The 576,716-nt window shown below is 34.1% G+C and overlaps 1 protein-coding gene and 1 long non-coding RNA gene across 8 annotated transcripts; one reads left to right on the plus strand and one right to left on the minus strand.

Moving 5' to 3' along the window:
- The first annotated feature begins 23,734 nt into the window (after positions 1-23,734).
- Positions 23,735-483,390, plus strand: GALNT13 (polypeptide N-acetylgalactosaminyltransferase 13). 6 transcript variants are annotated; one of them, XM_074336499.1, is made up of 15 exons: positions 23,745-24,153; positions 53,213-53,283; positions 82,611-82,856; positions 206,520-206,688; positions 280,721-280,887; positions 281,543-281,750; positions 284,413-284,583; positions 296,751-296,868; positions 326,291-326,471; positions 429,733-429,872; positions 438,990-439,088; positions 466,864-466,998; positions 472,041-472,070; positions 473,860-474,057; positions 477,664-477,799. In XM_074336499.1, the coding sequence occupies exons 3-14, from the start codon at positions 82,715-82,717 to the stop codon at positions 474,043-474,045; spliced, it is 1,746 nt and encodes a 581-aa protein (XP_074192600.1). In that variant the 5' UTR covers positions 23,745-24,153; positions 53,213-53,283; positions 82,611-82,714; the 3' UTR covers positions 474,046-474,057; positions 477,664-477,799. The 6 variants fall into 6 exon arrangements, with proteins under 6 accessions (XP_074192609.1, XP_074192600.1, XP_074192598.1 ...); XM_074336497.1 differs by having other exon boundaries at positions 23,745-24,026; XM_074336501.1 differs by lacking the exon at positions 472,041-472,070 and having other exon boundaries at positions 23,745-24,026.
- An 18,940-nt stretch (positions 483,391-502,330) lies between these two features.
- Positions 502,331-519,175, minus strand: LOC109433968 (uncharacterized). Of its 2 annotated transcripts, XR_002135760.2 has the most exons (3): positions 518,862-519,175; positions 511,334-511,411; positions 502,331-502,579 (listed from the first exon to the last, which is right to left on the minus strand). It is a non-coding gene; the product is annotated as an uncharacterized LOC109433968 (long non-coding RNA). The 2 variants fall into 2 exon arrangements; XR_012497616.1 differs by lacking the exon at positions 511,334-511,411.
- Between the last annotated feature and the right edge of the window lie 57,541 nt (positions 519,176-576,716).

The following is a 576,716-nucleotide window of genomic DNA, read 5'->3' on the forward strand; positions in this document are numbered from 1 at the left end:
GGAATATCTATACTGAAACATGGAGAGTGAAAAGAATGGAAAATAGGTAATAAGAGTTAATGAGACAAGATAAAAAGATGAAACATTGGTGTTTTATGGGTCCCAGAAGGAGAGGAAAGAGAACAGGAAGAAGCAGTATTTGAAGACATGGTGAATATTTTCTAAAACTGGCAGTAGATATTGTGATGGTTAATTTTATGTGTCAACTTCACTGGGACACAGAGTGCCAAGATATTTGGTCAAATATTCTGGGTATGTCTGTGAAGATGTTTCTGGATGATATTAACATTTGAATTAGCAGACTGAGTACAGCAGATTGCCCTCCCAAATGTGGCTGGACCTTATCCAATCAATTGAAGGCTGGCATAGAACAAAAATGCTTAGTAAGAGGGTTCTCCTCCTGCCTGACTGACTGTGTTGGGACCCTGATCTTTGTCGAGCTTCATGCTCAGACTGAAACATTGTCTCCTCTTGGTTCTTGAGTCTGTCAGCTTTCAGACTAGAACTTACTCCATCAGCTCTCCAGGTTCTTAGGCCTTCAAACTGACAGTGGGACAAGGCATTGTCTCTCCTGGGTCTTTAGTTTGACAACAACAGATCTCGGGATTTATCAGCCTCCATAATTGCAGCATGGAACACACACACACTACACACACATATACACACAGACACACACACACACACCCTATTTGTTCTGGAGAATCCTGACTAATACAGATATTAAACCACAAATTCAATAATTGATTTGAAAACTCAAGCAGGACAAATATGAAATACCATGTCTCTGTATATCACTATGAAACTATTATAAACCAAACCAAACATAAATCTTAAAACCAGCCAGGTAGAAAATATTATTTTAACGGAAGAAGGAATAAGAGAACTAATTTCTCAACAGAAATAAAAGAAAAAAATAAGACAGTGAAATAACATCTTTAAAGTGTTGAGAGAAATTACCAACCTAGAATTCTATGTATAGTAAAATATTTTTCAAGAATAAAGACAAACTAAGGTAAAGACTTTTCCAAACCAACAACAATTTAGAAACTTCTTTATCAGCAGATAACCCCTAAAAAGAAATATTAAGGAAAGTTCTTAGGAAGAAACAAAATGATTACTTATGAAAATATAAGGATACAGAAATAAATAAACATGAAAGAAAAATTTAAATATCTGAGGAAACCCAGATAAACGTTTTGTATAACGCCAATACTTATTGCTCCAGAGGTTTAAATATATGTAGAATTTAAGTAGAGGACTACATTATATACAAGGTGGGAGGGAAGGAAAGGGAAATAAAATTATTAAAAATGCTGGCATTGTCAGAGAAGAGATAAAAATAGAACGCATGTTGCAAATCCATAAGTATTCACTAAGAAAAAAAACGAATGCATGATTAACAACAAAATGAGGGTTAATAAAGTAATGAAAATAACTGATTAATCAAAAAAGAAAGGAAAATAAGTGGGAGAGATAGAAAACATTTGTAAGATGTTAGATTTAAACTTAAGCAGAAATTACATTAAAAGCAAATGGTCTAAATATTTCAATTTGAAGATAATGGTAGGTAATTCCCATAAATTAATTAGTAACTCTTATCCAAACAAAAATAAACACTTATTAAAAAGTTTAACTCATACTCATGAGTAAACCTGGCATATGTTATCATCATTTCAAAACACAAACCTAAGAACAGACACATGTATAAATCATGCGTAATGAAACAAGTATGTATGTGTACTGGCGAAACTATTTTTTCCCATAGGATAGAAGAGGAAAAAATTGGACATCCATTAAACCAGATTTTCATGTCTACAAATTTATAGAGTTACAAAATAGCTCAAAGATAATGATAGGCTAGAATTAGATAACCTGGAGGGATATCCACATTAAAATTATTATTTCTAAAATAAAGATATCTAGAATGAATATAAAAACAAAATTTAATTCATGCTGTTTATAAAATAAACATTTTAAGTATAAAGGTACCTGAAAGTGTAAAGTAAAATAATGAAAAACATATTCCATGTAAGAGCTAATGAAAAATTTTGTAGAGTCACGTTATTATCAAAGACTTCAGGATGAACAGTATTACTCAAGATAACACATTTTACAATAATAAAGGGATCTGTCTCTCAATATAGATTATTTATATTGCAATTTAAATATTAATGCCTCTAATACTAATATCCTGGCAAATAATATAGAAAGAATTGACAGATTTAAGTAAATAAGTCTATGAATAAAACAAAGGATTTTGAACACAAGTCTCTTAGCAACTCATGTAAGCAGACAAAAAAATTAATGTGAATATAGAACAGTTGAATAATATGATTAACAAACATATGGGGTTTGACAATTATGTTAGTGAACTTTTTGCAATGATGTTGCTAACCTTTTTTTGATATCAGAGGTATTATTCATTATGCATTTGTACCAACTGGGCAAACAGTTAACTAAGTTTACTGTTTGGAAGTGCTGAAAAGGCTGCATGAAACAGTTAGACAAAAACGACCAGAACTTTTTCCCAACAATTCATGGTTCTTGCATCACAACAATGCTCCAGCTCACACGGCACTGTCTGTGAGGGAGTTTTGAGCCGGTAAACAAATAACTGTATTGGAACAGTTATTTGTTCCATTACACCTTATCTGGCCTATATACCCCATTCACCTGATCCAGCCCCCAATGACTTCTTTTTTTACCCAAAGATAAAGGAAATTTTGAAAGGAAGACATTTTGAGGATATTCAGGACATCAAGGGTAATATGATGACAGCTCTGATGGCCATTCCAGAAAAAGAGTTCCAAAGTTGCTTTGAAGGGTGGATTAGGTCCTGGGTGCATAGCTTCCCAAGGCGAGTACTTCAAAGGTGACTGTAGTGATACTCAGCAATGTGGTATGTAGCACTTTTTCTAGGATGAGTTCACGAACTTAATTGTCTGACCTCGTAAATGTTGTACTCTAGTTGGTAAAGTTGTTTCTTAGAGGGATATAAATTAACAACTAAAAAAAATAAATGCAAAAAAATACAAGTTACCAGTATCAGGAATGTTAAAAAAGATAATAAAAACATAACAGAAAATAATATAAACCCTGTGATAAATATGAAAATTTAGAAAAATGCCCAGATCCTTAGGTTAAAAATAAACTTACAAAAATGGAAACAAGATGAAATAGAAAATCTGAAGTTCTTAAAACTACTGAAAAAAATCAATCTTTATTTGAACTCCTTCCCAAAGAAATTACAGGCCCAGATGGTTTTATTAGTGAATTCCACAATATGTGTAAGGAAGATATTGCACTAATATTATGAAAACTCTTTCAGAGAACAGAAATGTTTATTATCCAAGTACAGCAAAATCTTTACTCCAAAGCCTGACAAGGACATTACAAGAAAGGAAAATTACAGGTCATTCTCTATCATTAATTTAGATTCAAAAATACTTAAATGCAGTATTAGCAATCAAAACCAATAAAATATGGAAGAATACTATATTAAGACCAAGTTAGATATATTTCAGGAATGTAAGATTGTTACAACATTCAATAGTCAATGTGATTCAGTACACTAACAGAATAGCAGAGAAAAACTATATTATCTCAGTCAATGTAGAAAACGCATTTAAGAAGTTAAAACACATTCATGATGAAACTAGGAATAAAAGAAACTACTTTAAACTCAAAACGAGAATCATAAAATCCTCCAACGAAAGTTATACTTAATAGTGAAATATCTGAAGTTTCACTTAGAAAACAGAAAAAAAAAAAAAAAAATACAACGTCTGCTGTTAAACCTCTTCTACTCAATAATGAATTCAATCCAGTATTGGATTTTTGCTTAGCAGTGAAATGAGGCAGCAAAGGGAATCAAAATAAAAGAACTAGAATTCTGCTTCTAGCAATATATGTGAAAGTACAGTGTTCAGACAATGATTATTGAGCAGTGGAAGACAATGATCTCTGAGAAACAGGAAACATAGAAGGTGAGGCCTCCACCACACAAATGGTAATGGAAGTCCTTTAGGCCGAAGGAAAATGACGCCCGATAAAAATCTGCATCTACACAAATGAATAAAGAGCAACAAATTAGTAAATATAGAGATAAATATAAAAAGTTATTTTTCTTAGTTTAAAATTCTCTTTTTAATATAATGAACTATTTAAAACCAAGATAATAACAATGTATCGTGGCATTTACAACATATGATGCTGTCTCCAAGAAACTTTAACTATGTACTATGCTAATACTAATCAAAGAAGGTTGCTATGGCTATATTAATATTAGATAAAGTAGGTTACCTAGTCAGCAAAATTTTGTCAACATATATAAAGCAAAAATGCACAAAGCAGAAAGGAAAAATAGACAAGTTGACAAAATACTTAGAGATTTCAACAATGCTTTTTTAATAACTGATAAAAAAAAGTATATGGAAAATCAGTAAATATATAAAAGACTTGAATAACATTATCAACTGATGTGACTTAATTAAAATTCATCAAAAAAACCATGCAAGAAAGAACAGCATAATAAGCCATGTAAAATGGTATACCTACTGAGGAAAACAGTATGGCAGTTTCTTAAAACTTTAAAAAGATGATAACCATATAGTCTAACCATTTAACTCTTAGGTATTTAATTTAAAAAAAAAAAGAAAAGAAAGAAAACATATAGCCACACAAAGCCTTGTACACAAACGTTCATAGCACCTTTATTTGTAAGAGCCAAAACCTGGAAACAACCCAGGTATCCATCAACTGACAAATGGATAAATTTTTTATATATATATATATACACACACACACACACACACACACACACACACACACACACACACATATATGGAATACTCAGCAATGAAAAAGAATTAACTATTTATACAGGCAATAACACAATGAATCACAAAATAATCATGCTGAGTGAAATAATTTAGACAAAATAATATACAGCGTGTGATTCATTTATATAAAATTCTAGAAAACGCAAACTAATTTGTAGTGACACAAAGCAGAATAATGGTTGCCTAGGAATGGGAAGGGGGTCAGTGTGAAGTTCATGGGGGAGTGATTACAAAAACACATGAAGAAGTTTTGTGAATTAATGGATATGTTCATTATATATTATGGTGATAGTTTTAAGGCTGTGTACATATGTCGAATTCATCAAATTATACACTTTAAATCTGTGAAGTTCATTGTATGTTAACTATGCCTCAGTGAATCTATACTTGTAAGTATTGGGAAGAAAGAAATACAATTGTCATTATTCCAAATAAAATAAGAAACAGAAAATCCAAAAGTAACCAAGAAAAACTGTTAGAAATAATATGTTGCTAGATACATTGTTGTTGGATATAAAATCAATATGTAGAAAGCAATCATGTTTCTATATATCAGAACTATCTTTAGAAAATAAATATGAAAATTACAACTCATCAGTTAAAGTCAAATTCCTAGAATCTAATGAAAAACTGTACAATATCATTACAAAGACAACTTCAAATATAATTAAAGAAAGCAAAGGAAACATAATAAATGGGAGAATAAAACATATACAAAAATAGGAAGACTCCATATTTTAAAGATTCAATTATCCACAATGTAATATATTGTTTTAATATAACTCCAACAAAACCAACCAATTTGGGGATGGGAGAGGTGGAACTGACAATATAGAAAAAAAGGAACAAGAATAATCAGGTCAATCTTGAAGAAGAAGGGAAAAAATTGGACAATTTACATTACAAAAATCAACACATTATCATACTACATTAATTTTGACAGTGAGAATGCTGTAAATTATTTTTAGCAATGGTATAAACTCTAGAAATAGTCCTACATGGAGATAAACATTAGCTTTGTGACCAAGTTGGAACCTGAGCACAGTGAGAAATAGATTGTTTTCCTAATAATTGATGTTGAATTGATTAAAAATCCGTGTGGAAAGAGTTAATCTTACATCGTACGTAAAAATCACTTCCAACATATTATAGATGTAAATTTCAAAAGCGAATCAGTAATGCTTCTAGAAATTAACATGAGAGAATATCTTCATGACCTAGGATTTGGGAAAGGATTCTTAAACAGGGCATCTAATGCCCTAAACATAAAAAAGGAATGAGAGCTCTTAGGACTCAATAATAGAAAGATAAATAATCTGATTAAGAAAATGGACAAATAAATGAAAAATACGAGCAAAGGACCTGAATAGACACATCTTCAAAGAAGATTGCAAATGCCAATAAACACATGAAAAAGTGCTCGTTATCATTAGCCATCAGGAAAATACAAATCAAAGCCACAACAAGATACCACTTCACACTCATTAGGATGGCCATAAGCAAAAGGACATAATAACTACTAGTATTGTCCAGGATGTGGAGAAATTGTAACCTTCACACATTGCTGGAGTGACTGACTGCAAAATAGCACAGCTGCTTTGAAAAACAGTTTGAAAACTTCTTAAAGTGTTAAACATGGAGTCCCAGGAAAAATGAAAGCATGTTCACACAAAAACTTGTATATGAATGTTCATGGAAGCATTATTCATAATAGCCAAATAAGTGAAAACAAAGTCAAACATTGAATGAATGAGTAAATAAAATGAAACATATCTATATAATTGAATATTATTCAGCTTTCAAAAAGAATAAAGTACTGATTCAAGATACCACATGGATGAACCTTGAAAACATTATGCTAGCTGAAAGAAACCTGTCACAAAATAACACATATTGTATGGTTCCATTTATATGAAATGTGTAGAATAGGCAAATACAGAGAGACAAAAAGGAATTTTGTGGTTGTCCAAGGCTGCTGAGGCCTGGCAGGAAATGAAGAGTCACAGCAAATCAATATGGGGTTTATTTGAAGGTTGATGAAAGTGTTCTAGAATTTGTCCTGGTGATGATTATGCAACTCTGAATATTCTAAAACTACACTTCATATGGGTGACTTGTAAAGCATGTGAGTTATATCTCAAAGCTGTGATAGATAGGGAGTAAGGTAGAAAGATAATAGAGATATAAGATTTAGATATATTAGATTATTTTAAAACAAAGAACTGTCCATTATAGAATTCCAATAAGAGCCTTAAAATGCAAGTCCCAGAGTGGGAAAATATATTTTTAATATCTATAATCAACAAAGGTCTGATATTCAGAATCTATAAAGAACTGCAATTCAATAATACAACCTAAAGAAAAATGGACTTAAGACGAAATTAATCACTTCCCAAAATAGAATATCTGAATGGTTCACTAAGCATATGAAAATGGGCTCAATCTCACCAGTCATCAGGGAAATAAATTAGAATCTAAATGAGATATACCAGAATGCATCAAATTTAAAAAGACTGAAAACTCCTTGCCTAGATGAAGATGTGGAGTCACCAGAACTCCCATACCCTCTAAACAGTAGTTTACATTCATGCAATTTTTTTTTTTTTTGGCAGTTTCTAGCAAACCTGATATATCCTCTGATCCAGCAGTTCTGATAAAAACGTGTGATGAGTACTACCACACAGAAATGAGTACATGTGTTCGTCAAAGTACAGCATGAGAATTTTCATAGCAATATTATTATAATAGTCAATGACTAGAAAAAAACCAAATGATTACCAACGCTAAAGAAGATAAATTATAGCATCATATAGAATACTACAGTATACTGAAAATTAATGTCCTACCATTACTTGCAACACATGGATATATTTCACAAACACAAAATTGAAAGAAAGAAACCATATGCAAAAGAGTCCTTCGTATTAAGTTCAAGAACAGGTGTTAGATGTCAGGATACTGGTTCCCCTTGGTAAAGAGGAAAGTAGCGATTGGGGGAATACATGACAGGGCTTCTTGGGTTTTAGTGGTACGTTGTAATTGGCTTGCATCAAGTTGAAAGAATTGATTGTTGAATTTTTTAATTTTGCAAGCTGGTTGACATTAAGTTGATAGCTTAAAATTGGCCAGGCTGGGAGTATTCATGCCATGGAAGTTGTGTTCTTTCAAAGTGTTTTTGTTTTGAGGGGGTCAGCTGGTTCTTATATGTTTCATACTGGTACAAGATGTGTTCACTGTGTTAAATTCATGGAGCTATAATCATATGATTTGTGAAATTTTCTCTAATTATGTTATTAGAGATATTATCGCAAAAGATAATCCGTATTTTAAAGGAGAAAAGGAAGTCACTGTCGTTCCGAACATATAGCCGTATAGTATTGATTAACCCAAAACCAGGGAGAGTGGAGAAGGAGAGCTAAATAGGCAGCTGTGAGAGAAACAGGAGGGCCAAAGCACTAATAAAAATATTGATTTCTTCTGCATTTTCACCACTTAGACCAAGGGGCTGTTGTTTTTCTAGAAGTCAGACAGGTGATAGAAAAGCATGACGATAGAGTTTGCATATTTATTCACAGAGTAATATTCTGTACCTCCACACAGAAAATATTTTTTTTCTATTTTCCTTGAAAATCACATACCTCTCCTTTACATATTTGCAACCTGAAGATTAGGATATTAAGCTGTGGTATCAGACTGTCAGGGTTTGAATATAGGCTTTTTATTTTTAGCTATGTGATCTTGGACAAATTATATCACTCTAACTTCTAGTTTCCTCGTTAGCAACATGGGGAAAATAATCACACTCCATCGTTTATTTATTCAAAGTAATTTATGGAGGAATGGCCAGGTGCCAGGTATGATTTTTTTAAAGCAGGAAATATGGCAAGAAGTAAAATATACAAAGATCCATGATCTAATGTTGCTTCTGTTGTGAGAGAGGACACAGAATACATAAGGTGTATACATAAAATCTATAAGCAGTGATAATCATGGAGGAAAGTCAAGTAGGGAAGGGAGATAGAGGTGTCAGTGGTGTAGCATTAAATTAGGTGGTTAGTTTTCACTGTGAACATGACATTTAAGTTAAAATTTGAATGACGTGAGAGAGCAAGATGCAATTGTCTGGGGGAAAGGCATTACAGGCAAAGGGATGGGAAATGCCAAGGCCCTGAGGGACAATGATGCCTGAACTATTTGAGAAATAGCAAGGAGGCCAGTATGACTAGAGCAGAATGAAAAAGGGTCAGAAAGATAGGCCACCCTTACGGGCTCTGATTTTTACTCTGAATGAGATGTGGAGGCGTGCAGAGTTTTGAGCAGAATAGTAATGATCTAACTTGGGTTTAATGAGATCAGTTCAGCTGCCTCATTGAGAATAGATTCAAGGAAGGCAGGGATGAAAAAAGGAGGCTGTTATAATAACCCATGTGAGAAATCATAGCTGCTTGGTCCAGTGAAGTAGCTTCATTTTTCACTTAGCAAAGTAGGTTTAATTTTTCTAGATCTTCTAGTTTTTAAGACAAGCCAGATATCAAGATTTTTTTGAGAAAAAAATCTGATTTTTCTAATATTGGATTAATTTCTTTTTGTGTTTTTTTAACGTGTGAAGACTCATATATCCAAAATCCATATCCACAGAGCATTTACTAGAATCACTGTGTGACTGGAATACTACTCCTAATATGATGACTGCTCTCTGTAGCTAAGTCTGTTCTTTGTAAACAGATGAGTCCCCAACCAGGTTCTGGCTTGATTTCTCTTCTTCCTTATTCCATACCTTTTTCCCATTGGCTTTCATTTCCCTGTACTAAATCTTGAAATACGACCAATTGTTTGACAAATAGATCCCTTAGTAGAAGAGACAAATAGAACTGACTAGTGTTCTTTTAGTACAAATGAGCTATTTTTGACAATATTTTTCTCTGATATTTATCTCAAAATATGAGAGGTTAATAACTGACAAAAGAAATAGATTAATAAAATATTGTCCAGCTTTTACTTAACATTAGGAGAAAATAAAGCAACAACACTGATTGTCTCTGAACCTCAGATAGCGACTAAAAATACAAATTGGGAAACACTTTCTAAATGTTATTAAAATATCCATTTAAATTTCTATTCAAAGAATGCATATGTATTTATTTTAATATATAGAAATCATCATTTCTATGCTTTCCAATGGAAGAATTTGCAATTCTTGCACTAACTGCTGTAATAATCAGTATTAACAGTCAGAAAAATTGACTTAGAATTCTGTTCCAATAGTTCTATAGAATGATACATCACAGGGGAAGTTCATAATTCATATAGATATAACTGGTGATTCTTTCCATTGGTACTAATAACAAAAACTCACTAGTTAAAAGGCAGATTAAAAAAAAAAAGTAGGAAAAAGAAGTCCTAGATAATCCACTTCTCAGTAATGGGTAAGTGAATTACATGCAAATACGTGAATTTATTCAGAGATTTTATACTTCTGAAATTCTGGAAATTGGGCTAACAAAAGGCAAAATATTGTGTATAATGAAAGTTATCTTTCATAATGCTTTCTACAGAAAAAGTTCTGAATTTGAAATGTTGGAGTTATTGTCAAAGTACTTTGAGTCCTGACGAACAGATCATGCTTCTATTCCAATTCCTTTTTAAGAACTTCCTACATTTTTCACATCTTTGGCAATTTAGGACATGTCTGTACTTGCCAAAGTTAGCTAAGCAAACTTCAGGTCAAATTAGGAATGTGGGATAGAGTTACTTACTTATTTATTTGGTACGAAATTGGTTGAATTCTATCCTCTTCTATATGCAAAGCTTATGGAGGGGTCAGCAGGGATAGTTAGCAAGATGATCTCCACAGACAGGAGCATTCATTGCATAATTAGGAGGCCATTAAAAAGTCTGATCATAAAGAGACTATTTGACAAAATGCCAGTTTTCTTCTAGTATCTGTGGTTATTGAGGAGAGAAGAGTATGGTACTCTATGATGACCCATGCTATTTATTGGGCCATTGTTAGATGGCAGGGACTCAGTTTTATCTATTGTGATAATTAAATGATTAACACAGACAAAGCCCATGGAGCTTACGTTTTAAAGTGGGAATGTGTGTGCAGATGTATTTTCATGTACTGTTGTATGTATGATGCTTGCACATATGCACAGTACAAATGATAGGGGTAGTATTTAGGTCGATGTGCCTATTCATAGCACAAATGTTTATTCTGATTCTAAGTTCAGGCCATTGTTGAGTTTAGAGATTTGAGGAGGGGAAAGCAGGGAGAGAATTTCTAATATGTACCCAAGTAGTACTGATTACCTTGATGCTACTTCTAAATTGTCCCCATAGCAGGGAGCATGAACTCTTTCTGGATTCCCCTTAAGCCCCAATTATATTTCAAAACTGACAGCAATAGGATTTAAAATACAGGGAACTTAGAAATAGTATCACCTAGTGAGTACCTAGTGGGAGCCAGGTATATATGCTTAGTTCTTAAAACATCTATTATGGAACATAGTGTATACTTTATCAATAAAGTGACTACTTCTCAGAGGTACATGTCTAAGGTTACATAGCTGCTAAGTGACAGAACTGGACATTTAGTCCATGTGTATTTTGCTTCAAAGTCTAGAAAATGTGGATCCCTGAGTCTGAGAAGAAAGATGATATGTAGATGAAAAAAACAAAACAAAACAAAAAAAACAGACACAATTTCAATTTTCTATCAGTTGATGAGAAAATATGCCATTTTTTTATTTATCAATTTGCATTGTTTGTGATGAAAATGGAAGCAGAAGCATCACTACTGAAAAGCTAATTCTAGTATAGTTAACTTTTGCTGTATTTTCCTTTCTCTAATGGGTGCCTAGAGGCATTGATTCTAGGGTTTGTATCAATTTTTAAAATCTAACTATAGGCAGCCTACATAGTTTGCAGATTTGTGGGGAGGAAAGCATTCTCAGTCTTCACTTTTTAAATCCTTTGAAAATTTTCGTCATTGATTTTTGATTAATCCTCAAAATCGATGTGACACCTATATGTCACATGGCATATGTTGTCCCATTTTATGTTTAATGAGAGGTAGTTGTGAAAGCTGATTTTTCACAGTCAAGTATCCTATAGCAATTACACACTTAGAAAGATAACTCTGAGCATTCAGTTCATGAATATGAATTATACTATACTTCACAGATTCACACACACACATAAATGTATACACACCTATACATACATACAGGGCCTCTCATTCAGAGAAGCTTCATGAAGATGTTTGTCAAATTGATATAACTAAATGTTAGGAAAGGATTTTGAGAACTGTTTTTATTTTCATTGGGCAAGGATACAGTTAATTTTAATTCACTTGTATTTACAAATTTGACTATTTTTCTGCATTTAATATTTTTTTTAGTTTTAAATTACAGTGGATATATAATATTATATTAGTTCCAGGTGTACAACATAATGATTAGACATTTATATAACTTCTGAAATGATCACCCTGGGAAATCTAGTACTCATCTGACACCATACATAGGTATTATGATATTATTGACTATATTTTTTATGCTAGAATTTACATCCCCATGACTATTTTGCAACTACCAATTTGTACTTCATCTTTCCCCCATCTAGCAACCACCAAAACGTTTTCTCTATGTATGTGTTTGTTTCTGTTTTATATGTTTGTTTATTTTGGTTTTAGATTCCACATATAAGTGAAATCACATGGTATTTGTCTTTCTCTGTTTGACTTATTTCACTTAGCATAATAAACATCTAGGTCTATCCATGTTATTGCAGACAGCAAGATTTCATTCTTTTTTTTTTTTAATGGCTGAGTAAAATTACATTGTATATATGCACCACTTCTTTATCCATTCATCTATTGATGGGCACTTAGGTTGCTTCCATTATCTTGACTATTGTAAATAATGCTTCAATGAACATGTGGATGCCTGTGTTTCAAGTTAGTGATTTGGGTTTCTTCAGATATATACCAGAAGTGGAATTTCTTTGCCTCTTGTTTTTAAAGTCTATCTGTCTAGTATAAGTATTGCTATCCCATTTTTGTTGTTGGTGTTGCTTTCATTTTCATTAAATATCTTTTTCTATTCCTTTACTTTGAGTCTGTGTGTGTCTTTTGATCTGAAGGGAGTCTCTTATAGGCAGCATATGTATGGGTCTTGTTTTCTTATCCATTCACCATCCTGTGTCTTTTGATTGAAATATTTAATCCTTTTACAATTAAAGTAATTGGTGATAGATATGTAGGTGTTGCCATTGTGTTATTCACATTTTTTATCTCCTTTTTTCCCTTCTTCTGAAACAAGTTCCTTTAAAATTTCTTGTAATACTGGTTTGGTGATTATGAACTCCTGTAGATTTTTCATGTCTGGAAAGCTCTTTATCTGTCCTTTTATTCTAAATGATAGCTTCCATGGGTAGTATAATCATGGTTGTAGGTCCTTGCTTTTCATCACTTTGAGTATTTTGTGCCAATCCCTTCTGGCCTGCAAAATTTCTGTTGAGAAATCAGCTGTCTTAAAGGAGTTCCCTTGTAGGTAACTAACTACTTTTCTCTTGCTGTTTTTAAGAATCTCTCTTTGTCTTTCACCTTTGGCATTTTCATTATGATGTGTCTTGGTGTGGGCCTAATTGGGTTCATCTTGTTTGGGACTCTCTGTGCTTCCTGGACTTGGATATCTATTTCCTTTGCCAGGTTAGAAAAGTTTTCTATCATTATTTCTTCAAATAGGTTTGCAGTTCCTTGCTTTCTCCTTTCTCTTTTCTCCTTCTGGTACCCCTGTCATGTGAATGTTGGTATGCTTGATGTAGTCCCAAAAGCCCCTTAAATTACCCTCATTTTAAAGTGTTCTTTTTTCTTTTTGCTGTTCTGATTGGGTGTTTTCTGCTACCTTATCTTCTAAGTCACTGATTCGATTCTCTGCCTCAGCTAATCTATTGTTGATTCCCTCTAATTCTTTTTTAAAAGATTTTTATTAAAAATATAGCTAACATACAATATTATATTAGTTTCAGAGATACACCATAGTTCCTCTAATATATTCTTTATTTCAGACAGGTTCTTTTTTATGTTTTCTATCTCCATTTTTATGTTTCCTATCTCTTTGTTATAGTTCTCCATAACGTCATTGAGCATCCTTTCAACCAGTGTTTTAGACTCTGCATCTGGTAGATTGCTTGTCCTTATTTCATTTAGTTCTTTTTCTGTTTTATTCCCCCACCCCTTTGGGACGTGTTTCTTTTTCTCCTCATTTTAACAAGCCTCTTTTGCTTGTTTACATGTATTAGGTAGAGCTGCTATGTCTCCTGGTCTTGGTACAGTGGCCTTATGTAGTAGGTGTGCGGTGGGGCCTAGTGGCTCAGTCTTCCTAGTCACCTGAACTGGGTGCTCCAGATTTGCCACCTGTGTGAGTTGTGTGTGCCCTCCTGTTATAGTTGAGCCTTGCCAGCTGATGGCACATTGATGGCAGAAATTAACCCTCAGGCTTACTGGTTGTAAGGACTGGCCTTGACTACAGTGGAGGAGCTGTTCTGTAGGGGCTGACTCTATGGAGCAGGATTCATTTTAGTGGAGCTCTGATGCCTGCGGAGTCTGTGTCATTTGTGAAGGTGGTTAGGTGTTCTCTGTTGTCTGAAGCTGGCCCATGGGTGTGTTGGTTCTGGAGCCCCTTGAGAGGTGCTCTGCTGCAGGCTATGTTCAGCCATTGCCTGTGTCCTGCCTGGAGCCACTTGGTCTGAGCTACAAAGTAATATGCAGCTGGTTGCCACTTGTGTTGGGCATGGAGGTGCCTATGAGAGGCTAAGTTATGAACTGAGTCTGGCTGCCACTAGTGCCCGGCTTGGGTCTGCTTAGCAAGAGGTACAGGGCACTCCAATGCCAGATTCTGCTTGTTTGGAGTTTGTGAACCTTGGGGAGATTTTTAGGAACATCGGCAAAATGAGCCAAGACAAGCCATTTTTTATGGAAAAGCCACTGGAAGTGGTTTGAATGGGCCCAATATTTGGTTGGGGCAGGGTCTCAGGGAATCACCAGGGTGCCGCTAATAGTGTTAGTCAGGTTGATGCAGGCTCAGGTATGGTGCGCACCTGTGTCTGCATGCTGGGTGGTCAGAGGGCTCAACAAAGGAATAACACCTTCTGCCAGCACTTCTGTCTGGGAGAAAGCTTCCCCTCCAGCACTGGCCCAGCAGCCAGACAATTTTGTTCCTCTCCATATGTCCCCTGTACCTTTCAAGCTGCTGCCCTGACACTGACACTCAGAGTGAGTGACACTATGTGTAGGTTCTTTAAGAGGAGCACCTGGGACTCCAGCCACCCTTCATCTTACTTAGCCACAATTTATGCTAGTTTTTACATCCAGAAGTTGTGTCGACTTCTCTTTCCAGCACTGGAATCCAGGGCTGGGGAGTCTGATGTGAGTCTGGGACCCCTCATTTCTCAGGGGGAACCTCTTCAGTCAAGATATTCCTCCTGGTATTTTTTGACCACACGTGGTTGTGTGACTACCCTGTTTTGCGTCTCTGCCCCTCCAACCAGTTTCAATGTGGCTTCTTCTGTATGTCCTTAGTTATAGGACTTCTGTTTGGCTAGACTTCAGGTGGTTCTCAATAATGGTTGTTCTGCAGTTTAGTTGTAATTTTGATATAGTCATGGGAAGAGGCTAGTCCAATGTTTACCTACTCTGCAGTCTTGACAAGAAGCTGAATAATTGTTAATATCTTATAATATAAATTATGACTCATCAACTCCCATGTTTATTAAATTCTTCTTGGAGAGTCTGCCATTATGCTTTTTACGGCTAAAAAACTTGATTTATTTTATAGGATACCAATGACTGTTACAAGGTAATAGTACATCAAAACATCATTACCTACTCTACTTCTTCTTTAATATGTCCTATTATGTTAAGAATCATAGGGCCTATTGTTTAAATGTTTTATAAATTTTCTTGTTTTTAACAATTTGCTTTTACTTCTGCATGTGTTGTTACTACACCTTACATTTATAAAATGCTTTATACTTTTCAAAGAAACTACATATATATATATATATATATATATATATATATATATATATATATATATATAATATGTACGTATTATATATGATATATATTCCATTTGTATATATCATAGTACGATGATTATATGTTTCTGACAATGGATTGTTACATATGCCAGGCTAATGAATGAAAAATCCTAATAACATATTCTTTCTAAATACTTAATCTATAATACAATATGAATTGATCTTTCAAAATAATGTGAAATATATCCCTTTATTTATTTATTTGTTTCATAAATCCTCACAGTTCATTGTAGTCACTTTGTCCCACTAAATGATAGTAATTTTTCTGTCATTTAATGTTTAGACAATTGCCTATTCACATAAATTTGGCAACACAGGTGGATTTAAAGTGAAACAGAATCTCTCCTTTTTATCCAGACTCTAACCAGGTATTTAGATACGGTCTAGGACCAAAATTTGTGACACTCCACTGAACAATTTTTTGTTTTCTTTCAAACGTTTAATAATTTATAAATTTTTCTGTTTAAAATTTTCTTGTCCAGTACACATAAATTTTGTTTTGTATGTTATGTCACAACATAAAACGTTTTCCTTGAATGAGATAGCTAGAGAAAAATTAAGCTGAGGGGAAAAATCTAATATGATTCTGGGAATCTTTTCAAATATTAACATTTAAAAATAGTGCCTTTGATATATTTCTTTGTTCCTTATATCTGACTAAGTCTATAAGACTATAACTTTTACATTTGTGCATTGATGGAGTATAGCAATATGTAGCTATTTGTTGACCCAAATATTTTGTGGTTGTTACATTTAGTATGCTGAAGTTATGAGTAAAGCTACAAAGAACTAATTAGGACATACTGGAAGATCCTTCATTACAAGAGGGTGATATTTTAAATATAGCTTTAAAATATGAAAAATAATAAAGTTTACCTGTAGTTTTTTTTGATAAGCATTTATATTCAAATTTTTAATAGAAATTATTAGATTCTTAGATGTGAGAATAGTTTTGCCAATATAATGGATTATTCATGAGCTTTAATAAAAAAATAAAATATCAACAGAATGATTTAAATATATGTAACTTAATAGAAACATTTAATGAGTAAATTACTACCTACTATGTGCTAGACATTGAACTCGGGCCTGGGAATCAGTGATACAGTCCCTGATTTCCAGGGAATTACCTCTAAGAAGGAGTATGTCCATATTTTGTGTGTGTGTGTGTGTGTGTGTGTGTGTATGTGTATATATATGTATACACATATATATATGTGTGTATGTATATATATATATATATATATACACACACACATATATATATGTGTATACATATATATACACATATGTATACACACACACACACGTATGTATGAAACTCTTGAGATTGTGGATATGTGTATGCTTCATCCTTTGAACTCTGATGGCTCTTGACATTTTACTTCATATTTACCTTTTGATATAATGGAGACACAGAGAGGATAAATGGTAGCAATATCAGGTTCCCTTAAGTGAATTCCAATGCTTTTACACATTTTCCTGCTTTCCTTCTATTTCCTTGTCTCTATTTATTCATGCTGAATAGTTGAAAAGTCTTTTACAAATGTCTTTCTGTTTATCCCTACTTATCCCTGTCAGTGTATACTAAATAATAGCATAACAGTCTGGCATGACCACATGGTTGGGACAGACTCATTTATCGCTCTCCATGGTGCTGAAAGATCATTGTGGGCTGAAAATTGTTTTCTCTTAATTTTTTGATACTGATGATCACGGACTGATCAAGAAATCAGAACAAGGAGAGGAAAAGTCATGTTGGAAAAGGGAATCTGAAAAAGAGAAAGATTTCCAGGAAAGGCTTAGCTATTGATTAATAGATGGTTAGACTAATGTATTCATTCAACAAAAGTTTACTGTACAACAAACACTATGTTTGGAGTAAAATTACAACTCCTTCCACCCCCACTGTCATCGTATAAACCCATGCGTTTACTCTGGTGTATCCTACTGCATATTAGAGAAAACAGACATCAATCACTCAAATATGGAAAAATGCAAATTTACAACCATGTTAGGTACTAAGAAGGATACAGGGCTTTATGGGTCATGAGATAAACTAGAGCAAATAGAAGTGTATTGATATAGAGCTTGGTTAAAAATTATATTTTCTTCACATTATTAAATTATTACAAAAATAATATATTAAATAAGATAAGATCTACTGAATTGTATGAGCTCCAAATAAAATCTTTAAAAAATATTTCAATGAAATCTTCCCTCCGTGAACTCAACCTTTAATAACAGATTTTGTACTGAAATAGCTATAATATTTGCTGATCATGACATTTTAAATGATGATACAATAGTCAGTTATCATCAGGGGAAATAAAATTTGTTTGCATAAATAGGTGACAAAGATTTTAAACATTTATTCGTATGATTAAATATATCAGTTGAAATGGTAATTACAATACACCTGCTCTACTTTTCTTCCATTAATAGTTGTAATTTTGAATTTTTGTGACTACAAATGGATTTCAAGTCTGTTCAAAGTTTTTATCAGAAAATTCAAAATAATTATAATGCTTGCTTTTGAAGAATGGCCAAACACTGTTAGAACAACAAATCTTGCTGACATGGCTACCACAAAATAGCAAATCAGCAGCATAGAGAACAAAATTATCTCATATTTATGTTGCTAGAGCTTTGGGTGATCTATTAGAGAACTATGTTCACTAGAAATTCCTGCCCAAACTCCCTGCTCCCCCATATGCAATGGGCTACACTTTGAACTACATGCAATGTTCTTTGTATCTGAAAACACAAATCTTCAAACCATTTCATGAGCCCTTGTCAGTGGCCTGCAGCTGACTGCCAAAGTAGATGTCCAGAAGTAGAGACCCCCTTATCTATGCAACCTTCAGGAAGAATGGGTCTTACTCTCAGACTCCACTTGCTGAGACCATTCTCTAAAGCGCCCTAAGTAAGTTTCTTATGAATAGAGACTACCTGTCTATGGACTCTGGCAACTTGAGATTGCTCTACTTGGCCACTCCTGATGGATGAGGTGATCAGTATATCATGTGATATCTGTAAAAATTTTGTAGCACACTAATTGGAAAGCTCAGGTCTTAGTCTATTTCAAGGTTCTTCTGAGAATTTATTACAACCTGATATAAATACATATTTGCTTATTTTTTTAGGACATACCATGCTATAATGCAGCATTCCTGAATGCAGAAACTTTGTCTTTTTGCCCAGTGCATGGTGTGAACATTCAATACATATTCACTGGATGAAGGACTAGACACTAAGTTCCATGAGGCTGTCTTTATTTTCCTTTTTATTCTGCCCCAGTACTTAGTTCCTTATAGGTATTAATGAGGTAAGTGGAGTCCAAATTATTAATATAAAGATTCTTGTAAGGTTCATTAGGGATTTTAGTCTATTTTCTAAAAGCAACAAGGATATACTGAGATATTATAATTACAAATAAACATCATTAGATTTTTATTCTAGAAAATGAAGTTATTGTTTTCTATTTCTTTTAATAATGGTATCTCCATTCTCCTATTCATCCAATATTAAACAATCAAAATTATATAACACTTTTTAATCTCCTTTATTGCTAATGATTTGCCAATTTAATTTAATTTCAGCAATATCTATCTATCATCTATCTAGATATATCACCATTTTTTTCCCCATTTTAATTTGGGGCTTTGGTTAACCAGGTTAACTGTACTTGTTCAACCCATATCCCTTTCTTTAATATATTCTCCATTTAATCCCCTCTATGCCTTATAGCTGATTAATTGCACAATGTTGGTTATCCCGCTTGTCTAAACAAATACTTGAATAACTCCTCACTAATTAAAGATAAATTCCTTGCTTTCTATTTGGAAAAAGCACAGTATATTTTTTTTATTAATTTCAACACTCAGCTACAAAAATTATTGCATTTAATCTTCTTGTCAGATAAGCAAAGATTATTTCTCCTCTCATTTAAAACAATAAATTCAAATGAAAAAAAGTTGTAAAATTGCTGAAAGAAATTCCGATATACCCTCCACCCAAATTTACCAACTGTTAAAAGTTTCCAAATTTCCTTCATCATTCTTTCTATAGTTATTTCTGAACCATTGTGAATAAATTGAAGCCACTATGGCCTTTTTACCCCAAAATATTTTGTTAGAGTAACCACAGTAAAATTATCAAAATTAAGATATTTAATATTGATACAGAGTTAATTATAATTTAATATAAATAAAAGGCCTATAGATCAGATATTATAGACTTTATTCATATTTTACCAATTGTCCCAATAATGTCTTTTATAGATATTTTTCAGTCCAATATTCAATTTTGGATTACATATTGCATTTACAAGTCATGTCTCTTTAATGTCCTCTGGTCTGGAATAGTTTCTCAACCTTTTTTGACTTTCATCAAAGTGATATTTTTGAAGAGTACAAAGAAGATATTTTGTGATGTTTCCCTCAATTTAAATTTGTCTTTTCTTCCTCATGATTGTAGTCAGTTATGCATATTGTTTGGTCTGGAATACTAAGTAAGTTATATTGTATACTTTTTAGTGTGTTACATCACACTAAATGTAACACATCATGAGGCTCATGATGTCATCTGGTCCCATTATTGGTAATTTTAAGTTTGATCTCTTGGTTAAGATAATGTTTACCAGATTTATTCACTACAAGGAAATTTTTTTTTATTTTCTGGCAATTAAGATGAACCTATGGTAGATTACAAAAATGGTCTCAAGTGATTCCCATTTGTGTGTGCATTCTTCTTTGCAATATGATTTTTCAGTTTCTCCCATCAAAATGTGGAGTATGTTACTCCACCTTTGAATATGGCCTTGGTCACATAACTTTCTTGAGCTAATGGGACACTGGCAAATGTGTCAATAGAACCTTGAAAAGCACTCTAAATTGGAGCTTGCACTCCATTGTTGCTTCTTGGATTCCTGTAACTACCACTATTCAAAAAGACAAGACTAGCCTATTGAAGGATGACAGACCAGGTTGAACAGAGATGAACCATCCCAGCTGAGCCCCGCCCCCAATAAACTTGCCAACTATCAGACAAGTGAGTGAGGCAATCTTAGACCATTCAGCCCAAACTGAACCATCCAGAGCTGGCTATCACCCAGATAATCCACAGAAACCTGAAAAATTATAAAGGTTTACTGTTTTAAGCCACTGAGTTTTGGAATAGTGTATTGTAAAGCAAAAGCTAATAATTCCCAGGGAGATACTTTGGGATGATGTCAATGTGTTATTACAAATATGACTTTTACTAACTAGGTTTATGATTCTTGCCTTCACTAAATATTACTACAAAGATTGCAAAATGGTATTGCTGCATTTTTCATGGATGAATATAAGGATGGGGGATTCTATATCTTCAAAAGATATATGTCTACTATGAGATGTGATCAAACAATACAGTGAATGTTTAAATAAAAAATATTACAGTAAAAGACACATTGCCATAAATCCCCCTCAAAATACTCCCTCTCACTTTGAACTCGCTTAGCCCATCATTCTTGCCACTTTCTGAAGCAGTTCTGGAAGGCTCCTTAAGTGAGTATCTTTAGTTGCGCTGTTGTGGCTGCCTTGATGCCCTGAATTGATTCAAAATGTTTTCCTTTCATGATTATTTTGACTTTGGGGAAGAGCCATAAGTCACATGGTGTCAGATCCGATGAATAAGGGTGGATGAGGACACACCATAATGTTTTTATTTGACAGAAATCGTTGTAACAGAAATGATGTGTGATAGACCGTTTTGTCATGATGGAGGATGAAGTAAAGACATAAAAAAGAACTTCTAGAACTGCTTCAGAAAGTGGCAAAAATGGTTTGGGGGTTGCCAGAGGGTAAGGGGGGTGGGGGGTGGGAGATGAGGGTAAGGGGGATCGAATATATGGTGATGGAAGGAGAACTGACTCTGGGTGATGAACACACAATGGGATTTATAGATGTAATACAGAATTGTACACCTGAAATCTATGTAATTTTACTAACAATTGTCACCCCAATAAATTTAATAAAATTAAATTAAAAAAAAAAAGAAAGTGGCAAAAATGATGAGATAAGCATGTACGAAGTGAGGGGGATTAATGGCAATGTGTCTTTTACTGTAATAAATTTTTTATTTAAACGTTCACTGTATTTTGTGATCACACCTTGTAAGTGGCTGTGCCAGCATTCGAACCCAAATCTTTTACCCATTGTCTATAGCTTTTCTCAATTTGCCACACAGAGGTAAGTAACCTGATCGCAGAGCTGGAACTCACAAGAGGAAACAATAGAGAGAACTTGCAGCATGTTCTTGCTGTTATGAGTGGCACCCTGTGTCCTCACACGTACATAGGAACACATGTGTAGATGCTCCATAATTGATAATGGGAAGGGGAGAAAGGATAGACAATGTAGGAGGAGATATTAACTATAGTTATCATATCAATTAGGATGATAATTGATGCATGAAAAGATATAAGGATAACACATCTGTAGAAATTGCCTTTCATAAGTATCATCAAGAATCTCATTGACATACTAGATTATAATTAATAATATATGTTTGTACAACATGGCTCTTAATATTTTTGAAGTAGCTATTATGTCCTCCTCCAGTTTTGCCAAATAAAATAAGAAGAGTGAACTAAAACGGTAAGTGACACCATGAGAGGAGAAAAATACTCTTATTTCACTCCCTCTTACAAGTAGGAAAACTGAGAATGAAGAAAGTCAAGGGCCAAAATTAATCAGGAGCCAGCAGTGAATAAATGGCAAATCAGGGACTTAAATCCAGTAATCCCAGTTTCCTAGAGGAGTCCCTCCAATATGGCAGTGGGGTATAGGTCCCAAGTTTTCAGATTCTAATAATATCTGAGTATTAAGTCTGTGCTTTGTGCCAAGCACTGTTCCAAAATCTTTACATATATTTTAACTCATTTAGTACCATGATGTTTCTGCTATACTACACAATACTTAGAAATGACTGTCCATTAACTTTACCTTGTATTTCAAGCATTTGGGTACTTCAGGGTGTGTGTGTGTGTGTGTGTGTGTGTGTGTGTGTGTGTGTGTGTGTGTGTGTGTGTTAAAGGCCATACCCTCCTGACTGAAAAAGGAATTGAAAGATTCACTTTTTACTTTACCTCTTCCTAAAAAAAAATTAAGAGCACAAGGAAACGTTTTGCGTTCCCAGTTCTCTTATAGTGCGTTCACTGGTTGCAGTCGTCGCCAACCAGAACACTGAGATCCCGATAGGGTGTATGAACTGCAGCGGACAAGAGGCCAAACTCTTGTATGTCCTTTCGGCTTCAGAGAGCCGAAACCTCAAGTTCCCTGCAGCATCTCTCCACTGGAGAGCTCACAGCGTGGGTGCAGTAGCCCGAGCTTTCCCCGAGGGCAGTCCCGTACCCCCAAGCATCCCTGCAAGAGGCTCGCTGGTGCACTGGGCTAACACGGTGTATGCAAACTGGCTTTCGCACCGTGGAACCACTGGGCGGCCAGGGGTCGCGGGGCGCTCTCGGGGGAGAAGAGCCAACCCCACAGTTGCTCTTCGGGGCCGTGCCTGCCAAGTATCGCGGGACTTGTGCACATCGCTCGCTCGAGCCGCGGCTCCAGGAGCAGCTAGAGCGCGCTTGGTGCGCACCGCCCCAGCCTGGGGAGGAGCAGGAGCGGGGAGGGAGGGAGGAGGGCTGGGGGTGCTGGTTACGTAAATGATACCAGCCCTGTGAGAGGCCTCCAGGCTGGGGCTACGAGAGAGGGAGGGACCGCGCGAGGAGGAGGGGCTGGGAGGGAGCGGGCTGGGGTGGGAGGGGGGCGGGGGCTGGGGACGAAGTGACCAGGCGGCGGCAGCGGCTCTGCTGAGGTGACAATGTGCTAGGAGCCCTCGTTCAGTCTCCGGCGCCTCCTCGGCCTCGGCGCCTGTTCCCTCCGCGCTCACGGAGTCTCCCGCTCGCTGCTGCGCTATGAGGGCGCCTCTCTGGGGCTGGCCCAGGCCAGAGCCGGCTCGCTCTGCTCCCGCGGAAGTGTGAAGAGAGAGGCGCGGGAGGGAGCCGGGCTGCGCGTGGCGCTCGCGGACCGGTGCGGGTTCCAGGTGAGAGCGGGCTCCGCGCGCAAGGCACTCGGCGCGGCCGGCCAGCGCCTGCCGGGCTGGGGCAGAGGCTGAATTCCGTGCGTGGACCGCTGTTCCCTCTTCGCGGGATCCTTGGCCAGGATAGCAGGTCTCCGTCCCTCTCTTGCTCCCCTTCTCTTCCTCGTAATTTTCTGGGGCGAGTCCTCTCTGGGCGGCCAGTGTGCAGGGGTGGGCGCCGCAAAGTCCTGCAGCGAGTGGCAGGGTGCAGAGCCCAGCACCCCGGGATGGTCCCGGGGCAGGGGCGCCGGCCGACACAGCGAGGCGGCCTCCCGGGCGCTTGGATCGCCCTCGTCCGCCGCTGCAGGTGCGGAGGGAGGATCGCGAGGCGCGGAACTTTGTGCCGCCGCCTGCCCTCTAACCTGCTTTCTCCGCTACCTCGCTGGGCTGGGGGGCACTGGCCACCCTTCGCGCCTTGGTGACGCCTGGAGGTGGGGCAGCTCGGCCTTTTCATCCCGGCAACTTTCTCCCACCAGCTGCAGGCGATCGAGGGCTGCGGTGCACGGGCGCTTCTGCACGGCCCGGCACCGGGGATGTTCTGGTCTTGCGTGTCTTCCTCGACGGTTGCCTTTCTCTTTCTGCCTCCATTTGCCTCTCTCTTTGAGTGCCCCTTTGCCCCATACTCTCACTCTCACTGTATGTCTCTCTATGACTCAGTTTCTTTCTCTCTGTGCCTCCCCCCAACCCCCCACGCCCTTCAGGTCTGTTTCTCTTACATTCTCTTTCTCCCAGTCTTTCTTGGGATATCTCTATGTCCCGGTTATTCTATCTCTTACTCTTGTCTCTCTGTCTTGTCTCTCCGTATTTTCTTCCTTTCTGCCTCTCGTTACCTATCTCTTTCTCCCTCCTTCATCCCTCCTGCCTCGTCCTCCCGAACACACCAACTCCCAAATCCAGAAGCGACCTGGCGGGGGGAGCACGCCCAGGCCCATCTTCTGGGCACCCCCAGGTACAGAAACCTCCCTGCTGGGAGCCAGAGGGGTTGTGGGGATGGAGGCAACTTGCCCTTGTCTGGGCTGTGGTGTCGAGGGGCTCAATGTGGGGCGCAAGGGCTAGCCTCCCTTCCCAGGGTCCGAGGGCGCTGCTGCCAACCCGAGCGCAAGGAGGCTGCTGGTTTGGACAGCGAAAGCTGCGGGCGCCCCTTCCCCTTACCCCGTTCTTTGGGTACAATCAGTTGAATTTCTAGGTGTTGAGTCTACATCTTCAGCCTTTACAGGCAGCCACAGGAGAAGATACTGTGGGCAGACAAACACAGAAGCTTAGGGATCCAGGCAAAACTAATCTCGAAAGGAGCTTTCGTGAGGCAAAGGTGTTACTAGCAGAGAGGCGCATTGGGGACTGCCAGCTTTAAACTGCCATAGCACTCAATCCTTGAGTGGTTTCCTTGGGGGAGATCGCGGTCACTCCTCCCAGAAACGTAGCGTAGGGATTTTATTGCCAAGGCTAAGGACACTTGGCTGTCCCAGCCCCTTCAAATTTCGTGTTTCTTTGGGGGCCCCAGATCTTTGGCTTTATATGAAGGATGCCTTTGCTCAAAATTGCTACCCCTCTCGTGTGTGTGTGTGTGTGTGTGTGTGTGTGTGTGTGTGTGTGTGTGTTTGCATTCATGCCCTCTAGTGTTAAACCTGCTGGTTTGAGAATATTGCAAAGTAAGGGCAACCTTTTGGTGACTTACTTTGGACCTCTCACCTTCCCAGATCATTCTTCTTGCGTTAGCCCATCCGTTCCTTTCCTTATCTTGACTTTTGCATTGCATTACTAACCTTTCTTTTTCTCTGATCTCTACAAACTCCTCCTCTCCTGCAGAATTAGAACCTTAATATTGAAACACTGTTTTGAGTGAGTTCAGAGATGGATAAATTTGGAGAATTTTCATAGGCGAAGGCTGGCTTTGAATTTAAGAAACATGCATTTCTCTGCACTATTTGCCACAAACCAGGATTTCACATCTCTTCCTTATGTCGCTGCCCACCTTCAGTTCCATTGAGAATTTTCCCTAGCTTCTTCTGCTTGTTTAAAAAAATGCTTTTAACTTACCATTTCTGTGATGTTCATTCCAGGGCTTATGAGGCACTGTGTCTCAGATAAGGTTTGAGAAGGAAGAAAAGAAAGCGTTTCCAAAGGAAGTACAGTGTTGCTGGTGTACATTTAATTCTGGATTCCAGAGTCCAGAATGGGACATGAGTGTGCCTCAGATATGTAGACCGTAGCTCAATGTGGAAAAAAAAAATGCTTAATAAAAACTTTTAATTGATTAATATGCAGCTAATTATAAACTTTGAAATCACCCAGCTATGCATGTAGGCCTATATATACAAGAAGTTGAATTCTGCCTTCCTTTTTTTTCTGTTTCATTTAGTCTTTTATAGATGGAAATAGAGGACTAGTAGAACAGATTTGAAATGAGTCCTATGTGTCTTTTTAGCTCATTCACTGCTTGAATTTACCCCTCTCTACAAGTCTTTGACTTGGCTGATGTTCTTTAACAGTCACTGTAGATTTGAATAAATGAGTTTAGAGGCTCTGATGGGTGATATCTCTCAACCTTCCTGACTGAGAGTAAACTGGGACATGACATCATTTGTGGGTGAATATTTTTGTGTGATTTTTAAGAAGTGAAAAGTTCTCTCTTTTAATAAAAGAACAGATGTATCAGCTTAAAATATTTGGGGGCTATAAATTGATCTGCAAACTGAGTCACCTTAAATAATTTATAGGTTTCCTTATTGCTTCAAATATATTTGAAAGGTGTGATAGTACATTTGTATGAAAATTTGCCAAAGTACTTGGGAATGTAATAACTCCTGGTAAAAGGAAGTAGGAGGAATCCTACTTCCTGGGATGCAATACTGCTTTTCTGATGATTTGGTAGTCACCTCTTAAAAGGGTTGGAGATTAACCATGAGTATCTTTGAGGATTACGTTTAAGGCAATTTTGCTTTAACAAATATTACTTACAAATCACCTGATACTCTACCCATATTTTTATATTTAAAAATGGTAAAGACAAAGTGAAGGTGAAATTCTGAGATTGATTGAGATGTTCTGATACCTTACCGATAAGAATATTGAGACACATTTAACTTTTTAACTTAATTTACATTAATTTCAGGTTAAACAGTTAAGTCAGAAGTTAAATGCTTCCATTTTGCCAACCTGATTTTTAAAAGTGGCAGTTGTAACAGGAACATTTCCATGTAATAGAGATTGTGCAGCTTTTTAAAACTTTGGCATTTTAGGAAGAGGATGAAAGAACAAGCAAATTAGTGTTTTTATTCTTTCTGGTTGGGCAAATGAAGAGAATATTGGTGTTCCTGAATAACAAGAAATGTAAATGTCTGAGAATAAAGTATTAATACAGTCTGACCATGTGAAATAATACTACATGTCTCTGATAAGCGTTCATTGTGTTTTAAGAAAATGAACAATTCTTACAGTTTTGTTCTTTAACTAATTTACCTTATTAGGCATCATATTCTCAAGTGGTACCTCTTGCAATAAACAACAAATTTTGACTAGTTTAATATTATACATCACCTTCTTGGCTTTGTGTCACTATTAGTAGTAGGAACAGAAAGCCATCTTAAATTAAAAAGATCTAACAGGATCCTACTTTGAAGTTTGAGTGCCTATTGCCTAGGTATTAAAAATTGAACTGGGCTTTTGTTCTAAATCCTTCCTTTTACTCTTGTTATCAGAATAAACACATGTGAAACATCAAACCAAGAATTAAGTATATATGCTCATATTGACTCTGACAATCTATTAGATGACATTTCTAATATCATGTCCTCCCCCTTACACATACACTAAGTATATATTTAAACACATAAATCACATTTAAAAATCTGACACTGCTTTAATAAACCATTTATCATTTTAATAGATTAGACCTCATTTACAATTTCTACCTTAAAGTATTATACATTGTTTAAAGACTTCTGCTATTCAACTACAGGCATACATGTTTTTGAGAGTCCAGCTTTCCATTGTGAAATTTAATACTTAGAGAATTTAAAGAAATTTGACAAAATGAATACATACATTAATTCAATTGTAGTTGGTCATCCATTTGGAGCATTATAAACAATCATCTTTGGGAACAACATGTAAATCAAACAAATTTTATTTACAGTGTTACCTGGGTTTTCAAACTTAATCCGTTCCAGAAGACCGTTCGAGTTCTGAAACGTTCGAAAACCGAGGCACAGTTTCCCCATAGAAAGTAATACAAAATGGATTAATCTGTTCCAGACCTTTAAAATCAACCCCTAAAACTGCAAATTTAGCATTAATTTTACTATCTAACGATACCATAGAGCCATAAAATTTATGGTGTTTGTAAACTGAAATGTTGGTCAACGGAGACATTTGAAAACCAAGGTACCACTGTATTTGATACTTATTTGTCCTTGATTCAGATTTAGACCTATGTGTATGTTTTCAATGGAGTATATTTATAATATCATATTTAACTGGTCTTAGTTTCATTACCAAGAAATAAAGATGGTAAAGACATCTGTGTGATTAACGTATGACCGAATGTCCCTTGTAAATGCATTGGCTAAAATTCATTTTTAGCTATGAACTTTCCAATTTTATTTTCTTAGTGTTTCTTAGAAGTTATTAGGCTGAAATTCGTAGTTTTTAAAAGTTACTACCACAGATTACTAAGAGATTGCTAGGGCCTAACATTTAAAATGTAAGTTGAAGTAGGGAGAAATGCCTTTCCTGTAACGGCCCAACCTCACTCAAATGTCCACGTGATTATTGTAGTCCTTATGAACTCTCAGTTTCTCTCCTGTTGTTTACCGTAATATATTCATTCAACATGTGCAATAAACTTAAAGCAAGATGCAAAATATCAGTTTTTAAAAATTGTTCCATATTAATGGTTAACCATCCCGACATAACTTGAGAGGGGTGTAGGGAAAGTAGTGACTGTTCTGTCACAGATATGAACATGTTTGTGGTCATATTTTTGTTATGTGAGAAAATTAAACATACTGTCCTTATTAAATATTCAGACTTCTTTTGTATTTTCTTAGAAGTGCTTATTGCTAAGATAGGTGGGAGCTGTCCGAGAGACATCATATCAGGGTTTCAACATGATGTGGAATTCATTGGGACTCTGTTTGATACATTAAATGATTTTGAATGTTACTTACGTCTTGTTTAAGCTCTTGTAGAACATTATAAAAAAGAGTGTGATGAAACTGTTGGTTGGCACTTTAGTGAACATAATACATGTGCTGAGTAGCCACTGTAAACAGAAAGAAGAACTTGAAGCACAGGCTACATGTTCAAAATCATCCAAATTATACTTCAGAGATACGTAGTAGTAAATGTCAACTTAGCCACTGGCCTAATATTAACTGCCTTGATATTATAAACACAACACTTCTTTTTTGTTAAAAAATGGATTTTGACATATGGGGAGAATTGTCTTATAAACCAGAAGCATAAGAACTGACTTAATTTCCTTTTGAGATTTTTACTATATAATTAATTTCAGAGGGAGAGGATTTATATGACTATCAAGGCCCCTATGCAATACGACCATTTGTCTAATGAAAGAAAAATGGGACAAAATACTTGAAAACAAATATATGTGATGGTATAGACATTTCAGTTTATTTATGAGAGTTAAAAATGGTTAATATAGTTATAAATTGATAAAATGACTAAATTTATTGGATATTTACTTTGTACTTGTACTGTGGGTAAATAAACATCTAATAGGTCTTATCATATTTTATCATTTTATCCTCATAACCTTATGTGTAGTAAGTAGTGTTACTATCCCCACTGTATAAATGAGGACTCACTTGCTCAAAATTAAGCTGCTAATATGTAGGAGGGCAAAGGATCACATCAGCTCTTTATGTCTCTGAAGCCAATACTCTAATAGTTCTCAGCCTGACATTTTTACTGACTAATAAATTTCTTTGAAAAATGGGTGTCAACTTCCACGTGAACATTTTCTTTTGCACCGTGAGAATGATTTACAAAGTCTACTTATATCACCATCATTTTATAAAAGTGTGGACATTTTAACACCAACTAAGATGGCAGAACTGAATAACAAAATACAGTGCTTACCATAAAATAAATTTAGCTTTTTATGTATTTTTCTACACTGCAGTTATTTTTCTCGTTTAACAAAGACTGATGAAAGTTTCATCACAGTTCGGTAATTTATTTCACCACGTTTTGTAAACTGTGCTTGGGAACCCTTCTTGGTCTGAACCACTATAATACACTGCCTACCCCATGGACCCCATGCATCTACATATCAGAGGCCAGCATGGTCATTATATTCAAGACTGAAGAAGACATAGCCCATAAAGCTCTTCCATTCTCTTTCCGGTTGCAAGTCAGGACAATACATTTGGACCTAGGAAAGATGCTAACAATTGCTCCAGCCTCAGTTTACTGTTTTAGCATTTGTTGACATTTTAGGGAATTGGAAGTGACTTGTTCCTTTGTGGTAGTTATCCACAAATCACTGTAACTAAAATGATGCCCATCGGTGTCCTAGGACAAGGAATGAGTACTGGGTGAAAAACAAGGCACATGTCTCAACTTATTCCTCCGTCCTTCCCCCTAACCAGCGATCTCAACCTTTAGAGATCAGTTACGCCTATCTTATTTCTTTTTTGTGTCTTGGTGAGGACAAAGAAATTTTGCTTTAGGTAAAAGAAAATTCAAAGCTAAAGTTGTAACTGCTTTTGTAAACTGACTGATGCTATTAATCCCAAGTTGTTTTGGATAGTGACTCTTGTGGCCATTGAAGAGGAAAAGAAGGCTGGTGGGTTGTGTGAGGTGTAGCTAAATTGACCTAAGACCTTGTGGCATGTCATTGCTGACAAACCAGTTTGTCAATTGAAATTACCTACAGAGGTTTTTTTTTATGTTTGTTTGTTTATTTTAATAATAGGTCGTGAGGTCCTACTGATTCTCATTTGCCTGGGATGGATCCACAGAATCTCTTTATAAACGTTCCCAAGCATCTGATACACTTTCACTACATCAATTTTCAGATATACTCATTCATTTTTATTTATTTAACAAATGTAGAGGTTACTATGTTCAGGACACCATTTAAAGTGCATTATTACAGATAATTGATTCATTTAACCCTAAGGACTCCCAAAAGTAGGTTTTATTAGTACCTCCACTTTACAGATGAGGACATTGAGACACAGAAAGGTTAAGTAAGTTGTCCAGAGTAATCTGATAAGTGGCAGGGCAAGGACTATGCTAATTAGATAGAATGATTAATAAAATGACCTGCTTTAGGTCACAAAGCTCCAGGTAGCAGAATTGAAGTGGGAACCCTGATTTCTATATCTTGTTTCCTTTTTGAGGAAGTTTTGCCTTTAAAAGTGAATGAAGAAAACCTGAGCAACAAACTCAGACCTCTAGAGATGAAAACAAAAATGTTTACCTTTTAGAAGTCACGGCACTGGATTAAGAAAGAATGTTAATTATGAAGGGAACAACAAACATGGAAAAATCAGAGGGATTTTCTTCAAGTAGATTGACTGTTGTTTCTACTTACATGCAGACCCCCCCCCCAAAGAAAACAAACAAACAAAAAACATAACAAAAAATTAACATGTAATAATGTAGACAGGGAGAAAAAAATTAAATCTATAACTAAATAAGATTTCTATATATAAACTTTAATTCATAACTAAGATCTACATATGTACCTAACCTAATAAGAAATACCTTATTTTTCTGTAACACTGTTGATAAATTCTTTATATTAGGAAATATTCATATTTATGAAAGGATTGGGGAAATCCTATTGAAATTTCTATAATTTCTATTTTTTTCTCAAGTATGTTTTTTTGCAACCTTTTATATGATGGAATATCTATACTAGTTTGTAATCACTGGTAATCTGTAAAGATGCATTGATCTTCGATAAGGTACATTTTATCCTTACTTCTGGCCTTTGGTATATTTTCATCATCTTTCTGTTACTTAAGATTTTTGTTTAATGTAATAAGACAGTGTTTTAATACGACTTTTTCTGTAGCCTTTTTAAAAAAATAAATATTATTTCAGAGTGACTGGTATTTGATTAGATTATGTAAATTATTTGAACTAGATGCCCTCGGTAATGAGTCACTCCACCTGTCTGGTTTTTAAAAAAAAAAATGAAAATGTGCACTTAAAAACAGTTCTGTTTTCAGATTCTGTCATCAAGGGAGGGCTTATGGGACTACTGACTAGCCTAGTTTCAAAACAGTACAGTCTATTCTCATAGCAAATGCCACCTTTTTCTGAATCCTCAAGTCTGATATTTCTTTGATTTTCTTGATAGTTCAGTCTCAAATATATCATTTGTCTTAAAAAATATTAGAAGCTAGCCTGTCTCTGATCATGATTCAGATTTTACCCATATCCTATAGATTGTCAGTGCACCTCTGTATTTTCTTCATAAGTAAACACTTTGTTGATCATTTCCTATTTCCTGATACACTTTTTCTTCTCCCTTATCTTTCCTTCCTCCTCCTTCCTTTCTTCCTTTTTCATGGTGCTGTCTACTTTAAATCATCTATCTTCTATGGCTTAATAAATCCTCATGTAGCAAAGCTGGACTATCTATTAGTTGTTTTGATTCTGTAAAAAAATAAATAAAAAGGGTTTCTGTTTGTTTCATCATTTAGTCTCTGAATAGGTAAGAGACAGATGTTCTAGCTCTTGCATCTGGGTCATTTAACAGGAGGCTGGGGTTGCTAAATTCGCATCTCATTACCTTTGTCTACTTTTAGAATTGTGTGCTTGGACCCTGTGGTCAGTTGGCAGTTGGCTGGCCCATGGCTCCAAGCGAATGCTGTGTTATTTGAGGAGATGCCAATTTCAGTTGCCAGGAAGTGCTTACATTCCTTGGTCAGATTTTCCTTATTAAACATCCAATATGTGTTTCATTATTAACTCAGGATTATTGACTTCATGTCAAAAATTAATTGTAGTACTCTGGCTAGATTGTGAACCATTTTTATAATTTATTTTCTGTGTCTCCCACTCCCTGACTTTGGGATAGTATTTTTCCTATTTGGTAAACCTACAGCAGACATTTTGTCACAGATTTTTAAAGAGTTTTATTGTTGTGCACTAAGTTGAGATGAATTGTAGGTAATTGGATGGTGCAGCTGAATTAACACATTGAATTGCCATTTATGAGACACTTCATTTGCTGTAGCAGACAACAATAGGCCCATTTTGTTTCTACAATGCACAAGTTCTTATTATTTATATAAAATTCTAATTCAAGTGAGATAACATGTATGCATCATTTCCGTTCCTTTTGTAAGGAAAAATAACCTCCACAAATATATTTGCAACTATCTCATTAAATAATTTTGAGCTTCAATAATGTTTTTGAGAATGTTAATGAGGTGTCTCATTCCCCACAAAAAGGACAGAGTATAAGGAATTTCAGAAGCATGAAATCAGTAGTACTACTTTTACCCTGTGTATCTTAAGATATGTGCAGATGTGCAGTTTTGCATTTATTTCAATAGAAAGCCTTGTTTGAATCTTTCTGAACAGCATTATTGCTATCATGACATCGTGGAGATATGCGACTCGGTGCTAATTGTTTGTTCTTGGGTTTTCTTCATTTTAGATGTTTTAAGCTTAGCTTCTCTCTATGTTGGTAGAATTGCTTTTAAACAGACGCGTATCCAATTTAAGAGGAAGTATTGAGACATATCTTTATCTAAACTCTCTCCTGAAACCTTATTAATTTAAACATTAAGTTAAAGGTTTAAAAATATATCAAGTTGTTACAAAGAGTATGGACTGAAGCCAGGCTGAGGAAACTGCTTAAGATATGGGAACGTGTCCTGAAGTTGAGGAGGAAGACATTTTGCCATTGACAAGCCCCAAAGGCTTGAAGCTCAATAATTCCAAGAAACATAGAAGTGAGACACTGGGGCTGAAAGAAATGATTGCATCAACATGTATACAGGGAATAGCAAGGCTTCTAGTCACTAGTTCTATGCAAACATCCCAATATCAAGTTGTTCTCATTATCCTTCGTGCCATCCCCCGTAACACACACTAATGAAATTGTGGACTGCTAAGGAACAATAGGGCAACTAGGGATGCATCTTAGAACCATGGAATAAAGTCCCTTTTATTGTAGCACTTAGGATCTTTAAGCCTAATGATCAGCTTTTGCTTACCCTGAACCAATGTCTTCTAATCAACAAGATCCACTCAAGTCCAGAGGGCTCCGCATTTTCTAGTCCTTCATTCTTAAATATAGAACAGTATCCAAGGGTCACCAGACAGTTAGGAAATAATTTAAGGAAAACAAATTAACAAAAGTCTACAACATGAAAAACAGAGACTGAGATCAAAGAAAACCAATAATAATGAAATGACCTTGCAGTGAACAGATCATTAAAAAATCATAAGAGACAAAAAAACATTAGATTCAAGAGAATGTTGCCTGCATAACACAAGAATGTAATATGGAAAAGACACAATACATAAACTGGAATCTTTAATTTGAAAATTAAAGGTTTTCAAATCAGTAGTTTAAGGGAAACTTTGCAATTTCAAGTAGAGAAAATCTCTCAACAGTGCAAACAAACAAAAAGATGAGTCACTGTGAATCTCCCTGAAGTGTGACTTCCTGCTAATCAGAGCTCTTTAAGAAAACAACAACAAAAATATAGTTAGGACTAATATTAAAGAATTAATAGACTACTTCTCAAATTTCTGAAGGAAGATGATTTGCAACTCAAAATTCCATAGATGCACAAAATGTCAGTTAAGTGCAAGGGTCGAATGAAGACATTTTTCAGACCTATAAGGACTATAGATATTTTCCTCAAATGTAACCTTTCTTACAAATTTACTTGAGTTCGAACCCCAACAAAGTATAATTAAGAGAATGAAAAAGACATGGCATGATATCGACAAAGTAGTCCTAGAAGACAATTCACATTGCTTCAATCTGGTGTAGGATTAGTGTGAAAAAATGGAGGATTTTGCCTGGCGGGAGGCTCTTGGACCAAAATGAGACATTATGCATTTAAGTTTACGAAATATTTCAAAAGACAAACATATTGCAAAAAATGTAAAAATTCCAAGAAACACAAAAGCATATACAAGAAGGAAAGTGATTAGAGGACTTTAGTTGGCCCTGAAATGAACAATATTTTTATATTAGTTAAATATAAATAGTATTTACTGATTTTCAACTTTTATAATAGTATCAGTCTTTAGATAAAATGTGGAAGATCATCATGACTATGGAATAGAATACAAATATTTTCAACTATGACAATGTCACAGTAAACATTACAGATAGTAAAGGTTGAGAGTTAGGTTTGCGGATTAGAAAAATCAGGAAAAGATAGGAATGAGAAGATTAGCATTTTACAAAATGGGGTCATGAGATAGTGTCTATAGTTTACACAAGAAATAGCAGTTATCATATGTTCCTTAAAGGTACAAAGATAACTAAGAGGAGTAACAATGACTATATTAAGAGGAAGAGTACAGAAGTGGGGAGTGTGGTGAGTGAAGGAACTTAGATAATGTCTAAAATGCTTGGGATCCGTTTGTTTGGTCAAAGTATGCTGTAATTCAATTTTTAAAAAAATAGTTGATTTTAGTGGGTTGCACTCTCCAGATTTCCACAGATTCCAACTACTCTCTGTTGAATCACCCTTGTCCATAAAGACATTTGAATTAAAACTTCTATTGCAGAGCTAATCAACAATTAAAGGTGGTGCCCTCTGTGAAGAACTGGCTGGTGTTGGGGGAGGGGACTGTACCATATAAAGAAACAAATACTTGGAACTTTTGCCCATAAACATAGTAGCAGTCATCCCACACAGTATTTTAAAGATCATGGGGCTAAGAGGAAAGATTTGGATTCTAGTCCTGGCAAAGCCATTAATTAATTCTGTAGTATGTCATTTAAGTTCTCTGGATCTTAGTTTTCTCGTCTTTAAAATGAAGCTACTGGTATAAAAACGACCTGGTATCACTCTATATTCCAGTGTTTATATTACAGAGATATGCCTCTTATTTTCTTTGAGGATGAAATGACCTGTAACTTTTTTAAGTATAATAGGTCTCAAGACTGATTCAGGTTTTTTTATTTTTATTTTTAAATTATAACTGACATGCAATATTGTGTTAGTTTCAGGTATACAACATAGTGATTACACATTTATATACATTATGAAGTGATCACCATAAGTCTGGTAACCATCTGACACCATAAATAGTTATTGCAATATTATTGATTATATTCCCTATGCTGTACACTAAATCCCCATGAATATTTCATAAGTGGAAGTTTGTAATTCTTAAAATTCCCTTTTCGGCCCTTCTCCCCACTGCCATCCCATCTGGCAGCCATCAGTTTGTTTTCTGTGTCTATGAGTTTGTTTCTGTTTTGTTTGTTCATTTTTTTTTTTCAGTTTTTATTTTTAGATTCTACATGTAAGTGAAATCCTATGGTATTTTACTTGTATAATCTCTTTATTAGACTTTGTTAATTGCCTTTTTATCAATGGTCTTTGTTCTTTAAGTTTATCTCTTTACCTTTTGTCTAACTCAATTAACCACTTAAATCAGAATCAGGAATCTTTAGTCTTATTAATCTGTACTAATCACTTCCCAAATAGGGTTGTTTTGATAGAATTTTTTTCATTATTTAAGGCCTTGTTCTCTCTCTCTCTCTCTCTGTCTCTCTCTCTCTCTCTTTCTCTGTCTCTACTTTCCTTCCTTCCATCTTTCCTTCCTCCCTCCCTCCCTCCCTTCCTTCATTCCTTCCGTACTTCCTTCTTTTGTTTCTTTCTTTGCAAAGCATTACCAGATGATTCTTTAAAAGATCCAATCTTCATTCCATCTCTGTTTTCCTTAACATATTAAACAATAAATGTAAATGCTAAACAATAATTTTAAACAACATTTTTTTAATGGTTTCCAGATAGAGATGGCAAATTTTATAGGCTTCTGTGTTATTAAATTACACAAGTTACTGTGATTACCTTATGTGTCCGTAGATACACAGAAGAATTGAAAGATGAAGGAAGGCCATTTCAATATTAGACAGATGTGTGGATATAGCTGTCTTAGATTGGCAGCTGCTCTTGAAGTTACTGCTTCTTACTGTTCAGGCTAACACTTTAATTTTATAGCTAATCAGAACTAGTTGCTTTAAAGATGCTAGTTACTCCAAATGAATACAGATGGGGTCCCACAAGAAATTTCTCACCTGCTTGTTGTTGGAAGAATTTTGTGTGTGTGTGTGTGTGTGTGTATGCTTTAGCATCTTCTAACAATTCAGCAAACCAAAAGAAAATTGTAGGAGAGAGGGAGAGAAGAGGAGAGAGGGAGAGATAGAGAGAGAAGTGGGGTAGTTTCCCAGTTTTCCACCATAGCTTGGGCTGTATATAACACACAGCTGTTGTGGAAGATTGGGAATGAAAATTACTTTAATTGATATGTTAAAATATAGTATTTTTATGATATTGAATGATAGGGAATTCTGAAATGAGAAAAAATAGCAATAAGATGTTTTTAAAGCTGTAACTATCTCCTTTCTACTGAAAGGTTGCAATTACCATCTCTTGGGTCACCTATTTTACCATTTTTTGAGTGATCTGTTTTTGGAAAGTGACTCTGGTTCAGTGAGAGCTGTTTTGTCCTGTTAGCTTACCTGGTTTAATGAATAGGGGTCCATTATATTTCCTTTTAAGGTGAAGTTCTTGGCAATTAATTAGAACCTTTATTGTATGAACTAACTCTTGATTCTAAGATAAGAAAAATGCCAGGACTCAAGATTGAAGGAGGCAATGAAACATGGTTCTGTTAAAGACACAAATTTAAGACTGGTGCCTACATAAATGCACTTCAGAAATTCTGACTCATCCAGTTACTAGCAGAATCACAAAGCACAGTTACATAGCCTCTATGGAATTTAGTTACCTCATCTTTATAATGGGAGTAGTAATAATAATAATACGTAACACTAATACAACCCAAGTCTGTAATTGGGCATGAGAGTCTCTTAAGTGCTTTACGTAATAATTACCTCATTAAATTCTCACAATACTAAAAGCTAGATGCTTATTTTTATCCACCTAATAATTGTAACTACTCAATGGGTTATCATGAGGGTAGAGGTGACAGTGCATGAAGTGTACTGATTATTGTGCTTGGCACTTAGGAAGGACTTTACATATGTTAACTATTCTTAACGCATCTGCTCTTCCAGGGTCCTCTACTGGCATTTAGTTTGATGTGTGCCTCGTAAATCTGGCCTGCTTAACCAATTTCTGAAATAACATTCTCAGACGAGTTAATGTAAGGCATAACTGCAAAATCAGATCCCAGGAGACAATAAATAAATACTAGGAGTCAAAGGTAGGATTGAAGCCAAGGAAAATAGGAACACAGTAAAACCGTATTAGTGAAATATTTAGAAATCTTATTTAAGAGAGAAGAAAAGGTAAATGTATGAAGGCAAAGGTATATCATGATAAGTACGTTATCATACTATTGTGCAAATTGTATACAGTGCTTAACACTGAAATGCCACTTTGCAGGAAGTGATCTAGCTTGGAAAAAGCTAGAAAAACCTTTAACATTATTTGGAAAATTCCAATGTCACTGCTGATTTTTGTTAAGTGTTCTTGGTTGAGTTGAGTAGTCATCTTCCATTTTCCCCTCAGTTTTTTGATCAGCATGGATCATGTTATTTTTTTCTTGGCCAATCCTTAGGAAATTGAAAAATGAGTGCTTTTTCTTGTATGTGAATATGAAATATATAAAACATTTAAAAACATATTGCCAATCTCAGCCTTAGTCCCTGAATGAAAAATATGAAACATTGTTTTTTGTTCAGAGACACAGACTTTATTTTCAGTATGTGATGTCTCATTCTTCTTAATAACTTTTATAAATGTTTAATTGGAGATTTCTATTTTTTTATTTAGAAAAATAATTTGAAATAAATCATAATTGATTTCTCATTTAGAAATATTTGAATTCCAATTTTATTTTCTTATTATATGAGGAAAGTATATTGTTTTGACCATTGATTGTTTATCAGTTTCTTCACAATAATTTGTACAAATGATAATTATACATAAATTAGTAAACTGCTCATGGGATTCTAATGGTGCGTCATGCTGTTTTTGATGTATTTCTGAATCATTTCCAGACTGCTGAACTGTACCAAGACTAATTGTTTAATATAACCTACAACGCCTTCAACTCCAAAAACGTGTTCAGTAGAATAATCATTTTTTTAAAAAAATGATGGACTAATTTAATGTCATGTTTTGTGAGCGTTTATTACATAAGAAGTGGTTGTACAGGTTATTAAATAATGTATGTTTTATCTGTGTTTAAAAATTCTTTTTGTATTACAAGTAATGAAGTTCTTTAAATAACCCTTTACTATGTCTTTTCTATTGTGATTTAAACAATTTTCTAGTGGTGCCTAAAATAATGTTGGGTCCTCAGCTTTCATTTGCTAAGTATTCATGTTGACTCTCATCCTGAAATTGTGTGCCACTTGAATATATTTTAAAAGTGATTAAAAAGAAAACTGTGTTATAAGAAATTCTTTACAAGGTTGAATTTCTACATGAGAAATATTTAAATTCAAGCAATAACTCTCGCTGTGTCTGTGAACCATGTATGAGGTTAACCATTTCCAACCAAGGTTACACGAAGTCACAGCCAGACGATTGATTTTCTTGTGTTGTTGCATCTATCTGCCAAAATATTGCACCACCTGTAATTACTTTATAGTGTGATAGTCCACTGATAATTAAACATGTAAGCTTACGTTGTGAACAGTTTTCATTTTATTTAACAAAAGCTTTGGAAGTTTGTAACTCACAAAAATTATGCACCATCATTACAAATATAAAACCAAGATATAGAAAAATTTAGCAATATGATTGATTTAGCAATATATTTTAAATTAACACTAAATCAGGTGTATAGTGTTTTCTGTCATAGGGCAGGGCTGAGGTCTATTATAAGCGCGCGCGTGCGCACGCCCACACTCGTGTGTGTGTGTGTGTGTGTGTGTGTGTGTGTGTGTGTGTTTCCCAGAGGGCTTCTACTACTGAAAGTTGATTTTTCATTTGTATGGGTTTCATGGGTACTTTTCAATGTAGACCTCCATGATCTTGTGCCTGGGCACCCTCAAGCTAAAGATGTTACCAATGTCATATGATAATTCAGATTTATTCCTTTCAGTTGTTTTATTAACTATAGAGTTTGTTTTGAATTTTTGTTGGACCAAAATACGTTTTGGTCCAACTTTTTTTTTTAAGTTTTCTATCTAAAACCTTATTTTTAGTATAGCATTTTGTCAGGTTTAACTCAGTAGTGTTGAGTTTTTAGCCAACCTTTAAACCTTTCATACACCCTTATTACTCCTCCGTATAGTAACACACCCTCAAACTCCCATGTTTAGTCATTTTTTTAACTAATGGTATTTTATGTTCATCTATTTTGTAAAATCATTTATGTATTTAGTACTTGCAATGGGAATTTTTATGTGATTTTAATCAAGTTGTATTATATGCATCTGTATTTCATTATAATTCTCTAAATACTGATGTACTTTTAATTGGCCAAAGGGCTACATCTCATAATAACTTGCTATATAAAATTGTGGGTCAATAAAATGTTGCCACATTTTAATACAGAAGTGCACTTCGTTGGTACATGAAATGATTCCTGCTTAAGCAGCCAGCATACTTAATTAATAAATCTGGCCAGTGGTTTGGGGATCTACTTAGTTTAAGGCACTATGTAAATACAAGATCAGGCACCTCCAAAATTTCATTAAGAGGCACTAACAAATGGGTTTTCAGCAGTGGGTTCATGTTCACCTCCTGCAGTTACTGAGCGCTTTTGCAATTGTAAAACCCTGGAGATCCACTAGGCAAAATCCTCTTTCCTGTGTGTCTTGCAGTTCTGCTTGCTATCTGTCAAGTCTCTGCCTTACTGAATTCTCATACTATTAAAAATTGACTTTCTTATTCCTGCTTCTGAGGATTATTTTGTCATTCAGAGATGAAAAACATCTGCAAAATAGAGCTACATATTTCCATAAGGCCAAGCTGTGCTATCAACAAAGGGCTTCATATACCATAAACGAATATAAACAACATCTTTCTGTATGAACAATATTACAGATTTATGAATCATGAGCACATTACTACATATTGTTATCTTGTAGAATTTTTACTCTTCTGCTCCTTGTTTTTCAACAAATGTGTTCATACTATGTTATTCATGACTGTGTGTCTTGGGAAAATGTGTTCCTCATTTGTTCATTCACCACTGGGCGGGGGCTTCAAGGACAGTGAGGGGCTTTAGTATCTAGAATTCTGATCTGATGATATGCTTGGCTATTTGCCATGCAAATCGTTCAGAGGACTTAAGAATTCTGATGTCACACACCATGTATCAGTCTCAGGGATAAAATTCACAGTGCAGCTCAATTTCAAACTTTTTCACACATCACTTTCTCAATCCATGTTCTCAACTTCTGTTTATTAGAAATGTCATGAACTTTTCCCTTTTTGCTGACACCCGTATACAGAGCTCCCTCTGCAAGGCCAAAAATGTGCTTATTGGAGTGGCATAACATCAACACCACCACCACCAAAACGGAAGGAAGGCAAAGAAAGGAGCTTATATCCCCAGATGGATGTGGTGTCGTGGTTGGGCTGTTCTTCCTCCCTTCAAGTACCTGCGGTCCCGTGGCATGTTGTGTCTTGGACTGCTTCACTGACCTTGCGCTTCCAGGGCTGTTAAAGCTGAGTAGGGCAGAGATTTCCTTTTTCTTCCAGCAAGTCTCAGGAGTCAGATCTAGTCACTGGCATTTATTCTCGGAGCCTTAGTCATGTTTCCCCTTGAAATGGAACTAAGCAGGGAGTTGTCCCATTTATTGGTGCCCACGAAGCATTTGGTGTAAGGTATGTATAGTTTTGTCCCTATAGTTTAATGAATGCTTTCATCTACCTAAATTGTAGATGTATATCTACATGTATCTGTCTTTTGTAGATTATGAAATCCAAGAAGGTAATCTAACACAGCTCTTTTTGTGCTGTACCTAGCAAAATGCCCTACACAATTAAGCCCTTACTGTATGCGTTTCATTAGATTGCACATGTCCAGATAGGTCCCCTGCACCTTCCAAAGCAGTAGATGCTCCTTTGGAAAATGATGCCGGCCAAAAAGGATCTAACGTTCCCAGTAGGATAGTTGAATATGTCTTCCCCCTGTGCTATATTAATGTCTTCCTTGTGACTTTCTTCCTCTCAAATTCCATTGTCAGCTATTCGAAGATTGTGCACTTTATATACCTCTCGTCAAACTCACTGGATAGTTGAAATGGCAGTGTCTTCTTGGTTTTCATCGGAATGGCTCAAGAGTCCTGCCGCCTCTGTCATTTATAAGAATTTGTCTGGAACTCCTTTCCTTTGCAGGGACATGAGTCACAGAGATAAAGATTGAAAAGGAACTTGAGGAAAGATCCTGTCACCCCACCTGTCCTCAGTCATTGTGCCTAGTCCAAACCCAACACTGACATGTTTCTCTAAAAACAACCCAAAACAGTGTAGTCCATTACATACTCCACATTGCCAATAGGGGGACCTCTGTAAATGTAGTTCAGAGCATGTGACTCTTGGGTGTAAAAACCTTTGGAAGCTCTCCAGTTTAAATTTCAGATTCTTTAGCATATCTTTCAAGACCCTTTCTAGAAAGATATCCCACATGACCTCTGCAGCCTCATAGCTCATCTTTTGCTCCCATCTCATATGTTTTCATATATGTCTGTGATTCTGTTTCTTTGCTCACACTGCTTTTCAGCCTTGGATTACCATCAAGAGTCAGCTCAAATGGTAGCTCTTTTTAAAGGATTTCCCCAAATCTCCAAGACAGAATTACACTGTTTTTTTTTCTTGTTTTTTTCCTGTTTCTCTGGCACTTCGTTCCTATGGCTGTTGCTAACTTACCCTATGTTATCACCACGGTTAATTGTGTTCTCACCTGTCTCCCGTTCCAAATCGTAAGCTTTTTCACAATGGAGGCATCACCTTTTTCATTGTTCCCCTGAGGCCTATTAAAGCCCACAATATAGCTAGTCATGCAATAATTGTCTTGAAAAAGTATTAAACATCAGTTCAGTAGGATAAAGGGCTATGAATTTGATGATGTTCTTTTGAATGGATCTTTGTGATACTCCTGGTATCTTTTTCTGGAATACGGTAGGGCTATAAGAATATTAGTGTAATCTATTCCAAAGATAATCACCACAGATTCATCAAAATTGTGTGTTCAACAGAGTCCATAAAAATCATTTAATTTTAGCTATTAACCAGTCTGTTTCAACATTTCTGGAGAATGGACATTCAACTTCCTGAATTGTTCCTTTGGCCCTTTCTTTGGGCAGCCCATTCTATTTTGGCATTCCTCACAGTAAGAAAGCTTTATCTCATGCTGAGCTTAAATTTGATTCCTTGTAACTTTTCTCATTGGTCTTATTGATCTTAGTTCTGCTTTTGGGGAACACAGAAAAAAAAATTTAAATTGCGTTTTACCTTGACAGTTTTTCACATAGGAACAGTATTCAGGTTTCTGCTATGTGTTCTATATTATGGGGTGAATGACCCCCAAATGCACTGTGTGTGTGTGTGTGTGTGTGTGTGTGTGTGTGTGAGTGTGCGTGTGTGTTTATGTATGTGTGCGTGTGTGTGTGAGTGTGCGTGTGTGTTTATGTATGTGTGCATGGCATATGCATATGTTATATGTGTATATGTATATACATATATATGTGTGTGTGTATATATATATATATATGTAACATCTGTGTTAGTACACATATCAGCACTAGCCAGAAAACCATTGGAAGTAATTTTAGTTGGAAATGAGATAACTTGCAGCGATCGAGGTAAATATAGAGACAAAAATAGAGATTGCAATACAAACAATTCACATTCTGCTCTGTGTGTGTGTGTGTGTGTGTGTGTGTGTGTGTGTGTGTGTGTGTGTGATTTCAGATGTATAAATAAATAGAAGATGTCAGGTTGTTGTATCATACTTCTAGATTTTAGACTCTAGAATTCTTACATTTTTCTGGTTATCTTCTTGCTATGCAAGATATTGTTCTGAAACTTAGTGACTTAAAACAGCAATTATTATAATCTCTCATAGCTCTGTGGGTTCACAGGGATCAGCTTGGATATCCTCACTTGGTAACTACATGCAGTTGTCATCAGCTGGTGACCGGGGCTGGAGTGATCTAAAGGCTGGATGAACTGGATGTCCAGTATGGTTTCTTCACTCACATGTCTGATGCCTCAGTGCTCCTCCACCTGGCCTCTTTCTTCAGCAGAGTAGCCTGCACTTTTTACATGGCAGCTGAGGACTCCAAGAAGATGCTAGGCCAGTTAACAGCTATTCCTGGAACTGGTACAGTATTGCTTGCACATATTCTCTTGGTCGGATGAATCCCAGGGCCTGCTCAGATTCCAGAAAATAAAGAAATGGATTTATCTCTTGACGGGTGAATGTCAAGGTCACAATGCAGAAGAGCTTGTGGAATGGGAGATGGTGTGGCCATCTTTGGAATGTACAACCTACCACACCATATATTGGATGGTATAGTGGAATAAAGGATGTGTTTTCAATCAATTTTATGTTATTCTCTGAAGCAGTAAATACAAATGTAATAAGTTTAAACAATGGCATACCATATGAACAAAGCACAGATTTTGATGATGAAACATAATATAAAACTAACTCACATTCTCTATCTAAAGTTCATCACATATTCATAGCACATGTCTAATTGGACCTTGTGATTTGAAAGTCCCCAGGTCTAAATGTAGGTTTTGTTTTTAAATACCTATTATTTAAAAAATCTTCAGTTTCTGGAAATTCATTTTTAACGTATAATACAATCTCTTCTACTGTTAAAGCTATTTCATTACTTGGAATATAATTTTAAAAATAATCATTTATACAATTAAATATAATAAGAATACTAAATATTTCCTTTTATGAAATACAAATTTCTCTTTTGGGTCATTTTCAATGTATCCTAATTTTGTAAATATTAATTATTTGTATCTCTCTCCTCTCACACAGTTTAACTTGATTTGACATATGAACCCTACTATTTGGTAATATATATGCTGGTCAAGTAATCATTAAATCCATCACAGAGAAACATTTTCTTTATTCAGATTCTTAGATAATATGCATCACATAGAAATTGTGTTCATTGTATACCCAGAGTGACCTAAAGAAATTACTGCCTTATTTTTCCCTCACAAAATATGAAGTGTTGATGTTGGTAGCCAAGTCTGATAAGATGGCCCTATAATGTCGTCAGGGATCTTGGATCCTTATAGCCATTCTAAGATTCATGCACTCAAAATAGCTTCTAGAGTTTCAATCATTATATCCACATTTTGGGCAGGAAAGGACAAAGAACATAGCAACTAAGGAGGAGAGAATAGATATTGGTGAAGCAACTGGCAGGGTTAGCCACATCATATCAAAAAATCACATTTTACTAACATTTTGACTATTTCTTATTGTCAAATTATCCCCCAATTTAGTGCATATTATTCTATAGTTATTTTAATACTACAATTCTACCTGATTTACAGCTGTATATTTGGTTCTTACCTATGCACTTTGTGGCTTCTGTTACCTCCTTATTTTTTTTTAAACTAGTGTTCTTTCTTTTTCGGTTATAACATGATATATATTTTTAGAATATTTGCAAAATTAAGAAAAGTATCAAATGAAAAGTTAATATTGCCTATATTATTACATCATTCACAGATAATAATTAACATTTTGTTGTATGGTGCATCAATCTTTCTGACTTTTATACATATATGTGTATACATTTATAATTATTTGCATAATTGCTACTTTATTCATCATATTATTTTAGAAAGTATATTGTTTTAAAAATATAGTCTGAAGATTTCCGCATAGAGATAAATACTGTTTGAGACATGAATTTTCTGACTGCCTGGCATTATAGCGGTTACACAAATAACAACTTATTTAGTTGGTCCATAGTTATTAGAGACTCTGTTTTCTTTTAAGGATTCACAATTATACATATTGTAAATGACACTGATGAACTTCTCTGAAAATGAATTTTTGCCTGTATCTCTAATTAGTTCTTAGAATAACTTCATGGAAATGGAAGAGGTCAAAATATAGGGATATGTACAGGAAAAGGTAAAATTTCTTCAGAGACTAGAAACGATATAGTGAAGGATGTAAAATATACCATGTTTTAGTGTATGTTTGCTGAGAGTGGGGTGGAGCCAGTTAAGCAAAACTTCATCGCAGAAGCTGAAGGAACCAATGATTTTTTATATATCTTCAGGTAGAGAGGAACAGGTGATAAAGGAGAAAGCATTCACCATTCGGCTGGTAGATGTTTGGAAGAGTTACTTTGCCATCTTTAAACATTCAGTGAAAGAAAATGGGGACAAAGAATTGACTGATAAATTACTTGAGTTAGGAAATAGGTCTCAACTTCTCCCCAACTGGATGAATGGAGGAGAGGGATGGATAGAAGAGTTTTCAGTTAGGCAACGCTAAAATGTAGACACTGTCTACCAAGTACATACACTGTCAGAAGTCATCGGGAACCATGTCCAGGATCTTGGTCAAAGCATTGCCTAAGCATTTAATCATGGAGTAGACCAAGTATGGAATTATATATTGATACAAGTTGGCCTATGGACTTCAGAAGGACTATGTTTAAAGTATATAATATTCAGGAGATTCTGATTCGTCATATCTTTTAGATTGAAATTATCATAAGATTATTATCAAGTCATATTTACAATAGAAATTGTGCAAGGGACTTAGCCTAGAGTTCTTGAAGTCCAAATGGAAATGGGGGGGCATGCCAGTGATGATTTTAGAAGTTATATGTTAATCATTTTACTTTGATATCTAGGAAAATAGAAGAATAAATCAAAAAGGTGATTGATTCTCATACACCTCAAAGAGCAGAACAAATAGGGGGGACAACCAACATGACTTTGAGAGAAGTAAATCACTCTGAGTTAATCTAATTTTATTCTCTGACACAATGACAGGACTTTAATATGAGGGAAAGCAAAGGATTTCATATATCTTCAGTAAGGTTTAGTTTTTGTCTCACACAATATTCTTATCGACCAGTAAAGAAAGTATAGTCTTGGGTAAAAGGACACATGGCTTGTTTTTTGTCATTGAACCAGTAACCTGCCATAGCAGAACAAATATTGGGTCTTATTGGGTGATTATACTGAATGATACTTACATTAATCTCCAGAATTTAAGAATACAAAATATAAAATCTACAAATTAGAAAAGTTGCTAACTCTGTGGGAATTTGCAAGAATTCAAAGTGAATAAAAGAAGAAAGAAAAGTGGCTGAAATAAGCTGAAGATCAATGAGAACAATTAATTAAAATGGCACTTAAAAAAAAGTAGTATCTGGTGTAATAAAATGTAAATGGTATATGTAGTGCAAAAATGGGTAACATCCAGGCATTCTGCCACCTTGTTGCTATGAATTAGAACTGAGACCTGGTATAGCTGCTTGGATCATGCAAGGGGATCTGTAGTGTTTCTTGCCTTCACTTGCATCACTTGTCATATAATAATCAATCCTCTTGTATGTTTTCAGTTATAAGACTGTAACATATCTTCATCTATTTGTGGGTATTTTCATTCTTTAGGTCCTGCAAAGTAATCGGCTGCTGTTTTGTAAGAAAATAAGGAATTGTGTTAATTCCTCCAAAAATAAATAATTACTAAAGCTGCTCTGTTTCTATGCCTGTCCATATAAACAATTTTTTTTTCAATGTCAAAATTTGGGGTAACGTTTTTGAAGACATTTCAAAAGGGAATTAAACTCAATATGTATAACACGAAGAATGCATAAAACTCAGTTCAAGACATGGCAATATAAAGAGCCAGGGCCAAATCTGGGCACAGACAGGCACAAAACTGTCATGACCACCACCAGCTACAGTGATTGTAAAACATAACCTGATTGTTGGATTTTTGAAATATGAAATTGTGTGTATATGCTTAATAAAATATAGTTTAAAAAGTCTTAATAATCTCATGCTATTTAATCCAGCAATTCTGCTTCTGGATATTTTATTCTAAGGAAACAATCATGCTATGGCATGAAGATATGCACAAAAAGAATTTGCAGTGTTTTTAGTTTTTTTGGTAATAGATATTTGATAACTTATATATGAAAAAGTTATAGATGATAACATATATGAAATGATAGCATTTATGGGACATTAATCAGTGAAATGATCTTGCATTGTAATGATAAACATGATATTGTCACAAAAAGAAATTCAGAATTAAGTAAAAAAAAGGGATACAATTATAAATAGAAGTTTACATGGCATAACTTTAAATAATAGTTTGAAAACAAACATGGAATAGTTACACAGTAGTTATACAACAGATACATTGTTTTAGGAATTAAAGGTGATTTTTATATTTTTATGATGTTTTTCTGAATTTTTAAAAATAGAACATGGTAATTTTAATTTTAAAAAAACAATTCTATAAGGAAAATCCACTTATATTGACAGCCTTTAAAGACTAATAATCTTTTTTCTTTTTTTTTAATTGCTGACTATTTTGTGAACATTATTTTATTATTTAACTCTACATTGCTAAATTTGCTGAATATAATATTGTCTGTGTGGTTTATTTAAAAACTCAAAACTAGATTCCACATTTATTTTCATTCTGTATTTTATATATTTAATTGATATATATGCATATATCAGTTAAAATAAATATATGTCTTTAATTTAAATATATGCATACTTGATATATAAATGTATGCATTATATATAAATATATAATATATAAAATACAGGATTTATATATATATTTATATTTATACACACACACACACACACCATTCTGGATTTCATGTTATCCTAGTTGTGAAAAAACATCAGTTAATAATTCTTATTTTAAATTTTTTTCTTGACTTAAATACATTTCATTGGTCTATTTTCCTGTGATCACAAAATATCTCAATGAAAGTAAAACATTTATTTATTTCTGCCTACATTTATTTATTTCTATCTTTATTCTCTAATTTTAAATTTTAACATAGTTTCAAACATACAGAAAATTTGCACTTATTTTATTTAACCCTCAATACACTCTGTCCAGATTCATTAGTTTACATTTTTCCCCTTTTGCTTTACTATTTCTGTTCACTCTCTTCCTCTTTTACTCTCTGTCTCCGTATGCTTATGTCTATATATATAATTACATAACTATATGCATATTAATGCAGATGTATATAGGTACATATATACAATTTTCCCCTGCATCATTTAGAATAAGTCACAGACATCATGTTTCTTTACTTGAAATGCTTTTGTGTGTATTTCCTAAGAATAAGGATGTCCTCTATAACTACAGTACAGTGAAATTATGGATATTAAGAAATCCATTATTAACAAAATAGTTTTATGTAACTCACAGTGCAGCTAGGATCACACATGCATTTGGTTGTCATGTCTTTTAAACTTCCCGTAATCTGAACATTTTCTCAGTCTTAAACGACTTTGAATTGGAAGAGGTCAGGCTAGATATTTTCAGACTTTCCTCAATATGCGTTCGGGCCAGAAAATATTCAGACTCTTCTCCATTTGAGTTTTCCTGATATTTCTTAATGATTGATTCAGTTTATGCATTTCTGGCAGATATCCCACAGAAGTTATGTCCTTCTCAAGTGCATTATACTTGGAGGCACATCTCTTGTATTTGGCCTGTTATTATCATTGATCATTTAGTTAAGGTGGTCTCTGCTAAGTTTCTGCACTTTCTGAAATTTTCTATTTTCCCTGTTTAATTAGTAAGTGATTTGTGGAAAGATGCTTTAAGGCTATGGAAATATCTTGTTTGTCATCACACTTTCAGTTACATTGCTGATCAACAGGTGTTTTCTTGATTAAGTCAATTAATTATAACATTTGCCTAATGGTAATTTTCTAACTCCATCAATACATATACATATGTTTTAATTGGCATTCTATGCAATGAAGGGTTTTCCCTTCTTCCTTACATTCTTCACTTCTTTATTTATATCTTATTTTTTCTAAAGAATTTGGTTCTTTATTATAATTATTTATTTTGATATTCCAATTGTCCCAGATTTGACTGGTGAGAGCTTCTTGGAGCCGCCTGCTTCACATATCTCCATGATTTTTAAATGCCTTACTCCTCCCCCAGAAAAAATGTTGTCATCTTAAATTCCAGTTTTAAGTCTCTTTCCTGTGTACATGTGCTAATATGCCTGGATAGTTTTTTCAATATTTTCATACTTGTAGTGAACTTTCTGAGAGTAAGTTTTGTGTCGTAGGAACTTTCTTTTCCTCTTTCTCACAGTTTTTCTGGAAGCCTTAGGCCTCTGTATTACATATACCGGGAACTTAAAAAAATAGCTCTATTAGAAATTTGTGTTTAATTTTCTGTTCATAGGTAACTTAACATTTTTATTATTCTCCAATTTCCAGTTATGTGGATGATCTAGGATTAGTATGGGGTTTGTTTATTTGTTTGTTTTTGTTGACTGTATATATTTTGCTGAATGTGTGAAGTGTTTAGGATTTAGGTGGCTGCTATTACCACAACTGCCCAGAATTCCAGGTCCACATTTTTTAAGCGTTCTTCAAAACATGATGCTATCTCAAGTTATTTGCAATATTCCCTGATATAACCACAATGAGTAGATCGCATAGTTTTACCTTTAGTGGTCAGTGTTCTTTTAATCCAGTTTATTTAGTTAAATTGAAGGTTTTTACTCTATTATTATTTTATCAAATGTCGTACCTATCAATCCAGGAAGTCTCTGAAAGATGTGTCCATAGTAAATGTAAAATCATTATTTGAGATAATTTCCTTGATTTGTACCACTTGTATTTGTAAATTTCTTAGCTTTAAAAATAGTCAAATGTATATTTAAGCAAATGGAAATTCAAGCCCATGAAATTTTAAAACTTGTATATAGATTAAAATAAGGTAACTATCAATAATACCTGATTACAAGAATCCAGTGAAATATAGTTGTAAGCAGTGGCTTCAACTAATGGAATAAGCTTTTGAGCATAAATGAGGAAAATCCTTCCTCCAGTTTCACAGCAAAGAGGTCTGATTGTAGTTCGTAGGTAAAATCAGGAACAAAACACTCCAGTGTTTGAAAATGGCAGAGTAGGAGACAGCTTGGAAAAGTAGGAAATAGATGAGTGCACAAAGTGTGTTCCATACCAGAGCCACCACTTCTGTATTCTCTGGGGGCTGTGAGCCCAGCCTTCCAAAAGCTTTGCTCTTTCAAAACAGCTAGAAATGAGGATTTGTATGAGAAATCTTCCCGTTTTGAATATTTTTAAAAAATATATTTTTAAATCCATGGTGTGGAATAAACAGTCAGTAAGCCAGATATGGTAATTATGCTCCAGTTTGCATCCTCTGATCTGGTTGCAATGAAGGGACTAACTGGCGTTGTAATGAGAAGTTATCTGGGTCAGAAAAGCTGGTCTGGGCCCCAAATCCCCTCTTATTAGTTGTGTCAATTTGGGCGAGACCTGATTAGTGTTAACTTTAGTTCTCTTGCTTACCAGGATGAATATGCTAAAGTATGAAGGAACATAGAGATCTGCTAATTGTTGCAAGTTTATAATTCTATAGAAATTATATATGGCTATGACTTTGCATCTTTGGTTAAACTTTAAGTTTTAAACTTAGAAAAATGAAATTAATAAAAATACAGTTTCTTAATTTACTTTTGATATTTCACTATAACTTTGCCAACTGTATCTAGTTCCCTCTTGTTTGAGAGGTTCTGTGTTGACCATTAGTATAATTCATTCCTGTACCAGGTAGAGGCCAAGGCCACCCTATTGTTTTCACACACTAGAGGAGGGTAAATTAGACATTCAACTCAATGCTTGTTCTGCTTGCTGAACTGTTGATTTGGTTACAGTTGGTTTTGGTGAACACGAAAGCATACCTCCTGTATTGGTAAACTGGGATTTGTTTCTACTTAGTACTATAAAGAACCACATTTCTCTGGGCAGAAATTCTGTTGGTTGCTGAGAACATATGTTACTCTAAAGATGCTTGCTACTTAGGAAAATTTTATTTGTATTGTTCATAGTGTGTTTGATCTGTCTGAAACAATGCATTGTACTTTAAAATATTATTTTACTTATCATTAAGTTGTGTTTTATTTTGTTTCTTTTGAATAGTTCTTTCTATTCAAAACAGTATACAACTATTCAAAACAGTTCTTTCTATGCAAAACAGTATACCCAGCCAATAGCATAAAATCCATTTAAGTTGAGGTATTTTGAACTTTGAAATTAATGTGCTCTTCCCAAACCTCTCCTCAAAAACAAATTAATTAATAAAATCTCATTAAATAACCTTCTCTTTATGATCACACTGACTTCCTGAAAGAAGAAAATTAATATCTGTGTATTTTTGTGAAGCATGCAAGTGGCTTACCTGCATTTTTCTTAGTGTGTGGTCTTCAGTTGGTATTGATATGCAATTATGAAATGAATTGCTGCAATTCTCTGGATAAATCAAGCCAAATTCTCTACAGAGTTAGAGATCTTCGTGTATCAAAAGTATATTTCAGAAACTTGAAATATTTTAATAACCACCTCAAATCTCCAACTAAATTTACTTAGAAACATCTCAGATTTTTTTTATTAGTAAGTGTTATGTTGTGCTGCCGTGTTCTGGGGCACTGTGTTTCTTGTATACAGTTCTGAAACCAATATGCTGATTCTTCTTACCTCTTACTTGAGAGTGTCCTCCTTGACTGATGTTCAGAATATTTGCATATAGTTGGGAATATTTCTGTCCATCAGCCCATTATACTTCGCAAGATATATAATCTATATTTTGCAAAACCTTATTTCAGTATGTTAAAGTATGTAGTGTCTTAAGTGTGTGTTGGACTGGATTAGTTTTTCTGTGACCTTGGCAAATTGCTTACTCTTTTGGATTTTTTTTTTTTCCTTTCACAGATGCATTTTGTAGGAGTATTTTGAGGATGAATGTTTGCAAATCATTTTGAAATTGCCAAGCACCACATACAGTAAGTAATATATATATTTATTTTTTTCACTCGACTGCAGTCATGTTGAATGAATTTGGCAGACAGTCATAAAAAACACATTTCCATTTACAGTTCTTGATATTTGTGAATGTTGAGGAAAAACATATATAAAAGATGAAAATCTGATGAGCTGTTTGCTAGTCTGAATTAAATTGTATAATTTCAAGATTTCTAATGAGTGATTTACTATATTTCTGTGTGCATAACTCGCACGTAATATTTCTCACTTATTATTTAAGTAAGATGCTTTTCATCTTAATCGTAAGTTGAGAAAAGTGAAGAAAAAATTAATGTTATTTTAGGCAGCATTGATATAGGAGTTTTAAAAAGGAGCATTGAATTAAGTATTAGGATTTTCTGAATATTAAGATTTCCTATATATCAGACAATTTATGTGTGGTACCTTTCATTCTTCCCCAAATATTTTAAGTTCATTTTTCAATTTCCATTTTATGAATAAGAAAACTGAGACCCAAGAAGTTTTAATACCTTGCTCAATATCTATGTAAAGTGATGAATATAGGTTTTTAACATACTTGTAAGATCTTTCAAAAAAATTGCCTCTACCAAAACTTAGGAAAAGTTAAACAAGTTTTATTTAAGAGACTAAATATTTTTGAGTTTGGACATGTTCTGATTAGTTTTTGGATTTTTGTTTTACTTAGATATTATCTTGAAAATTTACAGTTTATTTTTCTGTATTGTCTGTCATGTCATTGCCTTCATTTCAAATGATGCTTTTAAATTCCTTCATTGAAGTGCTTTGAACTAGTAGGAAATGAGTGAAAATGTAGCTGCCTGAAAGAAAGTTTGTAAATCATCTAAATTATTCTTTGATAAAAAGTGTTTAGAATTAGAGTTCTGAAGTTCTCCAAGAGTCTTTTTTCATTCATGAAGAAAAAAATTAAATGCTATCGTATTATTATTTTAGAGTTGGAAAGGACCGTAGAATCATAGATTATTAGACTTGACATGCTCAAATTCCTTGTTTGATGAAATGGAATAATCTGGAGGACAATCTGAAATAAAATTTCCAAAAAATGTAGAATGAATGATGAAAACATTGTTGTTTGTACATTGTCTCCCTATATAACTACTTCAGGGGGAATATATATATATATATATATATATATATATATATATATATATATATATATACTGCCATATATATATGGCAGCATAATATAATGTTTTAAGAATTCAGACTCTAGATTCAGACTACCTTGTTTTAAATCCTGGATTTGTCATTCACTAGCTGTGCGACTGTGAATAAAGTGCTTAATGTTTTTTTAAATGAAGATTAGGAACTATTTGTGGCAAGAGATAATACATGTGAAGTATAACACAATTCTAGGTATAGAGAAATGCTCAGTAAATGTTAGTGGTTAATAAGCATTATAACTTCCTTATGCCATGCAAAGCACACAAAAAAGGTATTCAGTGAATACTGTTGATTTACATGCTGAAAAAGAAGCTAAACTTCAGCCTTCTTTATATATTAGAGCATGATGCTTTAGTAGACACCTTTAATTCTTTGAACTTTTAGTGAGGAAACAAATATCAGGTACATATAGAGCATATAAAATTAGCATGGATATATACAAGTATATCCTATGGTGTGTTGACTGTATACCTAGGCTGAAAATGTGTTTGTATTCTTTTTGGAGAAAAGAGGGGGCCGTTATAAATTGTTTATGGAGTCTGCTTATTTTGAAGGAGACAGGGCAAATTTGTAAACAGAAAGTAAAGAAAATAGTTGAAATGATTGTTAAATGATTTGGCAGAATAACCTCATCCAATGTTTAATGGAATACTTTATGGAAATTGAGGGATGTGGAGAACAATATTTATTAGGAATTTACTCTATCCCATGCATTTTACATTCAACATCTCAGTTAATCTAAGCAATAATATGAGGTTAGATGTGTTCTTATCTCCATTTTTCATGTGAGGAAAATGTAGCACAGATACTTTAAATCTATTATTCATGGGAATGAAGCTTGAGATTGATCAAATTCTAAAGCTTCTTTTCTTATCCTCTTAACCTGGGTGTTGAGTACTGAAATTCTGTAGCTGATCTAACCTTCTTTTATTTGCAAAATAGCGTTGTTCCCAAACCTCAGATCATACATATGAATTCTTTAGTAAATAAGTGGTTGATGATTGAATTTCAACTGAAACAAATGAGTTGCCTTATATTGAGTGCGTTGATAGGACCACTTAGCAATCCAAAACTAATTGCCTTGATAAATGCCTTTTGGTAAGACAAATTTTAAAATACAATAAAAGCTGCTTCCCTAAGGGCAGAGACCATATCTTAGGCTTCTGTTAGTTTTACTTCTCAGAATTTGAAGTGCCTGACCACTTAATCTTGCAGTACTTCAGCCACTTTATGTAACACAGAGATGTTTGGAATGTAGGGTTCACCTTGACTCATTCTCCTCTCTATTTATGATCATCTTCAGGTGTATCCGAGTTCAGGGGCATCCATTACAACAATTTGACCACACTGTGATCTTTGATGATCTTCATCTTCTTCCATTTTAGCCTCCAACTGGTCCCAGTCCCTTTCCACAGCACTTCTTGAAACAAACTATCAGCAACATTTTACCTAAGAGATATTTTCAAACTTAGTATAAAACATTATTCCTCTGAAAATGAATGGGTCAAGTCTTTTGCACTCTCACACTACTCTTTGTTTTGAGAGTGCAGGACTTAAGACTACTTCTACTTTCCATTTCCAGATTTGGTCTCTGAGAGACAAAACTAATAGTTATATTTAGTAATTCTATTTAATTTGAGTCAATAAATATTTGTCACATGCTCCTATAATAATGTGACACTTTGTTAGTAAGTACTAGAGCAAGTGGGAGGGAAATGACTCTCAAAATTCTGTCTTCAATTTGAGGAAATAAGCTATGCCCAGGCATAAATAAAGCAGACGATATGTCATTAGGTTATAGTATCATGAGAGTATTCTGAGGTAATCAAATTAATAAAGCCATTTCAGATAATTTTAGAAGGTTACATATGTGAAAAAATAAAGCATTGGAGATTTAAGAAGGGAGATATAATAATTCTGAACTTCATTGGTTCAAGATTTCATCCTGCTGGTTGCATTTGCACTAGATCTTGATACAGGTGGAAATATTAACAGAGAAGTCAAGGAAATGGCCCCCCCAAATTTAGAGGTAAGGGAGATACTTCACATTTAATGAATGGTAAATTCATTAGTTTGGCAACAAAGTAAATTTCTTGTGTTGGACTAAGACCAGATAACACTGGAAAATAAGGCTGCAGCTAAGTTGTGGGAAATACTGATGATCAGAGTAAGAAATCTGAATTTAAATTTAATAAAGAGACTATTTTGCGAGGGCCAATCCCATGAACAAAAAGTTTCTCATTTGAATATTAGTCTGGTGTTGTCTTCCAGCTGGAAGACTTGTAGACAAGAAGAACAATTTTAGGAAAATAAATAGCACTATAACAATGAAGGGATGAAGGCAAGCAAACCCTGAGGTTGGGTAAGTGGAGATGGAGAGGAAAGAAAAGATGCAGGTGAGATTTTGAAGAATATCGGTTCAGGGAATAATAATAATAATAATAATAATAATAATAATAAACACATGAGTGGAATTTACTATGTACTAGGATGTTTTAAATGATTTACATTTATTATTTAATTTAACCTTCAAAAAATCCTGAGAGGCAGACAGTAATATTATCTCCATTTTGCACAAGAGAGAACTGAGGCAGCTTTTAGCTAAGTAGATTGTCCCAGGTCAAATAACTACCGTGTTTCCCCAAAAATTGACCTAGCCGGACCGTCAGCTCTACGGCATCTTTTGGAGCAAAAATTAATATAAGACTTGGTATTATATTATATTATATTATATTATATTATATTATATTATATTATATTATATTATACTATATTATAAGACCCAGTCTTAGAGTAAAATAAGACTGAGTCTTATATAAATTTTTGCTACAATAGACACATTAGATCTGATTGTCTGGCTAGGTCTTATTTTCGGGGAAACACGGTAGCAAATAGCAGCTGATACTTAAGTTCATTTGGTCAAGCCCCAGAATTTCTGCAGTAAACCACTGTACACCATTTCTGTAAAAAGTAACTGAGATTTCCAGGTCGACTGAACTAGAAAATGATATTACCAATAGTCAGAGAAACAGATTTCTTTTTGCAGAGATTCCCCCTTCTTTAAATTAAGCCTTTGCTTCTTCTTTATGTCTTTTTTTTGGATTGGGAGACAAATATGACCTGTAAGGAGAAATATTCCTTATGGTTAGCGATGAATCTCTTGTATACCTTCACTTCAAAGCTGGGCAACAGGGATAAAATAATTTATGATATTGCTTGAGTGTAAATTCAAATAGTAAATATGTCATCTCAATATGATTTGTCTTCTTTCCTTAGCAGAGCTTAAAATGAAACAAAGGTAGAGTGCTAAATTAAAGATTTAATATCTTGAGTCCATGAAAAACCAATTATTTTAGACTTAGTTTACCTATCATACTAAACTATAGCATTGACAACAGAAAAAATTGGCACCCAGCATAGAGAGTATCTCTCTTTTTCTATATTGGAGAAGTGGCATGATGTGCTGCGGAGATCATGGGCTCCAGAACCATAGTGATCCATGGGTTCAGATTCCAAACCGAGGCCTCTTTAGCTGTGTGACTTTGTGTCAGTTATATAAATTCTCTGTGGCTCAGCCTCTTCACCTTTGAAATGTGATAGTAATAGTCCTATGTCTTCTGAATATTGTGAAGGTTACATGAGGTAAAGCCCTTACAGTGGCTCCTAACACACAGTAAATTCTCAGTACATGTAAATTATAGTTATTGAACTGTATCTCATATAATACTTAATTTATAAAATTTAGTCACAGAATTATTGTCATTTTAAGCTTCTTTATTATGAATTTTTATGCATTAAGGGCACAAAACAATGGTTTTTACAAGCAAAGACCATGTAACCATCATACAAATCAAGAAAGAACATTTTCTGCATCCCAGAAAACCTACTTTTTCTGCCTTGCAAATATTACCCCTCTTTCATCAGTTTCTGACAGATTAACACTTTCATGACTTTTACAATAATCACTTCCTCGTTTTCTATTATAGTTTTAACATGTCATCATGCATCCCTAAACACAAAATTTTAGTTTAGCATTATTTTTGAGTTTATATGCATCATAATCATATAACATACATTCCTTTGTGTTTGATTTCCTTTCCCAAACATGTATTTCTAACTTTCATTAATGTTTTTATATGGTTCAGTAAATTTCATTGCTATGTATTATAGTATTCCATTATATAAAATACTACAAAGTTTTATCAATTGTATTGTAGATAGACATTTGGGCCATTTCTAGGTTTGGGCAATTATGACTAATGCTGATATGAATGTTCTTTTAAATGTTTCTTCATGCACATGTGCATGTATTTCTGTTGGATATATTTTTAACAATGAAATTGCTTGTTTATATTGTATGTAATACTTCCATTTTAGTAGATACTGCCAACCAGTTTTCCAAAGTAATTATACAAGTTACACTCCAATCAGTAGTGTATGAGAGTTTCTATTGTTTCATCTCTACCAATATTTGGAATAGTCAGTCAGTCCTTTTAATTTTAACCATTCTCGTGACAGTATAGTTTACATTTCCCTGTTGACTAAACTGGTTATGTTACATGGGATAATTGCCATATGGGTATTATTTTTTGTAAATTGTCTGTTGTTTGTAAATTTTCTATTATATTGATTTTCTAATTAATATGCAGAAATTAGCTATATTTAGACTTAGAGCCCCCTTTCAATTATATGTTGCAAAATATCTTTTACCCTCTGTGACTTGCTTTTTTAATGTCCTTTTTCAGTAAGTTTATTGGGATGACATTGGTTAATACTATGATATAGGTTTCAAGTGTATAATTGTACAATACATCATTTATACATTGTATTGTGTGTTGACCACCCAAAGTAAAATCTCCTTTTATCACCATATATTCGACCCCTTTACCCTCTTCCACCTCCCTGTCGCCCCTTACCTTCTGGTAATCACTATACTGTTGTCTGTGTCTATGGACTTTTGCTTGTTTGTTATTTCAGTTTTATATACCACATAAGAATAAAGTCATATGGTTCTCAGCTTTTTCTGTCTGACTTACATTTCTTAGCATGATATTCTTAAGATTCATCCATGTTGTCACAAATGGCATTATTTATTTCATATTTCCTTATGGCTGAGTAATATTCCGTTATATATATAATGTATTATATATATGTGTATATATATATATATATATATATATATATATATATATAACATATATGTATATAATATATACATTCCATTGTATATACATATATTTCATTATATATATGCATATACACATTATATACATTATGTATATATACACATACATATATATGTATGTGTATATATACATATGTACATTTGTATATATGTATATATGTATATACCGGGGGTGCAAATCTATATACATACACATGACTTGTATTCATTTTTTGTTACAGGTATATATTGAGTTTTACAATTTTAATACAGTTTTTTCCTTTCTTAAAATTGTGTACATTTTTTGGGTACTCTCTGTGTATACACCTATACATATATATGTATGTGTGTGTGAGTGTGTGTGTGTGTGTGTGTCTGTGTGTGTGTGTGTGTATGTGTGTATGTATCTCACATCTTCTTTAGCCAATCTTCTATTGAAGGACACATTGGTTGTTTCCATGTCTTGGCCACTGTGAATAATGCTGTAATTTACATAGGGGTACATATATTTTTACAGCAAAATGTCTTCAGATTTTTGGAGTAGATACCCAGAACAGTATTGCTGGGTCATGTAGTAATTCTATTCTCAATTTTTTGAAGAACCTCCATACTGTTTTCCATAGTGGTTGTACCAGTTTTCACTCCCTCCAGCTGTGTATGAGGGTTCCTTTTTCTCCACAACTTCTCCAATACTTGTTTTACTTATCTTGTTGATAATAGCCATTCTAATAGATATGAGGTGGTATCTCATAGTGGTTTTAATATACATTTCCCTAATAGCTAATGAAGTTGAGCATCTTTTCATATATCTGTTGGCCATTTGTCTGTCTTGGTAGAAGTTTCTGTTCAGGTCCTCTGCCCATTTTTTGCTGGGTTGTTTGTTTTTTCTTGTTGTTGAGTTGTATGAGTTCTTTATATATTTCGGATATTAGCCCATTATCAGAGGTGTTGTTTGCAAATATATTCTCCCATTCAGTTGGTTCCCTCTTTGTTTTGTTGATGGTTTGTTTTGCTATATAAAAGCATTATAGTTCAATTTTTAATGGAGTTTTTGATGAGGAAATGTTTCCAATTTTAATTTTAATTATGTTTTGCCTCTTTACATTAGATCATTCCACTTACAATTGATTTTTCTGAATGGTTTGAGGTAAAAGTCAAGTTCTATTTTCATTCCAAATGGGTATCCAGTTGTTACAGAATAACACTGAAAATTTTGTCCTTTGCCCATTTCTCTTTAATTCTATCTTGTCATAAATCAAGTGTCCATATACAGAGGGTACCAAAAGCATGTATACATATTTTAAGAAAGGAAAAAAAAAAACTGTATTAAAATTGTAATACTCAATATACGCCGATAACAAAGATGAATACAAGTCATGTGTATACATTTTTTTGGCACCTCTGGTATGTCTGCTCTTGAGGGGCCAACTATTCTTTTTTTTCTTTCTGTACTTTTTTTTTTTTTTAGTTTCAGGTGTACAAAACAATTAATAGCTAGACATTTACACCCCTCACAAAGTGATAACCCCCCCCCAATCTACTACCCCTGTGACATCAAATATAGCTGTTATAATTCTTTTGACTATATTCCCTATGTTGTACTCCACATCTGTGACTATATATGTGTATGTATACACTATATATATAATTATAGTTGACATTCAGTATTATTCAACTTCAGCATCAGGTGTACAGCACAGTGGTCAGACATCTACACAGTCTATGAAGTGTTCTCCCTAATAAGTCCAGTTAGTATTCTTTTTAATTGGTCTATTAGTCTCACTACTTGTAACACTCTTTTAACTATGGTCACTTTTTAATTATTCTTGATATCTGTTAAAATAAGTTCTCCCACAATGCTTTTATTTAAGGCATTTTGACTTTGCTTTATTTCATATGAATTTTAGAATTTCTTGGTCAAGTTTGCCAAAACATTGCTGGGATTGCGTTCAATTTATTGTCAAGTGAATTTTTAAAGAAGTGCATAATTATAATATTGACTCTTTTAATTTATGAACATAGTATATACTTCATATATTTAGGTCTTTTTAATTTTTTTCAATCATATTTTATGGTTTTCTGCATAGAGATTTTGTACATTGTGAGTAATTTGACACTAGAAATTTAATGCAGTTAGATATGATTATATATTATATATATATTTATAAACTTTATTATCTTTTTATTTCTTATATATATAGAAATTAATTTTTTATTGACCTTGCATACAGCAAATTATAAACTCACTTATTAATTCTAATATTTTCTTAGTATATTCTTTTGGATTCTCTACATAAATAACTATGTTGTCTATGATCAAAGATAATATTATTTAATACCTTCAGACTTTATAATTTTATTTCTTTTTCATATCTTTTTGAATTGGCTAGAATGTCCAAAGCAGTACTGAATGAAAGTAGGAAGAATGGAATTATTTTTCCTAGATCAAAGGGAACACTTTTGCCATTTTAGTATCGAGAATGATGTTCACTGTAATCTTTTTGCAATATATATTAGATTTAGAAATTTATTTTTATTCTGAGTTTGCAAGGATTATTAATCATAGCTTCGTTTTGAATGTTATTAAATGCTTCTTCTGTATTGACGTTACCAAATAATTTTACTTCCTTACTTTGTTAATCTGATAATTTAAATTGATTGATTTCTTTTTTCCACCGACTTCAAATTCCAGTAGCAGAGATACTGCTTCCTCAGGCTTAGTGTGGGCCATAGAGAGCTGGAGATATTCTGTGTTTATTCTCTAGGCCTCTGCTCACACGTTTGTATGTCCCCGGTGGCAAGAGTGTTGCTGCTTGATATTTGGTGCAGTGCACCTGGTGGTGGCAGGAGGGCTCTAGCTGCCTTTGCTCCAGTGGTCATCTTAGACCTGTCCTGTGCTCCTGGGCCTTAGGTGTGTGGCTCTTTCCACATTCCTGCCCATTCCCATGGCCCCCAGCCCAAATGCCTCCTTCACACTGTGGGGTTCTCTGGTGAGACTGTCCTGTTCTTCCCCCAATGGGAACAGATCTATGCTTTGTGTCTCTGTGAGATTCTGGACCCAAGAGAGTTACCTGCTCCTCCAATAGAGGCAGATAACTTTTGCTTGTACCTGTTTCCCAGAAGTTGTGGATCTTTTCCAGGGCCCTGGGCTTATAAGGATTTTCTGTCCTAAAAGGCTAACTTTTGCTTTGTATTAGAGAAGGTCTGGGGAATCAGATAGTATTTTGTGCCTTTGGACATCAAAGTGCTCTCTTTAGTGTCCTATCTTGACCTCAGTCTTTCTTCTGAGCAGCCAGTAGATGCCAGAAAAAAAGCTTTTGACCTTCTATGTGGAAACAAAACTGCAAAAATTGTTACATATATTTTAACCCAACTTTTCAAAATTTCCAAAGCAAGATGAGTTTTTGTTTCCCCCTCAAATTGCCTAGTATGCATCTAGCAGAGACAGAAGTCTTGAATTAATTTGACTTTTGGTAAGCTTTTCACACATAAATGAGTTGCTGTCACAGTTTGGGAGGAATTCGAAGCTCAATGGAGTATGTGTAACAAAAATTTCATTGGGTTAAATGAGGTAAACTTCAAATTTTCTCCTATATAAGGGAATTCTAGCCATTGGCATTATGGCTGGAACTGTAGTACCTGGGTCATTAGGTAATGTAATCACCTTATGTAGTTTTGTTCCCCCATCTTAGCCATTTGACTTCATTCTCAAAGATTTTTCCAGTGGTTTATGTGACTACTAGAGCCCAGCCATCGTATTTAGTTCTACACAGCAAGAATTTAAAAAAAAAAAAAAAATGCAGTGACAAAGGGTCATGCTACCAGCTGATTTAGTCCCCCTCAAAGAGATTCCCTGGCAACTCCACCGAATATCTTCTACTTAACCATCATTAATTTTTGTTGCAAAACAAGCTGTTACATGTAGTGTTTTACCTGCATACACAACCGCTCTGAATGTGTTCCTAGTAAGGAAGGGGACAATATGTAGCTCTTGGGTAGGCACTTAGCAGTCTTAGTCACAACTAGAGGGTGGTGACTACATTTAGATAATCTGATTTCTGAGGCAGGGTGGTGTGAGTTAAAATACACAGGTTCCATCGTCTAACAGAGCAGGCTTCTGATTTCAGCTCTGCAGATTACTAGTGTTGTGACCTTGAGCAAGGTCATACCCTAACTGCTTCTACTTTCTCAGCTGTGAAAGGGCATGGTAATAACAATCTTAAAACATTTTGGTGATGATTGAATATGATAATATATGCAAAGTGTCTATTACATAGGAAAGGGTCAATAAATGTTATTTTTTTTTTATTTTACCCACCTTGTGTTAACATAAATTCAGTTATTTAAGGGAGGACAGAGTCTATTCATGCTTAATACTGATTGATAGGGAAAAAAGGCAATGTACCGTGTTTCTCTTGGGTAAAGCTTTATCTTTTAGATGGGATTGAGTCTCAATTTCTGCCCTTTAAGTATATTATTTTTATACTTTAAACTACACTGAAATATCGCTCAAAATTCAGGCTTATAATAGTAGCACTTTATATAATGTCAAAGCAAGAAGCAGATAAAACGAGTTCCCATTTGAATTCTGCCATTTAGTAGTTAGGAAACTTGTGAAAGTCATTATAACCCTCTGGACCTCGGTTTCGTCAGCTGACAAATCAATTAGCTGGACAAGCTAACCTCTACGACCTATTTGACAGCTTTAAAGTACCACAATTCTGTGCATTTTTATTTGCCATAGACAGATTTTCTTGTGCATATCATCTCCTGTGATGCAAGAAATATCCTGAAGACCAGCAAATAAAGTGACAAAGACTTATTTATTCAAATTTTTATAGAAACTGGCTTTATTGAGAAGTTTTGCCAGTTATGAAATGAAAAAAAAAAAAGATATTAATTGAACAACGTGGTGTTTGTTGTATGTTAGAAAACTGGCTTTAAATTCTGGTTTTGAAGATTGCTGCTTTGACAAAGTGTGTCCCTTTGGGCAAATGCCTTAAATTCTCTGAGCCTGAGATTACTCATTTATAAAATGGGCAGCATATACTAAGGCCGTGATAGGATCAAATGAAATAAGAACGATATAAAAATACTTTAAAAACTGTACAAGTTCAATGCTAAGCTCTTTAGCGGGTTCAGAGGGTAAAGTACAGAAAATGTCCTCATTCTCTGGTGTGGAGATTGTGTGACAGAGTTTTGCAAATAAAATGCAATGAAATAAAGCTATTAATCACCTTTATTTTAAATTTTTTGTTTGATTTTGCCAATCTGTTTAGCTGCCACAGGAAATTGTGGCAAATGGGAGGTTAGTGCACTCCGCTGAGGCCAGACCAGCAATGCATGTCTGTGACTATATATGAAGTGTCTCCTCGAGGTAAACTTCCAGATGTGATGTCTCTCTGTGTCTGAGGCATTCTGCGTCTGTGATCCAGTGAGGCTGAAACAAATAGCAAATCATTTGCCGTGCGTGGCTATTAGTGATGTCTGCTCTCTTCAATTGGCTCATTTGAATCGACGGTTAAGGCGCCTTCTCTATAAATAAGAAGTTATTAGTAAAAGAATAGTTGATATATGGCAAAATAGTCTCTAATGTTAAACTAATTAAATGCAACAGCAATGCCCAGTCTTTAAGAAGATGCTATATATTGTGATAAAATCCTAATTTGTCCACAAATTAACATTTGTCAAGGTTATGTAGTCTCTGTTTCTATGTGTATTTACATTACCTCACCTTGTCATCACATTTTAAAACTCTTGAAGTATGTTATATGTATATTAGAGTGTGTAAAATGTACTACTATCAAGTATACAGATTGATGGGTTTTTACAGCTATATACTGATGTTACTATTACCCAAATCAAGATATTGAACACTTCCAAAACCTAAGACGTTCCCCTCGCACCTCTTCTCCATCAATAATCTTTTGGTTTTTAATATATATATATTTTAATTTTGGATTTATAATAATGAGCTTCTAAATGGTTTGAAGTATTTTGAAAGGCAATTCCAATCTTTTAAAAATTTCTGGAAATATTCATAATTATGACAAGAAGTAAAACCTATAAATAATACTGAATAATGCAATGCCCTATAATAATAATACTGCAAGTAATAAACTTCGTTACACACTGACTGAAATGAAACAGAACTGCACTGTGGAAACCTCATGAAATTCTGTCCAAATCTCCCACCTGTGAACCAAAAACTAAAGCCACCACATAAGCTGGTGAGTTCTGTAGGTCATGTTGCCAGGCAACCTCAGTTAGTATCAGAGACACCCAATTGAGCAGCAGAGTCAAACTAGAAGGTATCTTGGAAACAGAAAGGTCTAACTGTAAGAGGGGAGGGGGGGAGAGCGAGAAAGAGCGAGAGAGAGCGAGAGCGAGAGCGAGAGAGTGAGAGAGAGAGAGAGAGAGAGAGAGAGAGAGAGAGACTTGAGCATTTATCTATGCTAGTCATGACCACAAACAAGTTTTTTTCTAGTAACATGCAGCTGGCTTAGAGCAAAATTCTTTGGGTTTCTACTCCCTTCTCTGTATTTTCCTTCTTTGCTGTGTCTACAGGTATGAGTGCAAAAGTTTGGCAAGCTGTATCATCATTAATTTTTAGGAGAGGAGGATGTTATAAGTCATTTGTAGAACATTCAAACCATTTGAGTTCACTGAGTTTTTATTTTTATTAAGTTTATTGGGGTGACATCAGTTAGTAAAATTATACGGGTTTCAAGAGTAGTGTTCTATAACACCATATATATATATATATATATATATATATATATATATATATATATATAAACACCAATTATATATATATATATATATATATGCATACATATAATTGTGATTTCAATTATATAATATTAGGTTGGTGCAAAAGTAATTGCGTTTTTTGCAGTTATTTTTAACCTTTTAAACTCTAATTTCTTTAGCACCAACCTAATATTATGATTGATTTAGACATGCTAAAAATAATCTGAGTACAGAATAAAATACATATTTCCTGGAGTTAACTTCTTTCATGGAAGGCAAAAAGGAAAGGAATTGTGCCTGCGTCCTGGGTGGGCATCAGAGGAGATGCTATATTCTTAGCAAACAGGGTGAGACTCTGGGATGAGAGCCTCAACGGAGCCCTCCATATTCTGAGATGCAACATTTATGTATTTTTCTAGAGAGGTATCTTCTATTTTCCATAATTTTGTATAAAATCTTTTCTACTGTCCTATCTCTAAATTTTGTTTTCCTTTTCTTCTTCCTTCCTAACAGATGATGCACAGAGAAATTAGCATCTGTGAGACAGGAATAGAGGAGGTCTCTGCTAATTTACCAGTATCTATAAATCCTTTCATTCTTCTCTTCCAATGCTTCTTCCTCTGTAAGCCAATGCCTCGTGCATGCTCTGAATCTTATACCTGTACATATTCTAATAGCCCTAACTCAAATGAATATTTTGTTTCTCTTGTATTGTCATCCTTCTCCCTCTCTTGATTTCTTCCCATTGGCATTAAACATGTCTCAAAACAAAAGCTCATCTGCACACAAATCCTCTCTTTATTCTAAGTCCATTTTCAGCTACACAGCTATTCCCAGCTGAATGTTTCTTAGAATTGTCTATATTCTCTGGTCTCAAATCTGCGTCCTCCATTCACACCTCAACACACTGAGGCTTACTTTTTCTGCTTGTCTGTAAATGTCCTTTCCAAGGTTACTGAAGTTAGTCCTGGGACTATTCTAAAATAAAATTGTAGATCTCTTAGTATGATTTTGTACCATGGATCAAACCTTCTCTTTAAAAAAATTTTTTTTCTATTGGTGTCGGTAACACTGTACTCTCCTGTTTCTCTCTTCACCCCCATACCCCTCACCAAATTTCATTTGTGAGCTTATCTTTCTTTCATCTTGATTCTTTGTGGCATCCTCTTTTTTTCTCATACTTATACTCTCACTGAAGAAACTTTACCAATTCCTACTGCTTTAATTAACATTGGTTTGCTGACTCCCTCATCTTAACCTGTCCTGAAATTCAATTCCCACACTTACTTGCCTTCCGGACGTCTTCACCTATATGTCCCACAGGAGCTTCAAAACTGTCCAAGTCTGCCAGCAAATTTATGAATACTCCCATTTTTTTCTATTATACACATAATTAAAAACATAGAAATGGGTGAAATCAATAAAGAACAAAAGAAAAATAATAAAATCAGTATTCTTAACTATGGTGCTGGCCCCAGAAATCTTAATCTTGAGCAGGTCTTTGATTTTATCTAGAGCGCCTCCATTATAAGCTTCCTGACGTTAGGTATCCCAAGCACAGGTCTGGGAACATTTGCGTACTTAAAAATTATTTGCCAAATAAATGAAATAAATAGTTTATATTTGAATAATCTTAAGTTCTTTTTCCTTTCTGAGTTGTATTAATGAATTATTTTGCTCATCATAATATTGATCTCAATAATAGCAATGGCTAATATGTACTGAATAGTTAATAGTATGTGCTACTTCCTCTGATTCTTATTATATGTGCCTAATTCTTACCACGACCTTTTAAGTAGGTATAACTCTTCCTGCCATTTTATAAACATGGGAACAACTGAAGGTAGCTGGGCAGATTAACCTCTCCACTCTCCAAATGAAAAGATGGAGGAGGTGAGACTTGAATCAAAGTCTGTCTAATACACTTAACCAATATATTCTGAATGTTTAGGAAAAAAAATAATACTTTCTATATTTCTGGCTCTTTGATGTAATCATTCATTGTTCTGATATTTAGCGTCTTCAGTGTCTTAGTACTGGTAAATGAGTATCAGCACAAACTTTCTTAGGTATTTCAGTTATTATTTTGGTCAGGATAGGATGATGGAAGAAATCAGAATGTGGATTCAGGCTTTGGGTAAGAGAAAAAGAGCTTCATAAAATGTTAAGTGGAAGTTATGGAGAAATATTGGGATGGCCAAGCAATATATTTTCTCTATAGAAGGAGAATAAAATACAGGAAAGTTCGGGAAAGAATCGGAAAAACAATTGGAAAAACAACTAACAAATATATACTGCAGAGCCAATTGCAAATTGAAATGAAAATTTCTGGTTAGGTGATTTTTATAATTGAAAAAACAGGAGAATATGGAGAGGAAATTAGATGGATAAAAAGAGGAATATAAGCAATATAATGAAGAGAATCATGATTTAAATATGATCAAAGAAATATAATTTAATAAAATTATAAGAGTGAGAATAACCAGGAATTAAAAATGCCATAAAGAAAAAAATCCTATGCATCAGTCAATAGGTTTTGTTGATTCAGATTGCTGTCTTTGTATATATCTTTGCCAGAAATGTGAAGCAAATATAAAAAATAAAATGTTGATTGCTGTTCTGCTGGGGTGGAACTGAATAAATGTAGGAAACATGAAAATTTGTATACTTATTATGTGTTTTTTGGGGGGGGGCTGGAGAGGAATCATACCAGCATTTTCTTTCTCAGTTTGAATGCTGTTTCATTCCACATAAATCAATAGATAAGAGATTTTAGAATGGTGCACACCTACTGATTCGTTCTGATGTCAATCAGTAGTTAGAATGTATTTACTATGCTTATCAAAATCAAAAGAAAATATTGTAACCATTCAGCCACCTAAATAGTGGGGCTTTTCCTTGAGCTAAACAGATGTTATTGATCTTGAAGCTTTATTCATTTTCTGTTTTAGCTATAAACCTATAAAATCTTTGGGGAAAAAATGTATGAGCTGTTTGCTTTTAGAATTTGAATCTTGACTCAAGAATAAGCTGTAATAAGAAAACTGTTTATTAATAACTCATGGTTTCTCACTGCTACATTGTAAGCTATAAAGATTTCATTTCTAGAAAGGAAATCTAACAATTGAGGTAAATTTGAGTAGGATGATGATAACTTCTCCCCTGCCCACCACCATCCCTAAGCCCTCTGTCATAGTCCCCATATTTCTGTGAATACTACTGAAAGAAATTTGTTTTTATAAGTTGACTTAATTGGTAGTGATTGACACAAAGTGATAAGTGAACATACATCTTTTGGTGACTCAGAGACAGAGACATAATATTATTTAATTATTGAGAGAAAATGATAATTAAGGTCACATTAAGGTCACTTAAAGTAGTATAGCTAGATCGGACATTTAAAAACAGACAACGGGATAGATTATATTAGTTGTATACTACATCTGTTTTTTTTGTTTTGTTTTGTTTTTTGTTTTTGTCTCTGAATAAAAGCAAACACAAGGGTGCTTGCTTTTAACAGGGAGGTTTTTTTTGTTGTTGTTTTGTTTTTTGTTTTCCCTCATGGTGACTTGGTTTTGAAACTACAAAATTTTGTCATTATCTTAATAATGATTTTTTTCAAATTACAGTATATTATTGATAGGTGATCATCTTTTTTCTATAACAACAATTACCGTAGTCAGGTACTTCAGTTAGCATGCTGTTTTAATCTAAAGTACCTATATTTTGGGTATAAAGAGAAGAATATTTTGGGGTCCGAGTTGGTATGTCTTTAAATATTAAACTGTCCTTACATAAATGGAATATAAAATTCACTTGTGTTATTTCTTTTCTAAAAACTTAATTTGATTTGATGAAATATATGCATCAGCTGCAACAGTGAGAATGATTGGAAGTTTGTAGTCTTCCTCAATTTTATGATCACTTTTAAATACTGGTCCTGCTTGTTTTAAGAGAGTATTTATTTGGAAGGAAGACCACAAATGTACCCAGCAAAAGACAGTTTCTGAATCTTGGGTGAGACTCCAGGTTTGGAAAGTTAACCGCTTTTTGAAAAGAACGTGGAGTTTTAATAGAATTTGACACATGGGGTAAACTTATTTTTCCAAAGCCATACATATTCTGTCATACTTGAGACTAGTTAAAAAAAAAAAAAAAATTGGAAACAGAATACTTAAGTCAGGCTTTATTTTAATAGGAGGTTCTGCCCTCCTTTTCTTTCTTATTTACTCTGTTTTGTGAATAACTTTTGACAGATCTTTGTGTCTGTTAACTCTCTGTTTGCTATATTGCATCACAACTGAGTGTGAGCCCATGTATTCACATATGCATGTATGCAAATATCACATAACTCAGAATTTTATTCTTTATCACTATTATTGGTGGTTTTCTTATTTACTTTAAAATAAAACATATATTCCAATTATTCAGATAACATATACGACTTGTGGATAATTTGAAAATTAACCAAGATAGTGAAAGGAATGGCAAAAAAAAAAAAAAAAATCCACACATTCTTACATATTCTTTTCATTACTTTTATATGAGTAAGATAAAGAAAGTAATTGTAAAAATAGTACATAAACTAGTGAATATCTTGATTTGTTTAATTTTATATTATCATATACGCTTTTCTAATTTTTATCACAAAATTTCATGTTTCCAATAGCTGCATAATATATTGTCAGTTATATATTTTGAACTACTTTTTAATAAATGATATTGTGATAAAACCACTGTGCACAACGCCTTTTTTAAAACATGGTTTTTTTTAAAGAGAGTTTTCCAGTAGAAAAATTACTAGTTCAAAGTATATGATTATATTTAAGAATGTAGGTACAAAATCATATATATTTTTAATAAACCACATTTCTCTCCAAGTAAGTTTTTACTGAGTTTCCCCGAAAATAAGACCTAGCCAGACAATCAGCTCTAATGCTTCTTTCGGAGCAAAAATTAACGAGACCCAGTCTTATTTTACAATAATATAAGACTGGGTATAATATAATATAATATAGTATAGTATAATATAATAAATATAAAATAATATAATACTGGGTATAATATAATTTAATATAATATAATACTGGGTCTTATATTAATTTTTGCTCCAAAAGACGTATTAGAGCTGATTGTCCGGCTAGGTCTTATTTTCGGGGAAACAGGGTGCTAATTTACATTTCCATCTTCAAAGTGAAAAAAGACGAATTTCATGTCAACTTTGCTAAAGTGTAATTTTGTCAAAAGCAGTTTTTAATTTTAACTTATGGGTCTTTAACTAACAGACTCCCTAATTAAAGTAATTAGTAGTTTTCCCAGATGATATGGGAAAATGCTACCTTGGTTTTGGGTTGCCTTTTCATGTGCTTGTACAAATAATCCCGTAATCTCTGCTCAACTTTTACATTTTGTGAAGAGGTATTGTGTCCTCCCCTTTCTCACATATTTTTGGCAAATTTTCTTTCTGTATAATATTTCTGTTTTCTATTATTGTATTATATACTCCATTATATTAGATTGCTTTATACTGAATAACAAGTTACTCTTTTTAGCAATTTCACATGACAAGGTTGCTATGAATATGATTTTTAATCTTTGGGGATATAATAATTTTACTTAATTGTTAATTAATTGGGGACCAATTATTCAATATTCTGATTTTTTATTCTTTTTTTGCTTCTTCCCTCTAATTGCCTGTCTTTTAAGGCACTTAATTTATGATTAATCACTTCACCCTGAAGGTTGCAGGGGGAAAAAAAAAAAAAAACTGAACCTGCAAATCAAACTAATCAGAATACAGTAGCTTTAATTAAGTAGTTTTTAATTTTTTAAACAGTTTTTTGTAGTAGAGGAACTTAAATATTTCAACTGTTAATGTTTTTTAAACTAGTTTTAATAAAGGTATGTTTCTCTCATGTATCAAATATGGTAAAAAAAAATCACTAAATTATAATATTTAAGCATGCAAATAAAATTTGATTTACATTTGTGTGATTTTATAACAACGTTGCAGAAAGGCACCGTAACTCATTTTACTTCTAGAGTTTCCCGTGTCCAAGTCCCTTCTGCGTCCTCTCCTTTATGCTGCTGGGGTCCTTATGTGCCGTAGACTCCTGGGCTTTTGTTTGACTCTCCTTCACTTTCTTTTTGGTTCCCACTAATTGCCAGCTGGAGCAGAGTACTGATATAATATTACAAGATAATTTGATATTGTTCTTCATTATTTTGTACAAATAAGTGCCCCTGTTTTAGAAAGAAAACCTAGACACTAAATAGCCACATTACCCTGTACATTTCAAAGAAGAAAAACTTGTAATTCATTCCTTACTTCTCTTGTCATAAAGAATTCAAAAGCCTTAAGGCTAGCTAGGAAGCTGATGTTAAGATTTTCTAATGGTTTGGTGTCTCTGTGGAAACATTTATTTTCATTTTAACCATGTGATTTATGGCAGAAGATGGCCAGCTTTCTGGTAGATGTCTGTTGGGAACTGTCCAAATGCTCTGCTGTTGTCTTAAATCTCTAGGTTTTATATCCAGTTGAACATTTTGGATTTCTATTTTACCCTCTTGGTAACTATTAATGAATAAGCTTAAACCACTGGTATGGCATGTTATTATTTGAATACTGAACAGTCTTTAAATAACTAAAGCAAATGAATGATGAATAGTTTTTAGGTTGTATATAAAAAAATCCATTATCTTTTTGAGGGTTATATGTTGCTTTTTACAAGCTTTCTTTCTGAAGACTTAATTTTATTATGTTTTAATAATAATTTTTTGCTTGTAAAGTCTCATTAACATATATTTTAGGCTTTGATATTAATAGCATCTTCATAGAATGGGTCTCTTTATATCTAAGCATCACTACAAGACCAATGTGTCACAAACTCCTTGAAAAATTGCATCTGCCTCATAAATATTCCTTATGAAGCTTCACCTTTCTTTCAATCTCTCTATGCCCAATAATTCTCTGTGTGGCTGCATTCTCTCAACATTAATAATTACATACAATAACTATGTGTTAATAAGAGTTTCTCATTTGAAATCACTCCTAATGTTTCACTTACCTCCTTTCTTATCCTTACCCCAGTGCTTTTGAATGTCTCCCCTACTGGATCCTAAGGCAGAAGGCAGGGATTCTGTGTTTATGTGTTTTATCTTTAGTGACTAGCATGGTGTTGGCATCTATACAGACACCCAGTTGCTTCTGTAGGATAAATGAAAGAAATACTTCACTTTTTATAATTAAGATAATAGTTTTAGTCTGAAAGTAATACATGCTTCTATTAAAAATTCAAACCTACAGAGGGCTATAAATCACTTCTACTCCTCATAGGTTATCAAGTTTAGGCAACAGACAAAACAGCAGTCAGATTGCCAGCTGGAGAAGCTGTACCATTCACCCAAGTCATCTGATTACTCGGCTACGCGCTGATGCTGAATCTAGGTAACCGAGAGAACATGAATTGACTCTGCCCCATCCCTTCACCTCGTGGGATACAATATGGTTCCTCACCAGATGTAAGAATTGTTACTCTCCCTCATAGCCATGAAATTTGGTGTTTCCCAGCTCAGTAAATATAACGTAACCTCTTTTTATTTTTTCTATTATCTTTCTCTGACCCATACCTTTCATATAGAAGGATTAGATGTGAATGGGACAAGGGCAAGGGCATTTTCACTAAATTTAAAGATAGCTCCTATGTTGGCCTATATGGGCCATTGTCAGGGGATTTGGTTAGCAGCATACATAGCCAAGAGTTTATTAACCTCATGGTCTAGGACCATGCCAGTTCAACAAGAGAATCCAAGCACCTGAGTTAGAATCCAAGTATGTTTGTACACTCTAGGCCACCTCTTGGCTATCTGTCACCTGGAGGAATACCAACCATCTGTCTTGGGCTCAATGTTAGGGGATGGAAAAATGTGCTATGTCCAGGAATGGACAGGGAGGGATCCCATATTTTAAAAATAGTTTTATGTAATCCCCCACCCATTTATTTCTGATCATTACTCAGTAGATGGCCAAGAGAAGATGAATGTTTTAATGTTTTTAGGGGGAGGGCTAAATTTGGCGAGTCAGTTGTCTTGCTCAAGTGGTAGACCACGAAGTGATTAGAAGGTTGGTCAGATATCTTTTACAGTCAGTTTTTAAGGAGGTCATTCCAACATTCAATTGAAAAACAAAACAAAAACAACAACAACAACAAAAACATACTTCGAATGGTATGGAGTATGGAAAATCTGTCTAAAACCTTGACTGTCATTCCATTGTCGAGTGACCTTTGTGACAAAAGGCATGCCATCATCAAACTGTAGATCATCTGGAAAACAGAAGATGTGATCCACTTTAATTTCATGGGCCTTAGTGGTATGGCCAGATGTGGTTGATTGGACAAGAACAACGGCACTGTAACCTGAGACCATGTAGGATGATGACTTGGGTGCCTGTAACAAAGAGAACCATACTCAAATAGAGCTGTAGGTAGGAGCCCTACTCCTCCACCTCCTCCTTAACTTCTGAACCACATATGAGGTAAGACAACTAAGTTTACGAACTCATCATAGAAAAAGTGCTACATGCCTCATTGCTGAATATCACTACAGTCACCTTCGAAGTACTCCCCTTGGGAAGCTATGCACTGATACCAGCACCTAGTCCACCCTTCAAAGCAATTTTGGAACTCTTTTTCTGGAATGGCCAACAGACCTGTCATCTTATTACCCTTGATGTCCTGAATGTCATCAAAATGTCTTCCTTTCAATATTTCCTTTCTCTTTGGGGAAAGAAAGAAGTCAGTTGGGGCCAGATCAAGTGATAAGGGGAGTTATTCCAATACAGTTATTTGTTTACTGGCTAAAAACTCCCTCACAGACAGTGCTGTGTGAGCTGGTGCATTGTCGTGATGTAAGAGCCATGAATTGTTGGTGAAAAGTTCAGGTTGTCTTTTTTATGCAGCCTTTTCAGCACTTCCAAATAATAAACTTGGTTAACTGTTTTTCCAGTTGGTACAAATTCATAATGAATAATCCCTCTGATATCAAAAAAGGTTAGCAACATTGTTGCAACAAGTTTGTGAACTTAATTGTCAGGCCTCGTATCTGTACAATTAATTATTATTTGGCAAGAAAAGGAAATTAAGTACTGGCATGTGCTGGAACATGGACAAATATTGAAAACGTTATTGTAAGTGAAGAAGACAGTCCCAAAGGGCCATGTATTACATGATTTCACTTATGTGAAGTGTTTAGGTTAGTGGTTACCTAGGGCTAGGGGCAATAGAAGGATTGGGAGGTTATAGCAAAGGGGAGCTGTTTTCCTTTGAGGTAATGAAAGTGGTCTAAAATTAATTGCGGGGATGGATACATAACTCTGTGACTATACTACAAGCCATTCGTTGCATATATACTTTTAATGGGTGAATTGTATGGTATGTAATGTATATGTCAATAATGCTGTATGTTTTTTTTTGAAGAAATTAAGGCAGTACGTCAAGGTAGTTGGTGATGGGGGCTTGGATTACAGTGGTATCAGTGGAATTGGTGACCAGTGGCTCAAATCTGAAGGTAGAGCCAGCAGACTTTGCTGTAAGATCAAATAAAGGATGTGAAAGAAAAGAGCTGATAGAAACAAGTGCAAGGCTTTATGGCTAAGCTATGTCAAATGCTACTTTGGAGGTATGTAAGATAATGCTTGAACATAGACTATTCGATTTTCCCATGACCATATCAAATAAGGTTTCCATATAATGGCAGGGGCTAAAGTCCGTTGGACTTAAGAGTGAATTGGAGGATAGGAGTATGGGGTGTCTAGACAGTGGTTGTACATAAATCTTCACAGAACTTTTGCTTTAAAGGTGAGGAGAGACCTAGTGGGATAGCTGAAGAGGGATGTGGGATCACATTAGTTTATTTTAAGATGATTATTCATATAACATCTTTGTGTTTAGAGCAATGACTTATTAGAGAAGAAAAACTGATGCCAAGAGATAAGTGCATCCGTATAATCCATGAACATGTGAGAGCAGAGGGTATTGCACTCCTAAAAGGAGTTAGTGCATATGTTGTAGCACTTGGACTTGCAGATTTAGGGGTGTAAATATAAAAATCAAGTTGATAACATTCAACATGGCAATGTGCAAAATTCTCTTTGGATTGCGTATAATCGTTTCTGCTAAATTTAGAAGATGAAAAATTGGGTGCTAGCGCAAATTAAGCCTGAAATACTGTTGGAGGCAAAAATGAAGTTGTCCTACTTGAAGCACATCATGAGGAGTCAGAGTTCCTTGGAAAAGACAGTGATGCTGGGAAACATAGAATGTGACAGGAAAAGAAGAAGACCAAATATGAGATGATTGACAGCATAAAAGAAGTGGTAGGCATGAGTCTGCAGGAGCTGAGCAGGGCTGTTGACAGGACACTGTGGTCACTTCTCGTTCATAGGGTCACCTGTAGTGGGAGGGGACTCAATGGCACAGAACACACAAATGTAGAAGTGGTGAGCTGAGAGGAAAAAGCATGCAGATGGCAGTATGAGGACGGTAACCAAGATGCAAAGTTTTCTGAGGGATGGAGATTGATTTGACTAGGAAGGGTTGCAGAGTACTGTGAAGCACTGAAAGTGTGCTTATAGTGTGAGTTTATAGATTTAAAATGAGAACAGGAAGCATATTTGGGGGCTTTCTTTTCAGCCATGTTCATCTGTTTCCATGTAGGAGTGAAGCAGGGGAAAGTTGGATTTGGCCAGTATGTTAATTTGCTAAGGCTGCCCTAACAAAGTATCACAGAATGGGTGGCGTAAACAACAAAAATGTATTTTCTCACAGATTTTAGAAGTCCAAAATTAATGTGTCAGTAGAATTGGTTTTGTTCTGATGCCTCTCTCTGTGGCATATAGATGGTCACCTTCCCTGTATTTACATAGTCTTTCCTCTGTGTGTACCTGTGTGTGTGTCCTAAACACCTCTTCTTATAAGGACACCAGCCATATTGGATTAAGGCCCACCCATACAACCTCAGTTTACCTTAAGTATCTCTTTAAGGGCCCTATCTCCAAACACAGTCACATTCTAAAATACTGCGGATTAGACTTCACATACAGATTTTTTGTTTTATTTTGTTTTGTTTTGTTTTGAGGAGGACACAATTTAGCCCATAACAACCAGTGCTGGAGTTTTAAAACTTAAATATATTGGCGTGAGAGTGGGCATATGTAATAGATGTGAAACTCCGTTCTCATATAGCTTACTATTTAAGAAAGAGGGACAAATAACAAATAAAAACCCAATTAACTTTTTAGTATATTGGGGGGTGGGTAGTAGGTATAGAGAAGAAGATTAAAGTGAGGTAAGGAAATACAGAATGTGTTATTTTATATAGGTAGATAGGAAAGTGCTCCATGATTTGACATTTAAGCAGGAAAGAAGTGCTATTTGGAGGAAGTAAGAGTAGGGAGCCACGGCTATATCAGCGGACAGAGAAAACAGCCTATGTAATGCCCTGAGGCAAGGTAATGGTTGGTCTATTTAAGGAACAGCCAGGAGACTCAAGACACTGCCATGAAGAAAGACAGTAGATGAGATCAAAAAGGTATTAAGTGGAAACCCTCTTATATGATGCAATTGTGCCTATGATTCCTTTAATTAATCAAAAGTCAATTCAGTGGATCATATGAGAGGTACATAAACATTTTAATTTTACCTTAGAAAGTGAGGTATAATTTATACAAAATGAAATTTGCACAGATCTTAAATATACAGTTCAATGAGTTTTGACAATTGCAATATGCTGTTTATCTCATACCCCATTAGAAATTACATTAACTATACTTGGGATGATTATATATAAAATATATTTGTAGTGCTCCAAATATTAATATTAAATATACTCAATATTAAATATATTTGTGATTTAATATTAAGACTATTTGTAAATATTAAATACGTTTGTGATGCTCATCTTGTCTCCTGACCCCCTGAATACACTCATACTGAATGTACACTGCCTCTAGGATCGGCGGGGAGACTTCTTGTTCTTTCAGTGATGTTCATGATGATAACAATATTACTGTTACTACTAATAATAGCTACTGTATATATGTCAGGCACTGTTATAAGAGCTTTATGTGTATTAATTAATTAATTCAATGCTTACCATAGCCTTTTTTTTTTTTCTTCCAAGTCAAGTTGTTGTCCTTTCAGTCTTAGTTGTGGAGGGTACAGCTCAGCTCCAGTTCCAGTTGCCCTTGCTAGTTGCAGGGGGCGCAGCCCACCATTCCTTGTGGGAGTCAAACCGGCAACCTTGTGGTTGAGAGCCCGTGCTCCAACCAACTGAGCCATCCGGGAGCTTAGCGGCAGCTCAACTCAAGGTGCCATGTTCAATCTTAGTTGCAGGGGGTGGAGCCCACCATCCGTTGCGGGAGTTGAGGACTAGAACTGGCAACCTTGTGGTTGAGAGCCCACTGGCCCATGTGGGAATCGAACTGGCAGCCTTTGGAATTAGGAGCATGGAGCTCTAACCGCCTGAGCCACCGGGCCAGCCCCTTATCATAGCCTTTTAAGGTAGCTACTATTGTTCACATTTGGTGAATAGGAAAAAGGAGGCATGGATCAAATCATTAAGTAACTCGAATTAAGCCACACAATTAGTGAGTTTTGAAACCCAGATTAAAATCATGACATTAACTCTAAAATATATATTTCTAGGTTTTAAGCTAGCTTGCTTCAATTCTTGTGTTATGAATATTTAAATTTTTCTTAGTTTAAATACACATAAGGGCATTTTTCTTTTGTCATTTCTTTTCTTTTCTTTTTTTTTTTTTTTGCTTCTATCCCACCATTTTTCCACATAAGACATTTATTTAGCATTATCTGTGTCTGCTTCCTTGTCTCTTAGTGTATCTTTTAGTTGTGGTGTGGTTTTTACAGTGATTTTTTTTTTTTTTTTACAGGATTTTACATTGATTTACGTTGTGGGTATCTTCTTTTAGTTCACCTTCATTTTACATCTTCCTTCATACAAAGATCAGTCTTCCTGTCTATAAAGCCAGTAGCTAATTTAAGGTATTTTTTCAGTGCTCACCCACTAAATTTATCAGTCTATAAATCAAACTCTGAAAAATTGTCCAGTCACCAGTTCACAAAATCTCCTGCATAGCTATTTAAAACATTTAAAATGTGTTGGGTGCCTGAAATTTCTGGGATCACTTACCAGCAGTCTTACTTGTACGCTAGTTTCCAGGATCCTTTGGCAGCCTCAATACAGCCTCATAAAATAGATTGAATAAATTTGCACCTATTATGCAATTTTCTGCAAGAGAAAATATACGATGAGATAAAAATGAGTCTAATGGCAACTAACTCCTCGAGTAAGGGATAACTTCCTAATTAAAAACAAAAAATGTCTTATTTGCATAACGTAATTACCAAACTTCTAAGCTTTATCTAGATTTTTTTTTTATATTTGAAATTGATTTTGATAAAGATAGGAAAAATGGTGTATATTTTAAAACAAAATCTTGTAATATCTCATAGAATATTTGGCTGATCCACTGTTTTGTAGGCAGGAAGAAAAGGAAAGGCAGTCTGACTAGCAATATGGTACTTGATAGTTTTCTAACTCTTGAAGTTTTCCTATGTAGAGAAATATTTTTTAAAGAGGGAAATAACTGTACTCAAAAGATTTTGAGATAATCAGAGAAGGAAAAAGGAGGTTGTATTTTTGGATAGAAGAGCCTGTCTGTAGTTTATGCAGAGTTGGTCATGCTCCACATGGGTTTGGCAAGCCAGGAATGTTGCAGAACTTGGACTGGTTGGAGAAACAGAACAGTATTTGCAAATAAATAGGGGCTTATTGGAATAAAAACATAATACAGATGCTGATTTTCTTAAATAAACCTGGGCCACCAACTGTGCTTGTATTGATTAGTGTGACTGGGTATACTGTACCATCCTTTTGCTCAACCAGTTTTGTTCTTATGCGAAAAGTATTGGAAGACAACATATGAGATTACTATTTTATAAGTGCCAGTAGATAAGACCCTTGTCAATGATAACATTAAGTATATTTTCGAGTTAGAGACAGAATTAAAACTTCAAATGTATAAGAAAAGACTATTCCATAAATTAACAAAAATTTAAACAGCAACTTAATTATATCCCATAAAATACTAAAGTTCCACTTCTCTCAGTGCTAATGTCTTGATGTATAGATCTAGCAGGCTATGAAATTAGAGTAATTTGAATAATGCTTGGAGTGGCAATAAGATATTATTTTCCCTTTTAATTATAACTAAAGTTAAAATTAAATTCTCAGTAACCTTAACTCTTAGGCTATTAGGAAATGACTAATCTTAGACATTTTAATATTTAATATTACGTGATTTCAGATTTTCTATTATAATATTATTCTTCATATTTTCATTTTAAAATGTCCTCATTCTTTATCCTGCTTAAGCCTCACAATATTTTGTGAGTTGAATAGGGTAGAAAATACGTTGTAAGTAAAGGCAGTGAAGCACAGAGAAGCAAATCTTGTCTACCTAAAGTCATCTTTTCATTTTATGACATAGGTAGGGATGGTGTTGTTTGTGTCTTTATTATAATAAAATATTTCATGTAATATATAGATCCTATATTGTAAAATGTTTTATTATAAGGTATTCCTTTTAAATCTGGGAATGGCCATTTGGTAACCATCAGTCTTATATATACTTTTCCATGGAACTTTTTTCTACAATAAACTGAAGAGACTTATACCATTTTAGGACCAAAAAAAGACAGAACATTTGATAGCTTTCATATCTCGTATTCAGTAAGCATACACAAAATAAGAGGAAATGTACATAGAGGAATCGTTCTCTTATTATCAGATTTAGAGGCTGAGTTCTGATGGTTAGCTGTATTTTTACAGAACATGAAGTCAAAATGAAATAGATAATAAGCATAGCATTTTTTCCAAGAAAAATAACAAACAAACCCCAAATTTCTTAAATTTGCACAGTTTGTTTCTTTTCTAAAAAAAAATATATGCAGAATAAATGTAAATTATGTGTAGATATAGAAAGTAGACTCTTATAATAATTTTTAAGGTGTCATTTTATGTAAATTTTGAATTTGTTACCAGTCTGGATAGGCTGTAATAAGGCAAGAGCATTTTTGTTGATTTATAATGTAAAGTCAGCTGCCATTAATTTAAAGAGCTTCTGCCTCAGCAAATTGTGCTTTGATGTTTTTATTTTGAGACAAATGTTTATGAAATATTTTAAGTACCTCTGTATTTAATAGCTATTCTCCCTGAATATCTGTCAAAACTGTTATTAATACTTATTCACATCAACAAATTTATACTTCAGTTGATATTATTTTAAATGTAGCAAATGATATGAAAATATTTTTGGTTTGATGTATTTACTGTACAGATAGAAATGAGTTAACCAGGTCCTTATTTTTCTGTGTAGTGTAAATAAAACCAGTATGTATATGGTGTTAGTCCTACACTTACTTTGAACATCTTTCAATAATTGTGTGCATGTCTTTGTTATGCCTTTTAGAATTCTTACTTTAGTTATTCTATATCACTTTACACTAGTATGTTATTTCTCCTCTGATAATTTTTTAATGTATGCTGTCCATTCTAAAATAAACATCTCTTTCTGTGTAGACCAGAAGGAGTTTTTAAAGCTTAACAATTGATGACTTATTTCATATAATTGCATTTTTTCAGAATCTGAGATTTTTTTTCTGTAGCTTAATATTAATAACTTTGTGTTCTCCGAGGTGGTTGATAAGCATTACCATCATATTTAGTCCTCACAGCAAATCTTTAGGTTTGGCCCTATTATTCTCGTTTTCTAGAATATATTGTATCCCAGGATGATTTCTATTTCAGCAGTATTGGCTCCTCGAAAGTGCTGAAGCAGGGTAAATTCAGGTGCTGTATAGAACGTTATGACAGGACAGTACAACTTGAAGAAATATTTGTCAAGGCTCCAGCAGAGTAGTGGCTGATTTGGGTTTAGTGGTTCAAATTTTAGCCATCTGGCTTGCTTACAATTTTCATTTGTTTGCACTTTTAATTCTGAATTTGAAGGCTGGGTGCTGATATATATGGGAACATTATGTAAGTTATATGTTAAAGCTTCTTTATACAAAACAAACTCTGTAGTAATGGAATCTTCTTTTCTTTTTCTTCTTTTCTTCTCCTTTTTTTTTTTTTTTTTAAATGCAGTGGGATGCATTCTACTCTTATCCTGGAGTTCACCCCTGTGGCTTGGATTTATTATAGTAGCATCTGTCTTCGATCTATGTGTTAACTAGAAATCAAGGAAAGACATGAGGAGATTTGTTTACTGCAAGGTGGTTCTAGCCACTTCGCTGATGTGGGTTCTGGTTGATGTGTTCTTACTACTGTACTTCAGTGAATGCAACAAGTGTGATGACAAGAAGGAGAGATCCCTGCTACCTGCTCTCAGGGGTAAGTGCTTATGAAGTAAATGTTACTTTTGAACAGATGAGAAGGGTGGTGACTCATGACAAAGCAAGAAACTCCAACACAAGGCTTTTTTTTTTTTAACTTTTTGAGTTAGAAGAGCATTTTGGCAGAACTATTAATGTACACTTAACCAAGGGAAAGCTACTATACTTTTCTTGACTTCAGTATCTTGTAGGAAGAAATTAGAAGAGTGAGCTAACTTCTAAGGTACCTTCCAATTCTAAAATTCCTATGTTTTGTGACTATATGGGAAGAAGAATTTAGAGAATATTCAAATTGGACAAGATTTTAAACTTAAGCCTCCAGAAGCAAAAAGCCCTTAGGGACGAAGCACATGACATACACAGGAAAGGGAGTGTATGTCCCTTTAGGAATGTATGTCTCCTAAAGGGAGACGGTGGACACTATAGCAAAATACAATTGCACATCATACCCCCGAAGACCCTCGCAAAAACAATAAAACAAACAAACAAACACTTTTTTAAACCAAACAGATGGTGGCTAAATTCAGCCTGTGGGCCATCAGATTGTTGCCATATGTTAAGGGCAAAAGATAATTTCAAGTATATTATAAGGTCACTTTAACTCAATATTTACCTCTTTAAATACCAGTTTCAATGACTAGATAAGAGTGAATTCTAAAGAGTCAAAGTGATATGTATTATATAAATGGGGGTTTATTAAGTGAAGTCATAGAGATTATTTTCCTGTAGTTATTCCAAATAATTTTCTTTATGCTTTTTGTTGACTTCTAGATCTGTAAGTAGACTTTTGAAATATTCCTAGTAAATGAGTACTTCTAAAATACTTAAAGGTGCTTAAATTTAGTTTTAGTCTCATTGAATTAAACATTTTTTTTCTTGAAATCTAGTTAACATTAATTCTCTGCTTAGCAAAATCTTTCTTCATAAATATAACAAAAGGTAAACTTTGAGTCCCAGTTGAACCATTTGTACCTTTGGAAAGAGTGGTTCTAAATTACTGACTTGAGATTTGCATTTATATAATGAATTTAATCTGCTTTTAGTGTTATATATATTTCTGAAGTTAGTTATTAATCAAAATGTGGTACTAAACAGAATTTCATTGTTACTATCTGCTTGTTTGGGGTTCAGGGAAACAGAAGAGTATTTCCAAAAATTAATTTTTATTAAAACACAATTTTGGACATCTTGAGTTTGCTTTAGATTGCAATCCTGCTCTTGCTCAATTTGAGAAATTCTGGTTATCTTCCTGTTTTCAAAATGAGTCTAACTTTCTCACTGTAGCTTTTAACTAGTACAAAGGTTGAGAAAAAATACTTTGGAAGTGAATGAGCCAAGATCCATTTAGGTAGTTTGTGTGCATTTTTTATACCTTTATACTAGAACTATTCAAAGAGAAGAACATTATGAATCCATCAGCTTTTGATAAATGAACATGGAGATTGATTTGCTGATCGTCAGTTAAAATCCCAGAATAAATCAGTCGTGTCTTCTTCTTTGTTAGAATCAGTTGAGCTGCTACTTGGCTGACAGTGGAAATGTGTTTTGATGGATCACATCAGTTCTCAATGATCACTTTGTCATTTGTTGAATGGAGTCATCTAGATTGGTCACACACACACACACACACACACACACACACACACACAAAATGTTATAATCTGATTCAGCAAAATTGCACCAGCCTTTTTTCTACAAGTAACAAAAAAGTACAATTTTGCTGATTTAAGTCCTTAATGCTCAGTCTTAAATCTAAAAATGTCAAGTTTAGTGATGCAAGGCAAAAACAGTAATTTGTCCTTGTACTTAACTTATAAATTAAACTATATTGTCTTTATTCTTAAGACTCGTTTAATATTGTACATTAATGTTTGTCTTGAATAAGTAAAATAGACTTTAGGGGTTTAATTTTATTTTCTATCTTTACTTATTATTTCAGAATATTATTTCATTTAAGAATTTGTGGCACACATTTAAATATCTTTTATTAACAGGCACATGATGCTGTGCAAAACTCAGCTGACTGAAAGTTTTTTTTTCTAAATATACTAAAAACAGCCCTTTTGACTTTAAAAAAAGACAGTTGATCTTTCTGGACCTTTGTGTCTCCATTATTAAAACCCACGGTTTGGACTGGGTGGTTTCTAAGATCACTTCTAGTTCTAAATTTTAAACAACTTTTAATACTTAATATTAGCATAACTCTGAATTAATTTTTAAGAAATGTTCATTAATTTGTTCATCAAATCTACAATTATTTAGGTGCCTATCGAATCAACATGTTGACCATAATAAAATAAAATAAAATAAAAATCAACATGTTGTATACCTTAAAGTTATACAATGTAGTGCATCAATTATATCTCAATTAAAAAAAAAACACAACGTGTTTGCCAGGTAATGGGCAAAGAAAAACAAATCCTAAGCATAAGCATAAAGATATCTGTGTCACAGCTGGCATAACAAGATTACTACAAAGTTAAAATTCCAGGCTTTGTTGAGCAACCTTGTTCTTGCCTCTGACCCCCTGAACTAGCTATGTGACTTTTGGCAAATTCCTGAACCAAATCTTAGTGTTCTCACTTAAAATGAGAGACTTAGAGGCAAGAAATCCTGCTTCACAAGGTTGTTTGAGAATTAAATGAGATGATGTGCACACACCCCTCAATGGAGTATTGGCCGACAGTAATCCTTTATCAATATCTGTTAAATGTGAGCATGTGCCTGAAAGGTTTGAATGAGGCTCTACCAGGCTCTGCTGTCCAGCATGAATGGGGTCCACAGCAAGGGGCAAGGAGGAGGAGTTATTCTGGATGAGACCTCAAAGGAGAAAGTAACTCTTAAAAAAATTATTTGTTAAGTGACTATTACATAGTAATACCTGGATGGAGATATAAGGAAACTGAGGTACCAACTGTCATGAACTCATAGTCAATAACAAAGTAAACATTTCTCTCTCTCTTTCTCTCTTTGTCTCTCTGTATAAGAATGTAATTTAGAAATGATTCCAAGCATAATGGATATAATGGGTCTTAGGATGAGGAGAGGGATGCTCTGAGTAGAGGAAAATGGATCTAGAGTATTAAATAATATTTCACAAAGGCTGTGGCATTTAAGCTGAAGTCTAAAACATTAAAGTAGGAAATGACTAGTCAACGAAGAAAATACTATAACTTTTATGAAATTATAAGATGACAGAATGCCCAGGATACTTCTGCAGGAGAAAAATATAGATAAAATTAGAGTAATTAAGACTGTAGTGTTGCCACAAAGGGATGCAAAGGGTAGACAGATTGCCCAGTGAAGCAGAACGCAGACCCCAGAAGTAGACTCACACGTGTTTGGAACATTCAGTATATGACAGAGGAAGCACTGCACAGCAGTGAGGGAAAGAAGGGTTGTTCAGTAAATGGAGCTGAAAATAAAATGGTAATCCATGTGGAAAACGAATGAAATGGGATGTCTGTCTCATGTCCCAAACCAAGATCAACTTTGGATGTATTAATGTCAAAAACAAAACTAAAACTTGTAGCAAGCACACAATGTGATATATAGATGACGTATTACAGAATTGTACACTTGAAACCTATGTAACTTTACTAACCATTGTTACCTCAATAAACTTTAATAAAAAAAGAAATTAGGTATCTATAAGACTTTGAATTAAAAAAAAATTCTAAAACACCAAGGGAAAACATTGAACATAAAATAAAATATTGATGCATTTTACTGTATTAAAATTGAGAAAGTTGGTTCATTCAAATACACCTTAAAGAAAGAAAAAACATAAATTTCAAACTGTGTATGTTTAATAAACATGCAACTGAGAGATTATTGTCAAATGTATATAAATAACTCCTATTATTAATAAGAAAAGCCCAAATAGTCCAATAGGAAAAAATGGACAACAGATATGAATAGATACTTCCTTGAAAAGAGAACACACATAGTAAACTAATTTATGAAACAATATTTAACATCAATTGTGGTCAGGGAAATGCAGATCGAGGCTACAATTATATATTTATTTATATCCATTCAGTTGGCCAAAATTAAAAAGGCTAAAAAACACCAATTGTTAAAGATGTTGCATCTCCACATTTTTATAACTTCAGACAGCAGTTAGTTTGGCATTATTTCTGAAATCGGAACATTTGTGTATGACCCAACACTCAAGACAATTTCTTCTACATATACAAATATTTCATAACACTCCGGCTCATAAAAATAAAAGTAGAAAATAACCCATAGGTCCATCAAAAGAAAACTTGATGAATGAATAGTGATATATCAATATAAAGGATTAGCATGTAGTGGTCAAAAAGAATGAAGTACAGCGACTTGCACCAATATGAATTAATATTGATGATATAATAGTAAGATAAGTATAAACCTTATGTCCCTCAAAGATGATATATAGCAGGATACAGTTTTAAAAGCTAAAAGTGACTAAAATTTACAAAGATACATTTTAGGAATATATAGAGATGCAATAAGACTTTATATAAAGCAAGCAAGACTAACTATGGATATGGGATTTAAGATGTTGATTGTCATGCATGGAGGAATATAGGGACATGGGATGGGGGTAAATATTTTTACTTAATATGGGGCAGTACTAGGGGCCTCGATTTGTTTTTATATGTGGGTTTGATGTGTTTATTACATAATACTGATAACTCAAAGAATGAAAAATCGCCACTGAATGAATTTAAAAATTGGGAAGCCACTAAATGGGTTTAAAAGACAGAGCAAACACGTTCACAGTTGTGTTGTAGAAAGATAACTATGGTTTCAATGAGAATGGATTCAATTCATGGAGGCTGGGTAGGAAGCTGTGGCAGCATTCCTTGAATTCTGTGTAGGAAGTGATTCCTGTTTAAGCAGAGTAGTGGCAGTGAGCTATGAAAGGAGTGGGTGAAATAAAGAGGTATTAGAGGTATGGGAGTAAGACAGCTGGATGCTGGACTGTCTCTGACGGGTGTAGGAGAGGGAAGTGTCAAGGACAAGTGTCCGGTTTCTTACTGGGCATTATCTGACTCAATCAAGTTCCTGAAAGAGGAGAGAATGTAGGAGATGATATGTGGGTGGACACTGAATGTGTTTTAGACCTGTTGAATTGGAGACACTTGTTAGACAACTGAGTGGAATTGTTCAGTTGGAAGTTGGCTACATTATTAAACTTTAAATAATCAAATTTAAAAGCAATCACTTTTATGAACACTTTTTATCTAGAGTGGATTACATTCTTCTCTATTAAATGGAGTTTATGGAATATAATGGAATCTTTGTTAGCCAGTCAGCATTATAATTTTATACATCAATTATGGAATGATGCTGTAAAAAAAAAAAAAAAAAAGATTATTTCAAAGACTTGATGGGAGCATATAGATATTCTCTAATATTAGATTCTAATACAGACCCATGATTCCTTTTCTTTTTCTATTTCCTTAAAGATTGTTTTTTGATAACATTAGTACTAGTTAAAGGAGCAGGTTGACTCTTTTATGCCACTCTGGGGCCACCTAGAACTAAAATACATTGGAGAATATTTCTAACTCCTAACTGTTATAGAATACTAAGTGTTGCTACTCCCAAGTTGGAAGAGTTAGAACAGCTATTTGAGAGACTAGGTGTTTAGCAGACGAGTACTGCTGCAGGGTACTTACACACAGTGGGGAAACGAGGTTGTGTGGCAGATTTGCATGAGCGCTGTGCAATATCTGCTCCTACTCCTGGCTCCCCACTGAGGACCTGTGCCTCGGGCAAGTGAATTAATCTCTCTGGGCATCAGTTGCCATCCAGAAAATGAACTGAATGAGTTATGGTTTTAAAAAATTATGCGGGTCTCCAAATGAAGAGTTATATGTTTCTAGGTTTTTTTGTGTTTGTTTTTTTTTTTCAGTGAAGCTATGGAAAGTGAACTCTTTTAGTGTTTAGCTCTTGGTCAGTCCACAGATAATGTGCAGTCTGATATGAGAAGTGGTGTAGTCTGATGATGGGAAGGGATCTGATTAGAAACCACAGAAGGGCCTTCTCGTCATCACAGAGGACAGACTGGATATAAAGTTATGATATTTAAGAAAGGAAGGATCCTACCTTTCTCTACCTGATCCTGAATCTTGAACATATTACACATACTTGGGAAATAATGAAATTCTCCCCCACCCAAGTCGAAAAAAGGAAAAATATCTAAGAAAAAAATTGCTGCTTGTATGTAAATGAAGATAAGTGCATTAGCCAATGATGATAGCAACAATAATTATAAGCTGTTAACTACTCTAATTGTTTACAAATGTTAACTCAGTCAATGTTCCTCCCCAAAAATCTGTGAAGCGGGTATTATTCTTCTTGTTCTTTTACATGTGAGGAATCTGAGTCAGAATAAATGAATTGGAAAACAATTCTGTGTTTCTATTTTAGTCATACACACAAATACTTCTAACACCGGACATGTGGGTTTTCCCCACGCCAAGCAATGCTCTGAGACATCAGTTGCGTGTCCTACAAGTCTGACACCATTTACGTGGCGTTTGCATCAGATCCTACGAGTTAAGGGCTCAGCCCCAGAAGACTGCGCTCACTCCAGACACCAATTGCAAGTACCAGGTTTTCACCTGTACTTCTGACCAACCACTTATAAATCATGGTTCCCATGACTTACTCTGTGGATTCCTTAATTTTTGCTAGAATATTCACAGAATTTGGGGACACATTTATATTTTCCAGTTTATTATAAAGGATATAGTAAGAATATGATTGAACAGTCAGTCAGAGGAAGTGATACATATGGTGAGGTCCATAAGGATCCCAAGTGCAGGAGCTTCTGTCCCCAGGAAGTTGGGGAGCACCACCCTCTTGTCATGTAAATGCATTAATTAACCCAGAAGCTTTCTGAACCCCATACTTTTGGGATTTTTATGGAGGCTTCATTACATAGACATGATCGATCATTAACTCAATCTCCAACCCCTTCCACTTCCTGGAGCTTGAGGTGGGGCTGAAAGTTCCAAGCTTCTAGTCATGACTTGGTCTCTCTGGTGATCAGCCACCATCCTGGAGCCATCAGAAGGCCACTAAGAGTTACCTCATCTGAACTGAAGACCCTCTTGTCACACATGAAATTCTAAGGGATTTAGTAGCTCTGTGTTTGGAACCAGGGTCAAAGACCAAATATTAGAACAAAAGATGCTCCTAGTGCTCTTACACTTAGGAAATTTCAAGGGTTAGAGCAGCTCTGTGCCAGGAATAGGAGACTAGACCAATTTATATATCTTCTGTTATCTCACAGTGAGGTTAAGGGGAAGTGCCAGAATTTTAACAACCAGTAGAATAGGATTTGGTTATTATACTCTAAGTTCAGTAAAGCATTTGGTCATCAATAAATGCAGTTTGCACTAGAGTTCAAGTAGCATGCTTTTATTCAGAACCAATATGGAGGACATATTCTGAAAACTTGAACTGAGTGTTTTGTCTTCACTCTCAGAGACACCCTGGGCCCTACAAGATCTCCCTGGTCAGTAGGATATACAAACTCCAGCCAGGAAAGTGTTTCCTAGGGACGCTTTGGGTTTCAAATCTATTATAAAACAGTATTTCTTATCTGGCATTTTAAGCTTCTACAAAGTTACTCTTACTCATTTATGTCCCTCAAGACTCTCCCACTGCTGCTCTGAATTGGGGGAAATCAAGAAAATGGGTGGAATTGCTGACTGGTAAGCTCATCTGTATACCTCCATGTTTCCCTTGGTCTGGGAAACTAAGTGGTCTCTTCTCATAAATCTGGGGACACAAGAAGCCTTGCTCTCTTGGATTTTTGACAATGGGCTAATGCATCAGCCCTTTCTTTTGTTTCTTTCTAAAATGTCTCCTTATAACATTAACACCTAGCAATGTACTCATTTATTAAACAGTAAATGTTTATTGTTTTGTTTGATTAATCTTTGGTACTTTAGGGGAAAGTTCCAGTGCACGGGTATGATAGGAAACTGAAAACTGGTAAATTACAGTGTTAAAACTAATACCAGATTTTCCTTGTGTCTTTTTTTTTAAGAAAAATATGGCTTTACCTTGGGAGTGGGGAGGTAGAAGAGTGTGATTGATTAAAATGCATTGTCACTATTGAAATTGCCCTGAATAAATTATGATGACTGCTGGAATTTTCAGATGGTAATATTTGTAGTCAGATGAAAAGTGGGACTTATAGATACAGTCAAGTTGGATTAAGGGGATATATTTCCCAGATAATTTTCAATGAAGTCTATAAATAGTGTTCAAATATTAACAGGTCTTATAAACTTTTGACCTTTGATATTTGCTTAGTCCTTTCATACTATTATTCATAATTCACTCTGATCCCTCTGCCAGTCCACACAGATATATCAGTGTTAGAAATAAAAATACATTGTAATAATGTATGATTATTGGGTTTACTGGGTTAGGTGCTTTATATATATAATTTCAATTAATTCTCTAATATCGAAGGTAGGTGCTATTATTATCTTCATTTACATATGAGAAACTGAGACCTACAAAGGTTAATTAAATTTTCCAAGGTTATAAAACTGGTACAGGGAAGAAAGGACTCATAGCCTAGTTTGTCCGTCTTTTGAGCCCAGACTTTGAACTGACTCAGGTATGCCTTGAATCCTTTTAGGCAGAGTAATCATAACATTTATATACTATTTATAAAATACTTACACAAATAGGGATATTTCTGGATAACAAAGAAGGCTATTTCTAGATAACTGACCTTGTGTAAAACATGTTTTATTTAATATAACTTAGGAGAAACATACTCGATAGTCTTACCATCCCTTATTTCAGACTTTAGTAATTTTGCATTTATTGAATTTCGACAGTGTACTAATTGATTTAGGTTTTTTCAGCAGGTTCCTTCGGGGCCAAGCCTCTAAAGTCTTAGAATAGTTAAAAATTGTTAGCAGTAAAAGCACCATGTTTTTCAAAGTTTAATAAGAACAATTATTACATTTTTTCAGCCATTTATTAAATAAAAGTACTGGGGTAGGTGCTATGAAATATGCAGAGTTTAACCAAATGGAACATGTCTTCAAGAATCATACAGTTCAGTGGAGATATGATGTATACATGCCCAGTATATACATAAATAACTACATTACAAAATAGAAAGTGGTGGCTGCTATAAGAGAGATATCAAATAAACTAGTATGCATATAAATTATGTGGACTTGTGAAAATTGGGAAGAAGTAGGTGTCAAAAGGAAAGAGAAAGCTATTGCTTTTCCCAAAATAAGGATATGATAATTCAATGAGTTGGTTGATTGGAGCAGGATCAGATATAAAGGGGACTTCTAGATTTTAGTTTGAAAGTTAGGATAAAGACAGTTTTTAAAGGATGTCTAGTGCTGAGGAAAGGAATTTTTAACTTTGTTCTCCAGGAAATGGGGGACCAGTGAGGGTTTCTGGAAAAGTAAAGATCTGTTGATACTCAGCTGCCATATAGAAGGAGAATGCAATGCTGCTTATTATCTATGCAAGACAATAGCACTAAGACATTTTTATCTTTATTTAAATGAAGACTAAGATGTTACAGTTTGATTCATTAATTAAAACCACTTGAATTAGATGGTAACTAAATGGAATATTAAACCATTTAAATTGATTCCCTTGGCAGATTAATTGGTAGGGACAAGAAAGTTTTCCCCTTTGTAAAACTGAGTTTCGATGTTGTTTTATAAAGTAAGTACTCAGAATTTTAATTAGTTTTAAATAAGCTGAGGCAATTCATGAGCAAATATTTGAGTGCTGGATTTGTGTCAGAACTGAGGTTAGAAAAATAAAGAAGACATGTTCCTGTTTTCATGTTTAGAAGGGGAGAAAGGAACACAGAACCTATGAATGAAATGTCGGAGAGACAATATATGAAATAAGTAGAAAAAATGCAGTAAGACTATATCTGTATTTTGAGGGCAAGATCTAATTTTCAATTCCATAAAGACTGGAGTTGATTGAGTAGAGAGTTGGGCATAAAACTACTTACCAAATAGTCTACTTATAAAATGGGGATGGACAAATTTGATTTCTAACTACTGGAATTCATTGTCAGTAAGGCACATTGTTGCAGCAGAGAAAACTGGCTAAGATAGAATTTTTATTAGTTTTGTCCACTTTTGTACTCAACAGCTAAAACCATGCATGCCTCATACTATGTGCTCAACTACTAATTGTTGAATGAATGAAAGATGGATGCATGATCAACTTGACAGTTTTTGAATGTTCTCATGATTATAGAGTATCCAGTTTGGGTTGATGATTAAGAAACTTAAAATAACTCAGTTATCATGACAAAAGCTTTTATTGGTTTTGGTGTTATTGTTTACACACATAGTCCAAACCTTTTTATCCTTTATTGGCCCACATAATTTTTTTAATTTTCATTTTTTATTAGTTTTAGGTGTATAAAACAACATAATGATTAGGCATTTACACCCCTCACAAAGTGATAACCCCCTTCCCAGTCTGCTGCCCCTTTGACATTGTATATAGCTGTTACTATATCATTGACTATATTCTCTATGCTGTACTTTATATCCTGTGACCATATGTACAGAGGCTGCCAAAAAAATGTGTACACATTTTAAGAAAGAAAAAGAAAACTGTATTAAAATTATGCTGATGGTAACCACTTTGAGTAGTACCTCTTGTAATTGCAAAAGTCAAACATGACTTGTATTCATCTTTTGTTATCAGTATATATTGGGTGTTATGATTTTAATACAGTTTTTCCCTTTCTTAAAATGTGCATGTATTTCTTTTTGGCACCCGCTGTATATATACTTAATTGTAGTTGACATTCAGTATTATTCTACATCAGCTGCAGGTGTACAGTCCAATGGTCAATCTATGAAGTGATTGCCCTCAGTATGTCCAGTACCTACTGGAACCCTACATAATCTTTACAGTATTATTGATTATATTCCCCATACTGTATTTCACATCCCTATGACTGTTTTGTGACTACCAATTTGTATGGCCCATGTAATTTGATTTACAGCCCAAATTGGCAAATTTATAGATAAGCGCTATCTTTTCTCCTTCAGAATCTGCCTCATGTTGCGTTTGTATACTGTCTATGTGATGCAGAGGCAGATAAGGTCACTATATATCGACATGTGGTAATGCTATCATTGAAGAGAGCTCTGGTTGGAGCAGCCATATCATACGGGATGTGTGGAATGAATCAATACATACAGAACATGCAGAAACATTTATTAAAGTTAGGTTGAGGGGTTTTGAAAGGATGTACGTATGTGGTATATTTAATTCACCTGTATAAAGAGGATAGGGAAAATGGAGAGGATGGAAAAATGAATATATGAAAGTAATGTTGGAAAGTTTTAAAAATGAAAACACAAAAAGGAAAATTACCAAGAATAAGGTGATGCAATTATAGAAGAGAGCCCATAGTCCATAGGTAATGCTGTGTATGTGACTATAGCTTTGGGGATGATTGAAGGTAGTAGCTGGTTAAAAAACTATTATTTTAAAATAAATTTTATTGAGGTATAATATAGTGCTCCAATTTAAGTGTAAAGTTTATGAGTTTTTACACATGAATCCCATGTCACAATGATGATCCCCACCCCCAGTGCCCCACGGAAATGTTCCCTCATACCTCTATGCAGTCAGTTCTTCCACTCTAGCCTCAGACAACCACCCACTGGTCTGGTTTTGTGACTATTGGTTATTTTTGCCTATTATAGGAAATCGGGTGAATGGAAATGTAAACTATGAACTCTTGTTTCCAGCTACTTTTAATCACCATATGGACCTTGAGATTGAGTGTATCATTGGTTCAACTGCTGAGAAGTATTCTACTACATGTGTATATTATAATTTGTTTATTATTTCAACCTGTTGATGGACCTTACTGTTCTATCGATAGCTATTGTGAATAAAACTGCTACTTTCATACATAAATCTTTGCGTGGATATGTTTTCACAAGTCTTGAGTAAATATCAAGGAGTGGTAGTGCTAAGTCAAATGCTGAGAGTATTTTCATTTTGTAAGATACCACCCATCTATTTTCCCAAGTTGTTAGACTATTTGCTATTCCCATCAGCGAAGTAGGAGAGATCTAGTTATTCCACATTCTGGCCAACATTTCATAGCCAGCATTTTTAATTATAGCCATTTTAGTGAGTTTGTAATGATACCTCATTGTGGTTTTAATTTGCATGTCTTGATAACTACTAATATTGAACATCTTTTCTTTTTGGGGGGCCAATCTTCTCTTCTTTTATGAAAGGTATGTCAACATTTTTGTTACTTGTTTATTTATTTAATTACCTATTTTTTAATCGTTCATTTGTGGCTTGTTTTTAACATTTTTTAAAATGGTATCTTTCAAAGAGCAGAGGTTTTTAATTTTGTTTAAGTCCAATGTAACATTTTCTTCTTTGATCTTTTGGTGTCCTATTTAAAAATTCTTTGTCTTCGCCAAAGCCACGGAGACATTTTTGTTTGTTTTTTTAGTGTTAGCTTTTAAGATTTTTGTGTGTGGTATAAGGAGAGTCAAGGTTCCTTCCCCCCCAAAAAAAAAAAAAAAAAAATCCAGCTGTTCCAGAAACATTTGTTCCTTGAAGATTTTAGGAATAAGATGATATTTACATGTAGTATTTTTCAGTATGCACCTATAAATTTTTCTGTTGCTTATGTGAATGATTTGGTTATAAAGATTTGAGTTTACTTTCTGGAATTCACTGCATATTATTTGTAATCGATATAAAATTTTTTACATAACTTAAAAAGTACCTAAATATTACTAACCAAAATCTTTTTTAGATTTTTTGACTTGAAGACAAATAAAAAATCTAACATAATTTATTACAATTGAAAACAAAAATAGGGTAAGGGGGGAAGGGGAGTGGTTGATGAGGGTAAGGGGATAAAATATATGGTAATGGAAAGAGAACTCACACTGGGTGGTGAACACACAGTGTGATGTATAGATGATGTATTACAGAATTGTACACCTGAAGTCTATGTAACTTTGCTAACAATTGTCACCTCAATAAACTTTAATTAAAAAAAATGCTACTTACTTTCTTGATAATAAAATTAATAAAGATTTATTGTAGAAAAAAATTAAATACAAATAAAAATAAAGAAGAAAAATAACTTAGAATTCTACCTAGAAATTGGCATCATGCTAAATAAAATTTAATATTTTAATTTTTTCAATCAATATAGCAAGAACATTTTGTCCTGAGTGAAATAGTCTTTCAAAACATGGTTTTAATGGCTGCATAATATTCCATCATATATATGTACCAACAATTTCTATAATTTTCATTCATTTTTATGTAGATTGCTTCTAATTTTTACCACTAACTAATGTTATGCACATTTTTAGGAAATTATCTTTGAAAGTATTGCTGATTACATATATTCTTTGGCTAGATTCTTAGTTATGGGATTTGTTTTTTGAATGGCATACATACATTTAAAAGGCTTTTGATAGATATTCCTAATGACTTCTTGGAAAGCCTGTTAATCTTTTAATCTTATCACTAAATGAGAATACTTTGTCTTACCCCAATATTGATAATTTAATTTAAAATACGTTTCTAATTAGAGTACTTTTTAATCACACATTCTCTTTATTTTTAAAATAATTTTTACACTTTATTGTACTTACATTTAAATTTTACCGTTAAATGCTGAGTATAAGCAAACAGTTAACCAAGTTTACAATTTGGAAGTGCTGAAAAGGCTGGATGAAGAAGTTAGACGACCTCAACTTTTCACCAACAATTCATGGTTCTTGCATCACGACAATGTACCAGCTCACACGGCACTGTCTGTGAGGGAGTTTTTAGCCAGTAAACAAATGCCTGTATTGGAACACCCTCCCTACCTACCCGATCTGTCCCCCAATTACTTCTTTCTTTCCCTGATGATAAGGGAAATATTGAAAGGAAGACATTTTGATGACATTCAGGACATCAAGGGTAATACGATGATAGCGCTGATGGCCATGCCAGAAGAGGTCCAAAATTGCTTTGAAGGGTGGACTAGGTGCTGGTATGGGTGCATAACTTCCCAAGGGGAGTACTTCAAATGTGACCATAGTGATATTCAGCAATGAAGTATGTAGCACTTTTTCTAGGATGAGTTCATGAAATTAATTGTCCTCCCTCGTATGTCCAGATTTTTGAAATCTAAAGAAAAATAGGACTTTGGCTTTAAAAATGTGATATATTAGACATTGTAGAACTTATTAAGCAAATACAGAACCTATGTAGTGGTAAAATTCTCTTTCTGTACTACGATATATTTAGTGGTACAAGTAAACTCCATAGAGACAAGAAAATAAATATAAAACTTCAGGCTGCATTTGGGGGGAAATATCCTGTTCAGGACTGAACTGAGATGTCCTTGTAATCACAAATTCATTGAGTTTTTCTATTTTTAAATTTTGTTTCACCTTCGATGATTTGATTCATACATATTTTAGTTTAATAATGAGGATGGATTTTTAAAATCAATACTCACTATGACACATGGTATTTTTCTTCTCATTGATGATTTGTAATGTTAAAGTTAACATGTAGAAAATCTTTATAGAAGTTATTTATTTGATTCCATTAATTTGTCTTTTAAGTTATATTCCAGAGCTAAACTATTTTGATTATTAAATTTTTTATTAGCTTATGAAAGAAATACTTGACAGGTTTCAGACTGCTTTAGTCTAGAGAAGGAGAATATACAGAATATAGAGAAGAAGAATACACTCTTGGCTCTGGAACTTTCAGTGTGTCCCCTGAAACACTCTTATCTTGATGAGGCTTACTGCATACCTACCTACTCTTTTGTATGTAAATCATATGATTGTATTAAATATAAATGAATGGAAAATATTGTGCTATCCCTAAATCAAACCATTTTTCAAAATAGAATCTGGCTGTGGAAATGAACCTGAATATTAGTCTAAAAATTAGGTTGATATTACTGTAACCAGTGTCTTTTATATTTTTGTTTCATACTTTTTGGAATTACATTCCCATGTGTTTTATTGTAGTCCTGTCATACTGATTCTATTGGGTTGGTATAGTGAAGATAAAATAGTATAGTGGCAATAATACTGGTGCTGTGGTTGCAAGATCTAGATTTTATCACAGCGTTGGCCTTGAGTAAAAGTCTGGTCAGGACAGAATCTCATTTTCTCCATATCTTGAGGATTAAATAGTATACTAAAAAAATGCTTTAGGAATCATAAAAGGCTCTAGAAAAAGACATTAGTACACAAAATCCTAATTTACCTGATGCTAACAGTTCTAAAAACAAAACCTTATTTCTTAGTAAAAACACTTTAAAATATTGTTATTATTAAAAATCACTTAAATATAATTTGTGATTCTATCTTTGGAAAATTAATTATTTTTTTATTTACAGTAATGCAATCTTTGTTTTTAAAAATGTTTTTTCAATATAGAAAAACATAAGCAAGAGTATTTAAAAACCTGTAAGCCAACCATATTTAGGTTATTATAATTAAATTTTGGTTTATTCTTCCTATTTCTAATAGAGATCCTGCATTATTTCCTTATTTATATTCCGCTTTAATTCTCTGAATGTATACTTTAGGCATTTTACTGCATCATCAAATATTTCTTAAAACAATTTTACTGGCTGTACTTTATTCTCTGAGGTTGGTGCAAAAGTAAGTGCACTTTTTGCAATTATTTTTAACTGTTTAAGCCACAATCACTTTTGCACCAACCAAATATCTAATACATCATAATTGTTTAGACATTTTCCTCTGGCTTTTTAAAGGGAAAATAAAAATATTAAAAGTCTATTTATTAATTCCTCACTCATAACTGTCTTCATTATTTACAGCCATGTAGTGTTTTCTCTCCTTTTGTAATCTATGAGTTGTAATTCATTTTATTATGAATGTACCTATTTGGGGGAATGCCTAATTCTATTTATTATTTATCCTATGAGATATGAATTGAATCTCAAAAGATAGATTCTTGGAGGTAAGAAATGGTTCTTGAGGAAATTGGCTCTCTCGTAGAATTAGGTCTGTGTGCGTTGTTACCAACATCTTCGCCATCATTAGATCTACTGCTTATTATCCACTATATGCCAATCCTTACACTCAAAGCACAATGTGCTATATCATTTAGTCCCCAGACGTCTCTATGGAGAAGTTAAGAGAGAATTGTCTTGATAGAATTTTCTGTAGTCATTGTTTGAATTATCTCTCCTAAATACACACTTTTATTTAATTCACCAAAAATGTTTTTGTGAAGATCACTTACAGCCTCCATCTTGCTAAATCCAGGGGCCAGCTCTCAACTTTTATCTTACTTGACTATGCATCACATTTGGAACAGTTTATCATTTGTATCTCTTTGTGATAATTTCTTTTACTTGTCTTAGTGGCTGACACACTCTCCTGACTTGTTACCTAATTGACTGCTTCTCAATCTCCTTTGCCTGTTCTCTGTTTTCATTTCACCTCTTAATGTTGAGGTAGCCCCAGAAATGTGATTAGATTTATCTGTTCTTTACTAGACTCATTCTTTTAGTGATCTCATCCAATATGAGCTCATTGCTTTATATGCAATCTTAAAATTTTACAACTTCCAAATTTATATATTCACTTCACAGTTTTTACCTAGTTTTGAAACACTTATGACCAAGGCTTACTTGATATATTCTTTTGGATTCTAGGAGACATCTCATAATTACTATGTCCAAAACTGAGCTTCTAATGTTTCACCAAAAGCTTCCCTATGTGACGTCTTCTCTCTCTCAGTTTTTAGCAGCTCCTGTACTTCACTTGTGTAAACCAACAATCTTAGTCATTCTTAACTTTTCTCTTTCTCTCACATTCCGTATTAGTAGATCCTATGTTTTATTCCTTCAAAATATGTTCAGAATTCAAACACTTCTCACCAAGTCACTGTTCTCTCTGCTTCTGACTTTGCTCACCTATACCGTATTCTCAACAGACCAACCAAAGTGATTTTTTTTACTCATTTCAAATCATGCCATTCCTCTGCTCAAACCATTTTATTGGTTCTCTGTCACTCAAAGTTAAAGTCCTTAAATGGCGTAACGAGTTCTATACCACATCTGCTGACGTCACTGCCAACTTCAAATCCTGTTAATCTCCTCTGGTTAATGCTACTCCATTCATGCTGACTTTCTTGCTATTCTTGGAATATGCCAGGCGTCCTTTGACCTTAGGACCTTTGCATTTGCTGGGCCTTTGCTTCTGTCTGTAACGTTCTTTCTCCAGTGTTCTTCCTATTTATTTTTCCCCTCCCGCTGTTAATCATTGCCTCAATTGTAAGTGACAGAGAGTGGCCTCCATGGCCATAGTATTTGAACATATGAATTATTCACTGTCACTGCAATCCCTATTCTCCTTGGCTTTGTTTTTCTCCATTGCACTTTTTGCCACTTGGCATATATATTTTACTTGTTTAAATTATTTTCTCTTGTTTTCTCCCTTTCTGCTTGACAACAGTAATGCCAGTCTATTTAGTTTTCTGGTATATCTCCTGAGCCTCCAAGGGCCTGCCATATCAGATGTGTGATTGAGGGAAGGGATACTGAGTGAGTACTTGCTTAATGCTGTAATGATGGAAGGATCTGTGGAGAAAGTATTCAACTTTCATTCCCAAAATAATTTACCCCTGGAGAGAATCATTGCAAGAAATCTATATTGAATGTAAACAGTGTATAAACATGATCAATATGTAAAGAAGGCATGAAGTTTTCAAATATAGGTTTTCCATCATCTGAAAGCATCGATGCTTTTTCTTTTTTCACATACTTTTATAATATTAATTAGAATGTGTGCATTGTTATATGTGGTCATATATTTCATACAAATTGTTAGACGATTCTATAACCACTATCGTGGGTGAATAGTGTCTGAAAAAAAATTCATGTACCTCTGGACCCTCAAAATGTGACCTTATTTAGAAATAGGATCTTGGCAAATATAACTCATTAAGGGAGTTCATACTGAATTAGGGTGGACCTTTAATGCGGTGACTGGGTGTCTTTATAAGAGAAGGAGGAGACAGCAAAACCCTTATCGAAAGAGGAAGACTATGTGAAGATAGAGGCAGAGATTGGACATATGCTGCCACGAGCCAAGGATTGATTTCCAGAAGTTGGAAGAGGCCAGGAAAGATTCTTCCCTATAGCCTTTGGAGAGAGCAGGCCTGTTGAACCTGATTTTAAACTTCCAGCCTCCAGAACCGTGAGAGAATATGTTTCTACAATTTTTTAGCCACCAAGTTTGCGGTAGTTTGTTATGGCAGCTTTAGCAAACAAGTACAAGCAGAATTATTTATTTATTTATTTATTTATTTATTTATTTATTTATTTAATGATCCAGTCATAAATATAGGACAACTGAAAACATGGCTGTCCCAAATCACAAAGTAATTCAGTCAGGCTACTGCAGTCTTTACCCCTTGTTCAAGATGCTGCCACAAATACTTCTCCATCTTTCTAACTTTAATATCAGGATAAACATAAAATAATTTTGAGTTCTATGAAGATATAAATACATATCTTAGAAAGTCACCTATACTAGAAAAAAGAACCTCAAGAAATATTGACAATATATAAAGTTTTACCAACTTAGATAAGCAGGTTTCTACAATGATTGTTCTATTTCATAAGTTGAAGTTCTCGTTTCTCATGACAAAAGGAGCTTCAAATGAACTGGAAGCTATGCTGTAATATATTTGTGTAACTGTAGTAAAATTTACTAATATGGGTTATTTAATATAATCTATAAAGTGGCCTCATTGATAGAATTCATCTTATATAACATCTTGGAATTGGTATCTATATGACAAAGCAAATGAAAAAATGATGTAAAGATAGCAATTGAGTTTTAGAGTTGGTAACAGTCTTAGAAATAATAGCCTATTTTCAGATTTCTCAAAATTCTCAATGACCTAGAATATGTTTTCCGAATAAACTCTAATGTAAATAAAATTTATCAAGCAATGAAGTATACAACTCTTTTGTGTAATGAGGAATAAGTGGTCCATAGCATGTGCGCGCGCGCACACACACACACACACACACACACACACACACATTTTTTCCTAACAAGGAAATGGCGATCTAAGGGTATTGTATCAATTATCAAAGTTAGACAAATAGTAGAGGCCAAACTAAGCCTACTGAGAGCGTTGAGGATTCTGACCTAGTGTCCTATTTAGAAATTATGGTGACTCTGAAAGGACCTATACAATTTGCAACCCTGCCTTTCCTGAAATGCATCACTCTTGTATCTATAATACCCAATGTCATTAAGCATTACTGATGTTTACCAAGAATTACCCAAAATCCCTTAGCATACTATTTTAGATATACTTCGGTGAATATATTTTATAACTCTACTAATAATTCACTGAAGATTTCTGCAATTCCAAGCTTAAGGGAGTCCTTTTCTCCTCTCACCTTGAATAGTACCTTATCTATTCTTCCATTATAACCTCTTTATTTTCAGGCTGCTTATGTACAGTTTATTGTTTTTTTGTTGCTATTCTTACTAAGGGCACTGTGTTTTCAGGACTTAAGATCCATCTGTGACTCAGGAGATCAACTACAAGAGTATCTTTTATAGATCAGGCACAGAACCGACATTTGGTGACTGAATAAACTTCAGTCTAGTTTGGAAATCCTGTTCTACTTTTACTTTATAATGTTTTTTTGAAGATCTTTAAACTGTGTATGCTATTCACATGCCCACAAAGTGGAATGAAGTGAGCATGACCGTACATAGACGGTCTTGTCTTATGACTTGATATAAAATGTCTGGTAGAGTCTGTTGATGACTGCTATGAACATTGCATGCCCTCAATAAATATTTGTTGAATGAACATTTGTAATTGGTCTGCATCTCAAAGCTGAAGAATAATTTGTTGTTACAAATGATATATACACTTTTACTTTGACTGGTTCCTGAAATTAACTTGACATTGTGCTTTTTATATTTGAACTATCTGGCTGCCTTGATGTTCTTCTTCTTCCAATCTGTTCTCCACACTGCTGGCAGATAAATCTTCCTGAAACACTACTTTGATGATTTTACTTGTCTGCTCAGTGTCCTTCAATAACTTCCAACTAATGGCAGCTCAAAGTCGTAACTCTTTACAATGGCACTTGAGGCTATGTACAGTCTGAACACAGCACACATCACATTTCTAGTCTTAGCTTAGGAAGTGCTTTACTAAATAGTTAGTGTATAGTCGTTAACACCTGGACTGTAGTGTGAAACAGATCTGCATTTTAACCTGAAGTCTGTCATTTCATAGAGGTGTCACTTTGTACAATTCATTTGCCACTAGGAGCTTCAGTTTCTTCACCTCGAGTATAGGAACAATGACCACATCCACTTTCATTCCTTTCTTCAGTAAATATCTATTAAGTGCCTGCTATACAGGGAGCATTTCTCAAGATGCTAGGCTGTATCAGTAAACACAATAGACAAAGCTATTGTGAAGCTTGCATGCCAATTGGGAGGATAGACAATAAATAAAATAAATGAATAAACAACTTAGAAATTGTTAGAAATTGTGAGTGCTACGAAAAAAAATATGGGTAAGGAGTATGGAGACTTGGGAAGAGGTGGCAGTGAAGAGGAAGGATGGAAATCAGTCTTGGAACAACTTTCTTCCAGACTTTCCTCCAACAACTATGCTTTCCAGAAATCATAGCTACCAGGAGAAGTCAGATTTTAGAGATACAACTGATTCAAGCTTTCTGTTACTTCTTGTACTGTTAGAGGGTCCTAGGGAATTGGAGTTATGTGCAAGCAAAAGAAGTTGGTTTGGATAGTTTAATCTTCCTAGATCTCTATCATTGAAAATAGTCTAGCTGAAGGAATGGAATTATTTTTTTTCCTTACGTGATGAGTGAGAAAGTTTCGTAATTCTTGATTAGTGTATTATATATGTATCACCATTAGAAAGAACATATTTTATACTATTCTCTGCTTTGTATATGGCTATCTTTGTTGCTTTTTTATTTTTGTGTATAAATACACAATTTAGGTGAGAAAAAATAAGAAGAATTTGAGCAAACTATTTATTCTGAATCTTAGTTTAAGGCAATATACATCTTGATGACGTTATTAGTATTCCCCTAATAATAACCTCCTCGTGGCTTCCTTCAACAATAGGCTAAAACCCAAATTCTTACTGTGCCTTCAAGTCTGTGGATCATTGGTTCTTAACGCTGTATGCAACTGACTCTGGGTTGTGAACACACAATGTGATATATAGCTGATGTATTACAGAATTGTACACCTGAAACCTATGTAACTTTACTAACCAATGTCACCCTAATAAACTGTAATTAAAAAAGAAAAGAACGAAAAAAAAGAAAGAGAAATTTAAAAACAAACAAACAAACAAACAAACAAAAAACCCAGATTCCCCTGGAGGCTTAAAAATGAATGCTTCTGTCTGAACAGCAGGTTCCCTTCCCTCTTCTGATATAAATGACCTCTGCTAAGCCCTAGGCATTGGTGCTTTGTAGAATTCCTCAGTTGTTTTAGTGTGCAACCTTGCCTGAGAAACATTGATTTATTGATCTAGCCCCCACCTTTCTCTTCAACCTCATCTTCTACCATTCTCTCCATAACTTACCTTTCATTCCTCCAAATTGCAAGTTATATTCATCTCAGGGCCTCTGCATTTTCTATTTTACTCAAAATACTTTTCCCTGGATTATCCATGTAACACTTCAACAAATATTTATTGATTACCTCTTCTCCCTACTGTGGATAAAACCGAAAAAAAAAAAAAATCCCTTTTAGCTGGGCTACCTCTTTCTCGTCATTAAATAATTCAGTTTAAATATCAGATCCTGACATACCTTCCCTGACCATTTCAGCTGAAATAGCCATTTCTAAACTGTTCTTTATCCCCTTACCCTATTTTAATTTCATAGCCCTTATTATATTTTTTGAATTTGTCTTATCTACTTATGTGTTATTGTGTTTCCCACCTATGGAACATATGTCCTATGAAGATGAAAATTTTGTTTCATTCAACATTTCATCCTCAGTGCCTAGAAGAGTATTGGCTATATTCTATAGTATCGGGATATAGTGTTAGAACATAGCAGGTACCCAGTAATTAATCAATTAATTAATCAATCTACTATATAATGTATCTAAACATGGGCTCTATAGTTCCTAACCTGAATCTTGTTTACCAAATGATCATGAACCATTTTCAAATTTTGTATTCTCTGTAAAGAAATCCTCCAAAATTAATAGGTTTCAAGCAGCATAAAACTTGGATGTCTCCTATAGCTAAACTAATTTCTCCCAAGTTAATCAGGTATTAATTTATCAGAATAATATTCGTATTACTTTAATTAAACTAGCAAAATAATTCTACTCTGAAGAACAGGCTGTGTTGGAATCATGTGAGTTAAGTGAATAAAACATTTGGAACCAATAAATGTTTGAGGTAATAGCTCATTTTGAAAAACAAGAGGAGTTCATTTCAGCTTTTATTATAAAAATTTTTTTTTCTGTCAATCTGCTGTGTTGGGCTATTTAAAATAAGTACATAGTAAATATGTTTAATTCCATGCTATTAAGTAATTAATTGCAGCAGATTGATGTTTGCATATTTTTAGAACTTTTTTGGTGAAAAATAAATAACATGGAAATACATGAATTGGCAATCTTCAATGCTTGAATTAAAGTGGCGTGAAATTAGACTTTAAAAAATTATTGATGCGAATGTATGTTTATTATAAATTAGAGCTTTAGTTAGAATAAAGTATTGAAATAATTTTATCTACAGCACTTTTTTTAGTGGCATGAATCCTGCCTTCTCCAAGGATAGAGAGCATGGCAGTCTTAACTAAATTGATAAATCATTTATCTTTAAGTTATTTTAAATATTGCACTTGTCAATTTAAAGGAATACTTTTCTGTGAGAAAGCCTTTAAAACTAATATTGTACTTGAAATAAAATCCCAGAGTACTAAGCCGTTATTCAAGGCCCTGCGTAATTTGATTTAAATATTCCTTTCCATCTATTGTTTCTCCAGGGAAAGAGTGCTACTGACTATTCTTCAAAATATGTATGATTCTTTCCTGCCTTGTAGATTTTCCATTTATATGTGGGGACTCACATTGCTACTCAAAGTGTGGTCTTTAAACCTGTAATCTCAATATCACCTGAGAGCATTTTATAAAAATGAAGAATTTTAGGTCTCACCCAAACCAACTGAATCAGAATATGTGTATTAACAAGATTCCCAGGTTATTTATATGCACATTCAAATTGTAGATGTAAGGTCCAGTTTTTTAACTTACAACTTTTCTTCATGATTACACTCAAACCCTCTCTATTGATGTCTTCCAGTATCCTCAAGAGAAATAAGATGTCTCAAACCTGGGAATTATCATTTTTTTAATAGTGCCATTAATTACTGTTATTTGTGTACAGCCTTTCTCCTTGGATATACTATTCATGCCTAAATCATCCCCTAGCTAAATGGATTTCATAGATTTTCTAAAAATGTTGTGTCAGTACCTGTAACCTAACCATGTTTCTTGGGACACTACACATGGAGTACTGAATTTAATGCAAACTAGATTACTCTAAGGTCAGAAGACAGAGTATTGTCTCCAAACTCCCTAAGCTGTTGCTTAATCGCTGGCATGTTGCTTTTCAGCATCAGAAATTTTCCATCTTCTCCCTGCATGATGAAGACGATAGTGAGAGGACCAAATGCTGAGGAAGCTCTCTACACTTACCCTGGCTGAGACCCTGTAGAGTTATGTTTGAATCATCTCTACTTGCAGTGAAGCAGCCCGGGTGTGAATTCTTTTTTTGCCACCTTGCTTTGTGTGGTCTTTGGCTGTCTAATTCTTAGTTTCCTCATCTGTTAAGTAGGGATAATTACAATACAGTAATATACTACGTACTTCATAGTGGTATTATTAGGATTAAATTATATCTGCAGAAAAATTTGCATAGCAATTAAAATATAATAAACACTCTGAAATGACTGTTATTGATATTATTTAAAGGTAGATGATTTCAGCATAGCTATGCAAGGAAATCTCATACAAAATTAAAAAAAAAAATAAAATAAGTTATTTAATTTATATTTACCTTAAAGAATAACCCAAAACCAATGATTTTGAACTTTAAATATTAATAGTTTCATGAATGTTGACAGTAATTTAGCTAGCCACACTTATTTAAATAATATGACAAGTTCCTGAGGGGCAGAGGATCAAAAATTAATGTGGCAAAGGCTTCCTTGCTTTTGAACAGATCGATATCTATAAGTGAACCAGAGGCACTTACAAGTAAATACCCAGGAATGAATTAAAAAAAAAAAAAAAAATCACTGTTGTTTGATGGAGTTAGGGATCTGAGAGTATGGTCTCTGCCCAAACTTAGCAACCTTAATACACATTCCTCTTCTGCCATCCTCTCTTTCTGTAATGCTTGTCAATTTCAATAGTATTCTTATGCCTAGATGCTTAGAAGGATGTTGAAGAGTCGAACTCTTTTATCAGTAATACGTTTGAAAATACAAATGCAAATCATAATAATTTTATGTAGAATTTTTGTACATCACATCATATGAACAAGTAAAACATTTTTCCAGACATATGATTCCAGACATTCTTCAATCTCATTAAAGATATAATGAAGCTGAAAAAAAAGAGAGAACAATTTCAGAATCCAAAATGAAGCTTGTGGGAATGTAAATTGGCACAGCCACTGTGGAAAACAGTATGGAGTTTCCTCAAAAAATTAAGAATAGAACTACCACGTGACCCAACAATTTCTCTCCTGGGTATCTATCCAAAAAATCTGAAAATATTTATTTGTAAAGATATATGTACTCTGAGGTTCATTGCATCATTATTTACAGTGGCTAAGATATGGAAATGATCAAAGTGTCCTTCGATAGATGATTGGATAAAGAAGATGTGGGATATATACACAATAGTATATTAGTCGGCCATAAGAAAAAATGAAATACTGCCATTTGTTACAGCATGGGTGGCTCTTAAGATTATTATGCTAAGCGAAATAAGTCCAATAGAAAAGATCGAGAACCATATGACTTTACTCATATGTGGGATATAAAACTGAGAGCAGCAAAGGAACAAGGCAAACAACAAAAAAAAACAAAACTCATAGGCACAGACAATAGTTTAGTGGTTACCAGAGGATAAGGGGGGGGGGGCGAGGGGATGGTAGATGAAGATAAAAGAGGCTCAAATATATAGTGATGGAAGGAGAATTGCCTCTGGGTGGTGAGCACACAATGTGTTATACAGATGATGTGTCATAGAATTGTGCACTTGAAACCTATATAATTTTACTAACCATTGTCACCCCAATAGATTTAATTTTTTTAAAAAATGAAGCTGATCGGCTTCTTAAAAAGAGACTGAAAGAATTTAAAGTTTTAAATCGGGTCAAGTCTATGAAAATCAAATGAAAGATAGGTCATACACTTCCCCATATCCCAGATTATCATTTACTAATTCAACTGATAGAGACTCCTGGAGCTCTGTTTTGTGCAAGACGTTGCGCTAGGTGCTGGGATGTGAAGGTGAGCCACAGCATCCAGCTAATAGGGAACATAAACTTTAAAGAAAGAATTGCACGTTGATTTACAATTGTGATAAATGCTTTTAATCCAGAATATGACAGCATGTAGATGGATGACTTGCTGTTATCTGGGTCAAGGCCCTGGGGCAAGGAGGAACTGACAGATTTGAAGGACTGAGGAGGACAGAAAACAAAGAAGCTAGTGGTATGGTCAAATCATTCTAGACTCCATTAAGAGTTTTGCATTTAGTTCTAAAAGCAGTGGAAACCACTGAAGGGTGGTAAGCAAGGAATCCCTAAGGTCCTAACTAACTGCTGTGTGAAAAAAAAAAAAAAAGATTAGAAAACCAGAAAAGCGGGTGGGACGGAAGTCAGGTAGGGAAAATATTGCAGTAGCTTGGAAGAAAATATAATCGTAGCTTCAATCAGTTTAGTGGCGGTAGAGATGACGAATAGGAAGAGTAAATGAATTTGAGAAACTAAGATTTAGGAAGAGTAATAGGCACCGCTGAAGAGATGGTTGGGGATTGTTTGGGGATGAGTAGGAGGCAGTTGGTCAAGATGATTCAGGTTTTCTGCTTGAGCTATTGTATGGGTGATAGTGATCTTTGCTAAGAAAATGACGTTCATCTTGGATAAGCTGCATTTGAGCTTCCCTTGAGAGATTCGTGTAAGAGTGATGAGTGAGAAGTTGGATATACGTTTCTGAAGCTTAGAGAACTAAGAGGCAGCTTTCAAATTTGAAAAGTACCATTTTAAGGTAAGTGAAAGGAAATGCTTCTGTATTCATGTGAACATAGGAAACTGGTCATCTTATTTTCTTCAATGGGAGGAGTAAAGAGATATAGGCTTCCAGTGGTTTGCAAGCTTTGTTTCTCAGACCTCTAAGGTATCATAAATGTGCCTCTGAGTGTCACGTGTGCTGAGGAGGTGTCTGGGAGAAGGAGGCTAGGCCCTGAACCTCCTTTTCTGGGAAAGGGGCTCTGCTTTTATCTACTATATACATTGCAATTTCAAATGATATTTTACTTTTAAAATGATTCATTTTATAATTAAGAAATGTCTACATCTGTGGAGGAAAACTGTCTGAAATATTATTAAAGAGTAGTGAGGGATCGCATTGCACATCCGTAACATATAAGGATGAGGTTATGAAAGGCAACAATTCATACTTATCTCTGTAATCATTTATTTGAAGACTAAATATTGGATTGGAATAACTGTTTGTTCGGTATCATGCAAAATTATTTTCATCCTTGTGGTATTTTTGAAGGATAAATTTCAGAAACCATAGGACAAAAGTTGCTTCAAATTGCAGTTTCGTATTGTGAGCTGAGATCAGCAATTCACTGAACCAGATTATCTCCTTTTAGCTAGGAGACTTTTTTCCAGTTGCATAAAACACAGACCAGTGGCCCATATTCAGCATTCCTTACTTTGTGATGGAATAACCTGAGATATATTTTGTCTCGCTAGTTACTTTTTCTATAGTCTAATTAATTTATATTTTATCATGCCTCTTTTGCAATGTCATTTGCAAAATCAATGATTAGTCTTGGCTTTTTCTTGCTATGAAGGACAAATAATTACCATCCAGAGAATGCCCTTCTACTACAGAAACTGAAAAGGTATAATTCCAGCTTTCTCATGCTCTTTTTAGCTGACACTCAACTCTAACAAATGTGTGCTGGGAGAAATTGACATTTTTTTCTCTCATGTTTCATTGCAATCCACATGAACAAACACAGTTTTAACATTGATTATTTTAGTCCAGTGAAATGTTAGGAATCAATGTGACAGGCTCAGGGAGTAGTTATACTGTAGAATTAAACTTTATGATTCATTTGCAGGGATGAAACCGTACTTGGCTCATCTTAGTAAGTAAATACTGCTAAGTTTATTGAAATATGTATTGATCTGTTTTCAGTGGAAGGATTAAATGAATTTCAAAATGTGGAGGTTATAAATGTATGCAAAGTATTTTCTACTGTGATACAAATCCTGGGTGTGTCACTTCACAAGTCTGTAAATACCTTGCTGATAACTGCAAATTCTGTCATAAATTGTAACCATCATCTATCACCAAGTTTGAATATTGAAGTGAGTATTCCTAAGGACATATAATGACAGGGAAGACTAGTTTCTTCACAGCATCTGTCAGCATAGATAGCTACCTCATTTTATAGGTGAGAAGCTTAACTATCCTTTGTAGGTAATATAGGGCCTAGTCTAAGATCCACTATTTCCTTTAACTAGTGGCATGAAGAAGCTATAACTTCTTACTTGACTTTCATGTTAAATGGTTTTAACCAAGCTTCATGTTTCATCTCATTTTTCAAACATGATCACATAAATGTAACTATATATAAAAAAATCCCTGATGACAGTAGTTTTTAATCTGCCTAGGGGTAAAAAAAAAAAAAAAAGGTACGTATTCAATAAAAAAACTTTTGCTATTTTCTGTACCAGGGTCCTGGGAATATTTGAGAGACTGGGTATATTTAAGATGCTGAGAATTTTTGTTAGCATTTGAAGAGGAAAAATAAGAAGAGTAAATTTACTTAATTTATTGAAAGAAGAACTATTTATATCTGGAAATAATTTAGGTGAAAATAAGATACATATTATAAAGTTACTTTGTCAGTAACATGAAAAGCAATCTTGGTATAAATTTGTTCTATTTATAAACTGACTATTCTTTTCTTGTAGGTAGAGAGCAAAATTTGTTATCAATAGTATGTAGTAAAATTTGCTATAGTTTCTCCATTTTCTACTAATTTTTTAAAAATAAATTTAAATGTTCCTTTAATCTTTACCAATTCTGAACTTCCAAAGAAATATCATACAGGTTATTATAGTAGCTTAGAAAAATATAATTATTTATGGCATTGAAATGTTATCGCCAATTTATGTAATTTTTATAAGAAATTGCTTTTCTGTATTTTCCTTTTAAAAAGTATATCACTAATTTCTATCTAAAAGTTAAGTGTTAATCAGGTTATCACTAATATTTATTGGTAAACTCTGTAAGTATTGGACACTATGACTTAAATTATGCTTTTAAAATAATACAATTTAATTCCCTTCCACTTCTTTCCTCCATTTAATTTTTGGGTTGGCTAAGGTTATTTGTTAAAGTCAGTCAGTGACCATACACTGAAGTGTTCAATGGATGGATGGTTTTTGTTCATAGTAATGCCATATTTAGGCTTTAAACATTCTCTTAAACTGATTTCCAAATATAACAATCTAAAATGAGATTCATTTGCATAATAAAATAAGAAAGAATTTGAATGTAATTTATTTCATTTCAACCCTTCATGTCCTTGGTATTCTGTTTTAATTTTTAACACCCATTTAACATGTGGCAGTGTGTATGGTCTGAATACAATGTGTTCTTTGTAGTGTGACTTATTGGCAATTTCAAGAAAGGTGTTGTCACTTACCTTGTTCTTTTCAGAGAAAATATTATGCTTTTTCCCAAAGGAAAAGAAAGATAATGTGAGACTAAAACAGGTAAATGCTTAATGGTATCACAGAACTGCAATAAATCTTACTGGTTAGCTTAAGGAAATATCTATTATATTTGATTATACCTGTCATCTTTAATTTTAAAGTTTTATTTTTTACAATAAAATGCTTCATACAGGAAATCCATTGAATGCTAATTTTTTATTTATAAGAGGTATAGCTTTAAAAGTTTAATGAAATACCTACTTCTTAACTGTATTGTAGTCAGGGGTGATTTCCAGTAGGATGCTTTCTTTGAGTTCCTGTGTCTTCCGATTTGTGTGGAATTTGAAATTAAAAAAAAAAATAGGCTAGGTTTATGGAAACCTTTCATTATTTTTGTAACTGACTACTTAGATCGTCAGCAATAGTTAACATACAGAACACAATCACCGTGTGCAGTTTAGTCCTAGATACTTGGAAGTAATTTGGAGGCTAGAATAGTGAAGGCTACGAAGACATATACTAATGGCACCCAGTGAAGTCAATATTCACATATAGCTGAAAAGTAAAATTTAGAGAAACAAGGTTTCTATTGCCTTTACTATTACTTAAGTCGTATTATTTGAATTATCTAAATTCCAATTTTTTGGTTTCCATGTGACATATCACAACCTTTTAAAAGCCAAATAGTGAATTATCTACTATTGTTTTTTCTTGAATCATCTTTACAGACAAATAATTTGTAAACAGTAATATTCACCAATTTTAAGTGTGCATTGTTGTGCATTTTGACAAATGTATGCAGTTGTCTAATCACCAATGTGATTCTCTCCACTCACCTCCACCCCTGGAAATAACATTATTTTTGTAACAGTAACAGTAAGTTTTTGTCCATCATCACTGATGATTCTGTTGACATTTTTTTCTCTTTATTTCATTTTGGATAGTTTTCATCGCTAGTAAGTTCACTGATCTTATCATCTGCAGTATCAAATCTACTGGTAATTCTGTCCTGTTCATTATTAATTCTTTTTACATATTTTCCAATTCTATAAAGACTTCTGTAATAAATGCATGCTTTTTAAATGACTTTTCGGATCAAATCCTGTTTCATTTTTGAACTTGGGGTCTGTCAGCTGTAATATGGAAAAATAATTATATATTCGTCATAAGATTAAATGTAATTATCCATGTGTAACCCTTAACACTAAATAGTAAACTCTCAATTACTATTAGCTTTTATTTTTATTATTACTTAGTATTCATGACTTATTAAATGCCAATTCTCAGATAACTAAATATGCTCATTATTTTTAGTTCTCAGCTAAGAGCATCACTTTCCTAAGAAAAGGTGTATTGCTTCCTCATTAATTCCTTTTCCCTCCAAAGTAAGTTCAAATGCTCATTTTTCTGAAGTTCTTTTGACAGCATCTTGCCCAGACTCCCTGCTTCACCCTGTGCATACCACCCACCTTGTTCATTGGCAGTTGAGTTGTGTAAAGAATCCCTTGCGAGTGTACTAGGTATTCCTCTTTTACATCAGTTTTTAGATTAGCTTTAATTTATTTCTGAATACCTTTCCTTTGGACCAGAAGCTCCTGGTGGAAGTGGGTTTTCATCTTATTTGTCATTGTTTCAGCACCAAACACAGTATCTGACATAAGAATTACTTAATATTGAAGGGTGATATACAAAAAATAAAAATAAACTCTAGAAAAAGAAATTAACTTTCACATATGTCATTTTCATTTCAGCAGGTTTCATGGATGATATCAGCATCACACGTTAGTGGCCTTGCTTCTTACCTGTCTTGGCAAGCTGTAGAATATGAAGAGCTTACCCCAATAACTGCTTGACATCACATGAAAACATATCCTGACTAAATGTCTGTAGAAGACTTCCAGGCCTGTTTGCCTGATGCATTTCCCTGTTTCATTATTTATTAGAATGCTTTTTAGGAAGCTGGATTTGGTGATGGCTTGCAATGCTGAATTTTTATTGGAAATCTTTGGCTGTATTTAATTTCCTTGGGGTAAGTTGTTATGTGATCTCAGCACAGTATCCAGGTCAGAACCCTTTTGTACTTTTGTGGTAGTTCTCACACTGGCCCTCGGCCAGATTATTTTGTGATGTATGAGTAATGTGAAATTGCTGGATAGCATTTCCAGTGATGAGGTACTGAGACACTAAGCAGGAACCCCTGGGAGCGAGCTTTCTCCTACTATTTGATTCTGACAATAAAAAGACAACTATATCTCTGTGATTTTGCCTCTTTCCAAATTATTACCTTATATTTACTTTTTATAGTAAATGGTTGGCTTCCAAATAGCAAATGCTACATTCATTAATGTGAAGGTTGGCTTGTTCGGGAAGCATATCAATTAGAAATTATAATATTTTCTTTTTGACTTTGGACTTCCAAATCGGAGGAAAACCATGCCATATTAAAAAATAAGTGTTGCTTATTAAAACAAAAGAGAAAGATTGTCACTGTTACAAATGAGATGTTCCAGTTTTACTTAGATGTAATGTATACTAATCAAAAAATACTAAGATTACATCAATATATTTGATTATATAACAAACATAATCCTTATAATACCTGGATTTGGTAATACACATTTGAAAATCACTAATATGAAGACATACTCTTAGCATCCCAATTTGAATTTATGGACATGCACAATAGTAAAATTGTATTGACATTAATTTTTAACCTCTCCACCCCTAAAACCTTTTATCTCAGGTTTATCCCAATCACTTGTGACTAGATTTTCATGTCAGAATAGAAGACTCCATGTTCTTTTTTACTGTTTTAAAAAGTAAAATACCCTGTAATTGTGGAAGCCTCTAAAAACAGCTTAGCATGCCCAAGGAATTAAGGCCATATTGGGTTTAACCAAGTGAAGGGAGGGGAGAATTATGAGATAACTATCTCTCATAACTAGGAAAGTTAGGAGAGAGGCAGCTAATGCAGAGTCTTCTAGGTTCTGGTAAAACTTTAACTTTTATCTGAAATGCAGTGGGAAGTCACTGAAAAATATTAACAATAGAAGCGGGGCATCGGAGAGAAATGACACAATTAGATTTACACTAATAAAGTTGTGGATATTGTTTGGCAATTAGTTGGAGGGAAATGAGAAAAGTATGAGGACCAATAACTTGTCTATTGCAGTAGTCCAAGGTAAGAGAGGAAAGTGATTTGAACTTAGGAGGAGGAAATGGAGATGGCAAGAAATGTATGGGGTTGATATACATTTATACATAGAATGAACATGTCTTAATATTAGATTGGATCTGAAAGATAAAGGAGTGGGAAAAATCAGGATGGGATTCAGATTTCAGACCTAAGCAGTGTGTAAATGTTGAGGTCATTTAAATAAAATTGGACAAGCCTGTGGTAAAAGGAATTGTTTGGGAATAAAAGGAAAGAGTGTTTTTATGAAACCAGAGTTTGGTGTTGGTTATTAGATTTGAGAGACTCATAATTCATCTGAGTGGAGTTATTCGGTAAATGGTTGAAAATTTAGTCTGGGTTTAGGGAAGAGGAAATTTGCTGCCTCTACCTTGGAAACAAAACAAATACTTAGCCAGAAAACTGTACCCGCCTAGGCACTAAAGGGGATAAATATTATTAGACATAACCTATGTGTTGAATGATCTCACATTTTACTTTGAGAGATTAAATGTGTACGAGGTGTGACAATTAAGTTCACGAACGTGTTTCAATGATGTTGCTAAGCTTTTTTGATATCAGAGGGAATATTCATTATGAATTTGTACCAACTGTGCAAACAGTTAACCAAGTTTACTATTTGGAAGTGCTGAAGGCTGCGTGAAAACATTAGAAACCTACCTGAACTTTTCTCCAACAATTCATAGCTTTTGCATCACGACAATGCACCACCTCCCACGGCACTGCCTGTGAGGGAGTTTTTAGCTAGTAAACAAATAACTATATTGGAACACCCTCCCTACTCACCTGATCTGATCCCCTTTCTTTACCTGGAGATAAAGGAAATATTGAAAGGAAGACGTTTTGATGACATTCAAGGATATCAAGGGTAATACGACAACAACTCTGATGGCCATTACAGAAAAAGAGTTCCAAAATTGCTTTGAAGGGTGGACTGAGCACTGGCATAGCTTCCCAAGGGGAGTACTTCGAAGGTGACCATAGTGATACTCAGCAATGAAGTATGTAGCACTTTTTCTAGAATGAGTTCAGGAACATTGTTGTCATGTTTAAATGGTCCCAGGATAGAGCCTATTGTGCTTATTGTAAGGAATTTGGGCATTTTAATTTATGCCAGAGCAAGACATAGGGATTATATTAGTGTAAGTTACCTTTGGAGGAATTATGCTACAAAAGTAGGTGCTGATAGATGACCTCAAAGATGTGGTCTCATAGTCAATCATAGGAATAGGATTTGACCCTTTCTTTTCTGTGCATAATACTAGATGGAATGGAACTCACCCCGAGTTTGGAGATAATTGACTTCTAGCCAGCAGTAGTATATTCTTTGCAGAGCACAATGTTCTGGACTCGTGTAGTATGTTTCTGATCAACTCTGTTGCATATTTTGCAACAGAACTAAATGGAAAGGAGTGGTCAAATACATAAAGCTGTAATATTAAGGGCTCCATGGCAATCCATAAAGTGAGTATTAAGGTCCTTAAGAACATGGTGGAAAGGAACACATGAACTAGGAATTAAAAATAAGGGCAATAAATCACTGGCAGTGATGTGTGAGTCGGCTGACATCATGTGGTTGTGGGAAGCAAGGGCATTGATGGCCCGCATGAGTAATATGTGCCCACTCCCACCCTTGAGGAAAATTTAAATAAATACATAATGATAGCATGGTGAGGACCTAAAGGCCTAATATGTAGTAAATGATACATTTTTTTAAATCTTTGAATTCCTTATTTATTAATGTTTTACTGAACTCAGGTGACTAGCTGAAATGAGAAGGATGATTTATGCATAAATCAGGAGATATATTGAGTCAAAAGAAAGGTTTTTCATTCAGTGTATTTACTACCAGAGATGATAGTAAAAAGGGATGATTCCCTCTTCCTATGAGAGCCATCTTGTTGGGACAATTTATGTCAAATTTGGTTACTCCTGGCCATGCCACATGCTTGCAATAATAAATAGGGTTCAATTATGGAGTAAAACTTAGATGCTATTGTTAAAATAACCAGTGCATCCAGAATTCATGAATCCTCTCCTAATGATGCTTTCCAGGAATTTTCTAAGGAATTAATGCATAATGATTCAAAATAAGACAAAGTAATATTTTATGAGGGTGGATTTGGTCATGCTGAAAACTGCAGTATCTGACTTTTTTAGCCTCAACATTCTAGAATCAAAGAACAGAGGTAGGGCTACATTATATATTTCAAGCTCTAAGTAAACCTAAGTTTCAAATCATACCCCTCTATTGCTTGAAAAGGCCACATCCTTTAGGGCCAAAAGGAAAAAATATAGAGAGTGGAGAGTGCTGAGTTGGACTGATTATTTATATGCCTTCCTCTAAGGCACTGATCATTAAATACATGTGGTCCAATTGTGAAGATAAAAGCCAACCTATTTAATTTTTCATCATGGGGGTAGTGTGCAAGGAAGCATGGAGATAAAGTGAATAGCACTCCCTTCTCCCTGAGGCTAACTGATGAGTAGAACTTGGATATCTGTAAAGATGTGGAAGGATATTCTTTAATTTTTTTAATTAAAGTTTATTGGGGTGACAATGGCTAGTAAAATTACATAGGTTTCAAGTGTACAATTCTGTAATACATCATCTATATATCACATTGTGTGTTCACTACCCAGAATCAGTTCTCTTTCCATCACCATATGTTTGATCCTGTTTACCCTCATCTACCACTCCCCTACCCCCTTACCCACTGGTAACCACTAAACTATTGTCTGTGTCTATGAGTTTTTGTTTCTTTGTTTATTTGTCTTGTTCCTTTGTTGCTTTCAGTTATGTTTCCTACATATCAGTGAAATCATATGGTTCTCCACTTTTTCTGTCTGACTTATTTTGTTCAGCATAATAATCTCAAGATCCATCCACGTTGTCGCAAATGGCACTATTTCATCTTATGGCAGAAGAGTATTCCATTGTGTATATATACTGGTCTTCTTTATCCAGTCATCTATCAAAGGACAGTTTGATTGTTTCCATGTCTTGGCCACCGTAAACAAAGCTGCCATGAACATTGGAACACATATATCTTTACAGATAAATCCTTTCAGATTTTTTGGGTATATACCTAGGAGAGGCATTGCTGGGTCATATGGCAATTCTATTCTTAATTTTTTGAGTAACCTCCACACTGCCTTCCGTAGCAGCTGCATCAATCTGCATTCCCACCAACAGTGTATGAGGGTTCCTTTTTCTCCACAGCCTCTCCAACACTTGTTGTTATTTGTCTTGTTGATGAAGGGTATTCTTGACCCTTCAAGGTGGATTATTTGAGGAAAGGTATGTGAGTGTGGCAAAGCCCATGGTAATTTCAGGGAGAGATTGAATATCACAGAGAACTGTTTGTTGATCATATTTCATATCTGTTCACACATCAAAATACTGCAGTAGTAAAAAGATGCACATTCCTTTTTCTGCCTTCATACTCGTATGTCTTAGGAATTTAGTTAGAAGTGTTAGGTAGGGAAATATATTGATTGAAGTGATGTTTTAAGATATGTTGATATTTTCTCAGAATGCGTGAAGTTTTGGACAAAGGTAAATCTAGAGGTAAATAAACTTGTCAGAAGACAATGGCATTAGTTTCAATATGAGAAAGATGATATTTACCCACAGACATAAAACAAAACTGAAAAAGGATCAACAATGTATCAAACTGTGCCCATTGAAATGTAGCAACACATCAAAATTTAATCTTTCTTGATCTAGAGGTGGTGTACTATGTATTGATAGCATAATAAGTAGCATTTATTGAAGGCCTCCAATGAATAGTTTTATATAGCAGAAGTATTATGTTATTTGATGTGTCTATAGATGGGTGCTTCCCCTTTCCTCCTGTTTTTCAGATATAAAAAAAATTAAGGCACACAGAGGTTAAATAACTTACTCCAGATCACACAGTTAGTAAATAATAGGGCTGGTATTTTAGGTGAGGTAGCTACCATTTAAGAAAAGATGAAGGACATAAAAAGATGTAGGAAAGTGGCAAGTTGTTACAGAAGAGCTAGAGAGAAGATATACTTATCAACAGTGTGCTCTCTGTATCATAATTTGTATTTAGAAGACTTTTCCACATTTAATTACATGGATTGCCAATGTTAGAATCCTAAATCTCTGTGGTATAAGGCACACTTGTAATAAATAACTACTATGTACCTTCAGTTTCTAGAATGAAACCTTTCCACATTTAATATAGAAATGAAAATGAGTCACTGGAGGATGATAAATTTTAGAGATCCTTATTATAAGGGAATTAGGCTCACTTAATCATACTTAAGAAATATGTTTCAGTCTGGTATGACTTTCTTTCCACATAATGGTGCTCTGTTACTTTGGAAAATAAAACAAAAGTGTAGGTTTGAGAATATGGAATGACAAATATCCCAGAGCTGTGCTAGAAACAAGTCTAAATGAATAATGAAATATGCACATTTCTAGTCATACAGCTTACAAAGCCACACTAAAAGCTTCCTTCTTCAACTTTGAGCTAGTTCAGACTAATATTTTAGAAACTTTGTGTACAAATGGTGCTAGCTATTGTCTCAACATTTGATGAGCAGACTGAAATACAAAATTGGCTATAAGCCTAAAGCTTAAGTACTTTGCAAGAAGGGGAAAATAACTGAAGCTAGCAAATCAACTTCCATTTGGTATGAGTGCTCAGGGTCCTGACTAAACCTGCTTGTGGAAACTTTCAAATCTCTGGGGACATATGTTCAACTGGCTTTTGGGAAACAGAGTGAAGAGAAGTAGGGCAGCTTTAAACAAAACCATCCTCTCAGTTTTACTCAGCAAAACCATCTCCAAGATACTTAACTGGAACAAATCATCACATAAATTTCAGAGAAATTGAAGGCTAACTGGGAGAAGGACAGAATAATTCTTTCATAATGTTGGCAATAGTGTACAACTCATTCCAAACACCCTTGGCTGGCCCTGGACTGGGGTGGACAAAGAACGTGAGAAGTAGCTGACTCCTGGCCCAACCTCAAAACTGGGAGGGGAAAAGCCTGAGGATAGGCATGGATAGGAAGGTAGCGTGAGAGACCAAGGGCCCAGAGGTCAATCCAAGTCAGATAGATTCTGAGATGTGAGCCTGCACTCGAAGACATGAACAAGATTCAGAGGGTAATGGTCAACTGTTGCCCTTTAGGTCAACCTAAGATCAACCTAAGGTCCAAGTGAGGGAGGAACGTGTGGGCAAATGTGTACAGAGCATGTTTCCCTCAGAGACTCCTTAAAGAATGAATAGCTCATTAAAGCACTGTTGGGCTACCTTACAAGAAAATGATGAGTTTGATGTAGTTCATGCTATTGAAGAGTTTATATACTAGTGGTGGGCATAGACCTATAAGCAAGTAATCACTTAGTGCAGTAAACAGAGACATTATTGTGCAGTGGTTAAAGGAATGGGCTTGACCTACATTTGATTCCCATATCTGTCACTCCTGGCCATGTTGACCTTGAGAGATTTAGTTTCTAAACTTCCATTTGCAGTTCCTTAAAAGGGGGTGATGATAATACTGATGTTATTGGGTTGTTGTTGTAGATCAGTGTTTTGAAGATTATCAAGCATTTCTAGTGTACTGGGGACAGGATTTGACTTCATGCCAAAAACAAATAAAAAATGTAGAAGGCTGATGGCTTCAGTAACGTGTTTGAAATAATGGGAGAATGAAATCACAGCAGTGAAATATTAATTTATTTCCATCTTTCGATAAATCTTTTAGAGCAATAATGACATCTGATTATTCTGTTCTGGAATTTGAGAAATGAATAAATTATCATTGCTATATTTTTATGCTATGCTTTCAGTCCATGAGTTCTAAATAGCTAAAGAGATGTCAACCATGTGTTTATTTAAATATTTGAATATCATAAAGTAAATGTCAAAATGAAGTGGTAATTAATAGTCCATCTAATATCTCATATGCATGTTTATAATTAGTGTGCTAAGATAATATATACTTGACTAATTTCTGAGGAAAAAGTTGAGGGACAAACTATGCTTTGATGAAAGTAAAGTGACAATGACAATCAAGAATATCTAACACTACGTAGAATGCAAATTTCAACCTACCTTGGTCTGTGGAAGCATCTGGAACAAAATATAATAGGACCAGGTAATTGGACATTACATTATTCATTTTATATATAATTCATTGAAAAATACATGTATGGGCGAAGTTGGATTCAACCTGAACACTGAATGATCTGATTGTTTATCCTGTCTCTGGGCTTCTGGGGTCACAGAGCTCTTTTCCTAGCAATAGCGGCAAGTGGTCCTGGAATAAGTGTATCCCTTCCTAGCAACTCTTCTAAAAAGCAAGGTGCATTTGATATATTGTCCTGGATTATTATTCTAGTTTGGGAAAACAACCATACTCATACCTTTTCCCCCCTATTTTAGAAAGGAAGGTGGAATAAAAAAAGCAGAAAACTCTCGACAGCACTAAGAGTGAGTCAGTGTGCTCTAAGGACTAGGCTAATTAATTATTTTCCTTCAGGTCCACAGAGGTAAACTAATTTCCATGATTTTTTTTTTTTTTTTTTTTTTTTGCATAGCTTGTCTTTACCTAATACTCCATTTTCTCCAATCATTAAATCTTAACCTTACAAATGTCTACTTTATAAGAAAATATACTGTGAAATCAGATATGATATAGTCTGGGGAAGCATTTACTTGATTAGGAAAGATTCATCCAAGCTTTTCTTTACAGTTGGACGTAATTTTGAGAAATTCAAAAGGTGTTATGTGTATGTATTTTACATTCTTACCGATGCATTTTACATTCTTACCAATATGAAAATTTATAAACACACACCAAAAAATTTAGATAATTCAAACACCAAAGCATTAGAAGTATTAGATAGTTTAAGTTGCTGTACTTAGCAACTATAAATGTTTGCTATAAATTAAATATCCAGTTCATGCTGAATAGGTGTATGAAAATTTAAAACTGGTTATCAATTCATTAAATAAAACAGATAAAATATTAGTATTATATAATATCTAGAATTGATTCTAATAACTATATTACTAAAGTAACAAATGTTTTTTTCCAATATTCACTACAGAAGCCGGAATTAATATGATTGCATTCTATTAACATATTAGAAGATATGCTACAAAAATGCCAACATTTTGTGGTAATAATTTCTATTCTCTTTCTTTAAAAAAAATGTGTGTAAGCCCACTGTGCATCTCTGATTATATTTTAATTGAATAAATAATATTTTTTTCTTATTTAATTCATGCATTTTCAATAAAATATTTTTAGTAGTATTATCAAATATCAAATATCTAAGAAAGTTGAAATGATTAGTGGAATGTGCCCATGTATTCCTAAGTAAGATAAGAATATGGTCATAGATACCCTTTAGTTAGTATAGGCACTTTTGAATTATATAGAAATTATCAACTTTTAAATAGATCAGTGATAAACATTTGCATATCTACATTGAATCTTTTCCATTTTTAAGTCCATTTATATATTTAATAATTTTTAAACTCACATATTGACAACTTGTATAAAATTACGTGTAAATCAGCTCTTGATTTGCTTATGTGGTAAAACATTTTTAAATAACTCTCAAGTCATTTTAATTAAAACATTTCATTTTATGTAAACACTGAACACATCACTAAACAGTGTTGTGTTAGATACACAAATAAATAGCAATTGCACATTCAGTTTGAAACCAATGAAGGATCATATGTAAATTAATAAAAATAAGACACTGCTGTTTGCTCTCAAGAAGTTTAAAGGCAACTTAGAAATATTTTCAGTCATTTCATAACTGACATTTTAATTTCATTTTAATTGTGTTGAATATAAAGCCTGGTTATCTACCTTTGCCTTTTTTTACCAAGCGATTATTCCCAAAAGTTACTAGTTTACTACAGAGTATCCAAATAAAGTATTCAATTGCCCTGATATACTAAACTATTTATTATGGGCCTGCCTTTATAAGGTGGGGTTAAATATAATACATTGAGAAAGAGATTAATTTCTGACAGAACATGGAACTTAAAATAAATGTGGATCAGCCTTTCTTGCTACATACTTTAGATTTATCTCTCAGTGTTTTCATTTGTAGCTAGTTTCTCAGTGGGTCCATACCGTGTTTCCCTGAAAATAAGACCTAGCCGGACAATCAGCTCTAATGCGTCTTTTGGAACAAAAATTAATATAAGGCCCAGTCTTATTTTACTATAAGACTGGGTCTTGAATAGAATAGAATAGAATAGAATAGAATAGAATAGAATAGAATAGAATAGAATAGAATAGAATAGAATAGAATACCAGGTATAATATAATGTAATATAATAGTATAATATGGGGTCTTATATTAATTTTTGCTCTAAAAGACGCATTAGAGCTGATTATGCGACTAGGTCTTATTTTCGGGAAAACAGAGTAAATCAGTACTTAACCTCTGATGGTATCAGTACCACAAAAATTGGTCTGCTATCTCTAAATTAGCTCTGATCACTGATGGGCCAAGGGGAGGGGTTGAAGTGGGGAACAGTTAGTTAAACATTTCCATTGGTGAGGAGAATACTTTTAGCTTAGTTATCTTTCAAATATGTGCCCTTGATTGAGAAGAGTATAAATCTTTTCAAAATGCTAATAAGCAAAATACCAGCTGGATGGTGGCTTAGTAATATTAGCATTTTACATATTATTTTATTGCTTGTAGTCCTAGGAAAATATTTAATCTTTAAAGAGTATTTTTAAAGTTAGAATGGAATGACAAATTTAGTAATTTTTAATGTAGATTTACGTAATTTGTGGCTTTAGAATTTCATCACTATGAGGAAAGCTGATTATATTCTGTGCATATTTCACTTTGGACTTTAGGTTTTTCTGCTTTTAATTTCTGTGACTACTACATATTTTTAAATTTTGTCTTTTTCAGTCATATTAAATAATTAAACTTTAAATTTATATCATGATTTTATTGAAAATGATTTAAAAATGTTGGTTGGGGAAATGGCTAAGTCATATTGATATTGATATACAAGCAATAATTATCTTACCTTTTAGAGGAATTGCAAGGAAGATACTCCTTTATTATAGTTTTAGCAGTTTGATTACTTATATTATTTTTTTATTTGTTGTGAATATTATTTTCAGGTCTATGCTTTTATTCTGTATGTTTCTTGGTATGATGGAAACTTATGTCTACTCTTATATTTTTTTTAAATCCCATTTTAAATTCCTTGCTACATAATCTGCAAGACTGAAGTGCTGCATAGTATCTTTGATTTATCATTCAGTTGTTTGCACTGTGACAGCATTTATGGCCCCAAACCCTCACATTGCAATGAAAAAGAACCGTAGAATCTACATTCAGGCTAGGACCCTTTGCCCCATGTCCAAGAGGCATATCCCAGCAAGGGTGTGTTTATGATTCCCCTTTCTTCTTGGTGGGACAGCTTATAGACCAATTCAAAGAGGGGCACAGATATAAGAGGCGCTTTTCCCATAAGTTCTTTAATCTATTTGTTTTGTTGTCATTAAAATAAAATAATTCCCAATGCTATCAAGATGAACTAGATAAATGCTTCCCAAAGTTTAGTGTGCATAAAAAAGCTGTGTTAAAACAGATTCTTAGTTGTAACCCCAGAGATTCTGATTCAGTAAGTCTAGGAGTAGGATGCTTTTGATTTTCAGTTTGGATATGCTCCCAGGTGTTGCTAATACTGCCTGTCTAAGGACCGACTGCATTATGAGTAGCGTGTAGGTGGATAATGTTAACCAATTAGAGAAAGCAGCGAAATGTTTGAAACTTTGAAGAGAATAAGTACATTTAATTAGGCACACAAAAGCATCTTCCAAGTGTTTGAACGTTAATAATTAAAAGAACTTTAAGGGTGTAAATTTGGCTATAATTATGCTGAAGATCTGTTTGATTCAATAAAAATTTCACATCAGAAAAATCTTGTGACATTCTTAATTCCCAAAGATCACTGGACCAGTTTAAGCCTCAAAATGAAAGCTGTTTCTATCAATGATTACTTATCCAAAAAAATGCAAATTATTGATTATTTTAAAGGGAATATATTTTAAAAGCTCATGTCTGATGCATACACTAAAATTTTTGCTTAGTGTCCTTGGTAGTGTGGAATATTATCAATAAAATTTACATTTAAGTAGAATGAGTAACATTAAAATTTGATTTTTAAAATCCATTTTCTAATGAATTCACCACCTATTTTACTGATCAAATAAACAAAAACAAAAACAGAAAAGAAGCTAATTTTAAGACTGTACCAGTTTTTAACTTATTGATGTGCTACATCTTATAAATTCACAATTTGTGAATAAAATCTTACTACTAGATATTTAATTTCAGGTTCCAATATTGGTGGAACATCTTGTTATAGATTAGCATGCTTAATAAGAATAATGGAAAAAAAAACATAGATGCTATTTTCAAAAGTAAAATAAAAATAAATTTAAAAATACACTACAGCTAACATAACATATGTTTGAAAGTTAAATACTAGTTACCAAGGTTGGAAGCACATAAGGGGCCAAGGATGCTGGAAAGAAGGGAAGCAGAAATGGCAGCCTGACACTCAGCACCAATTTGCTTTTCTGGTAATTGCCAATTTATAATTGATAGTTATAGGGTAAGACGCCAAGCAGAGCTTCTGGTAGTCTTCCCGGGCTATGGAATAGCCGAAGGGCATGCCAAGGAGGAGCTGTGGTAAATACCCAAGCTTTTAGCTGATAGCACTGAAGAGCTCACCTTGGATACTGGGGTTGTGATAGGCAGGGTTCTAAGGTGATTCCCCAATAACCCACATCCTTATATCATTTCCTTCTCTTGAGTGTTTGAGGAACTCTAAATATGATGAGGTATTGGATATTGAATATGAGTAGGTATCATACTGTGATTAGGTTCAACTGTATGACAAAGATTTTGAAGGGTTTTGCAGGTGATTTTGAGTTAAGTATCCTGGGTGAGTCTGACCTCATCAAGCAATTTCTTAAAAGATTGATTGGGAGCTTTCTTATAAGAGAGAGTCTCCCACTGGCCTTGAAGTGAGAAGCTCCATGTTATGAGAGGGTCCTGTGGCCTCTAGAATTTGTGAGCAGTCCTGGCTGGCAGCTGGGAAGGAAAACAGGGATTTTATTCCTATTTCTTGAAGGAACTGAATTTTGTTAACAATCATGTGAGTTGAGAAGAGGATCTCAAACTTCAGAAACTCCTTGATTTCAGCCTTGTGAAACCCTGAGCAGATGGAGTAGCTAAGCTACGCCCAGAACGCTGACTCCTGGAAACTGTGAGAATCCTCTATGGTAAGATAAAAAATTTGGATTAGGTGATTTGTGTGGTTTCTTTCATTTCTAAACGTCATATTCCAAGATGGTGTTAACATACTCAGAATTTAGTTTTTTAGAATTGACTTTGTATGACAAGTTTTGTTTTTGTGTCATTGAAAAGGATTTTATATACCTAGGAAAAACCTTGTAAGAATATTTACCAAATTTTTAACATTTGATGTTATAATGGCTACATTAAGTGTAGGATTATGAGGTTGGGGATGGGAAAAAGAGAAGGGAACTCTACTGTTTTCTTTATACACATCAATACATTTGATTTTTTTTTTTCTTCTTGTAGAGGAGCATTTACTCTGTACCCTTGTACTCTCTGATACCAACTTTGATCCAGCAGTACCAGTGCCAGGGCCAAAAAAATAATAATTTCCATGTACTGTCTCGAGGGAATCCATTAATAACTATAGCCTTATCCAGAAGTAATGCCAGTGGGGCATCCATTCTATATTTAAGAGAAGATAGAGCCCTCATGTTCATACTTCTTGCCCATATCTACTCTTTCCTTGGTGCTCCCCAACTACACCCATGTTCATCATATTTTTATCTCTGGATGTTCAACCTCAGTTTATAATTTACTTCATTACACTTTATTAGAGTCTGATTATAGTTGGTGGGGTCATCCAAAATCTTTCTCTCTTAAAAGACAGGGAGTCAAGTCTGCTCACTCCGTTCTCCTTTAGGGACACTTGGGTTATCCTTTATCTTGCAACATAATGCCACATTCTTTTCCCATCTGACCTCAGTTTCTTCCTTTTGGGGTCAATTTTCTAGTTATTTTTCTGAAACTTTTTATCTTTCTAACAGTTTACTGTGTCTATCTGATTCAAATATACCGATAAAAAATACATCATTTCCTTCTATTGACATGTATACAAAAATAGAAAAACAAAACACAACCTGTACATGATATCTGCAGAAAAATATGTATCTTATTTTCATAAATATATATTTAACAGAGGAAACAAGCCCTCACATATGTTGGCATGAAAAAAAAGAAAATAGTAGGTACTGCTTTTCCAATATCAGAGTTTGAAAGCTTCAATTCTTATGCTACTTTGATTTGCTATTGTTAACTTAAAATATACATCATTGCCACCAGAATAAATCTAATTTAGCAGCCTTAAGCAGTTTTATTTTCAAGTTGTGAGTGAAGAGTTTGAGGAAAAGGTAACAGCATTAGTTACTTCTTGATCCTAAATAAGACACAAGGCTCAGCATCATTAATGGATTTTTAGAATGTCCCTGTGTTGAAGTAGGGATTTCCAATCAATACGTGAGATTTGCCATTTATATCAATAAGAGGTATCAGTAGACTGTGGCTGGTGACATCAACTTGTCTGCTTCTCCACCATTGATTTAGGAGAAAAAAACAAAAACAAAACAGCTCTCAGTGAAGAGCTTTTCTTATTTTATTTTGGAATTAAAAAACAACAACTATATTTCCTTATTTCTGTTTGGAAATGTATGTTATTCACCGCATTGCTTTTTCTTACACTAGTTACCCTAAGTCTTGGAGGAAATGAACAAAAGCTTAAATTTTAAAAACGATGATTTCTACAGGGAGGATTTTACTTTCAGATATTTTGTATGTTCCTAATTGCAATCAGTGTTTTCCTCCAATATTCAGTGTGTTAGTGCCATGGTTTTGTACTTTCCTACCTGAAAAAGAAGCCCTATGTTCTTTCTTTAAAATTGTAAATCTTTTTAGTCCCCTTAATATTTTACATAACAAAAAGCAAGTAACTATTACTATTTGAATGCTGATAGGAAAAGGTGTAGGTTTTAGGTCCAGCCTCAGAGGTGCCAGCCAAAATGAAACTTACCGTATTTACTTGTGTGAGGCAGTTAAACCATCACAGATAGTAGCAAATTAGGTTATTCTTTGACCTTTTATAGTGTATAGAAAGTGTACCGACTTTATTTATTGCCTAAACACACAAAAATTAATTTTCGATAGTTGACTGACAAACATTCAGATTTCTCTACCAAACATTAGCAAAAACAGCACTTTTCTGAAATATACGGTTAACTTTTCTTCTCTAAGTAAATAACCATTTTTATTATTTTTGAAACTTATTCTATTTGCATCTTGCCACTGCAACCTGACTTTTACATCATGGATTTTATTTTGGTTCTTCATGAGGAACATGTAATTTGGCATTACATTATATGTGCCCTCTGGAGTGCTGAAATAAGGTTTAGTCATGACATATATTATCTTCAAATTCTTAACTACATTTTTAGTACAGGTAGAAATAAAGTTTCTTGTTGATACTTGGCACTGTATATTTCTTACTGTTATGCCCCCCAAAGTTGGGGTTTTTATACCTTTAATTGACTTATGTTTTTATAGCAGTATAAAGAAGTAATCATGTCAGATTTCATTCTCTTTACTTGCAACTGATAATCAGAGAAATTAATGGATTTTTAAAATCATCATCTATATATATATACCAAATGGGAAAATTAGACTCAGGTTCTGATGTCATGTCTGGTGGTCTTTACTATATATCTTTCAAATTTGAATGATTTTTAGAGAATCAGATAACTGTAGTCAAACAGAAGAGCAAACAATGAAGGATATGGACATATATTTATTTTTGTCAGTATTTTTGTTCTGTTGTTCCTATCTATTTTTATATTTTTATATGTAGATATTCAAGGGTAATAGCAACCTGAGAATTGTCCTTTTGAAAATCTCAAATGGTATATTCCCAGCTATAAATACTAATACATAAACCTAGTAAATATGTGAGTAAATATAAGAAAAAAATTTTTCAGTTTTCAGTTTTTGCTGTTACATTGTTATCTATTATTTGGGGTTTATTTTCTTCTGTAAACTACCACTCCACAACCACAAGGGGAGGAACCATGCTTATAAAATACAATTATGTTAGCCCCTCCCCAGCAACCTGGACATAGCTGATCGGCCACACTTTATCCAAGGGGGGGCTGATCAGATTCTCCCAGAAGTTTGCAATTGGGATTCATAGATGTTAGCCTCTGTGGTCACTCAAACTAAGGTAATATTAACTCAGAGTAGAGGGGTCGGTCTTGGCCTAAGTGTATAGAAAAGCAGAGAAAGCTGGAGCAGAGTGGAAGAAGCAGAGGGGGTGGGGATTGTAGGAAGCAGATGTGTGGAGAAGAGCAGGATCGAGAGATTAGGTATCTTCAAAGAAACAGATATCCAGGTTACAAACATCCTTTTGTTTCCTGATTCCAATTCCCAGAATCTTGACTGTACTGCTTGCTCTTGACTTCTTTGAATTCCATCTGTATTTTTTGTTCATTTACTTTGCTTAATTCTCACAACCCTAAGAAACTTAAATAAGTCAAATTAAATCAAACCTTTACCAAACTCATATTTTAAAAAACAAATGATTGTTTAGATTTTTAAACATCTTAATTCCATTTAGTATTTTGTTTTGCTATAGGAATAATAATTTTATTGTCATATTTGAAAATGCACATGTATAAAAATTAAATATGATTTACCTCTAATCCCACCACCTGGAAGCAGCTTCTGATAATGTTTTGATAAATACTCTTGTAATATCCTGTATATGCCAGAACCCACACACGCACATACACTCGCAAGCACACACACACATTAATTCTTATTAAATTGTAGTCAACAATATGTTCAGTTTTATGTTTTACTATTTTTATTTAACAAAATGATTTTGGGAAATTTTTATTTACTATAACACCATTTAATTAACCATTTTCCTGTTTATGATCATTCTGTTTTTTTAACTTACATAATATTGTAGTTTCATTGGAGCTTTGATATTTTTATCCCTTCTTTTATTCAACAGATATTTATTACATGTCCATTGTGTATTACACACTTTGGTACAACTAACCAATGAGATGCATTTGCTTACCTTGATGAGATTAGAACTTTAATGTGAAAGAGACTAGTAAGGCAGTATGTTCATCAAATTTGGGTCAGTCAGTTCTTCGAAGAAAAAGGGGTGAAGAAGTTCTTCTTAGGGGAAACTGGGTCTTAAACTGAGTCTTAACATATAAATAAATGACTAGAAAGGAGCGTACATACAGAACAGCAAGAAATGAATTAGAAAGGTAAACAGGACCCAGATCATGGTGGAGGGAGGCTTGTTTTGCCACTATATAAGCAATGGAAAAAACTGAAAGTTTTGGGGTGGACGAGGGACCTTAGTAGATTTGCATTTTCGATTGATGTCTGATAGCAGAAGATGGATTGCTCAGATATAAAACTTGAAGAGAGGAAGCTACTAGAAATGAGAAATCTAGTGAAATAGTCCGCATAGGAAATGAGATTCTGTATTACCACATTAGTAGTGGAGAGATATTGTTATGGCTTGATTAAAAAATAATTTATGGTATTTGATAATCGGTTGGCTGTCAGAGGGTGAAGGGTAAAGAGAATCTCTTACTGTTTTCAACCGTCTGGCTTGCTACTATTACGTGAGATATAGAATACAAGAGGAAGGGCTGGTTTCATGGAAAGATAAAGAGAATTAGTTTAGACACTTTTAGCTTGAGTTACCTGTTGGAAATCCAGGTAGAGATGACCAGTAGTCGGCTATTGTATGAATCAGCTTGAATTACCACAGACTGGTGGTTTAAAGCACAGAAATTTATTTTCTCACTGTTTCAGGGCTGGATGTCTGAGAGCTCCTCTCCAGTCTGGACAGTGGCCTCCTTCTCTCCGTGTTCTCACATGGCCGAGAGAGAATGCACAATCTCTCTTACTTCCTCTTATAGGTCACAGTCCTGTCAGATCAGGCCCCTTATGACCTCATTTAACTTTACCTCCTAAAGACCCTATCTCCAGACATAGTTGCCTCGGGGGTTAGAATTTCAGCCTATTAATTTTGGAGAAACACAGTTCAGTTCAAAGAAGCTAGACATAATTCTGGAACTTAAGTGGCATCTCAGAGTTGGAGATAAAGTTGGGTGCATCTCATCATGAGAACAATTAAGTATGCCCAGGTTGGGCATCCAGAATAAGGAAGGAAAAAGGTCAAGAACATTTATTTATGTTGCTGTTAGATGAAGAGGAGATAACAAAAGGGATTGAAAAGGAAAGGTCTGCTGTAGGACAAGCAGAAGTTAGGAATCTCTGACTGTAAAGAGGCAGAAAGTTTTATACAGAAGATTCAACAGTGTCAAATCATATATAGAAGTCATATAAAATGAGTCAGAAGCTATTTTACCTATCTAAATAAATCTTTAGCTCTTGGCAGAATATGGTATTGGTGAAATTTACCCGTTCCTCACTACTTTCTTGTTCCTAGTTTCTCTTCAGCTATGTCATTTTTGCTGTTTACCACAGTTCTTTGATGTACTGGTTGTAATGAGCAAAGTCAATGATACAGCATCCAACTTGCCGACTATGTAGAAATATTGCTTGATGTCTACTGTTCTATACTTATGAGATCACAATTTTTAATGTTTGATCTTTAAAAAACCCTGATCCTTGACTAGAAGTTGCATGGGGTTAGCAGCAACAGTTTGTTGAATAGACAGACTATATCTTATTGGAGAGGATCTGTCAGAAGTGAGTTCCCCTTCAGATGCCAGGCCATGATTATTCTCTATTTGGACTCATCTGAATGATGCATGAGATATGTAACCCAGAAGACATGAGCTTAGAACTGTTCAAGCATGACCTTTCCTGGGAGAAACACATTTTTTACATAGTTTTAAGTTTCGGAAGGAAATATGGAGACCTAGTGTTAAGAAAACTTAATAGTCTCAGTGTTAAGAATGTGAGAAAATGATTTAGAAAATAAATTCTGTATAATATCTAGAAATATCATGGGGGAATAGATACATAGGAACTGGGGATATATCTCTAGTTATCTCCTCAGAGCAGTTTAATGACAAAGGCATTTGCATAAGCTTAAATTTAATATTATGTTGAATTTAAAAGAAACAGATAAGAAGTTAAACATGGTATTTGTTATAAAAATTCATCTCATGTTATTACATATTATGTATCAAAATATTTGTGAATGGGATGTCTATTATATGTATATTTTTTTCGGTAAGCTTTCCCTAACAAAACCATTAAATTGTTTTTTACCAGCAAAAATGAACCTTGGTCTTCACACTGTAATGGCCGCATCTTTACAGCATTGTGGTCAAAGAAGGAGGACAGACTGTCGTGTAATCCTGAACCTCTTAGTGTGTTAGGGCATTTGGGACACTGACAGTGCTATGAACCGAAGAGAATGTTGACATTGTCCTAAACAATATTTTCTGGATTTTAAAAATTATTTAATTGAGAGCAAAATCAGAAGCCATAGAAGGTCATAGTATATTATTGCTTATTATTTTGCCTGTGCTCTTTTGCTAGGGAAATGAATTTGATTAGTCTGGCAAATGCATTCTTCACAAGGTCATGATGATTTTATTTATTTAATTTTTTTAATCTATGGCCCGTAATTTTATTATAGCCTGCAAATTGATTTTTATTTTATTTTATTTTATTTTTTTTATGATTTGTACCAGTACATTCCCAAGCACAAAATTATAGAAAAGTATCCTTATCATTTGGGGGCTTATTCCTTCATTGATTTCTTTCTGATACACTTTTAGAAAAGGAACATTGTCTAAATTTTACTTATAGTAAAATATAGTAAAATCAGTAAAATAAGACCGGGTCTTATATTAATTTTTGCTCCAAAAGATGCATTAGAGCTGATTGTCCGGCTAGGTCTTACTTTCGGGGAAACACGGTATATTAGTCACAAACAAGATCATGCCTCCATAAAATAATGTACAACATATGTATTAATAACTAAACAAGAGATTTCTACTTTCTGCTTGAGATATAGAAATGTAGAAGGAACATTCTCATCTTTAAAACAACAGCAAAAGGCTGTGCAATCTGAAAATTATTTTCAAATAACTTTTCCTGAACACAACAAAGACCTGAGATCATAGGGCAACCAACTAACCTGAAACTTAAGACAGAACGTGAGCACTTGTTTGCTTGGGGTGGATGCCACCAGTTGGCGGTAATATATGAAATCACTTATATGTGGAATCTAAAAAAGACAAACTCATAGAAGCAGAGAATAAAATGGTAGTTACCAGGGAATAGGCGGCGGGGAGACAAAAGAGATGTCATTTAAGTGTACAAACTTAAAACAGGTAGTAAATAAGTTATAGAGATGTAACGTATAGCAGAGTCAATATAGACAACGTTACTGTATTATAATCATCAAACTTGCCCAGGGACTACATCTTAATTACCCCAAACACTAAAAAGCAATGGTAATTATGTGATGTGATAGAGGTGCTAATTAAGGCTGCAATGGCAACCATATTAGACTATAAATTTATCAAATCAGTAAATTTACACCTGGACTTGATACAGTGTTATATGTCAGATATATTTCAGTAAAAGTATTTTTTAAAAAATTAAGTTGAACTCTTAAATTAATAAAGACAATGTAGGCTACAAAGAGAATATATAACATTATCAGAGGCTGCAGCTATAAGGGAAATATGCACGAACTTGCCAGCTTTTTTCCATGGACCTCAATGGATGGTCATTGGAAAAAACAAACAAACAAACAAATAAACAAACAAACAAACAAACAGTAAAACAACTGGCTAGAGCCCTCAGGAAGCATCTCTTCTATTATACTACCAGCTTAGTGTAGATGGAGCAGCCACTCGGAAAGGCAGGAAATACCACATGGATCCTTCTCTCCTTCTTTATAAAAAAAAAGCCTTAAAGTGCTAGAGGAAGGACAAACCATGACCCTTAGAGTTCCAGCTGAAAATCCACTGAAGCTAGGGGAAGACTGAAGAAAAATACCCTCTTTCCCTAGGGAAAAGCCAAGAATAGCTCCAAGTCTGAGAACTACAGTTGAAGGAAGAGACTGAAGTGCTGAGAAGGCCACAATCTCTAGACCCAGGGCTTCCAAGTCTATTTGAGACTGAGGGTTAATCAGAACAACAGAGAATATGCATCCTACTTTTGTCCCCCACCACCCAGACTTAAAAGCTTCAAATAACAAGAAAGTAGAATACTGCTGGGTGAGTAAAACAACATACAGAGAGTCTTGCTCTGAGGCACTGAGCATAGGGAAGACCTGAGGGTGGAGGGTGGAGGAGCTATTGAGAAAAACCCTCCATCCAACTAGGTCCTACCCTAAACACAAGATCCTAGAGGAACTGGAAGTCTGTGGTGCAGAGAGTAACCTTGGTAACAGCAACCCCAAACCTAGTTCAACTCCTAAGCAGATTGATTCAAACCTCAGCACCAGCAGGACAGTCACTCTCATTGAAAGACAAACACTGTTTACTCATTGTCAAATGGCCTACAGAAGATATTCAATTTTAGACAAAATTTAGGAGGCACACAAAATAGCACAGTAAAATGGACACTGCCCACATAAAAAATTCAACAGAACCAGACAAAGATATGACCCAGATGCAGATAATAAACCTAACACACAGAAAATTTAAAACAACAATTATTAATATTTTAAAGACTCTAATGTAAAAAGTGGATAATATACACATCACATAGGTTAATTTTAGCAGAGCTGGAAACCATAAAAAGAAATTAAGCAGACATTAGAAATGAAAACACAATAATGAAAATGAAGAATACCTTTGATGGGCACATCAGCATGCTTTATACAGCTGTGGAAAGAATTGTTGTTACTTGAATGGAGGTTCACAGAAATTACTCAGACTGAAAAACAAAGATGGAAAAAAAGTATAAAAATAGAAAAATTAGAAGCAACCAAGAGTTATGGTACAATCAAGTAGTGTATTTGTAATCCCAGAAGAAGTACTTTCACATATGAGTGTAGGGGTGTGTGTGTGTGTGTGTATCTTGAATACGTTTTAGGATTTTAGCATTATTATATTCCAAATATAGATTGAACCCTTAGTCAACAGTTGAGGGATGGAGGGAGGAGGGAAGAATAAATAATCCTCTTTGAGATAAAGCTCTTATTTCATGCTTAATATTGTAGATACCTAATTAAGTCTTTCCTGTTAACCTGGCTTTCTTTTACGTACTGATATTTTTATGATTTTTTTGTAGTGTTTTTAACTTGTCCCTAAGAAGAGCTTATTTCTGTTCAAAATATATTTAAGTGTATCTATTCTGAAGAATTATTTATTAAGACAAATTAAATTTTTGTCCCCTTATTGATGCCGTTTGCCAGGTTTAGTGTCAACTTAGGAAATACTACTATAGAAACAGTGACATCTATAGAGACCAACTTTAATCATAAAGTGAGAATATATTACTATAATTCCTTTGTTTAAATTTATCTGAACCAAAAATAGCAAAATTGATCCCTTGATATACCTGATATATTCTAACTGGCTAGAATGTGAACCACAATTTCTGCCCTGTAGATGCCATCTTCGTAAATGCTGTTGAAGTTATGCAAAATTTATAGAATGATGATAAAACAAAAGCTTCTGAGGGAATAATTGTTTCACCACAGGCGGTTTATGCATCTCAAAACCCCACTGCTAAAAAGTAAATCACCCTCAACTTATCATTGATGTATTTGATGGACACAGCAATGACAAGAACATATACAGTTTTAAAGTACATTCTTAGTAGCCCATGTTTCTGTAATGTGTGAGTGTGTGTGCGTGTGTGTGCATGCACATGTATGCTTGCACGTTTTTTCACACACTTTCCTCTTTAAGTGTCTTTTTAAAATTTTCCTTTACACCATCACGTGTTGCTATTTTCACCTCTACTATCTAACTAAAGTCTGCCTTTTAATCCAATAAGCGTGTAAACAGAATACTGCAAGAGTCTAGGAAAACTCAGAAGGATGGTCCACAAACTTGACTGCACATTGAAAACACTTGTGGAGTTTTAAAGAAATATTTGTGCCTTGGATCCAGCCCCAAGGATTCTGGTTTAAAATTTACTGTATGTAGACCTGTTACTAGGATTTAAAAAAATACCCAGATGATCCTGATATGCAGTACAGTTCGAAAACCACTGCTCTAGAAAATATAGTTTATATAAGTGCCTAGTAAATATTGTGTATTTTGAAACAAGAAGCAACTGTTTTGTTAATCTTTTATGATTTAAAAAAGTTTAAGGAGTTTAAGGTGATTTGGTATATACCATGTCAATCTTTAAAAAAGGGGTTGAATTAAGGTATAAGTTGTTCTTTGGTAGAGTATATGGAATGGAAAATGACCCACCTTAAAAGCAGAAAACATGGGTCTGAGTGGTGATTCTGCCATTCCCTAAATATACTGTGCTGGCTGGGATTGTCATGAAGCTTACTTTTTTGTGTATAAAGTACAGATAGCAATATAGTTTTTATGGCATTTTGAAAATGAAATCGTTGTGTTAAGGAAATTCTTAATCTGGTAAGTATTATACAGATTTCCTGGATATTCACTGTTATCCGTAGCCTGCTTCTGACCTTTCATGTGTGTAAAGTATGTTTTTTGAGATCAAATTACTGAATAACATATTTACAGTTAACTCGTTTACATATCTGTTCATTAAACAATCATTTATTTAAATGCCTACTATGCTTTTTTCAGGCACTTGCTATATGTTGTAGATACAGAGCAATACCTGATTCTTGTCTCCGTCCAATCACCAATGCAAAAGAAAGATACATATGCTTACTTGCATATGTCTTTTGGATGGTGCTGGGAAGTCAAAAGCCCAGGATAAGCATAACTAAAATATGAAAATGCCAAATGACGAGGGTGATCTTTAAGTCTTTTAAAGCTTAAGCCAAATTTGTTCAAATTTAAGGCATCTTTCTAATGCTTCCTGGGCATTGACATTTTGTGTATGTGCTGGATATAGTGTGATTAAGACATTTTCTTATGGAGACAATATAATGGATAAGGGCATAGGTTCTGGAATCATGTTGTCTTGGTTCACATCTTTGGTCTACATCAAGTCAACTCTATGATCTTGTGCAGATTTTATGAAAAAAAACTAAATTCAAGAGTATAAAAACTGAAAAAAAAAGTATAAAAACTAAGACTTTAATTGACAGCTACCTTGACAATTGTTTTTTTTAAATTTATTAAATATTTTGGTTAGTAAAATAATATAGGTTTCAAGTGTGCAATTCTATAACACATCATCTGTATATTACATTGTATGGTAACCACCCAGAATCACGTCTCCTTCCATCACCATATATTTGAACCCCCTTTACTCTCTTTTACCTGCCATCCCTCCCCCTTTACCCACCGGTAACCACTAAACTCCTGTCTGTGTCTGTGAGTTTTTGTTTCTTTGTTTGTTTGACTTGTGCCTTTGTTGCTTTCAGTTTTATATCCCACATATGAGTGAAGACATGCGGTTTCTTGACTTTTTCTGTCTGACTTATTTTGCTTAACATGATAATCTTAAGATCCATCCATGTTGTCTCAAATGGCAGTATTTCATCTTGTCTTATGGCCCAGTAATACTCCATTGTATATATGTACCACACCTTCTTTATCCAATCACCCATAGAAGGACACTGTGGTTGTTTCCATGTCTTGGCCAATGTGATTAATGTGCAGTGAACACAGGAGCACATATATCTTTACAGATAAGAGTTTTCAGATTTTTTTGGTTAGATACCCAAAAGCGGCATTGCTAGGTCAGATGGACCTCCATAATGTTTTCCATAGTGGTTATACCAATTTACATTCCCACCAACATGAGGGTTCCTTTTCCTGCACAGCCTCTCCAAAACTTGTTATTATTTGTCTTGTTGATGATAGCCATCCTAACAGGTGTGAGGTGGTATCTCATTGTGATTTGCATTTCCCTAATAGCTAGAAAAGTTGTGCATTTTTTCATATGTCTGTTGGCTGTTTGTAAGTCTTCTTGGGATAAGTGTCTGTTCAGGTTCTCTGCCCGTTTTTTAATTTGATTGGCTGACAAAATATTTTAATAAAGTAGGTCTTGGAGTATGAATTACAAAAGGGAAAATAATTTGATGTCTAATTAATATTCTAGAGAAACTGACTAATTTTTTTTCTAAAACATATTATCATTTATGTACATGTTGTAACTTTGAATGATCTTCAAGTATAATGTAAATTGATGCTGCTTAAAAATATCCCCTCAAAAGGTTTTTTTTTCTATTTTCAAAGTAAACATCTTTTTTGTTTCATTGAATTGCTTCCTAACATCTTACAGTTTTATTTTCAAATTATATTGAGCACAAGTAATACTTTTTGTTAAAACATATACAAAGATTTCTTCACAAAGTGCTTGAAAGTAATATATATATGTTTGTTTGTTTTGTTTAGATTCCACATAGAAGTGAGATCATATGGTATTTCTCTTTCTCTGTGTAACTTATTTCACTTAGCATAAAACCTTCATGGTCTATCCGTGTTGTCACAAACGGTAGGATTTTCTCATTTTTAATGAAATATTATTCCATTGTGTGTGTGTGCACATGCCCACACGCACACCTTCCCACAACTTCTTTATCCATTCATCTATGGATGGACACTTAGTTTGCTTCCATGTCTTGGCTGTTGTAAATAATGCTGCTGTGAGCTTGGGGAGGGGGGTGCAGACATCTTTTCTAGTTAGTGTTTTCTAGTTAGTGTTTTTCTAGTTAGTGTTTTCATTTCGTTTGTATTTATTCCCAGAAGTGGAATTGCTGGATCATATGATAGTTCTAGTTCTAATTATTTAGGATGATCCGTACTGTTTCCCATAGTGGCTGTACTAGTTTACAGTTCTATCAGCGGTGCACAAAGTTTCCTTTTTTACAGATCCACTCCAGTATTTGTTATCTTTCTTTTTGATGATGGCTATTCTAACAAGTATAAGTTATGTTTCATTGTGGCTTTAATTTACATTTCCCAAATGACTGTAGTGATGTTGATCAGGAACAAGACAATTGTGCCCACATAATACCAGAAATCCTAGACCATTCAGACAAGAAAAAAGAAATAAAAGGTACGAGAATTGAAAAGGAAGAAGTAAACATTGTCTCTATTTGTAGATGACTTTTTTTATATGTAGAAAATCCTAAAGACTCAACCAAAACACTGTTAGATCTAATCACTGAATTCAGTAAAGCTGCAGGATACAAAATTACTATTCAAAAATCAGTACCGTTTTTATACATGGACAACAAAATTCTGAAAAGGAAGCAAAGAAAGTGACCCTATTTATAATAGCATCAAAAATTGTGCAAAAATTGTACTAGTGATTTTTTTTTACACTTAAATGTTCTTGATTATTAGCCATGCTGCTTCTTATCTTACTTTAAATTAGCAATGTTTTCTAAGAAAATACTCCTTAGAAGGGAGGGACCAGTGCTTCAGTCATCCTTCAATTTGGTGTTTTCCTTCTGTTCTGCCTCTCTCTCTCTCTCTCTCTCTCTCTCTTTTTCTTTGTGTTTGCTGACTTGCTGAGTTGGCAGACAGCTCTGGAGGCAAGTTGTGTTGCTTCAGGAGTAGAGGGGAGAGAACAATACATCGTGCAGTTATGCTCTTGCTTCTTGGCAGGCACAGAGAAGCAAGCTTTAAATTCTAGTTAAAACAACTGCCTTAGATTCAAGGCAGCAGTTCTGATGTTCCTACAAGTTTAGAGAGAGAGAAAAAAATAAAAATAGAAGCAATAACACATAAACAAAAAAAAATTAACTGCAAGCAGAGGAGCAGAGGAACGCCAGATTGCACTTAGCCTTCTCTCACTGATAAAGACAAAGATTCAGTACACTTTTTCACTGTCATTGCATTTTTGTCATTAAATTCTTTTATGTGTTTCTTTATTATTCTGTCTAATAATTGTGGGGAAAGCATTGCAGGGCCATTGGTGAGATTATAATTGGCATTTTTAGACACATGGGTCTCGCACACCATCTCCATTTAGGTTTAATACCTGTGGTGTCATCTTGGGAAGACCTATCACTACTTATCCCCTTATAGACTTTTCCTAATACCTGACAAACTGCTCTTTTAGCCTTCCATGAAAAAGGTCTGGGCAGATTAAGCCCCATGTATCTTCTTAGGAATTGTCGTTGCCATATGTTTGGCAGAATTATGTCTCCCAGCACCTCAGAACATGGTATATTTTGAAGTAAGGTCTTCAGTGAGGTGATTAAGTTAACATGAGGTTGTTTAGGTGGGACCCTCATCCAACATGACTGGTGTCCTTACAAGAAGAGGCAGAGACACCAGAGGTATGCATGGAGAGAAAGGGCCATGTGAGGACACAGTGAGAAGGCAGCCATGTACAAGTCAAAAACACAAACTTGCCAGCATCCTGATGTTTAACGTCTAACCTCCAGGACTGTGAGAAATACATTTCTGTTACTTAAGCCTTAAGCCACCCAGTCTATACTATTTTGTTATTGCAGTCCTAGCAAACTAACATACCATACATTCCAGTTAGTAAGTTTGTAATTTCCCTGAGTGAATTTTTAGTGGCATGTAACTTATCTCTGCTGTACTGAAAATGTGAGACCTCCTGATGATTCGATGAGCCTTTCTCTTGCTCTAACTTGCTTTTTACATTTGTAATATTATACAAAGCTAAGTGCTTTCTGTTTCCATTTTCCTGTTAGTGTGATGTGTTTCACTAGTTACATTTTTCATTTTTCTAGACATTTTGAGTACATTTGCTAAAGCTGAAATAAAAACGCAATAAATGAATAAATAATGATTTAGTGACATTTGCTGTGTGCTTGAAGTTTTATTGATCTTCAAAAATGAAATTTTCCAGGAGAGAATAGTACATCAGGGATTGCTATAGATATTATTAAATATGATGCTTTTAAAAAACATGTATCAGAAAGCAGGTTCTATGATAAACGTGAAGATAATATAATGATGTAGTAAAGAGTATATAATCTGAAGTTAGACGACTATGGTTGAAAATCGGGCTCAGCCTCTTAAAAGCTGGGTAACATTGAGGAAGATAATTCAAGTCTCATTTTTCTTATCCATAGATTAGGGATAATATAGTGGTGCCCAACTCTTAGGACTGTGATTAACACTGAGTAAGCTAATTAACCAAACAGCACTTGGTTTATGGGAAACACTCCTTACATCTGAGCTATTACTTTCCTGAAACCTATTGCTTGCTAGTCTGAAGGTAATTTTGGATTAATATTATTCTAATTGGAACCTTATTGTGATATGAATTTAAGGCAGGTTTTCTCGCCCATGGCTGTATTGACATTTGGGGCTGGATAATCCTTTGTCCTGAGGACTATCCTGTGCTTGCAGGATGTTTTGTACTACCATGGGCTCTATCTGCAAGACTTAGTTAGCTAATGCCATTGCCCCTAGTTATGACAATGAAGAATGCCCTCAGACATTGTCAAATATCCTCTGGGGGACACGATTGTCTTCAGTTAAGGATCACTGGAGCATATTTTATTGAGAAATGAAAAGTTGTTTGGGCAAATATTGTATCTATTGCCTACTTCTTAAGTGAGCTAACCTGGTGCTTGATTTAATGTTAGTGTTAGGATTTTGCAAGACAGTTTTTCTTTAAAAACATAATTAAAATAGGTCAGCTGGAATGCAACACATGGTTTCTTTTATTGTGTTGTAAGGCCAAGATATTTGGTATGTCTTTTTTCTAAAATACTAACGTATAACAATGGAAAACTACAATTAACTTAAAAATCAATCACATACATTTTCATGAAGACCTCTATTTGAATGAAACGTGATGCTACATCTTATCAGAGCTGACTTAAATGGATGGTAATTGTCAGTTACCATCCATTACTTATTTGCTGCTTCGCAGTTGGGGTGCATGATTACCAATAATACTGGTCCGTGTAATAGGACCAGTATATTTCATACTATATAGTATACCATATATATGTGTATATATATATATATATATATATATATATATATATATATATATATGTTATTTTATACTATTGTGCCAGAAAGTGTATCTACATTTTAAGAAAGTAAAACTGTATTAAAATTGTAATACTCATTATACAACAATAAAAAAAGATGAATACAAGTCACATTTGACTTCTGCAATTACAAGAGATGCTCAGAGTGGTTCCCATCAGCGTCCAGACATTTCTTGTTACAGTGAACTACTGCTTGAACAACGTTGACCAAAGTGTCCACTTGTATACATTTTTTTGGCACCCCTGATTTTATATATATTATATAATATATGTAATATAATTTATATACATAATTTATATATATATAAAGAAATTCGTTCCAAAATTTATATATATGTAAATTATATATATGTAATTTATATTATATATAATATAAGATATATATGTGTGTATATATATAAATTTTATATATAAAATTGGGGTGCCAAAATTTATATATATATATATATATAATTTATATATATGTATAATTTATATATATATATATATATATATATAATTTATTTATATATATATAATCCAAGTTTATATATATTATATATATATTATATATATTATATATAATTCTGTAGTGTAAAAGTCAAGAGATGTGAGTACCAAATGGATCCAGGATTCAAGATTTACTAGATTTAATGGGAGATAACTATCTTTCTTTGTTAAAAATTATAATTACAGTAACTTTAAGAGCCTAATGGAGTTTTTCATATATCTAGTAGTTACTATGCCAGATTTTCATGCTAAGAGTAGGTTTTAAATAGGCCTTTGTTGGCAAAGTAACAAGCTGGTAAAAATGGGTTGCCTCTTTAATTGCTTATTCCATCTGTAAGACAAGTTTTCTTTAGTTGCCTCTTTGAAGATGGTATCCTACAGTTTTTGTCATTCTGAGAATTAAAATTTTGTTTTGTTTTGTTTTGTTTTCATTTTGTTGGATACCTTTCCTCTTTGACCAATACTAGCAATTCTTTCCAAAATGAGAATACAGCTTTTTCAAATACATCTTTCTTCTTCAATTATATTAAATGTTTATTATTGATTTGGGTAATTTTTGTCAATGTGTTATTTTAGTATACCATCTAAAATTTGATGAAACATTTTTTCAGTTCTACTTCATTTCTCTTTTTTTTCTTTTTGTCTTAGAGTCATGTTGAAATCAAGAATAGAAAGAAACAAATGATTTTAAATGTAATAGTAACTGACATCTATAATTTTCTCATACATGACTGAAACTATTCATAATAGTAGGATGATGCAGATCTAATGACTAGTGGTGGGAAAAAGTGAGTCTGGGGATAGAAAAGGTTTAGGTAGAGCAGTAGGTGGCAGAAGTGGTATTTGATCCTAGTTCCTCCTGCTCCAGAGCCAGTGCTCTTAGGCTCCATCACAGTGTCTGCTGATAAACTCTTCTCACCTTTGTTGCGATGAAAATGAACTTGGGTTCCTTATTGTGATGTATGATTATAATTCTTCTTGGTGCTGTCTTCAAAAGACTGGTAAAGACAACCCAAACGTTTGGGAGAATGGTGAAGTACCACTCCCATCCTTTTTTTTTTTTTTTCCCTTTTAAATTTTACAAAGCCTTGTGGATCTCTTCTTCTGATGCTGAAATTCACAGCAGCCAATTTAGGAGGGAAATAATGTTGAAATATAAATTCACATTTTAACAGTTAAGTATCAGATATGATAGAGCGCTAGATTACTGCTTTGTTTTTGAGGTTTAATACTATTAAGATTTTATATATAGATATATATTATATATATCATATATGTATCATATATATATAATACATATGTATACTATATATCATATAGATTTATAGTTTATGCAGTATATATAGTAGAGAGGAAAGTAAGCAGTTTTTCTTCCGGAGACCAAGCATAGTGAAATATTTTAATACTTATTATTTTTGTTATTGCCTTTCCTATGCTCATTATCGTCAAAATCAATTAATCTTCATTTCAGAAATACTATGTCCTTATATTATACATGCTAGGTAATGCCTGATTACATTATTGAAAAGTTTAAAAGAAATCACCTGTTGTTTGTTTCAGTTACCAAATCTGAGGATTTTATGTCTGTTTTACAGCACAGACACAATATTTGACCCCCGACCCTAAGGACATAGGACACTATAAACTCCGTAATAGAATGTCCTCTTGGAAACTCTGGGATCACTGTGTCAGACTGAGGGGTGCTCATAGAAGAGCCAGCAGTACTTCTAACTCTTAGTAACAGTATCTGTCCTATTATCTCATGAATCAGACATTATCTGAGTGGAAATCAGAAGATAATGCCAAGGAGACATCAAATGTGCAGAATGTTCTGTTCTCTAGAGTAAAACCTGTTAAATTTCACTCCTGTTTAAATCTCAATTACCGAAAGAAGCAGGAGGTGAAATATTATCTCAGTCTTTCTTGAAGTTGAAGCCTGTAACAATTAATTATTAATTAGGGTTTGAAGCAAGTTAAATAATCTATTTCTTTAGCTTTTTTCCTTTTAAGTAGAAAGGACACACTCATTGGTACAGGCATTATTAGATGGATGGATATCATTAAGGTGTATAGATACAAGATACTTTTCTTTCTAGATAAGCATATCATAAATTCCACGCCAGCATATAAACTACATTTGCCCATATGTAAACCACATGATTCTCCTATTTAGCAAAACATTTGTTTCAGTGTAAGTCCTATCCTAAGTCTAAACTTCCAAAACTCTATTTAGAAATGAGTTTCATTTATAAAACACTACATATTTCTCAATGTTCACACTTTTTAGCTAAACCACAGTGAGGATGCAAGAGAAAATCATTTAAATATCTATTTTGACTGTTCTTCTTCCAGCTCACCTCCCCAAACCCAGCTTAACTGCTTGAAAAATCTTCAAAATAGTCATTGCCTCCTGAATAAAGTGCTAATGCCGAAGCCTCTAGACTGTAACCTCCATGAGGGCAGACACTTATGTGCCTGACTTGTGGCAAATATTGTCAGTGCTTGCTGCTGTACCTGCCTCAGGCATTCAGCAAATATTTGTGAAAAGAATGATGTCATAGCAAGGTCTTGCATTACCTGACCTCAGTCTGTATTCCCAAGGTTTTCCCTTGTAACATATCTCAACATGTTCTATATCTAACCCAATGAGCTTATTTTTCTTGTTCTCTGAACAAAACCCTACATACTCCATACTTCTCCTCCTCCTTAAAATGGATTGACCTCATAGCTCATTTTGAGAACCATCACTTCAAGTGCACTCTCTTTTTAGGATTTCTCTAATCTTCTCATTTAGATAATTTGTGTCTTCTGAAAATTCCCTCAGAATTATATTTTCATTTCTTTTACTAAACTTATTTATCTTTTGAATCACAGTTATTAAGGATGTCATTTCTCTTGAGGTGAGTGAGTGTGAAAGATTAGGAGAGAGTTACAAGTTCTCTTTCTTCAACGGTGCCTAGCATAGGACCACACATAGGCTTGTGCTCAATAAATAATTGTTTAATGAATGGACTTCTATGTTCACACCGAACTGCAGAACTGATTATCTTTTAGTTGTCACTTTTCCCCTTAGCTATCTTAAAAGCTTCCTCTTGCTGATGTGATTGGTTAGGAGTTCAAAAGAATTTGGCTCTTGAATGTATCTGAAGAATAACTTTTTATTTGAGATACATAACAAGAAGGAATTGTTCCTCCCTTGAATTGGGAAGAAAATCTTGACTTATATGATAGGCTTCTGTACTGACTGGTGGAATAAACTGGTATCAGAATCAATGATTTAAAATAACTAGCATCATATGCAAAAACACCTTTTATAGTACACAGCAACAATGGGTGCTCAATAAATGCTTTTTTCCATTTTCTATTATTCTTTCCCTTTAATTTTCTCTTTGACTTTCCTATCTCTTCCTATCATCCCATTTAAAATAATTTTCTTAAATAAGGTTTAAGTCCTTTTAACACTTCTATGACATAGAGTTTATATTATATCAATTTAGCCTTTTTCTTTTAGTGCTTTTGATATCCCATATGCAAAAACTGGAAAAAAAATTTTTTTGATAGATATTCAGCAAAGAAGATATATATCAATTGAACATATGAAAATACACTCAATCTTTAGTCATTGGGGAATGTGAATTAACACCATATACTTATTCAAATGGTTAACAACAACAACAACAAAATTGATAATAACCATGAGTGACTTGGACTCTCTTGAATCCACAAATTGCTAGTGGAAATGCAAAATGGTATAGTCACTTAGGAAAACTGTTTTGCTGTTTCTTATGCAGTAAACTTACAATTACCATATGACCCAGAATTCCATTGCTAGGTATTTGCCCAAGGGAGTGAAAACTTATGTTTACCCAAACACCTGTATGCAAACGCTTATAGCTATTCTGTTCACAATCATTGCAAACAACCCAAGTATCCTTCTGCTGATGACTGGATAAATTGTGCTACATTCATACAATGCAACACTTCTCAGCAGTTGAAATGAACTAACTACTAATAAATGCAACAACATGGATAAATCTCAAATCCATTATGCAGTGTGAGGAAAAACTGTACTCGAATAGCTAGAAACAGTATAATTCTTTTTAAATGACTTCTGGAAAAAGCATAATTATAGAGCCAAAAAAGCGGATTAATGGTTGCCAGGGGAAGGGGATAGAGGTGACATTTTCTACAGTAGGGTACCAGGAAATCTTGTGGGGTGGCAAAACTGTTTTATGTCTTAATTGTGGTGGTAGTTACACAGCTATGTGTGTTTTTCAGAACCGACAGAATGGTACTTCAAAAATGGTGAATTTGGGTTGAGGGAACTATTTTATATCTTGATTTTAGTGGTGGTTAGATGGCTGTAACTCACAACTGTACATCAAAAATAGTGAATTTTACTAAATATATTATTATGTTTTAATTTTTTTAAAAAGAATGAATTGTTTTCATATTCATTGTGAGAAAGATATCACTTCCGGTTGCCTTGGGATCAAAATAACAATTTCTCATAATCTTTGTGGCTTCCTTAGTGAAGAAATGGAGTCAAGTCTTGCTTGGCTTTTTCTTTATACTTACAGATTCAGGAAAAGAAATATTGTTCTTTCATATCCTCACAATCGAGTCTTTGTGGTTTTCTTAGGAAAGAAATGGAGTCAAGCCATGCATGACTTTTTTCTTTATACTCACAGATTCAGGCAGAGAAATATTGTTGTTTCACATCCTCGCAAACAAATGCCTGTCAATAAATATGAAGAAGAAAGGAAGAGAAAGTTTTCTTTCTTTCTTTTTTTTTTACTTAAGAGAAAAGATCTCTTGTACTATCATGTTGTTTCATAAGCTGAATCACTTAGTGATATTGTTTTTATTTGAAGCCAAGAGAATTAAGCTATTGCAACAAACATTTCAAGAACATTTTACAACTAAGGGAAATTGAAGCGTGTCCGGAAGTATTAAATAATTTACTAGTGGTTGCATAGCTAGTTACTTGCCAGGTCAAGTCCTTTAACTCAGGAAGCTTAATGATTAAGAGCTCAGTCTTTTTTTTTTTTTTTAATTTATTTTTTTTGTGGTGTGACATTAATTAGTAAAATTATATAGGTTTCAAGTGTGCAATTCTATAATACATCATCTGTATATTGCATTATGTGTTCACCACCCAGCGTCTGTTCTCCTTCCATCACTATGTATTTGACACCCTTTTCCCTCTTCTACCACCATCCCCTTCCTCTGGTAACCACTAAACTGTTCTCTGTGCCTATGAGTTTTTCTTTGTCTTGTTTGTTTGTTGCTTTCAGTTTATATCCCACATGTGAGTGGAGTCATATGGTTCTTGACTTTTTCTATCTGACTTATTTTGCTTAGCATGATAATCTCAAGATCCATCCATGTTGTCACAAATGGCAGTGTTTCATCTTTTCTTATGACTGAATAGTATTCCATTGTGCGTATACCATATCATCTTCATCCAATCATCTATCAAAAGACACTGGTTGTTTCCATGTCTTGGCCACCGTGAATGATGCTGCAGTGAACATATGGGTACATACAGTGTTTCTCCGAAAGTAAGACCCAGCTGGACAATCAGCTCTAATGTGTCTTTTGGAGCAAAAATTAATATAAGACCAAGTCTGTAATATAATATAATATAATAAATATAATATAATATAATATAATATAATATAATATAATATAATCATATCATATCATATCATATCTTATATCATATCATATCATATATCATATGTAATATAATATAATACTGGGTTTTATATTAATTTTTGCTCCAAAAGATGCATTAGAGCTGATTGTCCAGCTAGGTCTTATTTTCGGGGAAACATGGTATATCTTTACGGATAAATATTTTCAGATTTTGGGGAATAGATACCCAGAAGAGGAATGGCTTGGTTATATGGTACTTCTACTCATAATTTTTTGAGGAACCTCCATACTGTTTTCCATAGTGGCAGTATCAATTTACATTTCTACCAGCAGTGCCCGAGGGTTCCTTTTTCTCCACAACCTCTCCAACACTTACTATTAGAATACTTGTTGAAAATAGCCAGGCTAACAGGTGTGAAGTGGTATCTCACAGTGGTTTTGATTTGAATTTTCCTATTAGCTAGTGAAATGAGCATCTTTTTATATATCTGCTGGCCATTTGTATGCCTTCTTGGGAGAAGTTTCTGTTCAAGCCCTCTCTCCATTTTTTTTTCAATTGGACTATTTGTTTTTTGTTGTTGTTCAGTTGTATGAGTTCTTTATATATTTTGGTTATTAACCCCTTGTCAGAGGTATTTTTTGCAATTATGTTCTCTTATTAGGTTGGTCGCCTCTTTGTTTTGTTGATGATTTCTTTTGCTGTGCAGAAGCTTTTTATTTTGATGTAGTGCCATTCATTTATTTTAGCTTTTACTTCCATTGCCTTTGAAATCAAATTCTTAAAATCCTTTCTGAATCCAAGGGCTCAGTCTTTTGAGTTTGCTGATTTCAGGTTCACATCTTTCTCACTTCCCCTAACCTATAGGAACTATATTCATGGGCAAAGAGCTTACTTTCCTTGTACCACATTTCTCAAACAGTTGTAATGATAGTTCTTATCCCATAGGATCATTATGAACTAATGCAGGTAAATACTTTTGTTTGGCATATAATAAGTACTCAATAAATTTAGTTTGTTTTTATTTAAAGAAGTTCTCTTTCTATAAGACTATCTTGCCTCCCTGGTTGAGACAGGTACCGTTTCTATATTGAGTTCTTTTTGCGTTAAGATATTTAGATCCTATGTCAAACAGTGGAGTAGCTATTTGTAAATATTAAAATATTTGTAAATGAATTTAGATAATTTGTGCCTTAGATTAAAAAAAAATAGAAAAGGGTGTACAGTTTGAATCTGGGCTGGTAAAGGATGAAAGGTCAGTGTTGAGATCCTTTTTCAAAGTAAATAGATTTTAATAGCTAAATGCCTTTTTGGTTTTGTTTTGGTGATTCCTTTTCTAAGAAAACTGAGAGTACATCTGTTCTACTGTGGTTTTGGTGATGACAAATACATTTAATGGAACAGATAGATTTTCCTGTTATTGTACGTACAAATAAACACCGAGTTCTTGATACTGCTCTTTCTTTTTTATCACTGTCCCTTAAATAATGCATGCTAGTAGTCAGCAGAACAACTTCTACATAGGAGGGGAAAAAAATAAAAAAAACTAACAAGTTAATAGCAAAGTTATGGTAGAAAATTTTTTTTAATGGAAGTTTTATGAAGTGAAGACTATATCCATAATAAAATACCTAATTAGAAAGTATGAGCATACCTGAAAATGGTCTTAAATGTTCTGTATGATTTCAGTGGGCTGCATGATATGCTCGGTGTCTAATTATATTGGCAAAATATGTGTGACATAGTTTTGTTAAAAATAATATAATTCTTAATGCTACCCCTTGCATATGTATTACAAATTACTCTCTTTAGGCAAAGATAGGTGTAGGTTTCATCAACGATCGAAGTTCTCTGGCTCATGAAATCCCATATAATTATTTCTCTACTCATATGATTTCCCTCATAAGTAGGAATTTTTGTAAAATATGTTTTATTTTGCTACTTTGCACAGCTATCACTTTTAAACAGCAGTTCTCCCTATGAGAAGGCAGAATAATAACTTTGATGTGTTTTTCCACAGTGGGGGGTCCTTCCTGTTGAGCCAATTTTTCCAGTATGCATGTAGCTTTCTTTTTTTATTGAACTCATAGAGTTCATTTGAATTACAATAGTATACATATTGAAGTAAGTACAGTGCCTTTTTTATGGGAGTATGATCAGCCTTTAATCATTTAGTATTTGTTACCTGACCACAGTGTTCACAGCGATTTAAACATATTCCCTCCTCTGCAACATGTGTAAATTTTGAGAGACAAAACATATTCGTAATTATTAGATTAAAACAGAGATACGCCTATAATTACAAGATTACATTCAGAGTCACATCTACGAATGGGAGTGACTAATTGAGGGAAGTATACTAGAGATTCAATTTCAGGGAAAAAAGCTCTGTGGAGAGGAGGAAGGACGCTCTTTGAAACAATACTCTGGGTAGAGTAAGGGATGCTTTTTTTTATACTTCACATTTATTGGGGTGACAATGATTAGTAAAATTACATAGGTTTCAAGTATACAATTCTGTAATACAGCATATGTATATTACCTTGTGTGTTCACCACCCAGAGTCAGTTCTCCTTCCATCACAATATATTTGATCCCTTTTACCCTCATCTACAATCCCTATTGCCCCTTACTCTCTGGTAATGACTAGACTATTTTCTGTGTCTACGAGGTTTTGTTTCTTCATGTGTTTGTCTTGCTTCTTTGTTGCTTTCAGTTTTATATCCCACATATCAGTGAAATCATATGGTTCTTGACTTTTCTGTCTGATTTATTATGCTTAGCATAATGATCTCAAGATCCATTTTTAAAAATAAAAGCTAACTACAGAATAAGCACAAAAGTAAGTAAACTATTGTCCATGTTCACAAACGTATTCTTGTTAAATTTCCAGTTTCAGACTCATTCTCATTAGGAATATTGCATTTTCAAGTAGGCACTTGTGAGCTAACCAGTAAAAGGCAATAAGGTATGATCTCATGGTCATTCTCCAACTTTAATACATAATGTAGCTGTCTTCTGGGTCAAGAATTGGCTATTCCCTCAGGAAAAGGAGATTAATTGAGATCTAAATTTTATTGTTAAATAAACCAATAAGACATTTAATCTTTGTAGTTATAATTTTGTGATAGGCTTTTCTTCATGCTAGAATTAGATCATCCCTAAAGATAAAAGTGTAGGTAAGAATGTGTTACGCTGATTTTGTCCTATTTCTTAGAGCTGTGCATCTTTTTACATTGCCAAGTTGAAAAGAAAGAAACACTGAGTTATATTTTTGGATAAAAGGTAATTGGAAAACATGTTGGCCAAAAGTCAATATAACTGTTGATTTTGACATTTCCCAAATACGCCTTCCAGTTTGTGAAAAGAAAATTCCGAAGTGGACAATACATTTTATTTGCCTATAATAATTTACATATTACTGGACAGCTAGGTTTTTCTTATTCATCATAGAAATAATGTAGAACCTTAAGTTTTTTAATCTGAGGCAAAATATTGATCAGCCTATCCTAGGATGTAGTTAATACAATAGCTGATCAATTTAACTGTCCTGATAGCTTCAGATTCATAGATCAAGTGCTTTTCATAGTACTTAAGAAACTCTTGAGTTTTTGATATTTAGACTTGAATTAGTATTCTGTCTTTCTTCTTACTATATTTAAAGTGATTGATAGTAAAGCCATCATTGAATAAATAGGGATTAGAAATCAAATCCATACTTGTTACTGATAATAACAGCTGCTCAAATTTTAGTTAATCTCTTAAAAGTTTTGCTTAAGGCACTGTGATCTAGGTTTCCTGTATTTGTTACAAACGCTAATAAATTTTTCATAGTGCCCTAAGTGTGACTAAGAGTTTCAAAACAATAGAAGTGTTAGCATATTTATGTGACATTTTAAAAATCATCAATTACCTACATGAAATAAAACTTACATTAGAAAAAATTAGAAATGGTATAAATTAATTCACTTTTGCCTTATGTTGAATTTACATGACTCAAGAATTTCTACAGATGGCCTTCTTTTATCTGACTACCTACAACTGATGAAAACATTAATAAAAATTCTGGAAAGAAACCTAATTCTTTTTCTTATATTTTGAAACAATTGTATATTGACAGGTTGCAAAAAAATGTACATGGAAATTCTGTACACTTTCTTATTCCCTTTTTTCTCCTTTCTCTTCATTAAATATTTATGCAGTACTGACTTTAAGTGCTGGGAAAACTAAGGTGAATACAATAGACATTGCCCTGGAAAATTTCATAATTGATTGTGAAATAGAGACACATTAACAGATAACCCCAATAGGATATATTAAGTGCTATGGTGGAGGAAAGAAAAGTAGGACCACATAATTCCCCTTTGTAGCTGAGATGAGAGTGGAGAACAGAGAAAAGTGGAAAGAATGACAAGATAAATATTTACATTTGTGTATGTTTGAAATATATGTACAGAGATATTTGCGTAGGATTTACTCAGACATTTTTTCTTTGTGTTTTAATTGTATCATATCATGATTTCAATATGATTTAGACTTCATGATTAGTACACAGAGTAAATGTTTATAAAAAACAACAACAAACTTTTAGAGTACCCAACAATTCTGGAGGAACTCAATACATATTTGTTAAATTTATTGTTTTTTAATTCATTCAAAAAAATGATTTATTGAACACATGTTTAGTGCCAGTCATTGCACTTGAGTCACAGAAGACCATAAATAATAAATATAATACATAAATGATATAGAAAGTTATAATACAATGACTCTTATGGAACAAACATAAATTAGGAAAGAGATGGGGTTAGGAAGTAGTGGGACGAGGGACGTCTTACAAATATTAAGTACGAGGTCTGGGTAGGCCTCACTGTAAAGGTGACATTTGAACAAATACATAATGTTTGTCTTGTGGACATTTGAGAGTTGAGCATTCCAGTTAGTGAGAACTGCCAATGTAAAGGTGCCATCATGCCTGTTGAGTTTTAGGAGCAGCAAGGAGGTCACTGTGGCTAAAGGAGAGGGAACATATTGGAAATTAGTAGGCAATGAGTTTTGAGAGGTAATGGGAATGAGATCACATAGATCCTTTTAACCAATTGTAGACTTTGGGTTTTACTTAGAGTGAAAAGAGGAATCATTGTAGAGTTCTGAGAAGTGTGACATAGCCTATGTGACTTTTAAAGGGATTATTCTGGCCACTGTGTTACTTAGTAGAGGACAGTCAGAAGCAATAATATCAGTTAGAAAGCTGTTATAGTAATCTTGGTGAGAGGAGAAGGTGGTTTAGACTTGGATGGAGCAGTGGAAGAGGTGATGAGTAGCCGGATTTTATATTTGGAAGTGAGAACCATTAGATTTTGCTGATGGATAGGATTTGAGGTATGAGACTAAGATAGGAATCAAGGATGACTCCAAGGTTTTGAGACTATGCAACTGGAATATGGAGTTACCATAAATTGAATGAAAGAAAGTGTCCCCTTTTACCGCACTTGCTGATATTACTATTCAGTGGTAGAATTCAGGTGGATTTAGTTATAGAATATGAACAGAATATTTTGAGAAAAAATGGAGGGAAGATAAAGAAAAATTAGGGAAAGTAGCTATGGTTTTATATTTGTTTCTTTTAGCTACTTTGAACATTTCTTAGCCTTCAGTGTTCTTTGGGGTCTTGAAGATGGCTGCAAGGAAAGAGATGAAAGTTAAATGATACTGATTTACTGTAATAAGGCACTAAAAAAAATAACACAGGCTTCATTTTGTTTTCAAGGCATTGCTTCTGCTATCCATGTATAAATATGTAATTCCTACTGAATTGTATGTGCACCATTATGTTAAGCTATTCTATAGAAATCTTTTTTATTTTTTAATATGATGCTTTCTTAACAAAATGAAATTGGTTTCATCCGAGAAATGGCCCATGTGGTATTTCAAACTGATTAATTTTTCATGCTATTTCACTGCCTCTATTAATAGTTGCATTTTTTAATAAACAGGTTTCAAAATATTTTTAGGTTTTAAATACATTACATTTTCCTTTTTTTTTGCATTAGCATAATGTACCAGACAAGATCCCTGCAAAAGGAGCACACTCAAAAAGAATGACTGGGGAAGTAAAGGGCATATTAACAAAGGTGTGGACAGGGTCAAAGGAAACCATCAAGGGATAGTGAAGCTTAGGGAGTAGGCTCACAAGACCAAAGTTGCTGTTACCCCCACTCAGCAAAGGAAAGGAGCAGTTGTATAGTACCTGTAGATAGAGTTGTAGCTTGAATTACAACTGTATCTGTATGACAGGGCCACTGAAAAGAAACGGTAAACTTTGGTAGAGGAACAAAGCCTGGAACAAAGCAAGCTTCACCTCATTTGTCTCACACATGCTGATCAGGATTACATTCTCATTGGCTACACACAAGAGAAAACCTTAGGAAAAGGGAGCCAATTAATGCAGTCCACAAAGGGCAGCCTTCGGGGAACACAGCAAACTGTAGAGATCCAGAGAGCAAATTTGGAGGCACAAACAGAGAAATCCAGCCAACATGAAATTACGGTTTTTAGAGAGGAATTGATTTGTATTGAGATCCAGAAAGATATCAAATGTTATAAGCCAATATGCGTTCATTATGCTCCCAAGGAAATACCTTTTGAAAATAGCTTCTTCTTAGTTTATATGTATTTTTGAATTTTTACTAGAAAATATTTTCAGACTTACAGAAAAGTTGCAAATATAAAAATATTACAAAGAACACCCATATATCCTTTAACCAGATTTATCCTTTATAAACATTTTTACTGTTTCCTTTACCATATGCTTTCTATCTCTTTGTCTCTAATAAATTTTATATGATATTGTATCCAAAGAGCGTGGCCAACCAGTAGGGGGGGTCCTTTACTACAACCCCCTTCAGAGACTGCAGTGTAGTAGAGGGCAGCAGGTCTGAGGGGGGATGGCAGCATTACCCCTCGTGGCCTGCCAGGTAAAACCTTGATATTTGCCTAAGGTCAGGCCTGAAAGATGACATGTAGGATTTGGGCCAGTGGTCAGACTCTTTAATACTTTGTCACAAATTTTAATTTCATACGTGTTATTTTGCTACTCGTGATTCTACCTTTGTTTGAGTCGTAATTCTAAAAGTAAACTTGGAATGCTCATCATTAGTCCCTTTGCAAAGTTTTTCCAGTTAGTTCTGTCTTGGTTGGATGAAGCTCCTCCTCTAGTAGATTCTTCAGGAAGAGTAAATGTGTACAATATTCCCTGAGTCCTTGCATATTTAAATCTGTTTTTCTGTAACCTTGGTACTTGAAAAAGGGTTTGACCTAATATATCTTTGCCTCACACTTTTATTCCATATCTTGAAAATGCCACTCTACTTGTGCCTTGCTTTGTATTTCTTTTTGAGAAGTCTGAATGACTTTCTTATTTTCTTACATTTCCATTTCTCCACCTAAAGATTCTGAGGACTTTCTCTTTAAACTTTAATAGCTTTGCTGGATGGCGCCAAAGATTATTGTTCTGGGTCAGTTGAAATGACATGCCATGTCATCTATGTCCTCTGCCATCCTCACTTTTTTTTATCAAGTCTCTTATGTCTTTTCTCTTTCATTTTCCATAACCTCTTTCTTGCAATATCATGTAACTTATAGAAACTCTGCTGACATTTTCTTTTTCTCTTTTTTAAGGTTGGTTTTCTCTGTCTTCTAATGATGTTGAAGTCATAGGTTATCTTTGGATTTATTTGCCATTACTGTTGATTTTATGATTTATTTGGAAGGGTGTATGAGAGATTCAGAGTCAGTTAGTCACCATTGTTCTCTAAATCCAGTGCTTTTCATTTATCTTTATTTTAAACAAGACCGACAACAGCAGTAAACTTCCAAAAATTTAGTTATTTTATTTAAATAATTACACTAAGTTTTATTCTTATAAATACTGATTTATGAAATGAGAGATATGGTTTCAAGAGCAAGGACACATTTTGTGGTAATATATATTCTATAAAAGAGCAATATAAAAAAGTTGTTCAATAGCATAAGACAATTAAGTGACAACATTCATCCCATCTTAGAAATTTAATATTCTAATGTCATTCAGATATATGTGACACAAAGCTAAATTGCTGCTTAGTAGGGATATAATTAAGCATAAATAACATTGGGAAAATGCTGTAAACAGTTGATATATTTACTGTTTTGACTAAATTGACAAGGCAATTTAGTCATTCTACCAGTTAAGTAGACATTTTAATATAATTAAATGACATCATTATAATTTGAATAACAACATTATAATTTACTTAAAAAGCAGTAATGTCTATCTTTAATGACTACTAAAAACTGTACACAAATTTAGGTAGGATTTGCCCACCTGGAAAAACAATAAGATTAATTTTCAGATAAATTTCCACTACTGGGTAGAATAAAGTAGATGGCACCATGCTACTGCTTCCACTTAAAGAATTTTTTGGGAAAAAAATCACAACAGGCATTACAAAAATCCTATTTTTAAAGGACATCAGAGAACTGTGAAAGCAAAAATCATTTAATTAAAGTTTTAAATACGGAATAATTTTTCCTAGGTACATGGACTGTCTTTCCTATGATGAGAACTTGTCAAGTCTGTACACAGGAGAAGTTTGGGTTGGACAAGAGTCTAGTGAAGACTAACCAGGGGGATCACTGCATAAATTAAATATATGTGTAACCACATGCTACACACCTGAAACTAATATAAAATAGTATTGAATGTCAATTGTAATTGAAAAGAATACATAAATTACTTTTCAAGCAAGAAGGAGTCTCGTGGAGGAATGAAATATCAGAGCAGTGTTTGATGTCTTTGTTGTGTGACAGATTAGAAATTAGAGGAGCATTAAATGGACAACTGTTCTTACCCTTCCCCCATGCAGTCTGTGCTGGGTTCTGGGATCATAAAAGCGATTAGGTTGTTAGTTAGGAAAGTCAGAAAGGAACTTCCATTCTTATTATGATGCTTGGGACACAAAGTCCCACTAGAGGAAAGAGGCTGAAATAACCACAAAATGGATCTCATGCTTTAGACAACTGAAAATAGAGAGTGAGCTAAGTATATGTAAAGTTCCAACTCAGCCCCAGCTCAGTTCCTTAACTTACAACCTAAGAGAATAAATGCAACCCATTTGGAGAATATTATAGGAACTTTATCTCTAAAGTTATTTGTAGTATCTATATAAACTACTAGAAAAAGAGAAATACTAGGCATATTAAAAAGCAAGAAAATATTACTAATAAAAGATAAGGCAGTTAATAGAAGCAGACAAGTAATGCAAACACTCAGAAATGACTATTGTAAATATCTTAAAGTAAATAAAAGGAAGAATGGAAAAATTAATGAAAATCTGAAGAATTTCAACACAAAATTTAAACATATGTAAAAATCAAATAAGCATTTTGAACCAAAAGTACAACATGTGAAGTTAAAAATACATTGGATGAGGATTAGCTGAAATCTAGGCAGAGCAGAAGACAGAACTAGTGAACTCACGTCAAGCCAATGGAAAACATACAAACTGAAGTACAAGATTAAATATATATAATATATGTATTATATGTATTTATGTATTTAATATATATTTAATATATATATTATTTATTTTATATATATATGAATAAGAAAATACATTGTAGGAGATATGTATTAGGCAGTCAAGAGAGAAAAAAATACAAGTGATTAAAATATCAGAAAGAGAAGACACAAATGGGACAAAAGCAATATTAGAAAAATAATGCCGGAGACATTTCCAAATTTGATGAAATATGTCAATCTACATATTTAAGAAATTTATCAATCCCTAAGCCGTGTAAATATAAACAAAACACCACCAATGCATGACAGAGCCAAATATTTGAAACCAAAGATTAAAAGGAAACCTTGAAAATAGAGTAAAATGAAGATGCATTGCCTTTATAAGGACAACAATGAGACTTACAACTGACATTTTTCTATTGAAACAAGAAAACGAAATGTCTTTGAAGGGCTAAAAGAAAAAAAGTCAACATAGAATTCTATACTCAACAAAAATATTATTAAAAAATGTGTAGAAAACAAATTGCTTATTAAACAAAACTGGATGTCCATAGCAATTTTCACTACAAGAAATACTAAAGACAGTTTTGACCTAAAGGAAAATAATTCCAAATGAAAGCATATACTTACAGAAAGAATAAAAGAATTTTCAGATGGTCAACTAGAGATGCAGGTCAATATAAAAAAAATCACTTGTACTTTTATAAACTAGTAGTAATTGCAAAATGAAAATGTAAAAATACCATCTACAATAGCATAAAAAACAAAATACCCAGGAATTAATTTAATTAGATATGTGAGACATCCATACTGAAAGCCTTAAAATATTGCTTAGACAGTTTGATAAAGAGTTAAATAAATGGAGAATATAATTGATATGTAGATTTATTACTATTCTAATCTATATCCAAACATTTTCATTTTGGTGGATCATAATTAGATAATTCTAACATTTATATGGAAATTCAAAGGACATATCATAGCTACAATAATCTTTAAGAAGAGCACATGCTGCCAGATTTCAGGGTCATTACAAATTCAGAGAAGCTAACAGAGTGTGGGATTAGTGCAAAGATCAACAAGTCAACCAGCAGGATAGTCTATAGAGTATAGAAATAGACCAACACATATATATTGGGGAACGGATGATCTTTTAATGAAAATGATGATTACTTCTTTCCATACATAAAAATTAACTTGAAAATGACATTTTGTCAGTAATACACAGTATCATTCATTTTCCTATCCCAAGTGACTTGCACAGTTCAAGGTAAAAACTGGATATTGAATAAATACTTGATGAATCAGTGACACTGAACATAAACCTCATTACAGAGAACATTTTATTAGAATGTATAATTAAGACCAGCAACATGACTGACCCAGAGTTTAAGCTCCTGAATCTTTCCCTGTTGAGGGCTGGAGGATTATAAATGAAGGTTGTTCCTTCAGGTGCTTAATATGTGACCCTAGATTTAAATTTAAGGGGATTCACAGCTCAATTGCCATCCAGTGATTTATAGTTCTATATTTATTGAGCCTATCATAAAGCAGGGTACTTTACTTACTGTTGAAGTAGAGAAAAAGGAAATGGAAAGGTGGTCTTTTATTTGTTTCTATATGACTAAGAAAGGGATACGTCATTATATAAATTATTTCTAAAATTTCTGAGACTTAACATAATTCTATTACATAGTTTCACTTATTAATAATGAGATGCAAAATAGTTGAGTCAAGAAGGTTTATCTAAATTAGCATCAAAACCAGACATAGGAACAAGTAATATGGATAAAGTAATTCAGGGCTGGTATCTTTTAATGAAGAATGTGAGGAAACTTACAAAAAGAAACAAATAAAAATTATTAAAGTCACCAAATTAAAAAAAACAATCATAATCTACTACCTTTTCTCTTTCGTATTGTGATAAAGATTCAAATTTGAGACAAAACTTGTAACATTTAAGTATTAATAAGGAGATCTTAAAATACTTATAAATGATTTAAAATGGATAATAATGATGTTTTTCTGTAAACTGTATTTCTATATATATTTGGTTGCCTTTTCTAAAACTTCTGGAGTCAGTCATAGTCAAGGAAATGCTAATTTTCCAAAAATGAATTTGCAAAATAGAATTGAATGCTTTAGAAATGTTTTCTGATTTATGACCTTTATTGCAAGTTGGTAGTTTTTCTTTATTAATTGAAGCATCATACTTTTTCTACCAATATTTCATTCACTACTAAAAACTGAGATAACTGAAATTTATTTTCATTCATTGGACCTATACTGGGAGTTGATGCCATTTGGATAAATAACTCATAATTAAAATTGTCCAGAATTTGTGGGTTTTTCATGTTATACCATGTGTAAAAAAAAACTAATTTAGTATCCTTAATCCTAATACAATGTCATATGTCCCTAAAAATTATGAATTCATAGATGAACACCTTCATTACTGACAGAAAAAAATACAGTTGCAGTTTCACCTTTCTGTTTCTGAGTGTATGATTCTTATAATTCCACATACCTTTGAACTTTAAATTCTGTATAAATACAATCTGTCCTCATTGTCCATGGATTCTGTATTTGTGGATTCACCTACTCATTTGGTACCCCAAAATCAATACTTGTGACACTTTTACCTCCTTCTTGCATGTACACAGAGCAGCAAAAAATTGGAGTTACCCATGCACACGTTCCTCACTGAGAGAGCACAGTGTTGCTCTGCCTTCTAGTTTCTGTTCTCATGCTGTAAACAAGTGTCCTTTTAGCAGTCTATGTAGTGCCTTGGTTTTTGCATTTTTGTGCTTTTTGTTGGTGCTTTTACAGTTGAAAATGGTTCCACAAGCATAGTGCTGAAGTGCTATGAAGTGTTCCTAAGTGTAAGAAGGCTGTGATGTGCCTTATGGAGAAAATACATGTTAGATAAGCTTTTTTCCAGCATGAGTTACAATGCTGCTGGTCACGGGTTCAATATTAATGAATCAATGATATGGAACATCCAGAAAAAGGATGAGGATATTTCTTAATTTGTACATAAGTCTACTCTGCAAAGTGCTGAACTATCATCTGTATGCAGGATGAAACTATGGACAAGATGGGAAAGGGTCTAAACTTGTGAATTTGTGAGAAGTGACCAATGAAAAGAATAGTGAGCAGCATTATTGTGAGGCTGATAGCCAAAGAACTTTATCATCATGTTACCTAATATCAAGAAGATGCTGAGCTCTTCTCAGCTAGTGCTGGCTGGCTTACACAATTCAGAGTGAGACAGTAAGAAAATGTTAAACTTGCAGGGGAGGCAGCTTCTGTAGATAGGAGAGACTGTAGGAGAAATTTAAAAATACATAGTGAATGTTGTACAGAAAAATGGATAATGTGAAACAGCAGATTTTCAAGGCTGATGTGACTGGATTATTTTATAAGGACTTTGGTAAACCAACCTATATAACGCAAATAGTATTTGAGATGACAGAAATGCTGTGACCAGAGGCTTGCAGAAAACTAACCCTGTGTGTCCCCAAAGAGCAATAGTTCATTATTCATTAATCCAATGTTTGCAGCAACTTTACAGAACATAACTACTGCAAATAACAAAAATCAACTGTGCATCACAGACATATGCGTACATTCATTGTGTTTGAACATAAAACTTTTTATGAGGTTGCTGTTCATGTCTATGATGGAAAACCTTGACATATAGCTTATAGTCCATTGTTTACTATCAAAGAGTCTGGAGCTAATTTTCTCTTTTCATTACCATGTATTCAAAACTTGGCTCAAAACTACAACCTAGCCCTACAGCACATGAGTGTTCGTGGTTTTCTAGAGCCCACACCTATACTTCTTTGTATAGTGTTCCCTCATTTACCATGTTTCACTGACGAGACTATGGAATACTTTGTGGAACCAGTAGAACATTGTTACCTGGTTGTAAGTAATAGGAGACTGAGGCTACCCATCTGTCTCCCCCTGGGAAACCTTACAGCAGGTGGGGGTGAGACAGAAACTTCAGCATTTAAATGAAGCTGAATAATGAGACTGAAATCTGCTACCAACTTTTTTTTTTTAGTATTATTCACTGATTATCAGGATAACAGAATTAAATGAAGACAAACTAAATTTCTTCTAAAAGAATAAAACAAAGTGTAACAATTGCCAGGCTACTTCAGAGAAATAAGGATACACAAACATTTGTGTGACACTAGGACTTGAATATGCTTGAGGTCAGGGATTCTCAAATTGTAGTCTGTGGCTCTCTGGAGATCCCTGAGACATGCTCACAGGGTCCATGAGGTCAAATAGTTTTACATAATAATACTGAAATATTCTTTGTCTTTTTCATTGAGTTGACTTTTGCGCTGACAGAGACGACAAATAGCGAGTACACTGCTGATGCCTTCATAAGAATAAAAGCAGTGAGTACATATTTATGACAGAATGCGAAACATAAAGCACTTTGATTTCATACTGTCTATGCTATAGCTGTTTAGATGAAACCTCTTGTACAATTGTTTGGTAAGTTGAACTAGCTACTTTTTTCATGGAACATTATTTTTAACTGAATGAATGACAGAAAAAAGTGATGGGAATTCAAGTTGGGTATTTGGTACACATTTTCCTTGAAATATGAAGTGAATCATTCACCTCAAGGAAAACAAGTAACAATATTCATTGCCAATGATGAAACTCTAGCTTTCAAGTGAAAATCATACTTTGGGAAACTCATATTCTTTACTATGAACTTGATAGCTTCCTAATACTTAAAGACTTTTCTGAGATTAGTGATAATACAAGTGAATGTAATTTTTTTTATATATTGCATATAAAATGTGTCAACATTTGGAAGATCTGAGTAACTCAATGGACTAGTATTTCCCATGTATTATGTTACATTGCACGGTGTTACAAAATTATGCACAGGTTAAAAACCCATTCAAAGTGCAATACAGACGAATAGATTTAACCTAGTCAAGTATGAAATATTTATTATTGAGACTTAGGTTTCCACATTACAAGTAACCTTTAAGAAACTATAACTTATTGAGTTTTAATGTAGTATCAAAGCAGAATATTTACTGTTGTATGAAAATGCTATAAAAATACTGTTCCTTTTCCAAGGGAATGTATGTGTGAAACAAAAGAATGTAACAAAAGCAACATTGCAAGAGATTGAATTCAAAAGGCAGATATACAGAGGATACAGCAGCCTTCCCATTGTGATCCAAAAATACAGTGAAGACTGCTGCTCAGAGCCATCCAAAAGAAAGGCATGGATCTTCAATATGGGAAGCGGCACTTTGAACCTTAGTAACAGTATGTGACAAGTTTCAACTTGTTAGGTTCAGTCAGTCAGGTGTGAGCTACGGTTTAAACAAGGTGTGTTTTAAAGTGTGCCATAAATCATCCTCCATAATGGCAAAACTCTGTGTCACACATCACTTCTGGTATACGGCAATTTATTTCAAATGAAAACGTTATGGTGTGTCCTCATCCACCTTATTCACCGTTCTGGCACTCTGCGACGTCTGGCTCTTCCTCAAAGTCAAAATGATTCAGGACATGGAGGCAGCCACGACAGCGCAACTAAAGACACTCATGAAAGAGGACTTCCAGAGCTGCTTCAGAAAGTGGCAAGAATGATGGGATAGATGTGTTGGAAGTGAGGGGGGAGTGTTTTGAGGGGGTTTAATGGCAATTTGTTATTTACTGCAATATTTTTTTTATTTTATTTAAACATTCACTGTGTTGTTTGATCACACCTCACTAGTGGTACTCATCACTTTTGTTCACATTGCTTTGAGCAAAAGAATTGAAATGGTTAAAACTGTATTAATGGGATGAGGATTTATAATCCTTCCATATGCAGGAGCACCACAATTGCAGGATCAGTCATGCTCTCAGTAAGGACGGGAAAGTATTACCTTTTCATAAGGAGTGGTAACAAATATTTGGAAACAGAAATATAATCTATCACATTAGATACTACTATTTTCCACATTTTATAGATGAGAAAACTGAGATACATTGGTTAAATAACTTACCCATGCTAAGAGATTTAATAAGTAGTGGAGCCGGGATGCGAGCCTAAGCACTCTGATTTCAGAGACTGCTCTGTTCCAATAAATAACATTAATAAATTAAATCCAGTAAAAATCACCTAGTACTTCATAGTATTTTTTATACATGACAACTCTATAATTCATTGCCCAAACCTGGACCCTTTGTCTTTGATAAATGCTAACCCAAATAGATTGCATGGATTAATTTTAATCTGGGACTGATCCATGGAAACCAAGTTGAGTGGTTAACCTGGAGGCAGGTTTTATAAAACACTGTACCACTGGGCAGTAATTAAGGACTTCTCAAGTTTGGGTAAGGGATGCTAATCATGTAAACACTTACAGAGGCTTCACTGCAAAATTTATGAAGTAATAGCCTCCGAGCCATAGTAAATTTCTAAGTTGTTTTTCCTTCTATGCTGTATCTGCGAGCATAAGTGAAACTTACCAATATTTGTAGTGTTTCCCAAGACGATCTCTTAAATCTGTTTTATTTTAGTTCATTTTAGCTACCATTTAAAGTAATAAATATTCCCAAAGCATGACAAATAACCATCCTCATGTTTTACTAGCTAAAGTAGAATGGATGATAAAACCTACACTGAGAGTCAATTGGTGTAACAATGAAACTGACCGAGATTTTCAGACCTGAGATTCTGTGCCGTTGTTTTGTGTGCTTAGTGAAGGAATTTATAAATGCAACTGAGTAGACAAAGGACAAAACCTCATTAATTTTAACTTCACTTATTCATATACTGGAAAACCTTTAGGGGAGTTTGGGTTATAACCTTTTATAAGTTTACCACTCGCTAACTGCCCTGGTACAACTTTTACTTACAAGTTTCCCATTGGTATATATCAAATGTTTGACACTGGGAAACTTAAAAGTGGAACATAAGTGCTACTGATCATAGTATCTGAAATAAGGAGATGATTCAAAAGAAATATAAAACAATAGTGAACAAACAAAAATGGATGGCATATTGTGAATAAAAACCCTTTTAAATTAAAATTAAAATAAGATACTATTTTTATCTACCAAATGGGTAAAGATTAAAAATGTAACATTCACTTTTGGTGAGGGAGTAGTTAAATGAGCATTCTTACATACTGCCGGTGAGAGTTTACCCTGGCACAACTTTTATAGAAAGTAATGTGAAATAATAGAGCAAGACTTTATAAGTATTTTTAACATTGGCATCAAGGAATTTATCCTTTGGAAATATTCATAAATTTTAATGAAAAGTTTATCTACCAGTATTATTTTTAATATTGAAAAACTGGTGATAATAACGAAAGGTTGGCAAATTATAGTCTGTCGTTATGGATTGATCTTACATAGTAATTAAAACCAAACATGCTTTCAATTAATATATCAGAGGAAATATTAATTGTTCAATGTTGAGTGAAAATAGGAGTCTATAAAATTGTTAAATAGTGGATGATCACTATTTTAAAAAGTAGAAGGAAATATAAATAGGTATCAAATCGTTAACAACAGTTGTTGAACTGCACTGTTGGAAATGTGTGACTTTGTTTCTTTTTCTAAACTGAGGGTATTTTAAAAATATTCTGCAAAAAATTATTATCAGTGATACAAATAGAAAACAATTACTAAATGAAATTAAACCATGTAAGATTTCACTTTGCCAACAGAATGCTGCTTTTTTGGAGGAGCATATTTTAACTTCTTGACTACCATGACTACCATCTGCTTTGCTTCAAATCTTTAGCATATTATTTGTTTATGTACTTCATTGATTCCAGGTATAATCTTGTGATTTGCAGATACAGTACAAGTTATATTTAATGAATTGAATTTATGTGGTAGTGAAAATTAAAATGATTTGGTCTTAGCAGACTCATACGTTGCCTTTGTGAGATGAAAATGTATCTCTTGGCCTATAACTCGAGATGGATGGATGGATGGATGGATGGATGGATGGATGGATGGATGGATGGATGGATAGATAGATAGATAGATAGATAGATAGATAGATAGATAGATAGATAGATAGATAGACAAAGTAAGTAAATAAGTAAGTAATAAGTAACAAGATCCAATTAGAGTGAATATGGGTTGAAGGAAGGTGCTTAGTTCATACTTCTTTATCCCTGAATAATGTCAAAATTGATAAAGGCATTTCTGATCACTGTTGCCAACATCTTTTTTGAGAAAATAATATTGCCTTACAGTCATTTAAATATACTTATGTTTTTCCTGAAATTAGGGGTCCTACTTTCCTTTTGTTTTCTTTTTTTCCAAACTACCAAATATATTGCATACGTCAGATAGATGATAGAGAGTAAGATACTAAAAACGTTTTTGCATTCACACAGAAAGGCAGTTGAGAGAGCAGACCCTAGACCCAAATTGCTTGTGTTTGAATCCCAGTATTGCTTTGTGACCTAAGGAAAGTTACTTAACTTCTCTGTGCCTCAGTTATCTCAAGTATAATAATATGGAGAAACCAATGCTTCTCATTTTTGGAGTTGTGAGGATTATGTGAGTTAATGATTACAAAATACTTAAATAGTGCCTGGCACTTGATAGGTTTAGTTATTATTTCAAGATAATTTTCTTGCTAAGTGACTATAATGATTACAATTCATAGCAATATCTTTGAGGAATACAGAAGCATTCAAACCTGGGAATAATTTGTTGGGAGCTCTACTGTTATATGGAAGGAGGTAGAAAATAATCAACATATGTAGAGCTAATCATCAAGAGATTTCTGAATATAAAGAAATGAGTGATAATCAGAATGTTTCTTGGTGAATTTATAATTAGGGAGATAAAAATTATGAATGTTATGGGATATTTTTAAAGAGATTTTAGAAAAAATAAATTCTTTTGGGATTCCCAAAACACTATGGTGATAAATATTCATGGATCAGAATAAAAGCAGGTCTTTCAATCTTGGCAGCAGAGATTACACAAGTGGTTTTTCTTAATTGAAATTTTATATTTTTTAAATTTAGATAATTGATAAAAAGAGCACTTTTTGAAATACATCGAATAACTAATTTACAAATGTAATATTTGTAGTTAATACTATTTTTCCTATTAATAATATACATCATCAAACACAAAATTAAAGTGAAATTAAATTAACTTGAGCCCACTTTAACAACATTGAAAATGTTGGGAACAAATATTGAGCAAAATGAACATTCCAATTTACATTTTTGTTTATGTTTACATGGTTTTTTTTGTAATCAGTATTTTGGACTTAAGCATATTTGGATGTAATATACAGATACTTTGGATTCCCTCTATTCCTTGTTTTCTTAAAGGACTTTAGTTAATAGAGGTGATGATCTGTGCAAGTATCACTTCAACAAACGGTGCTGGGAAGGAGGTATACAATGGAAACCTTTATCTAGGCAACTTGGCTGCTTTCCTTGCATCATTTACTGATTCTGCAAAAAATTCACTGAGCACGAACTAGAATGTATCTAATCCCATCCAGTCCTCCCCACTGATAACTGAATGAAGCTATGGCTGGAAAAGAACAACAAAAAAGGAGTAAGAAGGATTGCATATTACTTACGAGTAAGTAGTACCTTTATGAACAAAATGTTGAGGTATTTCATTTATCATTTAATGAAGAAAATTAAGGGAACAGAGTTAAGGAGCAATAAGAGAAAGTTAAAATATACTTGGGCTAGGATGGCAATCTGTAAATGTGGTTAAACTCTAGACTCAGCAATCAATGGAAGGTAGTTTTAGAATGCTTTCCCTTAAGGGTTTTTTAAAAACATAATTTTCCTCCAAGGAAGTGACAAGGGAAGCAGCGTTTACTTGATTTCTTACTTGGCATCCTCTTTAGATTCTCCTGACATATTAAACATTGGCCAAATTTCAGGACATACAGAGTCCAAACCATTCTTCCATGCTAGAGGCATCTGCATATTTATTTTCTCCCTAATCCTTTGGCAATTCAAATGATGTTATCAAAGCAGGATGACTTCAGCTGTTTTTCTCCTTGAGTTGGGACCCTGTGCTTGCTAAAGAATCACTCATCATATCAGTGTAGAAATTTTGCAGTTCCTTGGGTAAACTCAAGGACTAATATTCTGGATCCCTAGGCAGTGTGTTACATTTATTCTCTAGGAGAGAGGGAAGGAAATGTTGGATTTTGAAGAAAGTTTAATTTTTTATGTTCTCTTATGTAAGTCATGTTATGTGGTTACATTGAGGCATTTAGTATTATATTTTATGTTGCTTTGCATCCAAGATTCCCCTATCCTTACAGACTGAGTTTCATGCCCTTGCTGTCTGGATATAACGGGAAAGCCCTGTAATCCAGTTGATTTTAACATACATTGCACAGGGAAGTTATAAAGCCTGCAGACTCATCTTCTCTCTAAATCTCTCCTTCGTTTCTGGATACTGACCTTGACTTTTTTATTCTTGTTTTCCTTCTACTTCCTTCCACATTTGAAACCATCTCAATATTAGCATACAAACCTGTCTTCTTGAGACAGAAACAGACATTCTTTTTGGCCTACGACATGCTCTCTGTTCCATGGCTCCCTGTGTTCAGGACTCACCTTCTTATAATGACTTGCGTCACTCCAAATTAAGCAGGGACCTCTGTCCTCTTACCAGAAAATCCACATCACTGCCCTTCATTTCACTTTATGTGGCAGTACCAAGCAGTTACTTCTATTTCAGTCCTTGCTACAAGTCAGTGATAGAAGGAAAAATGAGCTATAATACATTAAGTACCATCGTTCCAAAGATACTCCTACCCAAAACTCAGATCATAGACCTCGAACATACCCTGTAATACTTTCTATTGGTATTCCACACCCAAATGATATCCTTTTACCCTATACTGCAATGATGTTTCCCATATTACTGAGTAATGTCCCATAGATATGAATGCTATCAGAGATCCAAATGTAGTTTTCTTTGAAGGTAAGCCATTGTCAAATGACCATTGATTTATCTTATTTATGCTTTGATAATACGTCTGGTGTTTACAGTATGAAGTAGCCTCAACTTTTAATGGACACTTGTGGTCGAACCACAATAAAGCACTGTGCTTGAGCCTTGGGTTTTCTTAGTCTCTAGGCTCTAATTGAAGCAATTTCCTGTCCATACAACCAAAAGATTCTTTAAACATTTTATAAATACAGCAGATTTGTTCTACGATAATGTAGATTATTAGTACCTAGCTTCTGGTTGAAATCTAGAAACCAGTTTACTATTCCCTATCCAAATAGATTCCTTGGATAATAAAGAATTTGATCATGGTTTTATGATGTATGTTTATATAATGAATTACCTTTGTTAAAACAAATAACATACATGAATTTTAATTTCATCATGTACAAAATGAAGCTGAGATAAAATAACTTACCTAAGGTCATAAAACAAACATAGAACTGACCTGACATTTGGCCTGATGCCATGTATCTTCAAAGTAAGAATGCTGCCTTATGTTGCAGAGTAGTTGAGATTTCTGTGTGCTGTTAAAAATCTCTGCATTTTCACTTCATAAACTTTGAAAATTAGATTGTTGATTCTATTAATTTTCTTATATCTCTGTCTCCTCGATTTTTAATTAACCTTGTTGAACATATTGCTGTCTAAAATTCTTTTGTGCTCTCACTTTCTGAATTAGCAGCGATGTTTGTGGGTTGAGTGTATCTTATATACAGCTCTATTATGATGAATATTGCGACTTGTAGCAAACAATTCTTTCCCTCGAAGGAACAAATGATAATTATCAAATGACTGGTTTAAGAAATAAGAAGTGTTGTTGTTCAACTCTGTGAGTTGGAGAAAGAACAGGCTTCCTTGAGGAATTGTCTCTGAAGGAAAACTTGAAAGTTGACAAAGATATCTTCCTTCTGTCCTATACTTTCTGATACATGGATACGTCTGTTAGGGACTCATCTTTTCATAATGACTTGCACCCCTGATACCTAAGCAGTGCCTTTGTGTTCTCTCATCTGATAACCACATCCTACCTGTCATTTCCCTTAATGTGTGGCAGTAGCAACACTTCTAGTTTCGTCCTGATAAAGTGAAGAAGTGAGAAGCAATGGTGTGGGAGTAGGGTTGACAATGATAGGCTTTAGTATCAAGGCGAGATTGCCAGTGCCTGGGAGTCCTGAGTAATGAATGTTAAATGTCATGAAGAATAATTCAACCTTGATTTTTCTGTGGATATTAGGAAGGGAGAAAGGCCATATTCTCAACCCAAAGTCTGAAGGGGCAGGTGTTTTGAGACTGTGGAGGGCAGATTGAAGGAGTTTGAGAGAGTTACACTGTATGCAACTCAGCTGCCTTTGGAATATCATATGCATACCTTTCAAGTTTTACTGTAGGAGAGATTTAACTTAAGCACTCTGTTGATTGCCGTTTTTTGAGTACCAAACAGTAATAGTCCAGAAGTACTATATTACTGTAAATGTCACCTTTTATTGTACTATGTTAAAGAACATTAGAAAATCATTCTTATTAAGTTCCTTACATGTACTTTCTTGGACATTCTCTCTACAATACACTAATTATGAACATTATGGGAAATTTGTTGCTAAACTGATTAACAAGATTATTGCTTTATATAATTTCTACTATATGAATGCTACCTGAGTTTTATAAAAATTAGGTTGATGTATCTTGCGTATGAAAGGACTGTTTAAATTGTGATCTATGAAATGATATTATAACGCTAAGGTAAGCCCACTAAATTTCAGGAAATTAATTTTAAGTTAGGTATAATATAATCCCTACATTATTTAAATATACTTAAAGAAATTATATTGCGTTTTAAAACTGCTAAGTATAATACTAATTAATGCTTTCACTTGCCTCTATCATAAATGGTGAAAAACCTGTACATTAAAACAAATCCATCTTTCATTGCAATTATAACACAGGTATTTGTTTCAGATGAAATAAGAGGGAAGCTCCTTATTAAAGTTCAGATCAGATTTCGGGCTATCAGTACTGCCTAAGAAAAAGTCCAAATATTATAAAGATTTCCTTTACCATTTTGAATGTTGTTATTATTTTTTTTATTCCTCAACATAGACGGATTATTAGTAACATTGTGTTTGAAAATGTTTAGAAATCTTTCATATTTTGATTTACGTACTGCAAGCATCAATTTTGAACATTCACATCGTTTCTTACGAGTCAAATCCCTACATTCTCTGTCACTGTTTGCTTTTTTTCTTGCTAAGGGATTTAATTGCTTTCAAGCAATTTCAAGGTCAATCTGGTTATTGGTCCTGTGCCTGTTCCTACAGAAGATTTTCTGTAATGAAAATGCCAGAGAACCCAATTCCACACAATTGATCTACATTTGTATTCCTTCTGAGCTGTGTTAGTCCTTTTCAACCCCCTCCTCTGCTAAGGAAACAGACATATTTGGCAGAACTAAACTCAAAAGATAAAAACACTCTAAATGGAAAGAAAGTACCAATTTAGATCATTTCTTTGAAGAAGAAAAATGTTATTTATTTATTTATTTATTTATTTATTTATTTATTTATTTATTTTTGCTTAGGTTTGAAATAGTGGCAACTGAAAATGTGAATTGGTACTAATTGCTGATTTAAACAAAGTGCAATTATAATTTTAATATGAACTATAAGAGTAGTGTGTGAATGAGTTCTTTGTTCATGTAAACGGTTGTTGCTTTCAGGTGCAGCTTAACCTTACAAAAGCTGGTTGTAGAAATAATTACATCCCTACACACAAACTGGGGGAAATCACACATGGAGGCTTCCTTCAAAATTCATTGACATTATAGGAGGTAGGAGGGTGTGAAAGAGTCTGTGTGCTCTTGTAAAGGGGGGTTTAAAGGCTTAAGAGTCCCTGAGTCTTGGGTCTGATGCCTGCTTCCATCACTTAATTGAAGTAGACTTCAGACAAGTTTCCCAAACTCTGAGGTTCCCTTTCCTCATTGTTCACACACCGGAGCTTCTATGAGGCTTACATGTGATGATGTAATTTAAGCTTGAGACATAAACGGGGTTCATCTCCCACCTTCTGAATTTAATTTAATGCATAATTCATTTATGAAAATTACATTTTCTTAAGTGCTTTGTAATTTGGCTTGTTTAATTTTTTACAGTGCTAATAGTAGCGTGCATGCATTGGAAAGTTATTATACTGTAGTTGTTGCCCATTAGACAACATTTCCACTGAATGAAACTGACCATCCCTTTTTATTTATTTATTTATTTTAGAGAGGTATACATACAGAGGGTGCCAAAAAAATGTATGCACATTTTAAGAAAGGAACACACTGTATTAAAATTACACTGATGGTAACCACTTTGAACACCTCTTGTAATTGCAGAAGTCATCTTTTGTTATCAGTATATATTATTACAATTTTAATAGTTTTTTCCATTCTTAAAATATGTCTATATTTTTGGTACCCTCTGTATATTCTTTGCATAGAGAAATCCCTTTATATATACTATTATGGCTTTGTCTTAACTATAGATATGAGTACTTCTGCATTTTTAAATATTATCAGTGTTCTACATGTTCATCTGCATAAACTTTTGATTGTATGCATCTTTATTCAGAACATTGATTTGTTTTTTTCACCCAAAAAATATAACTTTCTGAACAGAGGATTTGCTTTTGAGTTTGCTTTGGTGATCCTTTAAAGTATAGGTTAACTTTTAGAAAAAACAATGATTAAATTACAACTTGGGAATTAACTATTTGCTAAAGCAGGGTATACTTATTTATATTTTTAAATTTTATAAATCTAATATAGAGGTATGCAACAGATTGATGCCCTTAAGAAAGTAACTTTACTAGTTAACAAAGATGGGATACACTTATAGATATGCCATTGTACACAACTGAAACATTCTTCTGGATGAAAATCTAAATCTAGTTTGTCATAGGTAATTAGTTTACCACATTCATTCTTTCATTATCATTTGTTTTTCATGAAACAATTTAGGTTTTTATATCAAATGTTTGCAGGTGTGAATTCAGATTCCTAATAAGGGAAAGCAAAAGATAAATTGTTATCTTCTGAAAGGAAGTGGGGGTTATTGACATTGGGCAAATTTTTACGGAGAAACCTTGATTGCTTGTCAAAAACATGCCTTTTTCACAACGTTACGTATATCATTGGCCCATAAGCTAATTTTTCAGACTGTTGTACAGATCAGTGGAGACATAAAAACACATGATACACGATTTTCTGAAAGTCTGAATTATTGAGTCTCAAAATATATTGCATATTAATTGAAGGAACATGCATGGAATTCATAGCACTTAACTATGTTTCGATTATACAGACCTTTTTTTGTTGTTGTTTGTTTGTTTCAGGTACCTTGTTAACTTTAATATTCACAAGTATATCTTAGAGTTCCTTCAAATTTTTTTTATTTTAATGAGACTATGATTTGATATAATTATCCATTATAAGACTTGTCTAGGTCTTGCTATCAATTTGTCTACTACCACCACTTCCTGACTCTAAAGTTGAAAGACTTTATCCCTTTAAAATGTGATTTTATGTTAACTTGAACAGTATTCTTCTAATATATTTATTCATGTGCCTCCTAAAATAATTGAAAAAAAATTGTGTAAATTCAATAATTTTCAAATTCGATAAATTTGATCTACGATGCCATTATACATGTGGTTCATTTTCCTGTTACTACTCAATATTCTCAAGATAAGGATATGTGGGAGGTATTTTGATCACACCCCAGTGCTAGAATAAACTGACCTTCAGAGCAACAGTATAATTTTCTTGGAATAAAAATGTGAAACTATAACTATTCATGTTTTTCTCTTTTCTTTGTGCAAAGAAAGTCAGAAATAAATCTTTATCCCAATTTCTTAATTGTGTTGAACCTTATAGTACTTTTTACATGAATTATTCATGGCTTTATGCTTATTGTGTTTCAGTTTCATTAATGCTTTTGTATCAGATAATTTTTATGTGCAAATTGCCTTACGTCCTTTTTTGAATGAAGTAGATTTTAAATAAATAATTTTAAACAGATAACTGTTCACAGTCTGAAGTTTTACATATCTGAAAATGTATTAAACAGAAGTGGACATGGGTTGTGGCCTATATACAATAATTTTTTACAATAGCCTGGAATCTCTAATTGATTTTGCAAATGTAACCCTGGGCCTTCATCCCTTCTGTTATATTAAACTATAATATCATTTCTCTTGTTTTATCTTTAGTAGATATGAATGGGGAAGAAACTATTCTGTACTCTCATTTTATCTAGATTTAGACACTATTTCTTTTGCTCATCAGTCATATTTTAACCTTTCTTATTCTCATTCTCTCTCTCTCTCTCTCTCTCTCTCTATATATATATATATATATATATATATATATATATATATATATATATATATATACATTGTATATACAATATATATTGTATATATTTGTACATGTTTCCTAGAAAAGTGTTCTATACATAGTTAATCATTTCTCTATGCAGTTAAAACATAGAAGTAACAGTGCTTGTTTTAAAATAAAATATCAGAACAATTTGGGAAGCATTTTTGTGCAGAATCATCAGAGCTGTTTTTGTTCTTCAACACTAAGTGCCAACTGATTGCTGTATTGTTTTCAAAAAATGCTAGGGGCATACATTGCTCCAGAGTCTAGTCCAATTACATTTAGGCTTCTCTGCAGGGGTAGAGTTAGAAGCCCATTTTTGAGATTTGTTCTGAACCCTGGAGGGCTTTTCTTGACTCTTTCTTTACCTGGTTCTCTGTGGTAAACTGTAGCTGGCCTATTAGCTTATTACTTTCATGGAGCTATCCTGTCTCCTTTTAATGGTCTCTTCCAAAATCACCATTGTTATAGAGGATGGCTTTAGGCTTGATCTTCCCCACACTTTTTTCCAAAATTGGTTCCTTTGCGGAGAACTTTGAAGCTCTTTGTATGGTCCTTCCCCTGGGCAAAGCCTCTGTGCCTCCCTGCTCTGTAGCTGAGGGCATGACAGTGATCTGCTTCTCTCAAAAGTGAAACTACTGCTTTATAAGCCGGATACTGGGTGAGGGTGGTAGCTTCAGTCAGCTTGGTTTTCCACTGCTGGCATAGAACTTTGCCCTATGAGTGATTTGGGGAAAATGTGATCAGGCCTTATTTTACTTGGGCTGGCAGATGTTTTTTCGGCCTACCATACCTATGAGTGGAGGCTAAAGAAAGGAGTAAGCCCACGCCTCTCAACCACTGTCTGGAATAGAGCTTTTGCAACACAGACCTGAGGGTGTAGGAGGAGAAATGCTGGCTGTCTGCAAATTAAAACTTATTTTATTAATGAAAGCTCAAAATATAAGCCCAAATTTGATTTACTCATTCTATCCTTTTGAAAACCTAGGTTTCCTAGCCTACAAAATGTACCTTCAGCACTTTCCCCAGTCTATTTAAAAATAACCTCTGTGATTGAGCTTCTTCCACAGTCTCAGGAAGCTGTTCCATAATACATTTATTGTTCATAGTCAGGAAATCACTCCGGATATTCAACTCAAATATCCTTTACCTTTATAAAAATAACTTTTCTCAATTAGAATATTTTCTATTTATCCTCCTCACTTACATACCCCTAACATTTTCCATTTTGTACAAATATGTATGTTATAATTATCCAACACACGTATGTATAAATCAGTACCACTTTAAATTTTAAAAAATCTAAAATACAACATTAAAAAACATAATCCACAGTATTGAGTAAGGTTTTTTTGTTTTGTTTTGTTTTTTTGTTTTTTTGGTTTGTTTTTTTGTGTTTTGATATAGGAATAAAATAAGAAATGTTTTCATTACAATCTTTTTTTTTTTTTTGAGATTTTATTGGGGAAGGGGAGCAGGACTTTATTGGGGAACAGTGTGTACTTCCAGGACTTTTTTCCAAGTCAAGTTGTTGTCCTTTCAGTCTTAGTTGTGGAGGATGCAGCTCAGCTCCAGGTCCAGTTGCCGTTGCTAGTTGCAGGGGGCACAGCCCACCATCCCCTGCATGAGTCGAACCAGCAACCTTGTGGTTGAGGTCAGGACACGCTCCAACCAACTGAGCCATCAGGGAGCTCAGTGGCAGCTCAGCTCAAGGTGCTGTGTTCAATCTTAGTTGCAGGGGGCGGAGCCCACCATCTCTTGCGGGACTGGAGGAATTGAACTGGCAACCTTGTGGTTGAGAGCCCACTGGCCCATGTGGGAATCAAACCAGCAGTCTTGTGAGTCAGGAGCATGGAGCTCTAACCGCCTGAGCTACCAGGCTGGCCCTTCATTAGAATCTTTTGCATAATTTTTCAGGGTCTTAATTTGATGAGCTAGACTAATTATTAATTATAGAATTATCAATATTATTTGCAGGAATGCAAAGGGATAATTCAATAAGAGCCAAGTGGTGTCACCATAAAAATTGCTTATATATCTAATTGCTGAAATATCTTAGACTGCATAAATAAAGTATAATATTGCAATGGTATGCAGTAACTAACCTTTTCCTTGTTTTACCGGTAAAACTGTACTTGCAGTCTAGTGCTCTAGTCCAGGTATTTGATAAAATTTCTCAGAATATTTTTGTTGAGAAGATCTCCACTTTGGGATGCAGACAATGCAACGTATGCTGAATGGCATTATATTCATATAGTATTATTTATTTATTTTTTACCTTGTTGAACTGTGTTAGTTTTATTTTTAATATTTATATAATTTTGTAAAAGTATAAATAAATTAAATGCCAATTTGATTTATATTCCATTTTTAATCTACTTTGATCACTTTGATCACTTTGATTAGAATAAAGACAAAAGGGCATGTTTATTACATATGTAAAAGGTGGTCAACTTGCAGAGGATATTGATTATAATGGCTCAAAAACTCAAGACTGGAAATAATCTTCCCAAGCTGAAGAAAATTATCATATCAGTGTATAGTCTGTACTAAGCATTACAAAATATGCTAAATAAAAGAAATGTTATTACCTTTTATCATTTTTATTGCATACATCATACTTTTTGATTATATTTTATCACTAAAGTTATGCTTTCAACAGTTTTGAAAAGAATTGAAGGCCATTATCAAAATGTTCATGTCATTTTTAGTATCTTTTATAATAAGAGATTATTATATTAAATGAGTTAAAGTGATCTAATTCACTGTAAAAATGTTAATAAACATTTTTCCTTAGAATTATGGTCCTTTCTGTAAAAATGACATGTAATGAAAGTTCTTAGTTTTCTACTTTATTGAAGTAATTTTAAATATTCATTGAGATATTAATTAATTGCTTGATGACCAAGCAACCAGTGTAAGGCTCTATAGTCAATAACTAAATGGATTATTTATATTCCAGAACTGCTTGGACTTAATCAGGTATTTAATGGTACCCAAAGAGTTTATTATCGAAATTTAGATAGAAACCCTGTCTGGCTGCCCTGTTATCACAAGCTGAGTATAGAGAATCTTGCTGCCAGTGGAGGCATTTCATGCTTCTGCAAAAAAAAAAAAAAAAAGAAAAAAGACAAAGAAAAAGTGCTGTAATTTAGTTGTGTATAGTTGCTCAGATGGTTTCAAGTTGGTGCTTTGACAGTCTAAGTTCTAGCTGCTCAGGCTTGTGAGTCTTTCTGTGAAAAAGTCTGAACTCCCAGCCAAGTTAACTACAGACATTTCTGATAGATCTCATTTATATTGGTAGGAATTACTCTGCACTGCTCCCTTGAAAACTAATTTGGTTCTAAAATAAGAACTAATTAAAATTATTAAGAAGAGTATCTGAGGCAAATGTTTGACATTTTGTATGCATAAGAAGGCCCTGTTGTTTTTGTGAAGGTGTTTTGCTAGACTAAATGAGATATGCAAAATGTCTGTTCTAATATGGATCTTTTGGAGTTTAAAAGCAACTGCCCAATTTGAAATGCATGCTCCATGTAGGCTAGATCTCCTGGAAAGCTGAAAATATCTTCCCCAATTAACTTAATTAACTGAAAACTGTCACTATTGGAATTGCACTGGCATAACCAAATATTTAATATTTACAATTATTTGTGCTCGAATCAGAAGTTGCTTTAAGAGTACTGAGGAATGTACTTAGGTGCTAGTTAACCGTATCAAGACCAAGAGAAATTTATGGTTGCACAGAAACACCGTTTACTCCATAATCAACACTAATAATGGTAACTGATGTCAGGTAAGGTGAACGAGACCCTAATTTTCAATGAGAAAAATATATCGCGTGTGCTTGTTAATTAACAGGCATGAAATATGAGTACCAGGAAACACTGTGGAGTGTGGTCAGCTCAAGAAGGCAAGAAGGTACTTCTTTGCATTAAAGGACTCCACGTAGAGAAAAATGACTGACGTTTCTGTGCTGTGCCCAGGGAAATATCTGGAATGTGTCCCAGTGCTTGTTCAAAAAAATAAATATAGAATGCTCAACACATCCACTTTTAAAGCATTAAGTAGAAAAATTTTAAATATAAATTCAAGTACTTAAACTTAAGGGCTCAAAAGATTTCATGTTCCATTAAATGAAAATAATATAGTCCTACTTATGTCTCAATAGAATCTCAATTGTAGAAGAATAAAATATGAATAAAGAAAATGAGATGTGAAATAGGCAGTAAATGCTGAATATTTCCTTTCAACTGTATTTTTTTATAAACGATTGAGGGTAGAGGATTCTCTTTTATCTCTTTCTTTTGTGTGTTTTTTTTTTTAGTGATATCTCTAACCAAAATATCAGTGATTGCAGAGATTATTAAAAGAAATCCAAAAATGTGGTTAATGCCTATCTATAGTAGACTAATGCTCTTAAGCAATTTTTTAAAAAAATTTAATTTTAGCTTAGAACATTGCAGCAACATTTGTTTAGCATCTCTAATATACTATACACTATCATTAAGAAAATGAATAAATAGTACATGGTTACTCTGTGTTTGGTGAGGAAGATGTATTAGCTATGTAAATATTCTTGTAAATATTTGCCCAGGGTGCTATGAAACCACAAAGAAGGAAAAATAGTTCAAACTGAGAGTTTAGGGGGAACTTCTTGGAAAGAGTTGCCACAGTAAAAATGAAATAGTTAAATAGAAATAAATACATAAAACTGTTTATGAAACATCCTGTAATGTTTAAAGAATTTTGCCAGTGATTATTTCATTTGAATCTAATGGTAATTCCAAACATTTCACAGGTTATTTTCCTCATTTTTCAAATGAGAAAATTTATCATAATACCATGAATATCTTTGCCCAATATACTTGTACTTCAGCATACAATCTGTATATCACAGGGCATAAATCAAACCCACGTAATTTTGTTCTAAATATTCCCTCCACATACCCCAACCACATCAAGTTGCTTGTAAAAATGAATAAAAGTAGTATATAAATATAACCATATAAGGCACTAAATGGACTGCCCGTTGATTTATAAAATTAAGATATTTTCATGTGGTAGTTTTCTGGCTATTTCCTATGTAGAACCTGTCACTGTTTAGAGTTTGGCATTTAATTTTCCCAAGATGTTGCATAAAGAGTTATCCCAGAGTTCATAAATGTAAAGCACCTTTAAAATTGGGCACATGTTCTGTGTAGATAAGTGATTATTATTGTTTTTCTCAAACTTGCTTTTTCTGATTCTTTTAAGCAGCCCGTTAAAGCCAGCTGGACAAATTCCTGTAAAACTAGGCTACCCAGCAGTTTCCAGGATAGCAAGTGTAGTGCCTTCCCAGTGAGAAGAGCAAAAAGTGCCTTCAGGAAAAGAAATGTTTGGTCAATGTTCTGTTCCCCTCTGAGGTGTTTGCTGTGCTCAAAGCCTTGGTGTAATGCTGCACAGCTTGAACATATATTCTTATCATCCTTTATTGCCCTAGACTCTTATGATTAATAAGGCCTTTGTGTTAAGACACAATAAGATAGCAAATGTGTAAAAATTATTTTCCAGCAGTAATCTTTGCCTCAAAATTGCCACTTCACATAAACTCTACAGACATATTTGGTGGAAGAAAAAGTACCTGTTCACATAAAAATTTTTTCGTTTTAATTTTTGTATGTTATAATCTTGTACTCAATCAATTTTTCTTTCTATCTCTGTCTCTGTCTCTTTCCCCCCTTCATCACTCCTTTCCTCCCTCTCTTCCATTCCCACTCTCTCTTTTTTCACTATCTCTCCCCAAATAAATTTCAATATTTAACTTGGCTCTGAGTAGTTATGTACAATATTTAATTGGCAGACTGACTTCACTTTTTAAGAAAAATGTTATTCACTCAGTATGGTTTAAATGTTAACTATTCCTCTCCCACTTAGTTATCCTACTTGCCCTCATCTTCAATATTTTCAATTTGAGAACTTTCAGTCTTATATAACCTATAAAGCAGCAATTTATATCTTGGATTGAGGAGGAAAAAAATGAATAAAGTGATTTTATGTTCTATTGAGCCAAGGACATTCTTATGATTAAGAAGCCAAGTAAAATAGTGTTCTGAACATGTCAACTGTTCTTTGGAATTTCACCAACGTTACCCATGAATTAACAAGTGCAAGAAAAGCAAGAATAGGCTTTTTTTTTTTTTTGGCATTCTGTTATCATTTCTTTAATAATGAACCTGTTTTTGTGCAGAAAACAAATAAAAATAAAGTAATTTTATATTCAAAACAATTTAATGCGTAATACCATTTTTGTCATTATATAATGCCTTCTGTCAGCTAATTTCCCAGTGCCTATGCCTATTTCATCGAATCCAGGTCCAGTTTTAAAAGCTCATCATTTTTTTAATGGGAAAAAAAAATTTATATAGAAGATGAATGTGTTTATTAACTCTATCTGATGCATAATTGACTGATTGGGAAATGTTTTTGAAATGAAAATTCCTATTGCAAATGTCCAGGACTTAATAAATCTGACCTGTGCTGTTTATATATAGCCAGTTTAATGTTTCACTGAGACTTTTAGTGGCCATGTCTTTTATTGATTCCTGCATCTGTTAGTTTTTTGGGCAGATGTTATCTTTAAGTATCATTTAGACTCATAACTGTTTCAGAATTATTGGAGATATTAGATTTGCTAATAGATCATGTTATTTGATGTGTTAGCAGAAAAATACATTAGTTTATCACAATTTTTTTTAGTCTATCACAAATTAAAATAAAATAGTTTGATAACTATTTTAATATAATTGGTTTCTATTATAGCCCTATACATTTTATTTTATATATTTACAAGATTAATTGGAAAAGAGCTACAAGACCTTCAGTAGAACCAAAGGGATCTATGGAAAAAAGAAGGGACAAGAACCCCCATTTCAAAGGGTTTAATTTAATGCTATTTTCTTTCAAGTCATTGCCAGAAACAAGCTAATTTTTGCACTCCACCCTCAGTTCATCCTTGTCCTCAAATCTCTTTCATTATGCAATGGGTCTCTCTGTAAGAAGAAAAAAGAAAAACAATAGCTTTTTCTTATTGCCTGAATGGCATGCAGTTCTATTTATTCCTGGACTGTGCCCAAAAGTATTCTACTTATTAAACTTAGAAAAGAAGGACTAGCATGGACTACTTACAGGATAATTTAGAATTTGCATAACTTTACCTGAATAAATTTTAGGAAATTAAATAGTTCACTTATTTTAAAATATACTGGCTTTGATATTTATAGTATTGAATACAATCTTTTTGATGTTATATCTTATGAAAGATTTCAGGGTTAAGCATGGACCCTTTTAAGTTGAATATTTTCATTTTCAAAGTATGCTTCTCTGCTCCTACAAACCACAAAATATGTGGGTTTAAATAATTGGTTTTATTTTCTCCAGATACCATATCTATAAAACATGTTTGATAATGTTTTCTGATTAGCAAGCTTTTAGACAAGGTAATGAGCTGAGGTTTCTTTCAGCTCTGAGCAAAGGTATTCTATTCTGTATATCTGTTAGTGTATATATAGTTAGGATTACATGTACTGTTAAGCTATTGCTTTTATTAAAATACATGTTTTCTTTAGACAAGGAAATTGAAATAAAACTTTACATCTTCCAATGGAATTTATATAACATATTCAAAGAAAATACAATCACAAGTTCTGGGTAGTACTTTTCATCTCCTCCAGCCTCGTTCCTGGTATGAGGTACATATTCACTCCCCTTCTGGCTTCTGGCTCTGAAACATACCCAGCGAACGTAACTAGTAGAGTGGAAAAAAGCGACAAATACTCTTGTTATGAACCAGAGAAGTTCATAAGAGGTATGCCATCCTTCCAACTGGCAGTGGGCAATGGCATTGAAATGGCTTATAGTAATCTCAATTTCAGTTAATAACAAAAATATGCCTCAACACAAATGGTTCTCAAAGTCTCATCTCTTGTATATACAGAGACCCAGAGGCTTGTATGAACAGAGAGGTTTATCTTCTCTTACAATATATTCTCAATTGATTTTCTTGCTTCTCATTTTTATCATAAACAACTCTTCCATTTTCTACCACTGGGCAGTCATAAAATACTATCCTTACACCATGTAGTTCAAATGCTATTAATAACTTTTTATTGCTTCCAGGATAAATCCAAAATTAGTAGTATAATTATCAAGTCCTTGGTGGCAATGACTGTCAGGAATACTAATAAATAGCAACTCTCTTCCCTGCATGAGTCTAAAAAATTGAAAAATAGGAAAAAAGTATTAGCAATTGTGGGCTAAAAAAGCACTTTTATTCGTGATAAAAATTAAACTGTAAGACGTAGCTTAGTATGAGAACCACATGGCCCTGTTAGCTGAATCAGACAATCACGTAGACCTACCTAAAGTGACACAGCACTTTGGGAGGATATATCCTAGATCATCAAAATAAGTAGATAAATAATAAGTAAGTAAATAAATAAATACTTCTTAAAGCCTTAAAATGCACAGGAAATCACGTGCTGTTTTTCGCAAACTCAACAAGTCTTTGTTTTTACAGGGGGTTTGCCAGTTACAATTTTTTTCTTTCAAATTAATTCTAGCTTATTGTTTCAGTGAAGTTTTATTGAGTGCTTACTCTGTTCAAAGCATTATACTAGGTTTTATGGGGAAACAGAGACTCGGAAATTCTCTCTTCTCCAGTACTTTATAAACTAGTAGGCAACATGGACACATAAATAAAAACAAGCAATAACACAAAACCACTGGGATGGCACTAAATATGAGAAATACTATTATAGGTGAATGATGTGCTGTGCAGATAGGATGGAAGAAAAGTTAATTTTCTGTTCAGCAACAGATCCTATTTAAAAGAAAATACTATAGATAAATCAAAACGAAGAAAAGGCCTGTTTCTGCCTTTATCTTGATAAACCTAACATGGAAAAGAATATACACTGTTTACTTAAAGTATCAAATTATTGAAACATCTCTTCTGAAATATTCTGAAGTTTGAAACAATTATTTCCGATTGCTCCTTTATCAAATCATGCAGTACTCGTAATCTTCATGAAATATGCCTCGTATAATAACTATTGGGCTGTGGAATTTCCTTTGCAATTGGATCTTTGTTTAGGAAAAAAAAAGTATATAAAGAGCTTCACAAAACCTCATTTTAAAAATATTTATAAGAAACTTTGAAAGGATAACAAAAGTTTATTGTGACCAGTTTAGAGAATCTAGACAGTTTTGTCACATGGAACTCTCTGCAATAATGGAAATATTTTAATCTTCTCACTGTCCAATAGAGTAGCCACTAACCCTGTGTAATCTTGGATACTTGAAATGTGATTACTACAACTGAAGGACTACAGTTCTATTTTATTTGAATTAATTTAAATGATGTAGCCACATGTGGCTAGTGGTTACCATACTGTACAACGCAGCTCAAGAGTGTATTTCTGAGAATTACCTGGGGCATGTTCTTGATTAATTGATGAGGTAAAGAAGCCAAAAATGACAAAGCAAGGCCGAGAATGTTGGAGCCTCTGCTAGTCCCTGAAGCCTATTCAGCCCTCACTCTCTTTCAGTGTACAACACTCTCCTTCATTGTAATGTGGTAGGCCTGACATTTGATATTAAAGGAAAAATAAGTGAGACAATTGGAAACATGGGAAATTTGACGTATCTAGAAGGTGGCAAAATGAAGCCATCTCTGTTGGGAGTTACACCTAACGAAGTCCATAGTTACAGTTTTTCGTTATTGTTTTTTAAATTAAAGTTTATTGGGGTGACAATTGTTAGTAAAGTTACATAGATTTCAGGTGTATAATTCTGAAATATACCATCTATATATCATATTGTGCACTCACCACCCAGAGTCAGTTCTCCTTCCGTCACCATATATTTGATCCCTTTTACCCTCATCTACCACCCCTCCTCTCTTCCCCTCTGGTAACCACTAAACTATTGTCTGTGTCTATGAGTTTTTGTTTCTTCATGTATTTGCCTTTTTCTTTTGTTGTTTTCAGTTTTATATCCCACATATCAGTGAAATCATATGGTTCTTTACTTTCTCTGTCTGAGTTATTTCACTTAGACGATAATTTCAAGATCCATCCATGTTGTCACAAATGGCAGTGTTTAATCTTTTCTTATGACTGAGTAGTATTCCTTTGTGTATATACCACATTTTCTTTATTCAATCATCTATTGAAAGACACTTTGATTGTTTCTATGTCTTGGCCACCATAAATGAAGCTGAAATGAACATTGATGCACATATGTCTTTGTATGGATAAATGTTTTCAGATTTTTATGGTAGATACCCAGGAGAGGGATTGCTGGGTCATACGGTAATTCTATTCTTAATTTTTTAACAAACCTCCACACTGCCTTCCATTGTGGCTGCACCAGTCTGCATTCCCACCAACAGTGTATGAGGGTTCCTTTTTCTCCACAGCCTCTCCAACATTTGTTACTATTTGTCTTGTTGATGATCGCCATTCTGACTGGGGTGAGGTGATATCTCATTGTGGTTTTGATTTGCATTTCTCTGATGATTAGTAATGCTGAGCATTTTTTCATATGTCTATTTGCCATTTGTATGTCCTCTTTGGAAAAATGTCTCTTCAGAGCCTCTGCCCATTTTTCAGTTGGATTGTTTGTCTTTTTGTTGTTGAGTTGTATGAGTTCCTTGTATATTCTGGATATTAGCCCCTTATCGGAGGCACTGTTTGCAAAAATCTCCCATTTGGTTGGTTGCCTCTTTATTTTGTCAATGGTTTCTTTTGCTGTGCAGAAGCTTTTTAGTTTGATATAGTCCTGTTCATTTATTTTAGCTTTTACTCCTCTTGCCTTTGGAGTCAAATTCATAAAATGCACTTTGAACCCAAGGTCCATAAGGTTAGTACCTATGTTTTCTTCTATGCAGTTTGTTTCAGGTCTTATGTTTAGGTCTTTGATCGATTGTGAGTTAATTTCGGGACATGGTGACAGATAGCAGTCTAGTTTCATTCTTTTGCACGTGGCTATCCAATTCTCCCAGCACCATTTATTGAAGAGGTTATCTTTTCTGCATTGTATGTTTTAGCTTCTTTGTCAAAAATTTTCTGTCCATACTGTGTTTCCCCAAAAAGAAGACCTAGCCAGACATCAGCTCTAATGTGTGATATAAGACCCAGTATTATATTATTTTATATATTAATATAAAGACCGGGTCTTACATTAATTTTTGCTCCAAAAGACACATTAGGATGGTCTGGCTAGGCCTGATGTCTGGCTAGGTCTTATTCTCGGGGAAATGCGGTATTTATATGGGTTTATTTCTGGGTTCTCAATTCTGTTCTATTGGTCTATGTATCTAGTTTTCAATAATCAATACCGTACTGTTTTGATTATTGTTGCCCTATAGTACAAGCTGAAGTCAGGGAGTGTGATACCTCCAGCATTGTTCTTTTTTCATAAGATTGCTTTGGCTATTTGGGGTATTTTGTGGTTCTGTAAAAATCTGATGATTTTTGTTCTATTTCTTTAAAAAAAATGCCATTGGGATTTTGATGGGGACTGCATTTAATCTGTATATTGCTTTGGGTAATGTGGCCATTTTAACCATGTTGATTCTTCCAATCTATGAACCTGGAACATGTTTCCTAATTCCATAGTTTCTTTATCTAATATGTGCATGTCCGATAGAAAACACTCAGTAATTATTTGCTGAGCAGATCATCAAACAAAGTGATGCAGCCATACAATTGGAAAAGAATAAACAAGAGAGAAAGATTGCAAATGTAGAATTTATAGTATTTGGCAATTAACTGAATGAGAGGACTTCAGTTTAAAGGTCAGTTTAAAACTGACCACAAAAATAAATAAATAAACAAACAAACAAACAAATAAATAAATAAGTAAATTAATTAATTAATTAAGGACCATTAACAGAACTGTCCAGGGAAAGAGGTTGGTTTGAGGTTCAAGATGAAACATTGTGGTGTTGTAATCCTGGAATTTACCTGACACCCTAGTTGTGTTTTCCTACTTTGGTAGCATTTTTATCTGAATCATCAAAAAATGAAGATAAAAAAAGGATCCTGGTTCAATTAAATACTAACTAGATTGGGTATTTTTCTTCTTCCATTTTTTAGTTTTTGGGTTTTTTTTAACCTATGAAGTATATATTATAAAATAAAAACATTACTTTTATAAACCAAAGCATACATTAAACATTCAAATGAGAACTGTGATTCATTATTATGAGCAAAAAGGATTGATATCAGTTACATATATTTGTAGGACACTGTATTCTTAGTTTATTGATGATACTCAAAACATTCAGGAGCTCTTCCTACTAAAAAGGCCTTTAGAGAAGATTTAACAGCAATATACACGATCAGCCCTATTATTTACATTATATTACCTAATTAAATACTAACTATATAAATCTATATATAATGAGTATATTTAATTAAATATATATATGAATAAAATTTTATTAGGAACTTTTATGTAAAACCCCTCAACGCTGTCCTTCTTTTCCACATTTGACACCAAATCATTTAGCAATTTATAGAAAATGTAAGGATGGAAAACTTTGCTTCTTCTCTCTTAGGTCTTTGTCTGGTCTAACAATTAAACTGATATGAGACAGATTAACAAGAGAAAAACAAATTGAATTTTGTACTATTGGGAGCCCAGTTAAAAATATGAGACACAAAGAAGTGACTAAGGCAGGCAGCTATTATTACCTTTTAGGCAAAGATACATTTATGAAGAATTGACAAGCCAAAAATTTTGGGCTTAAGGTAGTAATTTAGTGAGGAAGTAACAAGTTTTGTTTATACGGCCTTTTCAGCCCTAAATTAGCTTATTTCTAGTGATAATGCTGTCTCTCTCTTCTACCTGGTAAAGGGAGGGTACATTTTACATGGGGGATGTGTTTCCTACTTTCAGGAGACAAAGGATGTATCTGTCCAGATATTTTGCCCATTTTTTAATTGGGTTATTTGTTTTCTTACTTTTGTGGTTTGATAATTATGTGTATATATGGACAAATATCTTGTGTCAGATATATATTTTGAAAATACCTTCTTCCTGTCAGTGACTTTTCATTCTCTCAACGTGGTTTTGTAAAACAGAAATTTCAAATTTTAATAAAGTGCAACTTACTGTTTTTTGGACACATAGATTATGCTTTTGGTTGTGTACCCACATTTTCATCATCAAACTAAAGATCATGCAGATTTTCTCCTATATTTTTCTAGAATTTTTATAGTTTTGCATTTTTTATTTATGTGAGTTGTGTTAGATAGGTGTATTTACTTAATTTTTGCATACAGATATCCAATTTATCTAGTACCATTTGTTACAGTGACTGTTGTTTCCCCATCAGATTGCCTGTGATCCTTTTCCAAAGACCTATTGATTACATTTAGGTCTATTTCTGAATCCTCTTTTCTTTCCATTGAGTTATGTGTTTATTTTTCTACCCAATATCACAATGTCTTAACTGCTATAGTTTTATAGTAATTGTTGACGACAGGGAGTGTCAGTCTTCCAATGTTTTCCCCTTCGGCTGTTCTATTTATAGACCTTTCCAATCAAACTTTTGAAATAGTTTGTATTGTGTACATAAAAACATGCTGAGATTTTGATTTATATTGTTTTGAATTTATAGATCAAGTCAGAAATAATTGACGTCTTACCAATATTGAATCTTCCAATCCCCCCCAAAAATTGAATACCTTGTATTCATTTATGTATTTGATTAATTTTATCAGTGTTATAGTTTTCCAAATATACATTCTTTATATCTTGATTTCTAGTTTACTTCCATTGTGTCCTGAACACATACTTTGTATGCTTTCTATTCTTTAAAAATATTTATGTCTCATAATGTCTGTTCTGGTGAATCTGCCATTTGAGCTTGACAAGAATGTGTATTCTATTGTTACTAGATGGAGTATTCTATAAATATCAATTAGATCAAGTTTATTCATAGGGCTGTTCAGGTCATCCATATCCTTACTGATTTTCTGCCTGCTGGAGTTCTCAATTTTTGAAAGAGGTGTGTTGAAGTCTCCAATTATATAGTGGATTTGTCAATATTTCCATGCAGGTATGTTAGATTTTTGACTCACATATTTTGATGTTCTTTTTTTGTTGTCGTTAGGTGCATACATGTTGAGGATTGTTATCTGCTTTTGACCACTATGTCATTACGTAACACCTCTTGTTATCCCTGATAATTTTCCTTGTTCAGAAGTCTACCTTGTATGAAATTAATATAGATAATCCAGCTTTATCTTGCCTTGTGTTAGCATAAGTATTTCTCCAACCCTTTCGGTTAACCTGAGTCTTTATAGTTAATGTGGGCTTCTAGTAGACAACAGAGATTTGTGCTTGATTTTTTGTTTTGTTTTGTTTCTTAACCACTCTGACAATCTCACTTTACTTGGTTTATTTAGAGCACTTACATTTAAAAAGATAATTGGTATAGTTGAGTTAATATCTGCTGTATTTGTAACTGTTTTCTATTCATTGCAATTGTTTTTACATATTTTTTCTACTTTTCTGCCTTTTCTCTATGATTAATATTTTATATGATTCTCTTTTACTATATAAATTATAATAAAAAATTGGTTGCCAATTTTTTTAAAATTATAATTTAAATTTTTTTAAACTAATGTAAGCATTTAAAGGTATACTTACATTAGTCTAAAACATAATGTGTGTTTTAAACTAATGTAAGTATACCTTCAAATGCTAACTACTTTACATCAAATGCTATATTCACCCAGTATGTAATTACTATTATTACCCTAGAGAAACAGTTATTGGTCAATTGATTTTAAGCAACCTTGACAGGTAATTCAACATAGATAGGCAGTCTTTCTAACAAGAGTTGCTAAAATAATTGCTGTCCTTATACAGACAGATAATAAAATATGAACCTTAATCAAAACACTTATTTTTTCTAAATTTATTTGAAGTGGATTGTAAAGCTATATGTAACAAGTATAACTGTGAAAATAATAGAATAAAATATAGGAAAATCTAGTGACAGGGTCAGTAAAACTTTCTCAGGTAGGACACAAATGAACAAATCAGAACAGAAAAAGACATTGACTAATTGGACTTAATAGAAATTTAAAATTCTGTTTTTCAAAAGATACTATTAAGAAAAAAACTACTACAAAGTGGCAGAAAACATTTGCAAAACACGTACTGCATAATGGACTTTACCCAGAATATGTAAAGAAATCATATGACTCCATAAATAAGATGACAAACTGCACAAATAAAACAAATGGGCAAAAAATTTGATCACACACTTCATCAAAGAAGATAATGTGATGGCAAATATGGACAAAAACAGATTTTTAACATCATAGAGCATTAGGGGAATGCAAATTAAATGAAAACACATTCACTAGAATGGCTAAAGCCAAAATCCTAAAAAAATGCCAAGTTCTGGCTAGAAGGAAGAACAACTAGAAATCTTATTAATTGTTGATGGAGATGGAACAAGTTACAAACACTATGGAAAATGGATAGATTTTTATAAATTTAACCGTATACTTACCATATGCTCCACCAATCCAGTTTCTTAATATTTAACCAAGAGAGTATGTCCACGTATTACAAATGCACAAATGTTCACAGATGCTTTATTTGTAACATCCAACTATTGGAAACAAACAAATGTACATAAACTGGTGAATGTATTATACAAATTGTGGTACATATTTACTGAGAAATACTACTTGATAATAAAAAAAGGAACAAATTGATGCATAGCTGAATCTCAAAAACATCATGCTAAGTGAAATGAGCTAGATACACAAAAAACAAAGGAAATAATAGTGTTCTATTTATGTGAAATTCTAGGAAAGTAAAAATAACAGGAACATGAAGCAGTTACAGTGGTTATTGGGACTGGAGGTGTAAAGAGCAGATTGTCTGCAAATGAACACAATAAAATTTATTTAAAATCTGGAAGTAGTCTAGATTTTGTTTTTTTGGTAATTATATACTATCATATTTTTCAAAACTAATCTTTAGAAGGATGACTTTTATTATATGCAAACTACTAATATATCATACTTAAACTTTAATGGGATAGAGGGAATAAATATCAAACAACCCAACTGTTGTCCAGATTATCATAAATTCTCACAGTAAAGGCATATTTAGTTCACTATCTATTGTCATATACAAGTTTGTCTTTCAATAAAAAAATTGCGAGTCATACAAAAGGCGTGATAAAACACAGTGTGAAGCAAGAAAGTCATCATCAAAACCAGGTATGGTTCAGATGTTGGAAGTATCAGATACGGAATTTAAAATAAGTATGATAATATGTTGTAGACTCTAATGGAAAAAGTAGACAACATGCAACACCAGATGGATAATTTCAGCAGAAATATAGAAACTATAATAAATTAAAAGGAAATATTGGAAATTAAAAATACAGTAACAGAAATGAAGTATGTATTCAAATGCTCATGGCAGACTTAACACAAGCATGGGGGAAAAAGAGCAAACTGGAAAACATGGCAATAGAAATTACCCAAACTGAAATGCATAAGAAAAAAGATTGGAAAAGGAAAACACACAACACCCAAGACTACGGAAAAAAGTAATGAAAGAGAAAAAAAAAACATTTTCTCAAACAAAAACTGAGAAAATCTACTGTTTGCAAACCTGTACTATAAGGAATTTTGAAATAAGTTATTTTAAAAAGCAAATTAACATGGCATGAACTTGAATCTACATAATAAAGGAAGTGTGTCAGAAAAGAAATAAATGAATATTAGTACACTGATAACTGTTTTGCAAGCAAAGAATCTATTTTTTATAAATAAGTACCATGAAAGATAGAGGGGGCATCTATAGAAACTTCTGAGAGGAAAAAAAAAAAAAGGAAATGGGTCTATGATTAACTGACATGCAGAGATGCATAAGTCAGCTTCTATTATGTCAGCCTAGAGATAAATTTTTTTCAAGTGGACATAAAGCGTATTTCTATAAAGACTTCCCTAGACGTGTTTAGGGGACTGAAGGCAAATTTTTCTCTGGTGATGCCCCTATAATGCCTCTAGGCTCACCTCCAAATATTTGGAGATCAAGATGACAAATATAGACACTCATGCTATTTGTCTAAATATTTACAATTTATAAGTCAATAGCAAACTTTTAAATAAAATATACATTTACTCTTAAATGAAACTACAATGAAATATTACTACATACCAATTTTGAAGCCCAAGTAGGACTGGATAACAGTATCTAGTAGTGTCAAGAATGTGTAACAATTGGAATTCTTACACATTTTTGATACTAATGTGGTTTGGAGAAAGGTTTACAAATTCTTATAAAGTTAAAAATATGATTACCATACAATCCAGCATTTCACTCAAGAGAAATTACTACTGATACATTCAATAATGTAGATGAATCTTAACAGTATGCTAAAGGAAAAAAGTCAGAGACAAAAGGATACATACTGTATCATTCTTTTTATTCAAATGCTACAAAAACAAATCTAGGCTCCTGTGACAGAAGTCATATGAGCAAGTCTAAGCATTTGTTGGGCTTCACTGGAAGGAGCAAATGGGGACTTTGGGAATAATGTATATCCTCTGTTTTGATTGCAGTGGTGGTTAAATGGGTGTATATATTTGTCAAATTTCATTGACCTGCACACATAAAATGAGTGTATTTATTGTATTTACATAATATCACAATAAAGTTAGTTTTCAAAATAAATGAGAGTCAAAAGTTAACCTTATAATTAGCAACATGTCTGTGTTTTCTGTCTCTCTCCCTTTTTTTCTCAATTGAGGCACACCTAGAATATACTTTATTATCTCAAGAGATATTTTATCATCAAGAGCAGGACCATCCCTTTATGTGGAAAATAGGGAAGCAATATATCTAATAACTATAGGGATATGATTTAAAAAAGGGGGGTGGGTGGAGGGAAGAGATACCCACCATTCACAGGTTTCTAGCTAGGAGGAATACAACATTGGATAATTCAGTTCACGAACTCATCCTAGAAAAAGTGCTACATACCTCATTGCTGAATATCACTGTGGTAACCTTTGAAGTACTCCCCTTGGGAAGCTATGCACCAATGCCAGCGCCTAGTCCATCCTTCAAAGCAATTTTGGAACTCTTTTTCTGGAATGGCCATCAGAGCTGTCGTCGTATTACCTTTGATGTCCTGAATGTCATCAAAATGTCTTCCTCTCAATATTTCCTTTATTTCAGGTAAAGTAAGACATCATTGGGGGCCAGATCAGGTGAGTAGGGAGGGTGTTCCAATACAGTTATTTGTTTCCTGGCTAAAAATTCCCTCACAGACAGTGCTGTGTAAGCTGGTGCATTGTCATGATGCAAGAACCATGAATCGTTGGCGAAAAGTTTAGGTCGTCTAACTTTTTCACACAGGCTTTTCAGCACTTCCAAATAGTAAACTTCATTAACTGTTTGTCCAGTTGGTACAAATTTTTAATGAATAATCCCTCTGATATCAAAAAAGGTCAGTAACATTGTTGCAAACAAGTTTGTGAACTTAATTGTCAGACCTCGTAGGCTCGTAGGCTTGGGATGATGGATTCAGAGTTAAAAGCAAATACATTGGTCATTTAGGAACTCTGATGTAAAGTTTACTCTTTTATATTTTTATAGGTCTGTGTTCAACAATAGGCAAATAAAGCCACTGACTAAAGAGACTTTGTTTCCTGTAGAAATAATTATATAATTATTAGAATTATATTTTAAGTGTGAAATATTTGAATATGTAGACTATCTATGCTTTTTTACAACCCAGAGAAGTCATGGAAGTAGATAGTTGTAAAATATATGCACTGTTCTTTTAATACAATATATCTCTCACTTGTAGAGAAAACTTAATTATTTTTAACAGATGTGAATTCTCTCAATTAACATGAAGAATGATGGGTTCAGTGTTAAAGAGGGACATTTAAATCAGTGACCATGAGATTAAATTCAATTGCTTAAGAAAGGGAGAGAAACTCTGCTCTGATTATTATTTGATGCCTTTAACTTGATTTTTAAATATACAGCATAATTTCAGCTAGATCAGAAATTCTGAATTGAGTTTTGGATTGCAATTGAACAGATAATTAAAGTAACCACATTAAAAAGAATGCTACATAAACCTTTCTGGAGAGATTTTGGATAGGTACAGTATATGTATTTGTAAATAACACAAACTCTGACGTTAAACCACTTGGGTTTGATTAGGGCTTTACTTGTTAACTAGGCAAGCTTGGAAGTTATTTAAACTTTCTGTATTTTTGTGTTTCTCTTTCTGTAAAATTGGGATAGTGACAAATGGGGCCCATCCCGTGGACTTATTATGCAGATTAAGTAATTTAATGTATGTAACAGTCTTAGAAATGCCCAGTTCCTGAGCAGAGCTTAAGTGTTACCTATTTTTTTATTGTTTTTATTAAACATGAGCACAGTTTCCACTGAAAAATTTCTAGTGGTACTTGTAAGAGAGGATATCATAGAGGAAAATGAAAACTGTCAGTGGGTGAAGCACAACTGTGAAACATAAGAAATGCTAGAGTAGGATTTTTTTTCAGTTTTCACTGACATATGTCAAAGTATCCCAAATAGAGCCTGGCAAATAGAAGTTAATAAATGCTTGTTGAACTGAACTCAATTGAATGTGAAGAGATGGTTCCATCATATCCAGCACTTATAAGAGCTAAATGTTCAATTATATGTGAAGAATTAAAACTAAACATATAATATACATAAAAACAGAACTTGAAATTGTTTCATGAAACAGTTCCCCAAACTTGAAAAAGGAAATCTGCTCCATTTAGATAATTTACAGGTAGGAAAAAAAGTTTACAGAATATCTCAGTAGGTTGCTGGGATCTGATGGGACAAAGAGGAGGTGACAAGAAGTCACATTACATGAGAAAATAATGGAAAGAAATGGAAAAAGTTTAAGACGAAAAAATATTATTAATCAATGAATTCCTGAGTTGTACTCCATGTGGAAATATATCACACTGAGCCTTGACATTTAAACTTGACAGAGTTTGCTTCTATCTTCCCCACTTCCTTTTTTCTCATTTGCATAGTTAAAAGATGGTCAATAAAAATGGAGGTTACCTAAAGAATTACAGTGAAAACTAAACTTTATAACTCTGCCTTGGACCTCCACTTACAGCTTGCTTTAAAGTCATAGGGACATCTTTTCATAAAAGCAGAAGCCATCACATAATGATCTCAGATTCTTTCTTATAAAGGAGGTAATGTACCTTCTTCAACATCTCAAACGGGGGATCCCTGACTACTTTTCAATGAGTCAATGCATTATGCTGGTGAATAAGCAAAGTGATAGCAAGTTGCTACTGTCATGTCATTCTGTTTAGTTGAGTATAATGCCCAATATATAAAGAACTTGACTGTGTTACTCTGCCTTCTCTATTCTCCCATTAATCTGTTTTTCCGGAGACACATATTTTAACTTTTTAAATGATCACAAATCAATGTTAAAATCATGGAGATAAGTTTGCAACACTGACTGGCAAAGTAAACTCAACTTTATTTTGTTACTCTAGTAGCTAAGGTAAAGAGAGATACTCTGACTCTAAACAATTTTCTATTAAAAACCCTTTTGTGCACTCAGACAAAAAAAACCTAAATTTCCAAACTTGAGATATTGTGAATCTATAATATTATGAAATATGCTGGTATCTTGGTTTTGATGAATGCAATGTGGCCTAAAACATACAGTGCCTATAACCTGTCGAGATTAACTCTTTTCATCCAATTGTTCTCCCATTGGTAGTGCATAAAATAGCATAGTACGTAGGAAAAAAAGAGGCCAGAGTGAAGGAACAGAGCTGGAAGGAGAACAATATCTAAGGGATAGTGAAATGTTTTTGTTGTGCTGGAAGGGACGGTGAAGTAAAATTTGATCAATAAGCAATCTTAAAGGCCACTTCTAGAAGAACACTTATCTTATGGTTGCACTTAAGTAAACCAAACATACCTGATTTTGAAATTACTGAAATATTTTTACTTCTGTGTACTGTAATAGGAGAGGCAATAATTCAAATCAGTTCAGTAATGCAGAAGAGTAAATATAAAATAACTGTGAAAATATAACAATATAATGATACATATTGAATTAGTTGCTCTCTCAGTAGCATGAATAAAAAGAGCTATTAACCATAAATTGCAATGGAATTACTATTGGATGACATTACACCCTAATATAAAAAGATTTTAAAACTGTTTTCTGAAGTGACTGCTACTACTTAATCCTATACAAAACTAGATCTATTACTAAATACTGGAAGGCAACTATGACAGAGTAAGCTGCTTTTTTCTTTATGCTAAAATAAATTCTTGGGAAAAATTCCTCAAAAGGTTTATAGCTACCTTGAAAATCAAGTCTGAATGCAGAATCTCCAAAAATAAATTTTAGCCACATAGGTTTTATTCTAAGTAGTACAGGATTTAAACCAACAATGCATATGTAATGAAAATTAAACACTTCCATATGTGGTTATATAAAGGTAAAGATGAAATCATTGAATATTATAGAAGACAAAAGTATCAATAAGGATATTTTTAAAAAAATACCACCAAAAATATGTGTGTATACATATGTATATATGTATGTGTGTGTATATATATATATATATATATATATATATATATATGTATAATATGTATGTATAAATATTATATGTAGTCAGGTAGAAAGTTAAAGATTTCAAGAGAAAACAATAAAGAAAAACAGAGGAGGTTACTGATTATTCTCAGGCGTATTAGAGCACTGCCCCTTATTTTTATAGTGGTTCACTAATATGTAACTTGTGAGCAAGCATTCATGGTATGCCTTTGATTTTATAATGTAACCAAAATTCCCTTCTTTTTTATTTTTTAATAAAGAGCAATATTTAGATAATGAAAGCCATAGTGTATTTGAAAATAGTTTGCCTTACAGGTACTTGAGTATTGTGTTGATTTTTATGACAGCATTTAAATTTTAGAATTGTCATATTTCTTTGATGAGAAAGTAAAGGATTATTAAATGAATATTGACTTAAGCCTTACATGTTTTGAATAATTGAATTACAATTATAGAATATGTGGATACTTTATAAAGGGCAAGGGTAGTGTATGATAAATTTCTGAAATATTTGCATTTTTTTAGTAATTATTCAATTTAATTTTTGTGACTGTTAAAGTCATCCTTTGTTATAGCATGTTATTTGTATCCTGGTTGTTTTATTATTATTAACTAACAGAAAATGCCCAGAGGCAATGGAAAACTCAAAACTCAATATAAATTAATGCTAAGCAATAAGATTTAAATAACTGTGAGTAATACACAGATCAGCAGTTGGTTTATACAGATGGCCATTAAAATGTTGGAATGTCTTGAACATAAACATAAGGGGTGGTGGTAGGAGACAGGTAGTGATTAGATATGTGATCGCTGAGGTTAGCATTTAGTTTGGGTAGAACATTGGACCTTTTTTTTCTCGCACCAGAGCTTTTGTCCATGAAAAATTATTATCAAAATGTTACATTTCATATTATGGTGCTTCTTGCAGCAAATATACATCAGTTTATTTTGATGGACTGAAATGATTATTGGAGCTTCTGAAAAAGATCTTGATTAAAAAATCAAATAACCTCTTAGGTAATAGGAATTCTGAGTTCATTATGTGACAGCTACATTGAAGAATTGATGTAATTTCATTTTTGTGAATTTACTGGTGAAATATGCAAGTTTCCTCTGAGGTTTACGTCTGGTCATTTTGAAATGTAAACCTTACAAACCTTCAGTTGTCTCATGTTTTCAGTATCACAGAGATTGGCAATATTTTAACATTATTTCAAGGAATACATTCTGATTAATATTTAAAATAAAACAAGCAAATTGTACTTTTGTGATTCCACTCTTTTTGCCCCACCATTCATAATTTCAGTTTCTAGTTTTTGTTTTTTTCCCCAACCCTACTCATTACCCCACATCAGAATACACACATATATGTAATATCTTCACATACCTTATTCCATGAAATGTGATGACAATGTGATTATCAGGAAAGGTAGCAAAGCAACCTCCCACTTGAACCTAATCCATATTTTTGCCCTAAGAAATCTTATCCAGTAAATTTCTCATTTTCTTAATATCATACTATTATGGAGAATCAGTAAGAAGGTCAACCCCATGCCCAGCACCAAAAGCTGAGTACCAAAATGAAATGGTACCTATATATCAACCAACCAAAAATGACAACAGATAAACTTTCTTGATAGCAGAATGTGTTAAGACAAGAAGAAATGCCTGTTATCACTTTATCTACAGTGATTTCCAAAATGTGCTGTATGCATCTTAGGTCTGCACAAAATACTTCTCTGGGGTGGAAAAATGAAATACTAGAATATTTCTTTATTTTTACCTTACTTTAAATTTTCTGTTTTTGGCTTGCTGTAATCCCTATATCAATCACCAACAAATAATTTATTTCAGATATATGCTCATAGATTCGTACTTGAAGAACATGACCAGAAAAGAAAGTGAAGACCTTTAAGAAAGTATATTAGAGATTTAAAGTAGAATTCAATCCACAGAAAATGATGGATTAGTGCTCGTTAAAGTGGTTTAACTGGAGACTTTGTCAGTAAGTGGGGAATTCTTTACAGCTTCTACATACCTTTCTAAACCCTTTTATCATCAGCAAACTGATGCCATACTTTGAGCAAGTAGTGGAGATAATATAATATAAGGGTATTTACAAAGGAGACAATGTGAGTTTAGAAAAAGCAACAAGAGATGGTTGTATGCTGGGGCTGGTAATCAGAGGTTAAGTCATTACTATTCCTTGCCGTTAAATTGAAGGGGAGCACACAATTATATGAACTTGCACACACACCAAAAAAAAAAAAAAAAGAAAAGGAAAAAAGCTTCTATGGAGAGGACTACTGGACAGAAACTCTGGCCTTTGCTTTGGAGACAGAGCTAGTCAGGGACTACTACACAAGAAAGAACCAAGGGAGTAAATATCTTGACCAGGAAGAGTTCCTCTCATTGGCCAAATCCAATGTGAAACCAGAGAATAAAGTTCAGATGTAGTTCATACAGGTCAGCCTCCTGAGGAATAATTTGAGAAAGATAAGAGTGGAGTATAGATCTGAGGAACAAATTGAAAATTCCCTGCATTACACTTCTCTTTCTACTCTTTTCCAGATGAAAAATATGTGTCCCTAATACAAAGGATACACAAATCCCATCAACTACCACATCCTGGTGAATTGATGAAGTGTAGTTAGTCATGTTCCCAAACAAAATCTAAAATGTTAGCAAACCTCAGTGTTTTTTATATATGGAATAATTCATAATTAACATAAAATATAGCTGCTATAGTCTCATGATTTACGTGCCTGCTTATGAGGTTTTAGATGATAATTATATATTCTCTTAGCTACTTCCATATAGAGTATATCTTAAACTCTGTCAGTAACTAGTCTGTGCGGTATTCTTGACTTGGTAGTATGATCCTGTGGTATTATAAGCCTTTGATTGGTCTGCCTTTATTGTGTTGTCTCGTTGTTCTATTACCCAGCATATTACAGAAGTGAGGCATTCCATAAAACAAACCTCTAGGTTCCAGAAATAGTTATCTTTGTCCCCACTGTGTGGCAGCACTCTAACTTCCTTCTGGTAAACAACATCAATCACCTCAACCCTTATTGCAGTCCCTTTTTCTGCCAAAAAGTTCAGTAGCTTGAGGAGTTCATAGTAGCCAAAGGGAAGACTCAATTTCCAATTTAACAGAGCCATGACTGTGTTCTCTAGTGGAAGCAGTTCTCACGTTGAAACTAGTACCCTTTCTACCCATTAAAGGTTAGGATATAGAAATGGAAATATTGCTTCAATTAGTTATTTATTGAAATGTTTCACTCTCACTTCCCTCCTTGATTCCTGGACCTGTACATTCTGTCTATAAGATATGTGATATCGTACATTGGATGCTGGTTTAAGGTGTGTAATATCCTGTGGGATGACATCCCAAATCCACAAGGTTTTGTCTCCCAAATGATGCTCTAGTGGTCTTTAGCAGATTATTCCATTCTATAAAGTCAGCTACTTATACATGCTGAGGACAAGAGACCATTGGATTTTTGGGAGCCCATGGTTGCATTTCCTTTGCCATAAATTGTTTTCCCTGTTTTGAAGTGAGATCATTTCAAAATCCAAGGAAAATAAGGATTTTGTAAATCTACAAATGGTGGTGCTGACAGAATTGTGTCCAGAGAAGACAGATTCCAGGTATCTCTTTCTCCCTGTAAGAAGACATTTTTCCCCCACAGTGAGGAAAGGAGTCCAGTAGAATCAACCTTATACCAGTTTTTCAAAAAATGAATATGAATAGCTTTGTGTTGTCTTCTGCTATTGGCAAATTGTGCGGCAATAACCAATTAACTGTGATGAGAAGTTCATGTTGTCAAAGGTACACATTCTTCATCTGAGCTATTCTAGTCTATTAGTACCTCTCCCTCCCATCGAGCCACTGAAAACAGTGACTAACAGCTCTAGGGAGGATAGTCTTGTCCATTTGATTATTGAGAGGCTCCTCTGCAGTGGAAACCTTCTCTGGAAGATTACCTGGGGCGTTAATATCCATCTATAGTGTCCATTTCAGGGGAACTACACATATACTCTTCCGTTAGACCTCCTTGTCATCAGTTTTCCATTCTTGTTATTTTAAGTGTCTAACCAGCTGCATGACCTGTTTGCTCTTGCTCATGAGTTAGTGTAAATCCCACCGTGTTTTCCCGAAAATAAGACCTGGCTGGATAATCAGCAATAATGCGTCTTTTGGAGCAAAACTTAATACAAGACTGGGTCTTTAACATAATATAATATGATATGATATGATATAATATAATAATATAATATAGTATAATATAATAATGTAATATAATATAATATAATACCAGGTCTTACATTAATGTTTGCTCCAAAAGATGCATTAGAGCTGATTGTCTGGCTTGGTCTTATTTTCGGGGAAACAGGGTACCTCCAGCCATTTCTCCCTTCACATCGTATTCAGTCAAAATTCCTCCCTGAGTTCTGCCTGATAGGTGGATTTCCTTTCACCCACTGACTTTCAGGACCGCCCCTGAGTAGGGTTGTAAAGAAGCTGCTTCTGGCTGGTGCAAGCATAGAAAGTAGGTTCTTATTTAATCTAGTTTTGTGCTGTTTCTTCCTTCAGCAACCAGTTGTAGACATTCTCCATGACATAGTTGTGAGTGAGAGAGCCAACTCTCAGCAACCCCACAGAAAGGGAACTAGAGACATAAATCTCAACCTCATTAATTTTCGGTCCCCTAATACCTATCAGTGCCTTCCCAAATCCCTAAGGGTAAGGGAGCCCAGTTAATGTGAACATAGAAGTTAGTAACCTAATGGGCCCACCAGGCTGGAGGTGGTGCAGAGTGAGGCCTGGGGAGCTAAACAAAGAATATTCAGCACAGCTACCATTAACAAAGACTCATGATCCAGCAGTAGATTTGATTTTATGACTTAAAATACTTTAGGGTATTTGAACTGATCCATTTTTCTGCTCACACTTAATCCAGTAATTTTAGTTCCAGACTTTTGTGAAGGAGTATTTTTTACTTCCAACATTGGACTCATAACAACCAACTGAGTAATAGTTGCCTCACATTTTCTGTGACTAATATAAGTTAACAAATTTTGAGTATTTTAGAAATGTTTTCAGCTTTATAATGAGCTGCTATCTTCAGAAATTATTTAAAGAATATGTATCTACTTTAAAATTAGGTGTACATTTAATAAATATAATGTTTTTTTTTGTTTTGTTTTTGTCAATGTGTGTATATTTTTGCAAACTTGATGAATCATATATGAGATGATATATCAAATGGTGAAAGTTTATTGTGCATCTTAGGAACAATTAATAATAAATGTTGGATTATGTAAGGGCTTCTTTAAAACGGCCATTTTCCCACATTTGATGTCCCCTTACAAAGAGCTTCCCAAAGTATCTTGAAACCACATTGGTTCTTTTGTTTCCAAAGAATTAATTAATTAATTAAATTTGGGGGGGGACAGTATAGGCAGAGGTGGGGGGTGGGGAGATTTCCTATTCAGAACTGAAACTAAGACTATTCATTACTAGAGCCCTCGCAAGTTGAGGACCATTTAAATATTTTTAATGAGGAAGCTCATTCTTAATGCAAAAGGAAATAATTTCATATTTCAACATGATTTTATTACCTTAGCGAACACTTAAAGATGGGCTGATTGTTTCCAGGAACCATTTATGACTATAACATGTGCCAAGCAATCTCTTACTGTATATACGGATAGCATTGGCTTTAATAGATGTGTAGAATGTTTTATAAGAATGACTGTGATAGGAAAGTGAAACTTTTTATACTAATAAAAATGTGCTTATTCCCAAAAGGGAACCAAGAACTTTGCTACTTGTCCTTATTGAGCTACTAAATGCTTTCCTTATTTGTAAATTGTAAGAGGATTCCTGTGACAAACTTCCCTGTGACGAACTTCCCTGCTAGGATAAACCATATGTTTCTATGGGTACTCTGTTACGTGCTTGCCTTCATATATACATACGTTAAGACGCTTTTCTTTTTCTAGGAACTCCACCCGACACTGATCTCCTTGTCATGCCCCCAACAACTATTAATACTAACTTCACTTTGTAACTGTTACTGTAAAAGCCAGGTTGTATCCATCTTCATTGAAACTAGATTTGTGATTAATATAAAGCTGAAATTATGTGTGGTACCATAGTATCCACACATTTTAATTCGGTGCCACTATCAGTGGAAATTTTTGATATACTTTTGATAAATTTTTGATATACATTATACCAACTTATATTTATTTGTAATGCATACTTATATTATTCTTAACCGAACTATTAAATACTAGTGAGGACTAATATTTACTATAAAAACAAATATGAAGTAGAGGTTCTGCTTCTTCTCAAATACCACAGTGGATAATTTTATGCGCCTTTGAGATGGGGGAAACTTCTACTTGAGTTACTCTGGTCATCAGTCTTTCAATAGAAGAACTAGATTATCTCAAGGTTTCCTTCTACTTTTTCCAATTTATACTGATTATACTGATTGAATGAATAGTGCCAGGCACTGGGCTGAGTCAAAATTGGAGCAGAATATGTAGATAACTCTTCACAGCTTAAAGGGGAGAGAACAAAGGACACTAATAAAAATAACACTGTCAGGTGTAACAGAGACTTCTGAAATGCCAATGGTTTAGAAAAAATAGAGTTGTCATCCTCTCATGTGAATTATGCAATGGGTGTACAGTAGTCTCCCCTTATTTTCTGGGGATACGGTGCAAGACCATATCCAGGGTATGCCTGAAACTATGATAGTGTTAAACCCTGTATATACAGATTTTATTTCTGCATACGTACATACCTATGATAAAGTTTAATTTATAAATTAGCAAAATAAGAGATTAATGATAACTAATAATAAAATAGAGGAATTAGAAGAATATACTGTATTAAAAGTTATGTGAATGTGGTCTCTCTAAATGTTTTATTGTACTGTACTCATTCTCTTTTGATGATATGAAATGATACAGTGCCTATGTGATGAGATGAAATGAGGTATTCACAGTGGTATACGATTTACGACTTATGAACTGTTTATTTCTGGAATTTTCCATTAATATTTTCAGATTTGACTATTGATAACTGAAACCACGGAAAATGAAACTGGTCAACCGGTGGCTCTCCTCCAAGTGGTGGTTCAGACTCTCATGCTACTGCCTTCTTATAACGGCTTTGCTGGTTTTGACCACATAACTTTCAAAGTTGCTATAGTAAGGGAAAGAGCATGGGGAATCACATATGGGGAGTTTTCATGGGCCAAGCCTAGAATCGCCACATATCATTTCTATCTTCACTTACGAGGCCACACTAACTGCAGGGAAGACTGGGGAATGTTATATAGCTGTGGACCTAGTAGGAAGAAAAAATGGGATAGTGCAGTAGTTAGACTCTCTTGTAACAACTGCAATCAAGAGAGCTGGTAAACATGAGAGTGTTGGGGCTGCTGCCAGCCTAACATGGCATACTGTTTTACAGCACACGTTTTGTTTTGTTTTAATTAGTGAAAAGAGTACATTCTAAAATAATGATAAAAACTATAGTATAGTAAATATATAAACCAGTAACATAGTTGTTTATTAGCAGTATCAAGTATTATTTACACAATTGTAGGAGGATGTGCTATACTTTTATACAACTGGCAGCACAGTGGGTTTGCTTACATGAGCATCACCACAAACACGTAAGTAATGCACTGCTCTCTGACCTTACCATGGCTATGACATCACTAGATGACAGGAATATTTCAGCATCATTAAAGCCTTATGGGACCACTGTCATATAAGCTTTCCGTTGTTGACTGAAACATCATTATGTGGCATGTGACAGTAACGTCATTTTTGAGTCACTTTAATTATTTATCATTTTTAATGATTTCACCGTACAATTATGAAGAAGATAACTTACAGCATAGTATATTAATCTATATTTGTAGTTCAAACCAGCTTTGAAATTGGGATATTTCCATCTATAGTCAAATCAATAATCAAGATATCATAATGTAGATTTAGTTGCTTTCTCCTTTGCAATTTCCTATAGGAGTAGAAAAGTAGCACACATACTTTAATGGCAGTCCTTTTTGTTTGTGTGAGCTATCTAGAGGCGAGAGAAAGGAATAGACAAATAGGTATAGGTATGAACACACACGTGAAATATACATGGTCATTAAATGGTATCATGTAGCCGATTATGGTTTTTGCTTCAGAATGAGCAGACTCCTGAGGGAACTATGCAAATTCATTTTAACACTTTCTGTGGAATAAAAACTTAAAAAGAAAAATCCTAGAAATGGAAGGTACCTTAATGCCTACCTAAGTCCAACATCTCATCAGTAGCCAAGTTCACCCAAAACCATCTCCAACAACTTCATTTGATTTCAGGGACAATAAGCTTACTTACTAGCTTTAATGGAGACATATTACTATTAGGATTTTATTTCTTAAATTGAGCAAAATATGCTTTCTCATAAAATCCCTGCCATTGTTTCTGTTTTTATTTCTTAAAGTGAATAAGACTCTTCATAAACTTTTAAGATGATAACTTTGAATTGTTTGATATGGATGAATATATCTTTTTTTATTTAAAAAAATTTACCAGTTCTTACCATTTCCAGGTTAATAAATTACCTGCCTTATACTCATCTCTGAAGGTCCTTAGAGATGCCTATTCTTTTTTATAGTTTGACTCATGCTATTTCAAAGTGAGGATAACTTTTCACAGAAAACAATCAACTGAAAAATCAATTCTGTATTAGTACTAGTAATACCAGTCTTGATGTTTTACAATTATGAAGGTCAAGGCAGAGGAGTTTCCTTATTGTGTTACATCTTTGCTTTGACTATATTATTATATTATTTCAGAATTTGTATTTTATGAAATGTTAAAATTTACAAATTATTTTCACATAAATTACATCATTTAAGTTTGTACAGTGTTTTAAGATAATCTGGTTCAAATATTTGCCCTTTACAGTATGTGGAAATTGAATTCAATAAGATTAATGTGTTAGGAGCCATCACATAGCAAAACATTGGAAGGGTCAAGACCAGAACTGCATTCCTTTCACTTTAACTTAATTTAATATCATTATGAAGAATAAGTTAAATGTACATTAAGAGTGACTGGAACCTTGTTTTATTATATGTTAACACACATACAGACATATGTGTGCATGCACCCCCCCACACACACACACATACACACACATTGAAACAGGTATTTTATAGTTGGAAGGGCCATCAGTGTACTGATTACTTGAGGAAACTGTAAGAACGTTAGCCAAAGTATTGAATCCTGAGTTCTCTTAATAAGGAGTTAAAACCAGGATATTGCTTTAAAGTTCTGGTTATAGAGCACATAGTCTCCAAATTCAACTTGACATTTGGAATTATATGTCACAACTATGAGAGTTCCTTTTACTTATTTGAAAATGCTTTGACAAAGGAATCAAATTGCGATGGGTGTAAAAGATTATCCATCTTGCTTGTTTTTATAAAGTTATAATGGCAGTAGGTATGTGAACTATCAAAACATTTAACTGGATGTGAAAATAAATTAACCTTGGTAGATTTTCAAAAGTACTCTTTTATTTTGCATAACTTGGTCTGCTCAATGCTCTACGCCATCCCTATCCAATAAATATATTAAAAGATATGTCAAAAAACTTTTACATTTTGATATTTTGTATCACATAATTATTACGTCTCACAGATTCATCAGGTAATATTATATGTCTAGACTTGAAAGGCAACATGCATAATTGAGTTAATTAATTAAAATAGGTTGTTTCTTGGGGGCTGGGAGTAGGGTAAAAAAGATGAAGGGATTAAGAAGTACAAATTGGTAGTTATAAAGTAGTCATGGGTATGTACAGTAAAGCATAGGGAATATAGTCAATAGTATGGTAATAACTGTGTATAGTGCCAGTGGGTACTAGACTAGTCAGTGGAATAACTTCTTAAATTACATAAATGTCTACCCACTATGCTGTATACATGAAATTAATGTAAAATAATATTGAATGTCAAAATAAATAAAGTATAAAAAATAATATTAAAAATAATAACAAATAAAAAATAATACAATAAGTTGTTTCTTTAGTGTATGGTTTGTAAATAAGCAATGAAGATTTGATTATTGCATTATTAAACCAGTATATATATAATATACTTGTGAATCAAATCCAATACATGAGTTTATTTATTCAGTTCATTAACTGTGTCTGTGTATGTATATGTGTACCTGTGTGTGTCTTACAGCTGTTATTTCAAGAAACCAAGAAGGGCCAGGAGAAATGGGCAAAGCTGTGCTGATTCCTAAAGATGACCAGGAGAAAATGAAAGAACTGTTTAAAATCAATCAGTTTAACCTTATGGCCAGTGATTTGATTGCCCTTAACAGAAGTCTGCCGGATGTAAGATTAGAAGGGTGAGTTCACATGCGTTATATAATCCTACATATTTCAGAATATCTCAGAACTTTAATTAACTCAGATTATTTCAGTTCTAGAATTGTGTGGTTCTTAATAACTATACCATAGCAAGAATTTACTGTGTATGCATATGACGAGAAATATAAACTAGTTTCTTCTCTGGCAGAACAAAATATGTTATTTGAAAAAACAAAAAACAACAAACACTGCAGAACAGACAAGCCTAACAAGTTTTTCTTCATGAGATGTTTTTGGTTTGTTTTGCTTTGCTTTATCTTGCCAAATATAGAGCAAACATGCTCTTTGTAGGTTATTTTCTTGCCTATACACAAAACTCTTACACATTGCTTTGAAAAGCTCTGTGCTTAGCTATAACAGTGTAAAAGTGGCCAATTGCCTGTATGATTCGTTGACTCTTTAAAAAATTATTTATTATGGGTTCCGGCAATTTATGCTGCTGTTTATAATTAGACTACCCAGTTATCAGCCATGGAGGAAATATTCATTTGGAAATAATTCTGCATGAAAAATTAAGTTGAAAAATTCAACTTGTATATGATTAAGCCAAGCTCTAGATAGTTGAACATATTTTAAATGGATGTCATAAACAATAGAATGTTTATTGGCAGTATTGTCATCCTAGTATGTAGTTCTTGTAAAGCAAACTGTTGGCATTCAGAAAGATATTGCCTAAGATTTTAGAAAATATCCAAGTTTACAGGTATTCTGCACAACACAGTTCTATGCAAATAGAAGTTGTTCTTTTAGACATGTAATGACATTTTCTATATTCAACAGAATCATAGTTAATGCAAATAAATTTTGCCACATTTAATTGGTTTTATTACATTAGTAGTATAGTTATGTTGACATCATGTTAGGAAATGTGATTTTTTTTCCTTCTTTCTGAATTACTTCAAATAAGCCCAAAATAGAGTAGCCAAAACCTTATTGAGATTGTGGGGTAGGTTTGTCAGAATGTTCATTTGGTGGCTAGATAACTGGTTTATGTACACTCTTGTATGCTTTTAAAATGTCTCTCTCAACAAAACCATAAGCAACTACATATTATGGATATTTTTGGTCCCCAGCAAATGGTTAAAACACCAAACATTACATTTGTGCCTTCCAAAGTCCTAAATAATTTTATAGGTAATTCTGTCCACATTTGCATATGTTTGTGTGCATATAGAAACATTGCATATTAAAAAGCACAATAAGTATATTCTTCTGAATAATTTGAGTATTTTTGATGCTAAGTTTATAATGTTATGATGTTGCATTTATTACTTTGTTTTATACACCATGCTGTGATAAAATGGGTAAATGTGGTACTTAGGTATTCAGGGAAACTATGTAAACACTAGTTCAAATTGTTTTTTGTTTGTTTGTTTGTTTTAAAGGGAACAAGACTTTATTGGGGAACAGTGTGTACTTCCAGGACTTTTTTTCCAAGTCAAGTTGTTGTCCTTTCAATCTTAGTTGTGGAGGGTGCCGTTCAGCTTCAAGTTGTTGTCCTTTCAGTCTTAGTTGTGGAGGGCGCAGCTCAGCTCCAGGTCCAGTTGCCAGTTGCAGGGAGCACAGTCCATCATCCCTTGCAGGAGTCGAGGAATTGAACTGGCAACCTTGTGGTTGAGAGCCCACTGGCCCATGTGGGAATCGAACCGGCAGCCTTCGGAGTTAGGAGCACGGAGCTCCAACCACCTGAGCCACCCGGCCGGCCCCAACACTAGTTCAAATTTAAAAGAAAAATATTTTCACATTTAAGAACATAAATAAATTAAATTTTTATGTCATGTCTGGGATTATTAAGGTAATAATTGTTTTAGTAGAGATCCATCACTTAAAAAAAAAAAAAGTGGAATCTTCATTGAATAGCCATTTAACATATTGGTGGCCAGTGCTATATCCTTTTTTAAAAGTTGCCTAACATATTAAGTACTTGAATAATTAAACCTTAAACTCTGGAACAATTTAACATTTTATAAGTGGAAGATTCAAATTGCTTAGTATTAAAAAGTACACAAAATGCCATGCGTACTGTGAATTATATTGCTTGAATTTTGAGATTTTGCAAATAGTCTATGAAATAATATTAGTGAAATAAATAATTTTATATTTTATTTTTATGTTACACCACAGTGTATGCTATCAGTAAAACAACAACAGAAAAACATAAATACCATCCAAATGTCCTAGGCAAATCATGGAGTACGTGAAGTTCACTGGAGACATTTGCAAGTCATCTTGAATGACTCAATTGTGTGACTGCCTGGGAACAAATGTTGAAAAACACCCCATGAATCAGATATTCAAACTGTTATTTAAAAGATGTCAAAATCTGTTAATACTCATTTGATGTAGAAACCATTTTTTTTTAATGTTGGTATTACAGTTCAATTTTTTTAGTAGTTATATCTTAAAGGGATACATGGACACATTAAGCTAGCTTTAATGATTACTGATATAAATTACATGCAATATAAAAAGAGTTCACAAATAATTAGTTTTTAAAAAGCTTAATTTATTAAGTGGAAAACTTGAGTTGATATTTATTTAGAAATTGTCTGCACTGCCCAAACAGTTAATTCATTTAAATATCTTAGCATATTTTATTAAAACATACTCTTAAACTGACTCAACTGAATTCAGAAAATTGTCCAAATAGTTTAATGTTGTGTTTGGCTTTAATATCAATCTACAAATATTTGAGGATGTTTTCAGAGTAATAAATCTAATTAAATACCTCATGTTTTCACAGAGAAGAGACTAGATAGTTTTTCTTGGAGGCAATTGTGATGAGACATCAGGACAAATTGAAGTTAAGTTCTGGAATATCCATCCCCAGGGACGTATAAATATATTAATTTACTTATTCACTTAGTATATTTAATTTATTAATATTCGTAATACATTTATATTTAATCTTTAATTACTTAAGAGACATGATATAATTCTACCATAAATAATCATGGCACTTGGATATATTAAGTGCAGTCAGGCTAAAGGCCTTACTATATTTCTTACTTTCTTGAAGGTCCTCTGTTTCTGGGATTCTTGTTGAAGTCTGTACATATGTATAAATAAAATTCCAGATAGATGTAACCAATCCTTTCCTTCCTTTGCCCATCCTCCATAAATTTAAATAATAAAAAAAGCAATATCTTAAAATTCTGAGTCAGACCTTTTAAAAAAAAACATTATTAACCTGCTATGTGATGCATCAGCATTAAGGATTGTTAGTATATTTCTCATCAATTATGGGCCTAAGACTTTATAAATTTATATATTTTGGATTTAATAATATGGCTTAAATATTTCTATTTTCAGAAAGCTAGTAAATAAATGTCATTTTGTTTAGTTTTCAACATAAGTTTTTTTTTTTTAGTTTCAGGTGTACAAAACAATGTGATAGTTAGACATTTCACTTCTCACAAGTGATAGCCCCCCTCTCCAATCTACTATCCCTCTGACATGGTATATAGCTGTTACAATTACATTTGGAGAGAGAGAGAGAGAGAGAGAGAGAGAGAGAGAGAGATTCCAAAAATAAATAAATAAATAAAAAATAAACTATTAAAGGATATTAAAAGCATGATATTTTAGCACCAGTATGCTAATATGTACCACGTACTAGTCTGTGTGCTGGGGATATAGCAGTATACAAAATTAAGTCCTTGCTTCATGAAATTTAGAGCAAATTATGGAATGAAGAATGGTAAGGGATAGAGGTAAAGTAGTGAATGAAAGCTTCTAACTCACACTTGAGTTAAATTTAGTGGGCCATAAGCATCTAAATATTATAATTTCTTTTTGTTAATACACAGAACTGTTAATTATTTACTGGGTTCCTGGAACAGATAATGCTAGAAATATAACTGACCTATGGATATATAAAACTATGACTATACAAAAGCAACAAAACAACAATAAGTAGATAAATGCGTATGTGTGTGTGTGTGTGTGTGTGTGTGTGTGTTATATTTTTTAAGACAGTGTTTGAATTTTATTTCCATGAAAGTCAACAAAAATCACATTTTCGTTTGCTAAGTTTCTTTAGCTAATGTTACCCCATGCTCTAGGCTTTCCTGGAAGTAGAGAAAATATCACTGTGATCATCAGTGAGGGGGGTATATGATTCTAGTCCATTAAATGCAAAACAAATAAGGGGAACAAAATGCCCACTGTGAAGATTTTTTCAAATAATTAGAGGGAAAAATCTCAAGATGCGGAACCAAAACCCATAGGTTTAATATCTATGGCTTACTTTCAGATCTTGGATAAGTCATTAATTTTCAAAGCCTCAGTTTCCTTTCACTGATTAAACCAATTAATCAGTCAACCAACCAACCAATCTTTGTCATTTACCTAGCACAGAGCTAGCTTTGAGAACAAACATCAATGGATATACCAGGCCCTGACTATAAGGAGTAAAAGGAATATATTTCCCTTAACAAGTAACTATAACGTTATATAAACACACCATTAATTGCAAAAATGACAAAGTTAGAATAGAATTGTGCTGAGTTTCTAGTGAAATTTTAATATATATTATTATTGGCATTCTGTGTAATTCTGGTATGTGTTAGTTTCCTTTTTTGATCTAGGCAAGCTAACTTTTTAAGCAATCAGCTTCTCCCTTTACTCTGTAATTCTTTTTGAATAAGAAATTAACAATGATTATTGGGTGGATATTTATTTTAAAAATGCTATGGGCAATTAAAGCAAAATGTTAACATTCTTTAGCATTTACTTATATTCAGACATTTAATAGCACTTCAAGTTCTGGTACTAAGTTATTTGAAGGTTATAATGCAGTTGGCATTTAAATATATTTCATCAGGGAAAAATGAGGAAATAGGAAATTTATTTCAGCTATTTATATCATAGACCAAATAACTGCTTCTTACATATGCACAGTTGCTAGCTGATAAAGAGAAAAAAAAAAAAAAAAACAAGAAAACAACCCAGCAGTCTTGCATTATTAGTGGAAAAAAGAGCAGTAGCATACAAATTCTGAATAAGTTGTCCTCAAAGTCAAAGAGTTTATTTACTACATAAAATAGAAATAAACCATAGTATATATTTTTCTGTGCTAAATCTCATAAATGTACCTGGCAATTATATGGATCGCCTTTCTCATAAATTAAAATGTGAGAAATGTAACATTGAGTGCACAAAGGAGAAATATAAAATGAGAATATTAATTGGATTTCTGATCTCTGTTCCACATCTTTTCTTTTTTAGTTTGAGAATTAATACAGTTTTCATATATTGGCAATATTTTTGCCTGTGAAGATAATAATTTTTATAATAATTTGATTTATGCAATATGCTCATGTGTGGAATTCATTTTACTACCCACATGAAAAGAGATGTGTTAGAATGTCTAGGTGTGATTATGTATGCAAGTATATATATATATATATATATATATATATATATATATATATGTATATATATATATATATATATATATATATATATATATATACATATATACACACGTATTTGAAGATTATGGAAATTATAGGTATTATTATCTACAGTAATAATACTGTTACACTGTAAATTTTCTTTTAAATGAGTAGGTTGAGTTAAACATTACTAGGTATGTTCTCAGGGACACATTTGTGTGCTACTGTAGAAAGAAAGCTGGTTGCATAACTCTATTTACACTTGAACTCCCCCTCAACAGTCTTCTTACTTAATTTCTGACACTGTTACTTTGAGTTTTTAAAATTGTGGTGAAATATACATGACATAAAATTTACCATCTTAACCATTTGAAAGTATATAGTTTAGTAGTGTTAAGTATGAAGGGGATCAGAATACGCCACCCCCAAATATACCACTTTGGCATAAAGATTGTTTTGAACTGAAGGTAACTGAGAAAAAGCAAACACAAGTAAAGCTCTCTTCTGTCCTCATCTGCCTGAAAGAAGGCATATATTTCCCTCATGAAGGTGTCCCCTTTCTTGAATTAGGAAGGGGATGACAACTTTTATCACTGGAGATGAAGATGGTGCTGAAATGACTCTACATGAACTAAACCTTGCTAAATAACCCTTATCTTCCGTTAGTTTTCCCCTGTATTTTTTTCTGCCCACATTTTATCACCCCTAGAAGACCAGGAACTTTTTTATTTTGTCTTGTCACTTATCCGCAATTTATCACCCTTTGTTAAAATGATATCTAAGTGCAGGAGTTTAACCATTTCTTTGGATCTTCACTTACTTTCTATGAAGGCTTTCATGTACATAAAAACCAAAATATTTACATCAAATAAATCTGTATGCCTTGTCTCCTGTTACTCTTTCTTTTGTCAACTTAATTCGCAGGTTCTAGAGACAAAACCTAAAACGGTAGAGAAAACATTTTTTCCGACTTCGTGCTCATCAGCCACCAGTACTTCAGGCTTTGGTCTCGTTGCGTTATTAGAATGAAGGCTATTTGTACTTGGTCTCTGCTCTTCCCTAATAATGGAGTGCTTTCCAACCTGAGAGTTTCGTCTTTCAGCACTAGCTCATGCTTCATTTTGGATTATTCCTCATAGAGTTTTCTAGGTAAAACAAAAGAAAGAAAAAAGGGAATAAAGGAGAATAAGAAAAGAAAGCATAGTAGTGGTTTACCACTGCCTTCTGCTGCTTAGTGAGTGGGTCCAAACCACGTGTACTGGTTCCCGTGGTGTCACAATCACCAAATGCTCACAAAATGTAAATGTCCCTGCAGTTACACACACAGAGGCATATTTAAATACACTTTTAATCTGGGTAGTGAAATTAATTCCACACATGTGCACGTTAGGTAAGTCAGAATATTGTAGAAACTATTGTTATCTTTACAGGCAAAGTTTTTGTCACCATATGAGAGTTGTAGTAATTCACAAATTGAAAAGAAAAGATGCAGAAGAGAGATCAGAAATCCAATTAATATTCTCATTTTCTATTTCTTCTTTGTGAAATCCATGCTACTTTTATCTGTACAGTGTTAGCATAATTGGGTAAAATGAAATCTTAAAAAAAATTGTGATTCTACTATTTCTAAAATTGGCCCTTGAAAGTAAACTTTGTGGTTAAAATGTGTAGTGTGTTTTTTTTTCCCTTTTTTTCTTACCATAAAAAAGAAATCTAATTTAAAAAGTAAAGATGGTTCTTAACATTTGCGGATTGATTCAACTTAAGAAAGCATTTAGCTCTGGTATTGCTAGAAAAATCATATGTGAAAGGAATATTTGACTTCTGTATAAAATTCTTCCTTAATATTTTTTTCCCATGGACAGATGTTTTCTGTGCACATATCAGTACCTTAAGGACAGGTTAAATTGTTCTAATGCCAATTTGCTATGTTATTTTGCTGAGGAAGAATTTGATTTCATAGTTAATACAGCTTAACCCAGGACAGTAAGACATAGTTGTTTTTTGTTTGTTTCTTTATTTGTTTTTAATTGGGGGAATATTGGGGAATAGTGTGCTTTTTCCAGGGCCCATCAGCTCTAAGTCAAGTCATTGTCCTTCAATCCACTTGTGGAGGGCACAGCTCAGCTCCAAGTCCAGTTACCGTTTTCAATCTTAGTTGCAGGGGCGCAGCCCACCATCCCATGCGGGAATTGAACTGGCAACCTTGTTGTTAAGAGCTTGCACTCTAACCAACTGAGCCATCCAACTGCCCAAGACATAGTTTTATTGATATGGGAGATGCTAGCATGTCTAAAAATTCTCATTGTGTATAATTATTAATATATTCATGACCTTGCAAAGTCTCCTGTGGAAGCCAATACACTTTCTGAATTATAATTGCTATATAAATGAGAAAATTTATCTGATTTTTGAATTTTAATATTTAATATATTAATATTAATGATGTTAAGATATTAATACATTAATGATATATCTTTCTGAATGATAGTTGCTATGTACATGAGAAAATTTGTTTCTGGTCTTTTAATTTTAATACTTAATATCTTAATATCACTATGTAATTTTGTCACATTAAACATATTGCAAATAATGTCAGAAATAAATGAATTTTATTAAGTACACTGCAAGTACAACCTTCAATATATAGACTATAAATAATGGTTATAATTTTAGGATAAGAAATATATTTTCCACTGTATATTTATTTATAGCATTTATTGTGTCTTGCTTTACTTTTCCCTTGAGGAAAGGCATTATTTCTGCTTATTTCATGTCTTCTTCTTTTTAAGTAATGATACTATATAGATAAGATTGAAACATTTTCACTAGTAGGTCATGCAAAGATATCTGGTTATAGTTAATGAAATAGTTTTTTGTTTGTTTGTTTTTTAAGATGGTGTTCTAAGAAATTCAAATGAAAAGATCTAGCATAAAGTAATTTTTTATCATACTATGTAAATTAAAGTTAAATTTTACAATGTAAGTTAATAAGTAAAATTCCGTTTCATAAACATTCATCCAGTGCCTCCTCTCTGACAAGCATTTTGTAATAAATTTGAAAGCAAATGTTTTTATTCTTAATGACCTTACATAACAGTGATTAGGAAAATATTTTTCTCCCATCAATTAATATACATAAATTAATAGATTCTGTAATAATAGTAAATGTAGCTAATTGTCAATATTTGTTAAATTTTTACTATGTAGCAGACATCAAATTAAGTAATTTACCTGTATTATCTTATGGAATTCCCAGTGAGAGACACATGACGTATACCCTATGTTTTGTTGTGTTTATTTTATGGACTCGGAAAAATACTCAAGAGGTTAAGGAACTTCTTTAAGATCATGCAGGTGCCATTTGAATCCAGGCAGTATAAACCCCAGTATGTGTTCTCAAACACTAGAAAACACCAATGAATGTAATAGTGGAAAACACGTGCTATAGAGTTATGTTACTAAGAGCTTCATAAAACCATGAACTATGGATTAGCCCTTGGATAGTTATGTGGGACATATGGATATAAGGGAGAACACAGAGATTCCAAGTGGGAGGAGGAGAAGAGAAGATACACAAAATAGAATGATTATATGGTGTGTTAAAGACACTGATCTAATATAGAATGAATTTATTTTGAGGACTACTGATACAGTCATGATCACTGCCCTCAAGGGGGCCCTGAATGTTGTCCATTAATCATATGACCTTTCCCTTGTATGCTCTCACTTCCACTTTGTAAATTATTATTTCATAATTTCAGCACTTCCCTCATAACTCCAATACCTCCTCTCTAATCCTCACTGTCAGCTGATGATCTTACTCTCTATTTGTATTGAGAAAAAGAGAAGCAAATAGTAAAAAATCTCCACTAGTCCCACCCTCACATCTACTCCCTTACTTACATTTGTAGCTTTATATTCTACCTTCTTTCCTATTAGTATGAATGCATTGCCCATGCTGCTAATTGGAACCAACCCATCTATTGCACACCAGATGCCATCCCCTCCTAATTACTCAAATGCATTTCTCCCTGCCTCTTCAATTATCAATTATTTTCTCTCTCTTGAGTTATTCCTAACAGCATGCAAACATGCTGTTTACTCTCCCTTAAAAGCAAATACAGAGGGTGCCAAAAAATGTGTACACACTTTAAGAAAGGAAAAAACTGTATTCAAATTGTAATAATATATACCGATAACAAAAGATGAATACACGTTGCATTTGACTTCTGCAATTACAAGAGGTGCTCAAAGTGGTTACCATCAGTGTCCAGACAGTTCTGATTGCGGCGAACTACTGCTTGAGCAACATTGACCAAAGTGTCCACTTGTATACATTTTTTTGGCACCCCCGGTATATAAACGAAATACCTCTATAGACAGCACTTCTCACAGATAACGAGTATATCCACTTCCTTTCTTGTTTAAAATCTTCTGAAAAGAATTGGCAATACTCACTGTCTTCAACCACTCTTCACCTCCCTTTCATCCTAGACCCACTTTAGTTGACTTTAATCCCCCAATGCCAGCAAAACTGTTCTTGCAAAGTCCCTGATGATCCCTGTGTTGTTCTGTTTATTCTTGAATTCTCAGTCCTCATATTTCTTGAACAATTAGCATAATTTGACACAGTTGATTTCTTTCTCCTTTCTGAAACACATTTTTCACTTGGCTTTCAAGACACTATTTTATCTTAATTTTTTCATACTTCTATGGCCATTCCTTCTCTTTGTTATTTGCCGATGACTTTCCTTCTTCCTAACCTCGAAACATAGGTATGTCCCATGGGTAAATCCTTGGAGCTGGTCTATTTTCTGTCAGCACTCCCTCCTTTGGTAATTTCATGTAGTCTCTTCATTTCAAATATAATTTCAGCCTCTCATCCAGACCTTATCCCTAACATTCAGAATTGAAAATTTCACAAGGTTATTGATATCTTCACTTGAATGTCTAATACTTACGTGAAACTTAACATTTCCAAAACTTAGCAACTGATAGTACCCACAATGCCTGCCTTTTTCGTCAAGTTCTTCGTCTTAAGAAATGGAAACTATTCCTCTAGTTGCTCATGCCAAACCTTAGAGTTGTTTGAGCAGCCTCGTTCTCTTGCAATCCACATCTGACACAGCAGCAAATTCAAAATATGAGCTCTTATCTCCACTGCTACCATCTTAGTCCAAGCTACAAATATTTTTCACCTGAATTATTGTAGTAACCTACTAGGTTTTTTGTTTGTTTGTTTGTTTGTTTGTTTTTGGTTAGTTTGTTTTTTCTTCTTCCTTTGGTACCCTACAGACTCTGATCAACATAATTATAGTCAGAGTGATCCTATTAAAATATGTCCGTTTTTGCTGCTACTTTGCTTAAATCTCTCCCATGCTTTGCATCTCCTTCAGTGAAAAAGCCGAAGTCCTTTCACTGCCCTACAAACTACATGACCTAGCTTTCCATTACTTCTCCCATATTCTGGGGTGGTGCTCACCCACTTTCTTACTCAATTCCAGGTGTGGATGGACTCTAGAACATGCCAAGAACACTACCACTTTGGGGATTTTACACTTTTGATTCCCTCTTCCTGGGATGTTTATTCCCTGAATATCTACATGGTTTGTTCCCTTCCTTTCAACATCTTTACTTAAAAGTCACATCCTCTCTGACGTCTTTTCTGACCACATTATATAAAATTACACCCACTCATGATATGTTGTATATCTTTTCTTAGTTTTATTTTTCTCCTTCATCCTACTGGCTGCTTGAAGTATGTTTTACTTATTTATCTTCTCTATTATCTGTGTCCTCCCCATAAGTTCACTGAATGCAGAGGTCTTTCTATGTTGTATTCTTTGTTGTATCCCCAGCTCTTAGAAGTGTTTCTGCTGTATGGTGTGTACTCAATAAATATTTGTTGAGTGAATTTATAAATTAATGCATGATGATATATATTCTGATAATACATAGAGGATGTGACAGGCAGAAAAGCTTGACTGTGATTTTGTAATCAAAAGAGAGCTGTTACCAGTTTTTAGAGGGATACTAACATGATGAAAGAAGTGTAGATTTGTATTAAGCTAAGTTAGCATTCTTATCATTCCCCCACCCACCCCCCACAGGATAGTCTAGCTTGGAGTAGAATAAGGAGAAAACGTAAATTGAAAATAGTCTAATGTTGAGAATTACTCAAGTGTGCTCTGTAAAAAAGAATAAAAATAAAAAAAAAGATTAGAGCGAAACTGAAGTAATTGGAATTTAGTAATATTTAAGAGAGGACTAACAAATGATTACCTTTGAAGTTGGGGGTCTGTTTTTCAGCTTCCATTGATTGAGAAACAACTAGGTGCAAATCACTTTGCTTATAAATTCTTAATCTTTAGTCCTCCTATCCCAGATTCAAGTTAGGCTTAAAAAACAAATGACATTAATCCCATTTTACAATTAAGGAAAATGAGGAGACATTTTTATTTGGGCTGAACTATTGGAGATAGCTTTTACCCATAATTTGTTCTAAGGTTGCTGCCAGATCTCCCTTTCCAAGCTTTCGATGACTTATCTACAATTTTCTGGCCATCTTAAGCTAGTAGATTCATGCTCAAATGGTAAATGGTGCATCCCTTTATTAGTTTTTTGGCTAATAATATGTGGCCATCATATTCTCCAGTGTGGCAGGCATCCATGTTTTTGTTTTTAGTGAGGGGCATTTTGGGGCCTTCGTCATGATATAATTGCCAACATGGATGAAAGATTTCCAGCTGACTTCTTTCAGTTTCCCCACTCAGTTCCAGCTTCTGGCAATACACCACTGAAACATTTGTTTCTGGGGCCCCATGCCTCAACAGACAGCTCTACAGAGCACAACCCCATTGAGAAGCCTTGAGCTAGATACCTTCTATCATGCCCACTTGTCCTAAGAAATGTGTGGCTCCATGACACACAAAAAGGTGAAAATGCACTTCTCCACCCAGTGACTTTTTCCCACCCACAACTTGCAGAATCCTTTAGGATGCGTCTTGCCTTGCATGTCTGTAAACATTGGGGAGATCAAGTCCCAGTTCTCCAAGTACTTTCTCATTGCATTCTGTAATGGCCCAAGCATCATTTCAGCTTACCGCTTCACAGCCAATAACATCTATTCAAAAAATATGATGCTCATCTCTCAAAGACAGTCAGTCTCTGAAAACAAGTAACTTCAGATATCTTGAGATCTCTGTCATTTGGCTTGATAAGTGATTGGTACTTTTCTCAATTGCATCAGATGTAGGAAATACTACCACATACCCAGTGCTTTGAATTCTCTTACTTCATTGAGCTCTTCTTCAAATTTCCATTCTCCTCTCATCGAGGCTGGAGGTAGGTGATAGAGATTCATAGTCACAGTATCAGTTCTGCTATTATCCCAGCAGTTTCTTTTAGAACTAGGGTTACTTAACACTAGCTGCCTTCAATTTGAAGACTTGCTAAAATTCCAAGACAAATTATTTTTCTTATTCCATTATACCTATCCACATTTATCTGTTATCAGACAGTAAATGTGCAAAAGTTGCAAAGCCAGAATTTGTACAAGGCTGTCTGCCTCCAGAAATCCACTCTTCCTGATGTTCCTTACTTGAGTTCCTTGAGAAGGCAGAGGACACTGAGATATGTTTAGAGCAATGAGAGGGCAATGGTAAGAAGATTGAGATCATAAAGGGCAGGCATAGATATATATGAAATGCTACAGTGTGTCTTATTTAATGAAAGTGTACTCAAAGTCCAATGAAAGTGTACCATACTATTAATGAATATTCAACTGGAATGGATATGTCTACAATATTTAAGGCATCTAGAAGTTATTGCCGAATGCATCTCCAGACCAGATGATTGAAGTAGACCCTGGAGTAAAATGAAAAATAAATGTGACTCCTGCAGTGATATTATTTTAGGGAATCCAGAATTGATATGCATTGTGGTAGGACTGGGGACAAGAGGGAACAACAGGAATGATTAAGTGGGTGGCTGAGACAGATGGTGTTGACTTCAAATGAAGAAACCCAGAGGGTAGTGGATAAATAATGATCAGAGTAGCACAGGGGGTGGAAGGAAAAATTGGTCAATCCTATCCCAAGAATCCAGACAATATAGGATGAAACAAGACCTTTAAATGTTTACTACCTTTGACAATGAAAACTATGCAGCAGCAAATCACACTTGGAAGAACATTTTTTCGATGTTTTTATTAGAAGTTCTTGTTACAGCCATGAGGATCAGGTTATAAGAAAAGATAAGGCTGAGCAGCATAATAGAATCAAGTAATGTTTTAAGCATCTTGTTGTGATTATCCATCCTAACATAAATACTCTGTAACACAAACAAACAAAACAAACAAACTGGATTTGAGGGAGAAAAGTTTTCATATACCTAGAATTTAAGTAATACAGACATTTGTATTGATGGAAGAACCACCAATGTATGTATGTGGGGAAATGTGGATTTAACCGTTCAGTTTTTGTGTCATGTACAATTCTGAAACAATATAACTTTTAAAAAGACATTTAGTGCCTTTCATAAACAGTTTCAGTCATCTGAGAGTCAGTTCAGCTGTGAGTGATTTTAAAAGAAGTAAATAGCTTCAACTGTGTGCTTAATAGACTGTGTCACAAAACTGCAGCCCAGAAAACAGGATGCTGAAAGACACGTACGCATCAGATGCACATGTTTCAGTAATAGCCTGGCTGTGGCAGACGCTTTCTGGGACAACTTGGCGGGGGCGACACAACTATAATATTTGTTTTTAATGATTTAGGGGATAGACAAAATGGTATTTCTTAACAGAGAAATTTATTTTTTATACATGCATTGAATATTTGTGTTTTACAAAGAACATGGTTAGTTAAAGAGACAGAGTTGATTAAGTAACACAAGGTTCCCGTCCTTACTATGCTTAAAAAATATCAACCAAAAAATATATGTTGTCAGGCTGTTAGGTTCACCTTCATGAAATTATAATGATGAAAGTGTTAGTTCTGTGCCACCTTTAAATACGTGAATAGATTTCACACTATCCTTATTGTGTTTATAGTGACCCTTGTATACAATTACTATGACCCTTATTGTGACTAATATTTCCTACTTAAATATGTTAATACACTCAATACACAAAACATAAAATGAGTTAGTGTCATCATTACCACTTACAGTGGTTAGCTGAATTTCCCAAAATCATTTCTTAAAAAATGACAAAAGTATGTCTTCACCCACATTCTTTGAAAACACGAGTGTTGCACTACTCATCTCACCGTTGTTGTCTATTTGACACCCAGACTGTGGTGGCTGTGTGATCACGGGGTGTTTGCCACTTGACATACAATAATAGTTGGGGGCTGTGCAATCTTTGGTGCAATTTTCCATTTTATACTTAATATCTAGGGTGATTGTGTTCCTTCAAATTCTTTTTTGTTTTTACTTGTTGTAACATTAAATAAAAAAAAAAAATTCAAGCAGTTAAATTTTGCAGAAAACTGAAGAGTAAAATACAGAGATTTTCCATCTATCCCCTGGCCGCAAACTTGCATAGTCAGCCCCATTACCAGCATCCCCCATCACCATTTATTACAACAAACTTACCTTAACATACCCTAATCAATCAAAGTCCATAGTTTAAATTAAGGTTTACTCTTGCTTTTGTAAATTCTGTGGGTTTGGACAAATGTATATTGACTTGTATCCATCATTATATTAATAATATCATACAGAGTAGTTTCACTGCCCTAAAAATCCTCTGTGCTCCACCTGTGCAAGCCTCCCTCTCCACCCACCCTCACCCACTTACCTTTTTACTGTCTCCATAGTTTTGCCTCCTCCATAATGTCATGCTATTGGAATCATATAGTATGTAGCCTTCTTAGATTGGCTCTTTTTCACTTACTGATATGCATTTAAGTTTCCTCCATGTCTTTTCATGGCTTAACAGCTCATTAATTTTAGCACTGAATAATATTCCATTGTCTGGATGTACCACAGCTTATTTATCCATTCACCTACTGAAGGACATCTTGATGGCTTCTAAGTTTTGAAATTATGAATAAAGCTGCTATAAACATCCCAAGTACAGGTTTTGTGTGGACATATCCTTTAGCTTACAATTGTGTCCATTCCATAACAATGTGTGAAGGTATCCTAGGAACAGGAATAGTTAATTTAAAGTGAGTTTTCTGAGGAGCAAGATCTTAACAATGGAAAGTTAGTAAAAAATGGTGGAATTTAAGTGGTGGCACATAGAGATGCCTATTTTAAACTGAGATTAAAGAAATTAGCGTTGTACAAGAATTCAGAAAGCCTTCAAAAAGGTTTTCTCCTCTAATCAGTGTCCTAGGTTGCATCATTTACATTCCATACGTCTTGGTTTTCATTTATAAAATAAATGCATTTACCTTGATATCATCCAAAATGTCTTTAAGCTCTAAAATTTCTTCTTAAAGTGAAGATTTTGTTAAATTGTAATCTCTGCCTAATGAAGATCATTAGACTACTTGGCATAGCAGATAGCATAAGGAATTTTATATAATACTGAATTACAGATGCTGGGTTATTTATACAACTTTCTAGTAGGCAACAACACAGACATAGTATAGACATTATATAAAATTATTTTGATATTTCAACACATAAGGCAGAAAACAAGTTTAAATTTGGTAGTGGAAAGAAGCTATGAATCCATAAATACTCAGTATTTTAAAGCAGATTTTGAGATAGAGTTACATTACCGTAAAATGGTCAAAAAGTTGATCTTTGGATGATGAATGACTTGAATATAACTGAAATATACAAAGAACATGTATAATATTCCATTTCTGTGTTACATTATGTTTGAGATTTGTAGTTGAAGTTTAAATACTTAATATTTCTATGATTTCAACAACTAAAAATATTTTTTAACAAAGGTAAGAATGGCTTGAGGTACCTATCATTCAAAGGAAAGAGATGTTAAGTTCATTAAAAACATACAGAAAACTAAACTGGGTATTCTGGAAAACAAAATATAGAGCTCAGAGTTCAGGAATAGGAACTTTATTGAATAAATAATGACCTATTATGTTTAGTTAAAATATTTATTTAGTTTATCTACTGTAAAGATTTATGTAATTTTAATATTGAAAAGTTATTCATAAGGAACATAAGAAGGCATACGATGTATCAGCCTCAAATAGTAGTAGTTTAAATTTAGAATTTGTATACACAACACACACACACACACACCCACAAACACACACACACACACACACACACACAGAATATATCCAAATTTAGAATTTGTAAAATCAAAAGCTTTGGGGAGAAAAGTCAACCATGTTATTTATCAAAACTGAGAAGTTTCATTGATTTATAGTAAATCCTAAGAAAATGGGTTTGGTCTGATTTTTTTCATTATATTTTAATGTCTGGCAATGTAGCTGACCATCTATACTCAATATTTATGTATATTGAACAAATTAATGCATATACTCTTTGAAAAACTAAAATCCAAGTGAAAATCAAACTAATGAAAATTGTGTCCACTGTCTCAAAACAGTTCCAAAAGAGAAAGGAAAAAAGGAAAATGAATGGAAATAGTAGGAAGTTTTTAATTATTTTTGTCTTTTAAATAAATGTTAGTGTGAAAGGAAGATTTATAAAAATATTACTCTTTAAGGACTTGAAGAAAATAATCTAACAGATGTGAATCTAAAGTTTGATATTTTTATTTGGGGGCATTTGCCTATTCTCTATCAAAACAAAAAGCATCAATAAATTTGGAAGGAATCCTCCTATTTGTCTGTTTTACTTTAAAGAAAGATACTGTTTAGAATTTATCTCTCTCTCTCTCTCCTTCTCTCTCTCTCTCTCTCTCTCTCTCTCTCTCTCTCTCTCTGTTTCTTTATCATTCAGTAGGTAATGTCACAATTTTCAGAGATTGATAATTAACTGGAACATATGTGCATGCTTACACTTAGTTTTATTATATCAGCAAAATAGAAACAAAATCGTCTTTAAAAAGGTGGAAATATTGAATTGGGTATTTAATCATTTTAAGATATGGTTGAGAAAGCTGTGAATGAATACTTATTTACATTTTATTATTTGAGGGTTCTTTTGGTTCTTTTTTAATCCTTAAGTTTTATGAGTATTTAGAATCAGCAGAATAACTTTCTGGGATAAGATGCAACGTAGAGTTCTAACATAGTGAGAGAATTCAAGGGATACTTGGGATCTTTCTGTTAGATGAAGAGGGAGTATAAAAGAAACATCACCAGGGGCACTGATTGTAGTTTTTGGCTAGAGAAAGTGAAATTACACCAAGACCTGGTTCCAAGCTGAGAGGAAAATTACACAAAGAGGAAGCCTATGAGAAGAACTCACTAGAAAGGATATCAGTGGGTCAAACTCCACAGGTAGCAGACGTTTTTCAATTGATTAGGAGCTCAACAGAGTATTGGGCAGAGGCACGTTTTGCTTGAGATTTGGGGCACAAGACAGCTATTATTTAAAGCTCTGTGTGAGAAGTTTGGATACCATGATGTAGGTCTGGTATGCAGCCCATTTCTGCTGAAGTCTTGCAAGCCTAAATAAAATAGCTTTCTATTTGTTCCGAAAGACCAGTCTAAGAACTCAAATTACTTGTTCACTAAGTATTTTTCGGGCCTACCAGGTGCCAGGAAGTGTGTCAGATATTGTGATTGCAAATATGAGTTAGATACGTTTCATGCCATTGTGGTATTTACATTCTAGTTGAGGAAAAGTGACAAGGACATAAGAAACACTGTGTATTAGAAAAGTCAGCATGGTCAACTTATCTGTTTGTCCAACAAATACAGAGAAACTTTAAAAAAAAATATGCTAGGGCTGATAGAGGCATTTTAGTACTAATTATGGTTTTGATCATTAAGCACATTTTAGGAATTAGTTTACATGTCTGAAAGGTTAGAAAGAAAAGGCAGTCTCTTACTTGAGCTTTTGGGAGTGATAACCACAAACTTCTCCACATTCAAAATAAAGCTAAGCCTTTTCCCTCTCCTCTTTCCTTCCATTCCTCTTCTTCAACATTTCTGGCTAGAAGTCATGAGGCGAGGCTGAACATGGGGGACAGGCCATGGTCAGCCAATCAGAGCCATGCAGGGTGAGGAAGACATCATGTGTGGCCCAAGGTGTCAGAGCCTATAGAGTATGAGGAGAGCAACCACATGAGCATCAGAGCCCAAGCAGGGGTGAGGAGAGTCCTCAGAGAAAGGCAGGTATGCAGGGAGTATCAGAAGAATCTGTGCAAGTCTAGGATGGCAGTCCCATGGGAAGTGGCCTCGCCTGGCATGTCAGAACCTGAACAGCATCAGAAGGCATTCTCATAGGAGGGCGTCCCAGAGGGGATATTAGCGCCTGAGTGAGATGAAGAGTGCTTTCACAGGGAGGCCAGCCAGTTTGTGGTTTCAAACCAAGTCAGGTGTGCAGGACATCAGTACATGGGAGAGGCATTTGACATGCAGGCTAGGTGTCAGTTGTCCATGTAGGAGCTGGCCCTGGAAAGGATGGTGGAACCTGGGCAGGGTGAGGGGAGCTGCTAGGTGGCAGGGGAGTCCAGAGCTACATGACAGAGCGTGGGGAGGAGGAGGAAGCTGACCACACAGGATTGGAGAAGCATCCTGCTACTGAGTTTCAGAGCTCATTTGGATGGGGGAGATGACTGGGGTGATGGGAGATTGGTTGCATGCATTGAGACAGATCAAATAAGGCAGGCTTTTTACTGTCACAAAAGAGAGATGAAAACATAGAAAGGGAAAAGCTAGAATAACCCTGTGTATTAGAATGAAGTTGGGGATATTAATGTTAGCGTCTGCATTTCAATATATAAATAGACAAAAATAATCTTTAAAGTGTAAATATATACATGTGCATGCATGTATATTTGAGTACATGTGTGTACACACATACACACACACACACACACACACACACACGGGTTTTACGGTGCCAACTTGACATCACTGGATGTGAAGTGGAGAGTTCCATGCCCTAATCAGCTCGTGAGAGCTGGTACTAGCCAGCTCCAGCACACCACTGAGCTGAGCTGTGATGCCATCTGAGTATGAAGGGGTTAACACTACCTCACGTCCGGGACCTTGTACTCCTTTGCACGTGCCTCCTACCATTTCCCTAAAACTTGAAACATGATATGTATTGTCAACGAAAGAATATCCAGCCTAAGAAAAAGTCTTCTATGAGTTTATTTGAACCAAACTGACAGCAATTGCCATGAAGCAAAATCTCATCAGACTGAGAAAATGCTCCACAAAAATGGCAGTGTTGCCATTTACTTTACACATTAGAATCAAAGGAGAAGACATAAGAAGCATTACATGAAATTCATTGGTGGTAGATGAGGGAGGCAGGAGAAAGTAAAGCAGCGATATTTCTGGGATTAGATTTGTTTGCTTTCAATCTATAAAATGGTTTCATGTCCTACATCTCAACTGAACTACAAACAGCACATGAGTTGGCAAGTCAGTTAACAATCCCATTTCACAGATGGGAAATAAAAAAACAATTGGAGAGATTAATTGACTTCCCCTAGACCGTGTAGTTAATAATTATAACAGACAGGCAAGATACAAACCTAGGTGTGTTTTTTGTCTCACAAGTGTCTGTCTAATTTGGACATTCTGAAACTCCTGGATATCTTATTAAGGCAGCGCCAGTGAAGTATGAACACATAAGTGCTAAATTGTTTCTCAGCTTCACAGCTTGCTTTATCAGCTATTTCGAGATTGTTTCATTGGAGAGTTTTGTACTTCTGGCCTGCTGTGTATCACTAATGATATAATCCATTTGTGGAAGTGGTGGTAAATTGTGGGTGATGATAACACTGTTATGAGATTAATATTAATTATTTGCCATCCTGATACTTTGTTGTTTAGTAGACATGACATTTGTGATCAATACAAGATGAAATATACACAAACATACATACACATGTTAAGATAATCAAGTAAGTTTTAATTTTACTTGTCCTTTATTTTGAACACCAAATATGAATCTGGATTCCTGAAAAACTGAGTTTTAGCTAACTTTGCCTAATTAAATAAAGAGGGGTTTTGAGGGTTAATTTCAAATGACTATTCCTAATAAAAATGTTCTTCGAACTTAAATTAGACAAACACAATTTAATTACATTAAGTTTACAATGTATGCTTTTCTTGGCTTGTTGTCTTTGGAAAGAAAATTTAAGGTGCATTGAAATTGTGCAGTCTCAGTATCTACACTTAAAGGTTGGACAGTCTAACAGTAGTTTCAGCTAGACAGTGCCTTGGAGTGTTTGCAAACTCTTCATGAAATGCCAGTATTCATGTTAAGAGGATGTGGAGTGGCTGAACTAGGCTACATAGTTCTAACATAGGGGCAAAATAAATGAGGCCAAGCAGAAAGTAGACACCAATCTGTAGAGTCAAAATGCACTGAGAAATGGGAGAAATATGGGACATAGGGGGTATTATTAAATAAGAAATTCAGGGAGATAAAGCTCAGGATTTTCTAAGTTTAAGTTTTATGAGCGTGTTGGAAAGCATTTAGTGGAGTAGACACACCTAAAGTTTAAAAAACAAACATTAACTGGTCTAAAATAATCCTTTGTAGTCAAAGGAAGTTTTTAATCAAGACTAGTAAGAATATTTGACTTTTACTAGATTTATTTGAAGGTATAACCAATTTATCTTTTCCTCTGGTAGGGACATTTGGTTGTCCTCAAAAGGACATTGACTTTTGGTATATTAACTTTCTCAATTTGACATTGAGAAATAAAGCTTTTTTTTTTTTTTTAATTCGAAGCAATTGTTAAAGTGGAACTTTTGTTTTTGTTTTTGCTCTCATTTTTAATTGTTGACTAGAAGAGATTATCACATTTTTCTTGCTAAATGTCTGTTATCATGGAAATGTTTTTTAGTCTTGGGAAAATAGGCTTATTCTTCTTGTCAACATAACTATATTGCATCTCATATACTTGATTAAAAAGTCTCTGGATATTAAAAAGAATTATCATAAGGTCTTTTGAATACTAGAGCTGATATTATTTCATTTTAATGTTGTTTTAATAACCATTATTTTTTTCCTGAGCAAATCATATGTAATAATCCCTGTTATTTTGTTAATTTAATTAGAGAAAATGCAAATTTGGTTCTTCCAGTCTTGGAAAGAACCAGTGATCCAAACTCCTGTGTATTCTTACCAAATAAATACATACTACTATTAAGAACTTAACTAATAATTTGAAGAATTCTACTTTTAGCTTTTTCTTCTCACTTTCTGAAGCAGTTTGATTTATGTAACAAACACATCACTGTGTGGCATAAGTAATCTGTGTTCATTTCTGCTCTTCTCATCAATGCTGAGGTCAACTCAATTTATACAGATTCACATTGATCATATAACATGACACTTTCAACATACTAAGTGTCATTCAGAAAGACCTACATCTTTCTATTGTCTGAATTTTGTAATTTTCTAATATAGAATTTTCTACATTTCTAATATAGACACTGAATATGAGAGTCACTAATCAAATGGCAGAATTGAGAACTATACTGGATGGAATAATTCAAGCCAGTGGGATCCTTAGTGCTAATTTGCAACAGGAAGGATGTTTTTAGCAAGTTTTCCAAGGTTTAAGCTTTGAGTGTCATGGGCTACAAGGGACATCTTGTTAAACCTATGGACCCCTTCTTGGAATGTATGAAATATGAAGAAAACAAAAACAATCCAATTATATTGAAATGTAGTCACCAAAATATTTGAAAATAAATCTCTGATAGAGTAATACATCCTGCAATATTACCTCTATCTTGAAGTGCTTCTAATAACCACCCTAATTTCAAACTAGTGATAAACATAGATGCTAATTCCGAATACCGGCAATTGCGATATGCTTATGAAAATGTCTATGATTAGCATTAGTGCCAAAATAACAGGTACTGCAATAGTTCCATGGCTTGCTGCCTACATTTATAGTTAATGTAACTGGTGTTTCTCATTTAGAAAATAATTAAATATGTATTTTTGCCATCTAAACTCATGAACCCCTGATTTCTGTCCTTAGCCCTCTTTTGGGGAAGCACGAACCAGGGTAAGAAACCCTGTGACAATGATTTCTCTGAGAGGTAGAAGTGATAAGCACAGCCTTGAACTATGCTGCTTAGATTATACACACATAAGTGCACACACACACACACTCACATACGTACACACACACGTAGGAAAAAAAGGAATGTTTCCCATTTTGCATTAGAACTTCTGTCCCTTTGTTATGGGAATATGTGCCTCTTGGAAACAAGCATAAGCCAGAATATTTGTGTTCAAGTTGTAGTAGAGGAACATATAACTTAATTAATAAATGCTCATTAAACACACACACACAAAAAGAAAAACAGTGTCAAGAATGAGAAAGCAGTTATTTTGGTTTAAGATACAAGTCTTATTATGAATAATGGTATGAACATGGTTACATAAAACAGAAAAGGGAAAAGAATCATGATGGGTATGTCACTTTTTTCTGTGGTATTTCTCTTATGGGTATTGTTCTATTTATATACTCCTAAAAAATGTGGATGTTGAAAAATAATGTCCATTATGTCTCATTTAACATATCAACTGAAGCAAAGGAAAAATTCTTCACAAGAATACTGTCAGTGACTTAATTTTATCAAAAAACTCTTCTTAGGCCAAATTTATAGTTTCATGATCTAGAGTGGTTCCTGGCTCACAATTTAATCCTCCATTGCTACATCCAGGCAATGGAGGATTAAATTGTGAGCCAGGAACCACTGCCTGGGAACCTGTTAGATATGCAAATTCATGCGTGTCTTTCTGATCGATTGAGTCATAATTTTGGAGAGTATGGTCATGGGATCAGTCTTTTACCAGACACAGACAATGGTAAACAACAGTAACAACAACCTGAATTAATTGCCAATATTTAAACACTGCACAACTGCACGTTAAAAGAATCTAGAATTCTAGTCTCATGAAAAAAGAAAAAAGGAATAGGCAATTTTCTATGCTACATCCAGGCAATGGAGGATTATTCAGCAATAAAAAGAAAGAGCTCTCAAGCCGTGAAAAGACATGGAGGAACCTTTAATGCCTATTGTTTAGTGAAAGCAGGCAGTCCCAAAAGGCTATACTCTGTTATGATTCCAACTATATCACAATTTGAAAAATGCAAAACCATGAAGAGAGTAAAAAAAATCAGTGGTTTCCAGAAGTTAGGGGCTAGGGAAGGAGGGGGACATTGGTGGAGCACAGGGGATTTATAAGGTCATGAAACTATTTTGCATAATACTGTAATGGTGGATACATTTGTTAAAACCCACAGAAAGTACAACACAAAGAGTGTACCCTAATGTAAATGATGGACTTTAGTGAATTATGTGTCTGCATTGCCTCTGCAGTCATAACAAATGTTCCACACTAATAAAAGGTGTTGATAATAGAAAACTGTGTGGTTAAGGGAGGGGGTGTAAAGGGAAAGAGAGTATAAGGGAACTCTATATTTTCTGCTCATGTTTGCTGTAAACCCATAACTGCTATAAAAATAAAGTCTATTAAATATATTGATACCCGACCAAAAAAGGATCTGGCAACACTGGGCTAGATTTTTAGTATAATAATGCGCCACAGCTAAGTAGTAGCCAGTCTTTTTTGAAGGAAGATGCATCAGTTTACCTCAATGTTAAACTTACCATTTGAGGAGTTTGATTGATATATTCTAAGTCCCCCACATATTAATCACTCAAATAATCCACAAGTATGTTTTAAGAGTAGAATTGTCATTAAATTCGTTCAGTAATTGAAAACCTTTGCTCTCGGTACTGCTCCATGCAGGGGCCGCAGCTACCATGTCTTCTGCTACTCCTATGCCTAGTTGTGGTCATTTCTCAGATGGGCCAGGTACAGTGCTAAGTGCCTTCCATATTCTAGATCATTTACTCCTTGGTTTGCCTCTTTTAGATAGGTGCTACGAGATGGAAGCAACTTGCTTGCAGTCATACAAGTACTAAATGGAAGAAGTAGCACTTGTCTACCGGCTTACCTACTGGTAAAGCATAAACTCGGAATCACCAGCCCATACCAAAATGTCTCTTACTACTTTTGCATTTGACATATTTGATAGGAATTTTTCAAACGGGAAATAGAATCTAGAGTGAAGAAACAGTGTCTGAAACATGGGAACTGATAATTTAGAAAATAACTCAATATTTTTCATGTCTTGCCTCTCACTCACCCAGCATATCCAGAAAGTTACAATGTCCTTAATTCTATCAGTTACATATTCTTCCATCTCTTCCTACTCTTCCAGTCTCAAGGTCCTCATAATTCGTTGCCTGAGGGTTTGCAATAGCTGCTTAATTTATCTCCCTGTCACCAGCTTTGCGGTCAGCTTCCTTCCACACTCAGCCAGCTCCAATTTCTTTCACAAGCTGGCTAGAATTATCTTCAAAATGCAAATATGATCATATGGCTCCCTTCCTAATGTCTTTTACTGACATTCTAGTCTAAATGCCTTGGCATCATGTAAAACTCCTTCAGACAGCTTTTCTAAGTTCATCTGCAGCCACTGCCCCAAAGGTGCCTTATGATCCAGAAATATAGAACCAACTTGGAGTTTTTACAGCATTCAGTTTTCTCTTATTGACATAACCCTTTACCGTGCTGTTCCCTTTGCCCTAATTCCCTTCCTTGCCGAGTCCACCTGATAACTTCCCACTCATCTTTGATGACCCAACAAAATCATCTCCTTCCTCTGAGACTTGTCTTAATACCTTCCATCCCGTAATTCTACCCCAGGCATACTAGTAAGAATATCCCTCAGCAGAGCACTCTGTTTATACCTTTTGGATAGCACTTATTACACACTTTATTATGATTATTTTTTACACATCTCTTTCCCACCTTTAGAGTGCCAATCGCAGATTATATTTTCTTCATCTCTTTGTTCCCTGGCATATATAATTGTAAATATTCAGTAAATGCTCAGTGAACAAATGGATAGATGGACAAGTGGGTGGATAAATTTGCACGTGAAATACGTAATGTTATTTTTCAGCCTGATTCTATTACAATTAAAATTACGAAAAGCAAAATTGGTGATAAATTGCACATACGATTTAACTTTTTTTTAGATTTTTCTCATAGTCATTTTAAAATTATAAGTGTGCATCAGATTCTCCAAAGTGAGAGAGGGAGGGAAGAAATTACGTAAAATACAGAAGATAATCTCTTAAAACTGATTTATTTTCAGTGTTGTAGGATTGAATGTTAAAGGACATTACAAATACTTATTGTAAAATAAAATGCCTTGGATTTCTTTTTTCATTCTGAAATAGGCCATGAAGACATACTAAATGCTTTTTTAAGGGCCATTTCTTTCATCTGACATTTATAACTTAAAGAGGATTCAGGTATAGTTCATATCCAGGCAAAGCAGTTTTTCAAGAAAGGACATTTATGTGTCCCTATTTTTTGGTTTTTGGACCGTCATTCATGATGAAAATCCTGAAGAATGTTTTCAACCAACTCTGACATAACTCTATTTGTTACTTGACTGCATATTCAAGTAGATATTTTGGGAGGCAGATGTTTTTGGACACACATTTTTCTATAGCTGCCTTAGAGTGCATTTTATAATATACTTGATTTGAAAACAAATTTCACAGCAAAATTTACAAAAATATGCCTCTTAGTTGGTAGTTCAATTGACATACTCAGCATGAATACCAATTTATAAAGGTGTCATCAAGTTGTTTAAACCAACCCAAACACAACACAGATGGCGTTGAAGGCATCAGTGCATCAGTAATAATTTGTGACATCTGTAGCCTTCTCATAATCATTTTGGGTTTTTGTGCTTTGTGTTCAGTGACTATTTTAAGCTCTTTCAAAATACATACAGACATAGCAAAATGGAAATTGTTTCCCTCAGCATTAAAAATAAAAAACTGAGTGTATGTATTTATTGTTCTTTAATCTTTTATTACTTCAGCATAACTAGAATGTGTCTGGAAGTTCATTTTTCTTTCCTTGGTTTATTTTACTTTATTTTGTTTTATTTTATTTTATTTTTGTAGTTCTTTTTCTCAGTCAGGTCAACAAATCACTTATTTAAAAAATCAGTGTAAATATTACTTTTGAATATCTCCATTTACAACTTCTTAATGAAAGGTACACATTTCTATACTTATATGCATTTGTTGAAACAAATAGATTTATTATCTTTTTTATTATAAATATATGAAATGCACTTGGAAAAATTTCCAAAAATTCATAATCAGATAATAAATAATATAAAAATCACCACCCAAAATAAGTGTGGTTAAAATTTTGCTGTTCATAACTGCAAACTTCTTTATCTAAACTAATATCCTTATACAGATATCTCTGTCTGTATATATATAACTAGATAATTTATTTATGTGTTACTTAGGCAGATTTTATGGATACCTTTAAAATCTGCTCTGTATTTAATATCATGGCTATCTTTTAATATCAATAACTGTAGATCATCATAATCATGTTAGTGATAAAACAAGTGTTCAATGGATCTACTCCTTTTGTATTTAATTCATCTTTTATTGTTGTATAATGTGTCATTTTTCTGTTTTATAGACCGTATTGACAGTAAAGCATTTAATAGGAGAATAGGTTTTAGAATTAAGATCAGAATCCAGAAGCAAATTAATAAAATAAGAATGTATTCCTTAAAATAAAAACACTTTATCCTTGGAGAGAAAACATTCTCAGCTTAACTACCAAAAAGGCACTTATTTGATACTCATATTTATAGCTTTTCTCCCATTATATTAACATTTCCCTCTCTGGTAAATACGTTAGTAAAACAACAATTTTAGATTTTATTACTTCACTGAAAAGAATAGGTGCTTTTCCCAAAGAAATAATTAAAACTTGAAAATGAAGCAACACTGTTTTACTTTTTAAAGCCAGTGAGTTTGATAAACTTTCACAACAGGAGATATAGCTTTTTTAACATTTAACTATAAAAAACTTTTTTTCAGTTTACTATGAATGATAACTGAATTTCATAAGTAAAACTAGAAATAATTATTATTTGATCCAGGATTGCTGTATGCTATATTTGCATGTCTCTCAGAGATTGTCAACAATGATTTTTCTTACTTTAAAAAATGAATTATAGATCAATACTTAATATTAACAGTATTTCACCATTTTAGTCATTTATTTAATGCCTTATATTAATGATATCTAAGCTAATATTATGAATGTCAAGCAAAATCCACTAATTAGTGTATTCTTTAAGAATATTTCAGACTTTCTCTTTTTTCTTGAGATATTATTTGGAATTATTTACCTCTAGCCTCTATGACAGTCTTTTAATCTGAGAATCCAATAAGATTAATAGTAATAATAATTGAAATACTGGCTGATATTTAGAGCATCCTTACTGAATATCACATATTATGCTAAATATTTTGTATGTGATGTCTATTTAAAATTCTTAGAATCTATTGAAGTTGGTACGATCATAGTTCTCTGCTTATAAAAGAACAGTGGCATATATTAGAGGTCAAATAAATCACTCAAGCTGACAGAGCTAGTAAATTGAGAAACCGTTTCAAGCTCAGACAGTCTGACTCCCTAAATTATGCCAATCATTTAACCAGTAAGCACATTTCATGACAATGTTTCGTTTCTTCCATGCGTCTCTAGTTGCATAAGTGGCAAAAGCACAGATTACTACTACTTTGGGGTGTGTGTGAATATAGTGAACGTATTTCTAAATGCTTAAATGTTGTCATCCTGTTACACATACCACAATCAGAACTAGTCTGAACCTCAGCGGGCTGCTTTTTGTTTGCTTTCATGATGTTGCTTCTATTCTGGGGTCTTTTCCATTATCAATGTGGAGAATAAACCAACACTTCTCAAACACTAATCTTAAAAACTAGTGAAGAATACAAAATTATGTTTATTTAGATAGGTAGATAGATAATAACAAATTGCGATTATTATATTAGACATTAAAGCAAAAAATTAAATATATATTTGATTCACTTAAAATAATAATCTCATTATACATATTTTTATGGAAAGTAACTTTATTTTACAAAGTTAGAAACTGACAAGAGCAGTATTAACCTCTGTAATGTCTGTCTTAGAAAACTGCTAAAGTCACACATCTGCTTGTGCATTCAACCTGTTGGGAATGTTTCTTTGGTTTAAGTATGTGAAGAATATTAGACGTCACAGAGATGTATAGTTGGAAAAGGGACATGCATTTTAATAGTCCTTTTAAATAATTGTGGAGTTTTTAAATATTTGATCCAATAATAAAACTCAGCAATGGCAGTTTCTTAAAGATCAGCTGCAGTGCAGAATCTGAAACCATATCAATGATCTTTCTGTACCAGACTAGTAGGTAAGAGAGACGTATGAGTTCAAAATTTGGTGGAGTCTTGAACAACCACCTGAGATTCCCCCTTAGAAATTAAAAACTGAGGATGGCAGAAAGTAGTATAACTAATTCGTAGTATATATTGAATACATAAAAGATGGAATTTTCTTTATATTACAATTAAAATAAAAAGAAAATATTTTCTGTTCCTATGGCATTTTCATTAGGGTTCTTTCGCTTATAAGTAACAGAAACCCAACTCATCCTAGTTCACCAAAAAAAAGGTAAATAATGTACAATTGTTCTTTTCTATTAGCGTTCCTTGATTATTTTACAGAATAATTAAGTCAAGGAAAGGGTAGTGATGCAACTAGGAATCAGGGATATCTCTCTGTTTCTCATTTCTTCTCTTCTTTCTGCATTAGCTTCATTTTCTCACACTGGCCTACAACTTCCCTCAAAGAGTGGAAATCAAAGCCTTCCAAATTTTCATCTTATAGTAACTTGAATCCCCTGGACAGATGTCCAAAAATCATGGAGAAGGGACTTACCTTTGATCTGATGAACCCTCTGAACTGCACAGAGTAATGACCAAGAACTAAGTACTGGCAGTTCCCACTTGGACTATATGGATGCAGTATGCACTGATAACAATCCCCCAACACCCACTGGTATTTTCCCTGGAGAAGGGAGTAGATACTAGGCCGACAAATAAAGGTGTGTACTATAGGGATTCATTGTTACAAGGTTTTTTAAATTAGGTCTATTAAAAGTTATTATAAATTACAGTTATAAAATGTATCCATGTTAATGAAAATAAAATCTATTACTAGGCTGACTTCCAACTGGAAAAACATAACATAAAAAAGATGCTATGATTATGAGCCCAGCTAAAGCCTTGAATGTAAGTTAATTAGTATTTATTAATGTTAAAGCTGAAAAAGATAAGCATATTCATCTCCTAACAGCAGAGAACACTTCGTAAACAGCAGACTATTTCTAAATTAGATTGGTGACTATATCATTTGTACTTGTATGTAGCAAATGGAGTAAGATATGACTTTTCTTATTTTTGTTTGCTTAAATATGCTGGAAACAAAAATCATCATATGGAAAAACAAGTATACTTTGCTTTATTCTTAAAATACAAAGCATTATCTCACACTCAAAATATGTCCTTTTATTTTCTGCACCTTGCCCTAGCTTTAAAATATTTAAGTCTCTGGTTTTTCCTCTTACTAACTGTAATGGTTTTGAAAATTAATTATTTACTTAGTGTGCCTCAGTTTTCTAATCTGAAAAACAGATTTAATAATCCTGTCTCATAGGATTAAAAGATTTGAATGAAGTGATATAAAAGAAACATTTGGAATTGGGATAATTAAAGTGTTTCTCTCATTTATATTATTGTACTTTCTGACCTTTCCAACAATAGCATATAAACAGAGAATGGAGACATTCTCAGTGATAAATAGTACATATAAAACTAAAAAGTGGGATAAAAAGTAGAAGTTAATTTAAAAAAAATAGATTGAGTTGAAATGCTAAAGATAAGAGTGATGTCAACTTCTGTCTCAATAGATGTGTAGTGACTAACCACGTTTTACTCTGCTACCCACTCCTAGTAAGGTGAGGTGCCAGGTGACTGTTTTATGGATAAGTGCAGCTGTTTCAGCAGCATTAGTAAAAATCACCTCACCTCATCGAAAAAAAGTAGAGAAGGATACACATTTATATACCTATCGTAATGCTGCTTGAGTTTTTCTATCATTAGCTTTAACATGTAAAATGGAAGTAGTTATCGCAACCATGAAAAGGTAGGCTAATAAAACATTTTTAAGCCAAAGTGTCTGATTATTAAAGACACCTTACTTGGTTCCCTTCTTGTATGTGTTTCTTTCCGGCATCTTGTTCTCAAAGAAATGCTGTCAAACACTCCTTAGAGGCAGGCTTGCTTGCAGCAGGTTCCATGATGTGAGAGGACTGTAACTCAATTTTCTGATTTATAGTACAGGGCTAGTCAAGCATGAAATTACCTCCTTCATGTAGAGCAATCCCCTTTGCCTGGCAAGTCAAGGCTCAAAAACTTGATGTCTACTGCGATTATAGCTGTTGACCCAACCAATTGTTGCTGGCATCAGAGTTAAGCTTTTCTGTATACCTTACTAAAGAATATATGTCTCTTCAGACAGTAGAAAATAGATATGTGCCTCTTAGAATCTCAGCACTATGGAATTAACATGCTGGATTAAAAAGAACCAGATATAATTATAGCAGAGATGGAAAATACTGTATTTTTTAAATTGACTATAAAATGCTTTTTTTTTAGATATAAACATGTTAACTATTAATAAAAATTCTACCAGGTTTAAAAATTATAGAGGAGGCAAAGTCTAGCTCAGCTTTGTCTCTGACCATCTGCTATGCAAGAAACAATCAATTTGTGTTTTCTTCATTAACTTAATCAATCAAATACCTTAGGTGCTTTGCTTTGCATTGCAGCCTCTGAAGTTTGAAAATACTAATATTCTACAGAGCTGTCTATTAAATCACAGATGTGAGCCACATTTGCAGTTTTATTTTTTCCCAGCTGTCACTTTTAAAAAGTAAAAAAAAACAGGTGAATCTAATTTCAATAGTACGTATTTTAATCTATCCAATATATCAAATGTTGGATCATTTCAATGCTTAATAAAATATAGGTTTGGTGAGATATTTTATATTATCTTTTTATACTAAATCTTCAAAATCTGGGATATATTTTACATTTACAGCACACCTCAACTTGGAGTAGCCATATTTCAAATACTCAGTAGCCACAGGCTCCTGTCATCGGGCTGTGGAGGTCTACCATCCTTAGCGTCCTGAGTCCATCAGGACTCAGGGTTTGTGGAACCCTGTAGTAAGTGACAAACACCGAAGACGTAAGACGATTGAAAGGAGTGCACAAGGACACGTGCTTTAGTGAGTCTTTGTCAATATGAGAAGGCTATAAGGGATCAGTTTCCTTGTATATACAATGGAAATAGAAAATATTCACACACACCACACTGTCTTCCCTGGATCACCAAATTTTCTTGTCTTAAACAAAGAATGCATTAAGATATTTAGATTTGTTTAGATTTTAAAAGCTAGGAAATGACTGCTTCGGAAGAAAAGATAGATGTGGGAAGGCTGAAGTTAGAAGCAAGAAAAGTGTCATTGTAGGGTGAGATGGAGCGGAGAGTGATGCACAGATATTGAAGGTCTTCAACTTGAGGAAGGGAAATGCAGAAAGGTAGCATTTTGTTGTGTGACAGCAATGTGATCACCGTGGGTTATCCATTCCAGTGCCTTTGGTAAATATTTAAATTACTTTTCAATTTGGTGAGATGTTGAATTGATGGTTTTTAGTGACATGATATCTAGATGGGCATGAAGCTGGCTAGGTTTATTTGGGTTACATTCATCTTCACAAGGGTTAAGTGACCAATAGTATAGTTTTATTTTTTATAACATTTAATCTGCTTGTCATAGGTTATATAGTTTACACAGTTGTTTATACTCGACAGCAATATTAAATAAAATCACTTGTTTTGCCTTTTTGTGTGTGTGAACAAATATAGCATGACACTTTATATTTACCTCTATAAAATTTGATTTCTCATTATCCTTATCAGCCAGAAATTACTTCCATTTTCATAAAGGTTTCTATTAAATAATTTCCACTTGTTTATGTTAAATTCATAAAATTTTACAAGTAGTATTTAAAGTATTTAAAGGCAAGACTTAGAAGACTAGAAGTTTTCTAAGCAAATTGTAAAGTTTTAAGGTTTTTTTGTGTGATTTATTTAAGGCTGAGGTATAGTTTGAATAAAACGTTAAACTATCTTTGTTGCCAAGAGCTGGTCTCAGTATTTTAGAAACACATAACTTAAAATTTGCATTAATAATTCTTACTAATAACTCACATTCACAATGATGAAAGTGGAAATCTGTCGAGTTCTTTAAAACAGCTAGCTCTAAGTTCCATTTCTTGAGTAAAAGTGCTATTGGCAAACATTAATTAAAATAGTTAAAGAGTACATATCATGCATGCATTAAAACATTTTGTTAAAATATATTATTATTATGATTGTGTGTGTATGCGTGTTTCTGAACAAAAAATTACATGCATTCATGTGTTTTGCTTCAGATCAGGATAAGAATACACGTATCTGACTATTTCTGAACAATGACAGCAAATAATTTTATTTGAAAATACTTGAAAAGAATTTACAATTGTTGTGCACAGAATCAGATGAGCATAAATATTATATATATCCATATAATTCACCCTATCTTCTCTCCTACAAATTTAGGTGGTACTGCTCTCTCTAGCTGATTTATTTTGCACCTTTACTGAATAGAACCCACAGACAGAGAATGGAAGTCGTTCGAGTTTGTGTCCTTCGATTGTGTATCCAGAATTAGGGCAGCTGTCTGTGCAGGAAAGTAGGTGGCCTTCCTCAGAGCTGACCAGTGTGCGTAGTTAATTAGTTCCTGAAGAACCATGACTATGACTAACTATCACTTGGATGTTAGAGGTTTTCCTCCTTCTACGGCTTTCCTCTGGGAGCCTGATTTCCTGCAGATGCCTGGTCTGTGATCAGTCACAGTCCCGATCTTGACAGGTTCTGACAGAAGCACACTGCTCTGTCCCAAGAAGCTCGTGCTGGAGTATTGCACAGAATTCCCCTTGGCCATAGAGATAATAACTAATGATAATCTTTCTCAGTTAATTTACTTCCACTAATTCCTTGAGCGCAATGTCAAAAGTGTGTTTTGCTTTCTAATATTTACAGTTAGTATATGGCCTCTAAAGCCAGACTTCTTGGGTTTCAATCCCAACTCCACCTCTTACTAGCTATGCTGTTTTAGGCAAGTTACTTACCCTCCCTGTGCCTCAATTTCCTCATCTGGGAAATGGAGTGATAACAGCAGCCTACCTTTCTGGATAACCATGAGGATTAGATGAGTTGAGAGTCAAATGTGTTAATTCATATAAACTACATTGAATAGTTCCTGGAACTTTGTAAGTAACCAATTGGTAATGCCACTGTGCATTCTTAAAAAAAAGAAGAAAAGAAAAGAGTTTTACAATTGTTTCTGATATACATCCAAGGTTGAGACTGCCTGCTATACGAAGACATCATCCTTATAATAGGGGTCAAGTTTTGAATAGTTACAAACTAATCATATACTAGCAGTGGCCATGATGTGTTTTGATGACTTTAGACCAATATTTAGTGTCAACATTTACATGGAGATGGCAAATGAGAGACTGAGACTAATTTTGTCTCTTCCATATACATACAGTAAAAAAAAAAAAAAAAAAAAAAGTGGAGTTGGAAAGAGGAGCCCAGGGATCAAAGTTTATCTATGAAAATAAAATATAGTCAAAAAGAGAAATTGGGAATTCTCTGAAGCATCTCAGCGCGAACAGTCATTTCCTGGAGGATTGGTGGTGAACTGACTGGATCTGTTGGAACCAGATGGTGCATCTGAATGTCTTTGTATCTCAGTTTTCCCCAAGATCTCCATGGCTCCTTCAGGAGCATAGCTGCATGTTACTTACATTTAACTTTTCAGGTTATCCCCAGTGATTTGTTAGTGGAGATTTAGTAAAGTCCCTTTCGGAGTCAAACATTGTTGTATGGGCTTCGCACAATTTTATCACAGCAAAGCAATGAACTAAGAACTATTAATATCACAATTTTACCTATAGGGGCCTGTGGTCAGAGAGGTTAAGCAATTTGCCCAAAGCCACAGAATTTATAAATCATGCAGCCAGGAATTTAAGCATTTTAACCTGAAAGAGTCAACTCCACAGCCACATTCTTAACCGCTGCTCTGTGTTACTACCTCCCTCAACCACAGTTCTTCAGACAGATGCTTTTGAGAATAAATAGATCCCTTTATATAGACCGTTGTTTCTGGGAAGCAGAAATAGTTGTACCTAGGAATTTCTTTCTCTCTCTTGACTTTTGTCTTAGCCACCGGATTTGGCCACTACCAGACTTTCTCTAGTTGAAATTGCTGTCCTTAGCATTTCAAGTTTTAATGCTATTGAGAACTGTTTTTCATTTTCTTCTAAAAACTTACCATGGGAGAAATGCAGCCATTTCTCTTTCAGGGTTCTTTTCCTTTAGACATTAAATAATTCATAGCAATAAATGTACTCAACCAGATGAAACAGAGAATTCCTAAGAAACCATAATTCTCCTAGGTTTTAAAGGCTGCTGCTCACTTTAAATTGTTCAGATAAAATACTTCCCCTTAAATTCAACTTTAATCATATCCTCCTGATCTCTGCCCCTACCACTTCTCAGAGTTTCAACACCTCGGTCTGACAGAGAATGTTTTCTTTAAATCTATCCTTTCATTGTTTAGTGTTCAAGGCCTTTCACACAGATGGGGGATAGAGCTCATTACTTCTTCTTAGTGGTGATTAAACATGAACCTCTTCAAATACTGAAAAAGTCACAGTTGTAGGGCTTAAATGAATTACTCTGCCTCAAGTTTTGGGCCACTGGATAGTTATAGTATGTGCAAACACACCTTGCAGAACTAAGCTCCTACAGGGAAGTGATTTTACCAATGGCAAATATCTTTCCTGCTATTCCACACCCCCTTCGTGGTAAGAGAAACCTAACTTCACTCTGAAGAATGGTACCACTCCTATTCACAGATCTACAAACTAGGCTATACTGATCCAAGCAGGTTAGAATCTGTGAAATTCATTCTCCTGCTCACATTAATTTCATTAGGCCTGGGCCTGTCAGTCAGTTTGAACCAAGGGGCTATGGAGGTCAAAAATTAATTTTTCTCCCACCTTCTAAGCTCTTCAGGTTGGACTAATAATCAAATTAGCATTAGACAGATTAACAGGAGAAAATATCTAAAGTTTATTACAGATGTACATGCAAAGGTGCCGTAAGAATATGAGACCAGAGGACACATTGGGCAGCTAAGGGTTACAAGCCTTTCTGGAGCTAAGGAGATAGAGAGGTTGTCCTTTGGAACTTCAGAGGGCAGGGAGGCAATTCACATGGAGATGGACGATTGAATGCTTGGTAAATAAATGTTAGCTGGGCTATCTGTAACAATAGGGCACAGAGATAACCTTGAACAAATGGGCCTTTCTAGGTTCCTCTCTGTCTATCTCACACTGGTTTGTATTAAACTATAGTTATCTGAGATGAAATCTCCCTTCCTGGAGCAGGTCCTCTATCTAAATTTCTTCTAGGCAGTTTGGGGGGGTAGAAACCAAAGTTTTCTCCTGAGTCTATTATTTCTTAAAAGTCAGCATCCCAAAGAGACGTATTTTGGGGTGGCAAACTCTGCTCGCCTTCAAGACATTGCAAAAATGTGCTTGTGTCTTCTAGTAAAAAGCTTCCTCTTTTCTCTGAGAAGTATGGGGAAATACAGTCTCTTTTCACTAGGATATAAGATTGTAAATTTTGGCAATGTTGTAGCTAGTTCTGACAGAAAGAGAAAAGCCAGTTTTAGAAAGAATATGATACTTAGGGGAAAAAAAATCTCTAATGACACTGAGAATTCAGATCGAACTGTTGCCGAAAAACCAGATTCTTGGTGTACACCACAAGAAAGAATTCAGAAACACATTAAATAAGCCAAGTAAGCAGCACATTTATTAGAAGGATAGTACACTTTCAAGATGGCGAGAGTGGGCGGGCCTGGAGAAGAGCAGCTGCCCCAAAGAATAATGGGCCTTGGGAATTTATTTCACTAAAAATGAAGGCACAAAATATTCAATACTCAGGGGTGGCACTATAGGCATTCCTATGTGAGTCCTCACTGACCACGTCTTCCCATCAGGAGAAGGAATTTGTGTCCTTATTTATTTTGGTCAGTACTGTCATAGCGACACAGGGGGTGGAGATTTTCCCCAACCACTGTGCTAATAATATTATAATCCATTATAATTTGCTAAAGTTCACCTTGGGAAGCAACATGGCATCCTGGATCTGCTCTTGGCCACCAAAATCTAGTTTTGGCTGGTCTAGTAGCTGTACTTTTTCTTAAAGAGGATCTCATCTCCTCTCTCCTTTGTCTTCCCTTAACTTCTCCTTCCCATTCTCCCCCTCCCTTCCCATGGCCCTGCTCTTTCTGCCCACAGTAACATTACTGTCTGTGAAGTCAGAGAACTCAGAGCTTTTCAAATCCTTTTCATGCTTAAGGCTGTATTGTCTGATATTTTGATTACCTACCCAGTAAAAAATCCTAATGATACTTTAAGAGAGAAAATAAAGAATTCATTGTTGAATTATAAACGTTTACTGTAGTTTTATTATTTATTTATTTTTTAATCTACTGGTGTCATTCACACCTTAGACCCAGGGAAGTGAATTCCTGAGCTAATAATCATGGAGTCAGAGGTAACACAAGGACAGAAATTAAATAAATAAATAAATAAATAATAAATAAATAAAATAAAAAAGTATAATAAACCTCAATTACTGTTTAAAGGCTTTGAGTCAATCAATATGATGCTCAATGTGTATTTAAAAACAATGGTGATACTAATAAGGAGCTACTACTAGTTATTGTTCATTAGGTTATTTTTCACTACATAAACTGTGGGATAATTGCAATGTTTGAATAGTCACATTATAATTATAGATGTGGACTTTCAGAATAAAAGTTATTGTTCTTTTGATGTTTTTTGTGTTTTAATTTCAAAGAATTAGGTTCTCTTAAAATCATTTCATGAACTTTCTGTAGACTGCCTTCTGGCAATGTTTTTGCTAAATGGTCACTCAGCCAATGTTTAAATCCCATGAGTTCTAATTTTGATTAATTCTGTCATCTCCTGCTTGCTGTATTATTCTATTGTTATCCCATTCACTTGGTGCCATATAGAAATTCTATTCATATATGAAAGCCTTTTAGGAATTTGAAGACATCATTTATAACTTCTTTTTCCCCAATCTCCAACATCTTCAGGATTAGTTCCCTCAACATCCTCAAGATATTTGATTGGTTTTTCAATATGCTATAAATATCACAAGATGGTTTCCCCTTAAGGATATGACTACCATGTTGGAATAGGAAATTAGGGTGAAAAGGTATTTAAAGAGATAATAATTTTCTCTACTTTTATGGAGTGACACTTGGCTTTCTAAGGGATACTTCAGAGCACGTAGCCTTTTCAGCTGAGATTATAGAACACAATATAAATGTTATGAACCTTGACAAAACAAAAAATAAAATGGCAGAAACAAATTAGAAATGGGAATGATGAAAATTGAATGATTGAGAGATTAATATGCTCACCTTAAAAACTGAAAAATCAAGATATCCCGTCTGTGGTTGATGTAAAAGGAAATAGAGATTTAGATATGGTATCTACAAATATGCAAATGCAACTAATAGAATAATTGACAGTAATATTATAACTAGGTTTATCGGCAAGAGGAGCCTGATACAAGTGAACTAATATTAACCTAGCATAGCAGGAGATCAGTGGTTAATGTTAAATAACCCAATAAAAATGAGCATATATGTTCAAATTTAAAAATATACATAATAGTTTATTGTTTGCAGCTATGGAGAAGTAACAACAGAAAGAATTCCAAGTAAGTGCATCTGATGAGCTGAACTCAGAGTGTGGAAGTTAATCTGGAGATTATGGCTTTTAATTATAATAAGCTCCTCTGTATTTTTTTAAGCATTTGCTTTTATTAAAAAAATAATCATCTTGTTAGGTTCAGAAAATGATTCTGTTCTGCCAGATGTCCCTCTTAAATTTGTGTTATAGCTAAACTTTAGTATTTTACTATTAGTGGAACAGTATACCTGTGATAGAATTACTGTAAAAAAAAAAAAAAAATGGAATGCAAGAGAAAAAGGGAAGTGTTTTTACTCTAAGAAGTGGAATAACATAAATTGCAAATTTTTTTGATTTAGTAAACTCAAAATAGAACTCAACCTTTAGTTTTGGGAAGATGTTAAAGTGTATTATACTTTATAATCAAATACAAGCACAGAGTAGGCACATTAACTTCAGGAAGCTTGCGATTTAGTCACTTTTTGTTCCTTACTTTATCCAATATCACAGTGATTTCATAAATTTGATATTTTACTTTTATGCAATTTATTTGTAAGACAAGGTAGTGAGGGGTGTTTACAGTTGTTTAACTGTGGAAGCTAAACAAGATATGTCCAAGTGGAGTAATGTTTGCTTATATATTTGTTAGAAATTTTTATTAGTGCAAAAATAATCAGTCTTATAATTTTGTCATAAAATTTAATTAGGGACGTAAAACTAGAGATTGTAATGTTATTAGAGTCCAGAGACTGCAATTTTTTTAAATCTAATTTTGGAATGTGTTTCTTTTGCATTCCAGAGACAGATATTTTCCCCCCAAGGGTAAGAAATCTTTTTTTCTGAACTCTGTTTCAAATGTTCTAAGACTTGTAATAATCAAGGCTTGGGAGGAAAGCATAATACATTATTCAGATATGCATTATGTCCTTGATCTTATAATTGCAGAACAAGAATCCCAGATATGCACAGTTGCCATATTCCGTATAGATTTCTCGGAAATCAGATCTTCTCGGAAATAAAATTATTTCTACTAGCAAGATACTATTTTTGGTGGGGAGCAGGGAGGATGGATTGACTCAATGAAACTGAAATATTAAGGCATTACATTTCTATAAATTGTTATCCCTGTAAGTTTTTATTTTAGGAATCAAAATATGTTGGACAATGAACATAGAATTAGTTATTGTCCTTGCATATTGAAGTCAATTTCTAGGTATTATTATTTAACTTATTCATGAAGCGTAATTTTTCTTATATCCTTGACTTCCAATTAAAGTTCTCGCTGTTTTAACTGCAGGGGTGGGGTGGCAAATAAGGAGAGAGTCCCAGAAAATATATGGATGTGTGGTCTTGTGAGTGTATGCTAGTAAGGGTAATGGGTTGCCACTACACTTGGGAAAATGGATTTTCCCACGAAGACGATACTATAAAATTTGGCTAACGTATGTGATGATGCTGTTTGTTCTTTTAGCTATATTGTGAGCTAAAGAGGCTTTAGAAATTAGCCTAGAAAACTAAACATCCTATATTTTTTTCTAAGAAAATGCAGCCAATTTTACAACTAAGTGAACTTTAAAAAAGGCATTTTGAAATATTATCATTTCTTCCATTTGAGATCACTTCATATGTGTGCGCACGCACGCGCGTGTGTGTATGTGTGTGCAGTCATATCAGGTGGTTGATGTGTAAATGATATGTTTTATGTTACTTCATAAGAGCTATTATCAAGTTCAGCTGGCTACCTGAAGGAATCATGGTCAAGCCTACACAGAGTCCTCACAGGTATTAATAATGTAATCTGAATGACTGTGCAGTGGTAAAATTATAATAGTTAATACAGACAATAGAAAGTCTTGCATGAACGTATATTGATGACACTTGTGGGAGAATAATTCTCTCTAGGTGCACTTTGAAACCCTGGCATGTCACAGAAGCTTTGTCTGATTTGTTGCTGTTGCGTTCTTGACAGAAATTCAATTTAGGACGAAAACCCTGAGACCGATGCATCTGTTACCTGCTTGGTGAAGCATAGCATTGAAAACTGTCTCACACCTATTAGCAATCATGATGAGAAGTCAGTGATGATGGCACACATGTATATCATCCTCCTCTAACTTTATTTAGAGTGACATAGGTTTGGGCTCAAATGGGCTTAGATAATTTTTCCGCTTAAACATAGAGAGACAATCAAAATCATAGACCGTAAAATGTTTCTCTTTAGACCAAATGTTTTTAAAGCATCTTTCGTTATCTGCTCCTTTTCCAGGCTTCCTTTATCTTCATTTGTGTTCTGATAATGGTAAGAGTCAATTCTTAATTTTTGTTCGTTTGTTCTTTTTGCCATAAGCATATGTATTTGAGAATTCTTTGCTTCTCACTTGCAGAATTGGCATCTAGTTGAGCTGATATGTCCAAAAAGATTGATTTGTCTGGGAAGTGTTTTCCATTCACCTAAATTCTTGTTCAGTTGGAGTGACTCGTATTGATGGATACCAGTGCCATCTGTGATTCATCCTAGACATCTCAAAGACTCTGAAAGATTCACCTAACTTTATTATTGCTGTTTACAATTTGTCTCTTGACAATCACATTCTCACAACTAAGCTAAGTAGATGAAAGTAAGCTTCTGGCATTTACACTGCATATACTGCTTACTGTTAGATTTAATCCAATCAAAAAATTTCTATGGAAAAAAACTACTGTATCTCTGGCTGCAGAAGAAGTTGCTCTATATCTAGCAGGGAGGACAGAGAGATAACTATTTGACAGAAGAATAATGCAGACAGATATAAAGTATTAATTGTGCATCTATAGTGGAGAACTTGTCTTTAGTGGAAAGGGCTGCATCAGGGTCATCAGGGAACCTCCAGTGAAATAATATTTAAGCTAGACTTTGAAGGGTATGGGTATTTTAACTGCTTATAGTAAGCACTGTATGTGCCCTGGTTAAATATCTGTTTTTTGGGGAACATTACTTCTCCGAATGTCCTCGAGGACACAGTTCTGCTTTTGGATGAGTATAAACATAAATGGAGGTAGCATTTGTTGTTTAATACAGGCCCTTCATGTGGACGTTTCACAGATGAGAATTAGTACCATCAGCATCCTCTTTCTTCAATATGGTCCAGGAAGCCAGAGTAATGTAAAACCATAGAGTACATAAATATTATTAGCCTGAGAAAACTAAGGAAATTTATTGACTACCTGATGGTTGATAACAAGGTTCTAGCTTTTGTCACTATGAAGTTTTATAAACTGAAATATTTACTAATCTCCCTATAATGTTATCCATCTTTCACTACCTTGTCATTCTATTAAATATATAAGCATATATATATATGCTTTGTTTCTGTTTGGAGTCTAGTCTCTTTTGGTATTCCAGATAGGCTAAGATCATATTTCTTAGCACTTCAAAATGTATGTCAGTAATCCCAATTGAGGACCATCAGTTGTTCCTACCTACCTGTTCATGAGGTGCACCTAGGGAAATTAATAAAAATGCAGAATCCTGAGTCTAACTTTGGAAGTTTTTCTGTAGTACGTCTGGGGAAGAGAAATAAAATAAGGATTTTTAATATGTAATTTAGGTGATTTTGATTCAGTCTACGAAATAAGGCCTGGAAGCTATTGATCTAGATTTTACATACCAGCTAGTGGAAATATACATTTCTTACATATTCTAGTCTGTGCTCTTATTCTCAGTCTGTAAATAGCGTCCAGGAAAAAGTGTCCCAGAGCTTCAAACTTATTGCAACCCAGTTGGGGGTGTGAGGATACAATATAATGAATTCATTATGAGTGCTTCTGACAAGTCATCCATTATTTGCCTTAAGCAGCCCTGGCAGAAGAGGATGGGGGAACAAATGTGTTTTATATTTTAATTTGTTCACTTTTAATTCTGTTTTCATGTTAAACATCTGAATGATTAATAACTTATTAATATTCTGTAATAGGAAGCTCTCAATTTATCAAGGTTGAAAGCCTTACTGTCAAGCTATCAGGATTCGCATTCCCAGTTGTAACTAAATGGTCTTTGATACTGTGATATATATATACACACACACACACACACACATATGTGTATGTAATTTTTATTTTGCTACTAAACCTCCTCCTAGTCTTATAATTCCTTTCAAGTCATTGATACTAGAAGCCTGGAAACTTACCCTGATTCCTAGGGGACCCTCTACATCTGATTCTCCAGCAGTCTTCCCTGCATGAGTGACAACACATTTCACCCAGAGCTTTGGAGAAAACTTTAGGAGTCTACCTGGATATTTTTCTTTCATTTATACCCCACCTCAACTTCAGCTGTCTGCAACACTTACTCATCCAGCTTCACAATGCATCCTTAATCAGTTCCCTTCTCTCCAACTCCTACACGGCCACCCTATGTCACTGCCTGTTCTTTCCATTGTGTGGATGTCCAATCCATTATCCACAGAGTAGCAAGAGGGGACTTCATAAAAACTAAGAATAATACTGTCACTACCTCAGTAGTGATAGATTCTGATCACATTAAATAAAATGCAAAATGCATTCCTTACCCACCAGGGTATAGTTAATATGACTTTTACCCACCTCTTTGATCACGTGTATACAAGTATCACATTCTTATAAGCCCCTTTTGATCCAGACACACAGGCCACAATTCTCTTCTTTGAACTTTCAAGCTCATTTTATCCTCTGAGGCACTTTACTGCTGACTGACTCCTCATTAATCAAGTCTAAATTCAAACATCAATCATCTCAGATAACCCTTCTCTAATCAGCCTAACTATAGTGCCACCATTCCAGTCTCTCTCCCAATATGTTACCCCATTTGTCTCATGGACCATTTGTAAAAAAAAAAATAAAAAAATTACATATTGATTTAATCAAAATTTGCTCCCCATAAAATATAAAATTTAGCTTGTCTTATTATTGCCATATTCCTCACCCCGGAAAAGTTGTGTAAGTACATCATAAATATTCATTGAATAAATAAATTAATACATATGAATGCATGATAACTTGAATTCTTAACTATTGTTTTTTTCCATTCTAAACTTCCTGAATTCTGAGAAGTCCTTAGTATGTTTTTTTTTTCAGCTCTCACTAATAAAATATTAATAGTCTTCTCTCAATACTTTTGATCTCACTCAACTCCGTCTTCCACAGAGTTAAATCTTCCACAAAGTTAAATTTATAAGCCAATAAGATGATGGACTTAGTTCCCCAAATCTGTAAGATAAAGTCAGAAGTCCTAAGCAAGGTCTAAAAGCATTTTATAGTTTAGTCTCCATTTTTATTTCTACCTTCATTTTCTGCTACTTTCCCCTTGTTAATCCTATTATCCAATCATTTAGAATTATAAGTAGTCTAAGACATACCATATTGCTTTGTGATGCATGTGTTTACCCATGTTAGTACGTTATTTCTGTGGAAGTTCATTTTGTGTCAGTTCTCCCCTCTTCATGGACAGTTACAGCTTGCACAAGTCTCTGTCTTAGCATTTTTATTCCATAGGGTAATTATTTCTGTCTATGCTATTCTAGCACTGAAGACAAACATAGCAATCTGCATAGGTTCTGTATGTGCAAATTGAATGAAGGATAGTAGATGTATGGATGGATGGATAGATGTATGGATGGAAGGAAGAAAAGGAAGGAAGGAAGGAAGGAAGGAAGGAAGGAAGGAAGGAAGGAAGGAAGGAAGGAAGGAAGGAAGATAATGTCCTACTAATCCATAATCATTATCTGGGCAGGATCCTTTCTAAATAATCTGAGTGTTCCCTTGACACAGGGCTTTCAACATGTTAAGGAATTAACACTATTTATTAAGTTGAGTGGATAATATAACTAAGTACTTATTAAATGAGTGGCTAAAGTAATAGTATTCTCAGGCTTTAGTCTAAAGGAGGATTATCTTCCTGTTAAAAAAATATGGTTTTCCTGTATTTCACACCTGTGTTTTTTAATATTCTAGACACTAGTAACCTGAGCTACTGAGCACTTGGGATGTGCTGTAAATATAAAATACATACGTAGACTTAGACTTAGTAGAAAAAAAGAGTGTAAATTATCAAGGTAATAATTTTAAATGAATTACATATTGAAATGTTAATGATTTGGATATATTGATTAATACACAATATATAATTAAAATTAATTCACCTGTGTCTTTTTACTTCTTTGATGTGGCAACTAGATAGTTTAGAATTACGTAGGTGGTTTATATTTATTTTATTACAATTGTAGTTGTCTAATTTTTGACATGTCTATTATTTGTGAAGAGCAGTCATTTCTAACTCATGCAATATATTTATGCCTATGATGCTACTGTTTCGAGGAACTGCTCTTTTTATTACTTTTTTTTTCAAGCATGAAATAATTAAATCAGGTAAGTGTCACATAGCTTTTCATTTGTGTCTCTAATTTATCAGTGACCCTCCCAAGGCATAATAATCAAGTAACACATTTTCCTTTTCACCTCCTATGCCTGAGAAAAATCTAGAGGTGATTTCTTTTCAAAAATTTGGAATATGCCCAACTTTAGTATCAGAAAAAGTTAATGTCTTTAATTTTCTTTATGTTTTACTCAGTTTTATTCTTCAGTGTTTTCTTTTGAATTTTTTTTCTTTGTTTGTTTATAAGCTCTCCCTTACACTCTTTAAGATAGGTGTTTATAATTTTTATGTTTATTGTTGATTTACTGTAAAGCAAATTTGGTTTTTGAAAACTTTTATATAGTTTTTTCTTTAGTTGATTGAAAGTTGTGGTTCTAAAGAAGTCTGCATATTCAGGCACAGATATTTACCTGCTAAACATCCTAGGCTTAGGGCCACATGTTTCTAGGGGTGTAAGAGCAAGGGGATTTTGAGTTAAGGAAAAGTCTAAGACAAAGAACAAAGGGCTACTTCACCATGCAGAATCAGTCATTGAGGTTTATTTATCGAATTATTCATCCTCTTCATCTCTAACGTCATGTCTTAGTCTAGGGCTCTATTATCTCTTACCTTGATGACTTCAAAAATGTCCTGTTATTCCTCCAGTATTGTCTCCATCAAATCCATTTTCCATATAACTATCAGAAAGATTATTAAATATTTATACCTAAAAAATATTACTTTCCTAAGTAAGAGCTCCTGTAAATCATTAACTATGGGCCCATTAAATGCAGAGATGAAGTCTAAACCGTTTGGTAGGACATACATGGCCCCTGTGTAACTGAAATTTTTGCTGCCTCTTCAACATTGTGTCTTGCTTGCTACTCTCTACCTCCTGCCATATTTTCTAGCAACAGCAGTCATGTTTTCCTCTTTCTCATCTCCATATCCTGTATCTCTGTTTGCTTTTACAGAATCCTTTTGTTGTCTTCCCTTTAATAATTTGATTTATTTATCATTTCTGTATCCAATTTTATTATGCATCTGTTTATTATAAATCACCCCACTAGACTGTTTGTTTTATAAGGCTGAGATCTTGCCTTATTTTCTGTGACTTATTTTTTCTCATCAGAAAAGGAAAAAGATGCATTACTTACTTGGTAAGAGGATTGAGTGAGTTGGTACATGCACCTGGCAAAGAGTCACTGCTCATTCAGTGTTAATTTATTGTGAACATTATTGTTATTATAATTAGCAAAAGTAGTTGTAGTTTGTTACCATATTGTGGACGCATTGTAGGCACTCAGTAAATATGTGTAGACCAAATAAAGAAAAGATGACCAGCTACATTGAGGGACCTAGGAATAAGAGACAGGAAGGCAACTGAGTTGAAATATGAAGGACAAAACTGTAAAAAAGAAAGCTTGAGGCCAGAAATCTCCAAGTGAACCTAGCAATTTTTTGTCCCTGACCTGAACCTTGATCACTCAATTTTACTGTTCCCCGAGGAGTGATTTTTCACATAGTTATTGTAAGTTCCCTCAGAGACCTTAGGAAGTACTAGGTGATATTGGATAGAGCTAAGGGATCATATGTAGTGCTGAAATAGGATTGTTCAATGTACTCTCTTCGGCAATACATGGTTTACTTGTACTAATAGTTTAGCTCTTTTCTACTTAAACAATAAATGGCTATGGTATTTTTTTTAACAACCAGAATGTTAGTGATTTTTACTAGGTTTTCAACTAGATGAAAGAGGAGATATATCATGTAGTTTCTAAAAAACAGAATTGATAACCAAAGATCATCCCAGAAAGTTCTGTAAAAGAATGGGAATAATTTCATATCAGTTAATAGTTGTTTTCTTTCTTTGTGTCTGGCTCTCATGATATTATTATACAGTAAATATAATATGTTGACTTATAGGATGGATATAGTTTCTGGGCTTTTGAGTGTTTATTATGAGAAAAATAGGACTTAGAGTCAGAAACCTAATCTGTATATTACATTTATATAAAAATAAATATAAAACAATTTAATATATTGTTATAAATGTAATATGTAACATAATGTGTGAAATCTAGTATTAGGTAATATTTATTAAGCATTTATTATGTATTTATATTTAATGTTCACAATAATATGAGGTTAATTTTCAGTGGATTCCTGGAGTCACGAAGTTGCAGAACCACAAGATTCAACCTACATCTGTTTGACCCTGAAGTCTGATACCTGGGATACTGCACTATCCTGTTTTAAGTCACTTTTGTGTGTATGTATGTGTAGCTTATTGAATATTTATGCCTAGAAGAATGCTGGTAATACTTCGTTAAATGCCCTCTAGTGTCATAGTTTCTCAGAGTCACTTATTATAGTTTGACTTCTTAATCTCTTTGAATCAGTATATATTTTAATCCTATATAAATACATTTTGTAGTGAAACACATGGATTGGTTACCTGCACTGAAGTAGCAAAGGAGTAGAAATTCTTATTACAACTAACATTGTCTGAAGCAGTAGCTCGCCGTAATCAGAAGTATCAGGATGCTGATGGTAACCACTTTGAACACTTCTTATAATTGCAGAAGTCAAATGTGACTTGTATTCATTTTTTGTTATCGGTATATATTTATTATTACAATTTTAATACTGTTTTCCTTTCTTAAAATGTGTACACCTGTTTTTGGGTCCCCCAGTGTGTATGTGTGTGCGTGTGTGTGTGTGTGTGTGTTGTTATTGAGGGCAGTAGAATGAGTAACATCTGGCCAGATGTTGATAGCCCAGAGAAGAGATTGGGGCTTGATATAGAAATGGAGAAATGGATAAATCATCAGTATATGTTTATGTATAGTATTTAAAATCATGGTCCTAGATGAGATTTCCTAAGGTGAAAGTATGAAAGGAGAAGAGAAGTGTATGCAAATGTAGTTTTGAGACATTTAGAGGCTGAAGGAAGGCAATCTAGAAAACTTAGGAGAAATTATTAGAGAGATTACAGGATAACCCAGAGACAGACATGACAGAAATAGAGATAGAGATGGAGATAGACATAGAAATAGAGACAGAGACAGAGACAGAAATAGAGATGGAGATAGAGAAAGAGATAGAAAGCCAGAAGAAAGGAGTGATAATCTGGTGAGGACTGCAAAATGTCCACTGAATTTGGGGAAAAATGCATCATTGGTGATACTCTCTAAAACAATTTTTCTAAAATGCTAGAAACCAGACTGAATTGGGTTTAAAAGAGAATGAAAAGTAAAGAAATGGACACAGCAAGTACAGGCTGTTGTTCAAGTATCTTTGCCTCTGAAAAGGTACAAAATATTTGATGAGGGAGTAGCATTAGCATTTTGGACAGGTGCAGTGAAGCAGATTTAAAAAGCTTTATGTTCTCGACCTGCCCCCACCCTTTCTTTTTCATTTATTTTTAGGTCAGTAGATACTACTAGAGCAAGTTTCAATGCCTGGAGAAAAATAATCCAATTAGTGTAGATAGAAGAGGGTTACAAATAAAGGTAATATAATCTTTTCAGTGTAATACAATGATTATTGAAAATTGTGCATGTTCCTTTCCATATGTTTTCACTTTGATACATACTTTTTAGTAATTACAATAGTAGCAACAGAATGGGATAAATCTCAAAATATTCTATAGTCTTATAATATACAGATAATGTAATATTCATTCTAGATGTTGAAATCAAAGGACAGAGCCAGTAATTAAAGTTTTATTTGGTTTAAAAAGGAAGAATGGTCCCATTTGCTATAAAGGTGAAGAAGTATGGATTTAGTTGCAAAGTCAATCAGTTTTCTTTATGTTGAGGTTGAGGTAGTCAAATGGCTTTGGGTTGGAAGGTAAATCTTATAGACGGACTAGCAGAAAACAGGTTATAGATATAAATTTATAAACATTACTCAGGAAGTCAGATTCAAATTAATAAGATGGACATCTAGCAGGTACCAGACCAGAAAACAGAGAAAAATATAGGGTGAGGGATGGAGAAATGAGGAGAAGAGAAATAGGAGAAGTGTGCTTAGTGGGATAAAAGGGGGGAATAGATACAAGACAGTAAGAATTTGGAAGTTGATTATCAACAGGATGTGGCTGAAGCTAAACCCAGAAGCCTTCTTTCTGAAAGCCAGGAGTAGAATATGTTTTTATAACAAGACAAATCATCTTGAATAACTAGATGAGACCAAAAATATTTAATAGGGTTTATTTTGTATTTACTGAAAAATACATGTTCCAATTTGTTCCTAATTATTTGAGAAGAGTTAGAGTAATAGTCATTCTCATGTATATCTCTTTTTCCCATCTGTTCTGTTCCTCAATCTATTTCCTCTTTTCACTGCACATTTTTTTTCTTTATTTTCTCATTCAGTTAAAAACTTTTAACTTCCACTTGTCCAGATTTCTCTTGAGGTCCACCTGCATACTGGAATATTTCACTGACATCATTGCATAATTTATCAATTCCACTTACGAATCCACAATAGGATATTTTTCTCATGATTGGCTCTATAATTCAGTTTATTCACTAAGACCAGACACTAGAAATTTTCTTTTTCTTCCCTCTCTCATACAACCAATAGACAATCCTTCATCAAATTCTGTCCAGTGTTTGCCCATGCCCTAAGCTTGCGTTGAATCCAGCCCTAATTTTCCATCTCCTTAGCTTAAACACTCATTGTTTATTACATAGTTTACTAAAACTCTCTACCTAGTGATTCGACATGTACACCCTGTTTGTTGTGCTATTGGTTTTGCCTCTCATCCTCACTCCCATTTTCATTAAATAGCATTATTTTAGTTTATAAGGAAACCATCTTTACCCTACTGTCAGCCTATGTGATTGGAGAGGAATTGCTGCCAACTTCCGCCTTGAAGGGTGGGCTTATGATGGGTGTGCCATTAAGAGCTGCCTGTTACCTGAGCCACAGTATTGGATTCAGGAATGGTACATGACTAAAGATGATCTATGAGAACACTCACTCTACTTTAATTTGGTCTTTTTGGGAAACACCCTATTTTTCAGCTGGATATCTATATCTCTATATCTCTATCTATGTATCTATATATATCTATATATCTATATCTATATCTATATCTATATCTATATCTATATCTATATCTATCTATATCCTATCTTTGGATAGATCTCTCTATCTGTATCTATCTGTCTGTCTGTCTGTCTGTCTGTCTGTCTGTCTATCTATCTAGATATGCCAAAAGTTACTGGTGGCTAGTTGTGCAACCATGTGTGGAGAGAGAAGTCAACATAGAAAAAGTCTAACTCAAATGGAGGAAAGGGTTCCAATTTTCAGCTCATCCCCTGACCTCCATGAATGGGAAAGGAACTGGAGATTGAATTCAGTCACCAATGGTCAAGTGTTTAACCAGTCATGCCGATGTAATGCAGACACCATAAAACCCCAAAAAGATGGGGTTTGGAGAGCTTCTGGGTTGGGGAACACATGGAGATGCATAGAGGGTGGCACATCAGGAGAGGGCATGGACGCTCCGTGCCCCTTCCCCCATACTTTGCCCTATACATCTCTTTCATCTGGCTGTTCCCAAGTTATATTATTTTATAATGAATCAGTCATCCAGCAAGTAAACTGTTTTCCTGAATTCTCTTGAGCTGCTCTAGCAAATTAATCAAACCTGAGAAGGGGGTTGTGGGAACCTCTGATTTATAGTGAATCAGTTAGGAGCACAGGTTAACAACCTGGACTTGCGCTTGGTGTCTGCAGAGGGGAGGAGGCAGTTTTGTGGGGCTGAGTCCTAAACCCTTGGGTTGAATGATAACTCCAAGTAGATAGTGTCGGAATCGAGTTAAATTGTAGGTCACAGCAGGGCTTCATGTGTAAAAAAACTGACCCACATTTGATGACGAGAAATGACAAAAGTGAAGTAGAATATTGAGGTAGAGGAGATGCACTGAAGGAGTGTCTTTCCTTTCCCATTTGATATTCAATACTAGATTCAGAGCATGTTATCATTATGACTGTGGCAGCTAAAGGTGCGACTGAAAGGTTTTGTTCTTACAGACTGAAAACTTTTTTTTACCTCGCTTAATGGAGCATTATTCCCAAAATACTTCCATAGCCATCATTTTCGACATCTAAAGATTGATTGACTTTTGCATATTTTCATTCAATAAAATTGAGAAAGTTAGTGAAATAGAGTAGCTACTGTCTACATGAGGCTATCAAGCACTTGAAATAATGGCTACTCCTAGTCTTGATGTGCTATATGTGTGAAATAAACACTGATTTCTAAAACTGCAAACAAAGGAATGTAAAATACATCACTAATTTTTATATTGATTATGTGTTTAAGATGATATTTGGAATTATCTAGGTAAAGTATATTAAAACTAAAAAAATAATGAAGATGTACTTGTTTTATAGATCCTGTTTTCTCCATATGAAGCAAATTTTTAAATTGTTTTTCTGATATTGATATGATAATTATGAATTTGCGATGTAAATTGCTTCTATTTATTAATTAAAATACTTTAAATATCAGCCTTCTATTTATTAAAATCAGACTAAATGAGGATAGTCCAAAATATTACAATAGGATTTCTCTTTTCCTTGTTTTCAACTCATTGCAATTTAGTATAAGTTGTTAGAAGTTTCAGGATAACCACTTTCCGTAGATTTTATCAATGTTATTACATTTACTTATTAAGGAGAAAATACAAAATACTTTGTTTTCTCTTCTTTAAAATTCCTTATAATGGCAGCTATATCAAATACCTTCATTTACTTTTATTTCTCTCTTTTTTTAATTATGTTGTTCTAGTTGCTTCCGTATTCCTAAAAGACTTGTATTTTATATTATTTGTGGGGGAGAAAAAACAAAACAGAACTATTATTTGCCTTGAACTATTATTTGCCTTACCTCGTGAACACCATCCCTGAAGAATGTGACAAATAAAAAAAAATAAACTTCAGTTTTCAGTGATGAAATTCTCACTATTTAGGATATAGCTCAATTTAACTTCTTATTTTGAAAGATAAGATTGAGCAAAGTACTATTTCTCGAGGGGATTACATCTGGCCATACACTTAGAAACCAGTCTACTGTGTTTGAAGAGAAAATATAATTGTGTAAATTAGTGGGAAGAAAGGTTATTGACATAATTCTTAAGTTTATGTTTTAATTTTACTATCATGTGTTCTATTCTAATTTACATACCTCTTGATTTCAATGACATTAAATGATATTATACACATGTTCTGGCAGTTGTTAGCCTCATGAATTTTATAGACCTTGCTGACTCTGATGATTCCCTTATGTATACAAAGCTTTATAAATATCTATCAAAAAATTTCTTGCTGAAGAATTAACATTTCAGCAGTATGAGAAGTATGCAATGTTAAGATTAAAATACTTTTTATTCTTATGATTATAAGAGAAATGCGTGCTCATGGCTAAGAAAAAATAAAAACAAAAACAGGAAATTAAAACTGCAAAGAAGTATTTCAAGTAGAAAGTAAAAAAAAATAAAAAATAAAAATTCCCTCCTCAGAAAAACACTTTAAAACATTTTCAAAAGCATCTGTGGGAACAGAATTTGCATGTACTTAATCACCTCTGGACTTGGTTGATAATATACAAACTTCCCAGAATGAGATTCTAGCAAAACACTAGTAGAAATCTAGGAGATACACATTGCAAGGAAAGACCAGGAAGATATACTAAAATCGGGAGTGTCTAACAAGACCACAGCCTAGCATCATGAGGGCATTTCACATCAGATATGGATCAGATATCAGTTTCCAGGAAATAAAAACGCTGCAAATTTGGCAAAGGAGCAGGTCAATAAAAGATCAAATACATGGATAGATCAGCAAACCCAAACAGAGAATGGTCTTACTTTTATCAGCGGAGTTTCAGTAGTCATCCTGGGACATTGGCCTTTAACAAGGGTGATATTTACTCAGTTTACTCAAAGGCTGTGAATAGATGATTCCATATATTTTCTAGTAATCAGCCATAAACAGTAACCACATTTATTTCCTCAGTCTTTAAACTGTCCTTCCCTACTGACTTTTTTCTCAGCCTATAAACATGCTCATATTACTTCTATGTAGGTAAACAAACCTACATAAAGAAATATGCCCTCCCTTGACCTGTAATCTTCCTCCAGATGTTGCACTATTCTCACTGTTTCTTAACAGTCAACCTTCTAGAGAAATTCATCATCACTAACTGTCTCTACTTGCTGACCTCCAATTTATTACTCTTCCAGTGTAATCTTATGCTCGTCCCCCAAGACTGTCTATTGAAGTTCCTCTCACGAGGGTCACAGAGGTTCTCCATGTTGGGAAATCCAGCAGACTTTTCAATCTTTTTCTTACTATGTTCTACTGACTATGTAGTCCATGAAACCACTTTATCTAAATTTTCTCAGCGTCCTTTCCAAGGCTCCTCCATGATTTCTTGTTTAACCTGTCACATCTTAAACATTAGTATCCATTCTTGACAAAAAAAATATATATATATATATATATATTTTTTTTTTTTTTTTCACCAATAATTACTAATTTTGTGAACAGATTTCTATTGATGATTTCCCATTATTTGTTCAACATTTGACTAACTCCAGAGCTTCAAATTCAACCATTTTATATTTTGCTTTCCGTATCTTCTTATATATATCAAGGCCAACATTTAATCAAAAATGATGCATAATCTCTCTCTTTGACTCTCCCATTCTAGTTCCTTTTAAGGTATCGCTTATCTCTATTAGTGATACTTGGAAACCTGGAGTCATCTCAAGCTCCTCCACATCTTTCCAGTCACCTCAAAATCAATCACCAAGACTCAAGTATCTCTTAAGTGTGTCTTTAATTTTCATCTGCTTAATAAATTATTAAACTTATTCTAATAATTATGGTAAGTCATAATGATGGTAATAATAATACCTAACATTTATTGGGTTCTCACTATGATGCAAGTACTGTGCCAAGTGCTTTACATGCGTCAATTCATTTTATCCTTCCCAACTCCAAATGGGGTAGCTATTGTGACTAATTCAATTTTAAAGATGAGGGAATGAAAGCAAAAGGTGATTAAGTCACTTTACCAAGGTCCCATCCCAAGTAGACTTAAAATTTGAGTCTAGGCATTCTGGTGCCAAAACCTGCCTCTTCATCTTTTTATCTGTCTTCATCTTTACTATCTTAACACTTCCTTCGCAAAGCTAAATCTAAATATTTCTATCAACATTCATTTTTTAGGCACTGCCTTTTGGGGAACCCCATTAATATTGTCTTGTACAGCACTATCCTGCCTTCAATTTGTTTCATCATTTTAGAAGTCTCTTATAGATAAGCCACTTCATCTTATGCTTATAATGAAGTCACACCTACCATGGTGCCCAATCCTCTTCCCAGTTGAGCTGTCTTCAGATGGCCTTGGTTTTGGGTGCTCTTTGGGAACTGAAGCTATCAAGTGCCAATACAGCTTTGTGGTCTCTGCCCCTGAATGTGCCATGGTCAGGTCCTTTTCCCTTTTGAAGTAGAAGAACCTGGGAAGTGGTGGTTTCTAACAGAGGTTTGCTGAAAGCATCAGTCTGTGTGCACATATGACCTCTAGATGCCTGATACACTGAGACAAATAGAACTTCAGCAAACAGCAAACTAATTTCTGATGAATGAGGAATAAGGAAACATCTCATATACATTATATTCAACTTCTAGGGCAGATCTATGTTTGTGGGGCTTGGAACTTTAATTCAGTGTCTAAGAAAAATAATCAAAATTGTGATTATAAAATTAGATACAGCATGCTGAATTGGCTGATGCTTCAGCTTCTTTGGCTTTATGGCACACCTGCCTCTATCCACTTCATTAAGTACCAGAGTCATGTTGACTCCAAAGTTCCTCCATGAGTGAATGTTCCCATATGTCCAAGTATAAATATTATCCATGAGCCATAAATGAAAAGTATGAATATATAGTCAATATAAAACTTGAGGATTTTTAGGGAATACAAAGTAGAATAAGAAACCAAAAATAGATATTAAGATTAATAAAAATCTTGGAGCTCAAAAAGCTTAGAAAGTAATTATTTGATGATTTCCTGAGAGAGCAATCACCCGTTTTCCAGTACTTATATTCTTTCAGCAGTTCTAAAAGCATTTTCTTCTAGACCTCAAGCTCTTAAATTATTTTTTATTTTTGTTCATTTCTACTCCAAATCTTAAAACTGCATGTGCATATATGTATGCATGTATCCATGCATACTTGCACACTACATTTCCGAAGAATCAAATGTTATTTTAACTTGAATACTTACATTATGACCTTGTGGTAGAAGTTCTTAAAGTGTTGATTTCATAAAAATTCTACACTTGAATTTCTTATTATGAATTCTATTTTGGTGTTAATGATAATAACAAAGGAAATTCTAGTATCAGTAGCCAAGAATGAATCATCCTCATCACTGTGTTCAAAGACAATATTTCTTTAATTAAGTTTTTTATGAGAATAACTCTTTGACATAGTACTTCACCTAATTAAATTGTTTCATTCTGCATGTAGATATTTCTTTTGACTGTTGGCTTAAGGTTGATTTTGGTCCCTAAAATTGGAATCCATGATGTACCATTTAAGATCTGAGAGAAGAGTGACCTTGAGTATGTAATAATTTGACAATCACAACTGTAGTAATTTCTCCTTGGAGAATGAAAGATACTTCTACTTTGGGTTTTTAGTAACAGATTACAGTGATAACTCATTTCTTCCAGCAGCATGTGGAAAAAAGATTTAGATTTCAGACACTAGCTCCATTCACTACTCATGAAATGGAAACGTTCTCTTTTAGAACACAAAGATTGACATTAAAATGAAAGTTGTTCCTGTCCTGACTAAAAACACCTCTTGTTTCTCTTATTACAGAAAGTCATTTGTTATACTTTTTATTAGTGTTTGAAATGGAGCACAGAGTGGTCTTTCCTCTTCCCCAAGAGGTCACACTACTGTAGTTCTCCAAGAGATGGGCTCACTCCAACAGATCTCCATAATAGTTTGCATTTCCTCCATGGTTGTCTCAATTCAAGTTTTGTTTGTTATATTGAGAAACATTTTAAATGTCATGTGTGACTGCCTTTTCCTAAGATTTCAGGAGCACTGCCATTGTTATCTTTACTCTTGACCATTTATCCTCTACATATCTCTATTCCATTCTTTCCTGCTTTCTCCATATAGTTTATAGATTGATTCCACTCTCCCTAGAGAAGAAAGCATTGGGTATTTTGTCTATGATTCTTGTGTTGGAAATCTTAATTAAATCAAATATTTAATCTTGATAAAATTTAAATTTCTGAATGCTATCATAAATTTTACAAGTTTTGTAACTGATTGGTTAATGAGAAAGGCTTTTGAAATATTTCACTGCTTTTCTGATCATGTTGTCTCAATAAAACTGTATATTGAACAGCCAATGACATGAAAGGTAAAGAAGTTTTAATAAGAAAATAGATAAGGATAGATTATATAAAACTGAAAAAAAAGTACTTCATATTATATTAATCTCTAAAATGATTTTTGATAAAACACTGAATGAACTTTGACCTCTCCTGTTCTTGTTGTTTTTGATGTTACTATATACTTCATGAGAGGTAAAATATGTAACGCATTTGTATTTTGTGGGGTGATTTGTCACAGTAGTTTATGGACATACTGAAGAGGCAAAGTCACTGTCCATGAAGTGTGGTAACCGAGATTCTGGTCACAGCACAGCTACCAGGTATTTGTGAGACTTTTGTGGAGTGATTTTTCTCTGTCTGTATGTTCCAGACCTGATATCACTCATTTCCCCCTCCTCTTTTGCCAACTTCCATCTCTTCTCCCTATATCACAGTGCTGAATATCTCTGTGGACGTAATTCACCAGAAAGGAAACTGGGTTAACTGTCCAGGGAGTAAATTCCAGTGCTGGTACCAGGAGTCTAAGCCATCTGGAAACTAATGAAACAGGAGTTGCAATGAGGAAATAGATGCTAAATCTACACAATGTAGTTATCCCTCAGGAAAAGGAGTTAGGAAAAAGTGTCGATGCACATATGTTGTCCCAAAGCAGGGACTGGTTCAGCAAGCGCAAGTGCATGGAGTAAGTTGGATTAGCAAGGGAGCATCGTTGAGGTGGTAGGAGCTGTGGGTATGAATAGAAGAGAGAGGCAAACAGTTCTTTTGTTCCACTTTGTTCTAAAAGGATTTAAGGATAAAGAGCATGTTGATCGAATAAATCATAAAGAAAAATAAATTAAGATATCTTCCAGGTGTAGTCCAGAGCTTACTTGTAGCAGAGAAATACTTGGTTTAAGTATGGATTTTGATTCTCATAAATCAAAAATTGTAGCTCTATGTTAGTTTATTTGAAGATAATATCTAGAATTTATTTAGTATATAAAACTATAAAAGTATCCACCTTTAGGTATTTAACCAAGTGGTCTTAAATCTTAAATATGATTATATGATTTAAAACAACTCATTATACTGATATTCAAATTATTTTTCAGTTGTTTTTTTTTTAGAATACAAATCTGAAATTTTTAATAATGAAATTAAGTAAACACATGGCATGTTTTAGACAGCTCAATACAGTAGATATCAGCAACATGCAAAGGCTGCTGGACAGATACCAAAGCTATTTGGCAGTAATTCACTATTTCTCTTCACTATGTAATTGTAGATAAGTAGCAGGTCTACTTTCTTGGAATTTATTACTTCATTTTAAATAAATCATTGGGAAATTATCTCATTACAGTTGAAAATATTTATCACCCAGAATTCTCATTCTTCAATAGTAATAGCTGCTGTTAACTAACATTACATTGAAATTAAGAATAGATACATTTAACATTTTGATATTGCTTATAGTCACTGGATCATGATATTTTATGTTACATTTACCAACAACAATTGAGAATCAGGGCAGTCATGTGGTGTTAATGATGGGAAGGAGGAGTTGATATATAGAGATTGCTTTGACTTCAGTTGTTCACTACATTTCAGAAAATACTTTGGAATAATGCTGTTCTTTATATTTTTAAGTAAAAAGAGAAGTTTATACTGTTTATGATATTGTGTGTGTGTGTGTGTGTGTGTGTGTGTGTGTAAATAGAGAGACAGAATGAAAAGTCGTGAAAAAGAGCTCATACTATATGATATCCTGCTGAAATAGTTATATGGTTAAAAAGAGCAGATAAATGGTGATTTGGATTACTTGCAAATAAATTTTCTGTAGTTGTGATCATGTTTTGTATCTTTAAAGGAGTTAAGGTTGTCTAGATACATGCACTTATCAAAGCTTAGCAAATGTACACTTAAATTTGTGTATTTCATTGTATTTAAATTTTACATTAAAAGTGAAAGAAACTGAGAAAAACTACTTGGAAAACAAACTCTAGCTGATAAACATGCTGCCAAATTGGGGGGTGGGGGGACTGAAACTTTAAAATGAATTAAAATGAGATGGATAGAGGGCCTCACACGGGAAATAAACATGTCGGAATAACTAGGAAAGCAAAGACAAAAAGCCACAAGAAAGAACTAGTCTTACCAGACATTAAAAAACAGCTCTATAATTATAACAGTGTGACAGTGGAGCATGGATAAAATGCCAAGTGGAACAAAACAGGAAGAGATAACTACAAGAATAAATGGAAGTTTAATATATGATAAAAGTGACATAGTGAGGATAGGACAACTGGTTAGTCATTTAGAAAATGATGTAATTGGATTCATACCTTACATCATACAAAAGAAGAAGTACCACATCAATCTCAGTAATTCAAATAAAATTTAAAAAAAGCTGAATTCCTCTATAACCTGGGTGAAAGGAAACTATATGTATTTGTAACTACAACGCATGTGCAATAAAAGAAATTATTGAAATATTTGAATACATGTAATAAAAAAAAAACTTTAACGTGGCAAAATATAACTAAAATTAAAAGAAAAATATCAAAGTGGAAGAAAATATTGATAGATATATTATAGTAGAGGGCAAGTATCACTATTATATAAAGATCTCTGAGAAATAAAAGGACATGACACAAAACAATCAAAGAAGCAAAAAGCCTTCAATACAAAAATGGACAAAATACTAGAACTGACATTTATTCCCACACACATACAAAGCTGACTTTTAAACATTAAAAGATGTTTGATTTCAGTCCTCCTTAGAAAAATACAAGTTAAAACTACTTTGGGATATTGTTAATCACTATCAGACTGGTGATAATTTAAGTTTGGTAACACATTCTGTTTGCAAGTCTATGGGAAAACAAACTGTGAAATATTGATGCTTAGAAAGCAAATTGGCACAACCTTATAGCAAGAGATTTGTCAATATCTAATACAATTGTATATGCATTTACATTTGAACCAGCAATTCTATAATTCTACTCCTAGGAATCTATCCTTAGAATATATCTCCAAATTAAAAAAAAAAAATACATGACACACACACACACTCACACACACACACACAATAATCATTAATGATGACACAACTATTAGTAGGTGAAATTTTGACTGAAAAAATAGAAAAATTCATAAAATCTCATGTTGTCTCCTCACAAGGTACTTATTGATTACAATGAAAAAAATAACACTACCTGGAGAAACCTGGGAGACACCACCCCATGCAAGTGATCAACATTAACATTACTGATGGCTCAAATCAGCATTATGTGCTCCCTGCTGTGATGCACCAGGAAAGACACATCACTTCAGTTGTATTTTTGCCAAAAAAGGTTACTTTAATCAGACAAATCTCCCCTCTCAGAAAATGTTTTGCCTGCTGTTGCCACTGATACAAAAGGCTGTCCTCAATGGAAAATAACGTGGAGAGAACAGAAATATTTTTTTCACTTAAAACTGGGGATAGAGAAATATACAAGAGTAATTCATGATGCATAGTCTTTTAATTATTACTTAACTTAGCAGCAATTAAGCCTTGCTATTACTCTTCGATATTTTTAAAATTTTATTTTAGCAGGTAATACAACTTGGTTTCTGTGCTTTAATTTCTTCATGTATTTCAGACAGGAGACTTTGATCTTAATTTTATTCTCATTCATGGATTTAAAATATTTTTTGTAAATATATACAGCATATTGTTCCCTGTAGCATTTCTTTAGTGCCAAAAATCTGTAATACTCAATTTCATAGCGTATAGTTGAGTATAATTTATATTGATATATATATATATATATATGTATACATATATATATACACACACATGTATTTTAGATAATTAGATATAGATGTATATGGGCATATAGATATTTAGTGCTTTATAGTAAACAAAGCTAGAAATAAATGAAAACATTGTGTCAAAGTGAAGAAAATAAGCTCTCATGAAGCCTCTATACTTTACTCCACACAGATAGACTCTCCCTATTGACCCCATTCAAATAAAGTGCAATGACCTGACTGAATTTTTGCCCACTTCGTTCATGCAGCTGTGCCTCTGGAAACAGAACTAATCATCTTCATAGTCAGAACAATTCAAGGATTTCTAGACTTAGGGAATCCCGGTAGAGTTGTCTAGTGTGTGCACTGCACAAAGACATCAAGCTGAAGGATTTAGTGGGTGCATTCTGCTTTTGATGCTGTGTACCTTTTGAGTGGCTGTGTCTCACTGGAAGAAAGAGTGCCTTTTATTTGGGGAGGGGGGCACTAAGGCCTAATTTGCTTTTAAGTCTATGGTGGTGGGGCTCCGCTGTCAAAAGGGGCACATTTTTCTAATCACACAAAGGTCAGTATAGGCTGATGGTTGCCCTGATTCTAATTCAACAAGCTCATTTTATATCTTGCGTGGTCCTGTATATCTTTTCAGTTACCACTTTGATCCTGAGATCTAGTTCCCATATTATACCTCAATCTATGAACTGTTTCCTGTATGTGTGTATCATTATCTTTGATTCAATAATAGCAGAAGTCCAGTTTCTTCATGAGTGATTTTTTTTCTTTCTCTGAACTTACAGGGACTATAGTGTTCTATTTCTGAATTCATCCCCGGGATTTGGTCCCTGTTATCTGACAGTAAGTCCCACAAATATCAATTTTTCTTTTAGTATATTTTCATTTTGCTTTTTGCTAAACATCCCGTGGCATTTTTTTTTGCCCCTTGCCAATACCAAGCTATTGTTGATATAGACTTTTACTCTGAAACATCATCTATCACAATTCTCTCTGGATACAGAGCTTCACTTGACCAATTGAACTTTCTTTCATTATCTATAACTCCATCTTTACCCAAGAATGTATAACCAACATAACCAACAACCAACATATTGTTTAGGACATATATAAATTATCTCATATTTGATGAGTACTGTTCTCCCCATTATCCATGAATTATATGTTCCAACACCCCCAGTGGAGACCTGAAACCACAGATAGTACTACATATACGATGTTTTTTCCTATACATACATACCTTTTCACTTAAAGGAAGCCTTTTATGGCTTCTCTTTGGCATATGCGAATTGTCAGCATCACTACTTTTTTGCTTCGGGGCCATTATTAAGTAAAATAAGAGTTATTTGACTACAAGCACTGAGATACTGCTGCAGTCGATTTGATAACCAAGGAGGCTACTCAGCGATTAACAGGCAAGGAGCTTGTACAGCATAGATAAGCTGGACAAAGCGATGATTCACGTCCAGTGTGGGACTGCGAGAGATTTCTTCATGCTGCTTATTTAAAACTTACAAAATGTTTATTTCTGAAATTGCCCATTGAATATTATCTGGCAACTATTGACTGTGGGTGAGTAACTGAAACAATAGTATGCAAAATCATGGATGGTGGGGGGCACTGTAAATAAATATTTTATATTAAAATAATTCTATAGCTAGAAAGTCTCATTAGAAGAATACTAAGAGGGAAAGGACTCTTTCAGATATTTTCTTAAAAACAGTAACTGCAGTAAAATAGGGAATTTTTGGCACACTTCAGAATGCTTCCATTCTCTGAAAGTGTTGAATTACCTAACAACCTGCTTATATGAGAAGGAAAGGGAAATAAATACCTAAAACATACTGACAATTTAGGAGAGTGAGCAGTTGCCTGTCCCTGTGGAAAATTTGGTTTCTTAGAGGAAGTGTGACTTGAGCCCAACCTTGAACAAAATCTGTGTTATTCAGGAAGGAAAGCATTTCAAATACAAGCAATTCATAAATAAAGAGAGATGAAGTCATGAGAGAGAGCTTTGTTTTCTGAAGGAACTTTGAGATGTTCAATATTGCTGAAGAGTAAAATGCCATAGTGAGAGGAGAAGGTAACGCGAGTGAACACCAGAGAGGCTGAGCCAGATGGGGAAGAGCCTTTGGACTTTAGATTTAGGCAATGAAGAGCCATCAAAAACATCTGAATAAAGGAATGGCTGTTTGGATCTGCACTTAGATCTGCAATGAGAAGGATATACTTTAGGGATCAAGAATGTCCCACAAATGCACCATTTTTTATTGATTCCATGCAATAACTTAAAGAAGAGATGATGGCCTATGAAGATACCGTGGAAAGGAAGGATAAGGAAAGTACAGAGAGAGAAATCACCAGGATTTGATGATTCATCTTGTAAAAATCACCATCATCACGTTCACATCAAACTTTCTGGCTTTGAACCTGGGTGGATTGTGTTTTCATGATCTCAGAGGTGGAAAACATGAGGCTCAGGGTGGTCAGTGGACTTGTACAAAGTCATAAATGAGGACGGAAGCAAAGCCTGCTCCAGTTTCCAGGCCTACTGATATAAAATTCAGTGTTATTTTCACTAACAAATGTAAGAATTGAAACTTATGAATGTCAGAAATGAGTAATTTTGTTGCAAAGTCACTTTCATTACAGTTATCACATTCAGTAAACACATTTATTTTAGACAATTCATTGTTAAGTACTTTCAGTAGCACAAAAGAGTTATATACAGAGGTCACCAAAAGAGAACAACCTCATAGATTCATGTTCCAGAACAACAAAGGCCACAGCACTTCAGTGGTATTTTTTTTCTTTTTTTTTTTACTTTCGGCTTCAGAGTTGAATTACAGTTCATTACCAAAATCGAGGAGAGTTCTTCACAATAGAATATAAAGCTTGCTTGTACAATACTTATTTTTATGTCTTGAAAAATAGCTGTTTATTAACTATTGACATCATGGAATTGACTCCAATGGGAGTATATGATTGCCGTTTATTTGGTAGAAATTACATCTATGATGTTTTATTTTTTAATATACACCAGATGTCATCTGAGTGTATCCAGTCAAAGTCATGATGAGGTCACTTTAAACCCCAAAAGGATTATCTGTGCAAGTCCGGATCTCGTCCCAAGATTTATTCCGTTCCCCATGGATTTAGGATTTTGTAATTGCTTTTGTGACTGCTTCCTCTGGTCCTCACAGAGCAATCCGGATACTAAACCTGGCTTCTTCTCAAATTAGAGACATTTGATGAACAATAGGAAGGGAGGTGGGGTTGCATTACAACGTTGTAGTCAAATATGAACTTCAGACATAACTCATCTTTAAACTATCTTCCAGCTGTCACATCACTGAGAGAAGTCCCCTGGCGACTTCAGCCTTTCCGTATTACTTACACATCACCTCTTTCTAATTGCCGTTACTCCTTTCTTTAGTTTTTCTCACTTCATAACCCCACCCCTTTGTAGCCAAAGTAAAGACTCACCTCACCTCATTCAAAGTAGGGAAGGCCTTTCTTTGTTTCCTGGGACTGTATACCTTCAGAATCCTACCTGCTTCCCCTAGTTCCTTATCCAAGGATTCTCCATCACAAAGTCAGTTTCTTTGTTAAGTGATAAAGGGCCTTATTATGTCAAGAAAAATGTAGAATAGCAGCTTTTGAGGTCAGATTTACAGGGTCTGAAATCCAGCTCCATCACTTAGAAGCAAGTTATTAATACTTAACTGATCTGAGCAGCAGCTTCTTTATTTATAAGATAGCAGTGCTGCTATAACTAATTTGTAAGGAATATCATAAGGATTATCAACTGCTTACTTCACAAAAGACTACCAGAATAGCCATCACCTGACAGTCCTAATAGTCTTGGAAGAGGAGTATTTATAGAGATTGGGGGTCTGGGTTTAAGTGGCTTAAGACTGGTCTTTCAATACAGGAATCTTATTAGGATTGGTCAAGTATGTGATGTAATAGTTTAAGATTAGGGGACGTAATGAGAGAGTCTTGAGGTCAATCGATAAGCAAGCAGTTTGTCTAGTTAAGATACATATTGTTCTGAGAAAATGGCTGTTTGACAACTTATTCTCCTTGGAAGAGCAATTTATTTATTATTTGAATAAATTTATTTTCTGGAGGTTCTTTAAGCATGCAAAGAGCTATTCATAAATGTTCAGCCTTATCCTAGTCCTGAGAGTTAACCTATGTAGTTGCAGGAGGTTTTAGTTCTCACGGTCAAATGGGGACAACCCATATAAAATATATAGCATAGTGCCTGCTACGTAATTAAGGGTTCAGTAATGTTTGCTACTTTGTACTAGCTTTCTTACTATGATATTTCTGAAACCAGGGCTTCACTGCTAGAGATGACCTAATCCTGGCTAACAAATGCAAGATTTGATAATCAGACCAACCTTTAGAGAGAAAGTAGTGGTGGGCCATCCCTGTTTTGATTAGTAGTGGGTGCACAAGTGGGTAAATAGCTCATGGATATTCAAGAGCAAGACGCAGAGATCTCAACAGGCAGGCAGAACATGACCCTCTGTGTTCTTCCCGCAGAAAATAATAAGCAGAAATTAACATAAGTAAGGAGGAAGATTTAATAGCAGGCAGACACAGCCAACCAGAGAAATTTAAGATTAGGGCAATGAATGATTTAGAAGGACCGAAAGGGAAAGAGGAAGGGCCTTCATCCCCCATAGCTACACTGGCCAAGCAAGTTAAGCACCTCTCAAGCCAGGATGGTCTAGATACCAGATCTGTTATTGAAACCCCATTGGAAATGAGGAATAAAATGGATGCTTGGCCACAAGTTCTAAGGATAAAAGTTATTAGAACATGGCAATGGTCAGAACACTATCAGAAGCAAGGCAGACACAAATAATATATAGACTTTGTAATATTTTACACAGTGGTTCATAATATAAGAATAGTATAGTAATAAGTTATATTCCTAGAAGTCCTTTATAATTTCATTTGTTTTCCTCCAAAGTCCTGTACTATAGATATGGCAGTATAACAGTGAAATGCTAGGGAGCTCTGACTCCATCTTTGTGCCTGTTTTGTTCCCATGGCCTTCAGCCTAACAGCTCTTGCTTTAGACATGTTAATCTTTAGGGCAGTTCTGCCAGCGGCTTTAGTTTTCACAAAAAAACAGCTCCTCCCATTTCCCCTTTCAATGATATAAAAAGAAACCTGAATTCTGGGCTTTCTTAAGATGAATTTGAGGCTTGGAATCCCCATCTTCTCTATTTAGCTCCTTCTCGATCAATAAACCTTTCCTGACCCCCAACTCTGACATTCTGAATTTTGGCCTTTCAACTCTGACATTCTGAATTTTGGCCTTTCGAAGCAGTGGGTGCATGGACTTTGGATGTGTAACAACAGCAGTACTACTCCCATTTAGATGGTGACAAAAGTGAACCTTAAAGAGTTTGCTCACAGATCCTGAATGGCGGAACTGGGAGGCAAACAGGTTTTCCAGACTCAGAGCTTGCTCCATTATGTCCAAATAGGGATGATAATATTTAGGTTTGCAGGGTATGTGTTATAATAGTATGACTTACAGACCCATTTTCTTATACTGTTTTCCTTCCTTATCCCAAGCTCATTTATTTGCCATGGCTCTAGAAGCTTGAATAACAAAACCAACTGAAGATATGAAAAAGAAAAAAAAAGTAGAAAAATTGGTGTGTTTTTTCCCCCCTACATTCCTGGAGTTCAGACAATAACAAAGCAGAGCTACGACTGAGAAGTTGATCTGATAATTCATAGGATAGCCTGACTGATTGTGAAGTTTTTATTCCTCAGCCCCTTATTAAATATGTTTTGTGACATGCAGAATGCTAGATTCTGGAGAGGCAGAAATAAATAAGATGAATCTTCCTTCTTTTTTTAAAGAATACCTTAGTCTATTGGACTAGATAGATTTATTGTGAAAGAGTATAATAAGTAAAAAGATTGAGGCATATATGAGGTATAAGTCCAGGGAAGGGGGAAGAATATTTCTCTATGGAATTAAGGAAGGTTAGAGAAAGAAATTACCTAGCTTTCTTGTTCGTATTTCTTCCCGCTTATCATTTGCCCTCTGGAGGTCTTTATGGCATATTTCAAACAGAAGCCAAGAAGCAAGGGCATCTTAGAAATGCATCCATAACCCAATTACTCTCCCAACCCACCCCTCCAAATACTTAGAAGAGAACAGAAGGAGCAAGGAGTGATTCTAAGAGCAAATAGGCCAAGGAAGAGAACAGAGTTTATCTGGTTTTGAAAATAAAGCTGCTTGGGGTAGGTGGATAAAAGTCTAATTAAAATAATAATAATAATAACTTAAGTAATTATGACTTACAGGAACTTACTTTTAGAAGGGTTAATAAAATTTAAATATAAATCAATAAATAGACACCTATGCAAAATTAAGTGCTTTATTGTGTTCTTTAATAGCATGTTTAATCTCCACATATTCGTGGTGTTTCCTGTGTGTGTGTGTGTGTGTGTGTGTGTGTGTGTGTGTGTGTGTGTTTGATATCCAATTTAAAAGTCTTGTGATCAGAGAATATGCTTGGTATGATTTCAATCTGCTTAAATTTGCTGAGGCTAGTTTTATTTCCCAACATATCATCTATCCTTGAGAATGTTCCGTGTACACTAGAAAATAATGTACAAGGTTGGACAACTAAGTTCACAAACCCATCCTAGAAAAAGTGCTACGTACCTCATTGCTGAATATCACTATGATCACCTTTGAAGTACTCCCCTTGGGAAGCTGTGCACTGATGCCAGCACCTGGTCCACACTTCAAAGCAATTTTGGAACTCTTTTTCTGGAATGACCATCAGAGCTCTCATTGTATTACCCTTGATGTCTTGAATGTCATCAAAATATCTTCCTTTCATTATTTCCTTTATCTTCAAGTAAAGAAGGAAGTCATTGGGGGCTAAGTCACGTAAGTAGGGGGGTATTCCAATACAGTTATTTGTTTACTGGATAAAAACTCTCTCACAGACAGTGCCATGTGAGTTGGTGCATTGTCGTGATGCAAGAGCCATGAATTGTTGGTGAAAAGTTCAGGTCGTCTTAAGTTTTTCACATAGCCTTTTCAGCACTTCTAAATAGGAAACTTGGTTAACTGTTTTTCCAGTTGGTACAAATTCATAATGAATAATCCTTCTGATATCAAAAAAGATTAGCAATATCATTGCAACAAGTTCGTGAACTTAATTGTCTGAACTTGTGTAGTTTGGCGTTTTAGGATGCAGTACTCTGACAATGTCAATTATGTCCATTTAGCCTAATATGTCATTTAAGGCTGATATTTCCTTATTTTCTGTTTGTGTGGTCTATCCATAGCTGTCAATGATGTATTTAGTTCCCTTACTATAATTGTGTTTTGATCAATTTCTCCCTTTCTGTTAGTAGTTGCTTTGTATATTTTGGTGCTCTCTGGGGGCATATATATTGGTAAGTGTTGTGTCTTCCTGTCTTCTTTGCATGGATGCATTGGAAAATGATGAAATTTCTCTGAATATGAATTTTAATGATTGGGAAACATAATAAGCCACACATAATTTTACAAGGTCCAGTGCAACTCCCATAGCTTTTTTAAAAAAAGCTTTAGAGCACTTGTATTGTCCTTATTTTTAATTACTGTTATTAATTTTCTTTGATTGAGGAAGCAAAAGGTAACCACTGACTCACTGAGCAATGATCCAACAAGTCATTCAAACTACAGTGTTGACAGCCTTTGTAGTCCTAAATGGATTGTGTCTAACTAAACTACCATCTAATTATGGATCTTTTGTGATTTCACATTTTCATCTTATAGTCAATTGTTCTTTCTTTGATGTGACATGTTGTATTCAGTAGCTTATCTGAAAACATCACTGTGGTTTTGAAAAGGATAAAATCAAATTGTAACAGTCTATGTTCCCATAATGCATGCATACCCAAGGAGAAAGATAGTAAATAGATAAATTATGTCACTGTATTTCCCAGTTCCAGACATTGGAAACACGATCCTACCCCCAAATTCTCTCCAAAGTAGAACAGGTAGATTTATTTCTCATATAGTTATATTAATCAACAGCTGACACATAAAAGACTGAATCAATATTAGTGTACATGCAGATGACAGAAGCGATTGTAAGTGAAGTAGAGATGACTTTCTGACTCCAGAGCTTACAATTACAGGAAATAGTGATTATTAATTTCATCTGAGACATATATGCATTAACCTTATGCATATTATTTTAAAATGTTGATGCAAGCGTAAAAAAGTTTTACATACATATGTCTAAAAACCAGTGTTTCTGGTGAATAACTTTAAGTAACAATTCTCAAGTTTGCCTGTACATACAAATATCCCAGGGGATTTATTTTTTAAAATCCCATTATCATGGCCACACCCCAGATACTGAAATCAGAATCTCTGTTGCTGAAACCCACACAATCAGTGTTTTTTTTAATTGTTGTTTGTTTTTTGTTTTGTTTTTTTTCCAGCTCAAGGAATGAGTCCAATGTGCAGGCAAAATTAAGAGCCACACATATATTATTACAGAGTTAAAAGGAAATAAACTTTCACTTTATTTCAAGTATTATAGATTCAGCATGTCATAATATAGTGTAAATATGAAATGCTGCTGTGATAAAGCTTATGATTTTACTGCAACACCAGATTTCAGGAACTTAATTGGATTAGTGGACATCAAATATTCCTTTCAAATTGATAAAAATAGCTATCACAGTCTGCCACTTTTACTCTCACAGTTAATTACATATACATTGTGCTCCCACAATAGTGTCAGTTTTGCCAATCTCATTTAGATGTTTACATAAAAGAAAAATAATGTCTTCATAAGACAGAATTCTAAAAGAGTATTCAGTCTGTATGTGCATAATTTTGTTGAAAGCTGACTTTCTATGCTCAGTTTTAATGAAATGGTCCTAGGGGAATGGCTATTTCTCTATTTGATTTAAAGATACATATTTGAGTGTAACATTAAGGCATATTTTTGAATAAATTAAATGTTTTTTTCTAATTTTTCAGACACCAGTAATATTATTTAAAATGTTTAATATAGCATATAATATGGGGCAGAAATCATCACTGTTACTAATATTATTAATTAATAAATTACTAATTATTATTATTATTATTATTACTTTATTGAACAGTATTGAACTAGCTCTGTGACTTGAGACTTGTGTTCTGTGAAATGAAGGTTTGAAATAGTCAACTTTAAAAGTCTTTCTAATTTCACCATTTGGAAATTCTGAGCTTTACTCTGCAATGTCTACTACACATTTCAGATTATCTACTTTAATCTTATTATGTAAAAGATATAAAAGAGCTGAAGTGGACAGAGGTGAAATTATTTTTGTAATATTACAAAGAAGAAATTGTTTGCCATGCATCAGGAAGAAAAAAGTATTAGACACATCCGATTTATTTTAAGTACTTACCCTAACCTTCATCATGTAGGTTTCTTTGTTTTGTTTTATTGTTTGTTTGTTTTTAATTATTTCTGGAAAAATCAGTGCGTTAAAAACTTTCCCAGTTTAGAAACTAAAGACATTAGAAAACAAACAATGCTTTCAGTACTTTTTGTTGACTATACAAAAAATTATTCACCTCTTCTAAGATACAAACTTTTTATATGTATGAAATCAAAATGAGTTTTAAAGCCAATGAGTCAGTGGTTATTTACAATCACAAGCTGGCAGTTGTTATGTAGCCAGTGTTTCTTAAATTTTTGTGGATGTGGTCATGGCTGTTCATGTAGTAACACTTCAACTGAGTTATGGTCACTGTTTATTCTACATGTGCAGAATCTGTCATCCAACATTTCTTCAAAGAGATTACAGTAAGATTCGGTATTAGAACAAAAAGTTATTGTCCAAAAAGAAAGGCAAGGAGGCAATGGTAAGAATCAAATCTCATATGATGAAACAAATATTTACTGTTGGAGCAATGACAGCTATTTTATATTTTCTGCTAGTCAACAGCTGACTGATTTTTATTGCATTGCTTCTTATCATGTCAGCTAAGGGTCAGCAGTGTGGACATCACCAGAGATCTTACTAGAAATGTAGAATCTTGGACCCATCCCAGACCTACTGAATCACAATCCACGTTTTATCAAGATCCTTACATAATACCTTTGTAACTTCAAACTTGAAAAACACAACTTTCCAGTACCAAGGAAGATAATCAAAAGACGATGAAGCTGTTTTATATTTTGTTTAATGTAGCATAAAAATAAAATGTAGTTAACTCTCACAGTTAATTACATATACATTGTGCTCCCACAAGAATGTCCATTATTGTGGGCCGATCATATCTCTCATATGTTAAGCAATACAACCTAAAGCAGGAGAAAGACCCTTAGAGTAGATGAAAGAAATTTCAAAGCAACTGGTGCAACAGGAAACTGGTGCAACTGATTCGTAAGCAAACATGACAATATTGATAGAAGTCTATGCCCAATGAATTTAAAAGCTTTTTCTATAAGCTTTAATTAATTATTAAATATATTCTGTTAATAAGAAATCATTAGTAAAGTTACATAGATTTCAGGTGTACAATTCTGTAATATATCATCTGTATATATCACATTGTGTATTCATCACCCAGAATCATTTCTCTTTCCATCACCATATATTTGATCCCCTTTATCCTCATCTCCCACCCCTCCCTCCTTACTCTCTGGTAACCACTAAACTATTGTTTGTGTCTTTGAGTTTTTGTTTGTTCATTTGTTTGTCTTGTTCTTTTGTTGTTTGCAGTTTTATATCCCTCATATTAGTGAAATCATATAGGTTCTCGACTTTTTCTGTCTGACTTATTTCACTCAGCATAATAATCTCAAGGTACATCCATGCTGTCGCAAATGGTGCTATTTCATCTTTGTACCTTTATTTACAGTTGTCAACCCAATAAACTTTAATTTAAAAAAAAAAAGAAATCATTGTGCCATAGTTTATTTTACAACTTTTTTTCTTTCCTCGTGGTACATAAAATCATGGTGTATCTTAAGCTTTGATGAAATACAAGCAATAATATTAGCTCAGTGTATCACAAACCCATCAGAAATAATGCATATCATAACTCTTGTTCATACATATATCATTGCACTTGAGATAACTACCGTGTTTCCCCAAAAATAAGACCTAGCCAGACCATCAGCTGTAATGCATCTTTTGGAGCAAAAATTAATATAAGACCCAGTCTATTATATTATATTATATTATATTATATTATATTATATTATATTATACCCATATTATATTGTATTATACCCAGTATATATTATATTATATTAATTATATTATTATTATGTTATATTATATTATATCAGGTATTATATGATATTATGTGATATTATATTATACCTGGTCTTATATTAAAATAAGACTAGGTCTTATATTAATTTTTGTTCCAAAAGATGCATTAGAGCTGATGGTCTGGCTAGGTCTTATTTTTTGGGAAATACGGTAGATAAAGTGACATAGAAAATTATTAATTTGTATAGCTTAAGAATTATTCTACTAATGATTTTCATGTTATGCAAGTCATCTTTGCTAAATAACTTTTTACATAACAAGAAGAATTAATAAAAATGTTAACCACATTTTATTTTTATGCTACATTAAATAATGACATAGTGGAAATTTTCCCTAAGTAAACAGAATAGCTACATTAATAGTAAATTAGTTCATTATAAGTTTGTCACATATAATGAATATAAAATTAACATTTGGAGTGGATTTTTTTAAACCTCAGAAATAGAGCATGGTAGAAATAGTTTAAGAAACTAGATCTAAATATCTGCTTTTATTTTGATATTTTAAATGATTTATCTAAATTAATATCTGATTCATTTTGTCTTTGTTGGCATTTAATGTAATATACAAAAGTGTTGATTTAGAATTAAGTACTTTTTTCCAAATGATACTAAGTAGCCTTTATAGACTGTTGTCCTGGGGTTAAAACCACTAGTTGTTGACCATTTGACTGCTTTCAGCATTTTTTTCCAGCTTTACTTTTTATTGATGATATGATGAGCTTGACCATAAATTTTGCTTAGCATGCTGAAAATGACGGGGTGTTTTGATGAGGCAGAAGAATTGGGGGTGGAGGAAAGTTGTGGAGAGAACTTTTCTGACTGACCAGTATGGCTAATGACTAGCTGCTAATTCAAATGATGAAGCACAGAGAAAATACTTGAATCTTGAATTTTTCCCAGCAAAATGGGAAGGACTGTGAATCAAACTATATTTTCTCCCTATAGTTGTATTTTCTTATATATGCAATATCATATATTGTGGGTACATAATAAATGTATTCAAATAAATATATGTGGGAAAAAATTAAGGTTCAGGTATATGTACATTTTTACCTGGCTATATTACAGAAGATTCACTGAGCAGGTGATATTTTAGATTGTTTTAAAAGATGATTAAAATCTCAATAAACACTCAGTCAGTATTTGTTTTATTATATGCCTTCATTTCCCACATTTTACTGGACTTTTTTTTTTTATTCATCTGTAAAGGAGACTAACTTTGACAATGCTTATTTTGTGTCACGTAGTAGGTTGTTCGTGAGTAGCAGGAAATATCTCGTTCATTTTATTTTATGAAATGATTTTAATTCTCTTCACATTTGACATGAAAAAATAACCTAGGGTGAGTGAACTTCTATTCCTATTCTGGATACTCAGTGGCATTATTATTATTATTATTATTATTATTATTATTAATAATATTTTGGGGCCGGCCCGGTGGCTCAGGCAGTTAGAGCTCCGTGCTCCTAACTCCGAAGGCTGCCGGTTCGATTCCCACATGAGCCAGAGGTTGCCAGTTCAATTCCTCGACTCCTGCAAGGGATGGTGGGCAGCACCCCCTGCAACTAAAAATAAATAAATAAATAATAATAATAATAATAATAATAATATTCTATAATCACGATGATTTAAAAAGCACCTGTCAGAAATATCTGAATATTGTCAAGTTGAGGAAGGTAAGGATCACCTGCATATTAAACTTTTGATGACCACTAGAACAATATGCATATTATATTATTTATCCCAATGTACTATTTTGGATTTATTATTTGAAAAGTAAAATCTGGGCTACTTTGGATTTATAAGTCAAGTTAAAAGTTATTGTCAAGACATCAAATTCTAATAGTAATGACAATTATGGTTTAGTCCTTACTAATCTGTGTGCTTCAGGGACCAGCAGCATCTGAGTCACCTGGAAGCTTTTTTGAAAAATACAGACTCTCAGGCTGCACCCCAGACCTACAGTGCCAGAATATGCATTTTAATAAATCCCTAGGTGATTCCTATGCCCATTAAAGTTTGAGAATTGCTGGTGGCCTACCATTTCCATTCCTAATCTCTGATTTCAATTATGTAGTACTAATCAAGAATCTGCAACATACATCCTGGTCCCTAAACCTTTCCTTCCAAGTACACACGGCTTATAGCATTCTCCAACAGAATGGAAACCTAGATTTTCAAAACAGAATGCATAACTAGATTTTAGAATAGACAAGTAATCTGTTTTACATGCTTCAAAACCCTGTGGGCATATGTCTTTTTATGTTCTTATGTTCTTATGATTTTTTGAGTTATATAATAATTATTTTTTTTCTAAACAAAGAATAAAATGAGATCCACTAAATGAATTGATCTGTTTCTGTTGTACCTGGTCTTTTACTGACAGTCTCAGAATGTTACTTTAGCTTTCTTAGACTTGTGGAAATCATGCTGCTTGGTTCCCTGCAGGAGTAAAAATGAAATATTAGTAATTATACATATTTAATTTTCAAAATGCCAACTATTACAGCATTTATAAAAAGGAAAATTATTTTAGATATTCATAAAATGTTTCCTTTAGTAAGGGCCTTTCATGTCTAAATTGTGTGATAAATTTTTGTTATTACAGTGATCAGAATTAAAAATGAATTATTTATTAACATATACTTCTTTCGTCTGTTCCAGATGCAAGACAAAGGTCTACCCTGATGATCTTCCAAACACAAGTGTAGTCATTGTGTTTCATAATGAAGCTTGGAGCACTCTCCTTAGAACTGTTTATAGTGTTATAAATCGTTCCCCACACTATTTACTTTCTGAGGTCATCTTGGTGGATGATGCAAGTGAAAGAGGTATAAATATTTTTCTTGTATATACATTTTTTTAATTAGAAAACTTTATTATGGTTAAAAAGGCATCTGGAAAATGATCTGTATTTTCCTTATAACTATACTAATTCTGAAACCGCCCATCATCGTCAGTGTATTTTCATTAATATACCTACTCAATGACAACTCTAGGAACAAGTAACTACTTCTTTCAGTATTTCTCATGATTCCATTTGGTTCTTACTAACCCAAGAAATCAGCCAAAATAACTTTCAGAAGTGTTCCATTTTTCCCCAACTCAACAGCTCACGTGATTAAGCATTTATATGACTTTATGGATACTTGTCTTTTCTTTCTTCTTTTAGTTCAGTCAAATGCAAAATAAATAACATAATTAAGGAGGCTGCATTTGCCATTGTGGCTCAGTTTCTAAATTAGAGTCTAATATATTAACTTCTTATTTTATCCTTATTGTCAGAGAAGTAACAGAGTTATAATAATAACTGTACATTAATATACTTATGAAATCTCCATATCTTTATTTCATCTACTGCAAAAATATATTGACAGGAGTTGGCCATCATTTGTGTGTATTGTATTTTCATCTGGGCAGTAGTATCTCTTCTATGTCTTAAAACAGTCTCAAAACTTTCTTATGCATTCTCATTGCACGTTACAGATTTTCTCAAGTTGACATTAGAGAACTATGTGAAAAATTTAGAAGTGCCAGTAAAAATTATCAGAATGGAAGAGCGCTCTGGGTTAATACGCGCCCGCCTTCGAGGAGCAGCTGCTTCAAAAGGGCAGGTCATAACTTTTCTCGATGCACACTGTGAATGTACTTTAGGATGGTTGGAGCCCTTGCTGGCGAGAATAAAGGAAGACAGGTAAGAAATCACGTGTTGTGTCTGCCTGGGTTATGACTGAACCTGTTAGGACACTTCGACTTTCTATCAAAACTCTCTCCGAGGTTGCTGTTTTTCAGAAGGTTTATTTACCAGCTTTGAAAATAGCCATCTCTACCCCTCTTATTTAATAAAGACCTTGGCTTATTAGGGATGAACAGGAACATGTGAGTTAGAAATAATCAACACATTCAAACCGTAAAAATGTGTTCAATATTCATTTTTTAGGTGAAGGAAATCAGTGTAATTTGAAGTAGTACCATTTTATAAAATCCGTTTTCAAAGCACCATATTGTATCCTCAAAACTACTGTGTGGGGTAGCTAATATAGATGTTCTTACCTGTACCTAATGATAGGAATGCACAGGTAAGTTAAGTAGCTTGTCCCAGCTATTGGAAGTGATAGCGACACTTCACCTTTTCCCATTCTGAGACCAGCCTTCCTTCTACTAGGTCACTGCCCTTATTCAAAGTCTAGTTCAAAACCACCTTGAGGATCTTAAAAATAAGCACACATAACACTGAAATGAAATCATGATTTAACCAAAAATCAAAAAAGCATAGCACAGCTATAAAGAATAAGTGTAATTGTTTAAGCAATATTGCTACTTTGTACATACAAACAGTGGAATCTGAAAGATTGACTACTACTTTATAGAAATGAAAACCCTCATTGATACCTGCAGTTGTCTCTGATGAGGATGCTGTGAAGTATGAGCTTTTCCTAAAGATATTCATAAACATTGGTGATAAATGAGTGTAATTCCCAAGCACTTAATGAAGACAAATATGTTGAATACTGTCTGATATAATAGCAAAGCATCGCATAACACCTTGCTTACAAAGTTATTTCATCTACAGTAGAAAGATCTTTCTGGAATTGAAGTTTTTAATTAAGCATCCAAGACAGGGGTCGCTTAGTGTGAGCTAGTGCAGCTACATAACATAAACGGCAGGATTTGGTACTTGCCAGGAAGATGGATGGAGGTTGTCAGTAAAATGAACCATAGCAGTTAAACAAAGGAGTAGGAACCTTTTAGTCAACTGAGTGTACTACATGGCTAATGACATTTTTTCACTCTGTGTATTGTACAGTCCCCACAGAATGGTAAGCCTGGCAAAGTGAAGTGAACTTGGACACCTTAAATGCATTTCCTGGCACCATTCCATACATTATGCTGCTTTTTAAAACATGTGTTTCATATTCAACTTAGTGAGTTTTTAGTATAATATTGTTTCAATATGGTCAAGCATAGATCATTTAGTTTTTAATCTAACAACATGTTAAATTGTATTTGCATATAATGATCTCTAACGTCTTATCCTACTTCTCAGTTCTGAAGTTGCCATAACTAGATAATAAAGTCCTATTCAAGGGTATTAGATCTAATTTTATCTTCCTACAAATTAAATCATTAAATTTAATGAAGAAAGAGAAAATTATAGATTTGGTAGGGACCAGCATTACCAAGAAACTTTTTCAAGGCTAGATGAATTCTATTGATTTCAGAGAACTCCAGGCTTTAACAAATTGTATGGAATATAAGACCCAATGGAAAATGAGTGTTGATGATACCGGTGTGACAAAACCAGAATAAATGAGAAACAACATTTATTTGTTTTCCACATCTATGGGTGATTAAAAATAATATTTGTATATTTACTTTCTATCACATATGAAAAATAAGCTCTGCTCTTCAGAATTAGCTACAACCAATGCAAACATGGTAGACCTGACTTTTCCTGTGGAGATGACAGAAGGTTGAGCCCATAATAAAACATAAGCTGGGAGCAGGAAAGATTGGAGGAGATACAACGTAGATTAAAAGACTACCCAATGATTTCCAATGGCGAACAATTTCTTACCCTAAAAAGCCACTATCAAGAACACCAAATCTCCTGGCTCTTCCTCTTCCTTTAAGAAAAGACAGGTCATGGGACAAACACCAGAAACTGAAGTTGCTTATCTTTTCCTATCTTAAAATATGTAGATTGTTACTATAAACTCTTTAGTCTAGGACAGTTTCTCAGAAATTGTCATCACCCTAATGTCTTTCACAGGAAACATTTGCTTAATACTGATGATCATAATTTTTATAATTGTTTCTTTTTGTTGACTTCCATTTGTTTGTTTGTTTTTCCTGGTAGTGATTTTTTTTCCCATGAAGATTTTCTTAAAACTATTTCTTTCAACTAACCTTACCCCTCTGAGACTCAAACTACCAGATCTAATGCAATCATCCATTTTCCACTCCATTCATGCTATTACTTTTCTATAAAAGAAATAACTAAAATGATACATAATATCAAAGCACATCTTCTAATCAGGCTGTGGGTGGAGATTTTATGAAAAATAGACCATGTTCATCCTGCCTAGTTAGTATTTAGAATGCATTTGGAAATCTGCTTGAAGATCAATTACTATATTTGATTAGATTATACATGGTAGTATAAAGTTGACTGTAAGAAAGATGTGGTAAAATGAAATCATTCCATAGGCAAAAAGGATAAAATGAGAATAAAAACATAGTATTACAGTCATAAAATAATTAAATTTCAACATATCAGCTATATTGAGTTTGAAGAAACTAATGTGACATTTAAATTATTATTTATATGTAATCTGGTTTTACTTTTTCTTCAGGAAAACAGTTGTGTGCCCCATCATTGATGTGATTAGTGATGATACCTTTGAATACATGGCTGGGTCAGACATGACTTATGGCGGTTTTAACTGGAAACTGAATTTCCGTTGGTATCCTGTTCCCCAAAGAGAAATGGATAGGAGGAAAGGAGACAGAACATTACCTGTCAGGTATGTAGATCATAACTTCCAAAGGATAGCCTGTGTATTTCTATAATAATTAAGAAGTATTATAAATGCGTGTTCTCGTTTTCAAATCTTTTCAAGTCCCTCATATACTTTTTATTCATGTATACATATGAATTATCACTTTTTACATGGTCATCTAAGAATCAATGGCCATATTAAATCTAGTTTAAATTAACATAGGCAAATTTAAGTATTGGCAGAAGTGCCAAATTTCTTTTGAAACTTTGTATATTTTTATATTCAAAATATGTTTATTTTAAGTTGTCCATGTGACAAATATGTACTAGACTTGACACTTCAGGTAGACGTATTTATTGCCTAAATGTTTATGCTTTATAGTAGAGGTGTTCTCAAAACTGAAATAACCAAAAATGTTTTGGTAAATATTCAAATTTACCAACCTTAAAGAACTACCTTTCTGGGAATACAAAAGAAAAATCCATTTGGAAAATTTTAATATATTAACAATTGTGAAGGATTTATTCCAAAATTATTTAAAGTAGCTGCTTAATTTGAAATATGTATTCATAAAATATGTTTTCCCTTAATACAAAATAAAAAATATATATATATATATATATATCATATGCATTATTAGTTGTCTAGGTAAGCATTACCCATTTTATTAACATAAAGTTATCTCCTTTTTAATTTGGCATATTATTGTGTACCTCTTATCTGCAACCAAATATAAATTTACTGACTAATACTTTGGGGAGGGAGTTCATTAGTTTAGCTCTTTAAAGATTAATTTGGCAAATCATCATTTAATTGGAATAATAGAGAAATACCCTAACATTCTGAAAGAATACATATAACTCATTATCTAAATAAGAATGTCTCCTAACCTAATGAGGGAATGACTTACCCATTGGCGAGATCTGTTATTTAATGAATTAATTAAAACTAAGTCTAAAAATTGACTAACTTTATTTTCTTGGAGTCAAAAGGTAGATAATTATTAGGTTGGTACAAAAGTAATTGCGGTTTGAAAGGTTAAAAAACAATTGCAAAAACCGCAATTATTTTTGCACCAACTTAATAAGAGGTAGCCAACATTTATAGGAAGAATTTACTGATCTCGTTCCTGAAAGTAAAGCTCTACATAGAAACCACACACTATCTCCCATCTTTCATTAACTAAAACATAAGATGAAACATCCAACTTGCTATATTTTAACCACAATTTATGTGGTTTTATTGTAAAATATGAAGTTGATAAATATAAAAATTATAAAATATAAATATATTTTATCTGTTTCCCACCGTAACTACATAGTATTTCACTTTCTAAAATGCTGAGGGAGCAAAAGAAAAAGAGAAAGCTGTCTTTGCTGAAGTTTCTAGATATTTATGGCAAAAGGTTAATTAATTCATGGGCTGTGTTGTAACAGCCTGCAGGTAATTATCATCAGCATAGTGACAATGTGAACTTTCTTTGTACTTGTAATCTATTATTTGAAGATGTGATCATCTTTCTCACATTTGTACAAACAGATAAATCATCCTAGGTGTTGAAGACAGTTTTTTTTTTTTTCCTACTTGATTAACAGAATTCTGAATAGCTAAAGTGATTAAAATGAGGTTGAAATATTAGTTTTCTTAGTGGAATGCTTCATTCAAAATGTCAGTTAAGACAGAACTTTCTAGTGACTATAATTGACTAGTTAGTCATAATTTAGAAATATGATCATATACCTGCATACATAGAGCACCAACTTGAACTTCTGACCTACTCTTAGTTATACCACATTTAAAGCAAAGTTTATATTTGTTTTACTTATTCTATTTTCACCTCTGGGCTTTGTATCTTCATTTTGATAATAAATGGAGTTTGTGAAATACTTGGAATTTGTGAAGTTATGAGTATGGAATAATAACACACATAATCCTGAGTGTTTAGCTTTCTTATTACTAAACTCTCCTTGACATTTTAGTAGTCAAATTATATGACTTTTCAGGAATATCTCAATTATACGTGCAACAATAGAGTAATAAAATTGTTACAGCAGAGATCATAAATCAGGAGGTTGCATGTCAAATATGTTCCCTAGGTGTGTTTTACTTGGTCTACAGTGTTTTGCAGTTAAAAAAAAAAAAAAAAAAAAACTACCAAAAATTTTTAAATGAGATGTTTTAAATAAAAATCTGGATTTGCAGCTATTCTTGAAAAGTCAGATCTTACTCTAGTGGTGCAGTATTCCTACTTGAGGAGTTGAGTAGAAGCTGCCCATCTAGAAGTAGCATGAAAGTTTAGTTGGATCCCTACAACTCCTTTTGTGTGTGTGTCCCTGCTTTGAGTTGCCTTTTGTCATCATTCTTGCACTTGGAAAAATATTTCTCTGTAGCTGTATCCCAATCAAGGTGAGATAAATACGCTTATTGCAACTAACCAACTTCACATATTGACTTTATTTACCTGGCTATAATTGCTTACATTTGTGACCTTTGACTTAGAGGCTACTGCCTGGGAAATGGCGGAGATTTAAAATATTAGACAAGTTAGCTGTCTATGAGTTTGCACATATATAATCTAATGGAATATTAACTAGTATCAGAGATTATCTGGTAGTACAGATAATCTGTCAAATCATTTCATTAGATTGGGGTGTATTATGCATTTTTTCTCATGCATCTAACTTTTGAGTGATTCTGTTGAAGCTATTGAAATGAGTCTGAGTTTATATGCAAATACACATTATATGTGCTAAATTCTGCGCATATGAAAATGAAAAAGGCAGTCTCTGCTCTGAAGTTGTTCACTGTCTGGGACTGGCCATATGTATGGTGGATGAGGGAAGTAGGCCAGCATACATGGCCAGGGTCTGAATGCACAGGAGTTAAGCTATGTCCGCTGCTAGAGTGGTGTGTGCTTCTGGAAAAGAATCCGGCTTTAATCTCATTGATCGTTTTAGTTTCTTAATTATGCCCTGTGAGTAACCCTCAATACATAGTTATAAAGATATTCGTTTCTACTTTAATTTCTCAATGATTGAAATGGATTTCTTTACTAACAACCTACAGATTATTTATCAAGTCTATTAACTTTCTTTACCCTTTGTGTTTTACCTTATGGACTCTTTTGCATTTAGTTATTATTAATATTCTTAGTATGACTTCCTGCAATTTAACTTGGAGTACCATGTTCAGTATCTTCCTAAAGCAAAACAATAGAGTTTTATAATTTCTTCTAAGTATTCCTATCATAATAAATGAAATATAGATGTAATTATGAATTCTTGTACCTAACACTTTTTACGTACTTTGATGTCCCTTTTTTAAACATTTGTCTGATCTCATACATATATTTTCTCTCAATTGGAATTAGGAATTTATAAAGATTAAATAAGTAACATTATTAGTAACACCTGATATTACAATCATTGTGCCTTTATTTTGAAAAAAAAAATCATGGAATGACCACATATATATTTCTTGCATCCTGTAGTGTGATATCATTGAAGAAGTATTGACACTGGCTTTGGAGGATCTGGGTTTTCCTTTAAGCTTTTCCAATTGGGAAGTTACCCAGTCTTCTCAACTATTAAATGGAAAATTATTCTCCCAGCCTTTCCTAACTCATGAAGTACTGTAAAATATTTCACGAGAAATGTATTTGAAATGAGTTATTTTAAATTTATTTATGATCATGTAACTAACATGTATGCATTGCAAAATAAACGTGACAAGTACCTAAAGCAGGATAAAACTGGACATCAGTGAGCCACATCTCTTTTAGTATTTTGTTATAGTTCTTTCCAGATATATTTCGTCATAATTTAAAAGTTGATATGTCGTATTTTCCTATGCCATTAAATTTTCTACACAAATAAAAATTTTAATTTTTATTAAATTAATATCTGCTGCTAATATCTGTTATTTACTTAGCTTATCTTCCATTTTTAATAGTCTAAAGTCAATTAAGAATTTGTTTATATTTATTTTTGCCAGTTATGTCTTCTGATCTACAGTTTTTGCATATAATGTGGTCTCTTTAGAATTATGCAGACAATATGAAATTTGTTTTAATATTGTTGATAGCTTCTGCCAATTTGTTTTCCCCCAAAAGTATCACTGACTTCAATTTATAGTTCTCCTAGTAAGTATACCAAATGAATACACTTATTTTATTCTGTAAAATCTTATAAAATATAAGGCAATATCACTTATTGTTTAATAGCAACTGATAATCTATTTCTTAATTTTTACCTGTCAGATATTCTGTTTTTCTTAGTCCAATGAAAATATACTTTTAAATTGGAAAACAGAAGCATAGACAAATCCTCTCAAAGCCTGTGAGACACTTTTTTTTTTTTTTTTTTTTTTTTTTGCAACAGGAGATACTAAAGCAACACTACAGGAAAGGTGAAGGTTCTGAGCAGAGCAAAGACTTTGAAAAAAATAGTTCAATTTTGGAATATTCAACTATTCAGCATTCTTACCTACTCCTGTTAAAATCTAATATATGTTGATTTTGAGAGAAAAAAGATTCCACCTCAGATGGAATCAGTGAACCTATGTTTTTTGGAGAAAAATAGCACATTTATATTATGTTGTATTACTTTCTAATGGCTTAGGGGATAATTTACAAGACTTTACTAGCAGTCTGTTGAGGTGAGAAGAAAACAAAGGTACTATAGAAAGGTTACAAGGTGGTGAATTAAGTATCACATTAATATACTAAAAAAATTTTATCACATCAACCAAAATATTTTAAAACATTTGATTCCAGCTAACCTTATTTTTTTTATGTTGACCCCTCTTATGCATAAAATGAAAGTAGAAGGAAAGACTAAAACTTGCACCAACTACTGTATATCCACTTGGAAGCTTAGGATTTTTTCAGGTAGTGAGGATTATGAAAAAGGATTAAGGAAAAAAACAAAACAAAAAACTACTCCTTTAAGGACAGGGTAAGGCATTTGATTCCAATACTTGTTGGTAAATGGGTTCTTTGGTGGAAAAACATGTCATTTGCCTATACTAAGCAAAACTTTATTTTTTTCTTATCTTTTAAAAATAACTTTGAAACTCTTCTCTCCCATAGATTCTACAGGATTTGAATAAGCTTTCTTGCTTAGAGTCTAAGATAGCATAAACTCTTACAGTAACAGTTTCTTTTCTATAGAAAGCTTCATCTTCTCACCCAAACATGTTCAAATGAGTCTCATCATGTGTAATATTCCACTAAACTTCCCATTTTTTTCTCTGTAAAAACCTTTAATCACATTCAGAAGCTGATCATTCATTGCACTAATAATTGTTATGTCTTTGCTTCCTTTCTCTCTCTTCTACTTTGTATAGTCAGGCATAGGGGACAGAATAAGGATGGAAGAAGAGAGACTCATAGCATCTAATTTTCCTTTGGTTTCTAAACCTGCAAAATGTTTAACTAAATGAAGCTATTATATTTTATGATTTAAGAAAATCAAAATTATACGAATATTTCAGCTATTCATGCCTGCATTTGCATAAATAATAAATATTTATTTATAAGTTCTCTTTATTATCGTTTATAATGTATGAGGACTGTTGATACAGAGCTAAACACTAAGTCTGAATATTGTGATATTTGACCAATGCAAATAGCAGCCTAACATCTCTCAAATCTTCTTTAGACTTTTTCTCCAGAGACCTTGGTTGTTTGCCAAGTAAGATTAAATAGAATCTTAATATAGCAAAAGAAAAAAGTTAGTGAAAATAAATGATGTTTCAATAACTTTGAAAGAAATTGTTTTGAAGGACAGTGCTAAAATTCACAGGAAAACATGGTGCATACATTTGGAACTTAAAGTTAGCTAATTTCTAATTAGCTATTCAAAACCTTTGCTGTATAAGTTAAATGGATAAATCAAGAAATTACTGATTGTTGTATGATTAGGAAGAAAGAAAGGAAGAAAGAAAAATAAAGAAAAAGAGAGGGAGAAAGGAAGGGCAGGAGGGAGGGAGGAAGGGAAGGAAGTAAAAAGGAAAGGAAAGGAAAGTTAAGGAAAGAAGGGAAGGGAAGGGAAGGGAAGGGAAGGGAAGGGAAGGGAAGGGAAGGGAAGGGAAGGGAAGGGAAGGGAAGGGAAGGGGAAGGGAAGGGAAGGGAAAAGAAGGGAAGGGAAGGGAAGGGAAAAAGGAAGAAAGAAAGGAAGGAGGAAAGAAAGCAAGAGAGGAAGAAAGGGAGGGAGAGAAGGAAGGAAGGAAGGAAGGAAGGAAGGAAGGAAGGAAGGAAGGAAGGAAGGAAGGAAGGGAGAGAGAGAGAATGGAAGGAAGGAGAGAGGGAGGGAGGGAGAGAGAGAGAGAGAGAGAGAGAGAGAGAGAGAAAGAAAGAAAGGAAATGCTTTTTTAACTGGGCCACTAACTATAACTATCTGTGGTTCCTTGAAGAAATCATTTAAACACATTGCAACTAAATTTGGCTGACCAAATCTGTAGGATTCTGTAGCTCTAAAATATTACAATTCTATTTAAAATTAATTGGATTCTGAAAACAATAAAAATAAAGCTGATTGCAATCTTGACAAACTTTTCTTCTTGTTTAGTAAAACTATTTAAAATGTATAGTACTTGCTTTGCATTGGTTCTATTCTAAGAGTATCATGTACATTGATGCATAGATCCTATTTTGTAGATTATGAAACTGAGGCACAGAACTTAAGTGACTTGCTGAAGGTTAGTCTGTGGGTTTGAGTTTTGAACTCCATCAATCTAGAAACTAATTCCTAAAACCTAAACTTAGCTACCCCCTAGAGTTTCCTTACTGTATACCTATTTTTCACGCACATAGTGTGAAATACAGGGTACATTATCTTCTTGGTGAATATACAGGCATTGCATTTTAGCATTACTGAATACTCAAAAGTATTCTATCATAGTTTCTTTGGATTTACCAACTTCTGGTAAAATGATTCAGTTTTTTTTTTGTCTTTTTTTTTTTTTTTTGTCAAATGTTTACATTTTGGAGTCCTTTAATATTCTACATTGTTACAAAGCTTTATATCTTTAATTCTAAAATTCTACCACTCTCAACCCCCAAACTCCCATTAGATAATAAGGCCTTTAAAAATCCTGGAATCAGTGAAGACATTTTTGTTATTCACCAATTTAGCAGATGTGAGCAAAGTTTTTCGGTTGTAATTACAGAAATAAAAGTGCATGTAATTTAAACTTTCAAATAGATTGTTTTGTGGCCCTGGAATACATTGCTTTTTTAAAATTTTATTTATTCAATAAATATCTATTAATTGTCTAATACTATTAAACCATTATATTGGCTTATGTACAGAAGTCATAAAATGTATATAGATATAAATATAATACTCAATAAAAAGTTACAAGTGCCTTGAGAGAACGAAACAGGGTGCTATAGAAGGTAGAAGGAAAATATTACATCCCGACTGGAAGGAGGGCAGGCTGTGTGGAATATATATCCTTTGGATTGGCCTAAGAATAGAGCAAATTTGAATATATGAGGGGAGTTTTAAAAGGAAAATCCAAGGGACAAATGGATGTGAACATATTACCAGGGTGAGAAAAGTGAAGAAGTTTGAAGCATTTACTAGTAACAGCTAAACACTTAAAGTACAGGGGAATAGTTAAAAGCAATGGGAGAGCTCATTGTGTCACTCCAGATCCTGGATGCCAGGATAAGAAGTTGGAATGTATTCCTTAAAATAGGTTTTTGAACATCTGGTTAACATTTTTAGAGGAGTTTTGATATAGAGAAATGAATTTGGCTATGGTTTATAGAATAAATTTTGGAAGCGGCAGGCTCAAAGAGCAAGAAAATTCCATTAACACATGGTTAGCAATAAGAGGACTCAAATTGGATAGTGACCCTGATAACAGAGAAAAGAGATAAAAGTCAAAAATACTTTGGGAAAAAAAAATAAAAAAAGGAGGTATTGGGGAAATGATTGAGTGAGACACAAAAAAGAAAGGTGCTTAAAGGTGTTTCCATCATTTTATATTAAGGCTCTGGAAGGAAATAGAGGACATTGAAAGAGAAGAAGATATGGAAAGGGTAGCGCATTCTCAGTTCTGTGTTAAACACACTGAGCACAGCCAATTTTTTGTTTTATTAAAAAAAAACAAAAAAAAAAACATGTAGTGAATAATCTAAAAAAGCACAACCAATGCAGAAAATAAACACAGATTAGGAGTCAGCTTCATAGAAATGACTGACAATTAAAAGCATGTGGTGAATGAGCTTACCTGTATACAGGTAGAGAAAATTGTTACTGAGAGACCCTTGGGAGGACAATGTTAGGGGATAAAAGAAGATGATTATTAAATGCATAGCTCTATAAAAAATGTTATGATTGTATATTGTGCTCATGTGACACATGTGAAACAAGGAACTTGACTACGATCTGAAAGGCAGCGAGGGACAGGAAGAGGACAGCGTCAATCAGAATCATAACATTAATAATCTAGTTGGTAGAAGGAAAAATCAGTTTAGCACAATGCAATGTGAGTCAGAGGTGAAAAGAATTTCAAGCAGGGAGGCTGATGCATTGTGTTAAAGGCTTTCAGAGGAAGACATTCAGGAAAGGCTATTGAAGTTCAGAATCAATGGGCTCCTTTCAGAAAGAAGTTATTGTAGAGGTGGGAACAGGACCCACATTCTAGTTAGGAAGTCAAGAGAAGTTGAGGGAGTGCTAGACAGTATCTTTTCTATAAGACTACCAGGGAAGGGAATAGAAAATCTATATCCCTAGTTTGAATGAGTAGTAGGATTACGTAAAGTTATATTTTGATTTAGGATAGAACTTAATTGAGCAGTTGTGTAAGCTCAAGGGAACAATTTAGAAATCAAAGTCATAAAACAGAAATGTAAATAGTTAAAGCACAAGTGGCTGAAAGAGTAGTCAGGAAAGAGCCATCTGAAAGCATAAGAGCAGATGCTAGCATACAGTGAGAGGAAAGTAGATATTCGTTCCTCTAAGACAAGAGGAAGGAAGAGGCCATGAGAAGATTCTCTCTCTCTCTCTCTCTCTCTCTCTCTCTCTCTCTCTCTCTCTCCCCCTCCCTCCATATATGTATAGATATCTAGATATCTGATATATATCTATATATCTAGATCCAGATCTGGTCTAGGTCTCAGTCTAGATATAGATGTATACAGAGAAAGAGAGAGTTTAGATTTCATAATTAAGGGAGTTTAGATTTTATGCATTGGCTTAATCTCTAATCTTGAGAAGAGTCCAAGACTTTTGGAAAATATTCAGTGAAAATGAGACAGGTGAGCAAGTAAACATAGATAAAATGATTGTTAGCAGTTTGTAGACTAAGCAGAGAGTCAATAACATGGACTTCCAGTGTGAACAATTGACCTCATCTTACTAATTTTTCAATGATTCTCTGAGTGTTAGGAGCAGAAATGGATGAAGTGAAGGTAAGTTTACCCAGGCACTTGTATTTACAAAAAGAAAATTGAGCTATAAGGCAAGGACATAGAACCTAGGGTGCTAGGCTAGTTTTTCCCTGACATGGCAGAATCCTGCAAAGCCTGGAAGTGAGAGAAGGAAAGCAAACAATTCCTGAAGGGGATTATTATGTGAGAATATGGAATAGCTAAAGAACCAAAATCACCAATGGAGGGTAGAAATGACTTCCACTGGCTTGAAATAGGAGAGGTTCTAAAATAGAAAGTTGTGTTCAGAAAGACAAATTTCAGAGTCCAGCATCTCAGATACGAAATAGTTCCAAGTGATTTTGAAATTCAAAATGAGACTGTGTTTATGGGGAGCTCAAATTAAGTTAAGGACACTCAAGACTTGTTTGAATGATTAACATCAACAATGACAACACATATATGTCACCTAACCTCATTAATTATTTATTATGTGCCAGGCACTGTGCTAAGTGCTTTTTTTCTACTAACTCACTTCATCTTCCCGTACCTACTGTGTGATAGGTGATGGTCACAGCCATTGAGCTGATTATGTTTTCCCCCAAACTTGATCGAATTAGTTGGCTGGTTTGACGTTGTATAAAGACAATCTCAGAAAGCAAATAATCTCAGCTAATTCAACTATAATCAAAGGTTTTTCAGTTTTCTAGGCACCCTGGACACTTAAGGTCCATGCAATATATATGGATAGTTCATTATGGATATTACAGAGCAGCTGACTTAGAACAGAACATATCGCAGAACACTGCCTTTGGCTAAAATATCATTTAAGGCATGGTCCCTATGCTACTTCAGGGAACTAAGTGACATTGTAATGACAAAAAATTCTCTCTAAGAGCATCTGTCTTCAGATATATAGAACTTTTTTTTTTTGGTGAGTTGTCATTTTTTTGTTTTTGTTACTTTCCAAGTATAAGTGAAACTTATTTGAGTCATTCTTATGGTTAAATATATAATTTATTATAGCCATTTATTATACAGTTCTCACATATTTATAGGAATTATGACCAACGGATGAAAATCAATATGTGTATTTAACTTTAATGCATTAATACTTTATTAGTAAACAGATAAGTGGATAGGCACTCTGAACTGATCATTAAAAATGCATCACTTAACATTCTTAAGCACTTGGTTTTGCATTACGATGCAATAATTGCAACAATTTTTGTTCCTCATTTCATTCAATAGACTATCCACCACTGTAATGCTTATATAGTTATTGACATAGAGTTCCAAAATCCCAATCAGGTGAGGGTCATGGCTACCGTAATTACTATTTGTTTAGCTTTGTTAGTGTTTCTCATTATAACTCAGAAGGTCAATGATACTCTTCATGATAGGAGCCCAGCAAGACTAGACGTAATAAAAGAGCTCTGAGACTAAGTGAGTTTGAGCTATTCCAACTGATGGACGGTTAATTACCTGAGTATAAAACAGTGAGAAATAGGAAACTTTGCACTAGGTATATTATTACAATATTATTCGGTGAGTTTTTTTGTTTGTTTGTTTCAGTGAACTACACTGTTCAATTAGAGGACATGAGCATATCCTGTGGCAGAAGAGGATATAATTTCAAGAAAAGCAAAACATTTGGTGTTTTAGCAATCTCAGACTACTTGGATGAGAATTCCAAATCTAAGTTACTAGATCAGTGTTTCTCATCTTGAGCGTCACATTAGAATCACCTGGGAACTTTATACAATACCAAGGGTTTAGCCCCATCTCAGGTCAGTTAAATCTGAATCTGTGTAGAGTTGTACCCAAGCATGGAAATGCATTTTTAAATGGTGTCTTAGGCGATGCTAATGTGCTACAAATGTTGAAAATCATTATACTCCAATTAATATTCAGAAATAATCATTGCCAGTATAGATCCAGTTGTAAAGAACTAGAATTTTTCTTTTTTTTTTTGTTTCACTTCTTACTGCTTGTATAGAAAGACTTGTGTAGTTCACACATCAACCATTGACTTTAATGATCTTTAAAATTAATTAATAATTAATTCATCCTTTTAAAACTTAATGTCTGACTTCTTCGTTCCTATAGAGAAATTTACTCCTAGGAAAAAGTTATAGAATCTGCCAAATTTCCTTTAAACTTCTGAGTAGTATATGGGAATGATTTTTATCCATAGGGTTATATGATTAGTTCTATCACTTTAATTATGTAAAAAGAATAAACAATTGGATGTCAAGTGTTTTTGGTTGTTGTTTAAAAATACTTTTGTAATTCTTGTTCGACATTTATTGCCTATAAGCATTTCATAGTATTTAATATTTTTCATATTTAAGTACAGTCTAGATATTTTCATAGAGAAACCATTTCCACAGGTTTCTAGAGCTCATAGTAAACTAATTTTAATTAGGTGACAAAAGATCACAATTGGTAGTTTCATGACCGATTAATCTCTTAAAGGGTAGTGCTAGAGTATTAACTTCTCTTCACACTGCCTTTCAGAAGGAGTGTAGATGCCCACATCTCAAGTGCCCAGTGTTCCTGCCATGTAACTATTTGATCACCGATAGGAAAAACATAGTAAAAATTAGTTTTACAGAAATGTGAAATAAAATGATATTCATTAAGTTTAAAATCTCTTACACCTTGGCTTTATGTTTCCAGTTTGAGATTTTTGAGTACTATTATTTTTTTTAATTTAAAATGTCTCAAAAATATTTGCTACAGTCTCATTAAACTCCACACATTGTTTTCAAAAGATATTCTTTTCTTTTTGTTTTTTTTCAACTAGGACCCCTACTATGGCTGGTGGCCTATTTTCTATTGACAGAAACTACTTTGAAGAGATAGGAACTTACGATGCAGGAATGGATATCTGGGGTGGAGAGAATCTTGAAATGTCTTTTAGGGTAATTGCATTTTACTTTATATTTTGACTCGGAGCATACTATGCTGTAGCATGCACATACAAACCCAGTAATTTACTGTCAAACCTTTTTTGTGACGTGATGCAAATTACTGATCAGTTGGTTATTTTATACTTATTTAGAAGCTTTGCTAGTGTCTTTTGCATGCAATATTTACTGTTAAATGGGAAATTATAGGTATTTTTAAAGTTCTCAAAATTAATTGTTTTATTCATAATACAAAGGCATTAGGGATTTCAGACGTGAAAAAACAAGGGCTTTATTTTTTTCAATGAAGCATTACCCTATAAAATCAGTTTGTATTTTTGAACTGAAGCTTGGAAGTGTTTGTTATCTTAATTTTCAAATGTTACCTGAGGTTATCCTTAAATAACTCTAAGAATAACCTATGGTGAAAGGAATTCTTGGTAATTGTGTAAGTAAGTTGACAATCTTTGCAACGTAGGCATTATTGTTTGATGAATCAGTTTAAATAATGCAAATGTACTTATAAAATGACCTTATAAGTAAATGACAATTAAGGATTAATCTTTCATATGTATGATGTTAGTAAACATATGAGTAATTTTATTATTTTGCTGTATTAGGAAATTTATAATACAGACACGTAAATGTAACTTCCTACTGACAAATAAATGCTAACATACTGTTTTTTTTCTTCACACCATATAGAGTTATTTTAAGTGAAATAATTCAATAAAACTGTTTTTTTCTTTCTAGAATTTAACATGAAATAGTCAAAACACTCTATTGCTTTGCCAAAGTTATTTATGCAATGAAATTATTGGAGTTTTAATATATTTATCTATGACGTTCAAGAGTTATGCCTTTTAATTTCTCATTTGCAAAGTGAAGTTTATTTTTCACTAACAAAATATAAATATATCTGATATTGTTATATAAGAAAATGTTAAAAATTTAGGATAAGAATTACTTTGAATTTATATAATGTGGAATTTAATGGCTCTTACATAATCTGAATTATTTTAGAAACACTAGAATGACCTTCTTATGCAATTTTTCGCTTATAAACCTTCCTTATAGCTAAATGTCTGACAACATCATTAGTTAATGGAATTTTAATCTTCCCATATTTGCTTATGTACTTATAGGCTGGTGGTACTTGCCCTCCAAGACTTTATACCATACTCAGGAATGTCTTCTTGCCATCATGCACATGATACATCTTTGCACCACCTTTGGGGACATTGGGGATTCAACCTTTGTACTTGGTGTAGTTCTGAAAGTGCAAAATCTAAGAGATGGCAGTTAAAATAAAGGAAGAAGAAAAAAGGAAGAATGAGGAAAGGAAGGAAGGGAGGAAGGGAGGGAGGGAAGAAGGAAGGGTATTCAAAAGCTTAAAAACAGTTTTCTCTTACCCATAGATGTAATGATGAGAGTATTTGCACATTCATTAACCAATATTCCTTGGATGCTACACTGGGATTACGTAAGGAATGCCTACATTTTTTTTTCCTTCTCTCCTAAGATTCTTATTCATCTCTTTTCTCTGCACCTGTTAACTTTGATTTTCTGCCAGTAGACTCCCTTTACATTCATTACATAGCTACCAGATAAGATGGATGTTCTTCATCCAATGGACTGAAAGATGTGTTAGGGAGTAATGTTGTGGAATAATATGATAAAATAGGACAATCTGATCAGAAAATGCAGCAGAGTTATAAATCTGTGAAAAAGGAAGGTTTGACGATACAAAATTTGAAAATTTGAGAGTATTGTATGCAGATACCAGGGAGACAGAGTGACTGCAATGAGTGGCCATAAGAATGATGAGATCCCTAGAAAATGATCCAGGAGCTTTACTGGATTTGGCTGTTTAAGATTACTAGGAAATAAAGTACTTATAAGTGACTATTTTTCAAATGTTTTAAAACATACTGTTTTTAGTTGCAATATGCTTTCAATAGAAAGCATTTTATTAAATAAAAAAATCAATAGAAACAAACTATATATTTTGCTTTCTGTTAGACTCTTGACTCATGTTTTTACTTTCCATGACATGAATATAAGTGTTTACTTAATAGTTAGTATCCTAGCCAAGCAAGATATTGAATAAGAGAAAACATTGAAACTGCATATTAGCAAAGGAATGAGACTTGTCCTTTAGATTAATTTCATTAAAAGATGTGTGACATAATGAAATGAGACTATGTTGAGGATTTATAATCAGAAGACCTGGGACTCCTGTCCAACTCGATCATTATACAGCAGGCACATATTGAACATGTAGTGTGTGCGTTACATTTTCCAGATGCTGAGACCACAAAAATGGATAAGGCATAGTGCTTTTATGCTCAAAGAACCACATTCCTATGAGAGAGAGACACATAGGTATTATTACCAACACAATGTGATATAAAAAAATAAATAAATAAATGTATGTATGAGGTTTTCTCATTTTTGTCATGTTACTGTAGGCAAATCACTTAACCTCAACTGTGTAAAGGTGATTGTAATCATAGTGAAGATATTTTTGTTTTGTAGCTCTGATTTATGTAGGTTAGAGGGTTAAGTAAAAAACAAGGAAATATTAAGGGCTTGGAAAGTGACTGGCCTTAAGGGAGTATAAGACAATCCAAAGGAATGCATTTTTGTAGATTTCTTTCTAACAGTGATCTTTGATGCCTAGGGTATTGTAAGTACTGGCAAACATTGAAAATTGAAAGAAAACTATGGACCTCCCAAGAGAGAGATACATCCAGTCTCTTACACACAATAGGTTTGAGTACAGTTTCCTAGGTTTGAAGAATCCCTTGAAGTCTCAGAATAAAACATCTTGGCAGAAAATAACAGCTGTTTCTAATATTTATAGAGCTAGTAAGTGGGGTAGTGGAGAACTGAACCCCAGCATTCTGAGACCAGCAACTACGCTGCTAACTATTACATCACTACTCATTAGGGTTCATCCCCCATAACATGTTAGTCCTAACAGCTGCTGGGGTTATCAGGAGAGAGGAGACGCTAACAGCGATCTCCCTCCACAATTCTGAGATTTGTCTCATCTAATGATCTTATCTTCTTCTTATTGGCTTTAGTCTCTTTTGATAGATAATATATATCTAGTAGCAGTGAGTCTATGTAGTGGTATATCTCAAAGCTCCTGAAAACTTAGTTCCAGATATTGCTCTCTACTCCATTACAGAACAATCATTAAAATAAATCCTAAGAACATAAATATTAACTTATTTAATCAATATTTATTGAGTTAAACATAAATATTAACTTACTTAACCAATATTTATTGAGTTTCTACTCAATAGGTACAGGGAATACAATAGTGAACAAAACAGACAAAACTCTTAGTCCTTGTGGAACTTATATTTTAGTGGAGGACATAGACAATAACCAAGAAAAGTGAAATATAATAATATATTAGTGATAACTGTTAAAGTGAAAAATAAAGAAGGGGAGAGGAATATGAAATGGTAGATCTTCTAAATTGGTAAGAGTTGAAATTTAGATAGAAAGAAGTCAAAAATGAATATCCATATAAAATAATTGATGATAAAATGAGCCTAGTATAATGTGAATTTGCCATCAAAAGTATTATCTATCTTTGATATCCCTGATATCAGCATAAGTACCACCCAACAAGCATCACTATCAAAAGTCTTTGCCTTTTATGAGCAATAGCACAGGAGCAACATTTCTAAGAACATACAATATTTTGTTCACTGTAAAATGAGATAATCTGCCATTGTTGATCCTGCTGAGGTCATGAAAAAAAAAGTCAGAAGGAAGCAAGGGACTCAGAAGAATGTCCCACTTCCATAAAAGGTAAACTAGCAGTTACAAGCATGGTCTAGGAGGCAGGAAGCCTGAGTTTAAGTCCCAGCTCTGGCACTTCTTATCTGTGTGAGTTTAGTTAAGGTAGCATGTCTTCTAAGCTCTAGTTTGTTCAAATCTACAATAAGAAAGATTGTACCACCTTCCTCATGTGTATATTTTTGGGGATGATTAAATGAGGTTGTGTGTATAGTGTGCATATACTCTGACCCCACATAAAGTGCACCATAAATGGCAGCTGTTACTATTGTATTGATTATATAAGCTGTGCAACTTTGAGCAAGTCATGATACTCCTGAGTTTCAGTTATTAATAACCTTGCTCTTAATAATCTGACCTTGACTAGATAATCAAATAAGAGAGTGTACGTAAATATCTCTTCAAAGCCAAGTATGCAATACTTGTATAAAGTACTACTACTCTAATTGTTGGTTGATATATGATTCTAACACTCCCCTGCCCAGAAAGAGAAGAAGGAAAAAAAAAGAAAAAAGTGCCTCTTTTGACTGCTGCAATATCCTTTGAGATAACTACTAACATCCTAAAAACTTACAGTGTGAAATGTTTACCTATACTCATATCAGTTTTATAAAATGATTGAGTTTTTAAAAAGTGTCATCTGAACTTGATGTAACAGATACTGTATCATACACTCACACAAATAATAATAAAAAATGGACAAAATACATGAAATAAGAGTTTCAAGACATTGCACAGCAGGTCTTCAATGCCAGTGATCTTTGGTTAGTGGGACTCAAATGATGAGAACCTACAATTGCCTCAGCTTACTGCCTTGAGACAGTGTCTAGGCTTCAGCAACAGAAGGGGGCATCTAGGCAGATCACAGTGGAATCCATGGATTGAGATGATGGAGCTGACTGTCTGGAGAGATCAAGGCAGCTGGAGTTTGGGGGACAGAGTGTTGGAGAAGAGAAAGTTGCACTGAAAGAACTCAGTTAATATTAGGTACTGATCAGCGCATAGGTGTGAGAAAGTGACCCAAGTCAAGGAAAGAACCATCAGAAAAATTAGCGAGGTCTCATCACCCAGTGCTCACTTAGGACCAGCAATAGTGCCGGTACTCTTCAGCTAGACTGATTCATGGGGCACAGGATAGAGTAAATATTGAGAAAATATATAATACACTTGTAAATAACCCATGGATCAAAGAACAGGTCCAAAATAAAATTAATGACATTTTGAACTGAATGAAAATGAAAATACAGTATATCAAAGTTTGCAGTGCCACTAAATCAATACTTAGGGGGGATCTATAGCACTGAACATCTATTTTAGAAAGAAGAAAATAAGAAAGATCTAAAATCCAGGACTTCAGCTTTCACCTTCAGAAATTAGAAAAAAGGAGGAGAGTAAACCCAAATATGTAAGAGAAAGGAAATAATGAAGATCAAAGCAGAAATTATGAAATATAAAAGAGAAAATGTTTAGATAAAAGCAATAAAACCGAAAACTTTAATTGAGATCAATAAAACTGATAAATTTCTAGCTAAACTTAATAGGAAAAATAAACAAAAGACATAAATTACCAATATTAGGAATGAGAGAGGTGACATCATTATGGACGCTACAGATATTTAAAGGATTGTGAAGTAATATTTTAACAACATTATGCCAATAAACTTGAGAACTTTGTAAAGTAGACAACTTCCTTATAAGACTCAAACTATCAAAGCTCACAAGAAGAAATAGATCAACCGTGTAGCCCTATATATAATGAAGAAATGAAATTTGTAGTTAAAAAAAACAACACTTTTCACAAAGGAAACTCCATTGTCAGATGATTTCACTGGTAGATTCTTCCAAATGTTTTGAGTAGAAATAAGCATAATTCTACACACATGTCCAGAAAATTGAAGAGGAGAGAATACCTCCCAACTCATTCTATGAGGTCAGCATTGCTCAAATAGCAAAACTTGACAGACATTGCAAGAATGGAAAACTACAAATAAATATCCCTCAGAAACATAGATGTAAGAATTCTAAATAAAACCTTATTAAATCAATCTTTTCAATATGTAAAATGAAAATATGTCATGACTAATGACTGAGTGAGGTTCACTCCAGGAATGGAAGGCTGATCTCACATTCAAAAATCAATCAATGTAATTCACCATGTTAACAAACCAAAAAGGAAAAAAAACAAAATCAAATGATCATCTGAATAAAGGCAAGAAAATTATTTGACAAAACAAAAATTATACTCATAACTGAAAAACAACATGAGCAAAAGCAAGAAAAAAGCCCAAAGCAATCTAAGTATAGCAGAGAATGTCCTCAATCGAATAAAGGGCTTGTAACTAAAAGCCTATATGATATTTAATGTTAAAGGACTGATGTTTTCTTCTTAAGATCAGGAAAATATAAGGATGTTGCCTTTTACTACTTCTACGTAACATTTTAGTGGTTTTACCAGTGCAACAAGGTAAAAACAATGAATAAAAGCTATCCATCTTGTAAAGAAGAAAGTAAGACTGTCACTCCAGATGACATGGTTGTCTAGAAAATTCAACGGAATCTATAAAAACAGGCCATTAAAACAAACAAGTGATCTTATCCAGTTTGCAGGATACAAGAATAACATACAAAAATCAGCTGTATTCCTATATATTAGCAGCAAACAAGAGATTAAAATAAAAACTCATTTAAAATAGAACCAAAAATATAAAATAGGGATAAATCTGACAAAAGATATACAAAGACCTCTACTCTGATAATACACTATATTGCTGAAAGATATTAAAGATCTAAATAAAGGGAGAGCTATACATATTTAATACTTAGAAGTCTTAGTATATTGTTAAGATGTCAATTCTCCCCATATCAATATAGATTCAATGCAATACTAATCCCAGTGGGCCTTTTTTTTTTATTTCTAGAAATTGTCAAGCTAATTCTAAAATCCATCTGCAAATTCAAAAGATATAGAAAAACCAAAAAAGCTTTGACAGAGTAAAAAGTTAGGAAACTAACAGTATATGTTCAAATATGTATTATAAAGTTATAATAACAAAGACTGTGTGGTATTGGCTTAAAGACAGAACAAAGTTGAAAATCAGGAAATATACCCACACAACTGATTTTAATGAAATATGCAAAGGCTATTCAGTAGAGCAAAGATAGTATTTGAATACATAGTGCTGGTACAACTGGGTATCCATTTGGACAAACATATCTTAAATACCTACCTCGCACAATATAAAAAGCTAATTCAAAATGTGAAATCTAAAATTATAATATTTTAAAAGAAAACGCTGGAGGAAACTTTTGTGAGCTTGGATTAGGCAATGCAGAAAAGCACAAATTGATAAAATGGACTTCCTCAAAATGGAAACGTTTTGTTCTTCAAAGCCACTGTTAAGAGATTGAAAACATAAGTCACAGACAGGAAGAAACTGCTAAACAATATATGTGATAATAGACTTGTATTCAGAAAAAAGAAAGTAAAAACTCTCCAAAATCAGTAATAAGAAAAAATTAACTGAATAAAAAATGACTCAAAGATTTGAATAGACACTTCACTAAAGATGACGTATTGACGAGAAATAAGCACTCGAGAAAATCTTTAATATTATTAGTTAGAAAAATGAAATTAAAACCATAAAGATATAACCCTACACATTTATCAGAATGACAAAAATTAAAAATGACCATGTTGGTGAGGATGTAAAAGAACTGCACATGCAATGAAGATGAGAGTATAAAATGGTACCATAACGCTGCAAAATAGTTTTACTGTTTCTTAAGCAATTGCTAGGTATGTACCCAAGGGAAAGGAAAGCATATGTCCATAAGATGTGTGCACTAATGTTAAAAGCAGCTTTATTGGCAATAACCACAAGCCAGAAACAAGCCAAATGTCCATCAAAGAGTGAATGGGTAAACTACGGTTTGTCCACACATGGAATACTACTACGGAAAAAAATAAAGGGATTATTGCTACACCCTACCATATTGTGAATTTTGAAATAATTACAGTGAATGAAACATGCTAACAAAAAGATTACATACTATATGAGTCAATTTATTATCTATAAAATTTTAGTTCAATGCAAACTAATCTATAAGTGACAAATAACAAATAAATTGTCTATGCACAGGAGATTGGGGTGAGAGACAAGGATTGGAAGGAGGGATTTCAAGAAGGTTTATGAAAACATTCAGGGATAATGTATATATTCATTACCTTGATTGTGGTGATAACCTCACAGGCATCACATATGCCAAAACTTAACTTATGGTACAATTTAAATATATGCAGTTTGATATATGTAAATTATACTCTAATTAAGCTGTTAAAACATTAAAGCACGAGCACGGGGAAACACACACACACACACACACACACTCACACTCACACACACACACTGCAGGCATCATCAAAGGGAAATAAATGAAGGAAAAATATAATTGATTGTATCTTCCACTGTAGACCTGCATACTTTAGTTCAGATTCTCAATATGTCTTAGACTATTTACTCTATTCTTTTATCATTTATTTTTCGTCTTATTGTACTGTTTTTTAATTAGTTTCAGGTGTACAAAACAATGCAATAGTTAGACATTTCATCCCTCACAAAGTCATAACCCTCCTCCCCCAATCTATTGCCCCTCTGGCATAGTATATATCTATTACCCTACTGATCTGATTGTAACAATCTACCTCTCAGGACAGATGTGTGGATTAAATGAGATAATACTTATTGAAGTTTTTAAAAACTACTATACTATGGAAACATTAATTTTATTATTATCATTGTCCTTAAAAAGAAGCTGTTTTGTCAATAATCAATATTTTAATTGGCAGGATGGAATTTAAATGCTCCAATTTTCTTTCACTTTAAAATCACAGTGATAACAACAGTATATTAATCTGAAGGATATAACTAAGTGAAAAGCCCTATGATGTGACATTTCCAAATTGCACAAGCAATGATGTGAAAAAGAAATGGGAGCTGACATCATAAATAATGGAAAAATAAAAGGCAAACGTTTTTATTGAACAGAATAGTATGGTAAATGAGACAAAGAAGCATGTAAACTTTTGGGGATTGTAGTGTCCAGTTTTTTTTAAAGTATTAAAAGAAAGTAAAGAACTTTCTAGAAATGTCCACACAATTCAAATTTTGACGAGTGGAAATGTCAGTCATAATCTGTTAGAAATAAATTTAGACAAAAGTTTAGTTATTTCTTTTAGAACTCTTTAAAAACTTAATTCACACAAATATGAGCATAATGGATTATTTGTTTCTGTTTAAAACTTTACTGTTTTTGTTTTATTTGTTCAAGATAAAAACTAGACTGTAATAGAAAATGTCACTTAAGTGAACTTAATCTAACAAAGTTCATATGACCCACAGTTTTGGGGGAGATGGTTTTGTAGAACAGTTTTCTTTAAATATGATAAAACACTCTTATAATGTTTATATATAGATTTCTTAGCCTGTATTTTTCCAACTTTATTGAGGTGTAATTGACAAGTAAAAATTTTATTTATTTGAGGTTTACAACATGATGATTTTATATATATGTATATAGTGATTATATATATATATATATATAGTGCAGTGATTACCACAGTCAACCTAATTAATATCCATCACCTCAGATTGTTGGAGTTTTGTTGTTGTTGTTGTTTTGTTTTGTTGTTTGGTTTTTTGGTGAGAATATTTACCTACTCTCAGCAAATTTCAAGTAGGCATATCTTTTTTTGTGCTTTGATTTGTTGCATTTTGTTTCATTGCGACTCACAGATACTGCATTTTTTACAAATTGAAGTTTTGTGTCAGCCTTGCACAGAGCAAGTTTATTGGCACCGTTTTCCCAACAGGCTCAGAAAATGGTTAGCATTTTTTAGCAATACAGTATTTTTTAATTAAGGTATGCACGTTGTTTTTTTAAGACATATGCTATTGCCAACTTAATAGACAGTAGTTTAATGCAAATATAACTATTATATACACTGGGAAACCAAAAAATTCGTGTGATTCACTTTATTGTCATAATCACTTGATTATGGTGGTCTGGAACTGAACCTGCAGTATCTTTAAAGTCTGCCGGTATATAATTAACAACATTATTAACTATAGTTACAATATTGCACATTAGAGCTTAGACCTTATTCATCTTATAACTGAAAGTCCGTTCCATTATTAGCCTTTAAAAAAAAAAAAAGCTAAGTGGTCATAACTAAGATCATGTTCATGTATAGCCTCCATAAAGAATATAAACCAGCATTAATGATACAGTTCAGCACACTTCTCTCTAGTTACCTATTTGGTGCAGGGTAATCCTTAAACACATCACAAATGACTTCAATTTTTAGTTTCTGTGCTTACAATCAGATTTTCTGTTGTCTGGACCATCACGCTACTTTAATTCATTGTTTAAACATGTCTCACTCAATCTCTTTATTCTTTGTTTAGTTGAAATCACAGAATAAAATATTTCTAGATAAGCGGTAGCTGAGATTGTTTCTAAAGACTATTACATCCATTGTATATATTTTTAAAGCATTGGGTAAGTAGGAGCCATATAATCATATTTAACTAAGATGTCTATAGAAGACTCTGTTTTTCCATATAAATGTGTTAGAATTTTATTTTTGAATGTTAACTAAAATAAATAGCTGATTTAATATTCTCCCTTAGAAAAGAAAACAACAGGAAAATTAGACATTAATCAAAATTTAGGAGAATGTTAGGAAACATTAGCAGAACTTGTTTTGCTTTTAAAATTATAATAGCCTGAGGCTTGGTAATTTGGATTACCTCTTCATTAAAACTTCCTGGTTCACCAAAGCAAAATACGAGAATAGACATATTGAACGGTCATTGATCTGATGCTTCACCTTGTAAACATACTACATAGAGACAGACTTATGTTTTCAGCAATATAAGGCATTGCAGGAGACACAGGAGAGGTACACTAGGATTTGTTATTAATCTCTGGTTCTCTTTTACAGTTACTTAATTATCTCTTAAAGTGATTTTTTTAAAACAATTTTCTTGGATTGTCAGTACCACTCACAATTTAGCGCCTTCTTGAACCAATAACATTTCATGGCTCTTTTTCATGCCTCACAAAGAGTCTTATCATATGAGTGTTTTTGTAGAGAATGTAAATATATGTTACATTTATCAGCCTGCAAATACAGTCATCTAATGTCTAACCTATTCTATCTACTCTTTATCTGTTTATTTTGTCAATTTATCTATCTATCTATCTATCTATCTATCTATCTATCTATCTATCTATCATCTATCTAAATTTCTGTATGTGAGTCTGTGTGAGTATGAATAATTAAATATGAAAACACAGCATGTAAGTCTCTAGTAGTAGTTATTGTAAAGTATATAATGTGACAATAAATATATGGATTTAAAAAGTTTACAGCATAAATGGTCTGTATTGCAAATGAGTGCTGAGTAGTACTCACCAGACATCCTGACAGAGTTGGGACTCAGATGATTAAGATAGTTAGGGAATAATGAAATACTTAGAGATGGATAGGAATTAAATGCATAAAAAGATAAAGAAATGGAATGAAAATTATATAAAAATAATAATGTGTGAAATATACATTGTCTTTTCCATGAGCATATAAAGCAGAAATTAATAATTTTAAAAGATTTATCCAGAAATATACACATTGGAAATATATTTTATTGGAAGATCACTGTTTTCTTTCTTGTTCTTGAATTAAACCATCAAATGGAAATAAAGATTCTTGGAAGAGGAACTTCATTTTTGAACTACGATAAAAAACAACAATTTTAATGTTGTTCTTTAAAAAAGAAAAAAAGTCATATTTCAAACATACTGAACAGAATTTCCCTGTATATAGCAATAAGACAGATATACCTGGCTTTTTAGTGAATTTCAGTACAATTAGAAACTAAGAATCTTTATTAGAAATAAATATCTGAAACGTCACCTTTAGGAAACAAACTCCAATTCTGTGACTGTTTACTGACCCTTCTCTGCTAATGTGCACAGATACCCCATATGCACAAGCATTTGCTAGAAAATTCTTTATGATCCTCTGATTCTAAATATAAAGGACCTCAATTTAACTATTTATGGCAACAAAAAGAGATATATGAACAATGTTAATGTGCTCAGAATTAATTGTACAGAAAACTTTGACAGCTTCTGTCATGGCCAAAATTTACTACAGCCTCCCATGTGGTATATTTAATCATACAAAGTGGCGCTGAGAATTAAGGCAATTATCCTGCTTATTTACATTTGAAATATGCCTAACACATTCTTTTTTTTTTTAATTTATTTCCTAAATTTATTGGGGTGACAATTGTTAGTAAAATTACATAGATTTCAGGTGTACAATTCTGTATTACATCATCTATAAATCCCATTGTGTGTTCATCACCCAGAGTCAGTTCTCCTTCCATCACCATATATTCGATCCCCCTTACCCTCATCTCCCACCCCCCACCCCCCTTACCCTCTGGCAACCACTAAACTATTGTCTGTGTCTATGAGTTTCTGTTTCTCATTTGTTTGTCTTGTTCTTTTGTTGTTTTTGGTTTATATACCACATATCAGTGAAATCACATGGTTCTCTGCTTTTTCTGTCTGACTTATTTCGCTCAGCATTACACTCTCAAGATCCATCCATGTTGTCACAAATGTTCCTATAACATCTTTTCTTACCGCCGAATAGTATTCCATTGTGTATATATACCACAACTTCTTTATCCATTCATCTATCGAAGGACATTTTGGTTTTTTCCATGTCTTGGCCACCATAAACAAAGCTGCAGTGAACATTGGAGCACACGTGTCTTTATCTCTAAATGTTTTCAGATTTTTTGGGTAGATTCCCAGGAGAGGGATTGCTGGGTCATACGGTAATTCTATTCATAATTTTTTGAGGAACCTCCACACTGCTTTCCATAGTGGCTGCACCAGTCTGCATTCCCACCAACAGTGTATGAGGGTTCCTTTTTCTCCACAGCCTCTCCAACACTTGTTACTATTTGTCTTGTTGATGATAGCCATTCTGACTGGGGTGAGGTGATATCTCATTGTGGTTTTTATTTGCATTTCTCTGATGATTAGCGATGTTGAGCACCTAACACATTCTGATGTAATGTTTAACTTTCTCTTTGTAGCTAAATATGTGCTGCCTTGTATTGACTTTAAACTATTTCTTTTATAAATTAAGGTTCCATTTATTTTCGTTATGGAAAGGGAAAGTTAAAGTAAATAACTTCCACAATTACTTCTAGTTTTGAAATTTGAAGAATCGTTTATACATACTGGGTTTGATTAAATGAGATATAGCTGCCAATGAATTCAAATACAATTTGCAAAAAATTTAGTTCACAGAATTTACTAATTAATTTAAAAATATTTGTTAGTAGCTCGTTATGAAGAGATTGACAACAGTCAAAATAGACAACAGTCCCTAGTCTCATGAGCTTATGCTGGAGCAAGATGATAAACATTAAATGAGTAAACAGGAGAATTAGTCTGTTAATTTCAGATAAAGTGCTTTGAAGAAAATAAAATGAAAAGTAGAACACTGCATCACCTTTGAGTGGTCTGGGAAGATCTCTAGGAAAGCATTTTATCTGAGATCAAACTGACAGGAAGAATCCAGCTGTTTGTTCAAGGCTTTGTAGCGGGAACCTTCAAGATTGAGTAGCATGTGATATAGTGTAAATGCAAAAGGCCTTAGGCAAATAGGAAATGATGAGCTGAATTGTCTCATTCCAAGTCTATAGGATTACAAATATCCTAAAGCTTTTAGAGAGGGAAGCTTTCTTATTCAAAGTTTATGATATTATTCATTCTCTCAGGAAAGTATTTAATTGATTGATTTATTCAGCAAATAGTGAATATGCACCTACTATATGCCAAGCACTGTGCTAGGAACTAGAGACGTAGAAATGAACAAAACAGGCTAGACCATGCTCTCTAGTTTATTTTTTGATGAGGTTTTACATTTGAATAGCACTTCAGAGAATTCTTTTACACATAATATCATCATGGACCTCAGCATGGATTAAATATATGAGCTTTCCCCTCTCTCCCATAATTGTTTTTTGTCGTTAATGCATTCTGTATTGTTTGCATTATACTTTAGATTACCTCTGTATAGGTATCAATCTCCCCTCATTTTACCCATCAATCAATATAAATATTTATATACTTAGACCTGCACTAGACACTCTGAATGGTATGTATATAAAATATGGCTCTTGATCTCAATCAATGTGGAGACTACAATGGGGTCTAGCTATCGTTTTAAGTGCAGATATAAAGTTCATTATGTTCAGAGGAGGAAAAAATCTCTGATCTAAGACAGTCAGGGAAGAATTTATAAATTAAAAATCGAAGTGTCTTGTAAACGGTAGCAGAAAAACGGGGCTAGAAATAGGTGAGCTCTCAGTTTACAATCCCTACTTCCTCCTTTGTGCTTTAAGACATATCTACATTGAGGCCAGAATATCTAATTCCCCCCACCCCACCACCACCACTATTTTATTTTTTCTCAAAAATGACATGAATGAAGTATAACTAAACCATTAAATATGTATTTTACAGAAGTCGGATTAAACTGAAAGAGTTAATGAAGTATCCATTAAAAACTCAAGAAATTTAATCTGTTATTTTTTATTATATATACCTATATTTGATCCCTTAAATATTTCTAGGACAAAATTCCCAAACTGCTGTTATTATATATGTGCATTCAGTTAGGAAACCTTGTGCACCCTGCTAGTCAAAATTAATGCATTCTAAGTTGAATTCATATACTTTTTATTAAAGAGCCTAATATAAATCTCTATGGTAACTACTGCAATAAAGGCTCAACTTCTTAATCTATGATTATACTGTCACACTTACTGATGTCTATCTTAAGTACATGACTACCAATAGTTTCACTGTTGTTCTAGTCAACCAGAAATGCAGTTAAAAAAGGAAACCTATTATGAGATTTATTTAAATAAGGCTGAATGATTTCAGCAATAACGGATTCTAGATATTGAGTGATCCTTTTGAGGCTGTGAGATAATGTTGAGGGAAGGCTTTGACCCATCTGTTCAGAATTGAATATTAACTACCAATAACACTGTGTTTGAAGTGTTATTGAAAAGGTAACTGTAGATGTTTAATAGATTTGTTAAATTATCCTTAAAAAAGGGTAAAATGGATCAAATATATGGTGATGGAAAAACTGACTTTGGGTGGTGAACACACAATGTAATGTATAGATAATGTATTAAAGAATTCTACACCTGAAACCTATGTAACTTTAACAATTGTCACCCCGATACACTTTAATTAAAAAAGTAAATCTAAGTTACTTTTCACTACATCTGCAAGTATTCAAATTTGATGAATTAACAATTCCTAAAAAAAAAATTTTAAATCAAATCTAGCCCCTGGTTTATACTGCAAATATGACAAAATTGCAAACAAAATTTTGGTGTAGAATTATTAGCACTTCTCTACTGCCACGCTGATGTGCCTGAAAACTAAGATATGTTTTTGCATACACCACTCAATTGTCAAAGATTTGATTACACTTGTCTACTCATTTCATTACTTTATAGTTCAGCAATATGCAATCTTAATCTTGTATTTTTTTTTTCTATTTTAATCGGTCAACCAAGTTTTGTATTTATATTTTAAAAATCTGTATTTTCATTGGTCAACCAACTATATATATTCTGTATTCTTAACTGGTCAAAACTGCATGGGTTTGAGCAATCATAGCTTCTGGGATTCCTGAACTAAGATAAGAATCTATAAATAAACTGTTCAAGGGCAAAGTGTTCTCGACTAATCCTGTAGTGATTTATTTGAATAGTAATTAGACCTGATAAAAGAGTCGTGCTCCTTCATCATTTATCAGGCCCTGCAGGAGAAGACCCCAGAAACTGTAAACTTTTTTTTGGTTTGTTTCATATTTAGGGAACAGAACGGAAACTCCTGACTCTTTAAGGTCATGGGAAGTTAAAGGTGTACCTGAGAAAGTTGGAAATGTGTTACAGAGTTGTTGAGGCAAAGTATAAGGAAGGTGACAGATTTGAGAGTTAGCTTTACGGAATTTATAATTAAATGAGCTTATAAGAATGGATGCATTTGCCAAGGGAAGAAAAAAGAAAAAAGGCAGAACAGAATAGCAAGGCATGTCCTTAGGTAGCACCTACATTGATGGGTGGAAAATAAAAGAGAAAGTGAATGCTAAGTCAAAGCTGTCAGGGAAGAACAAATATATATCACAAAAACTTAGAAAGTTACGGTGATCGTCAACAGTGTCAAATGCTGCAGAGAAGTAAGGAAATAAGAATAATGAAAGCTCATAAAAAGCTTCATGAACAGTTTCAGATGATAGAATCAAGGTATTAGAATATAAGGTGTTAAGAAAATTGGATTGTGAAACTATGTAGAGAAAAGAATACCTTCTTAAGAAGTTTCCCAGCAAGTAGGAAAGAAATGCTTAGTAACTTAAAAGGTAAATATGATTAAAGCAGTTATTTCATATTTGCTATTCTTTTATTTTGTCATGGGGGAATGAAATCAGATAAAAGCTGATAGGAAGGATTCAAACCCCTAGGTCATATTGGGGGAAAAAATGAGGAAGGGACAATTGATGACGTAAATACCTGTAGGTGTTGGACAGTATTATAGAGATAATAAAGTACATCTGTGTAACATGGATGTTTTAGTTTACAATGTAGTATTAAACTCATCATTCCATTAAGTTCTTACCAGAGCACCGGATGAGTTGCTATTACTGTCTTATTCTATAACTAAAAAGTGTTTAGTCTCAAAGAAACTAAGTCACATGGCTAGAGATTGGCAGGGCTGAACATCAAACTCACATCCTCTGCTCTCAGTCTACTACGCCTCTATGCTGAGTTCAGGGTCCCAAGGACAGGGTTTATCTTTGGACAAGAGAGTTGACTCTCTTTCCTAAATTGGAAAGAACAAACTAAGGCAATACAGATGATTCAAGGAGGAATTTAACAGAAAGTCAGGTCAGTTGTTCTTGAACTCAAAAGTGGAAAGCAAAAGATTACCTACAGAGAGGATGGAACTGATATTAGGGCTTGATACAAGGAGCAAGTTTGAGATTAAACATAGCTTCTTCATCAAGCATTTAAATGAGCATTGGCGTTCTGTATTAAACAACCTCTAAATGTCACAAGAATGACATCTTGCAATTCTAATGAAACAGATGATCTGGAGAAATCAGCTTTGCACTGCTCTCTCTTTGTTAGTGACTGATAAGTGAGCAAAGTTAAAATGCTAAATGTTGCTATTTCATGTTTCTTTACTCTTCTGCTAAAGTATAATGTAACCTACATTGATTACTACCAATTTATTCTTAAAAAATCAAAATCTGTCAAAACAGTGGATTACCTTCTCTTGCAGTGGGTTTTGTGCGTTTTTGTAATGAGTGCTTAAGGTGACATTAACATGGGTATTTTTATATGTTTCACATTTATCTCACTAGGCGTTTTACAGCAGAAAAGATGCCGGTAAGATGATTTTTGGAAGGGAATCACAGTTTTCCATGGATGGCATTAGAGTTTTATATGTGATCCCTAGGGAGAGTACTTATGTGAAACAAAATTTATAGCTTCCTATAAAAATATCTCAGGTCCTTGACAAGAAACAAAATGTCTCCAGCTGATTAAAAACTAGGAAAATAAAATTCTGTCCATGAAGGGATTATGGTTGGGCAGAGTACCTCTTAAAACAGTCCTTTTCTTGTAGATATGAGAGACTACTCTTCAACTGCCAAATGCAAACCAGTGAATAGACTTGAATACGCCCAGTTCTAACACACACAACTGGACTGACCTGTGAGCTACTTGAAGACAGAGTATCTTTTATTTTATCATTTTTTTCTATATATTCCAGAGCCCAACACAGTGCCTGATACAAAATCAATGGCTAGTATATATTTACTGCATAGATGGCTGCCAAAGCCTGAAGGAGAGTGCTGGAAAGGGGGGAGGTAATTTCCTCTCCTCAAATTTATCGTGGTGACTTACATTTGAAAAGCATTTGACCAATTTATAAGTTACATAGGACATTTAATTTAAAAGGAAATGCTACAGATGCAATCAGATGAGGTGGACAGTTTACAAATGAGCAAATTGATAACTGAAGTATGACTCTTTCTGAGGTATCAGTTTTCTTCCTTTACCACATCCAGGTTCTTTTTAAGTATGTCTGGCATCCATAAAGGAGCAGGAGATGTCACATGCTACAGCTGGGTACACAGGTGGTCTACTGATATTCAAAGAGGACTGTTCTGGCAGGAATTCCAGGGCTGCATCACACAGCTGTCACGAGCTGCTCTGTGGCCAGAAGCAGCAGATATTACTGATATCTGACAGGTGGTCAGATCATCAGATACGGGAGAACAGCAATGCAAAATGCAAAATATATGACCAAGATATCATTTAATAAATCAAAGACCCTTTCCAAACATTTCTCAAAAATTCAATCTACATACAGTTCTTTCACAGGTGTGATTTATTTGTAGGATTAACTATAAAATGAAGAAAGCACAATTTTTAAAATTCTACTTTTGTCTCAGCTAATATTCCCCTTAAATGCACTGAAGATGTTTCAAAAACCATTATTTGTCAAACATTAAGATTGTTGATTATTGAAAGCTAAGAAAGTATGACTGTCTCACATATTAGTTTTTGTGTTCTTTTTTTCATAATTATCTGCTTGAGACAATCTCTGCTAATAAAAAAGCAACACTTTTTTGTAAATATGAAAAGCTAGACATGAATTTTCTTAAGCAGAACCACCTTATATTAATGTAGGATTTTCAATATCCGGTAAACAGCTTCCTCATTTCTTGTCTGCTATATTCATACATGTTATTTAAGCAGAAGATAGAAGATTTGCCATCACACAAATAGGATTATGTGTTGATCTGTTATCTAAAGGGGAATTGGGAATTTCTACAATATCACTAGTCCTGATAAGATAAGGAATAATGACAGGTAACAATTGTCCTGGTGCTGGGAAACAAAGTGGACATAATGTGTGAAAATTCTGAAGGTTGGAAAGTTCCAAGGAAAAGATAGTTGTTAAGAGGCAAAAAGTGATAGTAGAATGTACATGTTGGCATGTGTGTTTTGGAGGTATCGTCACTATGCATTTTAACAGCTGGGAATGGGTGTTTGTGTTTGAGAGGAGTGGGAGACAAGGTTAAAAAGACTCTATTTGTCTATTTGTGACCACAACCATGTCACCATACCTTTGATACATACTGTCTCCCTTATATACTCTCTTAGTTCCTCTTCAAAATAGTTCTGCCCCTTTAAGCCACACTCAATATAAACACATCTTTCCACGCTTTCACTGTTTTCTTCTTCTCTCTTTTCATTGTCCCTCCTCACCCTGAAATCCCAAGAGTCACTTGCTAAGTCTTTGGCAAAGGAGAAAGGAGACTGGGTTGGGAGACTTCCCTTAAAGAAACTTATTTCAGGATTAACGTTTGACGTCCTTTAGAAAATGAGTAGGTATAAAAGGGTCCATTTTGAATTTTGGGCTTTCAGGACATTCATTTCTAAGTTAAGGTGGAAAATACTTTGTAAGGGAAAGTACTTGATAACTGCATATTTTAGAAGGAAATTAACGGGATATATGAAATGATATAGATTCAACTCAGAATTGTCTACATTTAATGCCAATGTGAAAATAAAATCTTCAAATTAGCATATGGCTATTTCTTTAAAAACTGTCTTGAAGAACAAAAGTGCTTTTGTGGTTTCCTTTATTTTTATAACATTTGTGGCCTTTTTAAAATAGGGAAACTCCCAAAACTAAGGGGAAAAACACATTGATTGCCTCAATAAGTTTTACAGTATCATATTTCATACTTTCTCTTGTTCAGAGGATGGTATTTGTACCATGTACTTCTAATACACCTAACATATAGTCAGCTTGCCTGAGTAGAAAAATATTGATTATATTTATGAAGAGTTGTATTATTACTATCTGAAAATATCATCTCCTGAAGAGGTCCTTTACTCTATATGAAGAGATTAATCTGAATGCTAGAGATATTGGAACAAAACAGCCATTATCAACCTCAATTCTTCTTTTTTTACATATGGATTTTCTGAGCACTGTCAAGATTAAGTGACTTGTTCCAAATTCTACAATCATTTTATGTTATTTAAAATCCAAAATCCTGCTTCCAAATTTCAAATCCGATGCTTTCTTCTCTTGTTCATAGAAATAGTAATTCTATTTTTTAAAGCATTATATTAGTTAATCTACCCAAACAAGACTGTCATTTAGAATTGAAGAATATATAAAAGAGCTTCCCAGACACACACACAAAAAAAAACTAAAGGAGTTCATCACTGCCAAACCAGTATTACAATAAATGTTAAAGGGACTTCTTGAAGAAGGAGGAGGAGGAAGAGGAGGAAATGGGGGAGGAGGAGGTGGAGGAGAAGGAGAAGTAGAAAGAAAAAAAGATAAAAATTATGGGGAAAAAAAGAAAAAAACGGTACAGGGAATATATTCAATAATATTGTTATAACTATGATGTACGGTACCAGGTGGGTACTAGAATTAGCAGGATGATCATTTTGTAAATTATATAAATGTCTAACCCTCTGCTGTGCACCTGAAACGAATATAAAACAATATTAAATGTCAACTGTAATTGAAAAATAAGAAATCTGAATAATAAAATGGCAATACTATATATCTATCAACAATGACTTTAAATGTTAATGGATTAAATCCTCCAACCAAAAGACAGAGGGTTGCTGAATGGATATGAAAATAAAACCTTTGCATATGCTGCCTACAAGACAAAAGACACACAACAGACTGAAAGGAAAGGGGTAGAAAAAAGATATTTCATTAAAATGGAAATGAAGGAGAAAAAAAAGAGCTGAGGTAGCAATACTTATACCAGACAAAATAAACTTTAAAACAAAGGCTATAACAAGAGACAAAAAAAGATTACCTGACAAAATCCGAAACACTATTTTGAATAGACATGTGCATCCATATGTTCATTGCAGCATTGTTTACAATAGTCAAGATATGGAAGCAACTTAAGTGTCCATCAATAGAAGAATGGATAAAGAAGTGGTACATATATACAATGGAATATTACTCAGCCATAGAAAAGAAGAAAGTCTTGCCATCTGCAACAATATGGATGGACCTAGAGGGTCTTGTGCTGAGTGGAGTAAGTCAAACATAGAAAGACAAATGCCATGTGATTTCACATGTATGTGGAATCTAAAAAAAACAAAATAAATGAACATTCAAAACTGAAACAAACACAGATACAGAGAACATTTTTATGGTTGCCAGAACAGATGGAGGTGGGGAGATGGGTGAAAAACAAGAGGAGATTAAGAAGCACAAATTGGTTGTTACAAAGTAGTCATGGGAATGTAAAGTATAGCATAAAGAAGATAGGCAATTAATACTGTAGTAACTATGTATGGTGTCAGATGGGTAGTCGATTTGTTGGGGTGATCACTTTGCGAGTTATACAAATGTGTAATCACTGTCTTGTATACCTGAAACTAATATAATATGTCAACCGTAGTTGAAAATGAAATATTCATTAAAGAGCATCCAATTATCAAGTTCTGAATAGTTCCTTAGACATATTGAATTTATTATGATTGCTGCAACTCAGGTGAGCACTTGAAGACCACAGCGGTTTGATGTATCAGTCTTCATCTTGAGATGTTATAAGGATATCAGAATATAACTCCAGCTCTAGAGACCTCTTCAAGAGCTCATAAACCTCCCCAATTATACTCTGAAGTAAAAACTAGGCCAAGAGTCAAACCAACAAATTGAAAAAACATTCCCCGATCAAAATGGCTGAGGAATAACTAGCATGTTTCATGTCAAGAATGAATAGAAAATGCTTACTAAAGCCTTCATACCTGCACTCCCCTTCTGTTTAATTAGTTTATTGGGGTGACAATGGTTAGTCAAGTTACATAAGTATCAAGTGTACAATTGTGTGATGAATCATCTGTATATCACATTGTGTGTTCACCACCCAGAGTCAGTTCTCTTTCCATCACCATATGTTTGATCCCTTTTACCCTCATCTACCAACTCCCCCCCAACCCCCGCCTCTGGTAACCACTAAACTGTTTTCCGTGTCTATGAGTTTTTGTTTTTTTGTCTTGTTCATTTGTTGCTTTCAGTTTTATACCTGCCCCTTTTGAATAATGACTTCCATGCCTCTTGTGTTTTTGTCAGCCTATGAAGGATCACAGTGTCTCTAGGATCTCTGTAGAGGTTCTTTTGTACTTTGCTTTTATTGTGAGAATTAAAGTAATTGTCATCAGTTTACTTGAATATGTATAAACAAAGTGGAGAGTCGAAGTGCCGACAGGGATTATTTGAACAAACAACAAACATAGAATGAAATATTTTGAAAATTAAGTCATCAGTATCTTGTTTCAGTTTTTCCTTTGCCAGAACTAAGAAAATAATAGCTTTTGTTCCTAATTCATTTTCATGGTAGACACATTTTTTGTGTGTATACTGTGTAATTTTCCAGATTTTTCTATATCAATATTAATGGATCAATCATTATGTATTGTGCACAAATATGAGCTAAATATTTTTTTAAAACTTTGCAAACACTGATTTAATGTTATATATAAGTTTAATTATTTTCACTGAATGTGAATTACACCAGTTTCATAAAGTGAAATATAAGATGGTGAAATTCAATTTCATAGAGTGAATTTAAATTTCATGTGATTTAATTTAATTTTATAAAGTGAAATGTGATGTTTTTCAAAGAGATAATGTGATTAGGGAAATAAGACTAATATATAAATAATATATAAACATAAATACAGAAACATTTCACAAGATGACAAACTATATAGAATTGAGAGCTAAATGGGGTGGAGTGATATAGAAGTAAGTAATAAATGCTATGAGTCAGTTAAAACTGAGATCAATGAAAGCTAGCATAGCTAAGAACTATTTACCGGGAGAAATATATGTGAGTTGGGCCTAATAGGGAGAACATTATAGATAAGGGAAAGCACATGCATTAATTCTTAATTTTAACTCTCTGAATTATGTCTTATGTCAAGTTATTATATTCCTCTTTATTTCTGTTGCCATCACTCTGGTAGAAGTCATGATTATCTCTTTCCTATATTATTGCAATTAACAAGTCTCCTAATTGCTCCATCCCAATACACGTTTCACATAAAGGCGAAGTATCTTTATGTGTGCCGGATTGCCTTCATCCTTACAACAACCTTCTGAGGTAGAATCTTCTAGTCTCAAATTGAGGCACAGAAAGATGAAATACCCAAGTTCACCCTGTTAGTAGGTGGCAGAGCTAGGGTATGATCTCTGCAACTAGAGCCTACACACTCATAATTATTGTGCTATGTGGCCTCCGTGGTATATTGTTGTTATTAAGGCCATATTAAACAATGACTTTGTGCCAGACATAGTGTGTGTGGGAGGGAGGAAGGGGTGGGGGTATAAAGATTAGTATAAAAACAAGCAGCTGCATGAATTTGGCACAACAGCTGTAAAATGAGAAACGATAGTAGCACTAGAACTGAGATTGCAAAGTTGAAGGGTATGAAATCTATGAACCTTAATTAAAATGTCACTGATGTAGGTGCCAAAAATCATGAAAAGAATAATGTATGTTAGATAATTCTCTTCTTGCTGGGGGAAACTATCAAGGAGATAATCAAATGAGCAATGGGCATTTTACATTTTAATTAATAACTTTCTCCATCATCAAAAGACTCTCATAAAAATGTCTGGGAACAAAGACAAATAACAACCTAGCTTCAGTCCTCTGTGGATAAAAGGACAGTTTGTATTTTATACATGGTCAAATTTACTGAAGAGAAATATAGTGTACAAATATTAATTTAGAAGCCTAGAAAATAATCAGATATGATCGATGATGCAAAGTAATTTGGACGTCGGGCATTCAGGTGGATGAGACATCATGTTTTATTCAGTGTATACTGTTTGTTCAGAGACTGTAAAATAATTTCAGAGAACACAATGTAGTATTCTAATCGGAGACTAACTGGCTATTCTTTTAAACTCCTCACTGTACCTAACCTCCTAGATGTTGATTTTGTAATTCCAAAAATAGTAAAACTCACTAAGAGTTAAATAAAATATTTTTAAGAATCAAGAATAAGCTGCTAATCTATAGATGTTTGTTTCCCAAGCAACAATAAAATTTAAGTAATATACAGATAACTGTTTAGTTCTTCCCATATGAAATGTCAGGTACAGTGCCTCACACATCTTAGGGTCTTAAGGAGTGGTTATTATTATCCCTATTTTTAAATTGGCAAGTTAAGACCTTGAAGACTTAAATAATTTTCACAACTATACATACGTAGTAAGTAGCAGTCACTAAAAAATCTGTTCATTTATTTCCAAGCCCAACTTCTTAATGACTATGCCATACTCTTCCTTCCTCCATTTATTCTTTCCTTCCTTTCTTCCATCCTTCCAAAATATTTATTGAAGGTACACTAAGGGAAATTATCACGGTAGTCCTTGGGGTCTCCACTCATTTTGAATTCATTTCACTTTAACATTTAACCATATTGTTTTCTGGGCACTGTATCTACTAAGTACAAAGTAACTAACTGATAAATAGTTGATGAATTAAATGTTTTTATATTAAGTGGTTATTGTGACCAGATATCACTCTAATTAATGCATAATCTTATGTATCCCTACCCTGTTCTTCTCATTTTCATCCAAATTTGGGAAATACAATATGACTTTAATCTACACATTCTATGAGCACAGGTGGCAATGGGAGAAGAACTCCCTTTATTCCAGGAGTCAGTAGACTATCGCTCACAAATAAAATACAGGTCAATATTCACTGTGTTGTGGAAAAGTTGCCTCCACCTCTATTATATCTCCTAAATACAAAGGGTGCCAAAAAATGTACACACATTTTTAAAAAAGAAAACTGTATTAAAATTGTAATACTCAATATATACTGATAACAAAAGGTGAAGTCACGGTTAACTTCTGCAATTATAATACAAGAGGTGCTCAAAGTGGTTACCATCAACATGCAGACACTTCTGATTACAGCGAACAACTGCTTGAGCAACGTTGACCTAAGTGTCCACTTGTATACATTTTTTTTGGCACCCCAGTATATTAAAGAACTGCCTCCAACTGTAAGGGTCAAAGTTAGGGACAGGTTTCCCTTCTGTCTTGTAAATCAACAATCATTATTGCATTATGCCTATACATGTAAACAAAAAAATTTACTGCAAGTTAGGAGGATAACCAAACCTCAGTACTTTCATATATCCTCATCTTTGCTAATCCCACAGCTTAATTTTTCTCTTCTAGATTCCATGCTCTGTGTAATTTGGGAAGCACTAAAGTCTTGTACAATTGTCTCCAAAGACTACTCCTTCCTTCCCAGGGTCAGTATATAACTAGACCTATCAATTCTATAGGAACAAGCTATTCAATAAACCCTAACCCACTTTTAGGATTCTCTCCACCAGAAATGGTGTTCATTTTACCTGGGTCATATTTTTCCCCACACTTGAGGCTTTCCCATGTACTCACACACCACATTCTGCTGTGTTCTGATGGCAGCACTACAGTACAGTACTCTGCTGATTTTATTCCTCAATACATATCCAACGAGGATTAAAATGCCAGTCTTTCCTTCAATCACCTAGTTCCCCTATATGACTTGGGTGAAGGAAGAAAGACACTCTTCATTCATGTATAATCCATAGAAGACGGGGGAAAATCACCACCACTAACAAAACATTCCACACAATAAAGAGATCTTAAATTCCCTCTCAAGTATAACATGTCATATGCTATTTCTTCTGAATCTGGGGCATCTTGCTGAGTGGCCTGGTCACAAAATATCTGAGTGCTTAGCTGAATCATATTTTTAAGAGAGATACAGTGTGGGTTTGGTAAGACATTCAAAATCTAAATTGTATTATTTAGCAACATTGTTTTAAACCATCGATCATTTCTAATGTTTATTTGTTGTGCCGTGACCTCCAAAGAACTGCCTCCATTCCCAAGGCATGCAGAACACCAGTTGCATGCCATTCTACTCTACCTAGTTTGATACTAAAAATATTTTGTTTTAAAAATGCAATTTATAATGCCTGGAAAATATGTCTGTTTAAGTCTTATCATTCGGCCAAGGATGCCTTTTTTATGTTAATCTCGGTACTTAATTTTGAGTTGTCAATTCTTCCATTCAACCAACATGCAGTGACACCTACTGTGCAAAAAGCACCAGACTTAGCTTTGGGGGAAAAACAGTGACTAGACATTTTCACTGCCCTTTCAGAGTCTACATCTAGTTGCAGGAAAATGTGCATAGCCAAACAAATAAATAAATAAATTGCAGATTGCGATAAGCAATGAAAGAAATTAACAGGGTGCTAATAGAGAAAATAACTGGGGCGGGGCCCTTAAAATATGGCAATTAAGGAAGATGTCTCTGATGAGGTGAGGTTTTAGCTGAGATGAGAAGTATTGGAAAGAGGCCATCAGGTGAAGGGCAGACAGAACTGTATTCCAGGTGTAGGGAAAGCATGTGTTGAGGTTTTGGTGTGTGAAAGCATATGTGATTTGTTATTCTAGCAAATGGCAGAGGGCCAATACCACCAGTGTTTATTGACAGAGGAAGAGAATCATATAGGGTCTTAGAGGCCCTGCTAAAGGATTTTGTTTATTTATAGTCACAGTGCAATGAGAAACCATCGAAGGATTTAAGCAGGGATGCAAAATGACTTGATTAAATTTTTTAAAGACCACTCTGATTTTTCAGTACAGAATAAATTATAGGAGAGCAACAGTGAAATCAGCAAGGCAATTAAGAGTTTGCTGCAATTGACAGACAAGCGATGGTGGTGGTTAGGACCATGATGGTGGAGACAGGGAGAGATGGATATACTGAAAATTACTTTATAGATAACACCACCAGGATTTGTTAATGGATTGAATGTAAGTGATGAATGAAAAGGAGAAATAAATGATGACTTCTAGGTTGTTTTTAGTGTGTGTGTGGGGCGGGGGGAGGGGGGCGGTTGCGCTTCAGTCTTGTTTTTATTTCCTCCTTTGGTTTCGTTTTGTTTTTTGGATTAACCACCTGAGTGAATGGTGGCAGTATTATTGATTGATGATTTTAAAAATGACTGAAAGAAAAATAAGGCCTGGCTGACAAATTGGGGATGAATCATCAATTTCACTTCAGGCACGTTTATGTGGATGTCTCTCAGATGTGCAAGAGGAGGTATTAAGTAGATGTTCGGATTCATAAATATGGATCCCAGAGGAGAGATCTGGGCTCAGATGTCGCTGTTGAGGTTGTAAGTATTCAGATCATATGTAAAGTAATAAGAACAAAGAAGACTACCTAGAGACTGAGTAAGGAGAAAGGCTAGCATTGAAATAGAAATTTAGAGTGAAAATGTATGAATAGTGAAGTAGTAGAAGGGAAAGCAAGAGGATCCAAAAAAGGGGTCTGCTAGATAGTCATCATAGGGAAACAGTGTGATCTTCACTTCACCATGGCAATTTCGGGGGAGCTGCAGAGATAAACTGCATTTCACAATGAGTATAAAAATGGATAAGATGAGGAAGGGAAAACAACATACATGCATACACATTTTATGTTGATTTATGTGAGGAGAAGCCTAAAAAGCTGATACGTTGAATAGGAATGTGGACCAAGGGATGAAGTTTTCACTGTGTTTTATAATGTTTTTGTTTATCTATTTTTAAATCTATTTTGAAGATAGAAGATTTTAGGAGATATGATGTAGAAATAGACATAATCTAGTAATAAGAGAAATTATTGTTTCAGGAGAAGATCAAGGAGAGGACCAAAGCACTGATTTCCTTAAGATAGACTTAAGGGATAAGATCTAGATTGACATTCAAGTGTTAATTTGTCTTTGCTAGAGAAGGGTCAACTTCCTCTGTTTCAATAGTAAGGAAGAATGTAAAGATTTGTGTAATTACAAGATTTATGGATTTCTTGCTAGAAAGATGCTAAAGTTACCATTTAAACACTTTGATTATTTAAGAATGAGCTATCCTGTCTTTTAAGGGGAATGGTGAATTCCATGCTTTGATATTGCTCCATCATTTCATTGTTGGGTTTGGAACATCTTCTCTGTTAGCATTACACTGTTTAGAAAATTAGAAAATGAGAAAGAATAGATTGCATATATAATGTCAAGCCTTTGTCGACAAATATAACTTGTTATTTAGCATGTGTAATCTGGTAAAAATGAATGTCTCTTATATTACACAAGCCCCACAGCAGCCCTCTAACAATAACATTTATATTCTAAAATAAATATTAATTGAGGAGCCAACTGAGAAAACGTTTTCTTTAAAGATAAGTATCTCTCCTTAAAATAAGAACAACGTTAGTTATAGTATAAAACCAAATCTTTCCAAGTATGTATAGTGATAATTATGACTTTTATTTATTGGGTTAAAAACTGTATGCATATGTAATATATTACTTTTATAATAAATATATGAATGTGTTTATATGTATATATGGCATATCTATATATCTATACTATATATAAGTACATATATATAATATCTATATAAAACACACATATACATATAGTACTAGTATAACCTATGGCTATCCAATGGAATTTAATAGAGATAATGATTTATGGATACTTAATATGTTGCCTCACTGCATAGTAAATCTTGGATACCATGAAATATATGGCATATGTCTTCCAAGGGATTGTATTAGGTTGTGCAAAAGTAATTGTGGTTTTTGCAATTGTTTTTAACCTTTTAAACTGCAATTACTTTTGCACCAACCTAAATAGTTTTAAAGTAGTGAGACTGAAGTAGACATTTGCTTACAATATAGTCAGGTTTTCATAAAAGCATATTTAAAGTGCAAAAGTCACACAGGAATAAATCTAAGTACTAAAAATAAATGATTTGGAGATGGGCTTTGAAGGATGTATAGATGCTAAACAGATACAAAGGAGTCCTAGCACATTTTAATAACAGTAATAACATATCCAAAGTCCTAAGATACAGGAAATATGGATGACTGGAAATAAATGGTCATTTAAAATTCCAGACGGATGCAGTATAACATATCTTTTTTAATCAAACTCAGTTATTGACCATGATATCTAACGTGTATAAACGCATTCATTCACAGCAGATTTTGGACACCAAATATCTATTGAACAGCAATTACATTAACTACTAGACACTGAAAATTAACTAGTCTTGTAAAGGCACATGCAAATAATTATATCTTGCTTCCATAATTCTAATGCTACAATATTTAAATATATACACTTCTTCCAAATTAGAATCTTTTGCCAAACCTAAGTATAGTAGTTCTAAATTTTGTGTCCATCTGATGTTTGCTTAAACCATATAAGATCTGAAGATTTGGCCTTAGCTAGCCTCAGTTACTTCTCAGTACATATTGCTGCATTATCTACAATGAATGTTATACAACAATTGCTCTTTTCCCCAGATTTGGCAATGTGGAGGCTCATTGGAGATTGTGACTTGCTCCCACGTTGGTCATGTTTTTCGGAAGGCAACTCCATACACTTTTCCTGGTGGCACTGGTCATGTCATCAACAAGAACAATAGGAGGCTGGCAGAAGTTTGGATGGATGAATTTAAAGATTTCTTCTATATCATATCCCCAGGTAAACAATTCTAATATGTTTCTTTCTCTGCAGGGGAAAATCAAATTTTCAACATGCTTTATATGTGTTTTATTATTGCTGCTATTCTACTAGTTTGAACATAATGTTGTTTATGACCATAATGTTGTAGAAAATTGTGTTTGAGAAAGTTGTCCTATGATGTTAATTTTCACCTATAGTGAGAAAGACTATACTGATCTCAAATGTCTAAATGTTCTTTTTTTTTTCTTTCTTTGTTCTTTCTCGGCACAAATATTATGCTAGAAAAATGGAGCAAGCAGTACACAAAAAGATCCAAATTAACATGTATCAGGTCAATTTAAAATAATTTTAAGAAAAGTAAGCCTTTATTTCTTTGTTTCACAAATAAAGCTGGCTGAATTGGTAAGAAATTTTGATAATGTTTAAACAGAGATGTGTTTTATACTGCCTTATTTTCTTAAATACCTGAGTAGGAAAAGATTAAATGATCTACAGAAAAAAATAGAAAATTATGAAGATATTAACATTTTTATTTTGAAAGAGTATTTAATGACATAGTAAATTACTCACCAAAAGATAAGTGAAAGGGCATCAAATGGGACAATAAAATATTATCCTTAGTTATAGAAAAAGATAGATCTAGAAATAGAAGTAAATGTAGGCTATGGCTGGGTGGTGGGATTTTGAGTAATTTCATGCTTTTCCTAATCTATCTCTATATTTTCTAAATTTTCTTAATAAAAACATTATTTATGCTTAAAAATTCATTTAAAAAGAATTATAAAATACATTTTAATAAAGTATTTAAAAATTTAAAGAATTTAAAAAGTCATTAGAAAAGAAAAAGAAAGAAAAAAAAAGCATTGTGAGAAATTCCCATTGCTGGGTGGTATGATTATAAGTAATTTAGTTCTTTACAATTTTATAGAATTTCTCCAGCAGTCATGTTACTTATTTTTTTAAAAAATCTGAGACATTACATTATTTTTAAGGGGAAAAATGAGAAATTATGAGAAGATACAAACAGGAGGAAGACACAGGGTTGCCTTCAAGATATGAGTCTACACAAAGAGACCAAAGCATAAATTAATATAATAGGAATTCAACTACATTAATAAAATAATTTTTATGTTCCATTTTTGATAGTTTATGTGTAGGTCTTATGGTCATCAGTGTCATTATTATGTAAACCTTAACAAACAACAAAAATCTTTCCTCACGTCCTCTTTTCTACATTATCATCTGTTACATGGCTTAGAAAAGCCTGTTTGGGTTCTAATTGGCATACTCTGCTTTCTGAAAGTTTATATGAGCCTGTGAAAACCCTTTTACAGCTGAAGAACAGAATGAGCAGTATGACCTTTCTTATTAAGATACAGCACTGCTGTATAAAAAAGGAAAATGAGAGCAGTGCATGTGAAAATGTGTGATTAGGAAAAGGACTTTTTTCACACATTTTCAAGGTCTTCTACGTGAAGAAGCTATTGCTAGGCACATTATTTCGTGCATAGATGTACTTTCCTTTACAGTGGAAACCCAGTCCGGATGTTCACAGAGTTGAGTCCAGCAAGAGCCTGTAAAATTCACAGCAAGGCAGTGACATTTATACAACCTTTTCATTTTCTTTTGATGATACTTTTTGAATTCAAATCATTACTTGTAGAAAAATATAAGCTCAAATATGAACAAAGGGAGTAATGGAAGAAAGAAATGTGTTATGTGTGATTATATACAACTTAACATTTAGGAATATAAGTAACTGAAATGATTAAAACCATATGTGTTATATTCACTCATGGTGAATATTGTTTGCAAAAAGTGATGTGTTAGTCTTTTGTGTAATTTCCCATTGGGTGAAAAAGGCAGATAAACAGTGGAACAATTTCTCAAATGGTAATGAAATGACAAGCTTTAGAGTAAAAAGGTGAAAAAGAACACCTGCTATCTGCAACTAATGATTCGATGTTGCTCAGCAGGAACTGTTTGTATATTTTGGAAAGTGTAGTTTTTACAGTACAATAAATACCATTTGGGAAGTTATTGTTCTTATAAAATGGGCTCATTTATATCCATAAACGTACTTTGGAAAGCAGAGAAAGGATATTTGGGGAACATCCTTCTCAGTGGAAAAGGAGGAAGGAAAGAAAGCCAGAAACTACAGTTGGATGCCTAAAAACAATTCTAGTTTTAGCCAGGTTTCAAATCATCCAAAAACAGATAAACTCAGTTGTACTGGGGCAGCCAGGAATCTGTCATATGAATGGTATCTATAGCCTTTTAGAGTGGATAACTATTTTAGTCATTACTCATGGTTTCTGTTACTCTTAAAATCAAACTCTTGGATTTCTTTGCTATTGCCTATAATTGTTGGGTTTTTATTTTATAACCTCGTTGAGTAACAGGGAAGTTTGTAAAGAGAGAAGGTGGTGTTGGAGGAGACAGGAGGTTTCATACCGAGAATTATATGCTCTGCTGTAATAGTCATAAACACACACACACACACACACATTTACAAAGAATTCTAAAAAGTTTATATTGAACTCTGTTTAATTCTCCTGACCACTGTGATATTCTGGCTAAGGAAATTTTGTTGCTTTCTAGTAGCTCCTGCATGCATCTGTTAATTTGTCCAGGATGCTTTGTGAAAAGATTCCCATTTTCTATACCCTGACTTCTATACTAAATCTTATTCTTCACTTATATAGTCATTAAAGATACAGTTTTTAAGTACTGAGCCTTTATGAATGGAATTGTTACAACATCGTTTCCTTCCAATACTCTATAAAATACCCACTTTATTGGTTGGCTTCAGAGATGCTTCAGTTTTATCTATCTTCAACTGGGTATTCTTCTTCTCTGGAAAGTGTATTTCGTGTAGTTTTGATACCACAATCCATTATTACTCTGCATCTTAATGTTTCATTTTTATTATTCTCTCTATATCCAAAGTAGTTCAGAGACTTGTATATCCAGTGCTTAGTAACTTTCCTATCACTGTGTAGTCCTTGAAAAAAAGAAGGGCTGAATAATTAGAAGAATGAATGAATGAATGAATGAATTAATGAATGAATGAATTAATTAACTAATTTTAAAAGGAAGCTACTATTTTGTTTCTTCCTTTCTACTGAATTCTCCACAGTCATCTGGTCTATATCAGGGAATTTCTTCACAAGAGTTGCAGGAAATCAGAAACATCTGTTCCACCTCTCTGACTCAACTCCTCGTTAAGGCTCACTAACAAAAGAGAGGTGAAGGGTATTCTTCTTACAGCTGGAATAGTATTCCTCTGTGTTTGCCAATAGAAAAGAAGTTTCCATTGGCTTCCCCCAATGCTTAGGGTTTTATGATTCCACCATAATCATAGGTACACGCAGTAATATAATCTTACCTTTCAGGACAAATATAAAGTCTAACAGACACAATTTAGGCAAGCAATAACATTCTTGAATAGAGCAGCATAATACAAGAGCCCATAAAGTTAAAATAAGATTATTTTTTCATATATCGATTTTTATTTTTCTCAAGACCCCCATTAATTTAAAGTTAACATGGGATGTATAAAAAACTGTACGTTTGAATTAATTTTACATATTTAAAAATAATTACTATATGCCCTAATGGTCTTGGCCTGTGCTCATTGGCCAGTGGCAATGTCGGTACCGTTGACAGTGTCTTTTTATGTCTCCTAAATGGGTATATGAATGAAGAGTGGAAATATTTTGAAATAGTGTTGAAGAGTACATTTTCAACATTTGGTTAGTTGCTTTTTGGTTGTCTTTTCAAGGATGCAAATACTATAATAGCATAGAATTTTGAAGCCCTCTAGGCTCTTAAAACTGGGGGCAGTTTTTACTTAGTAATTGGGGCTGTTTCAGCTTGAGCAAATCTGATTGTTCTAGCAAATCCTTTGAAATTATGTGATGTAAGCAGACATTACCCTTCACAGAAGAACCCATTGTAAGTAGCAACATTCTTTTCCTATTGGTCACAGGTAAAAAGCTTGAGAACTTTGAGTGTGGTCATACTAACCATATTTTTGAAGTGCTGGCTGTTCTATAAATATCGTTTTTCTTTGGAGAGGTAGCTTTCTAACTGTGTATCCATTGACATGGTGAGTAGAAGCTGTTCTTATAAAACCTCCAGTTGTTTTTCCTTTTCTTAATGGACAGCTTGTGCATTTCTTTTGAGCAGAAGCAAATTCATAATCAAATTTAAAGATTCCGAAAACATACCTTTAAATGTATTTATATGTAACTGGGAAAACAGCTTATTTTCTTTTGGCAATATTGTAGTCTTTTGATCTGCATTTCCGGTAAACAGAAAGCACATATTGAGAGAAGAATCCTTGAAGATATTTTGAAGATTAACTCTCTATTTGTTAACCTTTTAAAAATCATTTCATTAAAAGTAGTATTTATTAGCAGCATCTTTGGATCCTTATTAATGTTAAGGCCTATATTCATTTCTAGCTCTTGAAATGTGTGTCTGTAAAATACCAACGTTGTCCAGCATGCTGATTTTTTTTAAAGCTACAATATTTAACAACCAGCTTTCTGAGTGTAGGGCCTAATTTCTTTTATAAGTCATAGAAATGTAGTTCCAGCATGATTTCATAAGCACAGGTTTTGATGTTTCCAGCAAAATGTGCAGCATGCACTTTTTTTTTTTTTTTTTTTTAATAATTCAGGGTTATCAGTTTTTGGTTGGCTTAAGATGAATTCATCCGAAAAGAGTGCAGAGCTTCTGAAAGTAAAGTACCTTTGTACCTATGAATTTTGATTTTTTATTATTTAATAAATGCTTTTTCAGCAGCACCAACCATGGTATCACTGAATGAATACAATATTATGAGGAGGAAATTCTAAATCATTTTAATATGCTATATTGTAATAATGCATAATTCATTTATCTATGTGATACCTTGAAATGTTAAACGTTGAAATAAAAGATGCCAGCTATAGTCAATATTGTTTTTATGTGTACAGACAACTGCTTTTCCTTGCTACAGTCAAACACTTTTGAATTCTTTAAAGGATTATATCAATTTTTATTGTTAATGTTTGATTGGTATTTATGGTTGTTTATTTGTATTTCTATATGTGTGACATGTATCTGTGCTATGCTGGGTAGGGGGGATACAAACACAGATAAGATATTTCTTTTGCCTTTAAAGAGTGAACTGTCTACATCATCACAACTAATTAGTTTAGATGAAAAATAAGATTAAATTCTTAGTACAGGGGGAACATACTGTCGAGAATTAAAAGAGGTACTTATGTGAACTGCCTACATTTTCTTTGATTCCTACTTCTCACTCATAAACTTCAAAATCAAATGAGTCTCCAAATCTTTTCTATTCTACCTGCTAAGTTCTCTGAAATCCATTCAATGATCCTCATTCTTATACTCTTTCTGCATCCAGACCAGCTCCTGGTCGTCCTGGTGGGTCTCCTTGCCTCAGAACGTGCCCACATTTCAGCCACCCTTACAGTGCTGCTGGAGGAGCTTCCTGAAGGTCAATCTCATTTGATCTCTCAACTTACCTAACAGCCTTTTAGTGACTTAACACGAGGTCACAAGTTCATGTGAGCTGGTCCTGGCCCAGTTTTTCCAGCCTTTCGACCTACTTTCAACCGTAGCATTCCACACACCAACCTTGTGGAACTATTCAACTCCAAAGCTCAACATGCTCCCTTCTGCTTTCAGTTTTCTGCATAGCTCTAAAACAAAATTTGATGCGTTAATGAATGCTGCCACATTTGTACAAAATGTCATCATCATTCACCTGCAATTATCATTCATGTATCAGGGTTGATATAATTCCCTCAGGAACTCCAATGGCTCCCTGTACTTCTTCTGTTGTGGCATTTATGCGTTTTTAAAATATTCCTTTCCTCCCGTAAGCTATGTGAATAATGTGACTACATATTTTTTTGTTTGTTTGGTTTTGTTTTTAGAGATTATCGAACTCAAATCTATTCTTTTCTTATTTTGTTGCATATGTCAGAGGCAAATAAAACATCACCAGTGTCCCCCTCCCCCCAAATAACCTTCCATCCATTAAGCATTTGATGTGTATCTTTCAAGTCCTTCTCCGATGCATCTGCGTACATATACAGGTATATACACACATGTAAGTAAATAAAATCAAATAATAGGTACTGTTTTCATTTCCTTTCTTTTAACTTAATATGTCTTGCTATGTTGACTATATAATTCATATAGGATTATATAATTCTCCTTGGAAGCTAAATAATATTATATTACATAGATGTATCAAAACTTACTAGCAAGCATTAGTCTGGTTTCAGTTGTCTGCTATTATTAAAAAAATCACGGAAATATTTCTTGTAACAACATCTTGGTGAACCTGAGAAGATATTTTTGAAGAATGTAGTAGCATTAAGAAAGAGAGCTCTGGTAACAGACTGCCTGAGTTAGTTCAAATCCTGGCTCCATGTAACCTCTCTGTACTTACTTAATCTCGCTGTACTTAGTTTCTTTACTGTAAAATGGGAATTATAATAATAGGGCCTTCCATGTAGGGTTTTTTGAGACTTAAATGAAAATTATATATATATATATATATATATATATATATATATATATATATATATATATGTATATATGTGTATATATACATATATATATATAGCACTTATAAAAATGCATGGCAAATATTACACACTAGATGAGTGTTACATATTTCTGTCATTATACGCCCAATATATTCATAGAAATAGGTTTATTGGATCAATGGATACATACACATATATTTTGGTAGATATTTTCAAAATTTCCATCCAAAAAACTATAATGATTATCACTCTCACTGATAGTGCTTGAGCACTTATAGGATACTATCAACATTCTAGATTATCTGTCTTTTTAAATTTTTCACATATATGTGTGTATACATATATCCATATATTTATTTGTAATTGCATAGGTATCCTGTTTGTTTTCTTACATGGCTACTAGGCATGAATCTCTTTTTTGCCATTTTTTATTTGGATTTGTTCTTTTCATTAATATTCTTTGTTCATAATTTTGTTGGAAATTGTTTGCCCTTTTATGTATTGATAGATCTCCCTGTATCCTGGTAATTAATATTTTGTCTGTTATGTACAATGCAAGGGTTTTCTCCCAGACTATTATACAAGTTTTAACTCAATTGATATCCAAAAAGATATTTAAAAAATAATTTAATTGTTGAAGTAAAATCTGTCTGTCTTAGCCTTTATGGTTTTTTGGTTATTTTTTGTTATAACAGTTTTTCCCAAGCCTAACACACTTTAGATGCCCCAGAAATATTCATTGAATGATTTAGGTTTGAGTTGAATAAAATGTATGATTTTTATTTTAAGGTAGTCAGTAATCTCTCTGGGCAATAAGCATGAGCAGAATATCAGAACTATATAACTTTCCTTATGAAAACTATCATTATTTTTATCCATGGAACATAAATAAAAGTATCAGCTATAAAAGTTAAGTTTCAAATAAGTATACTAATGTGATTATATTAGTTCCCATTACAGTAATTCTTTCCAAGGAGCTTGAATGTATTCATGTTCCATAAAGTTAAGAAGCAGATGGTATCAATAATATTCGTTGAATGTTGCAAAAATATTGAATTACAATAGGAAGGGTGGTTGGTCATTGTATCCTCAGAGACTTTGGGAATTCAGCAGCTATTTCAGATACTGCTCCCCAAATAATTTTATCATTATTAAATCTGGATAGTTTCTGAGTATTTCTAGAGCGTATCTGTATAACTTAAATTCTAGTATAGATTTAGTCACAGAATAATAACCACATCTAGAGTTTAGATACCAAAATTATTTATACATCTAGTTTTTGCTTCTCCCTCAAACAAAGCATGTGTAGTTCCATTCTAATCACATTGTGTATATGTGCAACTAATGCAATATTCTGAAGTTTCCCATTAGTACATTCTAATCCAATTGGATTAGATTGTTCATGATTAATTTGTATTCCCTTAAGGTTTGTTGAACTAATCAAAGGAGGAAATTTCAATGTTTTACAAATTCATACAAATGATCAAGAAAACTTGTGTAAGATGCTTGGATTTTTACTCTCAGGAGTTGGCTGAGCATTTTTGTTTGATGTAAAAGTATTAAATATGAATCAAATCAAACATGACTCAGGTACATACAGAAGCTTTATGATATCGATTTGCATCTTGTCAGTTTTCTTCTTCAGAGTGCCCCATGTCATTATTTAATTTTAGCATAACTAAAACTGAACAGCTTAAAAATTACATAATTAATTACAGTAAATTTCAACTTTAATTTTTTTTTTTAACTCTAATTCTTACCTGAGTTGAGAGAATCACTCTGACACTCAGCAGCACTCATTTATATAAAGTTATTGGTCATCAGGTGGTTACACATAATTACAGATTTCTTATTTCTAATACTCTCAGACTAAATTCCCAGCATTAGGTATTCTGGTGGATCATTTTTGCCTGAATTCTTATGCTATACTCATCTTTTGGCAAAGAAAACGTGAGTTCAATTCTGGAATTAGTTACATATATTCTCAGGAAAAAAAGCAGAGTCCAGGATAACTGCTATGGAATTAGGAAGGCCAGTATTCTCTACATCCAATAATGACACAAGGTGGATTAAACTTCCCACATTTGCTAAATTGAAGCTCTTTAAAATGATCCCTTCCAAAAAAAAAAAAAAAAAAGCAAAACAAAATAAAAACAAAACTAAACTAAAAAAAACTAACCTCATACTTCCCTACTAGACATTGAACTTAATGACACATTACCTCAGCACTCTAATAATTCACATTTCCTTGGGAGTAGTTCCCCTTTAGCGTATTAACACAAAATTTCTAGAAAATATAAATTCCACTTTTTTTAATTACCTTTATCCAATAGGGTTATACATTGAAGAGAGATTTGCAGCAAGTCCTTAGTAGGAAGAAATGCTAAACAATGGATATAGGCCAGGATGAAAAGGTACATAAGGGAGATAGAACAAGGGCTTTGCAAAGGGAAAGGAAAACAATTTCTGCAAGGTAGGATGCTTGTTTAACTTTTTGCATAATTTTATGAGAAGCAGCATAATGGGGAGTAGTTACTGTTAGTGTGGAATCTTCAATGCTTAAAAGCAGATGTCCACCATATTGATAACTGTTAGTCTATGAGATGCCTGATGTGAGTGCTGTGTTAGACCATGTGCACACATACACATAGAATCATTAACACGTAATCAGTGAGGTAAGTACTATTGATTGTCTAGAAATTTTCAAGCTTTAATTGCAAGAGATATAAGCTAAAATTATTAATAGATTGCTACGTTTTACAAGTAGATTGAAAGTGACAAAATGATTAGATTTTATCCAATTATAAGCCTTTATTTTTGGTTAAATTGGATCAGCAAGTAAATTTTAAATTATATATGATATTAGCAATTTGAATTAAAGTATATTCTAAACATATAGTTACGCTGGCGAAATATATCAGTTAAATCTCTTTAATTTATATGGTTGAAAATAAGATAAATATAGTGATGGTGTTCTTATTACTGAAAATTATTTGTCAGAATTCTCATTTCTAAATGAGCTCCCTCATGACATCATTTTATTATCTTTTTAAATAGTTTTTTGTTATAAACTTCATACATTCTTGCAAAAAGTCTCTTAACAAAATTTGAAAACTGTGATCGAACAGGGATTTTGTACAACTTAATTTAGGGTATTTTATTATTTTAACATAATTAGCTTTTCAATAAAAATTCTTATTGGAATTAAAGAATATAGATCTCAAGCATATGAAAATATTATTTAATTGATCACAGTGAACATCAAGTTAAATATAAGTAGCTTTTGACCTATGGAAGGAATTTCTCACTTGACTGAGAATTAAGGTATAAGAAGGATGCAGCATTTTTACTAAAAGGGGCTATTATGGGGAAGAGCTCAGTTATTGGTACAGACTCAGAAAATAAGTAATTATACAGAGGCAACTTCATGTTCTAGATCAAGAAGCTTTCCAGAACTATAATGGATTGATTTGCAGTATAACCATCTTCTTGTCTCTGGATATATTGAGAGGTTAGATATCTGTCTTTTAGGGATTCTCTAATGAGGATTAAATAAGAGGTTGGATTTGATTTCTTATCAGATCTTCTAACTCTAAAATTCTACCATCAGAGAAACTTACATATCAATAAATAAACACATATTTATTAGCCCCTGGATTACATTAAAAGGAAACAGATTTCAGCTCAACATCAGAAATTTCTAAAGTAGAAATTCTCCAACCATGGGACAGGAAGTCTTGAGGAAGGGTGACTATATATCCTTGTTTGCTTGAGACAATCATGGTGTAATATGTATATTTTTTCCATATACGCAAAATGTGTGTGTGTGTGTGTGTGTGTGTGTGTGTGTGTGTGTGTGTGTTTCAGATTCAGAATTGTTTGGGAGATACTGACTTATTTCAATCTGATTTTTTGATTGTTTAATATACTGTACCTTCTCTAGCAATAATAGATATGCCTTACTTTAAGTATGGGAAAGACAAAAATGTTAAACTCTCATTTTGATGGAAATATTATTGTAGGTTTCAATATAATCATAGTAGGTTTCCCTTCAAGTTTAGAGAACTAAGTAGACATGCCATAATATTTGTTTGCCAAGTATCCTTCTTTCTGAAAGTCAAACATACTTATATAAAATTAATTTTTTAATCTCAGAGGTAACATATCTTCCATTGTGAAATATTGCTTCTAGAGATAATATGGATAGCAGAAATCCATGCACTTCCTCACTCCTGCCATTAAATTCCTGTGACATCTGTTGTACTTTATATTCAGTGAAACCCCAAATTTTGAAACCACATTTTCTTATCTATGTGTACATATGCCAAATAGTTGCACAGCTAGTGGACATCTTTATGTTCATGTGTGCAACAATAAAATACATAAAGTAGATGAAATTTTATCAAATAAAAATATTTCCCGTAGTCATGGGTCTAATTTTTGAGAAAGAGTATGTAATATCAGACTAAACTATTATTTCTGTGAATACTGTGGATTAGTATTTGATAAATGGACATTTTCAGGAGGATTTGTTTATTAAGGTTAGGTTTTTCCCTGACAAATACTATCAGAGTACACAATTAGAGCATATTTATGACCTCATATGAATGGTTTACCAATCTAAAGTCTCCACCTTTTACAATGAAAATATAATTTCTTCATTGTCAAACAAAATAAAGAAACTTGGAAGCCAAATGCAGATGAACTGAAAAAGAACATAAGGAGTTTTTGCATCTACTGTGTTATATCTCCCCCCTCGGCCCCACCCATTGGACTTGCCCCTGTTCAGCGTTACTGTATTTTATTAACAGGAAAGGAAAGTAACGAGGTATAGGCCTCCCAGCAGGTTTCTGAGTGGTGTGTTCCATAGGTGATGTTGCCCAGCAATGTTCATTTGTGTCAGGCGCTATGGTGTGCTCACAGAAGTCTTTTCCCTGTCATGGCAGTAAAGAGTAATAGAGGAGGGTGGTGGCTTGTGGGGAGAAATTACAAATGCATGGTATAATAGGAACCATAGCTTAAAATCAGTGTTTTAGTTGTCAAAACATTAGTTTCCCCCATGACCAAACTTGGCCACTCTAGCTGCTCTAGACCTGGACCAGAAAGGCTGAAGAGCACTCTTTCCTTCTGCTTTCAGATACCATCCCATTCTGGCGCTGAAAGCCAGATCTTTGTCTGCACAAATCTATGCCATCCAAGATTCTACATTTGATTGTGAACTCCTTCAAAGATAAGACTCCTGGGGAAAGTCACATTGAAAGGATGTTTTCTTTTGCAATAATACTTACTTGATGTTCTAATTTCCTATTTTCTTCTGGTATTATTGGCCTCCCACTGGAAAGCCCTCATAGAAAGGTGGCGAAGACAGTAAGTAGAAAACCAGCTCAGAGAAAATACTCATAGATTAGAAACTAACATCGTAAATGTGCTTTGCTTAAGAGTTGTCCAAGTAAATGGAAGATGCCAGGGGATCTGGAATAGGTAACTATGGGAAAAGGGGACAGGAATGAGTGGAGGAGAAAGAAGAGCAAGAGACCAGTGGTTGTAACCCAGGAGTCGGCCAGGCAACATCATGAGGAAGGGAGCTACACCTGGGTGAAGAAAGATTTAGAACAATAGTAGCTGTCTCCTACCGATTGTCATTCTTTCTTCCTTTGTCTTCCTCCAGGATGCTTATACCCAGTGATTCCTATTTTCCCAAACCTGCTTCCAACTTCTTTCATCCTACCATCTTTTACAAATCCTGTATTAGCTGAATATAACCAATAACTGATTCATTCTCATATTGTTGTCTTCTCTTTAAATTAAAAGAATTGACAAAAAACATAGTTTAACTTTTTTGATTAAACATACACACGTGTATTAATATAGAAGAAAAGTCTTAATCCAGTACTAGCTATGTAACTTGGGACAAGTTATGCAATCTCTTTATGCCTCAGTTTCTGTATCTATAAAGTAGGAATTTTCATAGTGTTTATCTCAGAAAATCTAATTTTTGAGATTCTGAGATTCTCATTTGTCACATAGTCCATCTTCATGACTATTAATTAATCAATCATATAAACATATTGGAACTGTATCTGAGACATCCTAAGGACTTAATAAAGTATAAATAATAATAGATATCTGGAGAAAATATAAAGAAGCACTGGTTGGAGTCAAATATTTATACATAAATATGTATTATATTCCTTAAAGTCATTTAAAATGTCATTGATAAATAACAGATATGTGAAAAATAGTTTCATAATAAAACGACTCTTTTATACCGAAATATACTTCTGGCTTTCTTTAAAGCAATCTTTCTTAACTGGGAGCAGAGATTGTAGACGGCTTCAAAAACCTCATGATGTATATGAAACTTTTCCCTGACAGATACATGTACACACAATTTGATTCACACAGATTTAAAATTCATGGAAGCTTGGTTCCCGTTTGTAGAATTCTAAAGAGCCCCGAACCCCAGGTTTAGTACTCTAGCTTTTTTTTTTTCCTTACGATAAAAACTCTTAGAATTTACTCTCTTAACTTTCGTATATATCATACAGCATGTTAACTATAGTCAACATGGTATCCATTACATGCCTAGTCCTTATCTTGGAACTGGAAGTTTGTGTCTTTTGACCTCCTTTCACCTGTTCCCCCTCTACCACCCTCCTCTGGTAACCACAAATCTATGAGTTCATTATGTTTTAGATTCCGCATATGAGACCAATACAGTATTTGTCTTTGCCTGACTTACTTCACTTAGTATATTGCCTTCAAGGTCCACCCATGTTGTAGCAAATGGCAAGATTTCCGTTTTTTTCTTTTAATTTTTAATTGTACTTGACATTCAATATTATATTAGTTTCAGGTGTACAGCATATTGGTAGACATTTATATAATTTACAAACTGATTCCCCCAATAAGTCTAGGACTCACCTGGCACCATACACAGTTATTACAGTATTATTGACTGTATTTCCTATGTGGGACTTACATCCCCATTACTAACTTGTAACTACCAATTCGTACTTCTTAATCCCTTTTCCTTTCTCACCCCACCTCCCATTTCACAAACATCAGCATAATTATATCTATACCTGTATCTGTATCTATATTTATATCTATATCTATCAGGTTGGTGCAAAAATAATTGAGGTTTTCGCAATTTTTTAAATTTATTTTTTAAATTTATTGGGGTGACAATTGTTAGTAAAGGTTTTTGCAATTTTTAACCTTTTAAACCACAATTACTTCTGCATCAACCTAATATCTGGCGCACAACTTCTTTATAATTCCTCTGTTGATAGACACTTAGGTTACTCCCTAGGTCTTAGCTATTGTAAATAATGCTGTTATGAATGTCAGCGTGCAGATATCTTTTTGAGTTAGTGTTTTTGTTTTCTTTGGAAATAGTCCCAAAAGTGGAATTGCTGCATCGTATGGTAGTCCTATTCTTAACTTTTTACGGCTCTTCCATACTGTTTTCCATAGTGGCTGCACCAGTTTACAATCCCACCAAAAATGCATAAGGGTTCCCTTTTCTTCACTTCTTTGCTGGCATCTATTATCTCCTGTCTTTTTGATGATGGCCATTCTAACAGGTGTAAGATCATATCTCATTGTGGTTTTGATTTACATTTCCCTAATGACTAGTGGTGAGGAACATCTTTTCATGTACCTGTTGGCCTTTTGTATACCTTCTTTGGGAAAATGTTTATTCAGGTCTTATTGCCCATGTTTAAATGGATTATTTATTTATTTATTTATTTATTTATTTATTTTTATTGCTTTTGAATTGTGTAAGTCCTTTATATACTCGTATTTTGGATATTAACCCCTTATCTGCTATATGGCTTGCAGGTATTTTCTTCCATTCTGTAAGTTCTTTTCACTTTGTTGATTTTTTCTTTTGCTTTTAGTTTGATGTAACTCTACTTGTTTACTTTTGATTTTGTTTCTTGTGCCTTTAGTGTTGTATTCAAAAAAAATAATTGCCTAGATCCATGTTAAGGGGCTTATTTTCCTATGTTTTTTCCAAGGTATTTCATGGTTTCAGGTCTTATATTTATGTCTTCAATCTATTTTGAGTTCATTTTTATGAGTGATGTAAGATTAGGGTCTAGTTTTATTCTTTTTCATGTGAATATTTAATTTCCCCAGCACATTTATTGAAGAGACTGTCTTTTCTTCACTGAGTATATTTGGCCCATTTTTCAAATATTAGTTGACTGTAAATGCTTGGGTTCATTTCTGGACTCTTGATTATGTTCCATTGATCTATTTGTCTGTTTTTATGCTACTACCATACTGTTGTGATGACAATAGCTTGAAATCAGGAAGTGTGATGCTTTCTGCTTTATTTCTTTTCCTTGGGATTGCTTTGGCTATTCAGGGTCTTTTGTAGTTTCATATAAATTTGAGGATTATTTTTTCTACTTCTGTAAAAATGCCTTTGGAATCTTGACAGGGATTTCATTAAATCTATAAATGGCTTTTGGTAGTATGGACATTTTAACTATGAATTATTTCAGTCCATGAACACGTAATACCTTTAGGATTCTAGCTTTAAAGACAAATAAGGAAATTACAAATAGTGGATTTGAGTTTAAGATGTGAACATGTGGATTTTTTATTCAGTGGGAGCTACCTAATCTTTCATGTATTGAATACAGGCATACCTTGGAGATATTGCAGTTTAAGTTCCAACCACTGTAATAAATCAAACGTTGGAATAAAGTGAGTTACAATTTTTTTGCTTTCCCAATGCACATAAAAGTCGCTTTGCTATACTGTAGTCTACTGAGTGTGCAATATCTCTATGTCTAAAACGACAATAGTAGCATAAAAGATCACTGATCCCAGATCCCCATAACAAATGTTAATAATGAAAATATTTAAATATTGTGAGAAATACCAAAATGTGACACAGAGACACAATATGAACAAGTGCTATTGGAAAAATGATGCTGTTAGACTTGCTCAACACAGCGTTGCCACAAACCTTTAATTTGTAGAAAACACAATATCTATGAAGCACAATATAACAAAATGTAATAAAACGAGGTACACCTATATTTCATTTAAATTGGCAATTGAAAATGGTGATCTGTAATTTCAAATCTAATATTTTATATTCTTAGGAAATAACTATTTCTCCAATTATTTTGAAATATGGGACACTTTTCTACCACTGGTTATATAGATTTGAATGGGATGATTCAGCAGCACTCAATAAGGAAGTGTATCTTCCTCTGACTGCAGCCTCTTAATTTGGGGCAAGGCACAGAGGCAAGAGTGGAAACAGTGAGCACCAGAGTCTTGTTCTCAGACACTAGGACAAGAGTAAGTAGGGATGTAACTGGATATCAGTAGCAGCCTTAGTTTGAGGAACTCTGCCTCAGGCTAGGAAGCAGTTTCAGAATTTTTAATTCCATTCTGTTTAACTTTATCTTCCAATACTTCATAATTTTATCCTTGATCTCTGGTCTTTAACATTGTAGTAGTCAGCTTTTGTTACTGGTTTGTCTTATTCTAGTTTTCTATTACTGCATAACAAATTATCTCAAAACTTAGTGGCTTAACACAAGAACATTTTGTTATATTTCATGAATCTGTGGGTCAGAAGTTCAGGCAGGGCTCAGCAGGGTGACTCCTCTGCTCCATATGGCATTGACTAAAGTAACTATAGTATTCAGCTGGCAGATGGGCCAGTCTGGAGAGTTCAAGATGGCTTCTCTTGCATATCTGCTATCTTGCTATGAAGACTAAAGGCTGGACTGAGCAAGGATGGTCCACTGAAGTGCTTGTCGGTGGCCTGTCCGGCATAGTGGTCTCTGGGTACTCACATAATTTCAAAGAAAGTGGCTTCCCCTTGAGCAAATGTTTCAAGCGGCGTGAGCAGGAGCTGCAAGAATTCTTATGAACTATCCTTGGGAACCCCAGAATGTCCCTTCAGCTACATTCTATTAGTTAATCATGTCATTAAGGCAAACTCAGAATCAAGGAGAAGGATTTTAGACTCTGTTTCAAAGAAAAGAGTATCAAAGTATTTGTGAATATCTTTAATCTATCACAATTTTTCCTCCTAAACTTTGGGTAAAGAGGGTTCAGTTAATCATACTTTTGGTTCATGGCTATGGCTTCTTTCATTTTTTCTTTTCTTTTTTTCCTTTCTTTCTCTCTCTCTCTCTCTTTCTTTCGTCTTTTATTTTATTCCCCTATCATAGACAAGCATTCCAATTTGCTTAATATGTATATTTTATTGTAATGTTCTATTGAAAAATATGTATTCTGGGGGGTTATTTTAATTAGCGTAAATGGTATTGAGTTATATATCTCATTATTTTTCATCTCTTTATAAACAAACATTATGATTTTAACACCCATTTCTGATTTCCAAGTGCACGTCTGTGTGTTGCATAGGATTCAATGGTGGGAATTCATTGCATTTTGAACTGTTCACCCTCCCATGATGGTTACACAAAGTATCTCCAGCTCCCTGATACCATTAACTTATTAGTTTCTTCAACAAATAATATCAAATATTTTTTCTGTCTTCCAGGCACTGTTCTAGGTACTAGCAACATACATGTTTTTATGGACTCATGTAAAAATGGTGGGGGAGGGGGTATGCACAGAGGCAAAATTTCTGGGTCATAGAATTTTGTAAAATGATTTTGCAGAATACTAGCAAGTATCTTTTCTTAGGTGCCTATTAACTTTGTCCATGGCTTTTTCATTAAGCAGGATTCATTTTTTAAATGCTTTTTTTCTATTTTGAATATGTAATGCATTCACATAGTTCAAAATTAAAAACAATGTAATAAGGTCAGTATGGAGAAATCTTGATACAACCCCATTTCCACCTACCCCATTCCTCTCCTATACTTTATGTTATTTTCTCTGGTATTCTTCCAATGAGAAATCATTGATTTTGATGTAATCAAATTCAGTGATTTTTCTGCCTTTTGGTTTATGCTCTTGAAGACTTTTTAGAAAACATTTTCTAGTATTTTTCTAGTTAGTCTTTCTTTAACATTTTGGTTCTTTACTATCTTCTTATATTTCATTGCCTTAAGTATTCTAAATTGTGTCTTAACTGTGAAATCATATGCAAATGATACAACTTTACTAATTTTTTAATACAATCTAATCTTTGTACTCTGGAGGATATTGGAACAATTCAGTAAATGAATACTTTTGTTTTTATATTGTGCTATATTCAAATGACAGAATTTGAGAAGCTTTCACAAATGACTTGGCAAAAACGACATCAGCATCCTTTATGCAGCTCTGGTCTATGGAAGTAAACTAGATTGATTTGCATGAGGAGCTCATAATCTTCCTGGAGTGAAGGAAACAATCCTCGTCCAAGTTCCACATTTAAGGGGTTAAACTAGGGTGGTCTCAAGAAAGAAAGTCGGCTGCAGAGGAGGTAGGCTGGACCACTGGGCTCATGCTGGCCTTGGATCAGAAATGATGGGTGTGGACACAGTTGCTCTGGTACACAGAGCAAAGATGAGACTACCAGCTGTAACTGAGAGCTTCTGGAGCTGGCTGCGCTTGCAGTAGCCTAGTCACTTGAGACTAGCAACTGGGATTAGTAGGTGGGAATCCTTCAGCTCTGCCCTAGAGCTCTGGACATGGTCTCCAGGAGTAGAACGTGATTTCCAATGAAGAAACTCAAACTTATTTGTGAGATGCTTCACCATGCTCAAAGTGTTTGGCTCATTTTCATTTCTGTGTTTTTCTTGGGAGACCCAGCCACCATTCCTCTCTGAGTCCTGAGCCTATTGCCACTGTGCCACTGGGGACAGAACCTCCATCTCCTTATCTCTATGACACCAAACACTGGGACATACTAGCTTCCTGTGGAAGTGGCTGCATGAGGAAATCAAAACTGTTTCCTACTAGAAAGTCTGGGCCAGTTTGAATAGAAGCATCCTCATTCCTTGTTCTAAGCCTGAAACATGAGACAGGCCAGCTTCACAAGACAGCAGGGTACTACCTCAGGGCTCATAGCCATCCCTGAACAGAAAGTTGTGCTCCCACCTTCATTATGAGACACAATGATTCAAGGCCAGCTTTAAGGACCAGTCTATGATACATTATTATAGCAGCCCGAACCACCTAAGATATCACTGAATCAGAATCTACATTTTAACAAGATCTCTGGTGATTCTCGTGCATGCTGAAGTTTAAAAACCACTAAAGTCTAGTAAATATTATTCAGTCTAGTTTTTATCTACTCTAAGTGTCTCTCCTATTTGGCTCTGGCCCCTGCAATAGATGCAACAGATTTTTCCAGCATCAAACCCCTTAATTCTAAAATCAAATCATTAAGCTTTATAATATGATTACTTCACCCATAAAGGGATTCTAGCCCCCTCCATAAAAACACAAGACACCTTGTTAATTTTGAATGTCAAATACATGACAAATAATATTTTAATGTATGTCCCATGTAACATTTAATACTTGGGATATATTTATACTGAGAAAATAGTAATTGTTGATTATCTGAAATTCAAATTTAACTGCACAGCCTGTTTTTTTATTTGCTATGTAGGGCAACTCTACATGTAGATAAAAATTCCCTCATTGTAGAACTAGTAATTTCTGCCAGCATGAGTATGAATATTAGCTAAAACAGGTGTATCTTTTTACATTACAAATTTTCGGGGTTTTTTTGTTTGTTTGTTTTGTTTTGTTTTGTTTTGTTTTAAGAAACAGAAGCTGAGATCCTGGTGTCTGTCTTCTGCTAAGCTCGCATCTATATATGCCTTTGTATACCAAATGGTGTAATTGAGTATACCCTTATTATCTTAAATAGGAACTGGCCTTGAGATACAAAACACCCTAAGACTAATCAGAGGAAAGACTTAAAATTAACTAAAAAAGACAAAAACGAAACAAAACATTTTGGGAGGGAAATAGTCTCCAACATACTAAAATCAGTTGCAACTAATTATCTGCAGGAGGTTAAATCTTTCAGGTGCCGAGGGCACATTTTTCAGCTAAATCATTCTGACTTTCCCATCAGGAGTCGCTGTTACTTTAAATTGGATACTTTCTCTGCTGAATCACTACTAAAGGTTCCTCTAGTCTTGGAGGATAGCAGGTAAGGCCTACTTTGGGTGGCTCTTTTTTTATAATCTGTGTTGGGGATTTGCAGTGAAATACAGGTTCAGTGCTGGGGAGGGGCAACTAAGACCCTTTGCTAGAAAAATCTCTTATTGGTTGTCCTTGGCCCTAACTCCATGTGGAGATGAAGGGCACTTTTATTTGGGTGAGAGCACTCCTTATTTTCAATAATATATTTCTAAATTTAACCCTGCTCTCCAGGTTTCCAGAACTTACATAAATGACCTTAATCAGTAATATCATTAGTGCAATTTAAACTCTTACTAAAGGAGTACTATTGATATATAATTTGTGGTTTCTACCAAAAGTCTCACTGAAGGTAATTTAAGGGATATGCTGCTAGCAATGCACTCCTCTGTATATTTAATGCCTATTTTTGGATCAAATTACAACACCACAAAGCTGTAAATTTGATCATATTACTTTGGCAAAGTAGCCTTTTCTGGATTCTCTTTTTAGATTTTGCCTTCAAATTTTATCAATTGTCAGACAAGATTTATAGTCCATGCATTTTTGTTCTCACATTTTTATTTTTGTTTACCTCATTTTCCTCTTATAGTACATTTACATTATATATATATATATATAATGTATATATATATATATAGTATATATATATATATATACATTATATATATGTGTGTATATATGTGTGTGTATATATATAAATTTATATTAGGGACAGTGTAGTTTTTTTTCCTGTTTGTTTGTTTTATTATGAAAACCATCATTTGTGTGATAAAGCACACTTTAAAGAATAATATTAAAATAAACTCATTGTATTCAACATGTTATTTAAAACTAGGTACCAATTGTATTTTAAAAACACCTGTATGCCCCTCCTTACTTGCATCGTCTTAAACAACCTGATGCTAAAATTGAGTAGTATCCTAAATTTTGTGATAAATGTGCTATTGCTTCCTTCCCTTACTGGTTTACCTACATATATTTATTTGGTTGCTTTTGATCTTTTACATAATTGGTGTTATTTTGTATGTATCACTTATTTTTTTGCTCAGTATTATGTTTTTAATATTTATAGTGATCATTTTCACTGCTGCATGGTGTTCTAGGGTATGACTATGTAATTGTCCATTTCTTCTCCCAAATATGGATATTTGGGTTGTCTTCAACTATCTCATATTGCAAATGGCACTGGTGTGAGCATGGTTTTACAAGGCTTCTGGTGCACAGGTACAAGAGATTCTCTAGGGCTTTATGCTGAAGTGCGTGGTCCATAGACCAGCAGCAGCATCCTTTGGAGCTTGTTAAAAATGTCTTACCCATGTCTACTGAATCAGAATCTGCATCTTACTATATCCTTCTACTAAAGTTTGAAAAACACTAGTCTATGAAATATACCTAGTGAAATTATATATATATATATATATATATATATATATATATATATATATGCATATGCCTTTGGTATACACAGTCATATAGATGCCAGCTCTCTCTCTGTCTCTCTCTATATATGTATTTCCTTTTGCTCCAAAACTTTCACCAACAATGATATTGTCAGGCTTTAAAATGGTGTAATATGGAGAAAGTGAAAATGGTGTTATTTTTATATATTCCTGATTATCAATACTATATATAAATGCAATCCATGTTTACATATGAAACATTTATATTGTGATTCAGTTCATGGGGTTAAGTATCAATTATTTATTGGTGATCAAGATTTCTTCTCTTAAAAGCTTTGTCATAATATTGTTCATTTTTAATCTTTTATCATTTCCTAATAGATTATAAGATATTCCTTATATATTTTGTATATAACTCCTTTATTGATTATAGGTGTTGACAGTATTTGCGCCGAGTTTGTGGCTTGCAATTTTAATCTCTTTATGAGGTTGTTGATTAACTGAAGTTCTTATTTTTTTTATAGTAATATTTATCAGTCTTTTTTTAATAGTCATCAGGTGGTCTTGTTTTGGGTTTGTTTTGTATGTGTGTATGCACACGTGTGCACACTTTGCCAGTTTGGCTTCTCTGGACATCAATTACTCCACATTTTTGGAAACAAGTCACAGTGAAGTTCTCATACCTGGACCTACAAACCCCTTAGTATTCTAGTATTCTGAGCAGAAGGAGTGTAGAGACAAGAAAAAATTAGCCAATTGGGAAACAAAGATCACTTGTTAGAGCCAGTGGATGATATGCAACCATCCTCAAAGCAAGATTCCAGAGCACACACTATCTTACTAGGAACCCAGTCAGAGGAAATTAACACACACACTCTTTTTAAGTGAAGAGAGAATGACTAGCACAAATTCACTAATCACCAGGAAACAGGAAGTGCTAAAGAGACTAGAGCCTCTGTCCCTGCTTGTGAGGCCCAGGAAATCTGTCCATTAGTATTACATGCTCAGTGAATGTTTGGGGCTGAACCCAATCAAATTTGTAGTGCCTACATCCACAGCTACAGGAGGAAAGGGTTGCAAAGGGAATGTGAAGAATGAAAAATCAGTGTTTCCTCACCTGTTAGCCTAAGCAGAAATGGTAAAACGAGACAGACATTAATCACCATGTATACACACACACACACACACACACACACACACACACACACACTCACATATACATGTATAACACATCTGTTTTTCCTTTTTCTCTATTAACCAACTGAGCTATAGTCAATTAAAAGTGAAGCTAGTCTGATTCTCAGCTTCATAATGTTCTTCCTCTGTTCCTGTTGTGTATCCAGGGACTAATGATTTGGGCATTCAGGTTTTGCTTCCAGAAATTTCTGAAATCGATATTAATTTCTACTCAGAGCACACCATACCATGGATCAAAGAATAACATCTTATTCTAGCCCTCTTTTTGCATTAGGTTCAGCTATGTTTTCCAATAAAGCTCACATGAAGTTATACAGGTTCAACAAAATGAAGTTTGACCTCAATTTAAACAATATAACTTATACTTCTAATTACTAAGTTCCTACTGAGCGTTTTAAAATCCCCCCTCCCTTTGTAATAATGTAAATTCAAAGGTATTACAATACAGATATCTTTCTCCCATAATTTATTTCCCTTGTCTCAGCTGGAAGAGTGACAAGGACAAAAGGTAATATAACAAGAGCAGAATTGGGATAAGTAATATGCCTGAATAATTTGTTCCTCATCATTGTATACCTTACGAGGACTTAAAGAAAAATTTTCCACTCATCATAAATATTCTCTTTATAACACTATATTTTCTTCGTTATGCAATGGAGAATAAAAGTAACACAATGGAGAATAAAAGTAATCAGGCACTGACTATACATGAAACAAAAACAACACAAGTTTTGAAATGGGGAGAAAAGTATATGGCAACAATTTGATAAGATTATCTCTTGAAATAATCTGTGATAGAAAAAATCTATTAAGTAACCACAATTTTTTTAGTACTGAGAAATTTCTCTTTATTTCTAGTCAAAAAAAAATTTCATTGCAAGTAACTCCTTTAGAATTTTAATGAATATAACTTTCTAGAAAGTTAGTTTAGATAGAAATGAAGATATCTGTGTGTGACAAAGTAATGTTTATGTCCTGTTTTATGTACTCTGAATGATGCCTGTCTTTATCAACAAACAGATCTTAATATGTGTATCTGTCCCAGTGTATTGAGACTAAATTTGTAACAGCTTTAATTTTTTTCTCCCAAACCACAAATATCTAGTTCTTGGAATAAGTTGATAGCTGCTTCTCACTACAGAAATAGAGAAGGGTAGACGTGCTATTAGTGAAAAAAAAACAAGTGTTCTGGAGGAAAATGCCCAAGGCAATCTTCATGAAGGAAAAAATTCATTTGACTGTTTAAATTCAGCAGTTATGTGTTGTCTCTGATCTGTTTCGGGCTTGAATGCAGTTGTAGTAGGCTGCATAATTTATTTTATCTTATGGAAAATATTTGAAATTACTTCTGGGACTCGGCATTCAAAATGCCATGCTACTCACACTTGGCTAGCAGTCCAGACATTTAACCTCTGTGTCTTTATTCGCACTCTTATTTCAGCCTAGACTAACCTTATCCTTTATTCATCTGACAAAATGCCTTCCAGATCCTGTTCAGCTCTTGTCTTTTTGCTGCATCTTCTCCTGTGAAACTTTATCTGTAGCCCTAAAATTGCATTCATACTATGTGTTTTTATTTACATCTTTAACTCAATTGGGAGCTACTCAAGGGCAGCGTTTTTGATTTATATATCCATGCATCTTTGCTCAGTGCCTGGCACAAATATTTATATGTACATAGGAGACTGGGCAAGTGGTAAATGAATGAATGAACAAATAAGTTAGTGTGTCTTTTTTTTTTTATTAAAGCACATTTGAACACTATGAATTTATAATTTATGTTTAATTGCCTCATATTGCCCAGCATGTACATTGCTTCAGACATTATGACCTTTGAGAAAAGCTAAAGGGATTAGCGGTATTACAGAAGAAAAACCTGAAGGACAAAACAATTGAAGTTGTCATTAAGTATATGTGAATATGAATGTTGTATATGTATATGAATGTGATTGTTTTGTAAGACATACTGTTTTCAAGCTCCACTGAGTCTAGACATGAGGAGCATAAACCCTGACTTTGTAGCCAAGTGGTTACAAGACTTCTCTAGTTCTGATGAATCCTTGAATCTTAATGAGTCTCAGCATCCCATGTATACAATGGCAATAAAATTCTTCCCAAGCTACTCCACGGAAAAACTGAGCCTCTAACCAAGTGCGATACTAATGGAAATGATATGTGGTCTGTAAAGCCACATGGTTTGCAAATGAGATATCTCTGTTTTTAAAGTAATATTTTTTACTTGACCCAGTTTTCTAGATGCTGAGAGTCCAACCAAACAAGTTGAAGGGCCTCTTTACAATAATACACATACTTCTAGTCGCTCACTCAGCAACAGAGATATCACCAGAACATGAACGTGTCTTCATCCCTATGGGCTCATTTCCCTGTTCTCAAATTCATCACTCACTGCAGCCCACGTGTCCTCTCTCCCAGAGCCAGATTACTAGTGAGCTATCTGTTGAAATAGGCACATTTATGAAAGTAGATTCATTCAAGACTAAGGGCAAATGCTGAAAATGTATTAGTTTTCTTATCTGACGACAAAAGGAAAGACATGAAAATTAAGAAATTTATTTGCTCATGTGTTTTGTGTTATTCACATGTTTTCTGGTAGGAAAATAAAAAGCACTTACATAAGTGTGTACTGCCTCCTCTTGGAAGCGTTCCGACATCTCACATCTCCCTGTCCTAATTTCCCCCACACAGGACTAATAACTCCATTCTTAATGCTTCTGTAAAATTGCCCAAACTTTGATTTAAAATATCACATTGCCTTGGGATGATCTGTTTAAGTCTGCTTTCCCCCACCGAACACGAAAGTTTTTAGGAAGTTTGTCTTTTCCTTTTGTGTTGCCAGGACCTGCCTACCTCCTCACTGGGAACTCAGGCAGGCCTCTGGAAACACTGACTTGAAAAATGATGGAATTTTCAGTTTTTCCTCCAGACCCATTAGTATTAAGTACACTCTGAAAGAGACCAGGGAAAAAGAAGGTTTGAATACATGGCAGAGAATAGAGAGGTCTGGAAAAAGAAAAATCACATGACCCTATTTTTCAGAAACCTGGGTAATAATGTAAGGCTGTTCAGCTGTTTCGCCTTAGGACTGAGTGAATTTAGGTTTTTCACTTGTTGAAGCAATGCTGTCTGTTCACATGGAGACATTGATGGAAAGGACATAGGAAAGAGAGCTTCAACAAAAGGCCATTATGAAGTAGGGTCCTAGGAGTCTGTTATTAAGCTTAATATCCTTTGTGTTTGGGCACTGTAAGGACTCAGCTACAAAACAAATAGGAAGCTTGCTTCTGAGAGAGGAATGGATTTCATCTCTACATAAAGCAGAAAAAATCCCCACCTTTGAAAGGAGAGGAAAACAAAAAATGGGAACAACATAAAAGAACTGTGATGCCTCTGGAATGATGGCATTATTTTAGAGACTCAGGATAGGGCTAAGGAATTTAAAGCCCTAAGCTGGAGGAAAATTAGGCAGTTCTACTTGTTTGGAAATAAATTTGAGTTGTAATAAAATGTATATGAATAATATTTTCTTTCTGTTAAATCTTGAATGCATTTTTTTAACAAATGTTGGAATAAAAAAACATATTCCCTATCCTCATTAATGTTACCACTGAGAAGTGAATAGAGGCAAATAAATAAGCAGTTAAGATGCACTTGAAAAGTAGAAAGTGGGATGGAAAAATGTACAACAGAACATATAGGAAGGTTTCTGGAAATAGTTTTAGGAGGCTAGAGCAGTCTTTCTAAGTGAAATGATTTCTAAGCTAAAATATAAGTGATGAGCAGACATTAGCCAGAGGGAAAGGAGGCTAGTGAGAGAAAGGCTTTTTTTCTGAAAGAAGGATCAACGTTTGCCACAGCAGAGAATTAGAAGAGAGCATGATGCTTTTCAGGAGATGAAAGTGAGAAATATGATTGGAAAAGTTAAGCAGCAGCAGGGAATTTATCTCAAAGGGCAGCTGGATTCCAATGAAAGACATAGTGGAAAGTCAATTGATTTTTATTTATTTTGAGAGATCACTCCAATTGTTATATAGTAGAAGGCCTAGGATAGGCATGTGATGTCCTAAATCAAGTGTAAAATATTGATAGACTAAGCTCGTGTAGTAGTGAGAATGGAGAGATGTACACAAGTCCAGGAATATTTAATGGTAGAAATAACAGAATGTAGTGATTGTTTGAAAGTTTTCAATTCAGAGAGGGAAGAAATCAAAGATGAGAGGAAGTTTTCCGAATCAAGAAACTGGATGGATGGTTACTGTCTGTCTGAAATGAGGACCCCACGAGAATGTTCTGGGGCCGCAGCTCTAGGGGTTAGATGAAAAGGACGGAAAACATTATCAGTTACTTGACGTTATTTGCTGTTTCATATTTACAGCTTAAATTTTTCCAGTGCTGAGAATACTTCTAGTTTCAGTTTAGTTTAAAGGTTGTATATTGATTTCTTGGATATCTATGAGTTTTCTCAGTGGATGTTATGAGAATCATTAATGAGCTTATGGTATATAGAATGCTATGATAGCCCATGTTCTTTCACAAGTGAAGGCAGAAAAAAATCTCAAGATAATTGTGAAAATAACTTTAAAATGTTTGAAATTAGCCTTATGATTCATATCTTAAACATTAGTGGAATGAAAGAACCTTTTAATGCTCTGCTATGCAAAGAAAATCTTATGGGGAATCTTCTAGAATATCCTTTGTAAGGAGGTAGAATGGAATGTTTAAATGTCCTATGAAAGAGAAGAGAAAAAAGAAATGTCCATGAGGAAGCAGCAATGAGAGTTCAAAAGCATTATAAAGGACTGTCTGTGTGATTGGCAGGTCCAACATAATAAACTCAGCTGTCTGTGAAGCTTTGCAAGTTACTACAATTGTAGATAAAGGCCTCTTTGATATTATCTTCCACGATCAGTATCCAAGCAAAGACAGTAGATTAGTTTCATTTATTAAAACAAAAAGCTGGTTTCAAACAAAGCACCAGCTGCCACTTGCAGATTTGGTAGGAGAACAACTTACTTTTTTTCCTTTAACAGGAAGAAATATTCATCATTTTAATTTGTCTAAGAGGAGGGATAAGCTGCTAATTGTCTTTACAATAGCAGGAACTATTAATTTATGACTACTAGTCATTACTGAACACTGATGTCTTGAAAGTTTTTGACATTTCTTTTTTAGTTAAGCACAGATATAAAGAATTAATTGCTATTTCAAATGAATTCAAAATTAATACAACATAAAATAATGGGAAAGTAGGGCAATGTTATAGGAAGTATGTGTCTGCACAACTGAAGACTTGGAAATTTCTTTGCCCCTTCAATGACTTTGGTTAACAAATTGCAAATGCTAAACATCATTCTTTGGAACCTGATAATGTAATTATATTTCTTACTTTCAAAGAATAAAACTTTCTAGATAGTGCATTTATGTATTTTATTTAATGAAGCACTAGAGCAATTGGTTAAGGAATCAGTTTAATCATTAAACCACTTATTTAATCATTTTTAATAATTCATATTTACTTTATCATAAAATGAATGTGCCTATGCAGAAAAAATAGAAATAAAAAGATATTTAAAAGGCGATGAGAAACAACTTGTAACTCTAATACCAGTAATAATCATTGTGAACATTTTTGTACATATTCTTCTAATCTCTAAAGAGAAAAAAGAAAGAAAACTAATTAACATGTATCTTGAGCATTTTCCCATTCAGAAATTATATTTTACTTCATCATGACTGTATTATGTTACATTATATGGAGTAATCAAAATTATTTATTCAAATCCTAATTACTGGGATTCTAGATCATTAAAAATGTTATGAAAACATAGCAATGAATGTTATTGGAATTACATATTTGCCTATTAGAATACGTTATTAGAATTAAATGTTGGAATAAATAGTAAGATAAAAAAATCAAGTTTCCTTATGTCTGAAATTTTCTTTCTCTCTCATATCTCCTTGAAATCTACATTTATGTGTTTTTACTGTCTATTCATTAAGAATCTACGTGGTACTTTAACTTGTTAGAAAGCCTTAGGGATTTTAAAATGAATAATATATTGATTATGATAGTAGATAATGGCAATAAAGAAGCATATGTCTATCGGGAAGAATGACAAACACCAAAGGGCTAAATAGCATGGCTAGTGGGTCAGAGAAGGAATTGAATGCCACTGGCACTTAACACTATTAAGCCAACAGAAGTCTACTTGATTAAATGAGATCCTGCTATGTTTGGGATTAATAGAACAGACTGTGAGGGGCAACTGGAATAGTTAGTTGTAGAAAATATTTTAAATAGAAGATGTTTGTGGAGTCAACACTCAGACGGTTTGGTCTTCTTTTAAAAGTGGCCCTCGCGTGGCCAACCATCAGGAAAACCAGGAAGCTCTGCCAATCCTGGAAATTAGCACCAATGCACATTGGTATAACTGCTGTACTCTGATCAAAGATAGTCTTGGCTCCTAGCTCATCTGTGAGACCACAGCAGTTAACTGAAATTGCAAACCATCAGTTGGGTTTATTTCACTAGTAGAACCTCTCCTATTAAGCACCAAAGGGATACAAGTTACTTTGTAGGTGGAATACTTTTTTTAAATGTTTTTATTTAAAAGTGTGGTTATGTATACAGGGTGCTTTTAGAATTTAGTTTAGAATTTGTAGATAGTGGACTATTTCCTTTGTCTAAGCAAACTTAATAAAGCCACAAGTCCTTTTCAATATAATCATAACATTTAGTTTGAGAATGGTCAAATTTATTTTCGAGTAAAAACCTTGATAGTAATTCTAACTTGGCATTTGGTTGTTACAAATACTAATGTCCCAATATTTACTAGTAAAGGAAGTTACAGTGAGTTAACTTCTAGTTTACTGAACACCCTCCTGCAGTGGGACTTCTTCCTGCAAGGACCTACCTTTTGGTATACCTAATTGGATAAATACCTGGGACAAGAGTCCTTATTGATTCAGGATATTAAAATTATTTTCTGGTTCAATGCTCTGAATGCCATATTAGCAAAAACCATTATAATCAGTAACTTTGTAAGGATACCATCTCTAATTATTAATAAATGAACATGTTTTAAATGGTTAAAATATTTCTTTACAAAGATACACACACACACACACACTTATTATTTATTTATTTATTTATTTATTTATTTATTTATTTATTTATTTATAATATATATATGTCCCCATCAAAGGATCTTGGACATGTCTGGCAGCCTCTGGTGGAGTGTCAGGCCCTATACAGTAAGCATTCCAAGTTAAAATGCCAAGGTTTAAGTTGAAATGTTACCATTTAAAAATATAAGATAGTGGTGCAGATTAGTGCAGTATGAAGAGACTGCAGTCGACATCAGATAAATTTCATATGGTATTTCAAAGTGATATATATTTACTACAAATTTTTTTAAAGTGTATACATGAAAGATAATTGCTTTATAGATAAATTATGGAGAGAAGGAAAGGAAGAGGACTAAGGGAAGCTTTTGGCTATGTTTGTAGTATTTTTTAAAAAGAGATCTGAAGCTAATATGGTAAACGATTTGCCTTCATTACACCTAGACTATGGTTACATAGTTTAATTTCTCTATTTTTGAATATTTAAAAATCTAAAATAAAACATTTTAAAACACTCATAAACTCACCACATGAATACTCATGTAACATTTTAGTGATGAGCCTTCCAGCCTTTGTTATATGAATAACAAAAATGTTCTATAATTATGAGGTTATAATTTTTTATATTTTTCGTTAAGCATGGAAATATATTATGCATTTCCATGTAAGATATAGTACATATTATATATATATATATATATATATATACACACACATAATTAACATCATCCTACTTTGTTAGGTATTTTAGCTACTTGTGGAATTTTTTTTTTGTCACAACTTGAGTTATTTGTTACAATATTGGTTTAAGTACTATCAAAGTGTCTTGTAGAAAGTTTGCACCAAGTTATACTCAGTAACCAACTTCATATTTGCCAACTTCATCGGTGAAAAGTCTCATTGCTTTCATGTGAGATCTTTTTTTTTTTTTCCCCAATGTGGAGTTACGTTTCATTTGCCAACAGTTTGAATGGAAACATTTTCCCATAGAATTGTGTTTTAAGGGTATCCAGATTTGTTTTAAACAGGTAAGATAAAACAGGTAGATATGAAAACAACTGTCATGAAGAAAGAAGTTCGTTGTAGTCAAAGATCCCTAGAAACAGAAGGCATGGCATGCCACGTAGGGTGCCACTCAGAGAAGTACCAGTCAGTCAGGAGGCAGAGGGAGTGAGGCAAATGTCTACAAGAGCCCCTATTATGGATTCCATAGGAAGGAACAAGCAAGGCAGGCCTAGGATTGAATATTTTCATCAGGTTCTAATACATAGGGGCTGTCCCTAGTGGTCTGGTATTTGGCCCTGGGGTGGTTAGGGCAAGTGGATAGTGGCCCTGGAGTGTGAGAGCCCTGTTAAAGAAGGGGTTGGGGGTGCAGGTTTTGTAATGGTTGATTTGCATTTGACAGGAACACTCCCCCCATAGATTGTTTACTAACTCTAAAAATTAACTAACCCAGGATGGTCAATCTTTCCAGACTCAGCAAGGTCCCAGATGTGCAAGCATCAGAATACAGAAAATAAAAAGTTATGGTTAATGCAAATTGGTGTTAAATGTGATGCTTTTAAAGAATGAGCAGGAGCGCATAATGCACTTGAGTAAAGGAATTGAACCAAAGATAAGATGGTTGTGAAAATTATTCATTCATTTATTAGGCAAGTATTTTCTGAAAACTTATAGACATTTAATCATGGGCAAAGTCAGGCAAAGACCCTGCTTTTATTTAACTTACATTCTGAACCTCGTTTTCAAACATATTATACACAGTAGTGTAGCTTTCTCATAGTTTATATTAATATGAGATGTTTCAAAACCAAGAATAACTATGTAGTTGGTACATCTATCATATTCTATATATATAATGGCTTCTCTAGGTTTTCAATCTTGCCATACTCTTCTACAGAGATGATGCTGTTTTGTAATTTTTTTTATCATAATCTGGAGCAACTTTAGATAATGGACAAACTTTTTTGCAGTGACTCAATAAAATATTTAGGCTCACGTTAAAATGCTCTTATGTAGTTCAGTACTTACCACCCTCCATTAATATGAAGTTAAGTAGTATGTTGGCCAAATGGGATATTTGAAATGTACTCATTATTTGAATGAAATGCCAGGATTTTTTCCCCTTCTACTATAGGTGTTCTTATACAGACATGTGTGACTGGAAATAATGATTATAAAGATTAGCATTTACTGCAAGGTCTTAGAGTTTTAGCTTTGAATTGTGTTCAATTCACACACAGCAATGGATATCCACTTTAGTGACAATGGGTATAAAATGATTCGGTTTTGCGAATCACTGATTTAAATTCTGATTTTCAAGGGATGATTTGAACCCATTTTAGTAGTAAGGACTCTATTTTTGATCATCAGTTTTGGCACCTGAGCCTTTTCTCTCAGTGTGTACACCAGAGTATCTTGGATTGATGGCTTATTTCCCAATGGCTGGAAGGGATTTTTATGTTCAATCTACTAGAGGTTTAGTGGTAGATAAAATATACTTTCTTGCAATACACGTCTTGTGAAACATATATTTTATGTTGGTTTATCACAGAAGTATTTTGCAGGTACATTTGATATTATACAAACTGACTTTAAAAAGCAGCTATCCTATTTCAGTCTTCAAGTGATAGGTAGTGAACAAATTGGAATGTTGTCCGAGGTTTTGAAGTACCAGCCAGCAGAGCACTGTGTTATTCCTGTTGCGTGTCTCTTACCAGAGCTCTATAGCCCCAACTTTCTAATTTGGTTAGGAAACCAAGGTTCCTTCACAACCCATCTTCTGCTTGCAATTCCACTCATCTTCCTTGAACTCCATCATCCCTTCTCAGTTTCCCTCAGCTACATAATAAACATATATTGTTCAAATGCAGTGCATAGAATGATTTGGCTCTTAATACCACATGACACTCTTTCCTTAATGACTTCAATAAAATGTTTTTTTGATTCATTTATTTTATTGTTCTTTGTGTCACCGGATGTACTGTATTGATGGTGATGGGACAATTGAAATTTATTTTCAAGACTCCTCCTTTTCTTCCTCCATAGATGGAAAAAAATCAATATACGAACAACATGAATTTAGATACCATACTAGTATTTCATTAAATTCCGATTGCAGAACCCTCAGGACAAAAATAAATATGGGAATGTAACTGAGTTTATTGCTTATCCTAAAATTACTAATAGAAAAAAATATATAGTAACCTTTTTTTGTAATGATCTTATGCTGAACAGCATTTAATTGTTTAAAAAGTATTTTTAAAAATATTTATTAGCATTTATCCTCCCAATAATACATTAATCAGGCAATCATAGATTATCTTTTTATCATATATATGTGTATGTGCATATATGTATGCATATATATGTATATGTAAGCATATATATGTATATATACTTTATATCATACAGATAAAAATTCATAGATTTTGAACTTACTCAAATTCACACAGATATAAAGTGACATAATCAAGACTAGAGCCCAAAAATTGTGTCTTTTGATCTAAACAGTGTTCTACTTTAAAAAAAAAAGAAAATCTAAGCATACAGAAAGAAAAAAAAAAATAGATTGCTCACATTCCCAGCACCAAAAGATGTTCAATTATTCAACACATACTTTTTGAATTCTCCTATGCCAGCTACCATTATACTCTTCTATAGGAACCACAGTGAAAGAAGCAGATAAAAAATATGTGCTCTCACGGAAATTACATTTTAGTAGGGTGATTTAAACATTTAAAATGAACAGAATTTTTCAGACGGTGACAATGTGATGGAGAAGAATAAAGCCGGGAAGTGTTGGGATTGGAGGGGTGGGATAGAGTGTGAAATTGATCAGTAATCAGGGAATGCCTCATTGAGAAAGTAGCATTGGAGAAAATCCTATGTTACGAGCATTAGATACAGTATTCCAGGCAGAGGTGTGACCGTCATGCTTAAAGTACAGCAAGGAGACCAGTGTTGCTGCAGCAAAGTGAGTAAGAGCAAAAACTGAAGAAGATGAGACTAGACAGGTTGGAGAGGAAATGGGAAATATGAGTGAATCATATAGGACACAATCATCCTTGGAGTATGGCATTTTCTCTGAGTGAAATAGAGCCATCAGAAAGTTTTGAACACAGAAATGGCATGATCTAACTTAGATTGTAACAGATCACTCTGTGTTTTGTATTGACAATAGATTAGGTTCCCGGAATAAGGAGAAGAGTGGGGCCAGTTGAGAGCCTAGTGCAATAATTCAAGTGAGCAATGATAATAATGGTAACAGTAGAGATGGCATGAAATTATTATATTCCAGATATATCTTGAAGATAGAATCAAGAGTATTTGCAGGTGGCATGTGTGTTGAACAGCAAAAAAACGGATCAAAGATGACTTCGTATTTGGCCTAAACAAATAGAGGAGTTGCCATAAATTAGGATAGAAAGACTACGACAGAACAAAAAGATTAGGAGGAAATTCATAGTTTAGTTTTGCATGTGCTAAGTTCGAGATGAACTTTTGACATCCTGGCAGAGATTTTAAGTAGGGTTTCTAAAATATGAGTCTAGGATGAGGGAAACAAGTTTAGGCGGAAGATGTAAATTTGGGAGCTATCAACTTGTAGATGATTTTTAGGTCAGAACACTAGATTAGCTCACCATGAAAGTAGGTATAGAGAAAATGAGGTCTAATACAGGTTGAGTACTAAGGCAACTCAAAGACGCTAATGATAAAAGACATCGTTCACCTCTCAAAAGGTTGAGTTGTTAAGTCAACATGTAAAGAACAAAAATGCATAGTAAACATTAATCTTGAAAATTCCCTAAATCACCTATAAATTTCATAAATTTCAGTGTACTTAAATGTACATGGCTTGGTTTATACCAGAGGTTGGCAAACTACAGTCATATGGCAAATCCAGCTTTCTGTCTTTTTGTTGTTGTTGTTCGTTGTTTATTTAATGTGTGTGTGTGTGTGTGTTTTAATGTCTGTGAGCTAATAATATTTTTTACCTTTCCAAATGACTGGAGAAAAATTTAAAAAGATAATATTTTATAACACATGAGAATTCTATGGAATTCATATTTTAGTGTCCATAAGTAAAATTTTATCACAGCGTAGACATGCTCATTTGTTTATACATTACTTAGGGCTGCATTAGTGCTGCAATAAAAGCTGAGCAGCTGCAACAGAGACTATATGTATGTCTTACAAAACCTAAAATATTTACTGTCTGGCTCTTTACAGGTATAAACTCCTTGTTTATACAATTCTGTATAGTTGTGTGTATGTATAGTAAAGTTCATTATATAATTAAATATATATATGTATGACAATTCTGCAAGGAGTTTTAATTTTAAAGATATATAAAAAGTATAGAGCACACCTTTAATTTGCCTGAGTTAAGCTCACTTGAGCATCTGCTAAGTTTGTGAATTATCACGTTTAGTATGAATTCACTATCCCCATTTTACAGACAAGAAAGTTGAGGATCAGAGAGATTGAATAAGTTACCAGAATACAAACTCATGCTGATCTGCGTCTTAAGATTGGGGTCTCTTTTGCTCTACTACAATCCTGCCATATGGATCTAAATATACGGGGCATCAACATTTGACATACTTATGCAGGTCCTTTCAAAGAAGATACCAGAGATTTGGAGACTATTCCGAGATTTAGAGAAAGGCGAGTGAAACGATTATTAACAAATCCAATGTTAAAGAACATTAGCTGCTTCAGAAGATAGGAACTATTGTTTTTTGTGTTTTTTGTTTTGTTTATTTTGGTGCGGGGAGCATATTGAGTGATGTGAGTCAATACATACATTTACTAATTCTTAAATTCATTTCAAGAAAATGATTTTAATAGGTATTTTCTTGGAATTTATAGATAAAATAAGAAATGACACATTCCTTGACTCCAAGAAAAATCCAAACCAGTGGGCAGATAAAAAGGCAACTTTATTATGATGGAGGTACAAAGAGGATGGTTCATAGGCCTGCTACATTAGAACGCTAGAGTTTTCATTAAGAAAAAAAAAAAAAAGCGTGTTTAAGTATTTTTTCCTAACCTTTGAAATTTACATCAAGAAGTCAACAAACTACAGTTCTGCCCTTTCCCAGCATGGCTTTTGTTGCATCAGTCAAACAGCATTCTGACTTAATAAACCTTAGATATATAGTGAGGTCTTGAAAGTCCTAGGTTGTCTTGAATATGCTCTCCCAAATCATAGCTACAACATTCTGCACAGTGAAATAAGTTCACTCATACGTCCTGGTATAATTAGAAAGGGACAAGTGTCCTAGGGATTTTTATTGCATGAAATGAGGTAGTAGATTACGAAAAATGTTGGAAAAAAACAAATTTATAACCTATTCAAACTGGGAAGGTAGCTGGTCTTACTGTTATTATGATGCCTGATTAAACCCCTGGGAAGAACATTTTGCGTTTTGAGAAGACATATGATTCTGTCTCTTGTCCATTTATAGACAGAGTATTTCAGTATTTTGAGTGGCACCTTAGTGGCTTGGAAATATGAATACAGCTCCCAATATACACTGTTTCTCTCCCCTTTGTGAGTCTTATGGCCCATTACTGGATAGAATGTTTTTAAGAAGGGTTTTATACATCCTGTCTCTATGATCTTTACAAATTATCAGGCAGTGACATTAAACTTAGATCTAAAACTTTCAGCTTTTATAGCACAAAAGACTTTGTTTGCAAACTGTACAATCACATGGTGTAAATTTACAAAATGTAAAGCATTAACTCATACTACACAGCTCACAAATAATTCTTGCTGGTTGACTGGCCTGACAAAGACTTTTAACAACACACCATTATGTTGCTGTTACTGTCATCCTTTTATCTCAGAACTAACAAATAACATTCCAACAGTGTTAAAGGACATCTACATTTTTCTGCAGAAAATAGCCCTGAGCTGACATCAATGCTTTCACAAAAGAATAAATTAAAATTGGCAAAGATATTAGCTTGACATCGTGGGAAAAATTGTTAGAATGGATTTATATCCAAATCCATTATCCCGTTTAATCTTCACAAAAACCATTTGTTGTAGGCATTATTGTCCCCATATTTTAGTAGGTTGCTGCAAAAGTAATTGCGGTTTTTGCAATTATTTTTAACCTGTTAAACCGCAGTTACTTTTGCCTCAACCTCTTATATAAAGGATCCAGCTCGGGATAGCTGAAGATATACCTGGAGCTACATAATTAAGAAACAGTGGTGGCAGAACCAAACCCAGATCTTATTTTTCATTCTCTTTCAATGATACAGTCTTGCAAAACTACCACCCACACCAGAAAATCCAACTACACTTATTTCTGGGGCACTCTCATTATGTCATCGCCAATAATCATTAACTACAGAGATAAGAAATAGTTAATGCAATTAGCTGGAGAGAATTCTAGAAAGGTGTATTTTGATGACAGATGGAGGGATAAAGGGACAGGATTAATTTGAGTTTGGGAAGCATTAACTAGGATTGGGTGGTGGGGCTCCAGGGCCATGGAAAGATCTTCCAAAGTCTCTAAGCATACTGTACTCAAAAAATATGGCAATATATGTAGAGAGACTGAGAACAATATGTACAAACTCCACATGCTGTACAACTTGGCTCCAAATTGGAAAGCCTTAGGATCCACTGTTTTGGAAATTAAGTCAAGAAGTGTAGGATTTATCATGAGCAGCCTTTGTATATTTCCTGAGCTAGGGCTCTTCAAAGAGACCTCAGGTAAGCATACACTTCACTCCTAAGAGTACTGTTGATTAATGAGTGATTCCTTCTGACCTTTGCTATTCTTTCCTAATACCTTAGTAAGTGGGAAGTGTGGAACTAACCCCCGAACACCTGGGGCATGAGAAAGATGATCCGCTGAGAGCAAGATCCGCCCTAAAGAAAGAATCCAAGCTCTCTAAGCAGTTCAACAACTTCCCATGTTCCCAAAGAAGTAGCCAGGCACTGGGAAATTTGTTGCTCAGTAGAATAATCTACAATGTTAAAAATGTTCTACATTTCTCTACCATTCAATATGATGGTATCTACTAGCTGTATGTGTCTATTGAGCACTTGAAATGCATCCACAGTGATTAAGGAATTGCTTTCTAAATTTTTACTTAATTTAAATTTAATTAGGTGGGCAGCATAGCTCTAGAATAAACAGAGACTAAAGAGGGGTAATGCTTGACCCTAACCATAGCCCTCAGATCAAATCACTTTTGAGACCTACTGAGGAATGCTAGAGTGACACAAACTCCCAGAAATTATGGAAGTTCAGTCTCTTCAAGGGTATACACTAACTGGAATGGAGATCCTCAGAGATAATTTATAACTATTAACATAGTCTCAAATGCCAATGCCCATTTCTTTTTCCAAGTCAGCATTTCCGGACAACGTACTTTCACTGAAGTCTCACTCTTTTAGAAATCAGTAGGACAGTTTATCCAAATGTTCCCCAAATAGCGAAAGCTAAGACAATTTTATTTGTATGTGCTTACTCTCTCTCTATCCACCCCATTCTGTGTCCAAAATCTCTATTACAGGCTAGAGGAAGACTTTATTCTTTATCATTGAAGCTCATATATTAATATTCTATCCAGGCAGGCATTGTAGAAAATGGCCTTCTTGGGGAAGTTTAGAGAGGAAATCATTTAACTTCTTTAAGTCTCAATATCTTTATCTCTAAAAGTGCAATAATATACTTTTATTGTCACAAATTATCCCTATTTATGCTGTCAGTTGATTTCTGCATTGCAGTAGCAAGTTGTCATTTTCCTCCTTTTAAAATGTTTTTGTTTTCTTCTTTACCCTATATGTTGCATATGTGGGATATGAAAGCAACAAAGAAACAAGACAAACAAACAAAGAAACAAAAACTGATAGACATAGGCAATAGTTTAGTGGTTACCAGAGGGTAAGGGGGGAGGGGGTGGCAGATGAGGGTGAACGGGATCAAGTATATGGTGATGGAAGGAGAACTGACTCTGGGTGGTGAACACACAATGTGATATACAGATGATGTAATACAGAATTGTACACCTGAAATCTATGTGACTTCACTAACCATTGTCACCCCAATAAACTTTAATTTTAAAAAAGTACAATAATAGATTTTTATAGAATTATTGAAGGGATTAGATGAGAGAAATATATACAACAGTGCTTTCCAAAACTTAAATAAATAAAATTCTAGGAAAATGTCAGAAATTATACTTTATCAATCATCTAAACTTTCTCTCACAGACTTGTCATTTCTTCCCATTTCTAAAGTTGCATCCCTCATATATGTATCGCAGACGTTATATTTTCAACCTACTTTTAAATATAACACTGCATAATTTACTGCCTAATGCTTAGGAGCTTCTCTCTTAGACTCTGATCAAAAATCTATGCAACTTACTTCCCAAAAATATTTTCAAAAAATATTTAATATGTAATTGTAATGAATTGTGGTTTACATTTGCCTCATTATGGCATGAAAATGTTTGTCAACTATTCTAAAACTGTTAATCTAATATCTAATTATTTTATGTAAGAATTACAATTAATAATATAATCTCATTTGGAAAATTTGAAAGGGGAAATTCAACGTTAGAAAGTTAGAGTTTTATTAGTCATCACTAGTAATGATTGTTGATTTAAGTTTTAAAATAATAGGTGATTGATCCTATCTCAATATTTTAGTTTGTATACTTGGATTAAGAAACATTCTGGATATTTTGCTTTTGTTTTTTTTAATTGTATTTCCTTTTTTATAAAATCTATCCTTGCTTCTGCCCACTTATTTATAATGGCCTTAGTATATTAATTATTAATTCATGTGAGCACATCCTATATAAAAGATAGTAACCCTTGATATCTCATGTTTGTTATTAATATAACAGTTTATGCTAAATGTCTTTTCTTTCTTATTTTGGTAACAAGATATGACTTTTAAGAATTTTATATACTCAAATCTGCAATTACTGTTCTTTGTAACTTTTTTTTTTCTATCTCTTTTCAACTTTGTAAATCACCCGTCCTCCAGTGGTTAGACCAATTAATTAATGTGAAATTTGGTTTTTCTATACCAATCAGTCATCTGCATATTTTGTTTATTCTTAACTCTGCCTTTGCTCATATTACTTAAGCTAATACAATTAAAAGTTCATATTGTCAGACAAGAATCACGGAGGAGAAATGTTTGGTCTTTTCAATTCTGCCAAGCTGAAATGATGGACAAAGATTATAGCCATAGATTTCCAATGAAAGCAAAAGGGACTATCCAAGTACTTCAGCAGGTATTTGGTATTTGTGACCTTATTTCATATTCACTACAACTCTCAGAGTTAGGTAGTATTTGTATTTACAGAGAAAGCAACTTAGCCTATGAGAGGAAAAAATCTATAATCCTACAGCTGGAGGAAGCAGGCTTCCTAATCAAGATCTAGCTAGCTCTAAGTCAGTATTCTCTTCATCAGACTGATATTTTTAAGGCCACCTGCTTCAGCTGAACTTTTCTTTCATCAGGTACATTCATATTGATAATAATGATTCAGAAACAGCTAGCAATTATCGACCCTCCCTAGGAAGAATGGAGGCACCCTACTCAAGACTTGTTATGCTTTATTTGACCACAATACTATACAGTTGTATTATGTTGCTGGTTTAAAGATGAGGAAACAGAGGCTCAAGGTCACGGAGTTATCAAATGTTAGAGAGGGCCTTATAACATTGGTGATGTCCCTAGTTCTTGGCCCTTTAACACTATATAGTCCTGTTTCAGACTACTCTGTACTGTCTCATATTTTAAATGACTTCCAGACATTTGAGAGTGAAAAGAACTGACTCTTTTTTTTTAGTAGTAGTTTCAGATGTACAAGATAAGATAATGATTAGATATTTACACCCCTCACAAAATGCTAGTCCCGCCAAGTCTACTACCCCTCTGCTATTGTACATAGCTATTATAATACCATTAACTATATTCCCTATGCTGTACTTTACATCCCATGAGTATTTAAGTATAGTTGATAGTCAATACTATTTTCAATTAGTTTCAGGTATATAGCACAGTGGCGAGGCATTTTTATGATCTATGAAATGATCTCCTAATAATTCTAGTACCCATCAAACACCCCACATAATCTTTACATGATTGATTATATTCCCCATACTATATTTCACATCTCCGTGACTATTTTGTGACTACAAATTTGTACTTCCTAAGCCCTTCACCTTTCTCCACCATCCACCAATCCCCCTCCCATCTAGCAACCACAAGTTTGTTCTCTGTATCAATGTGTCTATTTCTATTCTGTTTGCTCGTTTATTCTGTTCTTTAGATTTCACATGTAAGTGAGATCATATGGTATTTGCCTTTCTCAGGCTGACTTATTTCACTTAAAATAATACCGTCTAGGTCCATCCATGTTGTCACAAATGGGAAGATTTCATTCTTTTTTATGGCAGAGTAATACTTCATTGTATAAATGTACCACAAATTCTTTATCCAATTGTCTATTGATGGGCATTTTGATTGTTTCCATATGTTGGCTATTGTGAATAGTGCTGCAGTAAACATAGGGATGCCTATATTTTTTTGAATTAGTGTTTTGTATTTCTTTGGATAAATACCAAGGAGTGGAATTGCTAGGTCATAAGGTAGTTCTGTCTTTATTTTTTTGAGGAATCTCCAAATTGTTTTGCATAAAAGAACCTACTGTTATAAATCTCTATCCCCCCCAAAATTTTGGTATATTTGTTTGATATGTGCTGATGCCAGATTCATAGCATTAGTAGTGTTTAATGGTTTCACAGTGTCAAAATGTTCTGTTTCAGTTTGCTTAAGTGTACTTTCTGTTAAGCAGCATTTGCAGTCAAGAGGGAAAGCATGTCCTGGAGCTCCTTTGAAAAACAGCATGCATCCCCTCCCAACAGGAGTGTTGACCCTTAAGTCTGTCATATTCATACAAAAGCCACACTGTCTATTTCATGTTTGGGCCTGGCCTGTCTCTCATGTGCTATGAGTTGCTTCCCAACTGTGTGTCCCAGCAGGGGAATCTATTTGAGGAAGTCCCAATACCATTTTATACTAGACAGTAGGAAAGCCTCCACAAAGCAGTCCCTGACACTTTTATTCTGTAAGGCCCTGCAAATGCACTTGAATGTCTGGCTCTATGAAGTCTGCACGTTATTCAGAGGTGAGCATCAGGATGAAAGAGAATGGTCAGAATCCAACAGAGCCTTTCCAGAACATTTTAAAGGGTCATGGAAATGAAAAGACTAGTGAATTCCTTCTAATAATTCTGCTTTCTCCATTTCTTACTAGATTTATAGAAATTAATACTGTGACTCCATGATTCTCTCTGTCACTAATTCTTAAAATACTTTAAATGTCAAATTATTTGAAATTGCCATAATATTTTAAAATACCCTAATGACTTATACTTGTTCTATTAATCAAATGCAATTCTACAGAGTACCAAGAATGTCCCAAAGACTGTTCACCCGGGCAGTCATCAGTAAACAGGTTTGTATATTCCAAGGAGATAGACATAAAGTAGGAGTCTCCATTTAATTATCATCATCAATACTCAGACACATAAATGAGGGAATGTGTCAGTGGAATTGCCCTGCTACAATTTTCTATCTGTGAACTATAGATACAATGCAACTATCTTATCTTGATTACAGAAATGTTGCAAGGATAATTTCAGTACCATGCAAAATCACTTAAAGGACTTTTAACAAAAGAGACTGATGTCCAGCTTTTTCTCCTTTATGGCCAAAACATAGATGAACATGATAAACGTTTCTAATCATAAATGTTTTCTTTAGAACGTGGAGGAATTCACAATAGTATTTGCATAAAAATCGAATTTTTCATGCATAATACTACTGTCACATTCAACATTACAGCTATCAGAAGTTACTTCTCAGGATGTGGTTGACTGTGGCTTAATTTATTGTGAAATCATTCAAATTGGGAACGACCTGGGAATTGATGGAAATCCAAACCCTAGGGTGACACAGGTGCAGAGAAAGAAGCCAGGAGGGAAGGAAATTGGTGTATCCAGAAGCAGAATCGAGGAAGATGTCCATTCAAATCAACAGACTTAATATCTTACTTCTATGGATACTGAGACTACGTGGCCATCCAGCCCCACAGTCAACGTAAAATGGATCCAGTCTTAAGTAATGTGGTCCTGCACATGGTCACAGAGCACAGCACGTTGGTGCTGGTGCAGGATGAAAAGCCAGAGGAGGGCCTTGCCAGGAGAGTTAGCTGGAAGTATAAGGGCTCTGCTCATTAGACGGTGCAGATCAGAGCTAGATGTCAGCAGTCTTAGGTGTTGCTAAGTGCAAGAGAGAGACTCAGTAACATAGAGCCTCTGGGATGCAAGGACATAGAGTAAAGTAGGAGCAACTGTACTGAGAACAGCATAAATTCAAAGTGAGACAGCAGGAAGGGTGACTTTTGTTGATTCACTTGTTCTTTCAAAAAATATTCATGGATTCCCTACTTGTGCAAATGAACATACTGGTTTTAGGAATGGAGACGTAAAAGGCACTCTAGCCCTCATATGTTCATGTTTAAGTTAGGAAACATGTGGATAAACAGAAAGGAAATGGCATTGTATGACGGGGCAGAAGACAGCAGAGGCCAGGCAAAAGCTTACCAGAAAACTTCATACATGATCTATGTCTTAGATGGCAAGTAGAAACTAGTAGTTCCAATTCAAGAAGACTATTTAAGACAGGAAGAATGTGTGTGTGTGTGTGTGTGTGTGTGTGTGTGATACATACCATGTTTCCCCGAAAATAAGACCTAGCCAATCAGCTCTAATGTGTCTTTTGGAGCAAAAATTAATATAAGACGTGGTCTTCTTTTATTATAAGACCAGTATAATATAATATGTAATATAATGTAATATGATATAGTATGTGTCTCATATTAATTTTTGCTCCAAACAACGCATTAGAGCTGATTGTCCGGCTAGGTCTTATTTTTGGGAAAACATGGTATTATATTCTTCTTTAAATGTATTTTAAATATTAAAAATACAAATATATATTTAAAGCCTGGTTTATTGGATAACAGTAAATAGTTTGTTCCTGAAACATAAGATGAGGATATGGAAAATAGTTGGAGCTGAAGGTATGGAAGGTGGAGATGCAGATTTCAAACTGAAGAGAAAGGAAGTTTACAGTTTCATGAAGTTTCATGGATGCCACATAAAGAGCTCTAGTCTTTATCGTGAAGAACCTAGGGAGGCTTTGAAGGTCTTTTACCCACAGGAGTGTCTTAGCACAGTTCAGTTCTAAATCACTCTAAGCATTAATGGTAAAACCATGGGATGGCTTTTGGAAATGGTGTTGTAAATGTGATTTTATTATTTTAAAAGATCTCAGGTTCAGTGAAGCTGAACAAAAATTGATTTAGAAGCATGAGTTAGCATTATAATCTTTTTGGATCTTGTAGAAGTTTGCAGTTGTGAGTGTCCAGACCTGAATAAGAAAAAATAAAAAAATCAGTGAAGACCAGAGCTAGTTTTATGAGATTACTCAGTCACTAGTACACAAATAAATCTCTTATAAGAGCATATTGATCCACACATCTCTATCACAGGAAAAATATAGGTTCTAAACACTGATCAATAAAGCAAGTAGTTTTATGTAAGCATATAACAAGGAGGAAAATGAAATACACATATGAATCACCTATAGATTATAAAAATCTCACCATTAGTGTTCATTTGTCTTTGAAACAAAATATTTAGTAAATGTAGCATCTCTTAGGAAATCTGATTATTTCATGTGAAATTTTTCTACATTTTAGTTCCATGAGGAAAACTTTTCTTTCCCACTTTTCCCATGTTTTTTTGATAATAATTATACAAAGCTAGTTTATATATTGTTTCAATTTACGGAGGGTCCTTAAATGCAATTTTATTTGCAATCCTCATGGCAGATTATACAATAAATATCATTACTCCTTTTAATAAATGAATAAATTGAAGGCCAAAGAGGAACTGTATCACTGTAGCTGCTTCACCCCAATTCTTTAAGTCAGCCTGTGTCCCCTGTGCTCTAATAACCAATAAAGGGAACGATGCACATGCCATTGCAATTGCCCACCCACGGCTCTCACACTTGCTCCTATTCTAGGCAAATTTCTCTCTAACTTTGTGCCAAGTTTGGTTTCCCTGAAACTTGTCTTTGATCCTCAGGAAGATAAAACAGCCATTTGCATTTATATATCTGAAACGCAAAATGTGTAGCCTCCTAATCAACAAACACTACTATTTCTTGAGGTGCTCGCACGTATTGTTAGACACAGTTATAAGTTCTGTTCATGCATTATCTCATTTAAGTCCCACAATCTGTGAGGTAGGTCCTTTTATTTTTCCCAGTTTACAAATGAGAAATGTGTGGTTCAGAAAGATGAAAGAACTTCCTAAAGTCTGCCACACAGAAAGCGGTGGTACAAAAGCTTGAATTGAATCTAAGTCATTCTGTCTCTATGGCTCATATCCTGGCCCTCACTGCATTCCCCCTTCTCTTCCATTTAAGAAATGATTTCCCGTACTACTTACCATATTTTGCTGTATATAATGAGCACCGATGTTTTTGGCCCAAACTTTCAGGGGAAAAAAATCTTTCATTTTAATTTTTTATTTATTTACTTTTAGGTACTTGTTTTTGTATTATAAAGGAATTTTAGCATTTATTTTTTTAACATAGAATGAGAAATTGTATGTAACAAATAATTATAAAACACAAGAACAGATGCAAGGTACAAGAAACGTTTGTACCGGTAACAAATGTATGATATTTACGCATCATAGAAGGCCACGGACTCTTCTTCATTGCACATTTCTCCATAAGTTCAATAAAACCGATTATCGTATTCCAGGGTATTATTTTGAATACAGATATGATTCCTAGAGTTACACGTTTAGCTCAAAGCATAAATAAAATAATTTAAAACATTTATATAGATACGGAATTAGTACTACCCATGTATAATGCACATCCTTATTTTTCCCTCACAAGTTTGGGTAAAAAAGTGAGCATTATACACGGCAGAATACGGTACTTAAGTTCCTTCAGTGTACCTCCTACTCAGTGTCTATACTTGTCCAGCTTCAGGTACAGCTTATTTAGCCTCCTCAGCCCTCAGAACTTGGCAAGCCCCGTGCAGAGACTAACTGGGAACACATCCTCTGAGCAGCATCAAGTTACTCTCACTGGTAGCATTTTACTAATCTTTTTCTCTGGCAGCTGGACTCTTACTTTGAATGACAATGACTCAGAAATGGAGCACTGGCCTTTTTCTCTGGTGACTGGGTAGTTTTCTTGTTGAAAGTCATGGAAAGATCATGAGTTTTGCACTACAGTGATCCGATTTCAAACATCAACTCAGCCATCTATTAGTTGTGCAACTTTTGTCAAGTGACTTAAACTCTTTCAGCTTCATTTTCCCATTTGTGTAATAGATATTATAACATATCTCATTAGGCTTACTGTCAATTCAAACTACATAACTGGGAAAGAGTACATTAACATAGTGACCCCTACATGGTGAGCATTCAATAAACTTGTTCTATTATTATAATTCTTAGCCCTAGATCTCCATACCAGTTCTTTCTCCTGTACTCCAGCTCTTTCATATCTGGGTCTCTCTGCTTGAATGAAAGTGTTGCTAAGCCTGGTACTTCCCGTCTAATTTTCTACTTCTCTGGGTATCTGCCATAATCCTCCCCAGATGGAAATTAGACTGAACTGGAATTTAATAATCATGTAATTTCCTATATTGTGTAGACTGAGTTTGAATTTATAAATGACATTTAAGCTTCGGTCTCAACTCACCTGCCTGTAGAATAATGCATACCAGGATGGCACCCATACCCATGCTTCATCCCAAGCTCAGGTTGTATTGCCTGTAGATATATTTATAGTGTGCTAAGTACTTTCAAATTTGCCATCTCATTTGATTCTTGCAATAAGTCAGTTGAGGAATTGTAACAAGTCATACATAGTAAGCAATGGAGACTTGTCTTTTTAAAATAATATTTAATTGAACCATATGAAATTCTGATATTTGAACCTTTTTGACCTACACAGACAACAGTTTCTTAGGATTCAACCTAATACTTCCTTAAAGATGCAGGATATGAGTTCTTTTTATTGGGTTAAATAGTCTTGGATCTTGAAATGTATCAGCACAGGTATGTGTAAACGTCACACTTCATTATGACATTATGGTATTTGCCACTCTGAAATGAAAGAAGCCATCTTTAAGCTTTCTCCTTTGGCATAAAGCATGCGATTCCAAGGGAAAGATGCTGTCTTGACATCAACCTACACACCATGAAACTCTCCTCAGCTTATTGCTTCTTTTTTAGAACTCAAAAAGCTAAATTATTGGTCATGCTTGGAAGTTGCCTACATGTTCTTACCTAGTCTTATGTGCATTAATGCTTCTTTAGATATGTGTTCAATATGAGGACTGGTAATTTTTTGTGCAAAGCTATATAACACAGTATTAAACAGTATATCCTTCTTAGCACAATGACTGACATATTGCAGCTGTTTAATAAAACTACATTAACTGAGTTGATAAACAAATTGACAAGTAATTTGTTAGTCATGCACTTCTTAATGGTAGTGTATGTGCATTATGCAAACTCTTATGCAAAATAGGTTCATATTTATTATTAAAATGGGAACCTAAAAGTAAATGATTTCTGAACTTTATTCATTTTGAGATATTATCTTATGTGAAATTAACTAAATCACATTATCTAAAATAATTTTCTCTAAATAGATAAAGTAACATACATCAGTGAGGCATTGTGCCTTCGCCACTGTACTTGAACATTTTTACATGTTTTTACTGATTTATAGGCACTTCTTAGCACTACTCAAAAATATTTTTGATAGTCTCAAAAGTTTTTTTGCTCCAAATGTAAAGAATAATTATGATTATATTTTAATTAATTTCAAAGCTTACTTTTAACATGAAAGAAAAAGGTAGTTTTTGTACGAACCTCATTTCGCTGAAGTTGTGATCAAAGATGCATAGAAAAGTAGTACAAAAATAATACTCATTCTTTAGTTCATTCTTTAGAAATGACTGGGTGTCTCTAACTTCTTTCTACAGAATTCAAATGATTTCTAAAATCTTGTTGGTAAGTGTGGTGTTTGAAGAGGAAAACACAAGTTTTTATTCTGTGTCATCCTCCGAAGAACTTTAATTAATACTCTCCATGTCTTCTCCATATTGAGTTAAAATACCATAAATAACTGTTTTGTAGGGATAAAAAGTCACATAATTTTTTAAATGCCCTAGCAGTGATGTTACCTTTCTGTTATTCTATCTGTGGATAAAATACCATAGTTTTCCTTGAATTTTATGAAAATTTTCAAACATAAATCAAAGTTGACAGAATTTTGCACGGAACAACTGTACAGCCAATCACCTATATCCTGCTATTAACATTTTACTGTATACCTTATCACATACATTTCCACCTAGCTAGTCTTTTATCTATTAATCCATCTTATTTTTATTGCATTTCAAAGCAAATTGCAGACATCAGTAGAATTCCCATAAATACTTAAACTTAATATTTTACGTATGCAAATATTAAATATTGAAGTATTTAATAGTAAGTATTTAATACATAGCATGAACTGAAGTAAATATTTTTAAAGGTTTTTTTTAGGTGAAATTTACATATAATGAAATATAAATATCTTAAGTACATATTTCTCAATTTTCATGAATGTGCATGACTGTATAAACCAAGATTCTATTCAAAATAGAGTAGTTTCTCCTTACTTGCTAGATATGTTCCAAAACCCCCAGGGGATGCCTGAAACATGCTATATTTTTTCTTATACATACATACCTATGATAAAGTTTAATTTATAAATTAAGAGATTAATAACAATCACTAATAATAAAATAGAACAATTATAACAATAGACTGTAATAAAAGTTATATGAATGTGGTCTCTCTCTCTCAGCAAACCCGCATGAAATTTCTTTTTCCTTCTTCACAATTTCACAGCTGGAAGATTTATTCTTAACCACCTTAGCATACTGTGTGTTTTTCTTTCCATATTAGGTGAAAAACTTTCTCTTTTTGCTTAAATAAAGCACATTGTTGCTTCTATTTGTCATACTATAACTGCCAGCTTCACTACTCTTGTCCTTTGGGGCCCATTAAGTAAAATAAGGGTTACTTGAACACATGCACTGTGTTACCCCAATAGTTGATCACATAGCCGAGACTACTACTAAATAACTAAGGAGTGGGGAGCATATACAGCGTGGGTACCCTGGACAAAGTGTTGACTCACATCCTGGGCTGGATGGAGCAGGATGGCGAGAGAGTTCATCACACCACTTAGGCATACAATTTAAAACATATGAATTGTTTATTTCTGGAATTTTTTCTTTAATGTTTTCAGACCCCAGTTGACCATGGGTAACTGAAACATTGAAAAGCAAAACCATGGATCAAGTGGATCTACTGTGTAGTGTATTACCATCACTCCAGAAAATTTACCTGTCAGTCTCATCCTTCCAAAGGCAGTCAGAATTCTGATGCTTTTGCATAGATCAGTTTTGTGTAGTCTAAAACTTCATATAAATGAAATCATACCATGTCGTCTCTATTGTGTAAAGGCCTCTTTCATTCTGCATTTTGTACTTAAGATTTATTTGTGATATTGAATGTATCAGTGATCTCTTTCTATTGTCATTGGATGAATAGACTACACTTTGTTTATTCATTCTGTCAATGGAGCCTGGGTAGTTTACACTTCTGTTTGGTTTGGTTTTGCTATTATGAATCAAAATGCTATGAGCATTTGTAAACAAATATTTTTGTGAACATCTGTTTTCATATACTTTGCACAAATATTTAGAAGCAGAGTTTTGAGTCACAGGATAGGTGCATGTTTAGTTTTATGAGAAATAATCAGACCATTTTACAATCCTACCAACAATGTATGAAAGTATGATTACCCAAATCTTCACAGAGATTAGATGTTGTCAGTCTTCTTAATTTTTATCATTCTGGGGTATGTATGATGGTATCTCATTGTGGTTTTAATTTTCACTTCACTGATAACTAAAGATGTTGAATACCATTATATGTACTTATTGACCATTTGAATATCCTTTTTTTAAGTTTATTTCTTTTTATAAAAAAATAAAGTTTATCGGGGTGACAATTGTTAGTAAAGTTACATAGGTTTCAGGTGTACAATTCTGTAATACATCATCTATATATCACATTGTGTGTTCACCATCCAGTGTCAGTTCTCTTTCCATCACCATATATTTGATCCCTTTTACCCTCATCTACCACCCCCCTCCCCACCCTGTACCCTCTGGTAACCACTAAACTCTTGTCTCTGTCTATGAGTTTTTGTTTCTTCATTCGTTTGTCTTCTTCCTTTGTGGTTTTCAGTTTTATATACAATTTAAATATCTTTATTTGAAATATCTCTGTTCAAATACTTTCCAGCTTTTAATAACTGAGTTGTATTTCTATATTATTGATTTGCAGGAGTAGTTAATATGTTTTGTATATCAGTCTTTTGTTGGGTAGGTCTTGCAAGTATTTTTTCTCTGTCTTTGGTTTCCCTTCACTCATTTTTCAATAATGTCTTTTGACAAGTAGAATCTTTTTGTTTTTTTAATTTTTTAAGAAGCCTAATTTACAATGGTTATTTTGTGATGTCCCAAGACTTCTTTTCCTACTCCCATATCACAAAGTTACTCCCAATGTTTACTTCTAAAAAATTTATGGGCTTAGTTATATGTTTAATTAAGTCTGTGATCAATCTTAAATGATTTTTTATGTGTAGTGTGAGATAGGGGTTGAGTGTTTTGTTTTGTTTGGCCTATACAATGACTCAGTTATTTCAGCACTATACATAAAAATAGTTTTATTTTCCCATTGTGTTGTTTTGGCACCTTTGTTGAGAATCAAATATGTGCTTAAATGTATGTCTATTTCTGGATTCTTCATTTTGTTCCACTGATATGTATCTTTTCTTTTGTCTATACTACTCTGTTTTGATTGCTGTAGTTTTATAAGTCTTGAAGTAAGGTGGTCTAAATCTTATATATTGGTTCTTTTTCAAGATTGTGTTGGGTAATGTAGGTCCTATCATTTTCATGTAGCATTAAAAATAATAATTGGCTGTTTTATGCTGTTGGAAGGTGCACCAGGAGCTGGCAAAGAATGTTCACTTTATATGAATAGTTTTATAAAATAACTCAGTTTTTGTTTCTCTTAAGTGTCTATGTATCTAAAAATTTGACTAGAGTTGTGTCATTAATAGATTGGTCGTCTTGGGAAAATGTAACAGTTCAAATATTTCCCTAGAAGGTAGGGGTTCCTTTACAATTCTTCATAAGATACATTTACATTATTTAAACATAATTTAAAGCTAAGATACATTTCACTTATTTAAACATAATTTAAAGTAATAAAATATGTAAAACTTCTCAAAGGTTGAAAGTAAAATGATTTCTGTATAGAAATGGGTACAAGAGACTTCTGATTGCATTAATATAATGCCAGTTCTTGAAATGTTCATGTGTAACTGGGCTACTTTTTTATCTGTCCCTACTCTGGTAATCCCTAAGATACCTAGTAGTTGTCCATGGACTTAATGGACCATGGTCTTTAGTGGTTCTTTTCACTATTGAGCCTAAAAGAAGATACCATGTAGTCTTAATGAAAGAATGACACATTTAATTTTAGGCACCTACCAGATATTTGGGGTATATTCATTGGTTAAGGCCTCTGATCCCTTGACCCTTCATCACTATTACACTTATTGAGAGGTTTAGATAATGTGATCGTTGTCTCTCTTTAGGCAAAGTACTTTAGCTGTGTGAGATGAACTGTAACTCTTGTTGGCATTGTTTAAAATATGTCTTTAGAAAATATATTTCGGATTTAGGTGGATAATACCTTGGAATGTATATTACATATTACAGTGTAAACTGCCTTTTAAAATGATATATATGTGAAGTCATATATATGAACCATAGACATAAAATATATGTTTATTATAGAACTATGAAAAGTAAGTTGTTAATTTTCATTATTGCTGATATGCTTAGCTAATAACCCCAGAATTTATTTATAAATGGAATAATAAAATCTCACAGCATCCATAGCACAACTTTTATTTTGAGAGATTGCATAAAATGAGTACTTTTCTCAAGCAAAATTATTTACTTAAAAATGTTCTAGAACTTAAGACACTATGTTCTGAGGTCAATTTTTTTTTTTTTTTTTTTTTTTTTTTTGATAATACTGTGAGGTCATTTTCCTCTTGCTATCAGTGTACTAAAGAGAGGATTTAACATTTTCTTTGTGAATGGTAAGAATCTCAGTCTCAGCATTCTGTCTTTCTTTCTGCCAATATCTTTAATTGCCGTTTGTTCTTATTGAGAACAGAACTTCTTGTTTGCCATCAAGTTCCCCTAGAAATTAAAATAGCTTCAAAAATCTCAGTTTGACTTCATTTAAGTCTGATACTGTTCCCTAAATCTCCACTAAACACAATTTCTAATGATTTCTTTTTGATCACCATTCTATTACTATTGTGAGCAAAACCTCTCGGAATTGGTTTAAAACCTGTTTGCTTTATTTTCAACAAAGTTATCGACAGATTTTCCCATTAGCTTTCTGCCATTAAGCAAGTAAATTTAAATCTAACTGCTATTAAGTAGATTTTTCTTTCACTCTTTGGGGGGCTGGGGGAACATGAAGAAATGTGTCTCTGGTACATTATTCTGATTTTCTAAGCTCAGACTCTAAAATCCTATGTTTTTACTAAACAATCTGAGAATTGCCAGTTTTCAATTTGCTCAGACTGGAATTTAGTTATGAGAAATCTAGATCCATGAAAAAGTGCTTTTTTAAATCCGTTCTTGAAATCAATATAGCAATAAAGCAATATATGAGAAATAAATTATTTTGAAAAAAATAACTTTGTAAGGTGGATATCATGTAGTATTCTAGGTCATTGCATATGTAAGTGAGGTATTTTATCACTTGCACTTAATTATTCCATTAGGAAACCTCATCTCTGGTGCAACGTTTGGTAAATACCAACTATTCCCAATTTAAATGTGCAATATATTCCACTTTAGATCAATATTTCCCAAACCTCTGTCATTAATTTATTTGCTTCTTTCATTCCTTTTGCCATATCCTAATCTATATCTACTTTTTTATTTAAGTTGATTTTAAATCTCCTCACAATTTAACTGAGCCTTAAACTGTGAAATTATTGGTTTATGCATATTAAATATATACTTAACTATATACTTAAGATGTACATTGCTATGTGCATACCACCTAAATCATATTTCCCACTAATAGTACAGGTATCTGTTTAAGAAAAGCTTTTGGTTGTCTTATATAATCTATATTAATATGGATATTTGACAATACCTGATTTTTATTAACCTGCATGTTGATTGAAAAGAAACAGAGGTATAGAGACTCAGGCAGTTTTTTGAAAAGAACATTGCATTGGGAATTAGATAAAGTAGATCTATTTTCTAATTGCCTTTGTATCTCTTCCTCACAATATAGTTTTGGGTACATTATTTTCTGAGGCCAAATCAGTTGCTTCATCTCCACATTCAAAGTAGAGATTCACTAAGATCCCTTCTAGCTTTTATCTTTCTAGGAGAGTCAGAAATGCTTCATAGCACTCTTGGATGATGCTTTATTTTTGGCAGTGCATCTTCTAAATGATATTACTGTTTTTTGTTTGTTTTCTTATATTACTAGCAAGCATGCTATCTTTTGTTTTAATACTTCTTGTGGGTTTTTATAACCTTAATAGAGTTTGCTGTCTGCCTTGGGATCCAAGGTGTATTCCTGGTTTCTCTTTTGACTACATGTTCAATATAGGAAGTAAGGTACTCCTGATATTTAAGGAATGCACATTCTTTAGTTAGCAGGCAGCAATTATGAGGCATTGCCTATGGTGGAGAACAACTAGGAAAAGCTGGACTTTGATATTCTCTGTGACATTGGACAAGATACGCAAATACACTGGTCTTCCATGTTCTCACCTGAAACAAAGTTACATTTCTTAATCCTGCCATGAGAGTGTTGTTCAACGGATAGCCAATCATTCAGTGTGGTGGTCAGGATACTCTCTCACACCCTAATTTAGTCATGTTTGACATTCAGTTGCAGCATTGGCAGGAGTAGGTAGATATCATTGGTCTTTCAGTGTCTGCCTCATAGAGAATAAAGCATGACTGTATGCAGCTCTGTTATGTTCAAATGGGCATCATAAAATAGACTACCAATTAAATGAGAACATAAAATTAAACTACACATATTTTAGCTTTTCTCCTTTATTTAAATTTACTAATCATTCTTTTGTCCTCTTTACTGAGGTTCTAACTTACTCATCTCAGCAAATTTTGAGTATATCTGAGCTTTAAATGCATTATGCCCTTACAAACTATAAATATTTCTGTAAAATGTGAATATTTTTGCATATTGCTTATGGCATACTTCTTAAAATCATCTTCTGATTTGCTTTGTCCTGACACAAATTACTTGGTGCCCTAAATATATACATTAGCAGCAAGAAAACTGCTCTTCCAAGCAGCAAGTTCTGTTTCCATGGAAGAGAGATCCTGTTTTCTTTGATATGATTTTTCTTCCCTCTTATTTCTTTTAGTGAGTCACTCATCTTAGAAAAATCTGTCATTTTTTTAAAAGAAGGTGATTTATTGTAGGTGAATTTTGGTATTTCCAAAGTTTTTCTCTACTCTTCATTATGTGAACTCAGTGTTGGATACATTTATTAAATGCTTTGGTTACAGATCAGCAAACTGGGAGCTCACTTCTCATTCTAAGCTAATTGTATATGCATCCAGCAAATTATGCTGACTTTTCTATAAAATTTTATAGTGCCTTATATATTAAAATGATATCTAGATTCAAAATCACTTAATTTGATATTTCCTTGAAGTATAATACTGCAAGTAAGAATCAGATGGGTGCTGTTTTGATTTTGTGTACTTGTTTGTTTTTGTTTTCTTTTTTGCTTTTCAGTGTTAAAAAAATAATAAACCTCAACCATTTTTCAAAATATATATTTATTTCCTGATTTGATTCACGAATTTGCATGATCTTTGAACAGGGTGCATGCCCATCATTCCAATTTCATACATCTAGCTTTACTACGTAGATACTTGCCAACTGCCGTCTCCAGCTCTTTTCCTCTACAGGAGGCTACAATAAAAGAAATGTGTGGCCTGCATTTATTTTACTATGAATTTTTTTAACTCACTGAAATTCACTAAAAAGGAACGTATTTTGGGCCGTTTCTTATTTCAATCTACGTTCCTTGCCTGAATAACTGTAATAAAATAGGACAGAACAAATTTTGATGGGCAGTTTCATTACAGCCCATCTGTTCATTTATGCTGTGCGACAAGAACCTAGGCTTATCTGTCCTGCTGCTTCTAGGTCTGCTGTACTAAAACTGTGGAGAATCAGAACAACAAGGTATTTTTTCACTTCTATTTTTAGTGCTGTTCTTTAACTCCCCTAGTCCACCCTTCACAGTGGATCTAAAGCAACAATCAGGTAGCTAGTGGTACCAGAGATGAGAGTTCAAATGAAGTTGGAACTAGACCCAGTGTTCTATTCAAGATGGTCCTGATGACGGAGCATTAGTGGGACAAGTCTAAGCTATAATCCGCTATGGAGAGAGAACTGAGATTCAAACACTAGGTAGTCCAACTATATACTCCAAGTTCAAACAACAGAGGGATTATTAAAGTGAGGATTCAGAGCCAACAGTGAGCAGGTGGGCAGAGACCAGATCAGCACACAAGCTGATCATAATCTGGAAAAGAGGATTGCGTCTGACAGCCACGATGCTACTGTTTACCAATGGGAGGGTCTCGGGATTAAAAGATCATGAAAAGGTGGACACCAACCTCAGTGTTTGAGGACTAAATTAGGCAAAGGCAAGACTTAGGACTTGCTCCTTACTTTCTTGGTAAAAATTCCTTCAAGCATCATTGAAAAGACTGTATGAAGGAAGACAGTCTGCTTGTGATGCATGCGTCACTTGTTCGTCCTCCAGTATGGCCTTGCACATTTTATTATATTTTATTTGAATGTAAACACAATTATGGAGCAGTAAATAATGATTTTCCTTACCCATTGATTACTTAGTGCATGTTGATGCTAGAGATCCATCGATCTGTTCAAGCTCAGCTCAAAATGGAGCAGATGCTTATGTAAAAGTTTACTCAAAATCAATGTGAATTAGATTGCTGCTCCCTAGTAAAATGGATTATAAGTTAGAATGGCTATTTTCTTAAACGCAATGTGATAGAATGCTGTCTAAGGAAACCTGTTAAGGTGGACTGACTGAAAATGTAGCTCTTACTCTCAAAAATGAGCATTGCAAAAGAAACCTATGATTTAATGACCATAGATATAAACATCATATGAAGGGTCCATAATGTGTCTCTAAAAAATGGATTTTTTCCAAATCTCTGAAAAAAAGTGCTTGGTGGTAAATCTTGTAAAAAAAGAAAGATGGTCATGTTCTTTTGAGTTATACAGTGTTACATTGACTGCTTTTCTTCCTACATTGGGTGTGTGCAAATATTTATATATATGTGTGTTGCAGTAGTTTAATTATTGCACTGCTCTGAATGCAAGAGCGCTGCCTAGATGACTTTAGTTAAAGGAAAATCATTAACATGTATGTCTTTGTTCACTTCTGTTGCTTATAATGTAAAGAAAATGATAGTACATATACAGTTCATTGGCTCTCTCTTCAGGGTCATTCTCCCTTTTCACACAAAAACAGTTTAACCATACATGTTCCCGAATATTAAGGGAATAGGACATTCTTTGTTCAACTCCATTTCTAACTAAATCTTGGAGATTTAGAAAGGCCAGGCAGGAGAGGAAGGTGCCAAAAAAGGTACAACAGATTGGGATTTATCCTAGTTCAGGATGCTGCTTTGGCAGAAAGGCAAAATACATTCTAAAATGGCTTTTGCTTTTCTACTGGATATTCTCATCAAATGTTTGTTTTGTTTGTTTGTTGTTGTTTTTTTAATAATCTAATGTCCATTTTTAGAGTGCTAGATTTGCAACAGTGTATGTATGTGTGGATAGATAGCCCCCCAAAAAAGTCTGTTACCATAAATGAGACTACTCAATAAACCTTGGAGTATGTATGTCAAGTAGTATACTGGACACTAGGGATGTGAAGAAACATAAAGCAGAGCTCCTGTTTTCAAGGAACTCACAGTTTGGTGTGGGACCATGGTAACTATCAATATAAATCCTGTGCAAGCTTAGTGAATGCAGTGCTTCAAGAACTCAGAGGAGGGAGGTGAGATTAATCTGTACAAGGAAGATTGTGGCATTTGAGTTGAGCTATAAAGATAAATCATGCTTTGAGGTTTGGATAGGCTGAAGACCATAGTTTGGAAGGGTGGGTTGTATAAAGTGATTGGAATATTGAGTGATTGGTGGGGAAAGAAAATAGAGGGATCTTGAATAGATGGTCTATTTTCTCTGTATAATTTTCAGACTAAAACCTAAATAAATATTTATTTACATCTGATTATATAAACTGAGAAAGACTTTATTGAGCAGAATGTGATTAACACTGCTGGGTCTAGCAAAGAATGGGCACATTTGTACATTAATAAATGTAACACGGCATTTATATACAGTGTATATACATATGAGTATTTATAGTATAAACGTTTCTTTCAAGTTTGGTATGTGTGTAACCTAAATTAGGTAATAGTTCCAATTCTTATGCTGGCCAAATATTTGACTTTGGCTTATTAACCGTTTTGGAATATAACTGGATGGTCTCTAATATTTCTTTCAGCTATAACCTTCTTTGGAGTGACCATATAATTTTTTTGGTTCAAAGCAGAATATTTGGAATTAGGTTGTCTTAATTTCAAATCCTATCTCTAATGCTTACCAGCCATGTAAACATTTTGACTTTGCTGTAATGTAGGGTACTCTCTAATATTCAACCTCCTTTTGTATAAAATAGAATTAAAAATAGTGCCGGTGTCACAGGATTGCCTTCAGATTAAATGTAAAGTGCTTTTTCTGTCACATAGTGTGGGTTTAAGAGGTGCTGCCTATTATTATTATAATACTATATTGATTAATAAAATAACAATGTTTACTTAATTACATGACCTTTGAATATAGAAAACCAGGCTTTTCATCAACATTACTCCCTTTCCTTGGGCAGTGATGACTCTTTATGCTTGAATTTTCATTCTCGCTTTCCTAGGTTTTCATCGTTTAGCTTCTAGTATTCCCTAAGGCATCATTTATTTTTAGAAAACTAATTAGACCCATTTCTCAAGGTAACTTTCCCCTGACTGCCAAATTTAATTTAGTTTGTTCACAGTTCTGCGTAAGACGTGCCACCACTATTAAGCCCAGTCACAAAGAATTGACTCTAACTGGGCTATTACCTGAGAAATAGGAAATAAGGAGTAAAATAGGAGTGAAGATATGTAAAGAATTGGGTAACCACAGAGAAGGGTAGCACCCTATTATTTTCATGGAAACATAGATGGTAAGAATTGGAATGATACTTAGAAGTTTCCACTCTAGCAAGCATCATGGAAGTAGGCAAACATTGACCACAAATTCTTTCCTTCCCATTAATAAGTGAGTCTAGCTTTCTAACATCTTGAATCTGGACTGGTCTCATAACTTGCTGTTGTGGCATAAATGACATAGAGTAAATTCTGAGTCTACGACTGAAAAGATTCACTTATATGCTTCATCTCTCCCTCTTGGAAGGGAGAAGGCATGCCATATGGGCTAGCCAGCTCTAGCCTATTGGAAGGCAAGTGACCATGGGGAGAGAGGTTCCATCACCCCAGACTCCCCAGAGAAAGTCACCCTAAATTAGCCAGCCCCCACCAACCCAGCAGCTCTTTGCAATTTCATGCAGGTACTTGAACTAGAAAAGAAAAATAAACAAAGGATAAAGAAACAGCCCCAGTAAACCCAAGCAAATTGCTGACTTGCAGAACTGTGAGCTAAATAAGTGGTTATTGTTTTAGACACCCAGTTTGGAGTGGCCAGCTAGCTTTTGCAGTCCAGTGATTCCACGTTTCTTTTTCCTCATATTCATGTTCATGACTGAGGGGACTATATAGGTTGAATATTAGTTTAGGTCAACCTTTAAAATCCTTTAAAATATTAAATACATTAAGCTTTTACTATAACAGGTTTAAATCACAAGTAAAATGTGCGTTCTGTTTTTGAGGTACCAAATTCCATTACACAGCTTTTAAAATGTCATCGTACAATATTAATTTTGATTTCTGATTTACTTTAGCCCAATAATATTTCCTAGACTTAAAGGCATTCCCTTTTATTCACCTAATAGTACTGATCTCTGAGATTTGCTAATGTTTTTGAATCCAGTTTTTATTTCCTGAACTCACTCTAGCATTGTAATACCTTAATTGTGTCAAAAACCCAAAAGGTTTGTTAAGCCAGATGTGTGCCTGTCCAGCCAGCTCACCCCAGTTTGAATCACTACTCTTTCATCATCCTGTCTTCCAGTCATGGCTTACATATTCTCAAACTTTGGCTTGCCTCCAGCCTTTTCAGAGCAGCACTCTGAATTATGTCTGTGGCATTTGTTTTATCTTTTTTTTGGTAAATGTCCTGATCATCTATTCTGTGGATTTCTCTGATGGACCTAGGGAGAATTCTGCCACCATAGTTACCTCTATCAATCCATCAACTAATTGCATGACCTTTTCTTAAAAAGGAAATTTTATTGCAATCACTGTTCTGTTCACTCCTACCCATTAGAGTAATGAAAGAAAATTAAACCATACTCCAAAATATGAAAAGAATGCAAAGAGCAGCATGATGGAATGAAATGGTTATGTCTGTAGCTTGAAATTTAAATATGGGCAAATCCGTTGTCTGTAGGGAGTTTTTATGTGGAGCTCTTTTAGAATAAATATAAAAAATAAAGAGTGGAGTTAAATAGAAGTGTTGAACTGACTCCCCAGACCTGTGCCTTCCACATCATGTTTATGCGATTGTGTTTTTAAGTCAATGTCTTTATTCAACTGAAAATATCACCCAAGTGTTTTATCCCATCTACAAAGGAATCACATTCAAGCACTGCTCAGTGAGTTGGCATAAAAGTTTTAATCCCTTTATAGCCATCAGATGAAACTAACTGGGGAAGTCTAAAAAGCGAAACAGTCTCAATCATTTACCTTTCAATAATTATTTTTTTTATATAAAGAGCATTTAAAATCCACTATCCTTGAGCTGCGTATTGCCTAAGCTGAAAAACGCACAAGTTATTTATGAATGGAATACAGAGAAAAGTGCCTTATATTGAGCAAACAGAGATGAGATACTGTTGTCTATCCTTATAGAATTCAAATTATATCAGACTACCTATTTGTAGGCAAGAAATATTGGATTAAGAGACAAATAATTTACTAGTCTGAAGGAAATATTTATAGAAAGATAATTTCTAATTTTATCTCATGGAGTTAAAATAGAAACTGAATTTTCAATTAACCTCATTCTGGGAGCATAATAATGCAATATTTTTGTTGACAAGAAGACATTTTAACCTAATTTTGAGTGCATTAACATATTATTCAATATTACTTCTCCTGTGGGATAGCAGCAAAATTTGATGACTATGGAGTGGCCTTAGAGGTTCAAGGGAGAACATATCATTTCCAGGGAATCCCATCAAGACTGTGAGAATAGTAAGAAAACAATTAGAAAGTACAGCAAATTAATATCCTTAGACAACTTTGGGTCCAGTGAAATCAGATCTTACCTACAAGCTGTACTTTCTTATCCTGTGTTTTAGAAATTAAATTTTAATTCACTTTTATTTATGACTGTTAACTATTGTTATTCTGTTCTTTTATTTTTATAATCTTATATTTTCTGTAAAAATATTGAGGTAGGATCTGCCAGCAATTTCTGGGTATAGGCCAGGATCGTGTCTCGTAAAGCCAAAGAATGGACACATGGACCAGGAAGAGGCAAGGAGATGTAAAGGAAGATAGTTTTATTAAAAGCAGGAGGAGAGGTTGCAGCTCCTGAGTGGGAGGGGGTACCCGAAACTGGGAAGCCCATTAGCTAAGGCAAAAGGCTTTTCCTTTTATACTTTCCCCTGCTGCTTGGGGAAAGGGGCTGGAGCTTTCTACTAGAATTCATCTATTAGGTTTGTCCTGTTTGCCCATGCTGAAGGGATTAACAAAATACCCTATTCCTATCAAAAGGGATTTGAGATAATTTATTAACCTCAAGGTGTATTCTCATATCTCTGTCCTGGAGTGAAGGAGACATTCCAGAACCTGGATTTTCAGGATATGGCTGTTTTTCTTTTGTTTATTCCACAAGGGACCTCCCTGTCTACCTAGTAACATGCTAACTAACCTGTCTCAATATAACTGCCAATTTAGTACCTCCTAGATAATCTAATTCAACACCCTTACCTACATAAGAGAAATAGAATCCCATTTAGTTGGGGTGATATTTCCGTTCTGCTCTACTGCTTTTTTCGTTTTGAATAAGTAAAATAATTAACTTCATTGAGGTTCCATTTATCCATTTTATTCCATTCACTAACCACCTCCACCAAGTCTATTACTACATTAGGCTCTGGGGATACAAGAATAGACATGTTCTTCCCCTGATGCAATCAATTGTTGGTTATAAATAGTTTTTACACAAATCATTCCCAACTGTAGCCTTCAATTTAAACGAACCAGAAAAACACAACTATACCATCATCACATCATAGAAAGAAAATTATAGTTCTATTTTTAACTCCTAATACTTTAAAAAGAGTGAATAAAAAGGTTTGAACTTGTTAGAATATGCTTCCATTTATATTATACAAAGTTCCTTTAGTCTCATTTGTGCATTATAATGATTCATACCAAAATTGCTTGAAAGGCTAAGTTTTACCAGTAAAGTTAAGATTCACTTTACAAAAAGCGCATATATATATATATATTTCATAAAGTGGTGTGGGCTGCTATAATAAGATCATCTTATAAATGGATTGAGACTTGCCACTGAAGAAAGGAAACCCTTCTTGGCTGGTTTTATTTAGAGCAAGTAGAAACAGCCATAGGCTGAGGATTCCATTGCTTGCATTCTTTCCTGTTAGATAGTCAATAAATGTAATTAGATTGATTGACAGACTAAACAGTCTTATTTATTGAATAGAAGGAACTATTTCTATAAAAGGAAATCCCCCTTGATAGCCAAATCTTCTGAAGGATGTTCTCAATGTAAAGAATAATAAGTATTTCCCTCCAGAGAAAACTGAACTAATATCAGCTTGGTGAAGAGACCTAGACTTATGTCCATTAGTGTAAAGTCAATGCTATTGACAATCATCAAATGCTTTTATCTTTTCCACCAGTGTACTGAAATAAATATTGTCAGTGAGAGCTAAAACCTGTTGATGTGTGCCTATAATTAATATTAATTAACAATACATTAAATAGTTTTTGATTGTGTACACATACATCATTTAACATCGATTTATGCCAAAGCCATTAAGAAGAATTTAGTGGCATATCACAGCCAAAGTTATTCTTTATTTTTCTTTTTCCTTATCTTGCAAAAATGCCCTTTATCAAGAATGACCTAATCTGATGTTTATTATTTAAAACAAAAGTAATGTTCCTGCCTTTTTTGAATTTTTTTCAAAATTGTCTAAAATATATAGTTTAGAAAATATCATATATATGTACATGCATATATACATACACAAGAATGCATATATGAGTGTGTGCATGTCTCTCTGTAAATATATCAGTGTATACCGATAATATATTTGAGGGGGAAAAAAGAGAGAAAGATAATTTAATCACAAGTACCATGTCTGTCATGCATACATAACTTCAGACATAAATCATGCCAGGGTTACCTACTAAAGAGAAAAATGTCATGGTCATATCCAGAACCTGGTATGAAGACTGGGTAAACCAACTGACCTCTCCTTGTTTTTTTAGGATTAATGAGACATTAAATGCAATGGGTTATAATGTTAAAGCAAATTAAAATCTCTAAACCAGCATTAATTTCCAAAATGTGTAATACAATCTTAGCACATCTGAGCAGTGTTATCTGGTGGAAATTGTCAGATGAAAATCAAGGTGATCTATCAAGAGACTGGGAAGGAATTGGCACTCAATGGGTGAGACCCTCTCTGTGAGGTGGATCGAGACTGGGGTGGAGTTAAACAGTGACAAATATGTGAGAAGCGGTCACCAAGATGAGAAAAGGAGAGAACAGTTACACAGAAAAAGCAAGTACAGGTTTAAGTTCAGATGGTCATAAAGGACTGAATTACAAGATGTCACTAAAGGTGCAGGATCCCCAACAAACTGAGTCACGCATTAAAGTTGAGCATATGGGGACAGATTAGACTGGATTATGAGTGATGTATATCAAGAAATATTGTGGAGTACTCTTTCCCTTATGCCTGGTTGGACACATTGGAAAGATGGAATCATGGCTAGTACTGTTTATCTTAATTTATTTAGATATCATAGGTACTGTAATATATTTCTTAAATACAGAATACCAATAACCAAATTATATATTATGATAGAGCCCAAAGTTTGTTTGGTCTATAACAAAATAGAATTTATTGACTATATCCTCAGAAGAATCAAAATGTTGTAGAGTGTTTAAAAGCACAGGTCAGAAACACTTGACTATAGATCCAGATAGACTCTGAAGGCAGTAAAATAAAGAAGTTAAAGTTGTTTTAATTGAAATGCTTATAGTGGGGGTAGAAAAAGAATTTGCTATATACATATACAATGTGGAAACAAACTGGTTATGAGATAACTGAGGTGTAAATTATGAATGAAGAGATAAAATGTAAGTGATGCAAACCTAAGCAAGGTCAGTCTGTCAAGGAACAAGAGTCCAAGATGTTAAGAACCTTCATATATGCAGGGAAAGGAAAGATAACAATATAACTCCCCACCCCCAGATTCGGTTCCTGGAAATAGATAAACAATCTCCAAAAAACAAAAGAAAAATTAAGAGAAGGAAAGGATAATATAGACAAATGGTCTAGAAGTGGGTCCGACAATAGAAATTTTGTTAGCTACTAGTTACGTAGACCTGGTTACTTATGTCCCCAACTGAGCAGTCAGAAAACATTTCTGATAACCCTAGCTGGCATTACCAGCAATTTGTGAAAGAAGACAGTTTACTCCCCAAAGCCAAAGCTCATCATTGTTTTGTTTTGTTTTTTTTAAACCCATAAACAATTTCAATGTTTACATTTTCAAGAGAAAAAAAATAGAGTGGGATTAGCTATTGTTCTAATTTTATACTTTGGAAAATAACACATTTTTCTGGTTCCTATTGCAAACTTAAATATGAACTTTGGGCAGGTCCTGACTATAAAACAATCTAGAGGCTATAACTTCTATTTCATGAAATAATAAGGCTAAATTTGTATGACCTTGACAATTTCTCTCTTGATAAAGCATGAGTAGAAAGGGTAGAAATGATCTAGGAACATCTTTAGATGGATAAGATTGATTTTAAAAATTGTCCAAAGAAGAATAATTATGGCACAAAAGCAATTAAGCGTGAAAACATTTGTCCTGTGAAATGGTAATATAGGGTGGGGGGAATTCAAGCATAAGATATGATGATTTATGATAACGGAGATTCTCACAATATTTTCTAAGGTGTGGTTGAATAAAAATGAATAGTAGTAGATTGTGAAAAGTCAATAGGCCAGTAATACAGATAAGAAGGTTGGGTTCTGGCAAACAATGAATTTTGAAACATGTGACTGTTTGTTTATTAGTTGGTTTTTCCCTTGGAGTAAACTCTTTGTATATGTCTCTAATGAATTTACTTTGATTAAAAGGAAATCCAGTAGTACAAAATTAATATTCAGAAATCAGTTGCATTTGTATATACCAATAACAAACTGTCAGAAAGAGAAATTAAGAAAACAATCCCATTTACAATTACATCAAAAAAATAACAGGAATAAATTTAACCAAGGTGGTAAAAGACCTGTACTTTGAAAATTATAAGACGTTGAAGAAAGAAATGAAAGCAGATACAAATAAATGGAAGCATATACAGAGCTCATGTGTAGAAAGAATGAACATAGTTAAAATGTCCATACTACCCAAAGCAATCTATATATTCAGTGCAAAACCTATTAAAATCCCAATGACATTTTTCACAGAACTAGAACAAATAATTCTAAAATTTATATGGAACCATAAAAGACCCTGAATAGCAATGACAATCTTGAGACAGAAGAACAAAGTTGGCAGTATCATGCTATCTGATATCAAACTATACTACAAGCCACAGTAATCAAACAGCATGGTACTGGCATAAAAACATACATATAGATCAATAGAACAACATATAGACCCCAGAAATACATTCATACCTATATGGTCATTTAATGTGTAACAAAGGAGGCAAGCATATACAATGTGTAAAGCTAGTCTATTCAATATATGGTTCTGGGAAAACTGGACAGATACATGAAAAAAATTGAAACTGGACCACCTTCTTACACCATATACAAGAATAAACTCAAAATGGATGAAAGACTAAAATGTAAGACTCAAAAACCGTAAAACTCTTAGAAGAAAACATAGGCAGTAAACTCTCTGACATTGCTCTTTGTATTTTTCTGATCTATCTCCTTGGAAAAGAGAAAAAAAAAGAAAAAATAAACAAATGGGACTACATCAGACTAAAAGGCTTTTGCACAGCAAAGGAAACCATCAACACAATGAAAAGACAACCTACTGAATGGGAGAAGATATTCGCCAATGACACATTTGATAAGGGCTTAATATCCAAAATTTATGAAATACTCATATAATTCAACACACAAAAACACAAATAATACAATAAAAATTGGGCAGAGGACCTAAATAGACATTTATCCAAAGAGGACATACAGCTGTCCAATAGACATATGGAAAAATGCTCGACATCATTAATCATCAGAGAAATATAAATAAAAACCACAACGAGATACCACCTCACTCCTGTCAGAATGATTTATCATCAACAAATAAAAAAACAGCAAGTGTTGGCGAGGATGAGGACAAAAGGGAATCCTTGTGCACTTTTGGTGGAATTGCAAATTTGCACAACCACTATGGAAAACAGTTTGGAGATTCCTCAAAAAATTAAAAATAGAACTACCTTATGACCTAGCAAGTCCACTTCTGAGTATCTATACGATGAAATTTAAACCACTAATTTGAAAAGATATATGCACCCCTATGTTCACAGCACTGCTATTTATAATAGCCAGGATATGGAAGCAACTTAAGTGCCCATTGGATAAAAAAAGACTATTGGATAAAGAAAATGTGGTACATATATACAGTGGAATACTATTCAGCCATAAAAAGCACAATGAAATCTTACTATTTGCAATAAGATGGGTGGACCTAGAGGGTATTGGGCTAAGCGAAACAAGTCAGACAGAAAAAGACAAGTACCGTATGATCTCACATGTGGAATCTAAAGAACAAACTAACAAACAAAAAATAGAAACAGACTCATAGATATGGAGAACAAACTGATGGTTACCAGATGGGAGGAGGGCTGGAGGGCTGGGCGAAAAAAGTGAAGAGATTAAGAAGTACAAATTGGTGGTTACAAAATAGTCATGGGGATGTAAATTACAATATAGAGAATATAGTCAATAATATGGTAATAACTATGTATAGTGTCAGTTGGGTACTAGACTAATCAAGGGATATCACTTCATAAATTATATAAATTTCTGACCACCTGTTGTATACCTGAAACAACTATAAAATAATATTGAATGTCAACTGTAATTGGATTTAAAAAAAAAAAATCTGAACAGTAAAAAAAAAAAAAAAATTAGATGGATAATAAATTGGATAAAATGTGTAAGAGAAAAATTACTGGCTCTAATGAAAGGGTGATCTCACAGATTTGCTACCACAACTTATTATTACTTCTTTATAATGAGAAGCCAACATGAATTTTCTTTTCTTTTTCCCCTGATATTCTTACTATGAACTTGTCCCCATAAAAAATTGAATAACATAAAGGCCAGTATATCTCTCAAAGCTTGACACAAGGTAGAAATCGCTGCTAACATTGTGATAATAGCAAAGCCCCCTCTGGGACAATGGCTAACCAGATGCACACCAACCTTTTTCTTAAAGACCCATCAGTGCCACTTATGTGGGATGAAGGCAATTCTTCTGTAGAGGATATTCAGTCAGATATCTCCCTAATATTACCTTGTTTATATTTTATTTGTAGAGTTAAATCTACTGGGTTCTGTCTTAGAGGAATTTGGTCAATCAGGGGCAGGGAGTTGGATTGAGTTAACCGTGCATGGAGCTTAAGACCCGGAACTCTGGCGTCAGACTTGTCATCTTTGAATCCCGTTTCCACCATTGCCTTTTTGTTGGATGGCTCGCAGTTAATTGGTTTCTCTAAGCCTCAATTTTCTCATTACTAAAACGGTGATAACACTTGCATCATCCAGTCACAGGAACAGGGCTTGCCTGGGGCTCAATACATGTTGACTATTATAATTTCACCTAGTAAAACATTTCAGAAAATTCTCCACAACTTTTTGGTGGCGATAAGAGATAGGGCAACAAGGTGCCACTGAGGTACCATTCTGTTTAATTTCCTTCACAGGTCAGTGAGTGCTTTATACCACAATTCATCAAGTGAATGTTCCATTGTGTTCTAGAATTGTACAGGATCTGGTGAAGATTTTAAGGGATCACAAAGTTAATTTTCTTCAGGATTTTACTTAAGACAGAGTTTTCCTTGGGAGGCTCTAATAGCCTGAGACAGAATTTCTTTCCGATGACATTGTATCCAATTGTATCTAAAAGGGATTTTGAGGGAGGCAGCATGGCACTGTTGAAAGATCACAAACTTTTTGAACAGACTGGGCTGAATCCTGCTCACTTACATGTATGTAACTTGGTTAACTCACTTACATGTAACTTGGTAACTTGGTTAAGGTTCACTTATATGAGCTTCAGTTTTCTTAAATGAAATCACAATCCACATGTGCCTGGGTTTTGTGAAAATTATTTAAGGAATATGTGTACAATACTTGTGCAAACTTTTTTATGTAGGCAGTGCCAGATCTCAGGAAAGGAAAGAAACCAAAGACATCTATTTAATCCTTGCATGTTTGCCAATACTGTATCAATATGTTATATACTTCTTTCAAACCACTTGAGTGTTTCTCAGATTATGGAATTTATCTCCTTTGCAGAAGTCATGAAATGTGTTTCACTTTGCAGAACTCCCTTTGGCTTTATTAAATTTTGTTATGAGTTCCATATATTTATTCATTTAACAAGCATCTATTAAGCTCTACTACATGGTAGGCACTGTTCTAAATGTTGGAGTTACCACAGTGGACAGGACAGATGCAATTCCAGCTCTCATAGGGTTAAAATTTAGCTGAGTTGATGAATCATATACGACCGTGTTTCCCTGAAAATAAGATCTAGCTGGACAATCAGCTCTAATGCGTCTTTTGGAGCAAAAATTAATATAAGACCTGGTCTTATATTACTATAATATAACATGCAGTCTTATCTAACATAATATGATCGGGTCTTAGATTAATTTTTTTTCTCCAAAAGGCACATTAGAGCTGATTGTCTGGCTAGGTCTTATTTTGGGGGAAACACGGAAGTAAGAAAACAAATAGGGCAATTTCAAAGAAAAAGTGCTATGAAGAAAATAAAATATGGTAAGAACAACTGGAAGAGATGGCTGCTGTAGACTGAACTATTTGGGAAGGTCTATGAAAGTGGTATGTGAACCCATGAACAGGTGTGGTCATGGAGTAATCTGAGAGAGAATGTTCAAGGCAGAAGACGCAGTGAAAAACCATAAGATAAGAATTAGCTTGATATTTCTGAGGAAAAGAAGGAAAATCTGTGTTAGTGTTCTCAGTAGGCCATAAAAGAATACTGTAGACTTTGCTGCTTTAAACACCAGAAATTTATTTTCTCACAGTCCTGGAGGCTGTGTAATCTAAGATAATGGTATCAGCAAGACAGGTTTCAATCTGAGGCTTCTTCTCTTGTAGGCAGCTGCCATCTCTCTGTGCCATCTCACATGACATGTTCTTTGTGAATGTGTTGAGCTATCTTCTTCTCCCTCTCTTCCTCCCCCCCCCTTACCCCACCCACCAATCCTATTGAACTAGGGCCATCCTTACGACCTCATTTAACATCAATTACATCCTGAAGGCCCTATATTTAGATATAGTCACTTTGGGGGTTAGAGTTTCAACATACGAATGGGGATGTGTGCTCATCAATTCATAACACCCAAGAAGGCATGATTAGTGAGGGGAGGGATTGATATAAGATACAAGTGGAAAGGTAGAGGGACTATATCATGCAGAGTTTTCTAGACTATTCTAAGGAGTTTGATTTTATCCTACGTTATGGGAACTCATTGAAGGATTTGTAAAGCATCTTAAAATCTGACGTACATTTTTGAATAATTACTATGGTGGCTCTGTGGTATACTGAATGTAAAGAGGAAAGAGCATATCAAGGAAACCCATTTGAAGGCTACTTCACAGTCAGAAGGAGAACTACTGGTAGCTTTAACTGGGGAAGTTGTAAGAGGGATGGCATAAGTGATCTGAACTAGTATATATCACTGAGGTAGAATCAACAGGGTTTGTTAACATATTGGATGGAAGGGAATGGTAGGAGAAATAAAATAAAAAAATATTTTAGATTTTAGTTATAAGCTATAATACTTGGTGGTTGGAGATGCCATTTGCTAAGATGGAGAAGACAGGAGGAAGAGCAGTTTCAGGTCAGGTGGGGCGGAATTTAGAGTTTTGTTTTGGATTGGCTGAGTTGTTCTCCTATCCAGGCGTCAGATAAGTAGTTGGATTTGTAAATCTTGAGTTGTCAGGATTAGTGTTAACAATTTGAGAGTCATATGGATATACATAGTGTTTACACCCATTGGACTAAATAAGATTACCTGAGAAGAAAGTTTAAATTAAAACAAAGAGTCTCAGAATCCAACTTTAAGGTATAACAGCATTTAGAAAGCCAGCTAAAGAGGAGGCACCAAAGAGAATCTAACATGGCTGTTGAGACAGTAGGAAAACCAGAAGAGTATGTATCCTAGAAGCTAAGAAAATATAAGCTGGCAGGAAGAGAATTCCTGCATGGAATGGTACTGAGAAGGTAAAACTAGGACAAAAAGTGACTATTGTATCTGGTAACATGAAACTGAATGGTGACCTTGCTGAGTGGAGTTTCAATGGGGCAGTATTGGTGGAAGCCATTTTAGCATAGATTAAAGACAGAATAGGAAGTGTGGAATTGGAAACAGAATGTTGACCAGTGTTTTTCAACCCTGCATTCATCTTAGAATCACCTGTAGAATTTTGGAAATTACCAAGGCCAGTCTAATCTCAAATCAATGAAATCAGCGCCTCTGAGAGGGAGAGAGTAGGGGAGCAACTTGGAATATTTTTAGAGCTCCCCAGGTAGTTCTAGTGTGCTGTTAGAATTGAGAATAATTTTTATCAACAAATGTTCCCAGAAGTTGTTTTGTGTGTGTGAAAGAGAGCAGAGAAGTGACCATGTGGCAAGAAAAGTACTTATCACTGTTATTATTGTAGTTTTGACTGTACTATGTATGTGTATGTGTGTGTATATATATATTATATATATATATATATATATATATATTTTTAATCGTAAAAGCTAAAGGATATGTATGTGCTCATGAGGAGGAGCTAGTGGAGAGGGAGAAGCTGCAGATAAACATAAACAATAGCAAAAAGAAAGTACTGGAGGAGGCCAGAAACTGGATAATTTCAAGTATCTTATATTGTGATAGCAGAAGTAGACACTTTTATTTTCTACCACTTGAGAAGTTCATTTTGCCTGATTTGTAGCTGTAGTCTGATCCTGAGTAGAGAAAAGGTATGAAACAAGTCCTTAGGTTAAAAAAAAAAAGTATTTTCAAAAATAATTTTAAAAACTTGCCCTCATTTTTGATATATTTGTTTATTTTTTTTTTTTAATACTTAAAATAGACAGTTCTCACACATATTAGTGCTTCAGTTAAATCTTAAATTTCCATAAAAAACATTAGTCTTTGGGGTCATTATGATCAAGAGCCTGGGCAAAGATGTGTATATAAATAGTCACCTGTCCCATATTTAGTTAAATAGGAATGAACAATTTATTCCATACAGAGCTTTGCAAAGTCTAAGAGCACAACCTTAAGGGCTTATACCTGACCTAGACAAACATGTAAACAGGATGGAAATTTATTGGCTAAAATCATATTCAAAAAGTTTAATTTGTCTTGTTCCTTTGTTGTTTTCAGTTTTATATACCACATTGCAGTGAAATCATATGGTTCTTGACTTTTTCTGTCTGCCTTATTTGGCTTGGCACTATAATCTCAAGATCCAATAAACTTTAATTAAAAAAAACTAATAACATATTAGAAAGGACCATACACTATCATCAAGATTAGGGAATATAGAAGGCTACTTTTGGGTGAATAGTTCAGACATCTTTATGAAGGTTCTAAAACTTACTGGCTTTCTAAAAACCAAGCTTTGTTTGTAAATTACCTGGATTTGCACACAATGGATGGTTTCATCCAAAACTTCCAAGAATCATCAAATCGAGTGAGATTTTGTCACACTTCCTCAAGTTTATCTAGTTAGACAGGAGATTAGGACTTACTCAGACTAATAACCTTAAAGATTTAAAGACCCTAGGGTGTAGAAGAATTCACCATTTCATATGCTTTTCTGTTTTATTTGTGTGGTTGTAAGTGTTCCCTAGCAACCAGAGGCAATAGAAAACAGATTTTTGTCCCTGTAGCCATACTAGGAAAGATGTTCATAGGTTATTACAAAATTCATGCAAATATTTATGCACAAGTGCATTTATCATAATATAATTTGTAATATTGTACAGAGATAACATCTGACAATCAACAATCGGGGACTGAGTAACTTAATAATGGTACATCTATTAGATGATCATTGCAGCCATTAAGATATTTACAAAGTGTTATTCATTCATTACCGTGTTTCCCTGAAAATAAGACCTAGCCGGACAATGAGCTCTAATGCGTCTTTTGGAGCAAAAATTAATATATGACCCATATTATATTATATTATATTATATTATATTATATTATATTATATTATATTATATTATATTATATTATATTATATTTTATATTATATTATATTATATGACCCAATATTATATTATAGTAAAATAAGATTGGGTCTTATATTAATTTTTGCTCCAAAAGACACATTAGAGCTGATTGTCTGGCTAGGTCTTTTTTTCGGGGAAACACGGGAGCAAATTGCTTAGGGAAACAAGGTAAAATATATTTAAAAATGCAAAATACAGTATGTTTTCAGCTAGATGAAAAATACAACTCAAATATTTAAAAGAAATGTAATAAAATGTTATTGTTGCTTACTTCTGGGTAGAATTGTATGTTATTATTACTTTATTCTTCTTCCTTTTCTGTATATTTGAAACTTGTCCCAGTGAGTAAATAGTTCTCTGTTAAAAAAAAAAAAAAAAAAAAAAAGGCATTCCTTTTTTGGTGACTTCAAGTCATGAAAATGTTATAAACTCTAGGTTGTTTTACTTATTTTTTTTTAATATGATATGTTAAAATAATTGCAAATATAGACTTGGTCTTCATTTAGTCATAATATATGTCTAAATTTTTAAAATATATATTTTTTAAAGGAAACAACTTCTAGGAACTAAGGAACTAAGACAAGCTAAAATTGAACTTTGGTTTTAAAAAGTCAAGACGTTTTACTAAATATTTTATACCAAAGTCAATTAGAGTCATGAAAATATTATGAAAAATAAATAATGTGCAAAATGAATTCCTCAGTTTATAATAAAGCTTCAGCACTTGTAATTTATTACCAGATGCTGAAGCTGAGATGAAGACATCTGGCATAATATATGAGGAAACACACTAATTAGAAAGATAAAAAAAATGAGCTTAGCTGGTTTGATAATCAAACTAAATACAGGAATGACATGATAAAATTGCAATTCTGTTATATGTCAGCCCTTGCAATTTAAATTGAGACTTGAATCTGAATGACCCCAGCATTTTTCTGTCTCTTTCTTTTTTCAATTCTGTTTATCAGTATCTCTGTAATTCAAAACCTTGAAGATTATGTAATGCTTATCTAGCCCAGGTCCCCAGTTTACAAAGAAGTAAAGCAATGTCTAAAAAGGAATATTCCTTATTGCAGAATAGAAAGACAATAAGGGATAGAACCAAGAACAGTCTCATCACTGGACTCTTTTTTCCCCTAAAATTTTGTATAAGAACCATGCCGGCTTTTCTTTTTCTTTTACATTGAAGTTTATTGGGGTGACAATGCTTAGTAAAGTACGATTCTTGTGTGATATAGAAATTGGGGATGTGACTGGTAGGTGACACCATCCATTTTACAAACTGGAATATTATTTAATTGTATTGCTCTAAGCCATTTAGATATGTGGTGAATTTCCAGTATTCAGTAAACAAAATACAGATATTTTATCCAGAGCTCTGCCTGGTGAACAAAAAATGCTTACATGCTATTAACCAAGAGAAGTCGTTGAAGCTGTTGTTTTTCAAATCTTAATTAAGTATATTGCCTTTTGGTCCTTAAAAGCATATGGTAAATGGTTAAATGAGTTTTCAATGAAATGTGAGCTGATGACTCTGCTGAGTACAAGGCAAACCAGTGAAAATAACAGAACAGTTAAGAGCCATTACCAGAGATAAGGCTCTAAATTAAAGCTTAACTATAAACTTCCAAACTGAGGAACAAAAAATGAGTGGAGGAACCATTACCTAATTTGTGATGAAATTCAGTGAAAAGTAGGTAGTATTGATTTCAAGTACCCTAGTTACACTAGTGGAGGTTGCCTTTGCACATAATGGTTTCATTAGTTCGACTTGTAAACACATGGAAAAACACTATTCCATTGCCCTTTTTAGAATTAAAGTGTGGTTTACCCGCCAAAGTGCAAATTCCATATTGAGATTTGACCTGACAAAAATAGCTTACATTGTATATTGAAATGCTCCAAACCCACACTTTTTAAAAACGATCCTAGTTTAGAATATCTTTCAAGGAGACAGGTAGTTAGATAATCAATCTAATAGACTAATAGTGATTTCATTTCTTAATGATTAAATCCAATCAGTTATTTAGAATGCAATCATTTGTTCCCTGGACAGTCAAGTCTAAGGCCAAACTATGGCTGTTCTCAGAGATGGTAAGGACTCTGGTAAGAAAGCAGAGGTGACCATCCTAAGGGAGGAAGATAGAGGCTACGCATGGGGACAAAGAGAAAAACAGCCAGGCCCTGCCCTGGAGCCTCACCCCTCAGGAGAATCTGTGGGCCACTTTCCTTTGCTCATCCCAGGAGAGCCTAATTTAGGATGCCCACTCTTCTCATATGAGGATTGTTCCAGAAGAACTGTAACGTCAAGAACAGATGTAAGCACCAACCTAAGGAATTTATCACTAAGAAAGGGCAATGAGAACATCCACATTAAAGTAGGAAAACAAAACAAAACTGCAGCCACCAAGACCCTGGCCTCAGGAATGAATCAATTTATTTATTAGTCCCTTTCTCATTCACCTTGTGGAGATCAAAGCAACTTTATTTCGATAGTCTAATTTTCAAGTCTCTTACAAAGCAGGTAAATTGTGGTCTTTCTGATATGCTCTTAGGAGAGCAAGTGGTTTTTTTTGTTGTTGTTTTTTTTTAACCCCCAGCTATTTCCATCTACTCTTTCATCAGGAATAGCAAATATCTAACACACCACTTCTGAAACAGTTTGAGTTTTAAAAGGGAAAGGCTTCCATCTACTGGATTCTTTGAGTAATGAAGTATATGAGAGTCCACATTAGGTTTTCTTTTGGTGTTGGCAATATATATAGCCTGGCACATCTACTTAAAGGTTTCATAATTCTTTTAAATTGCATTTTATGTCAAGTACCTAATCCTTAATGAATACATGCAGGTTTTACAAAATATCAACCCTACTTTATGTCACACAAGGGAGTCAAGTGCAATATACAGTTTGCCTTTTCACTAGGAAAAAGTGAGATGGAACAATCAAATACACAAAGAATTTCTATTTAATTAAGAAAATCCATGATAAAAATAGCATTACCTGGGATATATCAAGTTGGTTGAAAGAGATGGGGTGCATTGTTTCATTTATATGGATAGACACCACACTTTTTTTTTCTAAAAATTGTCTTAGTTTTCATGAGGAAATCCCTCTTCATTAGAGTGCCACTATTTTAAATTCAGCTAATACTACCTAATGACATATCTTCTTGCTTATATGTTACATTACACAGTCAGATAATAGCAGGGGCATTTGGGGGGCATACTTTGAACTACATTAGAAGTTATATATGCAGTTTGAGTTTTTTATAGGATATATTTCTTTTCTATAATCTTTTAGTGAGTCAGTACAAAGAGGTAAAGAACCATTTTTACTCCAGCATTCTTGGATTTTTAAAAAGAATGTAAGTTAAGGCTTTTATTTAAAACAGATTCAGCATGGTGATAATAGATTAAAATACTGTATTATATATTTGAAAGTTGCTAAGAGAGTAAATCTTAAAGGTTCTCATCACAAGAAAAATAAATTTGTAACTGTGATGATGGTTATTTACCAGGCTTATTGTGATTATTTTGCAATGTATACAAATATTGAATGATTATGTTGTGTACCTGAAGCCAATGTAATGTTACATATATGAGGTATGATCAAAAGATGCAGTGAATGTTGACATAAAAAAAATTATTACAGTAAAAGACACATTGCCATTAATCCCTCTCAAAATACTCCCCCTTGCTTCGAACACACTTATCCCATTGTTCTTGCCACTTTCTGAAGCAGTTCTGGAAGTCTTCTTTTATGAGTGTATTTACCTCATCCTTCATCATGACAGTATTCCATGTCATACATCACTTCTGGTACGGCGATTTCTGTCAAATAAAAACATTACAGTGTGTCCTCATCCACCTTATTCACCTGGCACCGTGAGACTTCTGGCTCTTTTCCAAAGTCAAAATGACCATGAAAGGTAAACATTTTGAATCAATTCAAGACACTGAGGCAGCCAAGACATTGCAACTAAAGACTCATGAAGCAGGACTTCCAGAACTGCTTGAGAAAGTGGCAGGGATGATGGGATAAGTTGGTTTGAAGGGAGGGGGCGTATTTTGAGGGGGATTAATGGCAATGTGTCTTTCACTGTAATACTGTACGGTACTTTTACTGTAATGTGTTTTATTTAAGCATTTCCCATATCTTTTAATCACACCTCACAAATTATATCTTAATAAAAAAGAAAACAGTTAAAAGTTAAAAAAAATCAATAAAACACACACACAAGTGGGAATTAAAGCACAGGAAGGGAAAAAGTCAATCAAACAGTTAGTTATGTAGGCAGGGTTTTCAAAAAGGGGAATATAATGGGTGGGGCACCTGGCTCTTTATCTAATTGTGTAGCTGGCAATGGATGTCTTTGAAATGGATGCTTCAGCAGTCAAAAGTTTAATGTCAGATACTTATATTACAATCAAAAAAGCTAATTGTAAGACACTTACACTATAGGTTGGCACTGTCCCTATAGGAAATGGGATGCCATCCACCCAGAAGGAGACAGTATTTTGCTTTTACTCTCATATGGATTTGCCTCCCCAGCCTACACTACTTTTAGTATCATTAAGGCAGGGTTTACAGACTCACCTTGGAACCACTTGACATTGAAGGAGGTTTGACAATGGGTACATCATCATGGGATCCACTGATCTTGTAAAAAAGATATTACCCCAAAAGTTTTCAGCCTGATGGGATATTAGCCTCTGAGAGGCTCAGCTAAGGCACCAGCTGGGGATAACATCCCATGGGGTTGGGGTACTCTCCTCCAAATGTGGTGTACTTTGAACCAACAGCAATTCTATGGTACTGTGTCCCCAGTAGCAAGAGCACAGAATCCAGAAATCAGATTGAAGTAGGGTTGACCCCTATCATCACTTCCAGAAACTCAATTGGGGATTTTGTGCATCTGTTCCCACAACTCTAAGGTCTATTTTATTTGAAGTTGTGGCCTCCAGAGATGGGATGCTTCCACCAGGTAAAACAGTCATGGTTCTACTTAACCCAAAGCTACAACTGTATTCTGGTTAATTTGCACCTTCATGCTGATGGACGCAGCAAAGAAAACATTTATTCTTGTGGTGTGAGTAACTGACCTTGGTTCTCATGAAAAGCTAAAAATGCTGATACATAAAGGAACAGGGTCAGGTGTGTCAGGAACTCAGGAAATACGCTGGGATACTTGGCATTTCCATGTCTGCTAATACCACTGGCAACTGAAGGCCGACAGAAGAGCAAGGTAACCAGGAGCTCAGAACTCTCACGGTTGCCTTGTCCAGTTTTGGTCTCATGGACAAAGCAACTTAGACCTGCAGAAAAGTCAGTGAGGTGAGAATAATCTAATAGATAGGTGGTAGAAGAGGAAATTGGCAGAACACAAAACATGCAGTTTATAGAATCCAGATGTACATACAACATAGCTTTTAGGAGTCTATGTCTTACTGAATTCTCTTGAATTTTTAATCCAAATTTAAGTCAAAATTGTACTGAATATCTTTTATACCGAATGAAGGTGAACAAGAAATAGCACATTCATGCTGTCAATTTATAACTATGGACACTATCTGACAAATAAGACAACATTTAAAAATCGTGACAAAGTCTTTCTTCCTCTCTCTCTCTCTCTCTCTCTCTCTCTCTCTCTCTCTCTCTCGTTCTTACTTCAAACTCTTAGCTATCTAGAACAGTATTATCTGTGGGTTCTCCATGGTCCCATAGGCTAGGTTGAAGAAATAAGGCAGTAAAACCTTAAGATTTGTCTCCTAAGCTATAACACATATCTAAGGATTCCCAATTGACTTCTCTATGGTTTTAACTAATTCCTTTGTTTAGAAATTTCTGAATGTATAATTTCACATCTACAAAAGAGTAAGTCATGCTAAAGCAAAATTCTGTTAGGGTCACTATAGACCTCATTTTGAATGCCCTTAACTTCAAAACCTGGAATAAAATATAATGTTAGGAATTATCTAGTTGATCAGGTATATAATTATACCTGAAGAATTTCCTAAAATAGGACTTTTGAAGACAGAGAAATGATTTGCTGAGAGTCATAAGTATTTAAATATATCTTAGCTTGGTAATTATGTGCAAGAAATGCTAAATTATAAATAATGATGGGGTAGTGATCATCTTTAGTAAGGACTTATTTTAATCTTATGGTTTTCTTTTTTTAAGCTGTCTCAGTTCTTTTCATTATCTTTGTGTGTGTATGTGTCTCCAAACTTTTTCACATATCTATGACCAATGCTGATTGATACCAGCAATTTTTTGTTTTGTTTTTGCATCAGAAAATTTCTTGGTACAAAAAGGGGGTGGATCACCCCTATTCTTTGCACTGTTCCAAATCAACACCAGACCTTCTAAAATTATCAACAAAAGAAGAATCACTCTGTGGCTTTAGTCTACCCATTTTAACCTTACGTTATTTAAGGAGATTTTACAAAGGAAATGAAAATTAAAAGTTACATAGACATAATCTGACTTAAGTGAATGAATGAACTATTACTCCTAACAAACATGTGTTGATTATTTAATATACGCCAGGCACTTTTACGTCCTGGGGATCTAGAAGTACATGAAACAGACAAAAATCCTTACAGTCCTGGAGCTTACCTTGTAACATGAAGACAGATAATAAATAAGATAATTAAATAGTATGTTTGATTATGGTAGTAGGTAAGGAAGTTAGTATGGTAATGAAAGGGGACTGGGCAGAGTGGTCATGCCATTTTAGATAGGGTAGTCAGGAAAGAGACGTTAGTGATTTGACCATCCTGGCACTGTGGCTACTGTTGGAATCAAGCTCAGAGGTTTCTGAGGACAGGTCAGCCTTTTGGAGTAGACCACTCAGATTTCAGATCCAATAGAGAACTGACACGGGGGATACTGATCCTCTGTAAGATAATCCCATCCCTATACACCACACTTAAATTCAGCCCCTATTCAAGAAGTTCACAGGGATCATAGCAGAGGGTGACTCTGCTACACTTAATATTTTGACTAAGAATTGGTCATTTATCAGAAATAACACTAAGCCTCCCTGGTTGACTATCTTATGAATGATCTAATATAATACGCTCAGCTTTTATATATAATTGCCTCTTCTCTTGAGACAATACAGATGTGTATAACTAATATTTTATGTTAGGGAGAATGACTTCCTCCTCAACTTCCTTCTAAAAGGAAAAGGCTAAACTCTGGTAAACTTATTTCAAAACCATTATTCAACCTCTGTGGTGTCTAATTAGGTGTCTAATCTAATGTGGTTTACACATACATAAAAATTACATTTTATTTTGTCTGAACAATGTAGAGGTAAGACTGGTTGCAACAGTGTCTTGTGTCACAAAGCTATGCATGAAAATTCATGTATTACAATCAAACATGGGTTTCCTTGGATTAACCATTGATCTGCACCACTTTGTCACAATGCGTCTATATTGGCTTGCTTAAGTAAGAATATTTTCTCTGCACTTAAAATTTGATGAACTGTGACTTTAAAAAAAAAAAATGTGTATGGCCCAACCTCAGGAAAATTTTTTGTTGTACCATGTAAATTGAAGCCATAATGACAGCAGTAATTTCAGAGCATACATAATATGTGGGTGGAAATACATAATGTGTGCTTAATAAATTATACCTAGCTCTTTTAAAGCAGAAGACACAACTATATCAGGAACAAATTTTTTTAAAGGCCACTTAAATTTGATGTCCTTAGCCCATCTCGGTAGGACACTAGAAATATGAAGTTTTTGCATATGATAATAAAACTTATGTGATATTGACCAAGGACTAACAATATGTTCTAAATAAAATAAACCCCACCATTAATAATGCCATATAGCTTTCCCTCCTTATTTAAGAAAACCTTAAACTGGAGTTTGATTAACAAGTTTTGATCAAATGTTCTTAACCTTTAGTTAATGTTACTATTGACAATCTTCAAGTGTAGAGACTTTGGTTATGAAGGTATGAGTGAAAATTAAAATATTGCTTTAGTGTAAATTATCCTAAAATAATTCTCTTTGCTCTGTTAACACTGTCTAATATTATTCCACATATTCAATCTTTGGCAGGATATTTGATTCTCATGTTGTTTATCTAAAATAAACTTTTAAAAGTTGATTTTCCAGAAACTGCTTAAAATATAAAAGCATACTAATTTGTTAATAATTACTGAATATAAATTAAGTCCGGTAGTATCTGTGTATTCGGTAAATATTGAAAGAACACTGGTTTATTGTCAAGCAGAAATCTATAATTAAACTATATAGTAATTGCATGCTTTTAATGTACTTAAAAATTTGTGATGAATTTTATAACACTGCTTTGCAGAGTACCTTTTAATTCAGTACCTTAGAATTCATATCTTTTAATTCAGTACATATAGTACACTATGTAAATAAAAATAAAACGCAATGGATTCTGTAACACTGCCTTGCCGAGTACCTTTTAATTCAATACCTTCTAATTCACTGAACATTGGGAAGAAAATAAAAGATGCAAGATTGAGGACTACATAAAAAAAAATATTAAAGGAAGTAAGACTGTTGAGCCCCATGAAAATAAAAATAATCTTAATGATAGTTATCAGAAGTAACAAATATCTTAATTAATGACTAAAATTACTGAAAATTGCTTTAAATGTTTTACTATCTAGCATAAGAAATGTAATTAAACTTAAAAAATTTCCATTTGTATTTAAAAATTCAAAAAGTGGAGTAAATAAGCCTGTAATTTGTTATTAGATTATGAAATACTTTACTGCAAAGTTTATATAATTGAACAAAAGGTGTTTATAATTTTTTTGACATAACAATAGTTAAAATTTCTGAGCTCTCATTCTGTGCCAGAATGTATTATCTTAAACGTATTCTTTCCTCACAATAACCATATGAAGCAGTTACAGTTATTATTTCTATTATACTTTCCACAAGGTTAGGTGGCTAGTATGTGATGGATCTGGAATTCATAATCAGAAACATCATTTACATATGAAATACTGAAATTAGTCATCTAAATCTCCATTTCTCCATAATATTCAGCCTAATGCTTTTTAGACTCTACTATGATATTTTGGAAAACTAGGTGATAGAATAATAACTTACTGTATTCTTAAATGTCATGTATTAATATTTCCAGATGTTCACCTTTTAAACGTCTTTAAAATGTATATATTAAGAAATAAATGATTATCTAATTAATTTCATAATATTCTCCTGAGAATTTTCTTCTTAGTTTTCTTGGAGATTTTTATAAAATGATAAAGGACTTAATGCAATCAGAATAAAAAAGAAGACATTAAAGATACAATCTGAAATGACACAAATGGACAATATATTACTTATCTACTGATGTGTAATAAATTACCACAAACCTAGAGGCTTGAAATCACACACATTTATTATCTCACAAGTCCTGTGGTTAAGAAGTCCAGGCAAGTCCTAACTGGGTCTTTTGCCTGAGGGTCTCTGACCTGGCTGCAATCAATGTGCTGGGCAGGACTGCATTCTCATCTCAAGGCCGACTGTGAAAAGATCTGCTTCCAAGTTCATATGATTGTTGTCAGAATTTAGTTCCTTTAGATCAGTGAACTGAGAGCTTCAGTTCCTTGCTGGCCATCAGTTTCTTGCCATGTGGGCTTCCATAGAGCAGCTTATAAGATGGCAGCTCAGTTTTCCCAAGCAAATAAGGGAGTCAGTACAGAATCTGCTAGCAAGATGAAAGTTACAATCTTAATGTAACATTTTTATGGTAGTAAAATCCACTTACTTTTGTCATTCTCTTGGTTAGAAGTAAACACAGATCCTTCTAACACTCAAGGGAAAGAGACTACCCAAGGGTGTCAATACTAGGAAGTGGAGATTATCAGTCAGGTTCCTCTTAGACTCGGTCTGCCACAGAAAATAATGCAGAAGTAAAGAAGTGAGTAATCTTTGGTAATAGCCAAAGAAAAACAATCTTTGTATCAATATGTTCCTAAACGATAAAAGCAGATGGTAATTCCTATAATGACCATGCAGTTCATTCTCCATCTCATCTCACCCACCATTCTAGTTCAATAATTACTTTCTCAGAAAGCGTCCCTGACTGGCTCCTCCCTAACTGCCAGTTGATCAGTTTCCTATTCTATGCTTCTATACCCTGAATATCTCTCAAATACATTTGTAATTTTACATTTGGTAATTTTCATTTGTCTTGGTTATTTGATTAACTACTGGTTAAGCTGTGAGGGAAGAACCTCTATATAGTTTTTTGTTCAACATTTTTTCCTATCACCCAGTACAGTATATAACAGAGAAAAACAATGGAAACTGTTGAATGAGAGATAGATGTTAAGGGCACTGACCTAGAAGTTAAGAGACCGAGATGCCAAGGCTTGCTCTTTTACTTATCAGCTGTGCTACTTCACAGATTTAATCAACTTTCTGAGTCACAGGGTTTTCATCTGTGAAAGGCCAATTTTAACTCATATAGTTACAATCTTGATGTAATTTTGTGATTTTTATACAGTTGTTAATCAGTAAATTTTTACTGCATTGATTTTTTCCCCCCAAAGTTTTCCATAAGTACTTCTTTCATTTTTTAACCAATGATTCTGAGGTTTTAACCTGTTTGCACAAGCAAAGTTGGAGGACAGGAGAAATAATGTGAGAAGCTTAAATCAGTATTTAAAGATTATTTATTTTTTTTAGAAACACTCCTGATATTCTTCAGAGTTTGTACATTTGAATTCCATAGCTATTGTATGATTCAAAATGCTTTACTTTCCCCTAGACAAATCAAACCCTCACTAGAAAACAAAAAAACTGCATTACACACATGGTAGTCCTTTCAAAATGTTGGCATTCCATTTTCCCCTTCAGCAGTGCAATCCCTCTGTGGACCCAGAGTGTTTGTTGAATTATATGGTAGCATAGCCTTAGACCAAGGACATCCTGAGAAAAATACGAAGGTCTAAAAATGAAGACAGGCGAGTTAGAATTCTCTAGTAATAGAGTACTCGACTATATGTACAAGAATATCTTACCTTCACAATAGTACAGCTGACACACTTGGCTGGCTTTCATCATGACTGAATATTGCCCTTATTTAGTAACTGCTGAGAAGTTCTTATGGAAAGCAGTGTTAAGTCTGGTTTGTGAACAGTATCTTATGTATGCAATAAATAAACTTTGCTTTCAGTATCAAGTCTTTGACATGACTAGTACTAGAAGAAGATAAATGTTGCATGGGAAACCCAGGAGCAATGTATTATTCTACTATTCCCAAAAATCATAAGTCAAACTCATGCTTATCGAAATTTTTGTCATCGGTTGTTCCATACTAACAGTGCAGAGTCCCGAGGGTGACTAATGGCTCTCCCGTAGCCTTTTCCACCTCTCTCATTAATAGTAGTTCAGGACAGAAGGGGCAAGTTGGTTGACAGTGGAGACTGAGAATATTTTTGCAATTTTTCTTTAAAAACAGAAATCAACACATTCTTTTAGAACAGTTTATTTTTCAATCTGAATTTCTACTGTTCAATTTCGACTGTAGTGTATCATCCTAACTGAAAAACCATGATTATGGAGTTTGTGTTTTTCTTGTGTGACATGTCTGTCAAAATCACTGCAGTGCACAGCTGTGGATAGGAGAAATGGCAGGTGCAGAGATATGTGGAGTTCTAGCTTCATTTTAGTAGTACTTTGGATTTAGAAAAATGCTTGGGTTGAGACCTTAAATGATACCTATAGGAGTGCAATTCTGAGAAGTCTTGAAAGTGATGTGTGGCATACTTCAATGAAAGGGCGTCTAGGCCAAAATTAAGTTGTTGATTTTCTACTCCATTCATCTGATACACAACAGAAGTTAACAGTCTCAGAAAACAATTAGCCCACCCCTTGATAAAAGGATGGCATGCCCGTTGAGGTTCATATCCATATTAAAACAACAAACATAACAGGTAACTTTTAGTGAGCATGTTTCATGCTCACTAGTATCATGCACTATTTGTAGCATGCACTATTTGAGTGGCGTTTCGCATGTTAACTCAATAATCACAACAACACTGAGGACGGTGCTATTATTATGCCCATTTAATAGAAGAAAGAACTGAGGTGTTATGAGGTTACATAAATTGCCTAGTATCAATAGCTCTGCCAGTGTATGGCAGAGCAGAGAGTATGAACTACTCTCTAAGGAAACTGGTGTGTTCTTAATCTCCTTTAGCCATATCTACACATATACAGAATTATTTCCCTCTGCTGTATAAAGATAAATATTTAAATATATACAAGTCATTCCTGTTGAAAAAATTATATACCCTAGGTATATATCCTGTTAGCCTAGATAATCAAGAATGGACTATGTGTGTTTAATATTTCTTCTATTTGAGTTAGCATGTTCCATAATGTTATCCCAGATATTACTTGAGTTAATAAGATGTAAAAACAATTCACACTAGTCTTCCTGGGTCATATTAGTTTTTTCCCCTAATAACTCATAATTCAAAAGCATAATTATATTTTCTTATTAGCTTTGCAGCAAGAATGCTGACTAAATGCGGACTAGGAAAATGTACTTAAATTAATACTAAAAATTATTGTTAATTATGTTCTTTATTAATGAGACCAAGTAACACTTTGGAGCCAAACTTTGCATAAACTTATCCTTCTCTTATATATATTATATAATATTACATATCATATATCATATATTACATATTTTTCCCACAAAGGTTTTTCTGTAATAAGATTAATTTGTATTCTGTGAATGGTTGATATTTTTTGCTTAAATATAGAAAATACAATAAGGCAGTGTTTCTCAATGGTTTCATTGGAGGGTTGTTTTTCTCAAATTTTTGGTAAAGGACAAATAAATTTGGGAAATATTATTTAGCTAATCAAAATACTCATTAGCATAGGAAAAGTTCTGAGGAGTCCTGTAGTAAAGACACTTATTGCATTTAACTCATTGTTTCTATTAAACTATGACCAAATAATAAATGTTTAAGTACAATATTTCATCTATTTTAAGCTACGGTCAATTTAAATATCACCATTTTATTATATACCACGGAGAAAAAGTTTCCAATTAGACTATAACGTAAGACTCCTTTTCACTTAGAATTACTTTGTCCTGTGAACTGAAGGTCATTGTTGTCAATTTAGCACTAACAGAATTCCCCATTTTGGGATGTGGTGAAGTGGGAGAGAGACTTTATTCAGTGAAGACAGCTCAGTTGTGATACAGTTTGACCATGGAACACCACAGCTGTGAGGTGCCTCAAGCAAGGCAGCCTGTGTTACAGCTCAGGACTGCAAGATGGCACTGTTCTGGTCTTGCAGCTCCAGCCAATGTTACACCTCCAGCCACGGAAACACCTTCTTTGAAGAAAACTGAAAGTGTGCTTCCCAAGCCAGATGGGACCTGACTTACACATAGAGAAGTCCCCATCGCTGGTCCCCGATTGTTAACTAGGTCTGATAATTAAGTTCATGAACTTGTTGCAACAATGTCATTAAACTTTTTTTGATATCAGAGAGATTATTAATTATGAATTTGTACCAGCTGGACAAACAGTTAACAAGTTTACTATTTGGAAATGCTGAAAAGGCTGCATGAAAAAGATAAGTGGCTGAAAAGGCTGCATGAACTTTTTGCCAGCAATTCATGGCTCTTTCATCACCACAATGCACCAGCTCACATGGCACTGTCTGTGAGGGGGGTTTTAGCCAGTAAACAAATAACTGTATTGGAACACACTCCCTACTCACCTGATCTGGCCCCCAATGACATCTTTCTTTACCCAAAGATAAAGGAAATAGTAAAGGAAGACATTTTGATGATATTCAGGACATCAAGGTTAATACGATGACAGCTCTGATGGCCATTCCAGAAAAAGAGTTCCAAAATTTCTTTGAAGAGTGGACTAGGCACTGGCGTTGGTTCATATCTTCCCAAAGGGAGTACTGCGAAGGTGACTGTAGTGATATTCAGCAATGAGTTATGCAACACTTTTTCTGGGATTAATTTGAAAACTTAATTGTCTGACTATGTAAATGAGGACTCTAAAATGTCATAGATTGATTTGTCTAAAAAGAATTGTCCTGACTGGTCAGACTGGAGCCACTCTGATTGGTCGGTGAAGATGCTGATAAGGATATAGCTGTGTAGCTCCAATTGGATGGGGGAAAGTCTCACTCTTATTGGTTGAAATACAATTCCAGCAACGCTTTTATAAGGATTAGCTCAGAGGGCAGGAATCCAGTGCAAGCTGGTAGTTCAATGTGAAAAGCAGGCAGGTTAGTGCAGGCTGCTCCCTGAAGCACAGGTTGCATAAGAAGCCTATGTTTAGTAATGGCTGTGAGGCTCTATTTATAAATTTAAGGCCAGTTAAGCCACCAGGAGCCCTTCTTAAGAAGTACATTCATTCTCTGAGTCAACATATTAAGGAGCTGTTTTAGACATAAACTAATTCAAACAGCTTTTGATCATCTCTCACTATATTACATATACATAGTTTTTTTTTTTAATAAGCAAAATAAATTGATCAAGTAACTTCACATTTTGAGTCTGCCTCTTTTCAATCATTTTTTCATTGCAGATTTACTGGTGTATATGTTTTCTGTCCGCTGTCATTCTCAATGCCCTCAAGATGATTGATGATACAGACTCTCTTAAACATTATTATCCCTGGGATTTTTTCCAAGTCCCTGAAACTATTCAGCAAAGTTTAATTTTGGTACTTTCTTGATTTTAGCAGAAGTACCAAAGGAAAGTTTTCAGAGCATCATCAGGATATATTTAAATGCTTGTTGGTTCAAATGTCCATTAATTAATTACTGAAACTGCAATTGGCTACTTATTCCACAAAGAGAAAAACAAGTTTCCATATGCTCAAGCAGTGACAACTACAACACAAATGTCTTCTTCCCAAGAGCAATTATAAGATGTCATTGATTTTAAAATATATCATTATTTCAGAGATGGTATAATAACATAATATTGTTATAACACTGAAGAAACAGGTGTATCTAGCATCCTGCAGAACTAGAGATTAATCGGCCACAATTTGTGAAGCAGTATATGGAAATATTGGGATTGGTCACCCAGCTGCACACTGAAATCTTCTGACTTGTATTTAATTGTCAAATCAATAAAATAACTCCCAAGTGTGTCATTACTGATCATTTATTTCTGTGAATTCAAGTTTGTCCAGGACCTTGGATCACATTGATATTTCAGGACAGGGAGAATTTGCGAAGTGGATTCTGTTCTTCAAGGAATGATAATTACTGCGTTTTGTACCAGCACCCAGGGAAAGATATCTCTATACAGGTTTTTCAAATTTCTCCAGTTTTTTTTTTTTTTTTTTTTAATCTAGTTCTAGTACAGTGGGCAACGTCATGGAATTTTATGTTAGATGGACATGAGTGACTTCTAATTCTCCCCCTCCTATTTTCGAAGTAAGCTTGAGCAAGTTATTTAACCATTCAATGTCTCAGTTCTTTCATCCTTTAAAGAAAGAAAGAAAGAAAGAAACAAACAGACAAACAAAAACCAGTAATAGATAGGGATGTTATAGTGTTTTAATGAGAAAGTATATACAGAGGTGTTTATTGTGAAATGAAGAACATGAATCCCTTAAATAATGCTATATCTGTTCTTCCAGTACTTCTGGGACCTAACCAACCATACCATACCATGCCATGGGTGTAGGACGAATGCCTGTCCTATTCCGAAAATGGTTTATGATGGTTTTATAAATTCTAAATTTATACACTATACGTGCTAGAAGATAGATTCCTTCTCAGCTATAAAGTTAGTAGTGTTTTTAAGGTAAAAATCAATTGCTATGGGAGAGCACAGATTCTCTTATTTCTGAGTTCATGAAAGAATTTCTCCTGAGCTTTCTAATTAAAAATAAATAAATAGATAAAAAGTATGTGATAAAACACTCAAGCAGCTCAGCGTATTCACAGTGCTGATAAAATAAAGTTTTAAGTAACTGTTTAAGTAACTTCTTTTTTTTTTTTTTTTAACTCTCAATGAAAACCAATTTCATAATGTAAATCCTCATTTAGATTTCACAGCAGTCAAAATAATGTCATCTAAATATACAGCTACATATGAAACCAAGTTGATCCTAGGTAAAATTTAGATTACACAAGTTAATGGCCTACATATTGTTCCAGCAATAAGACACATTAGAGAGATGGTTAGGGTTCTTAATTAAAGAAAACTGAAACAGAAACAGTAAATCATTTAAAAAATGTATATACTATATGTACAAAAGAAACAAAAACAACAAAAGTGAAAAAGGAGCATGGTTGAAGATACACTAAAATAAATTTCAGATGATTAATGAGTTAATGAGGAAAAAATATGAAGTGAAAAGTTTTAAGAATGGAAGAAGATACAGCTGGACATTTAAAAATATGTACTTCTGGATAGCGAAAACCTTTTTAAATATAATATGAAGGAAAGAAAAGACAAAGGAAACAATTTTTAGCATTTCTTTTGTATTGCAAACATCAGTGCCTAAAAGTTAAATGTTTACAGCATCCATCCCCGATATCCTTGTATCAAGAATACTTATACTTCAAAAAGTGAACACTTCAGTGGAAAACTGGGGAAAGGGAAAGAATAGTTAGTTTATAAAAGAAGAAGTAACAAGCCCAATAGGAGAAAAATTATCATTACTAGTAATCAATTTTTTAAATTTATTTTTTATATTAGTTTCAGGTGTACAAAACAACATAATTATTAGACATTTACACCCATCACAAAGTGATAATCCCCCCTCTAAGTCTACTACCCCGCTGACATGTATAGCTGTTATAATACCATTAACTATATTCCCTATACATTCCATGAACACACACACACACACACACACACACACACACACACACACACACGAGGTCTGACAATTAAGTTCGAGAACTTGTTGCAGCAATCTTGCTAATCTTTTTTGACATCAGAGGGATTATTCATTACAAATTTGTACCAACTGGACAAAACAGTTAACCAACTTTACTATTTGGAAGTGCTGAAAAGACTACATGAAAAAGACAACCTGAATTTTTCACCAACAGTTCATGACTTGTGCTTCATGACAATGTACGGCTCACACAGCACTGTCTGTGAGGGTGCTATTAACCAGTAACCAAATAACTGCATTGGAACACATTCCCTACTCACCTGATCTGGCCCCCAATGACTTCTTTCTTTACCCAAAGATAAAGGAAATATTGAAAGGAAGACATTTTGATGACATTCAGGACATCAAGGATCATATGATGACAGCTCTGATGGCCATTCCAGAAAAAGAGTTCCAAAATTGCTTTGAAGGGTGGAATAGACACTGGTGTCAGTGCATATCGTCCCAAGGGGAGTATTTCAAAGGTGACCGTAGTGATATTCAGCAATAGGTTATGTAGCACTTTCTCCAGGATGAGTTCACGACCTTAATTGTCAAACCTCGTATGCATGTGTGTGTTTATATGGGGGGGTGCCAAAAAAAAACGTATACAAGTAGATACTTGTCAACATTGTTCAAGCAGTAGTTCGCTGTAATCACAAGTGTCTGGATGCTATTGGTAACCACTTTGATCACCTCTTGTAATTGCAGAAGTTAATCGCGATTTGTATTCATCTTTTGTTATTGGTATGTATTTAGTATTACAATTTCAATATAGTTTTCCTTTCTTAAAATTTGTATGCATTTTCTTGGCACCCTATGCATATATATTTAATTACATACTAGTTGACATTCAATATTATTCTACATCAGCGTCAGGTGTACAGTGCAATGGTCAGGCATCTACACAATCTATAAGGTGATGCTCCTGATGAGTCCAATACCCCTCTGGCACCCTCTATAATCTTTCTAACATTATTGTTTATATTCCCCATACCATATTTCAAATTCCTGTAACTATTTTGTGACTACCAATTTGTACTTTCTAATCCCTTCACCTTCTCCTCATCCCTCAGTCATCCCATCCAGCAACCGTCAGTTTTTTCTCTGTATCTCTGAGTCTATTTCTGTTTTGTTTGCTCATTTATTCTGTACTTTATATTCAACATACAAGTGAGATCATATGGTATTTGTCTTTCTCAGTCTGACTTATTTCACTTAGCATAATATTTTCTATGCCCATCCATATTGTTACAAATGGAAAGATTTCATCATTTTTTATGGCAGAGTAATACTCCATTGTATAAACGTACCACAGTTTTTTTATGTAATCGTCTGTTGATGGGCATTTCGGTTGTTTCCATATCTTGGCCATTGGGAATAACATGGCAATAAACACAGGGATGCATATATTTTTTCGAATTAGTATTTTGGATTGCTTTAGATAAATACCCAGGAGTGGAATTGCTGGGTCATAAGGTAGCTCTATTTTTAATTTTTTTGAGGAAACTCCACACTGTTTTCCATAGTGGCTGCACCAATTTGCAATCCCACCAACAGTGCACGGGGGTTCCCTTTTCTCCACATCCCTGCCAACACTTGTTGTTTTTGTTTTGCTAATGAAAGACACGCTGACAGGAGTGAGGTCATATTTCATTGTGGTTTTTAATTGCATTTCTCTAGTGATTAGTGACGTTGAGCATTTTTTCATATGTCTATTGGCCATCTGTATGTCCTCTTTAGATAAATGTCTCTTCATGTCGTCTGCCCATTTTTTAATTGGGTTACTTGTTTTTTAGGTGTTGAGTTGTATGAGTTTTAAATAACTTCTGGATATTAACCTCTTATCAGGTGAATCATTGGCAAATATCTTCTCCCATTCAGTAGGATGTCTTTTTGTTTTGTTGATGCTTTCCTTTGCTGTGAAAAGACTTTTTAGTTTAATGTAGTCCCACGTGTTTATTTTGTTCTTTTGCTTCCCTTGACCAAAGCGATACACCAATAAAATATTAACTAGTAATCAATTTTAAATAATAATGAGGTACCATTTATCTCCACATAACAAGAAGTGGTAAATTAAAGAATAAATTAAAATAGTCAGTGTTCTGAAAGGGAAATTGACTTCTTATACTGTTAGAGCATCTGCAAATTTGATGTACCTTTCTGGACAGCAGGTTAGTAATAGATTTATAGTTTTAAAAGTCTTGAAACTGGCATATTATTTCTCAAAATACATTGCTTGTAGATATAATTCTAATGAAATAATCAAGGGCATAATAAAAAAAAGGTATAAAGATGTTTGTTGATTCTCGAGTTCAAAATTAGAAACAGCTTGAATGTCCATCTATAGGGCTCTGATTAAATAAGTTATTACCAGCTTGTAAAATAAAATGCCACAGAGGCATTAAAAACAAAGATACAGAAGAGTTGAATTGACCTGAAGAGTGTTCATGACATATTGTTTTAAAAAGCAAGCAAGTTGCATATCACAGTATAAATTTTTCCAAGAGAAGTTGTATTATATAATTATGTATAAAGTCTAGAAATATCATTATATAACTATATTACAGATGAGTTTTATTTTACTTCCCTATTTAGCTATGTTTTAGAATTATCTGCAATAAATACATAATTCTCAAATAACTTAACTTTTTAAAAGATAAACATATACATTGTATGCGATTTTTTTTCTTACTACTGGGGGATAAAAAACAGAAAACAAAACAAAACAAAAGCACAGGGTAGGTCAGTAGAGGTTTCAGTGGCTCAATATTTCCTTTGCATTTTCCATAAAATATATGAGTTAGGGCACAGGTGACTTTATATTCTGGCTGCTCTGGCTTCTGAAGGATGGTAAACACTGCTGTGGAGGTCCGCACTTGCAATTTTTTCCTAGCAATTGTAGATTTTATAGTCAATTTGCTTCAACTGATATCAAATTGACCTTTATATTAAAAGGCAATTGCAAAGGTTCACTTTTCTTATTTCCCATATTCTCATTCATCTGGGACAAAGCAGTTCAATATTAGATTTTTATTGTCAAATTGAACTGAAGTTTGAGGCAATTACCTGGAAAATTTAGCCTCAAACCCTGCCCAAACTTTTGACTATGGAGATCAGATAGACAAATAAATTGAGAAGTTGTCTGATATTTGTATCTTTTTTGTGACCTAATTCTCAACAGAAGCTATGATCTTGTTACAATTCATTATCTTATTTTTACTCCATTGAAATAAAATTGCAGTCAAAATAGTAAATGCTAAATTCAACAGATAATCACTATGTATTATTAGCTGGCATGGGCCATCAACTTCCAGTTAATGGAGTTCTATACAGTGAATGGCTGGCTATGAGCCTCGGGCATTTTTCTGCATATCAAGAACGTGTAATAATTTAAATAGTGGGTTGAAAGAGTAGTGTGTGTTGTTTTTACATTTTTTTACATTTTTTTAATTAGTTTCAGATGCACAAGACAAAGTAATACTTAGACGTTTATCATTTGTATCCCTCACACTGTGTGAACCCCCCACCCCCCATGCACTATCCCTCTGACATCCCACACAGCCATTACATTTCCACTGTCTCTATTCCTAATGCTGTACTCCGCTTCTTGTAAGTATATACGTATACATACACACACACACACACGTACACATACACACACACACACACACACACACACACACACATATAAACTTGTAGTTGACACTTATTATTGTTAAGCTTCAACTTCAGGTGTACAATGCAGTGATCAGGCATCTACATCATCCCTGAGGTGCTCTCCCTAATGAGACAAGTGTCCATCGGATACCCTACAAAATCTTTACAACATTATTGATTACATTCCCCAAATTAATTTTCAAAACCCCGTGGCCATCTTGTGGTTACTGACTGTTTTCTAATACTCTCACCTTCCCCCTTATCCCCACCCCCCTCCCATCTAGCAACCCTCAGTTTTTCCTCTATGTCTCCAAAACTGTTTCTGATTAGTTCATTCATTTATTTTCTTTAGATTCCACATATAAGTGAGATCATATGGTATTTGTCTTTCTCTGTCAGACTTATTTCACTTAGCATAATGTTCTCTAGGTCCGTCCATGTTGTTGTAAATGGTAAGATTTCTTTCTTCTTTATGGCTGCGTAATACTCCATTGTACAAATGTACCACAGTTTCTTAATCTAGTCATCTACCGATGGACATTTCAGTTGTTTCCATATCTTAGATACTGTGTATAGTGCTGCAATAAACATAGGAGTGCATAAAGTTTTTTGAATTAGAGTTTTGGATTTCTCCAGATAGATACCTAGGAGTGGAATTTCTGGATCACAAGGTAGTTCCATTTTCAGATTTTTGAGATACCATACTGTTTTCCATAGTGGCTGCACCAATCTGCAATCCCACCAACAGTGCACAAGGGTTCCCTTTTCTCCACATCTGCACCAGAACTTGTTGTTTGTTGATTTATTGATGATAGCCATTTTGACTGGGGTGAGGTGGTGTCTCATTGTGGTTTTTATTTGCATTTCTCTGATGGTTAGTGAGGTTGAGCGTTTTTCATATGTCTGTTTGCCATCTGTATGTCCTTTTTAGAAAAATGTCTCTTGATGTCCTCTGCCCATTTTTTAGTTGGGTTGTTCATTTTTTTGGAGTTGAGTTGAGTGAGTTTGTTATAAATTTGTGATATTAACCCCTTATCATATATATCATTGGCAAATATCTTTTCCCATTCAGTAGGATCCCTTTTTGTTTTATTTATGGTTTCCTTTGCTGTGAAAAAGCTTTTTAGTTTGATGTAATCCCACATGTTTATTTTTTCTCTTACTTCCCTCGCGCCAGGGGATATATCAGTAAAAATCTTACTCCGGGTAATGTCTCTGAAGTTTCTTCCTATATTTTCTTCTAGGAATTTTATGGTTGCAAATCTTACATTTAAGTCTTTAAGCCATTTTGAATTTATTTTTGTATATGGTGTAAGGAGGTGGTCCAGCTTCACTTTGTTGCATGTGTCTCTCCAGGTTTCCCAGCACCATTTATTGAATAGACTGTCTTTACCCCACTGTACAGTCTTGTTTCCATTGTCGTAGATTAAATGGCCATATAGGCATGGATTTATTTCTGGACTCTCTATTCTGTTCCATTGATCTATGTGTCTGTTTTTATGCCAGTGCCATGCTGTTTTGATTACTGTAGACTTGTAGTATAATTTGATGTCAGGTATTGTTATACCTCCCACTTTGTTCTTATTTCTCAAGATTGCTGAGGCTATCCAGGGTCTTTTTGGTCCTATATAAATTTTAGGATTATATGTTCTATTTCTGTGAAAAAAATCATTGGTAGTTTGATAAGAATTGCATTGAACATGTATATTGCCTTAGGCAGTATGGACATTTTAACTATATTAATTCTTCTTTTAACTATATTAACCCATGAACATGGTATGTGTTTCCATCTATTTGTATCTTCTTTCATTTCTTTCTTCAGTGTCTTATAATTTTCTGAATACAGATCTTTTACTTCTTTGGTTAAATTTATTCCCAGGTATTTTATAGTCTTTGAAGCAATTGTAAATGGGATTGTTTTTTCAATTTCTCCGTCTGATGTTTTATTATTGGTATATACAAATACAACTGATTTCTGAATATTAATTTTGTATCCTGCTACTTTACTAAATTCATCTATCAGCTCTAATAGTTTCTTGGTGGAGTCTTTAGGGTTCTCTATATATAGTATCATGTCATCTGCATATAATGACAATTTTACTTCCTCCTTACCGATTTGGATGCCTTTTATTTCTTTTTCTTGTCTGATTGCTGTGGCTAGAACTTCCAGCACTATGTTGAATAGAAGTGGAGAAAGTGGGCAACCTTGCCTTGTTCCTGATCTTAAGAGGAATGGTTTTAGCTTTTCCCCATTGAGTATGCTGTTAGCTGTGGGTTTATCATATATGGTCTTTATTATGTTGAGATATGATCCCTTTATTCCCACTTTCTTAAGGGTTTTTATCATACATGGCTGCTGGATTTTATCAAATGCTTTTGCTGCATCTATTGATATGATCATGTGATTTTTATTTTTCATTTTGTTAATGTGGTGTATCACATTAATTGATTTGCGGATGTTGAACCATGCTTGCATACCAGGGATGAATCCCACTTGATCATGGTGTATGGTCTTTTTAATGTATTGCTGAATTCTGTTCGCTAATATTTTGTTGAGGGTTTTTGCTTCTTTGTTCATTAGAGATATCAGCCTGTAGTTTTCTTTTTTTGTGGTGTCTTTGTCTGATTTTGGAATCAGGGTGATAGTGGCTTCGTAAAAAGTGTTTGGGAGCCTTCCCTGCTTCTGGGGTTTTTGGAAGAGCTTGAGGAGAATAGGTGATAATTCTTTTTTGAACGTTTTGTAAATTCACCTGTAAAGCCATCTGGTCCAGGGCTTTTGTTTGTTGGGAGATTGTTGATTACTGATTCAATTTCCCTGATAGTAATCAGTCTATTCAGGTTTTCCGTTTCTTCTTGAGTTGACCTTGGAAGGTTGTATGCCTCTAGAAAATTGTCCATTTCTTCCAGATTGTCAAATTTGTTGGCATATAGTTGCTCATAGTAATTTCTTAAAATTTCTTGTATCTCTGCGGTGTCTGTTGTCACTTCTCCTCTTTCATTTCTGATTTTATTAATTTGGGTCTTCTCTCTTTTTTAATAAGTCTGGCTAAAGGTTTGTCAGTTTTATCTTCTCTAAGAACCAACTCGGGTTCATTGATCTTTTGTATTGTTTTTCTGGTTTCTATTTCATTTATTTCCACTCTGATCTTTATTATCTCCTTCCTTGTACTCCCTTTGGGCTTATTTTGCTGTTCTTTTTCCAGATCCCTTAAGTGTGAAGATAAACTGTTGATTAGTGATTTTTTGTTTGTTTGTTTCTTTAAGTAGGCCTGCAATGCTATGAATTTCCCTCTTAGGACTGCTTTCGCTTCATCCCATAGATTTCGGGTTGTCGTGTTTTCATTTTCATTTGTCTCGAGATATCTTTTGATTTCTTCCTTGATCTCCTGCTTGACCCATTCATTATTTAGTAACATGTTATTCAGCCTCCATGAATTTGTGTGTCTTCCAGTTTTTTTCCTGTAGTTCATTTCTAATTTCATAGCACTGTGGTCAGAGAAGACAATTGGTATGATTTCAATTTTCTTAAATTTATCAAGACTTGTTTTGTGGCCTAACATATGGTCTATCTTGGAAAATGTTCCATGTGCGCTTGAGAAGAACGTGTATTCTGCAGCTTTGGGGTGAAATGCTCTGAAAATATCGATTAAATCCAAGTGGTCCAATGTGTCATTTAAGGCTGTTGTTTCCATATTGATTTTCTGTCTGGAAGACCTGTCCCTTGTTGTCAGAGGTGTGTTGAAGTCCCCTACTATGATAGTGTTACTGTTGATCTCTGTCTTTATGTCAGTCAATATCTGTTTTATATATTTAGGTGCTCCTATGTTGGGTGCATAGATGTTTACTAGGGTTATGTCCTCTTGTCGGATCAATCCCTTTATTATTATATAGTGCCCATCTTTGTCTTTTAATATGTTCTTCATTTTAAAGTCTATTTTGTCAGATATAAGTATTGCAACTCCAGCTTTTTTCTCATTTCCATTTGTATGAAATATCTTACTCCAACCCTTCACTTTCAGCCTGTGTGTGGCTTTTGATCTGAGGTGAGTCTCTTGTATACAGCATATACAAGGGTCTTGCTTTCTTATCCACTCAGCCACCCTATGTCTCTTGATTGGAGCATTTAATCCATTTACATTTAAAGTGATTATTGATAGGTACATAGTTATTGCCATTTTAAATTTGTAGTTAGATTGTTTTCATCTTTCTTCTATTTACAGATGTCCTTTTAGTATTTCTTGCAATGCTGGCTTGGTGGTAATAAATTCCTTTGGCTTATTCTTTTCTGGGAAGCTCTTTATCTCTCCATCAACTTTAAATGATAGCCTTGCTGGAAAAAGCAATCTAGGTTGTAGGCCTTTGTTTTCCATCACTTTGAGTGTCTCCTGCCACTCCCTCCTGGCCTTCAATGTTTCTGTAGAAAAGTCATTTGATAGTCTTATGGGAGTTCCCTTGTATGTAACCCTCTGTCTTTCTCTTGCTGCTTTTAGGATTCTCTCTTTGTCTTTAACCTTTGCCATTTTAACTAAAATGTGTCTTGTGTGGACCTGTTTGGGTTTATCATGGTTGGAACTCTCTCACTTCCTGGGCTTGTATGTTGGCTTCCTTCATCAGGTTAGGGAAGTTTTCGGACATTATTACTTCAAATACATTATCGATCCCTTGCTTCCTCTCTTCACGTTCTGGTATTCCTACGATGCGCATGTTGTTGTGCTTGATGTTATCCCAGAGGTCTCTTAAACCATCTTCATGGTTTTATATTCTTTTTTCTTTCTGTTGTTCTGTTTGGGTGATCTCTGCTAACTTGTCTTTTAAGTCGCTGATTCGATCCTCGGCTTCATCTAACCTGTTGGTAATTCCTTCAAGTGAGATCTTTATTTCAGTAATTGTGTTCTTTAGCTCTAACTGATTGTTCATTATGATTTCTATATTCTTCTTTATGTCATCTCTAAGCTCCTTAAACATTCTTATCATCAGTGTTCTGAACTCTGTCTCTGATAGGTTGGTTACCTCTGTTTCATTTGTTTCCATTTCTGGAGGTTTCTTCTGTTCTTTTATTTGGGACATGTTTCTTTGTTTCCCCATTCTGGCTGACTCTCTCTGTTTGCTTCAATGTATTAGGTAGATCCCCTAGAGTTCTTAGTTCTTGCTGGGTTATCGTATGTAGTATGTGTCCTTTATATTTGACTTGCACTACTTCATTCTTCTCCTCTGCGTGTGCTCCAAAGGTGACTCTTGTGTTGTGTATATTGTCCTGTTAAAGAAGATCTGTAATTGCTTTTTGCTTGTGAGTAGGTGGGGTTAACTCCTATGCTGACTAGTTGTGAGACTTGGCTCTGCCCACCGCAGGGTGTTCTGCTGAATGAGGGTTGACCACTTAAATGTGGTTTGGCCTCTATGGGCTCTTGTGCCTGTAGAGAACTCAAAAAGTGCACCCCGCTACCACCATTCCTATGACATCACTGAAAGAGTAGTTTTGAATAATAAAAAAAGTATTCCAAGTAATCCACTAAACCTCTGACAAAATATAGCATATATAGCAAAATATAGCATATAAAGCAAAAACTTTATGAAATATATATACTTTAGGATACAATAATCTCTAGTTGGTTTAAAAATGATTTATTATTACTTTTAAGGAGAAAGAAGTTCAGATCTTTATTAATAAAGTTCTTGATGACAGTTATTCAAAGTAAATGACACTAAAGAAGATTTTCTATTATAGGTAATTTTGAAAGTATTAAAAACAAAATCCTAGTTGAAACTATGTATACAGGTTTACGAAGCTATGCAAGTATATTAATATGTCATTGTATATACAAAAACTATGATTAATTGCATAGTTTGAATTACTGTGCTTAAGGAAAAAATAGAGATATATTAAATTCTCTCTATTAATTAATTTATTTTTTTAATTAGCAAAGGGAATGTGCAGTTTTTATTTTACTCAGTTTTTTCCATATGTTTTCCTTTTAATTAGTTATGACAGTATAAAACATTTAAAAATATTTTGTTAACATTTTCCATATTTGGACATAACATTCCTTATTCAGACATAATTGTTTCAATATATGAATTCTATTTTGTCAATAAGATATACCATTGCATAAGCATTCCCTATTGAAGGAAAATCATTTTCCCTTTTCTTTAAACTATGCTGCAATATATGTTCTTATATATAAAATTCTAAGCTTTAGCCTATAATCTGGCTATCCTGTCATCAGGTACCTTGATTATAAGGGAACCAGAACCATTAGGTTTATTGAGCATCTACTAGGGAAGAATTTAATGGAGATCATTATGATTTTCAATATATTAACTATTTTAAATTTTAAAACATAAATGCCCTATATATCTAAATTTAATATTACCATAAAATAGATTTTTAAATGATGAATAAAGGACAGGTTATTTAATAAATTATAACAACCTATAAGTGTTATCATTTACCTATTAATCAAAACTGCAAACCTGTAGTTAATTAAAATACTCTTTTTTCCTAATTCATTATGCACCTTCATTTCATTGTCAAGGCCTTTCCAGGTTTGTGCAGATCCCATTGAAAGCTTTACCTTAAAAACTTGCAATTCTTATAAGTTGCCTTTGAAAATAGTATGTAATAGTGCATTGGGATTTCTTCTATTGCAACCTTCTTTCCTTACCCTAGTCTATTTCACCTTTTAATGTGTTGCTGTCTATTTATGTTTCACCTTTTAATGTGTTGCTGTTTATTTATGTCTTCCCCCACTGAAACTCCACAGAGGAAGATACTTTTGTTTTGTTCACTGATGTGTCCCACGTGCCTCGAGAACTTGCCGTATATGTAGTTTGAATACAAAGAATACGTGACTGTTGACTTATTTTTTATTTGGCCTCCGCTCTATAATTGTCTTTTTTTTTCTTCTCTTTCTCTTTCTTTCCATATGTTTATTTATCTTACTCCTGCATTTGCATCATTGTCATAGGAATTCTCTATATGGTAGCCCCAGAAAAGTTCCAGGTTTAAAGCATCTTTATAGCTAGCAATTTCAGAGGAAATAGAGCTTCAAATTCAATGAGCAAATTCTCAGTATACTTTGATTAGGCTGGCTGGTGCACATGCCCATTCCTGACCCCATTTACAACCGGTTGTGTATAAGGTTGAGAAATGGAATGTTTTGATTGTCTTGGGTGTTACTCAGAGTCTGGCCTAAGCAACAGCAGCATCCCCTGGGAGCTCGTTAGATATGCAGACTCTCAGGCCTCGCTCCAAACCAACCAAATCAGAATCTACATTTTAACAAGATTCCCTGGTGACATGCTTTCAGTCTGTGCCCCATTTGGAGCTGGAAATGTGGGTAGAGGAATAGGGTCACCAAACTGTACAAACTGAAAGTGGGGGGGAGGGATTGTTGCCCCCAAAAAACTTCAATGCTCTTACCAGAGGCAGAATGGATATTGGGCATGCAAAAACAACAGACATCCATTCCAACATGCAATATGTATTCAGCAATTATTATATACAAGGCACTGCACTATGCCCTTTTCAGACAGTATTTAGTATTCACAGCATCTCATAAGATATTATCAGATAGGATACCTAAGGCTTCAAGAGATTAAATAATTTATCTGAAGTTTTTGGTGGGAGGCAATGAGCAGATTAATCTATAATATAATATCAGGTAGTAATGAGTGCTCTGAAGAACAATTAAGCAGGACAGAGGAAGAGAGCCTGCCTCAGGATGATGTATTGGAGGGATCAATTTAGATAAGAAGGTCAGGGTGAACCTAAGGAAGTGAAGTTTGAGCAAAGACTTGTACAAAGTGAAGGACAGCTCATTTTAGGATAATACCATTCCAGACAGGAACAAAGATGAGTACAAAGCCATGAATTGGGATTGGCTTTGGCATGTTAGAAGAAAAGCAAAGGAAAAAAAAAAAATAACAACAACAAAAAAAGCCTGTGTGACTACGATAAAGTGAATATAGCTGACTAATTCAGAGAGATAGTCAAGAGTCAGTTCATGAAGGATCTTAAGCAATGGTTAGGATGTTGTCAGTTATTCCTGGCACCATGGAAAATCATTAGAAGCTTTGGAGCAGGGGAGTGACATGATTTTATTTATATTTAAAATGTATTGTCTAGGGAGCAGGCAATAGTGAATAAGGGATAGAAGGAGCAATGTAAGATGTCAGAGGGACTAGTTAGGAAGCTGTTGCAATGTTAGTCTAGGCAAGAGATGAGAGAGGGTGGGACTAGGATGGTAGAGGGGTTGGTGGAGGGGCAGGGGGGTATATTATGAATGAAGAGCCAACAGAATTTGCTAGTATATTGAATATATGTATGTGAGATAAAGAGAATTATTCCTATGGTTTTGCCCTGAGCAAATGGGTAGATATGTGTGCTAGTTACTGAAATGGAGAACGTTGGAGATGGAACAAGAGGGAAAATCAAGAGGATTATTTCAGATGTGTCAAATTTGAGATGCCTCTTAGAGACCACAGTAAAACTGTTGGATAAACAATTATATAAATTAGAGGAGCTTGGAGATAAGGTTTGCAAAACATGGAAGATTCTATTTTAAGCCATGGATCTAAATAATCTAATTCAGGCTCTTCTTCACAGTCACTCACTGACAAGGCCAACAAAGACCTCACCATTTGATAGCTGTGCCCACTGGGGTCCAAGACCTCACTCCCTGTACTGAAGGAAAAGAAAGCTGGATGGTGTCAGACCTGCTCTTCTATATTTAAGACCAGAACTGACAGATGTCCCTTTCCCCCATGGTTCAGTCGCTAGGACCAGACAGATGTTCCTGCGTCCGTGCAGGGACCTGCGAAATGGAGGTTATATGGGCTGTCTGGTGAGCACTACTATCTCTTAACACAATATTTCACTTCTAAGTAGGAAAATATAGATAAGAGGGAAAAATCCATCCTTCCCAAAATATTAAGATAAGCTCAAGATATTTTTTTATGCAGTTCTAAAGATAATTTAAAGTAATTTTCTAGGACTAGGACAAAACCCAAGTGCCAGCGTTAAAGCCAAGCGGTAGCTTCAGGTGGAAGAGTAAGAAGGATTTAGCTTTCCATTACAATTTCTATCATTCTCCACTTGCTACCCTTTGCCAAATATGATGCGGGCAAAGTTACCATTTTCTCTTATCTAATGTAAAATAATATACAAATGAAATTTCAAACTGCCTTCCAATCAGAAAACTGCTCATAAAATGCCCCTAGGAAAAAAAATTTGCAGCCCAGTCTGTTCAATCTTAACATGATAAAAAAGAGATGAATGATATATAAAAAATGACCTCAATTAAATCACCTACCTCAAAAATGAAACCAGAACAGGAAAATTGACTGTTGAACTAAGTCCTCTGAAGCTACAGTACCTTTTTTTCCTGGACCCAATGGCATCTCTTTATAAGATTTTAAAGACTATCGATTAGATGATTTCTGTTGTCATAGCACTTAACACAAAGAGACATTCTTTTAGTGATCTATTTTGTAAATTTTTTCAAGACTTTTCTTTTGAAGGCTGAACTTCAGAAGTTCTGGATAAAATTATTTTGAAAGCAAATATTATATATCTGTTTAAAATGCCCTTAGATCTTTTTGTTTTCTCTTCAAACATCAGCTAGAAATATCAATATTTTCTTAGAAGGAAACGTTTTGGCCAGGTAAGCATCATCAGAATGCTTTCTAACAATGCTAAAACATTTAATTTTGTAAAACAAAGATTCTGAAGAAAGAGTGGAGGGAAGGTGGGACTAGCAGGTGATGAGTTTCAAGAGTGTCATTGCCTTTGAATATAGTGACCCAAATAATGGCACTAGTTGCAGGCATTTAGGCTGTCTGAATAATTGCTTCTTATTTTACAGAATGATTGATGGGCAATTGATGCTTGGTTGGGATAGAATATACTGAATACTGGGTGATTTTTTTCTGCACCAAAATCTAGTTGCTTAGTGGTCTTTAAGAAACGTGTTAAACAGAGACCTTTTCAAAACAATATGAGAAAGAATTACAGTCTTATCAAAGTTAGTCATTCAGTCAAATGTCAATTTTAATATTGATAATAATGAACAAATCATATCACCATATATTTCATATAAAAATTAGTGGCATAATTGTTTTTTCATATCAACTGGAAAGCATTCTCTAATGATCTTCAATGAAAATAATTATTTTAATTTCATATATTCTGTTATTATATGAAGTAAAGCTAAGTAATTTTTAATATACACCTGCAAGTATATTCTATTATTTTATGTTCATTTCTTTATGCTTATTTACTAATTTAGCCAAGGATTTCAGGTGGCTTATATTAAATCATAAAATAAAACAGGAAAAAATCAATCAAGAAAAAATCAGGTCTATGGTAAGTCTAGGTAGAATAAAAGTTGAAGAAGGAGAAGGGAAAGTTAGAACATGTAAGTGCTGTATGTACATTGTGAGGATCATATTTATAGAGTAAATTTCTCATGAAATCTGCAGGTGGTAAGTAAATGACACTGTAGGGAAACTATGAGCATTAAGAAAAATGTTGGCGCTATTGAAATTTTTATTAAAGAGAAACGACAACATTGTCACACAGCTCAGCTAAGCTTTGATTATGAGATGCTAAATTAATACCAATTTATACTTAGCTGATTAATTATTCAGTCTAAGAAGTACAAGTATTTGATGATAAATATTTGCATTTGAAAAGTCATATTCCATGGAAAAACTTTTTTATATCTATTTAATGTACTAATTGGATGTTAGCAAGAAAATCAGTGTAGTAGCAACTGCTTATACAATTGAATTTGATGGATTTATAATTATAGAGAAAAAAACCTGATAGCAAATTAAACAGAGTGAAACAGTACTAAAACAGAAATAGCACAAACTGATTTATGTGTTTCTCTGAAAAATTTCAGGTGTTGTCAAAGTGGATTATGGAGATGTGTCAGTCAGAAAAACTCTAAGAGAAAATCTGAAGTGTAAGCCCTTTTCTTGGTACCTTGAAAACATCTATCCGGACTCCCAGATCCCAAGACGTTATTACTCACTTGGTGAGGTATGAATTATTTATTTTGGTTAAGTTATAAATATATTTTGCAAACGGAGCAATTTCTAAGGAGCTCAGTATTATTTTATGTTATGAATAAAATGCTTCAAGGTTATTTAAGTAGATCTACTTTAATGACTTCTCATATATTACAAGGACCATAAAGATCTTTATCATTGGGATTGGTGAAAGTAAGTAGATAGTTTAAGACTGAATAAATAGTGTTTTCTTGTTTCTTTACCAACAGCTCTGAAACTTTTTGGTCCTATGGACCTTTCAATGTGAACCCCAAAGAGCTTTTGTTTATGTGGGGTAGAACTATTAATATTTACTATATTGAAACTAAAACTGAGAACCTTAAAACCTATTTATTAATTCACTAAAATTAAACAATAATTCATTACATGTTAACATAATTAAGATTTTTGACAAATATTTTCCAAAGAAAAATAACACGGTAAGAAAATTAGCATCATTTATAGTTTTGTACATTGCATCAATTGCCTATTAGAAGATAGCTGGATTCTTAATCTCTGTTTCAGTATTCAATCTACTGTGATACCACACACCATGTAGTCTCTGGAAGACTCTTTGTATATTCATGAGAAGTGAGGGTGAAATCTGTAGGTCATAGCTTAGTGTTATTATTAAAATCGTATTGACCTTGTGGACCCACTGAGAACCACTCTTTTAAAAAATACCGGGGGTGCCAAAAAAAAAAATGTACGCATTTTAAGAGATGTTATCTATGTATTACTTTTTGAAGTTGGATTGAATTACGGTAGTAATGTGTAGTATGATGTTCACTTAGAAGATGGTGTTACTTCAATGAATGCTAGCATCATTCACTGTATTACAATTTTAATACAGTTCTTTCCTTTCTTAAAATGTGTATACTTTCTTTGGCATCCTCTGTATATATTATCTTCAGAAATATACAGTTGGCTTCATCACAATTATACAAACATATATTCATCATACATATTCAGTTGCTCAAATAATTATTCTTTTATGATTGTATGCTCCTTATTGGTAATTTCCACCTTAATTTGGATTAGGTTTGGGAATCAAAATTAATTTAATATCGGTTGTAATTAAAGCAGTTCAACAGCAATGATATAATGCATTTTGAAAATAAATATTAATTTTATCCTTTCATTGAAGTTGTTGTTTTTGTACCTCATAATAGTAGGGTATCTAAAAATTTATGAAGTTTGAGCTAATACTTTTTTTGGTTTATGTGCCAAAAAAATCTGTAACTTTATCCACTTTATAACTTTAATCCATAAACAGATGTACTTATGATAAACTAAAAAATAATTAAAGAAAATAAAGTTCAAGCTGAATGGAGGCCTAGCTAAGTTGTTCAGAAAGGCTGTTTTTCTGTGCTATATCCATGCCCTATTTGTCAAATATCCACTTCCTCATTAGCCATGTAAATATCACTCTACAGAATCTCTCAGTGTACATATATTTAACCTTAATATGAATAGTGTAGTGCACATTTTTGTGTGTAATAACACTGAATGTGCCACTTTGTGGGTGTGACTTTAGTCATGTACTTGTCCTGTGCTTCAGGGTTTTATTTATTTATTTTGTTTTATGGTGGGAGTTGGAGGCTTGTTGTCATTGCTTTCAAATACATAATATACCATGTTAGCAGCAATGTCGTACGGATTTATGTTCACTACATAAAATGTATGAGAGTGGTTTTTAACTTTCAACACTGTTTGCATGCTAGTTATTATAATCTAGTTCTAGTGAAGATCCCCAATAAAATATCTAACATTCTCATTTCTTTACTGAAAAGTTTATTTGAACAATTGTGAACCTGACTATACCCTTAGAAAAGGGAGCTTTTATTCTTGGAGTATTTCTCACACTGTAGTCAATAGACCCAGCTGATGAGTAAACATTTGATTACTTTTTCTAAAAGGAGACATGACCAGAGCTTATAATGAGACATATATGAGTAAACAGGACATTTTTGGAAATTCTCTGGGGCCACCCAGGTGACTCCTGAGAAAGACTTAGAGTTCTGAAACAGAATAGAGATGTTTACTTCCGTGCTAAAAATCCAATTTTATGCTTTTCTGCACTACCTCAAGGAAACTTAATTAATTGACTTTCTGAAAAATGAAAAATAGAGTATAATGTGTGCAAATTTATTTGTACAACCTACTGACTTTGAATTAGCTATCTTCTATGATGGATCAGGTGGCCGTATTTCAATTTATAAAAATAGTTGGAAAAGGTTTGAAAGAGAAAGGTTGTACCTTTTTGGGTTTATGAAACATCCAGAAAAGGCAGTATATTGTATTGAATAAAATCCCAGGCCTTGGAGTTAAGCAGAGGAGGGTTTGAATCCTGCCCTCACAGTTTACAACTTGAGTGGCACTGGAGTAGTATCCTTTCTGGTACCAGCAGGAAGATAATCACACAGGGTTGTAGAGATGATTGAAGATACAGAGTATCTATCACCATGCCTGGCAAAAAGTAGTAGCAGCACCAGTATGGTTATTGTCATTATAACTACCATTTATTGACTTCTTACTACGTCAAGCATTATTCTAGATGTTTTATAACAATTATACAATTTTAAAATCACAACTCCATGACTTTGGGGTTTTTTATACCCCATTTAATATGGAAAATGAGATATAGAAAGTTGATATGATTGACCTATGGGTCATAGAGCTAGCTACTTATTGAAGTAAGGATGCAAGCACATGGATTGAGTCTGACACCAAAGCTCACTTTTTATTACAACTAGAAGGAGAAAATAGATTATATTATGATATTTTATTCATTCAAAATGCTTTTATTAAATAAGAGCTTCAGCTAGAACCTGTGACTTATGCTAAGGATGCAAAGTCAAATAAGGAAACACCTTTATTCTTAAGCTGTTCTACTGAAAAGGTGGGTTGGGGGGATGGAAAGAGAGAATCAATAAATTCAGTATAAATAAAAGATACACTACGTGAAGTATATAAGCATGCTGTTTCAAAAACCCAACACATTAAAAAATCTATGAGATATATTAAGTTTTTAACGTCTGGGATATTAATGTACTTTAGTTTTCTGCTTTAAAACCAGATTCAAAGAGAAATAATCCAGCAACTGTTTCCATGGAAACAAAAGGACAAATTCACCAAGCACTACTTCCCAATTAATATTGCATAGTCATGTATACATAATTTAAGGTCGACAAGTTGATAATGAGTTTGGGATGAACTCTTAATGGGCAATAGTCATTTACTTAAAGCTTTTTCTTTCTTACTGCTTGTCATTAACCATATAGAAAAGAAAGGAAAAGCTAATTTGCCTTATATGTGGAGGTACTATATATCAAAAAGTTAGTGTCCGAGCTACTTATCAAGACAGCAAAATTATTTATTTGTTGTGTAAATTGTTAAGATTTAACAATTTACAATTTCCTTAAGTTTCAGTGTTTTTCAAAGTCTATATAATATTGCAATGCATTGGTGAATATAAACATTTCTCTGTCAAATTTTATTTTTAATTTTCCTAGTGGTACTGGAAGATAGAGGCAAATATGATATTTGGTTTCTCTTTATCATATATTGTCACCAAAATAATCATCAGTAGAGTTATTGATGTCAGGTCGTTGTATCTTAATTTCTTATGCTTTCATTTTACTCAGATAATTGAAATATTACTTTACCCAGCCCATGAATTTCATTCAGTTTCCAATGGGAAGTTAAAAGCTGTGCAATTGCTTTGAAATAAAACCTTTAAGTAGCTTAATGAAGCATGTGCCTTTTAGACTCAGTAAGCAGATCTTAATGGAATAAGGAAGTCAAGCTCTTTGCAGCATTAAATTCTCTCTTAACTAGCTCGCCTTTTAGCTTACGTAGATTTAGTATAGCAGGTTCTGATGTTGTAATATAAAGGCTAATTCAAGTTTAAGATTGAAAATGGCATTTTAAAGCAATAACCCCTCACTCTAAATTTTGGCCTATGACAGTCCAGCGTTTTTTTGGGGGGAAAAAAAGGAAATGTTTTCTGAGCTATATAGAACAAAGGTATATCAGAGAGCAAGAAAAGGGAAAAGAGGATTTCTGGAGCCAATTGACTTAACTCTTGAGGCTTAAAATTTGCAGTGGCATGTTGCTTTGAAGATGTTTAGATATCAGTCTATGTACTTTGTAGTAACTACTTAACCTCAACACTGTTTTCCTCTGTATCCTTTAACTATAAGAAATAGTATTACAGCATATTGGTACTATATCCTTAAAGATTGTTAAAGAACAAGTTCAAATGATTAAAAATAGACATCTATGAAGCTGCTAGGCTGCAGGGATTAAGGGGATAATCAGATACTACCAAATGCAGAGGCTGAAACACTTAGGGTTTTACCCTCACTGTTGATAATCAGGAGATCGATCTATTTATAGAGTCACAGTCTTCTTGATTCTTTAATAAGATTTCAGTAGGAAAACATCATTTTAGATGGCTCAGACAAATGGGGACATTCCCTCTACCTGTGATTATATTTCTAAAAGTCTTTGGTACCCAGTAGCTAATTTTGATGCCAGGATAACTGAATATGCATATGTACAGACAGAATATGTTACTTTTTATCAGATGTTAACCTTAAAGAATGTTGGGCTGGTTGACTAACCTGTTAACAAAATGAGAGTGAGTTTATTACCTGAAAAATATGTTTACTTCATATTTCTAATAATTAGGCTAGAACTAATTCTAATATTATTACTCAAATATGTATTGGCACAAACGTCTGCCACAAATGATATGCAACTTAGGCATATACTGAATTCTCTCAGGATTGTTGTTTGTTTCTACTATACACCAAAATAATTGAAATTGTTTAATTTTCTGTGTCCTTTCCTTTTTTGTGTGTGGAATGGAGTTAAGATATCACATATTTAGAATATTTAATCTCATAGTCATAATCAGGGCATTCTAAACCAAACTCATCTTGGATATGTTAAGTATATAGATTTTGAACTCATCCCTCTGGTTTTTCACAATTTGGTAAAGATAAAATATACTTAAATGCATATTCAGTATGGTAATTATAATATGGAAACATTAACATTTAACTCTGGAATTTACTGTGAATGTTCTTTACGAAGTTAAGAGAAATCAAATGAGGTTGACATGTAAAAATAATGATAAAAAGTAACATAATGTGCAACTGAAGGATAAGCAAGTGTCATAATTAAAGCAAAACAGCAAAAAAGAAACGCTATTTTAAATTTAGACTCATATTTAGAATGGATTTTTACATATTACGTAGTTTTCAAATGTAAAGGTTTGTGTGGTGAGAGTGTATGCCTCTTTTTAGAATTGGAGTTCCATTGTTGCTTGCTACAATCCAGCAGAGGGAGCAAAAGCTAATGAACGAACTATTTAAGTGGTAAGAATATTACTAAAGATGCTGCTGATGTGTAGAAATATTTATAAAAAGGCTTGCTGATTTCAAACATCAAAACACACGTTGGAAAATGCTCTTAAGTTTATGTTATTAAAATTTGTTTTCAAGCAATAAAATATTATGTGTGAACAAATAAATATCAAAGAAGACAATTAAAACTATGTTGGCTGTACACCATATATTCAAAGCTATACCATAACATAAAGAATGAGTTCAATGAATATTGCAGATCTCAGAACTACCAGTGTGCTATACTTATGTTGATACAAGTCATAAAACAGACTCTGTAAGGAATTTCTAATGGATAAAGTTCCTCAGTAGTTGGTTGCCTAGATTATTCTTAATAGCATGATCAAGCGATTGGTATTATCAAATAATACAGCACCAATAACAAGATCAGGGTCTTTTCTAAAATTTCACTCCTTTGCTTCAACAAGATTCTTTGGGAGTATATATTTGACTGAGGTCCTAGGTATTTTTAGAAAGGTTCTGATATGAAAATCATACAAGATAATCCTAAATGTGATCATTTTTTTCATCTCAAAAGATGAGATACATAGTTTCAACTTTCATGTATGCCACACTATCTTGTAATTTGCATTAAGATTTGCTTGTTGAGCATTGTCAGTACACACTAGTGGCCATTTTTATATTTTGAAGAATGAGTAGCAGATTCCCATCATATTGAGCTCACTGATTTGAGAACAACCTGATATATACCAGTGTGATATATATTAACCTGCTTTCTAGGTGTACATGGGCTTTTTTTTTTTTAATTTGGTAACATAGGACTAGTGACATAAACCTTTCAGATATAAGTATGATTCAAGGAAATGTTCCTTAAAATAGAATTGAAACAAGTTAAAAAGGAACACTACATACCTGGAAGAGTGATCCAGAATGCACAATATTAAGATGTACTGTGGTAAATGTATTAGACTTTAAAGAAAAGAAAAAAAAATCAGTTTGACACTCAGGCAAAGAGACATTTCTAAGAATAAGGGAAATAAAACCAGATTATCATCAGACTTTTCAAAAGCAGCTATTTATGTGGACAGTTAATAGAATAACCTTTTAAAAGTACTTGAAAAAACATTTTGTGAGCCAAGGATTTGATGTCTACCAAATTGATTTTCAAATATAAAGGCCACAGATATATTTCAACAACATATACAGAACCTCAGAATATTGTTGCCAGTAAATGGAAGCACTGTTTACCCATTTGCTCAGGCCAAAATCTTGGGATGATCCTTGATGTCTTTTTTTTTTTTTTTTCCCCTCGTAGCTCATATTTAATTCGATTGCAAGTCCTACTTCGTTCAAACTTTAAGAAACATGCCAAATTTGACCTGTCCACTTCCATTATTATCCTACTATTCCAAGTAACTATCATCTCTTGCTGTCATGACTGCAATAGTTCCCTTACTCGTTTCTCTACTTCCAATGCTGCTCCTGTCTAGTCTGTGCTCTACACAGCAGCCATAGAAAGCTGTTACTATGTCACCCTCATACTCAAAAACTTAGGATTCCTTATATTTTTAGTCTTGCATGCCTCTCCAATCTGTTCCCCACTCGCTGTACCCTGGCCACATTGTTAGTCCCTTATTTCACTCAGTTTTCTCAGCTGCAGGGAGCATCCATTTGCTGTTCCCTCTGTCTAGAATGCTCTTCCAAAACTGAAATATGGCTGCTCTCTCATTTCAATAAGGTGCCTTTTCAAGTATTATTTCCTCAAAGGGGACTTTCTTGGACCCCTAACTAAAATAATATCCCCACCATCACTTTCTTACCTTTACTGTGCTTTATATTTCTTTATAGGACTTCTTGAGCTTCTGATATATTACAAATGCATTTGGGTATTGCACTCTTCCCTTCTAAAATGTAAGCTCCATGATGAAATTGACTATATTTATTTTATTCACTTCAGTGATATAAATATTCCTCTAAGTATTATAGTATTCCATTATTCTATACTTTTTTAGGATGATAAATAATAATAATGAAGAATTTTATTGTTTCTCAAGGAGCCTGCAATTTGTGAAAAGTTAACAAGAAAAGTCAGATGCAAGGGATTTAAAAATGATTCAACAATATATAGCAATGTATGTTATATATTGATCACACTCTGTGAAACATAGGCAGATCAATTTGCTACATCATCTATCAATTGTTACTTCCCTTAGTCATGTCCAGCTACAGGTCCTGAAAAATCTTTAGCCTCACTCCATTGGCTCAGTCTCCTTCAGTGCCTGAACCAAGTTAAATCAGGTTGAGAGGACATTTCAGCCCTAAACCCACCAGTATGGGACTTGGACATGATGTTGCTTCTTAAAGCTTATATTTTTTCCCTCTAATATTCATGGTGTGTTCTGTCTTTTCTAATGGGTTGCTGCTCAGATTCTTGATGAAAACATCTATAACCCTAGTCTAAATCTCAACCCACTGGAACAGAGTTTAACCACTTTGCTCAACTCTTTCCAACTCTTACCAAGTGTGAATTTTAATCCCCACTGTTCTCAATTGCCAACTGGGGCATAATGCAAATCATACCATTTTTGCCAATTCCAGAAACTATTAATTGATATCAAGTAATAGTTGCTGAGATTCGGAAAAATTGCACCTTATCGTATAAACCTAATCCATCTTCTATAGAAGTTTTTAATCTTATTCATTTGCCAATATGAATAAACATGTATCTAATGCATAGATAACTAAATAGGTATATCCAAGCAATGTATTAGTGAACAGTGAAAATATGTATATCCTAATCGGGATCAGAGGTAAGCACTTTTCAGAAGCAAAGTGGGAAAGTATAGTAAATACATACTTGGTGTTAAGATTAAGGAAAATGATGGAAAACATTCCATGTACTAGCAAGTGTTTTCTTCTTTTTGGTTTTGCATTTGTTATACATGATTTAGTAATTTCAGCGTTTTTAAACTCAATGCATAGGTTTCGTAATTACATTTGGCTCAAATACGTATTAGCTTTAGGTTAATTATGGGACTAATGCAGTGTTTGAGTGTAAACCAAAAATCTTATGTTTGCAGTTGGCAGTTTAATCTTGCTCCAAAGGAATTTTTAATGTGAAATCACCACTTACCATTGTAATAGGTTTTTCTTAGGGTCAACTGCTTTCCATCAAATTTGACATTAGGAATGAAAAAAGATGCATGAATGTGTTTTAGTTACAGAAAGAAATGATGTAATTAATTTTTGTTAATATACAAAATGGAGCATCTAGTAATGAAGAACTGTATAAAAACATAAATTTGAGAGTTTAACCAATTTGTTTCTATTCCTTTGCATATGGTACTATAGGAAGTTCAAGAATGTATTGGTTATTTGAGTGGAATTTGGAAACTGTTCTAATTTTAAAAGGATTTTGGGAAGAATTCCTAATTTATAATATGTTGATGTTTCCTTCTTCTCTACTACTATGCTATAAACAAGGAGTGCCTCTTGATTAGATGCTAATAACAATGCCAGTGACGTTCAAGTTTACTTCAATAGGAGTTTAGAAACTTATACAGATCTGAAAATATACATAGGACAAAAAATATTATTTAAAGCAATGTGTTCTTCTTAGAGAAATTTCCTTACAAACATCTATCATTTTGTTGTCAATATACAGTTTAATAATATCAGAAAGATTTTCTGGCTTATACCACCATCTGACTTATGTTTTTGTGTGTTTCCTTTAGATAAGAAATGTTGAAACCAATCAATGTTTAGACAACATGGGCCGCAAGGAAAATGAAAAAGTCGGCATATTCAACTGTCATGGTATGGGAGGAAATCAGGTAAACTCTCCTTTTTTGTATCAGCTTCTTTGTTTTTATTCGGGGGGGAATGGATATTGTTGTTAAGACTATCAAGTTAGACTGTAGCTGACATGCCAATAACAGTAAAGTCTTGGTTTAGGGAATTCAAATCAAGGACTAATTAGGCTATTTTATCATCCCCAGTTTCTTAAGAATGCACTACAGAATTTAGCAAAAAGAGCAACATTTTCAATAAGCCTAGAGTTAATGAGGATAACCAAATACTTTAGATCCATCTCATTTTACCATGTATGAGCAAATGCGGACTACATTTTATTGTTATTAATTGAATAATATAAAATAATCCCTCAAGAACTACAGTGTTTTCCCAATGGTGATAATTATAAATTCCTTTGTAAATGTTTGTGTGTATCATGTTTCCCCTGAGTTTCTGAGGTTCTATAAAATCTTAAAAGGCATGGATAAGTACATCTGTTACATTCTTGCCTTGGCTATCTGGAGATGTCCTTTGGACCAGGTAAAAAGTTGTATTTATACAAGATTGATAACTGACTATAGACCTAGGAAAGCTGTGTTTTGCGTGTGGCCGTCCAATTATCAGAGACCTATCAGACTGTAACAAGGTTTCGTGTACTCTCTGTAAGTATTAGAAACTGGCTCTTCAGCATGGGCCATATGGAGTCTCCTTAGCTGTGAGTCTTTGGGTGGAGCAACCCTGCTGCCATGGCCACTTTGAGAAGTAGAATTTGGAATTCACGGAGTTTATAACAAAGCAGAGCTTGAGATAGCTAATCCTCTGTTTGCAAAAATCGAGAAGAATACCAGTGAGTTCTTTATCTAGTGTGTTAGAGTGAACTGAGGAAGCAAACATTATTCTATCTAGCCAATGTTCTGGTTATATTTGTGATGTACCTGGATGTGTCAAGAATCCATTGAGAAAAAAGTAATAGCCCTGTTAAGTTTTGGCACCATACTTCAAATAGGGCCTGTGTGATTCAAAAGAGAACATTAAAAGGTAATTTCTCCCTTTAAGAAAATTATTAAAATCCTAACTAACTAATGTTCCAACTTTTCAATTTAAGCAAGAAAACATTTAAATCAAAATTTCTAAATTGCAGCATGACAAATGACCTTATGAAAGAATATTATGAAAAACAGTAACACAGGCAGAACGATGATAGAGCATTCAAAAATTGTCCAGCTTATTATATTGATTCCCAATGAATGTGAGAGGCCTCTACTACCAAAACCCAATGGAGCCCTGATGAATTCAGCTGGAAATGGCAAAAAGCCTAACTGTCAGAGGACTGAATGTGTGGGGTTTAATTTTTTTCACATAATAAGAAATCGGAAGGTAGTCAGCTGTTGACATTCGTGCAGGTTCTCAATGATTCCATTAAGAAACCAAAAACTTTCTCTTAACATTCTTTAGTCTTTAAAGTTAGCTTTTCTCACCAGCTGAAACTCCAGACATCATGTCGACTTTCAAGGTGGGAAGAAGGCAGGTAGAAAAGAGCTGCAATCTCCATGTCTGTCTTATTATGAGGACAAACGAAAGACTTGATAGTAGCTCAGTACATGTCTATGTGTGTCTCATTGGCCAGAAATGCATTATTTGAATACCCTTAGCACAACAGTACTAAATATTTCACCTCACACTCACAGGTGACTGCTCCTCATAGTTTATTTATCATGGATATTGGAGAGATAATTAGAAGTGTCTCCCGTAATGTGTTTTAATAGCTTATGAAAAAAAATCAACTGATAATCTGAACCATGATGACTTACAAAATTCAAAAAGAGAAACACTATTTATGAAATCACTCTAATTCTAATACAGATGAAAATGAGGGAGGGAGATACCCTAGATGATTTGTCCTCAAGAATTGAATTGCCATGGTTAGTGTTAGGATAATCAGTCACGTGCCTGTCTTTGTCTAAATGACATGAAATTCATCCGTCATAAATGTTTAAAATTATGTTATTCATTTGCAAGTTTTCAAATACCCAGAAATAAGCTATTCCGCTGTACTGTCAACTTCTTATTGTCAGGGACTATATCTTACTCCTCTCTTCATCCCCGGCACTTGGCAGAGTGCTTGGGACATGGTAGGCACCTAATATAAATAATAGGTAAACAGAATAAAGAATTCACGATCAGAACAGTGCATTTATACCTTAGTACTACGCAAACATAGCCAAAAAATTCCTGCTGTTGTTGATGTCACCAACCTCAGGGAAAGAAACAATAACTAAAAAACTCATAGCTACATATACTCTAATGTCTCTACATTATCAACTTAATAACAAGGTAGAAATTAAAACCAACATTTTTCCATCTACCTGATTACTTATTCACGTCTACAAATATATGTACAAGAATCTTTACTGGAGCCCTTTGTGTTAAAACACAAACAGTGGAAACAACTAAATAGTCATCAAGAAGGGATATTTAAATAATCATGGAGTATCCATAATATAGAACACAACATAGCCACCCGACTAACTGAAAGAGGTCTATATGTATTGTCATCAAAAATTGAAAAGAGGGTAAAAAAATCCAGAGTACAGCTTACTTTGTATGATATTATTTATGAAAAATATGTCTGACCATTTTTCTTTGTGTAATATCTATAATATCTTTATTTATATAAATGCTATGTAATCTAATATATATATGTGTGTGTATATATGTATATATTTGTGTGCTATGTAATATATATATATATATATATATATATATGTATATATATATAAATGCTATATATATGTGTGTATATATATATATATATACACACACATATATGGAATGTAAATTACCTCTGGTGAGAAGACTGAGTTGGTATAGGAAATTTTACTTCTTACACCACATTTTTTGTATATATGCATTCATTTCATAATTAAACAGAAATGGAGAAAAATGGACTGTTATAATAAAAGAACATCATTTTATAGCATTGCTCTAACCTGATTAATTGGGTAACTTATGGTAAGTTACTTAATATTTTTGAGCTTTAATATTTTATTTGAAAAATGGATAAAATATTTTTCCCCAATTTTTTTTTCTCTAAAGATTAGTAAAATTTGCAAAGCAACTAACACTAGCCTGGCATACACCAGACCCTCAGTGCTCAGTCGTCTATGGCCATTAATTATTCTCTTTATGTTCTGTTTTGTTTTTTTAATTAAAGTTTATTGGGGTGACAATTGTTAGTAAAGTTACATAAATTTCAGGTATACAATTCTGTAATACATTATCTATATATCACATTGTGTGTTCACCACCCAGAGTCAGTTCCCCTTCCATCACCATATATTTGACCTTGTTTACCCTCTTCCACAACCCTCCTCCCTCCTTACCCTCTGGTAACCACTAAACTATTGTCTATGTCTGTGCATTTTGTTTCTTCATTTGTTTGTCTTGTTCTTTTGTTGTTTTTCAGCTTTATATACCATATATCAGTGAAATCATATGGTTCTCAACTTTTTCTGTCTGATTTATTTTGCTTAGCATAATAATCTCAAGATCCACCCAGGTTGTCGCAAATGGTACTATTTCATGTTTTTTTTTATGGCAGAATAGTATTCCATTGTGTACATATATCACAACTTCTTTATCCATTCATCTATTGAAGGACACTTTGGTTGTTTCCATGTCTTGGTCACCGTAAATAAAGCTGCAATGAACATTGGAGCACACATGTCTTTATGGATAAATGCTTTCAGTTTTTTGGGGTAGATACTCAAAGAGGGATTGCTGGGTCATATGGTAATTCTGTTCTTAATTTTTTGAGGAAACTCCACACTGCCTTCCATAGCGGCTACACCAATTTGCATTCCCACCAACAGTGTATGAAGGTTCCATTTCTCCACAGCCTCTGCAACACTTGTTACTATTTGTCTTGTTGATGATAGCCATTCTAACTGGGGTGAGGTGATATCTCATTGTGGTTTTTATTTGCATTTCTCTGATGATTAGTGATGTTGGGCATGTTTTCATATATCTATTGGCCATTTGTATGTCCTCTTTGGAGAAATGTCTCTTCAGATCCTCTGCCCATTTTTTAATTGGATTGTTAGTTGTTTTGTTGTTGAGTTGTATGGGTTCCTTGTATATTTTAGATATTAGCCCCTTATCAGAGGCATTTTTTGCAAAAATTTTCTCCCATTTGGTTGGTTGCCTCTTTATTTTGAGTATAACAATTAATACAATTTTTTTTTCCTTTCTTAAAATGTGTATACGGTTTTTTGCATCCTCTGCATATTATGAAAAAATTAACCCATTGCATAACACCCTATTATGATTCATACTTTTGGTAGAAATCAGTATCTCTAGGATGATTAATATTAGGAACATGTTTAAATTTTTACTTTATAAAAGAGCAGATTTTAGGATTTTATTCTCAGACCTACCTTCCCTGTGCTTAATTGATATTATTTTATGTTACAATAGAAGCAGCATCTATTTTTGTAGTTAGTTTTGAATTCTTAAAAGTATCCTTAATCCATAAAAATACTAAAGTTTCTCTCTCCTGATTGTACACAAAAGTCATAACAAATGTTAATGCTGTATTTTAGTATTTCCACTCAGTTACATTTCTTAAAAATGGTGGTACTTTATGTTTGTTGACAATTATACCTTCATAATTTCTCCTTGCACAGAAATTTTGGTAGTTGCTTTTCATTGTAGTTTTTCTTTTGTTTTGTTTTCTTTAAAGTTCTGGAGATAATCGGAAGAAACTTTTCAGCAGTTGTTGGAAATATTTTTCTTAGTATATTTTCCTTTCTTCTTCCCCAGCACCTGGTACAGGGCTTGAAGTATGGTGGGTATCTAATAAAAACTAGTCAAGTAAACAGATGAAAAAATGCATGGAAGCTTTTATAGCAGAAATACTGTAAAAAAAAAAAAAAAAAAGATGACACGTAGAGAATTATTATTAAATCCAACACTTGATCATCTTGAGGTGCTCTTTTTAAAACCTTGCTAATAAAACTCTTCTACCTCAAATAACAATGACAAAATTAGACAGTTGATTTCCTACCTGTTCTAAAATGCTTTTTCACTAGCAAGTCACATTACGATAACCATTAAACATTTTCAAAAGAATTAAAATAAAAGGAATTTGACTAAAACTTGAAGATATATTTTTAATAGTGAAAGAAATAACTTACAATTTACTGGCACAATGTGTGTTACTATAAGTTTTACGATTATGTTCGCTATACTTCTAAAAAGATGACATAGATTTCTGGAAGCATTTGCATGCCCCTTACAATGCTAATGACTCATATTTATATCTTCATCCCAAACCTCTCGCCTGAGCTCGAGAATCAGCTTGCCAATTAATTATAGAGAATCTCTACGGGCATCTCAAACTCAACTGTTTCCAAGTGTACTCATGTTTATTATAGTGCCTCTTCCTAGTTTAGCTTTTAGTCCTACTAAATTGGTAAAACCTTAAAAAGAACAATGTGTCTCTAAATATTAAAAGTCATACTGTTCCATAAGCTTTGATCTATAAAATTTACTTCTAGACATTCTTCCTAAAGAAGTGAATATGGATGCTCACCAAATTTTAGCTATAAGGGTATTGATGAATCTGGTCTATAACAGGTTCACACAATCATCTCTTTCACACAATCATCCAAAATTAAAACACAACATAGACCCTTCACTTTTGAAGTTTGATTGGTCACCAAATCCTGATATTTCTATGAAAACAATGTCCCTTGACTCCTACATTTCAGTCCTTTTTACAACTAGGATCCCTATCTTTGTCTTAGCCTATATCTTCTTTCAAAACACCTCATTATTTTCATACGTCATACGGAATTCCATTGATACATTTCACATATGCTACATTAGAATTAAAATCTGATTAAAATCTCCAACAATTCTCCACTCCTTAAAGAACAAAGTCAAAATTTCTTGGTTATGAGATACAAAGCCCCTCATAATTTTATTCCCATCTGGTCTTCCTTGATGTTCTAATAATCCCTTCTACTCTAGAAATCTATCTGATAATTTTCCATTCCCTGCATACTCTGTGTGTTTTCGTACACCTACAGGTCACTGATACTGTTCTCTCTTACTGGCACTATTGCCCACATACTGCCCCACTCACAAACTTAAGACATACCCACTGTATGATACCCAACTGAATTAGCTTCTGGCTTGCTGCCTATTGGCTACCAACTTCTTAACCTAAGCAGGACACAGTTTTAATGGATAAACTATAATTTATTTAATCAATCCCTTATTGTTTAACACACACTGTTATTTGTGAATTTTCGTTGTTATAGACCAAATTATAGATCAAAGGTTATGCAACAGTATAAGGCTTTTAATGTACTGACAAATTGTTCTTTTTAAGGTTTTACCAATTTAATAGGACTAATAGCTAAGTTAGGACAAGGCACTATGATAAACATTTCATATACGTTACCCCTTTTTATTCGCACATAGTGTTATTATCCTGATTTTACTCCGAAGTCTAATGGAAACCCATAGAGGATAGTATTTTTAAATGATTAAGATGGTAAAGCCAGTTTGACCCTATGTCTGGCTGACTCTATGCCAAATTTATATTCACTGTACTTTTACTGGTTCCCAACCACAGTGCTCCAGTTTTGTAATCACAATGGCCAACCCTAACTGGCTATTTTATTTTATTTGTTTTCATCTGTGCCAATTTAGTATGGGAGAAACATTGTACCTCATTTTAAATCATATTTCTAACATTACTAGTGCACTTAAGCATTTTTAAAACTGGCATCAATACTTTGTGAATTTCCCAGTCATGTTTTTGCTTGTGTTTCATTGGGGGTTGAGGAGATTCTTTTTATCTTATCTACTTATAAAAATACTTTATTAAGTAGATTATTATCTTCTGTCATGTTGCAGATATTTTTCTAACTTGCCATTTTATTTATAACGTGTTTTCATATACAGACTTTTAAATAGTTTTTATATTCTAATACCTGTTTGACTTTATTTTTTGTCTTTTTGATATAGAAGTACCATTCTTTTTAAATGAGATACTTTTAAATGACATTTACGTTATTTTAAAGGAGCAACTACCAAAATTGGCAAATAGTCTTATTGGGCACATATGATGTGAACTCATATATTGACACTAATTTTTAGTTAAAATTTATATAAAATATGTTTATACTTGGGTACAGATTAAATTAGTATAATATTTATTAAGTAACCATTTCACTTTGATATCAAATATCAGTATACATTTTTTTAAAAAGTCAGTCATGTTTCCCTTTGAATTGCAGTACATCTTTAAGGCAAAAGAGGGGAAAAGGCAGCTCCCATACGTATTGTACTTATTCCTTTGAAAAATAAAAAAATATAAAATGATGGAAAAATACTCACATTTTAGCAAATGCATTTATAATGTTTCTCTGTCTCCATGGAGCCACTCATTTGGAGAGAGCTAGAAAGCACATGGAAGCATTCCATGCAATTTATTGCAGTAAATGATTCAGATCCATTTTTCAAGGTAGCAAGCCTTTAGGGAAGCTTATGCTAACCATTTATTAAAACCCTGTTTTCTGCCAAGATAGAGAAGAGATCATTAGGTCTTATCTATATTTTCATACAGATGTCTCCTCTAAAACGTGATTATTTATACTTAAGAATAATCTGACCTCATGACACGTGTATTACAAATTTTTGAGAGTAAATAGATACTTGCTATAGACCCTCTTCTAGAGAAAGCTTAATTACTTTAGCAATGCATTCTAATGTTCTCACAGATTGTAATGAATACATTCATTCAACACATATGTATTCATTTTAAAGTTTGCATTTTTATAAGTACTATAATTACTTAGAAACCATTTCTGCACGAATTTTGTCCCCTTTTAGTAGTTTGCATAATGGAATTAAAACTCACCAGGGATTTCACAAAGTAAATTTGCAAGTCAAAGGAAGTGGCTTATGAGGAAAGAAGGAACATGTACCATTCATTAAATGTTTAAATGAGTTGGATACAGGCAAGCTAGAAGAGTTATTTTAACTTCTACGCAATAGGAATTATTCTAAGAGCCTTTCGATCTCATTTAAGTGTGACTGGGAGGCCTTCTCTGGTCTTTGATTGGCTCATGCTCCTATCAGGAGACTAGAATATACTGAAGATGGAATAGTAACTTGGCTCAATCATTTATCCAACAAAACCTGGTTATCCTAGCCATACCAGATATTCTAGAAGATGTTAGTTAGTCTATGATGTTAATAGAAGAAAATATCCAAAGACGAACATTTCACATGGGCCCAGTTTTTCTGGGGATCAAGAGGTATCTGTTAATCCAGAAGTCCATCGATCCAAGAGTTAGTTTCCTTAAATCTCAGTAGGCCCTGCTATTATGGGATCAGTCCTGTGTCAACAAAGCCCTTGGGAGATGGGTACAGGTCCATGCTACTTAGTTTATTCTTGTTTCTTTACCTTTTATTTTCCTAGAAAAGAAATTTCTCAAATATACCTGTAAGAAAGCTCCAAAGTTATACCAGTTCCTGGGCTTCCATCCATTGTTTCAAACTGACTAGTACACATCTATACTTGAATGAGCAAGTGTAGCCTCAGACTCATTGTATCCATAGTTATATCTTTCATCCAAAGCTTTTTTCCCCCTTCTAATCTCTTTATTCATCCATGTTTTACATTTCTCCCTTATCTTTCATTACTCCGTGCCCTCCCCAAACTACACACTTTCTATGTGTGATTTTTATCTATTTCTTCTTTCCTTTCATAAAAAAAAAATTGACTTGCCCAGTCTGGGCTTTGATTGCCTCAATAGTTTGATTGCTATGATAATTTCCAATATAGTTTCCCCATAGCTGCTGCCTGCCCCCATCTTCACTTCACTCACATTCAACGATGAAGTGAGGACTCCTTCCAACACATCACTCCAACTGGAAAAAAACAAAAAAAAAGTTTCTTAAGTTCCTGGTTTTTAGAAGATAAAATTAATACTCTTTACTAATCCAAGTTTTCCATAATCTGACCACTTGCTACCTTTGTAATTTTATCTCCTATTTATCACATATACAAATGGTCAACTCCATCAACTCTATAGGGTATAGACTAAACAGGTATATTTTAAAATTGTTATTATGATTTTTTATCTTATCTTGCCTTTTCTTATATCCACCTGGCATGACCTTTTTTAACTATGTAAATTCTAGTTTACATAGTCCATAATTCACATAGTTTACCTAGTTCCACTTTAAAACTCAATCTTCTTCATGTAGTATTGTATTTTTTCTGCTTTTCAATCTGCATTGATATTTCCTTCTTCTGAACTCTTTAATGCTTAAAAATTTTTCTCACTTGCTTTTACTTATATGCTATCTCTCAATATTTCTTACTCTTTAGCCCTCATCTTGTCATTCAGTGATGTATATTTATTCATAATAGCTTCAAAAATAAATTGTAAACTCTTCCTGAAAGCTATAATTTGTTATTTTCCTTTTTTAGCCCTACATTAATAAGTGTTTATTGTAAGAATGCATCAGTAAAAAAAAAAAAAAAAATCATGCAAAAACTTCAAAGTTATTCAAGAACCTGTTATAATAGAAATAGTTTCAACATTTTTAGGAAACCACATAAAGGAAAATCCTTCTGGAGCGTGAAATTGTTCCTATAGAAATGCCTAGTTTGGAGCTCCAGTAGGCTGAGAAATAAGCCCCAAAGACGTCCACATCCTAATCCCTGGAACCTGTGGATGTTACCTTATGTGGCAAAAAGTGACTTTGCAATGTTATTAAATTGGAATATCTTGAGATAGGGTAATTATCTTGGATTATCAGGTTGGCCTGAAATGTGACCACATGTATTTTTATAAGAGGGAAGCAGAAGATTTGACATGCAGAGAAGAAGAAAAGACAGTGTGACTATGGAAGCAGAGAGAGGAGTGATGGGGCTACAAATGCAGGCACTTGCCCTGACGCTGGAAGGGGCAGGAACAGGCTCTTCCCTAGAGTCTCCAGAGGGAAGGCTGACCTGCTCGTACCTTGATTTATACCCAGTGAAACTGATTTTGGACTTATGGCCTCCAGAACTGTAAGACAATAAGTTTTGGTTGCTTTAAGCCACCAAATCTGTGGTAATTTGTTTCAGCAGCTGCAGGAAATTAGTATAGGAGCTCACAAAGAAGCCTCCAGAAATAGTCTAGCTTAGTATTTATAAGAAATACACCCCTTTGGAAAAGAGATCTAAAATACTCAACCTTCCTCAAAGTTGGAAACATATTTCATATTTCATCTTGCTACTTCAAGAAATGAAGTGGTAGCTTTAAAAATAAATGGTTTTAAATTACACTGTTTCTACAGAATATTTTAATTGTAGAAATTTGTTTTTAGAGATTCCATTTTGAGTTTTTATAATTGTAGTAAATAAAATTGTCAATGAGCTCTAAATCTTATATTAACAAAAATTTTAAAATATAAAATAACTAAAAGTGAATTCTTAAAATATTCAATGGTAAGATAATGGCCTCTTCAATTGATAGTTAATAAATTGTACACAGGAGTTTTAAAAATCATTTTAAATTGTTTTTCCCCAAATTTTAATTCAAGAACTACACAATTGCAAATAGCATTTTCTTTGTTCAAGTAAATTACATTATTATTTACTTTGAAAGCCTATCAATTAAGCTTGGAGTTGATTAAAATTTGCAGAAACTTAAACTTATGATCCGATTCTGCCTAGTTTTGCCTGGGCAGTGTGTTTCCTGGCCTAGAAAGAAATGGCGAAAAGTTGTGTTGCAATGCTTTTCTTTCCCTGGTAGGGAGTTACTCAGAGATTGAGAGATTTTTTTTTTTTTTTTTTCTTAACAGTTCCTAAAAACTGAGCATTAATATTGGCTGTCTCTTAGATTTATCTTTTCTTCTAAGTGTTATACCGTCTAACTATGTATTTCTGCAAAATGATAGTTAACATCTATCACACACACACACACACACACACACACACACACACACATGTTAAAGTTATGGGCAAATTGTCAATGCAAGTCAACCTAGAAAGCACTTTTACTATTTTACTGCAAAGCATTTAAAATTAATTTGCTGAAATCCTACATTAATTTAAATAAGCCACAACTTTGGCTCTGAGCTTTGTAGATACAAATACAAAATTGGTTCTATGATTCATTGTGTCAATAACGTAAAAACAAACCACCTTCAAAAAAGGTTCAATTATTCCTGGTGTGGAGATCATAAAAATTTCTACTGTGATTCCTGACGAAGAAAGTAGTAAATGGAAAAAGGGGCTATGGGAGCAACATGAAGGGACACCAGACTTAGAGGGGACAACAGTCTCTAAAAAGACAACTTGGGAGGAAATAATGATGTTATCAAACATGTCAGTGCACACAGTAGGACAAAAACATATATTCTGTTGATTAATCAATTATTTATAGTGTATCATCATATCAGTCCATGATCTAAAGATCTTAAAATTAAAGGTCAATAAGGCTTAAATTTTAAAATACTTTAATCTCTTTGGGAAAATTCACATAAATTTGTATTCATTTTATTAATGGGATTAATATTTTTAAAAACATTGCTTAAAAAGTAAAATATCACATAAAGCAGAAAATTGAATACCGCCCTAGTTTAATAAAACCCCAACACACACACACAGACACACACACACACACACACACACACACACCTCTTATCTCACACCACCAATAGAACTTTCCTTACTGAGAAGAGTAGCCTGTTTATTGAAAAATTTACTACCATGTTTCCCCAAAATAAGACCTAGCTGGACAATCAGCTCTAATGCATCTTTTGGAGCAACAATTAATATAAGACCCGGTCATATTTTACTGTAATATAAAATCAGGTCTTATATAATGTAAGACCAGGTCTTATATTAATTGTTGCTCCAAAAGATGCATTAGAGCTGATTGTCAATTTAGGTTTTATTTTCAGAGAAACACAGTACAAGAAAAAGTTTTGCTACTAGCAGCAATAATCTCCTCCTTCAGCCCACCAGTTTATTTCCTCTGACACACCTGTTACTTAGAGATGGACTCTAAGTTTTCTGCTAACTTTACCAAGATATAGGCTTGTCTCCATTAAACTATTTAGTCCCAGTAGAACTTTTCTCCTCGTTACTTTTTCAACCTTCTGAACCTTATTCCTTTCTCCACTTTATCTCCAAATGTTTTTGTCTTATACATAATTCTTCACAGGGCAGAGAAAGAGAGTAAGTTCTGGTCTCTTTCTCTTTTTACAAGGGCACTGATTTCATCACGAGGGCCCCACCTTCATGACTTCATCTAAACCCAATTACTTCCCATTAACCCCACCTCCTAATACCATCACATTGTCAGTTAGGGTTCAGCATATGAAAGGGGGGAGGGTGCAAACATTCAGTCCATAGCAGGGGCTTTATGGAAGGAAGTCCCTTATTCTTTCTGACCCTCATCATCTAGTAATACTGTATGTAAATTGATACAGTTGAGCTAGATGTCCATCTGTTGTATTATTCTTAATCTCTTTTGCTAGATAAGCAAAATCCAGATGATTGGCAAGATCTTTGGTCCAGGGACAGGGGGCCTGAATATAAAAATCTTCAATTGAGAAAAAATATTTAGAAAACAAATGTTTTTAGAAAATGTCATAGAAAAAATGTAAAAATTTTGAGCAACCTACCAGACAACCAAAAACTGCTTTAAAGAAAAGAAAAAAGAAAAAAAGAAAAAAACAATTAAGAATTCATTGAACATGACAGATGTGCCCAGTAATATATGGGCATGAAGACACATATAAAAATAGATTTACTGAAAACTCAAATTCTTTTCTGTGTATAAGGAAGCTGCTGACATTGTTGTTAGTTATATGACATAGAGTCCTTCCCATGAGTACCCCTAAGAGAATTTCATACTGTACTGGGTATTAGGAAGAGTTGATTGTCTCCTGAGAAGCAGTGTGTTGTGTGTGTGTGTGTGTGTGTGTGTGTTTTGTTTGTTTTTTTGTCTTTTTCTTTCTTTCGTTCTTTTTTTTTCTACCAAATACATGGCCCATACAAAGAAAATTAATAATCTCCTATTGACAATTATTTATATTAGCCTCATTCTTGGATTATTTTTATTATATCATGATTGTTTATGTGGATTTTTTCTTTCATTTCTTACCCATTACATTACATATATTTATATTTATGTAATTTACATATATGGGTAAAGTTCTGTTTAATTCCACTTCCACTTTCTTAACAAGATGAAATATAAATAAGTAAATGGGCACATAATCCCTATACTCAGTCTCAATGGGAATATAAAACAATGATTTTTGACAGAATATTTATACTGCAATATGGGAGACATTCAGAATAATGTCTGAGAAGGACAGGAGTGGTTCTAAAAGGCTTCCAAAGTTCTCAGTGAGCACAGAGAATGGAGTGTGTTCGAGGACAGTGAGGATACAGACCCAAATGGAGTGTCAGGCCTGGACTTGGGAGAGTGGAAAATTAAGTTTTGTAAGTAGAGGAGCCATGCTTACAACAGAATGTGAATGTTAAGCAAGGGGATTTTGATTTGACGGGACAAAAGGAGCAAAGGGCTTTCAGACTGCAAAGGTTGTCAAAGGATAGCTTGTAACCTTTTTCTAATACAACCTCATGAAAATACTTGGACTTTTGTTATTAAAAATGGCATCGTGAATGAATATAGCCAAAATGAAAAGAGCTTTTTATTCTTGTTATTTAGTGCACAAGCAGGGACAGAACTATAGAACTATTTTTCAGTTCATTTCTTTCATTCTGTTATCAAAGGATTTGATCTAATACAGAGCAAGAAGCTGCATGTGGTATGTACAGAAATGATACCTTTCCATTCAAAGAAAAAAGGACTCAGTAAGTAACCATGGAAATAGTTGGCATCCATTCTAATTTCTAATAAAGAATCTTAGTCTTCTAATGAAAACCTACCAGATAGATATTATTTCTACCCCAATTGTCTAATTTCTAACTTTCTAAATAGATTTTGGTGTTTTTTTAAAAAAATATTTAAAAGAAGTAAAATATGTGCATCTGGCTGAATCGTGCATAAACCGGTGTGTTTTTGTTTTTTGTTTTAAGAAATATTTTTGGTTTTTTTTCCAAAAACACAATACCTAATAAATTCAGAGGTGCATTTTACGGTCACTATAACACCAAGGTGTAATCAAAGTCATCTTTAAAGAAGATGATTGCCAGTGTCCAAGCCATGACCTACAAACTGCTGCAAGTCCCATTTCTAGGTTCATGTTATAATCTACCTACTAAAGAGAACTTTTCTTCATTCAGTGAGTGAAACAAGTAGGCCCTGAGCTGGATTTTTTATTTGTTTATCTATTTTTTTACTTTAGGAATCTTAATAAATGATGAATCTATTATAAAGACATGCACCCAATTTTATTGATAAATTGAAGTTAAAACACATTCAAATTGAACTCTGAGATTTCCTGTACAGAATTTTCCATAATTTGTGTAGATGATCCCCTTCCAGAAGGTGAACTTTTTTCTCTCCTTCCCCCCTTGCGTGTGGGCTATGTTTATTCATTTGCTTCCAAAGGGTAGACTGTGAAAGGCGGTTGCTTCTAAAGGGTAGACAGTGGGGAAACGTGGCAAGTGCTACCTTGGGTACGTGACCCATGTTCTATGTTGTGAGTCATGTTGACACCATACACCCTGGATATGATGTGATGAGAATCACACTTCACCTTTGTCATCTTCCGCTCAAAAGCCTACAATTCCAGTCTAACCATTACATAAGCATTAGATAAACCTAAACTGGGGAACATTACCTAACCTTAAAACCATCAAAGTCATCAAAAAAGAAGAAAGTCTGACCATCTGTCGATAGATTGAGATATGATGACTAATGTAATATAATCTGGATGGTATCCTTAGAAAAATGAACATGGGATCACATGGAATGTTAGGGGAAAAGTACTGATATCTGAATAAAGCTTGGAATTTAATGTTGTTTTTTTGTTTTTTTTTGTTTTTGTTGTTAAAATTATCAGAAGAAGGAAAATGCTAGTGTGAGAGAGTATGTGAAAAGTGTGTGAACAGAGCATGGAATTTGGGGTCTGACAGATCATAGTTCAAAGACGGTTCTCCCACTTGCAAAATGAGTGACTTTGGGGAAGTTATTTAACCTTTTCAAGCCTCATAATTCCTCATTTTTGAAAGAAGAATAATGATGCTTATCTGGAAAAGCTATTGAACAAGTGTATAGTATATTAGATGTGCCATGTCATATTTAATATTCGGTATGTTTTAAATGACTGATATCTTGCCAAACACAGAGCAGGTGCTCCCAACATGTTGTTTAATCTCTTTCCTCCCACTTGCTTCTAGCCCAACATCCAAAGGTCAGAATCTGTGCCCCTTTGCCTGAGGGTTTTCACTGCCACAGGTTACTTTACCCACCGGGGCACACCTGGGCATTGACTCAGTTCTACTCCACGGAAGCACACCTCAAGCAAAGCGCTTGAGTAATCATCCTGCTCCTTCATCCTTGGTGGGGACTGAATCTGAGGTGGCCCTAGACCAGTTGTCAGAGACCCCCCACAGGATTATCTGCAGTTACCCACCGTGTACCTCATTTGTAAGGTACCCTTTATTGGCTGCTTTCCCTTCCCTGCTGCTCTACTGGTCTGCCCTGGGTTATCTGCCTGATGAACTGCTTGCACTTGAATCCTTGTCTCAATGTCAGTTTTTGGAGGAAGCCAAACTAAGTAGAGCCTGACCTTATTTTGCAACAATGATGGATACCTTAATTAAACAGGATTTCTTTAAGCTTGCATCCACCTTAAACATTTAGCATTATTCACATCTGGTGCAAATGTTGTGGTAATATTCTGGAAGTGAGTTATTTTAATTATGTCTAATTTAGACTAAAGAGTAGTTACTTTTACAGATAAGAGGCAGTTATAACTGACACACAATAAGAACATCTTTGTACCATCTAGGACATTATAAGTTGCCTTTGAGGTATATATGTATATACATATACATAATTATTTTTATCTAATTATATGCCATACTCGGGAGTTTTACGAAGTGTCTAATGATATAGTATAAGTGAAAACCTTATAAGATATGAAATATTACAACCATACCAGTAAATATATATTTTAAACGGATGACACAAAGTTAATGTGCAGATAATAAAACAAACACTAAAACAAATATAATAGGTGTTTTGTACACGATTTATAGTATTGCTGCTATATCTATTTTACATTCACAGGCCTAAATCTGTAGGAACCTGAAAGAGCAAATATTTTGCTATTCCATGGTACCACCAATGAGATAGTAGCAAAGTATATATTAAAAGTATATATTAAACTGCCCATGGCTAAAGGAGGATATCCCATTCAAGAGTCACTTTTCTGTCCTTTCAATTTATACATGTGAGGGTCACTTCTTCAGAGAATAAATATTTAAGGAATGATACAATCCAGGGGAAACATGGCAGACAGTACCATCAAGAGAAAGATAATTTGTTAAAGAAAATCATTACATTGACAACATGGAGAACTAAGTTCAAGGCAGGCTGGAACAGTGGAAGAAACTCTTACAGAAATGTTGTTACTCAATTAGATGTTTGTGTATCGAATTCAGAGTTTCATGAAGGGCCTATATAGTTTGGATAAAGCCTGAAACATTCAACATGCTCAAAAGTATCAGCTGAATAAATGGATGGGTGAAGGAATAAATAAATGATAGAGATATAACACGGGAGAAAGTGTTCCACATGGTGAGAATAATTCTAGCGTTTGCATGGATCTCCTTTTGCCTGATGTTCAATGTGTTAGTTTTCTATTGTTGTGTAGCAAATTGCTACAAATTTAGTGGCTTCAAACAACCCCAAATTATTATCTCACAGTTCTGTGGTTCATAAATTCAAGTACTACGTGGCTGCTTCTTTGTTCAGGGTTTCAAACACCTGAAATAAAGGTGCTGGCCGGATCTGTGATTTCACTGGAGGTTCAAGGTCGTCTTCTAAGCTTTCTGGTTATTGGCTGATTTCAGTTTCTTCCAGTAGGAGAACCGAGGTCCTATATTTTTGTTTTGTTGGTGTTTTTAGTTTTTTTCTGGCTCTCTACCAACGGTTGCTCTCAGCAGCTATGGGCAGCCCCATTTCTCTGCCAATGGCCTTGTCAAACATGGCAGTTTGCATCTTCAAAGCCAGAAGGAAAATCTCTCTCTTTGGTTGGCTATATGAGGTATTATATATCATAATATAATCATGAAGTGACTTTCCTGTCATAATCAAAGTCTCACTCACACTCAAAGGAAGGGTGTTTACACAGGGCATACACCAGGGAACAGAAAAGTTGAGATCATCTGAGTACTCCACCATAGTCACATAAAAAGCAGCATCTGTACATTCAAATATCTAGTGGGGTATCTTCAAGAAGGGATTCTGATTGGAATTAAATTTGCAATTTATATTCAATACTACAATAGTAAAATATGAGTGGAGCATAATGTTTAAAAATTAGAATTCTTGAATTGTAGACTTCCTTTAAAACCCTTCAAGGTAAAGGAAAGTATTAAACATTAATAACCTTTAACATAAGTAAAGATTAAAATAGGAAGATTTAATAATGAAATAGAAAGAAAATAGAAGCATCAATCACATTCTGTTATTTTATTAGTGCATCCTGCTTACTATATTACCTTACTCTTGCTCTGTTTTCCACAAAGTGGACTAGAGAATTCCAAAGACAAATTGTTTTCATTTCAGTTCAGCAAGTGATTATTAAACATATACTCTTTTTCCAGAATTGTTTCCATTGGTGTTTAAAATACATCTTCAGCATTGTTATTGGGACAGCAAGGTTTAAAAAATAATAAAAAGATAAGGCAGAATGTAATAAATGTAGATTATCTGTCTAGATTTTGCTAGATAATAACTAATATTTAGATGTTACTGAGGCAACTGCTGCATTTAGAGTTTACATGAATTACCTTGTTCAACCCCTGAAATAGCCCAAAAAATAGGGAGCATCTTTATCCTTTTCCTGGATGAGGAAGCCAAGATTTTGACACAGCCTCCCAGTAACTCTGTTCTGATGAGCAGTGGAAGAAAGTCTCAGACCCATGTTTGTTTCATTTTCCAAAGCCCGTTGTTGCAGTGCTGTCCTGCTCCAAGGTATACACAAATTAGGCCGTACCTGCAACACAATATAGATAAGCTATCTAGGTAAGAACAGTTACAAAGTGCTACATAAAGTGAAAAATGTATTAAGACTTTAGGTAGGGCTGTCTTTTCCTGGGCAAAATGGAATCAGAAGGATAATCCTGGTAATGCGATCGGCACAGACCAGGTCAGAGACTGAGGAATGAAATGACTAATGAGCACTAATTAAGAAATATCAAATTGTCACATCCAGTTACATTGAGGTGAAAGAGGAAAGAGTGGATGTTTCATAGATGATGTTGAGAACAGGATGGGAACATTGAAAATGAGATTCACACACACATCCTGTTTTTAATAACAGAGTTTTAGAGCATTCAAACTGCAAAAGACTATAGATATCATCTAGGCATGTAAGATACGAGTAAGTTGAGAGTACACAGCCAGAAGCTACATACTTCTCCTTACCCTCTTCCACACAAACCACTGAGCTAACAGGCTATAGATGAAACCAGAAATCAACTAAGACAGAAAAAGGACCTGTCTGGGAGGAAAGTCTCTTTGCTTGGTGGCTCCATTGATGAATTCAATTACATGGGTGCCTCTCCCATGCTAATTTCAGGATGGTGTGACATACAGTGAGAGAGATCACATTGCTAAAGGTCTAATTTTTGTTGCTAAACAATTTTCCTTGTTATTTCAGTGCAAATTTTCCTGGGCTATTTACAGAGTGAGGTGGAAAAAACTAACAGTATGTGTTTGTTTTCTTGTAATTTATCCTTCGGGATGGTTGTTGACAGATTTCTCAAATTGACTGCACTTCAAATACCTAAAGTGATCCCCCAGAGGGCCTAAAGCTCCAAAATGACTAAGTGATGAGTGTGTAAGGGCAGCGTAGTCAAGTAAAAGAATAGTGACAATCAGCCTGGGGTCCAGAGAGACGTCTGTCACTAGGCAGTTCTGGCAAATCGGGTGAATCCTGTAAATTTGTTGGCCTTGGTTTATTCATCTAGATAGTGAAGCAGTTGGCATAAACTGACAGAGTCCCTTCAAACTGTGACCTGTTATAGAAAATATTGTCCTGAGGCACTCAATAGGAAAATTATTTTATAAATTCGGATTATATGTAACTAAATCTAGGGAAATCACAACCTATATAATAAGCTGAATCAGATACATGTGTGAACTTTAAATATACACAGATTTTATATATGTGTGTATATATATATATATATGCATAAATATATAAGAATTTGTATATGTATATGTGTGTGTATATATATGTAGGTATGTGTGTGTGTGTGTATATATATATATATATATATACACACACATATATATATATATATATATATATATATATATATATACATACACATATATATATACACAAAATATTTCTTCATCTAAGGATACAAGAAAATAAGAAATCCTGTGCCAGACAGAGCCAGCAGAGGGCGTGTGGTTCCTGAGCCCATGCTGAAGGAGGCTTGGTCCAGATCCCAATAACAGGGAACAGTGAACTTGCTTTGAAACTTGCGCTGCTTCCACAAGGTGCGAGCAGCTGCTTATGCTACTAATCTGAGCAAAATTTAGCTTGCAGTTTTCCATGGGAGTAACTATAAAATAGTATTTTTAAAGAAGTAGCTATACAATGTTAGGATTTAAGCATGATGCAACTTTATTTTAAAAGAATGTCTAGACACAGTAAAGCATTAATTTCATATAAAATATTTTAGAAGCTCTTTCTCACAACAGTCCTTGAAAATTTAAGTGTTTTAATCATAGGTATTTGCAAAATTATAAAATGCTGTTGGGCATATTTACCCAAATGGAAAATACAGAACAAACTATATACATAGGTGAAATAATGAAAATGCTTACCTTCTCTGAAAAAAAAAAATATGAAGGTTAAAAGGAATTGAGATTGGAAGTAGCTAGCATCCTTTATATGTTGAGAATTATTCCCAGACTCATTAGAATATATCAGTTTGGAGACAGAAATCAATGTGATTTCTATAAAGTATGCATAAAAGCAGGTAAATCACCTAACCCCACTAAAGAACCACTTTCTGAAGATATAATAAAATAGAAAAATGATTATAAAAATGATTGCTCTGATGCTATTGGAAAGTGTAACTGGATGGTACCATTTTCAGTCCAGACACCAAGATATGAAATCTAAAATAAGACTTAGGGAAGTCTATGCAAAATTTGTAATGACAATTTGGAAAACTGATTCCATGAGTTTTAGACCCCTCAGCCAGCATAAGGACTAAAAGGAGCTATATGTGTATCGTATGGCTGCTGTAACAAATCACAAACTGGATGGTTTAAGACAACAACAATGTATTGTCTCACAGTTCTTGAGGCTTCCAGTCTGCAATCAAGCTGTCAGAGGGATATATTCCTTCTGAAACTTGTAAGGGAGGATCATTCCTTGTTTCTTCTAGCTTCCGGTATTTGCCTGCAATCCCATGGCTTGTAGAAACATTGCTTCAATTTCTACCTCCGTTGTTACAGGGCCCTTTCTCCCCATAAGTGTCTGTCTTCTTATAAGGTCATTTCCAACAGGTCATTTTAGATTAAGGGCCTGCCCTGCTCCAGTATGACCTCAGGGTAACTTAACTAATTGCATCTGCTATTACCCTATGTCCAAATATGTTGACGTTCGGAGGTATTAGACATTAGGACTTTAGCATAGCTTTTGCTGGGACACAATTCAACCCATAACAGGGGATGTCAGAAGGTGAAGAATATTGTAAGGTTTTCCATGGAGAGAGTAGTCACCCTCCCTCTAGAGGGGAGGGGTTGTGATTCTAGCTTCTGATGACAAAGCTACTGAGAGGACGACTCAAGGTGGGAGCAGCTTCGTCTATGTGCAACCTATGCAGCCAAACAGGGCCCTACATGCTTGAAAGTCTTAATAGTTTTTGAACAATATGTCCTGTATTTTCCTTTTGCACTGGGACCTGTAAATTGTGTAGGATACCACTTTGAGAGTCTGTTATGTGGAATTTGGGGAATTGGAAAGGCTGTGACCTGACTCACACATGGTAATGCTGACCTATGACAAATGAATTGAAGTGACTGCACTGCCTGAGTCAGCTTGCCTCTCTGAATTGGTCAAGTCACAAAAAGTGACCCACTTATAAAAGATGTATTGTTTTCTTAGTTAACATTTCAACGAGAAGTGCTTGGCAATTGAAATCTCTGAAGATCCAAAAGCACTCAGGCGAGGCAGCTTTAAATCTCCGCCAGGCCAGAAAATAGGAAGGAGTTACGGAGGCAGTTCAAGTAAGACTGCTCCTCTACTTTTCCCACCCTGGCAGAATCAAAAACTGATTAGCAGCCTGGAGGAATTTGGGAGTGGAAGGGAGGTGAGAAAGAAAGAAAACACTTAAGATGGTGAAATACAGAAGTCAACACTGCCCTTTCCCACTGCAGACTTCCAACCTAAAGCAACCACTTTAGAAAAGGGGAGGAGATTTGGTGCTACATTTCATTCGGAGTTTCAACTGATAATATTAAACAGACCATTCTACAGACCATTAAACAGACCATTCATTTCAGTTTCTGAAATGAATCCCCAGGGGACCATGACAAGTGAGCAGAAAAAATCTTACACCCTGTAGTTTTCATCAAGACATAAGGAAAGGCACATTATCTTTTTCAGTATGTTTTAAAGGTTTATTAGGCATTACGGGCTGAATTGTGTCCCTTCTCCAAAAATGTGTGTGTTGAAGTCCTAATTTCAGTGCCTCAGAATATGACTATATGTGGAGATAGGATCTTCAAGATGTAATTAAGGTAAAATGAGATCATATGGTGGACCCTAATCTAATAGGGCTGTGATCCATATAAGAAGTGATTAGGACACAGAAGGAAGACCATGTGAAGATGCAGGGAGAAGATGGCCATCTGTACAAGGAGAGACGTTCACAAAAGAAACCAATCCTGCTGAAATCTTGATCTTGGACTTCTAGCCTCCAGTACTCTGAGGAAATAAGTGTCTGTTGTTTAAGCCATCTAGTGGTACTTTGTTATGGTAGCCCTAGCAAATTATAATACAATAGGAGACAATAAAAACTGAGTTGTTACAGAAATCAAAATAGTCTTTGGAACACATAATAATTAATAGGGTCCACAAAGAGGAACACAGGATCCATCACTTCTTATAAGATAGCTGAACTTAAAATAATTCAGTAAAAATGGCCTTTTTAGTGGTTCTTTGTAGAGCTAGCTACAAAGGACGACATGTAATGCTAAATAGTTCATAATTTTATGTGTTTAAACAAATATGAAGATTAGGTGTAAAACAGATTTTCAAAGCCCTATAAATTATTGCATCCATACACCTCATGAAAAGAGCTCTATTTATTATGCTTTGCAGTACTGTAAGTTGGCATACATTCACAGGAATACAAATATAATTGCACAATGTAACAAAGGGGCAAATTTATGTAATATAGTATATATGAATCCTATCCACATGTTTTCTAACACAGATAGGTGCTCAATTAATGTTACTTCTTCCTGTTCCTCTTTTGTAATGGGTGGAAGAACACAGAGATTGATTATTTTACTCTGCTTCTAGTCATCTTAGCTTAAAGTGATTAGACTGTGATTTCATCAGTTGTCATTAGAGCCAACCTGGCATTGAAACAACTGAAAATAAATGCTAAATCTAGCCTTTGTGTAACTCAATTCTGGCTTAGTAAGAATATGTATTGGTAACCAATCAAAAAGCAATTTGAGTGGTAACTAGAAAGGGAGAATTAGTTTCCAATTTTTGTAAAAGAATATATAATAACATTTCACTTATGAAGGAATCAATCTTGTAAACTCATCAACGTGTGTGATAGTTTAAGTTAATGTGTTTCATATGTGTTCAAGTTTGAAATATTTTATGTGGTTAGGAATAAAACCTTTAACTACAGCAAGAACAGAGACTGGGCAGGTAGTCTACTAAGAATTACATATACCAACTGAAAGAATCTACTGGGATATTGACATAGGCAACAGGCTATAGTCACGGGGAGCTGCTGCTTCTTAGGGAAATTAAAGAGATGTGAGGTTGTCCCCAAATTCACAAGGAACTCAGAAGTGGTGAATCTAAAGGGTGATGATATACGGAGATGGTATTGTGCTGAAAAGTGTCAGGAAAGTCTGTCATAAGGCATTAAGCACCACCCCCCAACCTCAGGACTGTGTAGGGTCTAAGAGGTAGGCATACCAGCAAGAGAAAAACCTGCTGAGTTCCTGTCCAAAAATTCTTCAGATACAGGGCATATAATCAAGGCAGGAATCTATACACAGAGCCACACCTGGGAGATTAACTCCAATAATGTGAAATATCAGTTACTGAATGCTTCTGTGAACTGATTTCTCTAGAAAGTATTTTGGGTATAATATTTCAGTCTATCCCAAAGTGAATTCCATTAACGTTATACAATAGGAGATATGAAAAAGCACAAAGATGAAATTATGAATAAAAAAATGATAGACATAAAAGGTAAATATTTGAGATCAAACTAATATCCAGAGAAAGTCAAGAAAGACATGCATATACTGACATTCACTTTTTACTATTATATAGAATAAAACACATCCTGGAGACAGTCAAGCAAAAAATGAGATTCTCAGGTACAAAAAACCCATGTAATCCTGGTTTTACATCAATGCCAGAAGACAATGAAAGTATTTTCTGCAGATGTTTAAAAAAAAAAAAAATCTGTGTAACAGTCATTTTAACATCAGTTACCTTTTTTTCAAGTGCAAACGCCAAAGAAAGATAAATATATATTATATATATGTATATATTCCATATATACATATATATAACTATGTATTATATATATTATATATTAACATATAATATATAATGTATATGCAAAATTATTCTACAAATATAAATTCCTTGAATGAAAATTACTTAAGATATCTACTAATTGCCAAAAAGTTAATCAAAATTAGAAATTAAGGAAAAAAAACCATGGTAGACTGCACTCAAGAACTTTCAACAGGTAGTTTCCAAATTATCCTAAGAAATCTGAGGAGAATCATTGCTCAGGCAATGATTGCATTCATGCAACATTAATGATGAATATGGACGCTTTGGTGTCTCCATTTACATTGGCATCCATACACAACTAAAATAAAGTGATTTCATTGTGGAAAATTATTCTTCACATTGAAATAAGCCTATAATGGGCAAATAAATTTCTCTTGAAATTTTCCTCCCTCAGGTCAAAGTTTCCTACCAGATTCAGTTATTTAATTAAATATGTTTGTACGTAGTCTCCCACTTTCCATGGGGGATATTTTGCAAGACCCCCAGTGGATGTCTGAAACCATGGATAGTACCGAACCCTGTAATGAGGTCAAACAATTAAGTTTGCAAACTCATCCTAGAAAAAGGGCTACATGCCTCATTGCAGAATATCACTATGGTCACCTTTGAAGTACTCCCCTTGGGAAGCTATGCACCAATGCCAACATCTATTCCACCCTTCAAAGCAATTTTGGAACTCTTTTTCTGGAATGGCCATTAGAGCTGTCATCATATTACCCTCAAAGTACTGAATGTCATCAAGATGTCTTCCTTTCAATATTTTCTTTATCTTTGCATGAAGAAAGAAGTCATTTGGGACCAGATCAGGTGAGTAGGGAGGGTGTTGCAACACAGTTATGTGTTTACTGGCTCATAACTCCCTCACAGACAGTGCCATGTGAGCTGGTGCATTTTCGTGATGCAAGAGCCATGGGTTGTTGGCGAAAAGTTCAGGTTGTCTAACTTTCTTTCACACGCAGCCTTTTCAGCACTTCCAAATAGTAAACTTGGTTAACTGTTCGTCCACTTGGTACAAATTTGTAATGAATAATCCCTCTGATATCAAAAAAGTTTAGCAACATCCTTGCAACAAGTTCTCAAGCCTAATGGTCAGACCTCATATACTATGTTTTTTTCCTATTCACATATGCTTATGATAATGTTTCATTTATAAATTAGACACAGTAAGAGATTAACATCAATAACTAATAATAAAATAGAACAATTACAACAATAAAATAAGGGTTACTTAAACACGTGCATAGTGATACAGAGACAGAAGATTTGATAACTAAGGGGACTACTTAGTGCCTAAGAGGCAGGGAGCATATACAGCATGGAGAAGCTGGACAAAGGGGCAGGAAGGAGTAAGGCAGCTGGAGACTTCATCACACTACTCAGAATGGCATGCAATTTAAAATGTATGAATTGTTGCCACACCCACACCCAATTTACGTGCTGGTGGTGATGCAACAACGTGGGCCTGGGTCCCTGGAAATCATTCCAGAGGTGGCCTCAGAAACAGCCAAACAGTGAGAGTTGCCAAGTTAGAGCACCTTTTTAACAATAGCCCCTGAGGAAGGCTGCATTACCCCATTTACTTTTCCAAAGCTGCCTGGCTAATAAGTGACTTGTACTTAGGTTTACCTGACAACCCCACACCACCACCCTGAGCCTTTAGTTTCCTCTTTCCTCTTTCATCAGACCACATATTCACTGAATCTTCTTTAAACGTACAAGCCAGCCAGGCTCAGAATGCAGGCTGGTGTATTGTACCACACTTGGCTGGACACATACCCATTGCACCCTCTGTGGCACCCAAACGTATATCTCAACTTGGAGCAAGATGAGCTTCTCTTCCAGGACGTGTAGGCCCCACATGCAGTCTTTGCCAGGGCTATGGGTCTGGGGCAAGTTGGGGAAGAGGACCACACCAGCTGACTCTGACAGCTCCCCTCCACGCATGGCTAGGGTAGAAGCGGTATCAGATTCAGGACCCAGGTGGACATGCAGTCCATTTCACCACAGTCCTCGTCACCCTCAATTGGGTGCACCAGACCATGCCACAGGCTTCCCATTACGTATTACCCACCAGTTTCTTACCACACCTAGTCCTGCTGTGACCAATCCCCAACGTTGCTCTTAATTATTTCTGCCCACTCTCCACACCACCCCCAAAAAGAAAGAAAATGTATATGGATTGTTTATTTCTGGATTCCATTTAATATTTTCTGACAGCAGTTGACTGCAGGTGACTGAAACCACAGAAAGCAAAACCATGGAGAAGGGAAAACTACTATAGTTCTATTAAAAAAGTACTAACCATGTATGGGAAGGATGCAGATACTTATGTTTGGTGGGTGTTTCTTTTACTCTTAATTTGGTTACTTGTATTTTCCATTAAAAATGTGAACATTAAAAATATTAAAGATAAAAAATGTTTTTCTGAATTTCTTACCATGAAGTCTATGATATATTTTATATATGGTTCAATTAAAGGAAGTTCTTATACTTCTCAGTTTTTATATTGTGTAGAATGTATGAGTATAACCTTTGTGAAGAATTACGATGTTGCCTTAAGAGGGTACTTGGGCTCCATCATTGACTTTGCACCTTTCTCTTACAACTGGTGTTTTTCAGACAAAAGCCTGAGTAGCAGTGCTGTCACAGCAGTCCTTTCAAGACTGACTTGATCAGCTTAAAGACTAGAATGAAAGGGGATCAAATATATGGTGATGGAATGAGAACTGACCCTGGGTGGTGAACACACAATTGATATATAGATGATGCAATACAGAATTGTACACCTGAAACCTATGTAACTTTACTAACAATTGTCGCCCCGATAAACTTTAACAAACAAACAAATGAACAAACAAAAAAATAACTAGGGCCCGAGAGTTTGTAAGTGATTTGTACAGCTGACTTACTCCAAGTTCATCAGACTGCTTTGGAAAACAAAAAGACCCTGGGATCACTTTCCTTATTACACTCCCTCTTGACATTACAAGGAGAAAAGATACCAGTAGAATACTGAACCATAGTTATCACAGCTAATGGAAGAAAATAACTTTTATAATTATGTGCTTAATAACTCTCATGAAACTTTAATAGTCAATGTTATAAATTATTCACACCAGGAACAAAGTAACAGAGATTATGTAGTATCCGTTTGAATTAGCTAACTATGTGCCTACAAACCACTTTGACATTTCTTAGATATTTTGAGAATTGTAGTTAAGCCCAGCCAAAACGATATGAGAAAGATAAGCATAGAGCCTACCTTTAATGAGCTCTCTAAATAAGTCTACAAACTTTAGGAATCCACTGAAAATAGTTAATAAAATTTATGTGATGCATTTACATTATAGAAAGAAAAAAATAAACTTCCTTTTGGAAAGCATCATTGTCCCTAGAGTGAGGAATCGGTCATATGGTGGTGGGAACAGGGACTGCCCTTTGTTGAGCTCCACACAGTTTACAAACTTCCTTTTATTGAACCTGTTGTGAGATTTATAAGGCCAGCCTAGTGCAGGAAGTACAGTACCAGCAAATAATAAGCATTTCATAAATTTATTAAATTGAGGCTTCACAAAAACCTTATAAAACATGATACTCTCCCTATTTTGCAGAAGGACTCAGAGAGGTGAACTAGCTTTCTCAAGATCACACAGCAGAGATCATTTGAAAACATAAATTTATCTGATATGAAAGCTTCAACAAATAAATCTGCTATTCAGTGACTTTCTTGTTTTTAAGAAGATATTATTTTATAGCTGAATTTTATATTTTCAGGTATTTTCTTATACTGCTGACAAAGAAATCCGAACCGATGATTTGTGCTTGGATGTTTCTAGACTCAATGGACCAGTCATCATGTTAAAATGCCACCATATGAGAGGAAATCAGTTATGGGAATATGATGCGGAGGTATAGTATTTTCCTTAATTTACTTATTTTTTAATGCTTAAACTCAGTTATATCAAATACATTTAAATCCTAAGTTCTATTTTTCTGCATTGGAAGAACTGCATTTTCAAGCATGCATGCACATATTTGATAACATGAGAATGATTTATCATATAAGGCGGATTTGCAAAACTAGTCCATAAGTATAAAATATAAATGAGAAAGATAAAGTAATTTTTATGTGCTTAATATTTGTTATCACATATACATGCTCAACATAAATTAGGCAAGGGGCAAGCTATGCTAATCTGAGAGGTGTGCACGTGGTGTGCATATACAGACAATTTCAATGATTTTCATATTTTTAACAACATATTTTCAAATGTTAAATTTTATACCATTGTAATCTCTAATATTTATGCTTCTCAACTTTAAAGGAAAAAGCTAACAAGATTAGAGTGAATGCTCGTCATAATAGTAAATACTTTGAAAAATTCAATAATAAACTAATTAGGTTCATAATCAATTACACAGCATCTTTTCAATGTAGCACATCTTTTGGAGAGAAGAGCAGGAGAGAAAACAACAAATTTACTGTTGGGAATTTGCAGCCTGGCAGTGTGTAAAAACCAGATCAACCATCAGATGGAGCTAATAAAAAAGAAATACTGTCCTCTGCATTAGAAAGCTGCCTTGGAACGGCTTAATTTCTTTCTGTTCTCTTTGCTTAACAAAATGAATTGGTCGTCTCTGTTACATTTTCTACATTATCAAATGGTCGGTGACTTATTTAAAAAGTAAATTTTATTCTTGTAAGATAAATAATACAATGGAGGTAAATGAATTACACAAATTCAGTGTTCTGCGAAAGCTTAGAATATTCTGCAAGAGTAACATTTTAAAAACCAATCTTCAGAGTTGTTGGTATTATTGATATTTTATAATAACAAGGCATTCATTTTAAAAACATTTTGAATGTCCTTGTAATTTACATACTGAATTCTTATGTTATTTGAAACTGGTTACACAGGGTTAAATTTTGGCCCTAAAATGTATACAATATTACCAAGCTCTCTGGATAAAACATATTCTTCTTCTGGGACATAATTAAGGACAAACACCATGAATCCTTCCTGTGTTGCACCAGTAAGTTCTTTTCAGACTCTTGATTTTATTCACCTTCTTTATTCGACCACCATTTTTTCTCTTCAACTATTGTCATCACCACCCTTCATATTAAGACTGCAGAAGACATTTCCTTCAATAATACATATGGGTAAATCTGGGTCCTTAATCAGCTCCCTGCCTCTCTTATTAGGAAAAGTACAGATAAATGTATAGAAAAAGGAGAAATCCTGAAAGTATTATATTTTTAAATAAAACTTTTTTATTGTTGTTGTTGCTCTTTAGTCTTCACCAGGAACCCAAGACTTTACTGGGCTTGTGCTACAAGTAAAGAACTATAACATATATCTATAAGAAAAAAGGAATGAGTGTACATATTTTTTAAAAGACAAAACAGTTGAGTTTCAGAATACCACTTATAGTCTTTAAACTTTTCTATAATTTTTGATTGGCTAATGGCTTTTATAGTCATGACATAACTCAGATTTCTTCATTTCTGAAATAACTATTATTGGTAATTAGGCATATGCTCTTGTTTATATTTTTATCATTTAGTAGCAAGATTGTTGAATACCAAGGGAATTTGAAAGAAAAGTGAAAAAAATGGGTTGCTTCACCTAAGATACAGAAATGTTTTTTTGTTTTTTTCTAATTTATTAGTTTGTATGACTAAGAGTTATGTATTGCAGTATTTTTAGAGTATTGCAATATTTTGTATCTTTGTAAGATTTGTTTCTAAAACAGATACAAAAAAGTTTATGTCATAGTTATTGACAAATATTTATTTTTAAATAAACTGTCTAAATCATCTTAAAAGTATATACATAGTTTAATTTACTGTCTTATATGTTTATGTCTATGTTTTCAAATACAATTGTGACTTAAACTTTCTAAATTAAAAATTTTAAATCATAATGCAGAATTTTAAAAAATGTATAAATTGTAATGTAGAGAAGTCACAAGAGAATGGAGTAATTGTAGGAATGATATATTGCCTTTCTGGAAATTTTTTTGGTTTTATTTGTGAAGAAGTCAGAAAAATTCAGATGGCTTTTTTTAATGAAATTGATATGTAATATTTATTTTTTATGATTAACTTTTCTTTAAGTGTTAGTTTTAGGGTCACTTTAGTGTACAGAATAGTCCCAATTACTGTTACCCAAAGTGTGATTCTAGGACTAACAGCATTACCTGGGAACTTGTTAGAAATCAGGATTCTGACAATCCACTCTAGACACACTAAATCAGAGCCTATATTTTAACAAAAATCCCCCAGGTCATTCATGTACAATTTTAAAAGAGTGAGAAGGAAAGTTCTAGACTATGGTCAAACTTCTACTTATCTTCCTTAGTCTTTTTGTACACTGTTGAAAAATATTGCAAAGCTAGGAAAAGGCACACATACACTTTGGAAAATGATCAGGCCTCTAGGAGAGATGGGGAAGGGAAAAGGAGCCGAAAGGGGAGGTGCTGAGATGGAAAAGAGGAGTAACTGCCAAGCAGCTCTAGTCTTCTTATATTCCAACCAGTGGAAAGTAGACAAGTGCTGCTTGCTGCTTCTTTAATTTATTCTTTATCTATTGCAATCAAAGGCAAATTTACTCTTCTTTGAGAAACTTCTGAGGTGGTGCAGTTTCAAAGCAGAATAAAATTTGATGGAGTTCACAGAATTACAGAGCTGAAACGTACCTTAATGTTCTCTTCTTTCAGTCTTTATTAGGAAGACTCTAAAACACAAAGATCACCCTGACAGCGGCCGAGGCAGGGTTTAGGTCCTAATAAAGTATTCAAAGAAAGCTAGTTATCAGTACAATTGTGAATCTCACAGTGTGAACAGCTGAAATAGTCCATCACCATATCTCCTGGAGTCCTTTCAATCTTAGAAAAGCTAGTCATAAATAGAAATAGATTTGTTGGAATAGCCAGAGAAAAATTGAACCAGTCTTATAAAGTCTCAAAACATGGAGTCTCTCCAACTGGTTTGTTTACTTAGGTGAGTGGAGTAGAATAGAAGGCAATTAAGTTTATTGATTAGCTATAATTTCTTATGTTTTTGCATGCAATTCTATAATATTATTCTTATTTGTGTTCTTCACATTAGTAAACATAAGCTTAGAGTATTTAAATGTCCTCTCTGTGTTTGTACACTCCAGGTTTCTGGCACTCAATCCAGTAGTCTTTCCACTATATTACATTCTGTTGAAGTCACTGAAACACTAGAAACAACTAGATGATTTCAATGATGATGATCTAATAAGCTAAATTTACAATATTATAAATGAAATAAGTAATTAAATACTATCAATTATTTGTGGTATCAAAATTTATTTACATAGAATTTCTCCTTTCCTTAATCATTTGAAAAAATTTTGCAATAAATGCTGTCAATTTGGACAAAGTGGCAATTATAAAACTACTTTGTCAGTATGGTCTAATTATTTACAAACTGTAGCTATACATATTCATATTATAATTAATATATATTTGCTTCTATGTTTATTTGAATGAAACTAAACATAATCTGGCAATAAATACATGCCTTTGGTCAATTTTGATTTGAAATACAGTGTCCCACTTCCTTAACTAAATATTTTTATCCCCCATATTTAAAGCAGCTTTATTGAGATATAATTCACACATCTTATGATTTACCTACCAAGGTGTACAGTTCAGTGGTTTCTAGGATATTGACAAACATGTGCAACAACCACCACAATCAATTTTAGAATATTTGCATCACATCAAAAAGAAACTCCATAATCTTCAGCTATCATACCCCTAGATCCTTATAATCTACAAAATTTAGGAAGAACAGGTTTGGTCTAAATCTAATCTGAATTCCATCTGATGATTGGGCTCAGATTAGAAGGGGTTGTGTAAAACCCTACTAATCTTTTCTGTTTTTGAATTTCTGCTAAAAGAACATCACAATTAGTCCTGTGACCAAAACAACACTTGTGCCAGGTGGCTTCCTCCATTCTGTTCTCTTTCTCCCGGGATAAAGCTTTTAACATCACTGAAGCTGAAGCAAGCAGGGAAGAGTATTTGGTCACAAGATGAGTTGAGTCAGAGCTGCTATAACAGCGTTTCTCAAGGAGATGCTGTTGGCATTTGGGGTAGGACAACTCTCATTGGTTTGGTCTCTCCTGTATATTTTAAAATGTTTAGCATCCATGGTTTCCTCACACTATTTTCTAGTTTGCCCTATAATTTTGTTCCAAACAATAAATCACCAAAATATATTTCTTAAATCACACAGCCATTAATTTATTTTGATACCACCTTATACCTGGCCAATCATGTTCAATTTGGGGCCCCTGAGCATCATCAGCAAAACTGCATAATCCCCACCTGGCCTAGAATCTCCTGAATAAATTACCTGAACATTTTGGTGCTATGAAAGCTCACTGCCATAGAGTTAAAACACAAAGGGAGAAAAAATCCTGTGTTTTATCTCACTGAAACATTTTTTAAAGTATTTTTATAAAGGTCTGGCATTCATCCATTCTATTTTATTCAGGTTTTCTTATATTATATTTGAACATCACAACTGTGTTCCAATCCATCTGAAATGTATATTTTCCTGAAATAAGTGCACATAATCACATTTCTTTTTGAACATCCAGGCAGCTACATACAATGTGACAATCTAATTTTAGAACAGAACACTTATGCTTGACAAACACTATGCAACACAGAAAAAAAAAGGGAGCAAAATATGATGCTAAAAATTAGTCTTGTTTTTCATGTGACTGTGCATGTTGACTGAGAAATTACTTGTTATGAATTTAATATTCATCTGTATTAAATGTTTCAGAGAGTCACAATGTAAGGATTTTTTTTTTCAGTAGGTAAAATGTGTTGGATTGATATTTACTGAAATCACAGAAGCTTATATTTAGACTTTACTTAATATCCCTTTTATTTACCTTTATCAGAAAGCAGGTAAATGGGAATATAATTTCAAGGTAAGTGATCTGTAACTGGCAATCTAGCCATTTCCCTGTGTAGCATTCCTAATAAAAACAGTTGCTTGATTTGCCTTTTGAATGCTGCCTATATTAGCAAGTATTACCTTTCCATATTCCCATTGACCCATAGCTGTGATTTCTTACATAGAATCAATTAGTGAATAAGAAATTTAATAATTTAGTATTGCAATTTGAGTTCTTGTTTGTTAAACATTTACAGTTGTTTTTTAGAATACTCATTGTATTCTAACAAAAGCACAGATAACAAGGAGATCATACTTAACATTTTGAATAACAACTTTATGGCATTTTGGAAGTACCTGGAGTGAAAGTTCTTTGGATTTTTTTTCATGGTGATTCATGTGATAAATATTTTTGGGGGAATATATTACAAATGTATTTTGTATACCTTCTTCATGTTCTGAAGTTACATTTGCTGAGCATAAGTAAAATCAAGTTTTGTTTTCGTTTCAAACCAAGGAAGAGTTCATAATTTATTTATCTTTTTAATGACACATGAAATTCACAATCACTAACACTGGGATCTTTGATGTCAACATGAAACTTAACAAGAAAAGTTTGTTGCAAAAAGAAAAGTCTCTGAGGGTAGAGGCTTATCAAACCTACAGATTGTAAACAGTATATTCGTAGATAGGAAATTCGAGTTTGGATTTTAAACCACGCCCACCCAAAAATTAATTTCTTTAATAAATCAAACTATATACTGAACAGTGTTCTTTTACAAATTAAATTTATTATATATGATGTTACCTCTCCTATCTTTATTAAATCTTTTATCTATGATTTTAGTGTAGAAAGTTAGTCCTTGACATGAAAAATCCAATGATTTGTATCTGTTAAGGTGTCCAAGACATGTGTTTAATTATCAGAATGTAGTTTCAGCATTGGCCTTTCACTAAGTGGTTTAATCAACTAACCAGGGCCTCCTGTGTGCAGGGTCTGGGCTTGATGCTGTTGGTAGTTATGGTCCCAGGCTTTCCTGGAACTTATGTTTCTTCTGAGGAAATAGATGGAAAACAAGAAACTGACAAATAATTACAAATTGTGTTTGGAGAAATAAGTCGAATTAAGAGCCCAAGTGAAGTTAATCTTTTTCTTTGTCCTTCCTTTATTAATTTTGTAATTGACATTCAGATGAATGTTGCAATACATATGTAGGACACTTTCTTTTTAAAATCAAATGTATTGGGGTGACAGTGGTTAGTCAAGTTACATAGATTTCAGGTGTACAATTCTCTAATACATCATCTATATATCACATTGTGTGTTCACCACCCAGAGTCAGTTCTCCTTCCACCATGTATTTGATCCTGTTTTAACACCATCAGGTTAGCCCGGTGAAAACACAGTGGGAACTATTTGAGTACAAAATAAATTTAGAGCAAAGGAAAGAGGAGGCCAAAGACCATAACTGAAAACTGGACTAGTCAATGGTTTTGACTCCACTCACAAAATAACTCAGTAGCACTAAAAGCATTTCATCACTAGAACAAACACTGAGAATATAACCTTTTCCATCAAAAATTCTCATCACTTGATCTCAGGCTCTTCTCCATCTTCTGTCTTGTCTTCATTTACTCCGACCAAATACAGTTAATATTAAAGCCATCTAAAAGGATGTGGCTCACAGCTCCATTGATGCAATTATTTTGACGTGTGCCTTCCATTCTTATCCAGTAGAAATTGTATGTTGTCAGGAATGATTGATTTATTACTGCCTTTGTACTTGGTTCTGTTGTTATTCATTATTTTCTTTGTCAAACAGACTTACACTCTTCTTCACATAATCACCCAGTCCTGTCTCTCAGTAAGCAAAGTAGCTGATGGCTCCCAACAGCCCACTGTGGAAATGTGTAATGATAGCCCTTTGCAAAAATGGCTACTAAGAAACTATACCAGAATGGAAGTTTTTAGAAATATTTTTGAGAATACTACTGATTATGTTCTCTAATAATTTTTGGAGGTTTGTGTTGCAGACTTTATTAATATTAGTTTAGTATTTTTGTTATGTTTTGTTATTAAAACCTGCAAACTTCTTTAAAATGTGCTTAAGAAAAATATTTATGTGCTATTTCTCCATGGAGTTATTTTTGTCTTTTACTGCTTAGCTGCTCTTTAATTTGGAGTGTGAATGTATTAATTAGGGTTTAGTTTATAACTAATAGATTATTTTCCAGTTTATTTTATTTCAAATATATATTCATTACATATAATTGATGGAATATATATGACATATTAGCTCTTTTTTAGGCTAATTACAGCCATGTCTATGTGACAATAGATTTTGCATTAGAGCTGAAAAATCAATAAGAAAATTAACATAGCCAAAAATGGATTTTTGTGGAACATTGAAATTATTTAATTTTGTTCATTTTAATTAAGATACTTTGCTTGTATGCAGATGTAACATACACTTTCTGCAATTCATTGTTTTAAGTTGAAACTTTAAGCCAATGCATTATTGAAGATCAAGGTATTTTACAATAACTATATGAAGTAAATTATTCTAAGCATTTATTTGTGGTTGATTAAGTGGTATAATTATAATAAAAGCTTTTTAAAAAGTGTACCTTTTATTTCTCACTTTTATGATTTCTAAGTGTATTTGCATTAAGCAATAAAATGAACCATTATTCAGTTTAAGTAAAAAAACAATAGTATAGAATTCTCATAAAAAGTGCAATTAAGAACATGTCCTAATTCTTGATGTTAAGGGGATTGTTTTATAAATAAAGCATATTACATTGTCCAATTTCCTGCTAGAAAACTCACGGGAAGTTAGGGAGTGTTTCTGGTTCAGATGAACCAGTTAAAAGTTGTTATGGAGTACACAACTGAGATTGGAATGCTTGTGATAAGGCTGAACGTGGAGGCATGGCGGGGAGAGGAGAGAAGGGGTATGGTTTGGATTAGAACTGCATTCGATACAAGGGCATTCTAAATGTGCATTGGAAAGCTGAAAAAACCCAGACCTTTTATACAAAGAGAACCTGTGTACAAGACAATTTACATTTATTATCTTAGTTTGCTTTCCAAGAACCATACCCGGTAGATACAATGCTCAACCAGGGGTCTTCTCACACTTAACTAAACATTCAGTCTCCCAAGTCTCCTTACAGAATTCTAGGCTAGAAACCACAACTTGTTTCTCTGAGCAGAATTTACATTACTCCCCATAGCACTTCAGGCAGCCTTATGGGAGCCAGCTTCTCCACAGGTGACAGTCCTGTGCAAGGGGATGAGAGCCACATCAGACAGGCATGGGAAACAATCTGGCTTAAACAGATTTATGCCTCACAGGAGACAGTACCTCTGTAACAATTCCATAGGCAGAGCTTCAAGTAAACCAGTGGAACAAGTCTTGCAAGTGAGAAAAGCCCACAGTTTTGCTCCTATCAGGTATTTATAATGCAGTTCATTAGATCCAGTTACAGTTTATCAATTAGACGTCTTTTTTTTTTTCTTTACCATAAGTAATGGTAAGAAACATATTTAACATTTTTACGTTTAGCAGGTTGCCAAGAGATTACAGTTAGTTGACTGAAGGTCAAGTTTTTTTTTTTTTTAAGCAGTAAAGGTAAGAGCATTTTTATGTATTTGTAAGTGTAACTAAGCGTTTTTCTGACAAAGAATCTGATTCCTCAGAATGATTTTGTAATTTTCCCAAGTTTTTACAGCCAGTAAGTGGGAGGTCAGGAATTCATACTTACAAATGTCTGATCCTAAAATGTCTGCTCTTTCTATTGTACAACATTAAAATGAGAGGGCTTTGGTTTGTTGTTATCTTTAGAGCTGTAGCTTTTGACTATTAATGAACTTCTTTAAAGAAAATATTCATGTTTTTTAGAGAAAACAATACTTACTAATATTTTTAAAGTATCCTTATTTATGTAATTAACAACAAATATTCAATTTATTCCTTAAAGTCATATAACATTTTTTTTAAAGAATCAAATAGAAGCAAGCAAGGATAAGTAACTTTTTTGAGAAAGGGCATATATACACAAAGGATGTCAGGTATATAACAAAAACGAAGAATATTTTGTTGATTTTAACAAGGGCTTTCCAGAAGAAAAAAAAAATTGTTTTTGTTTTGTTTTGAATGTGCTCTTTTCAAGTTGGCTGTTGGTTCATAAGCCAACAACATAATTTCTGGCATCATAAGCATAAATCAACTGCGTTCTTGCCTATCTTTGGCCATTTCTTTTCTCCATTTTATAGTATAAACAGCTTGATTCCATCTATTGAAAGAGCAACAACAGAGGCCTCAATTTTGAAATCTCCTTCACATCTAACAGCCTTGCTCTTTTAATTTCCTGCTTGTTGTCTATTAAACGTCTTCACCATAAGCCTATTTTCCATTCCATCATTTCTCAGTACAGGGTAGCCCAAGGTGTTTGCAGTCCTAATCCAAACATATTACAATTGTCTAGACAGTGTTTCTCCACCACTTTTATTATATTCCCTCTGCATTTTTTTCATCCAACTTTCAATTGTAATATCAAGAGCCAAAAAAATTGTCTACCTTTAATTTTGGTAAATTGTCTACCTTTAGTTTTGCAACAAAACTATGTGGTATGCCTTCTTCAAGGTACACCTGCATATCACCTCCCAAATACTAAAATACTTCTCTTCTGATGACCAAGGTGGGGGATGTTTTAGATAGTATGGTTCTAGACATTGCTCATGAAACTGAGCAAAAATGTATCGTACTATGACGAAATTAGTATAAAGCATGGAGATTTACAATGTCTATCTGAAAGTCCAAAAAAAAAAAAATATTTTCAAAATGTAAATATAAACTTGAAAGAAAAGACGTTGAATGACCAGTTAACATAATGCAATTTTGGGAACTGCATTTCAGCATTTGGGTGCTAAGAAGATGCCTATTAATGGATATTGTTATTACGAAGAAAATAAAATATAGATATAATATTTAAAAATATGACCATCACATCCCTGTTTTTATTTGATATTGACTTTTTTTAAGATTCTCAAAAATGCAAACCAAAATAAGGTGAGCATAGCATACTATCAAGTGAGATAGATCTTTGCTATAATTGTTCTTCTACAATGAAATTCTCAGCCACAGATACTATGGCTTGTTTAGTGTTTTGAAATGGGAACATCTCTAACAGTTTTGCTCATTTGGGTCACAGCTGTGACATTTCTTTGCACGTTTACTAAATGGTTACTGAATAACACATGCCTAAGAAAGCTAAGCTTTTGTGAAAGCTTGTTACTATTTACAACCCTCAACTGAACTCAGAGATCACAAATGGGCTTTTTGCAAAGGAGCCCAAATTCCTGGCAGTGCATCATAAATGCTGGCCAACTTGTTTAACTGTCTGCAAATAAAGGTGTATTAGACAATGATGAAACTATAACAGTAGAAGTTGTATAATAATTAATTCAGAGCCACTTGTGCACATTTCCTTTTACAAACATATCACAATATTTATACTTAAAAAAAATCAAAGGTTTTTTCTTAAAATAATAGATTTAATCTGATGTGGTAGTGAAGTTAAAGGTACATTATGTTACACTGATTATTGGTTATCTTTTACAGAGACTCACCTTGAGACATGTTAACAGTAACCAATGTCTTGATGAACCTTCTGAAGAAGACAAAATGGTGCCTACCATGCAGGACTGTAGTGGAAGCAGATCCCAACAGTGGTTGCTAAGAAACATGACTTTGGGGGCATGAAGACTGTTTTCCCCAAGCCATGAATGTGTCTACACTTTTGTTTTTCCATTATTTCAATTAAGGAAAAATATTAACTTTACTGAATTGAAAGTTTTAAAATCCTTTTAGTATTCTAAAACACCGTTGTTTATAATTCATTTTTAGGAATGTTTGCTTATTTCCCTACTAAAATTTGTATTTGATCAAAAGCACATAAAAATATAAATAATAGCAAACTGTTATTAAACATCAGGAAAACTTAAAAAAAAAAATTGTTTGCTTTAAAAAAAATCTGTATTACCCTCATGTCATAGGATTACTTGGGGGGTTATTTTTATTTTTTATTGTCATGGTGATTGAGAGGCAATGTAAATGCCTTATAAAGTATCTTCATTATGAAATAGTAACAATTATTTTATAAACTCACTCTGTTTCTACTGGACCTTCATGGAAGCATATTGAATTTCTATGTCAACAGCAAAGCCACACATTGAATTATTTCCAAGCAACGAAGTCATCGCACAATATAAGTTCTGAGTTTTGTACCAGAAAAAAATGTAAATTGGATATTGACTTCTCATAGAGTTGTTATAAAAGCATCATATTTACACAAAAATGAGGAGGAGAATTTGAAAATTCAATTAAAATACATTAAATCAGAAGACACAAGCTAGGCCTTGAGGGTAGTAACATGAAGCTAAATTGCAACAATTAAATTATTTTAAAAGATAATGTGTTTAGGTTGCATCACTCCTAACATGGACTGAATTTTTAACAATCATTGGTCCCAGAGTTGATGTCAGAAACTCAATCTTTAAACACTGTCTCTGTCTCACATAAACTATACAGTCCCTTTTCACTGTAGAGAGTTTGACTTGTTATTTATGCTGTACAGAATTATAGTTAAAGGGTAGAGTATTAGCCCTAATTTTTAATTATTTCACATTTAAAGATTTTAGGTCACTATTACCATTTTATAATTCAAAAAAAAAATGCACTACTATCAGAATTTCATTGCTATGCTAGAATATCTAAAATTTTCAACATCAGGGAATGAATTCAATATACATCCATTAAATTTTTATGTTAATTAAACTGCTAGATGTCATTTGCCATAAATTATGGATCAAAGAACACAATCGTAATTAGGCTAACTTCCCATATTCTTTTTCTATCTTAAAACATTTTGTGTTCAAAATACATGACCAGAAGACATGAAAAGTCAGAAAAATCTATCAGTGAGATTTGTGCTGATAAAATTTAATATTTAACAGTGAGATTTGTGCTAATAATTAAGCACATTTAAAATGTGCTTAAAGTTGCTCTACATATATATGTATTCATTATAAGTACATTCAGCAGCTAAGAAAAATTTGGAGGGGGAAATGAAAGATGCATTCTTTAGAGTAGAAGATGTCATGTCTTTGGCTCTCATCTTGTCTTAAAAAGCTTTGAGACAAAATATTAATCAGTTTTGCTATAGCAATCTCTCTCTCTCTCTCTCTCTCTCTCTCACACACACACACACACACACACACACACACACACACACACACACACACTGCTTTATAATGAAAAGGAGGAAACTTTCTGAAGACCTGTAAAATGTTGTATGGTTTTCCCAGCTAGCATTCCTTCCTTTTAGGCTTTATGTTGGTACAACTCTAGGGAAAGAATCTACAACCTGGAACATTGAGATTTGCTCCTTAAAGTGTAGGCATCCCTCAACTCGAGATCTCTGGGAATCCCTGAATATCTTACAATTGTAAGTAAAAGTTTTACTGTTGGGCACTTTTTTTTTTTTTTTTTTTTTTTTTCTGAATAGAGAATCCATTGCTTACAGCAAACTTACAAGGAAGCTGTGACTCCCAACAGCTAGTGAGCCACTGCTTTAAATTGGTAATGGCCCCACAAGTCAACTGAGGACTGACTTTAATAATCATATTTTCCATTTTCAGTCTTTTTTTCCACCCCTTTTCCTCTTGTCATGATTAAATTATGGTGAAATGTCTGCACAATTTGCCCTTAAACTTAAAATGTATAAATACTCTAGGACTCTTATACAGTCTGTCCTACTTACGAATGTGTCAATCAAAATGCATATGTTATCTACATAATGGTCAATGACAAATTTTTATAAAAACTCCACTCCATCAACACTGAATTTGACACATTTACTAGCATTTTAAATATTTGAAAGTGCATTTTGGTCTCAGCAAAAATACAGGAGAAATGAAAACTGCATTAGTTTCATGTCAGAGAAGAATTTTCAAAGTCTGCTCAGATGGTGTTAGCATAGGCTATTAGAGTATTTAACAGACAAAGAATGACATAAAATATTATGAAACACCAAAAGTATAGAAAGCAATGACTAATTCAGTTTTCTTTTCCAAAACATTTATTTTGTATTCAGGACAGAAAGTTAAAATCATGACTGAGTTCACAATGCATTCATCTTATACTTTCCTTGTCTATGGAGCTAGACTAAGATATTTCAAATGACTTTAAACTTCTTCTTCTGAAGTCGCCCCCAGTACAGTTAATGCCAACTCCAGCCTTCCAAATGCTCAACTCAAAATCCTAAAGTCACTTTTGACTGCTCTCTTTCTGTTTCATCTTTCATCTAATCTGTCAGAAATTCCCTTGATTCTATACTTGAAATACAACCAGAAAGCAATGACTTACCATTACATCTACTATGTGTCACTACTTCTAACCTTTTTAACTGCAGTATACTTATAATTGTGTTCCCTAATTTCCCAGCCCTTGCTCCTAAATAGCCTTTTTTCCCCCCAATACAACAGCCATAGTGATTCTCTTAAGCATGTATTTGATTGTGTCACTTCTGCTCACAGCCCTCCAATGACTTCTCATGTCTATACAAACTTCTTAGAGTGGTCTTCAAGGTCCTTCATGAATGACACCCCTCTCTTTGTGTGTGCATTCGTGCATGTATACACACACACACACACACACACACACGTTTCTTAGTACATTTCATACTGTTCTGCCCCTTACTTCACTGCCAAGCAAGTTTCTGTCTTTGTGCTTTATTCCTTCTGCACCACAGAACTCTGACTCACTTTCTTAAGGTCTTTGTTCAAATATTATCTCATCAGTAAAGCAAACCCTTCTCTCCCCCACCTTCCGATAGCCCAGTTCATTCTCTGACAAACTACAAATTTGCTTCTTTACTTTCTGTCTACCCTAACATCACCATCACACAGCCTAGGATGGAAGCCCAATAAAGGCTAATACTTTGTCAGTTTTTTTTCCACTGTGGTATCCCCAGTATCTAGTAGAGTTCTTGGCACATAGTAAGTATTCTTCAAATATTTCTTGAATGAATGAACTGAAAAAAGTGTGTGTTAAAGTTATTAAGTGCTTCTGTACATATCTCTTTTTTTTTTTTTTGCACAGTATTTTAAAATTTAAAATAAAGTCTAGTAATATATTTAGATAGAATTTGCATTCCAAATGATAATTTTCTTCCTAATATTCTTCAAATTAAAGTATGGGCTATATTTGTTCTTAATGATAGAATATCCTGCCTTATGGAAATGAAATATACACCATTTTATAGATTTGCTGTTGTATTATATAAGTTGCTTCATTAAGAGAAAAATGTTTTTCTTATTTTTTGCTGTGTTTAACGGCCACCTGAAGGCACAAATAAGATTTTTATTTTTAGAAGGGAGACATATATCCTTTTCTGTAAAAGATATGTATTTTCATGGTTTCACAGGAGCTACTATTAGATTTCTAAGTGTAAGTCTATGAACAAAATGCAATTGTAGAAACGTAAAACTTAACAGATGATCTGTTCTTAGTTTCTCTGTTTATAGATAATAAAACTGAGACCCAGATATATAAAGTGGCTTGCCCAAAGATCATATAGCGATTAGCAGTGTTGCCAGGACTCGTCTTCGTTAATATTACCTAATTCTGTATGCAATTGAAAAGCACTCACAAATATAATAGAAAGGGCACACTCATGAGAAAAATGTCTTCATTAAACATTTGGTGGTAAGTACATTGATTCTTCAAAAATATTAACTTGTCTTCTTTAGAGATATTTTTCTTTAGAGCTACTAACTTTAGAAATTTAACTTCTCACTGCCTTTCATACTTAAATAACATTAGTTCTATAAAATTCTACCATAGGCAATAAATAAAGACCTGCAGCAAAAATCAAGGAAACGGCCTAATTATAGAACATCCTAGCGTTATTAGGCAGTCTGGGTTTCAGGGAAGCAAAGTCTCTTCAGCAGTAACTAACTGAGCATACTCTACCCTCACTTCCATTTTCCTTATGATTATATTCAAGTTCAACATAATATTGGCCTACAGCTTGTACAGATAATTAAACTATGTATTCCTGTGAACATTGGGTAGGTTCTAGGTTATTCAGTTTCAAGGACTGCAGGGTAATCAGGAGAGATGCCCAGGCTTCCAAGTGGAGCTGTGTGCACTCTAGTAAACAGAACCCGTAGATTTGATTTTGCCATGGTGCTTAGAAATAGCCTAATAAATCATAAGGAAAAAAGTGAAAAGAGAGAGAAGAATAACTGTATCGATAAAACAGGAACAACGGGAATGATTTTATTTATTTTTGGTGGGAAGTTAAGAGTGTAGTACAAATTGGTTCAATAAACCTCAAAATACTAGCTACCCCCTACATTGTTTTCACCACTTGAGAAATGATGATTTTATCTGATCACAACCATTTTACTCATACCTCATTTATAGATGTAAAATCTGGTCTCAGAGGAGGCAAAACATGTATGCATTCTTAGGTTATGAAGTTGCTAACTTAACAAATATGAAGAATTTAAGAAATTCAAGACCTTCAAGGATGTATTACCATCCACAAACTGTTTTTCTGCATAGCTGATATCTGCAAATCTTTAATAAATTTTCAATTCAGTTAGACAGCAAAAATTCTACTAAATCTTAATGCAGCTTGTGTTTCAGGATTGAGTCACTACCTGTGGGGGCAGAGTCCCAAAGAGCAGTTTCCAGGCTGTCAGCCTCACGTGGAAATGACCATCATTTGTGATTGGTTGGCCATCAGCTGTCTGATTAGCCAATTGGCTACTGATGTAACTGTGGGGCTGCACTGATTGGTTGGTTGGTTGGTTGGCAGGCAGAGAAGTGAATGGTGGACTGCGGATCATGTGGCTACTACTACGTTTGTCTCGCCAGGCCACCAGAGAGAATATAGTGATATAACTCCCCTATTTATGGCTTCGTGGGTGTTCTTTTTTGGCCTAGCCATATCCTGCATTTTTATGTGGGGAGTGGGACCCGCAAGCCGCCCCGCAAGACAAATGGCACAGCGAGCAGGGTCCCCCGCACAACACTACTTGCCATTTTCTTTTCCATTTTTCCCCAATATGTCAAAATATGGAATAGATAAAATCAGTCACTTTTCTGTACAACACATGAACACATCTGGTGTGACTACACCATGTTGAAACTGCTATTAATTATAAGCTATTGTATAAATTTAAGGTGTTGAATGAACACTAGCAATGTGTTTTAAATAGTTTGTGTAAATTTGTGTCCAACTTTTGCTTTATATTGTTCAATAAATTCTAAAGGCAATTTTCCATTGTATTTGTTTTAAAACCCTCTGAAATACTAGTGATGTAGAACAGTTTTTTTGTTGTTGTTGTTAACTATCTTTTAAGATAAAGACTACTTCTATGACACTTATGTCATCATCATATGAAGTTATCCTTTTATTTTTGTTTTTAGCTGGGGAGGACAAATCACCTAATATTCTTTTTGTAATGAGATACAATGAGGACAGGAAATTAGATGATGAAGGCTTTATCTATAATGGTTAAAAAATGAGATTTTCATCATGCATTTAATTTGGTGTAAAAAATGAACATAAGCTGCTGCTTGGTTTCAGTTGTACTTTCAGCTAAAAAAAGCACAAACAGAAAAAAATAGGACTTGATGATTATATGATTTTTCTTTTCCTTTCTTTTTTTCTATTTTTTATTTTTTGGAGCTTTTGTTTTTTTTCTGGTCAGTGTAGTCAAGGCTAAAGGGAAATCATTTCAAAAATGTTTTAGATATATGCTTGGCACACAGTTATCTAACATTTATAAAACTAGACTGTGCATAAAGATTTACATATTTTAAGTATTGTAAGCATTACTAAATGGTATAATTATTCTTTTGCTACAGATTTAAATATTTATACATTTTTGTAGAATTAAAATATATCAATTTAGTTTTCCTTTGCTATATACTGTCTTTTTAAAAATTGTTAGCACTTCAAATAGATAAACAATTTCAATATTTTATGCTTATGTTCCATTTTGTAGATTATTTAAATAAATGATTAAGTGCCTATGGTTATCTCTTAGCAGTAAGAAAATATTGTGATCCTAGTGCAATTTTGATACCCAAAATACATAAAATAGAAACATTAAAGTATGCATGATTTTAAAGAATGTATCATTTATTTTTATTCTAAAATTATTTTATTTTTTCTCTCACTGTGTTATAAAAATGACAACATACAAAAGTTAAGTGTTTCATATTATATGATGATAATTATTTTTCAGAATACTATGAACCATACCCAGTTCCTGGATGCTGGTGCTGGAGTCTCGGAAGACAGTCTGTCAGATTAGCGGAGGAGGGTTGGGGCAGCTGCCCATTCCTGTAGAGCAGTGATTCCTGCATTCCTATCCATATGCAGAATCAAAGGAGAAAATAAAAGGTCATGTTGCTTGCTAGGTTAAAAGAAAGGAAAAAAAGAAGAAGGAAAGACAAGAGAGACAGAGGGAGAATTCTAATATTATCTATGTTCATAATTTTGTTCTGAAGAAAACTCACCTAAAATATTCTATTCTGCTTGCATGATTCAAGAGACGGTTGATTTGCAAATGTCATGAATACCTCATTGGTTTTCACAAACTTTTTCTATAACGGTCAATAAGAGTAAATAAAGGACATGGTCTGGATTTTGTGTTTTACACCCAAAAGTCCTTTCTTGGCTTTCTGTAACCAAGTGGGACTCATTGTATGTTGCACCGACTTTCTTTCTATTTCCTTTCCTGTTACTCCTTCCTGTCCTGGCGCACAGCCTCGCATTTTAAGTGAGAACCCAATTAACCTAATAAACCAGTCCACTTACCTCAGGTCTTGGTAGACCTGTAACTTACCTTGTTTTGCTTTTATTCAGCACCTGAAAGACGCAAAATGTGAACTCTTCTGCTGAGCAACTGCACTCTTCTGCCTCCTCCTCAGCTGTGCAGGCATTTGGTGGCCTCTCTGCTAACTTACTCTTCTCAGACATAATGTGTTTTTCCCACATGACAGAGAATATGAATTACCAATCTCAGCTTCTACTCTCAGAAAGAGTTGGCAGATAGAGTTGACTGAATCTCTTCTGACGAATCTCTTCACCAATTCTGAGCAGTGAAATCCTAGATAAATATGCAAACATCTATTTCGCCGTTTATTAATGAGACACCTGAACTTAGTGAAGCAAGCACCTTTCATCTACTGCATGATAGCTTATATAAGGCAGAGCCTATGAATCAACAGTGTCTAAACAACTGAGGTCAGCATTTAAAATACCCTTCAAGAAGATTAAGGGCACCTATGCTTCTTGCCCCATGCTTGCTGCTTGATTTCTCTGTGTGCATTTGCAACTTCGGGGCGTTTAAAGGATGACAGGGAGTTAAATTGCATATATAAAGGCATTTCCAAGTCCTTCCTGTAACTATATGGACCAATGTGAGTGGTGAATCCATTTTTCTCACATACTCTGGTTTCCCTTGTCAGAGTTAGAAACATTTGACTCAGCAGACCACTGTGTCCTCCTTTGGATAGGCTTTCTTAATTTCTAAGAGTTTTCCTCCTACCTCATTGGTCAAATGAGTTCACTTTTCTTTCTATATTTTTCTCCCATCTCTCAATATTGACGTGTTCTAGGGTGTGATCATCAGTCATTTTCTCTATTTACAATCATTCCTTTGCTGGTCTCATCCAGAACCATTCCTTTGCTGGTCTCATCCTAAACCATAGAGAACCATATGGTCTCATCCAGAACCATAGACTTCTATGCATCTTGCATGCTGCTCACTACCAAATGTCTCTCCCCAGGTCAGAACTCTTTTGAAGTGCACCTGCCTACTTGACATCTCTATGTGGATGACTAACAGACATCTCAAACTTAGTATGTCCAAGACTGAACTCCTTACCTTACTCTACAAATCTGTTCTATCCAAAAAAATTTTCCATCTCCACTGAGGGTAACTCCATTCTGCCAGTTGCTCAGTCCAAAAATCTTTGTGTGCTTGACATCTTTTTCTCTATTAGGAAATCATATTGATTCCAGTTTCACAATATTTCCTGAATTCGACCACTTCTTAACACCTCCACCGCTACCATTTTGGTTTAAGTCACCATCTGAATTACTGATGTAATCTTCTAATTGGTTGCCTCCTTGCTCCCTCCACAGTCTATTCTCAACAGAGAACCAGAATGATGCTATAAAATGTAGGCCAGATATACCTCTGGCCTCTTCTGCTCAAAAGCCTCCAATGGCTTTCTGTTTTTTATAGAGTAAAAGGCTAGTTCCTTACAAGAGCCTTGCATGATCTGATCCCTGTTAACCATCTGACCTCCTTCCCTACACTGTTTCCCCTTATTCATTTCATTTCAATCACTCTCCTTGCTATTTGTTTGAACAAGCCAGGCATGCTGTTGTTTTAGGGTATCTGCCTGGAATACTTGTTTTGTGATATCCACGGGCTAACTCCTTCACTTTGATCACAATTTACATTCTCAATGGGGGTCCCCAACCCTCCCCCATTTTAATACTGGAGCCTAACTTCCATATTTCCTTGAGCTATACCAATCCACAGTCCTGTTCCACTTGTTTGTTCCATAGGACTTATCACCTGCTAATGTATTATCAAACCTACTTATTTATTGTTTTCAATGCTTGCTTATACTTACTTGTTAACCACTCTGCCGCTTTTTAACCATTCTCCACTCCTACCAAGCACCCACCACTTGAATGTAAAATTCTAAAAAAGCAGGGATCACGATTTCATTGTGATAATGCATGTATCTAGAACAATGCTTGGCACATACTAGGCACTCAATAAATTTTTGGGTGTGTAAAATGAATTTCCATCGTTTCTCCTGTCTACTGGTATACTATGTTTCATGTCTGGGGTGAGAGGGAAGCAGAGAGAAAAGGACTTTAAGATTTTTCTTGTTTTTTTTTTTTCTTTTTTCACGTTGGTACATTTTAACCTCCTTTTTACTTTTTAAATGTCCTCCTACTACAAGGATCGCACTGTCTTTTTTCATTGCAAAAGTATTAATTTTTATGGAAATGTATGTACTTGGAACTGAAGACAACTCCATAATTATATAAGTATTACAGTAATTAAGTTTGATATGACCCAGATGGGCATTTTTTTCTCTAATAGAAGCATGCTATTTCATGATAAGATAATGGAACGTTAGTATGACAAGGCACTGGAAATGTGACCAACACCTGAATCATAAAATAACATTTGCTATCACAGACTAACTTTATTTGTGCAATATTTTTGTAATTTTGCTCTAAGGTTTATATCTAAAAACTACATAGATGTTCCTTGCACATTCCTAAGGATGTATACACTTAAGAAAATACTTACTATACATTTATAAATTCCAAATTTTAAAAATACTCAAAATCAAATTCTCCCTGCTGTGTCCTTTATTAGGGTCACCATTTATGTGTACAAGTCTCTGGAGCTGAGTAGGTGGATGGGCTTCTCTCTCTGTGTTTCTCAAATCTGTAGTAGTATCAGCTCTACACTTTGATAGTCTCTCCTCTTCCATCTGCCATGCACAGACACAGGAGAGTCTAAGCACTATATCTCTTTTGGCAAGAGGTGGAAGTATAGATTTTGATTAGCTGCAGTGTAGGGAGCAGACGCTGAAAACCTACTGAAAGTTGCTGGCACCTGACAGAAATCTCGTTGGATACCAGTCAAGCAGCAGAAGAGCTGCTCTTGCTTAGATAACTACCCAGGTCAGTTTTATTTATCTTGAAACGATCCTGACCTTTTAATTCTATAATTACAGTGTAGTGGGAAGAGTATAGATTTTGAAGCTGGATGGCTTATGTTGCCATCTCATGTGGGTGACATATCAGGTGAGTTGGCAAGCCTCCTGTTCCTTATCAGACAAGGTGCTCACTACAGCATAACTGGAAGGGCACTTTGGAGGGTTGGCTATGATTTAGTTAAAGTGCCTCTTGAAGGAAATACAAGACATGTAAAGGCAGGTTATGTTGTCTGGCATGTTCACTGTTGATTCCTCCATCTAGAAGAATAGCTGGCACAAAGGATGCTTTCAATGGGTAAGAAGTGTCCAGGCATTTTGTGTTTATCTTTCCCTCCTTTCCCCCCATGTATGGAAATTGGTTTCTGTTTTGTATCATAAGGAGACTGAAAGCCCTGTGTTTATCTCAGTGGGCCCACAGTCAGTGCAGTAGGATTTAAACTAGAGCACCCTGAGGCAGATACATTCTGAAAGTTAGGAACTTTATGTAAGAAGCTCTTCAGATCAGCTTCTCTGAAAAGTAGTACCATAGATTTGCAAAAGTAGCCCAGAATGCAAGTATCTTTGGCCGTCCCTCAGTAGCTACCGTACTGAGGGTAAAACTTAGTCTATGATGAGCTCTACTGATCCTAAATTCTTTCCAATGCTTTTAAAGTTATTTCTGCTCTATTTTTCAAAAGATACAATTGGCATCAAAGTTCAAATTAATGTACATGTGCCTATACATGAGAATTATGTAAATTATTTCTGACTTTGATAATTGAAGTTATCTATGGCATTTATCATACAAATATTATTATTAAGGATTGAATATTAAACCATTTATTTTTCCCACAATGACTTAGAATGTTTTCTAATTATCTCTCAATTTTTAACCTATTTACAGAAAAATCACTGTCAGAAACATTTTCCAACAGATGAATAGTACATCATAAGTAGTTTTTGTGCTTCTGAAACTCCTGTTGGGTTTTGGTCAAATGTTGGATTCTCTTATAAGGATACCAATTATTGATTTGCAATACTCTGAAGTTTGCTAGGAGGCTCAGTGTAAAACACTTTATGTGCAAATAAGTGATGGAAATGCAATGTGTGAAGATTTGCTTAGATATGTTGTGACTACATATCACACATGATATTACATGACTAAATATCTAATGTCACCTAATAATTAAAGGAAGGGGGAGGCAACCATTTATTTGCATTTTAATAGTGAAATTGACTAATAAAGTCGTAAACATCACAGAGGGTAAGGTATCAGTAAAACAGAAGCACTATCTTCATTCTTTATTCCCCACTCAGAGTTTCAATCTCATTTTCCATCTTCATTCTTTATTCCCCACTCAGAGTTTCAATCTCATTTTCCCTCTGCTATACCAACCTGCTCCCTTAACTCACATGCCAACCAAATACATAATCAGGAAGATGATGTCCTTTTGATTCTCTAGAAATTTATTAAGATCTGAGGTCACGGAAAGTAGGGTTAAAGGGAAAGAAGTTGAAGAGAAAAGTGAGTTTTTCTTCAATTAAAAGTCTTATAAACTTTTCTTACGAAATATTGCTCTGATTAAAATAACAGGCATAACTTAAGACTGTCGTCACCTAACCTCAGTGTATTGAAAACAAGTAGGATATATTAACATAAACCCTTATGCTTATATGCTAATATATCATGGTTAGAGAATATAGTTAAAAATGATTTTCAAATTAAAGCTCTTCAGCCAACATGCAATTAAACCTAGTTTCTGACTAATGCTCTGTGACAAAATTGCTGCTTATAATATTATAATGGATAGACAGCTAGAAAGACCTACACATTTACTATGGCATTGACTTATGTATGACTTCCTGCCTATTGTAGCTACATTTTTTAAATTACTCAAAAATAAGAAGTCTCTCTTTCTAGGTCAAAGCTGTATAGTGAAAAAATGATACAGTTGACCCTTGAACAACATGGGTTTGAGCTGTATATATATATGTATATATATATATATATATATATATATATGTAGCTTTTTTTTTTCACTAAATATCTACAGTGCTGTAAATGTATTTTCTCTTCCTTATGATTTTCTTAATAACATTTTCTTTTCTCTAGCTTATATTATAGTAAAAATACAGTATATAATACCTATAACGTATAAAATATGTGTTAATTGACTGTTTATGTTACCAGTGAGACTTCCACTCAACAATAAGTTAATAGTAGTTAAGTTTTGGGTAGCAAAAGTTATATGTGGGTTTTAAACAGCATGGGAAAATTAGGTCAGCACCCATAACTAGTACATTTTTCAAGGATCAGCTGTATTTCTGATGTTCCTTCAACATATAGTTTGATTCCATTTTAACCCAAAACTTCCATAATTATAGCAAATAGGTTTTAGAATACATGGTGTATTTAAAAGAACATCATTGTAGTTGATAGATCATGAGGCAATGGACAATTCCAGCATTGGAAAAATACCTTGAAGCTATTGCTTACATTAGGACAACCCATTCCCACATCCTTTTGATAAGAGGTCACAAATCCGGACCACAGGAATACACACATGATCCAGGATGAGCTAATGATGGAAAATTTTGCCCCTGACCGTAGTGATCATTCCAGAGATGGACCTGTAATAAAAACTAGGCCAATTAGATTTCTTTTTTGTACAAGTCTTCTGTTTGGAACTGGTGGGAAATATTCTCATTTCATCTCAAGATCAAATAAAGTAAAGAGACTGTGTTTTAGCCTCATGCAGAAATGATTTGAAAGAAGTCACAAATTATATTATAAAAAGACATCAACATTATTGCCACCTATGCCTATATTTATGTGCCATCTAAAAATATTAACTTTGTAATTTTATTAAGTGTGGCATATAAACAATATTATGTTAATGTAATATAATTTAGTATACCATCTTTGAGAAAGGCTGAGTTGGTACTGAGTTGACATTTAAATCATTAAACAAAAGTAATTCTGTGGTAGCAAGAATAAAATCTCAAAGATAATCCTTAAAGGTAAAAGCAAATGTTTTTATGACTGATTTTCCTAGTGAGGATTTAAAATTAAGATCCCTGATAATTATAAAATGTGGGCCTACAGTCAATTTGCAAAATCATAAATTATAAAAATATTCTTAAATTCTGATGAAGATAATCCTTTGAAAATCACCCATCAATTTGTGTGTGTATATGTGTAGAAAATTATTATTTAAAGAAAAATGACAAATAGGCATCTTACAGGCTTGGAAATAGGCTAAAAATATTCCACCATGCTCCTCTCGGTTTCATGAAAAAGGCTTAGAGCTTAGAGTTGAGCAATCTGAATTCTGTCTTCAGCTAAACTCCTGACTTCCAAAAATAAGGCTTTAAGGAGCTTTTGCCATTTTCTATGAACAGAGCAGGAGTGGGAAGCACAGCAATAAACTGCTAAAAGATTTCCTGTTAGGGTTGATCAAGCCTTGTTGACTTCCAAGGCTGCCATTCTTTTTCAAGCTGTCTTCATGATGCTTTCTCTGTGTATTAGGTTCCTAGAGTTGTTATAATTAATTCTCAAAAAGTGTGTGAGTAAACAACAGAAATTTATTCTTTCACTGTTCTGGAGGCTAGAAATCTGAAATCAAGATGTCAGCAGGACTGTGCTCCCTCTGACAGCGAAAGAGGAAGAATCCTTCCTTGCCTCTTCCAGTGCCTGGTGTTTGCTGGCAATCTTTGGTGTTCTTTGACTTGTGTACATGCATCACTCCAGTCATATGACCACCTCAGTCTTTTCACATTGTCTTCCTTCTGTGCGTGTCTGTCTCTGCATTCAGAATTGCTCTCTTTGTAAAGACCAGTCATATTGGATTCGGGCCTACACTAATGACCTCATTTAATTTATTTACACCTTGAAAGACCTTATTCCAAATAAGGCCATACTTGGAGTTACTAGATGTTAGGATTCCAATGCATCTTTTTGGGGAGACACAATTTAATTTATAGCACTTGGGGTTTGCCTCTCTCTTTAAAGCTGACTCTCAAAAACAAGAGTATAAAGGAAGTCACGTAGAAACTTTTGTCACCTTCACTTTCTGTCTTTCTTATCCATGCTCTGTACCTTATTCATTCTGTGCCTCTCTCTCTCCACACTCCCTTTTCTTCTAAATTCATAAATATTGTTTAATACTCACACTTTATCTCTGTAGTACTCTCCCTTACTCCAAATCTCCTTTATACAAATACTGATGATCAGAACTTTCTATAAGAAACCTTAAGAGATAGGAGGTATTATTTAAAGATGTTTTTATTTCCACTCCACCAGACTCTCACCTTAGATGATTTCAATTTCCACATAAATAAGACTCTACTAATAGACAGGCCAGTCTGGTCGAAATAAGAAACACTGCAATGTCACTCCAGTGGAGAAATGTCTCCAGAATTCTGGTAAGATGAAGAAAGCTGTTCCTTTCACTCCTCTCTGTTTGTGCAGCAGAGAAATACATTAATAAAGAGGTGAAGGATTGGTAAGTGGAACAGGCTGAAATGTCTTCCCTTAAAGGTCACACATTTGGTAACAATGAGTAATACCTGTTCTTCATAAGGAAGGGGGTTCTGATTAAAGCTTTGATTTGCTTGGTGGGAGTTTATATTCTGGGTTGTTGCCAAAAGTAATCTTTTTCCACCTTGTCATCAGGCACCCTTAATATCTTACTAGAGCTCTTCAAACTAGATGTTGGGTTAAAGGTACACTGAGCTGTTGATACCCCTCAATCTTTAAAATATAGGTGGTGCCTTTTGCTGCCAAAATGTCCAAGCAGCCTCCCACTTTGCCCGGTGTGTCTTGCTAAATGTATTCTAATTTTCTACATGTCTGTGCATTGAAGCATTGTTCTGCAGTGATCAAGCATAGTGCCCAAAGACTACTAGAAGCATACCCATTGTCAAACAAAATTAAGTTTATTAAGATGTTGCAGCAAGACAGAACATATACCATGGTAACCCGTGGGGTTTCTCAGGGAGAGAAGATAAGTAAGGAGGGAGAACTTTCTCAGAAAAAGTAGCAAGATACACAATGCGCAAAGATATGTATCATGATGGTGCAATTAAGGAGCTACATGAGGTCTGTTATGACAGGATCATAGAGCTTGTGTGGGGGCAAACAGGAATAAGAAATGTCTAAGGCCCATGTCATGAACAGTTTTGACTGCCTGACAAGGATTTGGAAATTTATATCCTGCAGGCAATAAGGAATTATTGAAGGATTAGAATACAAGTGATCCGGTTGTAATTGTATTTTAGCAAACCTCTTTAAAAACAGAAGGAAAGATAAATTTGAGAGCTTGAGACTTTTGCAATAGGTTAGGCATGAAAGGATTAGACCTCAAAATAGAGCTATGACGTTAGGAATAATTTTTGAGTTATGTCGGAAATGAAATTGTGTGATTCAATAGCGGATGAGGATAAAGTAGAAGGAGAATCCAGGGCAGAATTTCAATACTGAGTGATAACTCATTAATTTGAAGGGCCTCCTGTGAGTGCTCAGTTCAGAGTGATTGGAGGGCTGTATGACCATGTGCTAGGAACGTGATAGATTAACTATAGTTGCTATAGCATGAGAGGAAAGATGGGACACATTTGCCATGTGGAAATGGCATTGTTAGTTGCTTCACTATAAGCCGTTTCCATTCTCTCTTCCTTCCAGAACTGCAAGTTTCATTCAGACAGCCACTCCTCTGGGATATAATTCATGTTTTTTTAGGAAAAATGTATCATGTAGGGCAACTTCAATATATATTTATGATAGGTTATCCTATCGACCTTTGCAAAGGGACTGTTTTATGAGTGTAGGCCTGAACCAATCAATGCCTGACAGTTCCCTAAACATAGTAGTGGGTTTGAAATAGGCATGTGATACAATTCAGGCCAATGAGATGCCAGGAGAGTTTTCTGTGGGCTTCCAGGAAAGTTCCTTGCTCTTAAGAATCAGCCAGGATTAAATCTAACCTTAATGAGTCAATAAGTATCCTTACCTTTTAAATCAGTTTGAGCTATGATTTCTGTTACTTGCAGTTAAAAAATATTGATTAATGATGTCTTTTCTTTCCTCCACTTAGCACAACTCTCAATTTTCTGATTGTCAATGGATGTTGGTTCTGTTCACAAGCTAGATAATAGACTACGAAAAGGTTTTAATGTTAGGTAGTCAGATCTGTGAGACATATATGGCATCTAGGAAAAGATATCTGACAAGTACATGTCTACACTTCTATTATAAACTGTAACAGGGATGTAATCTAGATTGAAATTTCAGGTTTGGAAATCACTAGTGTGTGATAGGTGTTTTAAGACATTGTGCAATATTAGATGTAATATCAACCTAGTGGGTAGAAACCAGTATTCTTTTTCTCAGTGAAGTTGAATGGAATAGTGTTTAATAGAATACAAAATATCAACATATATTGAGTGTAATGAGGAAAATTGTTGTTTCTTAAAACCTGTATTTTTTAGTTGCATACATGTGTGGTATGGATCATAATATAAAATATATTTTTTACTATAAGTAGCAGTCAGAAAAATTTTACAAGCAATGCTATAGAGTGAGAAAGTTAGAAAACTGTCAAGAAAAACCTAGAGATTTTGGAAGAAGGCATGGAAAGAGAAATATGAATAAGAGGTGGCTGAGAAGGTAAAATGTGACCTAGGAGGTAGGAAGATGCGAAAACTACACAAAATACTCTTACCTTTCTCCAAATGTATCTAGAATTCACGTTTAGTGAACATTTCTGATGCAACCACAAACCCATGTTGTGTCAAATTTGTGGAGGCCAGCATTTGATTTAGGGCCTGTTGTATGTCTTATCAATCCTACTCCTAGAAAAATGTGTCATTGCTTCATGTATCCTAATCCTTTATGACTTTGACTCATCAAGTATCCTATCTCCTGAATCCCTGCATTTTTTCAGCACCTATTTTTCTGTTGTAATTTTTAAATTTTCATTAGCTTCAAAAATTTATATTCAGTTTCCTTTCATATCAGCTTAAGAACCCTCTACTTCAGGTATTATAAACTTCTTAGATTACTTAACACCTTAGAGTGACTAAGAGTGTCAAATAAAAGCAAGAAAAATCATTACTTTTGATTTTTATAGCTGAATTATCTTATAGAAATACAGTATTTTTCAATGAAAAGTTTAATGAGATTGGCACACATGGACTTAAATTTGACAGGCTGAATCAGTTTTTGACTTCAATCATAAGAAAAATGTCATTTTCACAGAGAAAAACATAATGTGATGCTGTAGTCGATCCCCATAGACTTAGTTGGATCCAAATTCAATTCTTCTTTTAAAAGGATCCAAAACAGTGTGAATCACTGTTTTCTGCATCATCCCATGTACTCATAAAAATTTCATGCTGGTACCTAACAAATCAATGGTATTTTTTAAAGACTTTCTTTTTGTTGATTTATTTAAGCAGCCAGAAGGATTAATTTGTTTTCTCATCAAGGTTCAGACCTCACAATACTGTATAAGTATTCTAATATATGCAGTTGTCGATTCAGTGATTGCTTCTTTGTTATGTAACTATAATTTCAAAATATGTCTAGGATATTATTTGATTTGTATTGTATAATGTTAATTTAAAGAAATGAATTTCTCTAAGAATCTTTGAATAAAAGGGGCACCTCTCAAGGAAAGAGCAGGATCTTTTGTTCCTCAAATGTATCTGAATCAAAAAAGCAAAAATAGAAAATGTAGACATGCATACTTTTTATCCTAAAGATACACACACAAAAATAATAATAATAAAGGAGTGACTTATGAACAAGGCTATTCATTACAGAATTATTTATATAACAATTCTAATGGCCCAGACCTTCAGGAATGAAGATTTAGGTCACATCACCAAGCAAGGAACCATCATCTATCAAGGTGCTTCCAAGGTCAAAGAGAATATGGTAGGTATAATGGGAGATGGTAGTTATCAATATTAGCTACAGCCATTTGTCAAGTTGAAGAAATGAAATGATAACTATGAATATTTTTCTTTATTTTGATATAAATATATGTGTGTACATACATAGTCATCTTTGTCTTTCTTTCTACTATTCTCTTCAATATAATGTTCACAGTAGCAAGTATCATATGTCAGTTCTTAAGTTACAGAATACAAAAGGAGGAACATGTTTCAGTAAGAAGAGGAATAAAAATCATCCAAAAATGTATGAAAGAACTGTGTATCCTCTTTTGGGAAGAGGGTAGTGTACTTTTGGTTATATGGGGTATATTTGCATTACGTTAGTTCAGAACACGATCTGGCTATTACAGTTTCGGGAGTTAAGTGTGCTTAAAAGAGGGATGTACATTGGATGACAAGTTGACAAAGGAGGGACTGTGGTGGCTTTGTATTGTTTCAACTTAGCTTAGTTGGAACTAAGTTTCCCCAGTCTTCTCCATGCATGGTTCTAGGTTAGGGTTGACCACAAGCAAAATTTGCATGGAATTTGAAGACTGATTGGAATCCACTGATGGGTTTACACTCAACCCAGTGAGAGGTCAGGCACAGTTGCAGCTCATACAGCTTATGACATTGTGGTGGAGAGGCATGGGGCAGCAGCTGGGCAGGCTGCTCCTCCAACTTCTCATGGATCTCCTCCTTCAGCTTCTCTGAATACTTATCATGTTGTGGCAAAGTATTCCAGCTCTTTTGCAGGTTACCCCATCATCAAAGTCAGAGGCTTGAAATTGCTGAGGCATCAGGGCCAGTTCAGATAAAACTCAGATGTGGGATCCAGTGCATCTTCACAGGTTCTGTTTTACCCTCTCTCCTCACATTATGTGCATCCTTCCTTCTTGACTGCTGGGCCTGCTGACTTTAAGCCCAGCACCAGACCCAGGGGTACCAAGCTTATGAGGTTAGAGAGTCAAGTTAGTGAACTCATACTAGAAAAAGTGCTACATACCTCATTGCTGAATATCACTACAGTCACCTTCAAATTTCTACCCTTGGGAAGGTATGCCAGGACTTAGTGCACCCTCCGAAGCAATTTTGGAACTCTTTTTCTGGAATAGCCATCAGAATCGTCATTGTATTACCCTTGATGTTCTGAATGTCATCAAAATGTCTTCCTTTCAATATTTATTTTATCTTCTGGTAAAGAAAGAAGTCATTGGGGGCCAGATCAGGTGAGTAGGGTGGGTATTCCAATACAGTTATTTGTTTACTGGCTAAAAACTCCCTCACAGACAGTGCCCTGTGAGCTGGTGCACTGTTGTGATGCAAGAGTCATGAATTGGCAAAAAGTTCAGGTCGTTTTCATCTAACTTTTTCATGCAGCCTTCTCAGCACTTCGAAATAGTAAACTTGGTTAACTGTTTGTCCAGTTGGTACAAATTCATAATGAATAATCCCTCTGATATCAAAAAACAGTTAGCAACATCATTGCAACAAATTCATGAATTTAATTGCCAGACCTCATATGTAGACCATTTAACCAGCTCTCTAGACTGTGTAGTGTCTAACCCCTATAATATATCCTTTATATCACTCATAATGGTTCTGTTTCACTGATCAAATCCTAATAGATTCAGAAAGACTTTGTATTGCATGCTAACTTTTCTTAAAAAAATGAAATCGTGGAAGAATAATTCGGAATGTAATGAAAATGGTGACTCCGTGGGAAGGAAAGAATAAGGAGGGGAGGGGACAAAGCTGGAAACTGAAAGTGTTTTGGTTCATAATTTTGACTTTGGAATCATGTAAATATTTTTCATGAATTAAAAACCAAAATTAAATGAAATCAAACGAAAAAACAAAGCAGTTCCTTAATATGGAAAGGAACCAAAAAATGAAACTAACGTTGGTAAAATGACTAGATGTAGAAGAATGATTTCAAATGACTTTAAAAAGCATAATATTTTGACTTAAAAATATAGAAAATCATATTCTAAGATCTGAAAAAGAACCACACCAACTAAAGTGGGCACGCTTATTTTGAATGGCACTGTGGATAATTGTATTTTGAAACAATGTGATGTACATATACAAACTATTTTATACACATACATATTATTATGACCTAAAGCAAATACAATTATGCTAACATCATTTAGAATCCAAATTTTTTAGAAAGAGAAACGATATACATATTTTTTAAATCACATAAAATTTCACCCATTAGGTAAAACTCTGTAATGCCAATTTCAAAATATTAGTACAAATTCATGATATTGTTTTTCTAAAATTTGTATGTTTTCTAGCTCTGAGTCCTGCAAAGTCCTAGAAGCAAGGAGCATCCCTAATTTCCACACTGTCATCTCTAAATGCAACCTTCCCATGAAAGGAACCAGGACTCCTTGGACAAAGGGCCAACTCAGAGTCTAGGACACAAAATGCACAAGATGAACGTGAAATATCTTGTTGTATCTAAAAGCAAGAAATCTACCAAAGAAAGAGGAGCCAGGAGCCACTGTCATTGACAGGATAACTTGAGCGTCAAAAAAAGCTAATAATAATAATAATAATAATAATGACCGCAATGGATTGAAATCATAAAATATGATAAAACACACCAGTTCCTAAAACAAAATAAAAATAGAACAAACAGCAAAACAGACTACAAATTATTGATCTCCTTAAGAGTTTATAAGGATACCAACTAATTATTTGAGAACTGACATTGAGGAAATATCAAGCATTCATCCTACCTGTCTTTGACAGACTTTCAGTCATCAAATTCTTAATAAAGATCTTTATGTAAGAATCAAGGCTAATAAATAAAGGAGAAATGATAAAAGTAGAAAGTCACTTTTTTGCAATATCTAATGAAATAATAATATATCCAGGCAATAACATTATTAATGCTAAAATCCTTGGATGAAAAATTGGTAGGGATATAAAGATAGATGATATTATGGGAAACTTTTGATGATTCTGTATAATACTAAATGTGGATAACCAAACACAGTGTGTCTCTTGATGGAAGTCAGTGGAGTGCTCAGTAAATCAATCTAGACACCTATTTATAGAAAAAAAAAAGGAAATCGTTAATGAAATAATAAGAGTAGAGTGATGATCATTGCTGAAGCTTGGTTATAGAGCTATAGGAATTTATTTTATTATTCTCTTTATTTCTATTGACTTTGGCAAATTTCCATAATAAAAGAGTTATACATTTTAAAAATTGAATATTTTGGTTTCTAAAAAAATTAAAAGTAAAGTATTGGTGAATAAACAACTTTTTTAGGAGTAATCTTTAAGTTAAGACTCTTTAAAAACCTACAAATTGTGATTCCATATTTTTCTTCCTTCTCCACCATATCATAAAGAATGGTACATATATTGGGGGTGCCAAAAAATGTGTACAAGGGGACACTTTTGTCAATGTTGCTCAAGATTTTGCTTGTCTGGGAAGCTCTTTATTTGTCCTTCAATTCTAAATGATTGCTGCATAGAATTATGTTGGTTGTAGGTCTTTGCTTTTCATCACATTGAATATTTTGTGCCAATCCCTTCTGTCCTGCAAAGTTTCTGATAATCTTATGGGAACTCCCTTATGGGTTACTAGCCACCTTTCTCTTTCTGCTTTTAAGATTCTCTCTTTGTCTTTAAACTTTGCCATATTAATTATAATGTGTCTAGGTGTGGACCAATTTGGGTTATCTTGTTTGGGATTCTGTGCTTCCTGAACTTGTGTGTCTATTTCCTTCACCAGGTTAGGGAAGTTTTCAGTCATTATTTCCTCAAATACATTCTCAATCCCTTGCTTTCTCTCTTCTTCTGGTACCTCTATGATGTGAATGTTGTTACACTTGATGTTGTCTCAGAGGTATCTTCAACTATTCTCATTTATTTTTTATTCATTTTTCTTTTTGCTATTCCAATTGGGTGTTTTCTGCTACCTTGTCTTCCAAATCGCTGATTACATCCTCTGCTTCATTTATTCTGCTGGTGATTCTTTCTAGTGCATTTTCATTTCAATTATTATATTTTTCAATTCTGACTGACTTTTTTATGGTTTCTATGTCTTTTTTATTTTTCATTTTTGTGCTTGCTTTTTATTAAAGTTCTCACTAAGTTGCTTGAGCATCTTTATAACCATTCTTTTGACCTCTGTCTCTGACAGATTGCTTTTCTCCATTTTCAGTTCTTTTCTTTTTGGATTTTTCTTCTGTTCTTTCATTTGGTACTCATTTTACACCCACCCCACCCCCCATATTGGCTGCCTCTCTGTTTGTTTCCACTATGTATTAGGTAGATCTGCTATGTCTCCCAGTCTTGGCCAGGTAACCTTCAGTAGTAGGTGCCCTGCAGGGCTGTGGCACAGTCTCCCTGGTCACCTGCTCTGGGTAATCCAGGAGTGTCCTTTGTGAGTTGTGTGTATCCTCTTGGTATAGTTGAGCCTTGACTCTTATTTGTACATAGTAGGCGGGATTGGCCCTAAGGCTGATTGGCTGTGGGGTTTGGCCATGTCCATAGCTTCCAGGCTGCTATGTAAGGCTTATCCCACTGAGTGGGACTTGCCCCAGTAGGCTCTGATGCCTGTTGAGACTGCATTTTGGGTGTGCTGCTTGTGGGGCTACTTGGGCAGTGCTCTGCTGTGGTCTAAAGCCGACCAACAAGCATGTTGGTTCTGGGGCCTATTGCAAGGGGATCTAGTGCAGGCCCAGGTCACTCACTATCTGTGACCAGTGGGGGACGACCTGATAGGAGCTACAAAACAATTTGTGGTTGTTTTGCTGCCTGTATCAACCCTAGAGGCACAAAGGAGAGGCTCAGGATGTCTGCCACCGGTACCGGGCCCCAGGTAGCTCCGCAAAAAGCCATGGCACACCAAGGTCTGCTGCCACCTGCTGACTCCCTTAAGTTCCAGCCCCTAATAATGTCTCTTGTGGTACACAAGTTGGGTGAGGCAGGGTCCTAGGAAGTTTATAGAGTGATAAGAGCTGTGGTCAAAAGCTTAATGTAGACTCTGGTTTGGTGCCAGTGCAGAGCCTGGAGCTACTCAGGAAAAGTCTCAGATCACACTGAGGCTAGCTACCACCTGCCTGGACCCTGAGGACTCTGATAGTTTTTCCGAGAAAGAGTGCAGTGGGGGCAGGGCTGGCTGCTCTTGGAGAAATGCCTCTGGTATTGGGCAAATTGAGTCAGGCAGGGTCTTAGAGAATTAGCAGGGTAGAGCTGTAGAGCTCACCAGGCCAATCAGATTCAGACTTGGCCTGTGGGGGCGGGCTCAACACATTAAAGATGGCGCCCAGCCTTCTGGCTTCACAGGAGAAGAACCCAAACAGGGAAAATGGCAACCATCCTCCAGCCCTAACTCCAAGCCACACACCTCATTCTGCCCCCGTATGCTGCCGACACCTGCTGTCCTTCTGTCGGAGCCCAAGGTAAGTGCCTGTGAGTGAGAGAGTCTGTACGCAGGCCATTTAAGAGAATGCCTGGGTTTCCCACAGCCTTCGGTTCCACCTAGATGGTCAGAATCCCCACTGTTTATCACAGCCAGGTGTTGTCAGGGCTACTCTTCCAGACACTAGGACTCTGGGCTGCGGAGGCAATTATAAGCCTGGGGTCTCTTGCTCCTCCAGGGGCGGGTGGGGGGTGCGGGAGTAAGCATCATGGCTGAGATATTTCTCCCATTTCTCAGGCACCACACAGAGGTTTGGGGCCTGCCCATTTCATATCTCCACCCCTCCTACCATTCTCTACGTGGCTTCTTTTTTATATCCTTAGTTATAAAGAACTTCTGTTTAGCCAGACTTTGGATGGTTCTCCAGGTAGATTGCAATTTAGTTGTTCTTTAAATGTGTTCATGGAAGGAAACAGGCACAGCGTTTATTCACTTTGCCATCTTGGATCTCAATTCTAGTGTGTGCCATTTTAAATCAACGAGTGAGTTTTATCTCGTGAGCTCAGAATCACAGGGATATACTATAACACTGTCACAATTTCAAGGTTAAATGAGTTTGGAAAACTTCCCTAGAATTTCAAGTTCTCACTTTCCTTGTAACAGGTAATGGATGGCCAGGGTCACAATTTCTAACATAGCAGTGGCCAGCTAAGGGCATTTGCAAACACTTTTTTTTTCCCCAAAATAAACTGTATACTGATGATTTTCTCTTAAAGGCAGTATCTGTGTTCTTTGTGGCTTGTCCTCTGTGTTCTGCAGACCACCTGAAACATTGTGCTTAACAGGTGGGCAATTAATGAATGAATGAGGTAGTCTGGGAGAAGTTAGAGATCAAAATGCCTAGACCCATTCTAAGAAGTTAAGCAACTATCAGTTAAGAGAAAGAGCTGCTGAAAAAGAGAAGAGCTGCTCACTGGAGCCCTATCAGAATGTTTTCCAAGGCAGCTGCACAAATATCCCCACCAGAGTAGGGCAGCTTTCTTTCTGTAAATGTTTGGAAAATACAGCCCCTAGGCTTTTGCTTCCTGCTGTAGATCCATAGGGTATATTATTGCCCAACAAACAGAACACTCTGTGTCTGATTGCTCAGGGCTTTATTTTATTTTATTTTTTCTCTAGAGTTTGCATTAGGGGATGTTTTTCGAAATGTTTCTAAAGGTCATTTGAAATATTTTTGAAACTAAGAAAATAATGAGATGCCTGGAAATGCTGAGACACTTCCTTTCAAATTGATAACCGAAAACACAATAAGCTTTATGTATGTGTCATTATCAAGACAACCTTCATTTTCTGCAGAGATGCTCTCTCCCAGAGGAAGCAACATGCCTGAAATAGACAGAGTTAATAATAATTAGTGCTGAAGTTCTTAGGATATATGTTGCTATACTCCTATCCTAACACAGTTTGTATATTTCCAAGAATACTTCATTTTCTGCCACAGGTAATTTCCAATAATTAGAGAAGAGTTAGTAAAATACAGAACAGCAAAATCCTCACAAATATGCAACTAATGATTCACCCAATGTTAAGATTCTTGAACACAAGACTCACTTTTCCTTCAATAAACAAAAATATCATTTAATATAAAATGTGCTAAAAGCAATACTTTTCAATTCTAATGAAATCAGTAATGGTGATGTTGATGATGAAAACACAGAAGGTCCCCGAGTTCAACTTATGATTTTCAGATTTTACAAGGTTGCAAAAGCAATATACATAATAAATTACACAAGACATTCAACACTAATAAAGTAGGCTTTTTGTTAGATGATTTTGCCCTACTATTGGCTAATGTAAGTGTTCTGAACATTTTTAAGGTAGGCTAGGCTAAGTTAGATATTTAGTATGTAAGGTGTATTGAATGTATTTTTCTTATTAGTTTCAGGTGAACAAAACAATGTAATAGCTAGACATTTACACCCCTCACAAAGTGATAACCTCCCTCCCCCAATCTACTAACCCTCTGATATCATATATAGCTGTTACAATTCCATTGACTCTATTCCCTATGCTATACTCCACATCTCGTGACTATACATAAATATATTATATTTGACATTCCATATTATTCAGCTTCAGCTTCAGGTGTACAGCACAGTGGTCAGACATCTACACTGTCCATGAAGTGGTCTCCCTAATAAGACAGGTGCTCATCTGACCCCTTACAAAATCTTTACAACATTATTAAATGTATTTTTTAAATTAGTTTCAGGCGCACAAAGCAATGTAATAGTTATACATTTATCATTTATATCCCTCACACAGTGACAACCTCCTCCCCCATCCACTACCCCTCTGACATCGCACACAGCCGTTACATTAACACTGTCTCTATTCCTCATGCTGTACTCCGCTTCTTGTAACCATATGTGTGTGTGTGTGTATATATATATATATATATATATATATATATATATATATATAATTGTAGTTGACATTGATTATCTTACAAATATGTTCAGTTTACTATGAGTTTATCGGGATGCAACCGCATTATAAGTCAAGGGGCATCTCTAATCATAACAGAATTAATATGCTTCCATTTGGGGAGTATAGTTATTTACTCATGAACAAGTTTGTGATATTTACTGTTTATAAATCAGGACAAATTATCTATTGTAAAAGATTAAAATTAGTAGCAAAAATAAAAATTTTACTTAATAATGTTGACACTCACTAATAAAATTTTTGTCAAAGTAATCCATTCTAAGGAGCGTATGAGAGAGAAGACAGAAATCATTGTTTAGAGCTGAAATGAACCACTGAGATCATTCCATTTAACCTCTTACTTTTTCACAGGAAGAAACAAGAGGCCCAGAGTGCTGATATTTTTTGTCTAAAGCAATTTTAGTGTCAGTGTTGGGACTAGACCCAAAATTGCATTGATCTCCAAACTGGGGAAGCAAGAAAGCAGTAAAGTCAGCAGGCATTGCCACCTTCTTTTGGAGCACGTAAATTTTGGCCTTCCAACTTGGTTAGAGCAGTGTCCATTCCTCTCTTCTCTAATTTGTGTTCTTTCTTCTTTCTGCATTTATTCTTTATTCCATTTCCAAATAATGGGAATGCAAGAGTGAAAAAAAGTTGAGGCAGAAGCATTTAGTACTAGGGTGATCTATTAACTTAGGGTGGACATGCTCTCTCTGTATTTAAAATAAACTTCTGATTCCCCCATATGCAATAGGAAGGCTTCCGGAATCCTGAGGTCACTCCATATCAGGATAAGATGGAATAAATGCCATATAGAGAAGAGCTTACTATGGACCAGACACTGTTCCAGCCCTTTATATGGATTATCTTATTTAAGTTACCTACACTCTATGAGGTAGTTATCACCAATGATATAAGTAAACTACATAAGATTTTAAGTGATTTACACAAATCACATAAGTACTACAGTTGAAGCCAGAATTTCAGTCCAACACTTATGACTCTAGAGATAGTCTGTTATGAAGATTATGCCAATTCTATCATTAAAGATTGCATTTACAGTCAATTTTTTAAAGTTTGATTTTGGTTAATAATTTCAACCTTATGCACCATGTCTTTTACCACAACTAATAAGAAGTAAATATCACTGATAGGGATTTTAGTTCCTTTGTCTTGAGGCTGGGAGGCAATGTCTATAGAAATGGAATCCATCAGTCTCTTCAAAAAATAGTGCTTATTTTGCATATCAGGCATCAAAATACAACATGAAGCAAGAGAGATATACAGAGGACAAGTTATATAATACATAAATAATGAAAAATAAAAATTCAGGATTATATCACCTATCTATCACATTTAGAAATTGTTCATGAATTCTCTTAAAAAGTAGAAGAGATGGTAATTTGATGATTAGAAAAAAGAAAACAGGTTTTTTCTAAACATGGAAATATGAAGAATGATTCCTAAGAAATATTGAATGCTGAAAACAGTGAGCGTAGAAGACCTCCATTCTCCAATATTGATTACAGTAGCGGGAAGGCCAAATTTCTTTTGAAGGTATTAAATTTCTTGAGGGAGATTCCCCTGGGGCAGTGAGTAAGATGAGAAAGAACATCTCTCTTTAGCTCTCAAAAGAACATCTTACCCATTTTTATTTCTTATTCTTCCCTGAAATAACAATGAAAAGGTCAAGGAATTTTTTTGAAAACCTGTGCTATACACATACTAAAAGAAGTTTCTACCATATTTTTAAATAAATGACAATGAGATTAATAACAGAAAGACCTTCCAGAACATATAACATGGGATATGATTTAAAGTCTTTCCTTTCCCCCCAACATAATTCAGGAAATTAGAACTGAATAATGAAACTTCTTATTAACTCTAAAATGGAAAACAGCAATGAACTTGGCACTGACTTTCATGTATCTCATTTCTATAACCCAGTGTACTTCCCCTTAATCAAAATTGGAAGCAAACATTTTTATATCCATGTAATTCAGTATATAATTGATTAAGGACTTCTGGGCTATTTTCTTACAAAATGTATGTGCATATTCATATTAGCGCATTAGTCTTAGATGGAAAAATTTGCTGGGTTAATTCTCTTTGTTCTATTCTAGGACAGCACATATAATTAGCCTTTTAACTAACGCTTGCTGAGTAGGGTGAGTCATATACAAATATGCATTTGCTCCAGTTTGCAGAAGTAAGAAAACTGGTTCTCACCTCCAGTGTATGCATGATACTTTAAATCTCAACCCCTAAATCACTGAGGATTTTAAAGTTCTCTTCCTTACAGTTCTCTGGGATTGATCTGTTGTAATTTAATCTTTATTAAATAACCACTCCTAAGGGTATCAAAGTAAGTTTACTTACCATGATTTGATTGATACTGGGTCTTAATACCAAAAAAAAAAATTCTAACACAGTTTGTGTCATGCATAATATTTTCACATATAGCAACAATTCGTGTTCATGGCAGGCACCACAAATATTTGTTGAATAAATGGATGAATGAATCCCTTTCAGTGCAACAGTTCAGAAGTATTCTATCAAAATGAAATTAGAGCTAGTTGAAATCGGGGCCTTTGGAGTGTCAGACAGAGGTGAGTGGAACAGCTGGAGGTGATTCACAGGCCAATAAATCCAAAGGAGAAACTCTCAAAGACAAAATCTCTAGTTAACTGCTTTGCATAGCACCTTGGATAGAAGATCATAAAATCATAAAAAAATATGTGTGTGGACCTTATAAATTGAAATTATTGAGTGATGACACTGGTTTTGTTATTATGTAAATGGGAATTCTGTCAATTATGGATTATTGCTCTGGGAACAATACTAATGGTGAATTATCAGAACTGACATTTAATAATCCTCGGGGAAAAATGGTTAATAAACCTCTGTATTTTAGATATTGCAAAGGATAAAAAGATATATAAGGAGCTGACTCCCAAGATCATGAAATGCAGTTTTTATGGACAAAAATAGGAAGTAAATGCATTATAATCTTCAGAACATTCTCAGGGGTTTATTACTGCTTCCCCCATAGCAAGCTGAAACTCTGGTTCCAAAGGCCCTTGAGGAAATTTAGTAAAAAGGCAGTGAGGTGGCTGTGAACTTTGGTCTATTTTTATTACTCCCTGCAAATTCTCTATGGTTTTCACACAAAGTAGTGCTGGAAAGAATGGCACCACTAAATAATTTTATTCTGGCTTGTGTGTGTTTTTTTGTTTGTTTGTTTGTATGTATGTTTTTTATATACCTAGAAGCTGCTGTTTTGAATTTCTTAGAAGAGATTGTACATGTCAGCGTTTCTAAGAGTAGTGTGAACACCCATGTGGAGATTCTTTCCAAGATGGTGGGCCTGGAGGAAACACCTATGGAACAGATACCATGACTTGTCATTTCATTTCCTTCCTGATACCTGGAAAGATGAGGGCACTAAAAGATGGTGCTTGGGAAGTTTTCTGATGTAAACATTTGAGTTGATAAATAGAAAAAAGAGTACACTGAGAATTCACCTTCCAATTTAGCATGTTAAAACTTTTTTTTTTTAATACAGCTATAGATAAAGAGTTACATAATTTTTGCTTCGTAGGGAGACGATTCAGTATACAGACTGCAGATAAAGTCCCAGTTCTAACACTTATTAAATGTACAACCTTGAAAAGTTAGCCTTTTTAGTTCTCAGTTTTTTCATCTGTAAAATGGGGATAGTAATAATACCTACTTTGTAGATAGCTTGAAAGTTAAATGAGATAATCCATGTTTACTATTTACTACAAAATGTCTGGCATGCAATGAGCGCTCAAAAGTATGATGATGATGATGATGATGATGATGATGATAATAATTGTGTTCTTATAGAGCTCAAGTTGTATTCACACTTATCATCTTATTTTTCTACAAATTGCTATAAAATAAGCAGTAGCCTCATTTTCTGATAGGCTTGGAGAGTAAGATTTCATGAAACCAAAGAAAAAAAACGTTCCTTAATTTAAAAAAAAATGTACAAATTAGGAAGAATAGCTTAGAGAAAGGAAGGTATTCTTGTGTTGGTGCATTCATGGTTGAGTTATTCTACCCTTAGAAGCTAGAGAAAGAAGCAAAATAACAAACCTTTCCTGTGAATATTGGTGGGGATATTTAGTCGACTTAGAATAAGTGACTTAGATCACAGAGTAATTTAGTCACAGATGGGAAACAAAAGCTTCATAAGTATTAAATCCCTAATGTCAAGTTGGCATCTTTTCCATTTTTACACTCTTCTTTCCAGTACTTGACAATGGCACATTAAGAATACTAAAGTCAATTCCAGGTAAGATGGTGGAGTAGGTAAATGTTGTGCTTGACAGATGCATATGCAGAGTTCAAAACACTGGTTATAAGGATATTCTGTGATCTCTATGAGAACATCAACAAAGAGATAGGAAATACAAAAATGGATATAGGAAACATAAAAAAGAACCAATCAGAAATAAAGACTATAATAACTAAAATGAAGAATATGTGAGAGAGAACTAATAGTAAATTAGATGAAGCAGAGGATTTAATCAGAGATATAGAAGATAAGGTAGCAGAAAACACCCAATCAAAACAGAACAAAGGAAAAAAGACTCTAAAAAAGTGAGGAGAGTTTAAACGGTCTCTGGGACAACATCAAACATACCAACATTCACATCATAGGGGCACCAGAAAGAGAAGAGAGAGCAAGAAATTAGAAACCTAGTTGAAGAAATAATGATGGAAAACTTTCTTAACCTGGCCAACGAAATGGATATTCAAGCCCAGGAAGTACACAGAGTCTCAAACAAGATGAACCCAAACAGGCCCATACCAAGACACATCATAATTAAAGTGCCAAAATTTAAAGACAAAGAGAGAATCTTAAAAGCAGCAAGAGAAGGCAGTTGGTTACCTACAAGGGAGCTCCCATAAGACCGTCAGCTAATTTCTCAACAGAAACATTGCAGACCAGAAGGGATTGACACGAAATATTCAAAGCAATGACCTACAGCCAAGATTAATCTACCCAGCAAAGCTATCATTTAAATTTGAAAGATAGATAAAGAGCTCTCTAGACAAGAAAAAGCTAAAGATGTTCATCATGACCAAACTAGTATTACAAGGAATATTAGAGGGACTTCTTTAAAACCAATAAAGAAGAAAAAATGTAAAATAAATATGAATAATAAAATGGCAATAACTACATATTTATTAACAATTACTTTAAATGTAAATTGATTTAATACTACAAGTGAAAACATAGGGTGAGGTGAATGGATGATGAGGATACTGCCTACAAGTGACTCACTCCAGATCAAAAGATACCCACAGACTGAAAGTAAAATGGGGAAAAGATATTTCATGGAAAAAAGAAAATCTGATATAGCCATACTTATACCAGATTAAATAGACTTTAAAATAAGGCTATTACAAGAAACAAAGAAGCACCTAGCAATCCCACTTCTGGGTATTTATCTGAAGAAACCCAAAACACTAATTCAAAAAGACATATTCATCCATATGTGCATTGCAGTATTATTTACAATAACCAAAATATGTATGCAACCTAGGTCTCCATCGATAGATAAATGGATAAAGAAGAAGTGGTATATACAGAGGGTGCCAAAAAAAAAATGTATACACTTTTTCAGAAAAGAAAAAAAAACTGTATTAAAATTGTAATGCTCAATATATAATGATAATGAAAGATGAATACAAGTCATGTGTATACACTTCTTGGTACTCCCTTTTTATACAATGAAATGTTACTCAGCCATAAAAAATGAAATTTGCCATCTGCAATAATGTGGATGGACATAGAGGGTGTTGTGCTAAGTGGAGTAAGTCAGACAGAGAAAGACAAATGCCATGATTTCACTTATATCTGGACTCTAAATAACAAAATAAATGGACAAATAAAACAGAAATACACTCATAGATACAGAGAACATTTTGATGGTTACCAGATGGGAGGGAGTTTGGGGGGATGAGTGAAAAAGGAGAAAGGATTAAGAAGTACAAATTGGTAGTTATGAAATAGTCATGGAGATATAAAATAGAGCATAAGGAATATAGTCAATAGTATTGTAATAACTATGTATGTGGTCAGATGGGTACTAGATTTATCAAGGTGAACACTCCGTGAGTTTTATATATGTCCAACCACTATGCTATATACCTGGCATTAATATAATACTATAGGTCAACTATAATTGGAAAATAAAAAATATATATATATTAAAATAAAAAAATAATAAAATTTTAAGGCTAAGCATATTTCAAATTTTACTACATACTTATAGGTAATATCTATCATTGCATGGTAATGACAACACAAGTAATAGATAATGATAGTTACTGCTCTTTCGGGAAACACTAGTGCTCTGTGCATGCAGTGCCAAGCTTAGTCAGTACACCCAGTAGATTTAACAGGAAGGAAACAAGCATATTTGATATAAAATTTTTGGCTGTAAGCTACTTTCCTAAAAATGTTTGTGCCATTTAGCAACATTTGAATTCTCCCTATTCTTGTACCTATGATATTTGGTATGTTGTTATAAAGATCAGAATGTGGCTGGACGCTGAACTGCATCTCTTGCCAGGGATATTTGTTTTCAATCTGCAAAGGTTCTGGTGTGTTGTTTAGTCACTTTGGTTTGAATTAGAGTTAATCTTACCTAATCAACTTTGTTGATCTCTCCTCCTCTTGCTTCCTCTGGGTATTCTTGCTTGATCCTCAGTCAAGGTCAGGTGTCCAAGTTATATGTGCAAGCTGTGTTCATGTGGTGTTTTTTTTGTTTTTTTTTCCTTTAGGGCACTTTTCTTTGTTAGTAATTCATGTTTGTAACTGGACTTATTTCATTAATGCCCAACTACCCTCACCAAACTGTAATTTCAGTCAGAACGAAGACTGGGTTTTCTCTGCTCACCAACATTTCCCCAGTCTGCCATGGTGCTGGGCACCACCAAGGATACAGCCAAAAAATATTTGTTGAATGAACACATGTTTTGAATAGATGGAGAAATGGGGCCTGGGCTCATCACAAAAGGTTTACCCAGGTTCATTTTGGGAGAAAAGGTTTATCTGGAAATAATATTAATGGTTATATATATTTCGTCTTCATAAAACTTCTGCTCAATAAAAAAATTCAGGCTTTCTCCCCAAATAGATCTTTTATTTTGGGTGGAAGGAGTCCCTGAGTGATTGTTCATAATGGTACACAGAAAATACATAAACCAATGAATTCAAGTGTCAAACTGATGATGGGTTCTTATATTTCAATAATGGTTGGAAACATGTGATACCTGAATTTGCCTCATTAGTTTCATATGTAAGGTCTGCCCTAGACGACCTCGTCCTTCCTAAGGTTTTTGACCCACAGTTCCATGGCAAACAGCTTGATGACTAGTCCAGTTAAAGATTTATGAGAAAGAGTAGTGGGAATGTTATGAACATAAGGTCTATGCCCTTCCTAAGAAAAATGAGCTCTTGTTTTTTTTGTTTTGTTTGTTTGTTTGTTTTTATTTTAATTATAGTTTTAAGCCAGAAAGCTGCTAACTTGATAACCCTTCATTCAGGGTGTTAGGGATATGGTTAAGGACTCCCCAGTTGTTTTTAGGAATTACCAAATACCTCTCCTGTACCTTCAAATCATTCTGTTGTCTTCAGTACCATTATGTCTTCTTCCCATCCTGTTTTGACTCCTTGTATCGTGGCTGCTCCTGTTGGAGAAATTTTGCCATTGCCACGACCTACATGAGAATGCCAATGCCATCCCAAGGGATGCTGTCTGTGTGGACTACTAAAGTGCTAGAACAGTGCTGATTCCCATGAAAGAAGAAGATTCTCCCCAACTTTTAGACATGCCTTTTTATCTGAAACCTGAACGTTCACAAGGTCTCTAGGGAATCGTTCCCAAAAAATCTTACCCATACTCCTCACCCAGAATTCCACAGTAATTCTGTGGAAAACACATGCCAGACTTACGTCCCTATACTGATGCTAAAGAAGGGAGGATGGTGCATGTTTTAAGTCATCACATGTTTTTCTTCTCCCCTATCCCTTCCTGCTACAAAGAGGGCAGAGTTTGAACGCAGAAAATTGTCCCTTTCCTTAGAGTGACTTAGGCAATTGATGTCTTTTAACTTAGTCATAATGTCTTCTTACCTTAGGCAGCATTGGCAATAGCACAAATGTGCAGGGGTACCCTGAGAATAGACAAATTTTATCATTTTCACCATTTTTTCTCCATCTCTTATCCTTCCTTCCTCCTTGTGGAAGTTAGGACCTTCTTAGTGTTCAGTGTCTAAACATTGTGTCTTTGTGCTTTCTGGCTCTCCAAATAGCTTCATATCATTTCCTACCTTTCCAAAGCAAAAGGTCCCTTCAGGTCAGTCCTTAACAAGCTGGGTGTTTGTCTGATGTTAATAATTCACAGTAAGGGATAATGAGCAATTGATAACAGAGGTTTGATATTGCCATGATACATTTCTATTTAAAACATTTGACAGTATAAATGAATTCCAACTGAAAATATTTAGAAAAAAGTTATCCTGCTTGTTTCTTTCAAAGAGTAACATATTGGAATCAAAACTTCAGTCCCACAATTCCCTTTCAAGCTTGGTTCTTATCATTTCAACTGATTTTGCAGCACTCTGGACATAGTAAGGGGAAGAAGACAGGTTTTATTTAGTATAAGAACTCAGTAAAATGTTAGATTTTGAAACCTAGAAACATATTTATTTAAAATTTGAAAACATGCCAGTATAAACAAAGGTACATTTTCAAGCAAAATTTAAATTTAAAAACAAACCAAACCAAAATAAAATAAAATAAAAAAACCAAGAACACCTATTTAACTGTCTCAATCCTTAATTATTTTTAATAATGTTCAAAGCCCAATTTTCTCTTTTGGTGTTAAATATCTTCTCATATATGTCAATAGAAAAAAATGTTTATTAAGTATTAAAATTCCTCTATACAGTGGTGGAATAAATTATTTGTTGTCTTTAATTTCCAGGGGTCTACAGCTGAAACCCTGATTTCCATAAGAAGGCAAACTTTCTCATTATTGGGCTTGGCCATGAAAGAGACTGTTTAGACAGGACCTTGGTGAATCTATCACCACATTCTTCTGCTTAAAGAAACATATAGTCACGGAAATATTTGCTTGACAACTGAGTAAATCCAACTCTGATACATGTCTATCACAGTTCACAACATATCTAGGTGTGGAATGACGAATCATAATTCAAAAAGGCAGGCTGAGGGGAAGAAAGCCCCCAGTTCTAGTTACACGTGAGGTATGCAGTCACAGTACATGGTGTTGGAGAACTTTCAGTCAGTCAGGTGGAACAAAATCGGCAAAGAGTTTTGTCATAGCTCTTAATCTAATTCAGCAGTTTTCTTGAAGTATATCTAAAAAACGCAAATTCAGTAAACAGGCAACAAGTAGTGCTAGGGATTTAGTTAGGCAGTGGTTAAAGAAAGGGGAGTGAATAGCCCCTAGGAACCAACATATTGATATTTTACCTGATATTTTAATGAAAACTGGAAAGAGAAAGTTATATTCATTACATATTTTAGAATGTGTTAGCATGGCAAAATAGAAAATACACTGAATCTGGAGTTAGAGGATAGGAATTTTGTGCAGTTTCCTCCAATTGCTACCTACTTGAATTTTTAAAAGCATTCATTCTTTCAGTTTATTCATCTATACAAGGAGTTTAAATGGCCGACCTTCCTCATAGGGAAGATGTGAGGATAAATGAGTGGGTGCATATAAAAAGACATTTAAAGGTAAATGCTAAGAAGAGAAACAAAATAAGAGAGTCCAATACTGGTAATATGATGGAAGCAAGCAAAGTGGAGGGAGATGTCCAGAAGAAAATTAAATTCCGCATTCGGATATAGAGAGAGGTAGTTTAGACTGGAGACACAATGAAAAAGCTAATCAGCCTACATGAAAAATGTTTGTTGGCATGAGAGATTAATCCCAGATTATAATCACTTCTCATTGCCCTTAAAATGCAAATTAATTCTCTTGATCTCAGCTCTTTAGTTATTCTGTATTCTTAAAATCTTATTAAAAACTAAATTAGTTATTAATAGGAGTCCATATGAAATGAAATTATTTTCTAGAAGGTGAATTGACAAATGGAGGAATGTAACACTGTAGACCTGCAGTAATAAACTGAAGCCTGCGTAAGTCAGCATGTCCAATCCTTTTATATGTACTTATTGTCCCTGAGGGGAGTAAAGAAACTAGCCATTCTTAAACACCCACCTCAGGTCAGGGAGTGTGTCTATTTCAACCAATCCTCACAGGCATCTTATGAGGAAGGTGCCATTCATATAGGGGGAAATAAACATCTATTGAGGTTTGGTAGACTGATAATATAGGTCTTCTAAAGTCACTTAGAAATTCTTAACTGGTTATGTTAAAGAAAAAAAATCTCACTGATGAGCAAATAGAAGTTGGTTTTATTCCTATACTATTGTCAGCAAGATGGGAGAGGGAGAGTTCAAGTCAAGTCTGACTAACCAACTCTGCTGAGACAAAGGGCAGAGGGTTTTTACCATGTTTCCCTGAAAATAAGACCTAGCCAGACAATCAGCTCTAACGCATCTTTTGAAGCAAAAATTAAGATAAGACCCGGTCTTATTTTAATATAAGACCAGGTAATATAATATAATATAAAATAATACCGAGCCTTATATTAATTTTTGCTCCAAAAGACGCATTAGAGCTGATGGTCCGGCTAGGTCTTATTTTCAGGGAAACATGGTAGTGCTGAGATGAGCTAGGTGGAAGATACTGGAAGACATTAGGAGGGCTGATGATCCATGAGATGGAAGGAGCACAATGAGTTCTCCCTCGGCTGCAAACCTTTTGCTGTGCTACTAGGCCTGTTGCTAGTTGAGGCCCAGCCACCCAAGTTAGGCTCCTCCCCTCCCACAGAGACTCGGAGATAGGGGTGCTACATCTTTGAATGTTTAAATTTCAAAGAGGTGGTTAACACATCCTTGAGAAAGACATTTTCTGGGTTGTAAAACTGGCAAGAGGCTGAGAATAGGTTTACATATATTTTAAAGGAGTAGAGAAAACAAATTACAAGTTTTCTAAAATAAATGCTCTAAGAAAAGGAACGGCAGAGGCCTACAATCAGGAAGAAACCTGTTTAAAGTTTAGCCAAGCTCTGGGGAACATTCCTACTACCTCAGGCAATTTAAAATTTACAATTGTCATGCAAAACGTTAAACAAAGATACCAAAACCAAGAAAACCGCAGGCTCTAGCTGGGACCTATTAAATCTGAAAATCAGTATTTCTGGTGACTTGGGCACCAGATAAAGAACATATCATATGAAATCTGCCTTTCAAACAAATTTTTCACTGTACAATACCATATTGTTAACTATATGCACATTGTTGTACAGCAGGTCTCTAGAACTTTTTCATCATACATGACTGAAACTCTAACCCATTAGAAAATATGGTGCATACATTAAATGGAGTATTATTTGGCCTCAGAAAAGAAGGAAATCTTGTCATATCCTACACTGTGGATGAAATTTGAGAGCATTATGCTAAGTGAAATAAGCCCATCACAGAGAACAAACACTGCATAATTCCACTTAAATGAGATATCTAAAGTGAGCCTCAGCATTTTTAAAAGCTGCTCAGGCATTTGAGAGCTGTGTCTTGAGATCAAATGTGTAGGTGTTTGGCATAAGGTAACACTCTAAACCCCTTGACTGAGCTATGAGGATATTCCTCATCTTCCACCATTCCACCTTCCTTACCCCCATTTTTTTGTGTGTGTTTGTTGTTGTTGTTGTTGTTTAATTGGCAAGCATTATTTTAGATTTGGTGATGATATACTCACTTCAGTTTTAGTGCTGGTGTAACCTCTGAGTACTTAGTTATGTTCTGTCACACACTGTTGGTTGCCAACTCCAACTCTCTTCCCCTCCCCTTTATGGTTTATATTTCTCAGATTTGCTTGGGCAGTGACACACTCGGTAAACAGACTCCTCCACAGATTCATGAAATGAATTATCATTGATCAACAGTAAGATGAGTGTTTCCCCTCTGCTAAGTAAACATGACCTAGTACTAGCAAATAAGATGTAAGAGAAATGTCCTGAGATGCTACTGGGCAGGATTTTTCTCCCTGGAACAAAGAAATAATGAGAATCCTTGTCTCTTTCTTTGTACTTTGGATGAATTGGATAGCAAATGATGCTTAGAGCTGAGGTAGCCCTCTTGCAACCAGGAGGTAAGCTAAATGTTGAAAAATCAACTACTGAAGATGGCAGAGTGGAGAGTTAGAAAAAGCCGAGTCCTTACTGGTATCATTATGTTACTGTACCAAACGAAGAATCACCTACTTCCAGGTTACTTCTAATGTGTGCAAGATTTCTTTTTCTCACTAAGCTAATGTTAGTTAATTGTTATCGTACCTTGTTATTGCAATGGTAACCATTCTACTTGATGATGTAATAACATGGTAAGCCAAAAACTGAAAGATATGTAGAGGTTGCAGAAGTCATCATAAGAGAAAAGAGAGTGCTCTATCTACGTCCTTGCACATGGCCACAATGCATCTCTCTTTTTACAACATAATAGTAAAAACACTTACTATAGATTCCCTTGTTTTAAAATTATTGATGTGTGTGTCTCCCTTCCCTATTGGGATGTGATCTCCTGGAGGGTGAATGCTATGTTTTATTTATCTTGGAATCCCTTCCAGCCCTAATTTAATTCTTTGCATGTGCCAGTTGCTCAGTAAGTGTTGGATTGAGTGAACTGAAGTTTGAAGTCAGCAGCTGAGTGATTTATGAAGACTGGAATGAAGTGTGAGTTGAATGAGGTTCTCCATGGAGATAAAAATGGTGGTTGGATTAAACACATCTTTAAAAAAACACTCTATGAAATGAATGTCAAGAGATCTCTTTCAATTGGTCTTTGTACCATCACCACTATCCCATCAACACTTGAATGATTAGGTTTAGGTAGAATAATCAATCTAGAAAATCCATTTAACATTTCTTTGCTTCAATGATTAACACCTGGTACTCCTGAATAGTTTACTGGAATTGCTGTCTTATTTTATTTGTTTTATATTGATTACCATTTTTTTCCCATGCTGTTTCCTACCCTGAAGCATCATGTGAAACTACTGGCTGCACCTCAATCTCTCTCACCTCAGCAATAGAAACATCACATCAGTTTGGCTCACTTGCCCTCCAAGGACAGTCATGTGCACTGATAGTGGAGTTAAAAATAACTCTCTCTGTTTGGAATTCAAGTTGGATAGGAGACTCAACAACCACTAAGGCCACAGCCTTTCAGAACTGTCAACTGCCACTCATGGGACTTAACATAGCTGCAAGGCATGTCAATACTAAATATTTTCCCCACAGCCTAAAATAATTCAAAAGGAGGAAGGGAATTTGCCTAGGGCATGAACTCACATGCTCTTCTTTTTCAGTTATGTGAATTCTCATTTAACATCATTTAATTGCATGTAGACCCCTAAAGTGTCATAGGAGGCTCTATAGTCATGTAATCTTTGGCAGTAGGGAGGTCAATGCCTACATAATCCATCACACAGTATTAATTATTCAATTTTTAAAGGTTGCCAGGCGTTGGGATTTCACTAATATTGAAGAGAACCTGACTTGATGTTTATCAGCATTAGAATAAAGCAGTTATGTCATCTGATCAGTTAAACTCTGTGATACTGCAATAAATGGTGTATCTATCTGACCTTGTCAAAGGAAAATGAATAGCCATTTAGAACAGACTAAAAATAAAATTTTAATTGTCAGGACTAAAAATTAACAATTATATACACAACAGATTTCGAGACTTTATTCTCTCTTTGACCGTCAGTCTTCTCCTAAGTTCTTATCAAGAAGGCTCATTCCAACCATAAGACTGCCACTGCCCAGCATTCTTACCTTTAGCAACTCTATCAACATTTTTGCAGGGGCACCTATTGTCTTATTTTATATATAACTTTGTGAGAGGGCTTAAGTGTGGCTCCTTGCTTTTTCTATAAAGTGATGCCTATAGTTCTCATGTCTCAGAAAACTTGTTTTCATGTTGATGTGGTCTATAAGCCAGATAAGGATAAATCTGACAAAATATGCAAGGTCTGTATGTAAGCTGAAATCTATAAAGCATTGCTGAGAGAATTTTTTTTTTAACTATAAATAAATGGCTATTTTTCCATTAGTCAAAAACCTCAGTCTTGTTAAGATGTCAGTCTCTCCAATTGAATCTACAGATTCAATGAAATCTCAAACAAATCCAAGCAGGATTCTTTTTGTAGAGATTTACAAGTAGATTCTAATACTCTATAAAAATTCAAAGGACCTAGAATAGCTAAAACATGTCTAAAAAAAAAACCCCAAAAAACAATAAATTTGGAAGACTGACACTATCTGATTTCAAGACTTATTCTAAAATGACAATAATTTTAAGAGTGTGGTGTTGGTGTCAATACCAACAAATAAATCTATGAAACAGAACAGAAAATACAGTAATAACGCCACATATATTTTAGACAACTGATTTTTGACAAAGCTGCAAAGGTAATTTGATGCAGAAAATGTTTTTGTTTTTTTTTTGGTTAAAAATGGTGAGGCAACAATTAGAGTTCCATATGTCAAAAAAAAAAAAGTCAAAGAAAAAGGAAGAGAAAGAGAAAAAGATAGAACTTCGATCCATAGCTTAGAACTTTTACAAAATTTATTTAAAAATTTAATAAGTGTGAAACCTAAAACTGTGAAACTTGTAGAAGAAAACAAAGGAGAAAAATATTTTTGACTGAGTTAGACAAAGATTTCTTTGATCACAGTAAGTGACATTTAGATGACACAAAGTATAATGCATCAAAAAAGAAAAAATGATGAATTATACTTCATCCAAATTAAAATATTCTGCTCTTTAAATACATCAGCAAGGGAATCAAGAGACAAGCAAATATTTGCAAATCATAAATCTAATAAATTATATCTAGAATATAAAACCGGTTCAAGCTCTTGAATAAGAAACAAAACTAATAAAATGAGCAAAATATTTCAACTGACACTTCACCAAAGGTGATATGAGGTATGACAATTAAGTTCGTGAGCTCATCCTAGAAAAAGTGCTACATACCTCATTGCTGAATATCACCACAGACACCTTTGAAGTACTCCTCTTGGGAAGCTATGCACCCATGCCAGCGCCTAGTCCACCCTTCAAAGCAATTTTGGAACTCTTTTTCTGGAATGGCCATCAGAGCTGTCGTCGTATTACCCTTGATGTCCTGAATGTTATCAAGATGTCTTCCTTTCAATATTTATTTTATCTTAGGGTAAAGAAGGAAGTCATTGGGGGCCAGACCAGGTGAGTAGAGAGGGTGTCCTAATACAGTTATTTGTTTACTAGCTAAAAATTCCCTCACAGACAGTGCCGTGTGAGCTGGTGCATTGTGGTGAGGCAAGAGCCAATGAATTGTTGGCAAAAACTTCAGGTCGTCTAACTATTTCATGCAGCCCTTTTGATACTTCAAAATAGTAAACTTGTCAAGTTGGTACAAATTCATAATGAATAATCCCTCTGATATCAAAAATGATTAGCAACATTGTTGCAACAAGTTTGCAAACTTAATTGTCTGACCTGGTAAATGGGTAGCAATGCTCAATATTATAAGTTATTAGAGAAATCCATATTAATACTACCCTTAGATACCTAATGGAATGATTGCAATTAAAAATGATGGTCTATATCAAGTATTGACAAGGATATGAAGGAACTGGAACTCTCAAGTACTGCTATTGGCAATGTAAAGTAGTACAACCACTTTGGAAAACAATTTGGCAGTTTCTTTAAAAATAAAAGTAAAATCCACCTACCATATTATCCAGCCATTCCACTCCTAGGTATTTATCAGAGAAATTAAATTACATAATATATTCATACAGAGACTTGTACAAAAATGTTTATAAATATTTGATTTGTAATAACCCCAAACTAGAAATAACTCAAATGCTCATCAATAGACAAATAAATAAGCCATTTTTGGTATATCCGTAAAAGGAAACATAATTCAGCAATAAAAAGGAATATATACAAAATTGTGAATGAATTTTCCCCAAATTATGTTTTGATTAAGGAATCAGACAAAAAAAGGGTATATACGATGTGATTCCATTTATATAAAATGCAAATTAATTTATATGACTGAAAGTAGATTAATGGTCTTCTGGGGAGAAAGTTAGGAGGGGTAGGAGGGAGGGATGTGTTATGAGAAAAGTTTTGGGGTTCATTAATATATTAATTATCTTCTTTCTGGCAATAATTCTTTGGGTATATACATATGTCAAAACATAGCAAATTGCACATATACCAGGAATGCAAAAAAAATGTATACACATTTTAAGAAATGTTATCATTTCTTAGTTGAATTGAGTTATGGTAGCAATGTGTAGTATGACGTTCGCTCATCATTCTGACTTGAATGGTTCTCTCTAAATTTGTCTGGAGTTCTCTATCTGTGAGATGCCCAAATGTTACCTTCTCATGGGGTGATATTGTGAATTCTTAGAAGACCAACCCACCTGTGACCTCCACAGAACCATTCTCTCCATAGGTAACATATTCCTCCAACTAGCTGGTTGCTTATGACGTCTCTATCAGCTCCTGGCTTCTACTGCAAGAAGACTCTCTGTTAAGTCAACTTTGGCTATCCAGTTAGGCCTTGCATGTGAGGTTCCTTTCAAGATAACTCTGTTCTAGCTCAGTTTTGCAGGTGCCACAGCTGGATCTTAAATAACCCCTCTGTCCCAGAATCCAGTAGAAGATTGGCTTGTTCCTGTTGTAGACTTCTTGTTTCTCTTTTTGCAGGGACAGCTCCAGCCAGGCTTTGACCTTTAGAAATTGTTTACATATATAAGACAGAAACTACTTGTTGTGGCCACCCAATTTCAAGGAACACATATCAAGTTCTCCAACAGGTTCTCTTGAGCACCACCCAACTTGATTGAGGGAGACAGAAACCTTTCCTTTCCCTGAGCAAAAGGGCAGGGAGAAAACAACCCCTTGACTATCTTCACGAAGAAGTTTCCTGGCATTCTTCCTCATGATGTTTCTTAGTCTTTCTACAGAAATAGCTTAGAGGTGAAGAGAAAGCTGATCTTTCACATTGCTATAGAAAGTGAGCACTCTTTGGCACATCTTGTTTTTAATTTACCTTAGCCAGATCCCAAACAGGAAAAACTCTGTTTTTTGGTTTTTGTTTTTTTACCTTCTATTAAAAAGGCTAAAGTTTGATCAAAGAATGCAGCAAAGAAAAATGCAAGAATAAGTTGTTCAAAACATTTGTTGATGTAGATTTTAGGTTCTGGTAATGAAGCAATAAAACTATATCTCTTTTTATTAGCTCAGTTTTTGGAAAAAAGTCTCTACATAATCTATAAGTAAAAATATTATGTAAAGACTATTAAGTATGTAATTGTTTTCTGTTCAAATATAAATTGGAAGAAGAGTAATGATTATGGAAAGAGATGCACTCTAATAATTGCTAATATCTCTGGCATGTTATTTTTGAAAAAAAGAGAGAATAAATCCATTGTTTTAATTTTTAGAATAATCCTGTGCTGTGGAGCACTTATCTTGAAAGGTAAAATCATAATGATAATTTTGCTTACTTTACTCATAGCTTTTTAAAAAGCATGAAATGATTGGGGATGCTGTCAACATCAATAATCACTATTGTAAATAAGAATATTCATCTTTTATATTATTTTAATGTGATCAGAGAGTTTCCATATGAATTTAATACACCAAAGAGGTATACCTATGATTGGGAGACATGATTTATATCCAATATCTCAAAATCATTAGTGTATATATATAACATTTAATAAATTAAATTAACGAAATAGAAAATGATCATGTTTAAATATTTATTTGTACATACTTTAAACCACATGATCTCTCCCTGCCTTAATTACGCATGACAAAAACAATAAAGATCACTTTATATATAATAGTTACATTTTGGCTGCTATTCTTCAAATCTGCTAATGTGAAAACTGAGACTTATTTACTTTCATTGCTAGCCCAGGAAAATTTTTTATGGTTTAGTTACTGAGAAACTGTCATTCCATTTTATGAGGAAGCCACCTGTTGTCAGACAAGTGTTGCTAGGAAGGTAAAACATATGCTGAAAAAAATGTTACCCAAATATCATATGTGTTTTATACATTTCACAATTAAGTTACATGGTATTAATATCTAATAGCTCTTACTCTCTATAAAAGATGTTTTAATGCCTTTTCATATACAAAGTCAAGCAAGAAATTATAAAACATTTTCCATATAGTAGTAAATATTTTATATCTGGATCCACTGTTGGATTAAATATTGTGCCCACTTAATTCCCACAGGCTACAAATATATCAATAGGTTATATAGTATTTTGATTGACTTGGCCAATGAACAGTTATATAAAACTGACTCGATCTTTAAAATGCTTTCTAAAAAAAGTAAAAAATAAAAATAAAAAGACAAGCTTGAGGATTTATTTTCTTTTTTGGAAGGTTGCTAACTGTGATTAAACCTGTATTTTAAAATAATTAGATTATCCACGTACCAATGTGATTCTTCACATTCCCCATGAAGCAAAATTGAGATTGCCTGAAATTGCTAAACCAAAATACTTAAAACACTGTAGTTTATATGTGTTCTATCTCCACCTTTTGCATCTATGAATGTCCATCTCCTCATCCCCTCTACATTTTAGATGGTAAAGTGCTTCTGCTCTTTTCATGTCTCTTCATCCTTTAAAAACTGAGGAGGAATTTATTACATTTTTTAATTCAATTTATTGGAGTGACATTGGTTAGTAAAAGTATATAGGTTTCAAGTGCATAATTCTATAATATATCATCTGTATATTGCATTGTGTGTTCCCCACCTAGAGTCAGTTCTCCTCTTATCACCATATTTTTTATCCCCTTTTCCCTCTTTTATCACTCTTTACCCCCATTCACTCTGGTGCCCACTAGACTGTTGTCTGTGTCTGTGAGTTTTTCTGTCTTTGTTTGCCTTGCTCATTTGTTGCTTTCAATTTTATATCCCACATATGAGTGAAGTCATATGGTTCTCACCTTTTTCTGTCTGACTTATTTCTCTTAGCATTACAATCTCAAGGTCCATCCATGTTGTCACAAATGGCAGTATTTCATCTTTTCTTGTGACTGAGTAATATTCCATTGTATATATGTACCACACCCTCTTTATCCAATAATTTATCAAAAGATACTTTGCTTTCCATGTCTTGGCCACCATGAATAATGCTGCAATGAACATAGGGGTATATATATCTTTACAGATAAAGGCTTTCATATTCTTTGGGTAGATACCCAGGAGGTAGATTACTAGGTTGTATGGCAATTCTTTTCTTAACTTTTTGAAAAGTCTCGGTATTATTTTCCATAGTGGCTGTACCAGCTTACATTCCTACCAGCAGTGTATGAGGGTTTCTTTTGTATTAAATAGAGCTGTTACATCTCCTGGTCTTAACTCAGTGGTGCAGTCTCCCTGGTTACTAGAGCCAGGTGCTCTATGTGTGTTCCTTGTGTGGGTTGTGTGTATCTTTCAGTTGTAATTGAGCTTTAATTGCTCTTTGCATATCAATGGGAAGGCTTGACCCTCAGGTTGATTGGTTTTGAGGACTGTCCATGACTACAGTAGAGGAGCTGCTCTGCAGAGGCTGACCCTACAGAGCAGGGTTTGCTATCAGGTCTCTGGTGTCTGCTGAGTCTGCCCTTTGGGTATGTTGTTTTTGGAAGTGGTTGGGTGATGTTCTGGCATGGTCTGAAGATGGCCACCAGGTGTGTTGGTTCTGGGGCCCCTTGGGAGGGACTCTATTGCTTTCAATTTTATATCCCACATATGAGTGAAGTCATATGGTTCTCACCTTTTTCTGTCTGACTTATTTCTCTTAGCATTACAATCTCAATGTCCATCCATGTTGTCACAAATGGCAGTATTTCATCTTTTCTTGTGACTGAGTAATATTCCATTGTATATATGTATCACACCCTCTTTATCCAATAATTTATCAAAAGATACTATTGCAGGCCAAACTCAGATACTGCCTATGTCCTTCCTGGGGCCACTTGGTGTGAGTCAGAAAGTGATGTTCAGATAGTTGCCACACGTGCTGGGCTTGGAGGTGCTTGGCAGAGACTAAGCTGTGAACCATGGTTGGCTGCTGCTAGTGCTGGGCTAGGGGCTGCTTAGCAAGAGGTTTAGGGCATACTGAGGCCAGATGCTGCTTGTCTGAGTTTGTGAACTTTTGAGAAATTTTAGGAAAGTCTGCAACATAAGCCAAGACAGGTGGTTTATATGGAAAAGCCACTGGAAATGGCTTGAGGGTGCCTGCAAGTTGGGTGGGGTGGGGTTATCAGGGAATCAGTAAGACTTGGTGAGTGGTGTTAGCATGTTGAAAGCTCAGATATGGTGCCTACCTGCATCTGAGTGATGGGTTGAAGGAGGGCTCAGCAAAGGAACAATGGTTTCTTCCAGCATTTCTGTCTGGGAGGAAACTTCCCCTTCAGCCTTCACCCTGGAGCCAGACAATTCAGTTCCTCCCTGTATGTCCCTGGCACCTTTGAGCTGCTGCTCCAGCATTTGAGCTCAGAATGAGTGAGTCTGCCAATGGGTGAGTTCATGTGGGGGCCCTTTAAGAGGAAACCTGAGACTCCAGCAGCCTTCCATCTCACCCAGCCACAATTTCTGCTGGACTTCACAGCCAGAAGTTGTGGGGACTTCTCTTTCTAGCACTGGAACCCTGGGCTGGGGAGCCTGGTGTGGGGCTAGGACTCCTTGTTCCCCAGGGGTTCATCCACAGCCGAGATATCCCTCCCTATTTTTAGCTGCCACATGTGGTTGTGGGATCTGCCTTTGCTGCATCTCTGCCCCTCCTACCAGGTCCCACAGGGCTTCTTCTGTATGTCCTTAGCTGTAGGACTTCTGTTCAACTACAATTCATGCAATTCTTAATGGTGGTTGTTCTGTAGTTCAGTTGTGATTTTACATGGTGGTGTAAAATCTTGACTGGAAGGTCGACAATATTTTTAATTTAAGCTTGGAAAAGCATAGTTATTAGAGATTGTGTTAGTTTTGGCTTCCATTTTGGAAGGACAATTATCATTGATAAAGTAATTGTTTGGTGAAATATTTTTATAAATTTATAATTATTTTATTTGAAAGATAAAAATAGGTTTCCAACTTTTTCTGCAAATACATTATGAAAAGTTTTCTTCTTAATATTTTAAACTGCTTATTAAAATATTTTATTTGATTTATAAGAACACTCTACCTTTCTGCATAGACAAAAAGGAATTTGCAAATGACAAAATAATGTAAATGTGACTGCAAGTTTACTTACCATTACCTCCATATTGATGGGGAAAAAAATGTTCTCCAGTTTTGAATCTGCCAAAAATATCCCAAATATTTCTATTGTCGATTAAGAGCATGATAATTTGTGATTAAATATTTTAAATGTTTTAAGAAAAATAACCATAGGAGATTTTAGGTATAGGGGATATCTTCGCTTGTCATATATCTTTTACTTTTACTCACTGACAAATGAAAGCAAGCAGAATATAAGGAAACAAGGTAAATGATACACCAGGTAATAAAAAAATAACTCGATGAAATCTACTATTTTGATTCTATTATTCCATAGCAAAACATAAACACAGCCATCCCCCAATGGCTTAAATATCCCTTTCTTTTCAGAGCTCTTTATAATGATCATATATGCTGGTTACAGGTATTGATTGCATGAAATTGACCAAAGAAATAAAGAGAAGATTGATCTCATATTTTTACCTAGTACACATATCATTTAAAATTATTTCAGTTCTTAGGAAGAGTTAGTAGACATGACATTATTAAATTGTCAGACATATAGAATCTCTCACTTCAGTGGTTGTGAGCCATTTCAGCCAATATCTATAATTGCTGACAGCAGAGTACAAAGGACATAATAAGAATCAAGTGGGAAGCTTTAAACAGGAGTGTAGTGAATGAACACTTCAGTAAAGTGAAAGTATCTAATCCTCTAGGTGCTGCTCACAATTAAGAAGACTTCAAAAGATCTTGAATTTGCTCCTTACCTACAATTTATATTTGGCTTGATTTACCTGATTTATTTGTCTTTAATTCTAAGCTCTCAAATCAGGATAAAACTATAGACTTCTAGTTTTGTCTGCAGAGGGACCAACATATGTGGAACATGTGGGATTTGTGAATAATGGGCTTTGCTGGGCCAACAGCTTCAGTGCCAGCTTGATTGTTCAAAGCAATGGTTTGTTTCTTAATGAAGATTCTACAATGCAATTGTTGTAGAAAAATAGTGATTACTTTAGGACAGATGGCAAAGCAGTAAGATGGGGACATTGTCCATATAATTCTTACTCTCCATCTTGAATTTGATAAAAGATAAGACTTTCACTGAATACTCCAGGAGGGATATTTATACAGCTCTGAATCACCCACTTATCGCTCAGCTCTTCATTCTCTTTTCCTTAAATAATGCAATCTTTGCCTATGGGGTTGGAAAAGAGAGTGACTGTGCTAATTGTTTAACTAATTAAGTACTTTGAGTAATGCCAAAGCATGTTTGTGTTTTTTGCCTCTGCATGTGTGTATGTGTATATGTTCTAAATTTTTAAACGTAAAGGGAGAAATAAAAGTACAAATAATTTTTTTGAATTAAAATATGAATGACTCAACCAATAATTTTTTTGAATTAAAATATGAATGACTCAACCATCTGGATTTTTTAGATTCAATGTGAATAGCTGTGTTTGCTGACTGTCACATTTGTTTCTGTAGCTATAAACCTACGTTCAAATATCATGTATACATCTACTTCAGCTACATATCTCTCTGGAGCATTCAATATCTGAACACACAGATTGCTTAATTTAATAAAAAAAAATTTGGTAAGTTGCATCAATAAAATCAGTTTTTAATTGACCTATTATTTTTAAACCAAACATCGTCCTTTGGTTCTAGATTCTACTCTAATATTATTAATTTTTTTCTTCATGTAACTTTTAAAATTCACCTAACCAAGCATTAAGGAAATGAAAGATCAATTATTACAGGAATTTTCAGGCTAAACTCAGTGAAGTTACTGAAATATGTATTAATTTGTCAGTGCAAGTTCATGTACACTTTTCTTCTAAAAGTAGCTTTAACATTAAATTAATTGCCATGAAAGGGTTCTATAATTCAAATCAGGTAAGGAATATTAAAATAATAGTGTTATGGAATACAATACATCATTTTCAAAAGATATTGCCCAATTGTTCTGTAGATGTTGTTGTTATTGTTGTTGCCTAAGGGAGACAGCTACAAATCAGTATACGTATTAAGTCTCATTGGTACAGCCCACGTGCTCTATTGCTATAGCAGCTGTTTTTATTAACCACCACTACTGCTTTCGATAATTACTTCACCATCTCCCTTTGTTGTCTATAGATTCTCTCTGTCTGGTCATACATGATAACTTCTTATAACATTCTTAGCATTCATTCATTCATTCATATATTTTAAGATTTTTATTAAAATATAGCATACAATATGATATTAATTTCAGGTGGACACCATAGTTATTCAACAATTATATATAATACCTAAAAAAGTGATCACCATGATAAGTCCAGCAATCATCTGACACCATACTATGCTATCACAATATTATTGACTGTATTCCCTATGCTGTACAATACGTCCCCATGACTTATTTGTTTTATACCTGGAAATTAGGACCTCTTATTCCCCTTCATTTTCCCCCCCTTTTTAAATTCTTTCAATTACAGTTGGCATTCAATATTATTTTACATTAATTTCAGGTATATAGAGTAGTGGCTTGACATTTATATAATTTAAGAACTGATCCCCTGACTAGTCTAGTACTCACCTGGCACTATACATAGTTATTACCATATTATTGAATATATCCCTTATGCTATACCCTACATGCCCAGTGGTCAGATGGGCATTTGTACTTCTTAATCCTTCTCTCTTCTTTCATCCACACCCCCAACCTCTCTCCTATCTGGCAACCATCAAAATGTTTTCTGTATCTATGGGTTTGCTTCTGTTTTGTTTGTTAATTTTATTCTTAGGTTCCACATATAAGTGAAATTACATTGCATCTGTATTTCTTTGTCTGACATAATCCACTTAGCACAATACCTTCCATACCACCGCAGATGGCAAGAACCCATTCTCTTCTTTGGCCAGCAACATTCCATTGTATATACGTACCACCTCCTCTTTATCCATTCTTCCATCGATGGACTCCCAGGTGCCTCCATATCTTGGCCATTGTAAACAATGTTGCAATGAACATATGAAGGCACACATCTCCTCGAAGCAGCATTTTGGGTTTCTTCAGATAGATACCCAGAAGAGGGATTACTGGGTCCTTCATTGTCTTTTCTTATAGCCTTTTTTTTTTTAAGTCTGTTTTGTCTGGTATAAATATTGCTACCCTATCTTTTTTGTTTTTTTCATTTACATTTTCATGAAATATCTTTTTCCATCCCTTTACTTTTTGTCTGTGTGTGTCTTTCAATCTGAAATGAATCTCTTGTAGGCAGCATATGTAAAGGTTTTGCTTTCTTATCCATTCAGCCACACTATGTGTTTTTTAAATTAGTTTCAGGTGTACAAAACAGTGTAGTAGTTAGACATTTACACCCCTCAAAAAATGATATCCCCTCTCCCCCAATCTACTACCCCTCTGACATCGTATATAGCTGTTACAATTCCATTCACTCTGTTCCCTATGCTGTACTCCACATCCTGTGAATATGTGTGTGTGTGTGTGTGTTAAATTATAGTTGACATTCAATATTATTCAGCTTAAGCTTCAGGTGTATAGCACAGTGGTCAGATGGGCACTTTTCTTATTAGGGAGACCACTTCATGGATGATGTAGATGCCTTACCCTATGTCTTTTGAGTGGAGCATTTAATCCATTTACATTGAAAGCAATTGTTGATAGATATGTAACTCTTGTCATTTTATTATTCATAATTTTGATCTTTTTATTTTTCTTCATCTTAAAGAAAAGGCCCTCTAACATTCCTTATAATACTCCTTTAGCTTTTTCCTATCTGGAAAGCTCTTTATTTGTCCTTTGATTCTAATTGATAGCTTTGCTGGGTAGAGTAATCTTGGTTGTAGGTTCTTGCTTTTCATCACATTGAATATTTTGTGCCAATCCCTTCTGGCCAGAAAAAGTTTCTGTTGAGAAATCACCTGACAATCTTATGGGAGCATCCTTATAAGTCACTACTTGCCTTTCTCTTTCTGCTTTTAGGATTCTTGATTTGTCTTTAACCTTTGTCATTTTAATTATAATCTGTCTTGGAGTTGGCCTGTTTAGGTTTATCTTGTTAGGGACTCTCTGCACTTCCTGGACTCGTATGTCGATTTCCTTCACCATGTTAGAAAGGTTTTCAGTCATCATTTCTTCAAATACATCCTCAATCCTTTGCTTTTGCTCTTTTCCTTCTGGTATCCCTATGATGTGAATGTTGCTATGCTTGACCTTGTCTCAGAGGTCTCTTAAACTATCTTCATTTTGGAAGATTCTTACTTTTTTTTATTTTTTTTATTTTTATTTTTTTTGCTGGTCCAGTTGGGTGTTTTCTGCTACCTTTTCTTCCAAACCGCTGATTTAATCCTCTGCTTCATCTAGTCTGCTGGTGATTCCTCCTACTGCATATTTCATTTCAGCTATTATATTATATTCTGACTGTTTTCTTTTCATGGTTTTTATGTCCTTTGTTATGCTTGCTGTGTCTTTTCTGAGGTTCTCACTAATTTCCTTGACCATTCTTGTCACTACTGTTTTGAAATCTGTATCTGGTAGGTTGCTTGCTTCCGTTTTGTTTAGTTATTTTTCTGGATTTTTCTTCTGTTCTTTCATTTGGGGTGTTTTTCTTTGTTTCCTCATTTTGGCTGTGTCTCTGTTTTCTGTCTATGAGGTTAGACAATTAAGTTCAATAACTTTTTTTGCAATGATGTTGCTAAACTTATTTGATATCAGAGGGATTATTCATTATGAATTTGTACCAAATGGATAGACAGTTTACCAACTTTACCACTTGGAAATGCTGAAAAGGCTGCATAAAAAAGGTAGATGAAAACAACCTGAACTTTTCACCAACAATTCATGGCTCTTGCATCACCACAGTGCACCAACCAGCTCACACAGCACTGTCTGTGAGGCAGTTTTTAGCCAGTAAACAAATAACTGTATTGGAATACCCTCCCTACTCACCTGATTGGGCCCCAAATGACTTCTTTATTTACCTTAAGATAAAGGACATTATTGAGAGGAAGACATTTCGATGACATTCAGGGCATCAAGGGTAATAGGATGACAGCTCTGATGGTCATTCTAGAAAAATAGTTCCAAAATTGCTTTGAAGGGTGGACTAGGTGCTGGCATCAGTGCATAGCTTCCCAAAGGGAGTACTTCGATGGTGACTGCAGTGATATTCAGCAATGAGGTATGTAGTACTTTTTCTAGGATGAGTTCTCGAACTTAATTGTCAGATCTTTTAAGTAAACCTGCTGTGTTTCCCAGTCTTGGCCAGGTAGCCTTATGTATTAGGTGCCCTGTTGTGCACTGGCACAGTCTCCCTGGTCACCTGGTGTGGGTGTTCCAGTAGTGTCCCTTATGTGGGTTGTGTGTGCCCTCCTGTTATAGTTGAACCTTGATTGCTATTGGCACATAGTGGGTGGGATTGCCCCTCAGGCTGATTGGCTGTGGGGTTTAACCACTACCACAGTTTATGGAGTGCTGTTTGGGGGGCTTCTCCCACTGAGTGAGATTTGCCCTAGCAGGCTCTGGTGCCTGTTGAGACTACCCTTTGTGTGTTCCACTTGTGGGATTAATTGGGCAGTGTTCTACTGTGGTCTGAAGCCAACCACCAAATATGTTGGTTCTGGGGTCTCTTGTGAGGGCCTCCAGTGTAGGCCCAGGTCACCCACTGCCTGTGACTAGCTGAGTAGGTGCTACAGAGTGATCTGTGGTAGTTTGCTAACCTTGGAGGCACATAGGAGAGGTGGTGCTATGAAGTGAGGGTGTCTGCCACCGGTACCGGGACTGGAGTAGCTCTCTAAAAAGCCAGGACATATTGAGACCTGCTGCCACCTGCTGGCTGCCTTAAGGTTCAGCCCCTGACAAAGCCTCATGTGGGTACACAAATAGGTGAGGTATGGTCTCAGGGAATCACTAAAGTGGAAAGGTTGTGGTCAACAGGTAATATAGACTCTGGTTTGGTGCCATTGCTGAGCCTGGAGCTACTCAGTAGAAGTTGCAGAGCACACTGAGGCCAGCTTCTGCCGACAGGAGTCCTGTGGACTTGGATAGTTTTCCAAGAAAAGTGCACTGTGGGAGGGGCTGGCTGTCTCAAAGAAAGTGTCTGCAATGGTGAGTAAGTTGGGTGGGGTAGGTCCCAGCTGAGTCAACAAGATGGAACACTGGAGCTCACCAGGCCAATCAAATTCGGGTTGGGCCTATAGGGGTGGGCTCAACACATTAAAGATAACAGCTGCCTGCCTGATGAATGGGAGGAAGACCCCACCCTGGGAAAATGGCAACTGTCCTCCAGCCCTCTCTTTGAACCTTACCCCTCAGTCTGCCCCCTATATGCCTCTCATGCCCCCTGAATTACTGTCCCTCTGCCTGAGCCCAAGGTGAGTGCCTGTGAGTGAGAAAGTTTGTGTGCTAGCCATTTAAAAGAATGTCTGGGTTTCCCAAAGCCTTCTGTTTCACCCGAATGGTTGGAATCCCCACTGTTTTTCACAGCCAGATATTGTGGGGGCTTTTCTTCTCAGAACTATTATTGTGGGCTGGGGAGGCCAGTGTAGGTTTGGAGTCTCTTGCTCCTCTGGGAGAAACCTCCATGGCTGAAATATCTCTCCTGGCTCTCAACAACCACAGAGATGTTTAGGACCTGCTTGTTTTGAGTCTCCACCCCTCTTACCAGTCTGAACGTGGCTTCTTCTTTATATCCTTAGTTATAAAACTTCTGTTCAGTCAGACTTCAGATGGTTCTCCACGTAGATTGTTCTATGATTTAGTTGTAATTTAAATGTATTCATGGAAGGAGTAGGCACAATGTTTATCTATGCCGCCATTTTGGATCTCTCACTCATTTTTTTAACATTTTTGAGCAGTGCCAAATACCACACATATCACTCCATGATTCATTTTAAATGAAGGTAATATCTACTACTAGGTAGATAAGTGGGGTACATATCCTCAAAAATTTATGTGCCACCTGAGGATTTGGAAGTTATTTGTAGAAAATAAAAAAGCATTGGAGGATTTTTCTCTTGGAAATGACACATTGAATTGAAATTTGCATGGATTGTTGTTCTGGCATTAAAAATGGAGATGAATTTGAAGGAGATAAAGTCAGAGTCAAAAGTGTAAGTAAGAGATAAAGAAAACCTGATTTTTCCAACTGGAGGCTGGAATCTAAAAGAGTCGAGCTACTTTAGAAATATATACGAGTTAAAATTCACAATACATAAATGCATTTAGCCATAAATTGACATAAAGAAAACAGAGGAAGAAACAATTTTGGGGAAAATAACTAAGATTTCAGTTTAGGGTTTTGGTTTTGGTTTGTCTTTGATTTTAAAATTTTAGGTCAGGTATGTGAAGATACAGATTTTAAGCTTGATGAATAAGTTTGGGATTAAAAATGAGATTTGAAAAATCATTATTTATATAGGAGCTAAGTGATCAAATGGTTGAAATCATGAGAATAGTCAGAGTGAAGAGTAATAGGATAAGATCTGAGGTTTGAATTGCACGACTTCTTAAACTTTTAAGGGTCGGCACATCAAGAGGAGTCCTTAAAAGACACAGAAAATGAATGGTCAGAAAAGTTTGAAGTGAAACAAGATTATATAATCTCATGAAGAGAAGGGAGCAGAGTTTAAAGAAGGGAAGATTCAACGGTGTCAAATGGTACAAAGATGTAGAATAGATCATAGAAAAGCATCTGCTTTTTATTTGGTATTTTATGAATTGCCTACTGATCAATAAGACAAACCCCACAAATCTGACTGCCTTTTTGAACAGACTTGACCAATTGCATTAAAAGATAATTTGATTATTTTATTAATATTATTCTATTTTCATTTTATATAAGGAGTCAAAGCATTATCCATATTGATATAATGTTACATATTCTATATTTTGCAGATTGTTAGCTCTGATAGTTCACTAGCCAAAATGAATGTTTTGAATTTATAAGAGATTATGAATCTCAATGAGAGATTTTACGTAATAACACATTATTATTTTTCATTATGTTTTCACTTGGCAATAGTGAAGGGAGTCATTGGAAGAGGGTTGCAACAGGGAATGGGCATAATTTTAGGGGTGGCAGCTGCTCTTGTCAAGGAAAATTCAGGGGGAGGGACTAGGCTGTGTGTCAGCAACCTTCCCAGCAACTGGGAGAACGAGTGTCTCAGTCCTGAGAGGGTGGCATTCTGGGCAATACCTCTGCATTTCTTACAGCCATTCATATAAAATAAACTCACAGAACCTGGCATATATTAGGTTAGTGCAAAGGTAATTGTAGTTTTTGCAATTGTTTTTAACCTTGTAAACCGAAATTACTTTTGCACCAATCTAATAGTATAGACTTAATAAGTGTTAACTGTATTGTATTGAGTACTTAAATAAAAGACTTAATACTTTACATGGCTACAAGATTTTGCACTGCCTAGCCTCTCTGTAACTCTTAATCTTCAATTTATACAAGCCCTTTCCCCTCCCCCACTCACATTTATGGTTCCTTAAACTTGTCATCCTACTGGCCTGCAAATATACAGTGCCCTTTACCTAGACTACACTCCCATGCCCCAAACTTATAATTAATCTCCCTCAGTTCACAACTCAAGTGCCATCTTCTAGGGAATTTTTCCTTAACCCTAAAAATGTGCTCTATTTCCTCTGTGTGATACTCCCATAGCATTATGTGACTTCCCTTTGAGGCATTTATTATAGTTGAAACCAGACTCATATTTGGTTGATTATTTGATTAATAGTTGTTACCTTCACTGGACCCAGAATTCCATGAGGACAGAAAACCTCTTTGTTGCTTCACCACCACAGCATCCCAAATACATAACAATATAGTAATAAATATTCTTTGAATAAATGAGTGAATGGATGACCCAGTGTTGCTAACCATTAAGAAGTGAATGAATATTTTCTATAATGTATAAAATAAAATAACAACAAAAATTTTTATATTGTAATCAAACCTCAACCTGCAGAATTTCCTTTTCTCTATCCATAAGCTCAATGTATATTTCACAAACTTTCATCAAAAGAAAAAAAACTACTGGAGAATATACTATATCTACACGCAATTAACCTAAATTAGTTGTGGGCTACTCAACTACTAGGAAATATTCATTTAATAAACTGAGGACTTCCAACAAATGGCAGTTACTTTTTTCTTTGTTTTCTATAATGAACTAGAAAAAGTCTGCAGATGACTCTTGCAAACCTAGCTGTAATCTGGACCATCCTGTTGGCGGTGAATTATTCTCTTTTTATTTCTATTGCTGAAAATATGTTTCTGACTAGGATGATGTATCTTTTTGCTCTAATTTACTTAAAAATGCTCAAATTAAACTATATTTACAATTGTAATTAAATTCTTGTGTTACAATTTCCCTACTTCATTAAAGCTTCTTATTAACTACAATTTAAAAGTTGCAAATGCTACTGTAACTTGGCCTGTGAAGGGGATTCTAGAACCTTACGCTCCCAGTGCTCATATAAGCACCAGCCTGGCACCCTTCTGGCCGGAAATATTTGTGAACAACATAAGTTGACTGTCCAGCATGAAATTTTCCTGAAAAGTCTGATTTTCATGCTAAAATAGTTTTCTAGTGTGGAATCCCAAGTTTTCATCACCTGGAGTGCTTGTTAAAAATGAAGATTCTCAGCCTCATATCAAGATATTCTGATACGGTTGCCTTAACAAGCATCTCAAATAATTCCGATACGGGTGTTTTGTGGATATAGTTTTCAGAACACTGGTCTAGGGACTTGTGTCCCAATTCCTCAGCATACACGAATCTGAGATGTGTGATGGGCTCTTATCAAACTCTCTAGTCTGTTACTCTCCCTGCTTCTCTTCCAACCAACTTTCTAGTTATAAGGAATGCTGAACTTAAAACTGAGGCTGGCTTTGTATATTTTGTCTTTCATCATGCTTCTCTCCTTGCTTTGACTGCCTATTCACCACTACCTTTTCAATATTTAGGTACAATTTTCAAGGTTCTTCACAGATGTCACCTCTTCTTTAAAACCTTCTTTAAAACCTCAGATCACCACCTTTCTCTGTGTATACCTATTGTATACCACACAGCAGAGCCAGCAAAGAGACAACAGGGAAACTGACTCTCTCCATCCCATACCTATGGCTGTCGTCACCAATCGATCATGTCTCCTATTCAGTTTGAAACCCTTGCAAGTCAGGCTCCAAAAACTACCACCAACCAATAGGTTTGGCAGATGAAATAAAACCTGTTGATCATTCCATATATTAGTATGAAAAATGTATACTTATTATTATAGCTATAATATTTTATGACATTCATTTGTTTATAGATGTGTCTCCTACTTGACAGAAACCAGGGATCATACTTTATTCATCATCACCTCCTGTCCTTGTACCTGGAACAAATACATGTTTGATTAATAAATTCATGACTGAATGATACTTCTTTGTCAAGGAAGATATTATATATTTTCTATGTTCAGCTATACTTCTGCCCTTTTGTCCCTTAGACTAGATCTTCACTCAGTAAATATTTTCATAATCATTTAATTGAGGGTAAAAGCTAGATGTAAATTAGTCTGTCTGAGAAATATTTTCATTGTATCATTTGCCTGTCATGATGATCTCTAAACCAAGATATATAATAATGGATTTTTTTCTTACTGATGCTTTAAGTAAAGAATGAGACTGCTCAACATCCACTCACCAGAAATTATTAGAGATTAGAAATCTAAGGCTAGTGTCTCTTCTGTCTTAATTCCTACTTATCTTGGGCAAATGTCATTTTGTCATTATCACTGTAATACCATTTATTGAATACCCCTAAACCTCTGACTTTAATATATAAGGGTTTCATTCTACTGACCTGCCCTTAGAGAGCTTTAATAAAGCTTATTCTTCTTAATAGGATGAGATAAGATCACATTGGAATGGAATTGGCATAATTAGAAAGAAGGAAAAAGGAGGAACAGATGTTCAGAGTAGAGCCGATACGATTAATAAATATCTTCAAAATAGAAGCATTAATTTTTCCAAAATCCTTATTATTAAGAAGAATAGTATCATTCATAAAATTACTATGGGCTTATAAAAGTATCCTCTAAAAACAAGCCCAAAATAAAATATATTTCCTGTAGATAGTTGTTCAGATTTATGAGTTGACTCCAAATAAGTAATTAATATTATGAGAGAAAATATATAACCAGTAAGCCTAATTATTCAAGCTTTTAGAGCTCTTTAAAGTATGTCTAGGCATCAGGCAAATGTTTAGAGATACAATTAGCTGGTAGTACACATGCAGGATATTGGCTGGTTTATACATTTGTGGGATGTTAGTTTCTAAAGAATAAAGTTGAACATTTTCCTAAAACTGCTGGAGAGTCATTATTAAAACATAAAGGACTTTTGATGACTGTTCTTGAATGTCACTCCTAATTATCCTCAAACCTATTCACTCTTTTTTCTAACATTGTTCCCCACTCATTCTGTTGGTTTCACAAATGGCTCTGAGCTAAACATTCATTTGCTGCCCAATGTGAAATTCTATGGTGAGAGAATGGCCTAGCCCAAAATGTTCTTAATTTTAAAAAGTTATCTCAGAGTTATAATTGCCAAGAAGGAAGACGTAGGTCTTTCAGAGGCAGCATGGTATAGTCATAAGACTGAGGGGTTCAAGAGAAATGCCACATGAAGTAGGTACGAGGTTATTAATTGTCATATTGGTTGTAGTAGCAAATGATTGGCAGTAACCTAAATGCCCATCAGTAGTGGACTGGTTGACAAATGATGGTACATCCATATAAAAGAAGACTTAAGCAGACATAAAAAAGGATTTTTTTCTGAGCCGATACTGAAAATTAGTAACTTTTTTGAAAAGCAAATTGTAAAGGAGCATGTATTGTGTGATAGTTTGTGTTTAAAAAAGAGATAAAAAAGCATATATATACTTTTCTACTTATTTATGCTTATAATTTTTCTTTTAGGACACATCAGAATCTGCTAACATTGATTTCTGACATTTGGATTTTGTACCATGTGATTATAAAACTTTTACCCAAAATAGGCAAATGCAGTTTCAAAACACAAGTTAAAATATAAATAAAAGTATATGGACCAGTCTTTGCCTGAGTTTGAAGCTTGGCTCCACTACTTGCAGGCTATCGCAAATCTGAGTAATGTCACTTAACTTTTTGGATCAGAATCAACAAAATAGTGCCTGCTTCCCATCCTTTGGGAGGGATTAAATGAGGTGCTACATGAAAACATTTTCTGAAACACAATACCACTCAGTAAGTGATTTTGTAATTGTTATTTCATTATTATTATTATTAAAGTTATCACACCTCATTAGGCTCATTTGCCTGGTTTAAATAATCATTTCCCTCTCAAAAGTGACCCTGAGTTCTGACTGGGGAATTTAAAGAATTGTCCACATCCCACCACCCAAGAATTAGAAGAAAAATGAAAAATACAGAAATAAGTACTTATGTCGAATTTCAAAGTCTATTTATTGTAAGGAGTTTTATCATTGTTTTTCAGCCACGTATTGCCAAAAATGGGATTTCTCACTCTATAAATTTGCAATCTTGAAGGTTTAAAATGACCTCTTGCATGGTAAATGTAATTATGTTCTCTGTTTTCTTTATTTCTAGCCTCTATGGCTTCAAATTTCCATTCTCACTCTTTAAATTCCGGTAAGTTACCATGTTTAAACAAATTAAACAGAAGTGGTATTGAATCCTTACACTTCCATGTGAACATATTTGGTGCTATAGATTCTCAAGCTCGCTAACCATCAGGTTTCTTAGGATAAAGTTCTCTGCTTTGCTAGTATTTTTTGACAATCAAATTAGACTGCCAATGTGAAAAAAGCCTGGCTTACATTAAATATTTCATTTCCTCTCCATGAACCATTCTAATTCTCACTAAGCCTGTAATTAGTTCTCTTTTTGTTTGTTTGTTTTTACTTTTGCCTTCTTTGTTGGTCAGTTATCATTGTTTACATGCCACTCTTTCTACAAACCCCAGTCAAATTCAGACATTCTAAGGGTTAACTCCTGGCCAGTCTATTCCAAAAATTAACAGATGAAAAGAGTAGACCAGTTAACCTCATGATATTGTTGATTATATTTGTACTTTCATTTTCTCCATAGTAAAATCAACCCTTCTTAAATAAACAATCGTTGTCTTACCAGTTTGTTTTGTTCAGGACTGAGCATTTTTACCTCTCTGATAGCAGGCATTCCGAAAGATTTTGTTGATTGCTCATTGTAAGCAGGTGAATCTGAAGCTACATTTTTATGATAATTTGGTATTTCTTTTCAAAATATACATAATACTATTTCATAAAAAAGAATGTATAGCCTGAACAAAGGGTATTTTCCCTTAATTTGTGATTTTATATAAAAGATTTGTAAAGAAATAACTATTGAACATGTCATAATAATATCTTTATTCAAAGAATGTAATTACATACGCGAGGTCTGTTTTAGACAAATGTGGAAGAAAGGTCAGCTTTGTTTTAGTTATTTGTTGCCACATAACAAACTGCCTATGTGAATTCAAATATTCCAAGAAGCAGATATCAAGATGGGATTAGATGCATAAGACATTTTTTGGGGAGAAACACCTATGAAAGTTAAATAGAAAGATCTGCCACCTGTGAAGAAGAGGAAAGGAAGGAGAGTAGGGTACAAGGAATTTTCAGATCATAGCACATTTCTGAGAATGTTTCTGACAGGCCAATAAGGAATCCTCAAACCAAAGTCAAAATTAAAGCATTCCCTTGCCTCACAGGAATTGAGCTGGATTTGCTCCCCTGACAACCTCTGTCATTAACTAGGAGCAGCTGGAGAAAATTTCAGCCTCAGTACTGACTCACAGTGGATCCAAAAGGAAAACAGCTAAGGCTCCAGTAATTAATTATGCTTCCTGAAAGGTCTCTTAAGGACTAGGACAGGGACAGGCCTAGCTTCCCTTTAGATTCCCAAAGCACATCTCAAAGCCCAACCCATATTCAAGGGGAGGGGAGATAGCCTCTACCCACAGATGGAGAAGCAATACAGAATTTGTGGCCATCTTTAACCCACTTCTCTTTGCCCTGACGTAGACTATTCTTACTTAAACTTCTCTTCATTTGATAGGCCAACCTTCCTGCTCCTCACAACCCCTTCTTTTTATGGTTCTGGATTACACTGGCTGAAAGAGATTCACATGAGATTTGGAAAGTGGAAGTGAAGTAGTTAACTTTACTCTCTGAAGATCTCTATTATTAGGTGCAGTTACGAGATAGACACACTGATGGTAAGAGATTCCAGCTTCTCACTGTCTTCCACTCCATGGCCACCTTCCATGCAACTGCTGAGCTCGTTGACCAACAGAGGTCCCAAGCCCATCACCAGACCACTGGCTAAAGATCCATAGAAGCAATACCTTCTCATAGACTTTTCTACCAGCTCAGCCTTTGCAATCCCACCTCAGTGACTGCACATACTGGCTTCTCAGATTGACTGGTAGGTGTTTCCTTTGATCCTCTTACTCCCCCTTTTAGACTTCCCCTTACTCAATGCCTCCTCCAATTGTGTAAGGTCTGATTTCTATAATACATTCTTTATTACATATCTCATAGGAATCTACTTTCCTGATTAATTCCTGACAGATAACACCCAGATAACGTTCTTATAAAACTTGAAAATTGATTTTTCAAATCTTATATGTAACACCTAGAATGGTATGAGGAAGAGTTCTAGATTATTATTCTGGATCTCACTTCTATTGCATTACAGTTTCTGGGACAAATTATGTTTGGGGTAAAGTAAATACTACAAAACAATAAAAGCCACATAGTCAAAAGTATTTATAGCCTACATTTGTATAGAAATCTATACAGAATAATTATGTTGAGCATCATAAAATCAATTGAAGAAATGGTCCCATACCAATATTCATTTGACTTTCTTTGAAGACTGTGTAATTTAGATACAAACAAGAGAATCTCAGTAGCTTAACACACAAAGGTTTGATTTTGTTCTCACTGTATGTCCAGCTTAGAGCAAGTGGGAGATTTGCCCTATAGCATCACCCAGAACCAGGCCCATAGAGACTCCTCAATCTTGTAGCTGTGCTTTCTGGCACATGCAGCCTTCTGGTAGAAGAGGCAGCTGGAAGGTCAAGCTCCAACTCTTCTATGCTTTTTTTGCAGAAGTGACACATGTCACTTATTCCCAGGCCATTAGTCAGAACTAGTTACATGGCCCTTCCTAACTGCAATGAGTCTGAAATGTGAGAGAAAAGATGGAATGATTGATGGGAACCACTCTCTCTGCCACAGTGAAGGAGCAAACATTAAAACCTGGAAGATACGTTAACAAAACATATCAAAGCAAACACCATAAATAAAGAATGAAATAAATTCTGGGAATATTTAGATAAAAGGAGTGACTTAAATCAGTAGATTAATTATTATGGCTAGAAGCCTTCTTAGAAAACAAGGATTATGGAGGTAAACTGCAAAGGATACGTTGAGCATGGATGAATGGTCATAGATAGGTCAGACTTTCTGGTAAAAGAAGAAAGTTAGATATTGATGATTAAGTACTGACAAGTGTTGTAAATTAAGTGCCCACAGGGAAAATCTCTCATATGGGGGGGGGGGGAGAGAGAGAGAGAGAGAGAGAGAGAGAGAGAGAGAGAGAGACCTTAAATTGAATTACCTAATAGAGAGTTAAGATGGGATGATTGAGGAGAAGGGCATCAAAAGTACATATTAGGAAGTTGGCTCTGCAGGTTTAAAATTTCCCTGTGGATTCTAGGGCGTGTGTATTTTCCAAAAATATTTTTAAAAGACAGTTTACTCTTGCAGGCATGTGAAGAGTACACTAGAAGAAAGGGTTGATGTCATAGGTACTGGTATGTCCTTACTGGATCTTAAAATTTCCTATACCATTGTCTATTGTTTTATAGCCATATGTTCCTTGGCAAATACTTCCTTGAACAAACAGCTAAGTCATGTTGATGTGGGTGGTCTCATTCGCAGTCCCAATAGTTGAATTATGTTGATGCAGGTGGATTCAAATCTCATGGAAAGATTGCAGAGAAAAATAAAAGATTTAGCTGTGAATTAACTACAGAGGTTTGGAAGGAGTCTACATCTACTCCAAGAAGAAACTCTGGCACTTGGGAGATAAAAAAATAAAAAAAAGCTTTACTGTAAAGATCTATGATCTCTACTGCTAATATAAATAAGCTGGAAAAATGATATAATATGATGGCTATAGGATAGGAAATTGAAAATTTAACATTCAGTGTCAAATAATTGACAATTGAAATCCCATGAATGAGTGAATGTAAAAAGAAAATGAATGCGTGAAAACAGTGAAAGAGTAGAGAAGATTTGAAAATCAGCTCAGGGGATGATAGTAGCTAATAAGGAGTAAAGAAATATAAATCAATGACAGAAATAGAAAGACAATAGGAGGAGATTACTATTATGGAAGCTATGCATAACAGGTAGATTTACAGGTATAAAATTAAAGAGTTTAATGCTTGGCTGTAATATAGAACAATAGTTTTATTTCATAAATGAGAAAACTGAGATCAAAATGATTATGACTTAATCAAGAATGATTAACATCTTACAACTAGTTTCCTGGAGAACTATAGGATTTAAAAAAAGTCTTCCTTTTATTTTAATTTAATTTTTCAGTTTCAGATGTATAAAACAATGTAATAGACATTTATACCCCTCACAAAGTGATAACTCCCCTCCCCTAAGCTGCTACCCATCTGACAGCTTACATAGTTACAATACCATTAACTATCTTCCTTATGCTGTATTCCACATCACATCCCGTCCTCACTACATATACGTAGTATATATATATATATATATATATATATATATATATATATATGTATATATTTAATTGGAGTTGACGTACAATATTATTCTAGTTCAGCTTCAGGTATACAGTACGTTGGTGATGCATTTACATAGTCTATGAAGTGATCCCCCTAATAAGAATAAATAAATAAATAAATACATAAATAAATAAGACAGGTCAACAGGTCTTTTCCTAATTCCTGGTTGGCCTCTATAATATTCTGGCTGGCATTGGTCTTTCATGCAAATGAAACATCAACATGTATGAGCATTTAGAAGAGAGTGACAGCTTTGCCCTGGAGGAAAGTAGCCAATGACTATCAACCTAACACTTGCAATGAAGTTATGACAAGACAGATCTGATTGTGCAGCCATGGAGAGTGGAATTGCTGAGGAGAGGGAGGGACAGCAGATAAAGACTATATTTACATGGATTAGAGAGTGTTGGGGTGGTAATTACGAGGCATTTGTACTTAGGACAACTGAGCTGAATTTAAGCTTAAGCTTTTTTTTTTTTAAAAAATACTATTTGTATTTCAAATATTTAGAACTTTACAGTTTTATTTCTTCCAGGTTTTCTTTCAGCATAGCTTGTCACAAAATTCAACTTTAAAAAGGTCAAACCTATTAAAAAGCAAAAGTGCTTAAAAGATTTCCCTGTTCTTCCTTTACACATTTTGCATTAATTTTGATGGGTAATTGGAAATCAGCTTCAACTTCAAATGCTCAGTTGTAATTGAAGACAACTATCCTTGTAACTGGGAGCCAAGCTGTCAGATCAGCTCTATGAGACCATGTCTTTACTCATGTGGGAAAAATTCAGAGCTGATTTAACTGATAGTACCAAGTCTACCAGTATAAGGCAGAACAGCAGCGCTTTTAGTTTTGCTGTTAGTACAGCAAGTAGGAAGTAGTCCTTTAACAGTTTCCTCTATTAGTGTTAGAAATTCCTTTGAGCACATATGTCTGGTTCTTATAATTAGGAAGGCTCACCTCGTCTTGCCACCCCCACCCCCCAAATATTATTTGCTAGCAGGTAAAGGGCTAGGCGGGTACACATTCAACAGGTAGGTATACATTCAACAAGTGTATATCTGGGTAAGACCAAAACTCTTGTTTCCAAAGAGGAAAACCCCAGCCCCTCTATTTATCATCTTCTGTTCTTAAGTAAGCTTTCTAGGCTTTAATTTGCTTAATTTAAAAATTGAGCTAATGATGGAAGTTATCATGTAAGTTTACGTTGAACATTATATGAGATAAAACTTGTGAAGGCCTTCATATACTGTCCTAGAAATATTAAATAACATAATCAAAGCTTCAAAGTTAATAAACGGTGGAGTTTGAACTTAAACTTGGTTCTACCATGTTTCCCCGAAAATAAGACCTAGCTGGACAATCAGCTCTAATGCGTCTTTTGGAGCAAAAATTAATATTAAGACCCGGTCTTATTTTACCATAATATAAGACCAGGTCTTTAATATAATATAATATAACATATAATATAATATGATATCAGGTCTTATATTAATTTTTTGCTCCAAAAGATGCATTAGAACTGAATATCTGGCTAGGTCTTATTTTCAGGGAAACAGGGTATACCTCCTCCACACTAAATATAATGATAGGTCCATAAATGTATCTGATTATCACCACTGTTATTGTGTTCAAGAAAATATGCTAGTTCCTGGGGGATTACAAAAGTTATTTGACTTTCTTACTCTCTTCTCTGCTGCTTTAGTGCAACACAGTTTAAGAAAGAGGATATTTATGTAAGTGACAAATACTATTCAGTAGCCCATAGTATGTGCCAAATGAGCAGTAAGCATTAGGTGCATTAAGATTTGGATTAGAGGAGAGATTCCTACTCAAGGCTGACATGAACAGGCAAACTTCATGAAGAAGGGTCTTGACGTAGATTTTAAGGGATAGTCAAGTGTGGATAAGAAGAATCAAAAAGGAAGAGTATTCTAAGCAGGAATTAAATGAACAGACATAGAAGCTAGTATGGATTGCAGATAATTCGCAGATTTGGCTACTAGAGTGACCTGTGTAGAGAAATAACAGAAAATACATTGGAGAGAGAAGCAGTGATGAATGGAAGAGCACTTCGAATGCCAAGCTAAATGTTGGACTTTCCATGGACAGTGGCAAACTGATAAAGGGCTTAGAACCTTTGCTTACATATTTTATCTTCTGATCAGATTTGCTTAAAAATGTCATCTGAAATTGTACCATGTTTTTAGGAAACATTGTCCCAAATCTCATTAATTGGACAAGAATCTCAAATTTTTCAGGTTAATAGAACCTATTTTTTCATCTTTTTTACAATAAAAACAGAGATAAAAATGCAGATTTTAAGTTCTTTAAAATATTAAACAATAAAACTTATGAAGAAAATAATTCCTGAAATTTTTTCAGTAGAAAAACAAATCTTTATTTATAGAATAATTAGAAAGTGACTCCATCTAATGTGACCTGGTTCTTATTGTAATTAGATTATTACGTAATATTATCATGAAGATAAGGCTATATCAAATCTAAAGTTTAGGAAGGTGATATTGTTTTTATAGTAACAGGGGAAGCTATCTTATTGATGTAGAAATTAACATTCTGTAGTCTGTGGGAAGGAGTTGTGGGCTGTGTATTTTTCCTCTCTGAGTTTTCTATAAAGTCTGTCTTTGTTAATGTGGTAGGTGATTCATAAAACTAATCATAATATTATTTGATCAAATAAAATCAAATACTACTTCTAAACTTCTACACTCACATCCTCTGTACCATGTTTCATCATTCTTGTGTAGTGTTCTCAATTTTAACAAATAGGTCAATCACCTAGGATTTTTAAACTCTGATAAGTATTTATAGGAACATAATACAGCTCAGTAGCTAAAGCTTACCAGGATTTCTACTTATGAATCTCCATTTTCACAGGGTTACAGTTAGCTATAAAAATACTGTTATCCTTTAGAACTTGTGTAAGATGGTCACACATCTTTTTGTTTCTCTTTAAAACAAGCTATTTTGACTACTTCTTAGTTCCAGAAAAGCTGGGTTAAAATGAGAGATTGTCATTTTTATACATTTTATACTTATTCTCTCACAGCTATAGAAAGGCTTCATTAAATGAGTAAAACTGTTTCAGGTCACTGCACTTTTATGTGGAGGGAAATATATTTAGCAGCATAACAAAATAATTGACATTTTAAATTTAGTTAGATTCTGAAAAGTAATACGTTAGTGATTGATTGACTACCAAATATACATATATTAGCAAGAGTTTAAGCAAACATTATTTCTTTTAAGATTTAGAGAATATTTTTGACAATCTCAGACTCAGACTCTTCAAAATTCACTATAGCTACTGATACTTGGATATACCTTTTAATGCATTTTAATTTTTTTTACCCACAGTCTTAAATTTATTGAAAAATATTAGAAGAATATTGTTTGAGTCTTAGATAAAAACTTTTTTGGCGTTAAAGGAAAAATGACAGCATTAAAAACATTATGACAAAAAGTAGCTTATCAATAAATTGCTGATATTTGGTCATTTTTATTTTACTAACAAAAATATTAGTTATATTTTATAAACCTTAACAGTCTTTAAATAACTGTAAGAAGATTATAGAATTTTGTACTCACAGTGACAATGAAAAGAGAAGAAAGAAACGTTATCTGCATTTTACAGCAAGTAAAAATAAAAGCTTAAAAATCTGTGCTTTCTTTGAGTAAATCATATTCACCACTGCCGGTAGTTTTTATTGTGAAATCAAGGTGAATTTTCAGAAATACGTATATTCATTGCTTTGTCTGGCATCAATAGTTAGCTTTGCTTATTTTACCTACAGCCTCCAAATTAGTTGGAGAGTGAGGTTGGGATCTTGCGTCTCTGAATAATGGTGGCACTGTCATCTTGAAGACTGAAGTGGGAGCTACCCTAGCTGTTTAGCAAGTTTCCTCTGTCCTCTATCTTGTTTAAGCTTGCATTTTGGATAAATACCTAATTTCAAATATCTTCCATTATTTTTTGCTTTCTTATCACATTTCTAACTTACCTGATAATACTGTGGACACAGAAATCCTCTTCATTTTGAGGGTGTGAGTTTTGTTTTTTTGAGTGTGTATGGTTAGTAATACTGCGGCAGTGGTTGTTATAGTAACCAGTTCTCTTCAGCAAAGGAAGGAGTATGGGCCTTTGGCAATGCTTTAATAGAAGAAGATAAAGTTCCTAGATTCCATATTTCATTAGGAGATTATTCCAGGGCACTATCTGTTAAAGTCTCTGTTTTTAATAAAGGATAAAATAGATGCAAGTGCTCTCTACCCATTTCCCTGAATTAACCTGGATATATTGTCTCCATTCAACACTTTAACCTGTTTATGTAGTTATTCGTCTAATGCACATCCAGATCTGTCAGACAAAAGTGCCTGAGTTACCCCCAAATTGAGCAAATTGCATAAAGCTACAAAGTCAGTTTTGCATGACCAGCTGTTCACAGCAGGCAATTTGCAAAGAACAGCTAGATTCTCAGTGAGCACTTCCCTCTTTTGCTTCTTTGTTTTATTTATTTTTTATTGCAAAAGTATCATCCCTTGGGTCGAAACAGATACTTCTTTACTCTCTTTCCATTCTCAATTGTTTCCAAAAAGTACTGCCATTAATCTATTTTTGTGCAATTACAAAGATGCAAATATACATACTCATCCCCTGCTAAAATCAAGGTCCATACACATATATGGGATTTAAACATACTTACGTTTCATCATAGGGTATCAGAGTTACTTTTATTCACTTAATATACTATGGAATACTTTCCATGTTGATACATTAATATGCAAGCATACTTTACTGAAATAAAAGAATTCATAGTCTGTTTTGCCATATGTAAACAATACCTATTGTGGCACATTTAGGTGCTTTCCAAATTATTCCTTGGATTGAGCAGTGCTGTAATGAGTGCTTGCATTCACAGACCAAGTATTGATAGAAGAGGAATTGCTGCATTATGGGCTAAGAACATCTGACATTTTATAATCATTGCTAAACTGCCATCCAAAAGGATATCACAATTTACAATTCTATTAGTGTTATATAGACATGCTAATTTGTTTATATCCTGATCAATGACAGATATTATTTCTTTGTCAAAAATATGTTACAAGTGTTACTCAGGCAGAAAGAATAGCGCCACCAAAAGGGGGTTGGGGGAAAGGAAAGAGGAAGTAAGGGGAAAAACAGGAAAAAGACATGAGGTCAACCTGAAGAAAAGGTGCAGCTACCAGGCCAGCCAGAACTGGATTTTGGTGACTGAGAACAGACCCAGGATGCCATCTTGCCCCTCAAGATGAACTTTAGCTTATTGTAATGGATTCTAATACCATTAGCATTGCAGGCAGGAAAACATCTCTACCCCCTGTGTCACCATGGCAGTTTGCACAAGGGCCAAATAAGGGCAATAAGGAATCCCACTTCCGGACAGGAAGGAGTAGTAGTCTGTGAGGACTGACCTGCCTGGGAACGCCTATAACTCCATCCACACCTATAACTCCACCCCTAAATCTTGAATATGTTGCACCTGTATTCTAATAAAATTGTAAGCTTATTTGTTCTTTGGCAGTGGTCTTCTCCTGGCCTGCTCACTCCCACTATTTTGGGAGTGTACTATCTTGTTTCTTTTAATAAATTCAGTGCTTGGCTTATTTGATATGTCCTTGAATTTTTTCCTGTGATGACACCAAGAACCTATTTCTAGCAACACAAACCTGATAGGCAAAAAACGGTATCATGTGGCTGTTTTATTTTGGGGGAAATTGGGGAGTTAAGACTTTTTTATAATTATAAGTATGTATGCTAACCCTTGAACAGGGTTACGTATTGTTTTACTATTTTATTGTATAAAACTCAATATGTATTTATATATTTTAATATATTTATATATTAATATATACCATAGTGTAAGTATATTCTATATATATTTTATTACACACAATTCCATAAATATATACAATCAGGATTTTTTTTTCCCCATCTGTCACTTTTCTTACAACTTTTATATGATGTCCTTCATTATACAAAAGTTTTACATTTTTGTGCTGTCAAATGTTATCTTTACTTGGGAGCTTCTCTGTTATCATATGTTTTATTCCCAGAATGTATATATATATATACATACATATACATATACATATATATATATATATATGTATATGTATGTATATATATATATGTGTGTATATATATATATGTATATATATACACACACACATATATATACACACATATATATGTATATATATACATATATAATTTTAATCTTTACATCTTAAATGCAACTTGAGTAAATTTTCATATATAATATGACATATGCATATAATTCTTTCTTTCTAAATATAAAACTACCTTTCCCAGTAACACTCATCCTTTTCAAATGGCTAGAAAAATACTTTACATTTACTAATGGCTATATATATATAGGGATTCATTTTTATACCTTATTCTTCTTTCTTTATTTATTTCTTTAATACCTGTTACAATACCATTACACACAATTTAGTGATTAACTTTCAATATCTTTACAATATTGTGTATTCCTATGCAGAAATATGTCATTTTTCTCTAGTTTTCCAGAACTTCATTCATGTCCTTAAGTAAAATATTATATATTATCTTAAGTAAGTCTAGCACATTTCAGGTTACATTAACTTTTCAGTATGTTGTAGATTCTGTTGGTACTATTATAGGGATAGCCTTAAAATGATATTTCCTAAGTTGCTACAGTATTTGTAGAAATTTTAAAAATTTTCTTGATTGACCTTTTATCAAATAACTTACTAAATTACCATGTTAGCTGTATTTGTACTTTACAAAATACCCTTTAGCAGAAATATTCTAATATTTTACCATTTAGACAGATGCTACTATAAGTTTTTAGGTAATGTACTTTATCAAGTTAAGCAAATTAGTTTGGTTTTTTTTTGTTAAAATACTTAGAAGCACTTGTTTGGTGTTGGGTTATATGACCTTCTTTTCAAGAGAAAGTTGATTACATTTTGAAAAATGTTATTTATATAATTCCTGTTTCAGTAATAGAGAGAAGGTTGTATTGGACTAACCCTCCCACATATAAAAAACGTAAACTCTGAACGAGTATTTAAAATAACTCTTTGAAGACATTGAGTAACAACAAAAATCTGGTAGAAACTAGAGGATGTTAATCCTTGAAAGATGGATAAAACAATTAGTGGGATCTTCTATATTTAGATGACTTTTCACCATGGTGCTCTCCAGTCTACAAGAAATGAGACTCAGAGGTAAGAGTCCAAAGAAAATATCAGTCTTCACCCGGCCCCCTAAATGCACATGTACAGGTAAGACTCCAGGGGGTGCAACAGAAAGCAGTAGCCTGAAGATGAAAGAGCTAGGCACTTAGCTCACTTTCTGCAAAATGAAAGGAACAGAGTTTGGAATGTGACTTGAGCCAAGTTCGAGGTTATATGTAAACACTTTCAGTTTTTAATGGAAACTTCCGAAGTGTCACAACATAATAAACACAATGTCGCAGAATTAAGGGATTTGCCTTGGACTAAGGGCAAAATTGAAAGAGCCAAGTACTGTTTCTACAGTTTCAAGGAGATCAGTCCATAGTTTAACTGACTAATAGGACAAACTTAAAACTCTTCATTGAAGTATATAATACATTGACTATACAATGTTTAATCTACCATATTTAGTATACAGGAGAAAATTACTGAATATATAAGTAATAAAAGTATGTGACCGATTCTTAAGGGTAAAAATAGTAAATAGAAAAATACCCACAATGACTTAGAATTAATCTATAATTAGCAAGTATGTATGTAAAGTAGAGACTGTCTTAACAAGTAAATAAGAAGAATAGGGAAGGAAGTGTCAGGAGAGATATAGAAACTATACATAAATCAAATGGAAATTTTATAATTGAAAAGTACATTAACTGAGATAAAAAATATGCTGGATTAGAGATTGGAAATAGCAGAAAAAAATGGTTAAGAAACTTGAAACCGATTATTAGAATTTATTTAATTTGAAAAATGGAGAGAGAGAAAAAAACCAGCTTAAATGATATGAGGAACAATAGTTATTCAACATAAATACAAATCAAATCCCAGAAGGCAAAAAGGGAGGTAGAATGAGACAGAAAGATATTTGAAGAAACAATGGCTTAAAATTTCCCAGATTAGATGAGAAACATCAAATCCAAGAAGCTTAATGATTTCTAATTATAACACATAGTAGGAAAAATACACCTAGGTACTTCAATAACAGTTGAAAACCAAAGAGAAATATCTTCAGAACAGACATAGGCAAAAAAAGACACATTACATATAGGGGAACAACTATATAAGTGATGCTGAATTTCCGTGAGAAACTATAGGGGCCAGAATAGAAACATTTTTAAAATACTAGAAAAACCACAAACTGTTAAACTAGATATCTATGTGCAAAGTATTACTGAAATATAAATGATAAACTCTTTTCAGATAAATAAATAAGTGATCAATTTTATCAGAAGCAGAGTTGTTCTATAAGCAATACTTAGGAAAGTTTTTCAGAATAAAGAGAAATGATATCAGGTGGAAACCATGTTCTATATTAAGAAATTAAACACACTAGAAAGAGCAAATATGTTAATAAGTATAAGGGAGGTTTTTATTTTTCTATTTTTATACATGTATGTTAATCTCACAAAACTATTAGTTATTAAAGTAATAATGAGGAATATGCATTTGATACCATATATAGAAATAAATAAATAAAACAAACACAAAGGGGAGAGAATAGTAACTGGATATACATGACCATTTCTAATTTTTTTCCAAGTTATATGTGAAGTAATAGAAAAGTTTTTGAATGTAGACATTGGTAATTAACAGATGCACATTACCATCTCTAAATAAGAACTAAAAAAATACCAAAAAAAGCTATGAATTAAAAGTTAGTATAGGAAATAAAATGGAATACTAAAAATATTTTATTTCCATATAAAGGAAGGGGAGAACAAAGGAATAAAAAGCAGTTGGTATAAACAGAAATCAAATGGATAGATGCTGGAATTACATACAAAATTGTAACTATTTACACAGATTATAAATAGACTAAATATATCAACTCAAGGTAAAGCTGTTCAAATTAGATTTTTAAAAAGCTGGAACTAAACTTCATGTTTTTTGGGTTTTTTTTTTCTCAAAAAAAAAAGCACATTTTAAACATAAAGCCACAAACAGGTTAAAAGTAAAAAGATTAAGAAAGCTGGTGTAACTATGTTAATGACAGACAAAGAAGACTTCAAGAAGAATATTCTTTCATATTGAAAAAAAGTAAATTAATCAATAAAATATAAATATTAATAAGTGTGAAACTAATCACAAAGCATTCAAATTTAGGAAACAAAAATTGTCAAAACAAAGCAAAATATGCACAAATCTGTATCAATATTAGAGTCTTAACATTCCATTTTCAGATAGAATAGTTAGACAAAAAAATATGGATATGTATATGATTTGAACAATACTTTTAGCTAACTTGCTATCAACCATACTTAATTGACATTTGTAGATCACTACACCCAATATGTACCCTGTACATATGAGTTATTCACTGAGATAGACCGAATCCTGAACCAGAGGGGAAATAAGAAATCATTTACAAGAAGATACTTACAACATTCCACAACACATAGGAATTAAAAAATGCACTACTACTAAATGATGGGACAAAGAAAAGTCATAAGGTAAAGGTGAAAAAATATTTTGCAAAGAATGAAATAGGAACATAACATACAAAAATAAGGGGGATTTAGTTAAAGCAGTCCTTCAAGTGAAGTATGAGATTTGAATGCTTAAAAGAAAAAAGGATTTAAAATGAATGTCCTGTGTTTTAAGCATACGAAGGAGGAAGAGTAAGTTAAATTAAAATTAATAAAGAAGAAAAATAAAAATAAGAGTATATAAATAAATGCAATAAAAACAATGGACTGTCAACAAATAAATAATTTTATTCTTTGAAAAGATTACTAAGATCGACAAATGTCTAACTAGATTTACTGAGAAAAAAGGAGGAAAAACATAATGTAGCAACACAAGTAATAAATGTAGGACATTCATTAGGACAACTTTAGTCAAGCCATTTAACAACTCTAATGGATTTCCTTAAAGGACAGAAATTATATATATGGCGTATATATACACATATTAATACATATATATGTATATATATTACATTATAAATACATACATATGTGTGTGCATATATATATATATATATATATATATATATATATATATATAAATTAAATCATGATTAACTACTTTTTACAAAGAAAATTCCAGACACATATGACATCACTGGTAAATTTTTAAAAATAATTAAGAAAGAAATAATATTATTCCTATACAAACTCAGAAAATAAAGGACAAAGGAATACTCCCAAATTATTTGTAAGAGGCCACTATAAACCTGACACAAAAACCAATCAAAGGCATCAAAGAAAAATAAGGAGACATTTAGCAAAGTCTCAAGATTCAAAATTGATGTACAGAAATCAATTTTATTTTTATATATCCGCAATAAACAACAATTAGAAAATCAAGTAAAAACTAACTACCACTTAAAATAGCCCCTAAAGTTTCTGGGTAAATGCAATGCAAAGTGTGCCAAATTAACACACTGGAAACTCTGAAATGTTTAAAATACATCTGCCTGATGACCTAGCAATTCCACTCCTAGGTATTTACCATAGAGTTATGCATCTACAGAAAGCTTTGTATTAAAATATTCATAGTAGTAATATTATCATAGCAATATAATAGAAAACTACTAGGAAAAAAACACAGATTTCTATCAATGGATAAACAAAAAGGTAAAATCATGTGGTGGAATGTTATGCAGCAATATAATGAATGAGTGATACATGCAATAAAAATGAATGAAATCTTGATAGATTCAAGAGCATAAGTGAATTTTAGAAGTATGTTAACTCATGATTCAAACCTCAGAGCAGCCCATATATCCATCAACGGGGGATGTAAAAACAAAATATTCTGCTGTCATATAACAGAACACTAATCAACAGTAAGAAAGAATGCACTGCTGATACAGAAAACATGGATAAATTTCAAAAGCATAAGGTTGCCATGAGTAAAAGGCCAATACAAAGGAGACCCTATCGCATGATTCTATTTTTACAAAGATAAAAAACAAGCAAATAGAAGTCAGAATAGTGGATGCCTATGAGTGGTAGTGTTCAAAAGGGGTCGTGAAGAAACTTGGTGGGGTAAAGAAAATGTTCTATATCTTCATGGGTTGATAGTTACGAGTGATTGCATCAATCAAAAGTCATTGAAATAAGATCTATGCTCTTCACTATAGGTAAATTTTACCTTGATTAAAAAAATACATGTAAATATGTATTGCTATTTTATTTGCTATGTTACTTAACATTTTGGACAAAATATATTGTTCAAAATTAAGTGATTTACTGATTTTATAAAATATTATCTTGACCCTTTTTTTTTTTTTTTACAGCATATTAAGGGAAAGAAGAATGATGAGCAGGACTGATTATTCTTTTGTGACTATTAAGAGTACTGAAGTGAGAAATATGCAGCTTGAAATAGAAAACAAACAAAAATGAAATCCATGTTCTCATAGCAACAAATGTGAGAACCACTGTGTTCTCCTGTGTACTGTTACAAGGTGAGACTGGGGTTCTGGCTTAATATTAGTCGCAGTAAGTGGTACTTCCCTTGTTTAGTTAGAAATACCCCTCTGTAGCTAACCATTCTCCCTCTTTCATCCTTGTCTGAGTATATTCTTTCCATGTCAGTGTATTTCAGTTTTCAGGCCCATTTCTTAACACTGGTAATTCTATTCATTAACATTCAGTACCACTTGCTATGGATTTTGTAGGGGATTGAGAGAAGTAAGGATGTGGAATAATAAACATGGGCTCCAATCTTGGCTAAACCTGCTGTTACTTCTGGGGTCTTAGGTAAACAAATGAATATACCAGAGCTATAAGAATGAGTTGTTTTAGTGTGAAATTACATAATTATATGTAAAGTGCCTTGGCTTTGGCAGGGGTACAATCATTGTTGCTTATCTTTTATTCCCTTATATGTTTATGTAAGAGGTATCAAATCATTTTGCATTACTTATTCATTCATTTATTAAATAATTCACTGAAATACAATTATCACACCAATTCAGGACTGCAGAAAAAAATCCTTATAGAAGAATATACAAAAAAGGGGGGAAATGAGAAGGAATAGAAATCAAATTCTAAAAGCTGGTGAGATGCATTCATAAAGGTTTTCATAAACTAACATATTCAAAATTGTTTGTGAACTCCGTAAAACATTTTTTAAAGTAAATGAAAAGTTACTTTTAAAAGAAGTTCTATAACTCCAATGTAAACAAAGTTGACTGATCATGTGTACCGCCTTCCAGTCATATCCCAAATCCCATTGAAGTGACAGAATCAAAAAATATGATTATGAGTGAATTCATAATAATACCAGCAAGCTGGAATGGTGCCATCAGCAAGCCAGAATAGATAGGAATTCAGAAAGTTATCTAGTCAAATAATGTCAATTTGAGAAAGAAACCCGAGAGAACTGAGGCTTCTGCAACCTCAAAGTGGAAATAAAGGAATTACACAATCGAGTATTATGTGACTTGGATGCCATAAAGGTGATAAAATTCATAGGTTTCTGCAAGTGGAAAACTTATTTTTTATTTGAAAATATATATTATTTTTCTAAAATATGTGCTCCATATATACAGATCTCTTTCAGATCCATAGTGTTTGTAAGATAAGTACAGAAATATAACCCATACACATTACCCAAAGAACCATACACTTCAACCTAAAGTGTTAGAAATTTCATACTGAGCAGATAGTTCCTGGCAGATGAAATAATGTTATACGAGCTATTTTTAAAATGGTCAGATGTATCAGAAAGCTCTTCAAGAAATATATACTTTAAAACCTAAAGTTATATATATATTATATATATATATTCCTCTAAATAGAATGTCTAATACAGAAAATAGAAACAAGTTAATTTTAGTTCTTAAAATTTCATATAACAAGTCTGCCGGAAATTTTTGCAGAGTTTGACGATGGGAGCTTGTTGGCACAGGAATAGGGAATTTATATTCTAAAGATGTCTTGCAATGCTTCATATGGACCAAACCAATTATGTTTATTCCCTGTGCTTATTCAGGCAACGAGGAAGAAAAACTCAGCCTTCTATTTTCTGTATGCAAATTTGAAAAATTAATACTTTTATTAATATTTTATGTCTCAATGTTTAAACTGATAAAAATACATGCAAGTGACTATATAAAATAAAACTGTTAAAATTCAAATAAGAAAAATCTAAGTGTATAACCCCCAAACAACTCAAAATTGGGGGTCCTGTATTAACCTATTCAGAGTCATTACTCTGGATTCATGAAGCACAAGCACTAAGAAACATGCATTAATAGTTTACCTCTACTCCACTCATGAGCAAATAAATTCTTCAGAACTCTTTATTTCCTTCTGGCTTGAAATGTCACTGGCCTTGTTGAACAGCAGAGACAGCCTCTGGAAAATGGCTTCCATCTCACCAGAAGAAAGTCCTCTCCCTTGGCTTTCCAACCATCACTATAGCCTTAACATTACAGAATTCTAGTCATAATGATTTAGGCAAAATAATGATTAGCTTTCTTGCCTTTGAGAGTCAAAAATATAAAAGGAGTGGGAATAAAGATACTGAATGATCATATACAGCATATGTAAATAACAAAAACAATGTAAAAAAGTATTTCTAATCACAAAAAGGTGAAGTATACACTTTAAATCCTCTACTAGTTTTCATAATTATTGTTTGTTTGTTTGCTTTGTAACCAGTAGAAGTTTTTTAATGGAGTGCTCTTGAGTGAAAGATCTGTGGAAGGTAAGGAAAGGGAGCAAGATTGGGCAGAAGGAGACATAGTATTTTTAATATATATTTATTTTATTTTATTTTATTTTATTTTATTTTATTTTTCTAATTAGAGGGAGATGCCATCTTAAGGAAAGTATTAAATGACTTTACTAAGAGTCTCAAGATGGGATAAACCTTTGGGTGCTGTCAGAAGTTGGGTCAAGAGGGCTAGGCCTGTACCCCATATTAATAAGGAGCTGTTTGTGGTCTGCCTTGAGAAGAAAGAATTGCCTTGGGTGAGGCAGGTCTCCTTAGGGAAGGCAATCCCCAAGGGGAGCGATAGGAGAGAGATGTCTACTGGCAACATTCCCAGCAGCTGGAGTAATATAATTGTTAATCTTGAAGGGAATCCAGGTGATAAAACCAGCATCCTTTACAGATCATTCTTTGTGTGGCTCAGATCCATTTCTCCATATAAAGTCTGAGAACAACTACAGGATTCCGATGGACCTGCCTTCCTAGAGTACTGACCCTCATCTCTGAAGCTCTGGGTCTTTGGTCACCATGGCTTTCTCAATCCATTTACTGTCAAAATTGACAAAGGGAGGAAAGAGTGGCACCCAGGTTGGTCACTTAGGTGCCAACCATATTCTTCCATGCTCCAATTGTGCAATAGCAGCCAACTTTCTTTTAATGATCAAGGTCAATAACTCATTTCATACTAATGGTGACTCCCCTGCTTGCCTGACAGAACCTTAACACAAGGACCCTAAGTGCCCAGGTGGCAATTATAGCTTATAGTTCAACAGAACTCTTATCCCTAACAGAAGCATTCATTGTTTTGTTAGAAATTAAAAACGTTTTTGAAAGAATTTCCAACCCAGAATATTTTAAGAGTGAAACGGCAAAATGTACTGTATGGTTACTGTAAATCACTTACTACTCAGTGAAAATAATTATGTAACTCTTACTAGAGAAGAAAACCTGATTTTATATAATAATACATAGAGTATTGTTTTAATGAAGTCATTGATTTTTCTGCAATATTTTATGTTATGGATGATTTTTTATAAATGACACATTAACATAAGGTAAAGATATCCTCTTTTGCGTATGTATATCTTAGACACCTATGCAAAATAAGCTTTTTGGTAGGTTTGTCAGCATTCAGGACTTCTCAATTTTTACCATAATTAAAAAATGATTTTTGAGACTGACTAATGTTGTTATTTCTAACTTGTAGAAGAGAAAAATAAAAGAACTAATAGAGCCATTACAAATAAACTGAGAAATTTCCACTTTGAGTATGTGCTCTGAATGAGTGGTAAAAATAGAATATTTTCCATTGAATCGAAGATTTTTTATATTGCTTATTCAATATGAAGTGTGCTAATGCTTTGGGATATTCCAGAATGCTAAATGAGTTAAAATTCCTCCTTTGCACAATGAGGTAAAAAGGATGAAAACTAAAAGACTACAATATAAAAATCATGTATGATTTGTTGACATTTGTGTACTAATGAAAGCTACATAATTATATATATATGAATATATATATATACATATATATGAATATATATGTGTATGTGTGTGTGTGTGTGTGTGTGTGTATATATATATATATATATATATATATATATATATATGAAGAAACATTTTTCTAAAAATGTGGATGCACCTGAAACTATACTCACTATAAACTGGGTATCTAGGAGAAACCAATGTGTGTAATCAACAGTTAATTGCACTGAAATATAATCCCTTTCATTAAGAGTAAATGTGTAGAATTATAGATAACTACTGAGTTATCTTTATAATAATATTTTCTCATATATTTGTTATATCTTTCCAGTGGATTTATCTTCATTATTTCATTTCTATTCAACTGCAACATCAAGTTAACTACCTTCATTTCTTCCAGTTTCTTGCACAAACAAGGAAGCTTTACCACAAAGGCAGTTTATTTGGAGTCATGTCTGCAGATAAAGTGGAACTTTACAGATCATCCTTATTGATGGCTGAACTGATTGTAACTAAAAATAAGTAATTCAACACTAGTTATCACTTGTTTTAGATTCCAAATTTTATTGTTGAGAAGTGATACCATCTCTATTTTTGTTTAGAGGTTGAATCATTATTATTTCATTTTGGTTTTTTCTTACCCTTACTTTGATATGATTTTCTAAGTCATTTTTCAAATAAATTGGATCCCTAGCTCTAATATACTTATAAGAGAATTTTCATTTAGGAGTCTCACTAGAAAATTCTAAGCATTCAAATAATTTTTCCAGCTTAGTGTTCCATCATTGAGTCTTAATAACAATGTACTTTTTGGTACTAACAGCGTATAAAAGGCATTATCAAAACAACAAAAAAAAAACACTGTCTTTCCTTTTAGGTGAGAATGCTTGAGGTAGTTTTATCTGAAAAAGTCAAGGCAGAGTCAGGGATATAAACAAGCTAGTATTTCTTCAAACACTTAGGTCACAAGTACTTACAGATGGGAAGATAATCTACTAGAGCAGTAGACCTGGTATTCTCTTGAAAAGTATGATTCATTCCTGTTACATAATGATTGGTGATCAAGAGAGTATGTGTACTGGGGTGTTTGGATTCTGCTAACATTTTAAATCAAAGATAACAGTTTATCTCCATCATTGGTGATCTAATCACAGGAAATAACATCAGTCAAATATTTAATATTAGATAATTTTTCCATGAATTGTATAGTATGTTTTCTTTTTGACAGTGGCTCACAGTTAAAAAATGTAGTAAATAAGGCAGTGGTAAAGACAAGGTAACTTAACTCTTGCATACAATATGGACCTCTTAGGTTTCAGCTCAACCACCAATGACTCAGAAAGGATTTACTTAACCTTAATGATCAATTTAAATATCTACATTTTATATATTATAACTTCATTGACATTCACGTCTTAATACTTATCACAGTTGCAATTTTACATTTTCTGAATTTATTTGATGGTTGACTCTCCTGCTATATTGGGAGCTACATGACAGGAATTTCGTTCAGTGATTTTATTTTCTTTCTTTTTGTGGGGAGTAAGATGGTGGTTTCATCATTCTACAACTAGTGCCTAGTAGAGTGCATGGCAAATAAAAGGCAAATTAAGTGTATTTATTATCTCATTGACTGAATAATGAATAATGTAAAAATTGAAAATCTTTACTGATTTTAATGCTCTAGGTAGTTGTTGTGTTGAAAAATCAAGAAAACGAGGTTAACATGGCCTTGTGCAATTATTTTAGTATCTTCCCTCAAAACATTAGAAGTCAGTTAAACATACAGATAGCATAGAAACAATATTTTTAAAGGATTAAATGTCCTAAACAAAACCAATAACCTAATGACATGATAAACACCTCTGTATGCAAAACATAGAAGAAAACAAAGATCAGTGAGCTGGGTGGATATTTCACTGAAAGCTGAAAAAAAAAGATGGACATGTGTAGGATAGTGGAGATAAAGAGCAAAATACAGGTGGCAAGGTCCAAAGCCAAAGGAAAAAGTAGGAAAATGGGGGCACTAAAGGTCTGTGAAAGACACATACAAATCTTTCAATCATTGTATAAGGTTGGCAGTCTCGGCATCTATAATTTTAAAACTTCTCAGGTGATTCTATTGTGTAATCAAGGCTGGGAACCACTGACTAAGAAAACTTATTTTAGTTTACTAAAAATATGCACAATCTGTGTAAAATACCTGCTACAAATAGAAAAATGGAATCTACATGATAACAATTTAGAGAAAAGGATCTATGGATGGCCATAAGGTGAAATTGTGTAAAAACGTATTCCAGTTAACTAGTAATCATAGAAATACAATTTAAAATATTGTTGAACATTATTCCATATTCAGATAGTCAGTCATATTAGGAAACAAAGAACCTTGGTTATTTGACAGCATGTGGAGACATAGAAACATTTATGTTTACTGATGTTAATGTAATAATAAAAGTACTAGGGAACAATTTGAGATAGGACTGAGGGCTTTATTCGTTTTTTTAACACATTTTTGTCAAGAATATTTCATCAATGATACTGTGTATTTCATATTGCATCATAACAGAAAGCATGTGATGTTAGGTGTTACCATTATTAGGGATGTTAGATTTGATCACTTGGCTGTGATAGTGATAGCAAGATATTTTATTTAGAAAGATTTTATTTTACATTTAGAAAATAATCTATAGTGTAATATTGCACAAGTATGGTTTCATCTCATGGTTTTATACTCCATTAATGATAGTCATATGAATTAATTATTTCATTGGCATTGCAAAATTGTGATTTTCTAATTTTATCATTTCTTATTCTTTTATTAGCTGCATTATTACCTAATAATGAGAGTTTGGTCATCTACTGGAGCACCACTGCCTTATAAAAATTCAGAGTAAGTGGTTAATTTTTTTATCTTTCATTTCCAATTTGGGAGTCTGGAGTTCCTACATAATAGTCAATTTTGTTAGTGACATATGAGTTTTTCCTTTTTCTTTTCTTGATTCTATTATGTGTTTTATGTATTCAGTGTGTAACCACCAACTGCAGACATAATTTATTTTGATGTTTATATTCTACTTAATTTGGTCCATGATAGCTACTTGAAACGGTCTCCAGGGTCCATTTGATATATCATCAGAAATCTTTGTACTCTTCCATCCTTTTTTTCATAAGTTGTCTTACAATTAATCTGTATTTTTTTCTGACTTTTACTTGGAATAGCAATTTTTCTACAATGCCCTGATTTCTGTTAGTTGGGAATGCTTTTGGAAACAAAGATTTAGGAACTAAGGGTGCTATTGAACCAATTGCTACTGAGGTGACATTGTTTCTACTTACTTTCAGTAACCAGAGCTAGTAAAAAAAATTTTTTTAAATAGATATCGTGTGTTTATATTGATATTTTTAACTTATGTTTAATATCTGTCTCATTTTTTCTTGTATTGAGAATATTAGTTTCTAATAATGTTACTATATCAACATAATTACTTATTTGCTTTATTTTATAGTATGTTCTGAATGGTGTCAAAATTACAATGGTAACAATGCTATTATCATTATATCTATTACGTTAGATTTAAGATTTCTTTGCTGGTTTTTCTATTTTCTTTTTTCCTTAACATATATACCACCGAGAATATACAGAACACAGTGTTTAAAAGTCTCTTGATAAAATATCACCCTCTCTGTGGTTAATGGTATCAAATTGATAAATAGCTGGAATCACTTTTATCTATTGAAGTTTTAGTGATTGTTTTTTCTGTAATTTTGTAATTACATATATATGTATTTGTGTATATATATACACATAGTTAAAAGTAAAAAAGTAAAAATTATAAAATGTTTTATTCAAAGAAGTATTTTTTCTATTCTTATCTCTACCAGAGTTCTCGTGCTGCCTCCTGTAGTTGTCTATTATAGATTCTGGTTTGTATTCTCAGTTTTATTTATGCAAAAATAAGCAAATATTCATGTCTTGTGTACTCAATGTATACAATTTCTTCTTTCTTATAGAAAATATAACTATTATATGAACTGTTCAGTTTCTTACCCTTTTTAACCTAAAAATGTACTTTAGAGATTACTCTCTATAAACCTAGAAACACTTTGTTGTCTTTTTTAGTTGCATATAATTCCATTGTATAGGTGGTAAATAATTGTTTTTAATTAGTATCCTGTTGATAGACAATTAATTCAATCTTTTTTTGTTGTTATAACAAATAATTCTACAGTGAATGATCATATGCACCCATTGTTTTACGCTTATGTAGAAGTCAAAGGGCAAATTCATCTATAATTTTGTTAGACTCAGGGCATATTACTTTTTAAAATATTAATTTTTAAATAACTATACATTTACATGATATAAAATAATGTAATTTGTGAATAAGTTGAATGGAAAGAGTGTGGGCAGAAAATTCTTCTAAGAAGCTTCATGGTTTATAGAAAAGTAAGGTGAGAGAAGGATATAATTAGTTTTGGAAATATAAATATAAGTTTTAAAAGAATACCTTAATATTCTAAGACTGTGCATTAAATATTCCAAATGTTTAACTTACATAGTGAAAAACTTATGTCTTGAACACCAAATGTGTTTTGCTAATCAATTAGGTGTTAGATTGTAATGCACTAAAGTTATGACTCTAGTAATAAATTTGACAAATGTTTTTGCCATGTGCATTGGTCAAAATAAAGTAGGGTATAGACCATAATTCAACGATAATGTCTACCCAATTGTTTAGACATGTTGCTTATTTTAGAAGCTGCTTTTAATAATCAATTCCAGGATCAATATTAGATTCAATAAGTTCTCCCCTAATTTCCTTTTTCAAGTAACTTTATAGTTTGTGTTAATTATTTCCGAAAACTTGTAGTTTTCTAGAAAACAAAGATAAATGAACTAATTTATTATTGCTCTTATTTTTAGTGTATTGACACAGACAAGGTAAATTTATATCTATGATTCTTACTTTTTGTCTTAATCACTATCTTCAAAATACTTTTCACACTTTAACCTCTCTTCCCATCTCACCCTCAAATGCTGTTTTCCATTACTTAGGGAATGTGTATGAGAAATGGCCTGCTTTAGTTAATCATTCTATTTACTTCTCAACAACTGATATCTTATTACTCTCTCCTGGGGACTAACTGGCTTCATTAAAATTTAAGCAAGAGTCTTTTTAAAATTCTATGAATGTATCATTGATTAATCAAAACAAGAAAAAGAAAATGAGTCTTACTCTGTTAAACATTATCATCTGAGAAAATTGCTTAATAACTCCTCATCAAAAATTTAATTTACATAGTCAAAATATGGCAGCATTTCATGCACCATTCATTTACATTTTTCTCTCTCAAACACCTTATAGGAATTAAATAAAATTTATATGATTATGCTCTACTTTATTTGCAGTCAAATTTCAAAAATGAAGGAACACACTTTTTTTTCAAATTTTTAAAATTAAGTCTTTAAATAAATCAGTTTCTTTTACTAATAAAGGAAGCACAAAGACTCCAGTATAATTTTATACTTTCTAACACTTCCTTTTGTTTTTATTTTATAAATTTTTGTATGAAGATTATTTCTACAGTCAATTTAATTTACCTACATTTATCCTTACATTTTCCACATTTTATATATATTCACATTTTCCTTATATTTGAAAGTTAATTGATATACAGAGCTCATTACAATTTTGCCATACAGGAACTAATGATAATGCAATCATAAATTTAATATTAATAATTAAAATTTATAGAAATTGTATCAATTTCTCAAAAATTTATAAAAATCATATTTGCAATATATGAGTCTAATTTGATTTTTACTTGCAATTCTGGTTTAATTTATTCAACTTTCAATTCATATAATACAATGATGCATATAAGGTATGAATACATAAACCAAATTGGGATCTGATGAAATTTTCACCCTTTCTCACAGCATAAAAATTTTCTGAATTTTTCTCACAAAGAAACGTGACTGAGAGATAAATTACCATTTAAATTTATATTCAAAGCCTTGTGCTTTAAGTAAGACATTAAAAAGTTAATATTTTAGGATGAAGAGAAGATGGGAAGGGCTGGAATATACTCGTATGTGACATGTATAACATATATAACATATTGATAGTACATAGTAATTATTTGTTATTACATGATTCCATAATAGAGTGGAAAGAGCTATGATATGGAAGCTAGAAAAATCCTGGTTCAATCTTGTCATATTCTTCCCTTGGGAATATTTCTGATTTTTCTCAGTTTCACTTAAGAAAAAAAAAGTGCCACATTTATTTTCATTCTTTCTTATGGTCTTATGAGGTTATTTATGGTGATATATTTCTCTTGGGTTACTACTTTGCTGAATCCCACAGGTTGATATGTAATACTCTAATAAATCATTTAATTATATTATTTTAACATTTGTATTTCCATTTCAACACTGAAAGTATCTAGAGCATGTTTGTTTTTTTTGTTTTTTTTCTTTTTTTTCTTCCTTCCTTCCTTCCTCCCTCCCTCCCTCCCTCCCTCCCTCCCTCCCTCCCTCCCTCCCTCCCTCCCTCCCTTCCTTCCTTTCCTTCTTTTTTTTAAGAGTTTTATTAAAGTATAGCTGACATACAATATTGTATTAGTTTCAGGGGTCCATCACAGTTATTCAATATTTATATACCTAAAAAAGTGATCATCATGATAAGTCCAGCAACCATCTGATACCATACTATGCTATCACAATATTACTGACTGTACATTACATCCCATGACTTACCTGTTTTATACCTGGAAATTTGGAACTCTTTTTCCCCTTTCCCTTTCACCCCCTTTTAAAATTTATCAGTTATAGTTGACATTCAATATTATTTATATTAATTTCAGGTGTACAGCATAGTGGATAGATACTTACGTAATTTAAGAAGTGATCTCCCTGAATAATCTAGTACACCTAGCACTATACATAGTTATTACCATATTATTGACTATATTCCCTGTGCTTTACTTTACATCCCCATGACTATTTTCTAACTACCAATTTGTACTTTTTAATCCCTTCACCTTTTTCACCCAGCCACCACAACCCGCTCCCATCCATCACCACAACAAATCTAGCACCCATATGACACCACACATAGTTATTACAATATTATTGACTGTATTCTTTATGCTATGCCCTATATCCTCATAACTACTTTGTAACGACCAATTTGTAGTTCTTAATCCCTTCCCTGTCTTTCACTCACATTTCTAACCCCCCTTCCACCGGGCAACAATCAAAATATTCTCTGTATCTATGAGTTTGCTTCTGTTTTGTTTGTTAATTTTGGTCTTAGATTTCACATACGAGCGAAACACATTGCATCTGTTTTTCTCTGTCTGACATATTCCACACAACACAATACCCTACAATACCCTTGCAATCTCTTTGTTGAAGTTCTCACTAAGTTCCTTGGGCACCCTTATAACCATGGTTTTGAATTCTGTCTCTGGTAGGCTGCTTGCCTCCATTTTGTTTAGTTCCTTTTCTGGATTTTTCTCCTGTTCTTTCATTTGGGGTGTATTTCTTTGTTTCCTCATTTTGGCTGCCTCTCTGTGTTTGTTTCTATGTATTAGGTAAATCTACTATATCTCCCAGTCTTGGCTGGGTGGCCTTATGTAGTAGGTGCCCTGTGGGACCATGGCACAATCTCCCTAGTCACCTGTTCAGGGTGTACCTGGAGTGTCCCTTGAGTGGGTTGTATGTGCCCTCCTGTTGTAATTGAACCTTGATTGCTATTGGTATATCAGGCTAATTGTCCCTCAAGCTAATTGACTGTGAGGTTTGGCTACATCCACAACTTACAGGCTGCTATGTGGGGTGGCTTACTCCATTGAGTGGGATTCACCCCGGAGAGCTCTGGTTCCTGTTGAAACTGCCCATTGTGTGTGCCACTTGTGGGGATAATTGGGTGGTGCTGTGGTCTAAAGCCAAACTCTAAATATGTTGGTTCTGGTGCCTCTTGGGAGGGCTTTGGTTGCAGGCCCTAGTTATCCACTGCCTGTGATCAGCTGGAGACTGTTTGGCACGAGCTACACAGTGATCTGTAATTTGCTGCCTGTGCTGAAGTTGGAGGCATGAGGGAGAGGCCATGCTGTGAACCGAGGATGGCTTACACCAGTACTGGGCCTGGGATAGCGCTGCAAAAAGTCAGGGCACCCTGAGGCTTGGTGCCACCTGCTGGCTGCCTTAAGGTTCAGCCACTGACAAAGCCTTTTCAGTACCTGAGTTGGGTGAGCCAGGGTTTCACGGAGTCACTAGGGTGGGAAGAATTATGGTCACCAGGTTAATGTAGACACTAGTTTGGTGCTAGTGCTAAACCTGGAGTGATTCAGCAAAAGTCTCAGAGAATACCAAGGCCAGTCGCCGCCCACCTGGGGCTTGTGGACCCTGGTAGTTTTCCAAGAAGGACTGCAATGTGGGAGAGGCTGGCTGCTCTCAGAGAAAGTGCCTCCAGTGGTAAGCGAGTTGGGTAGGGTGGGGTCCCAGCTGAGTTAGCAAGGTGGAGCAGTGGAGCTCACCAGGCCAATCAGATTTCAACTTGGCCTGTGGGGGTGGGTTCGACTTAGAAAAGATGGTGCATATTTGCTGGCTGCACAGGAACAGGACCCCTCACTGGGAAAATGACTGTCCTCCACTCCTACCCCCAAAGCCACATACCTCAGTCTACTCCCTGAATGTCTTTCAAGACCTCCTGAGTCACCATCCCTCTGCTAGAGCCCAAAGTGAGTACCTACAAGTGAATGAGTGTGTGCACAGGCTTTTTTAAGAGGATGTCTGGGTTTCCCTTCTGTCCCACCAAAATGATTTGATTTCCCACTGTTTTTCACAGCCAAACGTGGTGGGGGCTACTTTTCCTACCACCAGTATTCCAAGATGTGGAGCCTGGCATAGGGGCTGGGGAGAACCTCCTTGGCTGTGATAGCCCTCCTTATTCTCAACCACCACAGAGAGATGTGGGGCCAATTTTGCATCCCCTCCCATCCTACCAGCCTCTACGTGGCTTCTTTATATTTTCAGTTATAGGACTTCTGTTCAGCTAGACTTCAGATGGTTCTCCAGGTTGATTGTTCTATAATTTACTTGTAATTTTAATGTGTTCATGGAATGAAGAAAGCACAGTGTTAATCTACTCTGCCCTCTTGGAGTTTCACTTTTGGTTTTTATAAAATGGAGGAGGAAAGTAACTAATTTATAGTGTTCTTTAAGAAGGTTTGAGATAGTATATGCAAATAAAAAATACCTGACATCTCTGTGTCAGAATAGCAATAAGTGCTTTCTTTACATGTACTAAGTCTCCAGAATCCTTTAAAGCAGATTGTATTATTATCCCCAATTTACAAATGATGCAAAGAAAATGACTGAAGTATTATGAATGTAAACACATGACATAAGGTCACACAGCTTGTGTAACCAAGGATCAAAATTCAGGTTAGTTTGACTTGTCATCTACTTCCCTCTAACTTGCATCAGCTCCCACAGATCTAGGAATACAGTAGGTTCTCAAGACATGCTGGGCCCCTTCCTCACTCTTACCTGACATTGAATATCCTGGGGAAATGAATTCATTGGGACCTTAGCAAGACATATTTGTGTTTTCTATGGATCTGAGACATAAACAAACAGTGAGTAATATAGAACTTCACAACTTTCAATGTTAAAAAATAGGAACAGCATTGTGGGAAACAGGCAATTTGGGGGAAATATTTACTCTCTCCTCAATGCTTTATGATGCAACTGGGACAAATGTGTATTGGGCAATAAAGTTCTCTGCCCAGTGTTATTACCCAAGGCACAGTCTATGACCATTTTCTGTCTATAGTTTGGATTGAATTTACTGCTAAGAAAAAGACATATTTTTAAGCCAGGAATGTAAGTCCTCTATTGATCTTGCCAACAAGAAATGGTAATATGTACTGGGAATCCCCACTTAACTTCATCAATCACCAAGGGAGTATACTCTGTCACAGAGGCAATTTAAACTTACTAACTAGTTGGTGGTTTATTTCGATGAGTCTTATTTGTTATTTTTCATTTGCTTATCCTTCACTTATTCTTCTAATTTCAGATTCTTTTAGGCTCCCTCACTTAGCTGAAGGTGAGGGATCTAAGAATACAGAATCTATGTCTCCTTCCATCAGTGTTCTGTTTGGAATGAGGGGGACATACACTAAGGGGAATGTGCATGGAAGTTTTTCATAAAGATATTATTTTCCTACATTTTTGTAGTGTTTTTCAATACAAATTTAAAGCTTTCATGTGCCTTTTCATGCTCCTAACTGTACTGTAATTTAGAAAAGCGGGTATTATTATCTAAATTCACGTACTGAGAAATTTGGGAGTAAACTCTTTGTAAATATATCCAGCTGGTAAATAACAATCAATACTCAAACCTGAGTCTTAGGATTTCTAGTCAGCTTTTGTCAACATGTGACAACAGAAAGAAACTACTGTAATTTTGTGTCATTTGTTTTTTAATTGCATTAAATAATGTTTAATAATTAATTTGTTAAAGAAAATCATTTCTTGGCAATTTCCTAAAAAATAGAATGGTAAGATAATATTTTTACACCTTTTTATGTTATGTTTTAAAGCAAAATAAAAGTACATGGTACTGTATAAATGAATTGTCTGCCATCCCATTCTTAGGCTAAGCAAAAAATTCCATAAAAAGAAACTTCTCAGAGCAATGCCATTGAATCTGGAAACTATTTCAAATATTTTGAGTTGATGTGAAACTAAAGTGAGCAGAACAATTAAAAATTGGTTGAAGATTTCTCATTTTAGTTCTGACATGTAATGAGGTTAGAAGTCATCATTTCTTCCCTTACCTCAAAACAAAGCTGAACAAATTGAAAATCAGTAATTTTTCTTGTGCCCATCAGAAAAATCAGTAATTTTTCTTGTTCCCTGCAACAACAGTTGCCACCCTAAAATCTGGAGAGACAGTGAATACATAGTGTTACCACTGAGATTTACTCACTCGGAGCAGAAATCTCTGGAGCCATGTATCAACTAAGTTTTTGTTGTTGTTGTTGTTGTTTTAATTGTTTTTTATTTTCTGTATTCTGATGTTCTGACGTCTGGGGTCTTGTTGACTTTGGAGAAACTACCTTTCTCATGGTAAGCAACTTGCCAGCAATTATGATTTTCAAATGCAACCCAACCAATCCAGAGCTCACACCCAAATCACCTCCTTTATTAGGCTCTTATATCTACAAAGAAATTGAATCAAAATTAATAACATTACAAAAAATAAAGCAACAGGCTCAGATTTTTTCCACCTGTTAATATTTCCATATATTTAAAGAATAAATGATACCAATTCTCTACCATCTCTTCCAGAAAATAGAAGTGTACGGAACATAGTCTAAGTCATTTAATGAGGCAAGCATTACCCTAATATCAAAACAGGATAAAGACATTATTAGCAAAGAAAACTACAGACCGGCATCTCTCATAAACATAGATGCAAAATCTTAAAAAATATTTGCCAATCAAATCTAATAATGTGTGAAATAAATTATACATACACCACTTCAAGTGGGATTTTTTTCTTCAACTTTGCAAGGCTGGTTAAGCATTTGAAAATCAGCCAATGGAATCCATCACACCAACAGGGTAAAAAAGAAAACCATATGATTATATCAATTGAGGCAGAAACATTTTTGACAAAATCCAACACCCATTTATGATGAAAAACTCTCAGCAAACCAGAAATAGAGGGAAATTAGCTCAACTTGACAAAGAACATCTAGAAACATTCCTATAGTCATGTTGATAGTATGTTTCCTTGATAGGGCATGATATAAATGGCACTTTACTTCTGTGTTTTTCCTACCAAAATGTATAAACTCATACTAACCATAAATAAAACACCAGACAAATCCCAATAGAGGGACATTGTGTAAAACATCTGGTCAATATTCCTCAAAACTGGCAAAGTCATTAAAAACACTGAAAGTCTGAGAAACTCTCACAGCCTAAAGGAGCCTAAGGAGATAAGATAACAAAATGCCATGTGGCATCCTGGAAGGAATCTTGGAACTGAAAAAGGACATTAGTTTAAAACAAATAAAATCTGAATAAAATATTAACTGTAGTTAATAATTTGTGGGACTATTGTTCCCTTACTTATAACAAATGCATATGCCAAGATAAGATGTAACTAATAGGGAAACCAATATATAAAACTTTCTGTATTTGTCATTTTTTTCTGTAAATCTAAAACTATTCTAAAAATAAGTTCATTTTAGAAAATATATCAAAGGTATCAGATGTTAATCTCAACAATTTTTAAACGCGTGTACTTCTTTGTTGTAGATTATGCCTTAGCTTCCTATTGAATTGTACCTGGGGTCCCAAAAAACTGTATACACGTTTTAAGCGATGGTCAACGTTGCTCAAGCAGTAGTTCGCCATAATCTGAAGGGTCTGGATGCTGATGGTAACCACTTTGAGCACCTCTTGAAATTGCAGAAGTCAAATGTGACTTGTATTCATCTTTTGTTTTCACTATATATTGAGTACTATAATTTTAATACAGTTTTCCTTTCTTAAAATGTGTATACATTTTTGGTACCCTCTGTATATAAAGTTTGCTCCAACTCAGAGGGTCTCTCTACCTTTTGTGCTGTGTTTCCTTGTTTGTCATTTGGGTAGAGAGGACTGAAGTCTTTGGGAAACCCTGTTAGTCCTAGTTTTCTATTGAAAGCATGTCTTGTTTTATCAGAAAAATCTTTGAATTGTATAATTCCCCATCACTTCCCCAAAGAAAAGAGCTTTTTTGTTTAACAGTGAAAAAACACATTTTTTAAAATATTGATGTGAAATAATTCTGTCATTTTCTTTCATAGTGCGCCTTGCCCTCCTTAGCCCTTTTCAGCCACAGGCACTGAGGCTAAGTGCCAGATTCAGTCCTGCCTTGATTCTGAGCCAACGCTTATTTATTAGTCTTTTGATCTTGACAAAGTGAAGTGTGGGTTATCCACCCTTGGGCTTGGCTAGACAGTGAGTTAGGTCCTGCAGATTTCATTCCCACATGCAATGGCTTCTTTCTCTTTCCCAGCTGGTCCATATAACCAAAGTGCCTTACTGCCTTCAGGCTTAGCCTGAAGTGGAAGTAGTAACACTAATACAGTGCAGAATATTCTGTCACAAGTGATAATTCAAACCCAATCTTTAGGAGGGTTATTCAATATTTGAAAACAGTTATCAAGCTACCCAGAAATGTCTTTTCTCCAGATGAAATATACTCATTTCTGGATCCCCCAACCTCTTGATTTCTTACAAAAAGGGTTCTTCCGTTTGGATATGGTCCCCACAGGTAGAACATTATCCCAATGCTGAACCTAATAATCACCATCAAGTGCTTATGAAAATACTAGCATGACTAGCATATGTAGTGGTTTCCAGATTACACAGAAATACCAGAGAGTGTCTTTACCTTTTAGGTACTAAAAACTTTGTAAGACAATTAGAAAGTAATAAAACATATGATAAATCCCCACTGAATGTCTAACCATAAAATCCTTTGGGGATTAAGAACAACCAGAGGTCATTTCAAAACTTGATATAAATAGGGGAGGCTTTATGGAGAAGTTAGTTTAGAGCTGGATCTTGAAGAACATGAGAAACATTTTTTCAGAGGTAGACATTTATTTTCAGTAGGGGAGAAAGCACATTCAAGTCATTATCAGGGGCTCATCTTCTGTTCAGACTTTAGAATATAACACGAGATAAATAACTTCAAATATGAGAAGCCTGAGAAAAAGGAAGATGATTCTTTTTTCTCACATAGGAATTCTCTATCAGTCCAGCGACCCCTCTATCAGAGCTCACAGAATCTGCAGGAGATGCCCGAAAAATCATTGTTTTCATTTCTTAACTCTCAAAGACCTTCCTCTCAGTACAGCAGACATGTAGTTTTAATAACCAACATGGACACCAAATAGTTCTAAAGATAAGTTATGGTCTAAGTCATAAACCTTGAATCCTTAAAACTCTAGAGTCATCCATCATGTGGGGGCTAATCTGGCATAAAAGTTTGTGGAAAATAAAAAACCTTAATCATAACAACAGACATCTACAGTTCTGATTTGACCTTCTATAGCATTCACTCTGACCAATGATTTTTGTGATTAGATGATTTTGAATCTTTGTGCTCTGGGCTGTGTTTCTGATCACAATAACTTTTAATCAAGATTTGTGATAACAATAACTTTTAATTACTCAAGATTTCCCGAGAAATAGAACCAATAGGATGTGTGTGTGTGTGTGTGTGTGTGTGTGTGTGTGTGTGTGTGTATTATAAGTGATTGGCTCACATGATAATGGAGGATGAGAAGTCCCAAGATCTGCTTTTGGTAAGATGGAGACCCAGGAGAACTGATGGTGTATATATTTTTTTTAATTAAAGTTTATTGGGGTGACAATGGTTAGCAAAGTTATTTTCTGTATTTTCAATCAGAGTCTGAAGGCCTGAACCAGGAGAACTAATGATGTAAGTTCCAGGTCAAGTTTGAGTCTAAGAGCAGGAGAAAACCCAGTTTGAAGAGAGTCAGAGAACTAATTCTCCTTTAGTCAATCTTTTGTTTTACTTAGGCCGTCAAGGAAATGGATGAGGCCTGGTGAGAGAAATCTGCTTCGTTGATTCAGATGTTGGTCTCATCCAGAAACACACTCATAGACATACCCAGAATAATGTTAAATCAAATATCTTGGCTCACAGCAGTCCAGCTAATTTCATACATAAAATTATCATTATACTAACATTTCCTGAGAACCCAATACATTCCTGTCATTTAAACTAAGGACTTTAATCTTCTTATATTTAACTTAATCTTCTCAGACACTCTAAGAGCTCAGGTCCAATTATCATCTCTACTTTCCCAATGAAAAATTAGAGGTACAGAGCGGTAAATATCTTTTTAGATATCATACCTCTAAGTGTGGAACAACATCTCTCCCCAAAGCTGTCTAAACTACTACATTACAATAACTGATCCCACTGTCACTGTGTTTTGAGTCCAACTGAGCCAACTAAAACGATCACAATGATATAGGATAGCTAGCATGTCCCTAGGTTGACAGGGAGGTCCCTGGTGAAATAAACAAAGACAGCCATATCCTAAAACTTCAGGTTTTGAAATCACTCCTTCGCTCCAGGACATAATGTAACAAGGCCTTGAGATTAATCATAAAATTCCTTTTGGCCTGACAGATGGAGCAGATCTGATAGATAAAGACTAGGTTACTTTGCTAATTCCTTTAAGAAGGGCAAGCAGAACAAACCTGGTAGACAAATTTCATTAGAAGGCACCAGTTCCATTCTTCAAACAAGTTCCCTTCTTCAAACATCTCCCCTTCCCCAAACAGGCAAGGGAAGGTATAAAAGTAAGAGCTTTTGCCTCAGTCATGGGGCACCCCCCATTCGGGACCCTCTCCCGCTCGGGAGCTGCAACCTCTTTTCCTGCCTCTAATAAACTATCCTCTTTTTAATACTTTTTGCCTCTCCCTAGTCCGTGTTTCCATTCTTCGGCTTCATGAGACATGATCCCGGCCCACACTCAGAAACTGCCCGCAGGTCCAACATCACCTACATCAACAATTCCAGCTTTGATAGCAGTGTTTGCTGTAATGAACATGAACTTAAATCATAACTTTATGTACATATTGTGCACAGTAAACCTGGCTAAGAACCTGATAGCTCTACTTTCATAAGATGACTATGAGGAAGGAAAATCACAAGGCTTTCTGAAGGCGGAGGTCTAGAAAATCTAACTAGTAGAATATGGAGTATATGAAGGAGAATAATAATAAATTATGACTAAAATTTACTGACACCTGTAGGACTTCTTAGTGTTTGCCTGATGTAACCCCTCAGTTTATCTAAGAGTAAATTGAGACCTAAAAAATTGGTTTTGCGACTTATCCAAGGCTTGGTAAATTGATAGATCTAAAGTCATGTTAAATTATGAAAAATCTTGAATAACAGCAGCCAAATATATACTCCATGTTCTGGTAACACTAAACTACTTATAGTTCCCTGCTCACCTTTCCATATTGCTGCATACATCTGTGCATACATAGTAGGCTCTTTTATAGGAGACAGTTATGCATATCTCTCTTCCAGAGCCTACCGTTAAATATTTAGCGTCTCTCCCCTGACTTTTTGCTTTTGTTCAGCTGAACACTTGTGTTCCAAACCTTTCCTGTGATTTTCACCCAGCTTTATTTTTAAAGCTACTCATCCATACTTTAAAAATCCGCTAATGGGTAACCTATACATGTACGTAATTTTTCTTAAACCCATTGTTGACGCCTTTATAACAACTGATGGATAGATCTATCCATTGCCCTTTTTTATTGTTTTAACATTGTTTAATGATGCTTGAATTTGTTTAAGGATAGAGACGGTGTTGTTTCGGGGTTTTTTGTTTTGTTTTTATTTTTCATATTTGTATCTCCAGGATATAACAGTTTTCCCTTCCTTCACATAAATTAATCCTATGTAGGGGATCTACTGAAAGATTTTTATTACAGGGGAAATGTGATCAAAACTCTGTTTGAAAAAGAGACTTTGGCAGTGGTAAGACATGTGAATTGCAGTGAGGGAGACTGAAAAGCAGAAGCGTGGTTGGAAGATTAAAGGCCTGAACCAGAAAGGCTAAGGAAGAAATGATGTCCAAGTGAGAAAGAATCAACAGGATTTGTTAATACTGGATGTGATAGAAATCCTTGCTATATAAAGTGTAGAGGCGGGGCCAGCAGTATGGCAATTTGTTGCAAACTTCTTAGAAAGGTAGGACTTCAGGCCCCACTGGAGACCAAGTGAATAAAAATTTGCATTTGACCAAGATCCCCAGGTTATTTGTATGTATATTCAAGTTTCAGAAGCACTGGTCAAAGAGGAGGAGAGAGCAAAAGATGACAGGCTTCAATCTTTTGTTTCTTAGTCAAAGGATTTTTCAACATTTTATTCTTTTACAGATTCCTTTACAGATTCCTAGGAAGTGACAGTAGGCCAGGGACAGGTGAAACATTGATCATCTCAAAGAACCACGGAAACAATTGGAAAAAAAAATTTTTTTTGGTATAAAAATAAAGCCCTGTTATTCATACAAGTTCTACAAATCTTTAGAAAGCTCATCATGAAATGTGAAATACTGAATGTGTCTTCTACTGCATTTTTGTGGCAAATGCCTCTTTACAATATGTAGACACCCCTAGGTCCATACGCAACCATGATTATCAGGTATGTCAGTGAGGCCCTCAGCTCACACTTTTTTCCTCCATAAGAATTTAAAAAAAAAAAAAAAATTAAAAATCTTATTTTTATCTATTATACTATAATTTTGTTCTTCAAGGCTATTCTTGAAGCTAAATTCCAATCAGTTCATTCAATAGACTAATTTTAGTGTGATAATATGTTAATAGTGATGTAGGTGATGTTGGATCTGCGAGCAGTTTCTTACTGTGGGCCGGGATCGTGTCTCCTGAAGCCAAAGAATGGAAACACGGACCCGGGAGAGGCAAAAAGTTTTAAAAAGAGGATAGTTTATTAGAGGCAGGAAAAGAGGTTGCAGCTCCTGAGCGGGAGGGGGTCCTGAATGGGGGGTGCCCCATGACTGAGGCAAAAGCTCTTTTATATCTTCCCTTGCCTGCTTGTGGAAGGGGAGCTGTTTGAAGAAGGGAACTGGCACCTTCTAATGAAATTTGTCTACCAGTTTTGTCCTGCTTGCCCTTCCTAAAGGAATTAGCAAAGTAACCCAGTCTTTATCTATCAGATCTGCTCCATCTGTCAGGCCAAAATGAATTTTATGGTTAACCTCAAGGCCTTGTTACATTATGTCCTGGAGCAAAGCAGTGATTTCAAAATCTGAAGTTTTAGGACATGGCTGTCTTTGTTTTTTCCACCAGGGACCTCCCTGTCTACCTAGGGACATGCTAACTATCCTGTATCAATAGTAAGAGTATGTAATGTACATAATGCTTATAAGAAGCCAGGCACTCTTCTAAGCATTTCATAAGTATTAACCCATTACATCTTCATAACAAACTATGAAATAAGTAGCATTAATGTAGTTTTCTTCATTCTACACAAGAAGAAACTGAAGAGCAAAGTGACTTACTTAAGGTCACAAACATCAGTAATAAGGCTGACTTTCAAACCCAAGACTGACTTCATTCAGAGACACTGTTCTGAACTCTGCCAATGGTTCTGCAACGTCAGCGTGTGTCAGATTATCTGGGAAGCTGTTAAAAGACAGATTTCTGCCTGTCCCAGAATTTGACTCAGTAGGTCTAGTGTGTGGTCGGAGAATTTGTATTTCTAACAATTTCTCAGGTAATTCTGAGGCTGTTGGTCCAGGCCTCACACTTGGAGAATCATTTCATCAACAAGACATATATATATACTTCTCCATGTTTGCTTATTTTCAGTTTACATTATTTTGTTTTAAAATTGTCTTTTTGTAGGAAAAAACGTGTGATGGTAGGAAAAAAAATGAATGATAGGAATTGAGACTCTTCAGGTGGTTTGAGAACAGCATTTTGAATTAAGTAAAAGGTCTTTTGGAATGCCTAGTACCAGATACATGCTTATGGACTCGACTTTATAGCTAACCCTTTTCCAGTAACTCTGGTCAGGTAAATTTGTTCATATTTATTTCTGTTGTCTCAAAGTAATAATTTTCCAACTATTTGACTTATGCAAAATGTTAAACATGGGTTTTAAAATAATAGGGGATATAACAATTTCAGTATGGGTGGGTTAGAAGCAGCAGGAGACCTAGGTACTTTGTCATTAATTACCTGCCTGCCCTCCGACAGGTCCTATGATCTCTGTTCTTTATCTGCAGCATGGGAGTCTTGAACTAAATCAAATTGTCTCCTTTGTCCTAATCCTGTGGATTAGTAATTCAAGATCTAGGGCCAACAATCTCTCATCAGAGACAAGATCAAAGGCTCTGCAGAGTCACTTTCTAATGCTGCAGTAATGCCCATGGCTTTCTTGCTACTAAAAAGGAGGAAACAAACAACAAAAAAAAACCCTCTGCCAGCAGTTTACTAATCATGAATCTATGCAACAGTGACATTAATCTTCTCTTCCTATTAATAGATGCACATGCCTAGGGGCTTAACATTTTCCAACTAGCTTAATAAGGACAAAAAGACTGAAGGGGAGGCAGAGTTGCCTAATTGCTTAGGCA

This window comes from Rhinolophus sinicus, linkage group LG01, assembly GCF_036562045.2.
Source record: "Rhinolophus sinicus isolate RSC01 linkage group LG01, ASM3656204v1, whole genome shotgun sequence".
NCBI classification, from domain to species: domain Eukaryota; kingdom Metazoa; phylum Chordata; class Mammalia; order Chiroptera; family Rhinolophidae; genus Rhinolophus; species Rhinolophus sinicus.

Coding starts and splice junctions, on each gene's coding strand:
- GALNT13 (XM_074336499.1), top strand. CDS start 82,715: ATGAGGAGATTTGTTTACTGCAAGGTGGTTCTAGCCACTTCGCTGATG. Junction 206,689..280,720: donor CCGGATGTAAGATTAGAAGG/GTGAGTTCACAT, acceptor CGTCTGTTCCAG/ATGCAAGACAAAGGTCTACC. Junction 326,472..429,732: donor CTTCTATATCATATCCCCAG/GTAAACAATTCT, acceptor GAAAAATTTCAG/GTGTTGTCAAAGTGGATTAT.